The sequence below is a fragment of the Bombyx mori genome, chromosome 4 (genome assembly GCF_030269925.1).
Source record: "Bombyx mori chromosome 4, ASM3026992v2".
NCBI classification, from domain to species: Eukaryota; Metazoa; Arthropoda; class Insecta; order Lepidoptera; family Bombycidae; genus Bombyx; species Bombyx mori.
The window spans coordinates 8,857,180-9,359,602 of NC_085110.1; the positions used below are offsets into that span (position 1 = coordinate 8,857,180).

Sequence of the window (502,423 nt, forward strand, 5' to 3'; positions counted from 1 at the left end):
TAATTTTTTTAGTACTTACGCAAATTAAAATTTTTGTGGATTTCGTTTCCGATTGTCACTGCGACAGTTAGGGCACAAAAGTACTGGAGTGGAGACCTCGTACTGGACATCGTAACGTGGACAGACAGCCAGAGAAGTGGACCGATGACCTGGTCAAAGTTGGTTGGTAGGGACTGGATGCGAAAAGCAAGAGACCGAAGAGAATTGGGTGCATTCGAAGAGACCTACACTCAGCATTGGGTGGAAACGGGTTGAAGAAGAGAGAGTTTAATTTTTATTATATACTAGCTGATTCGGCAGACTTCGTAGTGCCTCAATCGATATATAAAAGACCTAAACTTTTGTTTAAAATAAACTTAAAAGAAATAAAAGGAATCCGGGGGGACACATCAGAGGAAAAATTTAATTGTCATTTTTATTTAATTTCGAACATTTTCATATTTATCTAACTTTTAAACCTTCTCTGGACTTCCACAAATAATTCAAGACCAAAATTAGCCAAATCGATCCAGCCGCTCTCGAGTTTTAGCGAGACTAACGAACAGCAATTCATTTTTATATACATATATAGATTATGATGTTATTTCTTCATTACTTGAGTTATTTGTGAACGTAAGTTAAATACGTATTTCATTAGAAAAAATAGTACCGGTCTGCAGGATTTGAACACCGGCATAGTCGCATCGCTCCAAACGAGTACGCTAGGCATCTTATCGTTTAGACCACGTGAACTTCAAGGAATTTATAAATATAAGAACTTTACTTTACTTTAAGTCTGAAAGTGGCACCTGTGACAGAGAAGCTGAGAAGTGCGCGTTTGGGATGGTATGGACATGTGATGAGACGAAATGAAAATGAGGTTGGTAAGAGAGTGTTAACTATGAATGTGGAAGGATATAGAGGAAGAGGTAGACCTAACAAGAAATGGGTGGATTGCGTAAAAGACGATATGTGTAAGAGGGGAGTGAGCGAAGAAATGGTATATGATAGAAAAATATGGAAGGAGTAAACATGTTTCGCCGACCCCAGGTGACTGGGAGAAGGGCAGGATAATGATGATGATGATATAAGAACTTTACCTTTAGTACAGTATGCGTGAGTGTGTGTTTGTGTGTGTGTGTGTGTTTTCAGAGTGTGCAAGATGGGTTTGTCTTAGAGTTTATTGTTACATTTATTGTAAAATAAATTGTGAGCGCGATTATTTTATAATTTCGATCATTAGTACGTTACATTTATTGCCAAACGTGAAGCGCCTTTAACAACTTAAGTGTCGACGTGCACGGGAGTGGGATCATTTATTATTTTATCACGTGATTGGATCTTGTTTTTGATTTGGTTCGTGTTACAGACAGACGCTGTTTGATAAATCTTTAAGTACTTACCTACATAAAGAGCTCACGTTTCGAGTACAGAGAAAATATTGAAAGTTACGAATGAGTTTTTTACGTTGTTAATGTGTCGACAAATGTATACATTTTTTCGTGGATCATAATATTAAATGCAAAATAAAACCAGGCAATTGTTCGGCAGACAGTGCACCGTAAAGGGTTCACGATTATCGCTTCCTTTAATATTAGTAAATAACATGTCATATCTATCAGTCAAAGCTATCTATCTGACATACATATGACTGAAATGTCTGAAACTAATCAACACATATTAGTTAAAAGTATATTTTAAGTTCCGTAATATCCCAATATATTAAAAAAATACCACTCGTTATGTTCATACACGCATATTTTCACTTTTGTAGAATAGGTATTTCATAAACCTCTATTTTTTTTTCATACACAATTAATGACACGTTTATTTGCGCTCGATTTATTTACTTCCACCAGTAAGGCGCATTGGATTCTACTACTTAACATTTTTTCGTAACATATAATCATAGCGTCCAAATATTATTTTAAAAAATATACCAATAGATTCAAGTCCACTCAGTTCAATCATATGTGCCCATTTATTATTATTTTATGAGTACCAAAACGAACACACTTACTGGAAAGTAACTTGTTCTAATAGCGTCACCCGATAATTTGGAAGTTGATCGAACCGAACCATACCACATAAGGAGATGAATGAATGTGTTCGTTAGATTTTTCACTCCCAAATAAAGTAAATCGAAATTCAATGTGACTTGTGAGGTGGTGGACATTCGAATCGATCGGTATCGGTACGACCATTATTTATTCGTAAGCGGGCAATGCGGGCACAGGTGAGCACGCGTCGCATTTGCGCAGGTAGATCTAACTGCACCTGTGTTCCTAAACGCTGACCAGCATCCCTAAATTCACGCTGTCCGATAAAAACAATCATGATTGCTTCACCAGATGACGCTGATTAAAGTTTTTAAAACTACGAAGCGTTAAAAATGATCGTCGATTGTTATCTTTACGATTCGGCCGCTCTCGTGAACGGCTGCGTCTGTTCTCCGTAGTCTAAAAACAATTATTCAATTAATACGATCAGTGGTCCCTATTGTGGTGAAGCTGATGCTTCAATTTATCGATCTAATTTATTTCGTTTAATTGATTAGTATTAAACTAAAACAGATAATTTATAATAAGATGCTTGCCTGCCTCTTATATTATTAGAATGTGAAATGTTGTTTGTTGTCGATTAGTAATGGAAACTATGCATTAATGAGCGACATGAGACGGCTGCTATCGTCGACAATAAGTTACAAGAGCATTAGTAAGCCAGGAACTAATTGCGGAGGCGGGCTAGTGCTGGAGTAATTAATACGTACTTTCAACTAATCACCAGTATATTCTACTTTACTATTTACCGCTTTGTATTTATCCAAAATAAAATATTTATTTGAACGTAATAAAAGACGTAAAGTATTATAATTTTTATTTTAATTTATTATTATTATTATTAGGTATATAACGTCTATGTAACAACAGACGGTAAAATGGCAATAAAGCTTAGAGAGCCATTCTTCAACAGCAATTGTTTATTTATTTCCCATTAATCTATCTAATCTTCCTGATATAGATACTAACAGTCTGTTGTGTATACTGTATACCATAAAAATACGTTACCTACATATTCGAGCATTACCTAATAGACCTCCGTAATCCGTATTTGCTACTAAGTTAATAAGCAGTCTGGAACAGTATTTGAAAGATAAAAGTAATCTAGATTGCCTTTTGTAAACGAATTTAACTATTGACATAAAAAAAAAACAATAAATAGTTACTGTTGCTTAGTAAAACATCGAATTATTAAAAAGTAAAGTGATTTTACTCCTTTTCAAATACAGCTCCACACAATACTATGGTAAAAAAACAAATACGTCATGAACTGTATGATGACTGTATCGATTGCTATCAGGCAGGCAACCTGCTGTTCTGATGTTCTACATCGCAAAAAAGTGCTATTTACGAAAGGTTTGCAAAACAGTTTATCAAATATAAAAGAAACAGGAACTAAGGCGATAGGATGACTTGATACATTTTGTTATAATTAAAAAAAAAACAGGTTGGCACGTCCGATTTTTTCAACAAACAACCGATTGTCTGGTGCTGCTGACTTAATGTTTTTGCAAAAATCTCATAAAAAATATATTACACCATATGGGGTCCCATGGGCGTTGAAAGAGCCTGTTTAATGATGAACGAAAACATATGGCCAATTAAAACTATCTAGTTTTGTTAAACGATAACAGTTGTAATTAATAAACAAACTTTTTACACCGAATTCTGGCGAATTCCGGTTAAGTTTTTAGAACCAAAGACTTACACATAAATATGCTTTTGCTATGTATGTATAAACATTTTTGAGATTATTTTGTACAGGAATTTAGGTATTAAATTGGATTACATACTTCGAAAAAACATTTAATGCGTAAATATAGGAGACATTCCAGCATTTAAATTAATTTGGATCAGAACGAAGTTCGTGTGAGGAGCACGGTCTCGTGATCTTGATTAATCGTATTTGTTATTTAATTTTCCTCACATTCAAAAGTGCAAATGAATTTGCGTATTTGCGTGGTAAGTCACAACCTGCTCAAAAGCGGGTTTCTCGGCACGTCGAGGCGACCATCTGGTGGGCGAGAGTTTTTTTTATTTTCCAAACGTGTCGTCTTGGATTCTCGTTTTTTGCACTGGCTGGCGCTCCTTTTATTTTTTATAGTCGAGTTGCAGTTAACAGGTGGCTGCTTGTGTGCAGGTGAGACCTGAGATTTCGAAGCAGGTTCAGTTTAGTGTGAAAATTTTCTTGATCATAACCTACTGCGTTGTAAAACTTTTAAACGTTCTTTAACATTTAATTTTACTAGTCAGAGTAGGGTTTATTAAAAAGGTAGACTACAAGATTATCGATGTGATGATACTTGTTGACCTCAGATCGTAATTAATACATTTTTTACTGAAATGTCATTGGGATATCTCAATGTTGTTAATTATAATATTCAATATCTCAATTAATTTAATTTTGTTCTATGTGAAAGGTATATTAGATGCTATCTTGCTTTAGCAAAGTCTAGTACGACTCAAACTTTCTGAGTCGCAGATTTGATTTCCTTACATTTTCAGTTTATGGCAGTTTTTTTTGAAGGTTTTCATTACATTGAATACCGCTAATAATACTAGCTTCGTTGATCGCTTGTGTCTCTTCCAGTGTATGAATATGAGCTTATCTACATTATGTTGACAGGTAAGCGATTGATTTAGATATTTTTTAAGTTCTCAGCTACCAAACAACAAACCTGAATTTACGAAGTATGCTAATATTACAAGATCGTGAACGAATTTAAATTACGAGTATATTAATCTTATAAAGTAATCTCACGCTCAACTTCGATGTATGTTCAATTCTTTTTAATAATAACATTATTATGATTGCATGGTTTTTAGGTCTAACAGGTATTATACGGACTTATGTGAAAGCTTGAAAAATTGTGGCCATTATAGAACGTGCACTCAATAGGATCGCGGACCTGCACCGTTAGACTCCAGATCACGACACAGCGGATTATTTGTGAACACAAAGAGATTGAGCGTCGAGCGACGGACAGACACAATCACTCATAGCGTTACGTTTGTCATAGCGAGCCGAGAAACGACGTCGCCGGTTCCATCACCGACTGCGCTTTGTCACTTTGCTCATGCTTCGCTCTGATTTGTTAACTGTTACCGACCTCACTTAAACGCTTTTATAAACAACCGTAGCCGTGAGCGTTCAGTTGTTAGAACATGCTCATTTTATAGGCCCGCTGTTTGATTAAAATAAAATATAGCATTGAGAATAGACACGTACGTACGATTTGTTCCAAAAATAATATCTTAAAAAGACACCGTACTACGACTGTCTTGTCACTAAAAACAATGTTCATCTTTCAAAAGATTTTAATTATGAACAGGGATAATTAAGCTGCCTATATTATTTATTGTATATAGGTATTTAATATATAATTATATAAGTCATATAAATAATAATTTTCGTTTACCCGAAAATTGTGACGCTTTCAAATTAGTCCGGCTTATGTTCAACTCACACTTTTTTCAATTTATCCGTTTGAAACAATCAATAAGCTTAAGTTTAATTATCACAAGCTTAAACGACATTAAACAACATTAAAATCTGTTTAACCATTGTCAGTCTCCTGTAGATCGTAAATTTTTATTAGGCTACGATACTTATAATTTAATTTACGTAAAGTTATTTTTAATGCTAGATTGGGCAGGCGAGTTTTTAGCTCAGCTTAATATCAAATGGTTGACGCAGTTCACAAACACAACAACTTGAATCTAAAACGCATCTTGAAAAGGCTGTCCCACACTTTAAATCGGAAAGAATGACTACTTCGCGGTAGAAAAAGACAGGACCTGTCTGGTGGTAGGACCTCTTGTGAGTCCGCGCGGATAGGTACCACCACCCTGCCTATTTCTGCCGTGAAGCCGTAATGCGTTTCGGTTTGAAGGGTGGGGCAGCGGTTATAACTATACTGAGACCCTTAGAACTTATACCTCAAGGTGGGTGGCGCATTTACGTTGTAGATGTCTATGGGCTCCAGTAACCACTTAACACCAGGTGGGCTGTGAGCTCGTTCACCCATTTAGGCAATAAAAAAATATCTATACTAATATTATAAAGCTTGTTTGTTCGAACGCATTAATCTCAGGAACTACTGGTCCGATTTGAAAAATTACTTCAGTGTTAGATAGTGTATTTATCGAGGAAAGCTATAGGCTATATAACATCACGCTAAGACCAATGCAAGCGGAGCACCAACAAAGAATGTTTCAAAATCGAGGTTTTTGTGGAAACGGTTAAAGTTTCGCTAAAGTAATGTATGAGAGAATTATTCCCCTTTAAAAGATCTAAAAAAAATCCGCGACAGCATATGTCTATACATAAAGGTTTGCTCACTATAACGTTTTTTATGTTAAGCAAATTTTGTTCTAAAAAAAGTATTTTTTGTGAAGGTGTTTTTATAAAGTTGATATAAATCCCTATCCAAATCAATACGTATTCATTACAACATTGAAACACCAAAATCACTTCAAGATAGTTTTTGACAATTATTGATTTTTCTGGATTTCTCCAGGATCCCATCATCAGATCTTGATGATTACAGGACCATTCGGGAAGCCTACCCTTTCGAACAAAAAAAAGAAAAAATATTATCAGAATCTGTTCAAGCATTCTCGAGAAATCGGTGAACATACATAGATAAAAAATTATGGTCGAGTTGATAGCTTCCTCTTTTGAAGTTGGTTAAAAAGCGTGATTTTCGTATCTTAAATAGCTTCTTAACATTCTATTCAAATTATTTTGACATTCTGCGTAAATGAAGAGGCGGGTAAAATTTAGCGTTATACCAAAATAACTATTCCACGCGGACGAAGTCGCGGGCAAAAGCTAGTATATATATAATTGCGGATTCACAGTACTTAATGTATACTGTAAAAATTTCAAGGTGATTGATTACATTCGAAACACCGTTTATTTATTTGACCATTTATTTTCTGTTGGTTTTATTACATTATAATAATGAGAGCTCAAAAACTTCGACATGTAATTTCGTAAGAGTAATTTCAGGAACTTTCTAGAGAGCTATAGGCCATTCGAATTGTTCTCAAGAAGGCTGTAAAAATTATTCTCCCATAAAACGAAATATAGGTTGAAACCGTCTCTCTCAAAAATCATTCCAAGTACCGTAATGTCGTCCTTTTATTTTGTAATTTCTTCGTACCACCAATTTTGACCAGTCGTTTAACATTTTAGGGCTCGTTTTATGAGTTCGCGTCTGATGCACATTCTCTTTTCTTTTATTTTTTTTCTTTTAAACGCCGAATACAAATGTTGACCGCTACGCGCTCGCTAGGTTATCGGTGACCAATTTTAGTTAGTATATTATTTATGATAAGTTACTATCGACCTCTATATTCATTGTTTAGGTTTTATGACATATTTTTATTACATTAGCTTCACTTTTTGTCAGCATTATAGGTTTACATTTATTTGTACATGTTGTTATTTTGTGTGCTTGTTTCATATTTTACTATGTATAATTTTAATATACTTGTATTAAATAATTTATATTATAATTAGTTTAAACCGTGGACTACCATCAGAACTAACGAATCCATTCTAAGGGAGCTAAACATCCGAAAAAGGCTCTCTTCCATCTGCCGGGAACGTGTTAAGAGCTTTTTCGGACACATCACGCGGTCTCCCAGACATGAATAGAGAAGCTCATAATTACGGGTCCCATGGAGGGCAAGCGCGCCGTGGGCAGAACACCAGCCAGATGGTCAGGTCTAGTAAGAGAAGCACTTGGTGGTAGTCTGTACCATGCGGTCCATGCCACCCATGATCGAACACAGTGGAGGAACGTCACATGTGGTCGCGATCCTCAGCAGTGAGGGAACGATATAGAAGAAGACGTATAATATAGTGCGTATAATTTCAAATTATTCGTTAAAGTATTTAGTATGTTTATTTTGAACATTATAGAAAGTGAGATATTTTTTTTACTTAATTACATTCTGTTGTGCTGTACATCTTAGATTCTGTTATATTAATTAATTCGATTTAAGTATTTTGGATTTTACTTGAAAATATCTCGTCTCGGGTAAGCTTGCCTATGGCGTTTTTATTTTTTCCTATGCTTTTATTAGTATTACTTGGTATGTAGCTTTATGTTTTAATGTAGCTTTCAAGTATTTAACGAAATCTTTGAACCATTTTCAGTCACTTCATTGTGTCGAATTAAATTGCAACTTCGCGAAGTTACCAACGACCGATAAAAATACACTAAATTCATAAAATTGTCAGATTGTCCTGATCAGGATTTTCACGATTAACAACGTTACAGACTATTCAAACACAAAATCTGTCATCGGGTAGAAGAAACTAATTTTATTTATTGCACAGGTGAACGAACTCACATTCCATAATAATATAGTGTTAAGCCGCTGCCGCTGCCCATAGACTTAATAAAATAGGCAGAATAGTTATACCTACACAAGAGCCCTCCAATACCTACCATCCATCCTACCATCACACGCAAATATATAAACTTGGCGGGTTTCATTTTTATTATACGATGTTATTCCTTCATCGTGAAAGTTACTAGTGAACTCATCCTAAGGCCGTATTTACTCAAAAAATATTAATGCAAGATTTGAACACCGCGACACAGTCGCATCGTTTGATGTGAGTACACCCGGCATCTTATCTATTAGGCTTCGGAAGCTCACAATAATGAGGCTCGTGAAGTTAACGTAAATGTCAAAGTATTGCGATAAACAATAGGTTTGTTAGTTTGAACGGGGCGGTCGGGTCGGTGGCGGCGCGGCGTATTGTCAGGGCGGAGTACAGGAGCCACGCGCCCACGCCGCCCGTCGGAGAATCGTGTCCGTGTCAACGGTACCACGCTTAAACGCTAAGATAATAATATCTCACTTTCACAACTGTAATATCTGAACGTCAAAAGCTCATCGTGTCAAACTACGACAAGGCACACGTCCTTATGGTTGCTCGCTCTGTCAATTACTCGCCGAGCAATCCCAGCACCAATACGAATGCGACTAAAATAGTTTACTTTTTTATATCGTGATCTCGTTACCTTTTGACGTCGTGATTCATTATTTTTATTGGTCATTATAGATGCCGAATGGTTAAAGAAGAGTTATAACTGGAATTTTAATTGCCGTTTTCCGAGACATTTTATGTATCGAAATTGATGTGAAAAATATTTAACTTTCCGTCTGTTCTTAATATGAAAACGATTTAAAAGATTGTGTGGATTTAATGAAAAATTCTCAAGCAAACAGCAGTAAGGTGAAAAATTTGCAAGATATGATTTTATCTTGTTTTTGATCGTAATGTCTCATTGATCTCATGGCCCATGAGGTGTAAAGTGGTTAGCGTGGTAAGGGTTTTGAAATTTACATGAAAAATACATGCGTTATTTTTATTTATTTGTTGTGGAATACAAAATACATACAGTGTAAATAAATATGGGAAGTAACAAAGAACCAGATAAATAAGTCAATAAGATAACTGAACTGCATCAACGCAGAATAAAGAATGTAAAAAATGAATTTAAAAACTGATTGGCTAATATGTATAATTAATATATTAATGTTTGGCTTTGTGATTTCTAAGCGCTCATTTCAATTCGACTTTTAATATTATTACTATTAACTATTGTTCTAAGATGGCTGGACTGATAGCTGGAGCTTTTAAGATATGCAAATAAAACTTTCTTTTCGTTGTCAGAACAATGGTGATAAATTTGCAGGCGCTGATTTCATTTAAGTGGATGTGATGATGAGGAACAATATGAAAGCCAAATCATGTTAATGGTTCATAATTTTGTTCATTTGCCGACGATTTCAATTTTTTCACACATCTCACAAAATATATTTCGTAAATTATATTTTAGCTACAAAGATACTTCTAATATTGAGGAATTAATTTATTGATCGTAATGCATAATAAAGATCCGGCGGCCGGCCACCAAACCGTTGGTCGGATCAGATAACTGCGCTCACTGGACTCTCTGTTGCGAACGCCCTAAGAGAAGCCGAAAACCGAAGCAAATGGGAGCTGAGGGTACAAAGAGCCACGAAGGGCTTTCAAGGACACGACCTTCAGCAATGAAGTATTCGACTAAGAAGAAGAAAAATAATGCATAATCACCGGAAGCAATCGACCCATTAAAATTAAAATTAAACGTACAAATATTCGTCTACTTGGCCACAAAACGTTCTACAACCACACCTCTTCCTTCGACTAACAAGTGACTACACTAATGAACCTGGGTTACATATTCATGAAGCAACTCGTGTATGCTCCGCGTTCGTAGTCAGTCAGAAACATCTACCCAAGGATGACGCAAGCAAATGAATCCTAAAATGACAGATACAACATTACGTCGATTACTTTTATATCAGTTTTATAATATTTATAAATTAAATTTTTATTTTTATAAATCACTAGGTGACCCGGCGAACTTTGTTTCGCCTTAGAGGCAATAGGTAAATGAGCAGACTTTAGATTTTATCAAGGTCTTTTTTTTTCAGTTAACCACAGACTACATTACGTTTAGCTGTCAGTTGCGTTTTGTTATTGCATATCAGTTGCGTTTTGTTATACCACGTTTTATGTCATACCACGGGAACGGGATAAAAAGTATCCTATGTCCTTCTCCTGGTTCTAAGCTACCTCCTCACCAATTTTCAGCCAAATCAATTCAGCCGTTTTTGAGTTATAAATAGTGTAACTAACACGACTTTCTTTTATATATATAGATATAGCAATTTTTTTGTTTCATAAAAAAAATTTTAGACAAAAAAAAATTTTCAAAATCTTTGTGTTTTATTTTTGATAATTTAACATTATGGACCAATATGTCGCGGAGGATACTTATTGTTATAAATGTACGTGTATGAGAACACTGTGACTCTCTGATGCGCTTAATATCGAACTGCAATAACCGTACAATATATCGGAGATTGGCTAGCTCGTGTGGACTAAGGAATAATCTGTCGAGATTGCAAATCAGAGCGGAGGTCGCGCGGTCTCGCATCGACAGCGTTCTGACTTGAATGACTCATAAACACCTTGATTTACTGAACTCATCGGAGATTTGTGGAGTATTAATTCCAATGTCGCTGACCGGAACCCATTACCGGCCCACGACACCGCACAAACGTTTACACTCAATTACTAAGACGCTAATAACACAGATACCTGCGCCGCTCGTCAAACGTTCGAACAATACTGTTATGTTCGAATCGACCAACATAACTAATCGTTAACTCATGGGTGGCACGAGCTCTGTTCAACATAAAAAAAATATCTTATCTTTATTATCTCAGTGAAAAAACGAATGCGAGCAAGTAATACATCTATAAAATAAAATATTTATGGGCGTTATTTATGTAGGAAATATATTTTCTTGTTGCACTTTGTGTAATCCGTCGTAAATGTTTTATATGCTGTGACACAAATTTAGTTGATATCTTAACTTAAGCTTACTATTTCCTACGTTTGTTTTTTTTAACTAAACGATTTTGTTAAAAGAGGAGCGTTCTGTAACTGCATCAAATTCATTCAATATTCGAAGACAGTTCCATTTGTAATATACTCGTAATAAACATGAAAATAACTTTGGCTATCTGTTACATTATCACGTCGTGTAACAGTGGTTGGCAAATATCAGATTTTGAAAAAATTCGGTGTGAAAATAGTTTGAATCCTGGAACCAAAGCTATCTCTCAACCCACTGTTGAGCAGAGTCTTCGGAACGAGGTACAAAGGAGGAAGGAAAATCCACGCGATTGAAAGTGCGGATGGAAACCTAGTCATATATTCTTTCAAATTCCCCTGGTGGAATTACATGTAGTTAACGTCATTCTACTTATTCTTGTCACGAAGCAAACATTCAATATATTTAGAGGTGGTATCTCGAATTAAGCGTAGCATTTTTCACGTTATTTTATGTATGGGCTTCCGGTAACCGGCAAACACTATATGAGCTGTGGATTCGTCCACCAGACTAGAGTATTTTCTTTTTGAAAATTCTCGTAGTCAACCGCAAATCAAATCAAAAATGCAAACACTGTAAACAGAGCACTCTCGTCTAGCCCCAGGCTATCGTCTTTATAGAACGTAATTGTATACACACCTGTACTGTACTCATAAACGTCTCGCAATAGTGTTGTGCAGCTATCGTTGAAATATCGGATTCATAAATTTTATTACTTTTATCTCTACAGACAGAGTCGAGCGACATTGTATTATATCGTTCCGATACGGGGGATTTGCAACATTTTAATAATTACCTCATCAATCTGTGCTGATGCACGGAGCCTAAAACTTTCCTCGATACGTTCACTTTGTAATTAATGGAGTAGGTGCCCTCCTAAATATTATTAAGACTGATTTACTATACCGTGCCGCTATTAGCTGTCATTGTTACACGAAATACCTACTGTCAATGTGTTAACAGTTTCGACACTGACACGTAGAGGACTTTTACCGTTTGAAGAACAACATTGTTTGAATTTAATATTATAGTGTAATAAAATCACTGCAAGTTAATACATTACCAGAAGAGGATAATTTTAGATAAAACTTTTTGATAATACGTCCATTTCTAAGTTATCGTTATACTCCTTAATCCATGAATTATACTTAATTTTTTTTTATTGCCCTTGTAGGTAGACGAGCATACGGCCCACCTGATGGTGAGTGGTTACCGTCGCCCATGGACTTCAGCAATGCCAGGGGCAGAGCTAAGCCGCTGCCTACCGCTTAATACTCTCCACAAGCCTCGTTTGAAGAAGGACATGTCATAGCGCTCGGGAAACACCGTGGAGGGGAGCTCATTCCATAGCCGGATGGTACGTGGCAAAAAAGACCTCTGGAAACGCACTGTGGATGACCGCAGTGGCTCCAGGTAGTACGGATAAACTCTACTCCGGTGGCAGGCGGTGCGATGGTAAAAACGAGATGATGGTATCATCTCGAATAATTATTATTAACTATTACTATTATTTAAAATATATATTTCTTATTATTAAATTCAAAGGATAATATTTACAATTTTCGACGATTTACTGATCCCTGTCTATGAGAATTGTAGGTAAACCATTACAAAAAATGGAAAATTTAAATGTATATCATAGTTGTGGTATTCATGAGATTCCTGAAATTCCATTACTCCTGAAAACATCAGGAAATCCTAGAAGATTATTATTGAGATATTGCCCCTCTAGGTTAATGTTATTTCCTTTAAATCCTCTCGATCTTTAAAATAATCTACTTAATTAGTAATTTAATACACTGTATAAAATTATCATAAAATTCCGTAATGCATTTTCATTTAGCTCCGGTGCATCAAAATGCAAAACGCCTTCAAGCACCAGTGACGCAAACATCTCATGTAAATATCAATGAATGCGTAGTTTTAAGTATTCCGAGAAGACGAATCATGCGCATAAATTAATATACATATTTTCCCTTTAATAACGGTATGATTAATTGTGATCGATCGTCGTATTATATCACAATGCACATGAGAGATCGGGGTTATGTAAATGATCTTCCACCGGCAGCCGCAACAAGCTCGTTCCTTACATTAAAAGCAACGTAAACAAGCGTACGTGTGATCTGAAATACCAACAGTGAAGGTCTTTAGAGTTAGACATTCGTTAGTTTCTGCCGATGGCTTCGTTCGATACACGAATATTTGTTAGTTATTCAAAAATATTCGCGCTCGTTATTGAGAGCAGTGGCGGCCGCGGCAACGGCGCGGGCGTGAGCTATTATTGCTTGTTGCTTAAGGAATTCAGTTATACCGAAGTTGATCGACATCTATTTGTTTCTTACTTACGAAAAGACGAAAGACCTATTATTATGCAAACGTGTAGTGCTTTGGTACCTGCAATCAACAAAGTCGTGAACTCTGTCCATCGTAATTTAAGTTAAACTATTCTTAAACCATTACAAGATTATAGTCAATTATCTACGTCACATGGAATTTGATTGAATTTGTAATTTGTTTATAGTTTGATTTGGTCGTGAGAGTTATAGAAACTTAATTTAACTTTAATCATTGTGTATCACAGTTGTTTCGATTCAGTTTCAACTATATTTTATAGTTAATTTTTTAACAAAATTTTATATGATATATTTTTTCGTTCATTATTAAGTTTTACCACGAGCAGCAAATTTGCTTGAATCTATATGAATCTGATCTTGATTACATTTAGGTTTTTGTAAAATCGGTATTTAAGAATGATAATTTCAGTATTAGTGCGTCCGCGGTCCGATGAAATAAGGCATGCTATTAAATGAACAGCAAACGCGCCAGATCGCCTAGTTTATCGAGCTGTAGATCCAGATCACCAGACGTTAGTGGACACTATAGGCTGTAAGAGCTGCTCCTTCGACAATTGCAAAACGACTCATTTATACATAACTCAAATACTATTCGATGGTCCAATACGATTAAAGTAAATATTTCAAATAAACTTCAAATAAACCGATCATTTCGAATAATTGATTGTGACTCTTAATGGTGGAAGACTGTAGTACTGTGCGGTATTTATTTAAAGAAATTCAAATTGAATTAGTATCGGTCCGTGTACTGCGAACTCGAATGCGACACAATTTCGAACTGTAAACTAGTTTCTGTCCACGAACGTATTGTTGGGACTGTGACAAGTTTGCAACGATATCTGAGCCGATGGCCCGGTCGTGTGACTGGAGAAAGCAGTGCATAACTCTAGTCGGCCGCGAACTCGACACGTGTCCGAAGCAGTTAATTAGTGTAGGGTTTCGGGAGACTAGCGGGGTGGCGACCGCAGCTCGACAAACGGTTACCTGCGGCCAGCTCCACGCGCATAGCGGAACGTAACCGAGATGCAGGCGCTACCGAGCTTCCTTAAATACGTATACCTATATCGATTTAATCCTTTAGTAATCGTTCTCTATAATTACTTGAAGCACCGGTCACCGTCCTCGTCGAACTCGTCGATCACAACGAGCGAACTAACTCATAAACACAGCCGACTGGGGTTCTCGCCGGATCTTCTCAGTGGGTCGCGATTTCGATCCGGTAGTAGGTTCTAGGAAGCACTACTCTTGCTAGGACTAGTGTTAGCAAATTCTCTCAGGTTGAATCCGTGAGCTCACTTACCCGTCCGGGCGTAGATGGAATAGCCTCATAGACTACCAGCGAAGAGGTACGAAAAAATTTTTTTACTTGTAAATAAAAATGTTCTATTCAATGCTTGATACATACTGTATACATGCACACGCTCACGGCTCTTCAGGCATAAACGACTACCAAAGCTCATGGACGTTACGACGCTGTAGCTGTTCTTGAAATGCTGGACCGAATTTTTACTAAAATGGTGACTGAAACTTCCGGTTGACGCGGTAGGACAGTGGACCCGACCCTTTCGGGCTTAGAGTACAGCAACACGTAAGATAAGATTTAAGGAGACATTGCATTTTCCTATCATCCGGTAATAATATATTCGTATTACGTCAGGTGGAGTAGAGGAAAGTGGAAAGTAGAGTTAGTAGGGCAGTAAGGGTAGTAGAGTTAGTAGGGTAGTAGGGTAGTAGAGTTCGATATAGTCGAGAAATTCAATTTGACAGGAAAAGTATCCACTTACAAACAATAGCTTACAATGTTGTGAAACTTTTGAAAGATTGGTCAATTAATCCGTAAAAGATTATTAGACATGCATAAGTATTGTCGATAAAGTTCAGATAATGCTTAATCAGATTACCATTAAACATAAGAGTAAGAGCAAAACTATCGTTCTAATAGTTAAATTTAAGTGCGGCAATAAAAGCGTTTTTTTTTTGTATTGTAACAAGATCGTTTCGGATCCATTATTTGGTTACAGTTAGGTAGTGATCTATAACTGATTGTTATATCTGAACAGAGATATCCGTGGAGATATTTAGTGAGGAATGTGAATTTATCTGTCACAAGAAAAACTATTATACAAATTTACCAAATTGAATTGAACGTTTCAGGTTATGAAAAAATACATTATGTGAAGATTTCCAGAGATATTTTCGCATGTTTAAGTATATACATAAAAAAGGTTTGCTCTTTGATTTTCACGGTTCCTAAACATCATCTTAAAAGGTTTCATCTCTTATATATTTTTACCATAACCATACAATTTTTCAGTATTTTACACTTTACTTTTTTTGTTAAACTTTACAATAATGTTATAAGAACATTTCCAATGTCTGTATTTGTTTGCAATAATTTTATATCGAACTTTTGTTTCATCATAAAATGAAAGGACATCGAAATTCCTAGAAATGAAATCGGAACGTCGCGGTTTCGGTTAATTAAAAATGTCACATTGAGCGAACTAAATTCTCTTGTCCATTCTACGGTTCTACTTCCCACATAGTCGGAGGTCCGCTGGAAGAAATCGAAGGTGGATCGGCATAAATCGTGGGAAGATCTACATAGTTACGAGCCCGATCGAATAGCGCGTGTTGCTTTGACCCAGGGCTGCAGTGTCTATGAACCTTACGACGAGTACAATTTTATATGCATATTTCTTTGCACCAGCATAATTAAAACTACATATTACTTTGTTTTATTTGAAAAGGTTTTTAAAATTATATTTAATTCTAATTTGAATTTATTAATTGTATTTCCTTTCAAATCCAATCATAAAATAAAGATTAGTTATATAATTGATCATAATTTTATTTGGATACCTATTATAAAATTCATTAATTTTTTTTTCCGTTTCATATTTATTTTTCTTTGTCGTTGAAATCAACTTAAGGGGTCACCCCTAATCGAGCGCGCAACGGGGTGAATGTCTCACTTAAACGTTTATGCACCTGAGCTTTCATCCTTCTGTTTTGTAATAAAACTATTCGAGAAACAAACAGAAAAATGTTGATTTACACAATCATTTGTGATTCACATGTAAATTTATGCAGACTTTCTCATTATTTTGTCAAAAATATTATAATAATCAAATCAATAGGTTCCAGTAAATTGTCAATCAATCAAAGTAATGAATAAATTATATTTTAAATAAAATTAAATAAATTAAAAGTGTCGCGTCTGTGAACTAATAAGTAAGAATCAAGGTAGTGATGGGTCGGCGCCATGGTTTAGAACCTGCATGCAGCAAATACCTATTTCTTTTGTACGGGTTTCCTGATTGATGACCATATGTTTCCTATGACCATATGATCTTTTTACTAAAATGTGTGTACAAGCTTCCGATGTTAATGTAATATCGATATTTATTCACATTAAAATAATTTGATTTAACAGTATCATAACGTAGAAAGCAATAAATCCTAAGACACAGATATGTATCGAGGAATCACTTCTGTGGAGCCGACAAATATTACCGATGTTCGGCGCTTTTGATTCTCGTTCCGAAAAGCTCTCCCACAAATACTATTATAATGATCGTTCGATACATTTTTCATTACCCACGTTCGTTATGTTTTATTTGTAGTTTTAATTAAATCATTAGGAATCGCTTCATGATCAAATATAAAAACATACAAAAGACGTAGGTACATCACGTTTCCAATATATCTACCGCACTGTTTTGTTTTTGTCAAAAAAACTTGTTAATTTCGTAAATGACTACTCCACATTCAACTGAATTGAAGTTAAAAGTAATGTGTATTCAAACGTAATGTTTAAATGTCATTAGAATAGTCACAGACAGACTTATCTTATATAAGGTTCGATTAAAGGATTTCAAGGAATATTATATTACCATTATATTATACAGCTATAAACACAAATAAATGGGAGTGAAAATTTAGGCCAGAACGTAGGTTATCGATAGACGTGTGGCAACTCTTTGTCTCGGTTCTCAGAAACACAAGCCGAAATAGTACTTCCAAACCAGAATACCAAGTTTTTTACAATGTTGTTAAAGGCGCCCATCTATTCAACTGTCAATTTCTAAAATTAATAGTCGCCTTTTAATTTGGAAGTTTTAACCAGCGTGTAGGTATGTCGTAAAATTGAACAATTAAAACCAATTTTTGTTTAATTTTCTCATCTAAAAATATAAAATAATTCGAAGTGCATTCTCTCAGGTTTTAATATCTCAGAAATGGGACACATTGATATGTATTCATTGTTTATGTATGTACAATGGCAATCGATTATATTTTAAATTGCCTTCGAGTCTCTGTTCGTCTTTATCTTATTCTAGATACCGTATTTCGTTTCATAAGTTCCGTAGCATAACTAGTAGTTATGCAAAGCATGCAAATGAAGCGAACTGTAGATCGATTGGAAATAGATCGTGTGTCAGCATTGGGGTAGCTCGAGGGCATGATCATCGGACTGCGAGGCACGAGCGCATGCTCTTACCAACAAGCCTCAGGCGACACCGCTGCAAACACATCCAATGACAAAGATTTTTGCGAAACATCTACGTAGTAGTACGAACCGATTGTAACGATGAATGTTTTTTTATATATATACTTTTACCAAGACATTTTTTTTTATTGCTTAGATGGGTGGACGAGCTCACAGCCCACCTGGTGTTAAGTGGTTACTGGAGCCCATGGACATCTTCAACCTAAATGCGCCACCCACCTTGAGATATAAGTTCTAAGATCTCAGTATAGTTACAACGGCTGCCCCACCCTTCAAACCGAAACGCATTACTGCTTCACGACAGAAATAGGCAGGGCGGTGGTACCTAACCGCGCGGACTCACAAAAGGTCCTACAACCAGTAATTATTGTACCATTAATTATTGTTTTGTATTTTCGTGTTTTTACTTTTCGCAACGTTCAATTCGAAATAGTGCGTTTAGATAATAATGTTCAGTTAAAAAATTCAAGTACATTTGGCAAATGAACCATAACAGAGATAGTATCGGGAACGTTTTATGAAACTAACTAGCGACCCGCCCTCGCTTCGCTTCGGAAACATTAAAACACACATGAAACCAAAAAAAAATAATTAAAAAAAGTAGCCTATGTTCATCAGGGACAATGTCGGCTTCTAATGGTAAAAGAATTTTTCAAATCGGTCCAGTAGTTTCGGAGCCTATTCGAAACAAACAAACAAACAAATCTTTCCTCTTGACTAAAATGGCTCATACGAATGTTTAAGCTAATTTATTATGAATTCCTAATTGCACGACGATATCTTGTCGTCATCGATCGCCTTTGTTCCTCATAACGGTACGAACAAAGCTTTAATCATCATCATCATCTCAGCCTGTCTACTGTCCACTGCTGAACATAGGCCTCTCCAACTGATGTCCAGTGCGGCCGCTCCGTTGCCACCTGCATCTAACGTGACCCAACAATTTTAATTTTAAGCTTTAATGTCACAGCAAATTTTGTTTTTCATTACAAAAAACTAATTGAGAAAAAATCCTAAATCCTTTATACTATAATGCGATAGCGTAAACAACGTTGCGGCTTGGCTCTGCCCCTGGCATTGCTGAAGTCCATGGGCGACGGTAACCACTCACCATCAGATGGGCCGTATGCTCGTCTGCCTACAAGGGCAATAAAAAAAATAAAATAATAATAATTTGAGCAGCGAATAATCAATATACTTTTTTCTGCCAGTTTTTTTTGTTTTTTTTTATTGCTCGACGGTGGACGAGCTCACAACACACCTGGTGTTATGTGGTTATTGGAGCCCATAGACATCTGCAACGCAAATGCGCACGCCACCTTGAGATATAAGTTCTAAGGTCTCAAGTATAGTGCCTAGTAACTGCAGCGTAGCCTAATAAAAGTATTCTAAAAACAATATTATTAGCCTGAAATAATATAACACAAAACGAAAACCTACATCATCTTAAAATATGTCATCATAATCATCATATCATATGAATATCATCAATGTAGTCGAAGACAATTAAATATGCAAAAAACTATTGGTCGGATTTCAATGTACCCACATGATAAGTACCAGGTTCCAAATAAAAAACAAAAAAAAATCACAAAAATCGGTCCACCTAGAATTGTTTTTTTATAAAAATGAATCGATTTGACAGCTTCGTCCATTTGTTCAATTCGATTAAAAATCACAGACATGTCTAACATACGTATATAATATAATTTTTAAATTTACTAGGCACATTCATGATTCGTGTTTGTTAAAGAAACATTTATGAAGGACACGACACCGCATCAACAGAGCAGGTAAAAAGTGAGTACACTGCTTGTATTGTGATGAAACATAATTGCCTATTTCATCCAAATGTCCGTCTAAGGTGTCCGAGTGTAATTACCAAAAGTCAAAACGGCCACACCCACAAGTGCTCTCACACGCCGTGAGGTCACCATCTCTGACAACCTGCTCACAAAGCAAATTACTCCACTATACTTAGTGAACCGCTTTTTGACTATTATCTTTATTATAGGTTTGTACAGTAATGGCTCATTTTTGTTAGTATTGGCAATAAACGGTTTGTTTGTTGGCTTTATGTGCCGTATTTCTGTGTTTGATTTTAATCTTTTGCTATGATTGCGATTTTTATGGTCTAAATTTAATGTTCATAAAATATAGCAGTGTATTAAAAACGATTTAATAGAAAAAATAATACATATTATTCATAATCTGGAACTTCACATTCAAATCTTATTCTTTCATCTTCTTTTTCTCCATCTTATCCCACTAGGTGGGGTCGGCACAGCTCAGTTTTCCCTTTCCATTCTCTGCTATCAGCCGTCATCTCAACACTCACTCCTCTCTCTCTCATATCGTCATTCACACACTCCGTCCACGTCTTCTTCAGTCGACCTCTTCCCCCTCTACCTTGCACTACCATTTCCATACATCTCGAAATATTATTCTTATCATATATTCAATTATTATTCAAAGCTTATTCTTGCAGTGTCTAGAACCTATGGAAATAGCTACTTCTGTAAATGTATTGGCCTTCTAGTATATGTGCTTTGATTTATTGAAAGCAGCTTATGGGCGTACGTTTGGATTGAACACATTGGATCGGTAACAACTTTGAGGAGCTGTTAAAGAAATTTACTATACGCCAGAACACAGTACCTTCATGTTACTTGAAATTAATTATTTAAGTTTTAGATATGTGATTCAGAGGACGATGACCGTTAATAAAGTAAGTTACGTGGACATCTCTACTCGATCATCGGACGCAGTAAAAAAAAAAGTAAAATTATATATAAACTATACATCTCATATTTTTTCATTTAGAATCATTTAGAATTAATTACAACAAATTAACATGTCTTTTTTTTTATTGCTTGGATGGGTGGACGAGCTCGCGACCCACCTGATATTAAGTGCTTACCGGAGCCCATAGACATCTATAACGTATATGCCGCCACCCACCTTGAGATTTGAGTTCTAAAATCTCAGTTATTACAATACAACGGTTGCACCACCCTTCAAACCGAACCACATTACTGCTTCACGGCAGAAATAGGCAAACCCGTGCAGACTCACAAGACGTCTACCACCAATACAAAATCTAATTATGAACAAACAAACGCACCGTCCGAACATTGTTTCCCCAATAGAATGTCGCTTGTCACATCAACTTATACGATAACTAACAACGTGACGTATCAAGAAAAACTAAGAGGCTAATCTTTAGAGTTCCTTAGTGCAGTACACAGTTCTTCTAAGTCATCTCTTTACACTGCTGCCGAAGGAGGGTAATATTTTTTGAGCATGTTTACACGTATTTGTATTCTAATTATTGGGCACGCTCTACCGTTTAAGCCTTTTGATGGATTTCAATATGTGATATTATTTTAGAACCATTAGCGTAAATTATATTAATATGGTGTGCATAATAAATAAAAAAACAGTGTAAAATAAAATGAATTATTAAATGAAACCATCAAAGCCGAATGCGGTAAAAATACTGATAAAATTGCACATAACATAAACAAAAACCATGTATGTCATCGTGTTCAATTCTAAATACCTCATAATATCTTAACGGGCTACAAAATGGCCCTAAACTAACGTGACTAGACGTCCCATTTTGAACAGGACTTTTCCTTTTTATAATTACGAGTCCCGGTGTCTCCGAAATGAACTCTGGAACGCAAAATTGTCCCGTTTTCGGCCGAATTAGATTAATAATTAATAATTAAGCTATATTAAAACCAAATTTGTTCCTCTAATAAATATAAACGTAACTAAACATCTTGAGTACCTATATATCTTCTTTAAATCGTAACTTTCAAGCTAACTTTTCCGAACAACAACTTTAAAAAAGTACTGTAAGTCATGGTTTTTTTTTCCATCATGTACCTGTCACATGTCCCAAGTAAGCCAACGTTCCGTTTTGAGTAAAAAGATAAATGGTCACGTTACCCTAAACCCAAGTACAGTACCTAGAGTACACGTACTACAAAATTGACGAATCAAAAACATGACCGTCCACATTAATTTGATATGGAACAGCTTTGAATTACTTATTTACATTTCGAAAGTAACGTTGAAATAGCAGTCGATACACTGAGCATATAAACATTCCTCACTTCAGCTGGCCGGTATCCCCGTCGGCTTCATCAATTAGAGTAAGCATTTAATCGGATAATAATGACAGATACCTAATAATCTCCGGACCGTTAAAAATATTCTAAGCGATCAAATAATAAAGACGAGACATAATGAAAGAGCAAAACATTGTTCGAATCATTCTTAAATTATTAATGAGTTTGTATTGACTGATTGTTAAACACACAATTCAATTTCATGTTTTTGTGATTTTCGCGAGTCACGAAGGAAAACTTCACGGTGTATTTCCGTGATCGTTTGCCAAGTTGAGATTAAGTCAAACATTCAATCGAAACATTTTATTCGGTATCAATAGGATTCACACAGTTGTTTCTCCGCAAAAACTAAAAAAAAGTGTGTGTGTCCGCTCCGACGCACGACTGGAGTTTACTGGATATAAATATAAATTTGTGTCAGTTGAATACAGTAAAATATGGAAGTTACGTATTCTAGTGAGAATGATCCGGGAGTTGCGGAACACGTGGATGCGGTAATTAAGTAAGTCTATATAATTCACTTTTACAATTAATATATAAGTTGTCCATTCACTGATAGAAGGAATTGTTTATATTTAATAAGCTTTATTAATAAATGATTTGTAGCGGGTTATATTCGGGTATCAACCCACTAACAGTTGATACGTTCAGGAATCGAACCCGAACGGCGTCCGGCCACAAGCAAAACGATGTCGGTAAATTAAACGAAACAATACGAGAAATAGTTCTATATTACGACAACACGATACACTACAGATTATTAACAAATTAACGAGACACAAAACAAACGACTAACAAATATATGAAAATACAATAATGAGAGAAACGCGCGATCAGTACGAGGCTTTGTGGCGGACTGCCGGCGCAGCAGCCCGGCGTCACCTGCGATAACGCGGCCGCGCGCCAATCAGGAGCCAATCAGGCGCATAACGCATTTCGTGTGACATGCTATACTCTCTAGTACGATTTTGGTCCCCATAATTTTCATACCCCGGGCCTATATATGTAAATCGATTCTTAAGGAGTAAACTCCAATAAAAAATAATCGAAAGAAGAATTTTCAAATGGTAGTAGTAATATCTGATACTGAAAATATCTGATATAAATACCAAAGGGGCACGAGGTGACCGAAAATCGGCGCTGTTCGATGGATCCAATTTAAACAGCATCAGCTGAGCCATTTCCTTTACCTTTTTTGGAGTTTATTGGAGTTTACTCCTTTAGAATCGATTTACATATATAGGCCCGGGGTATGAAAATTATGGGGACCAAAATCGTACTAGCATGTCACACGAAATGCGTTATGCGCCTGATTGGCTCCTGATTGCGTGATGCGTGCGCGCGCCAATCAAAATCGTACTAGCATGTCACACGAAATGCGTTATGCGCCTGATTGGCTCCTGATTGCGTGATGCGTGCGCGCGCCAATCAGGAGCCAACGCGCGGCCGCGTTATTGCAGGTGACGCCGGGCTGCTGCGCCGGCAGTCCGCCACAAAGCCTCGTACTGATCGCGCGTTTCTCTCATTATTGGAGTTTACTCCTTTAGAATCGATTTACATATATAGGCCCGGGGTATGAAAATTATGGGGACCAAAATCGTACTAGCATGTCACACGAAATGCGTTATGCGCCTGATTGCGCATGTCACACGAAATGCGTTATCGCAGGTGACGCCGGGCTGCTGCGCCGGCAGTCCGCCACAAAGCCTCGTACTGATCGCGCGTTTCTCTCATTATTGTATTTTCATATATTTGTTAGTCGTTTGTTTTGTGTCTCGTTAATTTGTTAATAATCTGTAGTGTATCGTGTTGTCGTAATATAGAACTATTTCTCGTATTGTTTCGTTTAATTTTTTATATCCAGTAAACTCCAGTCGTGCGTCGGAGCGGACACACACACTTTTTTGTATTTTCATATATTTGTTAGTCGTTTGTTTTGTGTCTCGTTAATTTGTTAATAATCTGTAGTGTATCGTGTTGTCGTAATATAGAACTATTTCTTGTATTGTTTCGTTTAATTTTTTATATCCAGTAAACTCCAGTCGTGCGTCGGAGCGGACACACACACTTTTTTTTCTTTCTTTTATTTATTTACCGGTTTTAATCCAAATTTGTGTAAAAGGCAATAAATGAATTATTATTATTATTATTATACTCCATTCGCTTCCGTTTCTTCCATTTTCAGTGCGTTGTTTTCTTTTTAAATTTTGGTTAAATAATTATTAAATGCTGATGAGCGTCTGGTCCACTGTTTAAGCTCATTAATAAAGGGACGTCACTTTGAATCTTAACAGTGAATTATTAAACTGTGAATTAAATTTTTAAGAGAAACAAAACTAAGCTTTTAGAGCTTTATTTTTAATAACAGCCCTAAGAATAAAGGTCGACTAATGGCAACCTAAAAACATCGGCCATTTACTTTTTAGATCACAGCTTAAAACATCACGACATTGTCTCGCTTGAAAAGTAGATCGTATCGTGGTATCGGACACTTCGTGAGGGACTACTATGAAATAATAAAAAATACATTAACATGAATGTTTAGCTTATTGCCGAATATGTGAAAGCACGACTAAATATAATAATCAGAGGGAGATACAAAAATGTAGAAAAAAAACCTTTATAATTTCCTTGATAGTTTCGTAACTGGTTTCCAAATGAATTTAATCTGATTGAACCATATTTAATACTTTGTCAGACTACCATGAAACAAGGGAAATGTAAATATTGTATGTGTGCAATTAATATTTTTTTAAAGTTTGTAGCTTAAATATTATGTGAAGAACTTGTGATCCACGTTCAATAAAAAAGTACAACGTTAATAAATATATGCTCCACCTTGAACGAGAGATTTTATGTTTGTGTCGCATCAGAAGGAACGAAATCCCGAGCATACATACAAGTTTATTAGTGGAAATTCCAAAAATATCGTTGTAGGGCTCCAGGTTCACGCGGCGTCACACGAGTCAACGCTGAGTCGATGAGCCGCCGCGCCTCCGGCTGCTTTCCGCGACAAGTGAACCCAATCACTAATTGAATCAGTCGCCAGTCATCGCCACCGTCACTAGTACGTAGGGCCTCCATAAATCTGTTAACTAAATGATTGTAAATCGTTTAAAAATCAGAAAACACAAGAAACAAGGATATGGAAACTAGGCTTTAACTAAAACATCCAAAAATGATTCTTATTGTACGTAGAATAGATACAAGTTTGTCTACATTTCTAAACGAACACTATAATTGTTATTGTTCTATCAAACATGAATCATTCATACGTAATTAAGCAAAACATTGCAATTAGTTTAAATATGTATTTAATATGGCACAACGCTGATAAAGAAAGACGAGCACTATTAAAACTTTGCCAAAAATTTAATCTGAGATACTAAAAGGTAGTTTAATTTAATTAAAGCTTTCAAAGAACTTCAACAGTACGTTCACTCTAGTCTACGTCGTTATCAGTTGACGAAATTATGATTTCTTCCGCGTTATCGCACCGACAGATTTCAAGGAATCTCTGATGAAACTGCGATACAGCGGACATGGCGCAGGTATGAGTGCCTCGAATAATGCCTCATTGTCACTCGATAACTAACTATCTCCTCATCTAAAAGCGACCAGAATTATTATTACTATCCGTACCGAAGATCAGCAATAATATTAGCATAATGTCTTTGGGAAAGTTATTTTTAAGAACAGGATTCTGGGCGTATCAATCTAAATGTGCTATTTATATGCCTGGACTTTGTTTAAATTAAAATTGTTATGGTTAATGGTTAAGAACAAGCTGCTCCAACTGCATGAGTGTAGGATAAGTTTATAAAATACAGTCAAGATCACAGACCTTATACAAGGCGGTGATAATTATTATTGTCCGACAAATCTTCACTTAAGCGAACCGTTACTCGTGTTTTGTTGCAGTGAAAACATTCATTACTTCATTTGCATACAATGGCTGGTGCCAAAAAATATCGGAGTGTAAACGCTTACCACGAACGCACTTATGAAAGTTCTCTTCGATTTTATTATTGTTATTTTGAAGATGCACGCGCCTTCGTAAAAGGAAAATGTGCTCTAAGGGTGCGTAGGCACTATATAGTATATTTTACTAAAGATATTCGTTTTCTCCCAAATTGTTGGATTATTTATACCGGTGGGCAATTAGTTAATTTTATATTGAGTTTTGTTTTAACCAGAATTAGTAAGAGCTAAATTTTACAATTTCAATTATACATTGCATTTCAAATCGATTTTGTTGCTCACTTCTAAACTAGAAACCTACTTATGAATCTAAAAATCACTAATAGAAAGAAAGTAGGCACCGTAATCTCGCGCTTTGACATTTAAATGTCATAACAGTACAGTCGTAGAATATTGTTATGTACGAGTATAAGCTGACAATATTCCATACTTACTTAACTAACTACAAGTACTTCTAACTGGCCCATGGATACACCACCATACAGAACTGATTAAATTTGGATAGCTCATGTATTTTTACAACAATGAAGTTTTTAAATCATTGTTATAGCTGTAGTCATTATCAAGTTTATATATAGTATAATTCTTTCGTTATAACACGGTACTTTCTCTTTAAAAAGAATGTTTTTTAAAGTTTCAAATACTCCATTTTATTCTAAGCTTTGTAGTATTTTAAACTACCCCCAGTAAACTGGATTTTTTTATAAACAGATTTATAATTGAATTTAAAGTACTTCGAAGGAGATCTTCGATTCCGATTTGAACAGTATTTGTTTTGTCTTAAATATTACGATTTCGAAAAGTCATAGACTACACTAATAAAGCTTAAAAGCACCGAGTGACGCACCATCACTTTACAATAAGTAAATAAACATGCTCTCTCGCATTTAAGCCAGCTATTAATTCAGACAAAAAATGAACCTTAATTAAATCGACCATTGTGATTTCAACATGTGTATGCAAATGTATGCTTTATAATATGGAGCTGGAACAGTATGGATGTGACTCCTTATAAAAATATAGTTTATAATATTGAGAGCTTTAAATATATATGGTATTAATAAGTATTACTATTATTAAATGATTCTTGGAATGACCGGATGACTCGTCAACCTAAACCTAAAGAGTATCATAAATAGACTTACAGTGATGTTTTAGAGCTACAGACGCGTACATGAAAGACAACAGATTTTATTGAATAAAGCCATCTCCACTCTAAAATAAAATCCCATTGGAGAAGGTTTGGAAGTGATGGCCGATTAACATATTTCGGCACGAGGCTCTCTTGACGCAGATCGAGTGAAATAACGGAGCTTTTGTTAACGCAATTGTTTCAAACTATTAATTGTAACGATAGTGCCACGAACAATGCATGAATTAACAATGAAACCGGAAAAATGTTTCGCACTGATATAAGTCTTCGCTGGCACTTAAATTTCTTCTCATACAATAAATTACCATCATCCGTACTCAGTACGTAGTTATTAACTAAATGAAATAGTGTCGTGAAGCTGAACGATATACTTAATGCAAATTGCGATACGAATTGTTAATATTTTTAAGCAATTCGATGTTTTGTAGTACCAGCATCTCTGCAGTATAGAGAACAAAGGTAATAAAGTTCCAACTTTAAACTGTTTTTTATTTTTATTTTATGGTTCTGTTTCGTGAAATTTGTACCTTCCAAGGAGGCCCATGAAAGTGAAATGCTCGGACATCGATCATACGTGATGAGCATGGATGTACCAAGTCCGCTCACAAAAAACCTTTAAGTATACTTAATAAGTTAGACATCCGATTATATTTTAGGATTTCATGATTTTACGCACGTTGTAGATTTTGATGGGGTCACCGACCTATTTCGTAGAAAATATTATGTACATAACTATTTGTCATTCCATACGACTGGTTTACTGATACAAATTTGTTTTCTTACAATAGTTACATTTTTAGTAATTTACTTTGTTTAAAATATTTAGAGTCAAATGATTTTATCGTAAAAACTTACAATTGCAAGACCTAGTAAAGCCTGTGTTTTTATCTAATTGTAAGACGACCCAGTCATCCTCACCTGTATAAAATAGTTACTTACGGAAGTAAATGGCAAGTGGTGAGTGTTAGGTGCCGTATCGTTTGAAGATTAGTATTATGGGGCGCAATGATTTGGTTTGCGGGCGGGAACGGGCGCGCCCACGCACAGGTCAGATCAGTGACCCCGCGGCTCACCTCCGCCGCTCGGGCTAAGGCTCCGAAACATATCTATTTTTCTATAATTTCTGTTGTCTCAAAGAAAATCAGCAGATTATATTTTGTTAGGTATATATTAAAAAAATGTATTTAATTCAAATATCTGAATTATAATGTTTATCTTTTTTGGAACGAAGTTCCTTATGGGACGATACGGAGGGGTACCCTAACCGAGAAAAAACGTCCGTAACGTAAGATTTTTATTGTTTATTTATAGTCTTAGTATGATGGCTATACAGTGTCTAATGTATAGTCTGCGTGATGACGGTTATTATTATTATTCATATAAATAGCTGTTTCTTTGTATATTATTATTGTATATATTTTTATAAATCATTGTGAATAAAATAAAGTTGATAACTTTGTTAAGTAGTTTTTTTTCTTTTTTTATCAATAAAAAAATAAAATAAAAAAATGTGTACCCGAATAACTGTTTTCTTTATACCTCGAATAGAACTTAAAATTAATATTTTTATAATAAGGAACTTCGTTACTATCCGGTGTCCCACGATACCACACATCTTTTTCTTTTCCTTATAACAAGGACGTATACTGAACAAGTTTACAAGAAATTCGTAATCGTATTTTATGACTCTGTGACTCGAACCGGTATTCTATAAAAGTTAACTCAGGAACTGAGACGATCCGATCATCATTATTCCACCACCCACCACCGAAGTGGAGTCCATCTTCTATTATCAGGAGCACTTTCTCTATCATAGCGCATTTCTGGATATATTATTTAGCGTTTTCCAACACGCTCAGCAATAGAGGCCCTCTTTTTTAATTACTATTGTCGATCTGACTAACGAAAACACTGCATCGGGGTGTAACATCAGAGTGTAAATGCTTACTAGTGCATTCCACTGACAGACTGACTCTTCTTCTTACACATACGTTTATTTATAAATGCAGTATTTATGGTTTTATTTTTTTAACAATATTTTATTCCTTTATTCTTCTTTGCAGAATTCGTATCCAATTTGTGTTTGAACAATTATTTTATTCAGAAAATAATTAAAATGCATTAACATATAATAAATAAGCAATAAACAAATTTAATTGTAAAATAATTCTACCCAGATTACAATCGTATAAATAGACAGTGATAAATTCACGTCGTCTTTCGGACGAATTGCAAAAAAGTCATTTAACGGTTGGCGGCTATTATCAAAGCTACCGCTCAAAATCACAAGAAGTTAATCTAAATATTATTATGAAGCTAAATATCTAAGATAATAAATTCAAAATTAAAAAAAATTTTTTTGGTGCTAATTGTGAAAAGTCTATCAGTACCAAATATATCTCGTATGCCCCACAATCATTTTGACGAATATTTTTTTGCGTACTGTATAGGTAATCATTAAAATTCGAGGTTCACGGCTTGCTTGTGAATTAACACTCCGTTATATGCGTATATGTGTTCCAGTTTTAAAGGCGGCATTGCTGTTATCCAGTCTTAAGACGGGGGGTGGTATTCAGGGGGTGATGTATATGCTCTCTAGTAATCATTTACGACCAGGTGAAGGCAAGTTAGTGTAAAAAAAAACATTCTTAAAGAATACTAGGTTTAAGAATTCACCTATAATGCAGATGCAATACTATGCAGACTTGCCACACGATATCCTCCTTTACTGTAGAAAAACGACACATATTCTAGGAATCGGTCACGGTTGTCGCATCAGTTGACACTTCGTTTCTTAATCACGGACTACGGAAAACGTTCATAGGCAGTGACATAAAAAAACTCCTTTTTATGGTCGTAATTGACAAGACGGTGACAATTGATGAGACGAGAAATGACGAATAGTACAGTCCTAATGTATGAGAGCGAAGTCTCAAATCATTACAATTACAGCTGTGGTACCCATCCAGCACATGATCGATTCGCTTTTTTTGTTGTGATTGAAGGATTACTCATGGCCAGGCCTTTCCAGTTTCACCAGGAAAGGTGGGTGAGCAAAGGCTCACCCAGGAGGAGTTGGATTAGCCGACTGCTGCCCGAGCGCCTCTAAGGAAGACCTAGCAAATTAAGAGCAGTTGCTTTGCAAATGAATCTACTACCGGATCAGAATCGCGTCCCGCTGAGAAAATCTGGCGAGAAACTCAACGGGCTGGATCGATTCGCTGCTGAAATAAATAAAGTACTGATAGCAAGTCACGCGAGCTCTCGCTCCACACCCACTTTTCAAAATAGAGATTATTTAGAAATAATTAAGTGATGATACTAATCTAGTAGATTTATTTTTTAGTAGGAGTATTTACTAATACTGGATAGAGGGTATTTACACTCTGCCGTCGGCTGTCCGATCCGGTGCAGCAACTCACCGAAGCAACCATGGCCAGTGAACACCTGCGTGAGCCGGAAAGTGAGGCGTCCTCTGTCTCGATTCACCCAATCCACAAGGACCGGGCAAATCGCCTCGACGGTCCTACGACCAGCCGCCTAGACAACGATCGGGGTAGCAAACTTGATTGTAACGAGTATTAGAACTAGCCGGATGGATATACTACGAGTATAATCAGATAAGAATATCTGGCTGGCAACTTAAATTAACTTTCGTAATTAAAAACACCAATAAGGCAGAACGCCCATCACTGTACAAATTACACCTGCAACACTAATTATGTCCGCGGCGGTTTTCTTCTCACGTCTAACACTCCATTGTTAACCGTGTTAAAATAGTATTTATTACCACCATCTGTCACAAAAGTAATGATAGCCGAGCCTGGTATCTGCCTAACGCCTACAACAATCAATTACGTTGTTTGTGATACAGTCTTGATGAGCACGTTACGCATGAAAAAAACATTTACTGCTTTTCTCTTGTGTTACGAGTAAATTAAAAATAACAGCCAAAAATTACGGAACGAGGAAAACAATAAAACATTATGCGAAACAACCGGGATGTTGCTCGTAAAACCTACTTCATGTAAAAATCAGTCGGTTGCTGCGTAAACCAGGGTATTAACATGTATTACAATCAATATTTTCGTTAAAGGTACAGTACAGATCTTGATTTATGATAGCTCGGTTAAGCTTGCGGTATTATTAACAAGTTGTAAATCACTGATCGGAATTAAGACCACGGTGAATCGGCTGCTCGAGATTTTGCTGACGACGTCTCAGGGCCTACAGAGAGAGATAACATTACAGCTTTCTACTAATTTCATTTTGATAAGCTATTATGATTATTATTATTAATAATAAAAGCGGTAGATTGTGAACAACAAACAAATGAGACGCAAATGTTTCAGACTGAAACAAAACATGTTGTTGATATGTTTTTAGACCTGTTTTCCTTGTTGATTACCATGGGCCTAACTTAGCATTGGTAATCAGAAACTTGTTGTACACAAGATGTACCACGTTTCAGGGATGTCAGTTCACACATAATTCATTATGAAAATAACTAATGAATAAATGGGTAATAAATGTGAAAAATAAAGTTGATATTTTAACTTTGTTTTATTAATTTTACTTACTTAGTAGTGTCACTAATACAAAACATAACACATACATAACAAAAAAAACACAACTAAATCACATTTGCTTAATATGCCTACTTCTTGATTTATATTTTTTGTCTCATAAGTGCATAGTGCAATAGTAAGTAAAGGATAAGACTTCTGATTTACTGGCATCAAGGGATGGCAGTTCCCCTTTTTTAGGTAAATGTAAGCACGTGCTTAGCCCCCTGAATTTCTCGCCGGATCTTCTCAATGGGTCGTGATTTCAATACAGTGGTATATTCACTAGCACTACTAGCAAATTCTCTCAGGTACAGTCGGTGAGCTCACCTACCTACCTGGCTGGAATAGGTCCTTATACTACCAGCGAATAAGAAAAAAAAAGAAAACCTTCATACTAACATCTTCTACGATGTTATCTTCTATGATACAAATAACTCGGGCTGCTACCACCATCCTACCTAAATCTGCGATGAAGCAGTCTAGGGCTCTGAATTGAAGAGTGTTATAATCGTTAAGCAGTGCAATCGAAATTTCAATATCATGCCTCAATGTACCCACATTGAGGCATGATATTTAAGCATTCCCGTTTTGATGTCTACGAGTTTCGGTAACCGTTTAACGCCAGGTGGGCGGTGAGCTCGTTAGTGTACCTATCACGTACAATAAAAAATGTGGGACACGGTTAGTTTCAACGGGCTTGCATAGCATGTTTACTGAATAATGCTATAGTCAACATCGTAGCGCGGCCGCGATCAATTAATTTCAATTAAATTATTGAAACCAAAACTTTAAAACTACATGTTTTATGAAGATTTCCATTGTTACATCCGAATTAAGATTTAACGAAATCTAACCATTTTAAGTCAATTTACAATCGTGCTTTTGCTTATGATTAAATCTTATTACTCTGTTCATACCAATGTAAACGATACACATATGAATTTCTAGAAAGTTCTAAGCGAAATTCTGTTCACAAAACTATGTATTTATACAACATACACACAAACTAATACAAGGAAAGGCGACGGCGACGCCAGAAGAATCATTTCGAAAATATGGCTATGCTCTCGTTTCGGCATAACTTATTGCTAGAGCATGAAAGTCGCGCTACGCGGTGCACTTTGATGTCGGACGAACGTGACCCTGGTGACCGAATTAACTTAGACTCACATAAGGCTATGGGTACAGGTACTAAGGAATAAATAATCTTTTACACGTTCAGCATTACACAAGCCGGTGGTCACGCGGTGAGTCTATGGTAGAATGGAATGCTATGGTAGAATGGAATTCGAGTGAATAGAAGTTTTGTTGTTTGTTTATTAAAATTAAATAGGCATCCCTGTTTTGTATCAAACACTAAGCAAGTCAGCTCAAAACAACATTATGCAAGTCGGCTACCTGTTTACAGTTTTCAGTGAAATAATGATTTGCTATTGAAATACAGGAAATTTCCTACCTTAGGAAATTTGCAGAGAAAACCCTGGAAAATAATGGCTGGGTTTCCCAATATACTTACTCACCTATAACTGGACATTTATTTAAATTATCAATATTTATTAATTCGAATCATTGTAATACCAGATTTTATCATATTCACGTTTGTAAATAAATTCAATTGTGAATATGTGTTTGTATTCATTTGATATCTTTATGCCGGTGCATAAATCTGTCATGGAGAGGAAATATGCCAACAATAGAGTACATGCACATGTACGAAACCCAGAATGATTTAGTTGTATCGGAGGAATATCGCGGGATGCAGGCGACGGTGGTCGGTGGGCGGCAGACACAAATGCATCACGCGCGATAATGAACCGACTCGTGTGCACGACTGCGCTTGCACACTCACACGTAATCCACTCCACTCGCAAAGTCGTGCAACACTTACCTGTTACCATATAAAACAACCCCGATTCTGATATTCAACTGTGTGAACGTTACCTTGAAACACAATATAATTATTTGTAATGCAACATCGAATACTCTTAGAAACTGCATGCAACAAGATTTTTGTGGGTGTTTTCAATGCGTTACGTTTTATAGAAATGTTATTCTTAACTTACACAAAATAACCCAATTAGTAAAAGACCTGATGAAAATCTTTAACAATAAAGTTGACAAATATTGAGGTTAATTACAACTCTCTAGAGTATTTGCTAATGTATTTACTGGATCCTGAATCAGTTATTCCCCATTAAAATCACTTTATTTGCCGCAAAATTTTAACGTCTTCATTTATTCCCACAAACCCTGTTCATTTTATATCTAAGACAAAGTTACAGTGAAAATGGATGCCATTTGTGAACAAGACAGGATCTCAGGTTTCTTAAACTGGCACCTCCCACGTGGTGTCTTGTGCCCTTAACCTTTCTTGCGGCCGTATCGCAGCTTTTGCGCCATATAACGCGCTCTCCTTACAGGCATATGCAGTCGCGAGTTTTGTCTAAATTTGGAGCAAAAGCATTACACAATTAAGGAAAAATACTTTCATAGCTGCACAAGACGAACTTGGGAAGGTAACTTCCAATTAGTTTCATATTGTAAGGTAAGAATGGGAACATGAATACAATATTTAAAGCAATTTCAAAGCTTTGAAACTTTAATTAAGTGTTTTGTTTTAGAGTTTCATAAGAGTGTTGTTACCTTCGTAATAAACTTCATAGGCATTTTATTGATAAACGACTTAGTAATTTGCAAGCAATCAATTGTGATAGTGTAGGTACAGCACAAGTGTTCACAGCTAGGTCTCGTATTTAACGGTAGACCAACGTTATCGGAGTCCAATCCGCGACAATCGTGCACCTGCGCCGCGCCGGCGCCGACGCCGACGCACTTTCAAAAAAGGCTAACCGCCCGTGTAAATTCACTAGCTGTTCGAGCTTACAACCAAATATAATTTTATGTTTTAAAGGAACCTATTCAAGTAAATGAGTGATCATTCGTAAAGTTTTTTCAACTACTACTAACTAAATACTTTAATCGGTTAATTGGCCCACAGACATAGCCCACTGAGTTTCTCACCGGATCTTCTCAGTGGGTCGCGTTTCCGATTCGGTGGTAGATTCTGCGAAGCACTGCTCTTGTTAGTCAGTGTCAGGTCAGTGTTAGCATCACTCCTGTTTGAGCCTCTCAAGGTTATTAGGTTAGGTAGAAAAAAAATATGAAAAAAAATGGTAAATTGGTGATAGACTAGAAGATATGCATTACAGAATTCGTCTACTGCGTTAATACGCCACTGACTAAGTATTTGGTTCTTATCGTCTACTTCCTATAAAATCCTTTGATAGGTGTGGAAAAGCGGATGAAGTTCGTTTTTCACTTGACTTGAGTGTGTCCAACAATAAGTTTTCTGATTCTCGATATCAATTTTCGGCTGTCGTTTAATCTTGCGGCTATGAGCTCTTGTAACGCTATGCACTGTCATGTTGAAGTCGTCGTGTACTAAAGGATAAGACGTCCGCTGCATTCGTGTGATCGATGCACCGGTGTTTGAATCTCAGGCAGATACCAATTTTTCTAATGAAATACGCACTCAACAAAATGTTCACGATTGACTTCTACGGTGAAGGAATAGCATCGTGTTACAAAAATCAAAACTCGCAAAATTGTAATTTGCGTAATTAGGTACCACCACCCTGCCTATTTCAGCCATGAAGCAGTAATGCGTTTCGGTTGGAAAGCACTGCTTCGGTTGGAAGCACTAATGCGTTTCGGGTGGGGCAGCCGTTGTAACTATACTTAAGACCTTAGAACATATCTCAAGGTGGGTGGCGCATTTACGTTGTAGATGTCTATGGGCTTCAGTAATCACTAACCACCAGGTGGGCTGTGAGCTCGTCCACCCATCTAGGCAATAAATAAATAAAACGTACAATTGACTGCCAATTTGGTGCTACTTCCGCGTCGACTTCTTTCCGGAAATACACATCGAAAGATCCATTGACCGTAAGCATTTGCGCCCACCTGACAGCAAACCATATCCGACTATTATGAGTAAATTCTATTTACATTTCATAGTGTCACTGATTTTCACAAAAATCGGTACTTTTAAACCTAGCAATAATAATCTTTATAACTGTTAATCAATTAACATACTATTATATTTGTGTAGATCCAACAACATAGTTGACAAATATAAAACGATACTTCTAAGAGCCACATTTAACAAAAGAGAGATATACAATTCGAAGGCAGTAAATGTTTACGATTATTGTTATGACAAGATTAACAATGGCAAAGATAATGTGGTATATTTTATTTGTCGATGTCGAGTCTCCCACGCTATTGGATTCAATTATGGAAGAAAGGCAGATAGGTCGGTACGCGAGCGGTCCGCTCGTGACCCGTAAATTGGAACGGTCCCTCGGCCGTGTCGCACCTCGGCCTGCTTTGGCCTTCTGTCACACTACGGTACTACTCGTAGCGCTGCCCGAACATTGCTCTAAATGCATTCAACAAGACTCCTTATCACGCATTTACGATTCCCTGCAAGAAAACTAAATTTTGAACATGTTGCAACTGTTAAATGACCCTCGACGACGACCCTCAAAACATAAAAGATGTGTGGTGTCGTGGGACACCGGACGAAGTTCCTTATTATAAAAATATTAATTTTAAGTTCTATTCGAGGTATAAAGAAAATAACTATTCGGGATACATTTTTTATTATGATTTTTTTATTGATAAAAATAAATAAAAACTACTTTACAAAGTTATCAACTTTATTTTATTCACAATGATTTATAAAAAAATATAATAATAATATACAAAGAAACAGCTATTTATATGAATAATAATAACCGTCATCACGTAGACTATACATTAAACAATGTATAGCCATCATACTAAGACTATACATAAATAATAAAAATCTTACGTTACGGACGGTTTTTCCCGGTTAGGTTACCCCTCCGCATCGTCCCAGAAGGAACTTCGTTCCAAAAATGATAGAAATTTATTTCTGGTTACTCTAATGTGTAATTAACTTAACAAATAATAAAAAAAAATTATTTTATTGAATATTACATCTACAGAAAATTCAAGTACAAAATTTGAACTGTATCAAAGCATATAAATATTCACAACTAAAACAAATTACAACAGATATCGCTTCTACTAATGAAATTCAATTATTACTTAAGACGAATATTATGTTGCGGTATTAGCTTTCTAAAACACAATGGAAGTAAAGTACTAAAACATTTATTCAAGTTCCGAATTAATAATGTAGGTTAAGATAGTAAGGTATAGCGGGTAGTGCTAACAGGTGTGCGAGCCGTATTTGGGGCGTAATGTCTTAAACAATAGCCAGTTTAACAGACCACTGAACCTTAACAGAAATTCAAATCATAACCATTCTTTACATAAACCACTATCTAATGCATTAACGTCCGTAGTGTAAGTTCTGCTTTTGATTTTATTTTTTCGTCGAATAAAGTAGCTAATCTGTAGAAATCTATTATTTTTTTTAAATGATATTCCAGTCTATAGTTTATTAATAAGTGAATGTTTTAAGACATTTGAATGGTTTAGTAGATTTTTTTAATGATCTCGATTATTGTTTTATGCCAGATGTAGCGTATAGATTATAAAACATATTTATTTTACTACAATAATAATAATAAATTATTAACATATCAAATAAATTTCATTTACAACAAGAAATAAAATCGTGACAATATTTCCACTGTACTTTCTCTTTTCATTGAACTATTTACTTATAAACATGAAATCAAACATTGCTGCACAGACAAGCAAAATTATTTTATAAATATCAATGAGATATATATGTAATAGAAACGCTATGTAAGTTTTTTTTTACAGCTTAGAAATGGAGACGAGCGCACAACCTACCTGGTGTTAAGTGGTTACATCTACAACGTAAATGCCGCCGTCCACCTTGAGATATGAGTTCTAAGGTCACAGTATAGTTATAACGGCTGCTCCACCCTTCAAGCTTCATGGCAGAAATAGGCGGGGTGATGATACCTACCCGTACGGACTCACAAGAGGTCCTACCACCAGTTATCATCTAATTTAGTAGCTGGTTTTTTGCTCTGTCATTTGGGCAAGCTTAAATCAGATTTAAATTAATAAGATTATGAATAAAATAAGAAATTAAAACATTAAGGTTTCGAAACAAACTTGGTCTTTTTTTTATTGCTTAGATGGGTGGACGAGCTCACAGCCCACCTGGTGTTAAGTGGTTACTGGAGCCCATAGACATCCACAACGTAAATGCGCCACCCACCTTGAGGTATAAGTTCTAAGGTCTCAAGTATAGTTACAACGGCTGCCCTACCCTTCAAACCGAAACGCATTACTGCTTCTCGGCAGAAATAGTCAGGGCGGTGGTACCCACCCGCCCGGACTTACAAGAGGTCATACCACCAGTAATTACGCAAATTATAATTTTGCGGGTTTGATTTTTATTACACGATGTTATTCCTTCACCGTGGAAGTCAATCGTGAACATATGTTAAGTATGTATTTCATTAGAAAAATTGGTACCCGCCTGAGATTCGAACACCGGTGCATAGTTCAACACGAATACATCGGACGTCTTATCCGTTAGGCCACGACGACTTAAAACAACATCAAATCATTTTTACATCAAAATTTGAAAATAAACATTGTGATTTGTCTCGTCTTACTGTAATTTAAAATTGCTCGTGGAAACCTTGTCACGAGCTGCAGCATTTAAAAAGCACTAGTTAAACGTAAGTAGACATTATTCTGGTTTTGTTTAAGAATTATGATTGCCTTAATTACCTTTTGCTTGCCGCTGAACGTGCATGCTTCTAAGCTAATTTTGCACGTGCGCTAATCGCTCTCGATTAAGCGGGAATGCGACAGAACTCAAAGGTACAGCTAACAGAGATGGACAGTATGGACCCTTGTCGTCACTATTAATTATAATTATCAATATGATCTGCGACGTTAGCTATTGAACCGGGCCGTTCAATGTGTTATATGTGTTGTTTTAATTTCAACTAATATATTCAATATACGTATTCCAAAATTTAATATTTTTCTTTTTCAAAACTCTAAGAAAAGAAAAGGAACGTTAATTTAAACTGCACTGGAAATAACTAATATAATAACTAATATAATAATTTAATAATAGAACACAATCGTCTTTATTTTCGTGGCTAAGCCTGACCTGGACCAAGATTGCTGATCTTTGTCTCATTTATTTTTTGAGCTCACAGTCAATCAATAATAAACCAAAATAAAGACTTTAAAGTATTGAGTATCCGAGTAAATGGTTTGTAATTGTGAAATTTCGAATTTAAAAAAATTTGTTATTAAATGGCAATTTTAAAAAGATATGAACTACGTAGTTAATTGTTTTGATACTGAGGTTCTAAAAAATGCAGATCTAGACTTTATGCTTAATAATACTCGTAACCGGTATAGAAACGAGCTAGTCACGTAACGAACTATGTCGGAGTAGCGGTGTTGTCGGCGTCAGAGGGTGCGGGAGGCTGCGGTCGCGTGCCCGCCCGCAATTAACTACCGCCCGTGCCGCTACTGCCAACTACGTATTATGGATTGTGTAAATACCATTTCTGTTTATAGGGTTTTATGAAACGGCCCCCGAAGCTGAATCTCTCGGTTCCGCAATTAAACAAAAGATTTTTTTGGAAAGTATTTTACCAGAAATTTTATAAAAAACTAAAAGGGAAATGATGGTTCTTTCATTGTGATGCGCAAAATCGAACTCTAACATCGCAAATATTAGGCCACCCTCTGTTTTCTTATGTTATTATGTAGGATATAAAGTATTCGGGTATAAATAGCCCCCCAATAACAAAGACCAAATAAAATTTAAAGAACTTTCGCAGATAAGGTAAAACGGTTTTATTTAAATTTTGTGAAACTATAATGAAAAATAAAGTTTACAAAATTTACCAAGTTCACCATCGACTTCTAAACATAACATGGTAGCAGACGAATGCGACAGAAACACGTAGAAGTACGTTGACCCCATATGATAGCGAAATTTTATTGTGTTAAATTGCGTTGTAGTAAAATTTAATAGTAATATAAATTACAACCACATTTTATCAGTAATTGAAAATTGTATCAGCTACTGTGTACAACTTCTCTTCGTTTTTCAAAGCGAATCCATTACAGCTTCTATACGATAGAATAAAATAATGATATATGTTTTGATAAAATACCTATAGAATGCTAGATGAATTGTTTATTAATATATTGTGTTGTAATCAAATATGTATTCTAATTGTAATCTACTAAGTACCTTTCAGGCAAGTTTTTTCAGAGTTATCCTTGAAATCTGAGAAGTGAATGGAGATAAGAAAAGAAAAATGATTCGAAAATCAAATATTTCTACTTACCTCCAACAGCTTTTCCTAATTCCTATTAACTACTCATCACTCTTATTTGCGTCTTAATTATTATGTTATCATTCAGTGACGAGCTAACGAATGAGTTGCATTCATAAATATTTAAACATATTCGTTGTAGTCGTCAAGTTGTTCGCGGAAAGCGACAGGCGTGGCCGCGGTGAGAGCTTGTATCACAGACGGGCCATTGTTTCCTGTTGACAACACCAAGGTACACAATAAACATTTTTATTTCATTAAAATTGACCGTGTTTGCCATGAATAAGTTAAGCTCATTTTTATGAATAGCCCATGGACATCAATACATGAATGCCCGTTTGAGATATAAAAAAAATGTTACCTATTTCTACCGCTAAGCATTGTGCTTTAAATAGTAGCACTGCCATTATACGATATAAATGAGATTTTAATCTAGTTTCTCAAGGTCGGCATATGCGTCGTGGCCTAAAGGATATGACGTCCGGTGCATTCGTATCTAGCGATGCAACGGTGTTCGAATCCCGCAGGCGAGTACCAATTTTTGTAATGAAATACGTACTTAACAAATGTTCACGATTGACTTCCACGGTGAAGGAATAACATCGTGTATTAAAAATCAAACCCGCAAAATTATAATTTGCGTAATTACTGGTGGTAGGACCTCCTGCGAGTCCGCACGGGTAGGTACCACCAACCTGCCTATTTCTGCCGTGAAGCAGTAATGCGTTTCGGTTTGAAGGGCGGGGTAGCCGTTGTAACTATACTGAGTCCTTAGAACTGATATCTCAAGGTGGGTGGCGCATTTACATTGTAGATGTCTACTGGCTCCGGTGACCACTTAACACCAGGTGGGCTGTGAGCTCGTCCACGCATCAAAACAATAAAAAAATAAAAAAATCATTCATGTTATGGTGTCTATCGGCTCTAGTAAGATCAATTAGTTGATCGTGCGCCCATCTACGGCATTAAAAAAAACCTGGGGTCAAAGCCTTAATTACTTTAAAATATCGATAGTCCTACACTTCAAACCGAAGAACATTGTAGCGGTAAAACATGATTAATTACAGAACCGCGACGTTTAAAATTAATAATCACCAATAGTACTTCAAATGGTAGAACATATCACAGATTACACATGAAAAATAATGTATGAAGTTTGAAAACAAAAACAAAACAACGCTGAAATGGCAAACCAAAATAACAATAAATTTCATTTTTTTACGATGTTTTTGTTTACCTATATTTGTCAGGATTTTAGAACGAATTTATAAAAATATTATTTTGCCATCGATCCTTGATGCGGGTGCAAATTTTAAAGTTAATCGAACGTCTTAAAGTCGGTGAAAATGACGTTGAAATATTGCGTTACATGCAAACAATATACGTACCAAGCTATTTATAGCACGTTGATAAATCTTTTGAAACTTAGTGTTTTACACGTGGGACCCGCAACCTTCTTTCAGATCATATGTTGAAATCATACCCGCTCAGCAATCATAGATGGATGTCATCCTTGGGAATCAATGAAAAAAACCAAATCGTGCTAGCTTCAACAAAAAAAATCTTAATAAAAGCTGTTAGACTCAAAAAAAAACATATACCGCTACTACTTAAATGATTGGTGGCTGAAAACTTCGATCCACCACCACATTATACCACATTATCTAGCTACTATTAAGTCCGATGGACCCGTTCACCAAAGCAGGATGTATTTCTCCAGCATTTGTGTTTTCCGTGGGAAGGCTGATCAAGCTTCCCACATACATTTAATAATAGTTTGATGCAAAAATAATCACTTTTGTTCTTAAATGATGTTAGAAGAATATAAAGAATTTTATGTGTGACTAGCGGTTTTTTTTTTATACTTGATTGAACTTACGATTTACGTGACACTCCGTAGTTACTGCAGCCGACAGATATGACAACCTGAAGGCATTGAGATTTAAGGTCTGTCTCAATTGTATAGTAATTACAGTTTTTCGCGTAGTTGAATTTTATTACTCTATGTTATTGTTTCATCGTGGAAGTCATTCGTGAACATGAGCTCAGTACGTATCTCATTAGAGAAACTGATACTTGGCGATATAGTCGCATCTCTCGGTACGAATGGCGTCTTATCCATTAGGTCACGACAACATCAACATTTTATAATGCTACACGCTATGTTATTGCTCCATTGTTGTATGTTCGTTATAAAATCAAATTTGTAATTGACCAATATTATCTTTAAAAAATCATAGATATTTCAAGGTACTCACACATTCACTTTTATATCTCATGCTTAACTTTCTGAAAATCTCTAATATAATTAAGTTCATAATTTTATTAAGTTTTAATAATAAGATATTTTCAAAGAAGTTCTAGTTGCGACTTAAGTGCATAATGTAGGTACATACAATATACAAAACAAATAAGGAACTTCAATGATTTTGAAAACGGATATAACTCAAGCCCACATAAATGCTGTTTGCAAGGAATATTGTCAAAATACAGACCGTAATTTATGGTAGTTAAAGCACGGGTAATAAATGAACGTTGCAATAAAAAAATACTTGGAATCTTTACTTTCCCCTGATACTCTTGGCAGACGTAGTAAAATACTTTTTACGAATATAAAACTTCAATATTTATATAACTTATAATAAGCCTCTCGCTTTGGCTTGCTCATAGTAATTACATACAGGTAATTTGATGCAGTGTTCAGTTTAATCAAGCAGACTAATTACTTTTAGGCCAGTACGCCTGAATTTCAATGATCTTTTGTTGGTTACTGAAGTAACGAAAACGATTTTAAAACATCAAATGGCGTTTTCTGTGTTAAATAGCTTAAGAACGAATGAAAAGAGCAATACAAGATGATGAAATAATTTAACAATAAAGAAGGTGGACCGTGTAGTTACTGAAGAAGTTAGAATCAGTCAAATATTTGAAAATATATTACTGTGATTTATGCAAACCGATTGCTTGACGTTCGATTTAAGCTTTGGGACACGTTCTGCCTGCGGCTACCTCGATTATTAGAAGCTTCGAAGGACACGCACTGCTGCTTCCTACTATGTTTTTACATCAGACTTTCTGCATTTTATAGTTCCGTACTAAATAATATTTTTTCCTAGTATAATATTTGCTATAAAGTACTTTTTTATATAACACTTGAAATCTACTAAGTGTTCATTTTTTTTTAAATCATCTAAAGAATGTTAAATAATTTCAGAAAAATTTAATAGGACCTTATCCTAATCAACGATACAGTCATATGATGAGACATATAGCGCCGCAATTTCGCCTTAGGTAGTTAATGCTTTATTTATTAATGAACGTTTTAATTATATTCGATAAACGAATAAAACAATTGATGATCGATTCGTAGCAGAAATAGTGTGCATGTAGTCCCACTCATATCGCCTTGCAACTCATCTTACCACCATGACGCAAGACTGTAATCTAAGATTAAGGATATTGTTAAATATTTTTTTTTTTTTTTCAAAATTATATTACGTTTTAACTTTTCAATTATATCGGACTCGTGAGTCGTTACATATTTTTCACTATTCGTCGTAGTTTCAAAATTGACCCTACTCTATCTAATATTGCTTCTGCAAGATACTGCGAAGTTATGAGTCCGATTTTAACATCAAGTAAACTGACTTTATGCCTCAAAGCGACATACATTCACGTCTTTTTTTTAGCACTTCATATCGAATAGGCCATGATTTCATCAGCCCATATACCCCAAATTTATCTAAATGACAACTAACCATTGGTTTCACGAACAACCTTGATTCATCTACTTACATCTTTTTAAATGCATACTCATGATATGAACAAAGAAGTATCTTTAACACCTCTTTATCAAATTTCAAAGGTGAGCATGACTTTGATTTGGCGCCAGTCAACTTGCGTTGTGATGCGGGCGTGAAACTCAATGAATGACCCCAGTGTCAAGGTGTGACCGACCCGCGGTCGTATACCAATAAACGGAGATATGCAAGTAGCACTCGATTAAACAAGCAAGGTCACATTCTGTCAAATGTTATGAAAGTAATCACACGTTGATTGCAAGGTGCCATAATAAGTGCCATTGTCGAAATGTAGAGGTAATTTCTTAGTATATTTAGACGCGTGATGGAATTTATAAATAACATTATTGTTAACGACTCTTATTCACTGGACGTTTATATTATAACCATCATTGATACAGTTGATGCAAGATGCTTTTCGACAATGTAACTATTTACAAAGAAACTGATTAGCTACATCTCTACCTACTTACGATTTTAAAAGTTTTGAAACAAAAAATTGTATTCTACGCGTATCATATTCCGTCAAAGGTTATCATTTTGCAGATAAAAATGTACAGTGTATTAAAACTATTATATGTTCTGATGTAAAGTTACTAACACAACAAAAAAAATCTCAACATTTCTTGTAAACGATTTTTTGTTTTTTTTACGATACAATTTTTTTAATATTTAGCATATTTATCTCAGGACACGTGGCGGAATCCACAATCTGAAAAATAAAGGCTTAAAAGTTTTGAAGAACATAGAGAGAGGAAACGCTCGTACCTACCTTAACATTTGTGTTAATCTAAACACTATAAGGCAAGCAACAGCTTTGACTAAATTAATCGCTCCAGTGCGTTCTAATATCCAACATATAATTGAAATGCTTAGAGATGTTTTTACTAGTGATAGGGTGTCTTGTGAACTCTAACTGGTTGGAACCACTACCTTGCCGATTTTTGCTGTGAAGCGTGCGCTTCGGTTTGAAGAGTTGGGCAGCCGTTGGCACTGTAAAAACTGAAACCCAGAACTCACGTCTCAGGGTAGATGGCGGCATTTACGTTGTAGATGTCTATTGGCTCCTGTAGCCACTTAACACCGGCTGGGCCTACAGGTTGACCACCCATCTAAGCAGTAAAAAAAAGATTTCATGTTTTAAGCTTATTTTATATTTGTTTTCATATTTAGGATTATTTTATAGTTAGCTTTATATGAACCAACAAAAAGCAATCAACCTGCCTTTTAGAGCAAATAGACGAATTTTCGTAAGCGCACTGTTGCTGTAGGATAACACATAATCTAACACATAATCTGTAGGATATTGTTCACTCACCGCACTCGTGTTAAATACCTGGGCGCTTGAACCTCGCTCGCACATATCGATACATAATATTTTACTTACCAAATTTCATTATATGTATAATATGTCCATATCTACACATATGGTGACATCTATATTTTTTTTGGCTAATCTAACCTAAACAACAGCCCGCTGAGTTTCTCGCTGGATCTTCTCAGCGGGCCGTGATTCCGATCCGGTAGTAGACACATTCACGACGCAGCTACTCTTCAGATGTTAGGTTTCATTGGAGGCGCTCAGGTAGCTGTTAGTAAATCCCAACCTTCCTGGCTGAGTCCTTGCTCGCCCACTTGTCCTTGTGAAACTGGAAAGTCTCCAAAATTGAAATTGAAGTTACTATCTTATAGCTCAACAGTCAGGACTGCTAAATACCACAGAGGCTAACGAACACTGTTTTTGATCTTTGAATAAAAGAAATGGTTATTCCCAGTTGTATTCACTAAATTAAAGCAAGACAATATCTATATATATATAAAAATCAATTGCTGTTCGTTAGTCTCGCTAAAACTCGAGAACGACTGGACCGATTTGGCTAATTTTGATCTTGAATTATTTGTGGAAGAGAAGGTTTAAAAGGTAGATAGATATGAAACTGCTCGGAATTAAATAAAAATAACAAGTTTGTTTTCCCTTTGATGTGTCCCCCGTCAAACGGATTTCCCTTGTTTGTTTTAAGTTTATTTTATACAAAAGTTTAGGTATTTTATTTATCGATTGAGGCACTACGAAGTCTGCCGGGTCAGCTAGTTACCTAATAAAAAAGAAAATTGGTTGACAAACAATAGAGAAAATAATACTTAATGTTTTAACTTATCAGCAAAAAAAAATACAAATTATTTCCATAAAAAATTTATATAAAACAATAAAGCTCATCAATGATTGTTCCCCGAAGAAGAAATCGGTTAACAAAGTGAATAGGAGAAGAAACGATACTTAGCTACTTCCGTCGTCATATGAAAAAAAAAACTTCAAACATAAATTCTTCATTGCACCAAAATCGTTAAACGCTTCTAAAAAAATAAAGAAAACAAAATCGACTGACAAACACCGCAATAAGTAGTACTAAATTGCTTTCCCTTTGCCTTTTTATTGTAACCTATATAAAAAAGAAATGTTGAAATGAGTTACGTCGCGTTTACACTATGAAATTAGTTGCATGACATTAATTTCACCAAAAAATCGCGCAGGGCACGAAACTAATTTCCATGCATGAAATTAATGCATGCATTACGAAAGTATTAAATTACACGTGAAACTGTTGGTAAAACTAATGTCACGAAATTAATTTCACGCCACTAATTTCGTAATGTAAATTCGGCTTTAAGTACTTTGGGATGAAATTAAATGAAACGAGATGAAGATGGGATAAAATAAAGGCTCAGTAAAAGAGTTATTTTTATTTGGTTCAATTTAATAGTGGCTGTCATATTTAGGTAGGCAGCGGCTTAGCTCTGTCCCTGGCATTGCTGAAGTCTATGGGTGACGGTAACCACTCACCATCAGGACCGTATACTCGTCTGCCTACAAGGGCAATAAAAAAATATTAAAAATATATATATTTCATTACTACTATTAAATTCAGTCCACGCCAAATGCATACAACAATGAATATTTACTTTATAATTTTATACACAATTAAAATGAAATAAAATGTAACGAAAAATAAAACAATGAATCCAAAATTCGTTGAAAAGCTTATACAAAGCCTATACATGCATACTAAATCTACTACTAAATCTTTAAACTATTATATATTAATATGAGCTTGCATTATATCAAACACTGTCTGAATTTTCGTCTAAAATAAGCAGTATAAAGCAGGACTTAGACGTATGCGTGGGCGTTTTTCACAAACAAAATAATGATCGGAGTGGAAATTTCGATGATACTTCACCTTTTCGCCCACGGTGAAGACGTTATAAATGTTGTGAAATATATGTACAATCCTAGTTATCTCTCTCGGTCTAATTCAAAGTTGGTATTGTAAAAAAAACATATATAAAAAACATGGGTGTATCTTTGACAAAGGTGGAAGCCGAATGGTCTACATAATTATACTTAGAGTGGAGCAGTCACGAGGAATGGTAAGACGATCGCCACCCGCTCCACTGCATCACGTCGCCTCTATCGCTTTCACGTCGTGGTTATCGCCTCAATGATAATCTGCATATTGCGAACCGTTATTGAAAGCCACAGTACTAGTTTGTGCGTGAAGGCTACAATAGCGGCACTTTAATCTGATATTTATTGACCGCGATCGAATGAACCTAAGCCTACCTGTGTGACCACCACCCAGTACCTATCTAATAAGAAAATTAAACCAGTATATCTACAGTAACCCAGCGCATTACTTGTTCGATGCTAAATATGATCTGCCTTAAAATAATAATTGAAATAAATTTCCAATATGTACAAACTTGGTGAAATTAAAAATGAGTGAAACATTGAAAGTGGGCGTGGGCTGGTGGCAGGACTCGCGCGCGCCTCCTATCAGTGATCAATTTCGGTTCCAGCGAGATTATCTTTTGATCGGAGTAATTTCTCTTCGGTCTCGTTCTTGATAAAATCACAGGAACAACGGTTTGCATCGTTCTGCATAATTATAAACTTCAAAATTTAACACACGAATTCTTCGTAGGAAATATATTTAATAAATTTTGTTATGTTTATCGCAACATATCAATAAATACATAGGGATATTAAATTTTCCGGTGCAATGTTTAAAATGTCCCAAAGAGGATGAAATCAGTAGAAAGCGAGGCAATCAGAAACAATTTTCTATTAGTAGGTATTTCTCTTTGGACATATTCCGACAACAAACACGATCGTCTCGCGAGTCGTGGGAATGCCCCAGTCGAGTAACGGACAGACGGACAAATGATGTTGGGCGATCTATTGCCTGTAATTGATGACGACTATTGTATGGTTTTGAAAGAGCCACGAATGTTTGTCTTCGTTCTCTTACCTTCTGTTTGTTGGTTGCTATTGTTAATCTCGAGCCTGTTGCCTTAATTCGCTTTGCTATTATACAAATAAATACTCGTATAGTCAAGATTAATTCTTTCTCTTGTAGTAACAGTTGGCATTCTCAGGTGCCGTTAATCCACTTGACATAGCAAACATGCATCGGTTCGTTGTGTAACTAGTATAAAATGGTTTCAATTTGTCTTCCTGTTTGCCTGTTTAGCGCAGAGAAACCAAATGGACGATCTTAATTTGATAACGTTTAATCTTAAATTCAGATCGACCATTTTGTTTTCCAATTTTAAATAGATAATTAATCGAGTTTTGCAGTTTAAGCAAAGTTACGACTTGTTGAAGTGAAACTTCCTTATCGGCGTTGGAAAAAAATTTACCGTCACATTTTTCGGTTACGCGTCACTTTTTTCCGTTACGCGCCATCTGTTTTGTATTCATGTCTATGATAATAAAATCCTTTTGTTTAAACTTTATCTAATTTAACTTTTTTGTATTCATGTCTATGATAATAAAATCCTTTTGTTTAAACTTTATCTAATTTAACTTTATTTAACCAATTTCTAGAAAGTTGCATGTAGATCATTTTTCGAAAAATAAGGCCATAAACAAGTTTCACTTCTTACGTGTGTACACTAGTACACGCACACATTTTTTCTTTTTCATTGCCACCTTTTTATCAATTTTTGTATTAACGTATCCTTAGTCCGTGACTACAAAGACCATATAGTATTCGAAATGTCGGAACTAACATAATAACAGTAAAAAACGCGAGATTAAACCGTAAATGTAGTTTCAATTATGTCTACGAATTACGAAGGCAGCGGCTTGGCTCTGCCCCTAGCATTGCTGAAGTCCATGGGCGACGGTAACCACTCACCATAAGGTGGACCGTATGCTCGTCTGCCTACAAGGGCAATAAAAAAAAAAAAAGAAAAAATCAAAACCGAGGAAAATACTGTATCAGTATAGGTTATAAGAATCTTTACATACTCGTGAATCGAAAACTTAAATATTGAAGAGAAATTAAAATTTATATTATGATAAAGTGCAATAAATTTGGTGAAGGCTATCGTGATAAAATATTGTAAATAGCAGCGAGCGCCGGCGCCTGCGATTGTTATCTGGTACATGAATGAGCAACGTCGTCGCATCGCCGACCACCCCGAATCGCTGCTACCGGCTATGTGCACATTGTCTGCTATCTAGAACTTTACTAATACCTTCTACTGTGGATATATAGGTAACTAAGAATGAAAACATACGTAATTTAGTAGTTTCTTTAGGAATGGTCAAGAGAATAAAAATAAGAAAACTAATCCAGGTTGCCTCACATTTATACCAAGCTACCTCACTTTTTTTTTCTCGTCGTGGGCAGACGATCTTACTGCCCACCTAATGGTGACTGGTTACTATCTCTCATGGAACTCAGCAATACCAGAGGCATAGCAAAGTCACTACCTACCGGCGAGTATTCCGTGTAAGCCTCGTTTGAAAAAAGACCTGTCATGGCGTTCTCGCCTTTTTTCTGGTTAAAATATTTACTGGTGGTCTTGTGAATCCGCACGGGTAAGTACCACCACCCTGCCTATTTCTGCCGTGAAGCAGCAATGCCTTTCGGTTTGAAGGGTGGGGCAGCCGTTTTAACTGTACTAAGATATATTAGAACTTATATCTCAAGGTGGGTGGCGCATTTACGTTGTAGATGCCTATGGGCTCCAGTAACCACTTAACAACCAGGTGGGCTGTGAGCTCGTCCACCCATCTAAGCAATAATAATAATACGTCAAGTGATTTCATAATCTTGAGAAGACTGGCCTAGGTCTAAAAACCCTAATGAACTGTCCTATAGGATTTAACAAGTTATGTATAGTATTTATAGAGAAATTTAAAGTCTTATATATTAATTAATTCTCCCTTTACCTTCAGCTAAGAAAGGTGAAAACTTCAATCTCTTTTCATAACTGTTCCTAATTTATAATTTTATTAATCAGAATAAATATTTCATGGGAAAATTAGTTATTCAAGTTCTGATTGCCTGTTAATAATCGAAGCAGTGGTCTGACGTGATGACATTATATAGATTTTATCCCTTGTAGTTTACCGGGAAGTTATTCGTGCGTTTGAAAAGGGTTTTTAAAAATGCTTATTTCATGATTAAAAAGAAACATTGGTCTTTATTACAAATTTATTCATTTAATAATCACAATAAAACAGTAAAATGCAGGAATGATTAGAAATTGTCAATTAAATAATATAAATACAAATATTTGTTTGAATAATGATTAGATTATGTTCCGAGTTTAAACTATACGACTAAATTGCATTATTTAATTTTAATATTTAATGAGCTGAGACAGATCTGTTCCTTCTAGTTTTTTACATATTCATTATAATATACTCAAATTTTAATTGTATGTTCAAATTATCATTGTTATCAATTTTGATTTTTTGATTACGATTGACCATGTATTTTCTTATTTATACACTGTATACACTCGTGGACAAATTTAGGTTTAATCTCTATTGTTGTAATTTTCGTTCGTACTCGTCGCAAACAATTATTACTGATATTCTATTAAATTAAATATATTTGCATTTGTAAATGAACTAATAAAAAAATCCAAATCAATAAACTTGATTGTCACAAACATTTCATGTACCTTTTAAAAACAAAATTGCGTTCCTCTAAATTTGTCCATAAGTGTAGTCATCGAAAAAATATAAAAATCAATATTTTGTTACATAAAGTTCGATATGTCTTGACGAACGTACCTACACATCAACAAAGTTGCAAGCACATCTTGAACCGAGAAATTTAAATATGATGAATCTCAAAGTGGTATAAACAATACAAAAATATAACAGATGCGTCATACATCCCTAATCTACACGAATTATCACTACTACTTCTCGACTAACCGTATCCGTAGTATATTATACTGTTTACTTTCGTCTTGAGTAATGATGATAGAACGAGTTGTAACCCCCTTCAACTCGGTACCACCATCCTGCCTAATTCGCAAACCACGCTTAGAGCAATCATTGATTCCAAGCTGAACAACTGTCAACGGCCTTTCAAACGAATGTATAGCTTAACTTGATATATAATAGTGAACAAATTTAAATAATAGTTTAGACTACTATTTTTATATAGATAAGATTATGAAACATTTAAAATAATGCTCGAACTTATTTAATTAAAAACGCTTATAAAGATTTTTATTTTCAAGATGGAATCTGGTCGTCCCAAAAAGTTATCGGTCCGCAGCCCGAGGGCCGACCGGCGCGGCCTTTCGTCATTAATTTACTTCTGTAAATATTGTATTTTCGTATTACAAGATCGTTTTACGATTCAATACTGTACTCCTCAGTATATATACATACACATATCATTTTTAATTTTCTTTATCATAATTCTTCCTTTTTTTATTGCTCAGATGGACGCCCGAGCTCACAAGCCATCTGGTGTTAAATGGCTATCTAAGCCCATAGACCATAGACATCAACAACGTGCAGAGTACGACGTGCGAGAGATAAGTTCAAAGTCTTAGTTATATAGTTGAACGGTAGCCCCACCCTTTAAACTGAAAAGAATTACTGCTTCACGGCAGAAATAGACAGGTCGGTGTTACCTATTCGTGGGGTCTCACAAGACGCTCTACCACCATATTTTACAAATTAACATAATTAACATTCTTCGGTTTTATCCTAGATTCATTTACACATCTCGTTTGAAATACTAGATCTATTGCAATAAATACAGCGCAGCATCGATATTATTTAATTCATATCAACCATAATTAGGTATGTTTAAGCCCACAGAGTTTCTCACCGGATCTTCTCAGTGGGTTGCGTTTCCGGATCCGGTGGTAGATTCTGCGAAGCACTGCTCTTGCAAGGACCAGTGTTGGCAACACTCCCGGTTTGAGCCCCGTGAGCTCACCTACTAGTTCGGGGAATTTAGAATAACCCCTAGAGGTTACTAGAATTGATACGGAAAAAAAAAAATGTTTATAGCTACTAAAGTTACGTTTCTGTACACATTAGTTATGACCGTCGAGATTAAGAGATTGGCATTCGATCGTCAATAATTTAAACAGATACAATCCGCATCCGATCGCATCGACAATTAATCTGTATATCGCGAACTGTAATTACGGAACTTACGTTCGAGAATGCTGTTACAATTAAACTAGCGGTGCCTTCATGAAAATAATAAACAAGATTGCATCGGGAAACATGTATACGATCGTTCATCAATAAACAAATAAACATTAAATTTATCGATATGATACAATGAGTGTACGTTTCTCACCAATTATGTATTCATATTTCATTCGATAAAATGAAAGGTTGTTAATTAAAATGTACCTTTTCGCGGAACCTAAATAAAAGTAATTTTGCATAAAAACTTAGTTCTGGACATTAGAGAAAAAAAGGTCGAATATTTATAATTTTAAAATGAGCTTCAATCGGCTATTGAACACTATAGATTGGGGACGACGATATCACCTTAAGCGGAGTATAGTCCCCGGCACGTAACTTGGCAAGAGTCGTTATTTAATTACATAAAATTATATGCGGGCAATAAAAGTGACCATTTTTTTGTTGCAATGTGCACTATGCGCGACCTTACCCCCACTACGCCAAAACCGTACCAACTTACTTGCCGCTTACTATATATTATGTTTCACTGTCACACACAAACTATCATTCAAATTATTCAACAATTTCGCAAAAATAGGATCGTATATTTTTTACTGCTTAGATAGACGGACCTCACGGCCCACCTGGTGTTAAGTGGTTACCAGAGCCCATAGACATCTACAATGTAAATGTCGCCACCCACCTAGACATGACTTCTAAGGTCTTCGTATTTACAACACAACAGGTGCCCCACTCTTCAAAGCGAAACGCATTACAGAAATTCCTTTATAAAGTTTTAATGACATGACTGTCTCTTTGAATACCAGCATAATTAATTGAACTTACCTCCTCCCTGATAAGGAAACCAACTCTTAGTGAGATGGCAGACATTTTTTTATACGCAAACATTTTTTTATAAAACTTAAGAAATGTACTGCAATAAGTAGGATTTTATGCTTTTGCTTACCAAAATTTAAAAAATTCAAATGCATTTTTTTCCTAACTTTTTTTTTAATAACATTAACGAAATGCCATCAAGAAGAAAGGAAATAAAGCGAAACATCGCATTTGGGTTAATAACTCATTGGGTGTAGGTAAGGACTTTGTGGTACATTTTTTTTATATTGATAATCGGTTGCATGTCCAATTTTCATCTCGAAGCAGTTGTGCAGAAACTAGGGAAAGAGCTCTATGTAATCTTGACTATATCATTGGATAACTTGTAATGATTACATTAAAACAGTCACAGAAACAAATACATAAACAAAGACAAATACATAAACACTTAATTACATTTGTTTCTTATTCTCTTTGCCTGTTCAAATAAATGAACTACATTTAAAATTAATACATATTTGTGTAAAAAAAAACACAAAAGAGCCGCTCCTTGCAAGTGCTAGCAGCTACCTGCTTTTTTTGCAACACGAATAAAATCAGTTGACGTGCGGGGTCGATGACCTCGATAGACGCGAGGGAGAAGTCTATCAACTGTCTTTGTCTTGCCTGTAGGTCACGAGTTCCCAAAACAAACAGCACTATACTAGCTTACCTAATAAACATTGATTTTTGCTGAGATTGTGGCTCACACACTGTTTAAATTAACACACAATTTACAATAAATTTCTTATTAAAAATTTTAAAATCACAATATGACTGAAAACTTTTATATACTAAGATTCTTATAAATCACAGCTAAGTTAATACAATAGGAAAATGGACGGTTTTTTTTTAAATAAACTAAGCCAAGATCCGTTTAACGGTCAGCCGGAGCTGAAATAAGCGACGCAATGAGCAACCATAGATAATATTGTACTGTTTATAATTAATTAGCAACATTTATAGTGATCGGTGTAAACTACGGGTCAAGAGCGGGAGAAAATATTAGCTTAGAGTCATTTTATCATACAATCACTAAATTATCTTACCGTTTTAAAAAAATGAGAACAATTCAGTTTTTTTTTTAAATCGTTCTAATCACTTTTAGATTTAACTTTTACTAGTGTCCGGTCGCTTATTTACATCGTCGTTAAACAACATCAATACTTATTATTCCTTCTATAATTCTTCGTGCATTTTAATAAGAGACGCTTCAACGAAGTTCTGAAAGTCTTGTCTGTTGCGCACGTACTCGGCACACTTCGCGACCAACCTCAAGAATTCTTTGACGTCAAACGAATAATTGGTGAACTTTGCATGTGAACCACCACCGGGACTATGACCCTAAAAATATATATAAATATTAGCAAAATTTATGTTCCCACCGGTCCACTGGGTTTCTCGCCGGATCTTCTCAGTGGGTCGCATTTCCGATCCGGTGGTAGATTCTGCGAAGCACTGCTCCTGCTAGGGCCAGTGTTAGCAACACCTCCGGTTTGAGCCCCGTGAGCTCACCTACACGCTAGGGTAACGCTGATATAGCCTCTCAAGGCTATCAGCATAGGTAGGAAAACAAAAGTGTTTCCATCGACTAAGAAAATATCCTCCGTCTGCTAAAACTGTATTTTAGTTTCAGAACTAAAGAGTGTATATAGTAGTCTTTTAAACTGACAAAATACCTAGTCAGGTCATAAGTATTGTCACACAGTAAAAACTTTTCTTTTAGAATGCTGGTCACAAAAAAGTTTATTGAATTCGAATTTCGAATTGTTCATGAAAATAAAAATGTATACTTTTAGAATTTGACTCATTTTTAAATATGGAGTGGACGCTTAAAGAAGACCGTGTTGCAGTTATTGCGTTGCATCGTTGCGGTTACGCGCCAATTCAAATTTTTAACATATTGAAAAATTTGAATATAACCAAAAGATTCGTTTATCGTACCATCAAACGATACAATGAAGACTCTAGTGTAGATGACAGGTCAAGAAGTGGTCGCCCTCGGTCTGTTAGGACTCCAGCAGTGATAAAAGCTGTGAAGGCGCGAATTCAAAGAAATCCCAAACGTAAGCAGAAACTGTTGGCCCTTCAGATGGGGTTAAGCAGAACCACGGTGAAAAGGGTGTTAAATGAAGACTTAGGGCTTCGGGCATATCGAAGAAAAACAGGACATCGTTTGAATGCTCGTCTAATGGACCTGAGACTGAAGAGATGCCGCGCTTTGTTGAAGCGGTACGCGGGAAAAAAATATCGGGAAATTCATTTTTCGGATGAAAAACAATTTACCGTAGAAGAGAGCTACAACAAACAAAATGATAAGGTGTACGCACACAGTAGTGAAGAAGCTAGCAACCGTATTCCGCGTGTCCAACGAGGTCATTTTCCATCCTCGCTCATGGTATGGTTGGGGGTTTCTTGTTGGGGCTTAACAGAGGTACATTTTTGTGAGAAAGGTGTAAAAACGAATGCAGTTGTGTATAAAAATACAGTCCTGGCGAACCTTGTGGAACCTGTTTCTCATACCATGTTCAATAACAGGCACTGGGTATTCCAACAAGATTCGGCGCCAGCTCATAGAGCGAAGAGCACACAAGACTGGCTGGCGGCGCGTGAAATCGACTTCATCCGGCACGAAGACTGGCCCTCCTCCAGTCCAGATTTGAATCCGTTAGATTACAAGATATGGCAACACTTGGAGGAAAAGGCGTGCTCAAAGCCTCATCCCAATTTGGAGTCACTCAAGACATCCTTGATTAAGGCAGCCGCCGATATGGATCTCGTTCGTGCTGCGATAGACGACTGGCCGCGCAGATTGAAGGCCTGTATTCAAAATCACGGAGGTCATTTTGAATAAACTTTAGTGTCATAAGAATCTATGTTTTGTTAAGTTCATTTTGGTATATGAATGGTTACATAATGAATAAACTTGTTTCAATTATTTTACATTAAACATGTGACAGAATTTATGACCTGACTAGGTAAATATCATTACTGCTCTATATATATATTATAACTATAGTCAAGACCAAGCAAACATAATTTGCAAAAAAAAAAACTTACCTTTTAATATTTAAATACACAAACAGAACGTACCTCATCTTGTTGGACAAGTTTTGATTTATCTTCCCATGTTACGTATTTGAGTCCTCGAAGTCTACTTAAATCAGCATAGCAGTTAGGATCTTCACAATTGTATCTGAAACAATCAAAGCTATCAAAAGTGAACATTGATTTAGTCGTAGATTGCTGGAGAAGTTTCTTAACGCGTTCGCGTGAGCAACCTCATTTCTGAATATTGCTACTGTGGCGCATCTTTTTCCCATACAAAGTTTAGCAACGTCTAAAAACGTCCCGCCGTAATACGTATATCCTATGATGATTTTTTAGGGAACGCGGCGGTGTAGGCTATGAAAATCGAATGTTTTGCGGCGCTAAGTACATGCGCTATAGGAATTTGCCCATAAAATAGACGTCCAAAGACGTTCCGACAAAATAAATATGATAATCTAGAGGCCGTCATATGACGTTGCGCCATTTCATAATTCTAAAAACACGACGTTGTAAGACGTTGCTCACGCGAACGTGTTAATTATTCAATTAATTTTAAGGGCACGATGGCCTAGCAAAGTTCACAATGAACATTTTATATAACAGATATCAGGACCAAGATTCGCCTCCAAACATAATCAGTGTGCACACAGTAGCTGTATTTAGAGCTAGATTGTAGAGGATGGGAGAATAACATAAAAGATCTACAAGGGACAAAGTGCAGTGATTTTTTGTGGGTCCTAAGAAATCGGATAAAGACGAACCCTTTCATCGGCCCTTTGATGTTGAGACTTCGACCTCAAAGTAGGTTTTATCACTTTTTATATAAATCCGAACAAATAGTATAGAAAGTCGTTAGTAAATTGAAGGCCTAATAGGTCTTCATAAAGATAAATGATTCATAAAAATCATATTAGTATTGTAACAACTTTCATCATCTATATTTAATATTTGTCGGTCGCAACGAAATGAAAAATAATTTATTAATATGTATTTTTTTAAATATTTACATTTCAAATACCGCTGCCCAATCAGGTAAGAACAGTAAATGTGTCAGACCGGCTCCATGCATTCCAATGAACACATCAGTATTGTGAGTTATTTCTAGCTGCTTTGTGAATGAAACTGTCCTGTCATAGACAACGCGTTGGACATAATAACCATCTTCTTTGAGCAAAGCATCTACAATTTCTTTCTCATTTAGAATTGACCTATATGTGGTTCCTCTCGATAGGAGAGTAACTCTTACTCTATCATCGGTACGCATATGCAGTTTTATATTCAAAGAATGCAGTATGTGTTTAGAAAAGGCATGAAACAATCCACTTCTTTCGCATCCGTATATCTGGAATATACAAAAACGTACTTGATTAGTTTAGTTGATAGTTGAATAAGGAATCGTGCTGATAGACATAGGGATAAGATTTTGATTAAAGCTTAGGAACAAATTTAGAGGAAGACTAAAAACATTATGTATGTAAATAACAAAATATTATTTATGACAATTAAGTTAATCAATTTGGTTTGTACCGTTGGCATGACCATAATATACATTTCTAGTGCAAAGCAATCAGAGGTTCTATGCTGAAGAGCGAGATGGTCATTATGCTAATAATTTTTCAGTCAGTCAGTCATTATGCTAATAATTTGTGGGTCAGTCAGTCAGTATAAGTATTTTTTTTTAAACCATTATTCAGTTCTTTCATCAAGATTCAATTTTATTAATCAGTAAATTCATAATGTACTTTTTTATTTTTTATCCTAGCTTGTCCTGCAACTCTTTCAGCATCAATTTTATATTCCTTTTCTTTTTTAGCGATTTTGAAAAGAATTGTAAAATTATTTAGTTATTAAGAGGATACTTACTAGAGGTGTGTTGTAGTAGAGACCAAAAATCATTCTTGGCAGAAGCGGGAACACTGCATTTTTAAAACAGACAACTTTTCCTCTAAACCTCTTTAAATCCCAAATCGGATTCTCAGTGAACGCCTTAAAAGCGTCTTTGAATGCAGAATCATATGTAAATGTTTCCCAAACTAGAATATGATTGTTTCTAGTAAATGTTGATGGATGTGTGGAATTTACGTGTAGCGATGCATACAAATTGAAAAAGTCACAAAAATGATGATACATATTAACAGCTGAAATAAATAAAAAAATCACTATAGTATTTGTGTTTTAAGAATCCCTGATTAATTTGTTACAAAGCTTTAGCCTGTAAATAAATATCTACATAGAGAGACCCCGAACACCAAATATCTTTCACAACGATACCGACTACGGCCGATAATCAGGCCCGGAAGCAAAGGTTATGCTAATCGATTACTACCCTCTTGAACAATGTGGCTATTACGAAAAATCAATTAATAGCCTCAAGCTTGAAGTCGCCGTGGCCTGACGGATAAGACGTCCGGCGCATTCGTATTGAGCGATGCACCGGTGTTCGAATCTCAGGCGGGTACAAATTTTTCTAATGAAATACGTACTCGACAAATGTTCACGATTGACTTCCACGGTGAAGGAATAACATCGTGTGATAAAAATGAAACCCGCAAAATTATAATTTGTGTAATTACTGGTGGTAGGACCTCTTTTGAGTCCGCGCGGGTGGGTCCCACCGCCCTGCCTATTTCTGCCGTTAAGCAGTAATGCGTTTCGGTTTGAAGGGCGGAGCAGCCGTTGTAAATATACTTAAGACCTTAGAACTTATACCTCAAGGTGGGTGGCGCATTTACGTTGTGGATGTCTATGGGCTCCAGTAACCACTTAACACCAGGTAGGCTGTGAGCTCGTCCACCCATCTAAGCAATAAAAAAAATATTAAAAAATCTATTAGACTATGCTATATTCTATTTTATTAACCAGCAAGACCTTTTTTACAATACTAATGGTTTATATTTGTTTTTATTAATTTACTTGAAGCGCGAGATTTCTCTAATAGTACGAATGATGGGTAGTATTATCGCTAATGACAGTCTAGTTTGTACAGTTTTTATTTAACTATTTTTTCTTTTATAAACTGTTGTACCTTTTCTAATGCTATAAATATTTTAAGACAACTATCACTCTAAGGACCATAATAATAAACCACAGAGTACCTATCCAATACTTCGACCTTTCATTAGGATCTTATATTATAAAATACAAGTTAGGATGGTGTATTAAAATTTAATTAATGTTCTATTTACCAGCATCAAGTTTCATGATGTAAGTTGGTTTATCTATGACAATGTCACACATTCCATCTGCTATTGGCTTTTTAGGAGTTTTGACGAAATTCACCATTTCTGGACCCCATGACTGTAATGCACTCATATGTTCTGCCTCCTTCATAAGTCTATCTGAATAGAACTTACAGTAGCCACCTGAAAAATAATTTCAAACTTTGTTTTATTTTAAAATGATTGCCGGAGCGCTACTATTATTTTATACACATGCAATTTAAGCACGAATTAAATTTATTTAATTATATTAAGTAAATTAATTAAATTGATTAAATTAATTAAATTATTTGAAAAAACTACGAAATTTTACGATACCTATTTGTCCAGCACTGAGAATATCAGTTTTATATCTCAAATTATCACCACGACCCACAAGGCCAGTAAAATTCAGCATTATATTTCTTCCCCTGCAGAACCTGAAACACAACACTTCCATTTTATATTTTGTTATTTTTCTCACGTTCACTTCTACATAGAATATTTGCAGTTAAACCATCATGCGAATAGCTGATATTGGGGAACATTTCTACCATCAGGAATAATATTCTCCAAATTCATGATTGGGACCAATATTTGGACTTTTAGTCAAACTATTTAAGTCATACACTCTCATGTTAGTGGTCGATATGATTACGGCCTGCTGGGCAAAAGTACTATTGTATTTTATTTAATGTGCCCATAAAATATTATATAGATTGTACATATAAAAATTCCTAGCAGTAATTCTTCATTTCTTCGTAAGATTCCTGTACACACCTATAGCAGTTATAACTGCTCTTTGCCGTTAAATGAGTTCATGTAGCCCTATTCCGCATTTCATACAAAATAACTCCTGTTTAGATACCTTTAAATTCGAATCAATCATCAATTTCATTTAAGAGTGGTTGGGGTCCAGAACCACTCTTAAACCTCCTCCCGGGTCGGACTGCCTACGATTTCGCCTTGGCCTACGGCTTCTCCCAGCTGGTGACACAGCCCACCCGTGTCCCAGATATCGAGGGGCACGAACCTTCTTTGTTGGATCTTCTGCTAACCACGGATCCGGCCGGATACAGTGTGGTGGTCGACGCTCCGCTTGGATCGTCTGATCACTGCCTTATTCGTGCTGCCGTACCACTCTCTCGTCCTGGTCGTTGAACGACGACCGGGTATCGTAGAGTTTGGCGGTATATGTCAGCAGATTGGGATGGATTCCGTGAATTTTACGCATCCTACCCATGGGGGCGGTTCTGCTTTTCCTCTGCTGATCCTGACGTCTGTGCGGACCGTCTTAAAGACGTGGTGCTCCGGGGGATGGAATTGTTTATACCCTCCTCTGAAGTGCCCGTTGGGGGTCGCAGCAGACCCTGGTATATCAATGCCAGCAGGGATGCTGCACACCTCAAGCGGTCCGCATACGTGGCATGGGATAATGCCAGGAGACGTCGGGATCCTAACATCTCAGGGGAAAGGCGGAAATATAACGCCGCTTCCAGGTCCTACAAGAAGGTAATTGCCAAGGCGAGGTCGGAGCACGTTGCTAAAGTTGGCGAGCGATTAAAGAGCTATCCCTCCGGGAACCGTGCTTTTTGGTCGCTCGCCAAAGCTGCAGAAGGAAACTTTTGCAGGTCTAGTCTCCCACCACTGCGCAAGTCCGATGACACTCTGGCCCACAGCGCGAAAGAGAAGACTGACCTTCTGGTCAAACTCTTCGCCTCGAACTCGACTGTGGACGACGGGAGTGCCACACCACCGAACATCCCCCGGTGTGATAGCTCCCTGCCGGATATCTGCTTCACACAGCGTGCAGTTAGACGGAAGCTCCGACTCCTGGACGTCCATAAGTCAAGTGGGCCAGACGGCATCCCCGCAGTGGTTCTGAAAACGTGCGCCCCTGAGCTGACACCTGCGCTAACGCGTTTGTATCGCCACTCTTATTGCACTAACAGGGTTCCGTCTTCAGGGAAGACCGCCCACGTCCACCCTATCCCCAAGAAGGGTGACCGGTCGGACCCGTCGAGCTATAGGCCTATCGCGATAACTTCCTTGGTTTCCAAGGTGATGGAGCGAATAATAAATACACAACTCCTGAAGTATCTTGAGGATCGCCAGCTGATCAGTGACCGACAGTACGGTTTCCGTCACGGTCGCTCAGCTGGCGATACCTTACTCACAGGTGGGCTGAAGCCTTGGAGAGCAAGGGCGAGGCTCTTGCTGTGAGCCTTGATATCGCGAAGGCCTTCGACAGGGTCTGGCATAGGGCACTTCTATCGAAGCTACCATCTTACGGAATCCCCGAGAGTCTCTGCAAGTGGATCGCTAGCTTTTTGGATGGGCGGAGCATCACGGTCGTTGTAGACGGTGACTGTTCTGATACCATGACCGTTAACGCTGACGTTCCACAAGGTTCGGTGCTCTCCCCCACGCTTTTCATCCTGTATATCAATGACATGCTATCTATTGATGGCATGCATTGCTATGCGGATGACAGCACGGGGGATGCGCGATATATCGGCCATCAGTCTCTCTCGGAGCGCGGTGCAAGAGAGACGATCAAAACTTGTGTCTGAAGTGGAGAACTCTCTGGGGCGAGTCTCCGAATGGGGTGAATTGAATATGGTTTAATTCAACCCGATAAAGACACAAGTTTGCGCGTTCACTGCGAAGAAGGACCCCTTTGTCATGGCGCCGCAATTCCAAGGAGTATCCCTGCAACCTTCCGAGAGTATCGGGATACTTGGGGGTCGACATTTCGAGCGATGTCCAGTTTCGGAGTAATTTGGAAGGCAAAGCCAAGTTGGCATCCAAAATGCTGGGAGTCCTCGACAGAGCGAAGCGGTACTTCACGCCTGGACAAAGACTTTTGCTTTATAAAGCACAAGTCCGGCCTCGCGTGGAGTACTGCTCCCATCTCTGGGCCGGGGCTCCCAAATACCAGCTTCTTCCATTTGACTCCATACAGAGGAGGGCCGTTCGGATTGTCGATAATCCCATTCTCACGGATCGTTTTGGAACCTCTGGGTCTGCGGAGGGACTTCGGTTCCCTCTGTATTTTGTACCGTATGTTCCATGGGGAGTGCTCTGAGGAATTGTTCGAGATGATACCGGCATCTCGTTTTTACCATCGCACCGCCCGCCACCGGAGTAGAGTTCATCCATACTACCTGGAGCCACTGCGGTCATCCACAGTGCGTTTCCAGAGATCTTTTTTGCCACGTACCATCCGGCTATGGAATGAGCTCCCCTACACGGTGTTTCCCGAGCGCTATGATATGTCCTTCTTCAAACGAGGCTTGTGGAGAGTATTAAGCGGTAGGCAGCGGCTTGGCTCTGCCCCTGGCATTGCTGAAGTCCATGGGCGACGGTAACCACCTTAAACCAAGTTTACGAAAATTATTGTAGAATATCCAACAACTTCAGATTGCTTTCCTAAAGCAGAAGCTATATGAAAACACGCCATAGTGCGTTTGGCTTAATTGTGCAGGTTTTCAGACCGCAAAAAAATTCACATGATGCCAGCTGATTGAAACATACGCACACTTAAACTGAGGACACACACATGGCATATTGAATTCGAACAAGTTCAGTTTCGTCGTGCGTGTTTCGAAATCGCGTACCTACTTGTGTCAAATCATAAGTACTGATCCTTGTTTCAAAGATAGGATAAGATTACAATGATTACAATGGAGACTTCGACCTCACATCTCAAAGCAGATGGTGGTATTCAAATTATAATATCAATGAGTTCAAATATGATAACCAATTAACACCAGGTGATCCATATGCTCATCAACTAATGAGTTGAGAATGAAAACAAATGAGTTGCTCGCTCCGGGCATTTCAATATCGTAGTAATTGTTACGTTATAATACTCATTGTAAAAAATTCATATTTAAAAAAATAATAATCTAATATTAAAAAATAAATAAATAATAATTCCATATTTAAAAAAAAAAAAAAAAGACATGCCCGCTGAGTTTCTTGCCAATTCTTCTCAGGACGGAGGCTAGTTCTTGTGAATTGGCGGTAGTTCTTTTGACGTTCAACAAGTATGTACTTTCATTTATGTTGAATAAATTTTTTTTTATTTCATTTGATTTGATCTAATGTACAGAAATAAAATTAAAATAATAGTTCTAGTTCTGCTACACAAATGCCACTAGTCTCGGTCACCAGTGTAGTCTTTGAGTCTCGGGCCATTAAGACTCCACCGGTCTCACTAGTCCGCTCTGACTGTGTCACCATATCAAGCTTCTTTTGTCTTTGCAATAAAGGTACAATAATAATGCTTTGCAATTAATAACATTCGCCATAGTAAGGTTTAAATTTGCAGAAGTTTTTCAGCTTTATGTCCTCGTGATATGGTTGTATTTTTTGTTTGAAATGAGTTGAAGAAATTTCTTATTCTCTAAAATTCTGATGCGCTTAACTCAATAAATGGCCTAATGATATTTTTGTCGTATAAATTCAGGGCATAACAGTTGAAACAATTGATGAATTTTTTTTTTTTATTTTTTTTTTAGTATCACTGTGTACCCTTCTATACAGTAACCCCTCTACACTCTTAACTCTGATAATGCGATTTTATATTATACAATTTGAGGTCCCAACTATAAAATGGGAATAAACCATATCATGTGGGAATTTCCCACATTTCGTTTCCGAACTATGAAATTTGATTGAAAATTTGTAATAATTTGTAGTTTGTAATTAATTTTGTGTGACTCTGCACATTGTGTAATTGTCTTTTTATAAACTTAAAAATTAGGTTAAAATATTAAAAAAATAATACTAAAAGTTTCAATTTATGAAAATAAAAGACATCATAAGAAAAAGTTTAACGTGAATTGTTTATACATAGGGGTGCATTTTACAACAATAGTCTTACAATGTGTTTTGCTACAATGACAAACCAATCCATTGTATCATAATAGGGAGTACTGTATATTGTTTTGCTATAAGTGTTTGGGGTTTTGTAGAAGAAAGCTCATGTTTGAGTTAAGCATCAAGTTCATTCTGTGCACTTTTTACACCCATATTTTTAATCAGTTTTTTTTATCAGTATAATAAAGCATTAGCAAGCAGCTTTATAATTATATCAAATCGAAGCTGTCATTGATAATAGAATATAAAATATGTTAAATGGACAAATTAGTCTTATTAAAATAGTACCTAAGATATTTTGAGCATTCAAGCGATGTATCATCAGGGTATAGTGCTTCACACATCACCATCAAATCGTCGATTTGTTCTTTAACATAACCTGTAATTAAAATAATTGAACTTTAATTAAATGCCAAGTTCTCTACTTTTTAATCTGGATAAAGAGAAGGTTGATGGGGAGAAAATGGACTATAAACAAATTTAGATTTACTGCAATTGCAGATGAAACATTCTTACAAATGAAATGTAAAAAATTGCAATTACATGTAAATTTTTATAGACAGATAAAATGGATGGCTGAATGTGATACTCTTGAGAAATTTCACGTGAATAAACTTTATGTAAGAATAAGAAACTTATTGAAAGTCAGTACAAGCCATTGTAAGATAGATTTAAAATAAATAACCATCATGGGTATTCTATACAGCTTATCAATATTCTCATTTTCAATTGGGTATATTTTAGAAATCACCTTGTGTGCGCATCTGTCACAAAGCAATATTTGTGTTCTGGTTTGAAGGATGGGACAGGAAGGACATAATATAATAATATTACACAATTGAGACATAGACCTCATGTTTCGAGGCGGGTGAAGGTATTCACGAAGTGATTTCTGTGGACTCTGGTAAACACTTAGCACATGATCCTGTTCATACTAATAATAATAATAAAAAGCTTACCAAAATCTGCTTGTGTGTAAAACGTATCATATTGGGCTTCTTTCGTTTTAACCCAACCTCTGTGATCGCCAGGACACACTGGGCGCACATGATACGAGGATTTTTTATCACAGTCTCGTTCATAACCCCAACACGATTTTGCACCCAGCGAACTCTTGAAAGGGCAGCTTTGTTCCGAATTGCAGGTTTCAGCAATTTCAGGAAATGCATTAAAAACGAATGGAATATGTTGCGGAGGCAAATTTAATTCATTAAAGTTAATTGATAGTGTGTGAATGGGAAATAATAAAAAACATAAAAATTCAATCTGTTTCGTCATATTTAATTCTTTTCACATCCAGTAATCTTAATGGATTATCAATATATTAAGAGTAATATTATTTGCGAATAATTACCACACAATAAAATATGTAAGACCGTTGATTATTTACATGTGAAGTGGATACAACAATTTTGAAATGTTGTTAGCACCAAGTGTCGTTTGTCAGTGTCATGGAAAATAATGCAACAACCCAAAAACGCAAAAGGGTCTATTAATAAAATATCTCTTTTGAAAATCTCATGTATATTACATTCAACACCTCATTAGTGTGTAAAAGTGAGAAAGTGAATAGTATTATTTTAATATATTTCATTTTAATTGCTTTGTTATTATTCCTACACGATATTATTCCTACAACGTGGAAGTCAATCGTAAACATTTGTTATGCACGTATTTCATTAGAAAAATTGGTACTTGCCAGCAGTATTCGAACACCAGTGCATCGCTAGATACGAATGCACCGGACATCTTATCCTTTAGTCCATGACTTCTGAAATATCTAGAAACTTTGTTTAAATTATTGTATAAATATCCAACTTCTTAAGTATCTTGAGGATCGCCAGCTGATCAGTTACCGGCAGTACGGTTTCCGTCATGGTCACTCAGCTGGCGATTTTCTTGTATACCTCACACATAAATGGGCTGAAGCCTTGGAAAGCAAGGGCGAGGCTCTTGCTGTGAGCCTTGACATCGCGAAGGCCTTAGACAGGGTCTGGCATAGAGAACTTCTATCGAAGCTTCCAGCTTACGGGATCCCTGAGGGACTCTGCAAGTGGATCGCTAGCTTTTTGGATGGACGGAGCATCACAGTTGTCGTCGACGGCTGCTGCTCCGATACCATGACCATCAACGCTGGTGTTCCACAAGGTTCGGTGCTCTCCCCCACGCTTTGCTTACTGCATATCAATGACATGCTATCTATTGATGGCATGTATTGCTATGCGGATGATAGCACGGGGGATGCGCGATATATCGGCCATCAGAGTCTCTCTCGGAGCGTGGTGCAAGAGAGAGGATCAAAACTTGTGTCTGAAGTGGAGAACTCTCTGGGGCGAGTCTCCGAATGGGGTGAATTGAACTTGGTTCAATTCAACCCGATAAAGACACAAGTTTGCGCGTTCACTGCGAAGAAGGACCCTTTTGTCATGGCGCCGGAATTTCAAGGAGTATCCCTGCAGCTTTTCGCGAGTATCGGGATTCTGGGGGTCGATATTTCGAGCGATGTTCAATTTCGGAGTAATTCGGAAGGTAAAGCCAAATTGGCCTATAAAATGTTGGGAGTCCTCAACAGAGCGAAGTGGTATTTCACGCCTGGGCAGATACTTGCGCTTTATAAAGCGCAGGTCCAGCCTCGCGTGGAGTACTGCTCTCACCTCTGGGCCGGGGCTCCCAAATACCAGCTACTTCCATTTGACTCCATACAGAAACGGGCTGTTCGGATGGTCGATAGTCCCACTCACGCGGATCGCTTGGAACCTCTGGGTCTACGGAGGGACTTCGGTTCTCTCTGTGTTTTATACCGTATGGTCCATGGGGAATGCTCTGAGGAATTATTCGAGATGATCCCCTCATCTCCTTTTTATCATCGCACCTCCCGCCATCGGAGCAGAGTTCATCCGTATCTGGAACCGCTGCGTTCATCGACAGTGCGTTTCCAAAGATCTTTTTTGCTTGGTACCATCCGGCTTCGGAATGAACTCCCCTCCACGGTGTTTTCCGAGCGCTATGACATGTCCTTCTTCAAACGAGGCTTGCGGAGAGTACTTAATGGTAGGCAGCGGCTTGGCTCTGCTCCTGACATTGCTACGTTCATGAGCGACGGTGACCACTTACCATCAGGTGGGCCGTATGCTCGTCTGCCTACAAAGGCAATAAAAAAATAAAAAATATAATGTGCCATGCTAACTATCTGTTTGATTTTTAATGTTAAGCGTACCAACAACCAGTAAAACGTATGATTAAATTGTTGATGGATAGCAGACAACACAAAGCCAACATGGGAAATTTCAGTCTAAAAAAATTTAATTTTAACTGTTGATTTATTTATATTTAAAAAGAAAAGTATCTCTGTTTGATCAAATCGACATGTACTAATGTTTCTCAACCTCTAAAGTTCTTATAGTCTCATATTTATTACCTGCATTGGGCATTCAACCTAAGGGGCTAACGGTATCTCAATCTATTACAATAACAGTTTGAGCTATGGTTCGATAGCTGTTGGTTTTAGGAAAAACGAGTATGTGAGTTTGAGATAGTGTTTTTTAAGAAGTATCGAGTTGATGATGTTTATTTAATAATACATCCCCGCAGACTATTGAGATTCAACCTATAATCATATTTGTAGACATTAAATAGTCATGGCGCCGCAATTCCAAGGAGTATCCCTGCAATCTTCCGAGAGTATCGGGATACTTGGGGTCAACATTTCGAGCGATGTCCAGTTTCGGAGTCATTTGGAAGGCAAAGCCAAGTTGGCGTCCAAAATGCTGGGAGTCTTCAATAGAGCGAAGCGGTACTTCATGCCTGAACAAAGGCTTTTGCTTTATAAAGCACAAGTCCGGCCTCGCGTGAAGTACTGCTCCCATCTCTGGGCCGGGGCTCCAAAATACCAGCTTCTGCCATTTGACTCCATACAGAGGATGGCCGTTCGGATTGTCGATAATCCCATTCTCACGGATCGTTTGGAACCTCTGGGTCTACGGAGGGACTTCGGTTCCCTCTGTATTTTGTACCGTATATTCCATGAGGAGTGCTCTGAGGAATTGTTCGAGATGATACTATCTGGAGCCACTGCGGTCATCCACAGTGCGTTTCCAGAGGTCTTTTTTGCTACGCACTATCCGGCTATGGAATGAGCTTCCCTCCACGATGTTTCCCCGTGCGCTATGACATGTACGTCTTCAAACGAGGCTTGTGGAGAGTATTAAGCGGTAGGCAGCGGCTTGGCTCTGCCCCTGGCATTGCTGAAGTCCATCCACTCACCATCAGGTGGGCCGTATGCTCGTCTGCCAACAAGGGCCGGAAAAAAATTATTGTAATCTCATAAATGCTTTTTTATGGTAGCTTAGTTTTTATATATACACAAGGTTCTACAATAAATACTGGAAGAACGAGTAGTGATATTGTTTCATAATCGTAAAAATATCAGAAATGATACTATACCACTAAAAAAAAAGTAAGTGACCATAACATTGTAGAAAAATAACGTAACAACGTGAAGAAACTGAATCCGAACAGACTATTATGAACAAGAAAGACATGGGGCCATGCATGAAGTTTAATAATTAAATTAACCTCATGCATGGCGCACTTCGGAAAACATTTTTAAATTCTTGCGATGGCAAGGACATTAAATGCGTACATCTACACCTAAAAACAAAATGGCGATTGAGAATTGGCGCCTTTTTGTTTTTTTTTCACATCTAGCAACTATTGAATAGTACCACGTGAACTACCTCATCCAATCAGCTGGTAAATCCAAAAATCCCGCCTCTTGCATCGTTTCCTTCTCGTCCCGCGCTGCGTTGGTGATGGTGCTTGGATTCGCGCATTTAATATACTTTAATTAAATGTTAAAAGTTTATCAATGTTACATATATTAATAGAAACTTTAAACTGTAAAAGGTTCATTTATCGGTTCAAAAATTGGCTATAGTTTTGGTTCTAACCCATATTTTTGTCGCCATTTTGACCTGTGATTTTGGTCATACGAATTGAGTAGGTATTATTTAATTTGTTTCGTCATCAACAATTGTCCTACGTTGTTCTTATGAAACATAAATGGACGTCCAAATTCAAGGAGTGTGGAGAAAATGTCCCAAACTAATAGTACAATAAATTACCTTATCCATGATGCTAACGGTTAGTAGAGGTGCTACTTTAGTTTACGTGACACTTGTTTTTCCTATCGGATTTAAGACTTTGTATTGCAAACAAAGCCTAGATCAATTGGACCAAACTCAAGACTAGTAGCTTAGCTTTAGTTATTATCTTCGACGCCTTTTATTCTGCCGAAATAAACATCATCACAGCGTTTGTTTATTACGGAGATATTTTTTGTTTCAATCAGCTGATGGCACCGACGCTTCAGTAAGTCTTTAATTTAGATTATAAATACATAAAGACTCGATGATATGTCCTGCAGGACTTCCTCAAGTGGTGAAAGTGCTGGAAACTACAAGTAAACCACTGATTGCTCAAATCGAAGCAGAACCGAAAGAGAGTCCAGTTAAAATTGTTACTGTATCACCTGTTCCGGTCAAATGTGCAAAGGTATGATTATTCGCAATTTTTTTATATATGAAACCACTATATGTTTTACATATATTATTATAAACATTATTTATTTACGCTTCATTAGACTAAACTTTTAGTTAGAGTAGTAATGTATATGTTGAATAAACTTTTAATAAACAGAACGAACGAAATGACATGAAATATAATAATAATTACTTTCCTTTGTCACTGTGGTTAACCTAAGCTTTTGGGGTTCTAATATAATTTAGATTTAGTTGGGTGAACTGAGCCTACCTATGCCCTTATGCCCTACTGTAATTTGATTTGAATTTGAAAAATATTCTACAACTAATGAGGACTCCCTAGTTCTTGTATTTTTTTATTACTAGATAGGTGGATGAGCTCATGATCCACCTGGTCTAAAATGGTTACTGGAGCTTATGGACATCTACAATGTAATTGCCTCCATCCACCACGAGACTAGTTCTAAAGTCTCAGTACTTACATCTTACATAGGTCAATAGGTACCAAACCAGAATTAGCAATTTGATTATCATTTACCATTCAGTTTTATATGAGTATACTCTTTAACAGATACCTGTTCCAGCCAGTTTTGCAAGATTTGGAATTGTTCAATACAAACAAAGTAAGTTTTCAGCATGACAGGGTTTGTTGACAGAAAGTAGAAAGTAACCAAGAATCCTATTTAATATATAACTGTATATTTTATTGCTTAGATGGCTGGATGAGCTCATGGCTCACCCGGTGTTAAGTGGTTACCGGAGACATCAACAGTCAATGCCGCCGTCAACCTTGAGACACAAGTTCTAAAATGTCAGTTTTTACAGTATAATAACATATACTCCACCCTTCAAAGTGAAATGCATCTGCTTCACAGCAGAAATAGGCATGGTGTAATAGCAAATAATTTAGCTTCTTGCATACATTTGAGACTTCAACCTCATTTCTCAATGTAATCATACATGTAATTTAGTGCTTTGCGAATTGTTAGGTACATCTACATCCAAAAAAATTTAATAAAAATAAAGTGAGCAAGTAGTAATGAATGTCAAATATATACAAATTTAGGAAGTATTTTGTTACTAAAATTTTGCACACTATATTAATCTTAGTTCTGGGTGTTTTAGTATCACTGTTTACAAGTATCAATACTTCTGCTATGGAACATAATCTAATTTTTAATACATACATACACTATAAAAAGAACATCTTGATTGACTATCCAATATTAAAATAATCCACATGATGGTGGTAATTAATGTTAGATAAGCTGATTTATGAACAAACTTATATAATTTGAATTAGTCCATCAATTCACTTCATTATACATTTCAAAATTATGGTGAGAAATTATGCCTACAATATAAACATACATATAAATCAATAAGTATCACCCCTCTTAGAGATCTGAAGTTGTAATATCAATTGTTTTATATAAGGGCTGTCCGGCCCATCAAACCAGAACTCTCGACTGCTTTGTGGCAGAAATAGCCAAAATAGTGATATCTATTTACTCAAGTGGTCTTAAGATACTTCCCACTAACAGATATTACACAATGTCTTAAGACACAATAAGATCCAAATGATTAATGGAGGTTTTGAACCTTGTCATAGCCACATCACTTGATATAAATTCATCAGGTGTCTTACGATTCCGATTTCGCAGTGGAGATTTTCCTGTTGAGTCTGTAATTATTGTCACCACTGTCTAACCTTGTTCTTAAAGGCTGTTTTGCAATAGTCAAAGATCACGTTTACTAGTCTCTATACAGTAAAAGTTTATTATTCGCGGGGTTGAAGCATAATAAAAATATGCCGCGAATACAGTAACCGTGAATAGGGAAGGGTAATTTGCGTATATGGAGGTTATAGGGGACTCTTCGCCTCGAACTCGACTGAACGACGGGGGTGCCACACCACCGAACATCCCCCGGTGTGATAGTTCCCTGCCGGAGATCTACTTTGCACAGTGTGCAGTCAGGTGGGAACTCCGACTCCTGGACGTTCATAAGTCGAGTGGGCCAGACGGCAACCCTGCAGTGGTTCTAAAAACGTGCGCCCCTGAGCTGACGCCTGCGCTAACGCGTTTGTATCGCCTCTCTTATTGCACTAACAGGGTTCCGTCTTCATGGAAGACCGCCCACATCCACCCTATCCCCAAGAAGGGTGACCGGTCGGACCCATCGAGCTATAGACCTATCGCGATAGCTTCATTGCTTTCCAAGGTGATGGAGCGAATAATAAATATACAACTCCTGAAGTATCTTGAGGATCGCCAGCTGATCAGTGACCGGCAGTACGGTTTCCGTCACGGTCGCTTAGCTGGCAATCTTCTTGTATACCTTACTCACACAGGTGGGCTGAAGCCTTGGAGAGCAAGGGTGAGGCTCTTGCTGTGAGCCTTGATATCGCAAAGGCCTTCGACATGGTCTGGCATAGGGCACTTCTGTCAAAGCTACCATCTTACGGAATCCCCGAGGGTCTGCAAGTAGATCGCTAGCTTTTTGGATGAGCGGAGCATCACGGTCGCTGTAGACGGTAACTGTTCTGATACCATGACCATTAACGCTGGCGTTCCACGTGTATATCGATGACATGCTGTCTATTGATGCCATGCATTGCTATGCGGATGACAGCACGGGGGATGCGCGATATATCGGCCATCAGAGTCTCTCGGAGCGTGGTGTAAGAGAGACAATCAAAACTTGGAAGTTGTCTGAAGTGGAGAACTCTCTGTGGCGAGTCTCCGAATGGGACAACCCGTTAAAAACACAAGTTTGCGCGTTCACTGCAAAGCAGGACCCCTTTGTCATGGCGCCGCAATTCCAAGGAGTATCCCTGCAACCTTCCGAGAGTATCGGGATACTTGGGGTCGACATTTCGAGCGATGTCCAATTTCGGAGTCATTTGGAAGGCAAAGCCTAGTTGGCGTCCAAAATGCTGGGAGTCCTCAACAGAGCGAAGCGGTACTTCACGCCTGGACAAAGGCTTTTGCTTTATAAAGCACAAGTCCGGCCTCGCGTGGAGTACTGCTCCCATCTCTGGGCCGGGGCTCCCAAATACCAGCTTCTTCCATTTGACTCCATACAGAAGAGGGCCGTTCGGATTGTCGATAATCCCATTCTCACGGATCATTTGGAACCTCTGGGTCTGCGGAGGGACTTCGGTTCCCTCTGTATGTTGTACCGTATGTTCCATGGGGAGTGCTGTGAGGAATTGTTCGAGATGATACCGTCGTCTCGTTTTAACCATTGCACCGCCCGCCTCCGGAGCAGAGTTCATCCATACTACCTGGAGCCACTGCGGTCATCCACAGTGCGTTTCCAGAGGTCTTTTTTGCCACGTACCATCCGGCTATGGAATGAGCTCCCCTCCACGGTGTTTCCCGAGCACTATGACATGTCCTTCTTCAAACGAGGCTTGTGGAGAGTATTAAGCGGTAAGCAGCGGCTTGGCTCTGCCCCTGGAATTGCTGAAGTCCATGGGCGACGGTAACCACTCACCATCAGGTGGGCCGGGCGCTCGTCTGCCTACAAGGGCAATAAATAAAAAACTACCTCAGGCATAATTGTATTAAGGTCTATTTTATTATTTTATTAGTTCACTAGCTGATGCGGCAGACTTCGTAGTGCCTCAATCGATAAACAAAAGACCTAAACTTTTGTATAACATAAACTTAAAACAAACAAAAGGAAAAACAAAATTGTTATTTGTATTTAATTCCGAGCATTTTCATATTTATCTACCTTTTAAACCTTCTCTGGATTTCCACAAATAATTCAAGACCAAAATTAGCCAAATCGGTCCAGCCGTTCTCGAGTTTTAGCGAGACGAACGAACAGCAATTCATTTTTATATATATTTATTCGTTCATTTGACGACGCTTATACAAAGGGGGTTGGATTTTTTTTTCTGCCTATGCTAATAGACTTGAGCGGCTATTTGAGCTTTAGCCTAGCGTCTAGGTGAGGTCTCGGGGTTCAAACCGGAATTGTTGCCAACACTAGCCCTAGCAAGAGCAGTCTACCACCGGATCGGAAACGCGACCCACTGAGAATATCTGGCGAGAATCTCAGTGGGCTGTGTCTATGGGTTAATTTACTCGTCAAGGTCTTCATCACAAGCGACGGGCTCCGCGAGGACGGTGACCGATGAGTTGGATATCTACTTTTATCAACGTGTCTGTACTCGTGTACGATGAACAGATTAGATTCGCGAATAAAGAAAATTTTTGCCGCGAATAAGGAACTTTTACTGCAATTCCATACATCATGTAAAATTCAAATTCTTACCAATTTCTAAAGTAAAACCAAATGAATTTTTCAACTTGCAGAACCTGCACAAAGACCTTGTGATACAGTGACACACTTTCAAAAGATAGCTCCGAAATTAGAACCTGTTGGAATTCATGGTTTCTTGGTAAGTTTGCTCACATTCTCAATTGAAAAAAACAGTGTGTTACAAATTACAAACAGGCACTTCGATATCGAAAAAAATTATACCTTACGTAGAAAACGTGCTCTAAAATATTATAAAATAAACTTTTGTTATACTTAACGTCTTTTTCATTAAATTAGTAATGCTGCACAGAAAAGCTCAATACTCAAAGTAGGAGGAACGAGGAAGCTTTAACTCAATAAAAAGGCATTTGCGTTTGCGCTCGTGATACCTACAAGTTTCCCTACATCGTATAAGGCTATAAACATAGTAAACTGAACGACACGTATTTTTTTTGCGATATCCTCATGTATTATAGCCACCTTGTGACTCAATATCAATTCTGTGTTGAAAATTGCTCTGCGTTTGTCTGTAAACATTTTATAAATTTAGCCAAAAACTAGCATAGCATACAACACTACTTTCTACAACGGCTTCTTTCTAGCTACAACGGCCGTCTGGTGTAGTGGTAAGTGACATGGTCACTACACAAGGGGGTCGCGGGTTCGAATCCCGCCAAGGGAGGATATTTGTATGATAAATATAAAAATGTCTTCCAGGGTTGTGGATGTATATTTAATATATGTATGTGTATAATAAAAATATTACATTTATTTCCGTTATCTGGTACCTGTAACACAAATTCTTTACGAACTTACCACGGGACCAGTTAACGTGGCGTGATTGTTAGTAAATATTTATTTATTTAATCAATAATCAAAAAATATTTATTTATTTAATCAATAAAAAATAATAAATAATACTTTAGTATTAATCCTTCAAGAAAGTATAAAATATCGCCAAATCGTTAATCACCTTTTTATTATTAACTTTTCATTATTTAAATTGTAAAAAGGAATTTTAAAGAAAAGTTCGTAACTACATAGTCCAGCCATAAGTTCTCTTACAAATGAAAATGCTTTTTTTTAAATGAAGTAACGTAATATTTAAATTTATACCTTCATATTTATTAAAGTCCCAGCAAAAAATAACAAAAAACATTCTTGACCTTTAATATGTTTAGCCACGAATCTATGGAATTGCACACTGTTTCCAAGGGAAATATAACCACTGCTTGCTCCAATGATTTTTTAAGAGACTGAATGTCGCCGTGTCGTTTAGAACAAGCCATGTTCTCTAAAACTAACATAATTTGAAGTCGAAAAGGTTGAGGTCTGGGTCATGTCATGAGGGCCAGTCTTCTTCAGCTCTTATAAAGTACGGAGCGTTGGTTTCAAGCTAGGCTTGGGTAGTTCGTGCCTTGTGACCAGTTACAGAGTCTTGCTGGAAAGTCCACGGTATATTTTTAAAAAGTGTATTACTGAGAGGCTTCAGAATATGATCCAAGACTGTATCTTGATACACTTTGGCTAAAATTTTCACTCCTTTTTCACATACGTCCCACCAAATCACCACTGACATATGATGATAACCCCGTTGTAACTTTCCGACCACTTGAGCAGCTTCTTTGTAATTGTGAACGTACACTTTATCATTTTGCTTATTGTAGTGCTCTTTAATCGAGAATTTTTTTTCATCGGTAAAGAGGATACTTCTGTGCCTTTCACCTGCGTATCGCGACAGAGGGCGTTTTGATCGATACACTGTGTTTAATTGTAAAGATTGATTTAGGGCATGTCCTGTATATCGACGATAAGCACCGAGCTTCAGGTCTTGTTTTATAATACGCGACAGAGTCCTAGCGGAATCTTCATTTCTCGCGATAAGATTTTTTGCTTCCTAATGGGGTTTCGACTAATTCTGGCTTTAACAGCATTAGCAGCCTATGTAGTTCTAACAGCATGCGGCCGCCGATCTTTTCTGGTCTTCGACAGACGAAGTGTTGTTGTATCTGTTGATAGTACGATATACGAACACAAGGCTGATACCAAGCTTTTGAAGTGTCTGGAATATGACCGACAGCTTCATACCCACTTTGAGCAAGGCGATCACTGCCAACCTATTTTCTTTAACACCTCATTCCGAATTCCATATCGTAATTTAATATTACGATGATTGAATTGGCGCAAAATTAAACGAAGTTTTTAAAATAACATACGTGTTCCAAATTCAAAATAATTAAAAAGTTGAAAAAAGAAAAGTATTTTTTTAAAATAGTATTTATTGCCAGAATAGTTAGAATGATTTTTTTTCTATTTGTTGCCGTCATGACAAGTGGATCACTCGTCTATTAGGTCGGCTATATGCCGTCTGTCTTTTGAAGGAACTAAAAATTTATCATTTCACTATTTAGTACAAAAACGAGTTTGCTTAATTCAAATTGAAAACCTGTTTTTGTATTTTTGGGTTCAAGAACACTAAGTATGTATATTTGAAACTTGAACTAAATTTTAAATAAATTTTTAGATAGGTAAATCTTCATTTATTTGAAATGCTTGCAACTATCCATATTTAGAAAAATGCAACGTAGCATCGTATTAAAACTGATTTCAAAAATAAAGATAGCCAATTTTTTTTTCCATCGCGGACTAACTTTGACCTGATTGTCGTATCGATTAATTACGCTTATAAGAATAATAAGCAATAAGAAACGTTTAAAACCTCGTATTTACAGTCAAAATCCAAGAGCCTTGCTTTAAAACCAGTGCTTTTCGCTTCTTTTTTTATTGCTTAGATGTTAAGTGTTAAGTGGTTACTGGAGCCCATAGACATCTACAACGTAAATGCGCCACCCACCTTGAGATATAAGTTCTAAGGTCTCAATATAATTATAACGGCTGCCCCACCCTTCAAACCGAAACGCATTACTGCTTCGCGTCAGAAATAGGCGGGGTGGTGGACCTACCCGTGCAGACTCACAAGAGGTTCTACCATCAGTAATTTAGCAAATTATAATTTTGCGGGTTTGATTTTTAATACACGATGTTATTCCTTCACCGTGGAAGTCAATCGTGAACATTTGTCAAGTACGCATTTCATTAGAAAACTTGGTACCCGCCTGCGGGATTCGAACACCATTGCATTGCTAAATACGAATGCAACGGACGTCTTATCCTTTAGGCCACGGCGACTTCTCTTCTTCCAATTATTGACGGGCACGCTTTTTTTGTTGTGTGTGTTTTTTGTGAAAAAACCAATGATCATTGTCGTTTCCTTTTATTTGTAAATCTTTAAACCTGTTAACAATAACTTCTATTAAATAAACAAAATTTCATTGAAAGAATAGATAAAATCTTTGAATAAATTTTGCTATAATTTTTTTATTAATCTCTAGACTCGAGCTGACTCTGATCTCGGCCATAAATATCGAAGACGAAGAATGTCCCACGCGTCGCGTAAACGACACGATCCCGATAATGAACCTGTAATGGAGTAGTAAGTATCTTTTTTTGTTTTTCTTTGCGTTTCAATCGAAACAGATGGTTTTGATTACTTACGTAAACAAAATTAGGTAGCATGCTAGGTAAGTATGGATAATTTTTCATGGATCCTAAAAGCAAGACACAACATTCGAGATTCTTGATTTTTAGGGTTATTTTTTATTTGCTCATGTGTTCTGAATAGTGTGTTCCACGGGAAGTGCTAAAGAGTTACTTTTTTTATTGCTTATGTGGGTGGACGATCTCACGGCCCGCCTCGTGTTAGGTGGTTACCGGAGCCCATAGACATCTACAACGTAAATGCCGCCACACACCTTGAGACATGAGTTCTAAGGTCTCACTTTTAACAATACAACGGCTGTCACGCCCTTCAAACCGAAACGAATTACTGCTTCACGGCAGAAATAGGCAGGGTGGTGGTACCTACCCGTGCGGGCTTATAAGACGTCCTACCACCAGTAATGGTCCTGCTTGAAATGGCCTTGTCAAAATTAAACACACGGTACTTTTTTGTTATTTACATTACAAATTTTAATAATTAAAATTATCGCATTGTTTTCAATTTCAGCACAACCAAAAGACGTAAACATGCTGATAAAGTTGGCAAAGGACTAAGACATTTTTCAATGAAAGTTTGTGAAAAAGTAAGAACAAAAGGTTTCACATCATACAACGAAGTAGCAGATGAATTAGTTTTAGAATTTGCTGCTGGAATACATGGCTCTGGTGATGGTCAAGTATGTTTTTTTTTAAATAACTGGTTTTCTGCAATTTATTTAGTAATTTATTGTTATTGAATAAAATACTAATGCCACAAGAAAGTTTTAAATTAAAATATTAGTTTTCTATTGAATTTCAGCAATATGATCAAAAGAATATACGACGTAGAGTTTATGATGCACTCAATGTTCTCATGGCTATGAATATAATATCAAAAGACAAAAAAGAAATCAGGTGGCTGGGTCTACCTACTAACAGCGTACAGGAATGTAATGCCCTTGAAAAAGAAAAGCAACAAAAATTGGAACAGATACAGAAGAAAACACAACAGTTGCAAGAGTTAATTTTACAGGTAGGTATAGGTTAAGAATAATTTAGTCCAAGGTATAGATAAATATTTCAAATATTTATTCACAATGTTTGGCGTATGCCGTTAGTTCTCAATGTTATTTACTAATCCATGGTCTGCAGTATGTTAATGTGCATGTATAGCTTAGTGAAACACTGATGAACCTTGTGCACCTATGTGAGACTCTGCCATACACTTTGATAATATCTACAGCAATGACCTTGCTTTTACAGCCAGAATGGTGATTCTCAAAGTACACCGAAATTTAGTTACAGTAACTCATGCTACCAACGTCGTTTGGCATGCCACTTGTGGTGTAGTTCGGCTATAAAGTGGAAAACGCAATGCAGTGCCTTAGCATACCAATACCTCTGTACACTGTTATGTGACACCACACTGAACCCCCGAATCCTGATCACGCAGGAGCAAGTCACCGTCGTCGCCCTAGACACGTCCTTACGGATCCATCAGATCCAATAACTCTTGCATTAGATATCTTCAGCTCTAAAACTAGGAGCAGGCTGAGGAACCCCGGTAACCGTACTCGTCGAACTCGACAAAGAGGTCGACGTGCAACCTAACCCATGCATCAGCCCGCTGAGTTTCTCGCCGGATCTTCTCAGTGGGTCGCGATTCCGATCCGGTAGTAGATTCATTCGCGAAGCAATTGCACTTGAGTTGTTAGGTCTCCTTCGGAGGCGCTCGGGCAGTTGTTAGCAAATCCCACCCCTCCTGGCTGAGCCTTTGCTCGCCCACTTGTCCTGGTGAAGCTAGAAAGGCCTCCGGGCCACCAGTAATCTTTCAATCATAAAAAAAAAAACACTTGAATATGAAAAAAAAAGCGTTTTTGTCCTACAAAATTGCAACACTGTTCTACTGTTTATATGACTAAAATAAACAGGAACACTTATCATGGTTGGTGACGTTACGTTGGTATCCTACGTGGTTGTACTTGACCTGAGTATTTTATTTAAAATTAAAAAAATTGGAGGGAACCGAAATTGCCTTTTGCAAGCTGACAATTTGAAAATAGTATGGAAGCGTTCACACTTCAAAGGTTCAGTTTAAATACAGAAGATTAACATAATTTCTGAAAAATATAGTTTACACCTGTACATACCTGTACATCTATCTACAAGACCAACATTTGAAAACTATTAAATTATTTAGTATACCAAATAACTATGTTGGCAATAAATTTAAAAATATTATGTATTAATACGATAAATTACCGAAATATTCTCATTATTTCAGCACATCTCATTTAAAAGTCTGATTGAACGAAATAAGGAAGCGGAAAATAAAGGTCTGAAACCATCACCATCATCAGCAATACATTTACCATTCATTGTTGTAAACACAAGTGATAAAGCATTAATTGATTGCAGTATTTCTAACGATAAGTAAGTTTAAACAAAATGATATTAAAAATTTTTTTGAATTTTTGTTTGTTCTGAACTCTGCTAAACTAGATCAAATCATGTATTGTGTTTGTTGGTGGATGGAGGCATTCGTCTTGCTGAGGAAGAATATACATACTACAAAGTAAAAACAAGCATTTGATCATAAACAAGAATCGTAATTTTTATCTGTAGATGAAATTCTTGTATATTAATATATATATATTCTGAATCTCAGAAACGGCTCCAACGATTTCCATAAAATTTAGTATACAGGGGATTTCGGGGGCGATAAATCGATTTAGCTACGATTTATTTTCAGAAAATGTTTTATTCGTGTTTTCAATAATCAACTCTTCCCGACATCTATTGGCGAATAATAATACTATACTAACCGCTTTAAAGACACAACAAGATGGTCTTATCAAAAAAAAAACGAATAAAGCTCGGTTATCATCTAGTTCTATACAATAAAACAATTGCTTTGTATTGTGAATACTCGCCATTTCTGATTCTGCATAGCCGGATTTACAACAGCTCAAATATTAGGTACACTTAAGTTGATGATGACTCAAAGTAACATTATTTACTTTTTCTATTACAGAACTGAATACATGTTCAATTTTGACAAAAGATTTCAAATACATGATGATATAGATATTTTAAAAAGAATGGGTCTTTTATTTGGTAAGCATCAAACCAACATTATATTATATATTTTTTTGTAATTTTAGTTCATTTCGGGAAAATTAAACAGAATGGTTTAGAAAAAAAACATAGTAAATCGATATGAAGCACTGAATTCACTGCCAATGTATATGGATGATGAAATAGTCTATTCATAGTACTAATTTTATGTTCATTTCAGGATTAGATAAAGGCGAATGTTCAGAAGAAGATATTGAGAGAGCAAAAAGCATGGTACCTAAATCGTTGGAAAGCTACGTAGAGCGTAAGTCGCCGTTTTAGTACATGTACAGAAATTAGTTATTTCAACATTTATGTTAATCTCTATAGAGAAAAAAAAATTAAAATGGAAAAGATCTGCATTTTAAAGCATACGCATGTTTTAATTGTTTTTTTAGTATATTTTAATTAAACGTCGTGCATTCGTAAAACAATATTTAGTAAAGCATAAGAACTGTGATTAGTGTTTTCCCTCGCCCAGAGACTTCAACAATGACAGGTCCATGAAACAACATTTCAGTCTTGCACGGAAACTGCAAACATCCTGTATGTGTAATAGTCATGCTTACAAATATAAGAGTGAAAATTTCAATTGTTCTTAAAGGCTCATCGGCGCTATTATGTCAATGAGTTCAACACATACAAACACAATTTACATGTACACTCTTTCAAAGTTATAAGAGTTCACAATAGAACTCTAATACATGTATTATTACAAAATTCATGAAAAAGTATAAGTAAAGTGTATATGAGTCGTCTATTATCAAAGGTGGCAATCTGTGCATTTGGACAAAAAAATGTTATTGATATGTCAATACAGATTGATTTGAATATAATCGTCTCCTTCAAAGAATACGGTTCAAAACCTGCATTAAATAAAGGTTAATACTTAACCTGTTATTTATCTAAGATGTCGTTCAGAAGGGTTTTGTGACTGCCAATGGAATACAAAGTCAATAATTCGTTTTTCTGATTTACCAATAATTATCCAAAAGTCACATTGCCGGCTTTGATAATAGTCGACTCATATGCTCCTTTAATTATACTTGCTAGTCCTGTTTCTCGCACAGAAGGCACAGGAGCGGCCTTTGTAAATTACAAAAAGAAACTTATATAACTAAAACTAATTATTTTATAGAAATGGCAAGAGGTGTTGTGTCAAAATTATCAGACATACTTCAAGAAGAAGAAATTGAAGAAGAGGTACTGGATGAAGAAATGTTAAAAGAAGCTGAGGCTGATGTAGATGCTGATGAACAAGAAGCAGAGGGGAATGATTATAGTGATGATAGCAGCGACGTCGATGTCTAGCGACCATGAAAAGCGCCTTTTACGGGCGCTGTTTTCTCTGTATTATCTTAGCTATAAGGTTAGCACTTATAAATAAACAACAGAGACTACCAACAATGTAAGTAATAAAATAGATAGGTATTCATAATAGAGCTACACACCATTACTTGACGGCAACCGTAAGTGAAAAATCATTTGGTAAAATGGTGGGAGTACTTCAAAAACAATTTTGTCTCATGCTTCCATAAATCACCACCGTCCTTATTTTAAGTGACAATTGGAATGTTCCTCGCCGTAACACACGGCTTTGCATCGCAATTTCTATATAATTACAAGTTATTGAACTTGTTGACTACGCTTATTGTAATAGATTACTTTAAATATTTCTGAAAGCATTTATAACGTTTTTCAACATAGTATTGCAGAAATGTTCTTTATTATTTAGTTATTAAATGTTGAAATGAATAAGCTTAATTCAAATGTGTACATTAAATTTTAATGTTTTTATTGTGAAAAAATCTGCAATGAATTGCATAAAGCATTGAACATATTAAATAAAATTGCATGCAAATAACTTTGAAAACTATTGCTATTGGAAAAAAATTAATTTCAATGAAAGTTTTAGTAATGTATTTATTGACTTAATATTTGTATGTAATTGTTTACAAAGTAATAAAACAACTCATAACATCAATTTTTATGTCTATTATTGAAATTTACATTTAACTTTTATTTATTTATTAACAGCGATCTTGTTACTTCAAATCATCATCATCAAATAAGTCTTCAAAATCTGGAAAAAAAATTGATAACATGTAGATTACTTGAATGTTAAGTAACCGCTAAATAATACAGTTGATAATGTGGTTGTATTTACAAACATTATTTTGTACATTGTTTTAATACAACCAGTACATATAGGGGTGTATTAAAACGACGATCTAAAGAAAAAGGCTGCTGATTCTCTGTGTTTTTACTGTGTATGCATTGCTCTCAGGAATTGTTTGACATGATCCGTCATCTCGTTTTACCATTGCACAGCCCTCTATTTGATCAAAATATGTCCACAACACCTAGAACAGTTCATTGTTGCTATGTACTGTCCCGAATGAATGATAATGTCGCTCCACAGTTTTTCCCAAGTGCTATGAGATGTGATTCATCAAACGAGGTTTGCAGCGAGTATTTAGGGGCTTGACTGTCATTGTTGAAGTCCATGAGCGACGCTAACCACTACAGTGACACTTATAAAAAACGACTTCTACCACGAAATTGTTTGGAAAATGTGATATTTGTTCCAAAAAGATAACCGTCAAACGATTTCACTGAGATTATGGTTAAAACTGCCATATACAAAGGATTCAATTCTTAATGCCCTATCCTCTGATCTTGTATTAAGTATTTGTTTACGAACACTATATAAGCACATTAGTGTAGTATTTCAGTGTTAAAATCTTTTTCGCATCTATTCTAGATTAGCTCTTCACGGGCGCCTTCGTCTGCCTGAACTATACTGGTCGTGTGGGCAAATACCCATGCTCAACAGTAGGATGACAGTTAACCTTTTATATTCGGTCCCAGATTTCAATTTATAAAAATCGATTCAGTGGTTTCGATGTGGAAGCGTAACAAACGTAACGACATTTACTTTCGTATTAATATTATATTTGCTCATTTCTAACATCTAAATGTAAATTCCTAATCTTTCTGGTCAGTGTTAGTATTTTGTTGAAAAATATTGTGTTTCTGGTACCCTTAACGCAATAGAAATTTCTCATTTGAATGTAAACCTTTTTTACACTGTGTTCAATCTATGGAAGGGTTACATTGGGTTAAAACATAAGGGGATTATTTGGTATTTATATTGAATTCTGTTTTGTAAATTTGAAATGGTGTATCTTGATTATTTAAATAAAATTATGTCGTCTAATAGTAATATGGGCTAATCTATTGGCATGATTAACATTTTACCTTTTTATTTATTGCTTAAGTGTATGGACTAGTTCACGGCCCACCTGATATTAAGTGGTTATCGAAGTCCATAGTACAACGTAAATGCCGCCACCCAACTTGTGATATTATTATGATAGCCCGAGAGCCCGTGGGATCTACCTGTATGTATTTGACCAGACCTGAATTTTCGTACATTGAGACCCCTATACCTACCATGCATGAGGTGGGGACTCATTAAGCTCAAAGTGGTCGACGCGCCGAGCGCTCAGGTAGGACAGGTACCGATTTTGACGGATTTTAAATCCATTTGACCACGTCTGCCGTTTTGAAATTTTGAAAATATATGATTATTATTATCGGAAAATAAGAATGGCAGACCATTATCGCGCATTTTACTTTGTGGCAGACCACTTTGAAAATGCTAAATTGCATTGAAAATGCAAAATTTTGAAAGTAATTGACTAGATCTGCCATTGATTTAATAATATGTTGTTTATTATAGTCTTAAAAACTTATATTGATCACGGCAGACCTCTACATTGCGTACATACATCAACATATAATAAAATCTTAGCTACTACCCGGCCAGATGTATATTATGTTTTCCGTTCACTGTTGTAGAGGAATATAATTTACTTGCGATTTACTTTAGCAATGTATTTACCGAAATTAATATTTTTTTATATTCTATATACTAAACTTCATTAGTTAGACAATAAAGAAGTGAATTTTTTATGGAATAATTATAAATAATACGGTATAATGCTGATCAAAAAATAATTCAATTCCTTATTTTTATCATTCAACATTTAACTTGCCAGCTATACAATGCCAAAAAATCTAGTGATGTAGATGATGGAAGGTTCCAGCTATTCGTTAGCAACTATAAATATTCAGACATCAATGAAAATTATAGAAAAAAAAAATCAAAAGTTTGAGGCAAGCTCAATACCACCGCATAAGAGTGAGCTTTATCAACAACTTTTGAGGGCCCACTATATTTATTCTATTTGGAGAAATGCTTACAAAAAGCAACTGACAACTTTAGACCCATTGGAGTATGGTTGGATTGAGCAGGACAACATAATATATGCCTTCAAAGGGTTCGAAGGTGACCAACTTCCATATTTTGTGAGTGACTTAATCACCAATGTTCCTGGTAAGTTGATAACAATTCTTTCTCGAACATGTTCAGATGAATTTACGTTCATTTTACAATTTATGTTTTATTTTTGCAGTATTCGATTCAATGGTTGATGAAGACGAGTCGCCTAACGATAAAGATGACTCCGATGATGATGATGATGAATGAAGATTGATATATATATATATATATATATATATATAATATGTAATGCATGCATGATATATTTTTTACTGATTGAACACTTTTAAATTTTGTCTTGACGAAATAAAAATGAGGAATTGAATTCTTTTTTGATCAGCATTGTACCGTATTATTTATAATTATTCCATAAAAAATTCACTTCTTAATTGTCTAACTAATGAAGTTTAGTATATATAATATAAAAAAATATTAATTTCGGTAAATACATTGCTAAAGTAAATCGCAAGTAAATTATATTCCTCTAAAACAGTGAACGGAAAACATAATATACATCTGGCCGGGTAGTAGCTAAGATTTTATTATATGTTGATGTATGTACGCAATGTAGAGGTCTGCCGTGATCAATATAAGTTTTTAAGACTATAATAAACAACATATTATTAAATCAATGGCAGATCTAGTCAATTACTTTCAAAATTTTGCATTTTCAATGCAATTTAGCATTTTCAAAGTGGTCTGCCACAAAGTAAAATGCGCGATAATGGTCTGCCATTCTTATTTTCCGATAATAATAATCATATATTTTCAAAATTTCAAAACGGCAGACGTGGTCAAATGGATTTAAAATCCGTCAAAATCGGTACCTGTCCTACCTGAGCGCTCGGCGCGTCGACCACTTTGAGCTTAGTGAGTCCCCACCTCATGCATGGTAGGTATAGGGGTCTCAATGTACGAAAATTCAGGTCTGGTCAAATACATACAGGTAGATCCCACGGGCTCTCGGGCTATGAGTTCTAAGTTCTCAGTAAAGTTACAACGGTTGCCCTTCAAACTGAAACACATTACTGCTTCGCTGCAAAATAGGCAGGGTGGTGGTACCTACCCGCGCGAACTCACAAGACGTCCTACCACCAGTAATTACACAAATTATAATTTTGCGGGTTGATTTTTATTACACGATGTTATTCCCTCACCGTGGAAATCAATCGTGAACATTTGTTAAGTACTTATTTCAATGGAAAAATTGGTACCCGCCTGTCAGATACGAACACCGATGCATCGCTATATACGAATGCAACGGACGTCTTATCCCTTGGGCCACGACGACTTTATGAATAATTGTGGTTTTTTCTTTGTTTCAAAAATAATACTTTTATGCTCTTGCTTTTTTAATTACAAAATATCCTGCTAGCAAGTTAAGCATATAATAATATATATGTATTGTCTTGTTTATATAATGGGGTTGAACAGTTTGTAGGAAATGACAGTACTTATGTAACTTTTATATTTACAAATTTCTATTAAAATGTTGCTAAAAGTGATTTAGGCTTTTGTCAAATATATTCTATTGGTAGCTACCACTACTCTTTTGCATGTAACTAGTATATTTTATACACTAGGAATAACCTGATAGTCAATTATCCTTTCTTAAAGTAATTTCGGAAACGGAAAGGACCGATGACAATTCAATATTTAAACAGTTAAAGCCGTTATTTACTTTCGGCAGTCAAAACAGCAAAAGCATTTTACACTTAGCAAATTGGGAACTGTGGTATTTGCCTGAATGTTAATTAATGAATAATTTATGATAAATAATTATTTTCTATTTTTTAGTTGGATTTTCTATAAGGCGTGTTTTTTAGTTTACTTTTTTAAGATTTTTTTTTTTTCAATTTTATTCATAATTTTAGTGTCTGCACAGCTACTTTCCATATTTACGAAAATCCTAATATATCACTAAGTGTAGTAGAGTAATGAAGAATTTGTTTAAAAGTATACTTGGTAAGAATTATTTTGATACAACAGTATCACAAAAATTAAATAGGTATTACCATTAAAAAAATCGGCATGCACTGCTTTCTCATTAGCAGCCAAATCCATAAGTAGATTAGATGGTCCTCCAGCCTGCAAATTAATGCAAATTTAGCATTTTCTTATCAATACCTCTAACAAAAATAAAGTTTCCTATATTTAGACCATTCTTTAATGTTGTAAATTTTTTTTTATGAGTAGAGCAGCTTTAGTAACAGTAGTAGTACTTCTTTAGAACTTTTTTTTTTTATTTTTTTTTTATTGCCTTTGTAGGCAGACTGGCATACGGCCCACCTGATGGTGAGTGGTTACCGTCGCCCATGGACTTCAGCAATGCCAGGGGCAGAGCCAAGCCGCTGCCTACCGCTTAATACTCTCCACAAGCCTCGTTTGAAGAAGGACATGTCATAGCGCTCGGGAAACACCGAGGAGGGGAGCTCATTCCATAACCGGATGGTACGTGGCAAAAAAGATCTCTGGAAACGCACTGTGGATGACCGCAGTGGCTCCAGGTAGTATGGATGAACTCTACTCCGGTGGCGGGCGGTGCGATGGTAAAAACGAGATGCTGGTATCATCTCGAACAATTCCTCAGAGCACTCCCCATGGAACATACGGTATAAAATACAGAGGGAACCGAAGTCCCTCCGCAGACCCAATATTTCCAATTACAGTACTCAATACTCAATAACTTATTTTTCCACCATCATCCTATCTACTCTTGATAGAAAGCAGTTATGGTTTCCAGTTCATAGTTTGAAACAGTGATAATATAATACTTCGACCTCAAGTATAATGGTGGTTGGCAGTATTCACATTGCGGGTTATAAGGGTTTCAGTAACCACTTTACACCAAATAGGTCATGAGTTCATTTATACTCTTCTACAGTAAAAAAGACACAAAAAATTTCAGTCCTGGTATCTGTAACTTACCAATTACAGTATTTTACAAAATATGTAAATTTGTATTGCAATGTACCTATAATACTGGTGGTAACTTAGCTACAAGGGTTCCTCATTTACAAAATTATACTGGAACTTATAATGACTGCAGTTAAGCTGCAGAGCTTGTGCATTACCCAAACATAAGTCATATAAATGGCATCAAAGAGCAATTAAACATGTCAAAATTTCTCAGAATCCCTTAATAGATTGAAAGAAACCATGATTTTTTACTTACTGGTGATAGAACCTGTTGTAAGTCCGCACGAGTAGATACCACCACCCTGCCTGTTTCTGCCGTGAAGCAGTAATGTGTTTTGGTTTGAAGGGTGGGGCAGCTGTTGTAACTATACTGAGACCTTAGAACTTATATCTTAAGGTGGGTGGCGCATTTACGTTGTAGATGTCTATGGGCTCCAGTAACCACTTAAGACCAGGTGGGCTGTGAGCTCGTCCACCCATCTAAGCATTAAAAAAAAGATTAAATTAGCCCATAAATACAAACCACACAGTTTCCCACTGGATATTCTCAGTGGATCGAGATTCCAATCTAAGGGTAGATTCTGGGAAGCACTACACTTGCTAAAACCAATGTTAGCAGATTCTCTCAGGTTGAGCTTGTGAGTTCACTTACCAATTTGTGAACAGCTGGGATAATCCCTTATACTACCAGTAATGAAGTAGGGGAAAAAACTTGATTAAATATAGTGATAGAAGATAAAGGCTAGTGGATCAAAATATAAAACAAGCCTTGTCAACCATCTTATATTTGCTGTGCCACTGATTAATTTAAAAACACCAAATCAACTGAAAAGGTGGTGAAGCTAGGAAAGCAATAATAAGAAAGGACGAGGGATATATTCTCATTACAAGTTAAATTTCAAAATATCTATTAAATTTCTTTAACTAAATGTAATGGTCAAAAGAAAAATCACTCAATTTTGTTATTGAGTATTACTGGACTTGCTTCTATACTATTTATCTCCTAATGTAATCATTTTACAAATAAAAAGTACCTCATAATCATTTATTAATAACAAATACGTACTTCCTCTAAATCCATATATGGTCCAACTCCTTCGGGAAACATTTCGTCTGCAGCAATAGTTGGTTTCATTTTATAGGTTCAAACGTAATTCGAGTAGAAGTAGTATTTAACTTTTTGTCTGGTGTAAATGTGCTTGTCTTTGATTCCCTGTAGTATTTACAATAAATAAGACAATCACTATTCTGTGTGCGACTTCACATAAATTTTACAATTTAAAAAATATTGCTCTGTTATGACAGGTTTTTTTTAAGGGATTTTATGACCTAGTAACTAAGACGTTTAAGTCATGTCTTATTTTAATTTATGTTTTTAATGTTAATCATTTATTTAATCGTTACAACTTAAGGTACAACAAGGTATAACAAGATAGTTTTAAATTAATAATTTTGTGCAGCGACCGGCGCATGCGCGTTATTAAAATTTTTCGAAACTCACTGACTGCATTTTTACGAATCCTGCGCAGGTGTCGGTCGCGCGGCGTTGGTCGACACTTTAGGGTTCTGCTTAGCGTGCGAGGATTTTTTTTATTATTGGAGTTTACTCCTTTAGAATCGATTTACATATATAGGCCCGGGGTATGAAAATTATGGGGACCAAAATCGTACTAGCATGTCACACGAAATGCGTTATGCGCCTGATTGGCTCCTGATTGCGTGATGCGTGCGCGCGCCAATCAAAATCGTACTAGCATGTCACACGAAATGCGTTATGCGCCTGATTGGCTCCTGATTGCGTGATGCGTGCGCGCGCCAATCAGGAGCCAACGCGCGGCCGCGTTATTGCAGGTGACGCCGGGCTGCTGCGCCGGCAGTCCGCCACAAAGCCTCGTACTGATCGCGCGTTTCTCTCATTATTGTATTTTCATATATTTGTTAGTCGTTTGTTTTGTGTCTCGTTAATTTGTTAATAATCTGTAGTGTATCGTGTTGTCGTAATATAGAACTATTTCTCGTATTGTTTCGTTTAATTTTTTATATCCAGTAAACTCCAGTCGTGCGTCGGAGCGGACACACACACTTTTTATTTCGGTTCCGCACGTTACACACTCCCCCTTTTGACCTGGCGAGAAATCCTTGACTGGTCAAACAAACAACGCGGAATGAGACCCAGTCTACTCCACCACTCTACGCGGTCGACCCCGGCGGCGCTTGGGAATCACAGGCTCGGGACATACATCCTCCCTCGCATGATAAGGTCGCAAATCCGAGATATAATACTTACCAAAAACTTCGCCCGACGACTCGTATGCTATAAGGTAGGAAGTAGGACTCACCTTTTTTGAAATCACATATGGCCCATCCCGCTTAGGATTAAACTTCGACGTAATACCCTTACTAGCATTACTAAGTACGTGGGTCTTCATCAATACGAGATCCCCTTCTGCAAACTGGTAATGTTCAGAGCGCCTTAGAGCAGCGCGCGTCTTTTGAATATCTTGATGATGTTCAATATTCTCCTTAGCGGTCGAGATGGTCTCGGCAAGCTTGGACAAGTATGGGCTTATCTGGGGGACAAAGTTCTCGGACTCTACGACGGCGCGAAGATCAAGCTGAGCGGATATTGGAGATCGGAGCTCACGACCAAAGGTAAGATAAGCTGGCGTTTGCTCGGTTGACGTGCAGACGGAACTATTAAAAGCGAATCGGACGAACGACAGTACCTCAGGCCACTGCTGGTGACGGCCTTCAAGCAATATGGCAAGATGAGCCTTTAAGTCCCGATTCTTCCGCTCAACCGGATTGGCTTCGGGATGATAAAGAGGAATGAGATTTTGTTTTACCCCTAAAACAAACATAGACTTTTGCATGACATCGGCCACAAATTGAACTCCGTTGTCGGAAATCATCCGGCGAGGCACTCCGAATCTCATAAAGACTTCATTAACGAGGGTTTTTGCACATACCTCGGCAGTGGCATCAATGAGAGCGAACAGCTCAACCCACTTACTGGCGGTGTCTTCGACTATCAGGATCCACCTCTCACCGCAGGGTCCTTTGGGTAAAGGCCCGAAAAGGTCCACTGCAATAACTTCAAACCGCTGAGCTGGAACTGGAGTCTGGAGTAGTCCCGCTGGCTTAAAGTTAGACGGCTTGTACCGCTGGCACTCTATACACGTTTTCAAATACTCAGTAACATAGCGTCTCAAACCTGGAAAATAGAATCGTTGGGAGATACGATAAATGGTCCTTTGAATCCCCCCGTGAGCGGCTGTGGGCGAGTCATGACACTCGAACATGACCTTGCCACGCAAGCTCTCTGGTACGACTAGCTGAGGTTCCTCGGACTCAGAATCTTCGGCGTAGCGGTATAGAACGCCTTGAGTTAGGAGATAGCCTCGTTCAGACCATCTATTAACAGTTAAATTCATCGGTCCCTTCCAAATCAGTGATGATCTTGGAAATTTCCGGATCAGCCATCTGAGCGTCCCGGGTCGAAGCGGCATCCCAGTGGGGCACGTCGACGATAACGGGACAGATTCCACAGTCCGGTGGCGAGTTGAGCTCGGTCACTGGGCGGCTAAGCGTGTCGGCTATCACATTAACTTTTCCTGGGGTGTACTCAATTTGCAAATCGTAAGCTTGAAGCTTCATAGCCCAGCGAACTAACCTGCCGCTCGGTGACTTTACTGAAAACAACCATTTCAGGGGCTGATGGTCACTACGAACGTGCACCTGATGTCCATCGATGTAGCCTCGGAATCGCTCCACAGCCCAGACGACAGCGAGCGCCTCCCGTTCGGTCGTCGAATAGTTGCGCTCCGCCGATGTCAGAAGACGACTGGCGTACTCAATGGGACGCTCATCATTGGATGACTCCCCCTGGAGCAAACATACACCTAGAGCATAATCACTCGCGTCAGTCCTAAGGATGAAAGGCTTAGTATAGTCTGCCTGTACCAAAATCGGAGATGTCGTCAGTAGCCTCTTAAGAGATTTGAAGGCATCATCCTGCTCCAGACCCCAAATCCAAGGCTGACTCTTTTTGGTCAATCGTGTGAGTGGTTCGGCTATCTTCGCAAAGTTCGGGATGAACTTACGAAACCACGAGCACGTCTGGAGAAAAGTACGAAGTTGTCGGAGACATGTAGGTTCCTTCATATCCAACACAGCGCTTACCTTGTCCCTGTCCGGAGATATACCTGACCTCGAGATCACGTGACCAAGGTATTTGACTTGCTCCCGGGCAAAAGTGCATTTGTCCCTATTGGCTCGCAGCTTGAACACGCGGAGCCGGTCAAACACCGCACGGAGATCTGAAAAATGCTTATCAATATTTTCTGATATCACTAAAATATCGTCGAGATACGCCAGGATAGCTACCTCCTGGAGAGAAGAGCCCGATCGAAACCGATCAATCAGTCTCTGAAAGGTTGCCGGTGCGTTCTTCAAACCGAAAGGCATACGCTTAAAACGAAAGGTACCAAAGGGTGTACTAAAAGCAGTTTTGTCTCTGTCCAGGGTTTGAACCTGCCAGTACCCGCTCCGAAGATCCAACGAGCTCATAACGCAACCTCCATTGGTAGACTGAAGAAGTTCATCAATTCGAGGCATGGGATAGGAATCGGTCTTGGTGACCGCATTCAGTTTCCTATAATCAACACAAAACCTATACGTACCGTTAGGTTTCGGCACCAAGACACACGGCGCGGACCACGCAGACTCACATTCCTCGATCACGTCCTCTGCTAGCATCTTGTCGAGCTCGGCGCGCATGACCTCTTTCCTCACCGGCGTGACACGATACGGAGGTACAGCGATAGAAGGGTGGTCGCCGGTGTCGATCCGATGCTCTGAAAAAGGAGTCGGCTCACCGACTTCCTCAAAAACATCAGTATATTCACCTAGTAAATCCACAAGACGCCCCTTTTCTGACTCCGATAAGGATTTGCCTTCATCCTCGCGCAACAAGTTTATAGAAGCGCAACTTATGGGGTCACGTGAATTTTCACATGACAAAGGGTGAATGTCCCGGGGCTGATCAGCCGAGCGCCAAGTCATAGAAGAGAAATCAATTATTAATCGTGCTTTCAAAATAAAATCTATTCCTAACAAGGTTTCATTATTCTGAGAATCGGGGAATATAATAAACTCAATAGGTATACATACTGAACTTAATTCAACGTCTGCATGTGTTAATAATATCTTAGTGTTCCGAGTGGTACCATCCGCGAGTCTCACCGACATATTTGCAGTGCGAAACTTCATACCTAAACGTTGAAAAAGCGCGTAGAGTGTGTAACCCGCGATACTACGCCGTGCGGCGGTATCTAACAAAGCAGTCCCATTATAACCCTGTATACCTATATGCAATATAGGTCGACTTACAGAATGTTTATCATTACAATGTGAATCTGAGAAAGTGTTTACATTTACAGAATAGAATACATTGTCCTTAACGTGCGAGTTTCTATTATTAACATTACTCTGAATATTGCTAGGAATATTGTTACATTTTGGACAGTTACTTTTAATAAAACCTTTTTCACCACAACCATAACAAGATACAGATTTGTTTTCACCAATTTTGTTACAAGAATCACGGACATGTCCACGCGATTTGCAATACACACAAAATAGCTTTTTAACCAATGTTTCGCTTTTCACACTACGCGGGGATGGGGACGGTTGAGGTAGCGACGACGGTGCAACAGCAACGGAGGAGCGCACTAGCGCAGCGGCAGCGCCGGCAGGTCTCGGCGATCTCACACTTGTCACGTCAGGCGCGGAGCTGCGTTCGCCGAACACCGTAGGTAACGACTTGTGTGGCTGCGGTGGAATGTTGAGGGCAGCCGTGCACTCCACAAGTGACTCCTCCACCATGCGCGACTTGTCTATGAGTGTTTCTATGTCGCTCACACCATCTCTCGGTAGTCTTTTCCTTATCCGTTTATGAAGTAGACCGTAGATTATGTCTAACCTGGCTTCCTCTGGTAGCTGGTACGGCAATCTGGACAGCATAGCACGTATCCTCACTATGAAACTGTCAGCAAGCTCATCACCTTGCTCAGACGAAAACACGTCACGAAAAACTTTATGTGCAGGGCGTGGCACACCATACATAGCTCGTAACCTTTTGAGAGCGTCGGGCCACGAGGACACTTCGTTCCGGACCCCTCTCCACCATATGGCTGCTTCGCCTTCCATGAGCATTGGTAGTCCACGCAATGCGATATCGTCGGAGACGCACACTCCTTGTACACCTCCACAGAGTCGATAAACGCTTCAACGGCCTCCGGATCGCGAGCGACGCCATCAAAACGCGCGGTGCATTTAGCCATGTTACTTGTTGGCGTCGGGGACGGTGACACTATCGGGGTGGTGAACTTCGATCCACTTCCCAAACCATGCGATGCCCACAGGGACTCGACGAGTTGTCGGTTCGCCTCGGCCTGCGACTTTGAGAAGGCGGCCAGGAGCGAGGACAGCTGATCCCCGGACATGAGCACTGGTGCTGGCGAGGGCACTGCGTCCACCTTTTCATCACCAGAATCACTATTGTCATCCGTCTGTTGGCGTATTTTTCGCGGCGGCATTTTTCAGGTACTTCTCGAAATTTCTAGTGGGTAAGTATTTATGTACGCGTCGACTTAAATACGATGACGGCCACTAGTTAGGCGCCAATTTAATGTTAATCATTTATTTAATCGTTACAACTTAAGGTACAACAAGGTATAACAAGATAGTTTTAAATTAATAATTTTGTGCAGCGACCGGCGCATGCGCGTTATTCAAATTTTTCGAAACTCACTGACTGCATTTTTACGAATCCTGCGCAGGTGTCGGTCGCGCGGCGTTGGTCGACACTTTAGGGTTCCGCTTAGCGTGCGAGGATTTTTTTTATTATATTTCGGTTCCGCACGTTACATGTTCTTATTTTTATGAAAAATGATAATAGGCATAGGAATTTTAGGCAGCAGCTTGGCTCTGCTCCTGGCATTGCTGAAGTCCATGGGCGATGGCAACCACTCACCATCAGGTAGGCCGTGTGCTCGTCTGCCTACAAGGTCAATAAAAAAATATATATATGGAGTGAAATGAAATGAAGATGATTAATTTGAGATATTAATTAACTGGGATGAAATTAGATGAAGAACTTCTCGGGATCCTCTAAAAATTCCACTGAAAAAATCTCAGTAAATGACCACCATTTTACTGAGATTATATTTCATCCCATGTCATTTCATTTCACTCCATATTATCATTTTTCATAAAAATAAGAATAAAAATTAAAATAAGACATGACTTAAAGGTCTTAGTTACCGGGTCATAAAATCCCTAAAAAAAAGCAGAGGCATAGATAATATAAATAATACACTTGTCACTTGTACTATGTAAAGTATTTACACCATTCATTATTTAATTCGGAGGTGTCGATTTAAAACGTTCATTACCTAATCGATTCTGTTACAATTTCCCATAAACATGAATTACGAAAATAAAATAATACTTGCGCCAATGGTCAGAATAGGAACATTGCCAATGAGACTTTTGGCTCTAAAATACGGTGCTGACATTGTTTATACTGAAGAGCTTATAGACTGGAAGTTTTTACGATCTAAGAGAAGATTTAACGGTAAGTGGTGCCATAACAAATAACATTAACTTGAATTGTTCTATAATAACTTCATAGGCTTTAAATTCGATCCAGTTTCGACTTCAACAATTATTTCATAGGTTATAAAATTTTAACCTATTTCACGTTTCTTACAAAGTTTAATGAAAAATAATATGGTTTTTGTAAACCATAGATTAAATCGTTAGTGTATCCTAGTAATATATTATTTATACTTAATTTCAGACATACTTAACACAGTAGATTATGTTGATCAAACAGATGGAACTATTGTATTCCGCACTTGTGAAGAAGAAAAGAAAAAAGTGGTTTTACAACTCGGGACGTGTGATGAAGCCAGAGCTTTAAAGGTTGCCAAATTAGTGTGAGTTATGCATATCTTTCAATAAATAAAAACACTTTTTTACTCCTTAAGTATTTAAGATTTCATAATAATTTAATATAAAATAATTGCATTGCAAACCACTGATTATTGTTTTACACATTATAAATACATTTTATTAGAAGTAGAATCTGCACAAATTGGCACTACTACTGACCTAATTCTGCTACAAAGCCAGCATGACTTCTTCAAGTAAAAAAAATTTATTGCCTATCTATTCAAGTAACATAGAGTTCGCTAGATTGGCCGAATGTGATGACTTCTACTTTATTTGTCAAGGCTTCAATAACAATTTAACAAGCGATGAGTTTGACCTTCATCTGGCCATCTAAAACAAACATAACACAATAACTTTGAATAGAAACTAAAGAGAGATGTACTTTAGTTTCATTAAATTTTACAGGGAACATGATGTGGCAGCAATAGATATTAATATGGGATGCCCAAAAGAATTTTCTATAAAAGGTGGCATGGGTGTGGCACTATTGTCAAAGCCAGATAAGGCTTATCAAATTTTAAAAACACTAGTTGACAATTTATCTATTCCTGTGACATGTAAGATAAGAATACTGAAGACACCAGAAGCCACTTTAGAGTTGGTAAATAAATTGGTGAGTTCAGGAATCAAGGCAATAGCTGTGCATGGTCGTACGAAAGATGAGAGACCACAGCATGCTGTCCATACTGACATTATTCATTATGTTGCAGATAACATATCAATTCCAGTCATAGCAAAGTAGGTAAACAAGATAATACTGTAATAATTCTGTTATGGTATGAAAGAAGAATATACAGTAAAATATTGTAATATGCTTGCAGTGGAGGATCTAAAGAAATTGAAAAGCATAGTGATGTAGCTATATTCAAAGAGATGACTGGTTCAAGTAGTGTGATGTTAGCTCGTGCCGCAGAATGGAATTGTTCAATATTCAGAAAAGAAGGATTATTACCGATGGATACTGTAATAAAAGATTATCTTAAACTAGCTGTTGATTATGATAATTCACCTTCAAATACAAAGTACTGCATTCAAAACATTTTAAGAGATTTGCAAGAAACACCTAGAGGAAGACAGTTCTTGGAAAGTCAAACTTTAGAGCAAATATGGTATGTTAAATTTTGTAAGTAATTAATGTTTTTATATTATTTTCTGGACTTAATACTTAATATTAATTTTTATTAGCTCCATTTGGGATTTAGGAGGATACTGTTTAGAAAAACAATCACAGTTCCAAAAGATGGGGATTCAAGGAAGGTGGCAAGTCTGTCCTAAACAACTAGAACCTCCACAAAAAAAGGCAAAACATTATAATGAAGAAGATTTGTGTGATGCAATACAAATGAAAGTAAGGTTTTATTAAAGTTTTGGATGGATATAAAATTAATGTAATAAAATTACAATATTCAAAAATATGATTTGTATGTATTTTGCAAATAACTTTTATTTTTATACTTTTATTAGCTTGACTTGTAACTATCAATGTAATGGATTTTTTCAACATTTGTTTCGCCAACTTCAAGACTTCCAATTGACTTCATAATTTTATTTTAATCATCAAAGGCTGATGACAATATCTTTTTACTTTGCACTGAAATGGTGAAAAAATAATTATATTTATTTTGGCTTCCCATCTCTCTTTGTTTTTAAACTGTTTTTAAATACATTTTACAGGTATCCTTTATTCGAGCAAATTTCAATGACTTGAATCTACCTAAAAGCAGACTTCATGCTTGGGCTGGAAAGAATGGGTACAGTTTGCCAAAGTATAACACTCAACATATTGAGAAACTGTTTCGTACAATAGTGACATTTAATGAGAAAAAGTATACATCAACATTTTGGGAAAAAAATAAAAAATTTGCAGAGCAAGGTGCTGCTTTAGTATGTTTGCATCATTTAGGGATTGTTTCAGAAGATGAATTAATTAAAACAGGAAGTATAATAAAGTAATTTTACTTAATTGGAGTGTCTTATTATTTACATATACACACACAACAAATTTTTAAGCGATCCAAAATCTATTACATACAACTAATATGCAATTAACAAATCCATTGTGGTGGTAGCTACTTACATAGTATGTATATTATACTTTATTATAATATATTATATATACCATAGATTTATACCAATATCTGTTCACTACCTAATTATTTCTCCCTAACTAAGGAACAATATTTTACATAATATATAGTTTAAGGAACTTTATTTTGGTTGATTTTATAATTTAACGATATTTTGTTATGCTTACAAAAAGATACATCCTCCAATATATTTTAATATATTATAATCAACCAAAATCAACTTCCGTTTTACAAACTAGCCATTTGAAACGTAATTTATGTATGGCTGACAATAAATTCTAAATTCTAATGAATTTTATATTAAAAATAGGGAAACCTATTTTCATATTCAGTAATTTGTTTATTGATTAGTGTTCTGTTTTCTAATCTAAACTGATTCCGTTATCAACATTTTGCATAGTTATGTAATTCTTTCATTTATATAATTTAATGTATGATATTATTCATCCAGTCCGAGAGCCTAGTGAAACGCCTCGACGTTCCGTCGCCCGTAGGCGCGGTCCGCCAAGCGGTGAAACCACGCCGAGATTACAGCTTCCACGCTCGGACTTCTGCGGTGCCGGGCCGCGGTTACCCCATGGAGCGGAGGTCGCAACACCACGCGTAATCAACAACGATCGCCTCCGCTTCCAGGTCCCAGGGAGGCGTCGCGGCAAGCACGCACGCCACCTCGAACGATACTGGGCGGTACCTGCGAACTGCTCTAACCGCAATCGCGCGCTGCGGAAGTCGCAACGCCGCGGCGTGGCACCACACGGGAACCCCGTACAGTGCTATCGACTGCACCACCCCCGTGTAGAGGCGGCGCACCACCATGTCGGACCCCCGACGATCGGCAGCCGAGTCGGCGAACCGGCGGTCGCCATCAGTCGGGGGCCCTATCTTTCGAAGTGAGCACGGAAACTCCAACGACCGTCCAGTCCAGACCGAGGTACCGCAACCCGGTCGCCTCGATCTCGAAACGGACCTCTGCGATCACGAGGTGGACGCCCTGGGGCGGCGATCTCCAGGCTCGGTGAAACAACAGGGCCTGGGATTTATCGAGCGCTGCCGATGACGAAGGCCACCCCCGCGCAGGTAAGACGGGCAGACTCGCGCAAACCCTTCTTTTGGGCCACGACCAAAATGCCGTCTGCATAACAAACTACGTTCAAACCGGGGGAGGAGCGCGAAGAGCGCCTCGAAGGACCCAGTCGTAGCTGTTGTTCCACAAGAGAGATTCAAGCACCAATCCCTCCAGAACACCTTATGAACCTTACACACTTTATGAAGTCGTCATGACCTAAAGGATAAAGACGTCTGGTGCATTCGTATTGAGCGATGCACCGGTGTTCGAATCCCAGGCAGGCACCAATTTTTCTAATGAAATACGTACTCTACAAATGTTTACGATTGCCACGTCCTTCCTCTGCATCCTTGACACGGCAGCACGAATCTCCTCCGAGATGCTCGGAGGGACGACCACAGCAGGGGCATCACCGCTCACGTCACTGCGTGGCGGCGCACCCATGGAGGGGGGCTCGAAGTCCCTCTCCATTCACAGGAACAGCCTAGAGACAATCTGCTGCAGCTACCGAGGCTGGAGAAATTGACTCATATTACCTAAGGTTATCTCGATTTGCTTCGCAACTTTTAATTCTTATCGCAAATAGAAAAGAAAAGAGTATTTGTGCTGCATCTACAGTGTACAAATTGTCCAGACAGACTGTCTATAAGTTTCAGTTCTTGTAGTCTCTGCTTATTGTAGGTATTCACAATAGAATGGTAATTAGCCATGTTATTATGTTGACCGACCCCCCTTTTCTAGTAATCATGCATAAATCGAGGAGATATAATAAAATATTTTATAAAATCCTCAAGATCAATGAAGATTGTTCCTAGGATTCCTCAGAAGAAAATACATAAATTTTTAGATTAATTCGAATGAGACACTGAAACTATCATCAAACAGTAAGGAGTAGATTTTTTTTAAGTTTGTCGGAGCAAGAAAAGAATGCATATTCTTTCTAGCTTTAACTCTAAAGATGAGAAGACGATATTTACTAGTAAATCTCAAAATGTAATGGGTGATATCGAAATTGCAGCTGAAGGAGCACCATGGAGAAAACTAAAACCTAGAATCTAGAGTGGGATTTGCACCTTTCATTTTATACAAATATAATAAAAAAATATTTAGTAACTGCACAACACTTATTATAAACAGAAAAACTATTTTCTATTAAATACACCCAAGAGGAAACAGGCTGCATTTAATCCTTACGATTTGCTTGCTAAAAAAGCTCAAAATGATGTCATAAAATAGCTATAAATTTATGTGAATTAAATGATTACCATCAGGTGGGTTATATATCTAGAAAGGCAATAAAAAAAACTTGAATTTTTTTAATTATATTGATTTTACCTTAGATTTTTTTTATAAATAAAGTATATTATTTCACTTTGTCTGAGCTTTCATATTTGCAATGCTTTCGAGTAACTTTTTGTTAAGCTCTTGAAGTTTAATATTCAAATCGTTTTGTTTGACTGAATCTGCTTCCAGCTGTTTACAGTTTTGAAAACAAGAATATGCGTTCTGCAATGCTTCATCATCCGTTTGTAACTTAAATGAATATGTAAGATTCAAAATTTCACTGTCGGAAGCGTCTTCAAGTACATGTTGTGGTGTAGGTAAATTTGGCAAAGCATATTTATCCATTTTGCTAGTAATTTTAATTATTTTAAACAGGAGCAAAACCAAATTGTTTTCAAGATTTCAGCAGATCCGTTACGTTTGGTATATGAGTCGACTATTATCAAAGGCGGCAATCTGACTTTTGGACAATGATTGGTAAATCAGAAAAACGAATTATTGACTTTGTATTCCATTGGCAGTCACAAAACTCTTCGGAACGACATCTTAGATAAATAACAGGTTAACTATTAACCTTTATTTAATGCAGGTTTTGAACCGTATTCTTTGAAGGAGACGATTATATTCAAATAAATCTGTATTGACATATCAATAAAAAATTTTTGTCCAAATGTACAGATCATAGATTATACACTTAATATATTCGAGGTACAGATTGCCGCCTTTGATAATAGACGACTCATATTATCTATTGGGTATTATGAAATTTCTGCGTTAAAGAGACACACTTTCCAGTCATTTCCAGATAATAATAAATTAAAATTACGAACACAGTTCCTCTGAATTTAGTACAGTACCGTAAAATGGGGCGATTAGGGATTGAGAGGCGAATCGGGAAAAAACCGGGAAAATCTTTCGACGCTCAATATTAGTTTTATATTCGTTGCAAAATCTTCCATTTTTTGTAGTTTAATAGTAGAACGTTGAAAGTTTACAAAACAACTCGGAATATGCGTGATAATAACTGCTAACTTATAAAAAATCGCGTTTCAAAGTAACTTCCTGTGGTGGTAATTATTTTAGTGCTAGAAACTTTGCTCTCTTTTATTTATTTGATAATAATAGAAGACCACTGTGATTTATAAACGTTATTTAGTGTTTGAACCATCATATATATTAAAGGTAAGTCTCAGTTGTTATTGGTTTTAATGTATTTGATAAAATAAAAATACATGTAAAAATCTGTTGTTTTTGGGGATATTGGGGACGTCTTAGGTACAAATAACAACGAAAAAGGGGTCAATTGGGATGAGAATACGTGAAATGGAAACGATCTAAGTATAAATAGGTACAGGTTTGTAGGGTTGTCTATGTAGTTATAACAATATTTTTTTAATTTGTTGGTAAAAATCTGGTTTATTCATGATGTTTTTGTTTAGAACTTTTATTCAAAATTATCAATGTGTTAATATTTATATTATCAGTTACGTATTGTTTTCTATTTTTAGATATGCCTCGCGTGTACGTATCAAAGAGTGCGAATTTAGGTGCTTACTCTCCCATATACAGAATCCTTTGGGACTCTAATAATGTCCACGGTGGCGTGGTCTCCGGCAATGTTCATTCGGAGTTGTCCGATTGCGCTGAACTAATTTGAAGTGATGAAATAGATGTTTTTTTTAATTGTCTCACAACTTACAGAACAAATCAGTCGCGGATCATTTCCCAAGTAAATATAAATTAATCATAAGTAAATAAATGTAATCAAGTTTGTTATATATATATATATGTCAACACACGTCAGGGATGGCTGAGCGGTAGGTTCCGTCATCACTCGTATTTGATTGAACACAGTTTATAAAAAGTCAATAAAACCTTTTGAATAATAATTATTGAAACTCAACACACACAACTTTCACAATGACAGGGTAAACCGACAGTTTCGTTGCACATACCGACAGACCGACTGACCGACTGACTGACTGACAGAGACTCACTGACTAAGACGGACGGAATTACTGTCTGACACGGAATGCCACGACTCTGTCCACGTACCGCCATTTTATACTGTGGCGTTACGTTGTCTACCCTTCATTTTGTGATATTTATCAAAACAACATCTCATCATTTAAAATAATAATCAAAACCACCGCCTTAATATTACTAAAAGTCGTTATCCACGACAACTAAAAGTCGTTATCCACGACATATATATATATATATATATTGTTGATAATGCACTGTCGATCATCTGTATGTACTTTTGTCAGTTTTTCAATCTTTTTTATTAATGATCACTTGTTGGTGCAACTAAATAAATAAATAAATTAAAACCAAGTAGTGCCAACCCTAGCAAATTTCTCATTTCGTCCCAATTAACCGCAATTTCCGGGTAAATAGGGATTACACCTATTTTTGCTTTTTTTGCTTAAACTGGAATGCTAGCTGCATAGTTTTAAATTGGACAACAAAGATGCCCCCAAGACTCAATCATTTTGATCCTGATATAGCATTATATACACCAACAACTACCTTAAAATTGGTCATAAAGTTGGAAATTGTCCCTAATCGCCCCATTTTACCGGTACATATAGTCGTATTTTTTATTAGACGAAGTCAACTGACGTTTACAGTGTTGTCAGTTTTTGATGAAATAAAAATAGTGTTGTGACAAAGTGAATGATTGAAAGAACTCCTGAATGAAAGAAATTACCTCGATTGTCTAGTGAATAGTTAGTGTGCCGAAATGCCGATATCGGGTACTGGATTCGAATTTTAGTCGTGCTTTGTACTTACCAACGAGTTTTCGACGATTATGTTCCTATAGTATCTACCTATACTGAATACCGAGTGTTTTAAACATTAAGGAAAACTTTGCGAGGAAACTTGTAAGATTGTCCTACTTTCAATACATCATGTAGTTGAAACTATAGATGTATAAAATATAAAAATTATATGTAGGTAATGAAAAAAAAACTCATTGTAGTTACATACTACTAGTAACTTATATCGGAGCACTTTAATACAATTATATTGTAAAATAGAAATAACATTCTTTTATAGTTTGAAATGATTAACTATTCACACTCATTGTTCATTCATTTGATTGAACGAGAACTGAACGCATCAATATGACTTTAAATGTGGCAACATTATTTTAAAAAGTGACATTAGAGACAAACTCTTAGTTTTTACCATGGAGTTAATAAGTGTTAGAATAGTAACTCTATGGTTTTTACTGAGTGGCTAAAGATGTGTGAGGTCTAGCGTTATCATGATGAAAAACCACACCCCTTCTGTTGATTAATTCCGGCCGCTTTCTCTTAACTTTTTGCTTTAATCTCATCAGTTGTTCCCAGTAGAGTTCAGAATCGATGGTCCTGCCTGGTGGTAACAGCTCATAATGAATCATGCCCTTCCAATCCCACCACACACACAGCATCACCTTGTTGCGAGTTAACAGCCTGGCCACGGGACATTCGCCGATACGAATATTCGCGCGGTGCGAACGGCGAAGCGTCTAGCGACTAAAACAAGCGCATAGAAATGTACCTAACAAGCCACGCGCACCGGCGACTGGCGAAGCGACCGGCGAAATGTACCGAGCGAATCGCGCGATGCGGCGGGCGAGCAAAACAAATGCATGAATACGGACGGCGCGAGCCACGGAGTCGAGCGGTAGTCGCGGCGAATAGTACAGTGATTAAATGAGTTTAGTTGTTTTCGCCGCGAAAAATTAACGCCGAAATTTTTATATTTTTTATTTATTTTTTATTTTATATTTTTAAAGTCGTCGTGGCCTAACGGACGTCCGGTGCAATCGTGTTGAGCGATGCACCGGTGTTCGAATATCAGGCGGGTACCAATTTTTGTAATGAAATACGTACTCAACAAATGTTCACGATTGATTTCCACGGTGAAGGAATAACATCGTGTAATAAAAATGAAATCCTCAAAATTATAATTTGCGTAATTACTGGTGGTAGGACCTCTTGTGAGTCCACACGGGTGGGTACTACCACCCTGCCTTTTTCTGTCGTGAAGTAGTAATGCGTTTCGGTTTGAAGGGTGAGGCAGCCATTATTACTATACTTGAGACCTTAGAACTTATATCTCAAGGTGGGTGGCGCATTTACGTTGTGGATGTCTATGGGCTCCAGTAACCACTTAACACAAGGTGGACTGTGAGCTCGTTCACCCATCTAAGCAATAAAAAAAAATAGCTAAAAAAAAATACTAGCTAGACCAGCTATTTGGAAGTCTAGCCACCCAAAGTATTTCTCGTACTTCTTGTGGAATTCTCCATCTATAGGTATACTCCGATTCTTATTCAAATCATGTACTTCACAATCTTTTCCAAATAATAGGTCCTGAACCAAAAAACTATTAATTTGTAAGCAATATCGAGATAATTTCGATATAGACATTTCGCTGTCGGACTTCCTTACTAGTCGCGGCGGCGAACGTGAGTACCCGTGGCCTGCAAACGGTGCTGCGCGAATGGTCGCCTCGTCCACCGCTTCGCTGTTCGCACCGCCGATCCCCGTGGTCAGGCCGTAACCCGGGTTTCGCCACAGTCTGTGAAGCCTGACCGGCCTTTGACCACGACCTTTTTCGCACGTTTTTGTCGTACGTGATCCACTTTTCATCACTAGTTATCAGCTTCTTCAAAAATGGTTCGGTTTCATTACGTTACGACGTTTATTACGATAAAGAATCACAAATGAGTACACGGTTCATTAGGTTTCTTTCAGTGAGCTCGTCAGGTACCCAAATATTGAGCTTTTTTGTGTAACCAGTTTTTTTCAAATTAGCCAAAACTGTTTTGTGGTCAATTCCCAGTTCTTCAGCTACGTCGTAACTACTGATATGCCAATCTTGCTCCACTTTTTCAAAAATGGCATCCATTTTATATCCATAATAGGGCGACCAGAGCGACGTGCATCTTTGACATCAACATTTCCGGATTGAAAACGCTTAAACCAAATTTGTGCTACTCTCACCGACACTGCATTAGGTCCATAAACATCGCAAATTTTTTTCGCGGCTTTCGTTGCATTTTTTCCTTATTTCTAGTAAAATTTTAAAATGTGTCGAATCTCTTCATTAGATTCACTCATCTTGACAGCACGAAAAATAAATAAAAAATCACACATTTTCCTAATTTGAATTTGGAATTATCTTCTTTAAAGTTTAAACTTTAATTGATACCAAAACCAGCCAGATACAAATAGTCTAGCCCAAAAGATTTTATTACAAGTTCATAGCATACTATAATGCGAAAAGGCTTTTCCCCAACCTATAATGTTGAATCGTGAAATCCGAAGAAATTACTGTGCAAATTTTTTGTTGGATTGTGTTTTTATTTTATTTTTCGTAGACATCGTATAAATAATATACATATTTTTTTTCCGGGGAGGGTCCGAACCTCAGTCCTACGACGTGTCCGCGCCTAGGGGCGCGTGGGGTATGCGGAATTGATCCGCGACTGCGAACCGCGGGCCCAAGGATGTTTTTAGGATCCTACCGCAGTAAACGACTCCCCTGCACTCTTACACCCGACGTCCAATCTCTGCCCGGGGTCAGAATCCGGTCACAGTAGGGGGTTCCCACGGTCAACACTACAACCAGACTCGCGGCGCCACCCCGAGAACGCTCGACCAACGGGTCGTCGAGGCGACAGTCGACGATCAAAGACGCCGGTCTCCGCGGCCCGGCCGCTCGGACGATGCCGCTTACGTTCCTAGATACACCGCCAGGTCAGAACCAACTTGCTGGGTTGGAACGTGATATATCGCCGACCGGGTTGCTCTTCCACAGTATGTTCGACGACAACAGCGATGACGACAACGCGAACCGCATCGCAAGAAGTAGTCACCGACGCGTCGTCCCATCCTCCTGATGACAGCGCTCTAGAGTAACGGTAGGTGCAGTGCAGCCTCAACCTCCTCAGATCGCTTTGTGGCCATCGCCGGGAGGAGACTGCCTGCTCACAGAGGTCGGATCTGAACGAACGCCCTCCTCCGACCCCCGGCTCGATGGCGGCAGCACGGCGCCGAGAGGGAAGAAGAGTTCTCCCTCTCCCGTTTCACTGCCTCCTGCCACGAGATGGTGGACTCGCAGAAGTCGAGCATCGCCTGTAAAGCTGGTCACTGCCGAACATCGTAGCCATGACGGTCGAAAGCGACAAGTCAGTTCCTATATCTTGCAACGAGGAGGCGATGCTGCTCCGCGAAAGTGAGGCAGTACGCGAGCGTGAACTCCACCGTATCCTCGTTACAGCGACTGCTGTGGTGGCGCTTCGGATAATTAATACACCTAATATAACTTACCACAAATCTGAAAATAATCTAAGACACGCTCGAAAAACATTGTGTCAGTTATTATGGTTGAATGTCTAACATTGGGCCAACGCTAGTTACTATTTTAGCTCCCGGGATGATTTGAATGCGATTACATAATTTATATTATGTATTTATACAATACACTCCTGTTCCGACTCAGACAGGAGCCAACCACCATCGACGCCCTAGACAAGTCCTTACAGATCCACCTGATTCATCAATTATTATCAGAAGCTTTTAGTTTTAATGCTAGGAGCAGCCATAACACAGATCACCTTACTCGTCGAACACATCGATGTGGTCGATTTCAAACCTAGCCAATAGTATCCGCCTGTTGAGTTTCTCATCGGATTATCTCAGTGGGTCACGACTCAGATCCGGTTGTAGATGCATCTTTGAAACAACTCTGCCTCGAGCTATCAGTTTTCCGCCGTTAGGCTTTAGGGCCAACGGTTGTCTTTCCACTCTATAATAATAAAAACAATTCTCCTAATAAGAAATATTCACCATAACAAATCCTTACAAGTTATAATCAGTGTGGATCATAGATCGGTCACCCGTGATCACGATAACTGTAAAGTATTCGAAACATCATAATAATATAATGACAATAATAAACGCGAGATTAAACTGTAAAAATAGTGTTAATTGTGTTGATGATTGGCAAAAACCAAAGAAAACAGTATCAGTATCCGATCTTTTTTTAGAAGGAATATGACATAACGACAATTTCTTTCTTAGCTCGACACAAACCAACCCTAATCTTAGTGTCTAAATCATCAGCGCTATAAAAATGCCAGTTCCCACTTTTTTTAAGTTCATAGATTCTTGAAATTAGCCGAAGAGTGACTGACGCCGCTTTGATTATTGTCCCACAGTTTCTGGCAGGATCTTCTCAGTGGGTCGCGATTCCGATCCGGTGGTAGATTTTCTCGCTAGGGATAGTTTTAGCGAGTTCTCTCAGATTGAACCCGTCAGCTCACCTACCCGTCCGGGATTAGCTGCGAATGAGTAGAGAAAAAAATTGATTATTGTTATCATAACTGTTTTTACATATCACAATGAAAATGCTGCAACTCAGCCTATAAACATGAGTTGAAGTCTCATTATTGTCCTGTAACGGCTGTCCCACCCTTTACGTAACGGAATGCAAAACTGCTTTAGTGATTGAAAAAAATTGAGAAAAAGAGTAATACAACTATGTCTTGTGTATGTATGTTATGTCTTCAGCTGGGTGGTAGCAACCACTGTCTGTGTGGTGTTTTTAGATTCCTTTAACGCCTTATTACCACGTGAAACGTGAGCTTCTTTTGTCTATCCAAAGTAATAAATACATATTTATAATTCAACAATAACTAAATTAGGTAAACCTTATGTCTACCTTGATTATGGTAAGTTTACTTTGAAACAATTCATCTTTATTTGGACTTATGTCCATAAATCGAAAGGTTTTGAATGAACATCTGTATTACATAAAATATTTTTCAACAACGTCAGATACTTTAAAAACTAAAATAGCGGCCCGAGTGGTCGCAACAGTCTGTTGTAGTTATTTAGGTTGATAGTTTGCGGTTTCCTGTGCCGACCGCATCAGTCTTGATTTCACTACTTCGTACCGTGTAGGTAGGCTTACATCGTAAATGAGTTTAATCTGTTATATGTCGAAATATTTAAGTGTAGGTATATATAGGTAGTATAGGTATGTACTGACTGTACTACCCTGAAATTTGTAACATGATTTCTTGTGAAGAATGATTTTGAATAATTGCTAGAAATATGACGCTGCACGAATAGAGATAGCAGCAGCGCAGATAATTTATGCTACGTTTCAATTAATTCTATCTTTTACACTTTGGTGGATACTTTGGGTTCTAAATGTCAATAGCAACAATTTACGAAAACTTACAGGATTTGATTGAAATCACGTTTACAGTTACACAGATTTTAAGTGTATTTTGATTCCCTAACTTTGAAACCCATTAAAATTTCACAGAACGAAAACCTCAATAAACTGCCTTGTAATTTCTTCTCAATTGTCTACTTACCGGCTCTGGAATGAAATCCCCAGCGCGGTGTTTCCCAAGTGCCCCTTGTTCTTTTAGAAACGAGACTCTCAGAGAGTAAGTACCTCCTCAGCGGTAGATACCGAGCTTGCCGTGCCCCTGGCATTACAGACGCCGGCCGTAAGCGAGCGCATACCTCATCCTAGTATTAGAACATTTAGAACTGCAACGAGTTTTAGTGGATCGGCTGCATTATTTCCGTCCTAGCTAAACGGCAAGTAGACTAGACACGATCTTTTTAAAAAAGTACAGCGTAAAAGTATAGTGGTTTCTTTTTTTGATACCTATTAATATTTTTAAAAAAGTCGGATTTTATTTAAATTGTACATTTTTAGTTTTTTTTATTGCTTAGATGGGTGGACGAGCTTACAGCCCACCTGGTGTTAGGTGGTTACTGGAGCCCATAGACATCTACAATGTAAATGCGCTACCCACCTTGAGATATAAGATCTGCCCCGCCCTTCAAACCGAAACGCATGACTGCTTCACGGCAGAAATAGGCAGGGTGGTGGTACCTACCCGCGTGGACTCACAAGAGCTCATACCACCACTAAGTACGCAAATTATAATTTTGCGGGTTTGATTTTTATTACACGATGTTATTCCTTCACCGTGGAAGTCAATTGTGAAAATTTGTTGAGTACGTATTTCATTAGAAAAATAGGTACCCGCCTGGGATTCGAACACCGGTGCATCGCTTCAACACGAATGCACCGGACGTCTTATCCCTTAGGCCACGACGACTAGTTATTATTATTATTGTTAACTATTTATTTGTCACAGATACCATATTGAAATATTATAGGTAGGTACTTTATTCCACAACTGAGACGAATCTAAAATACCACATAATAATATGGTATATTGAAATCCGTCAAAAGGCTTAAAACGTGTAAAGCGTGACAAATAATTAGACATACCTACATACACAAGTTCCAAAAACATTAAACTCCTTCATCGGCAGTCGGCTAAAATTATACCTAAAGCCGGTTCCATGGAATATTTATACGAATATTTTTTAGTATGATGCGGTCGTCATCAATAACTAATGAGTTTTTTGATTTACAACCTTTGTCTACATAATATAAGGGACAAGCACACGTTACAGCTAAACCGCGAAATTACATGGAGGTTATTAGGCCCGACGGAGCTGTGGCGTTGCAGACGACGAACACAGCTTTGTCTGCATGACCGTAACCACAAACGCTGTTCCTGCAGATTACTTTTTCATATTTCTTTGATTTTGTATTTTATTATTAATCTATATATTAATACGTGAAGCAAAAACTTTGTATCCCTTTTTACGAAAATTGCGTGGACGGAGGAGTATGAAATTTTCCACACTTATAGAGAATATAGAGAAGAAGTGCATAATGCTAATAATTTTTAAAATAATGCATAAAAGATACATTAAATCAATAAAGAAAACATTACACACACTACATACCATGTATTTGACGCACACACGCATGCATACTATTTATTGTCAAACTTTTGTTCTTGACGTCTGTTGTCAAATTGAGATTAAATATTGTTTGTCTTTATTAATATTTTTTAAAGTGTCTTGGCGAAATTTGTGATTATAGAAGTATAAAATACAATCATAACAGTGTACAAACTTACAATTCCAATTAATTATAGTCGAATTTCGACTACTGCGGGACCTCTAGTTTAAATAAATTCGTATTTTTGTCCACGTTAATGATGTTACACTAATATTTTTTTAGCAACCAATGATATTATACAAACAAATTAGATCCACTTTAATTTAATATAAATTTCAAAATTAACATTTTTTACAGGTATACGAAGAGTAATATCGACACTAAGTAACTAAGTAAGTTATTATTTTCACTAAATACATGATGTATACATTTTCAAAAAACTTTTCATTATTGTGAGTGTAAATATTGTATATGAAATGTATTATTGGGAATGTAGGGCTTAAAATAGTTTCCATATCGTTGCTAACAGCTGTAAAGTTAGTCGGTTTTTCTCCCTACTTATTCGCTGGTAGCTTAAGGGGCTATTCTAGCTACGCGTGGACGGGTAGATGAGCTCACGGGCTCAACCTGACAAAATTAGCAAACACTAGTTCTAGCAAGAGCAGTGCTTCGCAAACTCTACCACCGAATTTGAAAAACGGTGTCTATAGGTTAGTTCGCTCGTCAAACTCTTCATCGTAATCGACGAGGACGGTGACCGGGACTTGAAGAGCCTAAAAGCATCGAGTGTATACGAGGGATCTGTTAAGACATGTTCCGAGCAACGGCGGTTTTGCGTTACCCGGTTGCCTGAGTCAGTTCAGTATCAGTTAAATAACTAAGCTAAATTTCGTCATGAAGGTCGACATTCCTCACCTCGTACCAGCACGTGCCAAGATGCTCCGACGGCTAATATGCAAAAAACGGGATTGAATGACCTGGAGAGAGTATGTGCATGCGGGCCGCGTAAGCGAACACTACATTGCATACTTGTCATGCCGGAACATATGCATGTTTTATAGAGCGTCACCTTGTTACGAAGGGACTCACTTCGTTTGCAGATTATAGTGTAAGGTAGGTCGAGTGGGAACGCGGCTCGCTCGCGTACACACTTATATTAGTGTGGGAACCGAATGTCATCCTTCTATCGAGGATGACGCCTAGGAAATAGGCATTCGAAACCCACGGTATATGCTGGCCCATGATTTTGATGGCGGGAATGGAGTTATCGCACCTAATTCATGACGCAATACTAGCAGTATCGGATAAATGACTCGTAAGCGAAAATACAACCAAACGACCTTAAAACGTTACGTTAAAGTGTTACTTAGCCTCGTGCTATGACGGCTGCCCTCCCTTCGAATCAGAATGCATTAATGCTTCGTGGCGGAAATAGGCAGGGTGGTGGAACCAACTCGTACGCGCCAATTCTTCTCAGGACGGAGGCTAATGTGAATTGGCGGTAGTTCTTTTGACGTTCAACAAGTATGTACTTTCATTTATGTTGAATAAAACTTTTTTGATTTGATTTGATTTGATTTACAAGACTTCCCACCACCCGTAGTTACGCAAATTATAATTTGCGGGTCTAATTTTTATTACATAATAAACTATGTATTCCTCAATTATTTTGATTCATAAACATTTTATTATTCGTGAAAGTCACTCACTAACATGTGATATGCATGCGTCTTTCATTAGAAAAAAAATGAACTATATTCGGGATTTGAACACCGGATTAGACGCATCGACGGATACGAGTGCACCGGGCGTCTTGTTCTTTAGGTTACAACCAAAAAATATGTACTAATGCCGTTTCAAGTGAACACTTCAATAAAAATTGAACTTCCAAAAGAAAAAAAAAGGTGCCACTCTCAGAGAAAAAACTCCCCAATCTTTACCAAATCTAGTGTAGTGGCAATATTCGCTCCTCTCCTCCCTCTCCTAAATTCTGCTTGCCTCTATTTTCCCCTAACTTACTGGGCTGAATGGGGCACGTCCGCGTGGGCGGGTACCATCATCATGCTTATTTCTGTCGAAAATTATTTATGCGTTGAGATTAAGATAGACGTTACACTACTATTGAAATTGAATACGTTTTTATTTTTTGTCAAGAAGTAGGTGTTGCTGTGTAGCGGTAATAAATGGCTATTAGAAAAAGAAATTCAAAGATATTTTGATAATACGTGTTTCGAATTACACTATCAAAACTGTTCGTTTACCGAACAGTTACAAAGTTTATAGCCTACGACCGGACTATCAGTAAACAGGACCACTCACTTCCGGCGGAGCATTTATGCACTACATAGACCACTCACTTACATGGCATTATACCTATATGATATTAACGCCGCATCCAAGCTCAGCTTCGATTTAATATAGAGTTCGAGCAACACTGAAACTGGCAACTTAGTCTGGACAAAGATACTATTAACTTAGCCGGCTTTGTTGGAGGAAATTAATGTAGTAATCGAAATAATGTAGTAATGCTTAAAAGAAATTTAGAATGAAATTTTGTTATTTACATAATCAGAACAACAATATCGGAACTGTTGGTCTACGGAGTAAAAATACACACTTTACTGGTGGTAGGACCTCTTGTGAGTCCGCGCGAGTAGATACCACCGCCCTGCCTATTTCTGCCATGAAGCAGTAATGCGTTTCGGTCTGAAAGGTAGGGCAGCCGTTGTAACTATACTGAGATCTTAGAACGTATATCTCAAGATGGGTGGCGCATTTACGTTGTAGATGTCTATGGGCTCCAATAACCACTTAACATCATGTGAGCTGTGAGCTCGTCCACCCATCTAAACAATAAAAAAAAGCACGCGATGAATTCCTTTACTTTTCTATATACAAATATGGATAAATTTAAGTAAACCTGACTCCGTCCTTTCTTATTAATCGTATCTCCTGACAAACTAGGTAAAGAGTACCCGAAACAGGAAATACCTTTCATTGATGTGGAATCTGCCTAGGTGCCAAGTTCCGTTCAAAAATCTCGTTGTAAACGGATCGCCAGACTACCGACTATGTTTACTGTAAGCAGAACGGTTTTTTGAGGTTGTATGAACTATTACACTGCGACAAGACAGATCAATGTGAAATCTTACGTGTAACCGTGCGTGTCATGTTGGTACCTCTGACCTTTCGCCTGTGAAGCATTATTGTAAACAGAAATTAAAATGTTCTGCATTAAGTCATTGAACCACCGACTATTTTGGGCTTATGTTTTGGGTGACGACTACAACAATGACAATAGCCCGTCGTGATGTGTCACTCGGCTTTGTATTGCATATTTAAATGACAAGCAACATGATACTCACACGCAGTTTTGAAAAAGAATATTTTCGACTCAATCAAATGAACGCCTCTTCAAATCACGGCATGTGGCATCTCATTACCGAAGGGGGAAAATGAGATTATTTTTTTATTAAAATTGTGCACTTGAAAATTCTTTAAATTTTATTTGCAAACTTTTTTGCTGATATAAATTATATATTGATTTTAAATGTATTGCAGAAATTTCACGATATCCAATAAGTAACTAAGAAAAAAATACAAAAGATATTACATTAAGCGCATTGTGATTCGGTATGAGTAATACCGTCCCATATACAGACCTAATATGTATAAATGTTTCATTATAATATGTTACGGACAAGTAGCAACAAAAATATAAAACCGTTTTACCCGCCAATAGTAGAAAAATATGTTTCTGCTACTAATTTGTCTTTTCTGTCAATTTGTGTATGCGTTGTTCTGATTGAATCCAGTCATTGAGTAATACATTCTTGACATTTTCAGCCTTCAGCAAATCTCACGCCTCCTGGTTGAGCACGTGCTCGCCCATTTGTCTTACCGAAGGTGGAAAGGCCTTCAGGCAATCCGTTATCCCAAAAAAGCAATATGTATAATAAATACTACAGATGGTTCGCGAATAGTTTCAAAAATGCGTGTACATACTTCATTTAATAGTTATGTCACAGAGGAAGCCTATCAACAAGTTTTAATAAAACCATTAATTGCTTAAAAATAGTTTAATTTCTAGAGCAAAATCGCTTAATGAATGATGAAGACGAAATATGTTACACCTTTCTAAGAAAACGACATTCTTTCTGAGCATCTGTCTCGAAAAGTAATTTATTTCGTGTCAGGCCCTTCGTAAGAGCCACCCGCGCGCCGGCACGCGTTCCCTCTTTCCAAGTCTGTCTCTAATAACTTAACCCCCTTTTGTTTTTATATACAAAGCTCACAGTTTATTTATGAGATCTACTGATTATATCCTGACACGCGTCGGTGCCTAATAGCTCTCAACGATTTAAAACTTTTGTACTTAAATGATTGCTTCATCTTTTCAAATTGTTTAATTAAGGAACTATGAATTTATATAAAGCTTAGTAGGTTCCTGATTTATTATTTTTTTATCAATTCCTTATGGACTAAATAAGATAATAATCATATTAGTGCTTAAGTAGTTGTTAGAAGAATGTTTGGGAATCACAGATTTAATGTTGGAATAAATTAACATAATATGATTTTTCCAATTATAGATAAACTATAACGAAGTAGGTACGTTAAGCAATATATAAGATTATATTTTAACTATGTATGTTAAACCCAATTATTGCCTAACATGAATTATTAAAAAGGTCAAAATTTTACGTAAATCTTTTTCGGAACATAATTGAGTACATTTTTGTAGCGTATGTAGTTTTTAATTATAGTTATCAAACATTTTTAAGTTGCCGGAACACGTATCTTAATTTGTTAAATGTTATTGTCCTGTTTTGACAATCAAAAGATGTATAAAAATACTTTAAATAGCATGACACGAGCCAACTGTTCCAGTTGTTGTTGGAATTTACGAGCACGTCTGTACACGACTAATACATTTGTAAAGACACATTAGCTGTTAAATGCCGCTCAATCCCCGTCCTTAATTGCTTTCACAACGTCATACATTGCTTGTAAATAGCCGCTTTTAATAGGGCTATTGGTACAAACTAAATAGGATACTAATTAATAGCATCGTAGCTAATAGTAGTTACAAAGTGATCCTGTGTTTGGTTTGATATTTAATTCTCAAAGACTCCTAGAAAATTACATAATATTATCTCGAATTTATGAATATCTTATGTTATATTAGTATTATTATTCTATAGTACTAAAAACTAGGGCGTTAAACAATTAGGTGGTTACCCAGATTATTGAACGCGATGAAGTGAAAAGTAAATACAAAACATGCGTAATGGTTTGTGCAATTAGCATAATGGCAACGTACGATTCCTATTGTTTTAAGTTTTAGCGTATTGTTTGTTGAATGGGTCGTTAGTGAGGTTCAAGTGGCGCAAGCACGAGCCTCCTCCTGTTGACGGCTTATTGTTTAGAAGCTCCCTCCGCGTTACACCCGCTGCGTGCCTGTCATTTCACTAATACCAGCAATCCTTTTCGAATACGTTTATTTTTATTCGAATTTAATAGAATTCCTAGTCTCTAGTACATAAAATCGAAACCTGATTTTTATTTTCGGTCTTTGGGAGCTTAGGAGGGGGGAATTTAAAATGAAAAAGGTGAAATAAATCTATTTTTTACACTGCCTTCCGTTACGAAATTTCTATCGAGACCCGTACCTAACTAGAAGGAATGAGATCGTGTAATAAAAATACAAATCACATTAATTTCAATTTGTTATATTACTCATTGTAGAGCATATTATTGGACCACGGTGGTGGTAGTACCATCCTGTCCATTTCTGTGAACAGTCATGCGTTTCGGTTTAAATGGTAAAATCGTTATACATATAATACAATGTAGACTTTGACCGCATGTCTCAAGACGATATTCATGTTATAATATATGTGGAATGCGGCAGTTCACTTAACACCAGATCAGCCGTAAATTCCTCCACCCTCCTAGGAATATTAAAAATACTACTGTGACTACTACTCGACTACTTAAAAATACTACTCGATTACTATTTCGACGTAGTCTTAGACATCTTTTGGCAGAGCTTAAATCTCCCTTGAGATCCTGGAAGATCCGCAATGTCCTAGCGGAGTACACGTTTTGGAAGATGCTCGTCTAGATAATGCCACATGCATTCCCAGAACATCCATCTAGATTGGAACGTTCTAGACTCCTTGACTCAGAAATCTCTAAACAAGGCTCTGGATTCGTTCGCAAAAATCAAGATAGGTAGTAAAACTGAAGATTCTTATAGGACGTCCGGTGCATTCGTAAATAGCGATGCAACGGTGTTCAAATCCCGTAGGCGGGTACCAATTTTTCTAATTAAATATGTACTTAATAATTGTTCACGATTGACTTCCACGGTGAAGGAATAACATCGTGTAATAAAAATCAAACCCACAAAATTATAATTTGCGTAATTACTGGTGGTAGAACCTCTTGCGAGTCCGCACGGGTAGGTACCACCGCCCCGCCTATTTCTGCCGTGAAGCAGTAATTCGTTTCGGTTTGAAGGGTGGGGCAGCCGTTGTAACCATACTGAGACCTTAGAACTTATATCTCAAGGTGTGTGGTGCATTTACGTTGTAGATGTCTATGGGTTCCAGTAACCACTTAACACCAGGTGGGCTGTGAGCTCGTCTACACATCTAGGCAATAAAAAAAAAATATCACTAAAAAAGTTTGGAACTTTTTGCTTTGCTCGCCTTTTATTCTAATTTAAAATCGTCTCGAAAGACATCCGCTTTACGTTACACTGCTGATTTCTTAAATATGCAGTTATTAACAGTAAAATGACTAATAAGCCGAAATAATTTAAATAATAATTAAATTAATATTATTTTACGGCTTAATCAACGTAATAGTTTAATGAAGTTTCGGCTTCGAGATCGGTCTCCTTTAAAGAAAGACTAAAAAATAAAATGTCATATAGTTTAACTAGTCTGACCATAAATACTGTTACATAAAAACTCTTCTTATTTTCAACTTCTTAATTATCTTGACTTTGGAACACGTATATTATTTTAAAAAGTTTTTGCGATTTTGCGCCATTTCACATATTTTCGTGTTCAATAACAAATTACAATATGGAATGGGGTGTTAAAGAAAATAGGATTGCAGTGGTAGCCTTGCACAAAGTGGGTATGGAGCTGTCGGCTATATTCCAGACACTTCAAAAGCTTGGTATCAGCCGTATGTTCGTTTAACGTACTATCTATAGATACAACGACACTTCGTCTGTCGAATACCAGAAAAGATCGGGGCGGCCGCGTGCTTTTAGAACTACAAAGGCTGTTAATGCTGTTAAAGCCAGAATTAGTCGAAACCCTATTAAGAAGCAAAAAATCTTATCGCGAGAAATGAAAATTTCCGCTAGGACTCTGTCGCGTATTATAAAACAAGGCCTGAAGTTCGGTGCTTATCGTTGAGATATAGGACATGCCCGTAATCAATCTTTACAATTAAAAAGAGCGGATCGATCAATGCACCTTCTGTCGTGACCTTTTTCAAGGCAAAACCAATCGCTACGTTCAGCTTCCTGTGGCACTCACAGGCTAGCGATTTCCTAACCCTTCCCAAAAACAACAGTCTTTTTCAAGACTAGACCCCCGCTCGCGATTCTGCCTGCTGTAGCACTATACAGCCCGAGCGGGTTCCTTTCCTTTTCCCCGCCGATTGCCGTTTTCACGGCATAGGCATTCCCCCCCCCTGCTCCTTGCTGTCCTGCAGCACAGGGGGGTTACAAATCCTATCCGGGGCCTCGCCTTTCGGCGAGTTCAACAAAAGTCCCGGGGCCGCCCCCCCCGGGCAAGAAGACAGCAAGATGAGTGAAGATTGTGTCAGTGAAAGTGCTAGTGACATTGTCGGGTTCCTCCGGGATAGGTACCCGGCAATTAGGGCCGAGTACTTAGCGTATAGGGCCTCCCGTGGCAATCCCTCCCCCCCCGCGTCCGTCGCCGCGTATTTCAACCGTGCCTCGGAGGCACGCCGCGCGCCCCCCGCCGCCGCGTTAAGTTCGAGCGCACGTTCCAACGATGCGACTCACGAAGCGCCTAGCGCTACCCCCACCCCCGCGCCCGCGTCGGTTACGTCATCACGCGCTACGTCCGCCGCGACCTCGATCGTTTCGAGTTCAGGCTCCGATACCGAATCGGAGATGGATTTCGAATCCGCGTCAAGCCCTCAGCCTGGAACCTCGGATGGGTTCCAAACCGTAACGCGCGGTAAAAAGCGTTCTCGCGCCGTGGAGTCCCGGAGCTCCACGACGAAGCAAACTAAATCCGCGACCGCCTCCCGCCCGCAGGTAGTCGTGACACCGGAGTCGGACTCCGCTCGCCGCGTAACCCCGCCGCCGCGTCCCAAGCCCGCGCCCGCTCCTAAAGTAGCTGCCCCGCCCCCGCTGATACTTCAAGAGAAGACAGCGTGGAATCGCGTGTCCCAGGCCCTTCAGGTAAATAAAATTAACTACACCCATGCGCGTAACGTCGCGCATGGGATTCAGATCAAGGTCGCAACGCCGGGCGACCATAGGGCCCTCTCAGCATACCTCCGAAAGGAGAACATAGGTTTCCACACCTATGCTCTTCAGGAGGACCGCGAGCTCCGCGTAGTAATACGCGGAGTCCCTAAGGAGCTAGAAATAGACTACATTAAGGAGGATCTGACCGCTCAGGCCCTCCCAATAGTTAGTGTGCACCGGATGCACAGCGGGCGGGGCAAACAGCCCTATAATATGATACTCGTGGCGTTAGAACCCACCCCGGAGGCCAAAAAGAAGATCGCATGTCTCACGACAATTTGCGGCCTATCCGGGATCTCGATCGAAGCCCCCCATAAGCGTGGCACTCCCGGGCAGTGCTACAGGTGCCAACTCTATGGCCACTCAGCGCGTAATTGCCACGCGCGCCCCCGCTGCGTGAAATGCCTCGGCGATCACGCTACGTTAGATTGCGTTAGAGATAGGGAAACCGCGACCGAACCTCCCAGCTGTGTCCTATGCCTTAAGCAAGGGCACCCCGCGAACTACCGTGGATGTCCCAGGGCTCCGCGGAAACGTCCAACCCACCCAGCTCCGCGAACCGTCGGCCCAAAGACTTCGGCACCTTCAGTGCCGAAACCCGCCTTCGTGCCGGCTGCAGTTCCCACGGTCTCGGCGTGGAAAAAGCCGCTGCCGTATACGAAGGCGGGAACGGAAACCGCACCCCCGCCCCCGCTCGCGACACGCCCCGCGCCTCAGCCCCTGCTCGCACCTCGCCCCGCGCCCGCGTTCCGTCCCCCGCAACCCTCTGCCGCCAACGACTTCGCGCTCGTGCGCGACTTCGTCACCGCGGTGAACTTCGACCGTCTGCGATCGTTCGCTGACGCTATCCGTAGGTCGACAACCCCCGAACAGCGGCTCGCGGCCGCGTTCGATCACATGGACGTTTACGAGTCCGTGTCGCGTACGTTATAAAATCTTTACCGGTAATCAATGGCGCAAAAAGGTAGAGAAAAACCGTATTCCCTTACGTTAGCATTCTATAATGCTAACGGACTCGCGCGGCAACGCGATCAAATTTTTGAATTCCTCCGCGACAATCTTGTAGATATTCTATTAGTGCAGGAAACCTGTCTGAAGCCCTCGCGTCGCGACCCGAAAGTCGCGAACTACGTCATGGTTAGGAATGACAGACTCACCGCCTCCAAAGGCGGGACTGCCATTTACTATAGGCGGGCCCTGCACGTTGTCCCTCTCGATACTCCCTCGCTCTCACATATCGAGGCGTCAGTGTGCCGTATCTCGCTGACGGGACACCAGCCGATCGTCATCGCATCCGTTTATCTCCCCCCGGACAAGCCCCTTCTGAGCAGTGACATCGAGTCACTGTTCGGCATGGGAGACTCCGTCATCCTGGCAGGCGATTTAAATTGCCACCACACTAGGTGGAACTGCCATCGTACTAACGTTAACGGTAGGCGTCTCGACGCGTTTATAGACGACCTCACCTTTGAAATAGTCGGTCCCCCAACTCCAACATGTTATCCGTATAACATCGCGCTCCGTCCGAGCACTATAGACCTGGCATTGCTTAGGAACGTAACTCTGCGCTTGCGTTCCATCGAAGCAATGTCAGAGCTCGACTCAGACCACCGACCTGTCGTTATGCAGCTCGGTCGCCCTCACAACCCAGTCACTGTTACGAGGACCATGGTGGATTGGAATAAGCTGGGCACGTGCCTAGCCGACGCCGCTCCGCCAATCCTCCCTTACGGCCCGGATTCGAATCCATCCCCCGAGGACACCGTCGAATCCATAAACATCATTACCGATCACATCTCTTCCGCGATCATTAGATCTTCTAAAGAAGTCGATGTGGAGGACAGCTTCCACCGCATCAGACTGTCCCCCGATCTTAGGAATCTCTTAAGAGTTAGGAACGCGGCAATCCGGGCCTACGATCGTCTTCCCACGCATTCAAACCGGATTCAGATGCGTCGTCTACAACGCGAAGTCCACTCCCGCTTAAGCGACGCGCGTAACGATAATTGGCATAGTTATTTAGAACAACTCGCGCCCTCCCACCAAGCATACTGGCGACTAGCTAGGACTCTCAAATCCGAAACTACCGCTACTATGCCTCCCCTCTTACGCCCTTCAGGCCAACCACCGGCATTCGACGACGATGACAAGGCTGAGCTGCTGGCCGATGCACTGCAAGAGCAATGCACCACCAGCACTCAACACGCGGACCCCGAACACACCGAGTTAGTCGACAGGGAGGTCGAGCGCAGAGCCTCCCTGCCGCCCTCGGACGCGTTACCCCCCATTACCACGGACGAAGTTAGAGACGCGATCCACAACCTCCAACCTAGGAAGGCACCAGGCTCCGACGGCATCCACAACCGCGCGCTAAAATTTTTGCCAGTCCAACTGATAGCAATGTTGGCTACAATTTTAAATGCCGCTATGACGCACTGCATCTTTCCCGCGGTGTGGAAAGAAGCGGACGTTATCGGTATACATAAGCCGGGCAAACCGACAAACGAAACTTCTAGTTACCGTCCGATTAGTCTCCTCTCGACGATAGGAAAAATCTACGAACGGCTCCTTAGGAAACGCCTCTGGGATTTTGTTACCGCGAACAAAATTCTCATAGACGAACAATTCGGATTCCGCTCTAAACACTCGTGCGTACAACAAGTGCACCGCCTCACGGAGCACATTCTGATAGGACTAAATAGGCGTAAACAAATCCCGACCGGCGCCCTCTTCTTCGACATCGCGAAGGCGTTCGACAAAGTCTGGCACAACGGTTTAATTTATAAACTGTACAACATGGGAGTGCCAGACAGACTCGTGCTCATCATACGAGACTTCTTGTCGAACCGTTCGTTTCGATATCGAGTAGAGGGAACTCGTTCTCGTCCCCGTCAACTGACTGCCGGAGTCCCGCAAGGCTCCGCGCTCTCCCCGTTATTATTTAGTTTGTATATCAATGATATACCCCGGTCTCCGGAGACCCATCTAGCGCTCTTCGCCGATGACACGGCTATCTACTACTCGTGTAGGAAGATGTCGCTGCTTCATCGGCGACTCCAGATCGCAGTAGCCACCATGGGACAGTGGTTCCGGAAGTGGCGAATAGACATCAACCCCACGAAAAGCGCAGCGGTGCTCTTCAAAAGGGGTCGCCCTCCGAACATCACTTCGAGCATCCCACTCCGTAGTAGGCGCGCAAACACCTCCGCCGTTAGTCCCATCACTCTCTTTGGCCAGCCCATACCGTGGGTCTCGAAGGTCAAATATCTAGGCGTCACCCTCGACAGAGGGATGACATTCCGTCCCCATATAAAAACGGTACGCGACCGCGCCGCGTTTATTCTAGGACGACTCTATCCAATGCTTTGTTGTCGAAGCAAGCTGTCCCTCCGTAATAAGGTAACTCTCTACAAAACTTGTATACGCCCCGTCATGACGTATGCAAGCGTAGTGTTCGCTCACGCAGCCCGCACCAACTTGAAATCCCTTCAGGTTATTCAATCACGATTCTGCAGGATAGCCGTCGGAGCGCCTTGGTTCCTTAGGAATGTGGATCTCCACGACGACCTGGAGCTCGACTCTGTTAGTAAGTATCTACAGTCGGCATCGCTGCGCCATTTTGAGAAGGCGGCACGACATGAGAACCCTCTCATCGTAGCCGCTGGAAATTACATACCCGACCCAGTAGACCGAATGGTAAACCGTCGACGTCGCCCAAAGCACGTCATTACGGATCCTCCTGATCCATTAACGGTGCTTTTAGGCACCACAAGCACCGGTCACCGTCCTCGTCGAACCCGTCGCTTGCGACGAAGGGCTCGACGAGCGAACTAACCCATAGACACAGCCCACTGAGTTTCTCGCCGGATCTTCTCAGTGGGTCGCGTTTCCGATCCGGTGGTAGATTCTGCGAAGCACTGCTCTTGCTAGGGTCAGTGTTAGCAACTCTCCGGTTGAGCCCCGCGAGCTCACCTACAAACGTTAGGGTGAAGCTGAAATAGCCTCTCAAGGCTATCAGCATAGGTAGGGAAAAAAAAAAAAAAAAAAAAACTGTCGTGATACGCAGGTGAAAGGCACAGAAATATCCTCTTTACCTATAAAAAAAATTCACGATTGAAGAGCACTACAATAAGCAAAATGATAAAGAGTACGCTCACAGTCCTAAAAAGGCTGCTCAAGTGGTCGGAAAGGTACAACGTGGTCATCATCCTGCGTCAGTGATGGTTTGGTGGGGCGTGTCTTATCAAGGAGTCACAAAACTACATTTTTGTGACAAAGAAGTGCAAGCTTCAGCCAAAGTGTATCAAGATACAACCTTGGGTCATGAAACCTCTCAGTGTGAAACCGCACAACAATATACTTTTTAAAAATATACCGTGGACTTTGCAGTAGGACTCTGTACCTGGTCTCAAGGCACGAACTACCCAAGCCTGGCTTGGGGCTAATGTTCCGGATATTATAAGAGCTGAAGACTGGCCCTCATCTATTTTATTTTTATTTTTATTGCTTAGATGGATGGACGAGCTCACAGCCCACCTGATGTTAAGTGGTCTAGCCTAGACCTCAACCCTTTAGACTTCAAATAATGGTCAGTTTTAGAGGACATGGCCTACTCTAAATGACACGGCGACATTGAGTCTCTTAAAAAGTCTTTGGAGCAAGCAGTGGCGAAATTTCCCTTGGAAACAGTGCTTGCATCCATAGATTCGTGGCCAAACAGATTAAAGGCTTCTATAAAAGCCAAAGGTGGCCATTTCGAATAAAATATTTTTGAAATTTTTGGTGAGACTTTAATAGATATTATGTAGGTATAAATATGAATAATATTTACATTACTTTATTAAAAAAAAATGCATTTTCATTTATTGTAGAACTTATGGCTGGACTCTCTGGCTGGACTAGTTATATGTACCCAGTTTCGAACTTAGTAACAGAAGAAATAGTTTCCAAAGCGTAAGCTGGACGACGACCGTAATTATGGAAACACGATTTGTATGCCATCGAATACTTTCTATCTAACTATACATACTCCAATACATAATACAAATGAACAATGAATCATTTTTAGACGTCACTATGTCTGTTGTAACTACGAAACAAGTGTTACTGTCCGGTAGGATGCCCTCGATTGAGAATGAGATAACAAAGTTGCGCTGGACGTCTTTCATTGAAGATTTATTTAAAAATAGTATTCTACCTAAATAATGTTGAAGTGTATTGAAAACTAGTGAGCGTAAAGACCACCGTCGTTGTCGGCTCTTTTACTGACCACTGGAACGTACGCGCTGACCGAACATCTTAATATGTGTTACTCTCAAATTCTTTTTTTTTCTTTTTTCTTTTTTATTGCCTTTGTAGGCAGACGAGCATACGGCCCACCTGATGGTGAGTGGTTACCGTCGCCCATGGACTTCAGCAATGCCAAGGGCAGAGCCAAGCCGCTGCCTACCGCTACAGAACATAATATACTGTCTTAATAATTATTAATAATTGGAACCTAAACATATTAAGTAGTAGTAATGTTTAATAAAACGTAGCCGGGTATTATCGTCTACAATAAAATAAAAAATATCTAAATAAAGTAACAACGGTCGTATTGTCAAAAGGCCATTCAACGCATCGCCATTGAATGCCAATCAATACTTGTCTGAAGTTCTCTTGTTCACGCATACTTTAACAAACAACAAACAATATTGCAACTTGCGCGTCGCACCTCTATGGTAATGTATAAATGAAAATTGGATCTTATGGCGAGACTATCTTAAGTTTCGTATGTAATACACGTTAAGGGCAATGGAGGCGGCATATCATGACACAAGGTAATGTTACGTTATTCTTAGCTAATCTATTGTATAAGTTCAAGTTTTTATAAGTAGCATTGCGATTTTATTGAAATATTTGGCTCACTGTTAGTAATTCGATCAAAGAAAATCCACCTTTGAATATCTTCACAATGGTCGTTTTTAAGGATGTAATTGAGAATCGAAATGCATTTCTTTTCATAACACGTCAGTCAAGTATAAATGTTGAATTTTATTTGAATTATTGTTATATTTATTAGTTTAGATTTAAAAGATCAACGAAACTTTAATAAGATAAAATATGTTTCTTCTTTTTATTATACAGGTAAATGAATAAGTAGTAACAGTACTGAGTGACAACTTAACAAGACATTTAATTATGAAAATAGCCGATATATGGCCTTCTGTTAGAAGATACATCTCTTGCTCTTGCTTGGCTCTGCCCCTGGCATTGCTGAAGTCCATGGGCGACGGTAACCACTCACCATCAGGTGGGCCGTATGCTCGTGTGCCTACAAGGGGAATAAAAAAAATAGAAGGTGCATTTTTAAAGGAGATAGATACAGATAGGAGATAAATAAAGGAGAGGATTAAACCAATCCTCAAATAGAAGGATATTTGAGGATTGGTATGAGTATCTATATACAGAAGTTAAATGATATTGCTGCTGGATATACCATGAATTGACTCCAGAACAAACACGGGATTTAGTCGATTGAAATCAAATGTAGTTATATAATGTATGATTTGAATTCTGTGATACTGTAACACATATTCTCATTAACTATATGAGATAAAACGTAGATATATCACTATATATAGGAAAGAAAGCAACTTTGTTTGAAGTAGAATGCAAACGAATAAAATTTAAGAAAACGATAAGCCTGGACAAAATTGTTTGCTTTTTATTTTTGTAAGTGAATCGTGCCTACGTGATTCTAAGTGGAGACAGAAAAAAATCGTAACTACATTTTTATAAACAAATATAATATTCGTCTTAATTAACCAAAAAACAAAAAAGATGGAACCGCGCGACAGCCCTAGTTGATAATGAGTTTCTGAAATTGTTTCTTAAAGTTACGAATTATGAACACAATCAAAGTTTGCTGCCTGCTTACGCTTAGCCAATATAAAACGTGCTTATTCGAATATTCATTCTACGTTTTTTTTATAAAAGGTTCAAGCTTAACCCGAAATAGTCACATAAAATCTAATCGCTGACTGGTTTTTGTTTGGGTAACTTCTGAGAGTCGGTTTCCTTAATATTTGATTGATTGTTTCAACTCGAGTATCGTGCATGATAATAGTATATCCATTATAGCTTTGAAACAGAAAATGTTGGATTTGCAACCACGATCTTAATCTGGGTGCAGACTCGTGACGCGTCGTATGCTTGCATGGGTTAATATAACCATCACCTATTTGTGATGCCCAGCAGTCTGCTTCCATATTGAGGTGTAGTATAGTTGTTATCACAAAAAATAATTGTAATATTAAGATAGTTGGTAAAAGATTTCAATTATAATTTTTCTGCGTAAAGGGTATAGTCGAAGGAAATGGACAGCGGGATGCAGCCCAGTGCGCCAGAACCATCAAAGCGACGCTTTCCGCGCTGCACAGGATAAAACTAACTAGGTGGAAGTCATGACGCCCCTAATATAAGTGTCTAAATATCACGACTCTTAATTTTGAAGATATGCATATCAAAGCATGGAAAAGGAGTTGCTTGCTGTATCCATCAATCACTGGCATATAAAAAACCTTCATAACTTTTATGGCATCAATGTTTCAAATAGAAACTTTGTTTATTTCAACCATTCGTTTTATAAAAGCCTTTTTGTTAGTATAAAAGAGTAAATAGTATATATATTTAACGTTTTAATATTAAATTTATTTAATTTATTTCATTTATTAATTGTTAAAGTTAAAAAATCTACGTTTTTGGTTGAAAATCATATTCTGGACTGCTAGCCCTGGCCCTGCACGTACTTCGTTTGGTCACGTCCACTCGAAGCCAAGCTTCTGTTATTTGCTAGTATTACCACAACATTATAATCAAAGTAATAATGTTCTCGAGAAAATTAGCTTGTTCGACTGTTCGTAAACTATAGCCTTGATTATTATTTATTTTGATATACAATGTCCATAATAATTTCTATTTAAAAACCAAAACTTACAATAAAGAAATATATGAATAATCGGAGACAAATTGCAAACGAGTATCTGGGCCCAAATTAGGATTCTCTGTATTATGGGAATCAGAGACTGATATATATTTAAATGTGTGATATATACAATTCTTAGACAAAGAGTAAACTAACCTGTTCTTCACACGGCTATTAGTGTGAAATAGGAATCGCACCATCACCCTCGGCCCAATAGTCAAAGGAACTAATTAGTGCGTCACCGTGTGCGCTGGCTTGAGGAAGCACGAAGCTGTTTTGAACTGGCAGATTTGTATCGGGCACCGGCTGCACCTTCTCGATCTAGTTCCTATAGGACCTCACTATAAAATATCATCGCATCCGTCACGCGCGCCTCGTATCAATTTTATCCCTCTATTAAAAAGGTCCGCGACAGGAAGGGTTGGATTTTAATTACGATATTTTTCTATTATTTTCTCTGCTGTCTTAGTTACGGGGTAAGGGGTCGCTATGTGTAATAAATTGTGTTTTTTATGAGGTCACGGTTAACCCTCTTGATAACGTTTATCGCGCATCTGGTGAACTTTGTTGTTCGTTTCTCTGATTCAAGCTTTAATAGATTTTCTTTTCATCGTAATGATTTGAAGTTCTCTAGGAATTACTGTTACTCTCAGATCATCAATAAAAACCGGACATTGAATACAAATCCATCATTGCCTATTGATAATTCCAGTTTCAAATAATCGAAAAATGTAATCGTTAAAAATTGGAATATATATCTGACAAAAACTTTGTATAGCGGAAGAAGATTGACGGATGCAATGATGCGCATTGCATCTGTCAAAGGCTACATGAGCATACATACGTCACACGAGAACATATCAAAGCGAACAACTCCGCGGTGCGTGAAACGATGAGTACCGCTTTAACATTTTCGAGCGATTGCGCGCGAGAAGCGTGAGTGCGGATAAAATTTTATTGATCACTGACATTCTACATGAACGCATTACACGCCTAGATTCAATAAAAAAAGTATCATTTAAAGGGTTGATTCTTATTGTTTAATCGTTTGTGGAAATGTATGATATTCGTTGATTAAAATTTGATAATTAAACTATTAAAATAATATGTATTATTATTTAGGTTCCCTTCTTTAACCAACTTCAAGAGAAGTATTTAGATTTGGACTGTAAGTTTATATCTTATTGAGAGAATAAATGAGATTAGACATAATTTTTTATAGTTTAAGTTGACTCTTTGTATATTCGTGTATAGTCTATGGCAGGAACATCGAATCAATAGGCACGTTTATGCAAACATTTCCCGTTGTATGTATTCGAAAGGATTGTCGGCCGGTCGATGGCTATGAATAATTATAATTCGTTAGTCCCGAGAATAGATTTGTATACTTAAGTGATTAAAGTTATTTGAATACGGATTTATATGAATAGGTGTAAGAGTGGGAGCGACATACGCAAATACAGATGTTCACACTTAGGGATCGCGCGAATGTGCAAAGGCTCAGATCGATGTAAGCCCTTTAAGCTTAAAATTGAAACTAATGGAACGGAGAAATGAACAGATTTTTTTATGATTTGGAAATTTATTCAAAATGATGCTTGATTATTATACGTAATTTTATTAAAATAATAATCTAACACATTATCTCAGAGGAGTGTCAATGTCATCAATCACGCGCCACGTGCGTCGAACATAGTTTTTTAGATAAAATGTAACTTTTATCACAAAAAAAGCGTTCGGATTTTAACAATAGCCCAGCATCGAGATAAAAATAGGTATGTAAAAGATAAATAAATATTTGAGCGAGGGCGTAGTGGAGCATGAAACTGTCTGACAAAAGCATTACCCAAGGATTAGGAGTGGCATTAACGTTATTTGATTACTTAAACATATAGATGCATACGAGAATATTAGGCGGATACTCTTTTCTTATCACATTTTACAAAAGCAAGATCCTTTTCAGTTAAGAGGATTTAAGTGTTTCGATCTTACCTAAACAAACAGTAAAAAACTTTAAGCTGCGTATTTTATTATTAAAGATTTACTATTATTCAATGAGGCTTTTTATATATTTCGTAACACAATAAGTTCTAAAGTTGTTTTGTTTATTTAATACAGTTGTGTTTTATTTCATATTTTCTACATTATTCAACTATTCCTAGTTCAATTAAAACTTGTTCAACAAAATTACTTTAACGGGCTATTTTTACGTTTAGCTTAGCACTTTTAGCGTTTTATTTAGGGATGTAGCTAACACTATGGACCTATTGTCCAAGTTTTTCTGCTGCCACTGAAATATTAAGGAATATTTTTTTAATTAAAATAACATAAATATTTTTGCCCGTATCCAGTGTCCGGCGCATCCCTGACACAGACTTCTTCCAACTCTTATCGTTACCTTCCTTTTTTCCTATCTACTTCTAGATTACAACTACCCCTCTAGTTATATCATAATCTCATCTCGTGACTCGTCAATCTCTAAATACCATTTCGTGCCACTACTCTGTTAAAATTTTTGTCGAATGTCAATTGCTTATCTGGTCGAATGACCTACTCGTCGCTATTTCAATTGTTTTATTTTTATTAGAATCTCTTCAACGTGTGGTGTAGCTTTTGCTTCCTCGACTCTTTTTTGATATTTCAATGAGAAATCCATCAACTCTGAATTTCAGTGATTATCTTTGTGGCAATGTCTAAGTTTAATTTCATAGATATTAGATACGTGAGACCATGACAAAATGTATTTTTTTTTAAACATTGTAAAATGGCAAAGGCAAGCTTACTTTTGATTTTTTTTACCTTGAAAGTAAAATACATATGTATAAGGAATGCCTTTGCCCCGAAAACAAACAGAATATTAGACTATCAAACAAAAGTAGAGTAGAGTTAGTTCCCTTTATTGTACATGAAATATTATTGTAGATAACCATATCCCTAAAAATGAACTAGACAAACTTTAGATGTAATAAAAGGATGGATATAAATTGCGATGTATACTATATACTCGTATGTATATTCCCAATATTTGTAGATGACACGCATGCGTTCTGGTCTAGGCAACCGCGCAGGCGTGTTGTCTTCGTAGCGTTACCAGTGACCTTTTACGATCAATACTTGTTGTAAGATTCAAGGGAATATAATATGTAAGCATCTATTTTATACTATCTATTTTATAAAGCGTTATTTGTCACGATAGACTGATTCATCAATGCAGGTCCTTACAAACATAAATTTTGTACCTTGAAAGATTTAATGCTGTAAGCAGCCATTAAAATAGGATTTTTGGGAATTTCACTCTATTAAGTGGGTAAAATAGAGGATGAACGGTTTTATGGAAGTCCATCATTTTCAAAGTCGAGCATCGAATTTATCAATACAAATAAGTATTTTGACAGTCAGTAGTTTTTTTCGAGTCACGTACGAGTTTACAAGTTGGCGTAATTACTAGTGGTAGGACCTCTTGTGAGTCCGCGCGGGTAGGTACTACCAACCTACCTATTTCTGCCGTGAAGCAGTAATGCGTTTCGGTTTGAAGGGTTTGGCAGCCGTTGTAACTATACTGAGACCTTAGAACTTTTATCTCAAGGTGGGTGACGCATTTACGTTGTAGATGTCTATGGGCTCCAGTAACCACTTAACACCAGGTGGGCTGTGTGCTCGTCCACCCATCTAAGCAATAAAAAAAAATCAATAACAGAAGAGAAAATGTGCTATCGCATTGTAAATAATTTATACATACATAATTTATTTTTAATATTTAAAACATATGTACATACTACCTTTTTATATTTATCTTAAGTAACTAAAATGTGTATGATATTTCTTTTGGAACCCCTGGTCTATGGTGGTACTTCGGATCTCATTGTTTCTTGTATCGTATGTTCCAAAGGATTGTTTGCTATAAATTAATAGTCTATCCATTCCTTAAGGAAACATTAAGATACACAGTGTCTCTAGAATAAATATTGGTCATGTACCATACGGATCTGAAATGAACTGCTCTCCGTTCTGTCTCTGGGGTCTGGGAACCACCAGTACTAGGTAGGTCATGAATTCGTTCCTTTCAGAATGTTATTTACTTTCATTCAAAAATATGTAAAAAAATGTATATTTAATTAAGAGAAAACGTCAAATATGTATATATCAGGCTTCGTATTTTTTTTATGATTGAAAGTTTACTGGTGGCCCTGAGGCCTTTCCAGTTTAACTAGGACTGGTGGGCGAGCAAAGGCTCAGCCAGGAGGGGTGGGATTTGCTAACAGTTGCCCGAGCGCCTCCGAAGGAGGTCTAACAACTCAACAGCAGCTGCTTCGCGAATGAATCTACTACCGGATCGGAATCGCGACCCGCTGAGAAGATCCGGCGAGAAACTCAGCGAGCTGATTCATGGGTAAGGGAATGTGGGTTGTCTAAAGAGAGTAATCGGGAGTGTGAGATTCCCCTCCTAATCCGAGAGGAAATCCGTGTGGAGCGCTTTCGTATGTATGTACCTACTTTTCAAATTAATAAAAATCAAAGAATTTTGGATATGAGTATTCTGTTCTGTTGTATTGTATTCACAATCCAATGACACGTGTCAGCTCTTCGTTTACGACCCCAGTTAAATGATAACATCTTAAATATTCATTATATTTTCAATTAATAGCCCTTTAATATGCGTTAATACAAAATGCATGCCTATTAAGATTAATGACTATGAGTAATAATTGTGTAATAAAAACGTACAAACAACTAGTGAAACTTGGACATATTTCATTGTGATTATCGAGAAATACAGATATTTGATAGTTTCGGTGGATTTCTATACCTTCAAAAACTTTATCCTACGATGTGTCTACAACGCCTGCATCCACTCTACAAATAGATAATCTTAAAAGTAGTATGTAACTAGTCAGGTCATAAGTATTGTCACACAGTAAAAACTTTTCTTTTAGAATGCTGGCCACAAAAAAGTTTATTGAATTCGAATTTCGAATTGTTCATGAAAATAAAAATGTATACTTTTAGAATTTTACTCATTTTTAAATATGGAGGGGACGCTTAAAGAAGACCGTGTTGCAGTTATTGCGTTGCATCGTTGCGGTTACGCGCCAATTCAAATTTTTAACATACTGAAAAATTTGAATATAACCAAAAGATTCGTTTTTCGTACCATCAAACGATACTATGAAGACTCTAGTGTAGATGACAGGTCAAGAAATGGTCGCCCTCGGTCTGTTAGGACTCCAGCAGTGATAAAAGCTGTGAAGGCGCGAATTCAAAGAAATCCCAAACGTAAGCAGAAACTGTTGGCCCTTCAGATGGGGTTAAGCAGAACCACGGTGAAAAGGGTGTTAAATGAAGACTTAGGGCTTCGGGCATATCGAAGAAAAACAGGACATCGTTTGAATGCTCGTCTAATGGACCTGAGACTGAAGAGATGCCGCGCTTTGTTGAAGCGGTACGCGGGAAAAAAATATCGGGAAATTATTTTTTCGGATGAAAAATTTTTTACCGTAGAAGAGAGCTACAACAAACAAAATGATAAGGTGTACGCACACAGTAGTGAAGAAGCGAGCAACCGTATTCCGCGTGTCCAACGAGGTCATTTTCCATCCTCGCTCATGGTATGGTTGGGAGTTTCTTATTGGGGCTTAACAGAGGTACATTTTTGTGAGAAAGGTGTAAAAACGAATGCAGTTGTGTATCAAAATACAGTCCTGACGAACCTTGTGGAACCTGTTTCTCATACCATGTTCAATAACAGGCACTGGGTATTCCAACAAGATTCGGCGCCAGCTCATAGAGCGAAGAGCACACAAGACTGGCTGGCGGCGCGTGAAATCGACTTCATCCGGCACGAAGACTGGCCCTCCTCCAGTCCAGATTTGAATCCGTTAGATTACAAGATATGGCAACACTTGGAGGAAAAGGCGTGCTCAAAGCCTCATCCCAATTTGGAGTCACTCAAGACATCCTTGATTAAGGCAGCCGCCGATATTGACATGGACCTCGTTCGTGCTGCGATAGACGACTGGCCGCGCAGATTGAACGCCTGTATTCAAAATCACGGAGGTCATTTTGAATAAACTTTAGTGTCATAAGAATCTATGTTTTGTTAAGTTCATTTTGGTATATGAATGGTTACATAATGAATAAACTGTTTCAATTATTTTACATTAAACATGTGGCAGAATTTATGACCTGACTAGGTATAAGTTTGAATTCAATTGTATAAACGAAGGACTAAAGTATAGGTTTTATTGCCGTGATCATCCAATTTCAAACTCATCAAACTTAAAGCTTTTGTTTTTTTAGTATATTTGCAAGATTTGCTTTGTGTAAAATAACTAGTCTGGCCATATGTACTCTTACATAAAAACATTTCTTTTTTTAACCTTTTTCATTGTTTTGAATTTGGAACACTCGGTGCTTATCTTCAATATACAGGACATGCCTTAAATCAATCTTTATAATTAAAGATATTGGGTCGATCAAAACGCCTTCTGTCGCGATACGCAAGTGAAAGGCACAGAAATATCCTCTACTGATAAAAACATTTTCACGATTGAAGAGCACTACAATAAGCAAAATGATAAAGTGTACGCTCAAAGTTCCAAAGAAGCTGCTCAAGTGGTCGGAAAGGTACAGCGTGGTCATCATCCTGCTTCAGTAATGGTTTGGTGGGGCGTGATAAGAATCAAGGAGGCACAAAACTACATTTTTGTGAAAAACGGAGTGCAAACTTCAGCCAAAGTGTATCAAGATACAGTCTTGGATCATGTTGTGAAACCTCTCAGCAATACAGTTTTTAAAAATATAACATGGACTTTTTAGCAGGAATCTGCACCTGGTCCCAAGGCACGAACTACCCAAGCTTGGCTTGGAACCAACGTTCCGGACTTTATAAGAGCTAAAGACTGGCCCTCATCTAGCCCAGACCTCAACCCTTTAGCTTCAAATTATGATCAGTTTTAGAGGACATGGCCTGCTCTAAAAGACACGGCGATATTGAGTCTCTTAAAAAATCTTTGGAGCAAACAGTGGCGAAATTATGGCTGGACTAGGTACATGTAACTTGTTCTATGTTGTGTTCACACGTCATAAAAGAGCTCATTGAATGGGATATTGGACTAAATCGGTGAAATATGGAGCGATAAGGCATTGGTATTAAATCATCGGACACGCGTGAAATTAAATTATCCTCTACCAGTCGACGGTTAAATGAAAGGGTTGACTCTACTTTAGCGGGTCGTGTACAACCCCATCTGCAGTTTTCTATTATCTCTTTTACTCAACCGTCGTTTCATTGGTGCGAGAAAGAAACAAAATCTACGATCAAACTTGGATGTATACTACGAATCAAGAATTGCGCAAATCTAAAATGCAAACAACTTTGGACATGAAATTGGTTTTGTGTAGGCGATAAAATAAGTTATTGTTTGGAATGTGAATGTTACGCTTTTCACAGGCCCCTGTTCCCACTGATATTTGGAAAGCAATAAACTTATACGAAACAACGAAATAGTACATAAAAGATAGTCAAAATGTTAAATGTTATATGTAAGGAAGAAGAAGATAAATCTTAATCCATTTACTGCTCTAGACTCTAGACCATCAGCTTAGGTAGGAAAAAAAGAAAAAAAAACATGCAATGCTGTGCCGCTGCGATTAAAATAGTAATATTACAAATGAGGCGGCCTGCCTTCTGACATTAATGAACATTTGCGACTTTTTTACTTAAACGTAAACGGACATGCTGCTCTCATTCCGATTTGAGCAACCGACGCGCGTGGACGTGCTCATTGTTTTGTCGGAAGTGACTACCGGTGATAATAGATCATTGTTCGTGGCACATCTGTGGCCCAAGTGTTTCTCGGAATTTGTACCTGCGCCTAATTGCAAGGCATTGCCGCCCGGAAACTGTGCAGTGGTTCTATTCACTCTAATTCTATTCTACTTATTCTATTCACTAAAATTTCTAAAATTCCTAGAATCGCTTCGGCCAATTTAGTGTTACCGACGCAGGGGCCTCGCCGCAAGGCGAGCGCGTGTTTAAGTCCCGGGGCCGCCCCCCCCCGGGCGAAAATCACGTAAAGATGGAGGAAAAACTTTTCATCGACTTCATTCGGGAAAAATATCCGTCAATCGCGCCCGAATTCGAAGCCTATAGGGCCTCATTTGGTAATTATTCTCCCCCCGCATCTCTCGCCGCCGTCGCCAAACATGCCTCGCAGGCATGCCTCGCGTGCCCCGCCGCCGGTCCGTGTTCAAGCGCACGTACGCACGCCGCCGCCGTAGCGTCTAACGCCCCCGCCCCCGCTACCCCCGCGCCCGCGTCAATCACGTCAGTTTCGTCCGTCGCGACCTCAATAGCGTCTAGTTCAGGCTCCGATACCGAATCGGAGATGGACTTCGAGTCCGCGACTAGCCCTCAACCCGGAACCTCGGATGGGTTCCAAACTGTAACGCGCGGTAAAAAGCGTACTCGCGTCGTGGAGTCCCGGAGCTCCATGACGAAGCAAACCAAGTCCGCGACCGCCTCCCGACCGCAGGTAGTCGTAACGCCGGAGTCGGACTCCGCCCGCCGCGTAATCCCACCGCCGCGCCCAAAAACCGCGCCCGCGCCTAAAGCAGTTGTCCCGCCCCCGCTGATACTCCAGGAGAAGTCAGCGTGGAATCGCGTATCCCAGGCCCTTCAGGCCAACAAAATTAATTATACCCATGCGCGTAACGTCGCGCATGGGATTCAGATTAAGGTCGCAACGCCGGGCGACCATAGGGCCCTCTCTGCTTACCTCCGAAAGGAGAACATAGGTTATCACACCTATGCTCTTCAGGAGGACCGCGAACTCCGCGTAGTGATACGTGGAGTCCCCAAGGAACTCGACATAGACTACGTAAAGGAGGATCTGATCGGTCAGTCTCTCCCAATAATTAGTGTGCACCGGATGCACAGCGGACGCGGCAGACAGCCGTACAATATGATTCTCGTCGCGCTAGAATCAACCCCGGAGGCAAAGAAAAGAATCTCATGTCTCAAAACGATATGCGGCCTCTCCGGGGTCACCATCGAAGCCCCCCATAAACGTGGTACTCCCGGGCAGTGCCACAGGTGCCAGCTCTATGGCCACTCAGCGCGTAATTGCCACGCGCGCCCCCGCTGCGTGAAATGCCTCGGCGATCACGCAACCACAGAATGTTCGCGTGTTAGGGAAACCGCGACGGAACCCCCAAGCTGTGTCCTATGCCTTAAGCAAGGGCACCCGGCAAACTACCGCGGATGTCCTAGGGCTCCGCGTAAACGCCTGAACCACCCAGCCCCCCGAACCGTCGACCCAAAGACTTCGGCGCTTTCAGTGCCGAAACCAGCCTTCGTACCGGCTGCGGTTCCCACCGTCTCGGCGTGGAAAAAACCGCTGCCGTATACGAAGGAGGGAACACAAATCGTACCCCAGCTCCCGCCTGCGACACGTCACGCGCCTCAGCCCCTGCTCGCACCTCGCCCCGCGCCCGCGTACCGCCCCCCGCAACCCTCAGTCGTCAACGACTTCGCGCTCGTGCGTGACTTCGTCACCGCGGTAAACTTTGACCGTCTGCGATCGTTCGCAGATGCTATCCGTAGGTCGGTAACCCCCGAACAGCGGCTCGCGGCCGCTTTCGATCACATGGACGTCTACGAGTCCGTATCTCGCACGTTATAAAAATTCTTTACCGGTAATCAATGGCGCAAAAAGGTAGAGAAAAACCGTATTCCCTTACGTTAGCATTCTACAATGCTAACGGACTCGCGCGGCAACGCGATCAAATTTTCGAATTCCTCCGCGATAATCTTGTAGATATTTTGTTAGTGCAGGAGACCTGTCTGAAGCCCTCGCGTCGTGACCCGAAAGTCGCGAATTACGTCATGGTTAGGAATGACAGACTCACCGCCTCCAAAGGCGGGACTGCCATTTACTATAGGCGGGCTCTGCACGTTGTTCCTCTCGATACTCCCTCGCTCTTACATATCGAGGCGTCAGTGTGCCGTATCTCGCTGACGGGACACCAGCCGATCGTCATCGCATCCGTTTATCTCCCCCCGGACAAGCCCCTCCTGAGCAGTGACATCGAGTCACTGTTTGGCATGGGAGACTCCGTCATCCTGGCAGGCGATTTAAATTGCCACCACACTAGGTGGAACTGCCATCGTACGAACGTTAACGGTAGGCGTCTCGACGCGTTTATAGACGACCTCACTTTTGAAGTAGTCGGTCCCCCAACTCCAACATGTTATCCGTATAACATCGCGCTCCGTCCGAGCACTATAGACCTGGCATTGCTTAGGAACGTAACTCTGCGCTTACGTTCCATCGAAGCACTGTCAGAGCTCGACTCAGACCACCGACCTGTCCTTATGCAGCTCGGTCGCCCTCACAACCCAGCCACTGTTACGAGGACCATGGTGGATTGGAATAAGCTGGGCACGTGCCTAGCCGAAGCCGCTCCGCCAATCCTCCCTTACGGCCCGGATTCGAATCTATCCCCCGAGGACACCGTCGAATCCATAAACATCATTACCGATCACATCTCTTCCGCGATCATTAGATCTTCAAAAGAAGTCGATGTGGAGGACAGCTTCCACCGCATCAGACTGTCCTCCGAACTTAGGAATCTCTTAAGAGTTAGGAACGCGGCAATCCGGGCCTACGATCGTCTTCCCACGCATTCAAACCGGATTCGGATGCGTCGTCTACAACGCGAAGTCCACTCCCGCCTAAGTGACGCGCGTAACGATAATTGGCATAGTTATTTAGAACAACTCGCGCCCTCCCACCAAGCATACTGGCGACTAGCTAGGACTCTCAAATCCGAAACTACCGCTACTATGCCTCCCCTCGTACGCCCTTCAGGCCAACCACCGGCATTCGATGACGATGACAAGGCTGAGCTGCTGGCCGATGCACTGCAAGAGCAGTGCACCACCAGCACTCAACACGCGGACCCCGAACACACCGAGTTAGTCGACAGGGAGGTCGAGCGCAGAGCTTCCCTGCCGCCCTCGGACGCGTTACCCCCCATTACCACTGACGAAGTTAGAGACGCGATCCACAACCTCCAACCTAGGAAGGCACCCGGCTCCGACGGCATCCGCAACCGCGCGCTAAAACTCTTGCCAGTCCAACTGATAGCAATGTTGGCTACAATTTTAAATGCCGCTATGACGCACTGCATCTTTCCCGCGGTGTGGAAAGAAGCGGACGTTATCGGTATACATAAGCCGGGCAAACCGACAAACGAAACTTCTAGTTACCGTCCGATTAGTCTCCTCCCGACGATAGGAAAAATTTACGAACGGCTCCTTAGGAAACGCCTCTGGGATTTTGTTACCGCGAACAAAATTCTCATAGACGAACAGTTCGGATTCCGCTCTAAACACTCGTGCGTACAACAAGTGCACCGCCTCACGGAGCACATCCTGATAGGACTAAATAGGCGTAAACAAATCCCGACCGGCGCCCTCTTCTTCGACATCGCGAAGGCGTTCGACAAAGTCTGGCACAACGGTTTAATTTACAAACTGTACAACATGGGAGTGCCAGACAGACTCGTGCTCATCATACGAGACTTCTTGTCGAACCGTTCGTTTCGATATCGAGTAGAGGGAACTCGTTCTCGTCCCCGTCAACTGACTGCCGGAGTCCCGCAAGGCTCCGCGCTCTCCCCGTTATTATTTAGTTTGTATATCAATGATATACCCCGGTCTCCGGAGACCCATCTAGCGCTCTTCGCCGATGACACGGCTATCTACTACTCGTGTAGAAAGATGTCGCTGCTTCATCGGCGACTCCAGATCGCAGTAGCCACCATGGGACAGTGGTTCCGGAAGTGGCGCATCGACATCAACCCCACGAAAAGCACAGCGGTGCTCTTCAAAAGGGGTCGCCCTCCGAATACCACTTCGAGCATCCCACTCCCTAATAGGCGCGCAAACACCTCCGCCGTTAGCCCCGTCACTCTCTTTGGCCAGCCCATACCGTGGGCCTCGCAGGTCAAATACTTAGGCGTCACCCTCGACAGAGGGATGACATTCCGTCCCCATATTAAAACGGTACGCGACCGTGCCGCCTTCATATTAGGACGTCTCTACCCTATGCTTTGCAAGCGAAGCAAACTGTCCCTCCGTAATAAGGTAACTCTCTACAAAACTTGCATACGCCCCGTTATGACGTATGCAAGCGTAGTGTTCGCTCACGCAGCCCGCACCAACTTGAAGCCCCTTCAGGTTATTCAATCCCGATTCTGCAGGATAGCCGTCGGAGCACCATGGTTCCTGAGGAACGTGGATCTCCACGATGACCTGGAGCTTGACTCTGTCAGTAAGTATCTACAGTCGGCATCGCTGCGCCATTTTGAGAAGGCGGCACGACATGAGAACCCTCTCATCGTAGCCGCTGGAAATTACATACCCGACCCAGTAGACCGAATGGTAAACCGTCGACGTCGCCCAAAGCACGTCATTACGGATACTCCTGATCCATTAACGGTGCTCTTAGGCACCACAAGCACCGGTCACCGTCCTCGTCGAACCCGTTGCTTGCGACGAAGGGCTCGACGAGCGAACTAACCCATAGACACAGCCCACTGAGTTTCTCGCCGGATCTTCTCAGTGGGTCGCGTTTCCGATCCGGTGGTAGATTCTGCGAAGCACTGCTCTTGCTAGGGTCAGTGTTAGCAACTCTCCGGTTGAGCCCCGCGAGCTCACCTACAAACGTTAGGGTGAAGCTGAAATAGCCTCTCAAGGCTATCAGCATAGGTAGGAAAAAAAAAAAAAAAAAAAAAAAAAAAAAAAAAAAAAAAAAAAAAAAAAAAAAAAACATGCTGCTCACAGGACAAGGAATGGACGGGGTCGCTCACGGGTATCTGCAATGCCAGGATCACAGTTAAATCGATGTTTGATTCAACGAATTTGTATTTCTAATCGTCACATATGCAATATTTTGCTTTCTTTAGAAATTAATTAGGTATATAATGAAATGTTTTTTTTTTTCGAAATGTAGTGGTACTAACCAAGAGTTAAGAAGACTAGATCAACTCATTTAAATGTCATAGAAAAGTCACAAAGCAGATTAAAAAAAGCACTATTTCGGACAAACATATAAAACAACATTACTTGTAACAAATTTCTTTGGAAAACAGCTGAAGCCTACAAAACTAATCTCCCAACAGATGACAGTTCAATAAAGATTGGTAAACTGCAAATAGCACAAAAGTACATTTCAAAAATTTGCTCCATTCAAACATTAATCGCGATTGACTTTTGTTAATGGGGTTCGGTTTTTAATTACAGCGAATGAATTCGGACAAAGTGGAGGCGGACGTGGACATTACAATACCGGTGTGATTGACACAAATTACCTCTAATTGAGAGCTCCCTTCAAACTGCTCCAAATCTATTTCGCCTATTGTGATTTTTCGACGCAATTTCAATTTTTTTCTGCATAAGCACCACCATATTTTATCATTTTATAGGTCTGATGTCCTGCTTTAAGATCAAATATTTGTAATTTTATTTACTAGAGAAAACACTGACAAACAAAAGGAATAAAACACAGTTAGTTATTAATTATGTAAAGTTTATCGACTAAACAAAATAAAAAGCAAGAAAATTTAATTCAATGTAATAGATCCGTTGCATAACTTTTTATTTTCTATAATTGATTATATGATTATTATTGAACAGATATTACGTGATTTCATTCATTTAGTACTATTTTATGGGCCATTTACTTAGTCTGCTCAGACCGGTAAAAACGTTGCACTCCGAATTTTATACGCGATTTAAAATTTAATTTAATTGTGTTTTAATCCGAGCGATAAACGTCAATCAAGTCTCTCTTGCGAGTGTGATACATGTATCAAGAGAGCTGAAAGGCACGTCGCGCCCCCATCGCCATTCAAAACGGATTTCGAGCTGGGGTGAAATTAAAATGTCAAAATAGTAGCAACGCACTGCGTTGTATTTGTCTCCGGTTTTATCAGATGCTATTGTGTATTTTCTATTCTCTAAAGCTTGCATGAAAAACGATACCGTTTAAACCCTTTTATTCAATTTTCAAATATAAACTGTCAAAGAATTGTCCCACCTGTGAAGTTAAATATCAGTAGAAATAGGTTTATTTAAAAAAAAAAAGTGTTGCTATTTTGATTTTTTGTGTTTAGTTATTTTGTTTTCAGAGTTCCGATTATACCTACTACACTTAGCGACATTAATACCGATAAATAAAATGAATAGTTTATGTTAATCATAAATGAAAGTGAAAGTCATAATCAACTAGAAATTACACTCGCGCATATGAGGCGCGTTTTACATTTCTTGAATTTCGTAATCCCATTGTGCTCTTTTCATTTATTTGTTTGGCTATTGAATCGCTGGAGTGGGCGCAACGAGAGCTCAGAGGGCAAATAAATAATTACACGCATTCTGTAGATATTTGCCTCGGGCATCTGGAGGGTGATAGAAAGACTGCACATTCATTTTATTTTTCATTGCACTTGATTGGTAAAAGTACATTATTATTCCTTTCTACTACTGATCTATGTACGTCAAATTATACATATATTACTCTAACTGACGGTATGGTAAGTTTTCAGTATTACGTCTCCTATTTTAGCTTTTTCGTTTATGTATTAATCTTAAATTACTAACATGAAGCTAATCAACACTTTAAAATACAGCCAGTGCGAGTACAAAAATACTAAAATAAAGGTAACCAAACATGGCTAATTTATAAAATAAATTTTATGCACTTTTTAGAGTAAAATCTCATAATTCACATCGTATTCAACTAAATCTAGTTTTAAAAGTTTTTAAAAATAATATACCTACCTTTAGGTTTGCTTGATCATGAAATAGCGACCTGGTAGTCAGTTATAAAACGGCGGAAACTACAAAGTAGGTAATATAAACTAGCGATTTTTTTTTTCGAATTTTTACTTCATCTATTCGCTGATAGCCTAAGGGGCTATTCCAGCTAAACTTGTTTAAAATGAAACACTGCAACGTGACTTCCGCCATTTAGGGACATTAGAGGAAATTTCATTAGCATCAAATAGGAACCGAGTCTAGTTTTACACAGCAGGACGAAAACGAATATATAGGTAAGACATTCTTGAAATAATGGTAATCGTATTCGATGTATTTTTTGTATGAAAATGTTTGTCGTAAAAATCGTTTGCATTTTCAAGAATAACTAATTTACTACACTTCACTATGTCGTTACGTATGTTTACATTTTAGTCGTGCTCACTGGTTTTTTGTCCCCATACTTTCAAGGGAGTCCTGTTGTTCCATTATAGCACCTTTTATAATGGAGAAGTATTAGGTACAGTAGTGCGTAATGACACACACACATCTATATCTCCTGACTATTAGCCGGACTGACCTAACCTTGATCTCTTATATAAAAAGTTCTTGACTAACCGAGTGATGTGATCTAAGGGCCTGGCCACAGCTACTGGCGGTGCGTTATGCGGTGCGTTGCGAGGCGCGGCGGGCGGTGTGACTTGCGGGGGTATGCCACAGCTAGACTAGTTGCGACGGCGGCGGCGTCAGAGGTGGACGTATTTAGAAAGCCCTATCAAATTTCCCTTTCAAAAGTGGCACGATATTACCTTGAAATAAGTGCGTTCTTAGCTGAAGATATTATTCAATCAAGAATAGGAGCGTACCCAGTTAGAAAAAGAGAGAACTTGGCGAATTTCACCCTATTTATTAGGTATTATATTAGGAATATAAGAACTATCCCGATAAATAGATTATTAATAGATTCAACCTTCACAGATATTACCAGGTTCAAATCTAAATTTACCATACGTGTTAATTGCTGATAAAGCCTATCCTCTTAAAAATTATTTGATGCGCCCATATCCACCGGGTGGTTTAAATGTGGAACAAATAATTTTCGACAAAACATTATCCCGGGCAAGTGTCACAATTCAGTACGCGTTTGGTATTCTAACTAATAAATTTCGTATTTTTACGAAAAGTGTACAGGCAAACAAAAAGCACGCGACATTGATTATAAAGGTTTCGTGCCTTAACAGAAAGTGATGGAGACAGAGATGCAGATTTTCAGCAGTTTGTTTCCCAGTTTGGAGACTCCAATATTCACAATAGCGTACGCAGATCAAGACGGAATAATCGAGCAACGGTTCAAGCATCTAGAATACGAAATCAATTCAAATTTCAAATTTTATTTCAATAATCCTATCCAAGAGTATCTAGGAAACCATTAGTACCAGAAAATTGTTGTTTTATTTCGTCCCACATTTTTTTTATAACATGCCTATATTTATGATGTGGATGTTTTGACATCCATATTTCTGGTCTACTCAGTATTTCACTAATGAATTGTTCCACATCCATTATATTTTATTAGCTCAACGCGCGGTAAAAACAAAATGATTTGTTTCGGTCGCGCGATGCCTCAATGCGTCCACCGACACCGCCGCGCGCGCCGCTCTGAGCTGTGGCCACCTCCATATTGTCTAGTACATTTGTTTCACTCGCACATCGTGCAGCTCGTCGCCGCCAGATGTCACGCGCCTCTCACCGCGCCTCGCAACGCACCGCAAAACGCACCGCCAGTAGCTGTGGCATACTTCATAGGTTGTCTACCATTTGTTTTCGCCGCTCCCGCTTGCCGCGCCTCACGACGCACCGCAATTCGCACCGCTCTCGGCTGTGGCCAAGGGGTAAGCCATTTAAATTTCAATATTATAGAACACAAAACTAGAAAGCATACGGACTACTACTAACAAAGGTTGAACAGTTTGCAAATAGATGAGAGTTAAGCTGAAGCACGCTTGAAGGGGAAAAGGCGGAGGAGGACACTAGTGCGTCTTGCAGCTTTACCGACTCGTCTGAGCTAGAATTATATATTTATTAATAATTATGAAATTCGTTACATTCAGCCGACTGTGTTCGTAACGAATAAAAATTAAAGATGGAACGCCTTTGTGCTCGTGACGTATTTTAGTGTGTCAATTAGAGTTCTGTATGCCGACGGCCCAGCATGAGGCGACGCGGCGCGCCGGGACGCACAGTCGGAGCCCAACATCCCTCTTTATTAAATATTCTGACAAATTGATCGTGTTGTTTTCGCAAAAAAAAAAAAAACATTTTGCAGATGTTAGACGACTATTGTTCTTATGGGTTTATTCAACGTTTATTTATTACTTTTACATGAATATTTTGATTTAGCTATTTCAAAAAATAATACTCAAATTTACAAAAGATTATGTTTACTGTGCCTACATACAAACAAAATACCATAAACTAGAAAGTGTAACATTTGTTTCCATTCTCTTAAACTGTTTGTTAAAAACTATAGGTACCCACGTCAATATTCTTATTACAATGAACAAATTATTTGCCATTTCAGGTTTATTAGTTTGGAACAAAAGTTGAACACAAAGAAGATTTTTTACTACACACGTCCTAAAGACGAAAAAGCAATTATATTAGTTCGACGTTGCTGCTATTAGCGCTGGAGCTACCTGCGGCGCTGCTCTATAATTACGCCCTGAGTGACATTTTCGAAGCTTTTGTAAGCGATAACACGGAAGCTGCGTCAGAAACTTAAAAAAGCAAGTTAGTATTGTTACAGTAATGCATTTGGGAGTAAATATTGAGAAGGCACAATGCGGGACCCGACAACCCTTAAATATAGTCCGCGGGGTGCCATTAGAGCAGTTGAAAGAGTTGGGTGTTCCCGGCCCTACTACGAGAAACGACTTTGTAAATCTAATTAAAATATCAATATGTTCACTGGACTCCGCGTTGACAATTCGATTTCACGCCTCGCGCCCTCCTAGCTGTAGTAATACAAAGATATTATATGGTAATGAAATATTGCATGTTTTATTGATAAATTAAAACTTTATAATGCAAGTCGTCGTGGCGTAAGGGATAAGACGTCCGGCGCATTCGTGTTGAGCGATGCACCGATGTTCGAATCCCAGGCGGGTACCAATATTTCTAATGAAATACGTACTCTACAAATGCTCACGATTGACTTCCACCACGGTGAAGGAACTAAGCATCGTGTAATAAAAATCAAACGCGTTAAATTATAATTTGTGTAATTACTGGTTGTGGACCTGTTGTGAGTCCGCACAGGTCGGCACCACCGCCCTGCCTATTTCTGCCGTGAACCAGTTATGCGTTTCGGCTTGAAGGATGGGGCAGCCGTTGTAACTATACTTGAGACTTTAGAACTTATATCTCATGGCGCATTTATGTCGTAGATGTCTATGGGTTCCAGTAACCACTTAACACCAGGTGGGCTGTGAGCTTGTCCACCTAGCTAAGCAATACAAAAAAAAACCACACTAGATTAAAACAATATTAGACTTTAAATAGTAACTGGAATACTAATATAACGTTAGGGTTTATTCATAATATCTCAGTTCGGTTTCTCGAACCAATCGACACTAGCGTTCAAGGAGTCAATATAGGTATGTATAAGAGGAACGATCGCCAACAATTCTTTATAATATTCAGCCAGCTTCGTAAGGTATACCCAGACCTTTTTTTTTCTAAACATGTCTAAGGCTCAGGTAGCAAATACAAACAACAATAAAAACGTGACTGGTGACATATCAATCGATTTTTGTCAATGTTCCAGATTCGCACAAATCAAACATTGAAGTGTTAAATTTTTCTTTACAAAGGGCTTTAGAAGTCGCACGACGGGGATCTCGCAGGAGAAGCATTATGACACGGGATCATTAGTTAGCAAATGTCAAACTCAATTGAAATCGTTTCTTATTGACAGCATTTTTGCCCTGATCGTACAACAAGAAGACAACTTAAGCAAATAAAGATCTTGAGTAATGATTAATGATTTTTACACTATGAAATAAATTCAAGATCACAGATTCTAATTTCGAATAATAAATCTAAAACATTACATATTCGCATCATTTACCCTAAAATATTATATTTAATTTTGTTCAATAACGTTCTATTAATTATTTTATTACAGCGCAAATGTTACGAAGCACGGCTGGCGCAATATTTCATCGCTCCTATTCTCGAAAAAAGCAACCCTTTCCGTTTTTTTTTTGTTTTGTATTGCCATTGTCACCCTTTTACTTCCATTTCAATTAAATAATGTCTGGTCATTTGGGACGGGCAGGCCTGAGCGCGGAACTTGCGCATTCGTAATGTTGCGCGGCACGGTGTGTCGAGTTCGCGCCTCCATCGGCCCCTGGCGCGATGTGCGCGTCATTCTGTGCGCACATTAATCACTTCCATTATTAAACTTGTTATTGTGTTCATTTGGAGATAACATTTTATAAACGGTGCCGTCCGCTTCTAACAAAATAAGCTTCCTATAATATCGTCTAACCCTCTTGGAGAGCGCTACCGTAAAAAGAGTTGATTAATGATATTATGTTGCCGATAACAACAAATCCGCTTAAACTTGCTAAATTTTTATTTGATTTATGACTAATGAAAAATAGTTCAAAGTCCGAAAAACTCTCTATGTATTATACAATTAAATGGTCTTGTTAAATAAGCAGAAAATTTACTTTCTGCTATTGTTTTAGTATGCTTTCTTGTATGTATGTATGTATGTAATATATTTATTCATAAAAAGTTACACTTACATTCAAAACATGCCCCGCAAATTTTTTTTGACTCTACCGAAAAGTCTCTATAGTCAAGTTTTAAGATTTTCCGGTCATGGTTCTAGTCGAACCCGTCGCTTGCGACGAAGGGCTCGACGAGTAAATTAACCCTCAGACACAGACCACTGAGTTTCTCGCCGGATTTTCTCAGTGGGTCGCATTTCCGATCCGGCGGTAGATTCTGCGAAGCACGGCTCTTGCTAGGGTTCGTGTTAGCAACATCATCAGTTTTGAGCCCCGTGAGCTCACCTACTAGTTAAGGCGACGCTCATATAGCCTCTCAAGGCTATAAGCGTAGGGAGGAAAAAAAAAGATGGAGGCTGTAATCTTTAAATGAGAATACATAACTTACTAATGAATCGTAGATGATATTAATAGTATGTCTAGATAATAATTAACATGCATACATTCTAATTAATATGCAACAGTTACTGCATATTCACCCTTCCTACTTGTCCTCAATTTATTGTCCTATCAAGAAATACTAATACTAAATTTCTGGAAACGGTAATTATTAATACCAACCGTTATCACTGAGGCTCTACATCGAATTTTCATGATTGCTTCATTAAACAGCAAAACAATATTTTTGTTTCGCTGTCCCCAAAGACCAGTGACCACAACGGCTGAACCAGTTTAGGTCTCATTCTCTAGTATGTACTTATTTGGTCTCCATTAGAATTACTGTTTGTTATCGTGTTTGATGAGCTCGCGTTTTGAATGCCCTATTATTTATTTATTACATTTGATGAACGAGTTGACGGGCCGCTTGGATTTAGTTGTTGGAGCCCATAGATATCACAGTGTCGATACCGCCTTTTGACCTATAAGGCCGTAGTCTTATAGCTCTTTACTACTAATCCTTAAAACGAGACTAGAAACGTACCAGAACTTAACAGGATCACAAAATAACAAACCTCGACTGAAATAGCTTTGCGGAAATATATTTTTTTAAATTGATTTCTATGGCTATTTTCAACGCGAAGCAGCCATGCATTCCGGTTTCATGGGTGAGACAACCGGATATATAAAACAGTTGAGACTTCGACCACTTTTCTTCTAAGTTGAGGTTACTAGTTACTCAATTCATTGATATGCGTTGATGTTATATAAGCTTTTTTTTAACCGTCAAGGCGTAGCTGCATCTTAGGCTACCAGCGAATAGGTAGGGTTTTTTTTTTATTAGTTGTTAAACTTTAATATTAACAAGCACAACAAATTATGAAAATAATTCGTTAACAATAAATTTGCATATTCTACAAATTCTTAATCCGATTTATCCGACTCGGATGGGAGTAGTCACGATCGGGTATTTCCGATCTTGTTTTGACGTAAATCAGCTAGTTTTCTATTCTGAGGCGGCCCACCAAGTCGGAGGTCGACGCGTTACCTTCTCGTGACATTTTGCTTGCTTCTTAGAAGTGCGCGCGTTTTTCCTTATTTTGCGTCATCAAAAGATGCCATTTAATATTTAGTATGTTACCTCACTCTTCGTTATGCATGACTATAGTGATGTATATTTCAATAAAATATGTTGTCGTTCTTTTAGCGACAACATATTTAATATATATATTTTTTTATTATTGCTTTGATGGGTGGACGAGCTCACAGCCCACCTGGTGTTAAGTGGTTACTGGAGCCCATAGACATCTACAACGTAAATGCGCCACCCACCTTGAGATATAAGTTCTAAGGGTCTCAGTATAGTTACAACGGCTGCCCCACCCTTCAAACCGAAACGCATTACTGCTTCACGGCAGAAATAGGCAGGGTGGTGGTACCTACCCGCGCGGACTCACAAGAGGTCCTACCACCAGTAAACCGCAACAGTAGCGTGAATTTGCTGTTATTATAAATTACAAGTAGATGACTAGATTTGGGGACACAAGTGTTGAAGAATCAGTAAGAACAGTGTTGATAATACTGTTAGTTCCTTCTCTATACAAAGGAAGAGTTTAAAACTCATTAATAATCTTCATAAATTATTAACACAATAATTGATTCTTTATCAATAGAAAACCTTTAACTAAGTAATTAAGTCTACATATTTGATTCATGAATTATACCTATATGTCTATATGAAAATGTGTCAAGTACTCGAAATTAAAATACTTGAATTTAAAGACACAAATTAAATATATAAAGCGTTTTTAATCATGACTGTCATGATCACGTTCTAACTTCCTTTTTATCCTCAGGAGTATAGTTCACTGGTGGTTTGGTGTGCTGCATCGATTTCGCACCAATAGTTTCTTCAATCAACATTATAGCATATTTTGGTCGGACAGTTAACGCTTAAGAATAGAATAGTTAACGCTTTAAAGGGACTAGCAGTGTTTATACCTATACAAACTATAACTATCATGTCTCAATATCGGCAGCGAAATATAAGTTGTAGTGTGTATGGGCTGCATTGATTACTTGACACCAAATAAGTATATATTACCACCAAACATATTATTATTTATTAAAACTACTATTATACGTTTTTATTTTGGTGATGCTTTTTCATTTCATCAATTTTCAAATTACAACCAAAAGAAGTTTCTCTTCTCTCTTCAAAAAGTAGAGGAATCATTCCAGATGATTCCATTCCAGATTCCAGATCCACCTATCTATTGAATTATAAAAGCGGACATGTGAAGAAATGTTATGTCGACTTAGGTTACGTATTCATTCAATAGTATCGTAAATTGGAAAGTGTGTTTCCAGGTCATTCTTGACTTGACCTTCATTTATGCAATGAAATAACGAATGGACAGGATTCCCAAAAATTTACATATAGATGAAGGGTCTACTTTCTTTATTCCAATCTTTATCTCTTTATTTCGACAATTTTTCTACCAGAAAATCTGTACTAATCCTCTTTACTTTTCTTTTTATTTTGACTTTTTTTGCGTAGATGGATGGACGAGCTCACGGCCCACCTGGTATTAAGTGGTTACCGAAGCCCGTAGATATCTACAACGTAAATGCCTTCAACTCGAAACGCATTACTGCTTCACGGCAAAAATAGGCAGGGTGTTGGTACCTACCCGTGCGGACTCACAAGAGGTCCTACCTTGTACCAGTAAACCTTGTATTAAATAACCCTATCAACCAGTTTTTCTATAGACAATAATTGATATTTTACCAAAACAGACTGTATAAAATATACTGTTTAACCACAGTGTATAATAATAGTTCGAGGTATTATTGTTGATAATTATTGAACACAAAAAACCACATAGCAACCAGTGAGATATGACACAAAAAACCAATCGAGTACAAGAAAAACATATATGAAAAACACGTTATTTTTTTCATCGATAGACAATAATATCGTATTTACTATTCGTCATAGCCGAGGCGAGGGAAGTCCCGACGCTCGCAAAAAACAACACTCATAGTAAGTACCGTCTCTCAGATCCGTAAGAATAATTTGTTTATAGATGTAGTTAGTTACTTTCAAATTTAGCGTTCAGATTAAATTTCAATGAAGTTATCATACTGTAGATTTCTTACTAAATCTGTTTTGATAGTGTAGATTTTTTTCATTGTTTGTATAGACTGGTGGATAAGCTCACAGCTCAACTGGGTATCTAAGATTTAATATGTAGTATTGTGTATCGGCAGTCGCACCCATCACACCAGAACGCATGGTTTTTTGGTAGTAATTAACTCATGTCTCAAGATGGACGGCGGCATTCACATTGTCTGTGGGTCGCACAGCCCTAGTTCCGTGAGTCTATGTACCAGTATATGCAATAGAATAATAATAATGTGATATTGATTAATTATTTTAAATTTTATTAATAATAAAATAACAGAATAAGAATGTGTAAGTGATTAAGTATTTTATAATGTACAAGGATTTTTACTATATTTCTTATATCGCAGGAAAATTGGCATGGGACCGAACTGATGGTAAGTAGCTACTGTGCCAACCGGCATTGATTTAAATATAATACTATATTTCAACTCTCTGCCAACCGGTCACCGTACTCGTCGAAACCGTCGCTCGCGACGAAGGGCTCGACGAGTGAATTAACCCATAGACAAAGCCCACTGAGTTTCTCGCCGGATCTTCTCAGTGGGTCGCGTTTCTGTGAAGCACTGCTCTTGCTAGGGCCAGTGTGAGCAACACTCCCGGTTTGAGCCCCGTGAGCTCACCTACACATCAAAGAGAAACTGAAATAGCCTCTCAAGGCTATCAGATATTTTTTTTATGGCTTAGATGGGTGGACGAGCTCACAGCCCACCAGGTGTTAAGTGGTTACTAGAGCTCATGAACATCTACAACGTAAATGCGCCACCCACCTTGAGATATAAGTTCTAAGATCTCAGTATAGCTACAACGGCTGCCCCACCCTTCAAACCGAAACGCATTACTGCTTCACGGCAGAAATAGGCAGGGCGGTGGTACCCGCGCGGACTCATAAGAGGTCCTACCACCAATAAATAGGTAGCTAGATACTAGTAAATAGGTAGATAGGTAGCAAAATAAAAAGTGATGCCAGAGACATAGCTAAGCCGTAGCCTACTGCTGATAACTTTTTTTTTTTTTTTTATTGGCTTTGTAGGCAGACGGGCATACGGCCCACCTGATGGTGAGTGGTTACCGTCGCCCATGGACTTCAGCAATGCCAGGGGCAGAGCCAAGCCGCTGCCTACCGCTTAATACTCTCCATAAGCCTCGTTTGAAGAAGGACATGTCATAGCGCTCGGGAAACACCGTGGAGGGGAGCTCATTCCATAGCCGGATGGTACGTGGCAAAAAAGATCTCTGGAAACACACTGTGGATGACCGCAGTGGCTCCAGGTAGTATGGATGAACTCTACTCCGGTGGCGGGCGGTGCGATGGTAAAAATGAGATGCTGGTATCATCTCGAACAATTCCTCAGAGCACTCCCCATGGAACATACGGTACAAAATACAGAGGGAACCGAAGTCCCTCCGCAGACCCAGAGGCTCCAAACGATCCGAGAGAATGGGATTATCGACAATCCGAACGGCCCTCCTCTGTATGGAGTCAAATGGAAGAAGCTGGTATTTGGGAGCCCCGGCCCAGAGATGGGAGCAGTACTCCATGCGAGGCCGGACTTGTGCTTTATAAAGCAAAAGTCTTTGTCCAGGCGTGAAGTACCGCTTCGCTCTGTTGAGGACTCCCAGCATTTTGGACGTCAATTTGGCTTTGCCTTCCAAATGACTCCGAAACTGGACATCGCTCGAAATGTCGACCCCAAGTATCCCGATACTCTCGGAAGGTTGCAGGGATACTCCTTGGAATTGCGGCGCCATGACAAAGGGGTCCTTCTTCGCAGTGAACGCGCAAACTTGTGTCTTTATCGGGTTGAATTGAACCAAGTTCAATTCACCCCATTCGGAGACTCGCCCCAGAGAGTTCTCCACTTCAGACACAAGTTTTGATCGTCTCTCTTGCACCACGCTCCGAGAGAGACTCTGATGGCCGATATATCGCGCATCCCCCGTGCTATCATCTGCATAGCAATGCATGCCATCAATAGACAGCATGTCATTGATATACAGGATGAAAAGCGTGGGGGAGAGCACCGAACCTTGTGGAACGCCAGCGTTAATGGTCATGGTATCAGAACAGTCACCGTCTACAACGACCGTGATGCTCCGCCCATCCAAAAAGCTAGCGATCCACTTGCGGAGACCCTCGGGGATTCCGTAAGATGGTAACTTCGATAGAAGTGCCCTATGCCAGACCCTGTCGAAGGCCTTCGCGATATCAAGGCTCACAGCAAGAGCCTCGCCCTTGCTCTCCAAGGCTTCAGCCCACCTGTGAGTAAGGTATACAAGAAGATCGCCAGCTGAGCGACCGTGACGGAAACCGTACTGTCAGTCACTGATCAGCTGGCGATCTTCAAGATACTTCAGGAGTTGTGTATTTATAATTCGCTCCATCACCTTGGAAAGCAAGGAAGTTATCGCGATAGGCCTGTAGCTCGATGGGTCCGACCGGTCACCCTTCTTGGGGATAGGGTGGACGTGGGCGGTCTTCCATGAAGACGGAATCCGCCTACCGGTCCGCGCGTACTTAGAATAGCCTTTTAGGCTACCAACTATTAAGAAATAAAAAAGAATCGCTTGAAGAAGAATCGCTGTTCCATTGTATTTAGAGTGTATCGCACATACGCTGCTATAAAGTCACTTATGCAATATTTGTTAACACTGAACCGAGTATGAGAAAATACATTTTTTAATAGCTATTAGTGAGACGAGAGAGACGTTTGCTTTTACTGATGAAGTTTGTAGTTCATTTTATTTTTATAGCCTAGTAGAATATAACTATATAAGAATATATAGAAATAATATAAAGAAATATATAGAACTATATAAGAATCAAATAATAAGATGTTGAATTTTTTTGAAAAATTACATAGTTTGCATAAGTGACGTTATCGCATCGTATGTGCGATAGTGTACATACCTACACATGCAAGATTTCCGTCCTTAATAGGAGTGTTAATATTAGCCCTCAACGTAAATAAAAATGGAAAATGAAACACATCTAAAAACTTGTTTAAACCTAAAAAATATATTACATTATTTTTATTGCGCATAAGTTGAAACTGATTTAGTATGTAGCTGGACTATAAGGCGGGTTAGTGGCGTCACGCAGTATTAATTGATGACGAAGACTGAAGTTACGTCAATGGAACCGGTTTCGCGTTGAACCTACTAGCGTAGATATTGATTTGGAATCAATCGTTAGGTTGATACAAAACGTTGCCAAGCTAGATGTTAAAATCGTTATTGTTCTAAAACATATCCAAATGACCAATTTTAAATTAGAGCCGACTTATAAATCACGGAATAGATAATCTATTATCTATTATCTAATAGATAATCTATTCCGTGCTATAAATAAAGGATCCAGTATGGAACATCCTTATTTAACAAAAAAAAAGGTCTTATACGCAGACGAGCTTACGGAACCCTGACGGTGAGGATTACCGTCATTCATGGACGTCAGGAATGCTAAGGGCAGAACTGTAACCTCCGTTGAATACTTTCCGCAAGCCTCGTTTCACGAAGGACATGTCAAAACGCTGTTCGTATTAAGTTTATCTAAAGGAAACCTCTTCACTCATATACGATCCCTTTTTGTCTTTGCCGTGTTATCGACAAAGCTTATTAATGTCAGAACATTGAAAAATCATTATTAAAGAGGTATTTTTCATTAATCATTATTAAAGACGTATCTAAGACGTGGGATGTGACATACTATACATACAAAGAAATTACAAATTATTTAAAATGTTAAAACCATGCAAGCTGGTAATAATAACGCTCCCAGTTTTAGAACTAAAATGTTAAGACGTTATAAAAACAAAAAATCCTTCAAAAGGAAGTATATCTGAGAAATAAGGGGATAAAGGACCTCTTACATTGTCTTATCTAATAAAGTAATAGGCCGAGAGAATTTTTTTTTCGTATTTTAAAAGAAAAATACGCTTTTTTTTTATTGCTTAGATGGATGGACGAGCTCTCAACCCACCTGGTGTTAAGTGGTTACTGGAGCCCATAGACATCCACAACGTAAATGCGCCACCCGCCTCGAGATATAAGTTCTAAGATCTCAGTATAGTTACAACGGCTACCCCACCCTTCGAACCGAAACGCATTACTGCTTCACGGCGGAAATAGGCGAGGTGGTGATACCTACCCGTGCGGACTCCCAAGAGGTCCTACCACCAGTGATTACGCAAATTATAATTTTGCGGGCTTGGTTTTTTATTACACGATGTTATTCCTTCACCGTGGAAGTCAATCGTGAACATTTGTTGAGTACGTATGTTGTAGCCTTTATTTATATCAGTTCACCCAAGTCACATTTTAAATAACCTGATTAAAAAATGTACCTATAATGCAAACGTATCCTTTTTTATGTTTGAGAGATTACTGGTGGCCCGGAGGCTTTTCCAGATATACCAAGGCAGGTGGGTGAGCAAGGGCTCAGCCAGGAAGGGTGGGATTTGCTAACAGCTACCCGAGCGCCTCCAAAGAAAACCTAACAACTCAAGAGTAGCTGCTTCACGAATGAATCTACTACCGGATCGGAATTGCGACCCACTGAGAAGATCCGATGAGAAACAAAGCGGGCTGATGCATGGGTTAGGTTGCACGTCGAACTCTTTGCCGAGTTCGACGAGTACAGTTACCGGGGTCACTTAGCCTGCTCCTAGTGTTTGTTAGAGCTGAAGGTATCTAGTGCAAGAGTTATTGGATCTGATGGATCCGTAAGGACGTGTCTAGGGCGTCGACGGTGACTGGCTTCTGCATGATCAGGATTTGGGGAGTAGTCAGCGGCAGCAACGATAAGGCAATTATTATGACGCATAGCCTAACAAACGTATCCCTATTTTTTACAAATGTACCGGTTACAATGTACATATTATTATGTGAAACTAAACAAAAATGATTATTCTTGTTTTTGGTCACTGTTTCGTTTAAATTTATTAGACGGTCCAGTACAGTATACTCGTATGACAGTTAGAAATGTTCAAAGCGTATTGTATGAAAGCTATTTTAACAAGTTCCGCTACATATCGTTCGTCCCTTATTAATACAATGACACAATAGCTCAAGGTTCCACGCCCATAAAACAATACGGTTTTTTTTTTGTATCGGAGCTGATTTTGTAAAACTTTCCTACCTCGGTCCACGAATTGAACGTTTACAATTCTAGATTTAACAAAAGGCTAATTTTGTTGCATTTTATTACTTTGGAATAGGATCACTACCCATTAGGCCCTTTTTTGCCACGCCTTTTATTATGATGTCGTCCGAAGGCCACGCGGCAAAAGACAAAGCAATGACCGGAATCATTCACATAAACAATGTCTGACGGCTTCTTTGCTGCCTTTCGAGTTACGACCGACATTAGGATGCACATTCGAGACGCCATGCCAACTCTAACTTATTGTTTGTCTTCAATCTTAGGATGTATCCAAACATCGTTGAATCGGAAAACACCGACAGTTTTTGATTACATTAATAGCATGTGTTAATATTACTATTTTATTTCAATTTCGGGATTCGTTTTTGTCGTTACAATATTTATAATCGCTTAAGTAATTACTCGCCGATTTTGAGGAATACCTTTCGATTTACGGAGTAATATTTGTTTATTATTTTCTAATTAATACTAAAAACAGCTTAGTTTTTCATTGTTATGAAAGAATTCAATGCTACAAAGCACCTACAGAAAAGGAAGTACCTACCAGAATAAAATAATGTAACAAATGACTGCGTTGTCCGAAGAGGGAGCGTTTAAATACATGTTAATGGGAACATTCTGTAACCCTTTCTTTTATACTTACATTTATTGTTTTATTCATAGGTCAATGTGTATTTTTTGCTTTACAACTATGAAAAGGTTTATGAATCAATTAATTAAACGCGTCAACGGTCATTGTCGTTGTGTAAATATGGAAATAAACTGGTACCCAACAATGGCGTAATTTATTGGCATGCGTTCTAACATGACAAAGCTTAATTGAAGGTGAGAACATTTCTTTTTAGACCATGTCACGTATGTGTCATAGTTTATATATATATTTTTATAACATGAAGTTATTTTTAAAGTCTACTTATAATTACATAGCTAGCGTACCGCAAAATACGTCGTATCAGATCATATCAGGGTTTTTTTAACATTTAACACCTACTTACTTGGATTTAGATTTAAATTATCTTTGGACGAGATCGAGATTAAAGTCCGTAATGACAGTGGCATGACACTTTTATTTAATATCTTTTTTTTACGAATGAGGGATTACCCGGAGTTGATAATTGGCCTGGAGGGCTTTCCAGTTTCAACAGGACAGGTGGTGTAATATCCTTAACCTGTCGATAACCTGCCAGCATGGCCTAATGCTTAATGTATTTCGGGTTTGTTGGTAGGTACTACTAATGGCTAAAAATGGCAAAGCAATTCTTCAGACATTATATTCATTAATATGTTGGATACACACGTCTTATTCTGATGTAAGAGGGTGCGAAACAAGGTCATGTGAATGTATCACTTATAAAAAACCGTGATTGCAAAAAATAGCGGCAGTGCTACCCTTCAAACTGGAACATATGAATGCTTCTAAAATAAATAAGTAATTTACAAGTTGAAAGATCTGATCCGCAAAATAATTCTAAATAAAAAGGAAAAAATACCTCATTTAAGACGATGTGACAGAAAAAAGCTAGTTATATTTTATTTATAAAGAGAGGATGTTTTACTATAATATAAACTTTTCCTAATTTTATAAACTAAGTTAAATTCGACCTTTCAGTATTTTGCAATTACTTCGCTCTAATTGTCATGTTTGAAAAAATTAGGTATAGAGGCATGGAGTTCACCTCCACAAAATGCTAATATTAATTTCGAGCGTTCTGGGTAAATCAACAGAGATTGTAGCTAATCATTTGAGTTGTGTTATCAATTCTCTCCACGCAAATAAAACAATGAATTGTAGTAAAGTCCTAAATTAATAGTTTCAACAGGACAAAATAACTAAAAAGTATGCTTTATCGAAGAGGATGTGGTGAATGACGTGTTATCGTAAACGATAAGTTGTAAGAACGTTTGTCCCTACAACCTATGATTGTGTTTTGCATTTTTATATTAATTTATTTCGGTAATTAGATTATTTATTGTATGAACACAAGTGATGAAAAAAAATTGTTTTCATAACATATTTTTAATATTATTATATCAGTAAGATTGTATTTAATTTTACTCTGTTGGCGTAAGAATGAAGGAGACAAACCTACAAATTAGATTTTCAATTCTTAGTTTGGATTTGAAACTACATTATCTAGTTGTGAATAAAATTACAATAAAATAAATACATCAGCGTTTAGACACTATCATTGTCATTTATTCATAGTGTTATCTCTTTTTTTTCATTTCCGCAATATCATCATCATCATCCCACAGTCGTCCACTGCTGGACATAGACCTCTTCCAATCCACACCATTGAGCTCGGTCTTCGTTTCATCCCTCTTGCCGGCCATCCTTTGGAGATCATTTTCGCAACAGTCTTTGTTAAATATTCTTGTGATATTAAAATGGGATGATAAAGAGATTAGAATTACTGTAATAGCATAAAAAAATTGTAGTGCGTATGGAGCAGGATTGAACTGTGAAACGGGTGTACTGGAGGGACGCCGCCCCGTAGGGAGGCCCAAGTAGCACTGGTCTGACGCTGTGGAAGGAAATTTACGTGAGCTCCAATTGTCGGACTGGAAAGGTGTTGCGTAGAGCCGGGATGAATGACGACGTTCATTGTTGGAGGCCAAGACCCACTTCGGGATCATACCGCCAGCGCAGTAGTAGTAGTAGTAGTAGTAGTAGTATTAAACAAAGCATTAAGTACAGTAAATGAAAGAAGCTTTTTTTTAATTCTACCCGCTTGGTACTAGTTGGATGTTTGTATTTATACCGGCGTATTGATAGGTAATAAAAGAACGACGTCCGAAAGTAACAGATTATAGCTAAGGAATTGAATCTTACATGCAAAATAGTGTAATAAAAATCAAAACTAGAAAGAAATTGCATAGTTAATGTTAGTAGAGTGGTTTTCTGAGCCCGCACTGGTAGATATGACCTATTATGTACCCACCGAGTTTCTTGCCGGATCTTCCCAGTGAGTCGCAATTGCGATCCGATAGTAGATTGTGCGAAGCACTGCTCTTCCCGTAAATTGTTAGCAATTCTTTAAGGTTGAGCCCGTGAGCGTTCTACCGGTCCGCGGGAAGTTGGAAAAGTCCCTGAGGCTACCAAAGATCAGGTAGCGAAAATGGCATTATTGGTGTCACGATACAATAATGGTAGAAGGGTGGAATCTGGGTGCAGATAAATTAATAGGTACTCTTAACAACAGCATATTCCGTAACCAAGACCGCTCCCTTCAGCTTCGAGTCTAAAGTTGGATCCACACAAGGGTGAACACTGTGTAGGAGAGTTACTGATTTTATCTGACCTGAAGATCGGCCATTGTCCAGTCCCGCTTTTAATCCGCAATTTATATTATGTTTATGTTTTTTTAGTCTCATTCAGAGAGTATGACATGTTTAATTTCATGATAATTTGGAGAGTAAAACATTTTAGAACAACATTTAGCAATGGAAAAAAATGCGTACTTTTATCAATAATTGGGTCAACGAGATTAAAGGATCTAAGATCTTTACCTATTATGTTGCTTTATAATACGGAACATTTGTAACTTAATTTATCTATGTATGGCTCACATTCTAAATTCAAAAGAATTTTATTTTAAAAATATGGAATTCCATTTTCAAATTCAGTCATTTTTTTTATTGATTAGAGTTTTGTTTTCACTATATTTGTGTCTTTATAATCAATATTAACACCATAAAATACGCGTTAATAATGGAATACGAGTTCGGTCGTGGTAACAACGCCGCACAAACGGCTCACAACATTAATGACGTGTACTGAGTGAATACTGCAAAAGGACGCACGACTCATTCTTGTTTGAACGCTTGCGACATTGAACTTTTGAGTAAGTAAGCCACGTGGTCGCCCAAATGATATGATATGGAGAGTGCTCTGAGGAATTGTTTGAGATACTACCTGGAACCACTGCGTTCATCCACAGTTGTTTCCAGAGATCATTTTTGCCACCTACCATCCGGCTTTGAAATGAGCTCCCCTCCACGGTGTTTCCCGAGCGCTATGACATGTCCTTCTTCAAACCAGGCTTGTGGAGAGTATTAAGTGGTGGGCAGCGGTTTGGCTCTGCCCCTGGCATTGCTGACCTCCATGAGCGACGGTAACCACTTACCATCGGCTGGGCCGTATGCTCATCTGCCTGCTCGGGCAATAAAAAAAAATTATAACAACGAAAAATTTAAGGCGTCAGTAGAAGCTGAAGGTACAAAATCTACCGCTGAGTTAGCAGCAGCTTTCAATGGTATCATCAAAACAATGTTGCTCCATTAACGCCAAATCGGTAAGCTAAAAAGCTTGATAAGTGGGAGCCACTCGAACTGAACGATCCCGACGATAGCGTTAAGGTACCTATGCCTTGTGTAGCTTAACAGACACAGAAATAAAGGGATTTTGACCAACATTATCGCTTGCGATGATAAATGGATTCTTTTTATAATCGTAAGCGGTCATCGTGTTGGTTAGACTCTGGTTCAATAACTAGTTTAAGGTTGAAGGTCTAGTGCCGGTATGACTCATCACGGCTCTTACTAAATGACTTACTGCCGGTGTCTACTTTGAGAAACGGGACACAATGTTGGAGAAACTCTGGAATCTCCGGCCAGCCTTTCTTAGTCGCTGGTCCCCGTTGCTCGTACACGACAACGCTCGACCTCTTACTGCACAAAAGATGGTCTCTAAGCTACAAGAGATACGATTGGAAGATTTACGTCATCAACCCTACTCACCAGACCTTATGCTATCTTACTTCTACTTATTACTAAGTACTAGTAGGTACTTCTACTACTTATTACTACTAAGTTTGGACGACTTCTTCGTAGGGCAAAAATTCAATACACGTGAACAAAATGCCTTTGACTAGTTTCACTCCAGTACACCGACTCCTTTAAGAAGAGCATTAAAAAGTTACCACTGCGCTGGCAGAGATGCTACGCTATTAAAATATACATTTATTTTTATTTGCTATTTATAGTGCGCCTGTTATCTGTGTAACAAGCATAATGTAAGTTGTGGATATCAAAATAAGTGGGCGTGAGAATTATTTGTTCGGAATTTACCATGTTGATGTGTTACGGTGGGAAAACCAGATGTTTTCTACACTTTAAGAACATAAATGGATCGGATTCAAAAATGATTATAATACTAGTTTCAAGGGATTCAAGCTTAGGTTCTAATGTAAACCTATAAGTCATCCAAAAAATTAATAAGAATAGCCAAAGACCATTTAATATTTGAACCATTTCAGTTATTAAGCGTATTACACTCTGCCAGTAGTCGGTTGCGCGATGGTCATAGGAGTTGTGAGCATCATCTCCAACAATCTCTCACAGCATTAAACAGTAACCGAAGTCCACGAAGTTGCAATACCAAATATCACTGTTGACTTCAAAATATTCCGACGCGGTGGTAGATTAAATCGCGAAGCAACTAACTACTATTGAGTTGTTAGGTCTCTTTTGGATGCGCTCGGGTAGCTGTTAGCACATCCCATCCCTCTTGGCTGAGCCCTTGCTCGCCCTCCTGCCCTGGTGAAACTGGACACACATACTTCATGACAGAAATAGGAAGGACAGCATACATATACGTCTGTACCTTTACGGTATATTCAGCATAACAAACTTAGTTCTTTTATATTGGGTATATGACATCAAAAATAAGTTTCATAAGTAAATTTATAAAATTTCAGTAATATAGTCAGTAAACAATAGCGTTCTGTTCGGTACAAAATGAAAAATAAATATATTATTTTTAATTTGTGAATAAATATATTATTTTTACTTTTGTGTGACGATATTTCTGTATTCTATAACATAGGAAGTCTAAAACAATTTTCCACAATACAAATGTTCAGTGATTCAAACGAACGAATATACTGTCGACCCTGCATGCATTAAGCCCGGCATTTATAACGAGTAACGCACAGATCAAAGAGCAGCCTACGCCGACACGTGTCACTTATTCTCATAACAGCGAAAAACGTGATAAAATTGAAATGTCCAAAATGCAGGGTGCACTTAGTAAGATATGAATATGAATTTTAATATGTTTTATTGATGTAGTCGTTCTGCTGTGTATTGCTAATTATTATAATTGTTTTTTTTTAATGTTACGTAGCTCGATGTGAACTTCGAGTAATATTTTTTTTTTCAATTGCATACTTTTCCTAAGCTGTCATTTATCTTTGGTCAGGATGCGAAAGTGATTAATTTCTGAAAATGAAAATCGTGCCCCACAATAATACAGTAGTTTAGGTAAGTTATGAATTTTATCATTGTAAGTTACAGGTTTGATATGAAGTAGACAAACAAAAAGAAATGAATTATAGAAATATAACTATCAACATTAACTTTATTTGTATTGTCGCTTGTATAATGGGTTTAATAGTTATGTTTAAGTTATTGGTTCATAATATTTTAGTAAATAAATAAACCAAATTCGACTTTATCTCCAGCAGCAATATGCAATTTAAAGTTTAACCATAGTGAACTTTTTAATAGTAAAATTTTCACACTTATTTCGGCCACGGTAGTTTTTGCGTGATACATTTTTTTATATTGACATAGGCGATAAACCAGCAAACTTACTTTGAAGTTGAGGTCTCAATTGTATTAGTTTTTTTTTTATTGCTTATATGGGTAGACGAGCTCACAGCCCACCTGGTGTTAAGTGGTTACTGAAGCCCATAGACATCTACAATGTAAATGCGCCACCCACTTTGAGATATCAGTTCTAAGGTCTCAGTATAGTTACAACGGCTGCCCCACCCTTCAAATCGAAACGCATTACTGCTTCACGGGAGAAATAAGCAGGGTGGTGGTACCTACCCGCGCGGACACACAAGAGGTCCTACCACCAGTAAGTACCATTGTAAAACGTTTCTCTTCAAACGGAAACCCATGACTGCTTTTCGGCTGAAATAAGCAAGACGGCGGCGGTACTTATGGGTGTGGATTTAAATAATATACGCCTCACCACCAAAAATTTCGCCGCTTCATTTTATTACACGATGTTGTTATTTGTTGGTGGAAGTAGTTCTTGAACACTGATGTGATGCGTATGTTATTAAAAAAAAGGTAAATTGGTTTAAAAAAATTGGTACTGCCTGCCACTGCAGGCATTTGCCATGAACACTGACCTGATTATGTCATCGTTTGATAAGAGTACATCGGGCATCTTATCCTTTTGGATAACTTGAAAAGAATTTAACAATCAATGAAAAACGGACTAAGAAAATTAATTGGACTCAAGTATAGTTAACCAAAGCACTCTCTAATTCTATAATACTAAGCTTAGATAGATTCAAATAAATTATTTCGAATAGTTAATGTTTTAATAGTAGTGTACATACCTATATTCTACTGTATGAGACAGCCTTATTGCGAAGATGTATTGTTAACAATAGAAGACGACAACTGATAGTTATCGGCAAACACTTACCAAGAGATAAGTTTAAGTGCACTTTATACATTTCACAGGATGTGTGCCGCCTATTGTATTTTAAAAAAAATTATGGAAGTACTTAAATTCGTCCGATTGAGATGTTTCACATTGATTTTGTTTTCTAATCTCTTCGAAAACTTTTTAATTACGATTAGTTAGATAAAATATGTAGAAAAAATATTATTTTTATATTTTCTTTAATTATTATTGAAAGCTAACGTGACAACATTTTAAAATTGTACTTTACAGATCGAGTAAGGGTAAAGACTGACATTTGATTCATGAATAATGGCGTTACGAAAATCCTTGTTAGCTTTATCGTGGATCGAAATCAAGAATAATAATTTAAGTAGCCCTATAAAATAAGTATAATAGCATACAAAAATATCACATTTCACTGTATGACATCCTGGCTTGACTACCCCTTGATAAATCGGTCGTATATAACATACATTTATCTCGCTACAAAGGAACAAAAGCATCGATACAAGTATATAAAACACTCGAAACTTCCAAAAAGGATAATGCCCATCATTATAAATTCATGTGCTTTGTCGTTTACAGTATTTATTTTCAACAGTTTCGTTAGGGGAAAACCCTCTTTTCGCTCGAAAGCTCCCGAAAGCGTTGAGAGAAGGCGTCGGGCGTTTCGTTCGGGCACGGGTATTGGCTCCACACTTCCCCACCACGCTAAGTCTCCGCCCTAATGAAAATTCTCCCCTAGAGCATGGTATGAGATTTCATTCAGTACCGGAATGTCACGGAGGCAGGTGGTCGTGTCGTAGTACGTACGTCAATTCGTATTATTTGAGTCATTCGTAACGCTGAGTCAGTGAGGCACGCGCGCTAAGTGATGTTTGGTTCCGTGCAAGCAAAGCTATAGGAGCCGTAGGTTATGCACGCTATGAGTGATCCTTCGCCGTTGGCCGGCATGTTGCCTTTTGACTCTATCTACGAGCAGCCAAAGCCAAGGTTCATTTTCAAAATGCCACGTGTAGTGCCCGATCAAAAAGCCAAATTCGAATCAGACGATCTCTTCAAAAGACTTAGCAGAGAAAGTGAGGTGAGTTTTTATAAATGCCAACTTTAACAATTGTATGCAAAGTGAATTGAGTATTCGTTTTTAAATTTTAATGGTCCGATTGCTAAGCCATGCTTTAAACAAACAGGAAAATAATGCATTTGTATAATGTTATATTAGTCATCGACAAATAATTAGCGTAAAATACTTTAACTTATAGTAGTAGTTAGTTCTACATGATAAATATAATAACAAAAAAATTGAAAATTCACTAATACTTATTTAAAACATTTGTAATTCTTAATTTTATTAATTTTTTAATTCCATATAACATGTTATTACAAGGAACAATTGACGATAGGATGATTTAAACCTTTTTCGATCAGAATGTACGAAGTTTGACCGAGTAGAAGGTTCTTTGATTGAAACATAAAATAGTTTCAAACATATTTCATTTATTTCTTATTATCTTATCTTATCAATTATCATTTACTGAACTTAATTTTGATTAAAATAAACGCATTACTATGTACATACCCGACCTAAATACTGAATCTGCATGCTAACTTTCATATCTAACTAAAAGAGAAATCATAAATTCATGTTTATCTTATGGAATTCATGGATTTCGCTGTGAATTTACAATACACCCACAAAAAGAAGAAAAAAAACAAGTCAGAAAGATATGAAAAGGAGTAGGTATACTTAATATGAGACTTCAAAGCGATATTAGCCCACTGAGTTTCTCGCCGGATCTTCTCAGTGGGTCGCGTTTCCGATCCGGTGGTAGATTCTGCGAAGCACTACTCTTGCTAGGGTCAGTGTTAGCAACACTCCGGTTTGAGCCCCGTGAGCTCACCTACACACGTCAGGGTGAAGCTGAAATAGCCTCTCAATACTATCAGCATAGGTAGGAAAAAAAAAGAGGAAAAAAATAAATAAATACAAAAGCGATATGCGGAAATAACAATTAGGAAACAGGTTAATGATGTTCTGGGTTATCGTTAGAAACTTGAACGTATGTATGTACATACATCTAAGCGGCTCAATCCACATCGCACGAATAAATAGCAGTAAAATAATTCATTGTAACCATGTTTAGGGCATATCTATGAAAATTAACAGACGAGTACGAAAACACTTATTACCGGTGGTAGGGACCTTTTGTGAGTCCGCACGGATAGGTACCACCGCCCTGCCTATTTCTGCCGTGAAGCAGTGATGCGTTTCGGTTTGAAGGGTGGGGCAGCCGTCGTAACTATACTGAGACCTTAGAACTTATGTCTCAAGGTGGGTGGCGTATTTGCGTTGTAGATACCACCACTTAGTGTAGTAACCACTTAACACCAGGTGGGCTGTGAGCTCGTCCAGCCATCTAAGCAATAAAAAAAAAAGACATACATGTAAATAGTTATTGGAAATACCTGAGGAATAGCCTAGGATAAAACTAAATAGCATACGGAAAGGAAACCTATACTCGTCGAATGATCCCAAATCATAGATACAGCCCACTGAGTTTCTCGCCGAACCTTCTCAGAGGGTCGCGTTTTCGATCCGGTGGTAGATTCTGCGAAGAACTGCTCTTGCTAGGGTCAGTGTAAGCATCACTCCGGTTTGACCCCGTGAGCTCACCTACTAGCTAAGGTTACGCTGAAATAGCCTCTCAAGGCTCGGCTTAGGTAGGAATTTAAAAAAAACCAGCAAATGAACACAGCATTAAATTTTATTCAAATCAATTTAACGATTTATCTTTAATAGCTCGAATTTAATTTATTCAAGCTTTATTTAAATTTACTATAAACTTTAGTAATTAATTGACCAAATAGGAAATAAATGACTAATACAATGAAATAATAAATAATCATTATAAGTAGGTTTACTTATTTCACGTGCAATAAAAAATCTGCTGCACATTCTGTTGCACAAACTTGTCTGAAGGAATTTCATAACTTTTTTAATGATTCGCAAACCTTCTGTTGTAAATCAAAACGAGTAAGCATTTACAAGAGCGATCATCAAGTAGACAAGAATAGCCTAAAAGAAATTATCCACGGTGTACTAACCGAATTGAAGAAGGAATATATTTATAAATATCAATAGTATAATGCACTCCTCTTACTGTCCATATTGTGAATATTTATTTTTTAGCGCACTACGCACTAGATGATGTTTATGTAAATAGATTTTCAAAATGCTTTGATACGCAAGATAAACAGTATATTTATGGGATGATATATTTGTTGGCAGGTTAGATACACTGGATACCGAGACCGGCCTCCCGAAGAACGCCAGATGCGATTCATGAGCGGTTGCCGCGAGGGACACACGGAGATAGCGTTTACCGGTACCGGCACAAACCTTCAGCTTGTCTTCGATCACTCACCCTACAACAACCGTGGCTGCGACTTTCAAAAGGAAAATGGAAAAGTAAGTCTTAAATGTTGTTTTACGTAAACATCGAAACGGTTTTCTGGTCAATGGTAGCCAGGTCGTCTGATGAATGAAGTGAGGAAATTTTGAAATGGTAATTTTTACATAGCTGCGTTTTGTTTGAAAAAATCTCTGCGTAAACGGCCTTCTGGAAGAGATCGTAAATAATATTAAATTAAATAATTAATTTAAAAAATAATATTTACTTATTCGTTTTTAAATTAAATTATGTTTCGTATGTTTCAAATAAAGTATCTTTCTTATCAACTACAGTGATTTGGAATAAAGTTGTATCTAAAAAAATATCACTGACCAGTAAGTTAGTTATACATATTTTGTTAGATACAGTTTTCATCACTGACATGCGAAAGGAATTTTACTGAAATGTATGAAGTGATTGGTTTTCTTCTATGCCTAACTGTAACTGACAGTTGGATCAACAGCGTAGTTCTTAATGCCGGTTGTACATACTCGTCTCATGGTTTCGCGTGCCTCTCGCTTGCTCTCGTCGCCTAGAGGCTCGACACGAGACCACACCATGTACACACTCGAATGTGATGAACTTCGGATGCCCGTTGCGATGGACCTAGAAGAAGATGACGCAGTTGGCGGACAACTAAATGAACGAGTGTGTACAGGCGCGCTCTCGTTTTCATCGCGAAACTTCCCGAGATCATTTGACTCGAGCGCAAAAAACCGACACGCTTCCCAGAGCCACGAGACGAGACGAGGGTGCCATGTACACACTCGTCCTCAGCATGTCTTTTTCACCGTCCTCACTGAACCTTGCTTGTTGCTTGCGTCGAGGGGCTCAGCAAGTAAATTAACCCATAGACACAACCCACTGAGTTTCTCGCCGGACCTTCTCAGTGGGTCGCGTTTCCGACCCGGTGGTAGATTCTGCAAAGTACTGCTCTTGCTAGGGCCAGTGTTAGCAACACTTCCGGTTTGAGCCCCGAGAGCTCACTTACCCGCTAGGGTGAAGTTGAAATAGCCTCTCAAGGCTATCGGCATATGTAGGATAAAAAAACCTCGGCCTATTTCGTGGTGTCTTGACGAGTGTGTACAGCCAGCGTAATAATATAATTTTGATAAGATTATATTCTCTCTCTTCTATATTACTCTCTTATTCTATATTATTCTTATATTCTCTCTAAAGATGTACATTTGTTTCATGACGAACACTGAAAAAGAAACCCAACCTTTAAACTCGGAAACACTACGAATAATAAAACTATTATTATTCGTAGTAGAAACCTAATTAAGTACAAACGACATATTATGTAGTTTGCTTTAAGTTTTCTTGGCACATTGGTAAATTTTTTTTGATGATTGAAGGATTACTAGTGGCCCGGATGCCTTTCCAGTTTCTCCAGGAGAGGTGTTAGTAAGGTCTGCTCCTATGTAAAATAAACTCAATACTGGGTATGCAAATGTACTAACTTAAAATTCAGCTTAACTTAAATTGTAAATTTCAGCTTAACTTACAGCATTGCGTTAGTATCATATTAGTGATATAGGATAAAAAGTACACATACATTGAAAACGACCAGTAAAATGGGTGCAGTGGTTAACGGATTTCAATAAAAATAGTAAATATAGCGTTTTGAAAGATGTCTTCTTCTGCAATATACAAAACTCTGGGATGAGCTTCCTTTCACAGTATTCCCCGAGTCTGCCCTATATTGCTTCAAACGAGGTTAAGGAAGAGTATTTCGCGATAGGTAATGATGGCTGACCGCGCTAACTTTGTTTGTTAAATATAGGTATGTAATCCTGTAGTTAATTTATACGATTTTTCTTTCTTTCTCATTTATTAGGAATGTAGGTAAAAAAAACATATTTTTTTAGAATTACCATATTTAAAATAGCCTTCTCAAATATTGTTTTAATAAATAAGGCATCTTTCACACATCCATCACATTTTTTTAATGATGGGGAATCCGTTTACGAATACACGGTAACAGACAGCGTTAGGTTAGCGAGTTCTCCTCTTCTTCAATTCCTTTTAGGAGATTATGCCCCGACAAAAGCGTGCGAAGCAGCGCACGCCTTGAGCCGCGCAACATCCCCCCCACACAACCCTCATCGACTTCCACCACACCGGCTAGACAAAACTTACCGTACCGCGTAATGTGCGCTGAAAGTTGTCTTCGTCGGTGCCCGTTCTGACAATAGGACGGGATTTCATACCCCGGGAAGATCTCGAGGGACGTCATCTCGGGAGACACGTCGTTGGCGGCACACAGGAGCCCCCTTGCCCCACTTCACCATCAGACCGACCGCCGAGCACCGAGTGCGCCCGCAACCGGCACCCGACGGCTCCTACGGGAGCTGAGCGGCAGCTTCACGCATGCGCAGCCTACTCTGCCTGAAGCTCTGCACTGAGAAGACGAAGAGTCATTACACTTCCTTTCGCGCTCCTCAGCCTCACGAAGCACCATGACCAAGTCGCAAAACCCGGCCATGGCCTCACACAAAATCTGGTCCTCTACTATATAGGCGACGACCGCCCATAAGGAAGGGTCCTACCCGAGAGCCACGATGAGATCTCTTCGCGAGTGCTCCCAGCCTGGGCAAAGTTCCAGCGCTTGCTGAGCGCCATCGTCTGAGATTTCGACCTCGAGCTCCCACGGAAAAGACATATATCTCCTAGGATTAACAATAGTTGCTGCTAGTGGCACTTGACCAATATCGAGACCTTTGAAGTTAAAGTCTTTTAACTAAAACTTGAATGGGAAAAACGACAAATTACTTAATCTAATTATTAAATATTAAGTCTTAATTTAAGACCTTATACTTTAAAATAGATTAACTATTCCCTCTTCCTAGAAAAGAGAATGAATATTACTCGTAATATCGTTACCTAGTAGAATTGATTTCGAGTGTTCTTAAGTGTTTGTTAAATGAAGCGAGAGTAAATAAATATAAGTAATAGTATAGAGGCACAGCGTGTGGTGTGCGGATAAAGGGGGCTACCTATAAATTCAATGATGGGCCAGAAGGGTGCTTTTAAATTTCAATTGAGTATACTGAAAATTTGGAAAATAGAGGCTCTGAATAATAATAGTAACATTTCTATTCACTATGGATACTGTACAGGTCGTTTTTAGTAGATTTATTTGCGTACTTTAAGTTCAACTTTGATTAATGATTAAAGACTTCTGACACCATGCAACTTTTCGTACTTCTGAACGAAGTATGCCACACTGTTACACTCGCATTGAAGTTGTTATTGCAAAATAATTAAATATGCATAAATTTTATTTAATTCAAAATTAGATTAAGTTACTTCCTTCGATCAACAATTGTGATCGAAAGTTACTTTAGTCGATTTCAGTCGTTTTTTTTTTCATTTTGCTTTTTTGTTTTTTCCCCAGGAACTCGCAATTTCATTTGAAATTTAGTTTTCAATAACCAATTTGAAGGCTCGCTCGCTATGTACATTAACACGGGTTTGCTGAGTGCATATATCATTTAGATTACAATCCTGATCAGATTTAGGTACCTACTACATATTTGTACGATTTAGTTAATATGTAATGTACTGTAATAATTGTGATTTGTTTTGGGCATAAATAATTATAAAAAAAAATCGCTATCATTCCAAAAATCGTACATGAATGAATTTCAAATAAACAAACACACTTCGTTTTTTATCTTCTCAATCTTGTCACTATTGACAGGGTGCTCGTGATCGTCATGTAGTGTTGTTGGGGGCAGACTCGATGCGTCTCATGATGTCTCGCCAACTTTCCCTACTCGAGAACATTGATTATGATAAACTATGATTTGGATAATAATCAAACTAAATATCAGACTGTGTTTTAAAAATTAATGCGTCAGCATCTACAATTCTTTGTTTCGACCTCCTTTACAATTCAATGTAGAAAAGGTTTTATTCATTCAAAACTAAACACATTATAAAGCAAAGCGTGACCAGTAAGTTATGTGCGGTGTTACGGATTTATTTTGTACATCAACGAGTCTAAAGTTATTTATGTCTTAATTTTGGTTATGGAAATGTGGGCCGGATGTAACATACGTTGATGAGAAGAGCAGTGACCAGCGACGACCGGTGACGAATGATAGTAATAAACAACTTTATTATGACACTTAAAAATGTTGGAAGTGTATGTAAGATTATGTGTTGATCATAACGCTAATATTTTCTGTATACAAAAAAAGTGATAAGATTTAAGAAAAAAAGTAATAAATACATTATCAATTTTCGGAAACACGACATTGACAATCAACGAGGGTTGGTGAATGGTTTTCAAGCTGTCCGAAAAAAGCAGCGAACCTGAAGAATGGGAGTTGTCGCCGCTAATGGGCACCGCCAGTATCAGATGAATAACTGGACCTATCATCTACATAATTTGAAATTAAAAACATGGCGGCTAAGTGTGTTTGGCAACCAAACACAATTAATTTCATAAATTAATTTCATTCATTCAATTTTTTTAGCTTAATTGCAGCTTATTTTGAGCTGTTATGAAACCTTATAAATCTTGTAACTTGAATGCCGCCGTTCACCGCGATATGAGATGCATTGAGAAGATATTATGAGGCACTTGTTCAGTAGTGGTCCATGAGCTAAAAAAAAGTATTCATATTACTTAATGATAAATATATATAAAATGTATCTGTTTTTATGAATGGGATTGTATGAGATATTCCCTGTAAAATCTGTTGCAAATTTAATATCAGTAAAAGTGACGTACATAACTTAGCGTAGTGACACAGAGTTGCATTACTCGTAGTATATTTAATAAAATTATAAGTAACGCTTGAGCGTAAGGCTCTAATCGAGCAATACGAGCAAGGGGAAAATGTTCCCCAAAAATCAATAGCCTAGAAGCTTTCCCCGATTGGGTAGTCTACGTTGCGTCTCGATACTCCGCCCGCCCTACATCATGGCCGCCAACGCCACCCTGCTCCCTCGCTACAAAAATTACTTTCAGTTCAGTGCGTAGCTGAAATGGCAATGTATCAAGTATCGATATCGTATTTTGTTTACTAAAACGTTTATATGTTTGCCGTATGTTTGAACACAAGGCCTAGCTTTTACATTATTATCCTTGTAATATAAAAACTTGAGCGAACCAAGGAAAGGTGGTTATTAACTAAATTGCACCCTGGCAAAGTGTCTGCCTGCCACTTATTAAAGGTTTGTTTGAAGCGGATGCCGGAACAAAGCGAGCACGCGATCCATACCTCGTCTACCTTATGTCGTGCTGTCCTTTAGATGTTCCACGAAACCGACGAACTATAAGTATCTTCATTCTGTACAACATTTTTTTATTCGAATGATGATTGCTTTGAAAATGCTCTCTGTGTTACGGAGAAAATGAAAGGTGAAGAAAATGAAAGGACTCTGAGGTTCCATTCCTATGGTCTGGAATGATCAAAAGGACGCTCGACTGTTAATAGTGTAATAGCTTAGAGCTCTCTGCGTTGTAGGAGAGAATTAGGTAGAACACCACAATCCGAGTTGGAATCATACATTGAGAATCACAACCTTTGCATTGACAACCGCTCACGACATCAATCTATGGCGATGACAGAGCTTTCTTTTCTGCATTTTGCTGTTTGTATTGCATAATACATTTTATAAATTACAGTAAAATTTGATCTGTAGGTACATTGACTAGAAATTGTCTATATGTATCTGAACCGTAATTTTGCTGTCTGTAACTATAATACATACTTCAAAAAAACAGTATTTGTTAATTCCGGTTGATTTTGTGAATTAGGTGAAACAGGTTGATTCTAAAAATCATGCACGAACCTTTTGCGATTGAGGGAGCCGTGCTCAAACCTAATGAATTTGAAAAGAAGATCTTATTTTAAAATATATAACTGGGGCAGCCTTATAAACCTTTTTGTCCAGTTTTGAAATATTACTTCCGTGCCACATGTGACTGACTGATAAACTGCCCTTCTACGCTGCCACCAACGGAGCCCTTAATTTTTTGCTGACACGGTTTAAGTTAATACATTGTATTTTTTTGTGAACAGGCTCACATCGTATCCCGATTCATCATGAACGGTGTTTGTGTAAGATGGAGAGGTTGGATCGATCTGGAACGGCTCGATGGCGCCGGCTGTCTTGAGCTGGACGAGGAGAGAGCAGCGATTGAAGATGCAGCATTACGTGATCAGATCGAGAGGTACAATCAACGACTACGTGATTTTGAAGACAAGCAGCGGGCATACCGCGAACACGGGGAAGAGCTACGTTCACACTCCCACGTGCATGCCCAACGTTGCCACCAGCCGCGTCAGCCTCCACACGCCACCCATCCGACACATCCACACCCCCCACACCCACTGCATATTAAACCTCATTCACAGGGAGCTCTAATATCTTAATTCAGTGATTTTTTTAGCTTTGATATTTGTTATTATATTATTCTACTAACTTACAACTAACTTAGTTTTTGTTCATATTCTCAATATCATTCATAATCACATTACTGGCAGATGTGGAAAATCGAAGTCTGTTTCGGATCAAGAATCAATAGCTTTTTATTTCTAAATTTTATTAATATGTTGAAAATGCTTGCATAAAAATAGAGTAGCGTAGATAGCTTCAAACAGGATGTATTTTAATATGATATTAATTAAAACCATACATTCAAAAAATATATTTAAAGGTACCAAAAATTCTGTCTATATTTTAAGCAATTATAATGTCTAAAAAATAGTCAGAAATTAAAAAGATATAAAAAAATAAGATAAAGTAAAAATAGTCAAAAATATTGAGATTAATTAATTCATTGTACATGCTTAATGATTTTCGAATCAGTTTGAAATTAATACGTGCACTTCCAAAAGATCCAAGGTCTCTTCAAGTTCCCTCACTTTTTTACTATACGGTTTTCTAATGTTCATTTTTTAGGAATCTAAAGTGTACAGAAGAGTATAAAATTTATCCTCATTTATAACTGATTGAGAACACTTTCTAGCGTGAGGTAGGCAAAAAAAAAATACTTATCCTTATCCTTATTAGGTACCAATCTTGTGACCAATAGAAAAATGCAGACACTTTGAAAAATGCACAGACTTTTCATAAATAAAAAAATTTTAAATTTAGGGTTATTATTCATCATTCATAATCAATCACATACATCCTCACAGTCTCTACAGCATAACTGCCAAAATTTTCAGCATTGATGATTACACCTGATGAAACAGCTTGCACAATAATTTAAAGAATTAAATTTAAAATCTAGCTCAACAATGTAATTTAATAAGTTTAAAAATTGTTGTAGTCTTTTATGCTTTATTTTCATTTAATGTTGAATAAATCGATTACAATTAATGGCATAGTTAATAATGATACCAAGATATCTGCTTATGTTCTTTTAAGTAAATGTATCATTTAAGTGCAATCAAAAATAATAAAAATGTAGTTAAATTGAATACTTTGCATACCGTAGATAAAGTAAATAGGTTTACTATATAGGTACTTTCCCATTTAATGTTCGTAATATATAACCTTCGACCGTTGAATGAAGTATTTAACCAAATTAGAATCTTCTGATATTTTATTGAAACAACCTACAGAAAAATTGTATCGTTATAATTTTTGTTCTTAGTTTAAACCTGATTCGTTTTTGTTTCGTTTTGATTAAAGTAATGTTATTTATTTTTAAGTCGCTAAGAATCTTATACAAAACTTAAATGTACGTACTAAAAAAGATAAATAAATAGTATTGAAAAATATATGCGGATTATTTCATGTTCGTCTTTCAAATTAAACACAGGCTTCTCGTTCAAACTATTGAGTCTCTCACCGGATCTTCTCTGTGGGTCGCGATTCCGATCCAGTTGTAGATTCTGAATAGCACTGCTCTTATTAGGGCTAGTGTTAGCAAATTCTCTCAGGTTGAGCCCGTGAGCTTGCCTACCCGTCCGCGCTTAGATGGGAAAACCCTTTTTTGTTTTTTTTTATTTATTGAAATATTGAAGGATTACTGATGGCCCGGAGGTCTTTCCAGTTTCACCAGGACAGATGGGCGAGCAAAGGCTCAGCCAGGAGAGGTGGAATTTGCTAACAGCTGCCTGAGCGCCTCCGAAGGAGACTTAACAACTCAAGAGCAGCTGCTTCGCGAATGAATCTACTACCAGATCGTAATCACGACCTGCTGAGAGCATCCGGCGAGAAACTCGGCGAGCTGATGCATGGGTTAGGTTGCAAGTCGAACTCTTTGTCGAGTTCGACAAATACGGTTACCGGGGTTCCTAAGCTTGCTCCTAGAGTTAGAGCTGAAGGCGTCTAATGCAATGGTTATATGAGTCGTCTATTATCAAAGCCGGCAATCTGACTTTTGAATAATATTGGTAAATCAGAAAAACGAATTATTGACTTTGTATTCCATTGGCAGTCACAAAACTCTTCGGAACGACATCTTAGATAAATAACAGGTTAACTATTAACCTTTATTTAGTGAAGGTTTTGAACCGTATTCTTTGAAGGAGACGATTATATTCAAATCAATCTGTATTGACATATCAATAACATTTTTTTGTCCAAATGCACAGATTGCCACCTTTGATAACAGACGACTCATATATTGGATCTGACTGATCCGTAAGTACGTGTATGGGACAACCCTTTAGGCTACTAGCGAATAAGTAGGAAAAATAAAATCTTCTCGAATAGCAAACTGCGTTGTATTCAGTGCGTATGTTAATTAATAATAATAATAAATTATAATTATAGTTAATAATAAATATAATAAAATAAATAATAATAATTAACATACACACTATAACACTTTATTTAACACCATATGTACAGAGTAAGCATATAAAACAAATAATAGTCGGTGACAAATTACCGGCCTTATCGCTGATAGCGATCTCTTCCAGGCAACCTTGCAGGGAGAGGAATAAGCTAACTGGACGGTGCTATATCTTAATAAACTTACATAAATGTATGTACTTATATACACATGTGAAAAATAAATACAATATAAGATAGACTTACATACGATTAACTACAAATAAATACTAAAAATATGCAAGTAAACACAGAATAAGTAGCAACTTGTACAATTATATCGTAGGAGCCATATTATTGTGCAAATTAGTGCGATTTTAATCTGAACTTGCAAATTTCCGGCGAGGACGATTGTTTGATGCTTAAAGGTAGTGCATTCCATAAACGGACTGCTTCAACCGTAAAGGAATGGTCATAAAATGACGTCCCATGAGCCGGAAACTTCAGCATTAAGTTCTCCGATGACCAAGTGAATGGGAGTTTGCAATAGGTAGGAAATCAAAACGTTCCTGAAGGTAGCGCGGGGACGAGGAATTAAACAGGACACTGTAAAGAAGAGACAATATATGAACATGCCGGCGATAACCAATAGGAAGCCACTTGAGCTTAACTCGATACTCAGAGACGTGGTCATATTTGCGTAAACCAAATATAAACCTTATGATGAAATTTTGAAGACGCTCAAGTTTATTTAGTTGGGCCTCGGTTAGATCAAGATAGCTGGCGTCGGAATAATCAATAATAGGGAATAACAGAGACTGTGCAAGTGCAATTTTAGTAGATGTTGGAACAAAATTACGCAACCTACTTAAGGAATCCGCCGTGGAAAACAGTCTGCGATTGACTGACATCAGTTGTGGTCCCCATAAGACATTGCGGTCAATGATAACACCAAGATTTTTAACGGTGTCACTAAACGGGATGTTTATCCCGTCAAGAGACAATTGGGGCAGATGTGTCCACTCGGTCCTACTGCATGTCCTTGAGCTACCAACAATTATACACTGCGTTTTTGTTGGATTCAGTTTGAAGCCGTACGCGTTACTCCACTCAGATAAGACGCGTAAGTCACTATTCATAGTTCGAATAGCATCATGTAACTGAGGGAGTGGAGCTTGGCAATACAACTGAAGATCGTCTGCATAAAGGTGGTAGGACGAAGTAAGATTACAAGATATTGAATTAATGAAAAGAGAAAACAAAAGAGGAGATAAAACGCCACCCTGAGGTACACCGGCAGATGTATTACACCAAGATGAAATCGATTCACCAAGGCAAACACACTGCCGACGTCCGTACAGGTAATCACGAAACCAATCAATCACAGTTGGAGATATGTTGAAGGAGTGAAGAACGGCAAGTAGTATGTCAAAATCAACCGTATTGAATGCATTGCTGAAGTCCAGCAGTGTCAACACAGTTAACTGACCATTCTCCATCCCTAGGCGTATGTCGTCGGTAATTTTTACCAGAGCAGTGACTGTATTATGGCCAGGACGAAAACCGGATTGAAAGGGGTTCAGGAGATCATGACTATTAAGGAAAGAACTCAACTGGTTATGGATAAGGCGTTAGAGTATTTTAGATAGGAAAGGAAGAATGGATATAGGTCGATAATCGAAAAAGGATTTAGGGTTAGGTTTTTTTGGCAGAGGTATTATCTGTGTTAATTTCTCCTGATAAACATATTCTACACAATCTATTTATACATCATTTTATCCAAATAAGTTTTTTATTCATTGCATAGATATGAGCGAACAAGCTCACGGCCCACTTGATTAAGTGGTTGATAAGTGGACTAGAGGTCCCGCAGTAGTCGAAATTCGACTATAATTAATTGGAATTGTAAGTCTGTACACTATTATGATTGTATTTTATACTTCTATAATCACAAATTTCGCCAAGACTACACTATAAAAAATATTAACAAAGACAAACAATATTTAATCTATTCTCAATTTAATATATAAATACCGGAGCCTATATAAACATCCAAATGTGAATGGCGGCTTGAGACATGAGGTCAATGTATTTTTATCGCCTATTGCTCATTTAAAATCTGAACAAAATAGGCAGAATTGTGGGGAGGTAGGTGCTTAATTGCACATTCTGTAGTTGGTGAATGGTTTATTTTTATCCCCATAAAGATTGGTAAACGTACAACTAATAAAATCGTGTTCAAACTACTAATCTGAACTTATCAATATCGACTTGCTAGTATTTACAAACGTTCATGAGCGACGGCTTACCCGATCCTGTGGACCGAATGGTAAACAGTCGACGTCGCCCTAAACGCGTCTTTACGGATTGTCCCGATCCATTAACGGTGCTTTTAGGTATCTCAAGCACCGGTCACAATCCTCGCCGAACCCGTCGCAAGCGACGAAGGACTCGACAAGTAAATTAACTCATAGACACAGCCCACTGAGCTTCTCGCCGGATCTTCTCAGTGGGTCGCGGTTCCAATCCGGTGGTAGATTCTGCGAAGCACTGCTCTCGCTAGGGCCAGTGTTAGCAACACTCCGTTTTGAGCCGCGTGAGCTCACCTACACGTCAAGGAGAAGCTGAAATAGCCTCTCAAGGCTATCTGCATAGGTAGGAAAAAAGGGACGGCTCTACTTGTCCAACGCAAGGTGGACCAATGCCGGTATACTTACTTACCTAACATCAATGGCATTAATAAAAAATGCCTTTTAGTTCAATCAAGCAATACCATTGTTGGCAAATGCAATAGCTTCGTTCGTCTAGGAGTAAAGTTGACTACAGGATCCGCTTTAAATTTCCGTTCGAAGTCAGTTTCTGTGTTTAAGATTATTGATATTAAAAGACTGGCTGTACTTATCTCGTCTCGTACGTGTGTGACATTCATAACACTGTACAAAACTAAATGTAGCACGTTTTTTATTGTTTTCCAACAGTTGAAGACTCTTGTCTCTAATGATTTACGTAAAAAATTATTGAATATATATTTAATTTTATTCTCAAAACAACGGGAGAGAACATAAAAAGATTTTAATGACTCTTTTCCGTTCCAATTTATAGCACGTATTAACGGGCGCATCGAAGCAAATATAGGGTGGTGCATCCTTCTACGCACACTAATGCCTGTGTGAATACTATTAAATGCAATTAATTAACTGTAGCGTTTCAGCATAACTGATCATGCTTAACGTAATAAATATTTAGAGGGGCAACACGCGCGGAACACCTGTGCTCAGAACCCAACCCGCCCTACCCCGCCTTCGCTCGTTAAATGTAATTTACCCGGCTGAGGAAACGTTCATGTTCATGCTCGTTGAACACAGCTTAAGTCAATTATCCTTTAAAAAATTATTGTGAGCTATCTTAAAATTACTTGTATAACATATTTTTCTAAGGCAACAATTTGACGTCTGAAGGTATTAAAATGAAATCCCGATATTTTGTCAATATTTGTTGATTATACCAATGTCCTCTCTGGTTCTACCGTGAAACATGTTCTTGTTGTCATCCGATTTCAATGTTAGAATAGACGTCATTCAAACACAGTTACTATGAATTAAAACCATAACGTTATATGTCAAGGAGGGCAACATTGAAGTTGTTATTATGTCTTTGGGCTCCGTAAAATGTTAATCACTTAACATCCCTGCATAGATTATTTATCCAATTATAAAACATTGATATGCGTCTAAATCCCCATGTATTTCTTTTTATTTCAACTTCGGAGGCCATGGTCTTGAACTGCTGGAAGAAAAAAAAACTGAATGAATCTTTTAAGATTTCTTTAAGCTTTTTACGAATGTTTATTATTATGTCACGTACGATGTTATCGTAACTTTGTTATTGTGACAAACATCACCTTGACCGTTAAAATTGAGCAGGTAGTTGTAGATGATCTCTGATCGACTTCCCAAAAAAATGTAAAAATTACAATAAGTTGCGAACGCCGGATCTTGTACACAATGAACGCGTGATTTATCAGGGTATTCTTTTTGTGCAAAAAGCTTACAGGTCAGTGTCGAGCCGAAGCACCAAAAGGGCATTCCGTGTAATCCAAGTTCCGAAGCGTGGGAACTATTTGCCTCGTGTGTAACATAAATATCCAGGAGATTTAAAAACAAGTTTATTTAAATATAAACACAAACTTACTACATATTATAATTGGTAATTTCATAACAACAATAATTTCTTAAAAAGATAATAACAACAAGTAATAAATATCTATAATTGTTACAAGAACTGTCAAAAAAACAACGAATTACATTAGTACAGTTTTAATTGAAAACGAATCGATAAAAATTGTGGGGACACTAAAGCGAGTGGGCGAATAGTAGGGTCATATCTATGGTAGGGTCGTATGGGGATGAGCACCTGATGATCTCGAGATGAACGACGTGCGGCCTCAATTAGTTGAGATTATCCCGCACGTGTCGGATTACGAATTTAAAAGCATCAAAAATCGTTTTTGTTTGCTAACGAATGCAGACGCGCGACAACCGTCACGACTATAAACAATAAATATCGTTCAGTAGAAATGGCTATAGCATTATTATTATGCGTCAAATTAAATACTCACTGTACTTTAGTGTCTATGGCATTAACTTACAAAATTAACAATTCAAATTTATCAGTTATTAAAAATCATCATTGATTTCTTTATTTAAATTATAAATCAGTCGGACTATTTAAAAAACGTCTGACGACATGACTGCACTAATTTTAGTGGACCGTATAATCTTTTTATTACTAACAAGCAGTTAATAATGTTTTATGCACGAACCTATAACGAGTTTTATGACATCTGCTTTCTTCGAAGAAAACAGACGTTAATTCAAGGAAACATATGGATGTACCGAATGGCGCTACTCGGTTTCAAAGTGCCGCTGGCTCCCTGTCTGCCATAAACTCGAACATTTGATGTATCTGCTGCAGTTTGGTAATTTAGTCGTGTAGTATAAACAAATAGCTTTATTTGTTTTTATGAGTTCAAAAGATTCGAAAACTTCCTTGATTCATGTTGATTTAGCTAAGAATTTGATATATTATTTTAGAATAATTGAAGTAAAAACTGAATTTTGATCAAAAAGCCTTTTTTTATTCCACTAGCTACGAGCGAACGCTCTACTATTATAGTATTAAATTTTTACAAGAACCTACGCTCACATTATATTGTAAAACAAGCGACCCACTGTTCAAAACAGTGCCCACGGCTACTTCACGGCAGAAATCGCCTGGATTGTAATAATACCCACCTATTCGGGCTCACATGACGCCGCACCGCCAGTCATTTATATTATTTTTTTAATGTCTTAAAATCACCAGTTGAGAAAAAATATTATATTTAGTTTTAAATATTTATTATTTATTATGTAGAATCGGTTGATACAAAATAGTCTGGAGATCAGTTTCGAGGGAATTTTTTCATGATACGATGTTATTTATTCATCGTGGGAGCCACCCGTAAAAATATCTTGGGCGTCTTTGAAAAATTGCTACGATTGGAAGTTCGACACAGTCGCATTACTGAGTGTAGGTACATCGGAAGAATTACCCTTTAAACTATGGTCGCTTCTAAACTGCAAAATAGTTTTGTGTAAAAACATATCTAAGCAATAGCAGGGCATGAAATATATATCCGAGGCAAAATCTACCAACAACGACGATTTTCAAACCTTGTTGGAAGAACGATATGTCATAATTAAACACTATAACTTTCTAGCACGGTGATGGGTGGTGCTGTTATGAACATAAAAAAAATTTTTTAGAGCACTTTAACATACTTTTATATTATATCTAAACAAAAGAATTAGAGAAGTATACGGTAATTATTATTATTTTTTTTCCACAGGAGAAAATCGCCGGATCCCCACCCGCGCGGCAGGTGGGGTATGTGGGAGTTGAACCTCACTAAAAACTCCTGCTGCTCACAACCGGCGCCCTAACTCGGACCGGGCCGGAGCCCAGTCGGGGCTATTGAGACGCGCCGGGACAGGGTTGACGCAGAGCACATTACATCCATCCCACCGTCCCACGGACGCCGGACCGGCGGCCGCCAGCGACACGACCACCGGTTCCCTCGTTCAGCGGGCCGAGAACCCGCCTTGATGGCGCCGCGTTACACCTTCCCCCAGAGCGGTCGTGGGAACGCGGTCTACCATCACCCGGCTTCCTACTGCGGGTGAGCGTGCAAAGCACGCCACCCCACGTCTGGGTCTCTCCCCGCACAAAACGGGTGGGACCCCTAGCTCTTAGGGGGCCAGGTCACGGATACGACCCCGGTCCCGACCCCCTGCTCGGCGGCGGCAGGTTTCTGCGTAGTGAGCAGAGCTTTGCCTCACTCGCCCCGCCGCCTCCTTCTGCGAGATGGTGCACTCGCAGAAGTCGAGCATAGCCTTCCAGGACTCATCGCCGCCAAGCATCGATGCCACGACGCCAGGCAGCGACAAGTCAGGTCCTATCTTTGCGACCAGGACACGGCGCCGCACCTCCCAAGCGGGGCAGACAGCGAGCGTATGCTCCGCCGTGTCCAGGTCGTGTTCACAATGGTGACACCCCGTCGTCGGCTCAGCCCCTATCCGGTGCAGGTACTTCCCGAAGCATCCGTGCCCGGTCAGCACCTGCACCAGACGAAAGGTGAGACGTCCTTCGCCACGATTCACCCAGTCATCAAAGACTGGGTAAACCACCCCTACGGTCCGTAGCCCCCACGTGGGGTTGACCAATCGCCTCGACACGGTAATTATGTAAATGTTTTTCACTTGAATTAAGAGCTATATCTACCTACGATTATTCAGTCTAAATATACTTAGTTAAGTACACCGTACACACCTTTTGTATCTCTTTCAGAATTTCTGTAGATAAAACGGCTTTCTGGAAGAGATCGCTTTTACCGATAAGACCGCCTATTGTACAATTATACCTGCCTGTGGACTGTTTTTCAATGTAAATTGTGTTTTGGTGTGATATAAAGTACTATCTCCCTATCTCTCTCTCTGTTATACAGAGTTCCTAAACAAAATTCTTGATGACCTATGTCAACGCGGAAATCTCTGAAATTTTATTCAAACAGAAATACGTAATACTTGAGTTACCTACCTTGAGAGAAATATTATGTGAAGTTTTCTATGAGAGATCCGTCGAGCGGGGGCCAGGGAGGCGGATCTCGCCCAAGCCCTGGCCCTCCTAAGTGTTTCGGGTCCCCCTCACATGTCGGTCTGGGGACCGGCGAGGGAGGCCCAAGAAGACGTCGTGCAAGCTGCTCTGCACGCGTTTTACGCAAGAGCATCCGGGTGATGGAAGGCCGGCTATCCTCGACCCACGCTGGTTCTGGCCCAGCGGGGTATTCCGTAGGGTAACCCACTCTAACCGGCGCCATCTAGGCGGGCTTCGGACAGTCTGCCGACCGAGAGGGCTGGTGGTCGTGGCGCCGACGACCGCCAGTCCGGCGTCCCGAGGGGGAGGGTGATGGGAGAGATGTGCTCCGCACTAAACGCTTCACTTTCCCCCCTTTGCCTTGTCATGAGTTCTGTCTCATGCGAGGTTTGGACGTTGGTTGTTGAGCGACAGGAGGTTTTAGTCAGTTCGACTCTGACATACCTACCCCGCCCAGTATCCCCAGAAAAGGGCGGAAATCCGGCGATTTCCTCCTGACCAAAAAAAAAAAAAAAAGAGAGGTAAATAAAAATGTCACATTTCACTAATGCTATGCAATGCAACAAAGCAAAGCACATGCAAGCTATTAGCAAAACAGCCTGTCGTTAATTAGTATGTGATGTATGAAATGAATGAGAACAATATGATCTCTCACACTGTTATCATTCGGACTCTCATTCAAATATAGGAATGCTGATCTACAAGCTTTAAAGCTCATAATCGTTAATGAACATGGAGTAACAGCCGTCAACGTTGACTTTAACGCTCTACCTGTGCAAAATATTAGTAAGAAACTACCCGTGAACAATTACCATTCGCTTTTTTATGTTTTTAAGATTACTGAACATTGCTAACACTGTTGATAGGGGGAGTGTTTCCATCTACTAGTAATTCTGTGATACGGCAATAATGTATTTATGGTATGAACCACCATATTTAATGTAGGTACATTTAGGAGCACATTTTAGAGAAACATTACCTATGTGTTGCGTATTTTATTACTACAGTCAAAATCTGTTATAACGACATCGAAGGGACTGCTCATATTCAGTCGTAAAAACCGATAGTCGTAACAACCGGTGATGTTTAATGTGTATCGTGCAAGTACAAACAAATCGATAGGGAATTATTGGAAAAATATATTTACATAATACGCAATTTTTCTTCAATATTAATTTGTTTTCTTTTTCTTTGCGACATTTTGAAAGTTTCACGAATAACTCCACAAAGTTTTGGTGCGTCTTGTGTATAGATAAGTAATAAACTAACTGAAGAGATATGAAGAAGCGGTCTTTGACTCTACTGCATGCACGTGTTTTGTTTCTAAGAATTAGAAAAGACCCTACACTAAACTAAATCCTATTGTTTTCTTTCCTGATTTTAATAGCCATTGAAGACAAATGTGGATACCTATTCAAATTGTTTACAATACAGCTTAGCCGGTCGTTCTAACAGATCTAATTCTCCGAAATATTAGTTGAATGTGGTCGTTTTATGAGGTATGTCGTTATAAGCAATGTCGTATAAAGCAATATTTTTAATAAGGCGGTCATATGGCATTCAGCCGGGACCTTTGTTTTAGGTTATTATAACCGGCATGTTGTTATAAACGATGTCGCAGTAAACGGTTTTGACTGTATACTACAGTTAAAGACCAAAAATCGAACATGATTTTTTTCATACAACACGTAAGTAAATAAGTAAATATTGTTAGAGTAAAATGATTCGATCATAGAAGCCACAAGTATGCATCTTACATCGGTGCACTGACGTGTGAGACGAGACTGGTCGACTTACGTATCTATAAGAAACCTTAGGAAAGGGATATCATATAAAAACTGGTATGAACTACAACTCAGTGTCAAAAACAATTTGTTACTCGTACTCATTCTGTACATATGAATATAGCAATTAAACTACAGATAGGATTTCTTTGTTTACTATAGTTGTGGGACTATAAGTGTTGTATGCATTTTTCATATATTTTCATTTTTTGCATTAAATTATGAGCGAGCTCAGGTCTCACCTGGTGCTATGTGGTTATGGGAGCTAAGATCATTAAAATATGAGGTGGAAATCTAAGTAAGTTTTTATTTTTTATTGCTTAGATGTGTGGACGAGCTCACAGCCCACCTGCTGTTAAAGTGTTGTGCATCTAACAGCCGTCCCACTCTTTAAATTTGAATGCATGACTGCTTCGGGGCCGAATTAGGCAGGATGATGGTACCTCCTTTACGGACTTACAATACGTTATACCAACGCAATGGTATAATACCCAGATAACGTTGCTGCTCATTCTACGGTAAGTCCCTTAGTCGGCTATTATGCCACTTACGGGCTAAATGTCGTTCATGCATAGTAAGCTCCAGATCGCAGCCACCAACTTAGGACAATGATTCCAAAAGTGGCGCATTGATATCAACCCCACGAAAAGTACAGTCACGCTCTTCAAAAGAGGTCGCCCTCGCGACACTGTTGCTAGTATCGCGTCATCAATTAGGCGCGGTAACTACTTTGCCGCTATTAAAATCTTTGGCCAGCCCATAGCATAGGCTTCGAAGGCTAGGCTAGGCTACCTAGGCGTCACCCCCAACAGAGGGATGACATTCGGGCCCCACATTAAGTCAGTACGTGACCGAGCTGCACTCCTACTCGGCGACTCCCATGATCTGCAAGCGAAGTAAATTGTCCTTTCATAACAAGGTGACACTCTACAAAACTTGCATACGTTGTGTCATGACCTATGCAAGTTTAGCCCACTGAGTTTCTCGCTGGATCTTCTTAGTGAGTCACGTTTCCGATCCGGTGGCAAATTCTGCGAAGCACTGCTCTTGCTAGGGCCAGTGTTAGCAGCGCCTCCTGGTTTGAGCCCCGAGAGCTCACCTTCACGTCAGGGATACGCTGACATAGCCATAGATTAAAAATTTTATAAACAATATTATTACCTATTAGCTGACCCGGCAGACTTCGTAGTGCCTCAACCGATAAATAAAAGACCTAAACTTTTGTATAAAATAAACTTAAAACAAACAAAATGAATCCGTCCGACGGGGGACACATCAAAGGAAAAATAAAATTGTTATTTTTATTTAATTCCGAGTAGTTTCATATTTATCTACCTTTTAAACCTTCTCTGAACTTCCACAAATAATTTAAGACCAAAATTGGCCAAATCGGTCCAGCCGTTCTCGAGTTTTAGCGAGACTAAGGAACAGCAATTCATTTTTTTATATAAAAGAAGATAGATATATAGATTTGGTACTTTTTTGCAACATTACAGGAAGGCCATTTCAAGTTTAAAACTTAGAAAAATACAACAAAAAACTTGTTCAGCTTACTGATTGTTGATACTACTTCTACTAGTTGATTCTACTATCTGAAGTCGTCGTGGCCTGAAGGATAAGACGTCCGGTGCATTCGCATCTAGCGATGCAATGGTGTTCGAATCCCGCAGGCGGGTACCAATTTTTATAATGAAATAGGGTGCTTAACAAATGTTCACGATTGAGTTTCATGGTGAAGGAATAACATTGTGTAATAAAAATCAAACCCGCAAAATTATAATTGGCGTAATTACTGGTGGTAGGACTTCTCGTGAATCCGCGCTGGTAGGTACCACCACCCTGCCTATTTCTGCCGTGAAGCAGTAATGCGTTTCGGTTTGAAGGGTGGGGCAGCTGTTGTAACTATACTAAGACCTTAGAACTTATATCACAAGGTGCATTTACGTTGTAGATGTCTATGGGCTCCAGTAACCTCTTAACACCAGGTGGGCTGTGTGCTCGTCTACTCATCTAAGCAATAAAAAATAATAATAAAAAGTTTATTTTCAATTCCTGCCATAACTGTACTGATGCAAAGGCTGCACTGCAATCACTAGCAGCATTATTTGTTACCCGTTTGAGGGATTCGTTAGGAATTTTGTTACCATTCTGAATAAAAATATAAAAAGCCTATTAAAAAAAAATCTTTTTTTTTCCTTATTTTTAATTTAAATTTCGAGACTAGACCGAGACGAGTCTTCTTTTTATCGAGACGAGGCAGAGATGAGAATGAAAATTCTACATTTTTTCGAGTTCGTCGTCTCATGCTCAGCTCTAACAAGGACGGTGGAACTACCTATACGAGCCGTATTAGCTGTATGTTTATAGGTCTTATGTATTAATAATATTTTGATTCCACGTCTAACTTTATTTGATGGTACCCACAAGTAACTTTATAAAAAATGATAACTTAAATGGGTATCTCTCATGGGCAGCTCTGTGGGGAACAAATATTAAACGCTATTATTTTATAGATTAGTGTCCATAAATAATTATAAAGCGTTCAAGTTCATCGAAATTCAATGAAATGCCTGAAATAGCACGTAATTAAAAAAAGGGAATTTTAGACTTTAAATTTCAACGACGAACTTATAAGACGATATTATACGTAAGTATATATTATACGTAAAACTCTTGACTAAACGTTTGACACTGTTTTTTTTTTTAAAAAGACCTAGCGGACGCTTCTCAAAAAAACCGTATTTTTTTCTTTCTAAAACTGGTGCATCACTAGCGTGCAGTTATAACAACACCTAAAGAAAGTGTGTTACCGTACAATGGGGTAAATAGGGACAAAATCGACCTTCAGATTGAATTTTAAAATAGTTCCAATTAAATAGTCACTGCTCAACCAAAGAAATAAGTTGAGTCTTGAACGTACCTAGGTGATAAAAACCGTTACATTATTTTAATTATTCATTTTAAAGAAATAATCGGTAAAATAATGGCCGTCCCAATTTACCCAGCGTCCGGGGTAAATTGACACGGTTAAGGGTTAAATTGGGATATTTGTAAGGGTTGTCAACTCGCAGTACTGCGATATATAGGTAGGTGCCATATAATTATTTATATGGACCGAAATGATGAATACAATCCATAATTTAAGCACAATACACAACATAGTGTAAATTAAGCTGGTTTCTATTCCGAAGCGATGTGACGTGAATGATAATCAATAATAAATTGATCAAAAAAAGTATGTGCATGTTATATTTTAGAAAATTATTATTTAATTTCCTTAAAAATCACAACTCTGAAACAAAATGATAAAATAGAATAAAAAATAGAAAACAAAAGGACTGGAAATGCAATAATACAATTTTATTTAATCAACATTTTCAAAATAATCTTTGAGCAAGAGTAAGATATCAGGTGAATAAGATAAAAAAACAGCTTTATCTGATTACTGCCAATAATAACAAAAATAAAAGAAATTCTTTCTAAGCTAAATAACTAAACTCAATTAATTCACTCACTCATAATTGGATATCTCGGATTTTTAATTAATGTTACATTTAAAATCTGAGGCCTGTTTTTATTTGTGTGTGCGTTTTGAATGTTAACAAAATCATGATTCGACGCCTGAAATAACAAAAGTTTTGATTCGTTTGAGTTCTTTTAACTTTTAATTTTTTTTATTGCTATAAAGAACATACGACCGGGCAGATATTACAAGGTAAATGTCGCGAAAAAAAAGTAATTATATATATACTTTTCTTTTACCTATAATACTTACATAAACTAACTGATAAACACATTAACCTTCTTTACATCACGCAATTAAGTGATAGTATAGGCTAAAAAATCTATTATAAGATATCAGTGACAACCCTAACAAGCCATCCCTATTTTGTCTTTTGGCGTTCCAATTTTGTGTTTTCTCGTCCCTAATTTTTCCAGTCTCGTTCCCAATTACCCTACATACGTCCCAATTTTCCCCAAAAAGAAAGGAAAAAATATATATTTTTTATTTTGTCGAAATATTGTATTTAAAATAAGAATATTGCAACTTACCGTTTGTTGTGGTATTTCCAGGTGTATTAAAAACTTATATAAACTGTGATCTTATTGAAAAAACAACGATAATATTACTTTTTTTAAAAGTTCTTTAAGCTGTTTTAAAACGCACTTTTCAACCACTATTTTCAATTTAATTTGACGAATTTTTGGGACCAACTTAACTCATATTTAGTACTTCCATAGTTAACTTGGTTTTTCTTCTATACATTGATAAATATTAACATAAACAAAATTAGGTAGATTCCGTGCTACAAGTACTTTGAGAATCTTCCGCAGGTTTGTCCCAATTTACCCCAGGATCCCAATTTACCCCATGTCATGGTATCTGTGACACCTTTAAAATATTAAACATGCGAGACTTTTTGGCGGGAACGCGAGGAGTGCAGTTGTGTGATTTGTTTTATTTTGTCTATTTAGTGTTTCTTCGGGTTTAAATGTGTAATAATGGTGGTTTATTAACTGTTTAATATCTGTGAAAGTGCACAAATGTGGGAAAATGAAACAAAGCTGCTGGACGTATCTTCTCGGGTTCTTCCAAAAAGTCCACTGAAAAAATCTCAGTAAATGACCACCATTTTACTGCGATTATATATCATCCCATATCATCTCATTAAATTTCATCCCAGTTGATTAATGTTTCAAATCAATCATCTTCATTTCATTTCACTCCATATTATCATTTTTCATAAAATTAAGAATATAAATTAAAATAAGACATGACTTAAAGGTCTTAGTTACCAGGTCATAAAATCTCTTAAAAAAAAATTAAACATGCGACTTTTTGGCGGGAACGCGAGGAGTGAAGTTGTGTGATTTGTTTTATTTTGTCTATTTAGTGTTTCTTCAGGTTTAAATGTGTAATAACGGTGGTTTATTAACTGTTTAATATCTGTGAAAGTGCACAAATGTGGGAAAATGAAACAAAGCTGCTGGACGTAACTTCTCGGGTTCCTCCAAGAAGTCCACTGAAAAAATCTCAGTAAATGACCACCATTTTACTGCGATTATATTTCATCCCATATCATCTCATTTCATCAAATTTCATCCCAGTTGATTAATGTTTCAAATTAATCATCTTCATTTCATTTCACTCCATATTATCATTTTTCATAAAATTAAGAATATAAAGTAAAATAAGACATGACTTAAAGGTCTTAGTTACCAGGTCATAAAATCTCTTAAAAAAAAAATTAAACATGCGGACTTTTTGGCGGGAACGCGAGGAGTAAAGTTGTGTGATTTGTTTTATTTTGTCTATTTAGTGTTTCTTCGGGTTTAAATGTGTAATAATGGTGGTTTTAATTAACTGTTTAATATCTGTGAAAGTGCACAAATGTGGGAAAATGAAACAAAGCCGCTGGACGTAACTTCTCGGGATCCTCCAAAAAGTCCACTGAAAAAATCTTAGTAAATGACCACCATTTACTGAGATAATATTTCATCCCATTTCATTTCATTTCATGCCATGTTTCATATTAATCAACTTTATTTAATAATATCAGTTTTCACATTAAAACGTCTTCATTAAAATTAAAACAAGACTTGACTTAAGGGTCTTAGTTACCAGGTCATAAAATCACTTTAAAAAAATATAACATGCGCCAAATAGGAGTAATTTACATAGTTCTCTAATTTTTTATTCATAATAATAATATTGCGCCCACCAAGAACGGCGTAATTTTGATAGTTTATTAGATATTAACATAGGAAATTTTAAACACAAATAATGACTGAAGAGAGTGCTAGTAATAAAGAAACCCGAGAACTTTATTCTATGCTTCACCAAGAGTATACAATAATGACAGAATAGTAAGTCAAAATGAAGTTTCATAATGTATGTACTAAAAACAAAATAAAAACAAACATTTACCCGAAATATATTGTTACAGCCGTATGTTGCAAACAGAAAATTTACGTGGAATCTATGTTATACCTTCTTATGAGAGTTCATTTCGTAAGTAAATGAAAAAGCTTGTCAATGCTAACCATGTTGCATAAATTCTCTTTTTACAAACAAAAATGTTTCAGTTTGGTACGGCGTGATTTTTGTTCGATCTGGTCTCTACGAAGGAGGTGTATTTAGATTTACAATTACATTGCCTGAAAAATTTCCAGACGATGAAACACCTGTAAGTTTCCAAATGAATAACTTTCGTTTAATAAGAGTACCCTGGGAAAGGTTTTGAAATTTGTTAGATTTGACCATATCTCGCATGTTGAATATTACCAATATACCTTAATAAAAAAAAAAACAATACAGCCGGCTCTAATTATAGAAGTCTCAAATTTTAATGCAATTTAGTTTATCATATAACATTTCATAGGTCCCTTGCTGATCTCGATATAATTTGTAAAGTATACAGTAAAAAAAACTAAATAATATTTAACTATCAACCATTTATCAAGTGATGATTACAACAAATAAATAAAAAAACAAAAGTGAATATTTATATATTTGATTTTTTATATAAATAGTCTTGTAGTTTTAATCTAATATTTATTCAAATATTATTATAAATTTATCTAACAGAAATAAAACTAGAATATGTAAATAATAAATGTGTAGCCCCTATGAGTCCTAATTTTGATTATGGTTACTTATTTTTCATTAGGTTTTGACTTTTGTGTCAAACTTATATCATCCTGCTATTGACGCAAGCACTGGCCTTTTAAGTCTGAGAGAAGTGTTTCCAATGTGGGACAAAAAGCGTGACCATGTCTGGCAAATACTCAAATATTTACATATAATATTTGATAATTTAAGCATCAAGGTACCTGCCAATACTGAAGCAGCATGTATGTGAGTAAATATTTGTTTATGCAATTCATGTCAATTATGTTAAACTAAACTACATGTCTTAAACTTAAATTATGGGATTACAGGTACAAAACAAATCGAAAATTCTTTATGCAAAAAGTTAGAGAATGCGTTGTTACTAGCATAGATCACATATATGATGATCCACCTACAGAAGACAAACATTATATAACTTTTAAACCTTATGATCCTGATATACATGAAAAAGCAAAGGACATAATGCTTACAGCTTTTAAACCAACTGAAGGAGCCACTCAAGGGATGTCATGGGTTCAACAAGGATGCTACCAACCATTTTCAAAAGAAGAAACAATGTCATAGCCTTTACTGTTTTATCTAGTACTATTAAAAATAGCCATTACCCCTGTGATATTGACAAACAAGAAAAATTGAATAAAGAAGTGAATAAGAACTATCTAAGTAGTTCGAAGATATGGGACAAATGTGTATAAGAAATGAGATTTCAAAAAGACTGTGTGTAAATATATCGCCTTGTGGTAAGTCTATGCCATCTATAAGCCCCCATCATTACTAAACTCCCAAGTGGGTTTTTGGCTTAACAACCTCTAAAAACCCTTTAAACATTGTAATAAATATATTATGGTAACAATTATTTACAATAAGTGAGTAAGTGATACACTTGATACTTTATTTAAGATTGTTATCTAGAATGTTTAGTTTAACAAACAATACATAAATCAAAAACAAATAAAAACTTAGTTTCCAACACTGTTTATTTTTAAATTAAATCTTTTAACATTTTCATCAAACCAATTCAAATCTAATTCATATTTTTTATTGTGCCACGTCAGATGAGTGGGTGGTCTCGTGTCTCCATTGTGAAATTCAAAATACTTACTTAATTCTATAGCTAGCTTAGATTTAATCAATCCCACACCTCCAAATTTTTCTTCAGCTACATGGTACACTCTGCCAGTTAATGGCAGCATATAAACTTTATCAGGGATAAACACTGTTCGTAATAGGTCACCGGCATATCCATAACTAAGAAAATCTACATTGTCTTCATGAAATATATGTGTAAACACTATTGGTAAATCATCACATCTGATATAATTACGCTCTCTTCCACAATGAGACACAAAAGGAAATTCTGCTTCATATTTGCCAGTTTTATTTAGTCTGATCCGTTTAAAAAAGAATTCTAGGAATTTCTTTTCTTTGAAACATGAAGTAAAATTTTTTATCCTAGCGTCATCTAAAAATAGCTGAAAAGAAAAAGAACTGCAATAACACTTTTATTTTCAATTTAATACACATAAAATTAAACTCCACACCTACCATGCCTTGATGATCAATATAATAAAAGTATTCTCTGATTTTCGGTTCAGGTTCCTGACCCTGAACATAGTGAAGGCTTTTCTTTTGCGAACAAATCTGTGGTATTATGTCTGTGATTTTAGCAATCTTTATCATATTACGTTGCATCATTGTTGAACTTAAACGACCCCTAAATAAAATTGTTTTTAAATATTTTTACAAACAATAACTTTGACTTACTTTACTAACTACTTAAACTTTAAACCACGATAATAAGCACATAATTAAGTGATATTAAGATAGGCACTTTCTTGAACAGTATAAAATTACGACGCAAATATGGTTGGTAGGTTGGTACAAAGTACAAATTCTATAGTGTTTAAACTATGGATGCATGTACAATATCATATTACTATAGGTCTATGTTATATAATATATAAACTTATGATTAATTGTTAAAAAAATCGTGCATCATTTGCTAAAGATGTTGCAATGACTATATTTGAAAAAAAAAACCATGGGTGGGTAGGTAATAACCTAAACGTTTCACAAAGTATGACAATCAGAAATCGATTCATCATAGAATCGATTTTTGACCAAGAAGTTTAGCAGTCAAAAGGCTAAACAAAACTTTAAAATCAGCTGTTGGTCGCGGCTACGTCCCGCCCATTTGGTCAATGTGGTTTCCTGTAAAAATGAAATGGTTTTTTAACAGTTAGGTAGCGCCAGTCTCCTAGCTTATAACTATTACTTTAATCATCTCAATCCATTCCTCGTTGCGACGTAAACGATTTACAAAGAATTAAAACCCTTTCACGATTAGAATATTATAAGTAAGGAATGTAAGGATAGAATTAGAATACACATATTTTTAAAATAATTATTTTTTATTAATTCGTCCTGGTAACAGTGGCATGTCAAGAAGGCAAATGGCATACTGAAAACAGAAGAACGAATGAACCGATCTAACTAGGCCACTGAGATTCTATTCTTTACTTTTCAATAAAACAGCAACATTAGATGTATTGTGTGAGTAATTTGTGTGAAAACCCTTTCACTTAATACGTCACAAACTCAATAAAGGCAAAGCTTTCTATTCCTTTCTTCTTTTCTTTTCAAATATTAAGTGTGCTATGTCTTATCGTTTACCTGTGAACGAAAATGTTCTGAAATTGCTATTGGGTTGGTTGTTAATCCATGATTTGCGTTTTGGTTGATATACTCTTCTTTTTTACTACCTCAAAAAGCAGTCCAGCATGCAGTACACCTGATGGAAAGAGGTTGGCCATCTGCGGACAATGGCAAAGCAAGGGGCACCGCAAGACAAGAAGAAAGTACACTAAAGAGAAAATATAAAAAAATATAATTGAGTATAAATACAATACTGGTACCTAGCCGTTTTAATGAATCGATTTAAATTTGACGTTTTTTGCTACGAAGGCCCTAAGTTTTAATTAATAAAATAAAAATAATTTGAATATTGCAAGTTACGATAGCTTTCTACAAAAGTTTACGGAACTGAAAAGTTATGCTAAGATAAAAGGTCGTTCTCTATAAAATCTAATTTCTAAAATTACATAAACTAATTACTGATCGTAACTTCTGATTTTTTTCCAACACCTCCGTTGATCTCTCAGTAAATTCTATTTTACCGTAAACTTACTGCATTTCATCTCATCCGACATCTAATCGGTGTGCTTTTGTCTCGTCTTGTTTCATTTAATTTTCTTTCACTTTTGATACAACAGGTATGAAATCGATTTTTCGTACAAAATCTTTGGCTGAATGGACTTAGTTTCCCGTACCTGATCGAATGACAACATTGTTTTATGGGATTTTATGACTTGGTAACTAAGACCTTTAGGTCATGTCTTATTTTAATTTATATATATTCTTATTTTTATGAAAAATTATAATATGGAGTGAAATAGTGGGATGAGAAGAAATTAAATGAAATGAGATGAGATGATGATGAAATATAATCTTAGTAAAATGGTGGTTATTTACTGAAGAATCTCAGTTAACTTTTTGGAAGATCCCGAGAAGCTACGTCCAGCAGCTTTGTTCATTTTCCCAAGTTTGTGCTCTTTCACAAATAATAATAATAATAAACCCTTTTTATTTCTGGTAAATTTACATAACTTAAAATCTATCTATGTGTTAGTTTTTTTTAAATTAATTACAAATATTAAACAGTTAATAAACCACCGTAATTACATATTTAAACTTGAAGAAACACTAAATAGACAAAATAAAACAAATCACACAACTCCACTCCTCGTGTTCCTGCCAAAAAGTCCTTTATTACGACATGATTACAACTCAATAAAATGCACAGATGTACAATACGACCGACGTAACTTGGCGAGTCCGAACTTCGCGCAGAAGGCTGCGCACAAACGTTTTTAGGAACCAAATGGTGGTATGAGCAACGTGCGCGGGGTGGAGGTTGATAGGGTGGACTAGCGGCCATAGCAATTAATTAAAACGTAAATTAAATACTTGAAAACATTGTGTTGTATATGAGAAAATATAATTCAGAATGACACCGCACATCAAAAGTAAAAAGAACATATTACAAATTCAAATATAGTGCATCATAGACAATTATACGTGGACAGCATCACGACCTTCCAACACCTTCTCCTGATGTTCACTCATGTTGCCGAGACACGTTTCTATACATGCATTAATCTTGCACAGTGTCTTTCAAATTTTACTTTTGACAATGGTTTTGTCATTACGTCAGCTAACTGAATTTCTGTGGGACAGTAGCTAATATTTATTAATCCATGCACGAAGTGTTCATGTATAAAATGGTACCGCACGTCTATGTGCTTCGACCTTTTGTTGAAGGATCCAGACTTCACAAGTTGAATCGAACTTTGGTTATCAACATGTAGATTTATTTTTATGTCCAAACCGGTTATTTCCTGTAATAGAGATTTGAGATACAATGCCTCTTTGCAACAGTCGGCTGCGGCTATGTACTCGGCTTCAGTCGACGATAGCGCTACTATAGGCTGCCTCTTGGATGCCCATGATATTGGTCCATCGGCTATCATTAGCACGGAACCAGAAGTGCTTCTTCTCGTCAATGGGTCTCCAGCATAATCCGAGTCGCTGTAAGCATCGATGCTCTCTATCGGTTTGTTTCGTTTGAATAAAATGCCTTTATGTTTGGTTCCCACTAAATATTTGAATATTTTCTTCACTTTTGTAACGTCTTCTCTAGTGGGGTTTTCGACCTTCCTGCTAACTACATTGACCGCTTGTGCGATATCTGGTCTGGTTCTGGTAGACAGGTACAATAAACTTCCCACTGCTTCCCTATAGGGATATTCCTTCTCCTGGGCAGTTTCCTGTATCGACTTTGAATCGCTACTTGCGGGCGTGTCACAAGGTTTGGCATTTTTCATGTTGTATTTTTCCAGTACGTCATTTATGTAGGATCTCTGAGTAAGAATTATTCCTTCTTTTGAGTTTTTTATTTCCATACCCAGATAAGTACTTGGATTTTCATTCTTTTTCATTTGAAATTTGGTTTCAAGTTTCTTCAAAATAGCTTCGATCTTTTTCTTATCTTTTCCTAGGACAAGTCCATCATCAACGAATAGTCCGATTATTATTGACTTATCTTCGTTTATGAAAACGCATCGATCTGTTTTGATTGTCTTGAATCCCAAATCAAACATCGCTTGGGTAAAAGTTTTGTTCCATGTAAATGGAGCTTGTTTTAATCCGTACAAAGATTTTTTTAATCGGCAAACTACTTCAGTAGTATTGCAGTTAGTCTCATAGCCAACAGGCAATTTCATATAAACTTCATCTGATAACTCTCCGTATAAGAAAGCTGTCTTGATGTCAAATGTCATGAAGTAGTAAGATTTAGATGCGGCAATTGCTAATAAAGTTTTTAATGCAGATTGACTTACTACTGGGCTATAAATGTCTTCGAAATCCAGGTTTCCTTTCTGCTCGCATCCACGTACGACTAATCTAGCCTTGTACGTACCGTCATCTTTAATCCGAAATACCCATTTGTTCGACAGTATTTTTGTCCTTTGGCTTCTGACTTGTCTACTAATACCCAGGTGTTATTTTTCTGTAATGATTCCATTTCAGATTGTATCGCCTTCTCCCAATTTCGTCTGTCGGTGCCAGTCACAGCTTCTTTGTATGTTAGTAAAGAGCAGTCATAGTCGTCATTATTTTCTGACGTAAACATGGTCACGCAGCGACTTAACTCATAATCTTTGGTCCATGCTGGTGGTCTCACGTCCCTTTGTGGTCTTCCACTTGAGGGAGATGGTTCATCAACATGATCTTGACTAGAGCTAGAATAAAGGGGGTTAGGTTCCTGAAAAGGTAAGTTCTCATTAATGTTGTTTCTTTTTTCTGGAATTTCAATTTGTTCTGTTTCAGGTTCTGGAGTAAGACCTTCGCGTTTCTCAGCAGGAGTACCGCTATAATGCATCTTTTCGACTACTTTTACATCTCTGCTGATAACAACATCATTCCTTTCGGGTATATATATTCTAAAACCTTTTGTATATTCCGCATATCCCAAGAATACTCCTTCTGTCGATTTGGCTGTGAATTTTCCTCTTCGGTTTTTGTTCATCACAAACGCTCTATTTCCGAATACGTGTAGGTGATTTCCTGAGGGTGTTCGTTGTACCCATTTCTCATATGGGGAATTGCCTTTGAGAGCTCTTGCTGGGCTTCTATTTATTAAATAGTTTGCAGTGTTTACTGCTTCTGCCCAAAGTTTTGCAGGAATATTGGCATCTATCATCAGACATCTAGCTTTATCCATCAGCGACCGATTTTTTCTTTCACTCATGCCGTTTTGCTGGGGGGTATAAGGTGCAGATAGTCTTCGGCTTATACCGTTATCTTTGAGGAATTTATCAAACGCTTTAGACCTGTATTCGCCTCCATTATCAGTTTGTAGATTTTGAATTTTCTTCTTATGAAACAGTTCAACAAAGTTTTTATATTCCTTGAATTTATCGATTACTTCGCTCTTTTCTTTTAAGAAATATACACAGCAGTATCTTGTATAATCGTCAATAAATGTTACGAAATACTTTGATCCGGCCATTGATTCGTTCTCAAATGGGCCACACACGTCACTGTGAATTATCTGGAGCACTTCGGTAGAGATTATTTGTCCATGGCTTTGGAATGGTAGAGTGGAAAATTTTCCTTTGATACAAGTCTCACAGGTACCCAAAGTTTTTTCTTTAAAGTCGAGTCCTCGCATCATTTTATTTTTAATCATTTCTTTTAGGTCTCTTTCATTGATGTGACCTAATTTCTTGTGCCATTTCATAATTTCGCTTTCATCACTAGGTGCGAAGTTTGCTGTCTCTTCCGGTTTATCAAATTCAAGATAGTATAATCCATTTCTTCTGTTAGCTTTTAATACAGTTTTTCCGCCTTTTATGACACTGGCTTGTTCTTTTTCAAATAGAACCTTATAGCCATGATCCGTAATTTTGCTTGCAGAAATTAGATTATTCGATAAATCAGGTACATATAATGTGTCAGAAAGACTAATTTTATAGCGTCGATCCTTTGTATAAAGTTCGGCTTTTCCTTTCCCTTTAACTTTGGTCGTATGTTTATCTGAAGCTAGCTTTAGAGTGTCAGTCGCGGGGATTAAATTATGAAGTATACTTTTATCACCCGTCATATGTGACGTACAGCCACTGTCAAGATACCATAAATTGCCTTTACATTTCGATGTTCCTGTTGTTAAACAGATGTTAAATGTCTTTTCTTGACCTTTAGTTTTATTGGGGTTATTGGGTTTCTTCTTTGACCAACAAGCTTCTGTGGAATGCCCTTTCTTATTGCAATCCTTACAAAATTGTACCTTTTTCTTCGTCTTTGTGTAGAAAGCTTCTGAAGCCTGAGGTTCACTATCTTCGGTTTGCCTTCTTGCTTCGTATTCTTCTACGAATTTTATTTTTAAACTGTCAGGACTTGGTAGAACATCTCTCGACTCAATTGCCGTTCGGAAGCTATCGAAATTTGTAGGTAAACTGTACAACATCATTATACTTAATAACTCTGGATGAATTTTGACATCCATGTCTTCTAATTTACCTACTACATCCATAAAATTACTGAGATGGTCTCTCACATCTTCTTGTGGAGTCATTTTCTTTAATACTAGCTGCTTTAACAACGTAGCCTTTCTTGCCGGCCCTGAACTTTGGTGAATAGACTTAAGTTTGTCCCATACCTCCTTGGATGTATTACACCCTTTAACTTGTTTCAGTTCTGGTGGAGATATAAGTAAAATTAGCTCTGACCTTGCCTTTAAGTCTTCCTTTAGGAACGCACTCTTTTCTTCGGCAGTCGTAGTTGCCGCTATCGCTTTTGCACCACTAGCGTATTCCCACAAATCGTATCTTACGAGAATCGCCTGTGCTTGTAAGCACCAGGTATCATAGTTTGATTTTGTCAGCGATTCTATGTTTCTGATACTCGAGCTCATTTTAAATTTTTTTATTTTCTCATTTACTTACTATTTTAAATTTTAATATGCTTCTTCCATTTGCCACTAGATATTTATCGCAACCACGCTCTGCTACCACTGATAGGGTGGACTAGCGGCCATAGCAATTAAAACGTAAATTAAATACTTGAAAACATTGTGTTGTATATGAGAAAATATAATTCAGAATGACACCGCACATCAAAAGTAAAAAGAACATATTACAAATTCAAATATAGTGCATCATAGACAATTATACGTGGACAGCATCACGACCTTCCAACAGAGGTCTAGGCTAGGGATTGACTCTATGTAAACACAATCGTCCCTTTATTCAATCAAATATCGCAATCGATTTTTATCGGTTTGGAATTTATTGATTTTTGTTTATATGAGATACTGAATGAAATAGATTTACAAACATATTGAATGTTGTCGTTAGTAAACGAGACTTCATCTTTAATAAAAAAAAAACTAATAACACTTTATTTTCTTGGTTGAAAGACATAATTTAGTTGAATATCAGTTATTTATCAACAACTAGTACAATAGGGACTGTTTGTGAATATTTTAAACCTCCTATAAAATGGAATATAAATATATATTTTTATATAAATTTTAATCAATTTGAAAAAAAATCGATTAAACAATATCCTCAAACACGCATATTGGACATCCCTTTTCTTGACATCGTATAAATTCGGTAATTCTCGGTATGCGGTAATGTGTCTCACTCACACGCTAGCATTAGTGTCGTGTTCGTGTCGCTATCTCTGTCTTGAGTACGGGCGGCTACAAAAGTTTTCATTGATTTGTTATTATTATACTGTTTTTGTGTAGTGCTCAGTTTTTTGTTTAGTTTTAAGATTGTTTGTGTTTAAATTTGTTTTAGTATTAAGTGTCCCTTGGCATGTATACTATTCGTTAACAAAGATGCCACCAAAGCATAATAGTGTTTTAAATCGACGGCCGACAAACATAATTTTTGAATTTTTTTAAAAAGAAAAAGAAGAAGGCGTAAAAGATGTTGACAGTTTTATTTAGAGTTGCTAACAATTTGGTGTATCGCAACGCACAGTACAGCGGATCGCAACTGAAGGCAGTGATCGGGCTTACTTTCGAATTAATTTAATTACGTTATTTTTACCGCTTTCTGTCTTAATTTATTATTCTTTTATTATCTCTCTTTAATTTATTACGTTATTTTTATAGCTTTCTCTCTCATAGTGTTTTGATATTCATTTTATTTGTACTTGGTCCCTGTATATGGAAATTTTAATTCGTATTTTGATTTAAAAAAATGAATGCTAATAACACTTTTTTTTACGAGTGTACATGCGCGAAAGTTCACCTGCGGCTATATTCAGACTCGCCAAGTTACGTCGGTCGTATTGTACTTAGGTACGAACTTAAATATTTTAATGACACATGAACCGTTTCATAGATAATACACATATTTTGAGGCGTTATTCATAGATTATACACGCGTTATTGTCACATTTGTCATTTGTCATTGAAGTATGAAACCTAATGGTTAATGGTCGCAGTAAAAAACATTTATATTTTTAATTATTTTAATAAAATATAAGACTTCTTAAATAAACTGTATACTGACGGACTACATTACTGATCTTGGCGTACTAGACCATCATAATGGCCGGTGTTAAGAAAAAACCTCAACTTCCAAAATCTGTTTTGGATATGAAATTTATGAAAAAAACCAAAGAACGGTTAGAACGTGAATTGGAAGACACTCAAGATCATGGTAGTTTATACTCGAACATTATCACAAACGCAATGAGATCAGCATCCGGAAACTATGTCACTGAAGCAAGCTTTATCTTCTGTGAAAACCTAATGGAAGGAAGGTTATCTTTTAAAGGCATGAACCCAGAAATTGAAAGATTAATGGAACAAGAAAAGCTAAAGGAAATACCCAGTGGTGAAATGCAAAAAGATATTCCTGATGACATTCTAGCAAAGAAATTTCAAGCATTCAACAAAAGAAAAAGGGCTTCGAGCACTCCTAGTAAATATACAATGGTAAAAAAAAAGAAATCACATTAGTGAAGTTATTTATTCTATAGAAATTATTTTAAGCCAACGTTAATTCGTTAGCTTTGTTTTGAAGATATGTTAAAGCAAAATCTTAATAGGAAATAATGTCAATAATAATTTGGGGAGTAAATTGAAATTTTAAAAATATGCACTTGTAACTTATTACATGCCCAGGTATTCATACCACAAATTTTATTACTATATTGGGCCTGACAAAATACACTTATGACCAAGTTCCAATGGTAACCCACAAATTCTCAAACTCAATAAAAGTGTTGGAAGAATCTGTTAAATAATGGTAATTCAGATAACTGAGAAGATAAAACATGTTTTAAACATTGCATTTGTTTCAAACAAATGTAATATATTTACTTTCTATATTATACAAGACACTTGATGTGCTTATAACTGCGGTGCTGTGTTCAATTTTCACAGGAAGGTACCAATTTGTTTAATGAAATTCATACTTAACTATAGTAGAATTATTTTGTCCGTGCAGTTTGGGTCATAAAAAATTTGAGCGGTGAAGCGAGTATTTCGCTCTCTCTTCCACTCACGAGTCTTATGGACGGGCATAGTGATATGTATTATTGTTGTCGATAAGTGTTATCAATAGTGTATTTAGTTTTGTCATTTTGTGGGTTAGTGATAAAAATGAAAGAAATAACAACTAATCGAACACTTACACCACATATAGCCGCAGCAAGTTAACGAGAACGGCAGAAATTAACACTTTGTAACTTTTCGGGATTTATTCTTATTTCAGTGAAATTTTTTAACATATTGTTGATTACAACACGTGCAAATATTATTTTGAATAAATTATGCCGTTTTGATATAAAACAAAGGAGTATCCATTGTTTCACTAAATAAATTCAGAGAACGAATGCATAAAAACACATTACTCTTTGACATAATGTACTATAATTTGCAGGTAAGTACAAATGACTCTTAACATAACAATGTCTCACTACCCTTCGTATACCGCCCCGCCGCCGTGTACCTGCCTTCGATGACTCATTTGTTTTTATCGATAATGGTGTTGCGCCCGCGCAACATGCTCACCGCCCTAGCCGGGCTATGTTTTATGACCCAAACTGCACCAACAAAATAATTTACTATAGTGGAAGGAATAATAACATGAAACAAATGAAATCTTCAGAAATCAGGATTTGCATAATTACTGGCAGTATTTTTTTTTCCTACCTGAGCTAGCCTTGAGAGGCTATTTAAGCGGAACCTTAACTAGTAGGTGAGCTCACGGGGCTCAAACCTGAGGACGTTGCTAATACGGACCCTAGCAAGAGCCGTGCTTCGCAGAATCTACCACCGGATCGGAAACGCGACCCACTGAGAAACTCAGTGGGCTGTATCTGAGGGTTAATTTACTCGTCGAGCCCTTCGTCGCAAGCGACGGGTTCGGCGAGAACGGTGACCGGTGCTTGAGGTACCTAAAAGCACCGTTAGTGGATCGGGTGGATCCGAAATGACTTGTTTGGGGTGACGTCGACTGCTTTCCATTCTTTCTGCAGGATCGGGAATGTACTGGCAGTATTATGCATTGTAAGCCTAAAGAATTCCTGTGTTCCAGTTTGAAGGGATATGTTATTCTATACAATTAAAACTGAGACATATCTTAGACAAGGTAGCATTCACATTGCAATGTTTATGGGCTCAGATAACCACTTAACTGCAAGCAGGGTCATTCACCAGTCTAACTTAGTGTATTTGTTGAAAAAAAAGTGGCCTTATATATTATGGATTTTGTTTGTAAAGTTAAGGTGACAATAAAAAAATAAGATTATCCCATTTTTTATTGTGTTAAGCTTTCCTTATTAGTTAATAGTTTATATTGTGTAAATACAAATAGCTGCTTTTAAAAGTGTGAGCATTTTTTATTTATATGAAGTTAAAATTTTCATTATACATATTATTTCATAATAATTATATCACTTTGAATATTTCATAATAGTCAATTTAATGTTTTAATTAAAATTTTATATCTGTATATATTATATTTAGATATTTTTAAAGATTTATTTTGTTCATCAATTGCTTGAAGAGAAATGGCCAAATACAGTGTGTGGTTATAATAAAAATTTATTCTTGTTTCCTCACAAACTGACAATGTTCTCATTAATCAAAATTAATTTTCTTCAATCAAACTGAATTAGGTCAAAAATTTAACATCTTGTATTTGTCCTATTGTATATATTTATGATTTGTCAAAATTTATTACTGTTCAAAAATTCATTATAAAAATATGTCTTTGTATCATCATACTTTAGTCTTTCGCCTTATTTATTCAGAGTACTGATTGATACTTATATATGATGACGAAAGCAGTTGAATCAATCTAAACCCTGTTGCATCAAGGTGTGAAGGTCTCTGAAGGCAGCGCCAAGTCTACCTTGAAGTGTCTGGCGCTTAAGTAAGAAGGCTCGGACATCAAGCAAGAGTCGATGTATTTGCATACACTTTGAATATCGTTCTTCACGAGGTATGTCTACCCCAAGAGTTCTCACAGGAGCACTCACATTCGCTCGAACCACCGAGGAGAAGTTGCGCACTATGAGTCTTAATGCATTACAACCACATTGCATGTATCTGAAAGAATATTAAAAAAATATAGATTTAAATATATGTAGTTTTTTTTTCTTGAGCAGTTACGACAATTTAAAATGTACTTACGATTCATATTTGCTTTGTAGGAGTTCAAATATTTTGGGCAACATTAATAAACATATATCCAAATTCCACAGAGACCTAGAAAATATAATAATATTAAAAACTAAATAAGATAAAATATGAAAAAGAAAATATATAATAATACTAGCTGACCCGGCAACATTGTTTTGCCATATATAAGATTTCTAGGGAATTTCTAGTGTAGAAAAAAAAAACTAACTTATTGTAAGTGTGTAAGGATGTGGTAAATGAGTGAAACAGGTATGTAGTGCTGTGAATGATGAGGGAATATATAATAAAAATAACAAAACCTCATTCAACCACATAATATCTCATTATAACAAAAAAAATATGTCCAAATAAAAAAAAATGTTAGGGGTGGACAACCCTAATCACTTAGGGGTATGAAAAATAGATAGTAGCCGATTCTCAGGCTTACTGAATATGCATAAAAAATTTCATGAGAATCGGTCAAGCGGTTTCGGAGGAGTATGGGAACGAACATTGTGACACGAGAATTTTATATATTAAATACATAATGACATTATTAATAAATAAGAACAGTAATTTACAATTAAAAAATCTTACGGTTTATGTGCCATGACATTCAAGATATCCAGGATCACTGAAGTGTCTTCCAGAGCAATGACAGATTCTAAAGCTGTTTTTAAACTCTTATTTACTCTCACTGAATGAAATATCTAAAATTGATTAAATATAATTAACAACTAGTAAAATTTTGCTACACATTGCGGAGGGTATTACCGAATATGTGAAATACCATTAATTGTTAAACATGCTTGATTACCAAATACGACATCCGAGTATGTTAGAAATTTTTTAACTACTATCTGAACATAACAGTTAACAAGTGATTATTATTATCGTAGGTACTCATCGTACTCATAAAAATATGCAATTAATAGTGTATTTCTGTTATTCATTTTAATTAGTTTTGTACTACCTGCCATTAAACTAATTAATGCCCAATTTAGCTGATTTTGTTTTCTCATATGTGTTTAAGGTACAAAGTACATTCTATTTTCGATTTTGGGAATTAACAAGTTTATAAAAAAAAACTTCTAATACATGATTGATATTTGAATGATTTTGAATATTTTTAAACAAATTATATATTTAATTAAGTTAATTACCTGTAAAGCTCTCTGCCTCGCAGTGAGCACGGCCATCATAGAGTCGTGTCCCCGCATCATGACGCCGAGGACTTCCTGCTCGCTAGGCTCCACGACTACTCCGCGTGGCCCGCGTCTGGTCCCACCCTCGCGCACTCCTCGCTGAATACGTTAATTTTAAGATAAACTTAAGGCGATAGTGGCCGAAATATTATTCGAATATATATATATATAAATATATATATATATTCGAACACCGTTGCATCGCTATATATTCGTATATAGCGATGTAACGCTGATTGTAACTATACTGAGACTTTAGAACTTATATCTCAAGGTGTGTGGCGCATTTACGTTGTAGATGTCTATGGATTCCAGTAACCACTTAACACCAGGTGGGTTGAGTTCGTAAACACATCTAGGCAATAAAATAAAAATAAAAAAACTTGCTTTAGTTAGACGATTCATCATAAAATTAAGAGTTGGTTTCGGATTCATTTTCACATGCTTACTGACATCAGTGTGCTTAGTGAGAGTTTTTTAACGTTCTCGATAACGTAAAAGTTACCTGAAATTTGTATGTAGCTGGAACAGTGCCCCTAGCGGCAAACATAGGCAAATGCTCTATACAAATTTGACTTAACTTTTACGCTATAGAGAACGTTCAAAAACTCGCACTAAGCACACTGACTCGTCAAGTCTGTCCGATTATTTATTCAGTATTCTCGCCTAATTTTGTTGCCCTGCCAGTTGCGCGCACGAATGTGCTTTGGTTCTTCCCGTGTAATTTTAATTTCGTAAACATTAGTCTAGAATAATGTGAGTATTACGACTAGGTGGGCAGCAGTGGCATTTTTGTATCTAGGAACTCTAGATAAACGTTAAGTCACTTGCCAATTTAACAAATGATTATATAAAATATGAACAGATGAAACGGTTGACCAAGTTAAATAGTGACAAAAACATTTATGTCCCAGGAAATCTTAGTGACAAATACTGCGAGATTTTTTATAATTTATTTTATAGTGTTGGCGAGGCGTTTTATAAACGTAAACTGTGATGTATTACTATTATGACTATTTATGTCGACAGGTTCTACGTTCTTGTTTGAAGATTAAGGCTGCAAAATGTGGTTATATTACAATACAATTGGGATTCCGACCTCATGTTTCAAGGTGGATGACTTGTTTCAAGTATCACCTATGGACTGCATTAATAAATAAGAATCCAGATTGACTACGAGCCCAGCTAAAGTAATAAGAATTATTAAATACCAAACCTAAAAACGACAGAAACGTGTCAAATTCTCAAGAAACTGAAACAATAAATAAATAGTTTCATTTCCTAATTCGAAATTGAATAGGATTTTGTGTGTACCCTACGCAACACCACTGATAAAAACACAAACTGAAAAACTGTTGTGTTGATACATCAAATCAAGTTTGGATGTAACGATGAAAACAAACTTAATGGAGTATTTACTTACGGGTAAAAACTCATCTAAGTCGAGCCCAACCGGCCTGTCTGTGTTGTACGGAATAAATTCTGGCTCAGACTCACGGTCCGCAGCGTCTACACTTCGGTTTACTGTCACATTATCATGAACGCTGTCAACCCGGCGTCTGAAAAATTCAAACAACTTTTATAGAGATGATTCAATTAATAGATTAACACAAGTGCACGGTTAATAAGCCAGCGGCTTGGCTGTACTCCTGGTAATGACGATGTCCACGAGCGACGGTGTCTACTTACAATTTGATGGGCCGTATGCTCGTATGCCTAAAAGGGCAATAAAAAAAAAAAAGATTACTTACAACGGCAAAAAAAATATGTTTATGCTGTGAATAGGTTTGCAAATAATAAAACGGTAACTGAAATAATTAATCAATTTCTTTACCTCGACGTTTCACTCGAAGTTCGTGTGAAAGATAACGATCTGGGACCTAATGATGGCGGGCCCAACGACATGTCACTATTACTGGGTCTAAGGTTACTTGTGGCTAGAAAAAAAAACAAATATCTTAAGATCGAATTATATTTTTTCCAGTCTTTAAATGCATGATAGAGAAACACGATGAGGCCTAAATAAATAAAAGTACAGTGAGCTACAGAAGTGTTTAGATACTTTTAATGATTTGGTTAGTTCGATGAATCTTGATACTTGAATCGAAGTTAATAAAGATAAAATAGATGATGGTTTTATTCAATAGATGATAATAGAAAATATTTAACGAAAGAGTTTTTTTTTAATTACCCTGCAAGTTAACACAATGTCTTCGTTTTTTTTTTTATATTTAAGAGATATATACATTATGCCTGTGTGTTCGTAGTATTGATATTGTGCAAATTAGCCGCTGTGTGCATATTCTTCAGACAAAATAAAGTTAGCAGAATTGTGTTAATAAGTGCGCAGATAAGAGAGACTTATCGAAACATCCTCTGTCAGTTAATAGTTAAACCAAATAAAACTTACTCAAGTCTGTAGATGATTTAGTTTCTTTGTATGAATTATGTCTATTGAGTGAACTTGACGTTATACTATTGGCAGTGTAATCTCTCAAGGTTGATGTTGGAGATGTAGCAAACATTTTCTCTTCTTTAGTGTTGTCCATCACCCCTGAAGCGTAAGCAATAATATGCTTATATACATACTTATGAGATCGCGAAGAAATAATAGCGATACATAAACATTATCCATTTTGTATTTGTCCCAAAAAAAAAATCATTTGCACTTACTAGTAAAGCTCTCAGTTTTCTTTTCAATCACTGTATAGTGTTCTTTAGTGGAAGTGGGTATCCGTGAATAATGCTCAGTACGATGTCGTTGCGGCGGCGAGGGTATAGGCAGCGGTCGTGATGGTTCACTCAGTACCAGCTCACGAAGCGTGTCACTTACTACGGTATCCTTCTCCACCGACTCGTGTCCTGGGCAACCATTATAAAATCGTTCATCATTATGGGTGTAGATGCATATTGGTAAATTAACTGAGTGTAATGTTTGGCCTGGAATTGTTTACTCAATGTTGAATGTATAAAACGCCCGCAGTACTTCTAAGGACACACGTTTTGAAAGGAATTTCACTATGAAGAGATAACATCCTGTATCAAAAAACAAACCCGCAAATATTCTTGATTCAGTCAAGTCAATTCTTGTTTCGGTTTAAAGGGTGAGACTGCCATTATGGAATTCACTTGAGACTTCGGCCTCGTGTCTCTGGATGGATGACGGCATTAAGCTTGTGTCTGTGGTCTCCGGGTTAACTTTACACTAGGTGAGCCGTGAGCTCGTTCACTCATCTAAGCAACATGAAACTAAGCCGCCTTGCATTCTTATATTATACTAGCCGTACTCGCCCGCTTCCCTGGGCATTTAAAATTAACATTATTATTTATTGTCATTATCATTAGGCAGTCCAACACTCATATAAATATTAGACTATCCATTAAGTACATATATTTTCTACATGAATACCATTCAAGTCAATCGGATGCATGGTTCAGTAGTTATAACGGAACATCCGTAAAAACCACTGTAGATTTATATATTAGTATAGAGTATAGATTATATAGCATTACAAAACCAACGAAAAATATTTTTTTCATTATTAATATTATTTCATTAATTAGTATCGAGGCTTTTAAACTCTAGAGTGGTTGGATTTCGTTGTCCCGGAGGGTGTAAATTAGTCGTAGTGTCGTACCTGATAATGAATAATCATCGGAAGATAAACTTGTTGCTGGAGGCGGCGTTCTATTCACTGAAAATGATATTCATATGTTAACGCAACATATTTTAAATTATATGTATATGTAAAGCCTATGCCGACACTCACATGCTCGGGAGGGACGAAATATTTCAGTGTAGTCATTAAAATTTGATATGACTGCGCCTGAATCCTCATCAGCTTCTGTACCTGATGTTGATTCTTCGGCAGTTTTCTCGTCTAAAAGTGTTGGTCTATGTAAAACTGAAAAGTTATGCTTATATTAAAAACTGTTCAACCTTTATATAGCAGTAGTTATCAAAGAGAGAAGAGGAAAAAACTGTCTTCAGTAACTGGTTATGTTTGTTCGATTGATATACAGACTTTAGCATTATAAAACAAATCTATACAATACCTCTATTAGAATAAATAAATTTGGAATGTTGGTTCTATTGAACGAGCTTGAATTTAATTTGGGAGTACAGGAGCTGAATACTGCTATATAATTAAAAGACTTTCAACTAGACATGCAGCATGCAAATGCAGAGCTATGAATATCACAATGAAACACTATTAACATAACTTATACTTATTATTTAACAGTATTACATAATTATTGATTGTTTATTTGTTATGGATGAAAGTAGGTGTTATCGTATATAGTAATTATAGTAGTTATGTAGTATAAGACTGTTTTACTGATAATAGAAAGTGAAAACTTGGTTTAGGACTCAGGAAATACTTGAAGGTGAATTCTTTGCAGTTTCATGATATATGGAAAATATGGTTTCTACCACATACTAGGGATGTACAACGCTGCAAAGTTTCACTAAATAAACATTCAATTAAGATTTACTATGATTTCAATTTTATTTGTTGGGAATTGTTAGCATCCAATTCACAGGGAAAATCTGTAGCCCATTGGAGAATATTGGTAACAGTTGCTCATAAAATACCTTCTTTTTGTGGTTTTTCTTTTGAGAAACTTTTACGAACAGAGTGTCCTTTTTGAAATGGCGATAGATCTCTAATGATCGGAGGAGAAACCGGCGGAGGTCCACCAAATGGATGAACTTTGCTCAAGTCCACAACTGTTAACACAACATATGTTGAATGAAATGATGCAGCAATCTGGAAAATTATTATTTCAAATTTTACTTTTTAAATCATTGCATGACTAAATATCATTTGAAGAAACTAAAGGATTACAATTCAGAACTACTTGTGTGTGAACAACATACATACCAATTGTGTATGAGCCACTGTTAAATCATGAATCTGACCCCAATGTCCAGTTACAGTGTCCATTACTCGAGCAGGTTCCCAACCGATCACATGCAGGCCGTCATTAGCACACCCAAGCAAAGTTCCACCATCTTCACTGAATACCATGTGCCTAAATGTAATGTAATGAACTGAGTGTTGATTTTTTTTTTTACATATATTGTCATTCGAGATTGAGCTTCCTGCTACATTATTTAACAATCTGGGTACCTGATAGATGTGTTATCCTTTTGAAACTTGGAGACCAGTTGAAATTTTTCCATATCCCAAAAATTTACTGTCCTGTCCGTGCTGCAACTTGCAAGCAGGAATTCATGTGGATGAAATTTGACTGAAGTCACAGCTGAAGTGTGTTCAGTGAACTCTTGTAGTACTTTACCTATGCGGACATCCCACACTTTCACAATACCTGTAGTCCATGTGATAGAAAAAAAAACAATATTTGGTTCAAGTTATTTAACATTAAAATAATAATAATAATGATAGTTTCATTGCCCAGGAAATCAGTGACCCTAACTACTGTACTATAGAGTCCAGCTGTGATTCAGTGTGTTGGTTAGTTATACAGTACAGTCTATAATGACAAAATGAAGTAAGTGACAAACTTTTCATGCTAAGCAGATGTCATCAGCACTAAAGTTTTCAAAAATAAGTAACTTTCAATTTCTTTTTGTAATGAGTTTAATAAAAAAAGAAAGCTAGAAGTGCAGATATTTATTTATAAATCACCTGGACCAACATAACACATACATGTTAAAAACAGTATCACAATAAAAAGCTATCACTGAATTTTGGATGTGAGATCTGTCTGTGTTATTTCCAACTAAACTAGAAAAAATTAAGATAATTTACCATCTTCACATGCAGATGCAATCCACTGTCCATCGGGACTAAACTGCAGGCTATTGACAGCAAGTCTATGACTAGAATAAGTTACAATACATCCTCTCTTTCTAGTGTCCCATAGTTTAACATTACTGTCACAAGAACCTGTAGTTAGATAATCACCATATGGGTGAAAATCCATACACTTAATGGCTCCTTTGTGCCCTGTGAATGTTCTTAACAGTTTAGCAGCTTCCAAATCCCAAATTTTTAAGGCACCAGTTTGTGAACCAGCACATACTAAGTCTTCTGAATGACCAAAACACACACATTCTACAGGGGTTGTATGTCCACTAAGACTCTGAAACCAATATATATTTTTTAAGTTTAGACTATTCCATCTTTAGTGTTATCCTGGCAAATATGATAGGACTGAAACTCTACATAAGGTCGGGAAAAAGAAAAGCAAGAAATACCAATTGAAATTGAAAATAATAGTCCTGCAATTCCTACTATCAAGCCAGAAGCATTAAAGGTTTTCAGTGTGCACAGGCAGGATGATAGTACCATATACCTCAACAACAGTAATGAACCAATTGATATCAAAATCTATGCTTGATTTTCATAGCATTATTTTTTCTTTTAACTAGAAAGTTATTCATAAATATAGTTTACATTTATTAAAACACAAGTAACAGATAAATCACTTACCATTAAACAACTTTGTCTTCCAATTGCCCATAAATTTACTTTTTTGTCATCTCCTCCAGTTGCTAAAACCTGATTGGACTTATGTCCCATTGCTAGGCAATTGACATTTGCTTTGTGTGCAACAAATTCTTCTGTAAATTAAAAGTGAGTTATGGCAATTCATATGCTTATTATGGTAATAAATATATTAAATACTCAATCTTATTGATGAATTATGACGACGTTCCAATACTAACGTAGTTTCCATGATCTTCGGGTAGCTTCCATTGTAATTAATAAATTATTACGAGAACTCCATGAAAAGAATTTCAAGCTTCAAGACAATTAATGTTTGGGTTACAATATTTATAAATAAAATTTGAGAGTATTGTGCTGAAAAAATATTTCTAGCAATATGTAATTAAAAACACTTTACTGTCACTTAGAGTATTTTGTCGCTTTTATGAAATTTATTCATTCGAATGGCGTGTACTATACATTAAATCCACTGTAACCTAGATTTTAATATTGAATTTTGACTAAATCTGACGCATTTTGATTTTTTAGATTTGACAATTCATTTCATTTTATGACATAAATGTCCCAAACCCGAACCTTAAATTTTTTTAAGAGATTTTATGACCTGGTAACTAAGATCTTTAAGTCATGTCTTATTTTATTTTACATTGTTATTTTTATGAAAAATGATATGGTGGGAAATGAAATTAAATGAAGATAATTAATTTGAGACATTAATCAACTGGGATGAAATGAGATGAGATGAGATGATATGGAATAAAATATAATCTTAATAAGATGGTCATTTTTTATTGAGATTTTTTCTGCGGACTTTTTGGATGATCCTCCTTGATCGTTCCTGCACCCACATCACCCCTACCCTGTGTGGCAGGGAGCTTCTGCCTGGGTAGTTGGGTTTGCCCCGAGGCCCGTTCCGTACCCCCGAAAGGGGGTACGACGACCCTTCTTCTTACATAGTGACGTCATTCCCGATCCTGCGGACAGAATGGAAAGCAGTCGACGTCGCCCCAAACACGTCATTTCGGATCCTCCTGATCCACTAACGGTGCTTTTAGGTACCTCAAGCACCGGTCATCGTTCTCGTCGAACCCGTCGCTTGCGACGAAGGGCTCGACGATTAAATTAACCCTCAGACACAGCCGACTGAGTTTCTCGCCTGATCTTCTCAGTGGGTCGCGTTTCCGATCCGGTGGTAGATTCTGCGAAGCACAGCTCTTGCTAGGGTTCGTGTTAGCAACATCATCAGGTTTGAGCCTCGTGAGCTCACCTACTAGTTAAGGCAACGCTGATATAGTCTCTCAAGGCTATCAGCTAAGGTAGGAAAAAAAAACGTAGTGAATATCATGTAAAAAAAATGACAATATAAATAATGCTCCACTTCGGATATCATCAAATTATACGATTTGAATTTGATTATACGATTGATTTAATTTTATTACAAAATACTAGAAACCACTGAAATTTCTATGCTGGTTAATATTCAATATCATTAAAAATAACTGAGTTTATTAAAACCGCACTAATCGTACTTTAACGACTAATTGGCCGTCTTCACTGATATTTTTTTGTTGAAGTATTGTTGAAGTTTGTTGAATTTTCAATATTTTTTTGATCTACATTAGAAATAACTAAACAGTATAAAAGCACATGTTAACAAAATGCTAGTGAATACGGCCATTGCCAGCTGACTGACAAAACCGGTGCATGCGCAATGTAGGTGTGAGGTGATGGTTTGCTAGATATAAAATAATTAATAATTGGGAATTTCATTGTTTTTATGATCGAACAATCGCGAACGTTGAACAAACGATATTGATCAAAATTAATCAATCTGAGCGATAAAAATAAAGATATCTAGTAAAAGGGGCCAACTTAAGGGTGATCATTTGTTTAATTAATTATAAATAAATAAAAGACGAACAAACAAATTTTACATTTTAAGATGAACGAACAAACGACGAACAAATAAAAAAAATAAAAAAAAATGTGAATATCAAAAAAAGTGGAGCCAAATTCAGTGAGCCAATAAGTTATGGCTTGAACTCTCAAATATATTAAGTGTATAATCTATGGCTTGAACCATAGATTATACACTTTAATATTTGAAATTGAGAGCTCGAACCATGCTCGAAGCTCGAACCGAGTTCGAACGTGTGTTATGTTTATATGCTGTAGTTTACTTGATTAAAAATATTCAGACAAAGTGAAACAAAATGCAAGTTTCCGAAATAGATAATGTAAAAATTTACAATTTAAGTGTTGGAAAATCTATACCAGATGTAAGGTTTAGTTCAAAAAAACCTAAAAAAACTAAATATAAAAATTGGGTGAAATTTGCTGTAAGTTGTAATTATTAAAACTTGTAATTATTATATTTTAGTGGCTCTCTGAGAGGAAAAAACGTGCCTTATTAAAGAAAAATGTAGACTTACGAAGAAGAATAGAACTCATTCAAGAGTTTGATATGCCTGGTGTGAGCACCTGTCTAAAAGTGTCGAAAGATGGGCAGTACATAATGGCAACTGGTATTTACAAACCTAGAATTAAATGTTTTGATGTTAATAACTTATCATTGAAATTTGAGAGGTGTATGGATTCTGAAGTCATTAAATTTGAAATTCTAAGTGAAGACTACACAAAGGTTTGTATAATCAACACACTCTGCAAAGATGATATATCACCTAATCACAATAAAAAGTCCACAATCTAGTTTATCAAAACATTAAATACTTGAGTTTACATTATTAATATTTACAACACTAACTGGTAGTGGTAGTGATTAATTAGGCACTTGTGATTAGGGAATCTGATTATTTTATAGATTATTAGCAGACTGTAGTTTTTGTAAAAAAAAAAATTATTATATTATAACTTTTTACTTTATGTTACTATAACTATTGTTTCAGATTGTGTTTTTACAATGTGATAGATATGTTGAGTTTCATGTGGGTCATGGCCGACATTATAGACTCCGAGTTCCACGTTTCGGAAGAGATATAGCATACCACAAACCTTCTTGTGACCTCTTTGTAGTTGGAAATTCCTCGGTAATTAAAGAAAATTATCATTTTATATAATTGAATATGAAGTCGTCGTGGCCTAAAGGATAAGACGTCCGGTGCATTTGTGTTGAACAAATATTTCTAATAAAATACGTACTCAACAAATGTTCACAATTGACTTTCACGGTGGAGGAATAACATCGTGTAATAAAAATCAAACCCGCAAAATTATAATTTGCGTAATTACTGGTGGTAGGACCACTTGTGAGTCCTTGCGGATAGGTACCACCACCCTGACTATTTCTGCCTTAAACCAGTAATGCGTTTCGGTTTGAAGGTGGGTGGCGCGTCTACGTTGTAGATATCTATGGGCTCCAGTAACCACTTAATACCAGGTGGGCTGTTAGCTCGTCCACCCATCTAAGCAATAAAGAAAAAAAAATCACAAAAGGAAAATACACATTATTATGATATATAATGATATTAATGTTATTTAATGATACAAAAAAAAGTAGATCATAACATTACTAATACAGAGTTCTTATCAATGGCCAGTAGAATAACAATTGTTGTCTTGCAGGAAATTTATAGATTGAATTTAGAAATTGGCCAATTTTTAGCACCATATTCTACCAAAGCAACTGAAATGAACTGTTGTTCTGTGAATGAAGAACATGGCTTATTGGTTACTGGAACAGAAACTGGACATGTTGAAGCTTGGGATCCGCGCACAAAGACGCAACAAGGAATTTTAGATTGCGCTATGCATTGTACGGATTCTAAATATGGGTAATTAAATCAATAAATATTGTTTAAAAAGTTAATAAAATATGAAAAATCTACACCGCCCAATCAGAAGATGCTATTATCATACTAGGTAATTAGAAACTTTATACACGGTCAGGACAACAACAACACACATTCATGAGCCATTTTGCATCTATTTAACCAAAGTTCTTACAGGTTTAGATAAACAAGCTCACAGCCCACCAGGTGTCACTGGAGTCCATAGATTCAACCAGTTAATGCCACCACCCACCTTGAGACATGAGCTCTATATCTCAGTACTTCATAGTAGTATTTCATTAGAAAAATAAAACATATTTTGAAGTCGCCGTAGCCTAAATGATAAGACGACCCATGCATTCGTATCGAGCGATGCTACTGTGTCGGAGTTCAAATCCCATACGTAGATACCAATATTTGTAATGAAAATTTATTTTTTAACATCAACTTTGTTTTACTAGATTTATAAGAAATGTACTGTAAATAAGATTAATGTTGTTCTCAACCAGAATGCAATAACATAGAATTATTGAATTTGAGCAATGTGACTTTGCAAGATTACAAACTGTGCAAGCAAGTAGTTACCAGTTTATCTAAGAAAATATGTACCTAACACATATTTACAAGACTTAGTGTAATTAAAAATGTTAATTATTATTGCTTTTTTTTTAATGCTGTGAACACACCATTATAGATAAATTTCCACAGTGACTAAGTTAAGTTCTGGTTTGAAAAATAGAGTAGCTGTTTTAAAATAAAATTAAAACTTTTGATCACGCGTCTCAAGGTGGCTTTTACATTCTTATGTGTTTGGGCTCCAGTAACTAATGGTTTACATGGTTACATATAGATGATACATAACTTACAGCTTAGTATTGGTTACCGATTTAATACTTGAGGTAAGGAATCTAAGAAAAAAATATTAAAATGTCCCTGAACAAAATGATCATAAATACTCATGCTAATTTAGATAGCAACTTAATGATAAAAAATAATTGATTAAGATCCTGACTATCATTTTAGAAACTGTAAACTGCCTGCTATAACTGCATTAAAATTTGACGGTGCACTAAATATGGGTGTTGGAACATCTACTGGACATATACTTCTTTATGATATAAGATCTAGTAAGCCTCTTCTAATTAAAGATCATATGAACGAAACGCCCATAAAATGTATCGAATTTCACAAAAGCATGAACTATATATATTCCATGGATTCTGCAGTTGTAAAAATTTGGGATAAAACTACTGTAAGTGATGTTCTTGGTGATATGTATTATTTAGTTTTATTACGATTTCAAATCATAATAATACTTATTACAGGGGAAGCAATATACCAGCATAGAATCATCAGTGGATTTCAATGATTTGTGTGTTATACCTAACACAGGATTAAGTATGATGGCAGTCGAAGACCAAAAAATGCAAATATACTACATACCATCATTAGGTTAGAATTTTAATGACTTTCTCGAAAATTTCAACTTTTTGTAAAACGATTTAGTCTAAGATCTAAGAGCTTTAGAACATACTATAAGGGTATGTTAAAGGAAACATAAATAAATACACACCTGTGTGCATAAAATCTAGTATGCTTATTTAATTTAATTTCAGTGCTATATTACAAAGAAAAAATAATTTAATTTTTGTGCTATTTGTTACTCATTCGTTTTTATCACTTTAATTCTGTTTATTTTAAGGTCCTGCTCCGAGGTGGTGTGCCTTTTTAGATAATTTGACAGATGAACTTGAAAGTTCTGCTGCACAGACTGTTTATGATGATTATAAATTTGTGACAAAACAAGAACTAGAATCTTTAGGCTTGGATCACTTGCTTGGCACTAATCTTTTAAGAGCATATATGCATGGGTAAGTTTTGGATTATACTAGCTGTTACCCGCGACATTGCCTGCGTGGTCAAGGAAAAATGTCAATTCATTTTTCTGAAGTGTCATGTAGTTTTTCTAAAGATAAAAAAGGGAAATGAGAAGTTAAGGTATATTACAACACTTTCCTGACCTAAAACTATCACTTTAAAAGAAATTATGTCAATCCGTTGTTTCATTGCGACGTGAAAGAAGGGCAAGAAAAACACCACAAACAAACACGCTCTTACATTTTTAATATTAGTATGGATATAAAGAACACATAGTGTGGATAAAAAAGGACAACTCAAAAACGATAGGCAGCGGCTTGGCTCTGCCTCTGGCATTGCTGACGTCCATGTGCGATGATAACCACTCACTATCAATCAGGTGGGCCGTATGGTCGTCTGTTTATAAGGGCAATAAAAAAACTTATATGATATGATATCTGCCTTACCTACAAACCTAATATTCCAAACTAGGATTTAACATTTCGAATTCATTATAAATCCGTAATTTACACAAGTTTAATAAGTTCCAAAATAATACTATTAAAATCAACAGAGATAAGTTAATTTTTTATAAATTTATCTAAGGAGAAGAAGGAACTTATAGTAAGATTTATTTTTGAATAATTCATGTTAAGATCTGTACATTAACAAAGAAAGGTAATAATTTCATACATTATTTTTAAGATACTTTGTGGATATACGACTTTACAAGAGGGCAAAATCGATAGCTGAACCATTTGCATTTGAAAACTATAAGAAACAGAAAATAAGGGAAAAGATTGAAGAGGAAAGACCATCTAGATTAAAAGTAGACGAAAATCTTCCTAAAGTCAATAGGGAGTTGGCATCTAGGATATTGGGAGATGAAGGGCGTAAGAAAAAATACACCAGCAATTTGCTTAAAGATGAAAGATTTAAGGTAAAATCAATATCAAATTCATTTTAAAACGGATTGAATATTAAAGTATGAGCTAATTTGTAATTTGTGTCTGTCCCATTAGGAATTATTTGAGAATCCTGATTTTGAAGTAGATAAAGATGCTGCAGAATATCGTTTACTTAATCCAGTTTTGTCGAGAAGGGATAAAAACAAAGAAAACAATTCAGAGAGCCAGATCGCACAGGTAAGAAAGTTTTACATAAATGTGTGTAGATGTACGTGTAAATCTCAATTAAAAATGTTAAAATACAATATCATTGCTTTTCAGGTGCCTGAAGCGGCAGAAAAAGATTCTGACGCCGAGCTATACGAGTCGAGCGATGACGATGCTGGGAGCTCGGACGAGGACCGTTCCTGGGTCAAAGAAGTTAAAAAACAACACAAAATAATTCGCAAGAAACATGAACTAGAAGAGGACCTTGCAACAGACGGGAAATTCTACGAATTGAATAGTGCACCGAAAACTACAAGTAGTATTAAGAGCATAACAAGAGTAAGCAAGAAAAGCTTGGGCGATCGGCTAGCTAACGAAGGCTTCACAATGGTCACTGGGACCAGCGGAAATAGAGAAATGAAATTTACAATGCGAGGGAAGAAATCTATATCAGATAATCAGAAAAAAATGAGGAAGCATCACCAAGAGAGGAGGCAGATTGTCCGAAAAACGGGATATTTAATGAAAAAGAAATTAAGTAAAATGTGAAAATAAAAAAATAAAAGCAAAATATAATGTGTTTATATTTATTATATGTACATCGTGACCTTGTCGCGATTTACGTTGTTGATCTTATTCTTGGGCTCCGGTACCCACTTAACAGCAGGTAGGCAGTGAGATTGTCCATCCAATTATGTAATAAAAAAGCTCATTTACCTAATTTACATTTATAGTAATTTCTGGGATTCTTCACAAAAACTACTCAATACCAGCACCTTTTTGGACAGAAATCAACAAAGGTCATCTGTAACGTCGATCACCTGGACTGAGAAAACTTATTTCTTTTTATCTAATCAAAGTACTTAGATATGCTTTTCACTTTTTTCCCTACCCAATCGTTGATAGCTTAAGGTGCTATTCAAAATGCAAGGCAGGCTAAGCAAAAACGTTAATGTCGGTGTTCCACTGTGCTAGTAGGGGAACCATTTTTAGGCAAGCACGAGAACCGCTCTCGCTTTTCGGCATCCTCTTAGGGTAGCGGCAAGCTTCCGCAGCCCTCCCGACCTCCCTTATTTTATGTCATTAGGAATTATTAGGGTTGCTATAGGACGGGATAGTCGACATACAATATAACAGAGATTCGATTTCATGTCTCAGGGTGTATGGCGGCGTTTATATTGAGACTAAGAGCTTCGCTAACCACCAATTAGCCTTTTAATGAATTTGACCAAACGGACTATGTCGCTACCCGGAAATCCTGTTACCTTTCATTTCACTGCATACAGAGGTCCGTTAAAATTTCAGATTATAGTTAATTGCAGTTCGATCTCTGGGTCTATGGAGTAATATTCATTATATGTTTTGTATCTTTTCTTGTTATTGATATAATTGGGGTCACGTGCATGGGGCATCGGCTAGTCGGTAAGGGTCCTCGGAGCCCAAAAGCACCATAGTATGAATTCCTCCACCCATTTCGTGACACGAGATCCAATGATGATGCATTCAGGCCGCTTTAAGGAGTTATTTCTTATGTAGCTGTAGCTGTAGCTTTCTTTTAAGACTATACAACTCTGCAATTCTTAAAAATAAATATCAAACAATCATAGTCTGCTAGTGGGCAGAAGATGTATTTAGTTTTTTAAAGTTTTGTTTTGTCTACTTATCTTTTTAATACGCTTTTATTAGCTTCAGACGTATAATATGTATGTTTGTAACGGAATCTTTGAACACGATTTTGACCCCCTTCAAAACGTCGGATTAACTCGAAACATGGTATACTTATTAAGGACCGATGACAATTCAATATAAAAAAAATTTATTGAAAAAATTGAAATTCAACTAGAAAATGAAAAATAAATAATACTTAAAAACGCTTTTTTTACAACAAAATCATTTTTTCTTACACTATTTTTAATTCAAATTTATTAAAATTTATTTTCTATTTTTTAGTTGGATTTTCTATAAAAGCGTATTTTTTTAGTTTTTTTTAAACTATTATTTATTTTTTGCGACGGCTATGTGCTACGAAGGGACTGTTTATTTTGGGAGTGTGAAAGATTTGTTGTTGACCGAACGATAGAATCTTAAAATTAATGCCCATTTAAAATAAATGTACCATACAACTTGTATCTTTATGATCTCAATATAAATAACAGTTTGTAACGCAATACATTCCAAATGATGTCACCGGGAATTATTCGATTTTTTTTTTTGTTTCGTAGAATGATAACATTCCATTCGTGTATGACCACGATGTAAGATTTTATTTGTACATTATATTTAAAACTTCCATTCCTGTATGACAACGATGCAAGATTTTTTGCACATTTTATTTAAAACGATTTTTTTTGTTTTTTTTTTAAACAAGTCTATTTTGTCGATCATTACCAAAAGGACATATTTTTACGTTCATTGATGTTGTTATCGTTAAGGGTCAGTCACATGCGAACGCAATCGATAGTGGTTGTTTTGTAAAAATACTGCAGTTCAGTTTTATCTCGTCTGCTTCACGCCTCCATGGGTATATCTCTAGTAATGTGTTTTGTTTAGTGTAATTTGATATGCTGTGTGTGAAGTAAACGAAAGCAGTGAAATGTTTGTAACAGCAATAAAGTTATTCTTGCAATAAAAATACGTTGAAAATACAATTATGCAAAACGATAATGGATCATATGGCAGTGGTAAGTTAATTGAAATATTATGTTTGCAATCTACCGCCCTTATTTAGTACATTTAAATATAAAATCAATATTCCATTATAAACGTTATCACTTCTTATAATGTGCTTAATGTTAATTAATGTGTAGAAATGGGCAATAAAGTGGACAGTGTTCATTTTTTTAATGATTATATAGCTAGCGATTTGCTGGATAGCCATGTACTAGGAAACGACAAATGTTCTGAACCAGCGATGGAGAGATCTACTAGATCGAGTCTTGATGCCAACAGTGTTGATGTGAGTAAATTAAATTGATCTTAGTAAATCAGTCCATAACATTAATTGGTTATACAAACTCAGGCGTTGTCATGACTTATGTTATGTTTGAATTGAAACAGCCACAAGTTTTTTTTCCCTACCTAAGCTGATAGCCTTGATAGGCTATATCAGCTTCGCCCTAACGTGTAGGTGAGCTCACGGGGCTCAAACCGGAGTGGTGCTAACACTGGCCCTAGCAAGAGCAGTGCTTCGTAAAATCTACCACCGAATCAAAAACGCGACCCACTGAGAAGATCCGGTGAGAAACTCAGTGGACTGTGTCTGTTGGTTAATTCGCTCTTCGAGCCCTTCGTCGCAAGCGACGGGTTCGACGAGGACGGTGACCGGTGCTTGTGGTACCTAAAAGCACCGTTAATGGATCAGGAGGATCCGTAATGACGTGTTTTGGGCGAGGTCGACTGTTTACCATTCGGTCTACAGGATCGGGTATGAATATATTATTATTCCTTACAAATGAACTGGATGTGTTTCAGATCGGGGAAATAACTGAGTCGCCTGATGCCGAGTACATGAGCACCTCAGCAATTTTACATTACTGTAAATCCAAAGTGTGTATATCAAATTAATATATTTTATTCCTTATCAACTTCGCGAATGGGTGTGGGCGCACACGCCATATTATTTAATCGAAATATTAATGGTAAAAAAGTTAAGTGTATGTAGGTATATTTGGATGTATATTTGTAGCCTTGAGAGCTTATATGAAATTTGTCTAATAATCCTGTATTAGTGCCAGGACATGTGGCGTAACGACATGGCCTGTAGTGCTGTGCCGCCCACTTTTGCCGCAAAGCAACCAGGTTCTGATTTAAACGGTGGAATGGCCGTGGGATGCAATCGAGACCTCCGAGCTCATGTGCTTCAAGCCATTATCTATGTTTCAATAGAACGTGGTATTCCGGCAATAGTAGTAGCTCTAGCTTCTATATAGCCATATGATCTTAAACTACTCCATATACGTTAGAATACTATGTATGTTTTATACGTAATCTAAGCTAGTCTTATAAAGTGTCCGCAGTCTAATGGGTAAGACGACCGGTGTAATCGTATCGAGTAATGTGATGAATATTTCCGGAAGGTATCGATTTTTCTATTATTCAATTGCCCTCGACGACCAATGAACACACGGCTCACCTCGTGATGAATGGTTACCGTTGCATGGACATTGGCACAGCGCTACGTGTCGGGAAAAGTAAATATGTACCTAACAAATGTTCACGAACGACTTCAATGAAAAAGGAATAGCATATTCAATAAAAAATGAATGTGGCTGAAATTTTGAAATTCGCGTAGCTTATTAAATAAAAATAGTGGTAGAGGGGAGAATTGTGACCCATTACCCCTATTCTTCCTCTTTCTGCCACGAGACTTATTTATTTCTGTTTAAAAGGTCATCCGTTACCCAATACAACTAAGACTTCAACTTCATATCTCAATTGACGGGATTCAAGTAGTAGATTTTTATGGGGTCCAGTAACTAAGTACGTAATATCAGGGAAGCTATGAAGTAGTTGGCACATCTAGGGGAAAAAGCTACTACTGATGACATTTAAAAAAAAAAAAAAAATCGGCATTAAGGCCTAGGACAACCATGAATTCAACTTTTCAAATTTTAATTCGGTCTAATGTATTTATGGAATCTATACGTCCATTTATAGAAACTATTTCTTTATATAATTGAGCTTGGCCATTCAGATTTGGAAATTTCTAGAAAAACCCAAGAATCTATACACGATTTCTTAAGCTAGCGATTTTTGAAAAAAACAGGTTTACCAATAACGACCTTACCAATAACATAGACTCTCTGGTATCTGTCTATATGTAAATAAAAATTAATATGTTTGTGTTTGTTGTCTATAAGTTCCTAAACCACTCATCCGATTGTAATAACGGCACTTTCGAGAATGTTTCTGGCATACTCGTAGTAACTTCAAAACTTGGTAGGTGACGCGCGAGTAGTTTCGAGAAATTTAAATATTTCGTACAATTAGCGATAGTCACAGCGAAGCGGGGCCGTGCTTCAGTAGTTTCTATTAATACTGATTTGACTAATGTCCGGAAGAGCACATGTCTTTCTTTCTAACAATAACATCATTTGTTTCAGATTCTGATCCCATATTTAAAATTACTGACAATCATGGGCTTACGACCAGTAATGGACGTCTCTAACACGTCAAGATGCATGATTTGTTGTTCACACTTTCATTCCGCCCAGGTGGCAATTCTTATGCTCTTAGGATATATTTTACAATATATGGCATGCTTTAGGTAAGTTCGAATTTTTTTTTACATATAGCAGTACTTCGCAGAATCTACCACCGGATCGGAAACGCGACCCACTGAGAAGATCCGGCGAGAAACTCAGTGGCTTGTGTCGATGGGTTAATTCGCTCGTCGCAAGCGACGGGTTCGACGAGGACGGTGACCGGTGCTTGTGGTACCTAAAAGCACCGTTAATGGATCGGGAGGATCCGCAATGACGTGTTTTGGGCGACGTCGGCTGTTTACCATTCGGTCTACAGGATCGGACATATAGTTTCCAGCGGCCACGACAAGAGGGTTCTCATGTCGTGCCGCCTTCTCAAAGTGGAAAATACCCAATATCTGTTATGATTTATATAATATTTTTATGATTTATACTTTATGGGATTGAACTGTAAGCGTTTAGAACTGATATTTTTTATTAATTTTATTCAGAACGTTACAAAAAGACTGCCATAAGTTATCATATTAAAAATAACAAGTTCACAGTAAATGAAAAGACATGAGTGGATGAAGGGGTTAAGGACAATTTTTAAGATTTTTGAGTTTTTACATTGAATGAAGGTGTTATGTTTATAGGCATAAACCATATTAGAGCTTAAAACTATGGATCTAAAGGCCATTTTTAGAAATTGCATGTGATAGGAGCTATGTACGAAGAAAAGTACAAGTAAGAAATTTTGTTGCCCATTTTCTCAAAATTAACAAATTGTATCTTTTTTTTTTATTTGTATTTATTGCTTAGGTTGGATGGACGAGCTCACAGCCCACCTGATGTCAAGTGGCTACTGGAGCCCATAGACATCTACAACGCAAATGCGCCACCCACCCTGAGATACAAGTTCCAAGGTCTTAGCACAGTTACAACGGCTGCCCCACCCTTCAAACCGAAATGGCGACTGCTTCACGGCAGAAATAGGCAATATATCCCCTTCATCCACTCATGTCAAATATAAGATCATAAGAACAGTAAGTACTTTCTGACAGTCTTCTTATAACGGTCTTATAAAGCTCCAATAACTAATTATGAATAGAACCGTTAGTACGTACATTCATTTTACTATTTTTAACCTTTATATTTTCTTGTGTAAATTCTATTTTACCAGCTTTATTTTTTTTTAGGAGAGATAGAGGATTTTGCTATAAATTAGTGCCGTTAGCATTAACTTCGTCTTTAGAATATGACACATATAAAGAAGTATGCTACGGGAATGTTGCTTTTATTTACATAGGACCCAGCGTTTTACATTTTTTGGGATTCTTATATGCACTGTATTTATTTCGGGTTTCCGATAACGAACAGTTACAGAATTTGATGGAAAGAGTAAGTAATTTTCAAATATTGATTATAATAATGTTCAGAAATGGGTATTACTATTACGTCACTCGACATTTAAATTAATTACCGTTTACATTTTTAACACTACTGATATAAGTGAGAGATAGTAATTACCTATATTTCGAACACGTATACAATATAATTATTGCTAATTCCATCAAAGTAATTTCTGATATTTTACGGTATTAGGTTTTTCTTCTATCTTCGTATGCGCCTCGAGGAATGCCAACTGCAAAGCCTAGACGACTGTTGCGTATGTTGTGGTTCTTTATAATTCTTAGTGTGGTTTGGATGTGCTTATCACTTTGTTTGGTGAATATGATGTTGGCCAAAGGTAACATAATATTCAGATGGATGGAAACCAGGTAGGTAAATGAAATATTTTATTTAAAATAATTCACGTTCGTTATTGACCACATACAAAGGACATAATTGATGTGGTTGATAAAAGGCAATTACGATCTGTCTCAAAATGTCTATCGCCATTTTTACCAGGCTACCGAAGCCACCGTTCACAAACTGTTATAGCTTACCTATAGTATTTACTTCGGTTTCCAGGATTTAGAGAGTTGTAGACATCATGAAAACTACTTTTACGGTTCAATCTCGCATTTCTTATTTTCATGATATTATTGTCGACGCTTAGGATATTTTAAAATTATGCTAACTAACGTTGAATTTTGTATTAGTAATTTTTAAATTTATTTTCTTAAAAAATTCTATTGAAGGGTATATACCTAGTCAGGTCATAAGTATTGTCACACAGTAAAAACTTTTCTTTTAGAATGCTGGCCACAAAAAAGTTTATTGAATTCGAAATTCGAATTGTTCATGAAAATAAAAATAGTATACATTTAGAATTTTACTCATTTTAAATATGGAGTGGACGCTTAAAGAAGACCGTGTTGCAGTTATTGCGTTGCATCGTTGCGGTTACGCGCCAATTCAAATTTTTAACATACTGAAAAATGAAGTGAAAAATGAATACAATGAAGACTCTAGTGTAGATGACAGGTCAAGAAGTGGTCGCCCTCGGTCTGTTAGGATTCCAGCAGTGATAAAAGCTGTGAAGGCGCGAATTCAAAGAAATCCCAAACGTAAGCAGAAACTGTTGGCCCTTCAGATGGGGTTAAGCAGAACCACGCTGAAAAGGGTGTTAAATGAAGACTTAGGGCTTCGGGCATATCGAAGAAAAACAGGAAATCGTTTGAATGCTCGTCTAATGGACCTGAGACTGAAGAGATGCCGCGCTTTGTTGAAGCGGTACGCGGGAAAAAAATATCGGGAAATTCTTTTTTCGGATGAAAAAATTTTTACCGTAGAAGAGAGCTACAACAAAAAAAATGATAAGGTGTACGCACACAGTAATGAAGAAGCGAGCAACCGTATTCCGCGTGTCCAACGAGGTCATTTTCCATCCTCGCTCATGGTATGGTTGGGAGTTTCTTATTGGGGCTTAACAGAGGTACATTATTGTGAGAAAGGTGTAAAAACGAATGCAGTTGTGTATCAAAATACAGTCCTGACGAACCTTGTGGTACCTGTTTCTCATACCATGTTCAATAACAGGCACTGGGTATTCCAACAAGATTCGGCGCCAGTTCATAGAGCGAAGAGCGCACAAGACTGGCTGGCGGCGCGTGAAATCGACTTCAGTCGGCACGAAGACTGGCCCTCCTCCAGTCCAGATTTGAATCCGTTAGATTACAAGATATGGCAACACTTGGAGGAAAAGGCGTGCTCAAAGCCTCATCCCAATTTGGAGTCACTCAAGACATCCATGATTAAGGCAGCCGCCGATATTGACATGGACCTCGTTCGTGCTGCGATAGACGACTGGCCGCGCAGATTGAAGGTCTGCATTCAAAATCACGGAGGTCATTTTGAATAAACTTTAGTGTCATAAGAATCTATGTTTTGTTAAGTTCATTTTGGTATATGAAGGGTTACATAATGAATAAACTTGTTTCAATTATTTTACATTAAACATGTGACAGAATTTATGACCTGACTATGTAGACTCTTGGTAGTGTGACATCGAATGCACCGCAGAATTCCTAAATTATGTATTTGTATTTAGTTCGCAAAGTATTAACTCAATTTTAAAGCCTTATTTATAAATGCGAGAAGTCGTAATGGTCAAAACAGCCAGTTGTCGATAACAAGGGTTGCTTACAGTTCCTATGAAGTAAACGTGGCTCTGAAGATACTGATGATAATTTGCACACTGATACACGACATGGTACAGGCGACCATAATAACTAGTTACTGTCTCCAAGCACAACTACTCCAAGCTCACCTCATGTTTTTAAGAGAACGTCTGCTCAATAGGACTATGACTCCACTCAATTGGATGAGGGTAAGATTATTTGTATTAAATTGGGACGTTGCTCTGTATCTGTAAATCACAATGTTGCGATACAAATTTTATTAGGATGATGTTTAATATTATAATGTCTGTAATTCTTCGTAATAAGCAGTGTGTACTGGTGAAACTGGAAAGGCCTCCGGGCCACCAGTAATCCTTCCTTCGTTTAAAATGTTCGTAATAAGATAAGTTAAACATACACTTTTTAGCAACAGTGATTTTGGTAAGAAATGGTGATCGGTATAGGTGTATTTATGTATCTAACCAGTCTTTTTTTTTTCTAAATTGGGTGAACGTTCTCCCGGTCATGGAGTGGAACGGTTACCGGAAAACTGGTCAAAGTCTCAATTGAATGGTATTAAGATAAGGAAGTATTACACTTCGAACTGGAACGCAGGACTGCTTTTACTGGTGGTAGGACCTCTTGTGAGTCCGGACGGGTAGGTACCACCGCCCTGCCTGTTTCTGCCTTGAAGCAGTAATGCGTTTCGGTTTAGAACTTATAATTCAAGGTGGGTGGCCCATTTACGTTGTAGATGTCTATGGGCTCCAGTAACCACTTAACACCAGGTGGGCTGTGAGCTCGTCCACCCTTCTAAGCAATAAAAAAAAGAATTAGACTGCTATACAACAGTATGTATTTTTTAGGAAATAGCAGAATTCCGTAAATTATTGAAGTATTTGAATGACGATCTAGCGCCAGCGATATGTTTATTCACGATGGTGAACATCTCTTGGGCCATATCAGGAACTATGTGGTTACTGAATTTGGATAAAGTGGACACCGAGACGGAACCAATAATTGGAATTAGCGTTCTTAATCAACTGTTGTGGATATCGGCAGCGGTCGTACCCTTTATTCAGGTATTGAAGAGATTTTTTATTATTATATGATTTCATTTAAGGCCAATCCTTGCGCGAATTTGATGGGCGTTAACAAAAAAAGGGGTTCTGTTTTCCATTGAAATAGAATAATGTACTTTATCACAACAATTAAACATCAAATTATTGTATTTCATTGTAATGCAAGATCTAGTGTCTAGTGAACTGTATATTTGACATCCCTGTATTTTACTAAACATTTAGTTAGCGTACTAAATTTAATAAATTACATTAATCAGCTTCGTATTAAAATACCATTATAGCTCGCATTCATTTTAAGTATATTAATTTAACACTTTTAATTAATTCTGTTAGAGCCATCTAGGCAGAATTTATAGAATAACATATTTTTCGTAACATAGTAATATACGTACCAGCTAATAGATGTATTATTGTTTATAAATCATGTAAATTAAGAAACAACGTTAATAATTATGAATAAAAGCATAAACATGCTTTCAGTATTATATGAGATTCATTTTACCACCTGTGCAATGTGCATATGGTACATCTAATGACAATCGCACTTGAGCTGACGCAACCAAATTTTTAAAATACTCGTGTTTACGAACATCGATATATATTACCACTATCGATGTTTACGAATCCCAATGTCAAAGTTATTCCCCCTATTAACTAATCAACTAGAAGACAAATGTACCTATTTGTAAAAAATATTTTTTTAATCAGTTATGTTCAAGAAAAGTCTTCATTCGATACTTGAAAAAAATGTGTGCAATTCACGTGGTAGAAGTGAAACCTTCCAAAATTAAAATACAATTATCCTAAACGTCTTAAGTATATGTAAAATTTTGTCATTAGTAAATAATTGTAAGGTAGCGCCCTCTGTGAATTGATATTTAAATTTCACGTATAATCCTAAATTAAAATTCACTACAAGAGCTTTCATACACACGTTAGTATTAAAAAATCTCACAGATGGCGCTGTATTAAATAGTATGTATATTTCTGTCTCATTCTTTGCTGGCTTCATCCTACACATTTTTGTATTTGTGTCTCTTACCTGTCGTTTTTTCCGTTGCATCCGGTTTGAAATCACAACGATTCTAAAGAAGTTTTCACTTAAAAAATATGGATTTTATACATGCTTAGGGTTGCAAGCATGCATGCCACATTAAGTCTTATGAAATGTAAATTTAATGTTCAAACGTGTTCGTATACAAAATAGCAATATAATATTTTGACAGGCGGCCCGGTTGTCTAGAGAGTGCGCTAAGACTCAGTCCGTCGGGCACGAGCTGTGCGTCCGACCGTTTTTACACCAAGACACGTCACAGGAAGACATTACCACGATAATGCTGTACGCGTCGACGCTGCAACTGCACGCCAAACTGTTCCACTACCCTATAGCCGGACGTTACCTCTATCTCGCCGTTACCATTATCATTATCGTATTATTTTCATTAGGAATGTGTCATTATTTACAATGATTGTTATCATTATTCGTTTTGTCAATTATTATGATTATTTTGAAATGAAATAAAATAAGTTACATACAATTAATTTTTTTTATTTTCTTCATAAAACTAAAACTACGACAATTTTACAAGCACACGAGTTGCACTGTATGTAGGCTAAAACCGACAACGATGTCTCCTTGTTTATTTAAAATATTTCATAATAATTTTATTAACTCTAGTCCTCCGTCAAAAATTGCGTTTTAAAATTTAATAGAAATAACAATAACACTAAAAATACAATCTGTAACGTTTACAAGTCTTTGGTTTCGGCACATAAATTTCATCCAATTTTAGTGATGAGGTCTAAATTTTGATATTATATAGTTGAAAATTCAATAAAAGGAAAACGAAAATCGGCGGTTGATTGTCTATACATACTACACGTAAATAACCACCATTTTACTGAGATTATATTTCATTCCATATCACCTCATCTCATTTCATTCAATTTTATGTCAGTTGATTAATTTGGGTTTCCTTCGTTTTTGATTATTCATAAACTGTAAATAATTAAAACGGCGAATTATAAAAAAATTGTTATTTGACACTGGCTAATGCACAAACCGCGCCGGAGTTAAAAAATAAAAAGGAGAAGAAGAATTGTCACCCTTTGGAATTGAGGAATTATTGAGGGTAGAGGAGAACCGTCTCTGTATGTAAAAAGTGTCCGTTAAAATCTGCTAAATAAGGGTGGCACTACAGTAGCAACCGGCTAAATTTAAAAAAAGGCGCTGAAAGTTATAAGAATAACAGAGAAATAAAAAAGGACGAAAGAACTGTAAGCACTACAAAATCACAAAAAGTATTTTATTTAAGCTGATAAGAAAATGCAATCGATGTCTCCACGTTTTACCTCAGCAATAATTTTAGGTTATATTGACGAAATTAGTTTTGGACTACGTAAACATGTGAGGTCTTGTATATTATACTGTCACTCACTACTCTAGTCATTAACTATGTATATTAAATTTCCTAATTCAGCATACTTCAATGAGTTAACAACTGCTCAATTAATATCATACCCTGTGCCTATGCTAGCGCCATTCTGGAGAATTTTTGAACTGTTATTTAGTGTTGAAAGTGGGACACTTTTTCAAGCCTCTCCCATATGAGACGGTTTTCCTTACATCTACCCTCCATATGAGGAATAAACATTTTTTTTCTCTATTTTGGCACAAAACTTAATTGTATAAGTGTAAGTATTCATTCGGTGTCGACGAGCGGATGTCTGCCGAGCTGCGCCGTCCACCATGAGCGCACGTCGTGGAGCGCGGGCTGCTCGCGGGCGGCGCTGGCGTGCGTGTTGTGCGTCGTGCGACTGTTGCTTTTCATAACCGCTGTCAAAAACATTCAATACATAACAACCTTATATCGAGGGATGAAAGGCTTTTTTTATTGCTTAGATGGGTGGACGAGCTCACAGCCCACCTGGTGTCAAGTGGTTACTGGAGCCCATAGACATCAACAACGTAAATGCGTCACCCACCTTGAGTTATAAGTTCTAAGGTCTCAGTATAGTTACAACGGCTGCCTCGCCCTTCAAACCGAAACGCATTACTGCTTCACGGCAGAAATGCTACCTACCCGTGTAGACTCGCAAATAAAAATAAAAATTACTAAAAAATAAAACATTCAGATTAAATACACACAACAAACGGAAAATAACATTCAGTTGTTAAGCTTAATATTACATATACGTTATAATGGAAATTATTTTGCCATTGAATTTAAATTTATATTTTTCTTACTTTGGAAAACGAGGGCAGCTTGCTATAACATTTAACAACTATTTATAACGAATTCTTTTAATTAGTCTTCGACGACGGCCGAAATTTATTTTTGAAAAATAATTCTTAATCACTCTTAAACTCACGTGGGGATTTCTTAAGTGCAGGATGCGGGTCGCTGAGGGTTGGTTGAAGATATTTTTTAATGGGACTTTCTGGTCTGTAACATGCATACACCAAGTCAAAAAACTTATCAATTTTACAATATTATTATTATGTTATAAATTAAACACTTTGTTCTAAAATGTATTTCGTACCTTGGCACCGTGACGGATGGTAAGCACGGTCGTTTAAATTGAGCTTTTGCGGAAGATCGCTTCGATGGTTGTGAGTCAAACGACGAAGATGTAATATCTAAAATATATAAATTATAAATAAATACCTCATTGTTCTAGAATGATCAGTTTTTTTAAATATAATTTTCTTACTTGACATAGCAGGCTGAGAAGCAGATTCAGTCATTTCAACGCGGCCGGTTGCGGTGACAGTTTGCTAAAATAACGATACATTTAAATATTCAGATCAGAGAATACAATAAAATATAAATAAATGATGTTTGGGAATCGCTACTGAAGTAAAAAAGGTAAGATTCTAATTAATTACAGCGTGAAACAGTTTTATATATTAAAACATAGTTAGATATACTAATATAAATTACACGTGTGTTTGAGGAAATTAGATTATACATAATATATATACACATATCTATATGTACTGCAATTGGCATTACTTTTCGTATAGAGTATACAAAATGATTAATGACACTACTGTTTTTATGTTTCCAAGTATCGTTTTAGTGGTATGACATTTCGTGGTGTTTAAAGAACGTCAGCATTATAAATGTTAAAGTCAACAGAAGCAAACTTAGTTTCCATATTTTTCCATATGTTTTGGTGTTTTTCAAATGTGTATGTTTACGAGTGCGTTTTTACTTGTTTCAACACTGACCTTTGACCTTTTCAGCGTTTTAGACTCAAGAAATATCACATACTAGCATATTAGTTTCACTTTTGGTTAACATATTGGGGTAACAAAACTTTTCTGTTTTAAAAGGGGTTCCTTTGTACGGTTTTGTTATTTATTAATAAACAAAATTTTCTAGAGCAATAAATGAAATGTAAAGTTACTTGAGCTTCAGTATCCGATTTCTCTTTGTCTTTTTCGCCGCTCATATCGACCGCTTGTTCGTTTGTCTTACGCAATCCAGCAATAAGACTGGTTTGCTGTTTCTGAAACCAAAATAATAATTAACATCTTTCTAAAAGCATCTTTCTTTAAATATGTTATCACTATAAAACCAACATTGTACGTTTTAAAAATGAAATAAACTAGTAGAAATGTCCGACTTCAAATTACTGTTTTCATTTGTTTTAATCTATAAATTTGTTCAATTAATACGCAAAACGAATTGGACTGATTAGAAAGTTCACGATACTTTTTGTATTTGAAATATTCGTTCGTTATCTCGTTCTGAGATATTTAATATTTAAACTACTTTTATCTACAATAACTTCAATAATAAGTATCCTATAAACATCTAAAACTAAAATTGAATACTGACGATACCCGAGTACGTGTATGTAGAATGGCATTAAATATATAGGACAGGACTTACGCTGCTGTTTGCTCTTATTTTCTTAAGGCAGCCTTCCAACCAAGTCCGGATAGTCTGCTTCGCTACTTCCTCTTCAATGAGAAATTCAAACTCTTCCCTCGCTAACAACTCCTCCATTTGTAATGACTTTCGAATGTCCACAGTTCGGTAAGACAGCATACTGAATGCAAAAAAATAGTCATATATTAGTCATAGTCTATTTAACATAATATTTAAATGTATACCGTGAAATCATCCACGTCTCGCTGTTGCATTATGTGCTTAAAAATTTTACATACTTATTTTATTAATTAACTTAACATATAAACTGGGTGAGCGATTTTCTGACATATGCCAATGACAAATAAACGGGGTTAACAATAATTCATAAGTTAAAAGACGCGAGAACGCAATTAATAGTGAGGCATATTGTAAAAAAGCACTAGTGCCGTCGTTATGCAATACGATTGAGACTTCGACCTCATGTCTCAAGTCGAGTGGCGGCACTGTGGGCTCCGATAGACATAGGTGTGTCGTGCGCCTGCTCAGCCACCTACCTCGCTCGTTTAGTTATTCTTTAGGGATCCGTGCGCTGTTGCCGTATACACTACTGTTACGCCGGTAAGAGTAACGCCATCTACCGCCGAATAGTCGAACGAATATCGAAGGACCTAGTAGCACCTAGAACGTTCGGGAAGTACAACGCCATCTACTGTCAGATAGCGGAAACTACTACTAGAGATGTGTGGAATATTCTCGATAATTTTAGGGATGAGGCTCTCGGGATCGGCTATAAAAGCGTTGTAGAGATGGCACGCAGTCAGTCAGTAACCGGAACTACTCGAAGCGAAACAGCGAACGGATCAACTGAAGCGAAGCGGAAGAAGCGAATTGAGAATTTTAAAGTGTTTGTGAAGTGTTCTAAGTGTTGAATACAGTTTCTAGTTGTACTTTGGTGAAATTTTATTTATCGCGAACCCCAGCGTGTAACAATACGAAGCTTTATTCATGACGTTGCCTCGCAGTAAAATTATCACTGCGGTTCTACTTACGTTTCATACTAATGTTTCTGATATGTGGTTGCACTTACTTGATGACGTCATGGAATGTAACGTCCTCGCCGTTGTGGAGCCGCTCCAGCTCGTAGCACATGTATTTGAACAGGAGGCGCTCTTTGTGAGTGTCGCATTCCAAGCGACCTTTTAATAAACGTAATATGAACTTCACCTGCATAACGAGTAATATTAATTAAACTTTACGGCGTGTAGTGGTTCGTAAACGTAAATAGACTACAGAAGAAGACCGATTAAAATGATTTCTGATATCAGAAGACTTACAGAAAAGGTGCCGAACACATGAAATAATTTGTTTTATACAAGACACCATGTTATCAGGAAATTCATTGTTGTCGAAAAATATTGAATGATTGAATCTTGATGATGACTTTTATCGGTCTTAACGCAAGATCATCTTTTTTTCTAAATTAAGTATTTTTAATTTTAAGCCTTTCAGGAATTTCAGGCTTAGTCGATTTGGTTTTAAGGTAAAAAAAACAATGTGAATTTGCAAATTACATTTTTTTTTCCTTACCTTCCTAACCGGTATAACACCTTTTTGGTGTACATCCACAATGTTCCAAGTGTTCTGAAAATTTCTTATATCGGCGTACGATAGTAGGGCATCTTCTTCGTTAGAATAAAATAATGAAAAGTTCTCCATTATGATGGCTATAACAAAACATCACCGTATAAATGATACGAACAAGCAATTTTATATGAAAAAAAAAAAAAAACTAATTTTAAAATCATGCCTTTTTTTATTGTAGCTATTTAAAGCGACTGGTTTTCTAGTGACACCACACGTGGTGAACCCTTCTCACCTCCTACGACATAAGTCTGCTACGCCGGTAAGAGTAACGCCATCTATCGTCGAATAGCAGAAACGAAAGAACCAATAAAATCGAGAACGCTCGAGAAGTACAACGCTATCTATAATCAAATAGCGGAAACACACATCGAAACTATTTGACCTGTCAAGAATGTTCAAGATAATTCTAGGGATGTCGCATCGACTATAAAAGCGTTGCAGAGATGACACGAAGGTAGTGAATAATCGGATCTACTCGAAGCGAAACAGCGAACGGATCATCTGAAGTGAAGCAGAAGAAGTGAATTGAGAATTTTAAAGTGTTCCTTAAGTGTTTTAAGTTAAATGGAGTTGTATCCTGGTAGAGTATCCTGTAGTGGTAGAATTTTTATTTATCCCGAACCCCAGCGCGTAACATGTCACTTGCAAATGAAGTTCAGGTTCGTAGTTATAATGCATCGGAAAATTACTAAATGTCGCGTATGTGTTTGTGTGGTCGTGAATGGGCGCACTCACCCACAAGCAAGTTGAGCACGATGTACGTGATGATGACGTAGAAAGTGCAGAAGTAAGCGAGCGACGCGGTGAAGTTCCCGCAGTCCGTCTCCCAGTAGTTGTCGGCGGGGGTGCAGTAGGGCGGCGCCACCATGCAGTCGTGCATTATCTTGTTCCAGTCCTCGCCGGTCACGATGCGGAACAGCATCGCCACGCTGTGGATCGGCGAGTTGAAGTTCGCGCGTCTGTGCCGATACAAAACAACATTAAAATTTGAGATTAGATTTATAGCGTGTTTTACAGTTTTATAGCGTGGTTCTATATTTGGTGTAACGATATCGATAACTGAAGAGAAAAAGAGCTATATTTTTTTTCCCTACCTTACCGCTGGAAGCTTAGTAATGAGATAAGTAAGTCTGAACCGCGTTAACGATAATAATAAAGATACATATTAAAATATTTCGATCGATCGATTTTATTAGCTCTCGGTCAGTGGAAGGTCTTTCCTTTTGTGTTATCAACCACATTTCGTACACTAAACATAAAATGCTTGACGTTTCATGAAGTTCAAGTCGCGAATATGATCATCATCATCATAATCATCATCACTTCGTGAACCTATCTACGGCTCACGAAAAAATTCTAATTATTATAGTACAAGGCAAAAAGACATTGGCGCAATATAACTTATCGATAGTTACCTATCGAGGTAATCACAGATGATGAATGAAAAAGAGTGTGAGTAAGAATATATAAAATTACAGGATTAATTAGATCGTCATTTAAATCAGCAAAAATAAATAAAAAGTGTTCAATTGCTTGTATCGTTAATATCGCATGGGTAGCTGCCAACACCATCCTATTTATTTCTGCGGCGAGGCGGTCACGCTTGAAGGAAGAAAGGACCTCACTTATACAGTACAACTGAGGCTTCAACTACATGTCTCAAGTTGAACGGCGGTATTCAAATTGTGATGTCTATGAACCACGTTAACTACTTAGACCAGGTGCGCCATGAGTTCATTCGACCACTTATGCAATAAAAACATCAATATCACTGAAGGTTCTATAATCCTTTTCATTGATTTTTTTTTCGAATTTTTGGTGATTTAAATTAACTTTCATTTAACATTTTGTACTTAAAAACTTTGCCCACTCAGTTTCTCGCCGGATCTTCTCAGAGGGTCGCGTTTCCGATCCGGTGGTAGATTCTGCGAAGCACTACTCTTGCTAGGGTCAGTGTTAGCAACAATCCCGGTTTGAGCCCCGTGAGCTCACCTACACGTCAAGGAGAAGCTGAAATAGGCTCTGAAGGCTATCAGGATAGGTAGAAAAAACTGCTGTATTATTTTAAATTATTTAAATCTAAACAGTCTACCTAATTTAGTTGTACATAGCTGCGATGTACATACAAACAGCCTTTCCTTCTTCTTTCAAACACTTCAAATTTTTTAATAGCGTTTCAATTGTTTGAACGATATTTACCTTCCAATTCCTTCACCGTATTTGACATTTCCGAACACGATAGTGCCGGCCAATGCATAGAAGAACACCAACAAGAACATGCCGAATATGATGAAGAAGCTCTTGCAGACGCTGACGCCGACGGTCAGCATCAACATCTTGAGTGTGGTGTGTTTGCCCGTTATCGTAAAGAACCGGAGTATCACTACCATGAACCCGACGAAATATGATAGATCGTTCTGAAAACGATCATAACATTATAGACTAGATATTACATATGGACCAGAATTTTGCTTATTGTATAATTAAAAAACATTTATTTAAACTACTAACATAATATATGTATACTAATAATTAAGTGTATTATCTATGACTAATACAGTATTTTTTATACCTACCCACATTATTACCTACTATACGAATGTATACCACGATGAAGGTACATAATAAAAATCATATATCGTGTAATAAAAAAGATCCTAAAAATATATTCAAGAGTTAAGGCCATAAAATAAAAAGAAGTGGGTGGCGGTTTGATGTTTGGTAAGAAAAAAAAAGTTTAAATGTTTAAAGGTATTCGTGCCGTGGTATTCGGCAGCCTGTTTGGTTAGAATGATAAATACAGGGAATAATTTTAATAATATATCTATACAACCGTATAGTTAATATTACTTGATCACGTGTTTTCACGACCCACCTTGAGCGTAAAATGCATAAATATCCATATACATCCAGCGACGGTTACAAGTAGATCGTATCTGTTGCGCCGACTCTGCCAGTATCCGCGGGGCGTGAACGCTATGGTCTTCAGCAGAACTTCGACCACGAACACCAATGTTAGAAGAGCCGAAGTTAGGGCCAAGTGCTCCGTGTATCGGGAATATTTTGACCACTACAAAATATATACTGACGTTATTGGACATTTCAGTGATTTCAATATTGGTTACTGGTGGTAGGGCCTGTTGTGAGTCCGCGCGGGTAGGTACCACCGCCCTGTCTGTTTCTGCCGTGAAGCAGTAATGCGTTTCGGTTTGAAGGGTGGGGCAGCCGTTGTAACTATACTGAGACCTTACAACTTATATCTCAAGGTGGGTGGCGCATTTACGTTGTAGATGTCTATGGGCTCCAGTAACCACTTAACACCAGGTGGGCTGTGAGCTCGTCCACACATCTAAGCAATAAAAAAAAAAAAAAAAAAAAAAAAATATTGACTCTAAATATATGACTATCTATACTAATATTATAAAGAGGAAAGATTTGTTTGTTTGTTTGTTTCGAATAGGCTCCGAAACTACTGGACCGATTTGAAAAATTATTTTTCCATTAGAAGCCGACATTGTCCCTGATGAACATAGGCTACTTTTTAAAAAAAAAATTATTTTATTTTTTTTGGTTTCATGTGTGTTTTAATGTTTCCGAAGCGAAGCGAGGACGGGTCGCTAGTTTATGAATAAATTCGAATTTATTTATGTTATTTCGTAAAATATTTTATTTTATATCAAGAATAAGAGAATTCGCGAGAACAAAGAGGTGACGTTTAAAAAAACCGGACTAGTACATTATAAAACATGTTACTAAAGTGCATTTATTTAGTACACGCAATGAAACGCGTTGAAAGACGCGCGGAGCACGTCACATGCAGCGCCGGACATAACGCTTTACAATGCGGGCCCACGGAATAGTATATACATACGTGATGACATAAACTACTTTTACGTACCATTTAAACATAACATTTTTTTCTCCATTTTTAAGTAAAATAAAAATTTACAACTTAAAATGAAGAATATTCAAGTAATAAAATATGTTGTATTTGTTATTTTAATTTAACTTAGGTGAAATTAACTATTAAGATGTACACACCGTGACTGCAAGTAGTGCACTATTTATAAGAACAACGAAGGCGATCACTCTCTTGAAAGCCAGATTTTGAGTGACGTCATAGGCAAAAGCCCTTATTTTCCTTTTATTTGGTCGCGGGGGGAGATGTAGCGGTTGCGCGATTTTCAATCTCTTCTTCAAATCACACCTGCAATTGTTTTGGAAGAATAAAATGAATAGACCTATACAATACTAGCCGTACTCGCTAGGTTTGCAGGGCATTTAAAAGTTACATTATTATTTATTGTCATTATTATTAGGGAGTCCAACACTCATATAAATATTAGCCTATCCATTAAGTACATGTATTTTCTACATGGATACCAAGTTTCAAGTCAATCGGATGCATGGTTCAGTAGTTATAACGGAACCACTGTAGATTTATATATTAGTATAGATTATAATTATTTATTGACTTAGTAAGCTGCTTAATAAGTAAGCAGCTCATGGGCGTCAGTAAGCAATGCCAGAGCATAGCCAAGTTGCTGCCTAAATTATATTATTAATTGTGCCACTCGACGCTTCTTTTTGTGACTGTTAAATGCAAACAAAAACCTTCCCCCAATGTGCAAGCAACTGAACCAAAATACGATACGTGAATGTCCAAAGATACATTATTATTTTATTAGTCGTAAAACTAATGCATCAATGGTCGCAACAGTTGGTAAATACAAACGTAATTTTAATTCGAAATGGTGGTAGATGACGCTATAGTATAAATACATAAAAAAAGGTCACGCTGCTTAGTATTACACGATTTTACTGCCCGTATATTTTTGTGGGCTTTACATGAATTTGATTCGTATGGAGTAAGCTTAAATTAATTAACTAAACAAACACTTAAATTTCGGAAAAAAGAAGCGAAAAATAATTACCATCTCCTTTGATCGACAGTGAGCAGCGCCGTTCCCTTGTTCTCGGAGTAATTCGCGATGACAACACCGACAAACAACGTCAAACCAATCATGCATCCCAGAAATATGTACACATGTATGTAAATTGCGTGAACCTAGAAATTAAAACTATACAGTTTTATTACGTTCTTGGGCGGAAGTTAGGGAATAATTATTTGTGCAACAAGAGAGCAAATTTGTTTTTTTGTTTCGAATGCTGATTTTGAGTCCCGAGCAAGCGAAGGATTCAAAGTTAGAATCTTGAGCGTAGTGAGGGACTCAACAGCACGAGATGCAAGAAACCTTACAAAGAACACATATTACTTAGAAGACATAGAAATGAACAGGAATAGATTGAAATAACTAATTTTTTTTTATTGCTTAGATGGGTGGACGATCTCACAGCCCACCTGGTGTTAAGTGATTACTGGAGGTTACTGGATCTATAACGTAAATTCCGCCACCCACCTTGAGATATGAGTTCTAAGGTCTCAGTATAGTTAATAAATATGATGATTACATACAGGACCCAAAGCCTTTATCAGTACATCTCGAACATCCAGCCATCCCTTGAACGAGAGCACTTCGAACAGTGTCAGGAGAGCATCGCCGATGTTATCGAAGCTAAAACGTTTGGGGTTTGCCCTGAAACAGTGCGATAATATAGAAATTTTACCTTCCAATAAAATTTGTATTATGTTTCCTAAGACGTCCGAAGTCCATTATGAGAGAGTACATCGTATGATTTCCACTGCAGGTCGCTAAATTTGACTACTTCCGTTTCCTAAGTCCCATCTACAGCGCCCTCTATAACGTCTGGAACCGAACCAACAAGCAAAGACAAGCCGCCATATTTGTCATTGTTCGGCTCATAATGATGGATGTAGCCCCAGGAAGACATTATCTGGACTTCGGACGTCTTAGGAAACATAATACAAATTTTATTGGAAGGTAAAATTTCTATATTATGTGTTCCGTTTGACGTCCGAAGTCCATTATGAGAGACTGTTTGTTATCTCCTGGTGGCTTGTATTTGAAATAAAATAATCTTTATTAAAAAGCAACAATGTGACTTATTGTGTTTAATTAAGCAAAGCTTAAATTAAGCACGTAATTTAAATTAATTGAAGGTAACCGTATAATATTACCCACTTAATTCAAATCGACCTAATAAGATTTAGGACGAAAATACTGAGAAAGATTTCTCAGAATTTATATCAGTGTTTGATGCATTAATAATAAGTTTTTGATAGAACTTTCTAAAAGTATGCTCATGTTGTCAGTTATCTTTAGCTGAAATATCATTAATTTGGTAATCTCCTACCCAGTTTAAAGTTTTCACCACCGCTCTACAGCTTCCAACTGAGGCCTGAATACCTGAGTCTCCTAAAAAGACTTTTTACCCAACTACTAATCCTCGCTGCAGTAGCTGGCTTAGTGGAGCCTTTAGTTGCTAAGAATAGATTAAATATTCCCACTGGTTTGCTGTGTCATATTCACTAGATTGCGTAGCCAGTATACTGCATCGATGATCAATTGGTCAGGAGCAGCCACGAATGTCCAACTGGACTGTTGGTGTGAAGATCAATTAGTTTTCGACCCAAATATCAGTAATTTAGAAGGTGCAGGCTTTGTCAAGGAAATAGATTTCAGTATGTTTCAATGTCGGGCTCGAAGCTATTTTTTATATCCGATAGAGTTTCACAAACGGACGCTATATAACAGACTTATAAACTAGAATGGTCCGGTAGGAGAGACCATGAGATAAATACAGATAACAGAGAAATCTAGCTACATTTTCCAATTCGGGTACACGAGAATTAATACATTTTCTTGACAAAACCTTACCCCTTATTCCAAATAGGGGCGTATGTTCTTATCGTAGACTCTCTCCTGCCGATGTCCATGTCCCTGTCAGCGTGTCCCACCCAAAATGAACCAAGCTTCCAGGTGTAGATTGCTGACAGCCTGGCGGTAGCATTGTCAGTGTCCACCAGTGATGTTCAGATCTCTGAGCTTCTCGAGTCGCTTGAGAGCAGGTGATTTCAGGTCTGGCCTCCACAGGGGCTTCTTGCACTTGGGTACCACTAGTATGTACCGACCTGAGGTTGAGTTGAGGTGGTCCAGCACTCTGGATATCAGACTGAGCGGCGGAAACGGCCATGCTAGTCAGTAATGCCAAGATCTGCTGAACGCGTTGTAGAGGCAGGCGTTCGAGTTTTGCTTTGATGGGTGGACGAGCTCACAGCTCACCTGGTATTAAGTGGTCACTGGAGCCCATAGACGTCTAGAACGTAAATGCGCCACCCACCTTGAGATATAAGATCTAAGGTCTCAAGTATAGTTACAACGGCTGCCCCACCTTTCAAACCGAGACGCACCACTGCTTCAGGGCAAAATACCTACTCGCGCGGACTCACAAGAGGTAAACATAGTTTTTTTTTTTTTTTTTTTATCCATGAGCGGTCCGAGACGCGAACAAGTTCCCCACAGGCTGAATAGCCTAGTAGTTGCTTTTTCTGCGAGATACCACTCCAAGCCGCCGCGATTGCGTAAGAGGTGATCGGCTTCAGTGTTGTACAGTCCCGGTAGGTGGTGAGGGAGAAGTACAACTTTGAGGTGGTCTATTAAGTTAAGCAATTTTCCAGTCAGATCTAGCAATTATCGTGACCGGGTTCCTCCCTCGTTCTTTATGTAGGAAAATTCTGTTCTGTTGTTTACAAGGGCTCCCCACTGAATGTCCGACGCGTCGGTGATGACGTGGTTCGTGGCCATTCTCTGTGGATGAATTGGTGTGCTCTGACTGACTTTCTCTAACCACCAATCCAGCTCTGTACGTACCTCGTCCGAATACTGCTTTGGTAAATGAGGATACCTCCTGAGCTTGTTGCTGTGGTACTGCAAGGACTCAGCAAAGCAACTTTCCCCGTTGGGTGATGAAAGTCGCAAAGTTGAGATATCCTAAGAGGCTTTGCGCCTGCTTTAGGTTCCAACCGCCGGCAGTAAGTCGCACGAGCAAATTCTTGGGCAGGGACTTTGTCTTGGATTTGGTGTCCCATAAGATTCCCAGAAAGTCTATCAAGCTCGTCAGTGTCATAACCGGTTACTTAGATGGGTGGACGAGTTTACAGCTTACCTGGTGTTAAGTGGTTACTGGAGGCCATAGACATCTACAGCGTAAATGCCGCCACCCACCTTGAGGTATGAGTTCTAAGGTCTCAGTATAGTTACTTGAGATTTCAACAAGTCTTTTGCTCTTGTAGGCAGACGAGCATACGGCCCACCTGAAGGTGAATAGTTACAGTCGCCGATGGACTTCAGCAACGCCAGGGGCAGAGCTAAGCCGCTGCCTACTGCTTAATTCTATCCACAAGCCTCGTTTGAAGAAGGACATGTCATAGCGCTCGGGAAACACCGTGGAGGGAGCTCATTCCATAGCCAGCTGGTACGTGGCAAAAAAGACCTCTGGAAACGCACTGTCAATGAACGCAGTGGTTCCAGATAATATGGATAAGCTTTGCTCCGATGGCGGGAGATGTTCTGCCCTGGTGTACAAGCACATAACCACTAGTCGCAGACCCTTCTGGCGAAGTATTTCGGCTATTTAGTTTGTCACTGAAGCAAAAATCCGCGGTGGTGCAGCTAAGCCGAATGGCAGACATATCATCTGAAGTAGACGACCCTGATAACTGATCCCGAGAAACGTCATTGATAGATGATAATAGGCCTGGCTCAAATCCAGTTTGACATTCCAATCTGTTATAAAACTTAGGAACTCGATGGTGGAAAAGGTGAAAAAGACTGTTTCATGTACTTGTTCAATGCCTTGAGGTTGAAAATTGTTCGATTTTTTATTGGTCTTGGGAAGTATGAAAAGAGGAAATCTGAAAGACGGTGTCGGGGGTGCGGGTTCTAAAGCTCTATTGAATTAAATTTTGGATTTTGATTGACATCAAGTTATTATTAATTTCAATATTACGTTTGGTGGATCGAGTCCAGGTGTTTCGATAGAGTCTTAAACATCCGCCTGAAAATACTGTTGAGTAATTTATTTTTATTTCCTGATTTTCGTTCCACTTTGTACTTGTTCCCCCCTCCCCCCGTTTTTCTTGCTGAGGAATTATTTAGACAGCATCGCTCAGAATATCTGTTTTCGGCCTCTTTAGATGTATTGGAATGTGGCCTACCTCGACATGGCTTTGCATTGGCAGTACAAGCCGAGGGTTCCGGCGATGCGGGCCGGATGCGAGTAGCAGACGGTGCCGCTTTTGTAATTTATCAATACCACCAATTTTCTGTATATATGCCAATAATAAGTTGGGGTTAAACATATAATCACAAGAAGAAGATATTTTCTCTATATCTTCCCTGACATATCTATCCTTTAATTTCTTTATGAGGTATCTACGACGCTATCGTATAACCTCGGCTCGCTTACCGAAAATTATTTGAAGGATATCGTTAGAAACTTTTATAGGCGAAATCGTTACCGAATAGCGGTTTAAACTTTTCGTAAAAGGCGGAAGTATTAAGCTGAACATTCTCTGAATTTGACCCGTCGGCAAGGTTTTGTATGGCAGCATAACGCATTCGTTCTGTGCCAAAAAAGCATTAGATAACGCAGGAAAACATTTTTTTTTTTTTTTTTCAAATCTTTGCATATCTGGTTCTTTTATAGAAATGCTCAAATTTCAAAACCTACCCGCTTCTGGTAACGGACGGTCTGGTGGCAGACGTAAAAACTATTCGTCGTTGTCTAATTTCGATTGGAAGTTGAAACCAGATCAGACATTATTATTATAAGATGTTGGTATTTGCAAGTGTAAAGGCGGGACCACTGGTGCACGACCAGCAATAGCATGATTCGAAGTTAAAATATTATTCACATGACTCACCCATTATTGCGACAGTAAGTCAAACCTTTTATTCAGATCTCGCGACCAGTCACTTTTTCGAAGTTTTCTTGCTGGTCCCTAGTCTTTATTTTCCGACGAACCCGAAGAAATATCCGAAGAAATCGAAGAACTATCCTCACTTAAATTTTACTTTGAAAGGCGCGATAACCTCGTCACTCATTGTAGAGCCTTGGAGGTTTCACGAAACGGAAGATAATCATAACACTTGTTTGAAACAAACTTTCTACTTCAAATCTCGAAAGTTGCTTATAACATTTTAAATTACTAACTTCTTAAAATATTAACGACTGCACGTGGGAAAAAACGACGCAACAATGACAAATATGGCGGCTTGTCTTTGCTTGTTGGTTCGGTTCCAGACGTTATAGAGGGCGCTGTAGATGGGACTTAGGAAACGGAAGTAGTCAAATTTAGCGACCTGCAGTGGAAATCATACGATGTACTCTCTCATAATGGACTTCGGACGTCAAACGGAACACATAATATTTAATCGCATTTTTGTAACGACTCGATGTAAATGTGATACTTAAGCAAATGAGAAAAATAAGAAGTCGTCATATTAGTTTCCTTTTAAGCAACCGAATTTGGATGAAACGCTGTTTGGAATTCATTGAATGCTAGAATCAAATATTCAAAGGCATATTTTATAAAGATATCATAGGAAAAACAGTATTTATTGTCAACAAGAAAATATATCGTTTATGTGGATATCATTTGTTTCTTCGACAAATACATTTTATTTTTGTTCTTAGCTTAGTAAAATACGACATTTTTAAGTTGCGTTAGGAATTGTAACATTTGATTACATTGGTACAGAGATTCTATTTCACAATGAAGATTTGGATTTGGTTGTAGTAGTGATAATTACTAAGAAACAGTTTTTAAGTATGCTGAAATGTGAGCCTTAATAAACATACTTTTTTATTTTTTATTGAAAGATTACTGGTTGCCCGGATGCCTTTCCAGTTTCACCAGGACAGGTGGGCGAGCAAAGGCTTAGCCAGGAGGGGTGGGATTTGCTAACAACTGCTCGAGCGCCTCCAAAGGAGACCTAACAACTCGAGAGCAATTGCTTCGCAAATGAATCTACTACCGGATCGGAATCGCGACCCACTGAGAAGATCCGGCGAGAAACTCAGTGGGCTGATGCATGGGTTAGGTTGCATGTCGACCTCTTTGTCGAGTTCGACGAGTAGGGTTAGCAGGGTTCTTCAGCCTGCTCCTAGTGTTAGAGCTGAAGGTATATAATGCAAGAGTTATTGGATCGGATGGATCCGTAAGGACGTGTCTAGGGCGACGACGGTGACTTGCTCCTAACATACTGTGAACTCACCACACTCTCGGCACGAGCATCGAAGGGAACGTTTGATTTTGTCCGGGTTTCAGTTTCATCTTGGTGACAAACACGCGTCTCATGAAAACTCCAACGCAGTCTTCGCGACGGAGTATAGTCGGATCATTGCATCGAGCCAATCTGGAACGTTGCATAAGATTTTTGTACCGAAAAATATTGATTAATTTAAATTACTCTAAGGCGCTAATCACTCACCTACCGCCGTAGATTTGAACTCCGTACAGTGCAAAAACAAACATCAATAAGATCAATAACGTCGATACCTAGAACGAAAGAAATAAGATAAACATTAATCATACATAAGTCAGAACCAATGTCTCCATCCTCGAAGAGCTGACGGTCAACAAGCGCCTGCTGACTACGTGCCAGGAAAGGATCCGGAGTTTCTTTGGGCACATAATGCGATCCCCATTGCACAACCTGGAGAAACTCATCATTCTCGGACAAATGGAGGAGAGGCGCGCCAGAGGAAGAGCGCCAGCTAGATGGGTGGATCAACTCAAGGAGGTGACTGGAGGCCAGATACAGGGAACGGTACATATGGCCCAGAACCGGACCGAGTGGAGAAGATTGACATACAGTCACGATCCTCAGCATTGAGGGAACGACTAGAAAGAAAGCCAGTTAATGACACTTTAATCATATATAAGTCAGACAAAGACACGTCTATTATACAGCCTGTTGAAATAATTTTATCGAGGGGTGAAAGGCTATTTGGTTTAAGCGACATTTTTGCAACTTTATATGAGAGCCATTTAAAGTTTAATATTTGGATAAAATATCGTAACAAAAAAACTTCTTCAACTATTTAAATGAAGTAAACTCAATTGAAGTTCAATTAAAAACATCGAACTGTTGATGCGTATTAAACAAAATGTCTCTTAAACCAAATTGCCTTTCACTCATTGTTATGATTACCCAAATGTTAATTAAAATTTTTAGGAACTGTTCTAAAAATTACGCATAATGTTGGAGTTCACAGCTCACAAGGGTAATTGGAACCCATAAATAAGTTTTTCTTTTATGATAAATAGCAAAACCCGGTCACGTGCGTTGTGACTGACGCTAATTTTATAAAATATAGATTTATTGAAATTTCTCACGCGCCACCTATCGTGTGTAAACAGTACTATTTAATGACAGAAACCTTCTCCGGATGGCAAACAACAAGCGTACTTAGTTCCGTTACAATGGGATCTATAGTTAGGAACGCACAGAGGACAACATAGATATCTATTTGACGTTGATTATTAATAATATAGATATAGATTAAATTTTAATTAAGTAATCGGTCTTTAGTATTATTATTTTTAAATAACAAATTAAATAAGTTTTAATATGCGGTATAATTATCTAATCTGATGGTATAATGATCGACGTAATTATGTGGATTTAGTGCAGTCAATTACTGATATGCTGATACTGATATAAATTACTGATTGCGGTAGGCAGCGGCTTGGCTCTGCCCCTGGCATTGCTGAAGTCCATGGGCGACGGTAACCACTCACCATCAGGTGGGCCGTATGCTCGTCTGCCTACAAGGGCAATAAAAAATAAAAAAAGATCAACTGTCGCTTAGAGGCATTTTTGTTTATCATAGTTTGGCTTGGCGGCCTCGTCTGCATTCCATAGTAGAAGAACGCGTTATTTTACCAGTAGAATTTCCATGAAGCCTCTACACAGCTCGTAGACGACCTTGCGCATGTGCGGCACGAGGGTGAAGATCCGGAGCGGGCGCACGCAGCGGAGGATCATCAGCATCTGCGCGGGCGAGCCGGGCGGCACGCGCCGCGGCATCCAGCACAGGAATGTCAGCGACACCTGCGACAAGCGCCACACGACCGCTCTTTTCTTTTTTGCTTAGTTGGGTGGATGAGCTCACAGCCCACCTGGTGTTAAGTGGTTACTGGAGCCCATAGACATCTACAACGTAAATGCGCCACCCACCTTGAGATATAAGTTCTAAGGTCTCAAGTATAGTTACAACGGCTGCCCCACCCTTCAAACCGAAACGCATTACTGTTTCATGGCAGAAAATAGGCGGGGTGGTGGTACCTACCCGTGCGGTCTCATAAGAGATCCTACCACCAGTAATTACGCAAATTATAATTTTTCAGGTTTGATTTTTATTACACGATGTTGTTCCTTCACCAGGGAAGTCAATTGTGAACATTTGTTAGGTACGTATTTCATTAGAAAAATTGGTACCCGCATGCGGGATTCGAACACAGCGCACGCAGCGTTTGAAACGAATGCACCGAACGTCTTATCCTTTAGGCCACGACGACTGACAAACGACGACTTTCTTAGCGGTATGCTGTGGCTTTTATATAAACGAATAAAATATACGCAGAAGACTTATCGAATTGTTTCTTACAATGTATATAAAGACATCTAACACGGCAGCGGCATCTTTGAGGTAAGCCTTGGGTGTGAAAAACAATCCATCGGCCAAAATCTTCAAAGCCAATTCGAGGCTCATGAAAATCACGAAGCCGTATTCTGCAATCTGCAAAGATTTAATGTTCAATAAATTAATTATTATTAGTCGAATTACTTACCTAATGAATGAAAATATTTTATTTTTATGAGATTATTTTCTCGGAACTATAGTAGTACATTGTGCACCAAGGGAGAAAAGTTCGACATTTCCTGAGATGTCCTACTTTATTCCCACGGTGCACATACTATTTTTTCTCCTACCAGGCCGAAAGTTCGACATTGTAAAAAACTTAGCACCCGTGGTGTACCGAGCCGGGGTCAAGGGGCGAAGCCCTGGTGGCGTCCTGGGGCGTAGGCCTGGCGGGGTGTTGGGGGGGGTGCGGAGCCCCCCATACTCATAAAAAAAACAATTTAACTGTTTTTAAATAAACTACTACTAATTGAATAAGAACTGTCTGATGAACTCATCTTTGTTTAATACAATACTTCACTATTAAATTTTACTGCCTTTTGTTTATTTCACTTTTACACTAAACACAATATTGCAAATTACCCGAGCACAACAATGGCGGAGAATTTACGCGCATGCGCACTTCTCAGTACCCAGGGAGAAAAAGTTAGACTTTCTTCAGTTTTTTCCCTGTACAGCGGGACGAAAACCGAACTTTCGGCGTCGGTAGGAGAAAAAACTTATTGTTTATTCGTATTTATTTCTAGATAATTGTTACAGCAAATTTACCAGGACAGTAATTGCACTATATCGAGGGGTGAAAAGCTAATTTGTTTAAGCGACAGTTTTGCAATTTTACAGGAAAGCCTTAAAGCATAACAAAAAACTTCAGTTATTTGTAAACTCTCAATCGAAGTTTAATTAAAAACAAATTGCTGATGCTAATACCAAATTATTCAATCGATGGCTAAGAAGTTTCACTTAATTAATCGTACCAGTTTCCCAATGAAACTCACTTGTAAAACGAAGTTTTCCATGACTCTGTACGTGGGTGTTTCGAACATCATAGATAAACACGACAACGTCGTCACCATGATCATTACCCAATCCATGTAAGTTACTAAGCCGAGGAAATTACTGAAATTATAACAAGGTATTATAGATAGGAAATGTGTTTGTTTGTATTGCCTTTTTTTCACACGCCAGCGGAGTTAGAATCGACATGGTCTTATGCAAAGTAGTGGTTTTTAACAGGCCTGACATATTAAGCTATTTAGTTATTATTTTTTGACAATTTGATTTCTTACTTCATTCATTTCATACTCTAGTTTTGCCTGAAATCAATTATTTATATTTCACTAATTTAAATGAACGGTTCAGTACATTTTTCTTCTCTCGGTTTCAATTTCAATTTAGTTTCAATAAAAAATGATTGTCAACAGTTTTTGCCTATTGCTCCAAAGACAATTTTCTATAACAAAATGAAACAGAAAATAAATATAAATCTTGAGATCTCAATGATTAGGGTCGATTTTCGACAACTGTGTGTACTCTAGTTATTATGACAAACAGACTTTCTACTGTGGAATTTTTTTGTATAATATGGTCTCTCAAATTAATCGAAAAGTCATTATCGACACTTACTGAAAACTTTTGTAGTGCACTTTCCTTTCATTGCCAGTAATTGGATCTCGAAGTCTCGCGTCATACCGTGCGTCGACAATGGCTCGACAAATCTTTCGAAATCGTGACTCTCTAGGCACTATTAGCAGCGGCGTATCAAACAACGGGTGATTTTCGCGGAGGTCTTCTTCACGTTGATTTCTGGAATATATTGTTTAATTTAAAAAATGATCTAATTTAAGAAATGTCTGTTTCCTGAGCAGTCGTAGATACTTTGACTGGTGGTAGGACCTCTTGTGAGGCCGCACGGGTAGGTACCACCACCCCGCCTATTTCTGCCGTGAAGCGGTAATGCGTTTCGGTTTGAAAGGTGGGGCAGCCGTTGTAACTATACTGAGACCTTAGAACTTATATCTCAAGGTGGGTGGCGCATTTACTTTGTATATGTCTATGGGCTCCAGGAACCACTTAACACCAGGTGGGCTGTGAGCTAGTCTACCCAACTAAGCAATAAAAAAAAAGTAGGTACCGTCGCATTTCGGCCTGTTGCCTCTTGGCTTGCAGCAAGCGGATGTCGAGGTATGGCGGGCGCGCTCGCGACGAGGGCACGACGCGCGACGCGGCGCCGATGTCGCCGTTCTCTAACAAATGCTCATAGGTCTGCTTCAACTTGATGGATCCGCTTCGGACCGACCGTCTTATCGAACGCGAGCCGAACCTACGCAGTAAGTTTTCCAATTTTACTCTACAAATACACAATAAAACAAATTTGTAAAATCATAACACGCAAACATATTTATTAATGTGACCTTCGAGGCTTACTTTTTTTGATCGACGCGAAGTTGTTTCGCACTGGATATAGTGCCTTGAGGTTTCAGACCTGACTTCCCTCCGGTCGCTAACATTGCAGAGTCTCCCAGTAGCGGTCGGTGATTATTGGAGTCCCTAAAATTAAAGTCGGATTGGAGCATTGTTTTCAAATAAATATACAGCAAAAATTAAAAAACAAAAAAGCTAAAAACCTTTTTTTAAATAATACTCGGAACGAAAACTAAATCTGCAAAAAAAAAAAGAAAATCAAAATATAATAAACCGATGACGGCATAAAGCTAAAAATCGAAAATAAGTTAACATCAAAGAAATCGACGAACTCTATAATGGAGGTGACGACGTGTCTCCGCAGCGCCGAGCTGGGTCGCTGCGAGGGCGGCGCCACCACCAGCGTCTTGACGAGGCAGCGCTTGCGGTACGGGAAGGCGATCTTGGCGACGCTGATGTACTCGAAGGTGCGGCGGGACAGGTCCGCGCCCCCCGGCCCCGCGCCCCCCGCCTCCTCCTCGCCCTCCACCTCGCACACGAACTGCCGCATGAACGACTCTCGCACCTGGAAACGACACGACGACTCTGCTATTTATATTTCTGTATCAAAGAACAAGCCACGATTCACTCGATATTGAGTAGTACATAAAGCCCACATACTAGATACGAATACCTGATTCAATACATTACAGGATGCTATTTCCTTGGCAATCGTTTGTCAACACGTACTAGTTACTATTACACCGGGCGTTTTACTGATTAAGTCACGGACTCGTCTACTGAACTATTACTACCAATCTGATTTAGCGCCCATTAGAGTTCTACGCTCCCCTTAATTTCCTTCGTGGCTGTCCACATAATTCCTTTTCAGTAACCATACTAAAAATTGTTGAAAACATTTCGACTTTCCCTAATACCTATTATATATTTACATTTTGAAGGGCTATCAGGGTTAACAGTAGACAGCTGGTCAAAAACAAACCCAAAACAAATATGCCGTGGGAATAGGGTGAGAAAATTTTATAATGTCCGATAATATATAAACTGTTTACCTTTGGTAAATTAAAATCCCCAGGGACTTTGTGTAGCTTCGTCATCTGCGGACTGTCGGGGAACTTTTCGAATATTCTCAATCTAAACGGCAGGCTCTCTTTGATTTCGGCGCTCTGCTGTCGGTACTTTAATTGTTTTAACTTCTTTATGTCCTCGTCCAGCTCGAGATTGTCTAAAATGACGGCAACGAAGAGCGAAAGTACAATCTGCAATTTAATCACGGTTTTTTGGAAACGCGTTTTATTAAAATACCTTTTTTTTTTGTAGGACATATTGTGAGGTTGGAGGTGCCGCCGCTCTATTTCTGTCTTTAAGCAGTAATGTTTTCCAGTTTGAAGACTTTAAGCAACATATTTAATAAGTCAATCTCATATCTCAAACTGAGTGGCAGTAATCATCTTGCAATGTTAATGTGCTCCGGCAGCTACTAACAGCGGGTCTGGCGTGAGTTCGGTGAGCAACATATGCAATATTATAGAGACGAATCCTACCCTTAAATATATATTTCGACTTAAGAACGACTATCCGTCTTGATCCAAATCGACAAAGATAATGTGCCCAACTAGCACGGGTATAAAGGTACATATAAAATACATAATAACTCACCAGAGTGACGAATAGATGGTATAATATGAAGTAAATGGCCACTAATGGGGTAAGAGTTTGACTGGTTCGAACCATGGTCTCGTCCATTACTTCAACCCAAGCTTCTTGTGTGAGTATTTGGAACATTGACATAAATGCCTGGAATATATATTTTTTTTTTAATAATTATTGCTTAAATGTCTTGTATTAGAAGATTTTATTTGGTGTTCAACTTAAATAACTTGCCTCATCAAATGTTTCAAATTTGGTAAATTCACACAGAAAGCAAAACAACTGCATCGAAATCGATGAGCTTATGATGAGCAAGCACATGGTGAATATAATAAGGCTTCCTAGTTTTTTCCCGGGTCCAAAGATCTTGTACACGAATCCTTCCAATATCGGCGATGCTTTTATTAGTCGTACCACTCGAAGAACCTAAAACGCATTTGTTGTCTTAAAAAATCATGTTTTGTTTCAATTTCATTTGGAATAATAAGGCAATGTAATTGAATCTGTTACACATCTTACTTTACCTGAAAATAAGTGAAAGCCGACATGTACAGCTGGGGTATAATGTGCAACGTGGTCCCAATAGCCAAGAGCAATTCAAACTTGTGGACAGAATGCTTGAAATATCCTTTCAAACCCAAACACCAGATCTTGAGTAAAGCTTCCAAATCCAAGAAAATCGTAAATGCAATCTGGCGAATCATCATACGAACGTTAACACACGAATAAATAATATTTAAAATAATAAAAATGCATATCACAAATTCATTGCCGTTACTCACTTCTATATAGTAATACTTCTGGTAGAAATATTCTCTGGGGTTTCCGTCGTGATGAAACTGCATAGAGGCTGTTATAATTCCATTTGCTAACACCGCGCTCATCACCAAAAGCCGAAAGTAAGCGGATCGCAACAATCGATGAAATATATCTGGTGCAGTACCTGTTGACCAAAAACATCATATTACTATCATTAATATTTCATTTATACGCGCACATGTTTCTTTGTTCGTAATCTATGCGCGAGCCTTTAATCCGACTGCTTTTAAGCTTTGTACAGCTATTGAAGGTACTTCGGGGGCTTTTCATTATAGTACCATCAACGTATGACAGGTGGCGCGCGAGTCGGTTAAAGAAATCTTGTTTTTTCTCATTATTAGTGCAAGACGTAACAGAGCTTGACCGAGATCACTAGTATCTAATAAGTTGGTCCTAATTTGACTAATGTAATTTGAAAATAACAATAACATAATTTGTTTCAGATTCTGATCTCATATTTAAAATGACTGACAATCATGGGCTCACAGCCCGTAATGGATGTCTACATGTATGACTTCAGTATTCATGCAGTTCAGTATTCCTTCAGATCTTCTATTAATATTTACAAAACTATGTATAATGTAGCAAATGTGATACCTGAATGTTTATTTTCATCAATAGTGACCAATTTCCAGCCGTTGTCGTCGCCAGTAAAGAACTGAGTCGTGCTACCTTTAGTTATTGGATTCCGAACGCCCCACATCTGCTGGAACTGAACTCTAATCTCATTGAAGGTCTCCGTGATGACAGCTATGAACACGTTTTTTACCAGCCAGGCCAAGAAAAATATCATCGTGCTGAAATTATAATTCAGTTGTAAAAATTTAATGTTTAATTTTATTTAATTTTTTACCTAAGCCTTTTACCAACTAGCGTAACCGAGCGAGTAGGTGACCTCATGGAGCTCAAACCTGACGAAGTTGCTAACACTAACCCTAGCAAGAGCCGTGCTTCGCAGAATTTACCGCCGGATCGGAAACGCGACCCACTGAGAAGATCCGGCGAGAAACTCAGTGGGCTGTGTCTGTGGGTTAGTTTACTCGTCGAGCCCTTCGTCGCTAGCGACGGGTTCGACGAAAACGATGACCGGTGTTTGAAGCACCGTTAGTGGATCGGAAAGATCCGATATGACATATTTTGGGCGACGTCGACTGTTTACCATTCGGTCCGTAGGATCGGGAACGGTTAATTTGTGTACACAGTAATAATGATTCTGTTTATTGAATTACTATTCACCGAATTAGTGATCGCTGACCACCAATCGCTGTTAATTATTATATTTTCATACATATTTATAGCTTACCTTACTATGATTACGATAGAGTACTTCGGCCTTGAAGCCTTCATTTCATGAAAATATATTTAATTACTATGAAAATCAACTACATAATAACAAATATTACCTAAAGTATAAGGCAGATCTCCAAGTTGGCAACGAATCTATAGCTCGATACATTATAAACACCCATCCTTCTTGTGAAGACGCCTGGTATACCGTAAATAAACTTGTTGCTGGAAAAAATGGTCGTTAATTTCAAACTGTGCAAGATATCGTAATTGACGTAGGCAGCACGTACAATTAGCGAATAAAGTATGCATTCACTTTTATAGATAGATATCTGTCGCTAGTTGTATGACAGATTTGATTTATGGAAACTACTCGTACGCCACCTAGCATACCTGCACGGTACTATAATAGAAGCCTTCAGTGCCAAGAAAAACTGTACAAGTTTCATAAAAAATGGGTGAATAGTTTAGGAACGCGTATAGAACAAACAAACATAAATAAATAAACATTAATATTACAGATAATACTTTTTCAGGCTTCTATAAACAGGCATATTAAATTTAGACAACTAGTTATGAATGAGAACATTAGTAGACGCGCATAATATGATCCACTTGGTGTTAAATGGTCAACATCCCTCATGGACATCAACAAAGACACAGTTAAGCCGATGCTCACTGCTGAGGTCTAATTGTTGCACTGCACGTATTATTTATATATGGATTCGTAAAAAACTTACTAAATTCCTCGAATCCATTGAAGCCCATAATATACTTTGATAAATTTAGTTTCATACATTTCATACCAGAAGGGCACTGATATCCAGAGTCAGGGTCAGGGGAGCAAAACGTGTCTGGGATTGCTAATGAGTTTATCGTTATGTCACTGAAAAATACATAAAGGTTTAGTTTATTTTTTACTTGTTGTAATATCAATACTTCAGTGATATAAAAAGTTTCAGAAATTTTAATAAAAGAGGCAAACCAACTACATTTACTTTGTCAGCTCTGCTTATAATTGAGACTGGAACTAGTTTATATTGACGTTTGGTTTTTAAATTACGTGCAAAATAAAATAAACAATTATAAAATTGCAATGCAAGATTCTTTAGCCACTACTACCTAGCTTACCTAAGATTTTTGAAACTTATGTTTAAATGGCTGCAACTATTATGTATATAATTTTTTTTGAATCTTCAATAAAGCAGCCATATTCCAACCTTGTCCCATACTGACCTTTTGCTACCAGTACCAGTAACCAGTAGGTGTATCACAACAGTACTCTACTATACCGTGTATAGAACTAAGCCGGCTTAGTGACTATGTCAACCACATCCATCTATTATACCCATTTGACATTTTATAATCATGATAAAAATAGAAAATTAAACTTTACCTTGGGTGGGTGTTGTTCCTAACACAATGATGTGTGAGCTCTCCAAAAAATTGAACACCAAGCAAACTATACAGTGACATAAAAAACAAGAAGAATAGTGTAACATTGTAGATTTGTTGACTTGATCTCCTGTAATTTATAAAAGTAATACACTCAGTATAATTTAATATCATCAAAAATACAATATTTAGTGGTAGGAGCAACAAACTTACTTGAATATCTGGTTTATTCTAGATTTTGGCATTGAAAACTTCAAAAATACTCTTAAAAACCGTATCATAATTAATGGCCTAGGTGCTCTTAGTATGCTTAAATAGCTGTATCTAGGTACAATTCCTGTTAACTCAAACATTTGTAGCAATACAGATACCCAAAGAAAAAATACCATAGAAGCATCAAATTGGCACCAATGATCTTTTAGGTATGCGACATCCCCCTGCAACAAATAATTCCTTTTTTATTTGAATTTTCGAACAATTATCTAAAAACAGCAGCAAATGTAAAGTATACTAAATGTTGTTTAATAACAAATACATTAAAAAAAATTACTTAAACAACTTAAATTAGTAATGTGGTAAAATGTAAACATGCACTGGTAGTTATCACTATTCTATTTAGGCTTTAACGATGTGATTTATATGGGATCCAATTACAAGTTTTACCAAAGGTGGTATCAATAAATTGAAGTGTATTAAATAAACTAAAATTGTGAAAATATTGACTGTAACTCATTACCTTAAGAATTCCTCTTATGTGCATTTTAGCAATCATTTCAGCAGTAAAAAGTAGAGTTACGCAGCAATCAACTACAAAAGTTATAGTTTGAAGATAAGGATACTTCTCAAATGATTTTGGTGTGTTTAAAGATACAGACATCAAACTCAAAAGGGCACATAGTCTCAAAATTCTTCTAACCCATAGCTGTAAAATAAAGTTTGTTGCTGTTAAATTTTAATTTAAAATGGCAAACAAAATTCATGGGAGTAGTAAAATTTTAAAAAATAATTAGACAATTTAATTAAAATAGTCAAAGAAAATTTGAAATCAGTTGAAGTACATTTTATATTGTAAAGTTGTTTTCTTCTTCTTCTCTTCAAAAATTTTTTTAAAGTGAAGTGAAATCTGTGTAACCTAGTTTTGACAACTCTTAATAATTATATCGAGAGATGAAAGACTATTTGGTTTAAGTGACATTTTACTTAATGCACGACATTTATCTTGATAATTAAAGGTCTGTTTTATTTGGTATTAGCATCAACTGTTCAATGTTTTTAATTGAACTTCAATAAAGTTCACTCCATTCAATTAGCTAAAAAAAAATTGTTGTGATATATTGTCTAAATTTTTAACTTTAAATAAAATTAATAAATTAATTATTTTTAACTTTAAATTTAAGTGCAAAAATGTCACTTACACCAAATACCTTTCACTCCTTTATATGAAAAAGAATGATTTCTTAATAATAATTCAACGTAACATGTAGTATTTGTAGTAACGTGTTTAAAGTACAATAAAAAAAGCTTGATTAATGGAAAATGTACCAACTTTCATCACAATCAGATAAATCTTTTATGAATATAAATAGAAAACAGGCATTCATCTAAACATTTTTTTTATATAGATGATAGATAGTAAAGAATTTTATGATGCCCAAAATGCCATGAAACTGATTATTAATAGCCTGAAAGTTTATTTTATGTTTGGAATTTAATTGATATAACTATATAGGGGTCCTGGTCTAGAGAGCAATATTAAGCAAAAGGCCAAAATGTGATTTGTAGTGAATGAGTCTACAAATGAGGACATAGGTAATGAGATACTGCTCCACTATGTTCACCTGAACACCCAACAAATGCCAACAATATATAATTTTTGTCTTGAACTTTCATTTATGATTTAGTGAGTAGATTGGCTGCGTCCTTGGAATTGCCTTGGCAAATTTACGTCGATTGTAGCTGTATTTTTTTTTATTGCCTTTGTAGGCAGACGAGCATACGGCCCACCTGATGGTAAGTGGTCACCGTCGCTCATGGACGTCAACAATGCCAGGAGCAGAGCCAAGCCACTGCCTACCATAAAATGTATGTCATGAGCCGCAGACTATGAAGTCTTTTAAAGCAAACAAGCAACAAAAAACTACCTTATTAACCCATTCGATATCAGCACTTTCATTTAGCGATTCCTCTGGTCCGTAATCAGCCAGCACAGGCTCTCCTTTCAAGCTCTGCTTCCTTCCCAACATTTTTATGCGTTTGAAGAGAATTTTTGAAAATTATTCTTAAGCGGTGCGGATGGAATTTGTAATTTCTGTATTTATTTGGAACCATTTCCACTTTGAATATTTCATTTTCATAAAATAAAAGCAGCTTGAAAAATCTGTTTTAAACACAAAAAACTATTATGAATAATATTTGTTAACACTATTAACGTCTAGGGACAATACAGTATTTAAATATTAACATGAAATTCAACAATTATTTTAACTTCCTTGATTTTCGTTCAAAACACTGTTCAAAATGATTTGAATCTGAGATGTTTTACATTGCTGGTCAATAATTAATGTTCTTGCAATTTTAACTAGCAAAGGGAACATAGCTCATACGTTTGTTTTAAAATTAAATTTAACGAAAACGAAATGAAATAGAAAAGAGTATCCCATTAATCGTGAATAATTCACTGAGAATTAAGTTTTTCTTTGCAAAAAAAAACCGTAAAGTCATGTTTTGCGATTTTTATCTTTTCTTCCACGCTTGTGAATTTAAGCAATTCCTAAACTATTCAGTATTGCTTGTTGAATGGCGAACTTGAATGTTGTGAAATTAATTAATTTAATTTGTAAGCTTGTTTTTTTTTATTGACCTTGCAAGCAAATGACATTACGGCCCACCTGATGATGAGTGGTTAGCGTCGCTCATAGACCTGAGCAAAACCAGAGGCAGAGCCAAGCCACTGCCTATCGTATTTCTTTATACTTAAGCAACCTTGCTTTTAATAAAGCACAATGACTGCGAATGGTGACTTACTGATTCTTGGCGATGTTGATTTTTTTTATTGCCTAAATGGGTGGACGAGTTCATAGCCCGCCTGGTGTTAGGTGGCTACCGGAGCCCATCGACATCTACAGCCTAGATGTTGCCACCTACCTTGAGATATGAGTTCTAGGTATAGATGCAAAGTCCCACCATTCAAACCAAAAGGTACTGCTGCTTTACGGTTAAAATAGGCAGGGTGGTGGTACCTACTCGTGCGGACTCACAAGCCTACCAACAGTAATTAGTACCCAAATTATAATTTTGCGGATTTGATTTTTGTTACGCGATGCTGTTCCTTCATCGCGGAAGTCAATCGTGAACATTTGTTAAGTACGTATTTCATTAGAAAAATTGGTACCCGCCTGCGGGATTCGAACACCGGTGCATCGCTACATACGAATGCACCGGATGTCTTATTCTTTACCATATCATCATTTACCATCATTTCGAATTAAAATTACGTTTGTATTTACCAACTCTTGCAACCATTTATGTGTTAGTTTTACGACTCGTAAATAATAACGTATATTTCGACATTCACGTATATTTTGGTTCAGTTGCACACTGATACATTGTGTGACGGTTTTTGTTTGCATTTTATAGTCACAATAAGAAGCATCGAGCATACAATACGTACTTGACAAAGTACATATTTCATTAGAAAAATTAGTACTCGCTTGCGGGATTCGAGCATCATTACATCGCTACTTCGATCAACAATAGTAACTAGATTTCGGGTCGGTGCATAAAATCCGTCTCGTCAAATAACAGCTCACTTGAAATGTGAGCTGTTATTTTGTTTAGTTCACTTCAAACACAGCCAATGTCAACCCGTCTCACAATGCCGCAGTGTGTATTCAAAAGTTGCAAAAGTAATGCCCGAAAAAGCAATTTAACGGCTGGAGTATCTTACTTTCGGTAAGTACATGAAGTATAAACTATATTTTAAACTTTAAACTAATAAATAATATTAAATTTTGAACAAAATTACCGATTTTTAAACACCGCTACAAATGTTGGCCAAGGCTCGGCCAACTCATGGACAAACTTTTGCTTAACAGAACAGTAAATGCATGGAGTAGATTTGTGTTGTAATAATTTTTTAAAATTTGTTAGCAGTACTTCAAAATTAGTTGGTTAAAATTGTTTAATGCTGCTTTTGTGTCTGTTTGTTGGACTCTCATTAGATACTTAGCTTTCCATTTTTATTTTAGCTTTCCTAGCAATCACGTGTGCAGAATGGATCTCGATTGTCGCCAGAGAAACAAGAGATGACTTTTATAAGCCAGCTTAGATCTCCGCTTATTGACACTGGACATCTTTGCCTTCCGTGCTCACGGCTACTGAAACGTGGCCGAAACATTGTAATAAAAATACCACGCTTGAAACCGTTTAAACGTTGTTTTATTATGTGCACTGGTCGCGAAAACTTACAAATATATATTACGCAAAAACGTAACGCTAATAAAATAATAAGTAATGTATAGATACTAACAAACATACATTTCCAAAACATAAAAAGTAAACAACTAAACTTTTACTTTAATTCATTAATAAATTATTTTAGTGTTCAGCGCGACTCCTTTACTTCCTGTAGTAAATAGAAATCGGCATTTCAAGAAGCAAAAATAAATAAAGCAAAACGATGTTAGTTCTCAGAGCAATTAAGGGAAAAGTTACTTTATTTGTTGCCCTTTAAGATTGATTTAACATTAAAAGTTGTTTAAAATATGTCTTTTTATTGGTAAGTGACAGGAGTAATTTATTGCTTTGCTCGTTTTATGTGACGAATGATCGTAAGTATTAGATAATATTTTAGAGATTTGTGACTTTATTACTAAGTGCCATAGTTGTAATTAGTTTGAACGTAAAAGTGTTTCAAAACTTTTTTCTCCGTTTGTTAGTAAACGAATGTAGCTATATAAGTGTATATTCACGCGGACAGTTTTTGCTTTAATTTTGTACGTATCCCTTTATCTAGTTACTATTGTTGATCGAAGCATCGCTAGATAAGAATGCACTGGATGTCTTATCCTTTAGGCCACGACGACTTTGGAATTAATTCTTTTCATTGATTCATTTCAATATTTAGATAAATCACATGGCTTCGGCCACTTATAATATGAAACATTTTATAGAGTTATATCTAAATAAGCGAACAAGTTAAATAAATAAATCATTTGACTGGGTCTTTAATATTTTACCTTTTAAGATTAATGTCCAACTGATGGTCGTTTTAAAGGCATTTCTTTCAATGACAAAACAGATTAAGTTGAATGTCCTAAATTAGTTTTTTTCGGAGTTACAGTAAAACATATTCACACTTTAATATTTTTTTTGTGGGAACGCGAGACATAAAGCTTTGTTTAATTTTAACTATACTTCACAATTATTATCTATTTTTACCTATTTTACATATTTTTACCTTTCACAGCATAATCGTGCAGATTAATAATCGCTTAGTATGCAAAAGTGTACAAATGTGAGGAATTCAAAAAAATCACTAGGTACTGATTCTTAGGTTCATACATAAAAAAAGCCATTCATACCCCTCTCTTGCTATGTTATTATGAGAATATTTATTAAATTGTTTAATCAAGTTGTTCACACACACATGCCTTCAGATCTCTATTATAAAGTTTAGTTGTATGGGCTAAGTTTCCTTTGCCGAACGTAACGAAGAAACAACAAATAATGTCTATAATACATTTTATTTTCTTTTTCCAAATTAGGACTTCAAATTTAAAAACCGGTAAACAGCTATAAACATAGATTATACACTTAATATATTATACACTTAATATATTAGGCTATAAATTTAATACACTTATTAAGAGCTGGAGTAACTTTTAATTACTTCTAATTAGAGCTACTTCCAAGTTTCAAAATATAAAAAAAAATCAAAACAAAGAACATAGATGTCTTGCTACGTTTACCGAGGATTTAGATAAAGTTCCAGGATGCATATAATCGGAAGCTTAATACAGCATAAATCCTACACTAAAAGTTAATTGTATTTATTTCAATTTATTGCCTTTTAATGTTATATTGTCTAATAGTTAGCAAAAGTACATAATGTTTATTTACATGAGTAAAAAGGTGATTTTAATTTATTGTTTTGATTCTTGTTTCCATGGCAACGTGTAAATGTTTCGTGTAATCTTCCTAATACCTAATTTTAGATAGCCATCCCAAAGCAGTCAAAAGTTTCTTGCATATCATGGAATCATTCATCGGGATATATTGCAGTTGGTGGAGAAGAAGGGATGTTAAAAGTTTTAAAATTGGAATCGGGTAAATATGACTTAAAATTTTTCCAATGCTCGTAATTCATTCAAATACGCAAAGCTAACAAAAACCGAATTTGAGATTTTATCTTATATCCTGACACTTAGGTTGCATTAAATAGCATCCTGAAGAATGTTATTAAACTGAGGTAGGAAAAATAAACTATCTATTAATAAACTAATTCTAAAGGTAAATAAATAATTGCAAAGGGACCATTTCTCTTTTCTCCATTGCACTATTTGAGACTATTGATCCTATTTTAGCAGTTTTTACGACTGCAATAGTAACTGAACATTAGAAATATATGAATCAATAAAAAATATATAAAAAAAAACATTATTTTAAAATTGTTTTCATGTCTGTTACCATCTTTCTTCAATTAAGGATGTCTTCAACATAAAGATAATTAGTAAAAAACTTGATTGCTCTCAACTCTAATCTATCTTTTCGGAGATCTCTATATTTGCCCTTATATCTTATTATTTTGTGTAAAAATTTGCAAAAATAAAAGTTAGTTATCTGTAACTTTTTTATTTTTTTTATTGCCCTTGTAGGCTAACTAGCATACGGCCCACTTGATGGTGAGCGGTTACCGTCGCACATGGAGTTCAGCAATGCCAGGGGCAGAGCCAAGCTGCTGCCTATAGCTGGTAACAGGTAAAGTCAAACTTGGGTTGTCTTATTCTTCTTCTTTCCTATTATCCTCTGCTGGGGCTTAGGACTCGAAACAAATTCTTTCATTTGCATCAGTCTGAGGCAGTCTGTTCTACTTCCTTCCACATGATGCCCAAGATTCCCCATTCCTGCTCTACTGAGCGATGCCAATTTGTTCTCTTCCTTTTGCCAAACACTTTCCAGGTCAGTGCTCTTGGATAGGTGGGTATTGGGCTTTCTTAATGTGTGACCAATCCAATGCCACTTCTACATAATCTAAACCTCTCTCCCTAGAGTTGTGGTGTAATGTTATTAAAATAAAATGTGTGGTAAACACTAAATAAATATCTTATAGCTGAAATTGTTCAAATAGTATCAAACAAAATGTTATATAGTACAATTTTGCCTTTCCAACATTTTTCCAGGTGGTGGAGGAAATTTGTCAATGAATTTGAGTCTCGAGGGTCACACTGGCCAAATATGTGTGGCAATATGGAATGAAGTTTTCCAGAAACTAACAACTAGTGATGAACATGGTGTCATTATTGTATGGATGCTATACAAGGTACAAGACTATATACCAGAAAATAGCTAGACTTTAAAATGCTTAATGTTCATAAAATATGTAGCAGAACTGACTGTTTAAAGTGAAAATTATGATAATATTTTCTGCACAACCTCAATAGAAACAGAAAACAATATTCATTTGCATAATTAGCTTTTGATATCCATGGCTTGATAGGTATGCCATTAATTGATGTAATTATTATGACTAATGTACTGTATCATAGTTTGGGTTCTCAAACATGTATCTTGAATCTTAAGTATGAGCTTGGTTCTGTAAATATACAGTCTACAAATTTTGGAAAATTTTGCATTCTGCACCATCCAACCGCCTCCAGGATTTCAATCAGCCTTTTTATGTTGCTGAAAACCTCATAAAGTTATTAGGAACTCTATAACACTCTCGAATAAGAGGTGAGCAAATGTCTCATCTGTCACTATCAACAATATCTTCGATCAACGATCAATGATCGAAGATATTGTTGATCGAAGGTCACTATGTAAGATTTGCATAGAGAATTGTCTGCGACTACAAAAATATACACATATTTGTTAAAGGACTGTGATTGGTTTGGGCACATTCCCTTGTGCATAGCTGGACCATTATTTAATGCTATTGATGGTTGGGATTATCTGGTTAGCCCATGATTGGTGATTGGTAAAATGCCTTGGTTTTCTGAAGCCTTTTCCTTACTCCCAGTGTATCATTCTTATCATACTAATTACTTTTATGTTAATAACTTTCAGGGATCTTGGTATGAAGAAATGATAAATAATAGAAATAAATCAACTGTTTCCAGTATGTGTTGGGGTTCGGATGGACAAAAAATTTGCATTGCTTATGAAGATGGTTTGTTAAAAAACTTGAATGGATATAAAAAAAAACTTAAACTACCAAAAAATATCACACAATAATGCTTGAGTCACATTTGTTTAAATTTTAGGAGCCGTAATTGTTGGTTCTGTAGATGGATCTCGAGTGTGGGGTAAAGATATAAAAGGACCAGGCTTGGCTGCTGTTCAATGGTCTCCGGATAATTCAAGTCTACTTTTTGCATTAAGTAATGGGGAACTGCATTTATATGACGACCAAGGAAACTTTATGGTAATGTTCGAATTGTGTTCTTCATAATACATAAAATTCACGACTAAAATAATTATTCGAACTAACTAAAAATATAATAATGTAATGATATGGATCATAAGATGTCCAAAAATTTGCATGGAATGCAGTAGACATTTTTTATCTTATAAACCAGCTTTTCCCAAAGTGGAAGCTGCAGGTTTTTTTTTTAGGAGACATAGAAATGAACAGGAATAGATTGAAATCACTTTTTTTTATTGCTTAGATGGGTGGACGAGCTCACAGCCTACCTGGTGTTAAGTGGTTACTGGATCCCATATAGACATCTACGACTTAAATGCGCCACCCACCTTGAGATATAAGTTCTAAGGTCTCAGTATGGTTACAACGGCTGCCCCACCCTTCAAACCGAAACGCATTACTTCTTCACGGCAGAAATAGGCGGGGTGGTGGTACCTACCCGTGCGGACTCACAAGAGGTCCTACCACCAGTAAAAGTCACCAGTAAAGGTCTAAAGGGGGGCGTTGTGTAGAGGCTTGGGAGGCGATTTGTAATTTCATCTAGATGGACTCTTAATCACCGACTAAACTCTCGCTATAGTGGTTTTTAAGTAGGTGAAAAAACGGGAGCGCTAAAAAGTAATTTATTTTCAAAGTGGGCAGTAGACAAAATAAGTTTTGGAACCCCTATTATAAATGAACAGGCCATAGTACTACATAATATAATATAACTGAAATTTTTAGTTAATGTAATATTGTATTCGTATTATTGTATTGTATATCTGTTAAAAAAAGATGCCAGTAGCTGTGAATGGCATTAATGGACCTATGGAAGTAACTACCATGGATTGGTTTGCTGGCACGGCTCCACGCAATAGACCTGTTTTAGCAGTTTGCTACCGTGGAGGTATGCTGTTACTCATGAAGAATTGCATTGAAGAAGGTTGGTTTATGAATCTGGCTTAGTACTTTTCCAATTAGCTATAACGGCCGCAACTGTTCACGATCCACTCGATGTTAGGCGGATACTATAGTCATCTTAGAGCCGCTACTCACATTGAGATATAATTGAATTCCATACAAATATGAGTTAACTTTTAGGCTATCGAGAACTTTAGAAAACTCGCACCTTAGTGCTTACACACAGAGCCTTTTTGTCGCCTTCCTATTCGCTGGTAGTCTAAGGGGCTATTCCAGCTAAGCCCGGACGGGTAGATGAGCTCAGAGAGTGACTTAACCTGAGAGTTTTGTTAACACTAGCCCTAGTAAGAGCAGTGATTCGCAGAACCTAATATCGAATTGGAATCGCGACCTTCTAAGAAGATCCGGCGAGAAACTCATTGGGCGTCACCCGGACGCCAATAAAAGGATTTAGAAACACGGTTTTCGGCAGGTCTGATACGTAAACATAAATAATGGTACTTCTCACCAAGACTTAAGCCCCATCGTAGTTACTTGATACGAGTAGGCTTAATGTATCAGTGTGCTTAGAGCGAGTTTCTTAACGTTCTCGATAGCGTAAAAGTTAAGCCAATTTTGTATGCAGTTGGAACAGCGCCCCTAGCGGCAAACGTACGCAAACGATCCCATTCCATACAAATATGTGCTAACTTTTACGCTATCGAGAACGTTAAAAAACTCGCACTAAGCACACAGACCACAAACGTTACTGAACTTTGTACCTTTTTTTTTTTTTATTGCTTAGATGGGTGGACGAGCACACAGCCCACCTGGTGTTAAGTGGTTACTGGAGTCCATAGACATCCACAACGTAAATGCGCCACTCACCTTGAGATACAAGTTCTAAGGTCTCAAGTATAGTTACAACGGCTGCCCCACCTTTCAAACCGAAACGCATTACTGCTTCACGGCAGAAATAGGCAGGGTGGTGGTACCCACCCGCGCGGACTCACAAGAGGTCCTACCACCAGTAATTACGCAAATTATAATTTTGCGGGTTTCATTTTTATTACACGATGTTATTCCTTCACCGTGGAAGTCAATCGTGAACATTTGTTGAGTACGTGTTTCATTAGAAATATAGGTACCCGCCTGCGGGATTCGAACACCGGTGTATCGCTTCAACACGAATGCACCAGACGTCTTATCCGTTAGGCCACGACGACTACTACCTATTAAACTGAAGTTACATTTAATAAAATTTTGATTAAAATTAATAAATTTTACAGATAGTATTCTAATAGATACGAATATGACGACAATTGATTGTCATTGGAATCACATTGGTACAGTACTAGCTGTAGCAGGTCACACTAGCGATAATACAAATGTAGTGCAATTTTTTACTGCGTATGGGGAGGTAAGTTTTCCAAATAAAGAACTTTTTCGTAAATGATATTGTAAGTAGATTATCTAGTAGCTTCATATAATACTTAGTATAATATGTACGTATGTATGTAATACAGTATGCAGTAATATGCAGTATAGTATTGTTTACGATTACGATTGCGCCTTTTCTTATGCGTTGCGTAATTGTCTATATTTATATATTATGTACAAATTAAACGAAATTGTTATTATTAATCTTTTAGAAATAAAATAAATACAGAACTAAAGGCCATCGACTTTTCATGTCCATTAAGTTATGAATTACAGTTTCATTTTTCGAAAGGAATCCAGTGATTGGCCAACTTAATACAGGCAACAACATTGTGATAGCTACTTAAAATAATTTCTTTATATCAGCAGCTTAAGTATTGATCAAAGTTTCCCATAACTCAAAAAAAGACTTAAAAAAAAGTGGTTATGTCATTTGATTTTTCAGCATATAAGAACGTTACGGGTACCAGGTGGTACAATGAGAGCACTGTCGTGGGAGAAGCGCTCGCTGCGACTCGCTATAGCGGTAGATTCGTTCATATATTTTGCAAATGTGAGACCGGATCACAAATACGCCTTCTACGGAAATACGTTAGCTTTCATATCTGGCGCTGAAACTGTTACTTTTTGGGACACTGTAACTAACCAGGTATTAGTTAACTTTTCTTTTATACCATCAGCATATTATCATTATTATTTTTGTACACCACATCACCATTAATTTTGTCAATCATCATCATCAGCCCACAGTCGTCCACTGCTGGACATAGGCCTCTCCCAATCCACACCAGTGAGCCCGGTCTTTGGCTCTCCTCATCCACTTCTTGTCAGCCTTGTCACTTTGCCACGTGTTCATTAATACAAACTTACACTAATATAATTATAACAATTTAATAAATCAATATGGATAATCGACTAAGCGCTCTAAAATATAAGTGAGTTTTTTACTAAAAATACACTAATCCTGTGTTCCGCTTATCATCACTATTATTTTATTTCAGTCTTGGGTGAATCATATACCTGACGTTATAGACATGTATGGAGCAGAGGAGTATTGTATAATTGCAACAGTAAATACGCTTATAATATCGAATCAACAGGGAATCCAGTGTGACGGTCAGCGTTTAAAGTTAATGAAACTTAAACGAAAACGTTAATCTAAAGTTCTTAATATGAAATAACTCTTTTAAAATTTTCAGCTAAAACAGTAAACGTATCCATGACTTATGTTACAATCAATAGCAAAGCTATTGCAGTTGCAGCGTCGAAAGAATCCTTCATGGTATGGAAATTTTCAACTCCGTCTCGATCATGTGCGTATATACCTATGCGGATTTTGCGAATTTTATTATTTAAACGTAATATGTACTTGTAGATATATGTATCAGCTTTTTCTTATTTTTTTTTGTTTTTTTATTTTAAGTCTAATAATCGCTTTTGGTTATAAGATTACACACATTTTTTTTTTATTTGAAATCGTCTTTGTCTAAAGCATAAGACGGCCAGTGCCGTGTCGAGCGATGCGACCGTGCCGGTGTTTGAAACCCGCAGGCTGATACTCATTTTATTAACCAAATGTGTTCAGGAATTGAACTAAATGATAAATTATATTTTTATACTTTTATTACTGGTTTTTATAATTTTATTTTATTCGATTTACATATTAAGTTCTGCCGCTTATTGGTGTTTTACTAATTATGTTGGTGTTGCGCACGCGTCTGTCATCACGTTTTATTCGGCCCCCCCCCATACTCCGCTTCCGCGCGACCTCCTCGTCTGGGTACCGTCGCCGACAAAATGCACACTTTATTTATGTTTACGGCCGTTTTTCCTTGCAAAAGCAACATTTCTTCGCGATTGAAGTAGGCAAGTTGGTGTTTCGCACCCATACTGTATATCTTACCACGATGATACCTTACGATACGATTATGATATAATCGTGGGGTTAACAACAGTCATAACCATAATCATTATTGGTACATTTATAAGAAATGTTATGTTTAAAAAATAGATAATTGTACTTCAACGCTGTTAAATATTTTTCAGTGACTTCAGAACAGCTGTTCCATCCCGACGGTAGTTTATTAACAGCTAACGGTACCGCGTTTCAAGACGACACGATATGTTGTCTCGCGTGCTCCGACAGTCATCTACTGATCGGTCGAGATTCCGGTACGATACTGCTGTTCTCTTTACTAAGCTTCAAAAGAATCACGTCGATCAACATAAATTCGAGACCGTATAAAATGAGCTTGAACTCTAATTCAAGGTAAAGTCACACGTACAGCGAGTCTTGAAATTTTGCGAATAAAAAAAAGACGTTAGTAATACAGGTTTGTTTTTAGTAAGTTTCTAGTTATCGATCAGCCGGGATGTCTACATATTTTGGACACTGATATGTCAAATAATATAAGCGTCGGTCAAGCGTTGCGCAAGGACGTGTGGAGCGCGATGTGGGCCACGGACAACCCTCACATGCTGGCTGCGGCTGAGAAGGCGCGACTCTACGTCATGCGGGATAATGAACCCGAGGAGCCGCTCGTCATGCAGGGATATCTATGTAAATTTAAGGTAAACATGAACGTGTCTCATAACGCGTTGACTGCCGTGTAGGTCACCGGTGCCCTACGCGGCGTACTGAAGTAATTATGTCGGTTTCTGTTATGAAGCGGCTGGATTGCCTAAATTTATCTTCTTTTGTTTTTTATTTATTGCTTATATCGTTGGACGAGCCTAACCTGGTGTTAAGTGGTTACTGGAGTCCATAGACATCTACGACGTAAATGCTCTACCCACCTTGAGATATAAGTTCTAAGGTCTCAGTATAGTTGCAACAGCTGCCCTGCCCTTCAAACCGAAACGCATTACTGCTTCACGGCAGAAATAGGCGGGGTGGTGGTACCTACCCTTGCGGACTCACAAGAGGTCCTGCCACCAATAAAAAGTAAACTAAACTAAGTAAGTAAACTCTCAACAATGTTCTGATTTTAAGGAACTGGAAATAACTACAGCATTATTGGATAACTTGTCAGACAAATGTTCACCACAACACATAGTACGTGTCGAAGTGAAATCGCTCAGAGACACGAGGCAGCTCATTGAAAAAGTCGGATTGAAAGAAGCGGAAAATTTTATAAAAGATAATCCCCATCCGCAATTATGGTCAGTAACTTTAACATTTAGTTACATTCCCAACTCGAACTCGACTCATCAATTTGCAAATGATTTATATGTAGTTCAACACTTGTTCGGTGAATCTAGTATGAACCCTCGAGGTCCCAAGAATAGGTAGAAAAAAAAGTTCAACGTTGTTAGCGCTGTTATTCATTCGGATTTTGTTTGTGTTTGAATTTTGATGATGCAGCTTATAAATGAGGCCGTCAGTGCAAAAGTGGTCTAACCCATTTTTTCTCCTACCTACGCCGAAAGTTTGGTTTTCCTCCCGATGTACAGGGAAGAAAGTCTAACTTTTCCTCCCGCTGTACAGAGAAGAAAGTGTATTTTTTCCTCCCTGGGTACTGACAAGTGCGCATGCGCGTTAGTGTCTACGTCTGCTCTCACGCACCTAAAATGCGGGAATTTTACACGCGGGAAAAAATGTCCTACTTTTCTCCCTTGGTGCACAATGTACTATTGTCCGTATTGCTTTTGCCTACGAAACAGTGTAAAAGAAAATTCGAACCTCATTATCTCCATACTATGATAAGATTAGGGCACTTTTGCGCTGACAGCCTCAAATGTGAATGAGCTGTACATCTGTACTGTGGCTATCTATGGCACAGGTTACTGCTCGCTGAAGCGGCCTTGAGGAAATTTGAATCTGAGAACGCAGTCGAAACGGCCGAAGCTGCGTTTGTTAGGCGAAATGATTACGCAGGAATTAAATTTGTATCGCGACTGAATGCACTACATTCCAGTGCCCTTAAGAAAGCCGAAATAATGGCATATTTCAAAGACTTCGATGCCGCTGAAAAGATTTATTTAAATGAAGACAGACGGTGAGTGTACGGGTAAAAATCACTGTGAAAATAATAGTGATATGTAATTTTTAAAGAGTAAATGTTCCAAATCTTATGCTCAGATTTATTAATCTTGGATTTTGTTTAATTACCATACTATTAACAACCTTTATCAAGTGTCAATCCAATTTGTGAAATGTTAATTATATGCTATATACATGTTATATTATTTTCAATTTACTTTATCCAGTGACCAAAAAAATTAAACTGCACATTGTTCGTAATATTTGTATTTGTAATGAGAGGTGTTGAAATAATAAAATAAAAACATATTGCTCTCTGTTTCAGAGATTTAGCTATAGCTTTACGTAAACGTTTGGGACATTGGTTTCGTGTGGTTGAACTTTTGAAAATGTCGGCGAACACCACCGATGCACACATTAAACAAGCTTACGTCAATATTGGGGACTTCTACATTGATAGACAAAATTGGTGAATAGTAACTTTGTTTCGTCTCACTACCTACTAACCAAATTACAGCACACGCAGGCGATCTTGGCTGGCGATCGAAATGCATTTGCATTATGTTTATGATCCAAATTTAATATAGAATAATTTATATCTATCTATATATATAAAAATGAATTGCTGTTCGTTAGTCTCGCTAAAACTCGAGAACGACTGGACCGATTTGGCTAATTTTGGTCTTGAATGATTTGTGGAAGTCCAGAGAAGGTTTAAAATGTGAATAAATATGAATATGTTCGGAATAAATTAAAAATAACAATTTTGTTTTCCCTTTGATGTGTCCCCCGTCAGACGGATTTCTTTTGTTTGTTTCAAGTTTATTTTATACAAATGCTTAGATCTTTTATTTATCAATTGAGGCACTACGAAGTCTGCCGGGTCAACCAGTATAAAATAATTTATAAACTAATGGTGGGAACGTAATGATACTTTATATAAAATATTGTGGAGGTGAAGTGGAGGTGATGAGATATAAGTTTTTGAGTCGTTTTTTAAATCATGTATTTGTGTAAAACGAAATCTCCTCAGTAATCCTTTAACGTTCTGCTTATAGTAGAGGCAGTGCGGCAAAGTTACTTGAAAGTATTAGAAATTCGTTTGAAATAATGAAAAGCACCCGACGTTAAAAGCGTGAAGAAGTAACAAAATTTTGATAAAACTGCTACGCGCTAAGTCTCGGGATAAATAAAAACTCTCAATAAACTACTAATTAAAACTCAATTTAATTATTAAGACACTTAAGGTGAACTTCAATATCAAAATTCACCTTTCGCTTCGCTTCGCTTCAGGTGAAGGTATCCTGTCGTTGTGTCGTTTCGTGTAGAACAGATTATTAACTTCCTACATGTTGTTTAAGCAACGCTTTTAAAGTCGATACGACGTATCTACAATTTTCTAAAACATTTCCAACAGTACTAGTTGTTTTGATATCCGGTTTTGCTATTTGACAACAGATAGCGTTACTAGTACCTATATAACACTATTTTATGCGTTCGCGGAAATTTGAAGTGCTTAAGTCACTCAAGCTAGACTTCGCGTCCTGTTTGCATGTGCTTTAAATAAAATTAAATGTATTTAAAAAAAAAAAAACTGCCTTGTAAGGGTCGACGCACTCACGGCCGACTTGGTGTTGTGATTACGTGAACACTACCATCCACCTTGTGAGATATGGTCGAAGTCTCCATTTTTCTCACCCTACAAGCCTGAAAGCATTGCTATTTCGCAGCAAAAATGGACCCATGTTTGGGGCAGTTTACGACGAAAGGAAGATCTTCCACCGAGCGGGTGATATTTGCTCGGTAGACCGACGGTCCCAAATGTTGTTTTTCGGAACTTGTATATATACAAGCTTATCTTGAAAATGTCGTAAGCGAGATTCAGGCATCTGTCAAATATCTTGCGTTGTGTGATGGCTACCCGCCACACATGGACAAACAGCATGTCCTATCTGAAACAATGAAAGATAAAAAAGGTGTTTGAAAAATCTCTTTAAACTATGTAACTATGGCCAGTAGGTACTGTCTTCATAGCAATTTCGTTTCACCCTTCCACCTTTTTTGTGTCATTTTACGTGTTGAACGCGCAAACTTTTACAGGAGCGGTGCTTTGGAATACTATAAAATGTCCAATAACACAGAAGGATTGAAGAAATGTTACATGGCATTAGAGGATAATGAATCACTTTCCAAATTATTCATAAGTTCTCCGAGAACCGCAAAGGTATGTTCTAAAATACCCAGAGAACCACACAAGCCTACAGCTAAGCTGAGACTGCGTGTCGGATAGGTGTAGTGATCGGACACACACGATGTTGGCAACACAAGTTGTGTCCTACGATTAGGAACCAATAGGTACCTAGGTAGTAGTAACCTAACTAGGTAGTAACAGTATTAAAGGTTTGATTAGCCAATCGATCTCATTGTAGACTTTATATCAAATCAAACCAAATCAAATCAAATCAAATCAAAAAAAAATTATTCAACATAAATGAAAGTACATACTTGTTGAACGTCAAAAGAACTACCGCCAATTCACAATATAATTGTATCGTGTAGTAATTCTTGAATATCATCAGAAAATCTTTGGTTTCTTTGGTTACACACAATAAATAGTAGGTATGCAGCGGTGAGCACTACGATAAAATTAAGTCTGGTAATAATTTTTTGCCTTTCGAAGTAGGTACATTCTGGTTCTTAATAGGAGTTTATTGTCAAGTTCTCCTGATTTTTTATTCCGACAGCGTCTAAATACCTCGGGAGGAAAGCAATTTTCCCCTTGTCTATATCATACTTATTTTCAGTCCTATAAACTTAAAATAAATATTTTCAGGATACAAAATTAAAACAAAATGACGCTGAACTCTTGGACAGTAAAATAAATGAGCAGCCCTCCATACAGTATATAATACAACTTAAAGAGAGTGGTCGAACTATTCAGGCTGCTAATATGGCGTTTCAGGTAAGTTTAATAAATTCCAAAGATTTGACACAATCAGATTACACAAGATGTCGTTTTAAACCTCCTCCTTGCGGCGTATTCCTCATTGCTGAGGGTCGTGACCACCCTTTTGTATCACCTTCGAACGCACGATCTTTCTCCATCCATTCTTGTCTCTGGCGGTGTGGAGGGCGTTGTGAAACGTGGAATCAAGAGCGGTGCGGATCCGGTCGGACCAACGTATTGGGCTGCGCCCCCGAGGTCTTTTCCCATCTACCTTACCCGTCACGATGAGCCTCTCGAGATTGCTACCATCCTTCCGTGCGATGTGACCAAAGTATTCAAGGACTCTGCGAAGACACTCGGATGACAGCCGCGAGGAGATTTTGAGTTCTTGCAAGATTGATACGTTGTTCTGAAATGCTGTCCACGGAATACGCAGCATCTTTCTCCAGCACCACATCTCAAAGGCGTCAATGCATCTGCGGTCTGCAGATTTCAGTGACCAGGTCTCAGCGCCATACGAAAAAATCGAGAAAACTAGAGTCCGTACCAGTTTGGTTTTGGTCTTTACGGATATGTTGCGATCACTCCAGATTTTTCCGAGCTGAGTCATGGCACTCTTAGCCATACCAATTCTCCGGCGCACTTCCTTCTCGCACGAGCCATTGTTACTAATGTTGGAACCCAGGTAGTTAAGTTTCGACAAGTCGTCGTGGCCTAACGGATAAGACGTCCGGTGCATTCGTGTTTAGCGATGCACCGGTGTTCGAATCCCGCTGGCGGGTACCAATTTTTGTAATGAAATACGTACTCAACAAATGTTCACGATTGATTTCCACGGTGAAGGAATAACATCGTGTAATAAAAATGAAACCCGCAAAATTATAATTTGCGTAATTACTGGCGGTAGGACCTCTTGTGAGTCCGCACGGGTAGGTACCACCACCCTGCCTATTTCTGCCGTGAAGCAGTAATGCGTTTCGGTTTGAAGGGTGGGGCAGCCGTTGTAACTATAATTGAGACCTTAGAACTTATATCTCAAGGTGGGTGGCGCATTTACGTTGTAGATGTCTATGGGCTCCAGTAACCACTTAACACCAGGTGGGCTGTGAGCTCGTCCACTCATCTAAGCAATAAAAAAAAAAAAAAAAAAAAAAAAAAAAAAAAAAAAAGTTAAAATTGTCCACTATTTCTAGATTTAATGTGCCAGTGAGTTCCAATTTTCCAGACCTATCCACCACCATGACTTTGGTTTTGGACCTGTTTATGGAAAGTCCCATCTCCTTGCTTATCCGCTCCATTCGGTCTAAAAGCGCAACCATTTCCGACTCATTCGCTGCAAGAAGAGTAGTGTCATCGGCGTATCGGAGGTTGGTGATTTTCACGCCACCAACTGTAATGCCACCATCCCAATTCTCGCAGGTCCGTCTCATTATGTGCTCCCCATAGGCGTTGAAAAGAATGGGCGATAAAATACAACCTTGGCGTGCTCCTTTGTGAAATTTAAAAGGTTTCGAGGTTGTTCTATCGACTGTTACGACTGCCTGACTTGAGCCATACAAGTTGCGAAGTAAGGCGATGAGATGATTTGGTACCCCAAGTTCTTGTAGAACCTTCCATAAACAACTCCAGTTGACACAGTCGAACGCCTTGCTATAGTCGACGAAACACATTATCACTGGCGTATCAAACTCATATGCTTTCTCAACAATCTGCTTGATGTTGAGAATCTGTGCACGAGTACCCTTGCCCTTCACGAAACCCGCTTGCTCTTGCGGAATTTGCCAATCAAGGTAGTAACGGATGCGGTTGTTGAGGATGTGAAGCAAGATTTTGCTTGCATGTGAGATGAGGGACAAGGTTCGATAATTGTCGCAATTCTTGGTTGATCCTTTCTTGTGTAGCGGAAGAATAATGGATTCCAATCAATCCCGCGGCCAATCACCGTGTTGCCATATATGTGAGCATATCCATATCCAAGCATACCAAAATCCCTATTTCCATTCATAGATTAATATTTTTGCGAATTTCTTTAATTATATTTATCAGTGCCAAGTTCTCTATTCCCGGCTTATGTTTCAGTTGGCTAATGTCGAAGCTTCAAAAAATGCATCACCTCTGCGAATAAAGAAGCTATACATACTGGCGGGTCACTTGTACAATCAAAACCCAGGAGGTAAGAGTTATGTGTAATAAAATGTAATAATGGTAATTGCAGCTCACTGAGTTTCTCGCCGGATCTTCTCAGTAGGTCGCGTGTCCGATCCGGTAGTAGACTCTGCGAAGCGCTACTCTTGCTAGGGCTAGTGTTAGCAAAGTCCTCAGGTTAGAGCCCCGTGAGCTCACCTACTTGCCCGGAGATTCTAGTATAACACCTCGAGGTTACTACAAGGGCGGGATGATAAGTAACTAGCCTAATAATAAAACACTTAACTTTCCGTGATAAAATTAATTTTCCGTGAACATCTACGCACTTATGCCATCTTCGTTCTAAAGCAGTAATGCCTTCCATAAAATGATATCTTTCGAGGCTGGCAAAATACTCCTCTACAGCGGCTATGACTTCATCATTTGTGGCAAATTTCTGTCCGCCTAAAAAGTTTTGAGCTTAGGGAATAAGTGAAAGTCTGATGGTGCTAGATCAGGCGAATAAGGTGGGTGAGGCAGCAAATCATACTTCAATTCGTTGATTTTTGCAATAGCTTTAACACATGTGTGAACCCTAGCGTTATCTTGGCGGAAGATGATTTTTTTTTCGCCAAACCTGGTCGTTTTTGCTGAATACACTGATGAAAATTATCTAAAAGATTAGCGTAGTATTCTCCATTAATCGTTTGACCTTTTGGAAGGTAATCTATCATCAAGATCCCATCTGCATCCCAAAAGACGGAAGCCATCATTTTTCCAGCCGACTTTACAGCCATGGCTTTTTTTGGAGCCGGGCATCCCGATTGCGTCCACTGTTTTCACTGAATTTTTGATTCTGGCGTGTAATAATGAACCCATGTTACATCTGTTGTTACAAATCGACGTAAAAAATCGGCCTTATTACTCTGAAACGGTCCAGACATTCTTTTGAGTTTTGTACCCGAATCCTTTTGTGATCCTGCGTAAGCAATAGCGGCACCCAACGGGCCGAAGACTTTTTCATATTTAATTCCTCACTTAGGATATGATGTACCCGTTCTTTTGAGACCTTCCAAGAGTATTGGGATACTTGGGGTCGACATTTCGAGCGATGTCCAGTTTCGGAGTCATTTGGAAGGCAAAGCCAAGTTGGCGTCCAAAATGCTGGGAGTCCTCAACAGAGGTAGGTTTGCGGTAGGCAGCGGCTTGGCTCTGCCCCTGGCATTGCTGAAGTCCATGGGCGACGGTAACCACTCACCATCAGGTGGGCCGTATGCTCGTCTGCCTACAAGGGCAATAAAAAAAAAAAAAAAAAAACAGAGCGAAGCGGTACTTCACGCCTGGACAAAGGCTTTTGCTTTATAAAGCACAAGTCCGGCCTCGCGTGGAGTACTGCTCCCATCTCTGGGCTGGGGCTCCCAAATACCAGCTTCTTCCATTTGACTCCATACAGAGAAGGGCCGTTCGGATTGTCGATAATCCCATTCTCACGGATCGTTTGGAACCTCTGGGTCTGCGGAGGGACTTATTCTGTACCGTATGTTCCATGGGGAGTGCTCTGAGGAATTGTTCGAGATGATACCGGCATCTCGTTTTTACCATCGCACCGCCCGCCACCGGAGTAGAGTTCATCCATACTACCTGGAGCCACTACGTTCATCCACAGTGCGTTTCCAGATCACACACATCTTTTTTGCCACGTACCATCCGGCTATGGAATGAGCTCCCCTCCACGGTGTTTCCCGAGCGCTATGACATGTCCTTCTAGCGAAGAGTTTGACCAGAAGGTCAGCCTTCTCTTTCGCACTATGGGCCAGACTGTCATCGGACTTGCGTAGTGGTGGGAGACTAGATCTGCAGAAGTTACCTTCTGCAGCCTTAGCGAGCGACCAGAAAGCACGGCTCCCGGCAGGATAGCTCTTCAGTCGCTCGCCAATTCTGGCAACGTGCTCCGACTTCGCCCTGGCAATAGCCCTCTTATAGGACCTAGAAGCGGCGTTAAATTTCCGCCTTAGCAGAGGTTAGTTACTTATCATCCCGCCCTCGTAGAATAGGTAGGATAAAAAAAGTAATTGAGTATGTGTTGGCAGCGTTTAATCTTAAACAAATACTTTTTGAAATGTTAATATTATAATATTTATTAAAGAGTTTTTGTGTTGATTTCTTTTTTAATAATTTATATTAGTTTAATTATATGATAGCTGTAGATTAGCGAATGAGCTCATGCATGGCCTACCTACTGTTTTGTAGTATTGGAGCTCATGGACGTAGGAGTGTCCTCCCCGACCTTGTATCATGTATGAGAACGAAATCACAGTCAATAATAATAACAAAAGTTTAACTATGCTACTACGAGTATTAGCTTGTAACGTAGTTTGACGTAGACTGCGACTATAGACACTTTTGATTGCCCATTTATAACTAAAACGACTTGTATATTTTATTCTTAGAATATCAAATGCATATTTCGACGTGAGATGATAATATCTTGAAGCTAGTATCAATAATTTTCACTGGTGGTAGGACCTCTTGGGAGTCCGCACCGGTAGGTACCACCACCCCGCCTATTTCCGCCGTGAAGCAGTAATGCGTTTCGGTTCGAAGGGTGGGGTAGCCGTTGTAACTATACTGAGACCTTAGAAATTATATCTCAAGGTGGGTGGCACATTTACGTTGTAGATGTCTATGGGCTCCAGTAACCACTTAACATCAGGTGGGCTGTGAGCTCGTCCATCCATCTAAGTAATAAAAAAAAGATCACATAGATCTGAAAATACTTTATTTTGCTTTGTATGATTTCACATGGTACTGCGTCCACTATCCGCGCCGCCCGCACCGAACGCACCGGCATTTATGAGCATTAAATATATCTGTAGGCAGCGGCTTGGCTCTGCCCCTGGCATTGCTGAAGTCCATGGGCGACGGTAACTACTCACCATCAGGTGGGCAGTATGCTCGTCTGCCTAAAAGGGCAATAAAAAATAAATAAAAAAATCCGTGAATAATGCCCTTGTAAATCGTGATAAAAGTGTCCCTGCTTTTGTCAGTGGCATATGCGCAAACCGCGCGATGCCAAAAAAAAAATTAAAAAAATTTTTTTTTCATCCGGCGCGGTCCAATGGACGCGTACCTTAACTGTTATCTAATGAGCGGCTACCGGCGTGTGCAGCGGCAGGGTGCACGGGAGCGGAGTGGTGGCGGCGTGGGGCGGCGCAGCACTGGCTGGCGACAGCCGCCTCCCCGATGCGCCCCGACGCCGCCCTGCGCGCCGCCGCCCGCCTGCACGCGCTACTACCGGCGCTGCACCCCGCACAACATCGCGCTGTAAGAACGACTCGTCACGACCCACCCACCACCACACACAAACTATTTTTATTTGTTACTAGCCGACCCGGCAGACTTCGTAGTGCCTCAGGCGATAAATAAAATAAACTTGAAACAAACAAAAGAAATCCGCCCGACGGGGGACACATCAAAGGGAAAACAAAATTGTTATTTTTATTTAATTCCGAACATTTTCATATTTATCCACCTTTTAAACCTTCTCTGGACTTCCACAAATAATTCAAGACGAAAATTACCCAAATCGGTTCAGTCCCGATCGTTCTCGAGTTTTAGCGAGACTAACGAACATTTCAACACGATTCTGATTCTACGAGACTGATTCTAACGAACAGCAATCCATTTATATATATATAGAAGATAGATATATATATAAGATAGGCAAACTAGTTCACAGTTCACTAGTTCAAGTGGTGACCGGATCCCTTAAACGACACAAAGTAAATACCGCTGCTAATATTGAGACATGAGGTGAAAGCCTTATTCTTACTGTAATACGGCTATTTTAATCTTCAAATCAGAGCTCACAGTTGTGGCTGTTACTCCCGCGTAACTACGCGGAACAGCCAGATTGGTAGTAGGTACGAGAGCGGCACTGAAATTTTCGGGAATTAGCGAAGTGACACAACATTACTATTTAAAAAAATATTTATTGCTTTTCGAAGTATTCTCCGCGAAATTTGACACATTTTTCCATACGATGGAACCAATCATTGAAGCAACCATTCCATTCGGAAGTTGGGGTCTCCAAAATGGCCGTTTTGTAGGCGTCCACAGCTTCTTCAGGTGATGAAAATCTCTGTCCACGCAATTTATTCTTTATTTTAGGGAAAGTATAGAAATCATTAGGGCTTAGGTCGGGGCTGTACGGCGGATGGTCTAATAATTCTATGTTTTCTTGCTCTAAAAACTCTTTTGTTCCGTGCGCGGTGTGAGAACTCGCATTGTCGTGATGGAGGATGATGCGGCGGTTGCAGTTCTCTTTACGGAGTTCAGAAACGACCTGTGGCAAACAAATGCTAGCATACCATTCTGCATTAACCGTTCTTTGTCCCTCAAGAGGAATAGTCGTAACATGGCCGGTTTTGGAGACAAACGTGGCCACCATTTTTTTTGCAACACTCCGTGAACGAACAATTTTTGTTGGCTTTAACTCATTTTCGAACACCCAAACTCGTGACTGTTTTTTTGTTTCGGGTTCGTACGCGTATATCCAGGATTCGTCACCTGATACAATGTTGTATACAGCATTTGAGGATCCTGCGTGGAATCTTTCGAGAGTTCTGACGCACCAAGTAACGCGAGCCGCTTTTTGCTCTTCACAGAGCGAATGCGGTATCCATCGGGAAAACAACTTTTTTACACCTAATTGTTCATGCAAGATTATTTGTATTTGACTCATGCCAATGTCTAAAGTTGCCTGAATTTCGCGGTATGTCACATGTCGATCTTCCTCAATCAGCTTACGCACAGCATCAACGTTTTCTTGGGTGACTGCAGTTTTTGGACGACCTTGACGGGGATCATCACTGAGCTTGACACGTCCACGTTGAAACTCAGCAAACCAGCGATAAATTGTGGTTTTGGATGGGGTTTCATCACCAAATGCAGAAATCATCCGGTCAACACACTGTTTTTGTGTTAAACCACTTCGAAAGTCATAATAAATCATCGCTCTTGAATTTTCTCGAGTCAATTCCATTTTCTCAACGACTAAACAAGTTTGACAAAACCTCGTGACAAGACCGAGAATCTTTTTTTAAATAAATAAATGGTATTCGATTATTAAAACCAAGGAGTTTTCAATTAAAAAGATTTTAATATGACAGGAACAGTGGAAATATACCATTCCCGATACTTTTAGTGCAGCCGAGTACCTATTCGAATGGCTTATGTTACGCGTTACTTAATTCTATTTATTTTTGTAGGCCTGGTGCACAATAGCCTCAATAGCTATTCAAAATCGAGCATTCGACCTGGCTTCTAAGGCGTTCATTAAACTCGAAGCGATGGACGTGAGTATATTTTTGTTTTTTTTTTATCTATGATTTATATAGTTGAACGAACTCACGGCCTGCCTGCTAGTATCTGGTTACTGAAGCAAAAGACTAGCGTGAATGACGTTGTCATCGCCTTAAATTTGAAGTCTCAAATTAATTGTTAAAGCGCCATTGTTAGATATCGCATTAGAACGTATTATTGTTTGCGGCAGAAATAAGTAAGATGATGCTACCCACCAGTGCGGGCTCAAAACATGTCCCAACACCGGTATCTAATTGATAGATGAATAGACTTTATAATAAGTCAACTAATAGGTAAACCTTGCACAGAAAATTATATGTTTTTCATTTTGTATTTATATACGTTTTCATGAGTTGTAGACATGACAGATAGTTTTAATAAAACTAGCTTTTCTGCTCTAAACGTTACAGCCTGCTGTGTTCGAGAATCTGGCAGTGGAAATATTTACGAGGTGCAGACCTAAAGATGCAAAAGGAAACAGAATCGAGTGTCCGAATTGTGAAGGTTCAATGCCGGAGTGGTAAATAAGTTTTTTTTTTCTTTATGCGAGAGGGCTCACGAGCTAACGGCCAGCTGGAAAGTGTTCAGCGGAGTTTATACATTTCACGATCTAAATGCCGTCACTTACCTTTTTTTTTGGTGGTGGTGGCTGTGGTACCTATCCGTGCGGACTCGCAAGAGGTCCTACCACCAGTAATTACGAAAATTATAGTTTTGCGGGTTTGGATTTTATTACACGATGTTCTTCCTTCACCGTGGAAGTCCATCGTGAACATTTATTAGGTACTTATTTCATTAGAAAAATTGGTACCCGCCTGCGGGATTCGAACATCGGTGCATCGCTAGATACGAATGCACCGGACATCTTATCCTTCAGGCCACGACGACTTCAGCTTACCTTCAGTAGTGCGGTCGAAATCCTGATTGTATCCCGGGCGTCCCACCCTTCAAACGTAACATGTAATTGCGGTTTCAGAAGTATTGTTACAACAATAATTAACTTATACCAGAATAGTTTACGTTTCATGAACCAGCGGTCCGTATATTATCATAAAACAGTCACTGTTTTTTTTTTTAAATAAGTCACGTTTTCACAGTTCCTGTCTGTCTGTTAACTAGTTGTGTGTTCGCCCAATGTTAGAAATTCATTTCCTTTTTATATGAATGCGTATTCCTTTGTCATATATTTTGCTACTGAGATTTTGAAAAAAACCTACATATTTTCTACCTAACCTAGAAATTTCTAATGGTAACATAGAACTCGTCAACTACTGAATAAACCAAAAAGGAATCTATACTAATATATAAATCTACAGTGGTTTTTACGGATCTTCCGTTATAACTACTGAACCATGAATCCGATTGACTTGAAACTTGGTATCCATGTAGAAAATACATGTACTTAATAGATAGGCTAATATTTCTATGAGTGTTGGACTCCCTACACCAGTTGCGGGGGCGTTAATGATGAGAATCTTTGTGGGGGTGAGAAATAATAATGTTAATTTTAAATGCCGAGCGAAGCGGACGGGTACAGCTAGTCGTTTAATAAACTGATAGAGAAGAGAAAGAAGAAAATGGTAAATGTTAAAATAGATTATTAGCTTAGAATTGATATTTATCTTACTGGTGGTAGGACCTCTTGTCCACGCAGGTAGGTACCACCACCCTGCCTATTTCTGCCGTAAAGCAGTAATGCGTTTCGGTTTGAAGGGTGGAGCAGCCGTTGTAAGTATACTTGAGACCTTAGAACTTTGATCTCAAGGTGGGTGGCGTATTTACGTTGTGGATGTCTATGGGCTCCATTAACCACTTAACACCAGGTGCGCTGTGAGCTCGTCCACCCATGCAATAAAAAAAATGTATTTTTAAACTATTTTCCAATTATTATTTTTATTGAAAACACTAAAGCTTGCCTGAAACTACTAAAGATAAAAGAAATCTATTTAAAAATAGAGGAGTAAAATGGTACTTAACTGAATAACATTAACAGTGTTTTTTTCTATGTACGTAGATTACAACTTTGTTTGATTAGTTTTCCGAGCTGCCTACATGACGTCAACTCAGCTAAAGTTTGTGACAACAACTCGGTATGGTTGTGTTGAAAAATAATGCACAAGTACCTACTACTACCTGTTACTTTCTTAAGCGAGAAATGGGGAAATTGTAGCGGTTGCGTGTCTACTAATTCACAAATCGAATAAATTAATTATGTATTTTAAGATTATTTGATCTGTTTAGATGTATTACTGCAAAGGATTACGTAATTTACCTAGTATGTATCGACGCTTGAAAGGCAAACGTGACTAAGCGACAATGCGTGAACTTTACAGTAGACTAATTTAAAGTTGAAATACCTGAAAAAAAATCTATTTTAACGAATCTAGCTGTAGGATTGAAATGATTTTAATAGACCTAGAAATTTATTTTTTTGCGCATCGAATATGGTTATTGCCTATCATTTATGTACAAAGCAGTAATTGTCGCTTAGTCACGTTTGCCTTTCAAGCGTCGGTATGATATTTGTTGTAACATAATGTTTTGTACTAGGGTATCGTCGTGTCCGCGGTGTTCGTGGCAGCTGGAGACGTGCGCAGTGTCAGGTCGGAGTCTGCACGGCTCGCACACGCTGTGGTGTTGCCGCGTGTGTGACGCGCGCGCTCCCAGACACGAGCTCGTCCTGAGGCACTCTTGTCCCTTGTGTCACGCAGAGCTCGCCTGAACAGAACACAGGCTTGCAACAGTACTCAACGGTAGGCAGAGACCAGAAAAGGGCAGCGGCGGCCATTAAAAAAAAAAACTGATATCTATGAGACTCCCGAAATAAGTATTTTTCTTAATCTCGCTTATGTAAAGACCAGTAATGGTCTATTTAAAAATATTTTATGATTTCTTCTTATTGATAAGTTATATAATTTGTTAATGTTAAGACACATCTTAATGATCTCTCAACTACATTTCCGTACACGGCGTGAATAACTTGACAAGTCGACTAATATCAAATTTTAAGTTATAGCAGAATTGTCGTCCAGATTACTTGTTTTATATGGGGAATAAATGAGTAACTCGATTCTCTCACGTATTTTTGGGATATCGTACTTGTGAATTACTAAACAACTCTGTTTCCAACGAGAACATGATGACATTTAGATATATCTAAACATATTAATGTTATTTATTTAAATAACTCAACACGTTAAGTTATTTACGCCACATAATTAAATGAACTAACAGAATACCTGTAGATGGTCAATTATTCACATAGCCCATAATTGTGTTCGCGACTATACATATCCGGTTGTCAAGTTATTACCGGCAAGAAAAAGCATATGATCTTCAGCAGTTCTTACCCACCCCCTATCTTAAAACTTCTGTTTCTTTTTATAAAAGATCGCTATGGTCCTATAATCTGACAATCCATGATTTAGCAACTAATAAGGCTACATGTTACATGTAGGACGAAACCATCGGTGCTCGTTAAATCGCGTCGTGTCTGTGGCATTTTCTTCAGAATTGACCTTCAAAAGATAAACAGGTCACATTTTATTCAGATACATGTAGAGGCCAAAACAAAAATAATACGGGTGCAATGATGTTCATGTATTTACTTCATGTATATCCAACGCTAGAAACTATTAATCACAAGTTTCTTGGATTGTGATTCACATGGAGTGTGATTTGGATCATGCCTTGATTGAGAGAACCAAACAGAAAACGCAACTTAAAATTAACTACCTATTTTAATGACTGGGTGCAACTCATAAGATCTTGTAAGATTAATAACGCATATGCCGTTGTACCATATAAGTGCGAAAATTTCCTAAATTAAGTTCGAAAAAAGAGCCATTCACGATTTAAAAAAAAGACAGATCCGAAGATAAATTCTTGCGGCAGCCTGTAAAATGGCTGCAATACAAAAAACCTATTGGAGAAATACGTTTCAAGATAGATTTGACAGTGAAAGCTCTTTTAAGGTAATCAACTTTCAGAAAAGGAGCAAATATAATAATAATATAGACAACGTCCAGATAGAAGCTATCGCCAAAGACATCTTGCCAATAAGTAGAGAAAAGAGAAGATTTTGGTGGATTTATTACCTTTAATAGACACAGCATTTCACGATTTTTATAAAAACATAAAGACTGACAGCCCACCAAAAAATGCCACGACTTAGATACTAAAGACTCTGATTTAGAGGGAAACGGAGAAGAACAGTAAAGAATAATAGAATAGTAATTCCAGAACCAGAATAATTTCGGTTTCTTTTAATTAATAAAAAATATAATTAAGTACAAGTTTTGGGTTTTAGTTTGATCAATTCAAATGGCTTATTATTACATCATCATTATCCTGCCCTTCTCCCAGTCACCTGGGGTCGGCGCAACTTGTTTTCTCCTTCCATACTCCTCTATCATATACCATTTCTTCGCTCACTCCCCTCTTACCCCTATCGTCTTTTACGCAATCCATCCATTTCATCTTAGGTCTACCTCTTCCTCTATATCCATCCACATTTATAGTTAACACTCTCATACCAACCTCATTTACATTTCGCCTCAGCACATTTTTTTTTTAATTGGTTAGATGGTTGGACGAGCTCACAACCCACCTGGTGTTAAGTGGTTACTGGAGCCCATAGACATCTACACCGTAAATGCGCCACCCACCTTGAGATATAAGTTCTAAGGTCTCAGTATAGTTCTAAGGTCTCACATGTCCATACCATCCCATCACATCCCATCTCACCATCCAACCACCATCAAATAGATATTACATATTTATGTTTTTTTTTTTAAATCTCTTATGTTAACTATCTTATTACTTTTCTCGGATTTTAATAAATTGCTTAGGTGAATAAATTAACAAGTCGTCGGTGAACAACTTGATATGTCATTTTTTTCTTTATTAGTACGTTAATTTATTATTATACTTACACTGTGTGAAAATTCCGATGAAATTACTTAAATAAGCATAAAAATTATAAAGAAGGATAAATAAATAGATTTACCAATAATATGTAAACTTAAAAATGGCTGCCCTGAAAAGTATGCATTTTCGACTTGTCAATGTATTCACGCCATGTACGGATTTATCTATGTCCTCTCGAATAAGATTAGTAACATGTGTGTGTGTGTGAACTTTGAATCGGTTCTTTTATTTTTCTTCCTTTCTCTCCCTTATGATATTCTTATTTGTGAGTATATTTAGAGCTTGACTAAATATATAAAAAAAATACAAATTTGTTTCTAATTTTAATTGCAAAACGTGACCTCAGAAACTTGACTTTATTTGGAATTGAAGTAGGTAATGAGTTTTTCAGTCTGTATCTTTAATTTAAATTCATATCAAAGCAAAATCTAATTAATCAAGAAATAAATTTAGTTTCTATCTATACTGATATATAAATCTACAGTGGTTTTACGTTTTTTTTTTCTTACTTATGCTGATAGCCTTGAGAGGCTGTTTCAGCTTCGCCCTAACGTTTGTAGGTGAGCTCACGGGGCTCAAACCGGAGTGTTGCTAACACTGACCCTAGCAAGAGCAGTACTTCGCAGAATCTACCACCGGATCGGAAACGCGACCCACTGAGAAGATCCGGCGAGAAACTCAGTGGGCTAAGGTTTTTACGGATGTTCCGTTATAACTACTGAACCATGCATCCGATTGACTTGAAACTTGGTATCCATGTAGAAAATGTACTTAATGGATACGCTAATATTTATATGAGTGTTGGACTCCCTACGCCAGTTGCGGGGGCGTTAATGATGAGAATCTTTGTGGGGGCGAGAAATAATAATGTTAATTTTTAATGCCCAGCGAAGCGGACGGGTACAGCTAGTAGTAGTCTAAAGTAGCGTCAGAACGCTATTAGACAATAGATAAAGCGGCGAATCATGATAATCGTAGCCGTCGCTAATTACATATCTGACCCAGGCGACAGGGTAATTCAAACTCGCCGTCGGCCGAAACATGTCAAGCCCCGGATCTAATCTCGGTGCTTTTAGGATCTTCAAGCACCGATCACCTTCCATATAGAATTACGCGATTAATGATGATGAATTACGATGAAAAGTTCGACGAGCGAAGTAACCCGTATACATACCTACTGAGTTTCTCGCCGGATCTTCTCAGTGGGTTTCCGCGATTCCGATCGGGTGGTAGATTCAGCGAAGCACTATTCTTACTAGGGCTTGTGTTTAGCAATTCTTTCAGAAGCTCACCTACCCGAGTACCTATAGCAGCAATAGTCTCTTAAGCTATTAGGCTATCAGGGAAAAATATCGAAATTTATGAGTTAATTCCTTAATCAATTTTGTCAAGGTTTCTCAAAGACCTTTAAAATACTTCAAATTACTATAATCACGATTCCTCTCATGAATGGTAATTATTTTCATAGCCTTAATTGTTGGTCAATTCAAGTAAACATTTTACTGATTTTCCCGTAGATTTATAATGTGTGACATTTAGATACGTTGTATATGAAAATTAACATTATTGTCGGTTATGAATATACATATGCCAAATATTTTTAGTACAAAATGATTTCGGGCAGTAAATCGAACCCGGACTTCGAGTAAAATAGTCAGAACGATTTAACAATAGATCACGATAACACGGTAACGATTTAATTTTCAAGTGGATGTAGGACAGCATGTCTTCAACGTCGCCGTGTCGAGTGAAAAAGATAAGATTATGATTGTCGTGCGTAGTTGTGTAGCCGTTTGGTGTGAGAAAATATAGACAGTACCTAATTTAATTTTCTTATTTAGATTTCTGTGGTATCAGGATCATGGAATAATTTCGTAGATATTGAAGGCCAAAGATTGAAACTGGGCATATAATAAAACTTGTAAAAGACAAAGACTCCAGGGAATAAATACATCCGTGTTTTGTCAATAATACAATATACTTCAGTTAGGTTTACTTCTATATTGAATATGTATACATGACTAATATAACTGAACCGTTGACTAGATGTGTCGTAGAACAAATAAATATACCTACCATGAATTCATGTTATAAATACTGCTTTAAATAAATCTTGAAATTACAACTAGTAAAGGTTTGCTTCTTTTAAAATGTATATATGTATTATTAAATATAGCGAAAATTAAAGTGAAAAAACATTTTACAATCTGGTTGGGGTTTACGAAAAAAGGATGTAGACGTGATTTGTGGCGTTACCAAGTTAATGTAGCTGGGAGAAATCAAAATGCCCCCACCATGCACTATTACTACGACATTTTTCAACTCATTGTGGTTCTGTTTTTATACTAGATTTGTTTTTAATAGCAATTGTTGTTGCATATACAAAATACAATCTCAATTACTCAATATAGTTAGATTTTAGAGTATGGAGCAGACAAATTATAACATCAACAGTCAATGTAGTAAACAATATGTAGGCTCAGATTTTAATCCCTAAACTTTCTATTAGATACAGCTGTAAATATATATTTAATTTACTTCTAGAAATTTTGCTAAATCTAACCATGCACCCCAATTTCAAAATTATAGGAAACTTGTACAAACAATAATAATTCCATGTGTACATTATATTTATAATTATATTAAAACTTAATCATCTTAAATACATATCCTGTAATTATATTTTTAGGATTGTACAAAAAGGTTTTTTGGGAGGTCCATTTTAGAAAACTGCAGGGTATTATCTATTATTTGAAACAATTCAGATGGTTGCGGGATTCTTCCAGTCTCTATTTTGGACCAAAGTGGAATGTTGTTAAGAGATATCTCAAAAGCTCCAGAGGATATTAGCTGTCCTTCAATCATATTTGCTAAAAAGAACATCATCATGCATGCATACAGCTTGTTTTCAAGGCACCAACTCCACCAAGCAGGTTGTGGTTTGTTCAACCAAGCAAAAATATTCACACCGCTGAGTATACACATGATGACCAACATTTTGCCAAAACCCTGAAAAATAATTATTAATAACAGTCTACATTTCATCTTGTTTCATTAAATCTGTAATACAGCTTATAATATTTTTGTAATCAGTTTTCTTGCCCAAACAACCAAATTACAAATTTATATGTGCAGTTGATTTATCACTTTATATTCAGGCTAAATTTTATAGTGGGCAGTAGTGGCCTATAATACAATCTAGCTTTTTGGGCCAAGAAGCAGTTATGTCAGCATGGATTCAGATTTGAGGGGTGAGACACCCAATACAATATAATTGAGTCGACCCCATGTCTGATGGTGGGTTGTAGCTTACATATTGTGATGTAGACATCACAGCCACTTATCCGACTGCGACAGGGCAACATAAAGCCACCGTTGTCCAAGACATGTCTTGTTGGATCCCTCGGATACACTCTCAGTGCTTTTAGGCCTCTCAAGCACCAGCGAACTAACCCATAGACACAGCTCACTCAGTCTCTTGCCGGATCTTCACAGTGGGTCACAATTCCATTCCGGTGGTAGATTTTAAGCACTAACCTTGCTAGGGCTAGTGTTAGCAAATTCTATTGAGCCAGTGAGCTCACCTAACCAGGTGTAGCTGTAATAGCCTCTTAGGCTACCAACGAATAGATAGGGAAAAAAAAATCATCACAGTTATGTAGACTTAACACAGTTGGGTGAGTTCACTCACTAATATAATAATATACAATAATAAAATTAAAATAGATGGGTTTTCAGAAGGTTTTTTAGAAATAAGTTATTTGACAAAAAAACGAAATAACTCTAAGAGTAGACAAGCTGAAGGGGCAAGCTGTATAATTGACAATCGCTGATGGGCAGATCAAGATGCCAGGCGCAATGATTGCAGAGTGTTCACAGTGTAGTGAAAACAAAGAAGAAAATAAGGTAATATATCCATTAATACTTACAATAATTCGTGATAGATACATGTTAAAACCAGGTGGGTCATAGTTAGCTCCAATGACAGAAATCTCTGGGTATTTTTGTTGTATAATTCCTGCATAGTCTTCAAATACCTTTTTGTAGCCACAAGAATAACTGAAAATTTTAGTAAATTATTTGGTATGCTTTCCTATCTTAAATGGTATGTTACATACCCATAACTTACCAGTAATAGATATTCATTGTATGCCCGACACTTGTACCAATTTTACTAATGCTGCCTTCATCACTATCAGCATTGATATGAGTTAGTGTAAATAATAAAGTACAAACGAGTAACATCGCGTTTAGGTAAAACATATTGTTTGACATACTGATATCTTTTCTAACCGAATTTAGTAGATAAATGGGTGAAGATCGTTGCTTTCGCAATGGTTATTCCTCTTTACTACGGAATATTTATTTTTAGGCGGCCGAATGTTTTCAATTTTGTAATGAACAGAAACAAAACGAAATACAAATCTATACTTATTGGCTTAAGAAATTTTAGAAACCACTGTTTGAGTGCCTCTTTAATTTTATTTTTTAAATGACATTTTTTTATTATCAAAGAGAATGTAATCAGCAGTGTCACCCCATTTGGCGTTTTGTAACTTGTTTTGTGATACTGTCATTTACGGTTCTTTTTTGACTTTTTGGTTTAATACAACATAAAAATACTTTATTCCGAAACCCATGCAATTGGTAGAGCGAGTAGACCACCTGAAAATATTATTATGGACAACAATGAATATGTCCTTTTCATTTATTAAAATCGATTTTTTGAGGATGAAATTGTAATTAATGGACGACCGGTTAGTCTGGAATTTTCCAAATGAGCAGTTCTGAATTACATACACCTGCTCTTATTTCAAAATAAACGAATCGGTAATTTCATAAATTTTATCCTAATACCTTTAGAGTAAAATGTAACTAAATATTGAAAATTTACATGAGAAGTTTGTCACATTTCAAAGAAGGCTCATAAAAACTCAATAGGAAAACCTTCTAAACTATGTAAACATTAATTAAATATATTTTTTTAATAAAAAAATTAACCATATTATTGTGTAATAACATATCAAGTAGGTACTAGTTACTAGACGGTAGACGTAATATTAGATATCTTTGTATTTCGAAAGAATGTAATAAGACTTTTTGGCGGGAGCGCGATGAGTGAAGTTGTGTGATTTGTTTTATTTTGTCTATTTAGTGTTTCTTCAGGTTTAAATGTGTAATAACGGTGGTTTGTTAACTGCTTCGTGGATTTCCGAAAGGCTTTTGATACCGTCAAGTAGTGGAAGCTGTGGTTGGTACTGACGGAAATGGGTGTACCGCAACATCTTGTACACACCATCAGACGTCTGTAGGAAGATGGCACGGCCGCTGTTCGTGTTGACAGTATTGACTCCGAACGCTTCAGCACACAGGCAGCCGTTGGGCAGGGCTGCATACTATCTCCTCTTTTATTTAATATATACACAGAGTATATAATGCGGATAGTTCTTGAAGATTGGGATAAAGGAATATCCGTTGGTGGTCGGAAAATATCAAACTTGAGATACGCCGATGATACTACCCTCTTGGCGTCAACCAGAGACGAAATCGAGGTGCTGCTTCGCCGGTTGGAGACCACAGCGTTGGATTTTGGACTTGCGATCAATCGTGATAAGACCAAAATGATGATCGTAGATCGGGCTAACATCAACCAACCGGAAGTCCAACATATAGCGGGATGCGAGGCACTAAATAGCTATGTATATCTAGGTTCCACTCTCACCAACGCTGGAGGCTGCGAAGATGAGATCCGAAGACGTTGCGCCGTGACAAGATCCTCAGTTGAGAGGCTAACAAAGATTTGGAGAGACCGTAGTATAACCAAAAACACAAAAGTTCGGTTAATGAGATGCCTGGTCTTTCCAATATTTCTGTATGGGGTTGAGACGTGGACGCTGAGGATGCAAGACCGTCGTAAGATTGACGCACTGGAAATGTGGTGTTGGAGACGTCTCAGAATTCCGTGGACCGCGCACCGTACCAACATTTCGATCCTGAAAGAGCTCAACATCAAGGAGAGACTATCGTCAACAGTCCAAATACGAATCCTCAAGTTCTTCGGGCACATCCCTCGAAATGAGGACTCTATTGAGCGGTTGGTGATGCAAGGAAAAGTCGAGGGCAAAAGATCTCGCGGACGATCTCCAACACGATGGACCGACCTCATAAAAACTGTGACTCACACAAACATAAATGATTGCTCTCACTCTGCGAAACATCGTGCCACATGGCGTCGCATCGCGAGAGCATGGGTATCGCCGGATCCGACTGATGCATGACCACGACCACTCTGTCAAGAGTGTACGAATAGGAAGAAGTTAACTGTTTAATATTTGTCAAAGTGCACAAATGTGAGAAAATGAAACAAAGCCGCTGGACGTAACTTCTCGGGATCCTCCAAAAAGTCCACTGAAAAAATCTCAGTAAATGACCACCATTTTACTGAGATTATATTTCATTCCATCTCATCTTATTTCATTTCATTTAATTTCATCCCAGTTGATTAGTGTCTCAAATTAATCATCTTCATTTCATTTCACTCCATATTATATTTTTTTATAAAAATAAGAATATAAATTAAAATAATACTTGACCTAAAGGTCTTAAATACCGGGTCATAAATTATGACCCGGTAATTAAGACCTTTAGGTCCATAAAATCCCCTAAAAAAAGAATTTAATATGTGTATATACGGCGCCTACTTATTGTTTCAAAAATAAAAAATCGCCAAATTGTGGTGTAATTTATATAAGTTCAAAACAAGTAAAACATAAAACACACAGCTGTCGATGGTATTTTGGGATAATCGTAAAATTTAACATCCTAAAGTTTACTTAAGAAATTCTTACTAAAATGTCTCATCATCATTGTAACCATGACCATGATCACGGTAGTGTTGAAGATATTGGTATACAATACAATCTTCATGAAAAGATTGATTTGGACCACTTGGAATGTTTGAACGAATCCCTTGAGGGTTCGGGTAAAAGTGTTTTTAAACCTTGGGACAAAAGATTGGATAGAAGCAAAGCAAGTAAAAATGCACATATTGTTTTTTTTTTAATAACATGACTTTATTGATTGATAGTGATATTTTCCAGTTTGTTGAAAGTGATGCTGATGAAGAACTGTTGTTTAATATACCATTCACTGGAAATATAAAACTTAAAGGAATAAAGGTTGCATCAGAAGATACAGATTCACATCCATCAAAATTAAGATTGTAAGCGCATAGAAATATAATTAAATCAGGAGTTTTTTTTATTACCCTTGTAGGCAGAACGAGCATATGTCTCTCAAAATATTAAATCTAAAGGAATAGAAAATAGCATTATTATTAATTACCATTGATGCCAAAATTTATTTGTATCTATTTAAAAATACATAAGTTGATATTTCTAATATATTGCATAATTGGATTTTTAGGTTTAAAAACAGGCCAAATATGACTTTTGATGATGTTATGATTGAACCTGATCAAGTATTTGAGCTACAAAAGGATACAGATGGAATACTTGAATACTGTCCAAAGTAAGTGTGAAACATAAAACTTAAAACAATTAGGACCTAGCCAATAGTTTGTTGTAAAAATATTATCTGTTTATGAAGTGATGTGGATATACGCATTATTTACTCAAGCATTATTCTTGATGTTATTTATAATTAAGTAGATAAATACAGAATACATAATTTGAAGTCGTCGCGGCCTAACGGATAAGACGTCCGGTGCATTCATGTTGAGCGATGCACCAGTGTTCGAATCTCAGGGGATACCAATTTTTCTAATGAAATACGTACTCAACAAATGTTCACAATTGGCTTCCACGGTGAAGGAATAACATCATGTAATCATCAAACCTGCAAAATTATAATTTGCGTAATTACTGATGGTAGGACCTCTTGTGAGTCTGCGCGGGTAGGTAGCACCACCCTGTCTATTTCTGCCGTGAAGCAGTAATGCGTTTCGGTTTAAAGGGTGGGGCAGCTGTTGTAACTATACTTGAGACCTTAGAACTTATATCTCAAGGTGGGTGGCGCATTTACGTTGTGGATGTCTATGGGCTCCAGTAACCACTTAACACCAGGTGGGCTGTGAGCTCGTCGACCCATCTAAGCAATAAAAAAAAAAATATATATATAGAAAATTTAAGAAAAATAAAATATATATAAGGCCAAAACTTAGTTGGCTTTCTATTTCCTTCAAGAAGTCCTATCAACCCTGTTGTTGATGGTAATAAGGGCATAAAATATACAAAATGGAATATCATGCTTGAAAAAATCTATTAGGGGCATTAAATTTGTTTTGTATTATAGTTATAATCACGGAATAGATAAATAAGGTTGGAAAGGCCTTTGCTCTAGTTTTGTATTAGAACCAGTGTCGCCGCTTCATCCCCACTATTTTATTTTCTACACATACACATACTATGATTACAAGTATTTCGCACACAACAAAAACACCCACACATAAATCTCAGGACAGATATTCATTCGCAAACTAACACAAAACACCCGTAGGCATACACACTCACACACGCAAAAAGGCAATAAAAATGTTCATACACGCTAGTGCTTGATAAAATCGATATTCTTTATCGATAAATTATCTGATGAATGAATGGAGAAAATGAAACATGAAATAAATATTGAAAAAAAAAACTATTTTACTTTTATTAATTACAAATAGTCACTGTCCCTGAAATAAAACGTATTTGTTAAGCAGTTGGCGCTTGCTATTAATTGCGAATGAATTTTTCAAAACTAAGTGTATTCTGATTTTTTTTTATGGTAAAATCATTTTCAGTAAAATGTTTAGAGCAAATAGTACTCGTCTTTGTCTCCAGTTTCCTCTACCTGTCAAGACAATACATTGTTCCCTGGCGTTAGGTTCTTTAGGAAACCTAAAATTTTTAATTTACTGCATAAGTCAAATAGCATTTTACTTAGATTTTAATACATCTTAGACAATATAGTAAATACCCGTAAATGAGAGGTCTACATGTCCCTTTATATTATACCTTCACATTAATTCAATGATAATAATTCAATAATAATAATACACATTTATTTTACTCAAAATACGGCTCACTAAGAATATACAAGGTATAATTAATTAAATATAAAATAATGCAAAAATTATCCACGTCAAATGTAAATATAGTCGAGAATTCTGTCGATGATTTTATTTCACCACATGGTCACCTCACTATCGGTAAACTGCACCACGGCCAATCAGGGCAAAGGCCGAAATTTCAAAGATTGAAGTGTAGAGAACGCAATGCATGTAGTACATTGGAAGCTGACTTGGTCATTGCGTTCATTGGGCGAGTACACATCGCGCAATGTATGCTATTTGAGTCGTCTATTATCAAAGGTGGCAATCTGTGCATTTGGATAAAAAAAAATTATTGATATGTCAATTCAGATTGATTTGAATATAATCGTCTCCTTCAAAGAATACGGTTCAAAACCTGCATCAAATAAAGGTTAATAGTTAACCTGTTATTTATCTAAGATGTCGTTCCGAAGAGTTTTGTGACTTCCAATGGAATACAAAGTCAATAATTCGTTTTTCTGATTTACCAATCATTGTCCAAAAGTCAGATTGCCGGCTTTGATAATAGACGACTCATTTATAACTTGCTGCAATAATATTGTTAATGTTTGGAATTTCATAATGCTCCGTATATTTTTATGTTTTAGACAAATAATATTGTAATTAAATGGTAATTTCGACTTACCGATCGAAAGATATGCCTCCTCGCTCTATACTTGAGGTCTGATTTTTTGTTTTACAAGTTATAATTGCACAACACGGCACTATAAAGCGGAGATCTGTTCGCCAAAGTAGTCCGAAGCGCACTAAACGCGGTGAATGAAAGAATCGGTCGAGTTATGATTGTAGAAACATAAGTGTGGCACGCTTGCCCCGCCTACATTACCATTCCAACCTTATTTATCTATTCCGTGGTTATAATACACATCAATGCTATCCAAGGATATTTTGTATATTCTTGTTCTTAGTTTGAAAAGATTCTGCACTAAAAATTTAGTTGCTGAGCTGAGCTGAATTGGATGATTAGAAAAAATAAATTAAAAACAAATGATTCGTGCTACGTACCTTAGTTTTGAAATTTTGTAGCATCAATTTAAAGTTTTAAAACAAGAGCAGTTAATTAATACATCTGTATATATCATACAGTGAAGTAATTTAATGAGAGAAGAAATTTTACCCCTATCGCTACAGCACTGCACTCTATTAGAGTGACATCGCTAAATGGTGCTGAATGGTCCACCATACCATTGGAGCTAGTGAGCTACAACTTCAGGAAGTTCATTCATACGACAGCGGGTTAATTAATTAATTTTGATCAACACTATGACAGTTTGAAAGTATTGTAACCATCTGGTTATGTTACTAGTGACACTAGCACCTAGTACTAGTAATTTACCATTATCGACTAAAAATGGACCAATAATTCACTCTCATGCACTCTGAACTAAATCTTATAGACATGCTCCAAAGAAGTCCTTTGAAGATTTTTTCTGCAATAATTGTCACTGAACAGCAATTTTTTGGCTTCATAGCAGGACATACGACATTAACCTGTGGTAATCAAAGCATGAAAAACCGTGGCAGTGCTACGTAAACGTTATAGCCATTTCTGAATATTTTATTTTTTATTTTTATTGCAAAATTTACATCATCATCATCTTTAACGTTGCAGCCTACGGTATATCTCCAGACTCCTCTATTCATGACTTTCTCCTTCCAGTTCTTAACAATTTAATTAATTCTTAATTACTTGCTCTACACCATCTAACCATCTATGTTTCGGACCATCACAACTTCTGCGGTCATCCAGTTTGCCATATAGTTTATTTAGTCTGTTGTTTCAATTTGATTTCAGGATTGTTACATTTTCTTCAGTATCACATCTAACAATGCACTTTCCAAAGAACTTTGGGGCAGAAACAACAAAAATTTATTACATTGGATTAAAAGGAGAATGGACACCTAGTCATAGGCATGGTGTTACCTTATGCTCATATGAGGTTATGCCCAATCTAGATGATCATAAGTTGAAGCACTTAGATTCTGTAGCCAGGACAATAGAATAAATAACTTTTACTTTAAATATTGAGCATTTCTTATTAATTTCCTTAACCTTTAGTTTTATTATCTGATCTAAAAAGAAAACAGACACCGATAAACATAGTTACATACAGTGGTGGTCATATAATTAGAAACACTACCAACGATCTTTGACATTATGTAAGATACTTCACCGTATTCGTTTTTATTTTGAAATTAAACAATAAATAGGACAACAATATGTTCAACGATTTATCGTTTATTATGCCGGCCACTGACATGCGCGCAAATATTCGTACATTGTACGAATGTTTGCGCGCATGTGAAGGGCCGTCAAACATTCATTCGCAAACCTAGCGGCTGTGCAAATGGGTTCGCATACTCAATTTGCGAACCCGTTTGCGCTTCCTCCTACACTTGTTTACGAATGTCTCACGAATTTCTCCTCCTTTTTAATTCGTCAATAGAACATTGAAGAGAAAGAGTTTTTAATTCTTTCCCAGACATCATTAACAGCCATGCTGTTTTTATGGGATTTCTTTTGATGAAGATACGCTACACAGTAGACGTCACGAACTATGAAAATGGCGATACGTCCGTTACCTTCGCAATCGTCGGCACAACTGGGCAAGCGAATGTGTGGGAGACTACGCGAAGGTTCGAGGTTCGCACGCTTTGATGTCTGTTAAAAAACCGACACAGCTTGGAAAACCACGAATGCAGCGAAAACTTTGCATAATCATTCGCAAGTGTCGTCCTACACTTGTGGGTTTGCATATTCGTGCGCATGTGAGTGACCGGTGTTAGAAAAACAATATAAATCCCACTACACAAGTGCAGTTTCAATATTTCATTACCGACAAACATTTAAATGAGTTTTAAGGTATGAACAATAATGGTCAACCAACAATATATTTTTTTTTTATTGCCCTTGTAGGCAGACGAGCATACGGCCCACCTGATGGTGAGTGGTTACCGTCGCCCATGGACTTCAGCAATGCCAGGGGCAGAGCCAAGCCGCTGCCTACCGCAAACAACAACACAAAAGTAGATCTACATCTAATTGATAGTATTTGTTTATATATGTATATATTTATGATATGTATATGTATATATTTATGTAAACGTATTTATTTAAGTACAAGTATTTGTATCTATAAATATTATGTAGGTATGTTATATATAAACATATGTTTAGGTAATATCACCTTCATACTACACCTACCAAGGTTCATCTCTGCACTTCCCTAAGGTAGACTGTTAGAGAATGCCTATGGCATTAAGTCCGCCTTTATACTTTCTAGTATAAGAAGCTATAAATAAATAAAGAAATCAATAAATAAAAGTATAAAAAACAATATTTTTTTAAGTATTAGTAATTAGTATTGTTATTTACGAAATTGGTACTATCCACAGTCTACCAATAGTTATAATTATTATTTAGTGGCGTATTCCTTATTTTCAACTAGCGACCCGCCCTCGCTTCGCTTCGGAAACATTTTATTATTGATAGGCGAAGCCCGCCATGTTGCGCGTGGTACGACAATAACTGCGGGTGACGCCGCGGGGCGAAGATATTCTAAAAAAAGTAGCCTAAGTTACTCCTTATATCATCAGCTATCTATTAGTGAAAGTATCATCAAAATCGGTCCAACCGTTCTAGAGATTAGCCGGAACAAACAGACAGACAGACAAAAATTGTAAAAAAATATATTTTGGTGTATGTACCGTATATATATTATTATTCATATTATGCATGTAGTAAAAAGCGGTTATTTCAATACTACAAACAGACACTAATTTTATTTATATGTATAGATAACAGCACTGCAACGACGTGGCATTGATCCAATAAATTTCATACATTTTTCTAGGGGAATTGAATTTCATGCTTCAACAAATCCTTCATAAATGCACTTATTAGTTCGTTTTGACTGGTGTTACGTAAGCTTGACGCACTGGAAATGTGGTGTTTGAGACGTCTCCTTAGAATTCCGACCACTTCGAGCATCCCACTTTCGAATAGGCGCGTAAACACCTCCGCTATTCGCCCATTATCATGTACGACTAACCCATACCGTGGGCCCCGAAGGTCAAATACTTAGGCGTCACCTTCGACAAAGGGAGGCCATTCCGCCCCCACATAAAGACTGTACGCGACCGAGCCGCGTTCATACTAGGACGCCTCTATCCAATGATTTGCAAGCGAAGTAAATTGTCCCTTAGAAATAAGAGTGGTTTTCCAATTACAGCACAAGAGCGCATTATGCGGCATAATGCTCAACGTTGAATGTACCCACTACTGCAACGCTTCGCACAATCGACCACTCTCAAAAGTACTGCTCTCGCGTGATACCCGCAATCGATACCGACTCAGTGACAGAAAATTGACAAGTGTTTTTTCTTTAAGTTGGCATTGATCGAAATTTTGTTTATATTATCGTTAGTAATATTATTGAATGTTGAAAAAAATTGTAAGGCTTTCATTTCGTCGTAGTTTCTTAGAAATAATCAATGTTAATTAAAACTGTGCTAACTTAGCGCACTCTGCTGATGCATTTGAAAACTAATTCACGTTCCAATTAAGCTTCAGCATAATTCGGCATTGTGCGTCAGTGAGTCGCATTATGCTCTGTAATTGGAAAACTACCTATCTGACGAAGGGCTCGGCGAGTAAATTAACCCACAGACACAGCCCACTGAGTTTCTCGCCGTATTTTCTCAGTGGGTTGCGTTTCCGAACCGGTGGTAGATTCTGCGAAGCACGGCTCTTATTAGGGTTTGTATTAACAACATCGTCAGGTTTGAGCCCCATGAGTTCTCCTACTAGCCCGGTGAATCTGACATGGTGTCTCTAGACTCTAGACCATCAGCTAAGGTAGGAAAAAAAAGTCAGAATTCCGTGGACCGCGTACCGTACCAAAGATTCGATCCTGAAAGACCTCAACATCAAGGAGAGACTATCGTCAGCAATCCAAATACGTATTCTCAAGTTCTTCGGGCACATCCCTCGTAATGAGGATTCCATTGAGCGGTTGGTGGTTTTTTACTGGTGGTAGGACCTCTTGTGAGTCCGCACGGGTAGGTACCACCGCCCCGCCTATTTCTGCCGTGAAGCAGTAATGCGTTTCGGTTTGAAGGGTGGGGCAGCCGTTGTAACTACACTGAGACCTTAGAACTTATATCTCAAGGTGTGTGGCGCATTTACGTTGTAGATGTCTATGGGTTCCAGTAACCACTTAACATCAAGTGGGCTGCGAGCTCGTCCACACATCTAGGCAATAAAAAATAAAAAAAAAATAAAAAAACAAGGGAAAGTCGAGGGCAAAAGATTTCCGGACGATCTCCAACACGATGGACTAACCTCATAAATTCTGTGGCTAGTCTAAAATGGATATACGCTGTTCGCTAAGGAAACATTTTACTGGCCGTGTGTTTAGGGTTGTTGTTATGTTAAATTATTAGCCTAGTTAACGCGTCACAACTTTTATTGTTGTCCATATTTGAACAAAATAAAATTCAGATTAAATTTTGAATGGCCGCCAAAATAATAGATAAAGCCAAGAAAGAAAAAAAGCCAATCCACTTTCAAAAAAAGAACGAGCTAGGGATGCTTCTTTAAAACGTTTCTAATTAGGTGTCCGAGCGGCCAGAAAACAGAAAATAAACTTCTATCACAGAAATATTATCAAGATTGATTTATTTCTGTGACTCTTACATACTTGTGGAAGACTCATAAGTAAGATATGTTTTATATTTTATACATTTAATAAGTTTTTTATTTGAGTGGCTATATTGAATGTGTATATTTTTACGAACGTTACGTTACGTTGAAGTTGTACTTTCTTTAATCATAGGAAGTGTTTTTAATTAAATTACCACCACTGTATGTTGAAAAATATACATATATAGATAATAAACACCCAGACAAAGAACATACAAACGTGTTCATCACTCGAATGTTTGCCCACTGTGGGAATCGGATCCACGACCTTCGGCGCAACAGTCCTGCAGACCCTCGGTGCAACTATACCACCGAGTCAGTCAAATAATCCCATAGACACAACCCACTGAGTTTCTCGCCGGATCTTCTCAGTGCTGCTCTTGTTAGGGGTAGTGTTAGCATTTTTCTCAGGTGAGCCCGTGAGCTCACCTACCAGTCCGCGCGTAGTTCGAATAACCGCTTAGGCTACCAACAATTAGGTAGGAGAAACAAAAATTATATAATTCAAATGATTTCGCTTTCTTTTTTTATACGTGTGTAAGAATTCGGCAGAACTAAGCGATAAAATACACTTTTTGTTGGCTCTGTTACAGTTTCACTGATTTTTTTAACGGAATAGTTGAGATATTGATTAAATATTTTACCTTTACCTTTACATTATTATCATTATGAATCATTTAGGTAACATAATTTGGTGAAATAATATAAAATGTGATTATTATTACTAAATCGACTGGTTTGATGTGTGGCCAGCGACATTCATAAAAATATGTATCAATAACGCAGTTTTACTTTTATTAACATTAATCCCGGACTTCGTGTCGCTTATAGTACTAAGCATCTTGGGTAGAGATTTCTACGGCGACCTCTAACTGAAATTCTAACCCATAAATACAGACAACAGATGTAAAGTAATAACCATTGGTTAATAGAAATAGCAATTTATTAAAAATTTGCTATCCGGTCTGGTCTGGTAACGGTACTGTATGTGTCGCACCATGGGCGGTCGCCCAACCGCGCCCTACTCTAAGGCCAGTACTGCTCGGACTTTGCATTTTTTGCAAATTTTTGGAGTTTCGAATTTATTTCATGGTTAACCATATCATATAGATACTTAAAAGTGGATGTAGTTGTATGGACTCGAAGACCGTTTGCTCCCTGGAGTTAGTACTCCGTACATTCGTCATCAGTGCTTGAGGTAATTTTTATTATAACATCAACGTAAGCAGCGAGCCGTTTATAGGAAAGAGGTTTTTTTTTTTTTTTTTTTTTTTTATTGCCCTTGTAGGCAGACGAGTATTTCAAACATTTAGCGATGACGAAGCGAAACGTGACAGGGATTCACCAGTTTTATAAAAATATGAATAGTTTTATATGAATTACAAATAAGTGTAGATAAAAATTAGGCATGTGTTAAAATAAAACTATTAATGGTGCAATAGTTGTTTTTAGGAAAAGAAAGTAAACATTCTGTATAACTCGATTTATTGAAGTTCATACAAGTAGCTAAATACTATTATTTACAATAATGTGTCCTTAAAAGAATAATAGCTAGTAGCCTTGCATTGGCTATTTATTCCATAAGGCAGTTCATAATTAAACTACATTTATTGGCTATTTCGTTCTTTGTAATTTTAAACAAACACCGTTTCAAAATATTTTCTAACAGTATTAGGTATATTCGAATAACTATAATTAGTTATTTAGTAAAAGTACATAATTAAATTATAATTAATGGGGTGCAGATACTTATTAGGTCAAAACAACGAGTACTTAGTAAAAAATAACATTATAAAATTTTACATGTTCAACTTTAAAGGCAGTGATTTCAATCGGTATCAGTAACACACTTGTATTGTGTCATAGATAAATTAGAACATTGTTTTACATGAAATATGAAAAAAATAATTAAATTTACTCTATCTCAAAGATAGTTAATGTTTGTTAAACGAAGGTACCTTCCGCGAGGCGACACGATAACCTCTGCGGTGCCACCGTGGTACTCTGCCTGTAGGGCTTGGCCCACGGAAAGGTCGTCGTTGGGCGTTGGGTACAAAGCTAACATCACCGGTTCTCGTTGCGGTGCTATACGTCTGAGATGCCCATTGTCTCATGCACACCGTACATCTGCAAACAAATTGTAAAAAATTAGTCGTCAAGCCCAGTAAGTAGTGTTCTAGAATAAATGTATATTGCCAATGTATACACCTGATAGTGAATGGTCACTGTCGCTGATAGACATTAGTTAGTAGCTCTAAGTCACTGCTTACCGCGCGTATACCAATACCAAAGCAGTGATGCCACTATTACGAATGAATGAGCGTTATATTTCAAGGTCGTTTTTAAATTCCTTATGCTTTATAGTTCTATATATTATAAATACTTTACCTGCTGACTCTTGAGTCTTTATCAGTTTTTAATGTTTCCTGTATGGGTTTTTGGAACATCCAGTTGTCGTTTATTGTAGACAGCCAGTATGAGACAGCAGTAGCGAAATAGTTACAACGTCCGAGACCATTACATTCAATGAACGGTCGTGTCCTGAACTCTCGTAAGCATGAACCAGGTGAGATGAGGCTCTGTCCTGATGCGTCTGCGCCCGCGGTATGCTAAACACAAAAAAAACATGTACAAAAAGGTTTTAATAAACGTTTATTAAATATGTACCTCATTACCTAGCGTAATATGTACGTACAGTACGATTTAATAGGAAAATGTGTAATATACATTGCTGTTGCTACGAGAAAAGCATCTTAACTTACCATTAAAAAGCTGTAGCCCACCCACAACTCCTTCCATTTATCTGGACATGTCGGCACCTCACTGCTCTGACTGTGTATAGCGATTGTTCTAGTTGGAGCTTCGCATACTTGACATCTGAGTTAAAAATATATGTACATAATATTATATTTCAATAGCCGTTATATTCGTAGCTAAAAGTCTATAGAATCGTTACAAAGCGTAAAGTTTTATATTTACCGAGAAATATATGTGCCGACGTCTCTGGCTTGAATCGGCGTCATTGCCATGGGCATTGGTTCTGGAGTAGATAGCCAAAAGCTGTAGTCTTCTCGTTGGGCAAAGTCGCAAACATTATTTAGATTGCAAAACAAATACGGCATTGTGGAGAATTTACGGAGACAACTACCTGGAGCGCCTGTATTAAAAACACAACACCATATGGTAAGTTCCTTTTTTGAACGCCCTTGGGAAATTTTGTTTTTTAACAAAATTAGTTAGATGGTGAAGAGTTTTGCTGGTGATTATCACTATAACAACAAATTTAAAGTGTATGTGCAGTATGGAGGATAACATATACATGATGACTTAACGAATGGGTCTGACTTCGGTTTGATACTTCAGTGTTCTGACTAAATAAGTATGACTTAAACTATGACATAAAATTGATGTTTTTTTTATATAGGAAAAAAAAAGATTAAAATAAATTTCAGCTTTAGTGAAATAAAAGGCATCAATTACTTACCGAGATCTTGACCGTGAGCTTTTCCATTAGCGATTATATGAATTAACGAAAAGCCTTCCCAAAGCGGTGATGTTCCAGATGGACATTTCGGTATCAATCTTGTTTGTGAATGAACCGTGAAATAAAATCCTCTAGATTTGGGTATTGGAGGTGGAGGTGCTGGTGGACCGGGACGACCGACGCTGCCATGCAATCCAACGAAACCTTTAAGCCCTCGTTTACCTTTGATACCTTGTAGCCCTTGAGGGCCTGGTTCTCCAGGAGGACCTTGTAATCCTATTTCTCCCCTTTGCCCTTTGACACCCAGGTAACCATTTCGACCAAAAGACCCTGGGATTCCTGCTACACCATCCCGTCCATCAAATCCTGGCAATCCAACATCACCAGGTTGTCCAGGTAAAATATCTGATGGAAGCAGAGTATCTCCTTTGTCTCCTTCTATTCCTTGTAGACCGGGGGGTCCGATGAATCCAGCTTCACCTTCGTCGCCTGTCTCTCCTTTGACCCCGACTAAGCCTTGTTCTCCGTAAATTCCAATTCTTCCAGTTTCTCCGATTGTACCTTTTTCACCTTTTAATCCATTGTAACCAGCCAAACCCGGATATCCAGGTTGGCCCTTGGGACTAATGGCAAAACCTATTTCACCTGCATTTCCTTTTTCACCTTTTAATCCAGGATGTCCCTCCATCCCCCGCGGTCCTGGTATCCCTAGGTATCCTCGGCGTCCCGTAAAACCAGGCATACCACGATCACCTTTCGCTCCTTCATATGTTAATCCCGGTTGACCTGGTGTGCCTTCAGGACCATCTACTCCATATTCTCCTGGAGCTCCTTTTTGACCCATGGGACCAGGCCATCCTGGTAATCCGTCAATTCCTGCTTTACCTTGTTCGCCTCTTTCAGGAAATTCACCGTTTCGACCAGGTAAACCACGAGGTCCTTGGTCACCTCTTTCTCCAATGAAACCTGGAAGACCCTCGTTGCCGACCATTCCTTTGATTCCAACATCACCCTGCTCTCCTTTTCTACCAATATGTCCAGTATATCCAGGGTCTCCATATTCTCCTGGATTACCAGGAAGGCCGGGGAACCCAATATCACCAATGTCTCCTTTAGTAGCTGGTAGATAAATGGTTCTACCAATATCACCGCGATCACCCTTGATTCCTGTGGGGCCTATACGTCCTTGTGGTCCTTGAAAACCTTTATTACCAGGTAATCCCGGAATGCCGATTCGTCCAGGCTCACCATCCATTCCTCTGTCGCCACGGTCACCCTTTCTACCTGATGCTCCATATAGACCCTGCTGTCCTTTCGTACCAATTAATCCATTTTTACCTGCGAATCCATCAGTACCCGGCAAACCTTTTTCACCTGGTTCTCCTGTTTGCCCAGGGAAACCTTTGTCACCTATAGCACCTCTTGGTCCTTGGAAACCAGGTGTCCCTGAGAAACCTGTATCTCCTTTATCACCTTTAGTACCAGGCGGACCTCGTATGCTTAAACCAGGCATTCCTTGAGGACCCTTAACTCCTTTTTGTCCGGGTATTCCATCTCTCCCTGTATAACCATTTATGCCATGTTCACCGGGTTCTCCTTTTGATCCAGAAACCGCGTTATCTCCTCGGTCTCCTTTTGGTCCTTGATAACCATAAATTCCACGTTCTCCCTTTCCTCCTGGTAAGCCTGGAATACCTGGTTTTCCTGTTAAGCCTGGGTTACCTATATAGCCTTTAGGTCCTAGAGGCCCTACTAAACCATCTTGACCAGGCTCTCCATTAAAACCAGGAGCACCTTTATCACCTCGCTCTCCTGGCTTTCCACTGGCTCCAGGTAATCCCATTAATCCAGAAAATCCAGTGAACCCTATCGACCCAGGTACACCAGGCTCACCGCGACGCCCATATCTTCCTGAGTTTCCTTTCATTCCTTTAGGTCCTGTAAAACCTTGTAGGCCGTTACTTCCTTGTAAGCCTTGTGCACCAATAGGTCCCATCGGACCAGGTGATCCTGGACGTCCAGGTAGTCCAGGTGCACCTTGTATTATTATCCCGGGGAAACCTTTTCGTCCCTGTTAATGATATATTTTTTTAGTTTCAATATATAATAAGATTACAGAGTTTTCTTAATAATAAAATATCATTAGTTAGGTCGCCAAATTCATTAATTACCTAGTCACGTTGTAGGACAAGGATTTCCGTCCACCTAAGATGAAGGTTACTTATACCTACATGACAGGGTTTGGCGCTTCATTGTGTAGTATCACTAGTCACTAGTCTGATAATGTGCAGGTTTAATTTAACGGGTTTGTCGTTCACCTTGAGATATGTGCTTGAAAACGATGAAGAGATTTTCGTTTACACTATTACTTTATACCGTATTCGATGAGGAGTTCTCTGGAGAATTTTTCGAGATAAAGTCATTATTTCCTTTATACCAAAGTACCACCGGCCACCGGAGTTGAATCTTTCTACTTGAAACTTCTATTGGAGTCACTACTGGATCATCCACAGTGCGTTTAAAGAATCATATAAATTTTGTAACTATCCTGCTATTGAAGCATCCTCCACGATGTTTCTGTACGTTGACATAACCCTATTGAAATGGAGCGGTGACTATCCACCACTATGAGATGCAACATATGCTCGACTTTTTATAAGACATGAAACCTGCTCCGTTGTCGGTTGGCGAGGTAGTAAAAAAGAGTGACGCTATCATCTCAAACAATGATGACAAATCATGATAATTGGGGCTTGTGTATTTAGGTCAAACTACTTAGTAATAAATTGATTCACTTAAGATAACGCCTCAAAACAGTTATTTAAAAATTAACTAACCCGAGGTCCAGGTGGTCCATCAGGTCCTATATCTCCAGGCGCTCCAGTTACGCCTTTCTGACCTATAACTCCAGATCTTCCGGGAGTCCCAGGATAACCAGGCTCTCCATTATCGCCTCGTTCTCCGTTTATTCCGTTTGATCCTCTTTCTCCTGGCAAAGTTGCGTAGCCACCGTCACCACGCATACCTTTTTGTCCTTTTTGACCATCGCTGCCAAAGGGTCCCCGGTAACCAGGACTACCTGGATCACCGTATGGCCCAATGCTACCTTTTTCTCCACTAAATCCTTTGAAGCCCTTTGGTCCTTGTTGTGATGTACCCTGTATTCCAATATCACCTCCCATACCTGGGTACCCATCTGAACCCTGATCCCCTCGAATACCTTTTCTCCCGGGTACACCTTAAAGAATAAATATTTTTGTGATTTTTTTATAAATCCAATACAAATTATTCCTTTATTTAATGTGTAGCTACCCGGGCTTATAATGGTCTACCCAGTGTACACTCCTTTTTGAAGTGAAACTTCTTTAGGCGCATGAGGGTAAAAATTTTACAGATGTAACGTCACGCAGGTATGCAACGGAAGTGTCGAAATTTTTTAATACAGCCCCATCTATGAGATTTTTTAATACTAACGTGCGTATGAAACCTCTTGTAGTGAATTTCAATTTAGGATTATATGTGACGTTAAAATATCGATTCACAGAGGGCACTACCACATACTATAAAAGATGATTTACAATTATTTACTAATGACAAAATTTTACATATACTTAGACATTTAGGATAATTGTATTTTAATTTTTGAAGGTTCTAACACGTGTGAATTGCACACATGTTTCTTTTTTTATAATTAACATTCTGTCCTATTTAATATTACCATTGAAGCCAGGGTATCCTGGATATCCTTTTTCTCCTTTAGCATAAATGCCATCAATCAGTGATTCTCCAGTTTCTCCAGGTGGGCCAATTTCTCCCTTATCTCCTTCTTCGCCACTGAAAATACATTACGTTAAGTTTAATATTTATGTATATCCAAAGAGTGTATTTGGATTCGTGTATAACATTCGGATTGGCTTTACATGCTTAACAGTATATTGAAAATTTTAATAAAATATAATACAGTATGTCAAATATCTGTCAAAATAAATTAATGAGCTAGAAAGCCAACAATTTCTTTTTTATTTGTTAATGTTTGAAGTTCAAACCTACAAGGTTTTCCGATGAGAAAAAAAAAAGGTATTTACATTTCAATTGGTTTCAAATTTTATGATACACTCCCACATACCCCACCCGCGCGGCAGTGGGGTATGTGGGAGTTGAACCTCATTAAAAACTCCTGCCGCTCACAACTGGCGCCCTACCCCGGACCGGGCCGGAGCCCAGTCGGGGCTATTGAGACGGCGGGACAGGGTTGACGCAGAGCACATTACATCCATCCTGCCGTCCCACAGACGCCGGAACGGCGGCCGCCAGCGTCACGACTACCGATTCCCTCGGTCAGCGAGCCGAATAATAGATATCTTGAATATTATTAGTACCCGGCAGAACACCTACAGGGTTAAAATATACTATTTTTCAGAACTTTCTTGTTTGAAAACGGTAGTCTGGTTGTCAAGTACCTAACTTTTGATGCTACGGTATTTTCAAAGTTTTCTGTGTTTTTCCTTTTACATTGTAATAATTTCAGTTATAATATAAGTGAAGTACTTATTATCATTGTTACAATTTATTATTTATTTTCTCTATGGCTCCGATCTGATTATTCAAGGTGACCGACGGTACTCACTTTATATGTATGAAGCGGTGGAAAAGTGCAAAAAAAACAGTAACGATCTCAGGTAAATTTGTCGATAAGGAAACCTACGTTAAACCCATATCTCCTTTTTCACCGAAAAGAAAAGCCATCGGAATATCCGGAGTAGCTCCGGGCCGTCCAGGTACTCCATCCCTTCCACGGGATCCGTTTCTTCCAGGAGTTCCGGGTTGGCCGAAGTCACCGCGCACACCTTTGAATCCAGTGATTCCTGAATCTCCGTGAGGTCCTTGTCGACCAGTGTCCCCAGGAAAACCCGGTGGTCCGATAAAACCTAAGTTTTTATAATAATAAATAATTTGTTAAAATTTTAATTATCAATCTCTTTAATATATTCAATAATAAATTATCTTCTTGTTTACATAATATCGTGATCGGTAAAATGGATAATAAATAATAAGAAAAGTTTTAGTTTGAAAAAAGTTCGTGTTCTACAATTTGTTGCAAATTGTTAGAATTTTTGGAATAACGTCACTATTAATGAACACTTTTCCCCAATACGAGTAAAATTTTCTACTGAATAATTTTGAATAATTTTAGCCACTTTGTTTTTGATAACATTGAAATTATAATAATATAATAAGTCAACACGAACCTGGTTCACCGCGAGGACCGCGGTCTGCTACGGTTAAGGCATATGCAGGTGTATTCAAACGTCCTTCAGGTCCTTTTGGTCCTTGAGGTCCTGCCATACCAGCAAGCCCTTTATTACCCTTTGGCCCCTTTGGACCATTTATTCCAGGTATCCCTGGAGCTCCACGTTGACCACGAGGTCCTGGTAGGCCAACAAAACCTGGGAATCCTTGACGACCAGTAAAACCATCGTCTCCTTTCTGCCCTTTACTGCCAGGCAGACCTGTAAAGGAACCGAGGTACATCATCACCAAAACACGCGTAAACTACTTTTTTACAACAAAAATGACGAAGAAAAATTAACAAAAGGTTGTTGCTAACGCAGTTTGTTTTTCTGGTAGTTTTTTGCAAAGTGCCAACTATGATTTCCCGCCCCCACTCTTTTTGACAGACATAGAGCACACTTCCAACTCTAGATACTCTGGCTGGTTGTCAGGGCTATTAACGCTGGCTCTTTAAGGATCGATACTTTTGATCGTGCATGCCAATATCATATTGCCAATTCATTCGCATAATAATATAGATACATGCCAGAGTGCATGCATAATTTACCAACCAATTTATGCATGATTTAGGAAGGGCAACCAAAATTTGTTTCTGAAGTAGATCTGTGGGGCGGGTTATGAATCAATATTAAAAACAAAAGCGTGCGCGTTAATTGCGCAGAAAGATTCTTTATTATAGCGTCATAATTTCAAGAATTATGCCTGTAACCTTCTTAAGTTAATTGGGTTTTCGGGATTGAGATTTCGTGGGATATTTATTTACGTAGTCACCTAAAAGGCATTCTAATGTTGGATTCTAAAACTATCATAGCATTAAAAAAAGCGAGAAGATGTTTTTTACTACAGCAACATCGGCTACCGAAGGACAGCTCATCTTTATAGTTAGTAAAGAGTAAAGTAACAACTACAACATGCTCGTTTTCAGAGATATTTTTGCCACGTATCACCATGTTATTCTTCAATCGTGGTTTGAGAGATGAGGCTAATAATTATAATTTTAGTTTCTTTAATCAAAATGAGTTGATGGTTATGAATTCTTAATTCTACCGATATAATTGGAAAATATAATTTCATATTATTTTCACAAAATATATATTTACCCGAAGGACAAAATGGACAGTCATCTCCATGTTCTCCTTTTAGACCAGGCGATCCAGGACGACCCGGATTACCAGGGCTTCCAGCTATTCCAGGTCTTCCGGGTGGGCCTCGATCACCCGGCGGTCCAGCACCGTAAACGCCCCTGCCAGGATATCCTGCTGGTCCGATTGCACCTGGTTCACCCCTGTCACCCCTTAAACCTGGAATGCCATCTATTCCTGGGGTGCCCTCTTCACCAGGTTCCCCAATTACTGTGTTTCCTTTAAAACCTTTAGGACCAACAGGTCCTTGTATTCCTGGATATCCGTTAGGGCCACGTGGGCCAGGCAGACCTTTAAAACCATCATCTCCGGGTTCTCCCTTGGGCGATATACCTGGAGCACCTTGTGGACCAGGTAGGCCTTTAGCTCCTGGTAGCCCTGGTGGTCCCATTAAGCCAGGCTGGCCAACTGCACCGTCTAATCCAGGTGCTCCCATAGGCCCGACAAAGCCAACTGGACCTTGTGGACCCATCGAACCTGGTAGTAAAGGTTCGTTTAGTGTCTCATCGAATATTCCAGGTTCTCCGGAAAAGCCTTGCGGGCCAGGATTTCCCGGTCTTGCATCTTCTCCACTGGGTCCTGTTAAACCATTCGCACCATCCGGTCCCGCATATCCAGGAGCACCTTTAATGCCTTTTTGTCCAGGCGGCCCTTGTGGTCCTCGGTGTCCAGGCTTGCCCCGAGGTCCGTCGTCACCCTGATCTCCTTTGTAGCCTTGTAGTCCATTAGGTCCATAAGTTCCCTATTAAAGAATTGCTTTTGTTGTACTAAATCAAAACAATTTTTTAAATAAAATCTCAAAATTATGAATGTGGAACACTTCAATGCTTACCCTTAGACCCACAGAACCTGTTTCTCCTTTAATTCCTTTTACACCTTGCTGTCCACGTAATCCTTTTTCACCTTTTGACCCCCTTGTTATTGAAATGTTGTACTCTCGTACTTCATCGACAATTACTAGAGAGGCAGGTCTTCCTCTATCACCAACATTGCCTTGATCTCCCTTTTCTCCAGCTGGTCCTATGACATCTTCACCCAAGTCGCCACTATATCCAGGTTCTCCTTTTAAGCCCATTGAGCCCTTGAATGCAAAATTTCATTGTGATATAAAACAAGGCATTAATATAGAGCTTAAGAAATTAAATAATTAAAATCACTAACTTACTTGATCACCCTCGTCTCCGGGTAGACCACTGTCTCCTCTCCAACCCTGGGGTCCAGGAAGTCCATAGCTACCTGGTCTACCACCATCTCCTTGATCTCCTTTTGCACCTCTTGAGTTAACTCCACCTTCTCCTGCCAAGCCTTGAAGGCCTTTTTCTCCGTAAGGTCCTGGAATACCTCTATCACCAGGTGGACCTTGTATACCGGGAACGCCTTGAACTCCATCAATACCACTACAGCCGTCCAATCCTGGGAATCCAAATACTCCTTCTAACCCAGGCAGACCCTTTAAAATTAAATAAATTTAGATAATATCGTATTCAAACTCATTTCCAATTAAACAAGGCATTTGAACATGCAAATGACTCAGAAGAAATTGTAATATTCATTGAATCAAGTTAGGGTAGTTCTCTGTATCCAAGAATATTGCATGTCAAGACGATTTTTTCCATGGGCTATATATTATTTTCATAATCAATAAAAAAAGCTCAGCTTCTCACTTGATAACCAGCCATTTTTTTTTAATATTCATGATATGATAATTATGATGAAAGCACATTTGTTTAATATCACCGACTTTTAATTTTTTGTCAAGAACACGTGTTTTAAAAAAAAGCTTCATAAGCTTTCTCCGTATTTTGGGCGTACCTACTCCCGTTAAATGGAGAATGCTGACTACCTCTAAAAAGTAATCTACTGAATAAATGTGTCTTGTTTTCAAATCAGATTACAAAAAAAACAGTTTTAAATAAAAAAACACCAACTGAATTAAACTGTCTCCTTCTTTTTAATAAGAAGTTATTACTTCGTACAAAGTGTGAATATATACCTGTGGTCCTTCGTCTCCTCGTCGGCCATAAGATCCTTCGGTTCCCTAAAAGTAAAGCTTATTGTTAGTTTATGTCAAAGTTTTGTAACAGAAGTTTTAAGGAAGTGAGAAATCTTACTCGTTCTCCTTTGTCCCCGAAATCGCCGCGTTCTCCCCAGTCTCCCGGCACACCGGGTAAACCAATTCTTCCTTCAAGTCCATCTGCTCCGTAGTCCCCTTGAAGGCCTGGGATGCCCGGAGGGCCTATGCTTCCTTGATCTCCTTTTATTCCACGACAATCACACAGAGTCTGATTACAGACCACCTATTAAAATATACAAATTAGTGCATGGTTTTAAATACATAGTATTATAAGAAGCAATAATTAATAATGAAACATCTACATAGCATCGTCCTTCAGCTACAGGACACGTGTTTGTTTCGCAGCTGACACGGGTACGACGGTGGTGCCACCTTTTTCGGGTTTATAAAATCTCGTCGGAAATTACAATATAGGTATGTATAAATACAAAGATTTAGTCGTAAGTGTTTTTCTGTAAAAAAGCACTTGTACATAATAGTATCGATAATTTCCAACATTCGGATTCGGAAGCAATCAATCGAACAACAACAGTACTTTAAAAATACATATTAACATTAATTTTTTTCAACTAGTTCATTCTGATATTATTTTTATCACCGGAATAGTTTGGAGAATATATATGTACATAACAGCTCTAAACATGATGTCAGCAAAATATTGCATCATCGTTTCATATGTTCCAATTTATTACAATTCAGAAACACTCTTAAGTTTGTTAGATGGGATATTGTGTCAATATGATGAACTAATACGGTTTAATGTATTATTTTAAAATTAATAATAATTGATTGCACCCCTCCTATTTCTGCCTTGAAGCAGTAATGCGTTTCGGTTTGAAGGGTGGGGCAGCCGTTGTAACTAAACTTGAGACCTTAGAACTTATATCTCAAGGTGGGTGGCGCATTTACGTTGTAGATGTCTGTGGACTCCAGTAACCACTTAACACCAGGTAGGCTGTGAGCTCGTCCATCCATTTAAGCAATAAAAAAAATCGCCTAATTAAACCGACTAAAGAATTTATCCCGAACAATTAAAATCTTTTTAAGCAACTATTTAAATTTCAGAGTTTAAAAATTATGCGACAGCACCATCTTCGAGCCACTTTAACAATCTTCCTTTCAAAATACCAGCATTGTCACCTCATTTTATCTGAACATTTAGACGTGTCAAGGGAGTTTTTTAAAAAAAAAAAATTATTTCTTAGATGTGTGGACGAGCTCACAGTCCACCTGGTGTTAAGTGGTTACTGGAGCCCATAGACATCTACAACGTAAAATGCGCGACACACCTTGAGATATAGTTCTAAGGTCTCAGTATAGTCACAACGGCTGCCCCACCCTTCAAACCGAAACGCATTACTGCTTCACGGCAGAAATAGGCAGGGTGGTGGTACCTACCCGTGCGGACTCACAAGAGGTCCTATCACCAGATTAACGTAAGGTATGCAAAAATGGGATTAAAATAGTAAAATTTTAAGTCAACAATTACAAAATGCTCTGACTTAGGGTCAGGCATAAAACAATCGCGATAAAATTGATGAAAATAATACACGACGGTGTGTACCATTTGAAATGCATTAAACCGCATAACTATACAAATGTGGATGCTCGTTCTCAGAAATAAGAAATAGGACTCCATCACCATTTATTAAAGCGCCAGTAACTAGTAACATATCAATTTTCCGTTGACAACATCGCTAAATTTGCTCGACGACGCAATGTAATAATATCACTTGTCGCACACGTCACCGATGACTATTGAAAAAATTGAAGATTTATTATTCTGAGATTGAAGTATTAATAATATGTAGCTAGCGCATTTTTTAATCAATGTTTTATAACTTCATGCTTAATTACATTAACACAGACCTAAATTAAAGCATTTTAGAATGTATTTTGCAATTTTTGAGCGTGTTCGCAGATGAGACGAGTGGGTGGCGCGTCGTCTACTTCTTCCTACTGAGCACTATGCCATTGTACGGCCTGTTAATTCATTTAGTTTTTTGTAAAGTATTTGAACAAACATACTAATTTTGTTGTAATGATTAATGTTGACAAAAAAAGGCAAAAACTTGTTAGAAAACGCTGAATTCTCAGATATTTTTAAAAAGTTCCAGATCTTTACAATAACTGTCTCATAATAAAAATATTGGGTTTGATTTTAAATATTGATCGAGATACCTTCCTATTTAAATTTAGTAAATACGAAGGAGCAGTTTCGGTAGATGCATGACTATTTTTAAAGCTGATTAACTTTTATTCGAAACAAATTTGAAAAGCATATTTGGTCATTACACCTATTAAATAACATTAAGTTTTTAGTTTTCAGGCCAATATTCAATGCCATGAAACCACATAATACATTCATTATCAGGCCACACACATTTTAAGCAATGAGCTGTCGGATATAATACATGATGACATTATATGGGAACATGCGATTATAGAACAGTTGAGTCATTAATTGCAATTCAAGGAACATATTGGATAAACAATCAGTAGTGTCCAGAGCGATAATGGCCATTCGCACATCCCGCGCCTCCCCTCGTACCTTACATACGCTGCCGCAGGGTATACATTTATACATAATATGTGCATTAATGATACTTACAACATTGTATTATGTGCAATCAATTCACTACTGATTATTACGCAGTTGCATAAAAAAAATTTTCAAGCGAAATTTTTCATTTGTTACTTAATTGTACTTATGAGATACAGATATATTATAAATAGTTTGTCATACAAATATAACTTCGAAAACAGTAATCCGGCCTTTTCTTTTATTCTTATGCCTCGAGCCATTGAAAACCTATCGTCATGAGATAGTAGTATCTTTTTTTAATTTTTTATTGCGGGTGAATGAGCTCACAGCCTATTAAATACTGCTTCGCGGCAGAACCAGCCACGGTGGTGGTACTTACTCTTTCGGGCTTATAATATACCGTACCAACAGTAATTTCGTTAATTACAATTTTCTAAAATCTGTGTATTAGTGAGAGTTAGCTCAAATACTTGTAATTCCATTTTTATATGTAGTTGATAGCAGTGTAGCGTACGTTCCGCATGTTGGTGTGTAGTCATCATGTACAACAGCAATAATATCAGGGGCATTGCAAAATCTAGCGCCGAGGATTCTTTTCAAACCTTGGTTGAAGAAGAATATCATAGCCTGGAGGCACACCGTGGACAGAAGTTCATTCAGAGCCAGACGGTGCGTGGCAAATATGACCTTTTGGATTACACTATAGACTAACGTTGTGATTCCAGTTAATATTAATGATCTATGCCCTGGCGGAGGGTGGCGAAATGGTAATAGAAAGTAGACGCGGAGACCATCCTGTGAATATGATATATCTATAGCTCTCCATAAATACAACGTGAATGTTTCCTAAAAAAATTTAAATACTTTGTAATTACTATTTAATATTATTTGATACGCAGCATCAAAAAATTGTATCGTATTAACAATAAATCTTTTCGTACACCTTTTATTCAGATTCAGACAGTCTTGGTAGTTAGATATAATACTACTAGGATTTTACGTAGGTAATATTAACAAAACGCTGTTTTCAATTAGTATTCATTCTTATTGAAATTCTATGAAAAGCTGTTATCGTTGTAAGTTATCGTTAAATGTGTCAAAAGAAAAAAAATAGAGCGGACCGCCGAAATTTACGAGCATTCGCCGGGATCTGGTGTCCTCTCTTCGTTTGGTAGCTTTTAAAATTAGTTTTGCTTATGAAATGCAATTTCGTTTTTACATTACTGCGTTTTGTCGACAGCATGATAATTTAAGACGAATAATATTCAAAATAACATAATAATCTAAGGACATTAAAATAAATTACAGATTTTTTTTAAAACATCATTGTGTCATGTGCGCTGGATTTTTATACTTCCATCCATGCTTTTCATTTAGATATTTAATATCTAAATGGGGTCAGTTCTTTACAACTGCATGTATTTATTCCCGCATATATACTATTTATCCAACGGTATACGGTTTATCCAATATATTTGATGCAACTTTAAAACCGATTGCATTGTAGGCTGTCTTCCCGCTATAATTCAAAATAACATAATAATCTAAGGACATTAAAATAAATTACAGATTTTTTTTAAAACATCATTGTGTCATGTGCGCTGGATTTTTATACTTCCATCCATGCTTTTCATTTAGATATTTAATATCTAAATGGGGTCAGTTCTTTACAACTGCATGTATTTATTCCCGCATATATACTATTTATCCAACGGTATACGGTTTATCCAATATATTTGATGCAACTTTAAAACCGATTGCATTGTAGGCTGTCTTCCCGCTACAATTTGTGGAATTGGGTCTTTTCTTGGTTGTCGAAAGTCAGCCATATCACAAAACCTCCGACAGCCAGACCTCAATATTGATATGACGCTTTAAATGTTTAATGCATCGATGAAACTCAATAACAAAATACCTAAAAACTATAATAATGTACTATTAGTTTTATTTGACTGAATTTCGTACTCAAATATTTAGAAAGTTAAAGACAATTCCAAAACTAGCATTTTTGGATTTTAATGGATGTATGTAATAGCCAAACCTTAGCCACAAATCGATTCAACTTTACCACAGAATTCAGAATACAATCTAGCACGCTCACCGTCTCTGTGAACTGCAAGCAACTGCATTTAAATTTAGAGCAAGGGATATGGCCGTCCGTTTAACTAGCTTTTGTTACCGTACTGAAACTATTGACCTATTTCTCATTGCTGGAAGTAAGTAATAACTTTCAGTATTGGGCTCGCGGCTATTAAATAACTCGCGAGTTACTGACCGCGCATTGCAACGCGGCGTGCGTGGTTCGAATAATTTAATTAAACCTATATTATTTCAAGGAAAAAATAATAGAAAGACACAATTTTGTATATGTTAGTGATTTATACGAATTTGAAAAGCATTGGTAGATTGGCTATACGCGTCTTCAGACCAGAACACATTTAATTCATGGCATAAATACATCGGACGATAGTTAACCTACGCGTGAACTTGTAATAAAATCTACCAGAACTGAAGTAAGGAACCCAAAATTAGGGTTGGAAAGTATGAGAAGGAAAATATGTGAATACTTATATGGAATAATAATAAAAATTATGCTCAATTGTTAGTTCTTTAAAGATTTTGATACGATAACCGTATTGAGTTATTTTTTCTTTAATAACTTCTATAAATTGATTTTCAGAAATCACGTTTACTTATGAAAAAGAATCGGAATATAGTGTACATTATTATGTGACCACTAAAACCAGGGGGCCCTAAGTTCGATTACTCTTCTATGCAATAATTAAAAAATAATACGTAAATCAAACATCGCAATCATTCTTAATGCAGCACAATTCTAAAATACGTGTAGTTAATGGTACGGTGCGCTTAAACACCGATAAGCACCACAAGAGCAAATATAGACCATTACAGATTGAGGAACATTAAACCTACTAAATATGAGATTTAGGTAAGAAAACTGTACGGAAGAGAAAGGAAGTATTCTTTTAAAATTTAAGGATTTTTTTGGGGACAAATTATGCATTAGACAGCTCTGTATAGCTCTACATAGCGATGTTTTAAGTCGTTTAAACGGTTCATCTAGTCTTAACTGGTTACCGAATCTTATAAATATCGATATTAATCATACAATATTTTTATTAATCAAACAAAACACACAATACATCAATGAGGTCGAAATCTCTTTTGTGGTTCCTGGAGCTCATAGAAATCTACAACGTAAATGCGCCACCCACCTTGAGATATAAGTTCTAAGTTTGAGAAAAAACAAAAAAAAAAGCCCGCTGAGTTTGTTTCGCCGGTTCTTCTCAGGACTGTGGCTTTTTTTGGAACCGGTGGTAGAGTTAACATTTTCATTTATATTTCGACATTCAACAAGTGTGTTATGCTGACATCCAAATTGAAATAAATTATCAGTATAGTTACAACGGCTGCCCCACCCTTCAAACCGAAACGCATTACTGCTTCACGGCAGAAAATAGGCAGGGTGGTGGTGCCCGCGCGGACTCACAAGATGTTCTATCACCAGTAGTTACGTAAATTATAATTTTGTGGGTTTGATTTTTTTGTCCTACCTACGCCGAAAGTTCGGTTTTCCTCCCGCTGTACAGGGAAGAAAGTGTAACTTTTCCTCCCTGGGTACTGACAAGTGCGAATGTGCGTTAGTGTCTACGTCTGCTCTCACGCACCTAAAATTCTCCGTCATGGTTGTGCTCGGGTAATTTGCAATATTGTGTTTAGTGTAAAAGTGAAATAAACAAAATGCAATAAAATTTAATAGTGAAGTATTAAACAAAGATGAGTTCATCAGACAGTTCTTATTCAATTAGTAGTAGTTTATTTAGAAATGAGAGGGTAGATAGATCGTGGCACGCTCAACATCGACTCCGATAAAAATTAACAAAAATTTAATCTAAAAAGTGACTTGAGATACATTATATAAGTGTGTACAGAGACTTAGTGCTAAGGGAGCTGGTGAAGATAAAATACAGTGGAAACACAAATATCAAACTCATAAAAACTCGAATCAAACATTGTCCAAACCATCTACAAAGTTTTGATCTCCAAGGCCTTCTGAGAGCATTTATGCGTCTTTTGAGACGCAACACCTCAAGCCAGAACACACTTGTGTAAGTAATAGTGAAATTATTAAATCAAAGTGAAGAACAAAACAAGTGCAAACTATCATATGATAATCGATAAGATTGTTGTTTTGGAAATCATCATAGCTCCAATCAGTGTAACATCCCACGCGCCATCTATTACAACAGAAGCTAATTACCACGTCACACTCATCGACGTCAAGTCAAGAGCTAACTAAAACAAACACGCACCGCTAGAGGACATCACTTGCATCATAACAAACCGTAACGATGGAAGAAGTTTTAAACACGCTAATTTCAATAAAAAAAGAACTGGAAGAACAAAGAATTGAAATTAGAGAAACTGGAAAAAATGTTACGGAAAAAGTTACACAAAATATTACTAGTATATTCGAGGAGAAATTTTTGGTCTGGGAAGGAAAACTTGGAGAAATGAAAGAAAAAGTGGAAAATCAAGAAAAAAGAATTCATTACCTGGAAAAACAAACAAGAGTAAGAAACTTAGTATTTTTCGGTATCGAGGAAAACGAAACATCATACAAGAGTTTCGAAGAAAATATAATTAAATGGATTGAGCAATATTTCTCTATCAAACTAACCTACAGCGACATTCAAGAGATAAAAAGACTGGGAAAGAAACAAGAGAGACCACGTCCAACTGTTGTAACTTTCACTACACTAGGAATAAAAATCGAAATATTTAAACAAAAAAGAGCGCTGAAAGATACACAGTACTATATGAAAGAAGACTTCCCCAAATATGTACTTGAAAAAAGAAAGGCACTACAGGAACAACTGAAATTAGAGAGAGAAAAGGGAAATACAGCTATACTCAAATATGATAAACTAATTGTATCAAAATACCAAAGTAAAAGAAAATACCGGTTATCTCCAGACAATACCCCACAAATCAATATAGACAAGTATACTCAGGCTAGTAAAAAAAACAAGACAAAGCAGATTGGCAAGACAGTCACTAGGTCAAATAGTATCACAGAAGGAGTCATAAAACCTAGCATGCTCAACTTCTTAGTTAACAAAAATACAATCAAAACTAACAACAACCAAGAAAGTAACAGCGAGAATATATAGCAACTAAGCCCCTCCTACCACAAAGATGCCACAATCGAACAAAATAACATACAAAAAAAATAATATATATGTATATAAAAAAATCTTCCAACCCGGTTGGTCACCGTGGAAGAATACGACCATAACCCTCCAGAGAAGTCACCAATAGAGGAAAAAAATACCCTAGATAAATATAAACTAAGCATTAATGGGCATCACTGGAGGAGGCCTTCACCCAATCTGGGGTTCCAGTAGATTAAATAACTACATAAAATTAAGTAAACATAACTATATAATATTAAGTAAACATACTAATTATATTAAGTAAGTGATAAAAACTATATAAAAAATAATAATAATTATATAATATTAAAATCAAATAATAATAAAAAAAAAAAAAAAAAAAAAAAACTAACACGTAGATAGATTTTAAGCTATGTAAATTTACTGGAAATAAAAAGGCTTTATTATTATTATATTATTATTATTTAGAAATAAAAAAACAGTTAAATTGTTTTTTTATGAGTACCCCCCGGCCAGGGCTTCGTCCCTGGACCCCACCGAGGCTTCGCCCCTGGACCCCGGCTCGGCGCTCCACGAACTTTCGGCCTGGTAGGAGAAAAAATAGTACGTGCACCACGGGAAAAAAGCAGGATCTCATCCCTCGTGTTTGACACCCTCGCCTTCGCCTCGGGTGGCAATTTTACACGCGGAAGGAAATGTCCTACTTTTCTCCCTTAGTGCACAATGTACTATTATTACATGATGTTATTCCTTCACCGTGGAAGTCGATCGTGAACATTTACCAAGTAAGTATTTTATTAGCAAAATTGGTACCGCCCGCCTGGGATTCGAACTCCAGTGCATCGCTCAACACGAATGCACCGAACGTCTTATCCTTTAGGCAATGCTGTTTGCCAAAGGATTTGGCACCCGCTGTAACTGTATCAGTCGATATGAGTACATCGGGCACCTTACCGTATTAAGTCAGACACGGTATTAGAAAAAATAAATGGACAATAATATTAAACTATAGGTAAGTTGGTAATAAAATCCGTAGGCATTTTTTGGTATATCGCATTTCATGGAAGATATCATAAATATTCTGAATGTAATTAAATCAATTGGTTAGACATCGGCGTATAACTGCATAAACAACTTCAGATAAACTGGTGATAGAATTTACTATAAACGTCCGAATAAACGAGTAGCTCCATTCTGTCTATTTATGCCACGATGCTAACAGTTCGGGCTTAAAGAGTATATGTATTCGTTGTTTTTCAAAATACTCAGAACATGTCCCAAGATCAGCTTCTAGTAATTACATTGTGGTTCTATTCACCAGTGAACAGGCTCCTTTGATTGTTTAATGCCAGATGGGCCAGTATAAAAACGCAAATGATTCAGAATGTACCGTATCTGGAACAGTCTGTAATGCGATATCAACAAACAGTATAAAATTGAGGAACACAAACATACTTCCTTTAGGGTTCAACGTTCCGTGCTGCTGTACGTCACGATGATAAAGAGCTAGTATGAATGAGACCGTGCATTGACAGGGCGACTCACCCCGGAATAAAGTAACCAAACATTGACCGACGATCTCTACTCTGCTTCACAACAAAATGTTTATTTATAATTTATTATTATAGTCGTAGTGACTCGGGCTACGCATCGTTCGTAATAATTAAAGTTCGGTAAACACGCGAGACATTAAACCTAGACGAAAATGACGCAACTTTTTCTAAAATAGCAAAAACAATGATGACTAGTAGTTCATATATTATGCCAAGCAAGACTTCGAAATAATTTCGTTTTCAATTTTTAATAATATTGTGATTACATTCTAAATCATTTTAACTTTGTAAATATTTTTCTAAAGAGTTCTTTAATAAATAAATTGCAGCAGAATTAAAATTTTGATTTATTGCCATGACATGCCATGCGAACGAATAATAAAAGGTGATATACATCAAAGGTACAATTAAATTGACCTGTAAATGTTTTACAGTACATACCTACCTAAAATTTGCGCGTGATTTAATTCTCTCGCCCACATCGAAACAAATATTACAATGACATCATCATCTACTTTTATGAATTGATTGGCAGTTTTAATAATTTATATCTTATTTATTATTTCGATGAAGTTGTTAACAATGAATACCAAGATAAACTAGTTATCTCAGTAACAATTAAAAAAATAAAATAAACATTATCATTATATTTACGCAGTGATACGAAATCGTGGGAGTTATAATTATTTCGGCAATGATTGCAAAAATTGTGTTATATACCTAACGACAAACGATAGCAGTTTCCTGTCGTGATGATAAGAGATGATGTTGTTTGTGTCACGACCTCTTTTCGTAGAGCTTTGTCAATGGAAGCTGATTTTGACCTAATTCATATTATATATACTACTAAATGCCTCTTTGAATAATGTTAACACACACGCGATGATGATTAATTTTTCTCGATTCGCAGAACTGTTAGCTGCGAACAGGATACGGAAATATGTAGGTACTGTATGTACTGATACTGACTTCGTTATCATTACTAATTTTACAATAAAGATGTGCTTTATATCTGTATTCATTTATAACCTCAAAACATTGTACCTATATTCACGGTATATTATTGCCTTTGAAAGCGAGCTTACTTGATCTACATAGTTGTTAGTTGACATATTAAAATAGGGTTATTTTAGAAAAGTTTGTTGAAAAACGTTGGCAGCTTCGAATTTCAGGGTTTTCATTCAATTTAATTAAATTTTAATTGTATTAAAGCAGAATGAAAAAAATTGATTGCTAAATGAAGAGCATCGTTAAGATTGTACTTATTTTAATTAAAAAAAAATCTTAACGTACATTACAAAGTATAAGCTTGAAAGTTTTAGAAGAGTAAACTTTTTTACGTTAGATCATTTGAGATTTTGATTTGGGAAATGAAAAGTGAAATGCCATAAAGCTTGAAATATCTACAATTAGCAGAGTTCATTTGGTTTAGTATTTTATGGCCAGAATGAAATTTGAAAGAGTTTAGAAACATTCCCCAAGGACTTGATTCAATTTCAGCTATGGCTTATGTAGCCGCGGAAGCTAAAACCAATTTGAAACGGTTTTCTTTAATATTCGGGATGATTAAAAATGATGTACAGAAACACTTATTAAATTACAGTTAGAATTTTTATAAGTACCTACCTATCGGTAACTAAACTATGTAGGTCAGATGTTTTCAAAAGTGTATATTATAATAATATCTTATAATAAGTCGTCATTCACCCGGTTTATCGAAAGGTTAAAACATAAAAAAATATATAATTAGTTTAGTTATTTTAGCGATAAGAAGTAGCCTAAAAGTCTTTTTATAAGATAGTGATAAATCATAACCCACATTAATGAAAACCGTTAAATTAAAATTGTATTAAATAGGAATGCACTAATCTGTCTGTTGAAATTGGGATTAATAGGTTTCTGAACCGTCTGTATCTCTTAATTAACAGGAAAATCTATTATTAGGTCATGAGACTATAAAATGATAACTTATGGCGGGTGTTGATTTTTTGTACCAAATAAAACTTAAGATAAAAGTGTAAAGGTTAGCGTAACATGATGATTAAAGAAACAAGAATCGTTTGAATGGTAATTTTTTATTTATTTTATAGACTTCTTTTTTATTTAAGCAATTCACGATTGTTATTACTAGTGTAACTTTTTTAAATCATTGTTTCAGCTAAAGCTTTCATATTATGAAAAAAAAATTAGAAACGACTGCTACAGGATTTTTCTCTCAATTCGTACTGAGCCAAGATAAATTAGCAAGTAATGGTTAGATTCGTATATCTGCCGTAATACTATGATTTAAAAGAGTTAGAGATGTAGAACGTTTGGAACCTCTAGGTTTGCGGAGGGACTTCGGTTCGCTCTGTATTTTGTACCGTATGTTCCACGGGGAGTGCTTTGAGGAATTGTTTGAGACGATACCATCATCTCGTTCTATCGTCGCACGGCCCGCTACCGGAATAGAGTTCATCCATACTACCTGAAGCCACTGCGTTCATTCACAGTGTGTTTCCAGAGATCTTTTTTGCCACGTACCCTCCTGATTTGGACTGAGCTCCCCTCCACGGTGTTTCTCGAGCGCTTTGACATATTCTTCTTCAAACGAGGCATGCGGAGAGTACTTAACGGTAGGTAGCGGCTTGGCTCAGTCCCTGGCATTGCTGAAGTCCATGGGCGACGGTAACCACTCACCATCAGATGGGCCATATGTTCGTCTGCCTACAAGGGCAATAAAAAAAAAGAACCCACGGAGATATTAGTCATAGCCACGATTAAATTTTGGTTAGATAATCTTGGTGGTCCTTCGCTACAATATTACTTTACTTTTCTGGGACAACATTTTTTTTCGAACATTGTGGAAATGGTCGTTTGTGTATGATATTGTAGGAGCTACATGTAAGTAGATAAAAAATAAAAAAAGAACACATGGAGATATTAGTCATAGCCACGATTAAATTTTGGTTAGATAATCTTGGTGGTCCTTCGCTACAATATTACTTTACTTTTCTGGGACAACATTTTTTTTCGAACATTGTGGAAATGGTCGTTTGTGTATGATATTGTAGGAGCTACATGTAAGTAGATAAAAAATAAAAAAAGAACACATGGAGATATTAGTCATAGCCACGATTAAATTTTGGTTAGATAATCTTGGTGGTCCTTCGCTACAATATTACTTTACTTTTCTGGGACAACATTTTTTTTCGAACATTGTGGAAATGGTCGTTTGTGTATGATATTGTAGGAGCTACATGTAAGTAGATAAAAAATAAAAAAAGAACACACGGAGATATTAGTCATAGCCACGATTAAATTTTGGTTAGATAATCTTGGTGGTCCTTCGCTACAATATTACTTTACTGTTCTGGGACAACATTTTTTTTCCAACATTGTGGGAATGGTCGTTTGTGTATGATATTGTAGGAACTATATGTAAGTAGGTATAAAGTTTATTTACATCTTACAGGCAGGAATCGTGTCATCATTTTGAAATAGTAACATAAATAGTTTCGGAATGCCCCGAGTGTTCTGAGGCATTCCGTTGTAAGTGTCATCATCTTTCTCCTGCCTTTCTCCCCGTTACCTGAGGTCGGCGCAACATGTTTTCTCCTTCCATGCTCCTCTATCATATACTATTTCTTCGTTCACACCCCTCTTACACAAATCGTCTTTCATGAAATTCATCAATTTCTTCTTAGGTCTACCTATTCCTCCCCCAGTGAAGGTCAAGAGGCGACCTGAGGGGTAGAGGCTGCCGTACCGAGACGGCCGACGTTTCAGAGCCTTCGATTCGCCTCGAAGACTCCGTCGGCCGGGCGTCCTTGGGGTGAGCTGCGGTATCTGGTTGCAGTGTTGACCGCGGTAACCCCCCTACCTCATCCGGGTTCTGACCTCGTAGGAGGTTCGGCCCCCGGCCCGGAAAAAAAGTCTACACGAGGTAGATTTTTTTTTCTCTCTAAAGCCTTTCACATTCATAGTTTAAACTCTCCTACCATTTCATTGTGATTTCGTCTAATCACAATATGTCCATTTTTTTTATTGCCCTTGTAGGCAGACGAGCATACGGCCCACCTCATGGTGAGTGGTTACCGTCGCCCATGAACTTCAGCAATGCCAGGGGCAGAGCCAAGCCGCTGCCTACCGTTAATCCCAAACGCGCACTTCTCAACCTCTTTGTCACAGGTGCCATTTTTAAACTTCCCTCTAACATATTCATTTTGTATTATATCCATTTTCCGTATTTTAAGTAGTCGTCAGCAAATGCCTGGTTACAAATGTTTACCTTACTACATTTTAATCACAGAATAAAATATGGTTCCGTCAAAGAACTTTGGTAAATAGATTTGTCCTGACGTTTTTCATATCTATTACGCACAATGGCAAAAAGCTGGACGTAGTTGTTTTGTAAAAATTTTGGACGACCTTTAATCATGCTTGACAACTTCGAATTTAACCTTTTTTCGTCCTATTCATAAGTATGACTATATTATTCTTAAAATAATAATCATGGCTCATGATTTAGATTGATAGTTAACGTATTGTTCTGTTTTAATTTCTAATCTATATATATATATATAAATGAATTGCTGTTCGTTAGTCTCGCTAAAACTCGAGAACGACTGGACCGATTTGGCTAATTTTGGTCTTGAATAATTTGTGGAAGTCTAGAGAAGGTTTAAAAGATAAATAAATATGAAAATGTTCGGAATTAAATAAAAATGTCAATTTTATTTTCCCTTTGATGTGTCCCCCGTCGAACGAATTTCTTTTGTTTGTTTTAAGTTTAATTTATACAAAAGTTCAGGTCTTTTATTTGTCGATCGAGGCACTACGAAGTCTGCCGGGTCAGCTAGTATGTAATAAAATAAAATAAATAAATCAATAACCACTTTATTGGCAATAATAAGCCATAGTTGGCAAATAATCAATATCAAAATACAAAGATATTGTAAATATTTCCTCAGGCCATATTAAAAGTTTAAAATAGTTTATCATAAGAAATACTCGCCACGTTTAATACTGTTGATAGCCTTAATATCCAAATGTTTATCTTAAAAACAGAAAGACAAGTAACCGCTATATTAAAAAAAGAAGCTAATCAGGCAACGATGTCAAAAGGTTATTTTGTACTTGTTTCAAATACGTATCATTATAATAATTGGTATCCGCGATTTTTTATAAGAGTTGTAGAGCAAAGTGTGTTTTATAACGTGCCTTTACTGGGTCGACTTGTATCTATGCAATGGAAACTGACGAACTGGAATTTACCCATTTTACGTGTCGATAACGATTGTCAGAAACAATTTTATTACATTTGAATAAATCTTTCTTTCAAGCCGAAAAGCACGATTGCTTTATTCCAGCAGAATTAAGCAAAACTCTGTAGATTTGTGTAAAATATGAATTTACAAAAAACATTTTCAGTACTCGAACATACATACATAATACCTACTTATGTTTTTTCTCTGTAGATTGGTATACGATCTCACAGCTAATCTGGTGTTTGGAAGCATTAATAATTATACATAATTAATAAAGGAGAATGATGAATAGGTTATTAATGTAATCCACATTATCCAAATAATCCAGACTGATGTTGATCTCAATTTTTTTTTTTGCGGTAGGCAGCGGCTTGGCTCTGCCCCTGGCATTGCTGAAGTCCATGGGCAACGGTAACCACTCACCATCAGGTGGGCCGTATGCTCGTCTGCCTACAAGGGCAATAAAAAAATAAAAATAAAGTCTCGAAGACATTATTTATCCGTCTACATACGCTCAAACATAAATTACTTTACTATATAGCAGTGGTACTCAACCTTTTTTTCAAGGAGGCCACAAACAAATCGCAGTTTAGTTTAGTTTGAAGTGGTTTAACAAATTTTTTTAAGAAAATGAGCTTTATGCTTTGATCAACATATGACCTAAGGACCTTAATTACTCGTAAAATCGAAAAACAAAAAATTAGGATTTCGTTCGATTCGATTATATTTTTAGCGTTTAAGGACCAACAAATAATAATTTAGGGTTAAATCACTTCAATTCTAAACGTGCGAAATTTTCGTGATCGTGTCGCGGGCCGAAAAAAATAATATAATTAAGAGTATACTGGGAGGATACTAGGAACATAGTATATGTTTCACTGGTGGTAGGACCTCTTGTGAGTCCGCACGGGTAGGTACCACCACCCTGCCTATTTCTGCCGTGAAGCAGTAATGCGTTTCGGTTTGAAGGGTGGGGCTGCCGTTGTAACTATACTTGAGACCTTAGAACTTATATCTCAAGGTGGGTGACGCATTTACGTTGTAGATGTCTATGGGCTTCAGTAACCATTTAGCATCAGGTGGGCTGTGAGCGCGTCCACTCATCTAAGTAATAAAAAATATGTACATATATGGTCTTCAAAGCTAGTCGTATACCGCGTGAATGACAATACGTTGAACAAGACCTTAAGGCGATCGACTTCAAGAAATTAATCCGTCTGGAGTGGTATACTGCTTTTACTCAAAATTTTAATTTTCATAATTACTAGTGGTACGACCTGTTGTGAGTCCGCAGTCCGGGTAGGTACCACCACCCTGCCTATTTCTGCCGTGAAGCAGTAATGCGTTTCGTTTTGAAGGATGGGACAGCCGTTGTCGCTATACTGAGACCTTAGAACTGATATCTCAAGGCGGGTGGCGGCATTTACGTTGTAGATGTCTATGGGCCCCGGTAACCGTTTAACACCAGGGGGGCCGTGAGCTCGTCCACCCATCCAAGCAAAAAATAAATAAAAAAAACCAGCAACAGGTACACCATGTTTAGCTTTACATATTATTCCATATTCTGTCGAAAGCAGATATACTTACGGACCAACTGAGGGTAAGTAAGTGCTTATTGACCCTTATGGACATCAGCAATGCCAGGAAGATAACACGGCAGTTTTCTGTAGCTAAGGGCACTTCGAAGGTCTTCAAGATCAATTAAAAAAATCTATAAATTTAATTTTTTTTGTCTAATTTTATTATTGTTAAGCATATACTTAGTCTTAATGTTTTACTTTTTGCTATTGTATTGTACACTTTCCCAATTACCATAAGCTCTGTCTCTGATTTAACTATAGATAGCAGCTGGCAGAAAACTTACGTCTAAGCTTTTACCTCATACAATATAAAGTGTGCTTTCTGTTTAAGGTTTTTGTGCTCATCAAAGAATAATTCAAAGCATACGATTTGTTTTTTTTTATTTTTACTAACATCAATCTTGGTTTTACAGGTTTTAATGAGTGTTCGCCTTATTGGCTAGTTGTCTTTAAAGCTAGTACTACCCAGTGAGAGAGTCTTGGTTTAGAAACAATAACTCTAGCTTAATAAATTCTAGCTTAGGACCTGTTTCTAATGATAGACAACTAAAGAACGTTCATATATTTATTATGTACTATACTATAGTGACTGTACTGTTATCTATATATATGAAAATGAATTGCTGTTCGTTAGTCTCGCCAAAACTCGAGAACGGCTGGACCGATTTGGCTAATTTTGGTCTTGAATTATTCGAGGAAGTCCAGAGAAGGCTTAAAAGGTGAATAAATATGAAAATGCTCGGAATCATATAAAAACAAACAATTTTGTTTTTCCTTTGATGTCTCCTGTCGGACGGATTCCTTTTGGTTTTTTTTTAAGTTTGTTTTACACAAAAGCTTAGGTCTTTTATTTATCGATTGAGGCAGTACGAAGCATGCCAGGTCAGCTAGTATACTATAGTTTAGTATTGGTGAAAAAATAAATTTTCAATGGAATAATTTAAAACAACAACTCCCGTACTTTTTATTGTATTTGTGTATTTTTTATTGTATTTACTGCCCCATAAAGCAAAAGAAGTATACAGCCCACGTTATAATTAGTGGTTACTAATACTTATGGACATCAACAATGCATACATAATTAACGGCAGGCAGCGGCTTGGCTCTGCCCCAGAATTGCTGAAGTCCATGGACGATGGTAACCACTCATCATCAGGTGGGCCGTATACTCGTCTGCTTACAAGGGCAATAAAAAAAAAGCATAACAATGACTATTCTAACTTGAGGAAGTTTAATGTGAAACGGTAATTTATTTTATAATTTTACTAACTTTGCACCCACAGCTTAGCCTGTGTAGTGTAAGCTTGACATCTCGTGGTCGGAGACCCGTATTCAATAGTCAGGTGAAAGACAGACCTACATTACTTTTCTATTTCCATATCAATTTTTGCTAAATCGATTCGCTGTTTTCTGCGTGAAAACGTAACATACAAAGAGTACCTTCAGTAATAATAATTATTTGCTATGTATACCTTCTTACAGCTAACAATATAAAAGTAAATTAATTTTTTTTATTTTTTATTGACGGTATAGGTTTTATGTGCCTTCAGATTTTAATTGTACAAGCCCTTGTAACTATACTTGAGATCTAAGAACTTATATCTCAAGGCGGGTGGCGCATTTACGTCGTAGATGTCTATGGGATCCAATAACCACTTAACACCAGGTGGGCTGTGAGCTCGTCCACCCATCTAAGCAATAATAAAAAAAACCTTAATCTGCTCCAAATTCTGTATATCTCTGAAAGCAATATGAAAATCTGTTTTCAGCAGTTCCAGAGCTGTGCACGACAAACAACCGGACTGCGAGAAAATAATTTATAAAAACCCCATTTCTATTTTTATTATTTTAATCAATGTACAGATAAACCGGATTCTATTCTTTTATTATATCTTACTATTTTCTATTACTATGCTTTACTATTCTAATTTGTAGTGTTTCAATAAATTTTTTTTGTTAACTCTATTGCTTTCTGGTTTAACTAAAAAAATATTGAGTTAGTTCAAGCTTTAATGCACAGAATTTGTTGTTTTCTTAAACACACGGTTATAATTTAATGTAAGGTTGTAAATATCATTCAGAATTTTCCGTCAAATAGTAAAAGGTAAAAGCAGGATTTGATTAATACATTACTTATGTTAAAAAAAATTTATGTCATAAAATGCTAATCGTCACCAGATGAGCTCAATGTTCGTCTAGATACTAAAGGTCGAGCTAAAAAAGGGCTTAGGGTTCCGTAATCGATTGTGTGCACCCATCTGAACATTAGTCGTCTGCCCGTAGTTCAATCTTAATATTAATAGGCTATTAACTTTTTCGTCACTACATTCTTGGCAGAGCGGTCGTAACCGCCATGTATTCTTTACTATTAACACTAAATAGTAAATATTTGCAAGTCTGTATATGGCATTGCCGATGTTCATCAATGACGGTAGCCCCTTACGATTCAACGTATTACAGGTTCATATGCCTTTGAAGGAACTAAAAAATACACTAAATTTACGAGAAACCATAATCTATAAGTGCATTTTACATAGTCTTAAATGTTAAGAAAACATTCTGTAGTCGAGGATTATTAGAAAATTTAATAAATATGTAGATAACAGAAACAGTGTATAAAACAAAACTAGCTTTATCTTTAAAGCTGTATTCTGTTATTTCTACCTTATAATAAAACAAGCAACTAGATTTATATAGGAATATCGTAAGCCAATAATCCAAAGAACCAAGCCAAAGATTTATAACAAAGAAATCTTTTAAGTTTTAATAATTTTCAAGTTCAAATCTTCAAAAGAACCCTGAACAACAAATATTACATTATTAGTACACTTTCCAAAAAATTTCTGAGCAAAATATGAGCATAACTTAACCACACATTACGGTTTCAATATAACAGACTTCCAATTACAGAGCTTTCAGGAAAGCATTGTGTCTTACGCGTTGATGTCTTACCCATGCAGGAAATTTATACTCTATCTTAATTTTTAAATATAAGTTTAAATATTTTTTTACTTACTGTAGAAACAGGAGTTGGACTCCAGAAGAATATCAGAAGAGCAGCGGGCACAAGATGTAGCGCGTGAAGGCGCGCACGCGCCGGGCCCGACATGGCTGCGCCACACTACTGGATGCCCGCCCTCTCGGTAGCTCGGGGACGAAGGCGATACGGCCACTTTTTGCGGGGCGGGGGTGACCAGACTACTGCCCGAGCTCTCCTCTTTCTTTTAGTATCCCGGCACAAACGGCGCGCGCGCACGGGACTCAGGCGCAGCGCGCTTAGTGCCATGGTGGTCTACGTACTGTGGTAAGACATTTTACGACTTTGTGCTAAATTACTTAACTCTATTATTAGTTTAAAATAAACAACTACTCATTTAAATGTATTTAGTTAAAATTAAATATAGTGCAATACCGTATTTGAAGCTTATAATAAACAACTAATATTGAAGGTTTTAATTTTATTTAAATCATAAGTTTAATTTTTATTTATTTTTGTTTTGAAGGTTAGTAGCTGCTCTGGCACCTAAAATAATCGGAGTAAGCTCGGTGAGTTAATTTTAATATTTTTTTATAATTTCACCTTCACTTAAAGATTTTAAAATGTCTAAAACTTAGGTTTTGGAATGTTAAGGTTACGGAGGGGTGAGGTAACGGGCGCGGTTCTCTCTGCTCGTCCGTTCGCTTACAATCCTTTTTTTTGCATTTATATACCTAAAGCTTAGGTTGGTGAATTCTGACGAGCGAAATTTCCTTGTATGAAAATTTCACAAATTTAAAAGTTTTAGTCTATTTTATGTAAAAAGTTACTAGTTTAGTTTAATAAAATTATTAGGACTGTTTTATGATCCATTTACAATCAAGCTCATTGTTAATATAGAAACATTTTATGCTGCGATGACCGACAAAATTTATCACGGCTCGGATGTGTGTGTCGGTATTGCGCAAACTGTTTTCTATAGATTTGAAAATCGATATATTAGTTAAAGATTTATTTGCATATACATTATCTGTAATTTTAAAGACTAAAGGAAAAAAGTTGGTTTAAATAGGTTCAGTATTTCAATTTTTCTGTCTAATTTTATACTTTTTCAATTTTCAACCTACTCTTCTACTACTAACCTATATTGTATTGAAATAAAATATTAGCTTAGTAAGTGAAATAGTAAATGTATTTATGTAAAAAGTAAGTACATAAATAAATGAAACTAGCAGTCGATAATCACATAAAAGGCGCATGATAAATTTTTAATATCGAAAGATGTAATTAATCCCTGGATGGCTTGTTTTGTGCAGGATTTATTAAAGATTTGAAGTTAAAAAATGTTTATTTGTGAAATTTAAATACATCGAAAATACTTAAATCTTAAATATAATCGGATAAAATATAGCGGATAAGTAAAAAATTTCCACTTATTACGTAAATAAAACTATATGGTTACGTAAGAGGTCACACGATAACTTTTAAATATCGGCAGATTTAAGTAATTCCTTTAGAGTTTTGTTTTGTGCAACATTTATTGAAAATTTTAAAAGTTTAATTATGTTTTTGGTGTAATGACATCTTAATATTTTTAATACATTTAGAAATACTTAAAACTTAATTGCAATCGTAAAAAGTGTACCAGAAAAATTATGTAATTCCATTTACATCTACAAAGTCTACTACGTCTACAACACTGCCTGTTTGAGCATCTGTCTCATAATCTCTATTACCTTAGACTAATATTTATCCTATATCCTCAATAGCGGAGTACACCATTAAATTAATATGGAAGTGTAATTATAACCATAATGTTTTCTATTGAGTCGTTTACTGTAGGATATCCTGGGTGAAGCAAGGAATTGCTCCAATGACCATGTTGGTTATGATCCAATGACCGGATCATTCCGTGAGCGAATATATTTACATAAATATCGGTTGCCTATTAAGTCTGGTGACACAGGAGGCTCTGGGCTAAAGTTTAGGCGCAGTCGAATTGAAAATTGAGATGAAAAAAGGGTATAGTAGGGGTTCGATTACTTACCGCATTTAGGGTTATGATCTGCTGATTATCTCGCAACTTATGAAGAGGCATATTTTGTGATCATATAAGAGCCTGTTTACGTTTCAGTCAGTGGCCAAATAAGATAGCCGCATTTGGTTTGACTTGATTCATTTATCGTACATTATTGTTCTAATAGGTCCGTTGATCATAAACCGTCAAGATATTGACTTAAAATTCATACGATCACGGACAGTTCTGTTCTACGAAAATAGGTGAAAAGCAAAAAGTCATCTACTCCTACTTAATGTACTTAAAAATTTAAATTATAATGGGTTTAATTGATAATGGATAAAAAGAAAAACTTTATTATTATTTTTAATTTTGTTGCTGAAAAATTTTTTTTAGGCTTTATTATGTTTGAACCGTAACCGCAACGACGGAACCCTTCATCATTCATAGACGACACACACATGACCTTTTTAATCTTAACTTTAATTTTAAAAATACTTAGTTTTAAAAAAAACTTTAGTTAGTACAAATATTATGGTGTAGATAGAATTAAATCGTTTTAATTTTTATAGAATTAATTTTTATTTATGATGATAAATAATTTATATTTTCTTGGAATACAACGTACAATGTAACATTAGAACCAATCTTTTGCGTCATTTTTTTACTGCTTAAACATTTGCCACCTTCTAGAATTTTATTCCAAGGAAAAGTGCAGTGCTTTTGGTATTACTGTCGATTTTTAGGTAACTATTTTCCATGATGTTGGTTGCTTGTACGTATAACACGGATCAAAGATAAATTCTTGATCAATTTCCAATTAAAATTTAATGGAAATTTATTTATTTAATCACAAAATATTTTTCGGTTCTGAGGTTACAGAACTCATAAATGCCACACGACACGAGTATGAAGTTAAACAATTAATAGTGTTTTTTTATAACATGGCCACGACTCGTGATAACCTAAAAAAATAATCTACTATACATTTTATGATGTCTTATTTCATTTAGTTCGATTTAAAGATAGGATGTTCGACACATGTATTTGCTCCGCATGATTGACATAAATGATTACTTTCTGGTATGAAATACAAGATATTGTTGTTTATCGGACTTCTGACGTTTCGGTATAAAACAAGCGACTAATAAAACCTTGATGCTTTTGTTCATAACCCAATTTATAAGACAAGTAAATAAACTCTAGAATAGAAAGTACATAAAATTCTGAAGTTTGAGGCGTTTTAAGTATCGTATCAACTATATAATAGCTTAACCATCTAACCGGGCTTCGGACAGCCTGCCGACCGAAAGGGCTGGTGGTCGTGGCGCCGACGACCGCCGGCCCGGCGTCCCGAGCGGGAGGGTGATGGGAAGATGTGCTCCGCACTAAGCGCTTCACTCTCCCCGCTTTGCCTTTTCATGAGTTCTGTCTCATGCGAGGCTCGGACGTGGATTTTAGTTTAGGTTTTAGTCGGTTCGACTCCGACATACCCCGCCCGCTATCCCCAGTGGAGGGTGGGAGTTCGGCGATTTCCTCCTGACCAAAAAAAATAAAAACCATGTTCATTGTTGTTCAATTATGAATATAATAATAATACAATATATTGAACAAAATATGTTTTTGTTATGAAACGTGCAGGTTTTTTCGTATGTTGCGCCTTAATTGAATATTTCTACGATTAACAAGTTTCATTTTACATCAGCCTTTAAATGGAATGCAGTTCAGCAAAACGAATGGTCTCAAGTTTATGTTGTTCTAATGCGAGCTTAGAATTCCTATGTGTTGCATATTATGGCATTCTTTTTTTTTTTCTAAGAAATTTAATTTTATATTTTGCAAAATAACGAATCTGATATCGATCAAATATATTTTTTAGGATACCGGTTTCAATTTACCATTGTATTTTAAAAAACATAAATATTTAGCACTGTCCTGTTTTGCAAGAATATTAATTGTGTTAAGTATCTATTCAGGACATCTGTTTCTCTATTTTGAAACAAGTATTTTTTGTCTAAGTAATTTTTTGTAAAGTAGTGCTTTTGGTTGGTTTACCTCCTAATTTTTTATGTATTTTATTACAGCAAGATGATAGATATGCGGATTGGAATAACATATATTCCAGGGATTTGCCGCCGACTAACTGGCCTCGTGAAGTGGCGCCAGATACGGAGCGACCATACGCTGTAAATCAATATGGGTTGTATAATAGAAACGATATACCACCCCAATCAAGACCGGAACCAGAATTAGGGCAAAACTTCGCTGTGTATGATCCGGACACACGTCAAAGGACATCCACAGCTATTAATCGTAATTGTACAGCTCCAGGATGCTGTGTTCCTAAATGTTTCGCTGAGAAGGGTAACAGAGTAAGTTTTATGAAATTATTTTAATATTAATTAACGAGAGATATTGCAAAATGTGTGACTAAACTTGAAATATATAACCTTCTGTTCCTAGGGATTTCCCGGCTCACCTGGACCACAAGGCCCACGTGGTCTTCCTGGCCATGAAGGTGCTGAAGGTGCGCAAGGACCTAAGGGGCAAAAAGGTCAAATAGGTCCACAGGGTCCACGTGGTCCTAAAGGTGACAAAGGCAAAACTGGAGCAAAAGGATTTGCTGGTAGAATGGGTATTCAAGGATCCCCTGGTGACCAAGGTAGACCGGGTATACCAGGAAGGGATGGTTGTAATGGAACTGATGTAAGTACTCATTATAGGCTCTAAAAAGCCATATTTAGCACTATATACTAGCAACAATAGCGTGTTCCCATTTCGAAGGGTGGATAGTATATTTACAAATATATTTAATTGATAGCAGCGTTCACGTTGTGATACCTACGGACATCAGTAACCATTTGACACCAGCTGGACCGTGAACTTATTCTTCCATCTACACAAAAAAGAAATATATGTTTAGCTAGGCTTTAATGGTCTAATTAATATGTAATAATTTAGATTAACATTAAAAGGAAAAAATATCTATGCAGGGTGAACCTGGAATAGCTGGACCAAAAGGTTCTCAAGGACCGCGTGGTTACGCTGGATCCAAAGGAGATAAGGGAGATAAAGGTGAACCAGCTCACATTGGACGATATCCGAAAGGACAAAAAGGAGAACCTGGTGCAGATGGCATGCAAGGACAACCAGGTCTGGTTGGACCTCAAGGACCAGTTGGTTTGAAAGGACCAAAAGGCAGAGTTGGTCCTGCTGTGAGTTTATCATATTTTATTTTAATTATTTTCACACGCACATACATCATATGAAAGAAATAGAAATTGTCAAAAACTTTAAGTTCCACAGAAACTAAATGTCAATAACAAAACAAAAGAGAAAATGTGATACCTAACATGAATATAAATCTACTCTACTTATTTAAATGATTTATTCAAACCCACAAACAGAAATTTCTTGATATGCATTTAAAACATCAAGCTATGTAACATAAAAGCGAATATAGTTTTTACAAATCAACTTTGTGTTAGCGCTGTGATACGGTTATGATTAATACTTTCATTAAGAAATTAGTAGAATTTTAAACAGAAAATTTATAATTTTATTGAATTTCCATATCCAACCCGGCGATGGGGCAACGCAAAGCCGCCTTCACCCGAAGCATGTCTTGTCGGATCCTCCGTATCCACTCTCGATGCTTTTGGGCTCTTTAAGGCCGATCACCTTCACGATCATCGAACTCGTAGATTACAACGAGGAGTTCGACGAGCGAACTAAACCCATAGACACAGCCCAGTGTGACTCTGCATCTTTTCAATGGGTCGCGGTTCCAAACTGGTGGTGGATTCTGCAAATTAGTGTTCTTGCTAGGGCTAGTGTTTGTTTGTTTGTTATGCTTTCACATCTTAAGTACTGAGCCAATTGTCATGAACTTTTGCACATACCATGTCAGGGGTACAGAAAAGGACAAAGGGCACCATTAATCCAAAAAAGTACTATTTACGAAGAATATTTTATTTTAAATTAACTCGAGCAAAGCGCTGTTTTCAATAATAATATTGAGAAGTATCTGAAGTAGAATGAACTCCATATTAATTTGGAACGTTTCTGAATAAAGGGCTTAACAGGACCTAAAGGAGATAAAGGTGCTAGAGGTGCAAAGGGCCACTCGATTCAAGGTGACAAAGGAGACAGAGGCGACAAAGGTGACCGAGGTCAAAGTTGTTCGCCAACTTCTTCCGTTGATTTCAATAATAAGGGAATTCACAAAAATATACAAGGAGATATGGGTGAAAAGGGTGACAAAGGAGAACCAGGTCGTATGGGACAAAAGGGTGATATTGGACCAATGGGGGAGCCTGGACTGTCAGGCCAGATGGGGATCAAAGGAGAAAAAGGCTTACGAGGAAATCCGGGTGAAAGGGTAACTTCTACAATATTATTTCTAGATTTTTGATCGTATTTTTCGTTTGAAATCTAAATTGACAATTACTTTAATTTTCACTTCATTTTTTGTACCGACTATAAAGATGTATTTTAAAACTGAGTATTTACAGGGACGTGAAGGAATGTATGGCGCACCGGGGCCAATGGGTAATAAAGGAGAAAGAGGAAACGATGGATTATCTGGTTTAGCAGGAATACCTGGCCGAAAGGGTGAACCAGGTAGAGATGGAATTCCTGGACCTAGAGGCTTAAAAGGTGTTCCTGGTCCACCAGGGGGTCTTTCAGGTTCTCGGGGACCTCCTGGTCCCCCTGGTCCCAGAGGTTATGAGGGCCCACAAGGACCTAAAGGCACTGATGGAAGGCCGGGAGACAGAGGTCAAACAGGACCAATGGGCTCCCCAGGAAGTCAAGGTGAACCCGGAACACCAGGAATTGAGGGTCCTGCGGGACATAAAGGTGAAAAGGGAGAAGCTGGTTTTGATGGTCAAAAAGGAGAGTCTGGGCCTCGTGGATACGATGGAAATGTCGGACCCGTAGGACCTAGAGGAGAAAAAGGAGAAGATGGTCTATCCATAATTGTAAGAATATATAATTTATAATTTCGCTAGATATTTCAATATATGTTTAAAAAAACGAATGAGTAAGAACCGGATTTTCTTGAACTTTATTACGTATTTATTCGCTTTGTTGTTGTAGTTATTGGCGGCATGATTACTGTATAACAGAAGTTCTACTTCTATTTTTTGTTACATACTGCTATAAAAATTCTTTAAATATATATATATTTGGAAATTTTATTGCAAAAAGAAATGCTCTTTGTCTTGTAGCTTGATATTAAATGGTTATCAGAGTAAATATAAATCACAACGTCAGTATCGCCACTCTCTTTAAGATAGGTCTTAATAGGCAATAGTGTTGCACATCGGCTGTTATAGCTTCAAACGGGGACACCTGATTGTTTCACTGCAGAAATAACATAGATTTTATTACACGTGCAAACTCCAATACCCCTACCGGTGGTATTCTTTGATCTTTTATTATTTGATGTGTTCAGTATCGTGCGCAGATACTATGAACACATTTCAGTAATTAATAAATATGTAAAATAAGTTCATGTACTTTTCGATAAACTTTAATAGTACTAGTAAATACCAAAACTGAAGTGAGAATATGATTAAGAAGGTTAGGGTTTCTTCATCATAGTAAAATGTTTCGTCTACAAAATGTTGAATTAATACTATTGATTACCTACGATTTAAGAAATCCTTAAACGCTTAGTACTTTTTTAAATTTATCAGGGTCCAAAAGGAAATAGTGGCTTACCTGGTTTTTCCGGAGATAAGGGTCAAAAAGGAGAAAGAGGTTATACCGGTCTTAGAGGCGTACCAGGAAATTCCACCTTTGGTACACCTGGTATTCCAGGAGAAATAGGTCTTCCCGGAGAAAAGGGAGATAAAGGAATGCCTGGTTACGACGGTTTGCCTGGAAATACTGGACCCAAGGGTAACATAGGAGGTCGCTGCAATGAGTGCTCCCCCGGATCTTCCGGTCCAAAGGGAGACCGTGGCAACGATGGAGCAGTTGGTCCACGAGGCGAGAGGGGGCCAATAGGTCCAATTGGTTTTACTGGCGAACGAGGTGCTGATGGCATGCATGGCTTGCCTGGTGCACCTGGAGCACCTGTACGTATAGTGTTTTAAAATGTGTATTTGTTAAATCATTAGCTCGTATATAAATATGTTACAATTCAGTAAATATGTAATCATTTATTATATTTAATATAAAAACACAATTACAGGGCGAACGGGGAGAAGATGGACCAACTGGTCCACCTGGAGATAGAGGAGCTGATGCCAACGTTCCGGTAAATTTAATTAAAGGTCCGAAGGGTGATAAAGGAAGTACAGGGCCCCGAGGTCCTCAGGGTCCTAAGGGTGAAATTGGTAGTGATGGTCCTAAAGGAGACCGAGGACAAGTTGGTATGCCAGGCCCAAAAGGAGACCGAGGCTATGAAGGACAGCCTGGTGTTGATGGTATACCTGGTGCAGATGGAATTCCTGGTATACCTGGAATAAAAGGAATATCTATAAAAGGAGACAAGGGCTTACCAGGTGATAGAGGGTTCAAAGGTGACAAAGGTAGTCCGGGTGATAGAGGTATAAAAGGCCAAGCAGGCCAATGTCCTGCTGATGTAAAAGAACTTACAAGAGGCGACAGAGGCGACAGAGGTGATACTGGCCCTCCAGGGCCTGCAGGTATGTTTTTAAATATTCTATCATAAATTACATATAAACTATGAATATTTCAAAATAAAAATCAGTAGAGCTAGAGTAACGCTGAAAATTTTTAACCTTTTCGGGTACGAATATCTTCCATAGAAATCTGGCAAATTTTGTGTAGTAGGCGAACTATTTGCGGTTTCGGAGCTGCTACTAATCCAAGTCGGGTCTACTAGTTTTGTTAAAAACTCTTTATTTTATAAATGTTATTGTGATGCTTGCATATCGATGGGTGAAAGGCTATTTGATTTAAGCGACATTTAGCTTAATACGTGCCATTTATCTTTGTAATTAAAGATTGTTCGTTTTATTTGGTTTGGTAACTGTTGAGATAATATCAACAGTTCGATGTTTTTAATTGAACTTCAATTAAGTTTACTTCAAATAGCTGAAGAAGTTTTTAAGTCACGTTTATTTTTGCAATTCTAAGCTTAAATGGCTCTCCTGTAAAGTTTACTTGTAAAGTTTTACTGTCTTGTAAAGGTTAGCTTTTCACCCCTCGAATATGATCTGTAGTATGCTTATAGTCCTTTATGTCTGTTTTGTTACACACAACTGACCCATGCTATAGATCAATAATACTAATAGAATTTAATGAATGCATTCACTTTCTTGATTGAGAGATATTTAAGTACTGATGTAATTTTAAAATGAGTTAAAATTAAAATCAATCCACTCTACTATATATAGGCACAGTATTTTTATACGTTCATTAAATCAGGCAAATTATTTAATTTTGATAAATATGTAACGAAACACATTACATGCAAAAACAAAAATCAAATCAAGTTAAAATTAGTTACTCGAAATCGCGAATGTTGATATACGATCATTGCAAATTAATAATTTATCTTTAACAGAATGAAGTGCTTGTCTATCCTATGCTACTTAGTGAAAATACCTTTCTAGTAGTACAGTTAAATACTACCTTTTAGATTACATTTTGTACCGCTTTGAAATACTTGGAGTAGTTTATTTTTACAATTATGGTTTATACGTGTTTAAAAATGGTGGTTTGTTTCCTTTTAAACGGTTTTATAAAATAAGGTTAGGTAAATCTTTGATGCTATGACACGCTCATAGCCTGTTAGTTAATATGCCCCTTATTATTAATCATTTGACTATTATGTAGATTGCTCCAGGGGTAGTTTTCACGGGAAATATTTTTAATAATCTAATAACCAATGTACTTACTAATTGGAATTTAACCGAAAATTGACCTTGTTTGAAGTTATATTTCGGTCAACATGAAGAGAGGTGGCCTGTTAGTTATTTTCGAGTCGTTTATTTTTTAATCATAGTGTTATTCTGACTTAAGTGATTTGTAAAATGTCATAAACGAATATTTGCTTAATTTACAGGTGAACCAGGAGAAAAGGGAGATAAAGGTTACATTGGATTGCAAGGTCAAAAAGGGGATATTGGTCCACCTGGTAGGCAGGGTCCTGTGGGAGCACGTGGGTTCCCAGGAATTCGAGGTGAAAAAGGAGAACTCGGTTCAAAAGGTTTTCCAGGAACTCCTGGTGAGAATGGGCCGCGAGGCTACCCCGGAAAACCAGGTTTTAAAGGAGATAAAGGAGAAGTCGGACCTTCCATCGTTGGTCCACCAGGCTTACCTGGTATACCAGGTCAAAAAGGTGACTCTGGTCTTCGAGGATTGCCAGGTATACCCGGTGATGATGGTCCGCCAGGTCCTCAAGGCTTACATGGAGAAAAGGGAGATCAAGGATTGGTGGGTAGACCTGGATTACCTGGTCAACCAGGTCAAAAAGGTGATGCAGGACCCGTGGGGCCCGCTGGGGTCCCAGGTATTCCTGGATTACCCGGTAAGGTTGGAGCAAAAGGACAACAAGGTTTCCCTGGAGAACCTGGTAGGCCAGGTGTTATTGGTTTGCCTGGTCAGAAAGGTGATATGGGAATCCAAGGGCCAGATGGCCAAAAAGGTTTTCCGGGTTCTCGAGGACGTCCTGGACCTCCAGGTCATCCGGGCGCACTAGGCTCACAGGGAGAAAAGGGTGATAAAGGAGAATTAGGGTATCCAGGTTCACCCGGTTCTCCAGGCCAGTCTGGACGTCCAGGTCCTGTCGGTCCTCAAGGACCTAAAGGAGATCAAGGATTTGAAGGCCCTCCAGGACTACCGGGATTACCTGGTCTATTGGGTCAAACTGGTGACAGAGGTTATACGGGCCCTAAAGGTGACAAAGGGGATGCTGGCTTAGCAGCTGAAAAGGGATCAAAAGGAGAACCTGGTCCACCTGGTCTACTTGGTATAGATGGTCTACCTGGTAGAGATGGAGAGAAAGGCGACACTGGTGAACCAGGAATACCTGGTCAAGGAATACCTGGGTATCCTGGCCAAAAAGGAGAAATGGGGATGCGTGGGTTTGATGGACTCTCGGGACCCATTGGAGAAAAAGGAAATCGTGGTCCTCAAGGAGTACCTGGTCTAAAGGGTAACTTGGGCATCTCAGGCGAGCCAGGTCGACCTGGAGTACCTGGTATCGATGGAGCACCTGGCCAGCCTGGTGATGTAGGCTTACCTGGTATTACTGGAGAAAAAGGAGATAAAGGTGAATTAGGTTTCCCCGGACGAGATGGATTAGGCGGGTTGAAAGGCGATCGTGGTCAACCTGGGGCAGAAGGTCCAATAGGACCAATAGGGTATCGAGGTCCTAAAGGAGACACGGGACTGCCAGGCGTATCCATAGATATTAAAGGTGACAAAGGAGAAGTGGGTCCAAGCGGTATTCCTGGTGAACCAGGTCAAAAGGGAGATCGAGGTCTCCCAGGATTACAAGGATTACAAGGTGAAAAAGGTGATCGTGGCTCACTAGGAGAAAAAGGAGACCAAGGTTTTACTGGGCGAATGGGAGAAAAAGGTTAATATGATTTTATTTTTCTTTACACTCTAGGCTCATGATTAGGGTTCCTAACGACCCACCACCTAACGACCACAAGTTTAATCTTTATTTGTACATAATAATATCTTATTTTTCTAATTGCTATTACAGTAACAAAAATGAATTTTACGAGTTCAATTTAATAGCAAGGATTTGTAATTAAATTTAGATAAGATTATAGAAAATTATATTGCAAAAGACACATTGCAAAACAAACTAAAAAGCTCGTGCTTGTTATTTTAATTTGGTAGTTGTCGTGAAGCAGTAATGCGTTTCGGTTCGAAGGGTGGGGTAGCCGTTGTAACTATACTGAGACCTTAGAACGTATATCTCGAGGTGGGTGGCGCATTTACGTTGTAGATGTCTATGGGCTCCAGTAACCACTTAACACTAGGTGGGCTGTGAGCTCGTCCATCCATCTAAACAATAAAATAAAAAATAAAAAGAAAATAACATCACAAGACACGGTTACGATTCACAAGACTTTAAAATTACAGAAGTCTTAAGTCCAAGTCGCGATAGGACATTTTGTAAGCCCATGGGTACCTCCGTCTTGCTTAAATATACCGCAAAAAAGTCAGTAGTTGCAGTATTATGGGCGGGACAGACACTATATGTTTTTGAACCGGATGATAGTAATTTCAAATGATTGCTCTATTTCTAGGTGACACTGGTCCTATCGGTCCTACCGGCCTACCAGGCTTAACTATAAAAGGAGAAAAAGGCTTACCAGGAACTCATGGAAAACATGGGAGGCCAGGATTACCTGGTGCTCCAGGACAAAAAGGCGATCAAGGTCTACCAGGACTTCCGGGACAATTGGGTCGGCCTGGTATACCTGGGCTCCCAGGTGAAAAAGGACAAAAGGGTGATCAGGGTAATGAAGGTTTGGCAGGGCCACCAGGTCTTGTAGGTCCAACTGGACTACCTGGAACTCCTGGTATTACTGGGGAAAAAGGAGATCGAGGAGAGAAGGGGGCCACTGGGTTTGGTGCACCAGGGCAAAAAGGTGATCAAGGTCCCTCAGGTATACCAGGATTACCTGGTGAGAAAGGTGATAAAGGAGATCGTGGATTAGATGGATTACCTGGTCGAACCGGACCGATTGGTCCGCCAGGTCAGAAAGGTGATCGTGGCTATCCAGGAAGACCAGGCTTACAAGGTGAACAAGGGATGAAAGGTAATAAAGGCCAAGCGGCAGAACTCGTGTACGGCGCAAAAGGAGAACCAGGACCGCGTGGTTTGCCAGGAAATGATGGTCTACCAGGCGTAAACGGCGTTCCTGGTCGTCCAGGTAATAATGGACCCCCTGGTGAAAAGGGGGATAGAGGTTTTACTGGTGCTAGAGGTTTCCCGGGACCAAGAGGTCTCCCAGGTATACAGGGAATGGAAGGTGAAAGAGGAGAAATTGGTATGACAGGTCAAAGTGGACTTCCAGGAGCGCCTGGAGCACCATGCGTTAGTCAAGACTTCTTAACCGGAATTTTATTGGTACGACACAGTCAAAGAGAAGTCGTCCCACAATGTGAACCCAGTCACGTCAAATTATGGGATGGATATTCTTTATTGTACATAGATGGCAACGAAAAAGCCCATAATCAAGATTTAGGATATGCTGGTTCTTGTGTGAGAAAGTTCAGTACAATGCCATTCCTATTTTGTGACTTAAATGATGTCTGTAATTACGCAAGTCGTAACGACCGTAGTTATTGGTTATCCACTGGTCAACCAATACCAATGATGCCTGTTGAGGGACAAAATATTGCCAAATATATTTCAAGATGTGTGGTCTGTGAAGTACCGGCTAATGTGATTGCAGTACACAGTCAAACATTAGATATTCCGAGTTGCCCAGTTGGTTGGAATGAATTATGGATTGGTTACAGTTTTGTTATGGTGAGTTTTAAAATGTTATTCTTTATTTATATATTTCAACGCTTTTTTTTTTTTTTTTATTGCTTAGATGGTTGGACGAGCTCACAGCCCACCTGTTGTTAAGTGGTTACTGGAGCCCATAGACATCTACAACGTAAATGCGCCACCCACCTTGAGATATAAGTTGTAAGGTCTCAGTATAGTTACAACGGCTGCCCCACGCTTCAAACCGAAACGCATTACTGCTTCACGGCAGAAATAGGCAGGGCGGTGGTACCTACTCGTGCGGACTCACAAGAGGTCCTACCACCAGTAATTACGCAAATTATAATTTTGCGGGTTTCAATTTTACTACACGATGTTATTCCTTCACCGTGGAAGTCAATCGTGAACATTTGCCGAGTACATATTTCATTAGAAAAATTCGTACCCGCCTGAGATTCGAACACCGGCGCATCGCTCAACACGAATGCACCGGACGTCTTATCCCTTAGGCCACGATGACTTCAATTTATTCTATGCAATCGTATTACAGATGTGCTTTTTCTGTGTTAAATAATTTCATTTTTTAATAGGTAAGGAAGTTATTGATGAGGTATTTTAAAAATTAATTTAAATTGATAAACTTACTAAAAAACTGTTTCAAATTACAGCACACTGGTGCAGGAGGTCAAGGTGGAGGACAGGCTTTAGCAAGTCCTGGATCGTGCTTAGAAGATTTCCGTTCGATTCCATTTATAGAGTGTAATGGAGAAGGTGGAACTTGTCATCATTTTGCAAATAAACTTAGTTTCTGGCTAACTACTGTCGAAGATAGTCAACAGTTTAATGTACCGGAGCGCCAAACTCTAAAATCTGGTCAACTTCTTGAACGAGTCTCTCGATGTGCGGTTTGCATTAAGAATACGACATAGTCTCATAAATTTTTATAATTTGCGGCTACTGTATTTTTCTGTATAGGATATTGCTGTTTCTTCCTGATAAGAGAAAAAATACCATCCTTATTCAAATATTGTTATGGGAAACAATTAAAATACGGTAGTCAATTTTTAATTACAAATTTTGATTTTGTCGAAAATAATATAGTTTCAGAATTATGATTAGTGAGGCCAAAGCATTAAACATAAGAATTAAACTAATTTTAACATTATATAATAGCTTCATAAATTATATGATATTTCAAATTTTAGACAAAGAAATGTGTAATACCTAAATAATTCGTAAAAAATACCTTAGTAATTCTTAAAAATCTGAAACACTAAAGCTTATGACCATAAAGATATCATTTTCAATAGAAAAAGTGGATACATTGAAAAGATTTGGTTGAATTTGTATATATATTTTTATTTGTAATCGTTTGTCTTTGTTTGCATTATCTACTAAATGAAAAATAAATATAATTATGTTGATTATTTACATTTTATCTGTTTACAATTTTATGAACGAAACACGCTTTCCCGTGTAAAAGCAACAGGATACTAATTCTAACCTGTAAAAACGACGTGGTAACAATAAATTTGATCTAATATACCGTTAGTTATTTAAGCACTGCCACTGTAGATAGAGTCATCTTAAGGACGAATATTAATAAAGTTTAATTAATAAGTGATTTTGAATTTAATTTTTCCGGATTTAATTTTTAGGATATCTTTCATTATGGATATGGATAATTTGAGGACTTTCATATGGATAATTTGAGGACTTTTTGGTAGGAAAGCGAGATGTTGTGATTTTGAATGGATTTAATTATTATTAATTTTTTTTATTGCTTGGATGGATGGACGAGCTCACAGCCCACCTGATGTTAAGTGGTTACTGGAGCCCATAGACATCTACAACGTAACGTCAACACTACAACCAGACGGCGCAGCTCACCCTAAGGACGTCCGGCCGACGGAGTCTTCGAGGCGAATCGAAGGCTCTACAACGTCGGGCGCGCTAGAGCTCGAATATATTAAGTGTATAATCTATGCGCTAGAGTGCTGGTAGCGCGCCGCGCGGCCTCTACGAGCTTACTTACTCCTGATACAGCATTAATTTTGTAACCGTTCTCGAAAAAAAATCTTTACTCGAATTCACAATAAAATGCACATCGATGAATAATAAAACGCACATATCACTATCCGTCAAATTGACAGCACTGCCAATCTACAAAAAGAATTTAGGGGAATTCCTTAGGCATAACTTTTGAATTTCTCTCAACTGAGTTGTCATGATTAAAGTGGGGTTGCAACCTGTCACGACCTATTTTGAAAATAGGAGAAATTTCCAAAATTTCGTTCGCTCGAGATTTCTGGTATGGATTCAAGGGCCCCCTGAGCTTGGGGGCCCCGGGGCACTGCCCCGCCTAGCCCCTAGGTAGCTAAGCCACTGCTTCTCACTCAAACACGGACAGAGCAACATCTTTTTTTTTTTTATTGCTTAGATGTGTGGACGAGCTCACAGCCCACCTGGTGTTAAGTGGTTACTGGAGCCCATAGACATCTACAACGTAAATGCGCCACACACCTTGAGATATAGTTCTAAGGTCTCAGTATTATAGTCACAACGGCTGCCCCACCCTTCAAAACCGAAACGCATTACTGTTTCACGGCAGCAAGGGCGGATCCAGCTTTGGCACCAGGAGACCCCCTCCATAGTCAAATTTAGATTCGTTCGTTCCCAAACGTTTGCCATTATACAAAGTTATTATATTATATTAAATTAATTAAATATTGAAGGTATGTAGTTACATAAAATCTGTATGGTGACAAAATATATAAATAAAATCATTATATTCAATTAGTGGTCCACCTAAGTTCTGGAACCAGCTCAAGGGGTGGTCATGAGCCCCATGACCCCCCCCCCCCCTAGATCCGCCATTGCACGGCAGAAATAGGCGGGGCGGTGGTACCTTCCCGTGCGGATTCACAAGAGGTCCTACCACCAGTAATTACGCAAATTATAATTTTGGGGGTTTGATTTTTATTACACGATGTTATTCCTTCACCGTGGAACTCAATCGTGAACATTTGTTAAGTACGTATTTTCATTAGAAAAATTGGTACCCGCCTGCGAGATTCGAACACCGGTGCATCGTTCGATATGAATGTACCGGACGTCTTATCCTTTAGGCCACGACGACTTCTAAAGATCTAAAGATTCTAAAGATTCTAAAAATCTTAGAGTTTTATAAAAATATAATATTGTAATGGTGTAATAGTGTACAAAGTGTTTGTAATATAATTATAACATGAAGCAGAGTGTTTATAAATCACCTACAGAACCGAGTCCCCTCAAATTTAACCCTCCAACACACTTAATTTCATTTCACTTCATATTGTTATTTGCAGATAATTACTACATAAATCAAATTATTTTCTTAACCTAATTTATCTATACCGTCTCACGCTGCTAATTTAATTCATACTTACACTGATATTAATAATGGTCAACATGGACAGTTTCCCTGCGTTTTTTATTACTCATAAACTGTAAATAAATAAAACGGCGAAAAAAATATTATTACTTGACACTGGCTAATGCACAAAGCATGCGAGCCACAATAAAAAAGAGCGTGTATTCGGTGTATACTGTATTGTCAATTTAATAAGTGTATAATCTATGGTCAGTGTGTAATAAGTCTCTATTATCTATGAATATTGTACAAATGAGCCGAGTCAATTTATTTAGTATAACTAGACTTTAGTTAGAAGTAAAGACGTTTTTGCTCAAATAAAATTGATGAATTGAATATGTTATAAAAATGTTCGAATGGGCGTATAGTGGTGCAAATAAAGCTGTCCCAAGAAATGTGGGCCCTGAATGTGCCTTCTTTTTGACACCCCAGAGAAAAATTATTGAAACTATAATTGTATTTCTAATATGTGTTTATTTATTAGTATGTATTTATTTTTCTTTAATTAATACCAAGTTTAAATTGGTATAAATACTTAAATTTAACTTGAATACCTAGCGAACATTGAATTCTGGCAAAAGTTTAAATCATTTCAATTAAAAACTATTCGAATTTTAGGTGAAGACTTATCCAATATTAAAAATACCCATTGATACGGATTACACCAAAAGTGACAGAGGCGGCAAACGATTGCTTTTAATCCTTTTAGCACTATTATGGGGAATGGAAATAGGGTTTAAATTTGCTTCACACACTGTGATATATTTGTTGAATCCATGTCATGTAACAACATTAATACAAGTAAGTAATGGAAAAACTTTTAGGATAATGTTTAGGACACTTTTGAACTCTACTTATATAAAATATTTAAATTTATTTTCAGATTTATTTACTAGCTGCTCCACCAAGTAAAATTGTTACAGCATTGTTTAGAATTCATTTATATTTGTTAAATGGACCTCTTCTTGCATTTTTATTTCCAGAAACAGCTTCCAGGAAGGTATATTTGTGAATTTTTTTCATTTCATAGTAAAAACATTTATGAATTTGCATTGCAAATGCAAATTTGAATTGCTAATTTTATTAATGTGAAGTTGTCATCAACAGATTTTTGTGGAAGCTGCCTTGTACTGGATACAACATGGTATGATGTGTATTATACCTTATTATTTATTGAGACTTGGAGGTAAGAAATTGTTTCTTTAGTAAAATTATTAGGTAATTTAAACAATTAGATTAATTTTGACTATTTTTTTATTTTATTTCAGGCGTATATAATATTGAACCCATAAGAGATTTTAATTGGTCTGTATTTAGCTATTGTCTAAATTTGCTCTATCATTTCATCATATTACAAATTATAGCCATTGTAAGTACAAATAACAATATTATTGATAAATTAATATTATGAAATGAACTATATCATTAAAAATGATTAACATTTTCAGCCAGCCCAAGTGAACTTGAATCATATGCTTTGTCCAGCCATCCTGGATCCATTTGACGGACCGTGGTACCGTGTTGTAGCTGTGCTTCATCAAGCATTACTATGTCCAATACTTGGCAAAGCATATTGCCTTATTGCAGAATTCTGTTTAACAAAATTTCCACCTACCAAAGTTAAACCCCAAATGAAAGACTGCTTGCAAGAAAACAAATTTCCGCACCAGCTTGCCACACATTCTCATAATGATTAAATGTTTTAAATCATTTGAATGGCCTATAATCTCATTTGAGGTGCCTAATAGAATAATAAAGTTTAAATTGTCTAATATAGAATATATAATATAATCTGTCGCGTCCACTTGGTTATGATAACATTTAAGATAATAATTAAGTCCTGAAAAACATTTTTATTCATAACTAAAGTAAATCAATGTACCCAAACGAAGAATAGCCTTAATAGGCTTAAGTTAGTTGAGCAGCTATCCTCAATAGAATTCATTTACCATAGATACAATTTCATACTCCATAAGTGGAAGCAGATAGAAGAAGCGGTATGAGGATGGTGAACTAATCATGATGAGTAATATATTCACAAGAAGTCGAATAATGTTACCAATATTAGTTACATATCACTAATACTCGCAAGGCCATAGTGTATGTCAGTCACCTCACTTTGTCATGACTAAACCCTTTGAACTGCATCAAATAACCCAATGGTAGTTGTTCGTACTTTGACTACTTCTACTACCACACTTGAAGCAAAATTGCTTCCAGAGCCAGTTGGTACAAGAACTATCATTGGCCACACTTCAGAATGTAGCAGTTCCAGGTAGAAAGTTTAATTCTAATCTGGTGATGGGTTTTGGTATGGTCAATGACATGATGGGATCATTCCATATTAAGTAGTTCTCAGAGCAGAGGTGTAGGGTAATAAGGGTATTAAATGATGAAATGTTTCCGAAAGTGTTAAGTGCAATAGCATCACTAAGAGTATTTTGCACATGGGAGATCGTCTTGTCCGTGGGCGCTTAAAGAAAATTATAAGGAAGGTGTATGAAAATGTTTTAAAGTTAGACAAAAAGAGCCCTGTATGGGATCACGTCTCAATTTTATATAAGCCATACAATTTTTCTTTACTTGAAATGAAATGCCTTTTCTTGCTCCTTTAACTTTTATTTTTTAACGCTAACTACACGTCAAATATCTCAGAACAGTTAAAAACACATAATATTATAAAGCTTTTATAAGTACGACTGTAGGATGATCACATTACCGAGTATTTACGAAGTGTTAAAAAAAAATTAAAGTGAAAATTTAAATAATATTTTATATGATTTTTAACGTAATAAAATACAACTATGCAAAATCAATAGAACAAAAAATTTCATTTTAGTATAAATTATAATTATATTATAATTAATTATGTATAATAAAATTAATAATAATATAATTAAATTATAATTAATTTAAACGTATTATAAGAATTTTCTTGTCGTTAGTTATGTCGTCCTCCAGTTAAAAAGTAAAGTAAAGGCGATGATAAATTAGAAAAAGTTTAAACATCGCCACGTCTTTGAAATGGTTCAAAGAATAATTTACATTGTACACGGTCTGGTTTTTTTTTTAAATACATTACACGGTATTAGTTAGAAACATATTTTCAACCACAGAGACCACAATTGAATATTGAAATGTCGTTCATAAAGCGGTCTTTACAATTCGTAAGTTACTAAGCATACATTGTATTCACTTTATAATGTTTATAGTTAATTGATAATGCAAAAGACAGATCATGGTGTAGCTATTTCTAGGTTACCCCTGAAAATAACACCAGTATAATAAAACGCCAATGATTTTTTGGTAATACCTTAGTCAAGTTTATGAACATTATGCGGAACTGTATGCAATAAAATTGGGAGCAGCAAAATCGTTTATTTTTTCCTTATGTGTTGTTCCTACATAAAGTACGTAGTTAGTTACGTACGTCCTGGTAGGTCTATACATCAAATAAACTTTGTTACATAGGTATGAACATACCTATGCAAAATTTTAATCGTAGTGTTTAAAATTGATTACATACATTGTAATAGGGGTATTTATTAACTGCATGTTGTTTATTTTGATCTGAAACTGAGCAAACATTCAATTCAAAAATCAAATCTTGGATCCCAGGGCTATATTAATTTTTCTTGAATCTTCAATTTCACGTCGCCGCCTGCTGTCGCGTCAGAACAAATACGTACCTAAGTACCTACCTAATAAAGTGGATTGAGACTGGCGAGTGACATAAAAAACAATCTAATTAACTTATTGGACTAGGCAGGGCATCGGCACACTTTATCGACTTATTTTAATTTTATGCTCGTAAGTATTGTGTATCAGTATTGCATAACTTCTATAATTTGTGTAAAAGTTTCGTTGTAGGGCGTATCCTGAGCTCACGGGTACGTACCACCATCTTGCTCTTTCTAAAATGAGAAGTACCGAATGCCATATGGATCGAAGGCTATATGCAATACGATCGAAACATTAACTTCTCGTTCCAAGGTAGGGGGTTGACTGATGACACTCATTTTGTGGTCCAATCGTTGGGCTCGGATCAACGGAGTGTTAGATTCTGCGAAGCACTGCTCTTGCTAGGGTTAGTGTTAGCAAATTCTCTCAGATTCACCCCGTGAGCTCGCTTACCTGTGCGTAGCTAGAATAGCCCCTTAGGCTACCAGCGAATAGGTAGGAAAAATAATCATTAGATGAAAACCCATAACGAATCACGGATTAGTCGTGCCGCACATATACAGTTACAAAGTTTGTTGAATTTGTTGAACACTTCCTTTTGTTTAACTATATTGTTGGTGCTCTCCAATGACCCTAAATTATAAAAGTTTATTTATTTTAGAATAAACTGATACAGGGAAATATAACGACCTCGAGTGTAAAATTTCCCATATTTACTAGAGTACCTAAGCGCTGCATGGGTATTCAACATAATTTTCGTTTTTCCCATGTTCATATTCCATCCACTCTGATAGAAGCTCTACTGAGGTCATTGAACGTTTCACCCCTGTACAATTTTTGTACAGTACAAGAATATTTATATTTATGTACTCATCGTGGCCTAAGGGATAAGACGTCCGGTGCATTCGTTTAGAGCGATGCAACGGTGTTCGAATCCCACAGGCGGGTACCAATTTTTGCGTAATATTTTGAGAGTCCGCACGGGTAGGTACCACCGCCCTGCCTATTTTCGCCGTGAAGCAGTAATGCGTTTCGGTTTGAAGGGTGGGGTTGTCGTAACTATATTGGGACCTTAGAAAATATCTCAAGGTGGGTGGCGCATTTACGTTGTAGATTTCTATAGGCTCCAGTAACCACTTAACACCAGGTGGGCTGTGAGCTCGTCCACCCATGTAAGCAATAAAAAATAAAAATTACTAGGTATTTGCTAGGTAGGTCCAATTTCGAAAAAGAAGTCAATCGTCGAATCCAACTCGGACGGGCAGCGTTCGTAAAGTTACGTAAAATCTTCTCATCATAAATACCAGTGTCTCAAGACAAAAGTCTTTGACCAGTGTGTGTTGCCAGTGATGACATATGGCACTGAAACGTTCCCGCTCATAATAGGCTTTATCAGAAAGCTCAAGATCACCCAAAGATCAATGGAGAAGGCTAAGCTCGGAGTTTCCTTCCGAGATCAAATCAAGAATGAGGAGATTCGCAGGAAAATCATGGTAACCGATATAGCCGAAAGGATTGCGAAGTTGAAGTGGCAGTGGGCAGAGCACATTGCTCATAGATAGCCGTTGGGTTGAAAAGTTCTCGAGTGGCGACCACGTAACGGAAGACTTAGCGTGGGTAGGCCATCTATGGATAGGCCTCCCACACAGTGGACCGACGCCCTATTGAGGTTTGCAGGGATCCGCTGGATGCAGACAACGCCTGACCAGTCATTGTGACGGGGCTTGGAGGAGGCTTTGTTCGGCAGTGAACTGAAAGATAGATAGATAGAAAAAACTGATACAAAATATTAAAATATATTAATTCTCTTTGATCTGTGATTATACAAATTAAGAAAATTATATATGCTGCTGTCAATCTTTACTATGTCCTTTATTCCTCTATTGTTAAACTATCGGGCATAGTGGCCTTACTCAATTTCGGCCATTTACACATTTTTTTCTGAACTGATATCTTTACGATCTTTGTTCCAAAGCGCATTTTTTCTGCATAATTTGATTTTATTGGAGCCCTAATTCATCTCGATGAAATTTACGCTAGAGTGGTATGGACGTATCGTATCCACGTATCAATGAATATTTTCTTATAGTATTCTATCAATGATAAATGTTTTGTAGCTTATGTGGCTTGTCTGCGTGGAACATCATTTCTCACCCGTGGAACATTTTGCTACTAAACCAAATGTACCGAAACAGCAGGCAAATTAAATATGTTGAATTGTCTTTTTCGTTCATTGATGTATTAAAAAATCCTTATATAATATTAATCTATACTAATACCTAGTCAGGTCATAAATTCTGTCACATGTTTAATGTAAAATAATTGAAACAAGTTTATTCATTATGTAACCATTCATACACCAAAATGAACTTAACAAAACATAGATTCTTATAACACTAAAGTTTATTCAAAATGACCTCCGTGATTTTGAATACAGGCCTTCAATCTGCGCGGCCAGTCGTCTATCGCAGCACGAACGAGGTCCATGTCAATATCGGCGGCTGCCTTAATCAAGGATGTCTTGAGTGACTCCAAATTGGGATGAGGCTTTGAGCACGCCTTTTCCTCCAAGTGTTGCCATATCTTTTAATCTAACGGATTCAAATCTGGACTGGAGGAGGGCCAGTCTTCGTGCCGGATGAAGTCGATTTCACGCGCCGCCAGCCAGTCTTGTGTGCTCTTCGCTCTATGAGCTGGCGCCGAATCTTGTTGGAATACCCAATGCCTGTTATTGAACATGGTATGAGAAACAGGTTCCACAAGGTTCGTCAGGACTGTATTTTGATACACAACTGCATTCGTTTTTACACCTTTCTCACATAAATGTACCTCTGTTAAGCCCCAATAAGAAACTCCCAACCATACCATGAGCGAGGATGGAAAATGACCTCGTTGGATACGCGGAATACGGTTGCTCGCTTCTTCACTACTGTGTGCGTACACCTTATCATTTTGTTGTAGCTCTCTTCTACGGTAAAAAATTTTTCATCCGAAAAAAGAATTTCCCGATATTTTTTCCCGCGTACCGCTTCAACAAAGCGCGGCATCTCTTCAGTCTCAGGTCCATTAGACGAGCATTCAAACGATGTCCTGTTTTTCTTCGATATGCCCGAAGCCCCAAGTCTTCATTTAACACCCTTTTCACCGTGGTTCTGCTTAACCCCATCTGAAGGGCCAACAGTTTCTGCTTACGTTTGGGATTTCTTTGAATTCGCGCCTTCACAGCTTTTATCACTGCTGGAGTCCTAACGGACCGAGGGCAACCACTTCTTGACCTGTCATCTACACTAGAGTCTTCATTGTATCGTTTGATGGTACGATAAACGAATCTTTTGGTTATATTCAAATTTTTCAGAATGTTAAAAATTTGAAATGACGCGTAACCACAACGATGCAACGCAATAACTGCAACACGGTCTTCTTTAAGCGTCCACTCCATATTTAAAAATGAGTAAAATTCTAAAAGTATACATTTTTATTTTCATGAACAATTCGAAATTCGAATTCAATAAACTTTTTTGTGGCCAGCATTCTAAAAGAAAAGTTTTTACTGTGTGACAATACTTATGACCTGACTAGTTATATAAATCTACAATGGTTTTTACGGAAGTTCCGTTATAACTGCTGAACCATGCATCCAATTGACTTGAAACTTTGTATCCATGTAGAAAATACATGTACCTAATGGATAGGCTAATATTTATATGAGTGTTGGACTCCCTAATAATAATGTTAATTTTAAATGCGCAGCGAAGCGGGTGAGTACGGCTAGTATTTTTATATATCAATGTTTTCGTTACATCAAGTTCCAAATCGCAACGGTTCTCTGAGAGCTCGCACGGGTAGGTACCACTGTCTATTTCGGCCGTTAGACAGTAATGTGATTCGGTTTGAAGGGTGGAGTAGGGTTGTATTAAAGAACTGAGTCTTAAAACTTATGTCTCAATGTGGATGGCGGCATTTTCGTGGTTCATGCCCACACCGTCTCTAACCCCTAAACACTGCGTCGACCGTGAGCTCACAACGTACAACTTGCCATCTGAACTGAGTTCTACATGTAGGGGTCTACGTGAGTATCCCAAGAGATTATTTTTTTAATTTGCTGAGTTGCTTATTCTTGTATAGTGTGCACTAAAACTTAAACAGCATCCCAAGTACAATAGAAATCAGACTGGAAAATCACCGATTTAGGAACAAAAACTCCTCCTTGCGTCATATTCCTCATTGCTGAGGGTCGTGACCACCCTTTTGTGTCACCTTCGCCCGCACGATCTTTCTCTATCTATTGCGGTGTAGTTTTTTTTTATTGCCCATGTTGGCAGACGATCATACGGCCCACCTGATGGTGAGTGGTTAACGTCGCCCATGGACTTCAACGTTCGTTGTGAAACGTGGAATCAAGAGCGGTGCGAATCTGGTCGGACCAACGTATTGGACTGCGCCCCCGAGGTCTTTTTCCATCTACCTTACCAGTCATGACGACCAGTGCAATATGACCGAAGTATTCAAGGACTCTGCGAAGACACTCGGATGACAGCCTCAAGGAGATTTTGAGTTCTTGCAAAATTGATACGATGGTCCGAAATGCTGTCCACGGAATACAGCATCTTTCTCCAGCACCACATCTCAAAGGCGTCAATGCGTCTGCGGTCTGCAGATATCAGTGACCAGGTCTCAGCGCCATACGAAAAAATCGAGAAGACTAGTACCAGTTTGGTTTTGGTCTTTACGGATATGTTGCAATCTTTCCAGATTTTTCTGAGCTGAGTCATGGTACTCTTAGCCATACCAATTCTCCGGCGCACCTTCCTTTCGCACGAGCCATTGTTACTGGTTGGAACCCAGGTAATTAAAGTTGTCCACTATTTCTAGGTCTAATGCGCCAGTGAGTTCCAATTTTCCAGACCTATTCACCACCATGACTTTGGTTATAAACCTGTTTATGGAAAGTCCCATCTCCTTGCTTAACAATAACAAAACAAAAGAACAAAAACTGACTGTCGTTAAATGTACGACAAATTAGTGATAAAATTCTTAATCAAGTGGTACTAATTAGTTCAAACTATACTGCATTTTGGTTAATAATAATAACAGATTCCATCGTTTATTTATTACTACAATATTTAAGGATAACATATACAAGAATAAAAAAGAAAAAACAAGATGATATCTCTATGATTTATATAATGAATACCTACATAACATAATATAATCTGTAAGAAATAAATAATATTGACAAATGTAAAATAGAAAATTGCACATTTTAAGTAGCATAAAACAAAAACAGAATAATTTCATATCAAATACTATTAAGAATACAAACCAAGATGTTTTCCAGAATGTCATTATATCACAATTATTTGACTAGATACCAGTTACAATTAAGTAGATTTTCTATCAGCCATCTAGCGGAGGACCTACATACACCATAGAAACTTCTGTATTTCCATACACTGCTGATATAGTTGGATAAAGTCTTTTATTGGGTAGACCTGAAAAGTGAAATTTTATAATATAATAAACAGCTGTTCATGTACATACATAATCTATGTACTAAAAATAGTTTTTGATCATATTTTAAAATAATAATTTGTAGTCAAATTGATTTTTATTTCCTTCTTGTTTTTTATTGCTTAAGATGGAAGGGACGAGCTCACAGCCCACCTGGTGTTAAGTGGTTACCGGAGCCCATAGACATCTACAACATAAATGCGCCACCCACCTTGAGATATTAGTTCTAAGATCTCAGTATAGTTACTGCCCCGTCCTTCAAACTGAAACACATTACTGCTTCACGGCAGAAATAGGCAGGACAGTGGTACCTACCCGCGCTGACTCACAAGAGGTCCTACCACCAGTAAGTACCTACCACTTTTTAAAATACAACAATCTGTTATGATTGTAATAATAATATATTGGTATCAAACTAAAATTAATGTCTAATGACATAACTATAACATGATTTTGATCACTCTCTCTTGACTTTATTATACATATGTATTATTAAATTTTTATTTCATTACCACGGAATGCAACACCTAAAAATTCATAATTCCTTTCAAATGAGAGGGTGTGACGATCACAATCAAGTATCACTCTTATTCTTTCACCAACCTGGAAGATATTTATTAGATTTAACCAAATCATAGAAACACAACAGTAGTCAGCTATATAATACATTACATAAATAAACCCCATTAAATCCAAAACATTCATTAATATCGTTTTACATACATCTATTCTTGGTTTACACATTAACAGTCAGAATGATACTACTTTTGTGGATATTTCTGCTGAGAAGCAGTGATGTCATAATCAGATAGATTTTTACACTGTAACTACTTAAAGCTACAGAGGTTATCTTCCATATCTATTCTAATAAAACAGAGATATGCCTTTTCACTTTAGTGTGTTCATAAATCATCATCATCATTCCTTCCTATTACCCTCTGCTGGGGTGTAGGGCTCGAATCAATTTTTTCCATTTACATCAGTCTTGGGCAGTCTGTTCTAGCTCCTCCCACGTCATGCCCAAGACCCCTAGCTCCTGCTCCTAAATATTATATTATATTGCTCCTGTTCATAAATAGTCAAAATAATTGTTTGCTGGACAAATTATATTCTATAAAATATTCTAATCTACAAGGTCACTAGTTTGAGGGTCAGGAACACAAAAGTGGCTGTTATTGCCTATTATAGTCATATCTACTTCTATTAGATATTGTTTAGTTCAAAACATAGAAAAAAAATTATGTGTAAAACTTCAATTATTTATAAAATAATAGATCATAATTTTTAGCAACATTTACTAGCAAGATAAAATCATTGGAACGATTTTTTAATAAACAGTGAGGTTATTTGCTATAATACAAAGGGAGGACAAAACCTTCAAATGAGACCCTAATAGACCCTATGCATTAACTGGTTTTTATTTCTGTTGAATTACATAGTGTATTTAATTTGAAAAATGTAATTAAATTTAAATTAATCAATAATTTGTATGCTTTAATGTTAAGGAGCTATTTTTTGTATGTTATAAATAGAATAAAAGCATTACTTGATATTTGGGGCAGTTATTTAACAATGGATAGTGTCCTTGAGTATCACCATTGTGTAATAAATGATTATCAACAAGATTCCAGCCCCAACTCAGTTCATCTGAACCAAGCAATCCTACATATCCTTGACATTGCAATGGTGCATCTCTAGTTGACACCCCTATGACAGCTACTGTGCCAAGGGGACCTTCCCATATAATTTCCCAAGCATGACGACCACGATAAAATCCAACCTTTCCTCTACAAGCATCTGTACTCTGTGCTACAGGATTTCTGAAATTAATGTATTGGACTTAGTTTCTTGAAATGACACCATTATCAAATTTTCATACATATACTCTAAAGAGCATTTAAAATTCATTACCTGTGTAAAGTAAATCCATTTGGTTTGATATAAATGTTTCTCGAACAATCATACGGATTCCAAGCATGGCAATATGCTCTAAGTTTTTCTCTATAAGTTCTGAGGCACGAAAGTAAATCAGATTTCATCATTTCTTCTGTTAATCTTCTATAACAATGATATCTCCACACTTCATTATTCTCATCACTGAGCATTCTATACCAAGTCTTACATACCAACGCACAGTTTCGAATATCTCTCAATCTTAGATACAAAAAAATAAGTTCCAAAATATGGTCAGGTATGATTTCAGCAAAAGCATATTTTTTGTATCTATGAATTTGACGCATCTTATTGTAGAAATAAGCATTTAATTTTAAATGCACAATTTTGGTAGTTATTTAATACCTTTTTAGAAAGATCTATGGTTACAGCGGGTTAGTGATTGAATTTTAATATTATTGCTTTTGATGAAATTTATTGGAAATTCTGAGTTTCAGGTTAAGTTGTTTTATTTTGTTTTGTCCACTTTGGACTTTTGTTACAAAAGGGACAGGTCTCAAACAGCCAGTCATCAAGTATGGAAAAATAATATTTAAAACGAGCTTCACAATTTCTAAACAACGCTATCGAATCAGCAGACAATATCTAAAGATTAACACTTTAATGATAACATAGTAAAACACGATTAGTTGAAAATTTGTTGTTTTTATTGTTAATATATGAATGTTCTCCTACGTACTTATCAGGCTCAGGACTGCCTGAAATGAATATTAATACTTACCAGAAAATAAGAAGATTTTATTTCATTTGGGAAGATGAATAATGGAGTAAAAACTACTTGAGCACTACTGTGACATGAAAATCGGTGTAACGAAAAAGCGACACTGAAAAAGGCAAAAAGATATGTCTAAAGGATTATTAGCCTGCGAGAGAATAACACGGAATAATTCTGAAAGTTTTACTTTTACTTCGTTTTACTGCACACATGCTCTTTAATATTAGTTAGTTATTCATATAGTTTGCGGTAGGCAGCGGCTTGGCTCTGCCCCTGGCATTGCTGAAGTCGAAGAAGTAACCACTCACCATCAGGTGGGCCGTATGCTCGTCTGCCTACAAGGGCAATAAAAAAAAAACATATTCATAGTTTCTGTAGTTAATTGTTTGTCACGTTATGATTTTTTAAATACATTAATTTCCCCACTGACCCATTAAACCCGAATTAAATGTTATATTCTGCCAATTTAGGATTTCTTCAGATTTTATAGTGGTAACTTAACACATCTTACACCAAGTCGTCATTGTCTGCCTTTAAAAAAATGTTATGAACCGCTTAGGTTTCCTACTTCAGTGGAACCGCTTAGTGGAGAAGATTTTTGAAACTTTTTTTTTAATTGATAGATGGGTCAAAGATCTCACGGCTCAATTGGTGTGGGTGGTGGTACTGACCCATGCGCACTCACAAGACGACCTACCACCAGTAACTACGCAAATTATATTTTTTCAAGTTTGATTTTTATTACGCGATGTTATTTTTTCACCATGGAAGTCAATCGTGTTTTTTTTTTAAATACATATTTCATTGGAAATTGTTTTGGAATGTCCCCACCTGTGTGTGGGATTGGATCACCAATGCATCGCTACACACGAATGCACCGGACATCTTATCCTTTAGGCCACGACGACGACATACAAATGTACACAAGTTTAGGAAAATATTTCAAGTCGTATGACCTACTTCAGGTTTTTCTAAATTCGTCATTGAAATTTGAATAAATTCCCCCCATTGCACTGTTTTCAAATCGGCATGGGCAGTTGGCGGCTCTTTGCGTGTGCGTACCAGGCTCACCATAAACCGGGAGGAGTGGCGATTGCTCACGAAACGCATAACATCTACCCACAGTAATGATGCTGAATGACGACCACGACCGCTCTGACAAGAGTGATACGACAAAAGACAAGGATATTGAAAGGTTACTTTTTCGTTAATTTCATATGATGTTATGATAACGTTACGTTAATTTCATATGATGATAAAAAATGGCGAGCTTAACTCAACAATTGAGTTTTCTACCAGCTAACCGTTCTTAACGAAGAAAAGCTTTAAATGAGTGAATTTATGTGATTATGCTCCATTTTACATTTTGTCTAACAGATACGGTTTCATTCATTTTATTTTAAATACTTATTCAATGGGCTAGGTGTCTTTTGCCACCCAGTGGAATATTGTATCAAAAAACAATCAACTATAAATTTTAGTAGACTAACACCGGTCACTCACATGCGCACGAATACGCAAACCCACAAGTGTAGGACGACATTTGCGAATGATTATGCAAAGTTTTCGCTGCATTCGTGGTTTTCCAAGCTGTATCGGTTTTTTAAGAGACATCAAAGCGCGCGAGCCTCGAACCTTCGCGTAGTCTCCCACACATTCGCTTGCCCAGTTGCGCCGACGATTGCGAAGGTAACGGACGTATACTATACGCCATTTTCATAGTTCGTGACGTCTACTGTGTAGCGTATCTTCATCAAAAGAAATCCCATAAAAACAGCATGGCTGTTAATGATGTCTGGGAAAGAATTAAAAACTCTTTCTCTTCAATGTTCTATTGACGAATTAAAAAGGAGGAGAAATTCGTGAGACATTCGTAAACAAGTGTAGGAGGAAGCGCAAACGGGTTCGCAAATTGATTATGCGAACCCATTTGCACAGCCGCTAGGTTTGCGAATGAATGTTTGACGGCCCTTCACATGCGCACAAACATTCGTACAATGTACGAATATTTGCGCGCATGTCAGTGGCCGGCATTAGACAACAGTTTCAAGTTTTTACATAGATGAGCCTTTTCCGTTTGACTGTTTCGATAAATACACCTCACCCCTAACTTACATTATTAGCCTGTGATTGTGCATCAGTGTACCTATTATCCCATGTTACATACTCTTTGTATTATCCTATGATCTGTGCTACTTAATTTTTATTTACTAATTACACCGTACGTAAATTGTCGTAAATACATATTCTAAACAAGTAGGTATCAGTAATGCCTGGCGTTGAAGCAATATTATCAGACGAAGATTTTATAATTGCAAAAGCAAAAGATGCTCAGAAATCTGACATTTTTGCAGCAAAAGCATGGATGCTCACAGCGAAAACATTATTTCCGACGAATTTTAAAATTCAGTTTGAGGCATATTTGATGGAGAAACAGTCTGGAAATGTACAAGAAGCCGCAGAATGTTTCAGTTCTTTAATGCTTTCAAGACAAAATATGACTGCGCTTTTACCAGAAATTTCTGCAATCGCTAATGCTCTTAGATCAGCGGAAGGTAGCTTTTTGTGTCAGATGTTTGATCATATTTGTCCCGATATACAGTTAACAATATTGAAGACAAGTGTAGAAAACAGTGATGATACGACAGAGCATTGTAAATTACTTGTGTTATTATTAAAAAAGTTTCCACAACTAGGAGTGGATAGTTTGGTTAAAACTTTAATTAATGCTGAGAAATTTTTCTACGACAATAGATATGCTAGGCTTCTAGTGGTAGAAACATTGCCATTGCTGAGTTCCTTGGAGTCACCAAGGTTGTTACAAAGATTGCTAATTAAAGCTATTGATTTTTATAATTCTTATGTATATGATCAAACTGAACATGACATATCTGACCCATGGCAAAGATTGTATGGAGTGTTGGATTTATTGGGAAGACAGCTTTGTTGGGACCCTTATCTTGTTAATTACAGCAATAGCCTGAACAAAGAAGCATATTTTCAAAAATTGTTGACATTGAGGAACAGTGAAGATTGTCGTCAACTATTGTTCTGTGGAGTAACTTTTTTTCTAAGATCCCTTTATGAACAAAGATTATTAAAGGGAAATCATATACTTGTAGAGGCTCTTTCGGACCCTGATATGCCGCAGTCAAAAAGAAGAAAAAGTGATATAGAAGTTACAGGTATTTCAGCTCATCAGTTTCAAGTAGCTGCAAATTGTTGGGAGCTTCTACATAACAATGAAGTAATATCTCGAGAGTTTAATAAATTGGCTAATCAGCTTCAAGCTAAGCCATGGGCTGAAGGTTTTGCAGATGAATTAGCTCTGTACAGAGGTAGATATGATGAAGCTTTACCATCAACTACTTCTAACAATATGGTGTCATGTTTGATGAAAATCTCAGTTTATTTTAGTCAAAAGAAATATGCAGCCAGCATTGAAAGTATATTGGCGGCTTTGCCACAGTTACCAAATGTAGAGGGAATGTTAGAGGCTGAATTAATTATAGGTGGTAAACAGAGACATTTACATTTTTTACCTTTAACAAAATTAGCTATTATGCATTATATCTGCACATTGTTAATCAGAATATTGTTAAACACTGGAAGCAGTTCTGACCTCATCTATGGCCACATCATGGTTTTAATGCAACTAGGTTGGCCACAGGAAGAGTCTATTTTTATTCACATATTGGAATATATTAGACAGAAAGGAATATTTCACTATCATTTGTTTGCTTCATATATTATACACATTGACATACTTGAAGAGATTTGCTTTATGTGGAATGAACAGGGGAATAATATTGTGTTAGATATTTTACCTAATTCACAGCAACATGTAGGACAGAGAAGAATAGGTACCCGTGGTGCTGATAAAGGAGTGAAAGAGGATTTTAAACAAGCATTGAAAGCTCAGGTTACACGCAGCAATGAATCAACTTTAAATTTAATAATACAATTTATTACTTCAGAGCGTTCCTTTTTTCTTCAAGTAGTATAGTTGTAATAAAGTCAATGTTTCTGTCTTAATATTTTTAATTTTTTATAATGTAATGTCACTTGTATTTCACAAGTACCCAAATATAATTAAGCACTGCTCTCATATGTGCCAACAGCAAGTAGTAAATTGCGTCTTGTAAAATGCAAGCCTTTTACAGGGGAACTTTTAGTGGCAAATGATTGTAATAGATATTTGTCTTCTTTTGGTATAGGGTTATTTAGAGTTTCTTCAATGGGAGATTCGTCTGTTATGGCTGTGAAGTCCCACAATTTTATTGTACAATCCAATGAGCCTGAAAAACAGTGTTTAATTTAATAAAACTTTGTATGTGCTACTTTGTTGTGCCCTTGCATTTGTTATATGCTTTCTACTTTTTATGTGCATTCCTTTTATCCATGGGGGACAGTGACTCACCATCATGTGCGTGGTAGTTTGTAGATTATATAATAAACAATCAGGTAAACGATGACTAGTGCTTGAGGTACCTAAAAGCACCGTTAGTGGATCGGGAATGACGTGTTTTGGGCGACGTCGACTGCTTTCTAATCTGTCCGCAGGACCGGGAATGTAGTTACCGGCGGCCACAATGAGAGTTCTCATGTCGTGCCGCTTTGTCGAAGTGGCACTCTGTAGAATTATGTGAAATGATTTTCGTTATAACCCTTGCGTTATGACCATAATATCACTATGCAAAACGGAGCATGTTCACACATGCAATGTGAATCCACTAAGTTCATCCAGTGTTCTAAAAAATTTTAGATTGTGGCGGTTTTTATTTACCTGACGATAGAACTGTTCCATCACGACTGAAGGCTAAGGCGTGTATGGGAGCAGTATGTGCCGGGGGTAACGAAGCGGCTGGACCCCCAGTAGATAAATCCCAAACCATCATATCTCCACCACTGCCACCAGAAGCAATCCATCTTCCACAAACGGAAAAGGCCAACGTGAAAATGGTTGACTATAACAATAGGGGAAGAGAGGAAATTATTATTAAAAAATATATAAAAATTCATTTGAATTGAGTTTAAAATTAAGGTTTTTAAGGTTAGGAGAGTGCATAATTAATGTACCTACATAGCAATAATTACCTTATGTCCTGTCATTATTCGAACTTGACTACCAGTTAAACAATCCCACAGTCGAACTGTTCTGTCGCTAGATCCAGTTGCTATATAATTTGAGTTCGGGTGGAACTGAATACACTGAAAAAAAAACCTGACTTAAAAGATATGAATTGATTTTTCACATGCCAAAGAGTTCATGACAGTAGTTCATAGGAAATTAAGCAAATGATAACGGTATCCAACGCAGTCCCCTCGAGCTAATGAACCTTTATAGAAAAAATAGTTTACGTAAAATTTGTCAACGTATTATAATAGCCGGCAAACTTCTTGAGCATTAGTTGCCGTAGTGGGGGAAAGTTCGCGCATGGTACACTCACGTGCAAAAACATTATTTACTCTGTGTCATAATGCTATTATGGTATTAAAAACAACATATTATTATGTATTTATTTATATATTTATTAGAACATCAACAAACAAGATAGGTTAATAATTATTGTAATAATTTAATCTTGGGGTAAAATAGATATTACTTCTATTAGGTCAAAACTAGAGCTGGTGCCAGGTCTTGGTTCATAATCTTGACCATCATCATCATCATCATCACTGTTCATCACCCGAGTCGCTATCATCGTGATGAGTCGACATAGGGCTCATCGGTCTAAACTATCGGTCTTCTTTCTCTTGTCTATATTTTATCATTTTTTGAAGATATTCGATTCGTAGTAATCGAATGCTGCTTTTTTCAATTACCAGCTTCCGATTATTTTCTGTTTTTGTCCATTTGAAGCCTAGCTCTTTCATAATTCGTCGTACACTTCCGCCATTCAAATCTATATCTTCTTTGAATTTTTCGAAGCCTTTCTACGGTACTGAGTTTCGCCGCTTGTTATGTGGTTATTATGATTACATATTTTTATTACAGATTGATCGAAACTATCCATTCCGGTAACATTCTTCTTTCCCGAAACGCGGCGAGCAAGACAGAGCCCTTAGCTTCTTTAATAATGCACCTAACAGTACTCGCTAATGTTTTTGTTGCTTCCGAAGTCTGTTTTACTTTTCCATATCATTCTTTCCCTGTTTTATAATGAAGCAATATACGTCGTACACCATTTTTCTAGCCTTTCTTTTCAATACTACAGCAGTTTATCGCGGCATAGTGTATTTTTTATAAAAAATCAACAAACACTCAACAAGCAGCAATGACAACAAAGTCAACAAGCAATTATAACTTCAACGATTAATAACGATAGACTTTAACTGTACGCAAGTGCACTTTTGGGAGCAAGCGGAACGAAGGCGCGGTGCGGGGCGCAAAGTTCGACTGATCTTCCAATAACGCGCTCGATACGATCTCCCCTGCCGTCGCGCCCCGCCCTCACCACCAAAGTGTTCTAAAATTCGGTTCTGCGCAGTCAAGGTAATTTGCTCAAGAAGTTTGCCGGGTACTATAATAATATAAAAGGTTGAAATTTTAAATTTTGGTTATATCATCGACTAAATTAATTTAACGTACATCTACATCCGAATAATGTCCTATAAATATCCTCAGTGGAAGGTGGTGATCAGTCGCCCATAGTCGAGCAGTACGATCATGGCCGCTGGAAGCAAAGTAGTGGCCATGAGGGGACCAGCGCACATCCCAGACCGGCCATACGTGTCCACGGTACACAACAAGACACGTCCAACACTGTAGTGACCACAATCTCACTGCGAAGAAAAGTAATATTTTATAAACCACAAACTATTATTCTATAATATGACTAGCTTTCGCCCGCGACTTCGTCCGCGTGAAATAGTTCACAAATAATGCTTTATTTTAGAATAAACTTGGTTAGCAGAAAAAAGGTTGTAGTGACTCAACCTTTACATTTTTAAAGGGGAACAATTCAGGCATACATTATTTTAGCGAAACTTTAACGGTTTCTGCAGCGCACGCAGCAGAAGCTCTCAAAAGGGAAAAAACCCGATTTTGAAACATTCTTTATTGGTCCTCCGCTTGTATTGGTCTTAGTGTGATGTTATAAAGCCTTCCTCAATAAATGGGCTATCTAACACTGAATGAATTAACACTAAATCTTTTAAATCGGACCGGTAGTTCCTGAGATTAGCGCGTTCAAACAAACAAAAAAACAAACTCTTCAGCTTTATAATATAAGTATAGATTCGTTAATACTAAGTTTTAGATATTAATCTTTTCAATTTATTGAATAAAATAACAGCCGATCGTTTAATAGAAAATGATAATATAATAATAATAAAAATAATCTGTAAAGTAGTTAGATCCTTATGAGTTTGCCCATTATAATTTGATAACATTTTTGGGCTCAAATATCTTTTAATTTATTTCCCAATTCCATATTCAAATTATTATAGGGAGTGATTTCTGGTTTAAGTTTAGTGTGTTCTCTGTGTGTTTTCGCATTGTTTGCTTTGAAAAATTTTATTCACAATTCTAGAAAAGTTAAATATCATGTTATTTCCGAATACGAATTATACCGTGGCATCAGTAGAAAAATGGGTACCGCATTAGATAATTGACTTCCATCAGCGATTTTGAGTGACTGAAGATAAATTCAAAATAGTCGAAAATAAGATCTGTAAGATCGTTAAAAGTAGACGTTTCGCGAACAAGTTTGTGTTAACCGAACCACTACAGTTACTAGAAATCCGACTAAGAAATTTCTGTAGGTCCATTACCAATATTATTTCAGTCTTCAATAAATTTTCCATCAAATGGTGTAATTATGTAGCTATAAACAAATTTTTGTTTGTTAGGAAACTGTAATTCATCATAGTCATCGCAAACCTATACTTCAAAAATAGAGACATGAACTGATTCTTTGATTATTTGTAATGTAATTGATTATTTGTAAAGTTTATTCATGACAGACAGAGTGCAAGCTTAACGGTACTTAGCGGTAGGCTGCGGCTTAACTATGCTCCTGGCGTTCCTGACGTCCATAGGCGACGGTAACCACTCACCATCAGGGGAGCCGTATCTGGTCTGCCTACAAGGGAAATAAAAAAGCAATAATACCAAAGTTTCTTTTGGTAACGCATGCATTGTTGGAAAGGGACAGTGCATCACATTCGAAATTTCATTTAATTAACTTACTAGCCGGTTTTAATGATAAGTCATATATCACGAGATCCACGAGATCCCATTCCACGACGCCCTTCCTGCGGCCAATAATCGGAGGCGCTGGCGGGACATTACAAGGAGTAAAATCATGTCGAAGTATAATGGTCACGACCCTCAGCAGTGAGGAAACGACGCGAGGAGATAATATAATATATTTGTAAAATACAGAGCCGGTTCACTGCCCCGTTCAGACTGGGAACTTTGATTCCGATTTCAAAGTTTGTTAAACCGGACCCACGTACCAGTTGTATCCTCAGAGCACGAAAGCAGCATTGTTTTAAAAGGATCAAATGCAACTTTATAAACGGGGCCGGAGTGCCCAAAAAGGTTGCGGCACGTATCACGGTCCTTTTCCTCCATCATCCTCACGAGTACATCACCTAAAAGTAAGCAATTTATTTATATTAGATTAAATCATTTGAAAACAATTATATATTTTAACCAAATTTATACCTGCTTCCCTGTCTATATCTTGTAGTTTTTCTGCAGATTTCATTCCTCGCAGTTTAATGGGAGTCAATGTCCATACCTAAAATATTTTAAATTAGAATATAATTTTGAGTTTTAGGATGAATGAGTAGTGTTTAGGTAGTAATAATTAGAGACAAATTATAATTTGAGAAGATAGTTTCTTTAGAATTATCGATTAGTTTCTCGGATGGTTTTCAATCATTGGGTACCCGAAGATACTTCGATCTATTAGGGGCTGCTCTGAGTCGTGATCTACCATTAATAACTACCCTTACCACAGGGCAATGCTTATCGTAGGGTTTCCACAGCGAGATTTAAGAGTTCATTGTGTCACTCGGCTTTGCCTGGAATTAACTAACTCTCCCTTTCTCAGATTTTTCCCGAGCATTGCGACATGTCGTTAGTATTAAGGCATGTCCCTGAGCCTTTGAGGTAATTAGGAATAAAATATTTAACAACTCTGATTTGAATTTTGCAACGACCTTTTGATGCTTAATTTAAGCCTCGTATACTTACTGTACTTAAATATTATCGTAAAAGCTTTTTAGCATTAAGTGATCTCTGATCTTTACAGTCATGTAGAAAAATATGTACACAAGTGGAAACATGATGAGAGCGTTATATTTACAAGCGGTTACTTCATATTTTACTGGGTTTACAGTTTTGTGGATAACGACCTAGGAATGATCACTGAGCGAGTGTCTTTGTCCTAATGCTCGAAACTTAGATGTGCTTATGTGTTTGATGATGTGTTTTTGACAAATATCTTCTATTCTGTAATAGCTGTCGCTACAATAGTAAGAGTGCTAAATTGGGAAAAACGTGGTAGCATCTCTAGTCAGGTTTTCTTTTTTCAAAAACTTCTCAAAGAAAAAATCTAGTCTTAGGCGATACAGTTCCTTCAAAAGCTCTAATTAAAAATAGCAGCTTCATTCCTATGCTATTTTTTGTTAGTTAGTAAAAAGCATATACCTGAAAATCATAACACATTAAATCAATACCATTCGCTATATACTATGTATACCTTTATGTTTGAGTTATTAAATCCCACAGCCAAAAGGGTGGAATCGTCACAAATATCACAACTAATTGCAGTATGTCCGCTGTTCAGTAATGTATAGAAACAAATAGAGGGCAAGCTGTCTGGTCCTAGCTGAACACGTTTTGATGCTTCTCTGAGTGCTTTGCCTTTCTCTACTTTATCAATTTCTTTTCTAAAATAATAAATTAAAATATGTGCACATAATACTATATTTTTTATTTCACACAATTTCTTTCTAAAAAATTCATAAATTTGCAATCAGTACAAGACTTACAGATCTGGTAGAGGGATCCTGTCATTAGGAGGTGCATTTGGGTCAGATTTTGGTTTCTTCATAAAAAGATTATCTTTTTTCGCTTTTTTCTTTTTTGGTTTGTCAGGGGTTTCTTCTACTTCTTCTTCGTCTTCTACCGGAGCCGGTAGAACTTGAATATCGGGCTCTTTCAGGAGCCCATAATACACTTTGGTGCGATTTTCTATATAATTTAATTTTTTGTTTAATTTAAATTTAAAAAGTTTAATCTTATCATTGTTCTTGTGTTCATTAGGTATTGTCGTTTATATAATTATTTATAATAAAATGTATTCTATTTATTTGGCCTACCTACTTAAGAGTCATTTATTTTTTGGCCCTGTGATGCAATGTCATCATAATGTTATTTACAGTATAGTTACAATTTCATTGAATCAGTGTCACTATTTAAATACCGGAAGAAAAACTGGAGAACAATTGAATGTATAGATGAGTGAACAATGATGATATGTGGCTCTCATGGTGATATGTGGTTATCAGAGCTCATACAAATCAAAGCTTAAATGTCATCACACATCTTAAGACATGAGGTAGAAAAACCAAGTCTAATGTTTATCAGTTGTCTCAACATTAAAACAGGAACTTATTACTGCAGCAGAAAAACGTAGAACGGTGGTACCTACCTATGCAGGTTAATATTTAATGGCTCTCATTCTCATTGGTGTTTATAGTAATTCGATAATTATTCAACATTCTCACCACTTTTCATTGGTTCTCCAAGTACCCCTCCAGCTGTAGCTCGAACTTGTGCTTGAGTTCTTCCTGGACCATCATGGACTTCGATTTGTATATGATTATTTATTATATTTATTATTACTGAGGAATTTTTCTGTTCGTGTAAGTAACGTTTCAGTTGTGAAGATGCATCTCTTGATAACTGAACTGTAAATTTATTTGTGCTGGAAATGAAGAATATATTTAGATGTTTGTCCTTGAAATGATTTTAGCTTTAAATTTATGCATTGCATATAAAGATTACTTTACATGCAATTCATGAATTTACTCTGCATGTAAAGTAATCTTGCAGGCAGTGGAGCTTCATTGGTTTGGATCAAATCCTTGAAATGTGAGCACACAGTCCATTTGTCTAAGTGAACGAGTTCATCACCAATAATAATGCACTGTGGATCTTACTGCTTGTGATAATGTAAATATGAGATTTATCTTCACTATCGGCTTATGAAATTTGTTTTAGAATAAACCTCACAAGTATTACCCAAGCACATGTCAATAGTAGGGTCACAAAGTAATAGTAAGGACAGTCAGTAGTACATCCTGGCTTGCTATCTTGTTGCTTGTGCCTCGCTTTACCACATTGTTAGCATCTAAATGTGAAAATGACTATTAACCATCATCATTCTCAAGAGTGTAAGAGGTTTAGAAGCTTTAATTTAGGAATGTCTAAAAGAAAAATTAACAAACATTCATTTATATAAATGATCATATTGTGTGACAGAAAATGTATTGTTCAGGTCAACATTTATTTAAACTTGAGTTGTCTATAAATTGACTATTTCTTTGCAGTCATTTCAGAATTACTCATATATTCAGTATTATATTCTAACATTCTCACATCAGTGGATTGGGGGCACAGTTGTTTAAGTTTTATTAAACCAGGCCCATAGATTTATGCAAAGGAATGTTAAGTCCCATTAAGTATTTGTGGTTGAAACCAAATTAAACCTCATACCTGTATATTTCTGCTAGTTCATTTCCTTTTATCTGATCCTTATGTTTTACAATAGACAACTTTTTCAAGTCCTCTTGATAGTAATCTTCTTGTTCTATTCCAAACTTTTCCAAGAAACTGACAGCGTGTTCAACATGATCATACAGTATCAACAGAAGATACATGTGAACAAACACAGGATACAATAGTGTGGACAATTCATACTGTAAATATCAAGTTTATAATTTTAAATTGTACAACCAAAAAAAGTTGCTTAAACTATTGCTCAAACATTTTCAGCTTTGTTGTCTAAAAATTTTTCCCAAATGGGTAAGACATTGTAACCCTCACATTACACTTGGTGTTAAAGAGTTATTGGATTATTATAATTATATGTCACCAGCCTCTTTAAGACAAGTGAGAAAGCCATCATATTATTTAAAACCTTGACTCCTTCATGCCAGAAATATTGCCTACACTTGCAGGCTCTGAACACATCCTTTTTTTGTGGTGTATAATACATTTTTATACTAAGTAGTTGGTGCTAATCATTATTTTATTATGAAGGTAACCAACTATTAATAACTTTAATCTATTCTACACCTAGGGTATAATATTGTTTTGTTGTATAAAGCACATGGTCTAGTTTTATAAATAAATCTATGTAAATCAAAGCATTTATTTTTTTGTTATTATTCATATTGGTGTTAAACACAAAAAGGATAAAATTATAATTAATGTTAAGATTTTTCTTATACTACACAATTAAAATATGATTTAAGACCTTACCTTGTACAAATCTAAAGAATTTTCAATAAATTTTTTTAGACCGTCGTACGCCAATTCGTACGTAAAGGGGTCGCTTTCAGTGTGATGAGCGGTAAGAATGCTCGCTAGTTCTACTTCAGGAAGATCTAAGCTTTCACATTCGACGTCTCCTAGACTAGCTTCTTTTCTTAAAATGTCTTCTGTACTCTAAAAATCACATCCTTTTATAAAGTTTGGTTTTACATTTTATATTTACGATATATTTTAGTGCTCAAATCCGTACAAACCTTTAGATTGTACTTTCTAAGTAACTGTAAAACAGCCAGCAGTGGGGTTGATTTCTCACTCATCTTGGAGATTCTGCAAGAAGCTGAATTGTTCAGTAATTAGTAAATAATGGACAATTAAAAACTTGTTGTTTTAACACTAACGCAGCGTAACGATAAACATGTTTATAGTCGGATTTTTAATTAGACGAAGCCAGCTGACAGTCGCTAATGTCACTTTGTAAAATAATGTTGCTATATTTAAACTAATAGTGATGCATTCAGTTCTCGTTCAATCACATGAGTGTGAAGAGTTAATCATTAATTTCAAACTATAAAAGAATATTATTTATATTATATATATATTATTTTTACAATAAAATTGTATTAAAGTGCTCCAATATATGTTACTAGTAGTTTGTAACTACAATCAGTTTTTTATTTTCATTACCTACCTTTAATTGTTATATTTTATACATCTATACTTTCAACTGTATGATGTATTGGAAATAGGACAGTCTTACAAGCTTCCTCGCAATGTTTTTCTTAATGTTTAAAACACTCGGTATTCAGTACAGGTAGATACTATAGGAACATAATGTTTCGTCGAAAACTCGTTGGTATGTACAAAGCACGCCTAAAATTCGAACCCCGTACCCGATATCGGCAATTCGGCACACCAACTATTCACTAGACAATCGAGGCAATTTCATTAATTCAGGAGTTTTTTCAATCGTTCACTTTGTCACAACACTATTTTTATTTCATCAAAAACTGACAACACAGTAAACGTCAGTTGACTTCGTCTAATAATTTTTTTTTAAGGGATTTTATGACCTGGTAACTGAGACCTTTAAGTCATGTCTTGTTTTAATTAATATTAATATTTTTATGAAAAATGATATTATGGAGTGAAATGAAATGAAGATGAATAATTTGAGACATTAATCAACTGAGATGAAATTAAATGAAATGAAATGGGATGAAATATAATCTCAGTAAAATGGTGGTCATTTACTAAGATTATTTTAATGGACTTTTTGGAGGATCCCGAGAAGTTACGTCCAGCGGCTTTGTTTCATTTTCCCACATTTGTGCACTTTCACAGATATTAAACAGTTAATAAACCACCATTATTACACATTTAAACTCGAAGAAACACTAAATAAACAAAATAAAACAAATCACACAACTTCACTCCTCGCATTCCCGCCAAAAAGTCACTTCGTCTAATAAAAAATCAAATCCGACTATAGAGTATGAGTAGAGTAGAGTATTGTTTAGGTTACACAAAAAAAAATGTCATTTTATTATCTATGTCAGATGTCAGAGTGACAATATTAGGGTTAAGATAATGTTGAAAATCGATTTTAATGTGGATATTGAAACTATTTTTCATTAGCAACTATCCTTTCTCAGTCTTTAAGTTTGAACTATTCTAATAAATATTTTGACCGTATTGACACATTTTGATATACCTACATTTGTCCTATATTTTATAGATTACGATGTCTATGCTTCACGGCAGAAATAGGCAGAGCGGTGGTACCTACACGTGCGGACTCATAAGAGGTTCTACCACCAGTAATTACGCAAATTATAATTTTAAATTGTAACTCCGACATGCCCCGCCCGCAATATCCAGTGGAGGGTGGAAGTCCGGCGATTTCCTCCTGACAAAAAAAAACATATTTTTTTCCTACCTACGCCGAAAGTTCGGTTTTCCTCCCGATGTACAGGGAAGAAAGTCTAACTTTTCCTCCCGCTGTGCCGGGAAGAAAGTGTAACTTTTCCTCCCTGTGCGCATGCGCGTTAGTGTCTACGTCTGCTCTCACGCACCAAAAATTCTCCGCCATTGTTGTGCTCGGGTAATTTGCAACATTGTGTTTAGTGTAAAAGTGAAATAAACAATATTGAAGTATTAAACAAAGATGAGTTCATCAGACAATTTTTATTCAATTAGTAGTAGTATATTTAAAAATTAAAAAACAATTAAATTGTTTCTTCATGAATATAAGGGGGGATCCGCCCCCCCTAGACCCCACCAGGGCTTCGCCCCGGCTCGGTACTCCACGAACTTTCGGCCTGGTAGGAGAAAAAATAGTATGTGCACCGCGGGAAAAAGTAGGACATCTCATCCCGCGTGTTTGCAATTTTACACGCGGGAGGAAATGTCCTACTTTTTTCCCTTGGTGCACAATGTACTATTTTCTTTCAACCATTTCATCTCTGTTTATCTCGTTATAGTTAATTCTATTTTATGTTTTAAGATATAAGATTGAGATTTTAAACCATAGGCTTACAGTAATCGTGCATCGGAATTTAATCTTTACTTCTGATCAGTAATTATCAGGCCCCTGCAAATTCATTGTTTAAAGAAAAGTGGTAAAACATGTACATCTATACTAATATATAAAAATCTATAGTGGTTTTTACGGATGTTCCGTTATAACTACTGAACCATGCATCCGATTGACTTGAAACTTGGTACCCGTGTAGAAAATACATACATGTACTTATATGGATAGGCTAATTTTATATGAGTGTTGGACTCCCTAATAATAATGACAATAAATAATAATGTTAATTTTAAAACCCCAGCGAAGCGGGCGAGTACCTACGGCTAGTTATTATTTTATTATATAATTAGGTAAAAAGTAGTGAAAGGCCTTCCTTTTTAAACATCGAATGTGAAATTCGGAAAAAATGAGAAACTAAATTGTTCTTTAATTATGATGGGTTTTTTTTTGTTAGGGAAATATTGCCGTATTTAAATAAAAAAATGTTTTTGAGGTAAATTATTTATTTGTCAGTACAATGATTTTGGTCATAAAAATTATAAAATTTATTAAAGGATCTCTAACTTTAATAACTAGCATAGCTCGTTGACCTATATCCGACTATTTTGTAAAAATGTAACCAAATATCTGACTCGTGAGAGATGAGGCTGGCTACGTTTTTTTCTTACTGGATTAAGTGAGGGAACGTACTAAAAGCACACCTGGTGCAAAGTACTCGAGCCCAGACCTTGAAAGCAACAGAAATATCACCCACTTTGAGGTCACCCGAAGTCGACTTATCAATCGTATTGTTTAATGTATAATGTAATAATATTGGTATATCTAAGTACCTGCGCCGAACCTTGAGTACACTTGAGATTGCTGACAAGAGGAGGAGGATAGGCTGCAACTTAACTTTAACTTTAATTCACGGTCAACGATTTGGATACCCATAAGACTTGTTGTCAACCAGTATGTGTGTTATAATATAACATAGCTATGACTATTTAAAACGATATACTGGGATAAACCATGTAGATACATACTTAGCTAGAAAATATAGGTGTCATCAGCATTAGAGCTGTCGGTTACGGTGGCCACGGTGTTAAAGTAAAAGGATTCTAATCCTAAAGCCTGATTTAAACGATATACATAGCTGATATTGAGCAGTGTGACTTACAAAAGATGGTCGATTTAGAATTTTTTCTTATGTTATGGGTACCAAGACGTAAACAAAATACGTATACGAAGAAAAAATTCAGAATACAAACTATTTATTAAAATGATTCTGACTTCAATTGTAAATTCTACCCGGACTTTCTTATGAGGCAGTTAGGGCCTAGTTACAGAGGTTACACCATTAACCCACTCACAAAGACGTGTAGTTGTTAATGATGGAAAATTATGTTTATTACTAAGTATTCCGTCGGGCTATATGAACTACATTCAATCATCGATAGTTGCTTAGATACAAGCCAAAATATCTCATAGGATACATCAATTTTAAGCATGTTGGTACTTACAAAAAATTTCTTAGAACAGGAGATCATAAATATAAATGATTACCATCAATTTTAAATTCAGGTCAATTTACAAATTGAGGGTAATCATTTATTAATCATTTATCAAGTAATCAATTTGAAAACCGCTATTGACACATTCTTACAAAGCAACTGTCTATTTGTATATTTATTCTATTTTTAACGATATTGTTTTAATTAGAATGGTGTTAGAATTTGTTAGAACGTTACAATGCTATAAGATTATAAAATTAAAACAATAAATTTATATTTTGCAAAGCTGCTTACAATTAACATTACTGTTTGGTTTTCTCTTATTTAAAACGAGATATGTTTGCAGAGACCTTCTTTTGGGAAGGTTTTAAATAATATTTAGCTTATAATTATTTTAACTAGTAGTTAAATTAAAATTGACAGAACATACGTTACAAAATTGCATGCTTATTAATTATTATTGTTAATTATAAAACTTTTCAGTCTTGGGATCCGCTTAATACAAGTGGGTTCAGTAGTTAAATGGTTAAAATCAAAGTATGCTTTTTAAAATTGTATCAATGAGGAACTTGACATTGACTAATTTCACTCTGCTCTGCTCTGCTCCTAATATGTCGGATTCTCATTGTCGACAAACCAATCAGGCAGAGTCCAGACAGGCTCATATAGGTTCCGTGTCTGGCTTCCCCACAGATGGAATAATGACTAGGGAAAATAGCTGGTTCAGGTTCGATAGTGATTATATAGTATGTTCGTAGTTGAGGGAAATATACATGAAATGAAGCACTCTGTATCTACCAAACCGCTAATGAAAATACGTTCTTGAGTCATGTGACTGTACAATAAATTACCTACCATATGATGTGAGTTATATTAGCAGGCTACGAATCAATAAACATTTTGAACAAATTTAAATTTCGAAGATTTTTTTTATGTTGTAATTTCGTATGCCAAAGTAGTGATCTTATTATTGACACACAAACATAATTTTATATAATTACTGGTTGTAGGGATATTAATTATACGTAGGTACAGCCTACATCGTAGAGCAACACGGCGTGCCAGAACCTGCCACGCCTCCGCATCGTACGTTCGAGAGATAATTATATACATTTTAAATGTAAAAATATATATAATATTCTTTGTATACTTTAATAATTCATTCATTTAATTAATAAGAAAGTATCTTAATTAAAAACAAGATATTTAATCCGTCATCGATTGACAATAACGACAGATTCGTGCGAGTTCACAAGCCATGAGTATATTAAATTTTTTTATGGCAATGAGGTGTTTTTGCGACAACTTTTGATGATAAACAGCTTTGTTTGTTCTTAGTGTTTGTGTGAGTGTTTATTATCTATATACATATGTATCTATATACATATGTATCTATATACATATGTATCTATATGTATAAAAATGAACCCCTATTTCCCTTGTTCACGACATCACGCGCGAACGGCTGGACAGATTGCGCTAATCTTTTTTTTTTTTTGTGTTTGTTATTATCAGGACAAGGTTCTTATGAAAGAAAAAATTAATAAAATTGCACGGAAAATTAAAATAGTTAAGAAAACTTAACCACCATATTAACTTTTCTAATGTAACCTTATGTCGTTTGACGTAGCATTGACAGAATGCGTGCTGCAAATATCCTCAAAGAGGACGTAAAAAAACTGAATATCGCTTAAAACAAATGCTTCGGTTGAAGTTGTAGGTATTGATAAAATACTTAAGAGGATGTAAAAAAACTGAATTTCACAGTTTACGGCAAACCGTTGCTATTGGACCAATAAATGTTGTGTGCCAATATTTCAAGGTATTTAAGTATAAAAATGAAGCTCCTGGTTTGTCCGGTTTGAGCCCCGTGAGCTCACGTTAGGGTAAAGCTGAAATAGTCTCTCAAGGCTATCAGCATAGGTAGGAAAAAAAAAGTGTTGTGCGAACGGTCAATTCAAATTGACGCAATTGGTACCGCCACCGGAGCCACTACATTCATTGGTTTGGAAATGGGACATTCATTGAAAATAAACCAGATTCTAAGCATTTTCTGACTTATACCAGCAATACAATAATTGCTTTCAAATGAAATTATGCAACACTTTATGCCAACTTTCAAGGTTAGTATATTGAAAAACAATGAACTTTTACCAACACCTGTCTATTGCAGAATACGTTAACAGGCTTCAATTGAAATGGTGTATCAATTGAAAGGGCGTAAGGTGCATTTGTAGCTCTACGAATTGCCAGAAGTAGCCAGAAGAGACTAGGCAATAGATAGGGATAGGGGAATGGTAGTGCTGACAGTATTTTGAGAGCCACATGATAGAACTTAATGATGGTACTACAAACAATTCGTTATACAATATCCTATATTACATCATTTTCTCAAGTTCAAATTTGTATAAAGGAAAATTTAATAAAATCAAATAAATGATAGTATCCGAAGCGAAGCGAGGGCGGGAAGTGGGGTCCCCCCAGGTCACTGGAATAGGTAGGTAGGAAAAAACAGTAAAATCTATGTCCAAAAGTAAATTAATGTCCACAGCAGCTTATTTTTGGTAGGTAGATTGTAGTACATCAAAATCTGATAAAGATCATTGGATCGCATTTGTTATTTTTAAATACGTTTGTTTTTAAATAGTAACAAAATATCAATACATTTTTTTTCAATTTATACTTGCATTACTAAAGTAACTACGATGATATTTCAATTCACATGTAAATGAATTGTACCTATGAAACGTCTCAATTAATATCAACAACACTAAATTAAAACTAACCTAGCCACTATTCGCGGGTTGACGCAATCACATTAATCGTAGTCATAGGCGGGGATTTACGTCTAAGGACAACAAATACGCATAATTATTCTTCTAAATTTATGTTACAACTATTGGTCGTCAAAAGATAAAGCTATAGAATAATTATGAATAGTATTTACAGACAATTGTTTTTTTGATTCTCCAAAAATTCTAAGCCTTCAATGTTTTTATTTGGTAACAAGTCATTACCTACTTTAAGAATTTACCTAATCTTTTTCACAAATAGTAAATTATTTTCCAATATTATTAGTATGTAAAGGTAAAATAAGTAAGCAAGTCTCGCATGTTTAAAAAAAACAAGTAAATAGCTATCTAATAAATAGGTAAATCTATGTTAAACTATTTAAAAATAAAATTGTAGCAGTAAAACACTATTTGTAATTATGAAATGTTTTGTTACATATTATGAAATATATGCCACCGGCAATAGCAGAATTACGAATAAAATATAAAAAAACTCTTTCCAGTTTTGTCAACCCCTCTATTTTTCTACAATTATTCTGAAAAGTAGGTATTATATTTACAATTTTAGAAGAAAGGGTTTGTTATAAATTCTATACTATTTATCACAATCATCGAAATTAAGGTAACTTATTAAAGTAGGGGCTCTATTATTGGAGGTGACATTTACACTTAATATTATTTTTACTTTACTAAAATGAATTGTAAGAAGAAAGAAAAATTCTTCATATCTTCATTGCCGGATTTCATCTAATTTCTAGATCACAACCCTTGCATGAATATTAAGGTTATTTGCGGTGCCATAATAAATTGCAGCTGCCTACTATATCTAAATTGAAAGTATTCATTAGCTTAAAAAGTCTTAAACATCTTGACTGGAGCAGTTATGAGCGTCGAAAATTCGCGGTGGCACGTCTTCGTAAGGTACAACACGAGCAGCTGCCAATTCTTTAGCTACCCTCTCTGTTGCGCCCATTACCCGGAGTAGATTCAGTCCGGCAAGCTTACGAAGATCTTCTATGCTCCAGCCTGCCTCCATCAGCTCGGCAAATAACAATGGATAGGATGATACATCTTCCAGACCTTGTGGTGTACTGAAAATATTATAGTTTGATTTTAAATAACAATTTAATTGAAGATTATTTTATTTTAGTATTTTAAACGGACACCTTAACATTAAAAGAAGAATTGATATTGTCTCAAAAGGCACTCAGATGATCGTGTCTGAACTCAATTTTGGAGATCTTCTTACCAGATTGGCGAAGGATGGGAACGTTTTTTGATTTTTGTGGATTTGCATGGATACACGAAAAGTTTTTGGCACAGCTTAAACTTTTTGACGGACATCAACCTACTTAACTCTTTTTTTTTGTGTCAATCTAAGGTTTCATAAGATTATATAAAAATCACATTTTTAATCACGTGTTAAAATCATGTTAATTTCTCAATTTTATCAGTAAATAATCAGGAAGTCAATAAATAATCTGTTTTTAGATATTTGTACAATAGGCATATTAAGCGTGCTGATAATGGCCACGCCATTAGTAAAGGCTTGTGAGTTGAGATCAACGAACAGGGACTCACTAATTAATCCCATCGTACCCGGCGCCAAGGCCGACGCTGTCCACACCGGCCACGTTCCGTATATGATTTATGTGAGCTGAAAAAAACTTCATTAAAAAACTCTTGTTATCATTGAACAAAAAAAAATTAAAAAAGTTCCTAGTTTTTATATTAAATATAATAATAACTTGTTAATCTAATAAACTTTAAATATTACGTATTAAGTACTTAATAAAGGATAAGTTGTTTGATTTGTTTCTCTTTTTTTCAATTTAAGATTCCGTTAATCGGAAAACACACATAGAAACATATGTTCATGTATTGATAAAACAAAAATTCATACCCGAATGATTAACTCTGAATATTGGATTTGTTTTGAAAATGATAGACATAAATTCCATTAAAACTCACCAATCGCATCTTGAACGGTTGCTGTTTCCTTACAAGTCAGGAATGAAGTATAAAAATTCACCATTATGAGTCCTTTGTTGGCAGCTAACATTCTCAGTATTGTGTCAGGAACGTTACGAGTAACGTTGCAAAGAGCTCGTGCAGAAGAGTGAGAAAAAAGCACTGGTGCTCGTGAGACAGCCAGAGCATCACGCATAGTTCGCTCTGACACGTGAGATAAATCCACTAGCATTCCCAATCTGTTCATTTCCTTTATTACTACCTAAAAATTAAGAGACGATGAAACGCAAGAACCATAAATCGATATGATGCGAAGAAACAACATTATTCCTGAAATAAACCCATGTGTGTTATAACTTTCTCGGATATTAAGATTTTAAACTATATGCCTAATATAGTAGATAGAATACAGTGATGCTAACTCCGGGGTTTTCCCCCCAAATTTAGGGGGAAAAAATCTATACCGGGCATTTTTTAGGAGGTGAAATTTTTTGGGGATATTTTTATGGATAAAATTTTATTTGTATTTTTTAAAAATTTTCTACGTACATCAACAAAAATTTCATAATGTGATGAAATTAAAGAAAAATACTTAAAAATACTAAATAACTATTGTTTCCGTCGTTGGGGAGTTTTGTTTTGAATTTAGTGGTTTTTGAAATTGCTTTAGGGGGAAAGTTTTCAAACAGTTGGCGACACTGATAGAATAATATACCCAAATAAATTCAATATTTTAATTTTGTAATAAATTAATCTTCATAGTTTAAGTTTCGGTATTTTTGTTTTATATTCGTTCACGCGTTTGTTAACCGATTAAGTTGAAGCTTCATACAGTGATATTCTTGCACTTCAGGGTAGTTTTTTGATATAGCACCAATTTTATTGATAGTAGGACGTCTTGTGAGTCTGCACGGGTAGGTACCACCACCCTGTCTATTTCTGCCGTGAAACAGTAATGGATTTCGATTTGATAGGTGGGACAACCGTACTGTTAAAACTGAGACCTTAGAACTCATGTCTTCAGATGAGTGGCAGTATTTATGTTGTAGATGTTAGATATATCCTCCGTAACCACTTAACGGTGGCCCGTGAGCTCGTCCAACCATCTAAGTAATAAAAAAACATCAACGTATGTAATTTGCTGCAAGTATTGTATGTATTACATTTAGTGATAGCTACAGCAAAGCATACGCGCTTTTCACGTCGGTACATATCGTCATCATCATCATCATCAACAGCCCACAGTCGTCCACTGCTGGACATAGGCCTCTCCCAATCTACACGGTACATATATATGTATGTATATTGTTACTGTTGTAAAGGTTTTGTATTGGCATACTGTAGCCTCAAAATAAGATCGGCGAATCTAAGTCAGTAGTATGATTTATTTTACATTATTTATTAAGTATTACCGGTATATTTTTGGTGACGGAATGTTTTTTATTGCGTCTTTATTCATTAATTTTTAATTTATTTTACAAAATAATTGTTGTTATAAATATATGCTATTGGCTATATTATAACATTATCAATTATAATAATAATAATGATGTTCTTCAATCATGCAATACATACTTATTTGATTTATTGAAACTGCACGCGCTACCAGATTTGCGCTGATGATAAGACTATACAAAGTAACGTAATTTACATTTTAATACATTAGTTATTTGTACTATTATTGATCGAAGTTATTTGAAGTATTGGCGATCGAATAAAGTATTTCATTAAAACATAAATTTTAAAAACAAAAACTGAATAAACCCTTTTGTTGTTCGATTATTGGCCACGAACTATTGTTCTGCTGCTGAAGTATAAGTTTGCGTATTAATTGCCAACTTCTTCAGACATTTGAGAGTAGTGAATTGAGAACTGTGGTCTACAAATTCTGAACGCGACAAATTGTATTAATTAGCCTTAAAGTTTGAATGGTGTCTGCCGTTTTTTTTTTTTTTTTTTTTTTTTTTTTTTTTTTTTTTTTTTTTTTTTTTTTTTTTTTTTTTTTTTTTTTTTTTTTTTTTTTGTCAGGAGGAAATCGCCGGACTCCCACCCTCCACTGGGGATGGAGGGTGGGGCATGTCGGAGTCGAACCGACTAAAACCTCCTGTCGCTCAACAACCAACGTCCAACCCTCGCATGAGACAGAACTCATGAAAAGGCAAGGGGAGGAGAGTGAAGCGTTTAGTGCGGAGCACATCTCTCCCATCACCCTCCCCCTCGGGACGCCGGGCCAGCGATCGTCGGCGCCACGACCACCAGCCCTCTCGGTCGGCAGGCTGTCCGAAGCCCGCCTAGATGGCGCCGGTTTGAATAGGTTATCCTACGAAATACCCCGCTGGGTCAGAACCAGCGTGGGTCGAGGATAGCCGGCCTTCCATCACCCGGATGCTCTTGCGTAAAACGCGTGCAGAGCAGCTTGCACGTCGTCTTCTTAGGCCCCCTTCGCCGGGCCCCAGACCGACATATGAGGGGGACCCGAAACACTTAGAGGGCCAGGGCTAGGGCGAGATCCGCCTCCCTGGCCCCCGCTCGACGGCGGCGGGCTTGTGCGTCTCTCACGCGCCCCGCCGCCTCCTTCTGCGAGATGGTGCACTCGCAGAAGTCGAGCATCGCCTTCCACGACTCGTCGTTGCCGAGCATCGATGCCACAACACTCGGCAACGACAAGTCGTTTCCTATTTTTGCGACAAGGACACGGCGCCACCCCTCCCATGCGGGGCAGGCAATGAGCGTGTGCTCCGCCGTGTCCAAGTCGCAACCACAATGGTAACACTCTGCCGTCGGCTCGGCTCCGATCCGGTGCAGGAACTCACCGAAGCAACCATGCCCAGTGAGCACCTGCGTGAGCCGGAAAGTGAGGCGTCCTCTGTCACGATTCACCCAATCCACAAGAATCGGGCGAATCGCCTCGACGGTCCTACGACCAGCCGAAGGATCGGCCAGCCGCCTGGACCATGACTCCAGCACGGACCGCCGAGATTGGGCCCTCCGCGCTCTGACCACACTGGGGCTGGGACGCGCCACGCCCCGGGCACGAAGGTTAGCCCGCCACTGGTAGTCAGCGGCGAGCGCCTCCGCCTCCAGGACCCAAGGCGGCGTCCCAGCCAGTACACACGCCGCCTCAAAAGAGATGGTGCGATAACCACGGATGACCCTGACCGCGATGGTGCGTTGCGGCCGTTGCAGCAACTTCGCTACCCCCACGGCCAGGGACTGGCCCCACACGGGTGCCCCGTATAAGGCCATTGACCGCACCACCCCCGTATAGAGACGGCGCGTCACCTGGTCAGGCCCCCCGATGTTGGGAAGAAGCCGGCTTAACGCGCCGGCCACCCCCAACAAACGAGGGACTAGGTGCTGAAAGTGAGCACGGAAGGTCCAACGACTGTCCAGAATGAGGCCGAGGTACTTTAACTGCACCCCGACCCCGATCCGGACGCCTCCAACCACGATATGGGCATCGACAGGTGGCACTCTCCGGGGCCTGTGGAACCACATGGCCTCGGATTTACTGAGCGCCACGTCGAGGCCCAATCTCCTGATTTTGCCGACGACATGCGCTACCCCAGCGGTGGCAAGACGAGCAGACTCAGCAAAGCTCCCTCCCCGGGCCACGACCAGCGTGTCGTCTGCGTAACATATTACGCTTAGGCCCGGGAGGAGGGCACCCCTCAGCACCCAGTCATACCCGATATTCCACAAAAGAGGGCCGAGTACCGACCCCTGTGGAACACCGCGCACGACCGGGAACCGATGTACGACCCCACCGTGTCCGGTACACGTGACCGATCTGTCCTCCAAGTAGGAGCCGACCAGCCGGCGAAGGTAGAGGGGCACTCCGTGTCTTTCCAGCGCCCCCCCTATCACGGACCAGGGCAGGGTGTTAAACGCATTGGCGATGTCGAGCGACACCGCCAAGGCCACCCCACCCCCACAGACGGCCTCCTCCGAGAGGGCCCGCACGCGAAGGATCGCGTCCACCGTTGAGCGGCCCACTCGGAAGCCATACTGCTCCGCCGATAGATCGGGTCCCACCCCGATCAGATGCTGGATGATGCGGGCTGCCAGAATGCGTTCCAGCAGTTTGCCCACCTCATCCAACAACACGATGGGACGGTACCCGGCGGCAGTATCCGCCGGGCGCCCCTCCTTTCTCAACAGCACAAGTCTGCCCATCCTCCACGATGAAGGAAACCGTCCCGACTCGAGGCAGGAGTTATAAAGCCTCAAGAGTCGGTCCTCTAGGGCACCAAGAGCCAAGGCCCAAACCCGGCCATGGATGCCGTCCGGGCCAGGTGCAGTGTCCTTTGCGCACATTTTGCGTACTGCCACACGGAGCTCCGCCCCTGTTATATGGGGCACCTCAGCAGGGGCGACGCCGTCGTACTCCGGCGGCGCGCCCATAGCGGGAGCGACAAATCCCCCCTGCTCCTGCGGGAACAGTGCCGAGACGATGTCCCGCAGCTGCTGAGGCTGGAGACGCTCCGTGATTGGGGGGGCCCATGGGCGCATTTTATTGCGCACCATGTGATAGGGTCGCCCCCACGGATCCTCATCCAGCGTCTCCAGGAGACTCTCCATGTGTTGGTCCTTGGCTCTTCTGATGGCCAGCTGCAACGCCCTCTGTGCGACGCGAAATGCGCCGTACAGCTGGGCCTCTACCACCGCGAACGCCACCGGATCGTTGCGCCGCGGCAGGCGACGGCGGCGATGCCTCGCGCACTGGCGCCTCGCCCGAACGCACTCCACGCGGAGTTGCGCGATTTCGGGCGACCACCAGTACACTTGGCGATTGGGAGGTCGAGGGCTAATCCGGGGCATCGACACGTCACAGATGCGACGCATCGTGTCCCGGAACCACCCCGCTTCGTCCTCGACCTCAACTGGGTGTGGACGCATGGGCGCCCACGCCGCCACCGTAGAGGCTTCCATCAGGAGCTCCTTATTCAGGCGCTTCAGTGCCCACTTGGGGAGTGACCGGGACGCACCACGGGGGTGGTCCCCGTGGACGTCCGCGACTGCGGAGCGGGCGGAGAGATCAAACCGAATATATCGGTGATCTGACAGTGTCTCCGCCCCCTCCAAAACTCTCCAGTCGCGGATACGACGTGCGATGGCCGGGCTTGCGAACGTAACGTCCACAATAGACTCGCCCTGCCACCGCACGCACGTCGCAACCGACCCTCTATTCAACAAATAGAGGCCGGTCACGTTCGCCCACCTCTCCAACAGCCTACCACGAGCGTCCGAGCGGGGGGAGCCCCATGCGACAGACTTCGCGTTGAGGTCCCCCGCAAGAATCACTGGACGAGGAGCGAGGCGGCGAGCAATCGCCCCGATCCCGCCCAGGAAATGCCCGAACTCGACAGTAGGCCTATTCGGAGAGAAGTACGCCCCGATCACGACGGTCCCTTCCAGCTGTACCGCGACGAACCCTTGGCCCTTGGTCACCATCGCCAAGGGGGGGAATGCCGCTTAACAGGTTTTGAAGTTGGCATGGATCGTGATTTATTTGTTTTGTTTACCTTTTGTAGAACCAATTTCAATTTATTTTCAGTTTATTAGCGAGCAATTAATTTTTTACATTTGGTGCAATGTCCGTGCATTGGATTTAAAAAATCCTTTGTAGAAAATGATTCTTGAAGAATATGAATCTCCTGTCTCACCTGTCTCATATGTGCACGCAATGAGTGGTTTTAACAAAAGAAAGTATTTAGGAAAGTATCGTTGTTGATAAACAAAGAAGTGGCGGGCTCGACGAGCTGTAGTTGGAGTTCGTACAAAGCGAGATATTGCGGCGTGTACATCACATACTATGTACAGCACTCGGCATGTTTATGATTATGGTGCACTCACTCTACTCGAGACGTCTCAATCTTAACGTTTAAGTACTTGCTCGATGTGTACAACTACGCTTTATATTTGTAGTTTGCACAAAACGAGAGCTGCCTTTTTGTGAGGTTTTTTTATGGTTCGTAACAATTGCATAAATAATCTATATTTATAAATTTTATAAATAGGCAAGAAAGTTCAGTGTCTTTCTGCTCTATTTGTTTTTTTTTTTTTCGTTAGGAGCTGTTATCGACAATCAATTAATAACAAAATGGAAACTGTTTTTTCATCTTTAAGTGAAACACGTTTCAAAACCATCAGCAGCCCACAGACTATATCCATAACGAATAACAATTTAACACGTCAGAAGCATCTAAATCTTGTGGATTCAGTGGTTATGGTCGTATTCGATACTGGTGGGATAATGAGTGAACATGAGAAACAGGTAGTAATGCTGAGGATTCCGGTCGCGAAAGTTAAGAAACCCGTGAATATATATGCATTCTTATATGTTAAACATATATATGCGACCATATAAGCCATACCGCTGCATCAAACTTTTTATTTCATAAAGATCAACTGTTCGCAATGTAAGACAAATAAAATCAACTGGCATTCGGTGTCACCGCCACTCCCTTATCACGCACAGTAAATTGTAATTCGAAACGAACTAGAGAGCTCATTATGATTGGTTTATTTACATTTTTCTAATTAGTCTAAATGTTTACACAGGTTTGCTCAATTAAACAGGATATTGTTTGATGTTTACACAATTAAGAGACCATGTTTACAATTCACAATTCATGTGTTTATGTTGGGTACCCCGGAATATAGGTCATGTTTATTATTTTTATCTCTGCTTATTAACATCTATTCCTAATTCTATTCTAATTCATTAATTTGAACCGGTGCATATGTTTATGATTTTAGTACATTTAGAAAACAAAAAAAAACTATTCGTTTTATTCGGAAGCTTACTCAATTCAGCTTTTTTATGATTGATGGATTACTGGTGGCCCAGAGGTATTTCAATATTCCAGTTTCACAAGGACAGGTGGGCGAGCAAGGGCTCAGCCAGAAGAGGGGGATTTGCTAACAGCTACTCGAGCGCCTACAAGAGAGATCTAACAACTCAAGAGTGGCTGTTTCGCGAATGAATCTACTACCGGATCGGAATCGCGACCCGCTGAGAAGGTCCGGCGAGAAACTCAACTTTAGGCTAGGTTAGAACTTTTTGCCGAGTTCGACGAGTACGATTACTGTCGCGGACTGCTTTTATATGTGGGCGGAATGTCATGTATGCATCCAGGGTGACACCTAGGTACTTGACCTTCCTGGTCCAGGGTATGAATTGGCCGAAGAGGGTGATCGGGGGTGTGAGATTCCTCCTTCTAATCCGGGAGGAAATCCGTGTGGAGTCAATTCAGCTGCTAAAATCTGAAATTAAATTTGTTCCATAATTAATCTCTAGAATCGAAGCACATACCTTTCCAAAAGCCGTGAGTCCTCCCCGGGGCGATGGTTCAACTCTGTCAGCAGAAGCGCACTCAGCCCAGGGCGTGTCACAAGTAGAGGTCAATGTCAAGTAACGAACGCCGACCTGGTACAGTGTTCTTAGCACCCCAAGAGAACTGCCAATAGCGTGACCGCCTTCGACACCAATCAACGAGCATACACGATGATTAGCGTGCGCTATTTTAATATCTGTTCCAAAAATGAAATCTGAATTTTAATAATCGAATAAACTAAAAAAAATTAAAACACTTCGTGATGGTTGTTTGATTATTCATCTCTATGAATAATCAAACAACAATAATTGAACATCTCTATGTTCAATTATTGTAAGATTTTACATATGATTTTCGAAATTTTATGTACAATAATCACTGTGCTCAAAACAGTAATTTCCGATTTATAAAAGTATATTTTTCAAAATAAATACATTGATTGAATTGCTTTATTGGCTAATGTAATGTTTCTTCAGGCTTAAATGTGGAACACTGGAGGCTTATTAACTGTTTTATTATCTGCGAAAGTGCACAAATGTGGGAAAATTAAACAAGGCTGCGGAACGTAACTTCTCGGGATCCTCCAAAAAGTCCACTGAAAAAGTCTCAATAAATGACCACCATTTTACTGAGATTTTAATTCATCACATATATTATCATCTCATTTGTAAATTTAATTCATTTTTAATAATTTATGTTATGTCGCAATTAGTCTCCTTCGTTTTTTATTATTCATAAACTGTAAATGATAAAAATGGCGAATTATACAAATCTTATTGCTTGACGCTGGTTAATGCACAAGCCGTGCCGGAGCCAAAAAATAAAGAAAAAGAAGAAACTTAACGTGGGCTTTTTGGCGGGAATGTGAGAAACATAGTTATATTATATGAACTGTTTTATTTTGTTCATTTAGTATTTACTACTTCAATCTTAAACGTGTACTAATGGTGGTTTAAACGTGTGCTATTTTATATTATTTTATTTCATCTCGTATCATTACGTTTTATCCGAATTGATTACAATTTTAGATAAATCAACTTCACCTCATTCCAAAACCTATCACGTTTCATTTAACAGGTTAAGTATGTATTTTAATATAATTATTCAATATATTATAATATTATTTGTTTTTCTATAAAGTCTACACTAGCAACTATGGCATCACAAAAAGCCGATTGCCACACTGAAAAGAAAAAGAAGAAATATTCCAATATGGATCAATCCGAAATTAAACACCGCGATATATCGCATACAAAAACGTCTTAATATTTTCAGTCGTTGATTACCTTCGGCAGAAGTGCACATTGTAAGCTGAGGTTGATATTTTTCAGTGAGTCGCTGGATGAGGTCAATTTGCTCGAACGTCAGCTGCACGGCGTCGCGGTGTTGCGCATCGCAAGGCACGTACGCCGCCCAGAACTGACACACAATGTACATCTGACGTGAACTTAGATTAAAAACACGCACGACTACCCACTTTTATTGAACTTCTTGTATCAGAATTTCCCGTGGAGCTTGCGTAACCCGTAAATAAAGTCAACAGAAAACACTTTTAAGATTTAACTTTGTTTTTACTTTATACAGTTAAAATTTTTTATTTTTTTATTTTTATTGCTTAGACGAGTGGACGAGCTCACAGCCCACCTGGCGTTAAGTGGTTACTGGAGCCCATAGACATCTACAACGTAAATACGCCACCCATCTTGAAATATAAGTTCTAAGGTCTCAATTATAGTTACAACGGTTGCCCCACCCTTCAAACTGAAACGCATTACTGCTTCACGGCAGAAATAGGCAGGGTGGTGGTATCTACCCGTGCGGACTCACAAGAGGCCCTACCACCAGTAAAATATTTTGTTGTAACTAATTATCGTTTCATAAAAGTGTTTTAGATGTGGGAATCATGATATAAATTATAAGCTACCATGTATGGAAATACAAAACTTTTGAATTTAAAAAAATCCCACAGAAATCGCCACTCACCTTGAGACATGAGATCTAAGTTTCTATTGTACTGTTTAACACCTGTCTTACTCTTCATGCCGGAACACATTATTGTAGTGGACCTAGACCTACCTACTTGCTCGGGCCTTAAAACTATTAAACTATTAAACACTATTAAAAAAATCATTTTAACGTTATTATTTATTAGTTTCAAAATGTTTCGTGTCAAAAGGTGGGATATACACAATATGTAGATTAGCATCAATGCGTGTGCTCGGTTTAAATCAATAGTTTAACCTCGTAATAATCAATTCAGTAAATTACAGAATTGCCTTACAATTAACGTCGCGTTGGCTTGATCACTTAGGTTTTATCCTATCATACAAATTATCACATTATCATAATTATGTTCATAATATCGTATCGTTAAGTAAATAATATATTAAATTTATAAGTTAACCGTCAAAAAAAGATAAACAAATTAGAAATCATTATAAGTGAAAACGATTTTGGGAAATTAATGTTTGGTACCTGAGCAGCGACCCTGCCTTGTTTTAACCTCGGCAAATCAGTGTGGCTCCACGAGCTCGTCGCCCATGGTGATATCGTCCTCAAGTCCTCATCAAACCTAAGACACAAAATGTTGAAAACGTGTTCACAAATGACTTCCACGATTAAAGAGTAAATACCGTGTAATAAAAATCAAACCCGCAAAAAATATAATTTGCGTAATTACTGGGACTTAGAAATCATCTTTCGAGGTGGGTGGTGGCCTATGATGTTTATGAGCTCCGATGACCACTTAAAAGCAGGTGGGCTATGAGCTCGTCCATCCACTTTAGCAATAAAAAAAAAGAAAATTTCGAATCTCTCAGATTTATTACAATAACCAGATCGAATTCAGTCCCGCAGGCGCTGCAAACGATTTGGCATCGTGCCAATGTGTCCATCAACATTAACCTATAGAAGGAAGTATTATTTGTACGATCAGTGGTATAATTCTGAACTTACAATTCTTCCTATTATCCGTTGTATATAATAGCAATCGTTGTTATATAATGGAGATTGCCACTTCATATCTCAAGGTGGATGTCAGCATTTACGTAGGGTGTGGTCTGCTGGGACCGTTTCATATCAAGTTATCCGTGATTTTTACTGTCAAATTTGAGCATATGGACCACCGTACTAGCCGATAAACGGAGTGAAGATAGCAAGAAACTACTATCATTTCGAACCTTAGGTTTAAGACTTTAAACTATAATTACAATTGAGACTTCGTACAATTGAGACCTCATGTCACAAGGAAGATGTTGTCATATTGCGATAAAAAGATTCAGTGAAACTTACGAAAAGTCTTTAATCTTGTTGTGTAGAAATTTTCTTATATTCCAAGGCAAGTCGTTGTGTCCGTCGATAAGAGGCGTATCGTGTAATAGTCTTTCGGCCAGTCGAAGTCTTTCATGCATCGGAGCGCCTGGAGGAGCTCTCAAAGCAAGAGGGCCTGCTACGCACGCGGTCCCGGCTACCAGTACTAAAACTGCTACGCAGCACCATCGACGGTGCCATATTGAAAAACCTGAGAAATACTCAAAGGTAAATTTAAAATAATAATTGATCTTCATATTGTTGTTTGTGGTTATGATATTGAAAAAGTGGACGAAGCGTACTCATCAACGTTGTATCGAATCGTAAATTTAAAGCTAAAGTTATGTGCCCTAGCATCTGACGAAGTTTTCATTTACATTGTAATTATAAATACAAAAAATTATAAACAAATAAAAATCTCATCGCACAAGTTACGAGAATTTTCGGGTATCCAAATTCGCAGTAATCGGTAAAACGTCGAGAGACTGATTTGTAATTATTTATACTTAATTTGTTTCAAAACTCACGAGAAGAATTTCCAGTTGTAGTTGAACTGTGGCTTGTAGTCGATGTTGTACCAGTAGATATCCATTGCGGTACTTTGCAAGCGCTACAAACGTTTGCGCGAGTCCCTTGACTACGCTCTGTCACGTCAGGTGCTGGCGCCGACCGTTTCTTGCCCTAAAAACAAAACAGAATTTTGAAACAAATGTATTTATAAATCGCCACATATAATACATTGACACTTACTTGCGAGTCGTAGAATAAAGAAGGCATTCTATTATCATAGCTCTGGGTGCAGGTACAATGTGCGTGTGTCGGCCTCGTTCCTGTCATTGCCACTACGTCGTTGTCAATAAACGTGTGGACATCATCGTCGACTAAATCACTTCGAGTACTCCTGGACTCAATAGTATTTTCATTTGTCATCCATGTCTCCGTGATTTTCTCCTTGCATCGATCACTAGGAAAATCGTTGTATGATAGTTGTCTACGGATACTTCTACATCTGCTTCGATTGTCTAAAGTAGAAAATTTCATTGCATCTATATCCACATTATTCCTGCGGATCAGCTCCTGATTGTTATCAAAAGTTCTTATTTTTTGTGTCGTATTGTTTATATCCATGACTGTATTGGAATCTTTCAGTCTATCAAAGCATTGGTCCACGTTACCAGAAAAATTTGCGTATGTTGACGCTTTGTGTTTGTAGTCGTCTCTATTTACTGTCGTCGATGGATATATGTTGCTATGGCTGTTAACTCTTCTTTGTGGTTTGTCCGCAATCGACAGCATAGATAGTTTTTTGAGGGAGCTGGTAGACCCGGATGCTATATCGGCGAGTTGGACAGCGTTTTGATGTTTCTTGGTGATAGCATCTCCGCCGATTTTTTTCAAATTAGATAGTTTTCTCTTGATTTTTTGGACAAGAGTATTTCTTGGGTCATACGATATTAATTGTTTCGAAATATAATTAGAGACACCAATGGATTTATTTCTTGTTTGTTTTCTGTCGAGACTTTGGTGTGATCCCACGTTTATTAGACTTCTATCGGTTTCTCTTTTGATTCTCTCTAAATCATAAATATTTAGAGTGTGGCCTCGATGATCAGAAACATTTCGATGACAGTTTAGGTAGTTGTTCTGTTGTATATTACAATTGCAAACTAAGTCTAAATCATGTTTTGATATGTGTTCACTTAGACACTGTCGCTGGGCAGCTAATGCTATGCAAGCTTCACAATCAACACCTAACAAAAGTTCTAAGCTGGTATTTCTTATAAATCCATCGCTAAATGTACGAGATCGAAAATTTGTAGTGTGTAACCCACGTCGCGGGTCACAATCCGACGGTGGGTTTCCGACCGTAGCACCGTGGCCGCTGGCTTCTCCATCAACCATTGTAGAGGCATCTCGGTTCACTTGGATTACGCGTGGTTGTCTGAATACCCTGCTGTCGCTTCGAACAGAACTTCTTGATGGGGATGGGGATGGTCGTTTAAAGTTGACAACTTCAATCATGTTACATAGAATAAGCTAAAAAAACTGAAACAAAATCATAAAACAACATTATTACGTTCAATTTGATACAAGCATATCTCTTAACTTGTAAGTAGTTATAAGTAAATGTAGTTTATTAGGTGAATATGGTAAGTATGGTTTTGTAGGTAAATAATTAAATTGATTTTTGATTTTACAGAACTTTGAAAAAATATGTTTGAAATTATATATTGACGTTATGTACATATTACGTAGATATATTTACACTTTGTGTGTACTTACTAATTGTAGTTTTGATACAATACTTTAATCTTAAATCTAGTATTTGCTAGGTGCGTCTTACTGTTTCTAGTTAATAATTGAAAAACAATAAAATACGTGTCATTGATACAGGATAAAAATAGTGTTTAAGGATAAATCCTGCAGCCCTTTGAATAAAATTGAGTCGTACGATGGCTCCTTTGTCGTGACTGGCAAAAACCCAACAATTTGTAAATAAATTCGAGTTTACAATGGTCATATTATTTTCTCCTATTTTTCAGTAATATTCTTTTATTGAGATATGTAAAGGTAATAAACGCTTTATTTGTTTGTTTTTGATGAAGTAACGATATAAAGTAAAGTAAAAGTTAGAGAGTGTACACGACATTGCAATATTTACACTTTTTTGTTTGTTTACTTTAACTGTTATTTATTGCTTATTGCTTATATTATAAATCTTTGTAATATTATCACGTCAACCATAAACTTTACTTGGGTGGTTCAAGATTTCTCTACACTCTGCGCAATCTTCATCCCAGGAGATTTTGACAGCGCCGCATACTTACGCTGTTTGCTGAACCTCATTTTTTATTAAAAATTTCACTGAAGTTTAAAGTATGAACAGCTTAACGTTAACAACTTGTCGTCTTAAATAATATAGATCATAATTCAAACTTCAAATAATTTTACATAACAAGCTTTGTTAACACCGAATGTTTGATTTCATTGTTTACATAATTATATGTATGTATACTTGTCATAATATTATTTTCTTTGTTTCGTCAATACAATTCACCAATTAACAATGCTAACGCCAGAAAAATGCAGTTGGCTCTATACCAATTTCCTTTTATGATATAATACATGTATGCATTATGTAATAGCTAACTGTAGCAACATTGCATTGAAAAGTATGCAGCCTAATTAAAGCTAAGTACTTTTCCCAGTTTGATCTCGCGTTTTATATTGTCATTATTTTATTAATTATAGGGTTTGCGAAAACCGAAGAAAACTCGTTATATGAGGGGTCTCATAATACTATACCACAATAAATAGTAAATGTTTTTTTTTTCATTCAACTTGTATAACAAAAAGTTGATTATTTTTGTCCTGACGAACGTCGATGGCACTACTAATTCACACTCACACACTCACTTTGATTTAAAACCAAAGGTACCACTTTAAATCTTAAATTCTTTAAACTAAATTTTACATACGGAACCCGTATTGCGTTCAATGAAAGTCATGTCGTCGTCGGGATCGAGCGCCTGACGACTCTACGATGTTCGCAAGTAAGCCATTTTTGTTTATATTTGTTTTGCCGCTGTGGGTATGACAATACAGCCTTTGTGTCGACTGCTCATTTTGGTGTTCATTATTACCAGATTATTTATATGTTCGCCTAGTGAGAAAATTGTATGGTTCTTGTTGTATATATTTTTTCAATAATGTATATGTTAATGTGGAATTTCCATCGTAACAGTCAGATATTAGCTACGTTAGAATTTTGAAAGACTTGCCACTTCTTCTACACTGCCTACATTGGAATTGAACAATTGTGGTTTTACAACATGGAAAATTTACTTTCAGGAGTAAAGACATTTTTTTTTGGTCACTAGTTGACCCGGCAGACTTCGTAGTGCCTCAAAAATACCTAAACTTTTGTATAGAATAAACTTAAACAAAAAAAGGAATCCGTCCGATGGGGGACACATCAAAGGGAAAACAAGATTGTTATTTTTATTTAATTCCGAGCTTTTTTATATTTATCTACATTTTAAACCATCTCTGGACTTCCACAAATAATTCAAGACCAAAATTAGCCAAATCGGTCCAGCCGTTCTCGAGTTTTAGCGAGACTAACGAACAGCAATTATTTTTTACAGATATAGATTTAGCCAGACGAACATGCCATCTGATGGTGATAAGCTACCGTCGCTCATGATCGTCAGCAATGCCAGGAGACAGCCAAGACCTACCGTTCAGTAATTACTTGCACGAGGAAATAAGTACTGAAGGACTTGTAGTTACATTTTTTTCAATTAGGAGAGACTTCTAAAGTTGAAGCTTTAATGTAATGTCTTAAGGTGGTTAACGGTGGTATTGAGCTGTGCTCATAACCTGTATACAGTCACTGATTAGTTTAGGTAGGTATGAACATGAGTTCTTAGTACCGTATTGAGCACTATTGCACCGATCATGGTCAACGAGCTCACGACTCACCTGGAAATCAGTGGTTAACGAAACGCATAGACATTATGATCTCAAAGCCACTGCACGAACTGGAGTCGAGGCTTAAGTCTCAAACATACAGGATACAACCCTTATACACACGGGTAGACACCACCGCCCTATCTATTTCTGCCGTGAAGCAGTAATGCGTTTCGGCTAGAAGGGTGGGGCAGCCGTTGTAACTATACTGAGGCCTTAGAACTTATATCTCAAGATGGGTGGAGCATTTACGTTGTAGATGTTTATGGGCTCCAGTAACCAGTTAACATCAGGTGGGCTGTGAGCTCGTCCACCCATCTAAGCAATAAATAAAATAAAAAAACAAAAAAGTATACAATGTTAGCGTTTGACAGTATATTTATATACTCAGTATAAGAATGATGTCTTTCTACGTGTGTTACGAATATGGCCATCTCTCAGTCAGACCTTTATTGTTTGGTCGATTCTGAACATCGTTCCATTAGCAGAATAATGGAAATACCTGAGGAGGGAAAATAAAATGTGGAGGACGGGTTTTTCAGTGCCCAAGCAGTCATTTGTAAGAGCTCAAGAGAAATGCTTATCCGTCCAGAAAAATAATCGTGAGTGAGCCAGTTTTACTTCACCAGATTTATAAACTACCACTCTAGAAATCTTGATCTATGTAAAGATCCAGAGCAGAATTAACAATACCGGCCTAATAATATTTAATTTAACAATTTTTTGTTTCTATTACTTTCAATATATTTTATTTCTGATTTTGTAAAAAGTCGTAATGTCTAAGGAATGTTCAGTTTTATTAGTTTGTAATATTTTGTAAGTACATGAACATTTCAATGTGAAGGAATCGACAAAGAGAATATCTTTCCCTGACTAAGTGAAATTGCTCGGTAGACCGACGGTTTTTATGTTATTTTCGGAACTTATATAAATATATACAAAGTTATCTTCTGCTCCATGATAGCTATCGCTTCAAATGAATAGGTTAATTTACACTGGTAAAAAAATATGCTTTTATTTATTTACCTGGATTAATTGTGTGATATTGTGTAATTGATTAATAGTGAGTTCCTTTAAAGGGACTCTATATAATGTACTACAACAAGAATGCCTCTGCCTACCTGTAGACATTTAGTCGAACTCTGAATTGTATTCTTGTAGTCTTCTTTCCGGTAGAAATAATCTGAATGGTAGTAATAATCCACGCATGCGGGCCTCCAATTAGTCTAACATTCATTCTCTGTTTTCTTACACCTACTGATTTTCTTTCCGCTGTGTCCTTTTCTAACAAGAAACTCAAGGGATCTAATAAGGTGACTGCGAAGGTTTCGTCATTGAGAATTTAATTAATGCCAAATTAAAACGAGGCCGCCCTAATTTTGTTCAGACGTCGTAAAGTTTTTAGATGCACCAAGTTAAGACCTCTCACAACTCGTATTACTTTAAAATATTAATTTCAGTAAAAGCGTAATAGCCTCAACTATGCTGGTTAACATTAATGCCTTTCTGCATTTTACTGTAAAATGAAGAAATCAATTTTTTGTCTTTGTCTAATATACCTCTAAAATGGAGATTTTTGTTTTCGAAATTCCGAATATAAACTCACATATGAGAGAGTTCCATTACGGCTTTCTATAAAAAATATTTTCTTTTTTTTATTGCTGAAATGAGTGATTCAACTGATAGCCTACCTGGTGTTAAGTGATTACCAGAACTTATAACAAGATAAATGCCGCTACCCACCTTAAGATATGAGTTGTAAGTTTCAGTTCTATTCTTCAGTTCTATCTATATTCTATACAACGTATAGATTGAAATTAAAATAATGGAGTAACAATGATTTTGAGATCCGTAAGCATACCATACGATAGGCCACGGTTGCGATGACATTGTAGAAACTACCAAATTCAGGAATCTAACTGCCCACCGCTGCAAGGGAATGGAGGATGCCTTGACCCAAAAGGGTCCCCAAAGTCTTGATTTTCATATTTTAATGATCTTTTTTTGTAAGCAAATTCGTAATCTGCTTGATATCATTAAGCTTCTTAAGATGTAGAAAAACGAAGTATTATATTATTTTTAATAAAATTTATAATTGTTTATAATTCCTGAAGCCTGTATGGGTAAGTAATACCGCGAAGCAATCGTGCTTTTCAACTTGAAGCGTAGGGCTTTAGCTATATAATACAATTGAAATTCGGCCTCAAAGCTCAAGGTGGGTGGCATTCATGTTATGATGCCTGGACTAAGCTTGGGCGCGATCACGAGGTACCGAGTACCTGGTTGTTTTTATGTACCAACGAGGTACTAATAAATTTACAGTTGAAAATAGGTATAATTTTGTGAAAAGCATAAGTAACTAAAATATACTGTTACGCTCAACCCCAGCGATTGTGCAGGCAATAAATGCTTTTAATGGAACTCCGCGGCGGAAACATAATCGTAACATGTTCACTTTCAATGTTTAAATAAAACACGCGTTGTTGCGTATAGCTTCAGTTCATATGCTAGACCAGATTGAAATGTATTGCAATATGATTATGTTAAGCTTGTACCAATTTAAAAATGAAAGTGGGTAATGTTTACAAAATGTTTTCACTATAGTTTATTTTTTTTTATTTTTTTTATTGCTTAGATGGGTGGACGAGCTCACAGCCCACCTGGTGTTAAGTGGTCACTGGAGCCCATAGACATACACAACGTAAATGCGCCACACACCTTGAGATATAAGTTCTATGGTCTCAAGTATAGTTACAACGGCTGCCCCACCCTTCGAACCAAAACGCATTACTGCTTCACGGCTGAAATGGGCGGGGTGGTGGTACCTACCCGTGCGGGTTTACAAGAGGTCTTACTGCCAGTAATTAGGCAAATTATAATTTTGCGGGTTTGATTTTTATTCCTTCGCCGTAGAAGTCAATCGTGAACATTTGTTAAGTATTTCATTAGAAAAAATTGGTACCCGCCTAGGATTTACCGGTACATCGCTCGATACGAATGCACCGGACGTCTTATCCTTTAGGCCACGACGACGAATAGTCACAGCGTTTTTCATGGATTAATCATGACTAACGCAAATATTCTTGTTCAGTCCTTTTATCATACACTGAACAGATATTCCTAATGGAGATAATCTTGAGCTGTCCGGAGTATGCGTTATTAGAATGTGTGTCTCTTATGTTTTCTGGTACTGCATGTGTCAAATATCTCTTCCTCCTCATGTAAATTGTTACCAACATTGTAAATTCTATTGTGTAACTCAAATACGTAGTAGTATGGTTGTTTCTCTAGTTTTCAGTAGCACACACACGATAACTACAAAGTTTTTAAATTGTTAAGTATTTTGTATCAATAGAAAAAAAAATTTAAAAATTTTTTTTAAAGTAATTTGGTGATCTGATGTATCCGCTCATTCTGGAAAAGGGGAATCCCTGGCCTTGAAAACATAAATGTCTACTACATACAAGTGGGAGTAATGTAAAACCAAATAATTAAAATTAAAATCATTCTTTCAAAAAAATTATTTCAATTTCAATTAGCTATCGGCTGCCCGAGCGCCTCCGAAGGAGATCTAACAACTGGAGATCAGTTGCTTCGCAGATGAATCTAGTACCGGATCGGAATCGCGACCCGCTTAGAAGATTCGGCGAGAAGCTTAGCGGGCTGATGATGTATGGATTAGGTTGCACGACGAACCCCTTGCCGAGTTCCACGAGTATCTTCTTCGGCTTCTAGTGTTAGAGCTAAATTTGCGTTATTCTACATTTATCTTTATTATATCTGGAAATAATTGACAATAGATATTCTCTCCTATTAATAAGCGCTGTAAAATTATCTCTGGGCTATAAAAACAGGTTTTATTTATTTATCGCTTACACGGTAGAATAAGTTCAGGGGTTAGGATAATATCACCACCCACGTTGACATGTGAGGTCTAAATCTCAGCTGTATAGTAAAAGAACTATCCCACCCTTCAAATCGGAACAAATGTAGGTAGGATGGTAGTACTATCCGTACGTTCTCATCAGACGCTCTATTATCAGCAGGTAATAGGGTGGGTCTATAAAATGTATACTCCACAACACATGAATATCGCCTTAGTGGTCTGTTATGACGTGTAACATATTCGAAACTTCGGAAATATGTAATTCTTATTTAAAAAAATGACCTCAAGGCATACTTTATTTAGTATCCTTATAAAGAGAATTCGATCTAGTGCAAATGCAAATTTATCCCAAATTTCATAGGGTTTAAATCAATTTCATTTAGCAGCAATTGATATGTCTATTGTTATTAAAGTTAAGCGTAGGTTCGGAGCACAAATGTAGTCGTAAAAATGTAGTGTAAAACGTTTAGTTAATTTAGCCACGCTCTCGTATTTTCAGCTTGCCAGACGTAGGCTGAGAATTAGCTAATAATTACGCAACCCTTTTCTAGGTAATTTATATTTTTCAATTAAGGCAATAGCTTTACTTCAAATGATTGGTGAGCTGCTGAATTCAATATGATCATGAAGGACTTGAAATTCTACTATTCCTAAAAAGTTGATACTGTAAAATAGTTTTCGAAAGCTTCATGTATTTCATTATTGAGTGTGGCCCCCCTGTGGAATAATTTTTAGTTGACGCTGCCTCCGGTATAATCGAGCGTCAAGTTGGGCATCATGAAGTATGAAATTAAGAAATCTATCTGATCCTTTAGGTGGAGCTGTGAACACTAGATTGATGATCTTCAACCTTGCCAATAATCATCAATCATTATCGATGTCGTCGTGGCCTAAAAGATATAAGACGTCCGGTGCATTCGTATCTAGCGATGCACCGGTGTTCGAATCTCAGGCGGGTACCAATTTTTCTAATGAAATATGTACTCAACAAATGCTCACGATTGATTTCCACGGCGAAGGAAGAACATCGTGTAATAAAAATCAAACCCGCAAAATTATAATTTGCGTAATTACTGGTGGTATGACCTCTTGTGAGTCCGCGCGGGTAGGTACCACCGCCCTGCCTATTTCTGCCGTGAAGCAGTAATGCGTTTCGGTTTGAAGGGTGGGGCAGCCGCTTTAACTATACTTGAGACCTTAGAACTTATATCTCAAGGTGGGTTGTAGATGTCTATGGGCTCCGGTAACCACTTAACACCAGGTGGTCTGCGAGCTCGTCCACCCATCTAAGCAATAAATAAAAAAAAATCTATTCTTAATGGTCCAAAATCAAATTATCTAACGAAGGCAAATGATGCATAGTCTAGTCATCATGCCCAGTTCAAATAGTTGGGATGTCTTGATAAGGTAATTTAATCCAAGGAATCTGAGGCATCTTTCACCAGTATTTCACGATTCAGTTTTTCAAAAACATTAAACAGGACTCGGTCGGACTTTTTGAGCACCCGACCACAACGCTCACCGGTTTCCCTTTTGTTTTACGGTCTGTCCACATATTTTGTAACTGCGAGATAGTTCCTTTTCCCAACCGTTCGTCAGCAGATTTTTAATGTCCTTTTTTGCAATGGTGAACGAACTTATTAGGATCACCAGGTCTTAAAATGGTTACGGGCGTCGAATTCTTGTCTTGTGTTTTGTATAAAGGCTATCGCACCCTTCAAACCGGAAACCATGACCATGACAGTAATACGGAGAAAAGTGGTATGTGCTCGTGAGGGTTTACGATACGCCCTGCCAGTAATTACGCAAATTTATAAAATTTGTTCACAAGTTAACTACTTAAGCTTATTTCCTTTATTTTAATTATGTATTTTAAGTATTTATATAATATATTAAGTTAAGTATAAGTATGTATTTGAGAAACTGTGATTTACTTTTTGGATTTGGACATTGTATAGTCACATTAATTGATAGGAAGCAGCACCTTGTGCATTATCTTTTAGGCCTCTACAACTTTAAAGAGGCTAGCTAAAAAGTTCGAGATAACAACATCAAGAAATTGGCTGGTTGTTAATAAGTTATAAACGCTTAAGAATACCTTATTTTAAGGATATTGTTACAAGTCCTGATTTAACAGTGTAATTATAACGAAACGTCAATTGCTTGTTCGGCTGGCTGTTCCGAAATGAATTCCCTTCTTCTAAAATGTAGCAACCGAGAAATATATTAGGTCCTTACATATGAAATTGGCGTTTTGTACAGGAGGAATATAAAGTATTTTTTTTTTTGTAAAATATATTTAATTAATCAAATTATGCACCGTTGTTATCTATGTACTTTTGCCATCTCATATTTGTTCATTGATCCCTTTACTAAAAAAACCATGGGGCGAGAATCAATAAACTCTTTGAAGGCGGTTTGGACCTCCGCATCGGAGTTGAATTATTTCCTTGTAAGAAGTTGTGCAAATTCCGGAAAAAATGGTAATCTGTTGGAGGAAGGTATGGGGAGTACGGTGGATGTTGCAGAAATTCCAATTGTAGATCATCTAACTCGTTGGTTGTTTCTTGTGCAGTGTGTGGTCTTGCGTTGTCATGAAGCAGCAGTGGTCTAGAGCTTGGCCAATCTCGGTTGTTTAGCAGCTTGTTCTACCTTCATGGTTTGCAGTTACTAACAATAGATATCTGCCGTAACCGTTTGATTTAAAATCCCTTAATTATTGTGTCGGCTGGGCAAAATAACATAGCAATCGACGCGTGTTTGCAAGTTCGATTCACTCAATTCATGAGTTACCCATCGTTCAAGTTTTTTTTACTTTCCCGATTTGCTTCAAGTGGATTAATATAGTTTTGTCACTTACCCCAAAACCTGTAGCTATCTCTAAAGTGCTTTGTGATGGATCCGCTTCCACAATAGCCTTTAATTCTTCATTTTCACTTTGGTCTCGGGCCGTTCACGTGGTTGGTTCTGAAGGTCGAAATTTCCAGAACGAAAACGTTAAAACCAAAAACTTACGGTGCATTCTTTTGCGACACTAGCCCCATATACATCATTAATCCTTCGAGCTATTTCTGCAGCACTGGTGCCACGGTAGAACTCGTACTCGTAAATATATCGATATTTCAAGTCTTCCATTATGCGGTAATAAGCGATGGCAAAGAAAAAAATAGGGAAAAACAAATGAATGACTGTTTTCAAAACTCAAATGTACCAGCTACATGAATTTATAAATTTGAATTTGGAATTCTTAACCAAACAGGAGATATTTTAGATCAAAGTGGTCAGTACGACAAAACGCTAATTTCATATGTAAGGACCTAATATATTTTTATTCGACGAATTAATGGGTATTGGTGTCGAATGAATGTCGAATCCTCCTCCTTGCTTCGTGTACCTCAGTGCTGAGGGTTATCACTTTTACGGACCACTTTTGTTCGGACTATATTACACCATTGTTTCCTGTCCTCTGCGCAGTGGATAGTGACATTGATGCTGGAGTCCAGTGTCGTCTTAATTTGATCGGACTAGCGCCCGAGGCTACGCCCTGTTGGCCTTTTTCCTTCCACTTTGCCGGTTATGAGTAATTTTTCAAGATTGCAGCGTTCTTCCTCGCAACGTGACCATAAAACTCGAAAGTCATGTGGAGAAGGTCTGAAGTTCCAGGATTGGTGCGTTGGTCCTATACGCCATACAGGGAATTTCCGGCACCACATCTCAAACACGACTAGCTTTCTCTAAGAGTCCATGTTTCCTATATAAGGCGAGCCACAAGCTTGTCACAAGTTTACGCTTGATTTTTATGGAAATGTGTCAATCGGGTCTATCGGCAGATGCTATCGAGCTGAGACATGGCACTTTTTGTTATTCCAATACGTCTTCCTATATCAAGTTCACACGATCCCGTATTTGCAATCATGGAGCCCAGGTTTATGAATTTTTCCTTTGTTTCAAGATGCAGTGATCCCGTGTGCTTAGGTTTTTTTCGGTTTATTCTTGTTTAGGTTTATTACCAATAGAATAGTCTTTACCAACTCTTCGACATAATTTTTTACTGTTGTGATCTATACCAAACGAATGCGGGCTTCCGCGAGCTGTTCCAGCACCACTAAAACGCGTCGGCGCATTCGCTGATTAAAATAATGGACTATGGAGATACCACAGCGGTCATACCTAAAATAATAATATGTACTTCTTATATTCTTGATTTGGCGCCGTGTTGTCTTGTACGCCGTCGGAGAGTTCTCGTTAATTTAAACTTTTTTTTATTGTTTAGATGGTTGGACGAGCTCACATCCCACTTGATGTTAAGTGGTTACTGGAGCCCATAGACATTAACAACGTAAACGCGCCGCCCACCTTGAGATATAAGTTCTAAGGTCTCAGTATAGTTACAACGGCTGCCCCACCCTTCAAGCCGAAACGCATTACTGCTTCACGGCAGAAAGAGGCAGGGTGGTGGTACCTACCCACGCGGACTCACAAGAGGTCCTACCACCAAACTAACATTTTTGTTCTGTTTCACGAACAGCTATTAGAGAAAAAAGCTAACTTGCTTGTAATTTGCGTTCCTATAGTTATATGATACTATTTCTAGTGTTCGCGTTAATTACACGTTCTGTGAATGTTTCTTGTGGTCTTATTCTTATTGAAGTTAGTGCATTTAATGCATTTAAGAAGTTAGGGCAATAAGTGATTAATTTCGGAAGCAACATACTTTCGTACTAATATTAATACGGTTCACTGTGTTCGCTAAACGTAAGTGAACCGTTCGTCGACTTTGAAACAACAGATTTATGCATTGGCTAAGACAATCAATCAGCTTATGTACAGTAGTTATGCAGATGCTATGTTTTCGTTCATTGTCTTATAATGTACAAACAAAATTTGGCTGAATTGATTTCTATTCATTGAACAGTGTTTGTACGTCTCTTGTAAAGCTTGTAAAGCGATAGTGAGGTCGGCTGGTAGCCTCGCATCGAAACGATTTCCAATGACGCCCGCCTTTTAATTTCAGACGAATACAATTAGTAGGCAGCGGCTTGGCTCTGCCCCTGGCATTGCTGAAGTCCATGGGCGACGGTAACCACTCATCATTAGGTGGGCCGTATGCTCGTCTGCCTACAAGGGCAATAAAAAAAAAATCTTTGTATCTTGTATGTTATTTATAATAATCTGTCCTGGTATCCCCTGTGGTCGTAATTAGAAATTTTATGAAACTATCATGTCTATATATGCTATGTTTTATCTATCTCAATGATAACAAACACACAGTATTAAATAACTGTAGTTTTGTTTCTTTATAAAACTATAAATGGTATATAAATTAATTTTCAATGTATTATTGCAATATATTAAGACTAGAGTGACTATTCACTGTAAAAACAACTTTGTTGTTCGTTATAACTATTTAAATTGAAACAAATTCAAAATATATACGATATGATGTATCAGTGTTAAGACAATATAAAATAAATAATATGCTATACTAAATTTTACTAAATCAATCACTAGATCAATTGCTTAAACGAAAAAATAGATTTTGTTACAATGCTTTAAAGATTGCTTTTACATTACAAATCAAATACGTTAAAAAAAGGCTCGAACTTTAAAAGTGTTACGAAGGAAGCCTTTCAGCTTTCTATAAATTAAATTCATTAAGGATTTGAAATATCTATAATATAATTAATATTTAATAATTTGAATGCTAATTCTTTGGTTTCTTGTTTATTTGTTTTTATTCTAATATTATTATATTATCATAGTTACATATAAAATAAAAAGTATTGAGTCTCGGATGAGTGAGTAGTTTTAACAGCAAAGATTGGATTGATTTTTAAACATATCTGTTGTACCAAAAGATTTTCTTTAGTGGTCTTTATTGGCATAACATTGACTGACAACAGCATTGTGAGATTGACTACGACTGGTAATAATAAACATTCCGGAGCATGTGTTGTGATACTTACATAAAGTAAACAAACGTAGTAATCACTTGAAAATTTGACAAAAATTAACAATCACACAGGTGTTTTTATTAAAATTTCATAAATGAATTTACATCAGGGTAAAACTACAATGAGAGATCGTAGGTATTAATGACATGCTTTTAATAGCGATGTCGAGTCAGCCGTAGCGGCCGAAAGGTTACATTACTCTGCAGTTTCGCGAGCTACGACCCGGCTACGAGACGCGTGTTCAGATCGACGTGAGCGCTACGAGTGTGGTCCGGGGACGAGCGAGCTACCGCGGGTAGCGCGTGGGTCGCACTGGCTCCGCTCCTCGTTCGTAGCGAATAATCTATACCCGAGAGGCGAGGAGGCTGTATTTACCGGACCGAAGGGCGGTCGGGCGAACCAGCTCCGGTGGTTCCCGCCGCCGCCCACGACACGGCTGCGTTGCACGCCTCGCTCCTTCATGTTGACACAATTTCAAATAATGCCACATAATTTAAGGTCCTTTCCCTGATTATGGGCTTGTCTCATAACTACAACATAAAGAAACTTTAACTACTAGTTGATCGAAAATCGATGTAACGTTATTTCATTATTATTTTGAAAATAGCCATGCTCTTCCACTTTTTAGTTACATTAACAGTAATAATATATTTCTCGTTAAAAATGTGGCTTAAAAGAGAATCTTCAGAAAATCGTGAAGTGAATATCCGAAGTTTTCTTCTTTGTTGTTACAATAACAATAAATAACGTTGACGTGACCAGTTTATTAGTGGTTGCATTACACTAGGTGAGCTCGACGAAGAAAATGAGATTTCGGATTTCGGACGAGACAGAGAAAATAAAATCCTTAAATGGGACATCTGGAACACACACGAAACAAACTTGTATGAAATATAAATTTGGCGCTAAGTTACTCCGGCCTGACCACAGTTATCAGAGTCGAGCTATGTTTGTTTATTGACCATATCCTTTGTGTTCGAATAGCTTTGGAGAATGATTTAATGGTCGATACTCGGAACTTTGTTTTGTGCCGTTTTTATTCATGACCGCACATCGTTCGGTTTGGTAAAAAATTTCGCCTTTAATTCTTTTATGGTATCCAGACACTGCAATGGTTCAAGTGAAAGTGATTTTTTTAGGAATAATTATTGTTCATATTTGTCAATTTAAAGATAAGATAAGTACTGATGGTAGGATTTCTTGTGAGTCCGCATTAGTAGGTACCACCACACCGCCTATTTCTGCCGTGAAGCAGTAATGCTTTTCGGTTTGAAGGGTGCGGTAGCCGTTGTAACTATACTTGAGACCTTAGAACTTATATCTCAAGGTGGGTGGCGCATTTACGTTGTAGATGTCTATGGGCTCCAGTAACCACTTTACACGAGGTGTGAGCTCATCCACCCATATAAGCAATAAAAAAAAGAAGATAAATTCTGTGTGATGTGTCTTATTCAGGGTGCAAGGGTGTGTGACGAATGAACCGTTGTAGGTCGCGCCTAGTTTTTACCTACTTCTGTTAAGTAACAATCATGACTCATATAATGCGTCTGTATATCCTGTATCACGGTCCAACTGGTTTTGAGATGTCCTATAATTTTAGCCCATGGACACAAAAGCGTGAATGCCTAAGTGAACATATATTAATACTGAGCTCTCAATTGTTTTGACAGAACGGCTGTCCTTTCCTTTAAACTAGAGCGCGTGATTGTTTGACGAAAGATATTTGCGAAAGGTTGCGCTCCTGCCTTTTTATTTAGTTATTGCTTAGATGGGTGGACGAGCTCACAGACCACCTGGAGTTAAGTGGTTACTGGAACCCACAGACATCTACAACGTAAATGCGCCACCCACCTTGAGATATAAGCTCTAAGGTCTCAGTATAGTTACAACGGTTGCCCCGCCCTTCAAACCGAAACGCATTATTACTTCACGGCTGAAATAGGCAGGTGCCTATCCGTGCGGACTCACAAGAGGTCCTGCCACCAGTAAGATCCTACCACCAGTAAATAATGCCTAGATAGAAGTTGCAATGGTAGAAATGAGTGACACATACCAAAGCCAGTGATTGTTGTATTCATTAGCCTCTTGGCTTTGTATTGCTAAATTAAAGTAAGTACTTAGAATTCTGGTAAGAGAAATAAAAAATAAAATATCTCAACCTAAATAAATAAAATTATAGACCTTTACCTTTGGCCGATAGGACATCATCTAAGTTAAGGTAATATTTTCGCAGAAAAGGACGGGAAGGTAAAAAGTAAAGTGGTGACATGAAGGGTCCGTAGCCTCTTGAGAGTACAGTTAAAGATTTTTGGGCCTCGTCAACTATTGTATAGTTCGACTTCGAATGATTTACGACCTTTTTATACAAATGATGAAACTTTATTGGATGTTGATAACTACAATCTAATGGATTTGATCTAATTGAACGCTGACTGTCTTTTTACAACTCCAAACTTTCTTATTTACTATCTTAGATGCTTTACTTTTAACTAACAGAACGAAAATAAAATAAAAGATTCACTGAATTTAAAAAATTGTGTCATTTAACTTAGTTTAGGGTAGTTTAAACTTTTTCAATCAACGAATAAATAAATAAGCGTAAACATTTAAGTACACATAAACTTTATGTTCAGTTAATGTATTGAGATGTTTCCGTCATCTCTTTTTTACTATCGTACCGCCTGGTATCGGACCTGAGCTCATCCCGACTATATAGAAAACTACTGCATTCGTCAACGGTATGTTTAAAAAAACGTTTTTTGTTATACAATTCTGTTCTGAAATAAAATTCATAATATTCTCAAACCATCATAGCCTAATAAATGAAAAATAATACTTAAAGCTGACAGTGGTTTGTGTGAGTCTTTGACATTGCCGATGTCCATGAGCGACGGTCACAACTTACCAATCTTTAAAGGGGAAAGCTTGTCTGCAATCAATTGTATTTTTTTTTTATACAGAAAACCTAAAAAAAACAACTGATTGAAACAAAAGCAGAAGTATTCCACTTGGTAAAAATGTTAACAAGAGGTATAAGTGTTTCTTTTTTAAATCTCATTTTATCTGTTCAGGAACAAGTACGTTCTTCAAATATTCTTTGAAGAAAGAGAGGTCACAGTGCTCATTCTGTGGCGAGTGTTCATTATTATGTCTTCATATACGTGGAAGGTAACCCTTGTTCGAAATTAATTCAAATATTTTTTAAATTTGGATCCAACAAAAGTAAACTAATTATATATGTTATGTTGTCCCAGTCTGAAATTATGTTAAATTTATTTACAATTCAAGACTTCGACTTTATGTCTCAAGGTGTGTGTGTCGGCAATAATGCGTATGGGCTCGGCAAGCTTAAACACCAGGTGGACTACGATATTTTTCACCCATATAAACAACTAGCGGCCTGCTCCGGCTCCGCTCGGGTCTTTAACAAAATTTTCAACGATATTTGACGTTGTTTAATTTTTTTAAATAAAAAAACACCTATTGCGGCACAACTATAATAGTTAGACATATACTGTCGCGACACTTTTTGTAAATAATAATGTGTTCTACAAAATCGTAGTACATTATTTTATTCTATCATCAATAGTTTTCACAAGGCACGCGATGTAAAGAATTTTTTAGGAATTTTTTTTACACCTTGGGTTACATTATTGGAGTTTTAGTAAGGATCCCTAATTTTTTTCAAAAAAGATTATAGCCTATGTCACTCGAGAATAGTGTAGCTTCGAAACAGTGATATAATTTATTAAATCGGTTCAGTAGTTTCGGAGCCTATTCAATACAAACAAACAAACAAATCTTTCCTCTTTATAATATTGGTATATCAGTAGATATAGATAACGATAAAAAAAATATTAAAAAAAGATTTTAAGAAACAACAGGTTCAGGTATTATGTTTTCAATAAAAAAAATTCAAAAATGCAGTATAGACATACATACAAACATACGTTTAAACAATATTTTGATATATTTTTACATACTAATTTTTATCGGCGGCTTCACTCGCGTTACTGTAGGAAAAATATATCTTTTGGGATGTACCCTCATTTTGTTTACTTGAGAACTAAATTCTAAAGTTTCATCATGATCGCTTGAGATGTGAAAGTGTTACTAAAAAACAAAATCTATTTTTATATATTTATATAATATTACCTTAATATATAGATTACTTCATTGTATTGCAAAAAATTCATATAGTATCAAAAAAATTTTGAACACAGGTAGGTGCCTTAGGATTCCTTTAAGTGTAAAGAAATACAAGTTTTACATGTTTCGACGTTTTTTCCACGTGCAATGGCGGATCCAGGGGGCGGGGTCATGGGGGTCATGACCACCCCCTGTGCTGGTTCCAGGACTGCGGTGGACCACTAATTGAATATAATGATTTTATTTATATATTTTGTTACCATACAGATTTTATGTAACTACATACCTTCACTATTTAATTAATTTAATATAATATAATAACTTTGTATAATGGCAAACGCTTGGGAACGAACGCATCTAAATTTGACTATGTGACCCCCCCCCTCCTGGCGCCAAAGCTGGATCCGCCCTTGGATAAATGTATGGATGACTTCTTATATAATGACGAATAGTTTGTCACATTTACACACGTTTTCTAAGGAATAATGTGTTCTAACATAAATGTAGTACGTGATCAACGAAATATTTAATCAAGCTGAATTGCGAGCGTCACAGTATCACACAAATCTTGCGATTTAATCTCTACAATATCTAAACCAGGTAGTATGTACTGAAACCCGGATCATTTATAGACAAGTATAGCCAGGCTTAATCCTTTCCAAGCCTACGTAATAGTGAGTTTACCGGGGAATATTGTACACTAAATTTAATTTACGCACGTTAACGCTAAAGTATTAGTGGGAATATTATATGAGATCGATAGTTCGCTGGATTTATTATATTGTTTACGAGTATTACAGAAACTAAAAAAAAATCGTAACTGTTCGCACTTCATTTTGGAAGCCCCACAGTATATAATATTCTGGCTGAAATATTTAGCTATTTAAAATACCTAACGTATTTTTCAATAGATATTTAGCTACATGTAATAATTTTAACAGAACTAAGACTCTTTACTGTAGGGTGACTATAAGCTTGCACCGGAACATCCTTTCTATTTCTGCCGGGAAGCAGTCAATTCTGTGAATAGTAGGATAGCCGTTATATCAAATTACAATTGAGATTTCGATCTCATATTTCAAGGTAATCGCGGTATTCTCGTTCTGATGTCTATGGGTTCCCATAGCCGTTTTAAACAAGATAGGCTATATGGGTACCCAACAATACATAATTTTTTGTCAAAATAATAACAAGATTAATTTAAATAAAATACAACTCTGATGAAGCGCACGCAAAAAGTCCAGGACACACACACACACACGTACATATAGGTTGTTAATAATTGTTCCCGAGCGTTTCGTCGAACTGTAATCACGATAAACGCTACGTTTGTTTTTACAGCCTTTTCAAGCATTGTAAGTTGAACATTTTGTTTGGAGGGCCGCGCGGAACATTCATTTAAAAGAGAACTTTTTATGGGTCCGTCAGAAAGGAAACAACCTTCACTAATAGGAATTCCTTCGGAGACTGTAAATGGGAAGTCGTGCGGGGCCCAGACTTATCTGCTCCGACTCATAATATTTTCTCAGGATAAGACTTTCCTTTACCGAAAAATCTACTCACCAAGTTTTAATATAGGGACGCATTTTTGTTATTGGGTTGTCATAAAAAAAAGGATCGAGGTAGGCATTATACAAAATATTATATATTGAGGATCTGCGAGCCGGCAGTGTTTACATAAGCGTAATGAAATTAGGAGAAATGCAGCTAAGAGCATTCGGTTCGTTTTTATGAACCATCTTCACGGTACGGCTTGGTACGTTTTAATTTAATTAAATCAATGTATAATACGTTCGAAACTTTGATGTTTTAGTATTTTCATCTGTTTTTACCTGTTTAATACATTTATTAAAAAAAGTTTCTTGTGAACGACTACAAAATCTTCGCGTTGCTTCGGTATGACTATCGCTGCTAAAAATATGAGAAGCAATCCACAAGTGTGTCGCGTTCCATCTGTCGTGCGTAGGTGCCATATTGTTTTTGATTATTCTGTACATACAAACGGGCCGAAGATCTACAACATATTAAGATTTTTTGTATATTACCCAATTTTACTGTACAAAGTCGTAGTTGTATTGGGTAAACGTCTTGCAAAAGCGTCGATCAAAAATCATTTTTAATTAAACACGAAAATTTAATTTGCTATAAAGTGTGAGTTACAGGCCTTAATTTTCTTTTTAAATTGCATGAGATAGTCGGGTTACGACCCACCGGTTATTAAATTGTCGTTGCCCGTGGACCATCAGAATGCCGTCCCCACTTTTGAAAGAAAAGGTGAAAGTAATATATAGTAATATATTGCGTTGAAGTATATTTAGTATATTATAGATAACACTGTAGTACCCTTCAGTGAAATACACTAAAGCTTCGTCATAGAAAATAGTGAGATGGAGGTGTCTACACGTGTGACTTGACAACTCACCTAACCAGCAGAATTTTGCTTAAAACTATTATATAACTTGTTTTAAATGATAGCTAGATTTTAATAATTGCCCCTATCTACATGATAAGTGTCTAGTAATAATAATTCATACCGCTCACTGAGAATACTCTCTGTTGTTAAATTAGAATACTTGGTAATAATAGCATTACAAGAGAAATATTTATGTACGGATTTATTTCGTGTTGCCTAATTAGTCTACAAAACTATTTTTAGTAATGTTAAAATAATCCATGTTTGTATAGGCCAATGTTGTCATGAAATGGTTCATCGGTTTATAGGTTATTCTGGTTGCTGGGCTGCACAAGATCCCAATGGAAACAGCTTTCCTATCTACCTGTAAAAGAATGAACACAGCTTTCTCGTTGAAAAATAACCTTATTTGTTGACGTCTAGTATGCTTCGGAGGAAAATAAATTTGCTTTCGTGGATATGGAGAGCTCCAGGCACTCGCCAACGACGTCTTATTGAATGCAGATCTCTCTCTGACTTCATACTTACTTATTTATTTTCCGGTTCTCAGATTGTTTGACTTCTTTGGAGTATTTTGTTGGTGTCAATCCGTTTTGATAAACGGGAACATTCGTTTTCTAAGTCGACATATAAATCGATGCACATCTTTAACTTTGCGATAAATTTGGCGAAAATTGAGGTAATATTTTTATTCAAACAAAATTTTGACCCTAAATTGAATTGAATACACGAGTTTTGTAACAGCTAGGTATTGGCAGAATATTTTGGCAAGAAGAAAAATAGTATAAATTTACATCAGGAAATAATGTTTCTTAGTTAAATTTTATTCTTTTATTTTCAAGATAAGAGTATAAGCTTTCCAGCTTCCTCGAACTAATACTTCTGCTAGTACTTCAGTTTTTTTTCAGCTAATTTTTCTACTTAACTTCTTTAACTTATTTCATCATCTTCCTTGAGCACTGGTGGTTGTTGTTGTGGTTTGAGGTGAGAGCCTTGCTAATTTCTGACGTAATGCGTTCCGATTTGAGAGGCAGAATAGCCATTTAATAACTTTCTATCTAATGCCTCAAAGCAGGCGGTAGTGTTCACATTGAGGTGTACGGTAACAGACTCAGTTAGGCCATGAGCTTGACTGTTGTTCAATACATAATCTTTACATTCTGTAGACAAACTGCATTTATTTTGAATGTACCGTTTTCTCCATTGGCGATAAAGACTATTGGTACCTTCTGTGGTTTTTGACTTTACTAATTTATCTTCATATAATATATATTTACAATAATAACGATTTACGATTACAATAAAGTTAGAATAACCTAAAATGTCAAAGCGAAGTTTCAGACTCATGAATATTCTCTGCTAAAATAAAGCGACTTTTATCAATGGCGTGTCCGTCGTTATAAAAAACAGTAGTGCTATTAAAAGATAAGGAGTGGAATAAATTACTTGAGAACACAAAGTAACGATCGATACACGTGCGAGAGGCATGATGAGAAAATAAATCACTGCTATTGACAGAATAAACTTCCATATAACAAGATAATATTTTAATGGTAATAAAACGAACCCCTGGGGGATGAGTTATTAAAATTTTAATTTATAAGAGCATCAGTGGGTGAGTCTCAGGAGTAAATTTCACATTTTTAATATCAGGAATATAACTTAAATTGTTCTGGCAGCTTATATTCAAAATGCAAATTTCTAGTAGTAAGTTGGTTCTAGTTTAATATATGCATTTTTAAATCTAGTAGCAAAGTAACAGTTGATATTTCTAGAGTCTTGTTTTCTTTGTAAATATCACGAGCTATTGGAGAACGTCAGGATATGCCGGAAAATCCTAACGTTCACCAATATCCGGCTTTCAGTGAAACTTATAGAGACAGCCTGAAATACGCATGAACTACGTACATATGTGTGTGGTATTGTGAAAAAAGGTGCTGTTTTATTATTCTTATGTTTATAACTGTATTTTCTTACATTTAACACGAAAAAATGTTGTATTGTAATATTATGGCTGCAAATACGAACCAAAGATGACTTGATGGATTTTTTATCTAATAAAAGCATAGATTTTGCACTTCTTGTTCGAGCTCGCTGTGGTTCCATCGATATTTTACTGAGTAATGTGGGAAATGGGACTTTCACGGTCCCGATCTGCCAATAAATCAATTATAGCACGCAATACCTTCCCGCAAACATATTTTACGTATACTGTATTTCTTACACTGTTTGTAACTTTGCACTGTTGGATGGAAAACATCACAGATTTTTTGTTGTGTTTTATTGTACATTTAGATATTAAAATGAAAAACTGTGTTTAATCTTATCTACGACTCGAGAAATCTTTTTAATATAATCAATTAATATTATAAAATATTTCAATAGTCAATTAAAGATTGATTGATTGAATCAATGAAATCAAACCGATCATAATGTGCAAAACTCAAACAATAAAAATAATAATGTTAAAACATATTTTATTGTGTCTTCACCGGTACTAGTAAGTCCAACCTTTTCAGTGAACAGCATTACAGATGATTGGTCATTGTTTATTTCAATAAAGATAATGAAAAGGCCAGATAGATTAACATCGTTTTAAGAATTTTGTTTGTTTTGAAATTTTGTTGTCGAAATTTTCCATTTTAGAAAGAAATCAGAGTTACGTTATTTAATGATTTACTTGTAAAACGTTGTAAAGTCGCTGGAGGCTTGTTGTTTTGTAAACATTTTTTTTTTCAAGTTGTTATGGTTTTCGGACTAAAATTGTTTCTTATAAATTTAAAATTCATCGTCAATTTGCCTTTTCTGCAAAAAAAGATAAGATCTTCCATCTGGCCCTTTGTACCCGATTTTGTCAGCAGCTTCTTTGCAACTTTTTTCTGTGGTTGGAATGCTATCGGTTCTTGCCAGAGCGTACGCAGTTAGGTCTTCACAACACATCATTCCCATAAATTGATTTACTAACTTTATTCGTATATCGGCGAATTTTACTAATGGCACTGGTTGTGGTCTTGCTATAAATAAAAATAACATGTTTATAAATATGTAATTTAACGAACTATTATATCTACTTGCGATTTTTAACAATTCTAAATACGCTATTTTTATAAATCATATGACCATATACTATGATGAAATTTACATTATTAAAAATCATTAGACTTATACAAGCATGACATATTAACTTAAACATAGACATTCGATTTTAATGAAATCAATTTTAGTAAGATTAATGTCGTTTTTTATATTATTATTTTATCGATATAGGTAAAATACAGAAGAAGTCGACGGCGCGCTCTTAAGAAATGAAACGACAAAAGTCATTAGGAACGAAATGCGAAAAAAAACTTGGTGAAAACGCGACCTGTTTAGTGTCATTATGAGTCAAGACGGGCGGGAAAGTTACGGGCGGAAATGGCGGAGAGGGGGCAAGTGCGCGGGTACAGAACAATATTGGAATACCTTTATGACGCTGTTCTTGCTTGACGAGTGCTCGAAATGCTCCCGGTGTTGTCGCATGCAGCAGGAGAACCTCAACGCCCGGTCGTGGGGTCATGAACATCGTCGCTTTTTGCCATTCCACCTCAAGATGTGGCTCGATTGCTTCTATTACTTCCTTAAACTTTGCTAACCTCTAAAATATTATTTAATTATTATCAGCTAGCCGACCCACGTAAATTCGTCTACATCACACAGGAGAAAGAAAGAGAGAGTAAGAGAGGGCGCAGACATCTCTAATACAATCCTAAAGGAGCTGAAACTTTCTTTGTTTTATCCACGAACCTCGTCATGAGAACTATTGAACAAATTTTGGTAGGTACACTGCATATTCAAAATACGGGAACGAAAACAGAAAAAAACATTATTTGTATGTAATTGATAAAGGTAAGGTAAAAAATGATTTATTGGTTCATTTAAAGATTTCTTTCGATTTTTTAACTATCCACGTTAAAAGTTAAGATAGGTTATCTTCGGTACATCACGCTACGATCAGTAAGAATTGAACTTTATTTATTTATTTTTTATTGCTTAGGTGGGTGGGCGAGTTCACGGCCCACCTGGTCTTAAGTGGTTACCGGAGCCCGTAGACATCTACGACGTAAATGCCGCCACCTACCTCGAGACATAAGTTCTAAGTCTGTTTTAACAGTACAACGGCTGGTAGAAATAGGCAGGGTGGACTCAAGATGTCCTGCGACCAGTAATCACGCAAATTATAATTTTTCGGGTTTGATTTTTATTACACGATGTTATTCCTTCACCGTGGAAGTCAATCGTGAACATTTGTTAAGTATGTATTTCATTAGAAAAATTGGTACCTGCCTGCGGGATTCGATCACCGATGCATCGCTTGATACGATTGCACCGGGCGTCTTATTCTTTAGGCCACGACGACTTCTACTATAGCAAATAACCTCACAGGAATAGGAATAATGAAGGAAAGCTGCGTAACACTAATGGGGTCTTTTAAAAATAAAATGTAGGCATATTAAAATATTATGTACGTTATTTATGTAACGTAAGATAAATAGTATTTTAAAGTACTTCGGCGTACATGATATTTTTCGTTTTATTTTCATGCCATAGAAGAACATACTGGTCTTTCCGCAAGCTAATTCTGATGCATGACATACAGGTGTACGGGTGAAAAGCAGATTTAACGTAAATCGACTTCTACGTGCTTAAATTTTAGTTCCGGGGATTTATTAATTGTCACGGCAAACGATATCTTTTTTTTATTGCCCTTGTAGACGAGCATATGGCCCACCTGATGGTGAGTGGTTACCGTCGCCCATGGACTTCAGCAATGCCGTGGCAAAGCCAAGCCGCTGCCTACTAATTTTATTCGTCTGAAATTAAAAGGCGGGCATCATTGGAAATCTTTTTTCTTTTTGTTGCTATTTCGATGCGAGGCTTCCTCACTACCGCGCCCTTCATCCCGCCCATGACATGATATACACGCGCGATGCTTCATCACTATTTAGTTGCGGAGATATTTTAAAACTGTTATTTCTCCTAAAATCTTTATTGAAAACAAATGATGTGTTGACAATTTTATTCAAAACTAGCTGACCCGGCAGACTTCGTAGTGCCTCAATCGATAAATAAAAGACCTAAGCTTTTGTATAAAATAAACTTAAAAAAAACAAAAGGAATCCGTCCGACGGGGGACACATCAAAGGAAAAACAAAATTGTTATTTTTTTCCGAGCATTTTCATATTTATCTAACCTTTTAAACCTTCTCTGGACTTCCACGAATAATTCAAGACCATAATTAGCCAAATCGGTCCAGCCGCTCTCGAGTTTTAGCGAGACTAACGAACAGCAATTCATTTATATATATATAGATTAAATTAAATACTGATGATGAATAACAAATTAACAAAATCGATGATGATCTGAGTTTTAAATTCAAATCAAGTTTAGTGTGTTACGGTTCACCTAATGACTACTCACCTTTTTTGCGGGCAACGAAAACACAATTGGATTGATCTCCGTTGTGTTTGCCCAAAAGTAGAATATTTTCCACATTGAATCGATAATCGCGTATGGATCGAACCGAGCTCCGCGTTCGAATTCTTCGCAGGTGGTGATGTTGTGCGAGGTGCCGCCGGTGAGCGCGTGACTTGGTCCCGACACGACGTACAACAAAATAATTTCAAATATCAACATCCAGGTAAACATTCTGTTGTTGTTCACTGAGTAATTTAACTGTTGTTCACTTATATTTCAGTATATATGCAGATGTGGCTCATAGAGTTAGTAATTTAGTAGACGAGACGTTAAAATTTTTTTTTATTGGTTAGTTGGGTGGACGAGCTCACAGCCCACCTGGTGTTAAGTGGCTACTGGAGCCCATAGACATCTACAACGTAAATGCGCCATCCACCGTGAGATATGAGTTCTAAGTATTAATATTAGTATTATAGAGAATATAATTACAAAGGCTGCCCCACCCTTAAAACCAAAACGCATTACTGCTTCACGGGACTCACAAGCGGTCCTACCACCAGTAATTAAATAAATTATAATTTTGCGGGTTTAATTTTTATTACACGATGTTATTCCTTCACCGTGGAAGTCCATCGTGATAATTTGTAGAATACGTATTTCATTACAAAAATTGGTACCCGCCTGCGGGATTCGAACACCGTTGTATCGCTAGATACGAATACACCGGACGTCTTATCCTTTAGCCCACGATGACAAAATTACAATAAAAGAACACTGAGCCACTTTATGATTTGCGGCCACAATTGTGGGTTTTTTTGAAACATAAATGTAGACAAAAAAACAAAAACATTAAAAACAATGATTATGATTACAGACAAAGAATCATATCAAAGGCGCCGTCGGGCGTGTACAGAACAAATATAACTTTCACAATGCCCGAAAGGAAAAAAATATGTTGAAAGTAAAGTTTTTGGTGAACGTTTATACTCGTGAAAAAAAGGTTTAGTAAATATTACATGTTAGAGATCAAAATACTTTTGCTATTTGTTTTGCATTTATAATTTGCAATCTAAATAGGTGGAACATTTAAACGTCCATAAAAGCGCTTGTTCTTATCACTTTGTATATTCAGGGAAGGCGTTTTGTTCGCATGGGAAAAATCAGCTAAGAGTGTATCGTCCCAAGCCTAGCGAAAAAGGGGAAAGTGTCTGAGCTTGAAAAGTGGTCTTTGAAGTGAAACGGATCCCTGCTGAAAAATAGCCAGGTGTTCCCTTCCTGTGCCACTTTAAAGGGAATTTTATTAGGAGCCTCCATTCCTTTTAATGGTGGTAGGACCTCTTGTGAGTCCACGCGGATAGGTACCACCACCCTACCTATTTCTGTCGTGAAGCAGTAATGCGTTTCGGTTTGAAGGGTAGGGCAGCCGTTGTAACTATACTTGAGATCTTAGAACTTATACCTCAAAATGGGTGGTGCATTTACGTTGTAGATGTCTATGGGCTCCAGTAACCACTTAACACCAGGTAGGCTGTGAGCTCGTCCACCCATCTAAGCAATAAAAAAATATATTTAAAGACCAACGACGACCAGAATCCCAAATTTTACCTCCATTTATGGCACACAGAGGATACCAGAAAGAGCTCTGCATCTGGTTTTAATTAAAACGGCATGCGGAGCGGGTCACACAGCACTTTCCAGGGTGAGGGTTAAATACCTTGCTTCGGTAAGCCTTGGCTTTATGAATATAAATACCACCGCCAATTTAGTTTTGATATCGGCATAGGTTGCTAGGTAGAGATATACTCCTGCAGATTTCTTCTTATTCTCTTGGTCATAACTAACAATTATTATCGTTGCCTAACTTTAGATCGATATTCAGTTTTTTATTACTGTAAATGGGAAGACGAATGGCTCATCTGGTTTTAAAATGGGTACTGAAGCCTTTGGAAATAACGAATAAAGTTTAAATTGCAATCTATTATAATCTAGAAATTGCAATCCTAATTATTCAACTCTTCAAACCGGACTTCCTGACTCCTTCGCGGTATAAGCAAGTATAATGGTGATATCTGCTCATGATTCGATACACTAATATTTATATTCAATATAGACGGTGTATTAGAATAATTATTATTCAGCATCAGAAACTAAAAGTCATTGATCAGAAAAATCAAACCGATTAAACACTAAATATTTTTTGTGTACCAATTATCTACGTCTACTTTGATTTTATTCATTGATCAACGTCTTATTGTTTACTTTCAATGTTAGTAGTATAAACAGACAAACGTTTTAAATTACATCTTGTTATTTAAATAAGATGCTTATTTACGTTCTATACCCGTTTAGGAAATTATAAATAAAATAGTGTGGTTTCAGTGTAAAAAGCAAGTTTATCGACCGCTTATAAGACCGTGAGCACTGGTGACCTCATACTGTTCATAAAATTTATAACACCATTAGATATACCATTAGATGCACCAAGTATTGTGAATGGTGCAGGCCACATATAACTTTGCTGGTCATAACCATAATACCGATTTTTCCAAACAAAACCGGAATAGTTTTTCTGTAGTACAAGTATTTAGTCATTTAAATTTAAAAGTTAGTATACTAAAATACTTGCACATTGTGTGAGGGAATTAATGATCACCACGATGTAAGTTAAAAACCTGATCAAAGACCTATGACCTCACAAGGCTCCCCGTTCGTGAGAACTACTTAAAGATATGGCTCAGGAGAGAGATCGATCTATAGTTCTTCAAAAGGGTTTTGGCCCCTTTTTTGAAAAAGAGGACAATAATACTGTTGTTCCACGCACACGGAGTTCTCCCGCGGTGAATGATTGAAGGTTGCGTAATTGAAGACCTATTGCATCTCTATTAGTAGACGTGTTTCCTGTAATCCTGCTTTCGGTAGCTCACTTGCTATACCGCCATCTGCGGGGGCTTTTCCATTCTCTGGTTGCCTCAGAGCCAATCAATTTTGTCCACGGTGACGTCCACCAGCATAAAATCAATCTTATTCTTTGTCATAGAGTTTGGGTTTGGCCATGTTCATTTTCATTGGGGCTGCTCTTAAATAAAATTGTTCATTAAGAATAGCCCCTCCCGCATTGGAAATTTAACGAGCATTTACCCCTATCGTTTCTGCTTCTGAATCCGTGTGCTCATCGATTCGCCACGTCTGCACTTCCACTTTAGCATTAAAGTCTCCCATAACGACACTAAAGTGAGCATTGATAGTATTATGAAGAGCTTTAGTAATATCTTAATACATAAATTCTACCTCTTCATCCGAATATACTGAGGTTAGTGCGTAGATCTGAATGACCGTCGAACTTTAGCGCCCAGAAATCCTAATGGTCAAGTGCATAACCCTGCTCGACACACTGGAGATTTCATCGACATAATCAGCCATGACTCTATTAATGAGGAAAAAAAACTGGAAATTCGATGTGAATTCTCACTTTCATTATCATCTTCACTTTTGATTTTATAGATTTTATTCTTATTTTTGATTATTTATGTCATAATATACAATAATCTCAGCCACGTTTCTAAATAGTGAATATCTATTTGCAAAATACATCCATTCTTCCAATCCACTTTACTGGAGGTAGGACGTTTTGTGAGTCCGTACGGGTAGGTACCACAACTCTGCCTATTTCTGCCGTGAAACAATAATGCGTTTCGGATTGAACGGAGGGGCAGCCGTTGCACCGTAAAAACTGAAATCTTAGAACTCATGTCTCGATGTAGGAGGCGGCATTTACAGTGTAGATGTCTATGGGCTCCAGTCACCACTCAGTACCAAGGGGGCCATGAACTTGTCCACCCATATAAGCAATAAAAAAAAACTTGTGCCACGTTGATATAATTTAACAAAATCTTCCCCGTAGTGCCAACAACAGCTGTATATATTTAAAAATTAATTAATCAACCTGAAGATTGTCGCACACACAGGCTTCAAATATTGATTTTATAAATTATATTGAACTTATGCACGATATCATGTTAAGCATTCGTTTTCCTTGAGTGACATCTTTTGGACGTGGTTGTGATCATGGATTCTCGCAATTGACTCAATCACATTTTCTACTAACTAAAATGCATCTTCTAGTGTTTAAAATTGATGTTTCTTATTGCAAACGAGCGGTTATAAGTTTTTTAGGTAACGATGTTTTTTTTTACATAGATCAGTGAACGAGATCACGGTCCACCTGATCTTAAGTGGTACTGGTGGTAGGACCACTTGTGAGTCCGCGCGGATAGGTACCACCGCCCTGCCTATTTCTGCCGTGAAGCAGTAATGCGTTTCGGTTTGGAGGGTGGGGCAGTCGTTGTAACTATACTGAGACTTTAGAACTTGTATCTCATGGTGGGTGGCGCGTCTACGTTGTAGATGTCTATGGGCTCCAGTAACCACTTAACACCAGGTAGGCCACAGCCCACAAGATCGTCCACCCATCTAAGCAATAAAAAAAAAAATAAAAAAAAAGCCGCCACCCATCTTGAGACATGAGTTGTAAGGTCTCACTTTTAACAGTACAGTATTTTGCTTATAATTGTGAAAATACCTTGAAGGACAATTTATACGTTGATGAATTACCTGTCACAGTTATGTGTAATAAATAAATTAAAACTTTTTTTTTATAAAAATAACTACGTTGCTGTAGTCATTAAAATTATTGAATATAGCATGTAATACGTGATACGTAGACATTTTATGCTACATCTTTCATGACATATTTCGTAATTACACATTGGGTACGGCGACATGGCTGCTGCAAGTATCACTATAGAACAGTCTACATATTATTACCACCTGCAGCAAGCGTAGAGCCTTGGGAATACCTCGATACGTATCCCTGACCCCCAGTGCAAATTATATATTCCCCTTTAAACAGAAAACTCCCTGATTTCAACATTTCGCTGCAGATTTTTTGCTACTCCCCCAATATTCAATCTCGCTATTCAAACAAAGAATTTGAAATATATTTTAAAGTAGAAAATTCTGATTACTTACTACAGATTTCCATTAGTATCTGCCTACGTAAGAATTATATAATATCTGCATCAATTATTTTTACAGTCTATTTCGTAGTATTTACGTAGGTATCTGTCGACTAATTAGTTTCGCCTTTTGGAATAATCTTATGATCGACATTAATAAGTAATTCCTGTTACTAAAAATCATATTTATTCTGAAGTCGTCGTGGCCTAAAAGATAAGACGTCCGGTGCATTCGTGTTGAAGCGATGCACCGGTGTTCGAATCCCGCAGGCGGGTACCAATTTTTTTTTATTGCTTAGATGTGTGGACGAGCTCAATGAAAAAAAAAAAGTCATTTTGATGCGCATATTAAAATAACATATGATTTATAGAATAGAAGAATCCCGTTTTTGTTAAAAAATAATTGTGTATTTTTGAACTGCAAATGAATTACATTCCATGAGTACATCACACATGGTAGACAAATAATATTAATTTATATCGGTTTCCACGACGACGCTATCTGACGTTATCGTAAGTGTTCGTTAAATTTATTTAACAAAGTGGACGTTAGGCCAGATATCAGCATTGTTGCTAGCTACTTATTGTCTAGTAAACAATGAAAGTTATACTTTCAACTGTCAACTTAAGATAACACAATTGTGTTTTAATTCAATTTGACTACGTTATAATCATGTTGAACAGTTTCGGGCGAGCAACTTGTTCCGCTCGTGAATGAGTTCATGTTCATGTCGTATCAGTTGCTATAGGTAACTAACCAGGCGGCAGATAGACATAATTGACTTGCATGAGACAGCTATTGTGATTCGGAAAACGAATTCAATATTGTTCATGTAATGAAATAAGATTTGCCCGATTCATTGTGTCAAATTGAATTTGATTTGTGTCACTTGTGTCAAAATGAATGTTTTGAATATTTTTAATTATGTAGTTGATCAGTTTCTGTTCTGCATAAAACCAAAAATTTCGATACAAATTATGGAAAGATAGTCGTTAAAATTTCTAGATTTGGAAGGTTTATTTTTCTTTCAAGTAATAATATGAATTACATTTAAAAAAAAACAAACAAGCGCTTTGGTATTTAAAAACTCGTTTTCCGTTTGACTAGTCATTTCAGTATCAATATAGATATTAGGTATATGTATACATTAAATTAACAGAACTAAAAGTTTTTTTTTATTTCCCTTGTAGGCAGACGAGCATACGGCCCACCTGATGGTGAGTGGTTACCGTCGCCCATGGACTTCAGCAATGCCGGGGGCAGAGCCAAGTCGCTGCCTACCGCTTAATACTCTCCACAAGCCTCGTTTGAAGAAGGACATGTCATACTCAGAAATTAAATAGATTTAATCCAAAGTTGCAAAATAATTGCACAATTTAAAAGTACCTATTTAGAAATCTGGAACGAAAAAAAACGTGAATAGAAATTTAAATGTTTCAAATATTTTATAATAGAAGAACGAACAACGCTCGAATAAAAAGTGCTTTATTACATGTCCGTATGGTTTATAAAACCACCATTTGTAACGGCAACAATAAAAATTAGGTTAATTTTCATCTTGTATATTGCATAGACGAGTAGAGCGGGGTGGAGTTATGGAAACTTGCCAAGGAATATCGTTATTACTACAATACATATCAATGTATGTATGTTTTGATTTTCGAAATGGGTCTATATCTACGATGCTGACGTCCGGTGAATGACCGATAACAGTTCAACAGTTGCATGTCTACTAGTATTATTACTTAAAATGAATTTTATTTTCTAAAATTGTTACTTGCAAAAATTAACGATGCATTGTTGGTTTCATTATTATGCTTATGTGGTAAGTTTGCATTCAAATAAGACAAACCGATAACAATCGATTAATGTTGTCTAGTTATTTGTTCAATTAGGTATAATCTATTGATAAGAAGAACTATTTTATAACAGATTTCCTAAAAAAATTTTAGATCTCGACTCATCACTCAATCCTATCGTATGTATCGTAAGCGTGTAAGCTTCGAATACGGATAAGACCAACTTCTTACGACCCTAAAAACCGAACGAATAAACGTGAACATTGAGTAATGTCACAAAAGGGAGATTGGTGATGTACAATTGGCCAACTACCGATCACACTCTTCGGTCAACCGATACTCTGAGCCAGGAAGGTCCAGTACCTAGGAGTCACTCTGGATACATCAATGATATTCCGCCCACACATAAAGTCTGTCCGTGATCGCGCCGCGTTTATTCTCGGCAGATATGATTTGTATGCGGAGTAAAATGTCCCTTCGGAATAATGTAGCACTTTACAAAACTTCCATAAGATCCGTTATGACATACGCGAGTGTGGTGTTCGCTCAGGCGACCCGCACACACACAGTCACCCTCTAATCCCTACAGTCCCGTTTTTGCAGGTTAGCCGTCGGAGCGCCGTGGTTCATGAGAAACGTTGACCTAAACGACGATCTGGATTTTGAATCGATCCGGGATACCTGAAGTCGGTGTCGGAACGGTATTTCGATAAGGCCATGCGTCATGATAAGGCCTTATCGTTGCCGCCGCACACTATTACCCGACTCCTGCTCACGCAGGAGCTAGTCGCCGTCGACGCCCTAGACACGTCCTTACGGACCCAATAACTTTTCCATTAGGCACCTTCAGCTCTAACAATAGGAGCAGGCTTAGGGGCTCTGGTAGCCGTACTCGTCGAACTCGAACTTAGGTCTTCGGAGGCGGTTGGGCAGCTGTTAGCAAATCCCTTAAATTTTGGCTAAGCCTTTGCTCGTCCACCTGTCCTGGTGAAACCAGAAAGGCCTCAGGGTCACCAGTAATCCTTCCTGTAAAAAAAAATTGGCCACATTTTTTTAAGGACGCGTACGTTTCGTTTCGGTGTAAAGTGACAGATGCTCTTCAAGTAACATTTTTAATTTCGGGCTTTTGCCTTTTTTTTACAAAAAAAATAAAATTATATATAGATTGGTATAAAAGCTAAAAGTATCAATTTGTTCAATCACTAAACTCAAACCACTATCAAAGATCTTCAAGGATTTCAGCAAGTCAAGTAAAGTGATTCATCGATTATATTCTGAGCGACATTTTATAAGCATACTCGTATTGTTATGAATTTCTCGTCCACTATTAGAGTCTGGCTAGCGTTGACTTTTAAAACGTAAACAAAATATTTCTATTTCCGTATCAACTTTTTTCATGAAATTCACAGAGGTATGTTTGAGAGTACCTCTCTGAAATAAAATTGTTTTATTCAAGTATTTTTGTTGATGACGGTGCCCCCGGATCGCGGGTACATTGCTCTGTGCTGATAACTCTATTAATATCATGTGTCTCGAAATGTACTGTGCCACCCAATCACCACACGTCGATATGCACAGTGGATCAAACAAGACGTTGTTTGGTCATCTGGAATTATTGTCAATGATTTCACTGGAAAACACATTTGAACTGGTGGCTGTTATATATTTTTCAGTATTTCAAGTAATAAATTTATTGCGTTAGAGTATAAACTTAGATTAAATGACGCAGGCCGTTTCACAGTTTCCTCAAAACCATTTCATCATTCTGCAAAAGCAACGATGCTAATGTTTGAACTATGCTCGATGATTAAGCAAACAGAGTTATTAAATTAATCATTAAAAAAAACATTCCATTTCAGTAATCATCAATAAAAATAAAGCCTTACTTTGTCTTGACTTTCTTGTCCTTAAAAAGTATCACCAACCAACAGTAGGTATTGAAACAGTTGTTTGTTCAAGTTCCAATATTGTCGATAAATGACCTTTGACCGATTAATAGAGCATAACAATATAAATAATATTATACGATAATAAGTGTTGACATAAAGATAACTTCACTGAATAAGTAAACATTCATAGGTATATGATAGATAATTCTCTTTTGAAGCTCTATGGTAAGACAGTCTTTAATACCAGTCTGTAGATAGCGAACTATCTTATAGGTTCATTTGGTTGTTTTCGTACAGATTATATTGAGTTCGTTGGTTTTAGTGTGTTCTTGATAGCTTCACTGTGCGCGCCAGCATAGATACCAGCGATACGCGTGTGTTTGGGACAGTGCGTCGTGCGTGTTGGCGTCTCGCTTTGCTCCTACGATACGATGTTTTTCTGACTAATTATTTAATGTTTTTTTTATGAATTTTTTGAAACGCGGAATATAAATTTGAAAACATTTTAAGCCCGGTAAGTTGTTATTTTGTCTTTTGTCTTTGTAAACGAAATAGTTACTTATTAACTATTTAGTTGTTAAATCTATAACTATGTAGACAGCGTAAACATTATAAGAAACCATGGATCTTGTGTTGTATTATTTTAGATCATATTAGATTATAATGAAGCAATAATAGTAAACTTATTAAATTAGCTATTGTGCGTGTGTATGCTTCTGATTTAAAGTTTTTGTTTGTTAATTTTGTAAATAGGTAAGCTCACTTTAATAATTTATCACGTATAATGAACGTACATATTTTGTTGCATGTGTCTGGGATAACGAGACCACGGAATATTCCATTACACAATTTAAATCACACCAAATATCACACTGGCGAGCTATCACTGTTACTATGTGAGTGCGTCCAACTCATGGAAAACAACTTACGTGGGCGGTACTCACTATTATTTATTTACGAGCATCTTCATATTATTAGTTAAGAATACAAAGCACAGTCAAATAAATTATCGAAGTACGAATTTATTACGTTTGTGTTGAATAAGAATATATGGTTCTCAAGGTTACATGGGAAGTAGCCAAGGATATTTATTCTCTTCGGGAGCAAGGTCTGTTATATCTACGTTGTTTGACAATTTGATTGATACCATTATTTCGTTTAGTTTTTCAAATTAAATTTGTGTGCCAGTCTCTATAATTTTTTAACTATCATTTGGAATAGTTTTGGTTTTGGTTAGTTTAGGTTGTGATTACAATCTCTTCTACAAGTCTTCTTTAGATTGTAAATTACAATATAATAATTGTATTGCCTCTAAAAGTACTCGCATCATAAAACGTAAAAAAAGTTTATGATACAATGATGCATTTGTGATGTAACTTTTAATTTTTTAGTCAATTTAAATAAACACACACTGTACTACTTTTAAGCTTTTTTTATGCTTACGACGAGACATAAATGCTTATTTTTGTTCAATATATAATTTTGTAAGAAAGCTTTCTTAAGCAAAACGCGGCATTTGATTAATATTCATATAGTATTAAAACTCTATGTTTATAATTGTTTATCAATAATATAACTAGTAACTGTTTGAACGCACAAAGCTATCATAAGTATTGTAAACACCATTATCTAACGGTGGTGGTCTAACGACGAATTGTAGCTGTTAACGAGTTCTCGAAATATCGGTATAGTATAAATTATAATCTATTAAATAATAGTGCTTATAATATCGATAGCCACGAAAGTTTATAAGAAGTATTGTAGTTTTGTTGTTTTAAATTTCGTAATATTTGTTAAGAAAGCTGACTTCAAAAAAATATATGAGAATGTCATCAATGTAGTCGAAGTCAATTAAATATGAATTTTTGAGGATAACTCAAAAACTAGTGGTCAGATCTTAATAAAATTGATAAAATGAGATTGGGAATGCCAGTTAGAAATATTACAAATACTCTAAATTTATAATGCAATCATGCCACCAGTTGTTATTGTATACGCGCTTTTTCTGTTTTGAAACGCAAAGGACAGGAATTATTTAGGTTAAATATACATTTCAATGTCACTTCTAGCCGTTGATAAAATAGTTAATGTTATCATTTAATGTGTTTTCGAACTTAAAATCTACTAGATGTTAAGGAATCATTAGACATGATGTAAATGACACCAAACCAAGAAATGTGTTCGAAGGTTTTAATTTATTGTATGATGGCTATCACATCATTCAAACTGGAACGTACGAGTATATCTGCATCACGGGAGAAATGGGCATGATCATACCGATTATATACCAAAATATTAGGAACATACGTTGCACAAAAGATAATTATTGAATTTTATTGCGGTCAATTTCAATACACATTACCAAATTATTATTAAAAAATTACCTAAACGTTACCAAATTATTTCACTATTGTAAATTTCCAAAATGCAATACAAATGAAAGAATTTACATTACGTACATCGTTTTCGTGAATTGTTTCGTAAATCCGACGCTGATTTGAAACGAAAGGGGGCGATCTATCGCGTTCTCCGAAAAGTATTGTTCTGCAGAACAGCATATTTTACTTCTGTTTAGAGTTACCATGTCGGCAATCATCAGAGTTACTCGGTCCATTTTATGAGGTAGGTACATACCATTCTATTTATTATATTGAAGGATATCGACTTTGGCATAGGTGAGATCGGTTTCAGAAAATTGTTAGCATAACTCACCGAATATTTAAACATCTATAATCATTTGAGCGACGAATAATAATGTAAAACGCAATTACTGGAACTGGGCAACGAATGAAATTAGGTTCAATTTTGAATTAAAACAACCAATTTAAACATGCTTCAAGCTCAGGTGTTTTTCGGGGGCTTAATATATTGTTTTCTGTGAAAACGGCGTTCACAAATTCACAAATGTCTCGGCTGGTACGGACTCAAAAGTTTCTTGTTCTAATTTATGTTTATTTATATTATGATTTATAATTAATATTACGTATTGATGATATAATACTGAGGAGTAGACAAAGTATTCAAATCGTAAAAATTTCTGGTGAATATATCAGAATTATTCCGATTGTATTAAATTATGTATTGTTAGCTTCGATCAATAATAGTACTAGATTCCCGATAAGCGCTTCAAAAACGGCCCGAAAAATAAGTCTTATTTCAAATTAGTATGGTCCAAAACATAGAAATAGAGAAAAGAATAAAATCAACATGGAACAAGTACTGGGGTCTCAAGGATATTTTTAAGGATAATCTACCACAAGCCATTAAAACAAAAGTCATGAACTCGAGCCTTTTGCCATGTTTGACATATGGTTGTCAAACGTGGAAATTCACTGCCGAAACAAGAAAAAAGATAAGCGTCTGTCAGAGAGGACTCGAACGAAGCATCAGAATTATTCCGATTGTATTAAATTATGTATTGTTAGTTATGATTTTCAATATAATTATGCACTGTAGAGTCGGTATTTACACGTAAGCGATAAGCGTCTGATGTGATCGCACTCTGACCCTTCATTCCTCTCTACATGATATTATAGCGTTGGGGAGACTAATTGTTATTCAAAGTAAATTATAAAAAAACAATATTGCTTAAAATGTATTGAAAATTCAAACAACAAAAAACAGAAGGCATTATTAATTTGCAACAGAGCGAGATCTTAATAAAATTGTTAGTTATGGCTTAAAGTTATTATTACCGATAGAGCACAATCATGGAGACAAGATGCGTGGTGAACATTGAGGGTTATGAATATTTTGAGAAATTATTAAAATACGGTTTCTTTTTCATTTGTTTTCCCGCCATTCATTTTCACTATTGTAGCTCACATGTAGGTAGGATCCACAGTGGTAACCAACTGAAAAAACTGAACAATGAAGTAATCCGAAGAAAAGCTATTTTGGTTTTAATCTAACTACAAACTTGAGCAAAAAAACAATAGCAAGTGGGAGATAGAATTTTATATTAAATTATCCCCTCAATTCTAATTAATAAACACATTGCTCACATAGGAGTTGGCGGAAATTCAGAGATTCTCACAGAGATAAATTCTGAGATTTATTATAACATGTTAATACGCGAACAGATAACTTTGACAGTTTTTAAGCACATTGCGAGCATGGTGCAGTGTAAAACGTGTCATAGTTTAATGAAATAATATGAATATTGTCCATGGGATGTATTTTATTCCAAATCTGTACGTACAAATGGAAAATTCACATCTTCAATAATGTTCAAACCAAATGATTTTTAATTAATTGCAGCCCAGTTTGATCGACTTGACGATTTCTAGTTTTTCGAAGGTGAACTTCTTTATCATTATTGTTATTTGAAGCTCTATAAAACGAAAATAACACTAGAAAAGCGACAGATACAAGAGAGAAACAAATATATTTATAGGATTTACCTTACGAAATAATGAGTTAATATACTTATGAAGGTTGCACTTACCGCACATGTCCACAGGCTTTTTTGTAGTGGTGTTGACGTGTTTTTCTTAATTGCTTAGTTGTGTGAACGAAAACCCGTAAACACAGCCTACCTGGTTTAAAATGACTGTAGCCCGTTGACATCACAACGCATATGCACGCGATTGTGTCCTTAGTTTGATTAGCATTAGCATGATATTCATAGGTGATAGAACCTTCATATCAGATAGGGCAGATTTACCTATGAGTCAATAAAGTAATCTTTTGTTTTATTGCTTAGATGGGTGGACGAGCTCACAGCCCACCTGGTCTTAAGTGGTTACTGGAGCCCATAGACATCTACAACGTAAATGCGCCACCCACCTTGAGATATAAGTTCTAAGGTCTCGAGTATCATTACAACGGCGGCCCCACCCTTCAAACTGAAACGCATTACTGCTTTACGGCAGAAATAGTCAGGGTGGTTGTACCTACTCGCGCCGACTCACAAGAGGTCCTTCCACCAGTAATCTATAACTAGAAATAGAACTGAAATAGAACCACTATAATTAGAAATAGAAATGATCGACACAATGTTTTTTTATTTTACCTCTATATATAAAAATGAATTGCTGTTCGTTAGTCTCGCTAAAACTCGAGAACGGCTGGACCGATTTGGCTAATTTTGCTCTTGAATTATTTGTGGAAGTCCAGAGAAGGTTTAAAAGGTAGATAAATATGAAAATACTCGGAATTAAATAAAAATAACAATTTTGTTTTTCCTTTGATGTGTCCTCCGTCGGACGGATTCCTTTTGTTTGTTTTAAGTTTATTTTATACAAAAGTTTAGGTCTTTTATGTATAGATTGAGGCACTACGAAGTCTGCCGGGTCAGCTAGTTTATTATAAATGTACATACAAAGATAATTAATTCTATAGATACAACTGTCAATGCAAAGCTCTTCCTCGTTCCGTTCCAATTCCCAACTCAGACACCTATTGATCGCATTATGATAGAGGGACGCCGGACAGGGCCCTACATTTGCTCGATACTTATAACTTTTCTTGATATTTACTAAATTGAATATCATAACTATAATTATCATATAATTACAAGTTGCTTTCAATTCTGGAATCCCACACAATCAACAGAAAATAGACGCTTATCTTCTGAAAATCTAAGGTTGAGGGTTTCGTGTACTGAATTATAATAATATAATTTAAATACAAGCAGTTTACTTTGGTGGTAACATAATTGAGTGTTTTCTTTAAATGAAGAACTGCGAAACGTCTACGATACTAAGTACCTACTTACTGTTAATATCCGATCATAGTTGCTCTGGCTGTGGAGTGTACCATTATTTCATTTGTATATATTATATACTAGCGACCTGCCCTCGCTTCGCTTCGGAAACTGAAATTTATTATTGATTTCTCCACTATTTAATGGATTTTATTATACATGTAAACCTTCCTCTTCGATCACACTATCTATTAAAAAAAACCGCATCAAAATCCGTTGCGTAGTTTTAAAGATTTAAGTATACATAGGGACAGAGAAAGCGTCTTTGTTTTATACTATGTAGTGATTACGGCACTGTATTACTGCACATTCGACATAAAGACTACAGAATGAACGAAAGGACGTGAACCTATTTGACGATATTATTCGAACCAAATGTGCGTTAACTTATCTACAATGTTGTGTAAGTGGCATTTTTATCACCTTACTTATCTGTTTTACATATTTCTGTCTAGACAAATCTGGACAAAAAGCTCGAACGATGACTCCACCTAGCAGCGAGAATACAGAAGCTCCGCACATAGTTGTGCTGGACGGTGGGTTCTCGACACAGCTGTCTTGCCACGTCGGGCATGTCATCGACGGTGATCCACTGTGGAGTGCTCGTTTTATCCACACACATCCAAACGAAGTTGTCAATACGCATCTCGATTTTTTGAGAGGTAAGTTATTATATATACTAAAAATAAAATTGAAATACGCTTTTTTTACAAAAAAAAACTTTTTTCTAACACTATTTTTAATTCAAATTTATTAAAATTTATTTTATATTTTTTAGTTGGATTTTCTATAAAAGCGTATTTTTTTAGTTTTTTAAAATTTTATTTATTTTTCATTCTTTAGTTGAATTTCAATTTTTTCTTTTTTTTTTTAATATTGAATTGTCATCGGTCCTTAATAAGTATGCCAATTTTTAGTTAATCCGACGTTTTGAAGGGGATAAAAATCATGTTCAAAGATTCCGTTACATACTAACATACGTCTGAAGCTAACAAAAGCGTATTAAAAAAATTTTTTGATAATGAAAGCATATAATAGTTGAGGTTTTTAATATTATAACATTAAAAGTGATATCTGATAAATTTTCACTTACTTATATTCTCATACTCATTACTGGTGGTACGACCTCTTGTGAGTCCGCACGGGTAGGTACCACCACCCTGCCTATTTCTGCCGTGAAGCAGTAATGCGTTTCGGTTTTAAGGGTGGGGCAGACTGTAACTGTATTCTCTATAACACTAATACTTAGAACTCATATCTCAGGGTGGGTGGCGGTATTTACGTTATGGATGTCTATGGGCTCCGGTAACCACTTAACACCAGGTGGGCTGTGAGCTCGTTCACCCATCTATGCAACAAAAAAAAACTCATAATAGTACTTATAATACTTCTTTATGAAGTCCTTGTGGCCTAAATATAAGACGTCCGATGTACTTTTATAAAGCGAAACGACCATGCTTGTGTTGAAATCCCGCAAAATTTGTATATTTGTAATAGCCCATATTGTAAGATTTAAGCAAGAACGGGTATTATCACATTAGGGTAAAGTAAGGCTTATATAAAAATATAAGACCGACTGAGTCTCTCGTCTTATCTTCTCAGTGGGTCGCGAATCCGATCCGGTGGTAGATTCAGCGAAGCACTGCTCTTGCTAGGGATTCTGTTAGCCAACTCTCAGGTTGAGCCCGTGAGCTTTCCGATTGTTCCGCGAGTAATTGGAATAGCCCTTAGGCTACCAACGATTATGTAGATAAAAATATATTATAGTTTAATTAGGTAGATAAAAATGTAATAAATATTATGTATGAGCTCGAGTATCACTTGATTCTAAGTAGGCTGTGTACTTGGTCACTTACCATTGCAGCGAAATAAAAACTTAGCCTAAATATTATTTTATTATATATTATAATCAATTTATTTTATATTTAAAAAATAGATGACGAATTAAGAGCAACTGTTTCAAAAAGGCGCGGCGAGCTGGCGACTACCTATGGTTCATTATGGTTTCAAAACTAAACTAATGCACTGAACAGTATTTTAATATACTTAAAAAAACATTATTTTATATCAACAGTGGGATAGAAGTTGATTGCCGTTTTAATTCGGCAGACACAAGGGTAAATGAGACATTTTGGTGTTCAACGGCTACCAGAATATGGAGATGTAAAAATGTGAATGCCGCCCCATCTGCCTTGAGACATGAGGTTAAATTCTGAATTGTGTTGATTGGTCTGATATTCTACTTTTAAATCTAACACATGAATGCTTTGTGGCAAAAATAGGCAGCACGTGACTGGCAGATCTCAAGAGACTCGTACACTAACATTATGTAGATAGATAAGTGAGTTATTAAAGGTTTGGAATACAGAGAATAGAAAGTGTAGAAATAAAAATAGAAGAACAGCTGAAAAATATAGGTTAAATGTATTAAAAAGATTACATTGGCCGGGAGGTAAAGCCGGTAGAGTCGTGTTAAATAGTTCTTCTGAAGTAACTGTGTGCACATATTACGTTTGTGATAAAACTGCGTTATATCTTATGAATGCTCCCTGTACAATTTCTTCTTAATTAACATACTTCTTGTATGTAAATTAGTTATTTCTAGAATAAAAAAGCACCTAAAATATTTTCTAACCGCCAAATCGTTTCTAAAATAAGAAAGACAAACAAAAAATAGCCCATTTTGCTTTTAGTCAAACGAAAATGAACATAAAAAGATTCTTATTTCGAAATCACGGCCAGAAACTGCAAGACATGTTGCTACGTGAACATATTATGTACTCGTATTACGTATAAAGATAATGTTTATTGGTTTATGATGATAGATTATGATGATGTTATTAAATCACTTTACTCTTAATTCATATCTATAGCACAAAATATTTATTTTGATTCGTCTGACTAGATTAGATGTTCTTATCTGCGATAATAACGAGGACACACGCTCGTAGTTTTTATACATCGATTTTCAGTTAACTTCAGTTTTTGTCCGTCATTCTGTTGCATCTGACAGCGAGAGTGTGACCTCGTCTCGTGTCATCGTCCCCTGAAAGCGCTTTTCTTCGCCACAAAACGGACCGTTTCTTTTCATAGGCAAAAGCTGAAAAGTGTCTGCAAGCAAATAACTCCCTGGAGGCAAAAGCCTACTCAAAAAACTACTGCCTTGCTTTGTAACTTCTTCTGGGAGATATGATGTGAAAAAAATAAAATATGACCACGTACTTTGCAGAATTACGAAAACGTTTCACATCCTCTTTAAGAATGACAAATGCGAGATGTGAAAAGGCCAACGATTTTAATACATTCATTTATTTTCTTTTATTTGCAAACGGTTTCACTGTAATTTGCTGCAAAACGTGTAGGCAGTAAGAGCTGTTCTTGCCTACAATGATTACGTAGTTGTAACGTATCATCTGGGACAGAGTTAGGTAGCAAGTCTCAGCTGTTCCTCTGTGATTATTATGATTGACGTTGCAGCCAGTTGCCAAGTGATGCCGCTATTTCTCCGTCATCTAGTAACCACCTCTCATTTGCATACAACAAGGTACGCAGGCGGCAAGACACGAGTACTCGGTATAATACCGGTGCCTCGTATACAGACTATAGTTACGTGTATACAACGCCGCTTCATTAATCACGTTGTCTGTCTAATACCTTTCCATTCGCAAGCCTCGCTCCGCCTTCTGTTTATTACATAATTATTTTCTTCGACAGAACCGTTCGCTTTTCCCGGTCTCGCTTCCTTATTACTGACCTAGTCGAGCTCGAGTTGCATTACTTACTAAGTTTTAATAACGTATTTGTTTACGCCTCCACTGTTCGTTCATACTAAAAGCATAGTATGAAACAAAATTAAGCTCACATTTTAACTCGCAATTACGTGTACACTAACATAGTATGAGAAATATCGTTTTCAAATGTTGAGAACATTCTAATTGGATTTTAGTGAATAACGAACGTAATTTGATTGAAATTATTAAACAGTTCAGGCTTATGGTTGAGGTTTCAATGATTGAATTTTTTTTTTAGATATGTGTAATTGAGAATATGCTTTTTTGCACAAAGAAGTATTCTCCTCTTTCTGGTAGTTGATCGATTTCAATTTATTTGCAGCCGGGGCTGATTTAATCATTACCAATACATACCAAGCTTCAGTGGAAGGCTTCGTAGAGCATCTGGGAGTAACGAAAGAACAAGGTTATGAATTAATAGCCCGCGCAGTTCAGCTCGCTAAACAAGCCCGCACCCTCTATCTGGAAGAATACCGTGACTACGTTCAAAATGGTAGGTATTCAGGTTAAAATCGATTTCTTCACAGTGGCACACTTTATAATGAAGTCAATCAGTTACACATTCACAAAATAGTGTTTAATTTTAGCTTTGGAGTACATGTAATATTCTTTGTTCCCCTGTGAATTTTCAAGAATGTTTGCATTTTGTAGTAAACAAAGAATCTTTGGTTCGCACCCGCGAGGGTCGGGTGCAAGCACGCATTAATTACACTTTTCAAGGGTTGAAAGGTATTCTATTCAAATAGCGCTAAAACATAGAGTCTACATGTGTTTTGCTGAATAATTTTATTAAATTTTTTAGATGACATTCCACTCATAGTGGGTTCAGTCGGACCATATGGAGCTCATCTTCACGACGGTTCCGAATACGATGGCAGCTATGCAGACACCACGTCAATAGAGGTATATCAAATACAGTGATTTCTTAAAGAAATATATTTAGAAAAAGCTAACTAAAACATTTCTTTTAGTGTCGACTAGAATTTATGTAATCAATTTGGACAGATTTTTTAAATTTACAAAAGGTTTGCCTTGAGATTTCAATCCCCTTTTACAGTTAATTAAATATTTATGGGCGTCGATTACATTCGATTGTTGACGGAATCAGTTAAAAGGTTTTGTTGAATAAAAGCTTTCGTCAGAGTGATTTTCTGCTATCTCGAATTCTTTTTTAAATCTTGAATTCAATTTTTATACCCTTGGGTGAAAAACCTCTCTTTCTCTCTCTAGTCACTCATGCCATTAACGATAATTCATTATTAAGACCATGAATATTGTGAACGTCCTTGTTCGAATCCTGCAAAAGTTGTAAATTCACTTAGGTACATAAGCAATGTTAGTAAGTAGTTGAACATAAAGCGAAACTAGAACTTGAAAGTATATAAATTACAATGATTGTAGATCGCTTTGAGTCTGCGACGAATGACACCACCTTCATATTTCTTCCTACCAATGATATGTTACAAATGTTACGGATGAGCGTTGGTAGGCAGCGGCTTGGCTCTGCCCCTGGCATTGCTGAAGTCCATGGGCGACGGTAACCACTCACCATCAGGTGGGCCGTATGCTCGTCTGCCTACAAGGGCAATAAAAAAAAAAAAATTAACTTTCGATATCATATAGACTTTGTGTCGCATAGCTGATGGCATTTTTGTTTTGATCACGAAGTAAATATTGTTGTTGTCCTAGGGTACCCCGGTGGTAGGTACGTAGGCCCCTCACAAGTTGTCAAATTGGCCCTGTCTTGCGCTTGCTCCTTGATATCACTCCGGGTCATGCCGGCAGTCCTCATCTCGCTCTTCACGGTGCGTCGCCAAGTATGTACAGGGCGACCAGGTCTTCTCCTGCCAAGCAGTTGCTACTCAAACGCTAATAAATAACTTTTGTAAATTACGCAATACGCAATATTAGTCTATAATTATACAAACTTATCTGCATTTTTCTGCATTTTCCAGTCCGAATATCCCAAAACACCATTTGCAAGGAGCCACGATTTTAAGATCATAAATGCACAGTCAAATAAAAGCCATTTAAAGCGCCGGTCAAATCGTAAAGAGAGCCGTAAAGTTGCCTGCAAATTAAAAATTTACATCGGCAGTATGAAAAACTCCCACTCCATTTCTCATGGTTTTTTTTGTTGTCAGAGAGCATTTAACTGTGGGGTGGACAGTTAATTAACGAAACCTAGTACAAATGGATATCTGAAACAACCATTTCGAACGGAATTTGAATTGCTTATTAAATTGAATTTGTTGTTTTATTACATTTGTCTTGTAGACAACAAAAACAAGTATTTGTTTTTACTATCAAAACGCTTTAAAACTTGATCGAACTATTGAAATACCGAACATAATTGAATTCGGTTCAGAATAACTTTCAATAAATATGATGACGATGCAAGTCAATTCAAAGGATCAAACATGATTAGTTTATCCGACTTTCGATAAGAAGACACAGCTAGTTCGTCATTTTACTACCAACTATTAGTTTCCAACAATTCTTATAGACGGATCATTCGAAATTCTACTACTATGTATTAGTATCTTCACCATATTTTCTTATGTGATTACTTCTATTCCTTCTAAGTTTCCATTCTGAAAAGCGGGATAGCCATCTGAATGTCAGCATTCACATTGATGTCTATGTGCCTGGAAAATTTCCATTGTTTACATGGATAGTTCTGGGAAATTCAGGAATTTCATTAACCTTATTGTGCTTATCAAATACTAGCCGTACTCGCCTGCTTCGCTGTGCATTTAAAATTAACGTTATTATTTATGGTCATTATTATTAGGGAGTCCAACACTCATATAAATATTAGCCTATCCATTAAATACATGTATTTTCTACATGGATACCAAGTTTCAAGTTAATCGGATGCATGGTTCAGTAGTTATAGCGAAACGTCCGTAAAAACCACTGTAGATTTATATATTAGTATAGATAATCCTTATCTCCATATAAATATTGAAAAACAGAATAGTAATCAATGGGTTGTACTTTTTAGACTATGCGGGAATGGCATCGGCCCCGAATTCAAGCGCTGGTAGAAGCGGGAGTAGACCTCCTCGCACTAGAGACAATTCCATGTCAAGAGGAAGCAGAGACATTGTGTGATCTTCTACGGGAGTTTCCGGGTACAAAGGCTTGGCTTGCATTCAGTTGTAAAGTAAGTATGAAGTTCCATTTCACTTCATTTAATTTTGTTAAACCAAAACACGACTAGTTTTCATTTTATGATTTCTTATTTATTCCTTTTGCTCTTATGCAGCCTACTAGGAGAGAAAAAAATAAGAAACGTTAAAAAAAAAGTATAAAATTTAATTTGTTTAAATGTTTTGTATAGGTGTGAGAATTACAATTAATAGGAGATTTTATTTAACATTCTTCAAATGAATGCGAATTTAATATTTGTAAAATTGACCGACTGCAATGTTTTAGAATACGAAATAACTGAGTCGGGAATTTACAACGCTGTTTATTTTGTACACATTTGAATACTTTCCGGGCTGGTTCGGCAACTTGAAAAAACATACTCCGTGAACGATAACAAATTTAAATTAAGTGTTATTTCGAATAAATTTATTCAACTAAAACCAAAGACATTGATAGACTTAGACAGGTGAATAATTTACTTGTTTTTTTTTATTGTTTACATCGGTGGGCGAGCTCACAGCCCACCTGGTGTTGAGTGGTTACTGGAGCCCATAGACATCTACAACGTAAATGCGCCACCCACCTTGAGATATAAGTTTTAAGGTCCTCAGTATAGTTACAACGGCTGCCTCATCCTGCAAACCGAAACGCTTCGGCATTACTGCTGCGGCAGAAACAGGGACGGCCGGTGGTGCCTACCCGCGCGGACTCACAAGAGGTCCTATCACCAGTAATTACGCAAATCATGGTTTTGCGAGTTTGATATTTATTACACGATGTTATTCCTTCACCGTGGAAGTCAGTCATGAACATTTGTTAAGTACGTATTTTATTAGAAAAATTGGTACCCGCCTGGGATTTGAACACGGTGCATCGCTCAACACGAATGCACCGGACGTCTTATCCTTTAGGCCACGACAACTTACTACACTTGCCGTGTCGTGCTACACTTAGCATAAGTTTCCAATACAATAGATTAATATTTTTTTAGGACGATCAAAGTATAGCCCATGGAGAAAGTTTTCAAAAAGTCGCCAAGAAGTGTTGGGAATTGAATCCGGATCAGTTAGTGGCTGTAGGCGTGAATTGTTGTGCTCCGTCTTTCGTCTCTAACTTAATGAAGGGCTTCAATGACGACAGGCCACAAGCCCCAATTCCGCTTATTGTTTACCCTAATTCGGGCGAAAAATATAATCCTCAAATAGGGTAAGTGGATTACAAGGTCACTTTACCAATTATAACCAAAGCTTTGGCTCATCTAGCTTTCGCGAATTCTAATGAAAAGAGTTTTTGTCGGTTAGGTATAGTGTGCTAAAAGAAAAAAAAAACTTTTAAGACAATTGAAAATATATCCTTGTCGTTTGGTAATACATATATATTGTACTTTATTTTGACTATGTCGATAGTTCTTTATCATGATTACTCTTCTTATACAGTTAAAAAAATCATTGATCATATCGACGCTTGAAAGGCAAACGTGACTAAGCGACAATAACTGCTTTATACATAAATGATAGGCAATACCCATATTCAATGCGCAAAAAATATATATTTCTAGGTCTATTAAAATCATTTCAATCCTACAGCTAGATTCGTTAAAATAGATTTTTTTTCAAGTATTTCAACTTTAGATTAGTCTACTGTAAAGTTCACGCATTGTCGCTTAGTCACGTTTGCCTTTCAAGCGTCGATATGTATGTATAACATTTACATAAATTTGATTGTTTTAGTTGGATAGACCGTGACAAGTGCGAGCCCGTGGAGATATACATACAGGAGTGGCTGGACCTCGGCGTGAGGTACGTGGGCGGCTGCTGTCGCACGTACGCCGCAGACGTGTCTCGCATCCAAAACCAGGTGCACCGCTGGAGGGACAGATACCGCTTCCAAACCAAATACCAGTCGAATAACGGCTTGCATTAGAACCTCAATAGGTCTACTAGTATTGGCGAATTTTAAGCTTTAAATTCAGCTCATGACACTTCGATGATCGACCTATATGCATTCGTGATACGAATTAATAAACAAAAAGTGAATTAACTGTATTTCACAAAGCAACTATTTTAATTTTTAATTCGATTGGTACCTATAATAATAGAACTCAAATCGACCGTGTATCTGTACGCAATATACATAACGTCTAGTTTTATTCTTATTTCTGATCCAACAGTGCCATTTTAGGTAATAAATTAATTAGGTTACACAATTCATCGAATTGCATACAAAACTTTTTTGTAAATGCACATATTGTACATACCCTATATGTATACTCTATGTCTAAAAATACCAAAGAATTAAAAAGATTTGATTGTTATCTTATTTTCAATAAGTACCTAATGTTTACAAATACAAATATAGCGACAGAACACCAAAGAATTATTTAGAATAATAAACACAACATGCGATCAAGGTATAAGACTCTTAGGTATAAGATGATTATAATATAAAGTTGTCTCCTTTGTTGGAAGTAGGTAATCCGTCAGCTATACATAACCGTTCGTCGTCTTGCTGAAAGGGAACAATGACACGATACAAGTTTTGTTACAAAATTTCATTGTTAGAAATTATAATATCTACGTATAAATATAAGTGATTATAAGAATGTTTTTCTGGTTAGTTTTTAATACCATATTTTAGAGTCCTTATAGACTGTCCGTTCCGGACACTATGTAACAAATTGTCTATTTTAAAATAAATGAAAACGATTACTATATGTATGTCCTTTACCGAAAGCATTTTATTTTAATTCATAAATTGTTTTAGAGTAGTACGTTTCCCAATTTTAAAATATATTTATTCATAATTAAGTGATAAATTAATAAAGGTTTTTCCTTTTTTGGCTCCTCATAAAGACCTCGACGCCACACTATACAAGGTCAAAGATTATCAATTCAGAAATTCGCCAAATAAATAATACCTTAAAGTCAATTACGTGCTCATTTTGATATGATATATACATAAATATACCTAACATAGCCTATAAATACCAAGTTGATAAATAAGTGACATACAAAAAACCGCATCAGCCAATTGCGTCGTGCCAGATGAGTCGACGGTTTACCTTATGATATATGATACCCGTTGTTCATGGACAATAGCAACCATATAATAACCAATAACCAAGCAGCTGCTTACCGCTAAGGACTCCTCTCAAACTTCGTTTGAACATGGACATGTGATAGCGCTCGTGGAGCACCGCTAAGGGGAGTTAATTCCGGAGCCTTGGTACTGCCGTTGAAATGTAATCTTAGATCTTAAGAACAATATTAGGTACTCAAGATTACCTTGGTTCACCAAATGTTATTTTTTAACCTTTATATTAACTAATGCTCAGTTCTTAACATTGAATACCATTTTTAACAATAATATGAATATAACATGACTGGCCACGTGACAATTTAGAGAATTTTTTTTAACAATAAGATCCCAGTCAATTGTTACATACTAGGTTATAAAATAGGGTCGTTTAAGAGAATGGAAGAGGCAAGGAGTACCGACCAATTCAAAAGCGGCCGTCTTTGAAAACTTTCGTCAAAATCTCTAAGGTGGGAATGTGCCTTAGAATATGTGTAATTATTCTAAGGGAATGTGCATTGTACCTACACTAGAGTAAATTTTAAGGTTATGGCTAAATGATGGATGTTAATCCTCTATTCGTCAGTTTATTTCGCTATAGCTCAGTTCACATCGAAAACATTTTCAGTGTGATTTTTATGGTATATACTTTTTTATGTGAATTTATTTTGCTATCTATATATATAAAAATGAATTGCTGTTCGTTTGTCTCGCTAAAACTCGAAAACGGCTGGACCGATTTGGGGCTAATTTTGGTCTTGAATTATTTGTGGAAGTTCAGAGAAGGTTAAAAGGTAGATAAATCGGAATTAAATAAAAATAACAACTTTGTTTTTCCTTTGATGTATCCCCGTCGGTTTTAAGTTTATTTTATACAAAAGTTTAGGTCTTTCATTTATTAGAGGCACTACGAAATCTGCCGGGTCAGCTAGTTATATATAAATAATATACATATTTACGGTCTTGAAACACAAATGTACGATTTTAATAACTAGCCGTGTTTCATAGTCGCAAAGTAATTAAGAAAACTAATTAAACAACGTACAGCATAAGATTTTTCGTTCACTGACAGTCTTCTATACAGATGTGAATGAACGATGAAGTGCTTTGATATAGTTGCTCTTCGTAGAGAAATGTTTTATTATAAAAATGTTTACCCCTGTTGCTGTACCATTTTAAGAGAGAAATTTCATATTTCAAGTCAAAGACTGTCGAGTTTTGCAATATTATCTGATGAGATAGCTAAACTAGCTCAGGGCACACACGGTGTTAAGTGGGTATTGGAGCCGCAACACATAGGGTCCAGGACACAAGTAGATATATCACGTAAACGACAGTTTCATTCTTCAAATAGGAACGTATAGCTCCTTAGGGGCAGAAACCGGATATTTAAATATAAAAATGACTAGGAAATGCATAAAATATTTCTCGTAGACATAAGCTTTTTCAGTTCTAAATAACTTTATCTTTTAATAAATTGCTTTTAAAGCCATAAAAGTATACATTTTTAAAATATCAAGTAAAACAGTTTGAGATTATAGAACTCAAAGAAAACTTTCAAATAAAACTGGTTTGAGCATTGTGCATTTTAAGGATAGGTAGACGTTGATTAAAAGTTAGACGATAAAAAATGCTAAGTTTATTAAATTTAAAAATTTAAAAGACTTTATCTGCCCGCTTTGTTCTAAACGTTAACTCTAAATTCAGATTCCAGATACACACCGCTTATAAACATAAAATGTTTGATAGGTATCTAGAGAAATAATGCACGAAACTATAATTAAGAGTAGGTACTATACATATACGACTATATTTAATACAGGTATCGTGTCTATTTTTCAACGAATTTCGATTACGAGTAAAAGTACTAAATTGATTGTTTAATCTATATATTAATACGTGAAGCAAAAACTTTGTATCCCTTTTTACGCATATTGCGCGGACGGAGGAGTATGAAAATTTTCACACTTATAGAGAATATAAAGAAAGAGTGCACAATGCTAATATTTTTTTAAAATAATGCATAAAAGATACATTAAATTAATAAAGAAAACATTACACACACTACATACCATGTATTTGACGCACACACGCATGCATACTATTTATTGTCAAACTTTTGTTCTTGACGTCTGTGGTCAAATTGAGAATAGATTAAATATTGTTTGTCTTTATTAATATTTTTTATAGTGTAGCCTTGGCGAAATTTGTGATTATAGAAGTATAAAATACAATCATAATAGTGTACAAACTTACAATCCAATTATAGTCGAATTTCGACTACTGCGGGACCTCTAGTATTGTATAATACTTGAATAAACCATTGAGAATCGTTACCGCTACTGATTCTCCTATTCAAAAATATAAATATTATAAACTAGCGGCCCGCTCCGGCTCCGCTCGGGTCTTTAACAAAAATTTCAATGATATTTGACGTTATTTTATTTTAAAAAATAAAAGAACACTTATTGCGGCATAACTATAATAGTTAGACATATGCTGTCGCGACACTTTTTGTAAATAATAATGTGTTCTACAAAGTCGTAGGACATTATTTTATTCTATCATGAATAGTTTTCGCAGGGCACGCGATGTAAAGAATATTTTAGGTAATTTTTTACACCTTGGGATACATTATTGGAGCTTTAGTAATTTTTTTCAAAAAAGTTATAGCCTATGTCAATTGGGAATAGTGTAGCTTCCAAACAATGAAAGAATTTTTCAAATCGGTACGGTAGTTTCGGAGCCTATTCAATACAAACAAACAAATCTTTCCTCTTTATAATATTAGTATAGATTATTAGCGTTGCATATAGACGTTCACATCACCCTACAGTATATTATCTAATATTAGTATGCGATAAACCGTGAGAAAATCTCTGATGTGGGTGTTACCCATCAACATTGTTCTGTGGCCGAGCTGTACACCTACGTCAACTGCGGGACTCCATCTGAATGAGCAATCATTGAACCGATATGCTCGTCAACATTTATAGACTCAATGCCGTAGAGTGGACACTGATTTCATTCACAAAATTTATCTTAATTTGGATTTAAATTGTTCAATGTAATTTTAAGTAAATAAATAACTGGGAACAAATCATGCACGTTCATCTGGTCCCAAATTAGGATTTCCTGTGTTTGTGTACCATGTGTGAGTTATATACATAGTTATAAACGTTTAAATCGTTTTTTTTCTGCCTATTCTATTAGCCTCGAGAGGTTATTCTAGATTCACCGAGCTAGTAGGTGAGTTCATGGGGCTCAAATCGGTGGTGTTGCTAACACTGGCCCTAGCCAGTGCAAGGCTCGCAGAATCTACCACCGGATCGGAAACGCATCTGAGAAGATCCAGCGAGAAACTCAGTGGGCTGTGTCTATGGGTTAATTTATTCGTCGAGCCCTTCGTCGCAAGTCACGGGTTCGGCTAGGACGGTGACCAGTAAATCTATATATACGGGCGGTGAAAGGCTATTTAGTTTAAGCGACATTTTAGGAACTTTACCGGAGAGCCATTTAAAGTATAAAATTTGGAAAAAAAAACTTCTTCAGCTATTTGAATCGAGTAAACTTCATTCAATCTATACTAATATTATAAAGAGGAAAGATTTGTTTGTTTGTTTGTTTCGAATAGGCTCCGAAACTACTGGACCGATTTGAAAAATTCTTTTTCCATTAGAAGCCGACATTGTCCCTGATGAACATAGGCTACTTTTTTTATTTATTTTTTTTGGTTTCATGTGTGTTTTAATGTTTCCGAAGCGAAGCGAGGGCGGGTCGCTAGTTTTAATTAAAAACATCAAACTTTGATGCTAATACCAAATAAAACGCACCTTTAATTACAAAGACAAAAAAGGGAACTAAGAGAAATGTCGCTTAAACCAAATAGTCTTTCACCCCTCGATATACAAACACAAAGACAAAAAGCAAGCAAACCTGTTCATCACACGAATGTTTGCCAGTTTTTTTTTTTATTGCTTAGATGGGTGGACGAGCTCACAGCCCACCTGGTGTTAAGTGGTTACTGGAGCCCATAGACATCCACAACGTAAATGCGCCACCCACCTTGAGATACAAGTTCTAAGGTCTCAAGTATAGTAACGACGGCTGCGCCACCCTTCAAACCGAAACGCATTACTGCTTCACGGCAGAAATAGGCAGGGTGGTGGTACCCACCCGCGCGGACTCACAAGAGGTCCTACCACCAGTAAATGATGTGGGAATCGAACCTACGATCCTCGGCGCGACAGGACAAAGGCGCTAACTACTGCATCATCGAGTCGGTCACTAATTTTGTCTTCACTATTCATCATTCATCACTTCACTGGAGAGACTCATAGTGACGGGTAAAGTGGATGGAAGACGATCCAGAGGTCGGAGCCGAAAAAGATAGAAGTGACCAAGTGTCCAAGCATCTGGATACGAGACTGAGTCCCGCACTTCACTGTGCCACTAACCGACATAAGTGGCTGCAAATTACAAAAAAGGTTACAGGCGGGCGCATCACGACGCTCAGCAATAAGCGATCGACTGAAGGAGGAGGAAGATTCATAAGTCCGTTCCCCAAACGAGGTAGGCGATAAAATATAAAGGCGTAATTAGCGGTAATGGTGATTACGCATCTACTACCATACTGCTTATTTCTCTTCCGAAGAAACCATGGGTTCTGGTTTGAATGGTCGAACCTCCATTATACAATACAATGGAGGTTTCAAGCCCTTGTCTCGAGGTGGGCGACATTCGGGATGTAATGTCTGTATAGTCTGGGAATCAACACATAGTGGACTATGAACTTGCTCACTTATATGTGCAATAAAAAAAGAAACTAAAACGTCGGTTTTTTACTAGCATGAAAAAAAACAAGCACTTAGTGAATAATACTTGTATTTATTTGTATCTATTATATCTTAGAGGTTAACATTTACTTTCTTTAGCATCTAATAATATATTTTTAGATTGTAACGCAGCAATGGCAAGAGTGCGGTCGTGTTTTTCTTCGTTTAGTTGCAAATGAAGATTTTTGACTTCCATCTTCAAAGTTTTCACATCGTGTTGCAGTCGCACGACAGCCGTCCACAAACTCGGCGGGGCCTGACTCGAGTTTGGTATCGGCAGTGACGGTGACCTCAGTAACGCTTCAACCGATAACATATCGTCATCGCATTCTGTAAAAGGAAATGGTTAAGCAATCAAATCGCAATAACTTCAGACCGGCTCGGAAAAGTTGAACCATTAACCCACCTTCAGTTTTTTTTACGAGTGTAGATGGAGAGACAACGATCAGAGCTCACTGTGGAGCCAAAAAAAAAGTTGCCGCAACTTATAGATATGACTTCAATGCCGTAGCCCACCTCCAGACATGAAGTTTAAGTCTCAATTATATTGGTTCTTTCAACCTAGCTACCCTCGAAACCGCCATCTTAACCAGAACCTTATAGCTTCTCGGAATAAATAGGACTATGGAACCATTCCAGAATTAGAGAGATTCTTTTAACTTTATTATAACGTCTTATTCCTTCATCGGAATATCGTTCAAGAACATATTTGGGATTGTGCTACTCAAGAAAATTTAACCATGACATAATTGTTTGTATCAGGCGTCTTACGTATTAGCTATAGCGTATTTCTTACGCTTGATTTTTTACACAACCGTAATAAATATTATTAAAAAACAGTATAACACTCCCGCACGCTCATGCTTATTTTTTTTGTAATTTAACTACCTCCACCACCGTGTTTGAAAATTTTCGAACATAATATGTGTTTCTAATGAGATAATAAAAAATATTAGAAAAAGGTTTGCATGACTCTTTGACAAAATAAAGTCAACATGTATTAAACGACTTGGAAGGGAGCATCGACGTTTATCTCAAAAAATGTATTTTATTTCAAATTTATTTATATTGTACAAATTCATTTTCTCTGTGTTAATTAATATTGCATTAATATTATGTGGATATAAGTGACATTACTTAAATATTTCCAAAACATTTATTCGAAAATATGAATAGCATTTACAACTTAAACATAATATAAATAAATACAAGTTCATAAACTATTATACATATCATTAATGATAAATAAGCAGCAATAGTACAATTATTTAAAATAATTTCGTATAAAGATTATATAATTTGAAAAGCAAAATTATTATTTTTTAAATTTAAACGCATAGATTCCTCAGACATATTAAATTTTATCCAATTCAAGTATGTGTCAAATTATTATAAAATATTTATTTTAATTATCTACCTATATATTAGTACAACTATTTAAAATAATTTGGTATAAAGATTATATAATTTGCAAGCAAAATTATTATTTTTTAAATTCAAGCGCATAGATTCCTCAGACATATATTAAATTTTATCAAATTCAAGTATGTGTCAAATTATTATAAAATATTTATTTTAAATATCTACCTATATCGGAATTAGAAGAAAAAATCTATTAAATCAATAGACAACGGGTTATCTATTACTAATATGGTTATCGTTATAATATGGTTAAGAGGAACGATAATGTAAGCCAACATTAAAGTGTTAAACTTGTTAACAAAATTAAACAACACTAATATTTTTCCAAGGGTAACATTGAGAAACAAAGTGTGCGTCTCTCTGACTTGCGACATGCGCTCGCAACAACAGTAACTAATCGATATCTGCATCATGTCAATGATCTCGCAGGCCCTGGGAAAGACGGTGCTACTTATAACTATATATACCTATATACACAGCGAACAATTCTGACGGACTTTTGTACGTGTACTCAATAATGTAATAGTTATTTATTTTTGTTTAAATTTATAAACTTTTTAATACAAATCGAAAATGAACAATTTCGTTTAAAAAAAAATTAAAGAAAGTTCGTTGAAAAATGTAAATTTTAACGCGAAATTTCTTTCGGACGCTAATGTCGTTCGTTACTGTTCCTGCTGATCGTTGAAGGAATTTTGTTTTTCGCTTCAATTCATCAGCGGCAGCATGCGCTGTACAATTTTTAACCTCCCTCCGATCCCTAATGGCTTCGAGTTTGGCGCATTACTGAATCTGTTTCAATGATTATTTCGCTTGCCAGCCCACTCAATTTATTGAGGTAAAAATCTGTGTTATTAGCGAGCTCGTGTTAACGTTAGATTTATCGGTGCGGTTACGACGTCATAAAGCTAACCTTCGTGGAAAAGGGTGACGATATTGCCCATGAACTAAACAACGCGTTTATTAATTTATCGCTAAACGGGAAAGTAGTCACAGTAAGTTGTATATCAAACATTTACAATCGTTCGTATTACTGCAATAGTTATGTACAATTTATTGCGAGAAGTTTGGCGGTAACAGCGTAATGAATTTTATTCAAATAATCTATACTTAGTCTGGCCAAAAATACTGTTACTATTAAAAATAAACAAAATATTACATTTGAATTTGGAATCTGTCATTTTTAAAACTGTAAACTAACACGCTGTAAAAGTAATAAATGTTATTTGCCATAGATTTTTTTTTGTTTTCCTTTGTAACAGTATTTATGGCCAGACTAAGTATATATAAAAATGAATTGCTGTTCGTTAGTTTCGCTAAAACTCGAGAACGGCTGGACGGATTTGGCTAATTTTGGTCTTGAATTATTCGTGGAAGTCCAGGGAAGGTTTAAAAGGTGAGAAAATATAAAAAAAGCTCGGAATTATATAAAAACAAGCAATTTTGTTTTTCCTTTGATGTGTCCCCTTGATGTGTCTTTTATTTATCGATTGAGGCACTACGGAGTCTGCCGGGTCAGCTATAAGTTATAAATATATTTTTTTGGTGAAATTGACACCAATTTTTGCATGAGTTAATTCTGATATACATTTAATATGTATAAGTGAATGCATGCGCTCGCTACCGAGTTCAATATTAAATGAGGGGCACGCGGCGGACGAGCGCTGCCCGCTGTGATTACGCGCCGTACGATCTAATAACTTGCTTCATTTGTCTCTATTAGTCGTGCGAATTTTACGTGATTTGCATGCTCGTTATTTTACATGCAGTCAGTCAGCTTGCATTTCACGTTAGCTTCCAGATTAATTATTTGTTGAAAGGTGAAAATATTTTTGATGAAAGGTGAATATACTTTTTAAGATCTGAAAGTATCCAGAATAGTCTGTGCCATGATGCGAACGCGAATCACGTTGCACGAAATATTAAATTGATAATTTCGTTCCGTAATTTAATATGTTTTGCATGCCTCGGAATTTGTTACAAGTTTTTTTTTAGAATCTAAATTGTACGTATAGTCGGATTTTTAATTAGACGAAGCCAGCTGACAGTAGCTAATGTCACTTTGTGAAATAATGTTGCTATATTTAAAGTAATAGTGATGCGTTCAGTTCTCATTCACTCACATGAATGAACAATGAGTGTGAAGAGTTAATCATTAATTTCAAACTATAAAAGAATATTAGTTATATTTTACAATAAAATTGTATTAAAGTGCTCCCATATATTATGTTACTGGTAGTATGTAACTACAATCAGTTTTTGTATTTTCATTACCTACCTTTAATTGTTATATTTTATACATCTATAGTTTCAACTATATGATGTATTGTAATAGGACAGTCTTACAAGCTTCCTCGCAATGTTTTTCTTAATGTTTAAAACACTCGGTATTCAGTACAGGTAGATACTATAGGAACATAATATTTCGTCGAAAACTCGTTGGTATGTACAAAGCACGCCTAAAATTCGAACCCCGTACCCGATATCGGCAATTCGGCACACCAACTATTCACTAGACAATCGAGGCAATTTCATTAATTCCGGAGTTTTTTCAATCGTTCACTTTGTCACAACACTATTTTTATTTCATCAAAAACTGACAACACAGTAAACGTCAGTTGACTTCGTCTAATAAAAAATCCGACTATAGTTGAAGTATATATGTATATGGGTAAAAGTTAAACTGTGAAAAGTTTATGACGTGTGAACAGTCGTATTGTCACAAGTTACTCGAATTTATTTTGGACTGTTAGAATATTTTTAAAGGTTCATAACAATCGAAACAGAGCCATAAAAGCACTTTTTCTCTTTAAAAATTAGCACAACATATTTCAATATTATAAAGTTATGCAATATTCGAATGATTTAAAAACAAAATTAAATATTTGGCAGACACAACGTTGGTGATAATAAAATTCCATTAGTGATAATAAAATTGAACTAAAATAAATTTATTCGATATTCTAAGTTTAGATTACAAAGTCAGACGTAGTTTAACGGAAAAGTCTACTCATAAATTGAATTCTTTGAAATTTTACGTTCAGGTTGACAGATCTCATTACATCTCGATCAGAGTTATATTTCGTATGAGTTTGTTATTTCATGACACGATTCGTTTACCTCTTTCAAATCTTCTTTATGTTATTCTTTGATGTTTTTTTTTAGATCATATTAGTGTGTAGAACCTGACAGAGCCCAGTCATGTCATTTTTGATATGACTGTGGGTTGAAAAGCTTTTTAGCTAAACTACGTCCCATTATAGCTTGGTAAAAAGGATACGTCTGTAAAATAAATAAACCTTTCAAATAATAAAACGAGAAATAATCAGGAAGAATAATTCTCATTTGAAAAGCACTGTTACAAATAGCATTTCCTAATCGGAAATCTTACTCATTTCTAAATGAGGACAGTGAACGTTCACAATAAAATAATAATAGTTTTTTTTATTAGTTTTCAAATAAATAATATTAAATAATTTTAAGAAAGCAGTAAAAGTTACACCGATCACTGACCAGTTTATCTATAAAATCGATACCATATCACAATTAATCCCAAAAAAAGCAATTTAAGCAGCATTTTATAAAATTCATATTATTTGTATGAAAACAATATATCTATAATAATAATATACAGGTTAAATTATTATTCTAATAAATAACTAAGTCGATAATACTGCAGACATGCATATAATCTATGATAGTAAATCTATGTTGACATAGATAACGATATGTACAAAAAAATTTTAAACAGAATGTAAAGGAACCGCTTCCGAAGCCAATAAATCTTGAAGTACGAACAAACCTGCAGTATGACAAAACCAAATACCATTTTACTAGGGCATGCGTGAATACTTATAATTTCAGTAATTTCATATTCTTTAAATAGTAACGAACGAGTACATTGCATTGGGTACACAACCTTATTACCATTGTGGTAAGGTCTGATTGTGGAGTCGGTCTCGGCTGTTCAACATAAAATGGGCCCGTCGAAAAGGCCAGTCTCGATTTTCGGCAATTGTTTAAATGCTGTTTGCAATCTCTTTGGATATTTATAAACACCAAAGCTAAACTTCCAATATCTAAGAGTTGACAGAACGTTATGGCAGGTAATTGATTCATTAGAAATACGAAGACAGTAATTGAAGGGATTTTTTGGTAGTTGACAAATGAGAAGCCGATGGTTTTAAGTAATAATATTCTGTTGTGGAACCGATTTGCGATAGTAGGGAGTAGTAGACTATCCCGAATGGAGATATGAACTGACAAGGTACCCACCCGTTGTCCAAATTACGTGAAATGACTGATAGGGAGTATGCGACAGACAGGGCCAGTCATTATAGCGCACTATGGGACTAGCCTCTTTTGACCAGTAAAGAGACAGACAAATGATGATGATGGGCATATTTGTATTTATTGAAGTTTTTTCTTGATGTCCAGTATCCGGTTGTACCGGCCAAGATAACCAGATTTGATCAGACCTTACCCATCAAGCAACGGGCGCCACTTGGCATACGCCTCCTTGTCTCGTTCAAGGTCTTGAGGTCAATGCTTCGATTGAGTTTGAATTATGTTACAATGTCAAAATTTCAAATTACCAAAAAATTCGCAAACTTATCGTAAACAATTTTTTTAGTGTTATCGTGTCAATAATCACCAACCTATTATTGTTTTCCGAAGCTGTTCCAATGCATCCTGTATTTTACGTAGTAAGCTTGAATTGGAAAGCACTCACATTTCACTATGTTAAATTAGTTTCAAAGTATAAACTACTTTCACACAATACGTTTACTATATAAAACTAAGTAGGAAAAATAAAACATGAAAATTAAGGTAGGTTAGCCTCGATCAGGAATGAGGAGAGATTAGTAAAATATAAATCGCAAGTGAATTGAAACACCACTATCCAGGCGTTAATATAAACCAGAAAACAATTAGCAAAAGAAGCGACGATAAATCCCAATCGACCAGACAGTAAATGACATTTATATGACAGGTGCAGTCGGATAAAACTGAGTCGCGTGCACTGTGAGTTTTCTGAGGTCGAGCATCACCCAACGGATGCTCTACTTGTGTCAATCGAAATGGTGAGATTTAGTGAGATGTTTGACGAAAGTGCCGCAGCACCAGGTGGAGGAGCGCGGGGCGGCGAGGCTGGGCTGGGAGCCGCACGCCGGGACACTGGGCCGCTCGTCCCAATGCTGACGCAGGTTGGGATTAGACCGGTTCATGTCATACTTTCGGTCGCACAACAACAGTCTTCTAGCTTCCGGCCCTCGGTACAAGTACGCGTCCGCAGCGGAAGAGCTTTTGTTTCGTTTCACTTTGGTGGGTTTCGTACATTCCGGACGGTCAGGCGTTTTGCTTCGTTGTACGGGCGACATTTTAGTGTAGTTAAACTCGTCTATGTTAGTAGCGGGTGCGTGATACTGTACTTTACCGAGAGATAAGTGGCCGCAATCCACTGCAGGTGCGAAATAAGGCAGCCGCATGTAACAAAATACAAATATTCAGGACTGAAAAGTCAGATGCCAGTGTCGTGTAGTAAACGGGTCGTTGGCCAGCTAGTGCTTTAAGTTCTTTAATAAAGCAGATTCGAAGTCGATTTAGCACAATAAAAATGTTAGTAACGATATAATACATCTGACACATTTTGTTTTTGTAGACGACATTCTCCTCGCATGTTGTATAGCTAGCTATCACGTTTGATATAAACAGTAAAGTGTAGAGAAACTGTACTTTTTAGATTGTATTCCCAGCCACCAAAACGCCATACTAAACAAAAACTCTAAATTACGACTACCTACATTAAAACCGGATCAAAATATGAAATCAAAATATGAAATCAAAACAGTACACGTTATATTCTAAGTTACAAGGACTAGACTTTTGTACAAGATCTAAATAGTAAGATTATGCTGAATGCTAGATTACATGTTACATAATAATAGTGAAAGCATTCTAAGATAACATGCATTTAAGACATGTGCCTGTATATGTTTGAGTATTATAATGAGATTATTGAATTTGGTGCTCGTTGTTAGGACAGAGCAAACATTGATAATATAAAATTTCAAGCGCTACATTTATGACTAGCAACAAATTTGGTTTGAGATGTAAAATGCGGATCTCTCATTCTAAGAACCAACTGATAATACGGTTTCTTGACTTCACATGTGTCCTCCTTGTCGACTCGAATACCTCCAGCGGTATATTGGGTACTGTGTAATAAACGCTTGCGTTAGTTGAGACAGACGGGCTCGTTCTGTCGCGTCTGTGGCGTTTCGTTTTACGACTAGAATTGCATTTACATCGTCAAATTCAATCGTCATATATTTTCCATTACTAGAATTTGTCGAATTTCTATTGCGGATATCAAAATGTACTTATGCCACGACGTCGCAAATGACGTGTAATATCAGCGATTTTTTTTTTTTTTCCATAAATAATCTGACAGCTATTAAAACGTTTTGAAACACTCACCGGAGCTTACGGCATTTCTGCACCGAGCCGAAGTACAATAAGCTTCGATGACTTTGAGGATGAGGGCATCTTCTTCGTACGAATTGGATTTCCGTTGGTGCGGCGCGTAGGGGTGGGTCGGCCCGATGTTCTCGTCCGATCCCACCGAGAAGGATTGGGGCCGGAGCGGTGGTGCAGGCCGTAAACAAGTTATGCTCCAACCTAAAATATAGCATCTCGGTCATCTAATTATTGACGACCTTCACTAAGCTACGAACAATTCAGTTGGCGTTCTATTTCCGATCGAATTTAGTGTATTTGCTAAAAAAAAAAATATGACGTTTTCCAGGTTACTTATTAGCATGTACTCATAAACTTCCAACGATGACATACATTATATAATAAAGTGAGACATCCAAAACTGCGTATTTACTGTTGATTTTTTTCCTACCTAATCTGATAGCGTTGTAGGTTATAGGCGTAACCGGGGGTGTTGCTACTGGCCCTAGCAAGAGCAATGCTTCGCAGAATCTACCACCGGATTGGAAACGCGACCCACTGAGAAGATCCAGCGAGAAATTCAGTGGGCTAAATAACTACTGTTGATACGGCTTAACCCTAGACAGTTAACAATCGCGTCTATATCCAACCCGGATCAGGTTTGACTCACCCTTTAAATAGTCGTTTTCCTTTACAATTTACACTTCGACTTCAAATCACAGGGAGGGGCATTCGCATTGTGATTTTTATAGAATTCGGTAACCATTTAACATCAGGGTGCTGTGAGTTTTTTCACTTGTCTATGTAATAAAAATAATAAAAAAATGCTCAAGGCGTCATATTAATAGGATGATTTGTTAAAATAACCTATAGAGACAGCGCACAGAGTTTCTCGCCAGATCTTCAGTGGGTCGCAATTCCGATCCGGTGGTAGATTCTGCGAGGCTAGTGTTGGCAAATTTTCTCAGGTTGAGCCGAGCTCCGCTCCTTAGACTACAAGCGAATAAACCATACCATACCAGGAAAAAAACAAATTCTCTATTTGGGCAATCTAATCTAACCTTTATTAGTGTAAGTCGAATCCGTGGTGTCGATGAAGTCAACAGAGGAGAATTTCTTTGCGATGGAACCGTTATCAGATTTGGCGGGTGACTGGTCGAGGGAGTCGAAAGAGTTGAGCAGCCAACGCGCTGATTGATTTTTTTGTTTGTTTTTCTGCGTTTGCTGAGCGTGTTGTGTGTAGCTTTGATGATTGTTGAATGAGTGTGATCGTTTGTGGCTCGTTAAACCACCAGATAAATCAGAGTTATTATTCTCGCTCGTGGCCATCTGTAAAGAAAATTACTGTCATTACATTCTTAGTCGAGTATATTGTATTGAGCGGCAGAATATTCAGACATTAAACATCCAGTATCGTTTTTGTCCGTTTCTGTATTTTTATCTCGTAAACAAACACAGAATTGAAATTTGAACAGCATTTGAATAACAATGTATTAACATCAAAATTTTTTTTAGATTTAAGACATTTAAAATAAGTGAAAAAATCAAATTTGATTTATATCTCTTTGGTTTTTATCTCCAATTCATGGGAAGTACAAGGTATGCAAGCCTTTCCATGCATCACGTATCGGATTTTGTTGTTAGTACAATTAAACATATGATATCTACTTGCAGTGATCTCTTTTTAGTTAGTAATATGAATAAACACAGGCAAGGATGATCAAGTAAAGCACTCCATCGATGGGGTAACTCTAATAACAGCATTAATCTAATGGTTGCAAACTTCAAGGCAATATTATCTTCAAACCAGTGATACACAAACAGTATCTCTTTACAAAAGAATAATCCTTGCCTGAGTCGGTGACCACGGTTATCGGTAATTTTGCCTTCATCCACCAGTGAGCGTACAAATCTGAACGATACACCACGAAACCGCTCTGCCCTTCAGCTAAGCCCTTCTGCAATTTCGACAGATCTTCGCTGCGAGACCTTGTTTTTCGCACTTGTTCGAAATCGGCATTGCTATCTTGTTTCTTATCGTTGCAAAATATGTCGCGATTCCGCGGTGTGTTGACACGCGATTTTCTATCGTTAACGTTTTCCGAAGTATCTTTGTATATACGCATGTGATAGTGAAGACTAGGCTTAGAACGCTCGGTAATATTCAAGGTACCCCATTGGCAAGGTAAGTGTTGCCGAACATTCTTAGGGACCTCCAAATGAGTGCTAGGCTTTCGGTATACTCTCGGCGGCGGCTCCGGTTTCAGTTTAATCTCTGGTACATAACGTTCAATGTTCCTCCTTATAGACGTTCTTTTGATTTGTGAAGTCGGTACGGGAGGTGTGGCGGCAAACGTTGACTTTAGATGGGTATTCGATGTATCAGTTACGTCTAAGCTGTTCTCCGAAGTCACACTCGTAACGCAAGAGGTTCTAGCCGTGGAACCGAACGGAGATGTACACCGACATTGATCTTCAAAAGTAGCGGCCTCTATATCTGACAGTGTCAGTTTCCTTCGGAGACCTCTTGTGTCACGAGCCTCTTCTGGTGTTCTCATGTTATTCCGATCAGGTATCTTTTCGTTATGATCGGAATCATTTCCTGTATTGCCTGAGCTGGCATAATCGTGCATGTCTGGTGATGTTAGGGTGCAACTACCCACAACACCTGAATCTGAGGATCTTGGACTAGGACACAAGGATCTATTACAGCACTCACACTTCTTGTGGATTTTATCATTATCTGATTGTGAACTCATTCTCTGTACCCGATTTCCGTCATCTTTATTACTGTTACTTTCTGTCTCCACCATAGATCTTGACATAGAACGTCGGATTTTTTTATCAGAATTTAGCGAATGTTTCCGAAATGGAACATTTGTGTTCAGATTTACGTTAATAACTTTCATATCATCTTCATTTCGAAACATTGGAGGAGGATCTATTATGAGGGAATCAATGTCATGGCTGCATCGCTTTGGTGAGGGCGGATCTAAAACTTGTAATAAGTTGGATGTTAAGGATCCACCGCTGTCTCTAGTAGTGTAGTTCTCTTCTGTCGATTTCCATTGTTTTGGCAACGTGTCGACCTTTACGCTGCAGTTGGGATAGCTTCGCCTTGTTGGTAAAAAATCTTTGTCATCGTTTCCTAGCGTCTCTATTTGTGTATTTTGATCCATATTCACTAAATCTTCACAAGCCATGTAAGGTCGAGCTTCGAAGCTTGAATTTTCAATTCTTTCGGAATGTGGTTCATATTCTTGTAAATCAGGAAACCCTCCAAATACATTTTGTGCATTAACTATATCATAATCCAGGTTTCGATCACTTTCACTGTTTATTTCATTAAAACCATACATCGCTTGAAACAAATCTTTGGTGCAATCTCCCTTTAATGTCAAATTCGATAGATTTTGTGATTCTTCTAAATGCATATCTGAATTGTTATCGAAATACCGCACGTAGCCCATATTACTACCCCAACTACTGTACGAAGAGGAGATTGTTCTGGGACTGTCCATAGCATCCTGCCTCAGTACCTTCAAACAGCCTGCTGCTTCGGCATCCGTACAATTCGAGCTAGTGTTGCCTTCTCTGTCGCTATCGTCGCTATCCGAATATTCTGTTTCAGTTCCGATGGTGCCGTCGTTTTCAATTTTTAGCCTAATTTGATTTTTGTGTCTCCTCCTAATAGGCAAGCCTGACAATTCGAACGCTTTCGCCCATGTTCTTTCGTGCAATAGTTTACGCAACATTTGTTTTGTTATAACTTTTTTCTTAACAAGTCTCGCAAAATATTTCGTTAATGAATAATATGGAGATGCAGAAGGGTAGCTGGGAGGTGGTAGCGTCACGTGATAAAGACTTCGGCGGCTAGAGTTGATACTAGACAACGCTCCTTCAGAAGGAGAGCGGGTCAGCTAGTAACAATATCACAAAATAAGTATATATCTTTTTCAAGAGGAAAGGTAATGTACTATAATTGTTTTTTAATGTCTATTATCTTACGATTAAATTAAAAATACAAAATCAACATCAATAGTGAAATTAACGCGTCGACGGTGCAGCAACCCTGACAGCTGTATCACGGGGTCTGCTTTCGATTCTCGGGTATAGTAAATTTCTTTGTCGAAAATATTTAAATTTTGAGTCTGACTGTACTTATGTACGTCTCGGAAACATGGTTTCGGCACACATAGTAAAGAAAATGGAAGTGGTGCCATTGCATGTGTTTAAAAAAATTACTCTAATATAGTATTATGGAAAATGTGGAATTGTAACTTACATGAGGTAATGACTGCGGTTGTCCAGGCTCGTGTGTTGGACTGTTCGTGTTAGAATGCTTTTGTAACAAACTGACCCAATTGTCAGCCTCAGCTTTTGTTTGGCACACTGCCACTATAGTGTCTATCATGGGACCACTAATTTCAAATGCATTTTTTCTTGTTTCAGTATCATCTAATTTACACACTGTGATGCCTGTCAGTGGAAGACATCCCTAAAAAAGTTTACATTTCACGTCAATTTAATAATTTCTTTATTTGTAAGCAGCAGAAAACATAACAGGCATCAGAAAACACTCTTCTCTTTCAAATCTTTTAAATTAGACCATCCGGTTGTCATAATTAAAATGATTTACGACTTTGAACTCTGTAGTTAAAGCTATTAACTAAATATTACCTCATACACAAATGCAGATACTCTTTTGCTAACTGAAAGTAATAACAGCGCTGATGGGAAGAGTACAAGGTAGCGGTCCTGATGGGACGGGCCCACTGCCACGCTGCCCATATGTAACACGTCACCCAATGAGGCTAGTTCACCCCCGGGCCAGCCACGAACTTCTCCGGTTATAACTTGTAATTCTAACTCCTTTTGACGTCGCAATGCCGCACAAGCACTCTGAATCATAGGAAAAAAATAGAATAATCCAGCTGTATTAGGTAATTTGCATGTACAATGGTTTGTAATTGAAGAGATCTGAAAGCCTATTTTTGCTTGCACCCTTACAACAATATTGGGTGTTACAAGTTTACTTTTTTATACACTCCTAAAACACTTTATCTGCCGTACAATTGTAGTGTTCTCGGCTTGCACGTGCTTCGGTGCACTTAATACTTAAAATTTGTTTATATTAATTTTACCGCAATATCTTTGTAGACAACAGATGCACGATGAGTATCGCCCCGGTCAGGGTGGGCTTCGTGGACATGTCTTGCCAATTCTTGTAGCATAGCTGGATATTTGCCGAGACGTCTAAATGGCTTTGAAAGACCAGCTGTTAAAACAAGGACCCCTGGACACACTGCACCTGCATTTTCCATCCACGTGTTTAAGTCCTCCCTAAAATAATATTAACCAATTTACCATTGTTTTTTGCACTACACTTGTCATAGCCCAATTGATACATGGGGCAAATATAGTTAATTTGTGAGAATTTACTAATTTTTAAGAAATTGCAGAAACAGCAAAGCAACATAGAAGCTAACATGATTAATAAAGACAGAATATTAATAAAATGATCCAAAGTACCCATGTGTTGTTTTGACTCAACTTTTTGGGTTGATAAGTTTATATTATATTAAAGGCATTCAAATAACGTACTTATACTTATCAAGGATACACACTGCCTTTGGATGTCCACCACAGTAAGTTTGGTGTACTGTTTTAATTTTTGGTGCCCACTGTAAAAACAATCCTCCTACTCTCTGATCTGGACCTGTTTTGGTTGCACTTTCTTCTAACAGCCCTAAGAACTGTTCATGAATCTGCAAGACCTCATTTATATTGCCGGTCAATTGTTTGAATTCATCTTTAGTTAGCCTGCAATCAAAAGAGAATTAAATGTATATCTTATGCTATGTAAGCTTATGAAGATTAAGCTCTATGAACTGCCAAGCAAGAAACTGTCAAATTCAAAATGCAGCCTTCAGCATGCTCGCCAGAATCTTGCAACAAACATCCAGTCATTGGATAATATTTAAGGGCACTCTGATCAACAAATTGTATCTAATATTAACCAAGTATTCATCCCCAAGCATGTCCCCAGTCAAAAGATACAAATCAACATCAGTTAAGGTAGTCACAATACAAACCGGTCTACTTTTCATATTGTTCAAAGTGAACCAATTAATGTTTAACAATATCTTACTTCAGTGTACAGAAAAAAACAGAACAGTTTGATAAATATAAAGCTATGAACTAAAAATAGCTGTTAGCGTATGTCAGACTTCATTTCATGACTCTGTTCCTAATGGTTTGCCATCTGTGCTTTATTATCTTGTTTTAAATTTAATGAAATATGACTCAATAAAACCACACAAAGTCTGGAAAATTTGTTTTTTTTTTCAATTGTTCCTGTTACTTTTTAACATGTATGGTAGTCAGAAGGCTGCATGTTTATATTAGATTGAGGTCACTAATGTGTAACAGTTATAATTATCAAGAGGTCTAGGATACCTCCATGACAAATAAAGAGTATACCATTATGTTGACTGTACATAATTTTAACACCAGCATAGTCACATCAATCAATACAAGAGTACCAAGCATCGTATCTTTAAGGCCTCTATAATTTCAAAATTCTCCATCATTGTGTATTAACTATAATACTATTCTGATAACCCAACAATCCAAATTATTTAAATGCAAATAGCAGTACACAGACATTTATTTCACTCTTATTTATTTGTCTTTTTTTAATTAACAACGATAAATATAAAATGGTGTACATATTTACATTTCACTTTTTTCCAGAGGATGTAAGAAGTTGGTGACAAGACCCTGCATTTCTGCAACATGGGCCTTTTCAGAATCTATTATGTCTTTCAGCACCACATTTCGGAATGCCTGTATCTCAGACACAGCTCGTATAGGTGATGTTGTCACTGAACCTGATGCATCTGTTTGATTTAATTAAAGACATTTACATTCATAAGAAAGTTATATGTTTATTGTTCCCATACAAATAATTTCCTAATACTAGAAATCCCAAATTATAGTTTATTAATAAAATATACTTATAATAATATTAAAATACATTTAAATTACTATGAGTGAGCAGAATTTTTCAAGTATTAAATATTTTTTAATGAAAATGTGATTAAAAACTATCAAATTGTTTTATAATTGTATTGTGGCTTTGAAGCATAAGATGTACAATTATATGACAAACGTTAATGATCTAATAATTAGAAAGATGCAGAATTACCTTTATATTCAGTAACATAGTTGCTTGGGAACCAGCCTGTAGTTTCACCCAGAGTGCCTTCCCACCATCCTCCTTCTTCCTTTTGCGTGACAGTAATAATATCGCCTTTTTTGAAACATAATTCATCATTGTTTTTACCTTTAAAAGAGTATATTGCCTTAACCAAGCAATTTTCTGCTGACATTTTACCAAAATTTTAGCACCATTTGTAGTCTAAAAAAAAAGTTTTTTGTTACTTATTAGCTATTTAACATAAAGAAAACATCCAAAAATGTTCATTTTAAACAAAAATGTATTATAAACTACTATGAGTACATGACAAATAGTAATTGTCGTCTTCCGGAATGGTTTATTTTATAATTCAAAGTAGCTGTCATTTCCATTACTATTCAGTATGGCTCAAGGATTTACATTACTGAAAATATGTGAAAAATTAAAGCAAAATTACTTACTTTTCGTATTTAGTACATAAAAATTACATTCTGCATGAATGAATAAAAAATACAAGTCGAAAAACACTGCACAGAGTACCGTACATTACAATTGAACTATGAATTTCTCTGTACCGTTTTTGGGGTGATTAGGAATTGAGAGGCGAATGGGGAAAAAACCAGGAAAATCTTTCGACGCTCAATATTAGTTTTATATTCGTTGTAAAATCTTCCATTTTGTGTAGTTTAATAGTAGAATGTTGAAAGTTCACAAAACAACTCTGAATATGCATGATAATAGCTGCTAAGTTATAAAAAATCGCATTTCAAGTGAACTTCTTGTGGTGGTAATTATTTTAGTGCAGGAAAATTTGCTCTCTTTTATTTATTTGATAATAATAGAAAACGACTGTGATTTATAAACGTAAAGTGCCTTATTCACGATCCATCTTGCTGTACGTCCCGCCAAGGCCATGCACGATGCACGATGCAAAAGGATCATGAATAGGCTTGACGTACGTCGATAATTATTATTAATTGCGGCCTTGAGCTGACGTACAGCCGTGATGGATCGTGAATAAAGCGCTAAATGCATCGTGCATCGTGCATGGCCTTGGCGGGACGTACAGCAAGATGGATCGTGAATAAGGCACTTTATTTAGTGTTTGAACCATCATATATATAAAGGTAAGTCTCAATTATTATTGGTTTTAATGTATTTGATAAAATAAAAATACATGTAAAAATCTGTTGTTTTTGGGGATATTGGGGACGTCTCAGGTACAAATAACAACGAAAAAGGAATCAGTTGGGATAAGATTAAGTGAAATGGAAACGAACTACGTATAAATAAGTACAGGTTTGTAGGGTTGTGTAGTTATTACAATATTTCTTAAATTTGTTGGTAAGAATCTGGTTTATTCATGATGTTTTTGTCTAGAACTTTTATTCAAAGTTATCAATGTAGTGTTAATTTATTGTTTGGCAATATTTATGTTATCAGTTACCTACGTGTTGTTTTCTATTTTCAGATATGCTTCGCGTGTACGTATCAAAGAGTGCAAAACTTTCTAAGAGATATGATTAATATTAAAAACAGTAATAGAAGCCTATGAAATTAGGAATAAATCTTTAGTTGAAATAGCTAAGGAATTTAACATAAGTAAGTCGGTTTTGCACAGACATGTAACAAGAACAATGAAATCTCAAGGTGGACAAAAATGTCTAAGTAATACATAATAAAATATATTAATATTTGTTCAAAGTGGGGGGAGGATGTTTAAAATTATCAGGATCAAAACGATTGAGTCTTGGGGGTATCTTTGTTATCCAATTTAAAACTATGCAACTTGCATTTGAGCTTAAGCAAAAAAAGCAAAAATAGGTGTAATCCCTATTTACCCGGAAATTGCGGTTAATAGGGACGAAATTAGTGTTTAATAGAGAATTTTGCTAGGGTTGGCACTACTTGTTTTTAATTAATTTATTTATTTAGTTACATCAACAAAGTGATCATCAATAAAAAACCTTGAAAAACTGACAAAAGTACATGACAGATGTCATCTCAAGTGCAATCGACAGTGCATTGACATTATTGACAACCAAAAAAAAAAATTATAACTAAAACTTGATTACATTTAATTACTTATGATTAATTTGTATTTACTTGGGAAATGATCCGCGACAGACTTTTCCTGTAAATTGTGAGACAATTAGAAAAAACATATATTTCATCATTTAAAATTAGTTCAGCGCAATCGGACAACGTCGCTCTGGTCGCCCTATTAGGTACGGGTAAAATGGATGCCATTTTTGAAAAAGTGGAGCAAGACCGGCATATCAGTAGTTACGATGTAGCTGAAGAGCTGGGAATTGACCACAAAACACGTCTTGGCGCATTTGAAAAAAACTGGGTACACAAAAAAACCCGATATTTGGGTACCTTACGAGCTCACTGAAATAAACCTAATGAACCGTGTACTCATTTGTGATTCTTTATACGACCTAATGAAACCGAACGATTTTTGAAGAAGATGATAACTGGTGATGAAAAGTGGATCACGTACGACAAGAACGTGCGAAAAAGGTCGTGGTCAAAGGCCGGTCAGGCTTCACAGAGTGTGGCGAAACCCGGGTTAACTCGCAACAAGGTGATGCTGTGTGTATGGTGAGATTGGAAGGGCTTTATTCATTAAGAGCTTGTGGGAGTTCATATAGAGTCCCTTCTTTATTTCGCCGTAAGGTCGTGTTTTATGTAATGAACACCACAGTTGGAACAATAGAAATTTTATTCTTGTAGCGACATAAACAATTCTAAGTAATTATATTATATTATATTAGTTATTAAACACATTTTAAATTATTTTTACGTTTTAAATTTTCGGCGGTAAAAAGATTCCGTGTCACAGACTATATTCTGTTTCCTACCTCTCGTGCAATCCAGCTTACGCATCATAAAAAGGTGCGTACTTTGATATAACTTAAAATTCTTGGTAGTGTGGCGTGTATATATTTTGTATAGCTTTAAGTTTATTTTATTGTATAGTGTTATTGTATTTAGTCTAAAATATATTTTATGTTAAATTAAATAATATTATTTCCGGACAAGCAGTTAAATTTTATATATATATAGTGGTGGCTACGCATCCTCGGCGCCCGCGGCCCGATGGAGCGGCTCCGCTGCCGGCCGTTCAGTTCGATCAGTTGGCTCGCCACTACGGACACGCGCGACGTATATGTCTCTGAATAACGCTGCTTCCGATTAGCTATAATTTTCTATCTAACTTCAGCTTTGTTGCTTTCTCGTGTGCTTATACTCCTTCTTGTGGTGTTGACTATTATTGTGTTAAAATAACAAATAAACTGTATAAACCTGTGGGAACTATTATTCAGTTTTAACACCCTACGCTTCCTAAAACCACATTGGTGACCCCGTCAGAACACGGAAATGAGTGTATCCAAAAAACAAGTTGTGTCTGCGGAACAGAATCGTGGTGATGTTCCAGAAACTTATCGTGTGGGCGTGCGGATACCCCCATTTTACGCCGAGAAACCCTCACTTTGGTTCTCCCAGATGGAAGCACAGTTTGCTTTAGCAAACATCAAGACGGACGAGACAAAGTTTTACTACGTCACAGGCAACCTGGATCCACAATTTGCAAGCGAGGTCGAAGATATAATTTGCTACCCACCCACGGAAGAAAAATATGAAAAATTGAAAACTGAACTCATAAAGAGGCTGTCAGCATCACGTGAGAAAAAGGTGAAGCAGCTTCTTATGCATGAAGAGCTTGGGGACAGAAAACCGTCGCAGTTCTACCGCCACCTCCTTAATTTGGCTGGACCTGGGGTTCCGGAGGAGTTTCTGCGCACAATTTGGACAAGTCGCCTGCCCAACAGTACGCAAGCCATCATCGCGTCACAGACCAAGGCCGATATGGATGAACTTACGGAACTAGCCGACAGAGTTCACGACGTAGTCGGCTCGCAAATTGCATCGACATCCGTCGTCACAGCATCATCGGGGACTTCTAGTGACGGTATGGCCCTCCAGATTGCCGCGCTGACCAGGCAGGTGGAAAAGCTAACTGGAAGAATGGAACGAATGTCTCGACCCAGGCGACGCTTCGACAGCCGTACGCGTAATCGTTCGAGCTCCACAAGATCACAATCCAATTACCGACGGTACCCTCTATGTTGGTACCACCACAAATTCGGGGAGGAAGCTAAAAAATGCATCAGACCATGTGACCATCACACAGCGGGAAATGCAAGGGGCAATCAATAATGGCGACCGATGATTGCCCGAGCGCTGGTCGCTTGTTCGTTACCGATCGAACATCAAAGACGCAGTTTCTGGTCGATACAGGTAGCGACCTCTGTGTTTTTCCTCGGTCGGCATTGCCCGAACGCCGGCAGAAGACCAGCTACCAATTATGTGCAGCAAACGGAACGCCCATTTGTACATATGGTTACAAAAATTTAATTTTAAACTTAGGACTACGCCGTGACTTCACCTGGCAATTTATAGTCGCTGACGTCACAAAGGCAATAATAGGTGTAGATTTCTTGTCGTTTTACAATTTAATTGTTGATTGCAGGAACCACCGTCTTATGGACAATAATACAACACTCGCGGCCCCGGCTTCTCCTGCCTGCCCGTCTGATGTTGTTTCTTCGGTAAAGGTACTCATTGGTGACAGCACATACCATCACATACTAAGAGAGTATCCTGACATCACCCGTCCTTCAGGTATTCATCGCACACCAACACATAATACGTTACATTACATAAATACTACACCTGGGCCACCAGTTTCATGTACACCGCGTAGGCTGGCCCCCAACAAACAAAAAATTGCAAAAGAGGAGTTTGATGCGATGCTGCGTAATGGCACAGCCAGACCCTCAAAATCACCATGGTCATCTCCGTTGCATTTGGCCCCCAAGAAGGACAATGGATGGCGACCTTGTGGGGACTATCGGATGTTGAACGCCAGAACAGTGCCAGACAAATACCCAATCAGACACATTCACGATTTTTCACACAGTCTATCAGGGTGCTCTGTGTTTTCCACTATTGACCTCGAAAAAGCCTACAATCAAATTCCCGTGAACCCTGAGGACATTCCAAAAACGGCCATTACAACATGCTTTGGGCTATATGAATTTCCATATATGACCTTTGGACTCCGTAACGCTGGACAGACTTTTCAGCGTTTCGTTGACGAAATGCTGCGTGGTCTGGATTTCTGTTACGCTTATTTGGACGATTTTTTAATTTTTTCGAAAGACCAAAACGAACATGAGGACCACTTACGTCAAATTTTCACCCGTCTTCAAGAACACGGCATGGTCATCAACACTGCTAAATGTGTCTTCGGTGTAAGCGAGGTATCTTTCTTAGGTTATAGTATATCAGCCAAAGGTACCAGACCGTTACCAGTTAAAGTGGAGGCCATCAAGAGATACCCTGTTCCTAAGACCGTTCGGGAGCTCCGACGATTTTTAGGGATGATAAACTTTTATAGGCGGTTCATACCTAATGCTGTGCAGAGCCAGGCTCCTTTAAATGCCTTATTAACAGGATCTGCAAAAGGTTCTCACCCTGTACACTTCACGTCAGAAGAGACAACAGCATTCAACAATTGTAAAGAAAGCCTTTGCAAAGCTGCAATGCTGGCGCACCCAGACTGTGAGGCTAAGCTTGCAATTATGACCGACGCCTCCGACTCAGCCGTAGGTGCCGTGTTGCAGCAGTGCAGAGATGGAAAGCCATGGCAACCACTTGCATTTTACTCCCGTAAATTAAGTCCGTCACAGCAGAAATACTCGCCCTACGATAGGGAATTGCTTGCCATCTACGAAGCAATAAAACACTTCAGGCATATGGTCGAAGCACGGAATTTCATCATCTACACAGATCATAAGCCCATCTGTTTCGCATTCCATTCGCGAAAGGAAAACTGCTCACCAAGACAGTTCAGACATTTAGATTTCATCTCACAATTTACGACTGACATAAGACACATCGCAGGTAAGGACAATGTTGTCGCTGACAGTCTCTCACGGATCGAGGAAATCGTCCAACCGGTGGACTTGAACAAATTATCCGAGGCCCAGAAAGGCGATCGTGAGCTCGGACACTTATTGGACAGTGATACGTCATTACTCTTAACAAAAGTTAAACTGCCGGGATCGAATGTTGAGCTGTACTGTGACGAGAGTACCAAAATCATTCGACCGTATGTCACTAAAGAGTACCGACGTCGGGTATTCGAGAGCTTACACTCCTTAAGTCATCCTGGCGCTAACGCAACGACCAAATTAGTTACCGAGAGGTACGTTTGGCCAGGCATGAAAAAAGACTGTAAAGAATGGAGCCGCGCTTGCATCGCGTGTCAACGTGCCAAGGTTTCCCGTCACGTAGCTTCACCAATTGGAACCTTCAGGCTACCAAAGGCTAGGTTCATGTACATCCACATCGACCTTATAGGGCCTCTGCCGTTCTCACAAGGTTGCCGATATTGCCTCACTGCCATCGATAGGTTCACACGTTGGCCTGAGGTGATACCGATACCAGACATCACGGCCGAAACGGTTGCCAAGGCCCTAGTGAGTGGATGGTTTTCATGATTCGGTTGCCCATTGGACATCGTGACAGATCGTGGCCGCCAATTCGAGTCTGCACTCTTCAAAAAGTTATCAGAAATTATCGGATTTAATCACAGACGTACTACAGCTTATCATCCAGCCTGTAACGGACTCATTGAACGATTCCACAGGCAGCTGAAAGCCGCCATCGTCTGTCACGCCAAAGACAATTGGATCGAATCTCTGCCCTTGGTGCTTTTGGGTATCCGGAATGCATACAAGGAGACCTCAAGACAACATCTGCTGAACTTCTGTACGGTGAAACTCTCAGACTGCCAGGAGAGTTCTTTCAGGCAAAAGTTGATGACACAGAAGACATGAGCGACTATGTGGTGCGTTTAAGAAACTTTGCCAAGAGACTTCAACCGTTACCAGCCTCCCGTCATGGTAGCAAACCAACGTTCGTTTTTAAAGACCTTTCTTCAACCAGCCACGTATTTCTAAGAGATGAAACATCGGGTTCCTTAAAAGCGGCTTACACCGGACCACATGAGGTAGTGCAACGAGGAGACAAGGTGTTCAACCTCCTTGTCAATGGCAAAAGAGTTACAGTTTCTATAGACCGACTTAAGCCAGCCTACACACTACACGACTCAACTACACATACTAATACAGCAACAACACATACTAACACGCACATACTAATACCCACCACCAATTCACCTACTGAGAGAAGCAACATCAGAACGACGAGGTCTGGTCGTAAAGTACGATTCCCAAACTATTATCGCCCGTAGGACGGTCTCTGGAGGGGGGTGATGTGGCGTGTATATATTTTGTATAGCTTTAAGTTTATTTTATTGTATAGTGTTATTGTATTTAGTCTAAAATATATTTTATGTTAAATTAAATAATATTATTTCCGGACAAGCAGTTAAATTTTATATATACAGTCAAACCTGGGTAAGTGAGAACTGGATAAGTAAGAAAACTCTATAAGTGAGAGTAATAGCAAGGACCCGTCATTTTAAGCTCCCAAAACCTCTATTAGCGAGAAACAGAAACCTCTGTAAGAGAGAGTCGTTTTTTCCTCATAGACCTCCGTAAGTGAGACTGCTACCTATCTATACCTCTATAAGCGACAGCCGAGCTTTATTTATATTATTTAGGAGGAACAAATGACAAAACAAATTACAAATTTAACATCTGCTATTTTATGACTCATTTTTAACTTTCGTGGTACTTCTTATCATTGTTTTTGTATTGTTTTCTCGTGAATATTGAACCTATTCTATTTCATGGAACTAAATAACGATGTTATTTTATCGTATTCTTTTATCGCATTATTTTCGAATGGACACGTGTGCCTGTGTACCGTCCTGTTTGTCGGACTTACTCAGTTTATCGTTAATCAATTGCGAAGGAAAGTTCTGTTCTGCATCATGTAAACGGAAAATTAAAGTACTGTCATTAAAGTCATAAACTTAAAATAGTGAATGCATTTGACTGCGGAAAATCGCGAATCGAAATTCAGAGGGAGCATTAGCGAGAAACTCGGGTTAGTGAGAAACCTCTATAAGCGAGAATGAGATTGTGCTCCCTTGAACTCTCGCTTATCCAGGTTTGACTGTATGTAGTGGTGGCTACGCATCCTCGGCGCCCGCGGCCCGATGGAGCGGCTCCGCTGCCGGCCGTTCAGTTCGATCAGTTGGCTCGCCACTACGGACACGCGCGACGTATATGTCTCTGAATAACGCTGCTTCCGATTAGCTATAATTTTCTATCTAACTTCAGCTTTGTTGCTTTCTCGTGTGCTTATATTCCTTCTTGTGGTGTTGACTATTATTGTGTTAAAATAACAAATAAACTGTATAAACCTGTGGGAACTATTATTCAGTTTTAACACCCTACGCTTCCTAAAACCACAGTAGCAGAGCGTGGTTGTTACGAAATAATATACTAACACACTTTTATATATTAGTATTAGTTACGTCGATGTTTTAGAATTTACTATCGAAATCACAGTTTTCTTATTTTATTTTACTTCACGAAGTGACCGATATTTTTTACTTATTCTTGTGACACCTCTTGTTACTGCTTTCTATGTATATGTTTTCTTTTGATAAGGAGTTTCTATACTATTAACTCCAATATACGTAAACGCCACAAGCTGTTACCACCAAGCAGGACCATCGATTCTGAACTCTACTGCGAACAACTGATGAGATTAAGTCAAGAAGTTGAGAGAAAGCGGCCGGAATTAATCAACAGAAGGGGTGTGGTTTTCCATCATGATAACGCTAGACCTCACACATCTTTAGTCACTCAGCAAAAATTTAGAGAGCTTGACTGGGAGGTGTTAATGCATCCGCCGTATAGTCCTGACCTTGCATCTTCAGATTTCCACCTGTTTCGGTCTCTTTCTCTAGAGTTCTTTAGGCAGTGTCAGGTTAACATCACGAGAGGACTGCCAAAGCCAATTGTCGCGGTATTTTGATCAGAAGCCCCAAAACTTCTATAACAATGGGATCATGTCCCTACCTACAAGATGGCAAAAAGTTATCGAACAAAATGGTACCTACATACTCTAGTTAAATGTGAATAAACTATATTAAAAAATGTTGTGAATTTTCTTAAAAAATGCGAAGAAAATTTTCCCCAACCTATATATAAATAAAATATAAATAATTCAATTAGTGGTCTATCTGGAACCAGCTCAGGGGGAGTCATGACCCCCATGACACCCCCCCCCCCCTTTCTGAATCCGCCGTTGAAGAGAGCAAAGTTAAGCACTAAAATAATTACCACCACAAGAAGTTATGCAATTTTTTAAAAGTTAGCAGCTTTTATCATGCATATTCAGAGTTGTTTTGTGAACTTTCAACATTCTACTATTAAACTACAAAAAATGGAAGATTTTGCAACGAATATAAAACTAATATTGAGTGTCGAAAGATTTTCCTGGTTTTTTCCTCATTCACCTCTCAATCCCTAATCACCCCAATTTCGGGTACCTATAGCATTTGGATCTAGTCAGCAGTGTGACCATATGTGGCAGGATCCTGTCATTTTGGCAGGATTGGACTCTTATTTTAGCTTCTGGCAGTTTTTTTGGCAGTATTGGGATAAAGAAAATAAATTTCCTTATGGCAACACAATAAAATGTAAAAAAGACAACCCTGAAGATACTTCGTGAGCATGTAGGGGATTTCCCCATACCCTGGGTGGACGAGCTCACAGCCCACCTGGTGTTAAGTGGTTACTCAAGCCCATGGACATCTACAACGTAAATGCGCCACTCACCTTGAGATATAAGTTCTAAAATCTGTCAACGGCTGCCCCACCCTTCAAACCGAAACGCATTACTGCTTCACGGCAGAAATAGGCAGGGTGATGGTACCTACCCGCGCGGACTCACAAGAGGTCCTACCACCAGTAATTACGCAAATTATAATTTATATAAAATACCACAGACTTTGGCAGGATTGGGCAGGTTTTCAACTAAATTATGGCAGGATCTGAAGCTAAGAGATGGTCACACTGCTAGTCGTATGTCCTTATGTACTGTCGTAGGGGTAGGGAACATAGAGTATACACATAATAAATTAAATCCGAATAAAGTTCAATAAAGTAATTAAATACCTACGTGATTACAGTCTAATATAAAAATATAAAAGGAAATTAAAGCAAGATTTCGTGTTCCTTATAACAAAATGGAAAATTCTTTAGAAGAAGCTTTATTTCAAGCTATCCTTCTTGAAGATCAGGGCTCAATCTCGCACTTATTATCAAAAGGTATTTAGGTATCTCAAGATATTAGATTTTTGTAACTCGATTAAAAACGAAAGCAACCGTTAAGTTTACTGATCAGTAGCTTAAAGTTTGTGCATTAAATATCGACAGTTACAAATTAAACTAATAAATTACATACCTATGTGAACTATATTAATTACTTGTTTTCATTTAAATACAGGGGCTAATCCAAATAAGACAGCAAGTCGTGGAAAGACATGCTTAGGCGAAGCTGCTAACACAGGAAATGTTGACGTAATGAAACTTCTCATAACAGCCAGCAAAACACCACAAAGTAAGAATAACCAAGCACCTTCAAGAAAAAGGACGTTAAAATGCCATAAAAGAAAGTTCAAACATGATGGACAAATAAGTGAAACAGTTGTGAAATTTAAAAACATTAATGAGAAAAAAATCAAAGATTATAGTGTAGGAAAATGTGAAAAATTAGATTTATCTCACACTGGACAAATTGAAAAAAATAAAGGATATTTTGTGTTTATACACAACGACGGAAGTAGTAGTGATGAAACACGCGTTCCTAGTTTGAAATCTCCGAAAAGCTCATCATCTATGACTCCTTCACCTCAAGCAGACTTGGAGTGGGATGAAGATATAGGCAATACTGCTCCAACTACCAGTGAAGATGAAACATGGTCATCAATGTATAAGTGTGTACTTATTTCACAATTATGTACGCAATTCTTATTTTTTATTTTATCTGAAGCTGGTAGATGAGCAAGTATTTTTGATGAGTGAATAATCCCATGCCATCAATATTGTAAACATTGGTTTACAGGCAGGTAAATTATGGAAACACTTAGTAGTGTACAACATATAATTGCAAAACCACAATCTCATATGTGAGGTATGTGTGATGTTCCTGGGTCAAAAGTGCATACTGTGCATGGGTAACTGGACATATTCCTTTTTTTCCAGTATTATCTGTGTAATGTTAGACATAATTTGTGATTTTACTTTTTATTTATTAATTAATAGAGTAAGTAGTTTTTAGTGACTGTCTTGAATGTAAGAGTATCATACAATTGTGAATCTGTAGTGTCACTCCACGTGCTCAGGAACACTCATGAAATCTGCTTTAAAATACTATATTAGTGATTAATCACATAATAATAATATTTTTTTAACTGAAAATTGATTAATTTTTTTAGGTGGTATGCAGCAATATTAGAATCCACAGGGGCTGCAATAGCATCAGCTTCAAAAGTAACTAATGGCATAGACCAGCAAGATGCCTTTATGAGAACTGCCCTACATTATGCTTCAGAACAGGGACATATTGATACTGCAAAGCTTTTAATAGAAGCTGGTTAGTGAAGTTTTAGTCAACTATGATTTAAATCAATTTGCCATTGATATTCTTAATTGTGCATTATTTGGCATATAAGAATGTATCAAAATATTTATTTTTTATTATTTATTTATATGATTAATATATATTTTTATTTACTATATTTTGTTTCGAACAATGTCAAATTTAACATTGAGTCATATGTAAATTGTATTTATTAATAACTTATTTTAGGATGTAAAATAGATGTTACAGCAAGTGATGGCCTGACACCTTTACATGTAGCAGTTGTTAAGAATCATATAGAAATTGTGAGACTACTTATTGCTGCTGGAAGTAATGTAAACTACAAAACTCACGAAAAAATGACTCCATTACACTTTGCATCTTCAAGAGGATTTTTAGATATTGTAAGTCAAGTTATATTAATTCACTAAATATTTGAAACCTCAAGAAAATAATTGCTTCTACATAGTAAATTCATTTAGAAAATTAATGATTAAACTTCTGTTGTGGTCATAAACTAAACACTTCCAGTTTATCAAACCTAAATTTTCATGTGGTGCAATTTGATTGAAAATTTATCTTTCATTAAAATAGCCAGTTTGGATGCGTATTTAAAATTTAATGTTTCTCGTACATTCTCATTACGTTTCGTTTCATTTAGTTTCTTTTCTAATTACATTTGTACACATTAAGGGCATGTGTAATAGAAATAAAACCTTCAAAGTGGCATTTTGGAGTACCATTACATACTGAGATGCTGATGGGCTCTGGTTACCACTTACATCAGGTGATTTGTATGATACATGGCTTCATCAATAGCTGAAAACACGATGCATAAAAAGCTATAATATTATATAGGCATTAGGTAAACTAAAGCATCTGAAAAACTTTTAAACACATGAGAAAGCATTTGTTTGACAATGACAATTACTTATACATTATTGAGACTTATTTATTCTATTTAATGCAGCCTTTCCCAAAGAGGGCGATAACGCCCCCTTGTCGGCGCTGCAGACCCAAAGGGCGTAAGAGACCCAAAAAAAATAGGGGCGTTGTGTAGAGGGGGGCTTGGGAGGCGATTTGTGATTTCATCTAGGTGGACTCTTAGACACCAACTGAGCTTTTGCTATAGTGGCTTATAAGTAGGTGAAAAAATGGCCGCACTAAAAAATAATTTTTCAATGTGGGTAGTAGACAAAATAAGTTTGGGAACCCCTGATCTAATGGCATTAATAGAGCGTATTGCGGACGGTTGTGACGTCATCAACGCTAGATGACATATTTGCGCGTTTTGTTGATAAAATTTATATCTACTACATTTGTATTGAAATATGTACATTGTTCGTTTTCAGTAATTGTCCAACCATTAATTAAATACAGTTTTGAAAATTGATCCTTATTCCATTTTCATATGTTACAGGTTAAATTATTAGTCAGTAATGGAGCACTTTTAGAAGCAAGAGACACAGCTGAAAGAACTGCATTATATCTAGCAGCAGGAAGGGGCCACTGTGATGTTGTCAAATACCTAATTCATAGCGGAGCCAATGTTAATGGTGAAGAAATTCATGGTATGTGATGATTTCTTCATTATTGTACTATTGGATATTTTCTATTTTTATATATCAACAAAACTTATTCTATATTATATTTGAATTGAACATAAGAGCTATATTGCCACATTTTCGTGCTTAATAAGATCGGAGTAGACATGGCCTTGCTGGTAACATTGTCGATCTCCACGAATGACGATATTCCCCCACCACGCGGAAAAGGTGCACATCCCTGATTCGCCGGGTCCGGGTTAGCTCTAACAGTACCCTGAAGGCATTAACAGACTGTTATGACTGTCGGTGCTTGAACCATTGTACCATGGTTCACTTGCCGATTAAATAATAATAATAATAATAATGTTTTTTTTTTTTTTTTCCTAACTAAACTGGTAGCCTGGAGCGGCTATTCCAGCGTAACCGTAACTAGTAGGTGAGCTCACGGAGCTCAAACCTGACGACGATGCTAACACGAACCTTAGCAAGAGCCGTGCTTCGCAGAATCTACCACCGGATCGGAAACGCGACCCACTGAGAAGATCCGGCGAGAAACTCAGTGGGCTGTGTCTGAGAGTTAATTTACTCGTCGAGCCTTTCGTCGCAAGCGACGGGTTCGACGAGGACGGTGACCGGTGTTTGAAGTACCTAGAAGCACCGTTAGTGGATCGGGAGGATCCGAGATGACGTGTTTTGGGCGACGTCGACTGCTTTCCATTCTGTCCGCAGGATCGGGAATGTAGTTACCGGCGGCCACGATGAGAGGGTTCTCGTGTCGTGCCGCTTTATCGAAGTGGCGCATCGACGCCGACTGTAGATACTTACTGATGGACTCTTAAGTCCAGATCGTCATGGAGGTCGACGTTCCTGACGAACCACGGGGCTCCAACGGCTATCCTGCAAAAACGGGATTGAATAATTTGGAAAGATTTTAAGTGAGTGCGGGCCGCGTGAGCGAACACTACACTTGCATAGGTCATGACGGGGCGTATGTAAGTTTTGTAGAGTGTCACCTTATTTCTAAGGGACATTTTACTTCGCCTACATATCATCGGGTAGAGACGTCCTAGAATGAAGGCGGCACGGTCGCATACCGTCTTAATATGGGGGCGGAATGTCATCCTACTGTCGAAGGTGACGGCTAAGTATTTGACCTTCGGGGCCCACGGTATGGGCTGGTCGAACATCGTGATTGGGCGAATGGCGGAGGCGGAGGTGTCGACGCGCCTAATCGGGAGAGACAATAAATAATGGTTGGTTCGAAGTAAGTATCAGTTGAATAGAATATTTGAAATGTATTCAACTGATAATTACTTTCCGGGTTAAAGATATTCTTTATTTTCAAAAGAATTACATAAATTCACTTAAATGAGAACATTAAAATAGTTATAATTAATTCAGATCGTGCAGTACATGACAATAATTTATAGTAACGACATGCGGTGCTGTGACAATTATTTAACAAAAACTATAAAGATTATTTTCTTAAAATGTATAAACAGGGTAGATTACCACAAAAGCGAGGTAAGTACAACGAATCGCCTCGACCAGCCTCGACTTTTAATAAATGTAGCTTTTTTATTTGATTGGTTTTGTTAATTTTGAGTATGTTTCAATGATACTATGTACACATATGGACTTATTGTTGTCTGAAATAAAATAAAATAAATCATTCATTCATTCATTCATTAGATAAGTCGAATGTTCATCTGACTTCGAAAGCCTAAAAAAACATTAATTAAAGAATAAAGAAACTAAGCACTCAGTTTTAAAAAGATCGGACGAACAGTCTTGGTGCTAGTGTGCAGCTTTCTCGCAACATTGTTTAGATGATTGTAGACATTTTTAATATAATTATTGACTGGTATAACTATATTTACTGAAGATAACCAAAATAAAACTTGACGTTTTGTAGTTCCATTTAATTAGTAATCTTGCAGATCTCTTGTGATAATAGTGAAACAAAATCAATAGTCATGAAACAAACCCTACAAGTATGCCGCATGATCGTATGAATATTATTACCTTGACACAAAAACTGAATAATGAAGTTGTATGTGAGATTGCTATATTATTTTAATCCGCAGTAAAATAAAAAAGAGACATGTAAATAAATAAACAATAATTCCCGAGAGTACATATATGCTATTAAAACCTTCGTTTTTTCTTTCAACACAGAAATTTTGCTGTGATATATACCTACGACATTATTCTTGGGGACTGTCGATCAGTACACATATTCGATCTTGAAAAATAACAGATGATGAAAAATATCCCTCCATTCACAATATCTCGTCCCTCCTGGCTTGCCCACCTGTCCTGGCGAAACTGCAAAGGCTCCTGGGCCACGAGCAATCCTTCATCCATATAAAAAAACAAAATCATCAAACTAACTCATTTTTTTTAAAGGCAATGATTAGGCATTTTTTCTGAATTTTATTCATTTCTAATTATTAATTGTTAAGTAACAAATAAAAAAATCGCTCATTTAAGGTTATACACCCCTATGTGAAGCAGTATGGCAAAGATATACGACGGTTGTCGAAATTTTACTATTAGCAGGCGCTCGCATCACACACTCGCATAGACTTTTGCATAATGCAATTATACAAAGACAGGTAAAATATAAGTCATTAATAGTCTATTTATCGTATTGAAATCTATATTTAGCTGATGCAACATACTTCATATTTCAGGAACCTATAGTTAAGATGCTAACTAAAATCGGTGGAGGTATAAATCTACACAATGACAATGGGGACACACCCCTACTTTTGGCGGCAAGATTATCGCAGCCTTCAGTTGCTAGATTATTGCTTGAGAAAGGTATCTTGAATTACTAGTGAAACCCGGCTATGTTTATATCGAAAATTATATCGTCTTGATAATTTTATGACAAACTGATGAAGTCTTTTACGTTGCTGTTATGTTAAAATTATAAAGCTCGTCTTTTTTTTAATTAAAACATTCGAATAGAATTGCGCTTGTGGTATTTTGGTCAATCTTTAAATAAATGTATTTTTCTAGGTGCTAATGTAAACTCTTGCAACAATATCACGGGTGCTAATGCATTACATATAGCAGTTGAAAGCGTGGAATCACCTGAACATTTTGAAGTTCTATTGAAATGTTTATTGGATTATAATATAGATATGAACGCTATTACATTAATAGGCGACACAGCTTTAAACAGAGCTCTTTTGCTACAAAAGTAAGTGAAAAAATCAAGTGTATTTCTGATAATTTGTCCATTAGCAGCACCCTCATTAACATGTATTGGTTTTGGAGTATATTTTTATATTTTTTTTTGTTTTCAGGGATCATGCCGCAATTTTGTTGATTCGGTATGGAGCCGATGTTAATACGTGTGATTTACATTCATGCGGTTTGGACAATTTGTCAATAGCTAGCAGGAGAGAGACGCACGTTTTAGCGCGGATGTTGCTCAAGGCGGGGCATTACGTGATACCTCAAGATCCTAGTATTACTACTAAATCAACATGCACTACAAATTGGGTACAACAGACTTGTAAACAGCCCTTGACATTATCAGATTATTGTAGGATAACAATAAGGCGTATGTGTAAAAGTAATAAATTATTTCGTTTTGTGGCCACGTTACCTTTACCCCGTGGTTTAAAAAGGTTCCTCATGATGGAAGACGAGGGGCTCGAATAAGTAGTATGAAATATTAAATGTAGACTAAAATCGAGTGTGCACTTGGTTTAAAAAGGTTCCTCATGATGGAAGACGAGGGGCTCGAATAAGTAGTATGAAATATTAAATGTAGACTAAAATTGAGTGTGCATTTTGGAAGGAATGTTGTATATAGTCTATGGCAAAGACTAAATTAGCTAAGCAATCTCAAACAGAACTTACATTAAATATAAAAAAAAATACGTTGAACGTTTCTGAACTTTTATCGTAATGTAATTAGTGATTTAATTATATTTGAAATACATTTTCTTAAATGCTACAATGTAATAAAATAGATCAATATGTTACATTGAACATTGTTTTTTTCATTTTAATGGCTTTTTGCTGTGGCTGTGAAATTGACAGGGCAAACTGACGATGATGTTCGAATTGCCATTCGAATGCTATCAAAGTATTTCATTGACTTAATCCTTAATATGTAATTTATCTAGTTAAGTACGTATGTAGTAAGGGGGGATATTATTTATTGCTTTTTATTTATTTTTGGGATGAACGTTTTTTTTTCCTACCCGAGCTGGTAGGCTTGAGAGGCTATGCCAGCGTAACCTAATGAGTAAGTGAGCTCTCGGAGCTCAAACCTGGGGGCGTTGATAATACAAGCCTAACAAGAGCAGTGATGGAAAAGGCGACCCACAGAGAAGATCCGGCGAGAAACGCAGGCTGATGTTTAGGTTAGGTTGCACATCCAACTCTGCCGAGTTCGACGAGTACGGGGGTCCCTCTTAGCGTTAGAGCTGAAGGCGTCTAATGCAAGGGTTGTTGGATCTGATGTATCCGTTAGGACGTGTGTCTAGAATGTTGACTGCAGCATGTGCCGAGTCGGAGGTGTAGTTTCCCGACACATTTCGTGTTTTGTCGTGTAGCTCTACGTGGAATATATAGATAGTTTCATTGCAAATAATCGTTTCTACCAGGATCATCGGGAGTTTCAATATCCATCGGTAAATTTTGTTACCGAGTTGAAAAACTCAATTAATTTGTATTCGACAAAGTACAGAATTTAGGTTCGCGTTAACGACCGTCTTCCAATAATTACAGGGGAAGTCGCCTGATGTTTTCTTATCGAATGATATAACTGTGTTGCTGTTGAAATTCTCTGACAGGCACCAATTTTAATATGTAGGTATATAGATAAATAAATTTATTCAATAACGCCTTTCACAATGAAGAAGTAACATGATATCGTTATTAAAAATCGAATTCGGTAAATTAGTAGTGTTGGATGTACGGGAGGAACGGTTTGGGTTTAAAGAGTGAGACAGTCACTATACATCGATACTTCGGCTTCTAGTCTCAAAGTGGGTGCCACATAATTTCACATCGTGTGGTCTATGGACTCTGGTAACCACTTGACGGAGAGTTTATTACAAGGGCATAATTATAGCGGTAGCTATCATGCGATAGAAGATATTTGACAAAAACCTGAAACCTCGTTTTCAAGGTATGTTTGCAAATGCACGAGTACTTAACAACAACATCAGGACTGTCTGCCTACCAGCAAAAATACCTGGTCGATGGAAAGTCTTCCTTTTGTCGTCTTTGAACCTATCAATAGCTCGATATACAAACATTCGAATAATATCAAGCAAATAGAAAGTTTTCAAAATTTCATTGTGCTCCGGAACTTCTTTGTGTAAAGCTATAATTTGTGTATTTCTGTTCTCTGCGTTGCCCCACTTATTAATATTACAAGAATATTTAATAAAAATTATCACTAAAATGGGAAAACAATGAAAATTTATGTGACTGGTTGCAAATAGAATTGGAAATTTATTGAATGAGCGCCTTTTTGCTTTTAATAGTTTTGAATTTAAGAGTTCACACACATATCGCCGACGTCTTTGGAATCCCACGAATCCTCCTTGAATGTGTGGAAAGGGCCACTAAAAATATAATTTTAAATTTGGAACTTTATACTCGATTCCCCGCTTCTATACGCGCAATATGGAATTTAAATTCGCTTATATCCATGGCTATCGCATTATTGTAAAGTGCTCGCCTTCCGTTCGCCGTCATAAAAATCATTCAGTAAACCTACCGTTGAAGTGGATGAGGAGTTTGAGATCAGGTGAGTCATGATTTTTGTATTCTCCGATTCAGGCTCTATTCTAAATTTACCGGAACACCAAAATATCCCCACCGCCTGCGCATCGCTTTGCGTCATTTGAACACTTTTCCAACTGCATTCAAACTAGGAGTGGGTGATATAAATCGTATATAGATTCAATATCTATATATCGCAGCAATATCGTTGAATCCGATATCGCCCCGCACGAAATCTATATATCGATATCAGCCGATACACGATATTGCTCGATGTGATGCGCATCGCCATATCGTACCGATTCGTGAATCGAAATCTATATTTCGATATCAGCCGATACACGATATTGCTCGATGTGATGCGCATCGGCATATCGTACCGATTCGTTAATATCAGCAATATTCGTTTGGTTCGTATCGAATCGGCCAGAGTGAGTGAGCGCACGATAGGGATATCATGTGATGAATGAAACAGAAACAGGCATTATCCATACAATTGTAAACCTTATATTTAAGTCCATATGTCTGTAGATTATTCTTAGCGTATCAGCAGGATACAATTAAGGAAAGAAGTTTCAACTTTCGACCCTAACTTGAATGCAGTATAGCCTATTTGCATCGTTGAATTTAATTTCACGCGCTTTGACCTTGAACTAGAATTTTTGAACAAGTGTTTATAAATACTTAAAAGTTTTTTGTGTTTGATTTTTAAAGTACACATTTTTCTATTTTTAGTTGAATCCAAATAATTGAGTTTATTTCTTGTGTTTGTATTAAACTTTTGAAATCTACACTCTTTTGGTATATTTTGTAATTTTAAATTAAGACACAAAATACTAAAAACTGAAAATAATGTAGCCAGTCCTAAGCCTGGTAAAAGCATGAAGGAAAGTTTTTTTGATATTTTTATTTTCATGTTCTTTTTATTACTTTAAGATCATATTATAAATTGATATCAGAAAACCAACCGTATAACGTTGACTTAAATCTATATCTACTACGATATTATATCAGCGTATCGTTTCAAATCTCAAATATCATGAATCGAGAAAATCTACTAGCATCCATCAATATATAGATTCAGAAAATATCATAGAGTTACTATTCTAACTGGAGTGCTTACTTCGTTTGACATAAAAACTAAAAATATACTTTATCTCTATGGCTTAAAGTTTATTTTTAAATAGCAAAAGATGTAAGGAAAAACGGTCTGAAAAGAGAATGATTATTAAGTGGTGGTGTCCCTCTCGCACATTTTACAAACAAAAAGCAGTGTTGCTAGCTTAGAGGATTTTCCATAAAATCTCGGAATTTGGACCCCCGTCTTAGTTATCAAAAATGGCTTTTAGTGGTTAGTGGATTTTTTAGTAGCTTGGGCGTTGTTGAAAATTATTGAAAAGGTTAAAATCAATCCACTTTACAGGATTTTAAACATTTTATGACAATAATATATCTAAATACATATTATTTAAACGATGTGACTTAAACTTAACTAGAAAATATTGCGACAATTTAGAATTTCCATCAACGTCAAAAATTAAATTGGTTCAACATAAACGTACAAAGTTATGGTGAATTTATTTTCTGATGATGACAATTTATTAAAATAAATTATATAAGAAGTATTGATTATATGATATATATTGATTTTTAATAGAACATCATATATTAATAAAGCTCATTAACAAAAAAAATATTGTTCTATATTAATAAGAACTCTGTTTAATGGAAAATTTTATGGTAGGTACGTAGATTTCTGATGGTTTTCATGTTGAATTTGGTGGGAAGCCAGATTAATTGTTGGCATCACCGAAAAAGAGCTATGAATGGATTAAAAGAAAAATGGCGTCTATTTACGTTTGTAGTGCGAAGTTAAAATGGCACTGATACAGCTTGTGGCTTGTTTTTTTTTTCGAAAATCGTGAAAGTTTCCGTGTAATCATGGTGAACACTTTTAATATAAGTGGTTTTAAGCGAGAATCCTCTCCAGTTTGTGGAATATCCTTCCATATGTCAGATTCATTGATAAAATTTTTACTAGTGTGAGCATATATTTTTAAAATGTGAGATATATTTTCTCATTATAATATTTAATACCATTTGTCTTGTAAATTGTACTTAATCTATGTCATATACTAAATTTGAAAAAACAATCGTGAAAACTATAATTTTGCAATGTATTTTTCATATTATAAGAGCCATCACGTGGTATTTCTTGAACTTTTTTTATTGTATTGAATAGCGTCGCACGCAAGCATGTATATCATTTGCCTGACGTTAAGCGAACGAGGAGGATCTTCTAGTAAATATGACTTTGGAATTTCTGGAAAATGTCCTTTAAAAAGGTCAAACAAGAAGAATCAAGTACTCAAACGCAAGAAATAAAAAATACCCCGAGAAAAGCAAAATTACGACAAGATGTTAAGGTATTGAAACAAAAACTTAAAAGTCGTGAAATAGTGATTGTAAATATAAAGTCGATTTTAGATTTATTAAAGAAAAATGGCGATTTTTAATTGAATTGAAATTTAAATTGCGAAATTTTAATGATACTCATGGTCCACTTAGATATTGATTAAAATAAATTATGTATTTCGTTGAAAAAAAAGAATTTACTTAAAAATAAATAGAGGAAATGTTATATTATAAGATTACAGAAAATTTACTGAACTTAATAATAATAATATAACCAATATTTTGTAAATAGAGATCAAGTACTATGTGTATTGTGTTATGTGTATTGACTTGTCATTTAAGAGTTATTTAATTGTTTACATATAACAAATAAATGAATTTCAGTTCATTTCATTTTATTACCCATTGTGTTTTATTTCCTAAAATGTAACTAGTAGACTTAATATACACGTGTCATGATAATAGCACAGAAGTAAAAATACAAGTAATTTTAAATCAATTGAAGATGTGAATGTAGGAAAAGAGCACCCGATACGCGCAGACCATGTGTGTTGCAGTGTCTCACTCAGTGTGTCAAATATTAATTTGCACGGCCCACTTAGCCAGTACACTAAAGTAGGAATTGCGTAATTAAGTTCAACATAATATTTAAGTCGCGGTTGAGTATTCGGACGTTAAACATGAGTTTGAGGAAGTTTAAGTAATAGCACTGAGGTAATGATGTTTGTAATAAAACTCAGTGCTAGATTTTCGACAACGCAGCAACTTCCAAAAAAAAAACGTCGAAAAAAGGCACCATGACGACGAAGCAATGTTTAGAATTGAATTTACATAAATAAAACGTTGCAAGCACGTGTTTTGTATTTACATAGGGTTACACAGAATTACTTAAGGTAAATTCAAAACTGATGCATGTGTATAATTTTATCCTATAAATAAATTTTATATGGTCACCACATTAGACAAGGACACCGCGACCAAAAAGTATTCTCTTTCGAGACCGATTTCTCGGCATCAGACAGCACTCCAGTTGTAGGTACTTATTAACTCCATGGAAAATATATAGATTCAATATCCGATATTGATCCTCGATATATAGATACGATTCGATACGCGGCAAAACCGATATTACCCACTCCTAATTCAAACTTTAACTCTACACCAGTAATAATATTTTTTTATTTTATTGTAACAGTATTTATGGCCCAACTTTTATATTGTATTGTTGTTAATGAATAATACTGATGTAGAATACGTATGATATCTGAGATATTTTAACCAATATTGTTGAAGGAATAGAAGTATACTCTAATTAAATTGGGCACTAAAACGTTTGCTCAATTCATTAAGGGTATTCAGAGATATAAAGGGAAATAAATAAATAGGAATGAGAAGCCTAACCTGAATGCCTTAATAGATTTTGAAAATTATACAAAGGAGTGACGGGAATAAAAAATACCGAGAAATAAAAATCTACGGGAATTAATAGTATGTATTAAATTTATTTAAAATATTACAAAAGTGTATGTGATTAAAAAATATTTTTTGTGTGATCTCAAATGTGTCTACATGATAATTTAAACTCATTCATAGGGTAAACATAGTCTTAGTGATACATAGTATTAAATAATATATATTCGAAATAATTGAATCAGTTTGTTATGATACACTTGATTACGTTATTGAGGTTTTTTATCATCGTTGGGGATCCTTGTGAATTTAAAAAGTATACTAGTACTATTAAGATAAAAGTTCTAATTAAATTCAATACATGTTATAAAAATGATATGACATTTAGATTAAATATTTGTTTTAAAGACATTTAAGTTAAAAAGAGCGAAATATGTAACTATTATGTAAGTTTTAAAGCTAACCTATTAAGTAATTATAATAAATAATTTAAGAAAGTTACGAATATACATTCACAAATACTTAGTTTTATTTATTTAAAAAAATATTTCTACATAAATATGCAGATTTTTTTAAATCATAATAACAAAGTTCGCAAATGAATGTACTAACAAGTTTATAAAAATCATAAATTAGGTAATTTATTTATTAATTTCTAAAATAAAATAGAATATTATTTAACAGCATAAAATTGAAATGCAAAACAAGATACACATCTAAGTAATAGAAGTGATAGTACTCAATATTATTATTTATGAACATAGCATAAATCACAGTTTATTTAAACTATGTATATTATTTAAAATGAAATGACTAATATTAGAGTTTGTCTAGATGGTCTTACAAATTTTCATTTTGATTTTTTCATGAAATAAATTCAGTAGCATAATGTCCTTTATTGTTTTTTATTAATTTGAGATCAGGGCAAGCATCAAGCAGTATGGGTATCAGGTCCAATTTATTATTTTCAACTGCCTTGTGAAGAACTGTTTGGCCATCATTATCTTGCAAGTCTATTTTCGCACCAGATTGTATTAAGTATTTCACTACAAACACTTCACCTAAAATATAATACATTAGTATAAAATTAACATAAATATTAAATAAATATACCATTTTAGATATTATGACATTTGTATTGGCAATTCAAAATTATTTATTACTCGTAACAGTACCATTACATACTGTTAACAGGCAGTTTACATTATATTCATCTGAATTTAATACTAAGAATAGTTAAATGTTCATAGAAATCTTCATTTTAATAATACAGAGTGCAGAATTTGTTCTTGAAGCCGAAACAGGAATACAGTAATGGAAGTAAAGTAAAGCATGAATAAATGTTGCTTTTGTATGTAGCTAATATTTTATGAACTCACTATATAAGAAATAGGCAGTTTCCCTCTCACCAATAAAATGTAATTTAACATCATACATAATATAGTTAATGTCTGCAATGACGAAAACATTCAATGAAATCCATAGTTTAGTTCATTAAAAATCATGTCATGTTGCTGCAAAAGACTAGTACTAGTGCAGATTCACTAGTTACCCTTCATACATATCAAATAAAATAAAACTGCTGATGCCAGACAACCTCGGTCTTGTATAAAACCGGCTGAAGGGTGTTTACAAGTTGCCAGCGGTAAATTGTGTATTCGTGATTAACTATTAGCTTACCAAAATAATTTTGCTTTCTACTTGTGTACATATATTGTTTTTACCTGGTGTTAAGTGGTCACTGGAGCCCATAAACACTACTAGCAAGGTAACCACATTGAAACCTGAGTTCCAAGTCTCAGTTTTCAGTACAAAGGCTGCTTTACCCTTCAAACCGAAACGCATCACTACCTCACGACAGAAATAGGCAGGATGGTGATACCCACTCCTACCTACGTAAGTCGTAAATGTGAAAGTCAATCTTGAACATTTAAGTACGCATTTCATCATACAATTGGTAATTGCCCTTGGGTATTGTTCACCGGCACAGTTGCATCGATACATACAAATGCAGCGCCTGTCTTATCCCGTAGGTCACGACGTCTTTATCGGGCTTCAATTCCTGTAGATATGGCACAACAAATTTGATAAAAACCCACTAACTTGCCCATGGTACCCAACTGAAAAAAACCAAGAAGAAAAATTTTCACTAAATACCTGCAGCTACAGCTTTGTGGAGAGATGTCACTTTTCCGTGGGTCACTGCATTAATGTTAGCCCCATTTTGTAACAATATTTTGCAGATGTCCAAATGTCCACTGCGAGCAGCATAATGTAAAGCTGTGTAGCCAGAATTGTCAGGAGCATTGACTATTTCTTTGGCATTGTTTGCTTTGTCAATCAAATACTGAACTCTGTCTTTGTCCCCATGAAATGCTAAATGTATTAATAAGTTAATTAATTTATGAAGCAATTACAAACTGATTTTAAATAAACTCAAATGTTTGATGCCCTGCGGAGGGGAATTGATTGAGATGATCCTATTATCAGAACTCTAATGGTTAGCACAGGTCTCACTAAATTACAATTCATTACTACTCAGAATCACAGTATTGATTTAGATTTGAAAGGAGTGAGTGGCTTTGGAAGGGGCTCTGTTTACTAAGGTGTATATATAGGCAACAGCTTAGTTGTACCTGTGGTATTACAGAGGTTCTTTTAAGAAATGACTAATTATTGGCCATTTTAAAAGTGAAAGTTTGTTCAGTCACAAAATATGACTGAATGGATTTGGATGAAATTTTGCAGAAAGAAAATAATGAGGGACAAAGGCTATTTATGTGGTTAAAGCGACATTTTTGAAACAATACAGCAAGAACATAACTAAGGTAAAAGCACTAATGCTGGACATTGAACTAAAAGATGACACTTTAAAAAAAAAATTTGTCTAATAAGGAAACTAAACACTTAAATAACATTGCTATTGATGTTAAAGACACCTAGTACCATGTATGATACATTCTCAAAAGCTTGCGTACAGTGTTAGAAGCAAATTTCAAATTGGCATCAGTTGACAACAAACAATGTGAGCAGGTTGACGTTTTGCGCGTAATTCTTAGCGTATTCCTTAAGCCATCTGACTTTTAACAGGTATGATTTTGTCTTATATTTATAATTATTGGCTACTGTTGGTTTCGATATTATAAATGTATGAAATTATTGATTTATTAGGACCAATTCCTTGTTATTTTGGTTTGTTTTTGTACAAATTTTAAGTGGTGTTTACTATTAGTACCAAAAATGAATCAAAACCTAAAAGATGACACGTGTGTCTTCTACTAGGGTTACATCGAACTGAATTTGTTAGCTTAATTTTCTTCAAATTCAGCCTTTATGTTGTAAAACAAAAGTTTCAATCTGAGTTTCGTTCATTTTACACTAGTCTAACTAAACGAAGACAGTGTCAACTATTAGGGTATACTAGATGTCAACTATTAGTATCAATTAATTTCAGCTTAAGTTTCGAGCACGATGCCACCAGTAAAGGGTCGGATGTTTCAATACTCTGAAGCCAATATTGAAGAAGCCATAAAAGAATGTATATGTTTGAGGATTTACTGGTGGCCCTGAGGCCTTTCCAGTTTCACAAGGACAGAAGGGGCGGGATTTGCTAACAGCTACCCGAGCGCCTCCAAGGGAGACCTAACAACTCAAGAGTAGCTGCTTCGCGAATGAATCTACTACCGGATCGGGATCGCGACCCGCTGAGAAGATCCGGCGAGAAACTCAACGGGCTGATGCTTAGGTTAGGTTGCACGTTAGGTTAGGTTGAACTCTTTGCAGAGTTCGACGAGTACCATTACCGGGATCTCTACTCCTAGTGTTAAAGCGGAAGGCGTCTAATGTAAGGGTTATTGGATCTGTTGGATCCGTAAGGAGGTGTCTAAGGCGACGACGGTGACTGGCTCCTGCGTGGTCAGGATTCGGGGAGTAGTCAGCGGCGGCAACGATAAGGCGATTATCATGACGCATTGCCTTATCGAAGTAACGTTCCGACGCGGACTTCATGTATTTTTTGATCGGTTCGAGGTCCAAGTCGTCGTGTAAGTCGACGTTCCTCACGAACCACGGGGCTCCGACTGCTAACCTGCAAAAACGAGATTGTAGGGATTGGAGGGTGTCTATGTGTGTACGGGCCGCGTGAGCAAACACCACACTCGCGTAAGTCATGACCGGCCTTATGTAAGCTTTGTAAAGTGTCACCTTGTTCCGAAGGGACACTTTACTCCGCTTACAGATCATGGGGTAGTCTACCGAGAATAAAAGCGGCACGGTCGCGGACTGATTTTATATGTGGGTGGAATGTCATGGATGCATCCAGGGTGACTCCCAAGTACTTGACCTTCCTGGTTCAGGATATGAGGGGGGGCGTTCCGACAGCTTCTGCGGCAAAGAAATTTGGAGTTCCACGAGTAACTTTATTAAATAAAGTCAAGGGAAAGACACCTATTATGCGTAAAATGGGAAGAAGTTGTTATTTAACCAAAGATATAGAAAAAATACTCGTAACATGGGTAAAAGCTATGGTCAAACAAGGGTTTCCAATAGGAAAAGATAATTTACAAGATAGCGTTAAGTAAATAGTTGATGATCTTAATATTGATTATAATTGTTTATAATAAAACTAACGTTAAAGTCGTGTCTATTATTAGTGCCAACTGATGTCAATTTTTGGTGGATTTGATTTTCGATGCTGTCATCTTTTAGTGTCTATGGCAGAACTAACAAGTTTGTAATTTTTTGTAGAAACTACAACAGTATTGAAATATTTTATATGAAAAAATTGATCTCTAAATGTAGCTCTAACAGTAAAAAAAAAGATTTAATATAATTTTTGATAAATACATTTGATAATTGAGAATGAAGTTTGATTTGTCCTTAAAGTGTCTAGCATTAGTGCTTTTACCTTACATAAGCTTAAAATTTGGAAAAATATCAAAACAAAAAAACAACATCAGTTATTAGAATGAGGTAAACTTAATCTAAATTCAATTAAAAACGTTTAATTGTTGATGCAAATAGTAACTACAAAGGCGGTAACTATGACTACAAAGACAAATGTTGCATATGAATGTTGCTTAAACCAAATAGCTCAGACTACATTTGACCCCTCAATATGTAATTTGAATTAACTTATACAATACTTTTTATCACAGTAAATATTGTGACCCAAGCAATTATTGGTATATCTGCTATAAAAATTACAATTGTGTTAGCTGTTTTGTGATTAAACATGCCCAAACAGATTGTAGCTTACAGCAACAGCTCTACATCACTACAAACCATATTATGGCATATATATAAATATCAATAGCAAAAATGTTACACAAATAAGTCATCTGTCACTTGCAGTTATCAGTTTGAGGTAGTTTCACTATAGAGAAAATTTTACTTATTGGAATAGTTTTGAAGGGGAAAAAAGTTTACAAATTTACCTGCATACCACAAGCCCCTCTCCCAATCCATTTCTGTCAATGTTTGACATACTGAGGAATTAGTACTAACAATTGCACAATTATTATGATCACAATTTTTGTGTGACATTGTTAATTATTGAACAGTACTAAGTAAAATATATCTGATAATGTATGTAAAGTTCACAGTTCACGTTGCATTGTCCAAGTAATTTCGGTATCTCCCGTGGTTGTTACTACCTTGTACCCAAGTTGAGCTAAAGAGTTTATAGCATCAAGTACATTAGCTTTAATGGAGACACCATTAACAACTACTCCGGATCCTGGGTACTTTTTTGTAAGAGCTTTTATTTCTTCTTCACCTAGTCCAAATACAGAACTGTCATTTGCATGTAAAGAACCTTTTATTGCAATGTAAACAACACCATCTTCAGTTATTGGTGCAATTGGTGCATTTAACAAGTTGCTCAAAACATTCTGGCTGCCTTTTGATTCCATATTATTAATACCTTAATCAAGTTTTATTTTGAAGTAAAGTAATGTTTAAACTTCGTCGTCTTTATTTGAGTGGTAGTTGCTCAAGTGCATTGCTTCTTTACTAAAATTGGTGATGTTGTCTTGCTCAACAATAATTGAAGGTTCTGGTTCAGAAAACTCTTTTCTCATTGTCCACATATACTCATTATAATCTTGTTTAACTGCTGTTGAACTAGAAGCAACTACTTTGTAACCCAAAACCTGTAACGTAAATTAATTAGTGTTGTATGGCTAAACTGCCGTGAAGGAGAGAAGTTGAGTCATCAATTTTATTATATAACTCACTTCTAAAGCACTCAGTATAACGCAGGGATGTTGTAAGTAGACTATTGTGGAATTGTCACAGTAACCTCCGCACGCAAATCTCTTGAGTTCTTCTATATCTTCCGCTACGAAAACATTTAATTCATTGATAAAAGAAAGAATAAAAGCTAATCAACACAAAAGGGCATATTGCCTGAACATGAAAGGAGTAACAGTTTATAACTTTTATCTTATCATCTTATTGGAAATATTGTCAACAGTCAACAACTTACCTTTCAAGCCAGACACTAACACGCGCCAAGGATTTTTGTGTCCGTAAGAGGCCAAATTACCTCTAATCAAAATGTAGGGCATTGATTACGGATATAGTTACACTTAAAAAGAAGATTTGCTTCCACTGAACTATAAATGTTTATATAAACAATTTATTTACAAAATAAAGGTTCACTAACGGCACAATGAAAAAAGAGTTCGATAATGAAAACATAGATAATATTATTTTTACACATAAACTAGAATTGTCTAGAATAGAAACACGAAAACCCAATTCGTATAGCGGTGCTGCCAGCTCCCAACCATATTAGTTTAAATGATATGCGTTTTTAAAAGTATTCAGGAAAAAGCGCGGGCAACTTCGGATTTGCTGGTCGTTTTTCTATAATTAAAATTAATTTTTGATGTTAATTGGATCAGTTGGGTAATATAGTGTTAATATTTTAGTATATTTGTATCTATTTAATCCACATATTATTATTTTCTTCGTAGATTTGGTAAGTTATACTTATAATTTCTTAGCTTGTATTCATGTTTGATCCGAACGACCCTGGGGGCTACGGCCCCCAGGTGTCGAATGAAATAACTATTGATTTTAACTCTGGAATAGATACTGAGGGATCCGTACTAGATTCGGATTGCTCTTACCCAACTAGAACTAACTCCAAAAGAAAAAGATCACAAGCTAGTAAGATCTGCAAGCATTGCAACAAGAAAAAAAGAAAACATCTTAAATCTGCTATTGATAGTTTTCAATCAGATTTGGGTTGTGATTTAAATGTTATTCTGATTTTCTGTTCTTTTTTTAGCATGTATGTAGCTCTAACGAGGCGATGGTCTGATCTGAATCCTACATAGGCGGCACTGAAAATTTCGGGAATTAACGAAGTGACACAACATTACTATTTATAAATGTATTTATTGCTTTTCAAAGTATTCTCCGCGAAATTTGACACATTTTTCTATACGATGGAACCAATCATTGAAGCAACCATTCCATTCGGAAGTTGGGGTCTCCAAAATGGCCGTTTTGTAGGCGTCCACAGCTTCTTCAGGTGATGAAAATCTCTGTCCACGCAATTTATTCTTTATTTTAGGGAAAGTATAGAATCATTAGGGCTTAGGTCGGGGCTGTACGGCGGATGGTCTAATAATTCTGTTTTCTTGCTCTAAAAACTCTTTTGTTCTGTGCGCGGTGTGAGAACTCGCATTGTCGTGATGGAGGAGGATGCAGCGGTTGCAGTTCTCTTTACGGAGTTCAGAAACGACCTGTGGCAAAGAAATGCTAGCATACCATTCTGCATTAACCGTTCTTTGTCCCTCAAGAGGAATAGTTGTAACATGGCCGGTTTTGGAGACAAACGTGGCCACCATTTTTTTTTGCAACACTCCGTGAACGAACAATTTTTGTTGGCTTTAACTCATTTTCGAACACCCAAACTCGTGACTGGTTTTTTGTTTCGGGTTCGTACGCGTATATACAGGATTCGTCACCTGATACAATGTTGTATACAGCATTTGAGGATCCTGCGTGGAATCTTTCGAGAGTTCTGACGCACCAAGTAACGCGAGCCGCTTTTTGCTCTTCACAGAGCGAATGCGGTATCCATCGGGAAAACAACTTTTTTACACCTAATTGTTCATTTTTTTTTTATTGCTTACATGGTTGGACGAGCTCACAGCCCACCTGGTGTTAAGTGGTTACTGGAGCCCATAGACATCTACAACGTAAATGCGCCACCCATCTTGAGATACAAGTTCTAAGGTCTCAAGTATAGTTATATTTGTATTTGACTCATGCCAATGTCTAAAGTTACCTGAATTTCGCGGTATGTCACATGTCGATCTTCCTCAATCAGCTTACGCACAGCATCAACGTTTTCTTGGGTGACTGCAGTTTTTGGACGACCTTGACGGGGATCATCACTGAGCTTGATACGTCCACGTTGAAACTCAGCAAACCAGCGATAAATTGTGGTTTTGGATGGGGCTTCATCACCAAATGCAGAAATCATCCGGTCAACACACTGTTTTTGTGTTAAACCACTTCGAAAGTCATAATAAATCATCGCTCTTGAATTTTCTCGAGTCAATTCCATTTTCTCAACGACTAAACAAGTTTGACCATAGATTATACACTTATTATATTTGAGAAGTTTGACAAAACTTCGTGACAAGACCCAGAATCTTTTTTTAAATAAATAAATGGTATTCGATTTTTAAAACCAAGGAGTTTTCAATTAAAAAGATTTTAATATGACAGGAACAGTGGAAATATTCCATTCCCGATACTTTTAGTGCAGCCCTCGTAAGGCATTGAGAAAATCTAACTTCCTTATCTTTTTTGGTTTGTTCGATAGGATAAAATCTACTTGATTTTTAGTACTTTCATCGTCATGTCCATTTACGATTTTTCTGGCCGGCTTTAAAAAATGTATTCATGATCGATAATTTATTTCCAAGGCATATTGCACAAGCTTTTCCCCTCTCTCGCTTCGTTTTCCGTATCCGAGTTTTCCCATGACTATTTTCGTTCGTACTTGTTTGACCTACCTGAGCGTTAAAGTCGCCGATAAGAAGAACATGTCTGCCTGCCTGGCTTAGCGCTGTTTCTAAAGTTTCGTAGAATATTTTGATATCCTCTTGTTCCGTTTCCGTTGATTGAGAATAAGTTGGTAATAAAATTTAATAGTGAAGTATTAAACAAAGATGAGTTCATCAGACAGTTCTAATTTAATTAGTAATAGTTTATTTAAAAATTATAAAACAGTTAAATTGTTTTTTTATGAGTATGAGTAACCCACCGCCAGGGCTTCGCCCCTAGACCCCACCGGGGTCTTCCCCTGGATCCCGGCTCGGTACTCGACGAACTTTCGGCCTGGTAGGAGAAAAAATAGTATGTGCACCGCGGGAAAAAAGGACATCCCATCCCGCGTGTTTGCCACCCGAGCCGAAAGCGAGGGTGGCAATTATTAACATATCATATTTAATGATTGCAGCCTTTCCTTCCTGTCTGAGTTCTTCCACTGTAACTTTTAAAGGTTTTCTTACCTCCAAAACTTTTTTGGGATAATCTTCTTGTATGTAATATGACGTGCTTGCCAGAGATTTTCTATTTTTCAGGATCTCTATCTTTTTTCCTAATGTGGTAAGGGCTACTATGATGGGCCTAACTTTGTTTCCCTTCCTACCGATACGTTTAACGTTCTCTATATCGTATTTCTCACAAGATAACTTCATGTTCATCGTTAAGATGTAAGCTACTTTTGTATAAAGCTGGAAGTAACTTCTTCCTTCTTCTTCTATCCCGAAAAATACTAAATTTCTCCTTTTGTTTTCTCTCTCTAAGTAATCTATTTGTTTTTCTTGAATATTCAATTTGTCAACTAGGTGTTTGTACTTAAGATCCATTTCGTTAAATTTTTCATATATATATATTTTTTCCTACTTATGCTGATAGCCTTGAGAGGCTATTTCAGATTCGCCCTAACGTTTGTAGGTGAGCTCACGGGGCTCAAACCTGACGACGATGCTAACACGAACCCTAGCGAGAGCCGTGCTTCGCAGAATCTACCACCGGATCGGAAACTCAGTGGGCTGTGTCTGAGAGTTAATTTGCTCGTCGAGCCCTTCGTCGCAAGCGACGGGTTCGACGAGAACGGTGACCGGTGCTTGAAGTACCTAAAAGCACCGTTAGTGGATCGGGAGGATCCGAGATGACGTGTTTTGGGCGACGTCGACTGTTTTCCATTCTGTCCGCAGGATCGGGAATGTAGTTACCGGCGGCCACGATGAGAGGGTTCTCGTGTCGTGCCGCTTTATCGAAGTGGCGCATCGACGCCGGCTGCAAATACTTACTGAGGGACTCTAAGTCCAAGTCGTCATGGAGGTCGACGTTCCTGACAAACTACGGGGCTCCGACGGCTATCCTGCAAAAACGGGATTGAATAATCTGGAAGGATTTTAAGTGAATGCGGGCCGCGTGAGCGAACACTACACTTGCATAGGTCATGACGGGGCGTATGCAAGTTTTGTAGAGTGTCACCTTATTTCTAAGGGACATTTTACTTCGCCTGCATATCATCGGGTTGATTTTTCATTGATGTTATTGTTAATACTCTTTGTAAAATTTTTTTTAATTTCTCTCATCTCTTCCTTTTGGAGTTTTTGTTCGACTCTCAACAGATAGCGCTGAATTCAAATCGGACTGTGACTTTGCTTACACATAATAAATATGTTTGAGATTATGATATTCTAAGAATCTATACTAATATTATAAAGAGGAAAGATTTGCTTGTTTGTTTGTTTCGAATAGGCTCCGAAACTACTGGACCGATTTGAAAAATTCTTTTTCCATTAGAAGCCGACATTGTCCTTGATGAACATAGGCTACTTTTTTTTATTTATTTTTTTTGTTTCATGTGTGTTTTAATGTTTCCGAAGCGAAGCGAGGGCGGGTCGCTAGTATTTTATAAAGCACTTAACTTTCTTTTTTCTGTAAGTATATTCTTCCACTAGTTTCTCATTGAATTCTTTTTAAATTTTTCTTGATTTGTAAGTTTCTTGAAGTACAAATAATCGTTTTGACACCGAGCACTTGGTTGCATTTACAACATTGTTTAGCGAATTTACTGTAACGTTTTTTCACAAAGTTTCTGAACTGATTTAAGCATTTACGTTCACTTCACAAAGTTTTACACACTATTTCTGCAGTAATTTATTTTTGAAAACAGATTGAACTTCTGTAGATGTTAACAAGGTGACGTCTACTCTCCTATGAGTAGAAAAATAACATACGATTCCAATCACACAAAAAAAAGGATTGCGTGGTTTTATGAAACCACGGTAAAAGTGAAACTTTTTTCACATTATAGACATTGAACTAAAAATTTTTTGAATAATATTCCATTGCCTATGGGTAAAAAAATCGCTTTATCAATCTTAATTTTATACTTAGAAAATTGGAATGATAATGGGAAAGGATAAAAATATACTAAATCCCCAACTAATATTTTTATTGAACCCGCCGCCATATTGGCCTTGGCTGCTTGACGAGCGCCTTTCACTTTATCCCTACTCCGCGGCCGACCGTCATGCGACATGCAACACACATGCGAAAAAGTTTGAGACGATGTAATAAAAGTTTCACTTTAGTGTACGTAATAGTATATGACGGAGAATCTGGTTCCATGTCGTTTTTAAAGTGATGACGTCAACGTGGCTGCCGTCATTATCTTCATTATTATGATTTCCTTCCATAATGTCAGTAATTAAAAGTTACTTTTCCAAACAGTTCCTTTAATTGAATTTCTGTGGTACAACAATAACAGCAGCGAGATCCAGCCTGTCGGCTGCTCAAATCGGAAAGTGTAGCCGCGTCGTCGGGTCGTCGCGTCCCTTTACGGGGGCGCAGGTCTGGCCTCGGGGCAACCCCCTCTGCCTGGGCTTGGGCTCCTTGCCTATCTAGGCAGGAGTGTTTTTCCCCCTACCTATGCTGATAGCCTTGAGAGGCTATTTCAGCTTCACCCTAACGTTTGTAGGTGAGCTCACGGGGCTCGAACCGGAGAGTTGATAGCACTGCCCCTACCAAGAGCAGTGCTTCGCAGAATCTACCACCGGATCGGAAACGCGACCCACTGAGAAGACCCGGCGAGAAACTCAGTTGGCTAACGGGAGTGATGAGCTTGCTGGTGTGGTTCTATATATGCTGGCTGTATAGTGAAGGGACGGTGTACGTCTTCATCATCGTCTTACTTCCTCCTTCTTCTTTTTCTTCTTCTTCTTCCTCTTCCTTGGACTTATTTCTTCCTTTTTCATTCTTTGAGGGGACGGCTGCTTCTCTCCTTCATTTTTTTGTGGCCGCGACAATAGGCACTCGTAAAAATCGCTAGAAATTACTAAATTTAATAAGAACTACTTTTACGATTTAATCTCGCGTTTTTAATTGTCATTGTTATTTTTTCTGGTGTTTCGAATACTTTACAGTTTTCGTGATGATAAACGACTAAGGTGTTATTCGAAATTTGAATATTGTGTTAATTACCGTTTATTTTTACCACAAAAATGTTGAAAAACGATGTCTACGACTCGATTGCTAGATTAATAAAGTAAACGTGAACGGCCATATATGTATTTTAAATGCCTAATAAAGTTTTATTGCCTACGAATGGGCAAGGTATGTACACAATATCAAATTTAACTATTACGACAAAAGTAACGGCTTACATTATTTTATTTGCAACATCAACTAACGATCTGCCGAACATTAGGAGTGTTAAATGAATACAGTCGTGTATAATGCTAGTTTGTTTATTTTTAATCCACAAATAGTTACACAGAGCAGGTTTCAGGGCTGATGAAAATACTAAAACGTAAGCAAATAGGCAGAAGGATTTATTTTTAGAAGACTATTAAAACATTTACAAGCATGAAAAGATTATGATGAAGATAACATTAAACCTATTGAAGTTATTTTTTACGCCAATGAAGTATAGCTTTTTTCTAGCAATTCAATATAGGAGGAAAAATTGTTATCGAAGAGTGGATATCAGTGTAAAAGAGTCATGAATAAAATTTTAATAAACATAATACATTAGTCTAAAAAAAAATTGTTGCAAAAAAAAAACTTGTGAATGGCCATATTCACGCTTTCTTTGGTGACGCTGCTGACATTGTGCTAAGATGAATCCTTACTACTACCAACAACAGCGAAAAGTTATAAGTATTGGTAAAAAAATCGACAATCAACGTATCGTTCGTCGAAGTCGTCGTGGCCTAAGGGATAAGACGTCCGGTGCAACGTGTTGAGCGATCCCAGGCGGGTACCAATTTTTTTAATGAAATACGTACTCAACAAATGTTCACGGTTGACTTTCACGGTGAAGGAATAACATCGTGTAATAAAAATGAAACCCGCAAAATTATAATTTGCGTAATTACTGGTGGTAGGACCTCTTATGAGTCCGCGCGGGTGGGTACCACCACCCTGCCTATTTCTGCCGTGAAGCAGTAATGCGTTTCGGTTTGAAGGGTGGGGCAGTCGTTGTAGATCAGGTGGGCTGTGAGCTCGTCCCCCCATCTTAGCAATAATAAAAATAAAAAAATCGTTTAAAGTAATAATATTATCTGGTCCTTCTTTCAATTTAAAACCAGAAAAAACACGTTTACACACTTTTAATGAAAACGCAATAACTGACTATTGCGGGTATAAATGTTATCAGATTAACGTGTTTATATTTCATTATAGTTCTTTACATTTTGGGTAGCCAAATATTCTGGGGGAGATGAATGTACGGAGGCTCGGATGGCTCGCGCATTTATTGCGTATGGAGCTGGATCGGGCTGTAAAACGGGTGTACGCGGGTGTACCGGAGGGACGCTACCGCGTAGGGAGGCCCAAGTACCGCTGGTCTGACGCTGTGGAAGGAAAGTTACGTGAGCTCCAAGTGTCGGACTGGCAAGCTGTTGCGCAGCGCCGGTATGAATGGCAAAGTTTATTGTCGGAGGCCAACTTCGGGATCATAGCGCTAGCGCAGCAGTAGTACTTGTTGGGTGCTGTAGATGGGCGGACAAGCTTCCGGTCAGACAGACAAACAAACTCATTATAAGAATACCCGTATTTTGCTTTTATTCAAGTGCAAATAGCAATATAAAGCCAAACATCTGTCAAAATAACTCAACATACAAAAATTCAATGTATGTACATTTAAAAGGAGGAGGTGGTCACGACCCTCAGTATTGAGGAAACCGAAGCGAGAAGAAGAACATTAAATTTTTTTTTTATTTCTTTCTCCTGTAATGTTCCTTTGGTTTTAATGAATGAAAACTCATGTCTGAGTTAAGCTCGCCTTTTGTTCATACCATTTTGACCTTTTTTGTACTTTTTTTATGTGTACAATAAAGAATTAATAAAAGTTTTATAAAAAACAGACGGTAGCTTTATAAAATTATCTAGGGGTTTTTGGCTGGAACGCGAAGAGCGAAATTGTGTGAATTGTTTTATTTTGATCATTTTGTGTTTTTTCGGGTTTAAACGGTGTGATAAAGGTACGTACGGTTAATAAGCCAACCGTTTAGCATCTGCACAAATTTGGGAAAATAAAGCAAAACCGCTGGATATGGCTTCTTAGGTTATTACAAAAAGTCCGTTTAAGTCTCAGTATATATATTATAGCCATCATTTTATGGAGGGTTTATTTAATCTAATCTCGTTTCATTTAATTTCGTCCCAATTAATTATGGACTCCAATAAATCAACTTCATCTCATTCCGATGCATATAATTCTTTATTTAACAGAATATTGATGTATTTTATAATTTAAGATTTTTAAATTCGACATTGGGAACAATGGCATCGCAGGAAGCCAATTGTCATACAGGTAACCCCTTATAGCACGGTAGATACGTTACTACAAAGTCCCGTGTTGTACAAATCCGTGTCATATGAGACTAAAAGCCAAGCAAATGCAAAAAGGATAGTATTTTTTCTGAATGAAACATCTCAACCATGGCTGTATGTTTTTTTGCATCCTCCTCCTCCTTGCGTCGATAATCCTCAGTGCTGAGGGTCGTGGCCTCCTCTAATCACTTTCTCCTGCATCATCTTGCGCCATTCCTGCCTGTCCTCGGCTGTGTGGATAGCAACGTGGACTGAGGTATTGAGAGTGGAGCGTATTTGGTCCGACCAGCGCATTCGATTTCTGCCTCAGTGCCTTCTCCCGCATACCTTGCCTGTCACCAGCAGCTTCTTCAGATTGTCACCTCTCTTTCTGGCGATATGTCCAAAGAACTCGAAACTCCTCCGTGCGCATGTAGTGCTGAGGCGCACTATATAACTTGCATATTATAGATTAAAAATAAGCAGTAAAATTTTTCTTATTCCCGTATATTGCGACAACTGCTTAGTCTTTCCTTTAAAAAAAAAAAAAAACTAGTGTCTCAGTTAAAAAAATATATATTACAAAAAAAAAAACGGCAGTTGAGCACACAAATTTGTAGGGTGTGGTTGTACGGCCGATCTGACTCTCCCTCTGTAGGTTACCCTCCTGAATTCCGGCAGCCAACGGACGTGGGTTGACCCGCTGAAGCACCACGTCTGGACTCCTGGAGGTTTCCTGGGCTGGCTAGATCACCAGGGTACGGGTTACTGGGCGGAGATGACCTTTTCAGCACACGCAGTTATCGGGTGAAGCAATAAGCAAGAAGCGTGAAAAAGCAGCTAGGCATGAACCCCTAAAAGCGGGGTCGAATCCGTTTATTTTAATCTTGTTAATATTAAACAGCACACGATATTGCTGTACTAAATATATTTTTTAAATAAATTATTTGTAGGTAAGTCGTCTAGGTTTGAAAACGAACTTTAACTGAACTCGAATACAAACGTAAGACTAATAAGGAAGTCTAGTGACGACTGCCGGCGGCTGCGCAGTGTCTGCGCCAGCCGAACCTACGTCTCGGGGGGAGGTGGGAACTATTGTTCTCACCTCAGCGGTACAGTCGATAAAATAACTGCTTTGAACATAAATACTTTTGTTTTAAGGTTTTTTTTTTATCTTTTTATTTTGCAGACGATTTAAGTTGTAACATTACGTTACATTACCCCCCGTCGCACATAAGGATTTTAATCTTAGAATTAAAATCCGCAATTTTCAAGCGTGTATCAATTTCTTACAATCACCTTTTACACAACCTTTCATACTTCACTAACAGTCAAAATAAATCAAATAATATGCAAAATTATAAGACTCCATAGCATAACGAAAGTCATAAGTCATAAGAATCGGCTTACGAC

The 502,423-nt window shown here is 37.2% G+C and overlaps 30 protein-coding genes and 6 long non-coding RNA genes across 47 annotated transcripts; 16 read left to right on the top strand and 20 right to left on the bottom strand.

Moving 5' to 3' along the window:
• Positions 1 to 50,868: 50,868 nt before the first annotated feature.
• Positions 50,869 to 66,309, bottom strand: LOC101744474 (EGF domain-specific O-linked N-acetylglucosamine transferase). The gene is made up of 8 exons (XM_004929252.5): positions 65,818 to 66,309; positions 65,147 to 65,237; positions 60,311 to 60,411; positions 59,960 to 60,136; positions 58,638 to 58,912; positions 57,782 to 58,116; positions 56,817 to 56,919; positions 50,869 to 55,067 (listed from the first exon to the last, which is right to left on the bottom strand). The coding sequence occupies exons 1-8, from the start codon at positions 66,134 to 66,136 to the stop codon at positions 54,903 to 54,905; spliced, it is 1,566 nt and encodes a 521-aa protein (XP_004929309.2). The 5' UTR covers positions 66,137 to 66,309; the 3' UTR covers positions 50,869 to 54,902.
• Positions 66,310 to 69,592: 3,283 nt separating this feature from the next.
• Positions 69,593 to 83,314, top strand: LOC101737999 (transcription factor Dp-1). The gene is made up of 11 exons (XM_004927622.5): positions 69,593 to 70,000; positions 70,284 to 70,411; positions 70,970 to 71,021; positions 74,730 to 74,815; positions 78,069 to 78,169; positions 78,743 to 78,911; positions 79,034 to 79,246; positions 80,498 to 80,646; positions 81,248 to 81,330; positions 81,512 to 81,595; positions 82,469 to 83,314. Exons 1-11 carry the CDS (start codon positions 69,952 to 69,954, stop codon positions 82,639 to 82,641), a joined length of 1,287 nt encoding a protein of 428 aa, XP_004927679.1. The 5' UTR covers positions 69,593 to 69,951; the 3' UTR covers positions 82,642 to 83,314.
• Positions 83,236 to 89,965, bottom strand: LOC101737867 (COP9 signalosome complex subunit 9). Its single transcript, XM_004927621.5, has 3 exons — positions 89,664 to 89,965; positions 87,694 to 87,766; positions 83,236 to 83,413 (listed from the first exon to the last, which is right to left on the bottom strand). The coding sequence occupies exons 1-3, from the start codon at positions 89,730 to 89,732 to the stop codon at positions 83,376 to 83,378; spliced, it is 180 nt and encodes a 59-aa protein (XP_004927678.1). The 5' UTR covers positions 89,733 to 89,965; the 3' UTR covers positions 83,236 to 83,375.
• LOC119628437 (uncharacterized) lies at positions 89,742 to 95,196 on the bottom strand. The gene is made up of 5 exons (XM_038010562.1): positions 94,722 to 95,196; positions 94,370 to 94,662; positions 92,020 to 93,727; positions 90,937 to 91,811; positions 89,742 to 89,810 (listed from the first exon to the last, which is right to left on the bottom strand). The coding sequence occupies exons 1-5, from the start codon at positions 95,194 to 95,196 to the stop codon at positions 89,742 to 89,744; spliced, it is 3,420 nt and encodes a 1,139-aa protein (XP_037866490.1).
• A 779-nt stretch (positions 95,197 to 95,975) lies between these two features.
• On the top strand, positions 95,976 to 98,579 carry LOC101738345 (tRNA-dihydrouridine(20) synthase [NAD(P)+]-like). Of its 2 annotated transcripts, none has more exons than XM_004927625.4 (6): positions 95,976 to 96,236; positions 96,462 to 96,600; positions 97,022 to 97,354; positions 97,438 to 97,725; positions 97,802 to 97,964; positions 98,291 to 98,579. In XM_004927625.4, the coding sequence occupies exons 1-6, from the start codon at positions 96,086 to 96,088 to the stop codon at positions 98,567 to 98,569; spliced, it is 1,353 nt and encodes a 450-aa protein (XP_004927682.1). In that variant the 5' UTR covers positions 95,976 to 96,085; the 3' UTR covers positions 98,570 to 98,579. The 2 variants fall into 2 exon arrangements, with proteins under 2 accessions (XP_004927682.1, XP_012547070.1); XM_012691616.4 differs by having other exon boundaries at positions 95,984 to 96,236; positions 96,498 to 96,600.
• Positions 98,022 to 101,245, bottom strand: LOC110385486 (uncharacterized). Its single transcript, XR_002430741.2, has 2 exons — positions 101,105 to 101,245; positions 98,022 to 98,207 (listed from the first exon to the last, which is right to left on the bottom strand). It is a non-coding gene; the product is annotated as an uncharacterized LOC110385486 (long non-coding RNA).
• A 41,360-nt stretch (positions 101,246 to 142,605) lies between these two features.
• Positions 142,606 to 146,336, top strand: LOC105841845 (uncharacterized). Its single transcript, XR_009972960.1, has 3 exons — positions 142,606 to 144,117; positions 144,807 to 145,015; positions 146,052 to 146,336. It is a non-coding gene; the product is annotated as an uncharacterized LOC105841845 (long non-coding RNA).
• Positions 146,337 to 163,840: 17,504 nt separating this feature from the next.
• LOC101740476 (protein big brother) lies at positions 163,841 to 174,388 on the top strand. The gene is made up of 3 exons (XM_004933651.5): positions 163,841 to 164,269; positions 166,475 to 166,654; positions 172,679 to 174,388. Exons 1-3 carry the CDS (start codon positions 164,102 to 164,104, stop codon positions 173,030 to 173,032), a joined length of 702 nt encoding a protein of 233 aa, XP_004933708.1. The 5' UTR covers positions 163,841 to 164,101; the 3' UTR covers positions 173,033 to 174,388.
• Positions 174,389 to 189,654: 15,266 nt separating this feature from the next.
• LOC101740615 (protein crossbronx homolog) lies at positions 189,655 to 191,970 on the top strand. 2 transcript variants are annotated; one of them, XM_021352963.3, is made up of 5 exons: positions 189,655 to 190,234; positions 190,315 to 190,379; positions 190,454 to 190,554; positions 191,038 to 191,225; positions 191,473 to 191,970. In XM_021352963.3, exons 1-5 carry the CDS (start codon positions 190,152 to 190,154, stop codon positions 191,477 to 191,479), a joined length of 444 nt encoding a protein of 147 aa, XP_021208638.1. In that variant the 5' UTR covers positions 189,655 to 190,151; the 3' UTR covers positions 191,480 to 191,970. The 2 variants fall into 2 exon arrangements, with proteins under 2 accessions (XP_021208638.1, XP_004933709.1); XM_004933652.4 differs by having other exon boundaries at positions 189,661 to 190,234; positions 191,309 to 191,970.
• On the bottom strand, positions 191,957 to 194,114 carry LOC101740986 (UPF0598 protein CG30010). The gene is made up of 3 exons (XM_062668221.1): positions 193,674 to 194,114; positions 192,546 to 193,211; positions 191,957 to 192,472 (listed from the first exon to the last, which is right to left on the bottom strand). The coding sequence occupies exons 2-3, from the start codon at positions 192,693 to 192,695 to the stop codon at positions 191,960 to 191,962; spliced, it is 663 nt and encodes a 220-aa protein (XP_062524205.1). The 5' UTR covers positions 192,696 to 193,211; positions 193,674 to 194,114; the 3' UTR covers positions 191,957 to 191,959.
• Positions 194,115 to 202,893: 8,779 nt separating this feature from the next.
• Positions 202,894 to 212,040, bottom strand: LOC101735329 (katanin p80 WD40 repeat-containing subunit B1). 4 transcript variants are annotated; one of them, XM_004927462.3, is made up of 16 exons: positions 211,675 to 212,040; positions 211,439 to 211,569; positions 210,755 to 211,088; positions 210,113 to 210,311; positions 209,864 to 210,014; positions 209,575 to 209,749; positions 208,748 to 208,882; positions 208,616 to 208,672; positions 207,651 to 207,839; positions 207,388 to 207,531; positions 206,812 to 206,914; positions 206,401 to 206,536; positions 204,936 to 205,076; positions 204,370 to 204,482; positions 203,785 to 203,859; positions 202,894 to 203,700 (listed from the first exon to the last, which is right to left on the bottom strand). In XM_004927462.3, exons 1-16 carry the CDS (start codon positions 211,703 to 211,705, stop codon positions 203,445 to 203,447), a joined length of 2,370 nt encoding a protein of 789 aa, XP_004927519.1. In that variant the 5' UTR covers positions 211,706 to 212,040; the 3' UTR covers positions 202,894 to 203,444. The 4 variants fall into 4 exon arrangements, with proteins under 4 accessions (XP_004927519.1, XP_004927520.1, XP_021204553.1 ...); XM_004927463.5 differs by lacking the exon at positions 208,748 to 208,882; XM_021348878.3 differs by lacking the exon at positions 207,388 to 207,531.
• Positions 212,041 to 212,225: 185 nt separating this feature from the next.
• Positions 212,226 to 213,145, bottom strand: LOC134198774 (uncharacterized). Its single transcript, XR_009972964.1, has 2 exons — positions 212,516 to 213,145; positions 212,226 to 212,430 (listed from the first exon to the last, which is right to left on the bottom strand). It is a non-coding gene; the product is annotated as an uncharacterized LOC134198774 (long non-coding RNA).
• Positions 213,146 to 213,549: 404 nt separating this feature from the next.
• Positions 213,550 to 229,585, top strand: LOC101735555 (nucleolar protein 10). Its single transcript, XM_062677110.1, has 19 exons — positions 213,550 to 213,735; positions 213,837 to 214,097; positions 214,363 to 214,503; positions 215,039 to 215,247; positions 216,268 to 216,496; positions 216,570 to 216,696; positions 216,947 to 217,115; positions 217,807 to 218,041; positions 218,124 to 218,246; positions 218,331 to 218,762; positions 220,846 to 220,897; positions 221,072 to 221,172; positions 221,688 to 221,762; positions 223,319 to 223,482; positions 224,599 to 224,800; positions 225,005 to 225,180; positions 226,994 to 227,174; positions 227,832 to 228,047; positions 229,274 to 229,585. Exons 1-19 carry the CDS (start codon positions 213,670 to 213,672, stop codon positions 229,514 to 229,516), a joined length of 3,402 nt encoding a protein of 1,133 aa, XP_062533094.1. The 5' UTR covers positions 213,550 to 213,669; the 3' UTR covers positions 229,517 to 229,585.
• Positions 229,576 to 258,289, bottom strand: LOC101735695 (sodium leak channel NALCN). Of its 3 annotated transcripts, XM_062668217.1 has the most exons (36): positions 258,243 to 258,287; positions 257,923 to 258,158; positions 256,518 to 256,703; positions 255,995 to 256,218; positions 255,783 to 255,911; positions 255,127 to 255,272; positions 254,503 to 254,611; positions 253,697 to 253,896; positions 253,063 to 253,223; positions 252,805 to 252,972; positions 252,515 to 252,706; positions 252,290 to 252,427; positions 251,683 to 251,889; positions 250,963 to 251,195; positions 250,634 to 250,756; positions 250,341 to 250,556; positions 249,833 to 250,012; positions 249,205 to 249,325; positions 248,174 to 248,305; positions 247,450 to 247,617; positions 245,992 to 246,059; positions 245,776 to 245,916; positions 240,051 to 240,171; positions 239,509 to 239,642; positions 238,616 to 238,781; positions 237,450 to 237,644; positions 236,774 to 236,991; positions 235,310 to 235,533; positions 234,518 to 234,654; positions 234,018 to 234,154; positions 232,949 to 233,108; positions 232,461 to 232,562; positions 231,762 to 231,825; positions 231,591 to 231,687; positions 231,420 to 231,493; positions 229,576 to 230,883 (listed from the first exon to the last, which is right to left on the bottom strand). In XM_062668217.1, exons 2-36 carry the CDS (start codon positions 258,022 to 258,024, stop codon positions 230,750 to 230,752), a joined length of 5,307 nt encoding a protein of 1,768 aa, XP_062524201.1. In that variant the 5' UTR covers positions 258,025 to 258,158; positions 258,243 to 258,287; the 3' UTR covers positions 229,576 to 230,749. The 3 variants fall into 3 exon arrangements, with proteins under 3 accessions (XP_062524201.1, XP_062524202.1, XP_037877805.1); XM_062668218.1 differs by having other exon boundaries at positions 253,772 to 253,896; positions 257,923 to 258,289; XM_038021877.2 differs by having other exon boundaries at positions 250,341 to 250,529; positions 257,923 to 258,289.
• A 1,237-nt stretch (positions 258,290 to 259,526) lies between these two features.
• Positions 259,527 to 260,211, top strand: LOC134198773 (uncharacterized). The gene is made up of 2 exons (XR_009972963.1): positions 259,527 to 259,732; positions 260,029 to 260,211. It is a non-coding gene; the product is annotated as an uncharacterized LOC134198773 (long non-coding RNA).
• Positions 260,212 to 261,547: 1,336 nt separating this feature from the next.
• Positions 261,548 to 286,400, top strand: LOC101735833 (WD repeat-containing protein 35). 2 transcript variants are annotated; one of them, XM_038021879.2, is made up of 22 exons: positions 261,548 to 261,913; positions 261,997 to 262,108; positions 263,182 to 263,321; positions 264,068 to 264,170; positions 264,265 to 264,425; positions 265,200 to 265,347; positions 266,594 to 266,724; positions 267,190 to 267,393; positions 267,746 to 267,860; positions 267,944 to 268,057; positions 268,791 to 269,013; positions 269,090 to 269,315; positions 269,737 to 269,906; positions 270,527 to 270,742; positions 271,052 to 271,195; positions 272,827 to 272,950; positions 273,560 to 273,688; positions 275,753 to 275,846; positions 278,967 to 279,121; positions 281,068 to 281,154; positions 281,572 to 281,681; positions 283,712 to 286,400. In XM_038021879.2, exons 1-22 carry the CDS (start codon positions 261,890 to 261,892, stop codon positions 283,881 to 283,883), a joined length of 3,102 nt encoding a protein of 1,033 aa, XP_037877807.1. In that variant the 5' UTR covers positions 261,548 to 261,889; the 3' UTR covers positions 283,884 to 286,400. The 2 variants fall into 2 exon arrangements, with proteins under 2 accessions (XP_037877807.1, XP_062524207.1); XM_062668223.1 differs by lacking the exon at positions 261,548 to 261,913 and adding an exon at positions 262,657 to 262,759.
• A 2,309-nt stretch (positions 286,401 to 288,709) lies between these two features.
• LOC101739341 (thioredoxin reductase-like selenoprotein T homolog CG3887) lies at positions 288,710 to 291,463 on the bottom strand. Its single transcript, XM_004921481.5, has 3 exons — positions 290,220 to 291,463; positions 290,020 to 290,149; positions 288,710 to 289,099 (listed from the first exon to the last, which is right to left on the bottom strand). The coding sequence occupies exons 1-3, from the start codon at positions 290,363 to 290,365 to the stop codon at positions 288,776 to 288,778; spliced, it is 600 nt and encodes a 199-aa protein (XP_004921538.3). The 5' UTR covers positions 290,366 to 291,463; the 3' UTR covers positions 288,710 to 288,775.
• Positions 291,464 to 292,743: 1,280 nt separating this feature from the next.
• On the top strand, positions 292,744 to 297,228 carry LOC692914 (thioredoxin family Trp26; the record flags this gene model as incomplete). Its single annotated transcript, NM_001046757.1, is given in 4 exon segments — positions 292,744 to 293,119; positions 293,191 to 293,312; positions 293,516 to 293,620; positions 297,001 to 297,228. Coding segments are annotated over 4 exon segments (615 nt in total). The 3' UTR covers positions 297,212 to 297,228.
• Positions 297,229 to 302,377: 5,149 nt separating this feature from the next.
• Positions 302,378 to 332,183, bottom strand: LOC101736620 (collagen alpha-1(IV) chain). Its single transcript, XM_038010612.2, has 15 exons — positions 332,043 to 332,183; positions 312,939 to 313,124; positions 312,821 to 312,865; positions 311,993 to 312,277; positions 311,660 to 311,908; positions 310,786 to 311,569; positions 309,643 to 309,903; positions 309,099 to 309,321; positions 308,112 to 308,227; positions 307,231 to 307,631; positions 304,394 to 306,464; positions 303,889 to 304,066; positions 303,672 to 303,786; positions 303,298 to 303,518; positions 302,378 to 303,036 (listed from the first exon to the last, which is right to left on the bottom strand). The coding sequence occupies exons 1-15, from the start codon at positions 332,133 to 332,135 to the stop codon at positions 302,844 to 302,846; spliced, it is 5,421 nt and encodes a 1,806-aa protein (XP_037866540.1). The 5' UTR covers positions 332,136 to 332,183; the 3' UTR covers positions 302,378 to 302,843.
• Positions 332,134 to 347,087, top strand: Let-2 (collagen, type IV). Of its 2 annotated transcripts, XM_038021731.2 has the most exons (12): positions 332,134 to 332,330; positions 332,530 to 332,572; positions 336,105 to 336,392; positions 336,484 to 336,726; positions 337,014 to 337,235; positions 338,096 to 338,401; positions 338,535 to 339,002; positions 339,723 to 340,106; positions 340,223 to 340,679; positions 342,065 to 343,582; positions 344,268 to 345,499; positions 346,132 to 347,087. In XM_038021731.2, the coding sequence occupies exons 1-12, from the start codon at positions 332,134 to 332,136 to the stop codon at positions 346,390 to 346,392; spliced, it is 5,619 nt and encodes a 1,872-aa protein (XP_037877659.2). In that variant the 3' UTR covers positions 346,393 to 347,087.
• Positions 334,584 to 336,177, bottom strand: LOC134198779 (uncharacterized). The gene is made up of 2 exons (XR_009972970.1): positions 336,076 to 336,177; positions 334,584 to 335,559 (listed from the first exon to the last, which is right to left on the bottom strand). It is a non-coding gene; the product is annotated as an uncharacterized LOC134198779 (long non-coding RNA).
• A 1,994-nt stretch (positions 347,088 to 349,081) lies between the features above and the next one.
• On the top strand, positions 349,082 to 352,248 carry LOC101736233 (transmembrane protein 164). Its single transcript, XM_004927539.5, has 6 exons — positions 349,082 to 349,358; positions 349,494 to 349,676; positions 349,759 to 349,875; positions 349,983 to 350,061; positions 350,144 to 350,244; positions 350,324 to 352,248. The coding sequence occupies exons 1-6, from the start codon at positions 349,224 to 349,226 to the stop codon at positions 350,570 to 350,572; spliced, it is 864 nt and encodes a 287-aa protein (XP_004927596.1). The 5' UTR covers positions 349,082 to 349,223; the 3' UTR covers positions 350,573 to 352,248.
• A 5,472-nt stretch (positions 352,249 to 357,720) lies between these two features.
• Positions 357,721 to 361,290, bottom strand: LOC101746270 (F-box/SPRY domain-containing protein 1). Its single transcript, XM_038010668.2, has 4 exons — positions 359,979 to 361,290; positions 359,614 to 359,887; positions 358,580 to 358,670; positions 357,721 to 358,048 (listed from the first exon to the last, which is right to left on the bottom strand). Exons 1-4 carry the CDS (start codon positions 360,305 to 360,307, stop codon positions 357,954 to 357,956), a joined length of 789 nt encoding a protein of 262 aa, XP_037866596.1. The 5' UTR covers positions 360,308 to 361,290; the 3' UTR covers positions 357,721 to 357,953.
• Positions 361,291 to 363,004: 1,714 nt separating this feature from the next.
• Positions 363,005 to 364,770, top strand: LOC101746643 (integrator complex subunit 10). The gene has a single exon (XM_038010532.2). The coding sequence runs from the start codon at positions 363,005 to 363,007 to the stop codon at positions 364,739 to 364,741; it is 1,737 nt and encodes a 578-aa protein (XP_037866460.1). The 3' UTR covers positions 364,742 to 364,770.
• LOC101746127 (transcription initiation factor TFIID subunit 5) lies at positions 364,681 to 374,707 on the bottom strand. The gene is made up of 12 exons (XM_004933669.5): positions 373,507 to 374,707; positions 373,241 to 373,426; positions 372,473 to 372,675; positions 371,482 to 371,681; positions 370,744 to 370,945; positions 370,452 to 370,641; positions 369,410 to 369,485; positions 369,199 to 369,336; positions 367,328 to 367,521; positions 365,833 to 365,946; positions 365,522 to 365,702; positions 364,681 to 365,033 (listed from the first exon to the last, which is right to left on the bottom strand). Exons 1-12 carry the CDS (start codon positions 373,567 to 373,569, stop codon positions 364,828 to 364,830), a joined length of 1,953 nt encoding a protein of 650 aa, XP_004933726.1. The 5' UTR covers positions 373,570 to 374,707; the 3' UTR covers positions 364,681 to 364,827.
• A 1,563-nt stretch (positions 374,708 to 376,270) lies between these two features.
• LOC101746499 (uncharacterized) lies at positions 376,271 to 407,312 on the bottom strand. Its single transcript, XM_038010655.2, has 10 exons — positions 407,016 to 407,312; positions 393,441 to 394,736; positions 393,218 to 393,371; positions 392,673 to 392,901; positions 391,857 to 391,953; positions 390,668 to 390,800; positions 389,360 to 389,577; positions 382,042 to 382,303; positions 381,652 to 381,727; positions 376,271 to 381,161 (listed from the first exon to the last, which is right to left on the bottom strand). The coding sequence occupies exons 2-10, from the start codon at positions 394,710 to 394,712 to the stop codon at positions 380,930 to 380,932; spliced, it is 2,673 nt and encodes an 890-aa protein (XP_037866583.1). The 5' UTR covers positions 394,713 to 394,736; positions 407,016 to 407,312; the 3' UTR covers positions 376,271 to 380,929.
• Positions 390,183 to 390,944, top strand: LOC134198778 (uncharacterized). The gene is made up of 2 exons (XR_009972969.1): positions 390,183 to 390,458; positions 390,713 to 390,944. It is a non-coding gene; the product is annotated as an uncharacterized LOC134198778 (long non-coding RNA).
• A 7,825-nt stretch (positions 407,313 to 415,137) lies between the features above and the next one.
• On the bottom strand, positions 415,138 to 419,243 carry LOC110386596 (uncharacterized). Its single transcript, XM_038010618.2, has 3 exons — positions 419,024 to 419,243; positions 417,028 to 417,199; positions 415,138 to 416,579 (listed from the first exon to the last, which is right to left on the bottom strand). The coding sequence occupies exons 1-3, from the start codon at positions 419,237 to 419,239 to the stop codon at positions 416,344 to 416,346; spliced, it is 624 nt and encodes a 207-aa protein (XP_037866546.2). The 5' UTR covers positions 419,240 to 419,243; the 3' UTR covers positions 415,138 to 416,343.
• Positions 419,244 to 427,951: 8,708 nt separating this feature from the next.
• Positions 427,952 to 443,104, top strand: LOC101745086 (uncharacterized). The gene is made up of 7 exons (XM_038010617.2): positions 427,952 to 428,238; positions 433,887 to 434,093; positions 437,545 to 437,715; positions 438,025 to 438,125; positions 440,230 to 440,391; positions 441,370 to 441,584; positions 442,109 to 443,104. The coding sequence occupies exons 2-7, from the start codon at positions 433,913 to 433,915 to the stop codon at positions 442,299 to 442,301; spliced, it is 1,023 nt and encodes a 340-aa protein (XP_037866545.1). The 5' UTR covers positions 427,952 to 428,238; positions 433,887 to 433,912; the 3' UTR covers positions 442,302 to 443,104.
• A 5,216-nt stretch (positions 443,105 to 448,320) lies between these two features.
• Positions 448,321 to 464,018, bottom strand: LOC101745236 (rho guanine nucleotide exchange factor 7). 3 transcript variants are annotated; one of them, XM_038010501.2, is made up of 10 exons: positions 463,832 to 464,018; positions 463,380 to 463,592; positions 462,909 to 463,071; positions 461,774 to 461,992; positions 461,314 to 461,512; positions 460,850 to 461,071; positions 460,455 to 460,667; positions 457,231 to 457,498; positions 456,191 to 456,391; positions 448,321 to 448,618 (listed from the first exon to the last, which is right to left on the bottom strand). In XM_038010501.2, exons 2-10 carry the CDS (start codon positions 463,561 to 463,563, stop codon positions 448,368 to 448,370), a joined length of 1,920 nt encoding a protein of 639 aa, XP_037866429.1. In that variant the 5' UTR covers positions 463,564 to 463,592; positions 463,832 to 464,018; the 3' UTR covers positions 448,321 to 448,367. The 3 variants fall into 3 exon arrangements, with proteins under 3 accessions (XP_037866429.1, XP_037866428.1, XP_037866430.1); XM_038010500.2 differs by lacking the exon at positions 448,321 to 448,618 and adding an exon at positions 449,431 to 455,171; XM_038010502.2 differs by lacking the exon at positions 448,321 to 448,618 and adding an exon at positions 449,431 to 455,928.
• A 2,739-nt stretch (positions 464,019 to 466,757) lies between these two features.
• LOC134201858 (uncharacterized) lies at positions 466,758 to 467,597 on the top strand. The gene has a single exon (XM_062677111.1). It carries the CDS (start codon positions 466,758 to 466,760, stop codon positions 467,595 to 467,597), a length of 840 nt encoding a protein of 279 aa, XP_062533095.1.
• A 5,844-nt stretch (positions 467,598 to 473,441) lies between these two features.
• On the top strand, positions 473,442 to 485,136 carry LOC101744558 (ankyrin-3). The gene is made up of 9 exons (XM_004927381.4): positions 473,442 to 473,698; positions 473,877 to 474,366; positions 474,868 to 475,025; positions 475,242 to 475,417; positions 476,434 to 476,584; positions 479,054 to 479,178; positions 479,257 to 479,386; positions 479,588 to 479,771; positions 479,878 to 485,136. The coding sequence occupies exons 1-9, from the start codon at positions 473,617 to 473,619 to the stop codon at positions 480,236 to 480,238; spliced, it is 1,857 nt and encodes a 618-aa protein (XP_004927438.1). The 5' UTR covers positions 473,442 to 473,616; the 3' UTR covers positions 480,239 to 485,136.
• A 1,081-nt stretch (positions 485,137 to 486,217) lies between these two features.
• Positions 486,218 to 491,723, bottom strand: LOC101744846 (ankyrin repeat domain-containing protein 39). Its single transcript, XM_012691427.4, has 3 exons — positions 491,581 to 491,723; positions 488,303 to 488,521; positions 486,218 to 487,206 (listed from the first exon to the last, which is right to left on the bottom strand). The coding sequence occupies exons 1-3, from the start codon at positions 491,687 to 491,689 to the stop codon at positions 487,010 to 487,012; spliced, it is 525 nt and encodes a 174-aa protein (XP_012546881.3). The 5' UTR covers positions 491,690 to 491,723; the 3' UTR covers positions 486,218 to 487,009.
• Positions 486,218 to 492,057, bottom strand: LOC134198654 (uncharacterized). Its single transcript, XM_062668224.1, has 2 exons — positions 491,052 to 492,057; positions 486,218 to 488,968 (listed from the first exon to the last, which is right to left on the bottom strand). The coding sequence occupies exon 1, from the start codon at positions 492,055 to 492,057 to the stop codon at positions 491,743 to 491,745; it is 315 nt and encodes a 104-aa protein (XP_062524208.1). The 3' UTR covers positions 486,218 to 488,968; positions 491,052 to 491,742.
• On the bottom strand, positions 486,218 to 492,937 carry LOC110384700 (uncharacterized). The gene is made up of 4 exons (XM_021348825.2): positions 492,633 to 492,937; positions 492,382 to 492,485; positions 491,052 to 492,297; positions 486,218 to 488,968 (listed from the first exon to the last, which is right to left on the bottom strand). Exons 1-3 carry the CDS (start codon positions 492,712 to 492,714, stop codon positions 492,103 to 492,105), a joined length of 381 nt encoding a protein of 126 aa, XP_021204500.1. The 5' UTR covers positions 492,715 to 492,937; the 3' UTR covers positions 486,218 to 488,968; positions 491,052 to 492,102.
• Positions 492,938 to 494,927: 1,990 nt separating this feature from the next.
• LOC119628438 (uncharacterized) lies at positions 494,928 to 496,044 on the bottom strand. The gene is made up of 2 exons (XM_038010564.1): positions 495,685 to 496,044; positions 494,928 to 495,056 (listed from the first exon to the last, which is right to left on the bottom strand). Exons 1-2 carry the CDS (start codon positions 496,042 to 496,044, stop codon positions 494,928 to 494,930), a joined length of 489 nt encoding a protein of 162 aa, XP_037866492.1.
• Between the last annotated feature and the right edge of the window lie 6,379 nt (positions 496,045 to 502,423).

Coding starts and splice junctions, on each gene's coding strand:
- LOC101744474 (XM_004929252.5), bottom strand. CDS start 66,136: ATGACGAAACAGATTGAATTTTTATGTTTTTTATTATTTCCCATTCAC. Junction 60,137..60,310: donor TCTCAGTGCTGGACAAATAG/GTATCGTAAAAT, acceptor ATTATTTTTCAG/GTGGCTACTGTAAGTTCTAT. Junction 55,068..56,816: donor AACTTGTCCAACAAGATGAG/GTACGTTCTGTT, acceptor ATATATTTTTAG/GGTCATAGTCCCGGTGGTGG.
- LOC119628437 (XM_038010562.1), bottom strand. CDS start 95,196: ATGCCGCCGCGAAAAATACGCCAACAGACGGATGACAATAGTGATTCT. Junction 94,663..94,721: donor CTCAAAAGGTTACGAGCTAT/GTATGGTGTGCC, acceptor CGTCTGAGCAAG/GTGATGAGCTTGCTGACAGT. Junction 93,728..94,369: donor CCGCGCCTGACGTGACAAGT/GTGAGATCGCCG, acceptor CCCGATTCTCAG/AATAATGAAACCTTGTTAGG.
- LOC101738345 (XM_004927625.4), top strand. CDS start 96,086: ATGAATTACGAAAATAAAATAATACTTGCGCCAATGGTCAGAATAGGA. Junction 97,726..97,801: donor CAAACTTTAGAGCAAATATG/GTATGTTAAATT, acceptor AATTTTTATTAG/CTCCATTTGGGATTTAGGAG. Junction 97,965..98,290: donor GTGATGCAATACAAATGAAA/GTAAGGTTTTAT, acceptor TACATTTTACAG/GTATCCTTTATTCGAGCAAA.
- LOC101735329 (XM_004927462.3), bottom strand. CDS start 211,705: ATGGAAGCTACCCGAAGATCATGGAAACTAC. Junction 210,015..210,112: donor AAGGATAACACATCTATCAG/GTACCCAGATTG, acceptor CATTACATTTAG/GCACATGGTATTCAGTGAAG. Junction 208,883..209,574: donor AGAAAAACCACAAAAAGAAG/GTATTTTATGAG, acceptor ATAACTTTTCAG/TTTTACATAGACCAACACTT.
- LOC101740986 (XM_062668221.1), bottom strand. CDS start 192,695: ATGATGCAACGTAATATGATAAAGATTGCTAAAATCACAGACATAATA. Junction 192,473..192,545: donor ATATTGATCATCAAGGCATG/GTAGGTGTGGAG, acceptor TTTTCTTTTCAG/CTATTTTTAGATGACGCTAG.
- LOC101735695 (XM_062668217.1), bottom strand. CDS start 258,024: ATGTTGGGAAGGAAGCAGAGCTTGAAAGGAGAGCCTGTGCTGGCTGAT. Junction 252,973..253,062: donor AGAAGTATTACTATATAGAA/GTGAGTAACGGC, acceptor ATGATTCGCCAG/ATTGCATTTACGATTTTCTT. Junction 231,826..232,460: donor AATCGGATACTGAAGCTCAA/GTAACTTTACAT, acceptor TCGTTATTTTAG/CAAACTGTCACCGCAACCGG.
- LOC110386596 (XM_038010618.2), bottom strand. CDS start 419,239: ATGTTGATATTTGAAATTATTTTGTTGTACGTCGTGTCGGGACCAAGT. Junction 417,200..419,023: donor TTTCGTTGCCCGCAAAAAAG/GTGAGTAGTCAT, acceptor ATAATATTTTAG/AGGTTAGCAAAGTTTAAGGA. Junction 416,580..417,027: donor GCAAGAACAGCGTCATAAAG/GTATTCCAATAT, acceptor TTTTATTTATAG/CAAGACCACAACCAGTGCCA.
- LOC101745086 (XM_038010617.2), top strand. CDS start 433,913: ATGACTCCACCTAGCAGCGAGAATACAGAAGCTCCGCACATAGTTGTG. Junction 437,716..438,024: donor CCGTGACTACGTTCAAAATG/GTAGGTATTCAG, acceptor TAAATTTTTTAG/ATGACATTCCACTCATAGTG. Junction 441,585..442,108: donor AAATATAATCCTCAAATAGG/GTAAGTGGATTA, acceptor TGATTGTTTTAG/TTGGATAGACCGTGACAAGT.
- LOC101736620 (XM_038010612.2), bottom strand. CDS start 332,135: ATGTCGGGCCCGGCGCGTGCGCGCCTTCACGCGCTACATCTTGTGCCC. Junction 312,278..312,820: donor GAGGAGACGAAGGACCACAG/GTATATATTCAC, acceptor TTAATTTTAAAG/GGTCTGCCTGGGTTAGAAGG. Junction 309,904..310,785: donor CTGTCCATTTTGTCCTTCGG/GTAAATATATAT, acceptor GTTCCTTTACAG/GTCTGCCTGGCAGTAAAGGG.
- LOC101746499 (XM_038010655.2), bottom strand. CDS start 394,712: ATGATTGAAGTTGTCAACTTTAAACGACCATCCCCATCCCCATCAAGA. Junction 391,954..392,672: donor AACAAGATTAAAGACTTTTC/GTAAGTTTCACT, acceptor TTTGTGTCTTAG/GTTTGATGAGGACTTGAGGA. Junction 381,162..381,651: donor GGGTACGATGGGATTAATTA/GTGAGTCCCTGT, acceptor TAATATTTTCAG/TACACCACAAGGTCTGGAAG.
- LOC119628438 (XM_038010564.1), bottom strand. CDS start 496,044: ATGGATCTTAAGTACAAACACCTAGTTGACAAATTGAATATTCAAGAA. Junction 495,057..495,684: donor ATCCCAAAAAAGTTTTGGAG/GTAAGAAAACCT, acceptor CATTTTTTAAAG/CCGGCCAGAAAAATCGTAAA.
- LOC101735555 (XM_062677110.1), top strand. CDS start 213,670: ATGCAAGTTTCCGAAATAGATAATGTAAAAATTTACAATTTAAGTGTT. Junction 216,697..216,946: donor ATACTACATACCATCATTAG/GTTAGAATTTTA, acceptor GTTTATTTTAAG/GTCCTGCTCCGAGGTGGTGT. Junction 218,247..218,330: donor CAGAGAGCCAGATCGCACAG/GTAAGAAAGTTT, acceptor ATTGCTTTTCAG/GTGCCTGAAGCGGCAGAAAA.
- LOC101739341 (XM_004921481.5), bottom strand. CDS start 290,365: ATGTCAAACAATATGTTTTACCTAAACGCGATGTTACTCGTTTGTACT. Junction 290,150..290,219: donor ACAATGAATATCTATTACTG/GTAAGTTATGGG, acceptor TAAAATTTTCAG/TTATTCTTGTGGCTACAAAA. Junction 289,100..290,019: donor TGTATCTATCACGAATTATT/GTAAGTATTAAT, acceptor ATTATTTTTCAG/GGTTTTGGCAAAATGTTGGT.
- LOC101737999 (XM_004927622.5), top strand. CDS start 69,952: ATGTCCCAAACTAATAGTACAATAAATTACCTTATCCATGATGCTAAC. Junction 70,412..70,969: donor TTCCGGTCAAATGTGCAAAG/GTATGATTATTC, acceptor ACTCTTTAACAG/ATACCTGTTCCAGCCAGTTT. Junction 74,816..78,068: donor TTGGAATTCATGGTTTCTTG/GTAAGTTTGCTC, acceptor ATTAATCTCTAG/ACTCGAGCTGACTCTGATCT.
- LOC134198654 (XM_062668224.1), bottom strand. CDS start 492,057: ATGGAATCAAAAGGCAGCCAGAATGTTTTGAGCAACTTGTTAAATGCA.
- Let-2 (XM_038021731.2), top strand. CDS start 332,134: ATGGCTGCGCCACACTACTGGATGCCCGCCCTCTCGGTAGCTCGGGGA. Junction 332,573..336,104: donor AAATAATCGGAGTAAGCTCG/GTGAGTTAATTT, acceptor ATTTTATTACAG/CAAGATGATAGATATGCGGA. Junction 336,727..337,013: donor ATGGTTGTAATGGAACTGAT/GTAAGTACTCAT, acceptor ATATCTATGCAG/GGTGAACCTGGAATAGCTGG.
- LOC110384700 (XM_021348825.2), bottom strand. CDS start 492,714: ATGCCCTACATTTTGATTAGAGGTAATTTGGCCTCTTACGGACACAAA. Junction 492,486..492,632: donor GTTAGTGTCTGGCTTGAAAG/GTAAGTTGTTGA, acceptor ATGTTTTCGTAG/CGGAAGATATAGAAGAACTC. Junction 492,298..492,381: donor TTATACTGAGTGCTTTAGAA/GTGAGTTATATA, acceptor TTTACGTTACAG/GTTTTGGGTTACAAAGTAGT.
- LOC101746127 (XM_004933669.5), bottom strand. CDS start 373,569: ATGAGTGAGAAATCAACCCCACTGCTGGCTGTTTTACAGTTACTTAGA. Junction 373,427..373,506: donor TTAGAAAGTACAATCTAAAG/GTTTGTACGGAT, acceptor TGTGATTTTTAG/AGTACAGAAGACATTTTAAG. Junction 365,034..365,521: donor TGGAACAGTTCTATCGTCAG/GTAAATAAAAAC, acceptor ACTGTTTTTCAG/GCTCATTGGATTGTACAATA.
- LOC101735833 (XM_038021879.2), top strand. CDS start 261,890: ATGTTTATTTACATGAGTAAAAAG. Junction 267,861..267,943: donor ACAGGGAATCCAGTGTGACG/GTCAGCGTTTAA, acceptor TAAAATTTTCAG/CTAAAACAGTAAACGTATCC. Junction 281,682..283,711: donor GAAGGTTCAATGCCGGAGTG/GTAAATAAGTTT, acceptor GTTTTGTACTAG/GGTATCGTCGTGTCCGCGGT.
- LOC101737867 (XM_004927621.5), bottom strand. CDS start 89,732: ATGAAACCAACTATTGCTGCAGACGAAATGTTTCCCGAAGGAGTTGGA. Junction 87,767..89,663: donor CATATATGGATTTAGAGGAA/GTACGTATTTGT, acceptor ATTAATTTGCAG/GCTGGAGGACCATCTAATCT. Junction 83,414..87,693: donor GCATGCCGATTTTTTTAATG/GTAATACCTATT, acceptor TTTTTTTTCCAG/ATTTTGAAGACTTATTTGAT.
- LOC101746270 (XM_038010668.2), bottom strand. CDS start 360,307: ATGCGTCAAATTCATAGATACAAAAAATATGCTTTTGCTGAAATCATA. Junction 358,671..359,613: donor ATAACTGCCCCAAATATCAA/GTAATGCTTTTA, acceptor AATATCTTCCAG/GTTGGTGAAAGAATAAGAGT. Junction 358,049..358,579: donor TTTAGGTGTTGCATTCCGTG/GTAATGAAATAA, acceptor TTCACTTTTCAG/GTCTACCCAATAAAAGACTT.
- LOC101746643 (XM_038010532.2), top strand. CDS start 363,005: ATGCCTGGCGTTGAAGCAATATTATCAGACGAAGATTTTATAATTGCA.
- LOC101744846 (XM_012691427.4), bottom strand. CDS start 491,689: ATGTCACACAAAAATTGTGATCATAATAATTGTGCAATTGTTAGTACT. Junction 488,522..491,580: donor GAGGGGCTTGTGGTATGCAG/GTAAATTTGTAA, acceptor TAATACATTTAG/CATTTCATGGGGACAAAGAC. Junction 487,207..488,302: donor CCACAAAGCTGTAGCTGCAG/GTATTTAGTGAA, acceptor ATTATATTTTAG/GTGAAGTGTTTGTAGTGAAA.
- LOC101740615 (XM_004933652.4), top strand. CDS start 190,152: ATGACTGAAGAGAGTGCTAGTAATAAAGAAACCCGAGAACTTTATTCT. Junction 190,380..190,453: donor TTCTTATGAGAGTTCATTTC/GTAAGTAAATGA, acceptor AAAATGTTTCAG/TTTGGTACGGCGTGATTTTT. Junction 191,226..191,308: donor AATACTGAAGCAGCATGTAT/GTGAGTAAATAT, acceptor ATGGGATTACAG/GTACAAAACAAATCGAAAAT.
- LOC101745236 (XM_038010500.2), bottom strand. CDS start 463,563: ATGTCAGCAGAAAATTGCTTGGTTAAGGCAATATACTCTTTTAAAGGT. Junction 461,513..461,773: donor TGTATCCTTGATAAGTATAA/GTACGTTATTTG, acceptor ATATTATTTTAG/GGAGGACTTAAACACGTGGA. Junction 461,072..461,313: donor TTGTCTACAAAGATATTGCG/GTAAAATTAATA, acceptor CCTATGATTCAG/AGTGCTTGTGCGGCATTGCG.
- LOC101736233 (XM_004927539.5), top strand. CDS start 349,224: ATGTTCGAATGGGCGTATAGTGGTGCAAATAAAGCTGTCCCAAGAAAT. Junction 349,359..349,493: donor TAATATGTGTTTATTTATTA/GTATGTATTTAT, acceptor TTCGAATTTTAG/GTGAAGACTTATCCAATATT. Junction 350,062..350,143: donor TTATTTATTGAGACTTGGAG/GTAAGAAATTGT, acceptor ATTTTATTTCAG/GCGTATATAATATTGAACCC.
- LOC101744558 (XM_004927381.4), top strand. CDS start 473,617: ATGGAAAATTCTTTAGAAGAAGCTTTATTTCAAGCTATCCTTCTTGAA. Junction 479,179..479,256: donor ATGCAATTATACAAAGACAG/GTAAAATATAAG, acceptor TTCATATTTCAG/GAACCTATAGTTAAGATGCT. Junction 479,387..479,587: donor TAGATTATTGCTTGAGAAAG/GTATCTTGAATT, acceptor GTATTTTTCTAG/GTGCTAATGTAAACTCTTGC.
- LOC134201858 (XM_062677111.1), top strand. CDS start 466,758: ATGAGTGTATCCAAAAAACAAGTTGTGTCTGCGGAACAGAATCGTGGT.
- LOC101740476 (XM_004933651.5), top strand. CDS start 164,102: ATGCACGCTATGAGTGATCCTTCGCCGTTGGCCGGCATGTTGCCTTTT. Junction 164,270..166,474: donor GACTTAGCAGAGAAAGTGAG/GTGAGTTTTTAT, acceptor ATTTGTTGGCAG/GTTAGATACACTGGATACCG. Junction 166,655..172,678: donor TTCAAAAGGAAAATGGAAAA/GTAAGTCTTAAA, acceptor TTTTGTGAACAG/GCTCACATCGTATCCCGATT.